At 37.9% G+C, this 424105-nt stretch overlaps 5 protein-coding genes, 1 long non-coding RNA gene and 1 pseudogene across 18 annotated transcripts; 2 read left to right on the forward strand and 5 right to left on the reverse strand.

Annotated features, from left to right (window-relative positions):
* Positions 1–53731: 53731 nt before the first annotated feature.
* Positions 53732–70872, reverse strand: PRKRA (protein activator of interferon induced protein kinase EIF2AK2). Of its 2 annotated transcripts, XM_079131252.1 has the most exons (8): positions 70661–70872; positions 69940–70109; positions 67977–68058; positions 64831–64909; positions 63689–63806; positions 61932–62026; positions 57617–57791; positions 53732–54414 (listed from the first exon to the last, which is right to left on the reverse strand). In XM_079131252.1, exons 1-8 carry the CDS (start codon positions 70723–70725, stop codon positions 54257–54259), a joined length of 942 nt encoding a protein of 313 aa, XP_078987378.1. In that variant the 5' UTR covers positions 70726–70872; the 3' UTR covers positions 53732–54256. The 2 variants fall into 2 exon arrangements, with proteins under 2 accessions (XP_078987378.1, XP_078987379.1); XM_079131253.1 differs by lacking the exons at positions 67977–68058; positions 69940–70109; positions 70661–70872 and adding an exon at positions 65995–66133.
* Positions 70873–70975: 103 nt separating this feature from the next.
* On the forward strand, positions 70976–78689 carry PJVK (pejvakin). 3 transcript variants are annotated; one of them, XM_079131249.1, is made up of 7 exons: positions 70976–71744; positions 72343–73051; positions 73708–73903; positions 74968–75109; positions 76422–76539; positions 78075–78173; positions 78377–78689. In XM_079131249.1, exons 2-7 carry the CDS (start codon positions 72841–72843, stop codon positions 78667–78669), a joined length of 1059 nt encoding a protein of 352 aa, XP_078987375.1. In that variant the 5' UTR covers positions 70976–71744; positions 72343–72840; the 3' UTR covers positions 78670–78689. The 3 variants fall into 3 exon arrangements, with proteins under 3 accessions (XP_078987375.1, XP_078987376.1, XP_078987377.1); XM_079131250.1 differs by having other exon boundaries at positions 72862–73051; XM_079131251.1 differs by having other exon boundaries at positions 71726–71744; positions 72984–73051.
* Positions 78690–86249: 7560 nt separating this feature from the next.
* LOC306656766 (guided entry of tail-anchored proteins factor 1-like) lies at positions 86250–86959 on the reverse strand (annotated as a pseudogene). Its single transcript has one exon. The product of its transcript is annotated as a guided entry of tail-anchored proteins factor 1-like (transcript).
* Positions 86960–87650: 691 nt separating this feature from the next.
* On the reverse strand, positions 87651–98425 carry FKBP7 (FKBP prolyl isomerase 7). Of its 7 annotated transcripts, none has more exons than XM_079135079.1 (5): positions 98303–98425; positions 98053–98201; positions 96337–96488; positions 91312–91445; positions 87651–87988 (listed from the first exon to the last, which is right to left on the reverse strand). In XM_079135079.1, the coding sequence occupies exons 1-5, from the start codon at positions 98360–98362 to the stop codon at positions 87827–87829; spliced, it is 657 nt and encodes a 218-aa protein (XP_078991205.1). In that variant the 5' UTR covers positions 98363–98425; the 3' UTR covers positions 87651–87826. The 7 variants fall into 7 exon arrangements, 4 of the variants coding, with proteins under 4 accessions (XP_078991205.1, XP_078991204.1, XP_078991203.1 ...); XR_013763012.1 differs by adding an exon at positions 90078–90294 and having other exon boundaries at positions 87852–87988; positions 98053–98390; XM_079135078.1 differs by having other exon boundaries at positions 91312–91442; positions 98053–98390.
* A 1948-nt stretch (positions 98426–100373) lies between these two features.
* On the forward strand, positions 100374–134174 carry PLEKHA3 (pleckstrin homology domain containing A3). Of its 2 annotated transcripts, XR_013762943.1 has the most exons (9): positions 100374–100777; positions 105647–105763; positions 111857–112012; positions 114368–114504; positions 115969–116133; positions 118738–118781; positions 120470–120585; positions 123092–124975; positions 125006–134174. XR_013762943.1 is itself a non-coding variant. In XM_079134650.1 (8 exons), exons 1-8 carry the CDS (start codon positions 100738–100740, stop codon positions 123217–123219), a joined length of 903 nt encoding a protein of 300 aa, XP_078990776.1. In that variant the 5' UTR covers positions 100374–100737; the 3' UTR covers positions 123220–124987. The 2 variants fall into 2 exon arrangements, 1 of the variants encoding a protein (XP_078990776.1); XM_079134650.1 differs by lacking the exon at positions 125006–134174 and having other exon boundaries at positions 123092–124987.
* Positions 134175–140323: 6149 nt separating this feature from the next.
* TTN (titin) lies at positions 140324–406000 on the reverse strand. Of its 2 annotated transcripts, XM_079130304.1 has the most exons (300): positions 405786–405999; positions 403440–403543; positions 401086–401289; positions 399391–399678; positions 398758–398843; positions 398415–398665; positions 393406–393736; positions 392890–393042; positions 392083–392220; positions 390655–390786; positions 390033–390167; positions 389293–389430; positions 388672–388809; positions 385204–385497; positions 384976–385098; positions 383449–383730; positions 383144–383209; positions 382162–382420; positions 381884–381947; positions 381546–381761; positions 380440–380582; positions 379328–379533; positions 378550–378783; positions 378202–378446; positions 377102–377358; positions 376811–376975; positions 376545–376713; positions 374748–376441; positions 374328–374609; positions 373645–373911; positions 373278–373550; positions 372822–373085; positions 372474–372734; positions 370588–370848; positions 369827–370090; positions 369478–369738; positions 369108–369368; positions 368377–368637; positions 367740–367881; positions 367488–367653; positions 366073–366304; positions 364128–364412; positions 363784–363909; positions 359042–359230; positions 353623–353679; positions 339504–342251; positions 338445–338723; positions 336243–336806; positions 335474–335755; positions 335093–335371; positions 334382–334660; positions 334006–334284; positions 333604–333891; positions 333210–333488; positions 332834–333115; positions 332464–332742; positions 332074–332352; positions 331694–331972; positions 331285–331572; positions 330881–331159; positions 330454–330735; positions 330076–330354; positions 329678–329956; positions 329288–329566; positions 328903–329190; positions 328382–328660; positions 327922–328203; positions 326612–326890; positions 326208–326489; positions 325157–325435; positions 324751–325038; positions 324333–324611; positions 323930–324208; positions 323543–323821; positions 323137–323424; positions 322733–323020; positions 321911–322192; positions 321338–321616; positions 320932–321213; positions 320533–320811; positions 320150–320437; positions 319695–319973; positions 319324–319602; positions 318949–319227; positions 318521–318808; positions 318090–318377; positions 316371–316652; positions 315869–316147; positions 315192–315473; positions 314803–315081; positions 314019–314306; positions 313630–313908; positions 313253–313531; positions 312885–313163; positions 312039–312326; positions 311612–311899; positions 310890–311180; positions 308896–309183; positions 308218–308310; positions 307813–308098; positions 306841–307024; positions 306501–306590; positions 306140–306407; positions 305326–305586; positions 303555–303764; positions 303270–303347; positions 303144–303170; positions 302658–302717; positions 302282–302365; positions 300519–300593; positions 299547–299600; positions 297647–298051; positions 297174–297236; positions 296713–296790; positions 296476–296553; positions 295803–295889; positions 295503–295583; positions 294468–294551; positions 293997–294083; positions 291760–291843; positions 291467–291547; positions 291241–291321; positions 290991–291074; positions 290599–290700; positions 290081–290188; positions 288178–288258; positions 287917–287994; positions 287621–287698; positions 287381–287464; positions 285913–285993; positions 285396–285614; positions 284500–284577; positions 284227–284301; positions 283944–284036; positions 283122–283199; positions 282697–282915; positions 282398–282481; positions 282141–282218; positions 281573–281656; positions 281089–281172; positions 280802–280885; positions 277587–277661; positions 276904–277011; positions 276243–276320; positions 275094–275162; positions 264758–264844; positions 262406–262489; positions 262194–262277; positions 261983–262063; positions 261773–261850; positions 261287–261370; positions 260749–260841; positions 260388–260465; positions 256669–256782; positions 255350–255418; positions 253107–253187; positions 252164–252238; positions 251457–251543; positions 250945–251007; positions 250605–250694; positions 249138–249188; positions 248060–248461; positions 247621–247899; positions 246986–247261; positions 246710–246849; positions 246289–246415; positions 245934–246197; positions 245355–245621; positions 244957–245220; positions 244731–244870; positions 244474–244600; positions 244088–244354; positions 243674–243940; positions 242566–242832; positions 242333–242472; positions 241757–241883; positions 240803–240945; positions 237710–237833; positions 236675–236941; positions 234838–234935; positions 234040–234208; positions 233685–233951; positions 233304–233570; positions 232943–233221; positions 232445–232853; positions 232218–232342; positions 231848–232114; positions 230722–230991; positions 230329–230631; positions 229927–230229; positions 229481–229668; positions 229207–229321; positions 228821–229105; positions 228578–228729; positions 227718–227865; positions 227382–227559; positions 226955–227076; positions 226580–226867; positions 226185–226481; positions 225886–226072; positions 225333–225448; positions 224944–225243; positions 224448–224747; positions 224249–224354; positions 223545–223741; positions 223156–223461; positions 222778–223056; positions 221891–222190; positions 221480–221782; positions 221007–221369; positions 220366–220668; positions 219941–220240; positions 219549–219845; positions 219162–219446; positions 218785–219078; positions 217251–217550; positions 216824–217132; positions 216538–216728; positions 215708–216137; positions 214170–214478; positions 213890–214038; positions 213774–213806; positions 213546–213675; positions 213153–213452; positions 212742–213059; positions 211482–211778; positions 211076–211375; positions 210674–210988; positions 210412–210560; positions 209959–210109; positions 209588–209869; positions 208196–208498; positions 207385–207687; positions 207003–207284; positions 206611–206910; positions 206221–206523; positions 205810–206118; positions 205412–205693; positions 205010–205309; positions 204632–204925; positions 201572–204538; positions 200756–201076; positions 200373–200657; positions 199978–200277; positions 199387–199689; positions 198720–198995; positions 198317–198616; positions 197917–198219; positions 197317–197616; positions 196171–196458; positions 195526–195822; positions 195136–195438; positions 194732–195037; positions 193600–193887; positions 193214–193504; positions 192836–193123; positions 192071–192658; positions 191877–191981; positions 191258–191455; positions 190872–191168; positions 190195–190782; positions 189803–190105; positions 172586–189691; positions 171652–171948; positions 170965–171552; positions 170568–170870; positions 170161–170457; positions 168472–168759; positions 168061–168360; positions 167518–167820; positions 167122–167427; positions 165238–167004; positions 164623–164916; positions 163695–163982; positions 163287–163586; positions 161124–163190; positions 160720–161022; positions 160317–160622; positions 159932–160222; positions 159543–159839; positions 159103–159408; positions 157936–158241; positions 157571–157852; positions 156817–157410; positions 156410–156697; positions 156009–156308; positions 155127–155429; positions 154486–154788; positions 153794–154378; positions 153361–153666; positions 152945–153244; positions 151744–152319; positions 151345–151650; positions 150388–150981; positions 144522–150253; positions 144242–144398; positions 142837–143528; positions 142591–142744; positions 141769–142071; positions 140324–141636 (listed from the first exon to the last, which is right to left on the reverse strand). In XM_079130304.1, exons 2-300 carry the CDS (start codon positions 403528–403530, stop codon positions 141338–141340), a joined length of 101706 nt encoding a protein of 33901 aa, XP_078986430.1. In that variant the 5' UTR covers positions 403531–403543; positions 405786–405999; the 3' UTR covers positions 140324–141337. The 2 variants fall into 2 exon arrangements, with proteins under 2 accessions (XP_078986430.1, XP_078986431.1); XM_079130305.1 differs by lacking the exons at positions 140324–141636; positions 141769–142071; positions 142591–142744; ... (250 more) ...; positions 338445–338723; positions 339504–342251 and adding an exon at positions 345228–352556 and having other exon boundaries at positions 405786–406000.
* LOC306655653 lies at positions 266772–273296 on the reverse strand. Its single transcript, XR_013762309.1, has 2 exons — positions 269878–273296; positions 266772–269544 (listed from the first exon to the last, which is right to left on the reverse strand). It is a non-coding gene; the product is annotated as an uncharacterized lncRNA (long non-coding RNA).
* Positions 406001–424105: the final 18105 nt, after the last annotated feature.

Raw genomic sequence — 424105 nt, forward strand, 5'->3', positions numbered from 1 at the left:
TTATGTGAAGGACAGCTCTTTTGAATCATGGCATGATTCACTTTCTCAATCAGAACAATGATTTGACTGACACATGGACTGAAAAAGTGAACGACAGACTTGTGCTGTGCGTTCACACGTCAGTCACCATCTGGTATATCTGAAGGGCAAGAAGGAAAAGGTGCGCTAAGTAGATCTCTGTATTCACGTTGCTCGTTAAGTTCCTGTCCTGTGTTCAGATAATAAATCATCCCTCTTCCACCTAACCTCACAGTGTTCCCTGTTATTTGGCAAAATCTGTGTTCGATTTGGACATTTGTCACTGGTGTTAACTTTGGAAGGGAATGACAAAAAAGCATATGGAATGTCTTTGTGGGCTTAGTAGTACTATAAACAGCTATAGTTTTTGAGCAAAGCACAATGTGACACACATCCCTAACCCGTGCGCACCTCATTGACACTATTCAAGTTCCAGAACAGAAGACTGCCAGTAGCTTATTTGCATTATTTAAATGAGTCCTATGCAAAATCATATTTCTTATTTTTATCAAGTGATTCCAGATGATACATGGCAACATGTTAAGCATTTACCTTGCTAAGGACATAGATATAAAACTGAGGCTAAAGAATTTATCCATCCCAAAAATGGGGGGAGGGACAGGGGAGAAGTGTGTTTTGCATACTTGGGGATTTAGTTTTCCTCCACTAATATACAGAAGCTTTCGTAGGAAGCTTGCATCCATATTCCTAAGTTTCTGCACGTAGATCTCTATATTAATGCCTGTATGTTTTCTAAAAATCTCCTTAGAGATTTTCCTAGAGAATTACAAAATTACATATATTTTATTGTTAGTTAGATTTTTATTCTTCGATTCTTACCCTCAAAATTTAAGTACTATTTTCAACTCTGCTAACAAGGTTACTGACATTTTATATTTTGATGGGAGATGTTGATTTCAGTGTTATTTCTTCTCAGCAAATCATTGATAATAATAGCTAACACCCCATCCAACAGAAAACTTAAGGGAAAACTCTAAAACTTCCACTAGATGGAGCTGTGTTTTAGTTAGCCTAAAACTCATTCCCACATCTAAGTCCATGCATTGGTTTAGAATGGAAATTCATTCTCCACTAAATTCTTTAACCCATCCCCAGGTGTAAGCATTCCACGGAACAAAGCCCTCCCTCTGCTCCTCACTTCCTTCATCTCCCACTTTAAATCCATAGGCAGTTGTAAAAACTTCCCTTTGTTATTGGCTATTTTTCTGTCCATTCATCTTGATGTCCTTTTATCTGCATCCGCAGATACATGTCTTTAATTTTAATTTAATTAGCATCCTATTGACTTCCTCATAGAGAAGTCTGTTCTCCTTTTATTGGGAAAACTTAAAATACTAAAATTATTCTGGTCTGAACTTACTAGCATTTCCTTGAATGGTATCAAAATAGACTAAATACAGGAATCCTGAAAACTAAAGATACCCCATAAGCAGAGAAATGGGAAGGTCGAAGAGGACCCCGGGTTCATCAGGGATGCAACCACCATGCCTAGCATTTGGGTTAGTTAAGAAAAAGACAAAAATGGTGGGCAAAACATTGACTATAGGATAAGTTCAGCTACAAACCAGGTGGTTGAATGATGGTCAGATGAAAATGAGAAACAATTGTCAAACTGAAATCACATTTTGTAATATACCAGATTTAAAATCTTTTTTCAGGGGAGATTCAGATACCCTGATTATTTCCATTGATGTGATGGATTAAGTTTGGGGTAGTGCTCCCTTAACACGGGATTCTCTAATCTCCCATGTCAAATACTCATATTGGTGCAATGGCCCATCCCCTTTTTCTGTTTCACTGTTTATTGACATGACAGTTACAGAATTATGAGGCTGACCCTATTGGAATTTTCATTTATGTAATATTTAGATTTCTGAGATTGAACAGCAAAAGTGGGGAATGTTAGCTCATTCTCTTGATAAAAAATGATGTCCTTGAAATTTTGTGTAAGCTTTTGGGCACTTTTTATTTGTTTCCTAGAGAAGTCTAGGATAGAGGAGGACATGATATGTCTGTACCCTCTCCCATGGTTTACTTATAAGCTCTTTTCTCTCACTTGAGGCTGTTACTAGGAAAGCAGTAATAATTGAACGTGGCCCTGTGGACTTGGCCAGAATGAACAGATGGATGTCACACACCAGTACTGTGAGAGGTCCACCAGAAACTCTTTTGATTTTGAATTCTGCTACCCAAGATGCAAATTTACTCTCCAATTTTGCTGTTATTTTATTGTTTTTCAAAATTGTCATTATTTTTCACAGATTACTTTAAAATCACCTTCCCCATAATTTGCCAGCAATTGTAAAACTAACCCTCATGTAAGAGACCTTTTAAGATACAGATTAATAGATGTGGGGTGGGGGTCCTAAATGTAATTTTCTGAGTAAGAGAAACCAAGGGGTTTTTTAATACAAAGGATGCCTAGTTGTCAATTTTCCAATCTTTTGCTCCTTTTGATTATTATGGCCCAATGCCTTTCAGCAGCTCTGCTAATCAATCATCAGATCCTGTCCCAGGAGCAGTAAGAGGCAGGGTAAGGGAGGAAAACCGATTAAACTGTTTTGCTTAATTCTGCTTACAGCTGTCGCTGGAGAAGAGTTTCTAATCATACTATAAAGTACATTTTTGTTATTATCTACTGGATTTTAATTATCCATCTTGTCTAATCTTGTTTTCTGTCATCCTCGATAATGAAGTGTTTGTGGGAGCAGAGCTCTGTACACACCAGGGGGGTGGAATAAATGTTTGCTCTTGGCTCAGTATATTATGAATGTGGCACAGTAAATAAAGTTTGTGTACAAAATATTAGTTTATTTTTAGGGGCGCCATTATGTTCAGGATATATAAAATGTATCTAATTAAACCATTACGAATCTATTTTGTGCTCTAGAAATGTTCTTTTGGAGAAAATATGGGGGAAAATGTGTCAGTGGAGCTAAGATTAAAGTGTTGGTTTGTTTGTTTTCCAGAAAAGCTTTCCAGTTATTGAGAAATAATGCATATCAAATCAGGATTAGATTCTCTGTCTTAAATGAATTTGTTTTGTAAATTTTATACTTTTAAACTGTACATTGCATGTATCTTTCTCTTAAATGGAACCTGACTTTAATATATACTTTTAAGAGCATACATTTGTTACAGAATTGTAAGACCTTTTTTTGCAGCCTCTGTTTTAAAGAAAATGGCAAATCGTATAAGAAAAATTCAGCTTTAATTCTTCCAAACTGAGATCTAAAAAAATGAGTTATTTTAAAATTGCTGTGATGAACCACCAGGCCTAACATCTTAAGCAAATGAGGCTTCATGGTTGGGACAGCTTATCGGTGACTCAAGTGGAAAAGCATTGGTCTGCATTTGCACCCTTTTGTTCTCCAAAATAGTATCTGACTTGATTCATTTTTCTCCAACCTTCTGGCTCTAACATAGAGAAGGGTACAGATGCCTATGTCTACACTTTTGTACCGTGTCCTTGTTTGTGAAACATACTGATGCATAATTTCACAGTCATTCAACGTGAGAAGCAATTTCATTTAGTCCTACTTCATTTTAAGTCCTGTTCAGCACTTAAAAATTATCCATAAATACCGGCATGTTAGTTACTTTGGTGTCTACAGATTGGCAAGAAAAAACAACAAAAACGTTCTTGTTTTCTGAAAATTTTGTTTCTAGCCATGTGTTCCTCCTAAATAGAAGTTAGTTGTAGCGGGAACAAAATATTAAGTTTTCATAAAACCAGATGTCATCCTACCCATTTCTTTCAACACTTTTAGTTAATAGGATAAGCAATTAAACTTAATACTGTTAAAGAGCAAATAATGCTAAAACTACTACTTCTTTTATTTTAGGCACTCAACCCCTGCCTTAATTATTCTCATCCAGTTAGTTCTTTAGGAAGCAGTGTGGTTGCTAAGTTTTGTTTTGTTTTTTTAGGGTTCAGGTATACCTGACATATAATCAACTTCTCATATTTGAATTGTACAACTTGATACATTTTGACAGTGTCACAATCACAATAGTGAATATATCCATCACTCCCAAAAGTTTTCACTGCCCTTGTGTAATCTTTCCCCATCCTCCTTGACAATCACTGATCTGCTTATTTTACTTTTAAAAGTCTTCAGGTTTTCTTATATGTATTGCACACAAGATTTTCTTCGAAGGCTGTGTGCACATGGATATATGAATGCCTGCCAACTCCTCCCGTGCCATTACCCCATCTACATCCACCATCAGGCAGTAACCAGGAACACGTTGCAAAAGAAAGAGGATCTGATTAAACTCTAGTTCTGGTAGCCCGGTAAAAAGTTTAATTTGCTTAGAAAACTAGACTATTTTTCATGTTGAAACAGCCATGTAAATTCATGGATTAATTGCTGTACTTTGGGAGTCCAAAATAATGCTAATGCAACTGACTCGGGATGCTAAGGAAGCCCTGGGAAGTGTTTTTCCTCTGGTGTTTAGTTAAACAATCACCAGGCTGTGGGGATCCAGAATGGTGCTGGAGATGATGTTTTGATGATGGTGATCAGAGAAGCAGCGTATGTTGAGTTACTTGTTCCCCTAGGTCTATTTTTTTTTTTTTTTTTTTTTTGCAGGGTGATGGGGGGTTACTAGGGATTGAATTCAAGGGCACTCAACCACTGAGTCACATCCCCAGCCCTATTTTGTATTTTATTTAGAGACAGGGTCTCATGGAATTTCTTAGTGCTGTTGCTGAGCTGGCTTTGAACTCTCGATCCTCCTGCTTCAATCTCCCGAGCTGCTGGGATTACAGGCGTGCACCACTGCACATAGCCCCAGTCCTACTTTTGCATCATACTCTTTGAATTTATTTTTAATTAATACAAAAAAACATAAAAATCATATATTAATCCATTGCCATGGTGATGTTTGGATACATGTATACATTGTATAATGTTTAAATAGGTTAAACATATCCATCTCTTTGCACATTGATCATTTCTTTATGGTGGAAACTTCCAATCCTTTCCCTTAACTTTGAAATGTATAAGTGCATTATTGTCATCTATAATCATCCTACTATGATCACAAACATTTGAAACTTGCAGTGCTCAGAAAGTCTGCTTTTCTGTGTGGTCAAATGCCCTCACTCATCTGGAAACAAAGTTGCTAAACCTAATTTTGAAAAGAAACTGGAAAGGAAGTGACCTTGGAGCTTTGCAAGTTGAAGGCGTATTCCTTGTATCCTGAGCCCCATATTCTCTTACTTGAAAGTGAAGAGCTTTCCAGAGGTGAGCAAATGCAGCATAACTAACATTAGATGCTAGTGAAGAGAAAAGGCAAAAATGGAGAAAAGAGAAGGAATCTGGGAAAGACAAGGTTCTTTAAATGGAACAGGGATCATAATCCATGGTGGGGGCACTTGGATGGATCCCAGTTGGGCCACGGAATCATCTTGAATGTCTGTTTCCAGACAGATTCCTGAATTCTTTCCAAAGATTCTGAGTCAGTAGATCCAGGATCTAGACCAAGAATGCTCATTGTAACAATCACCCTCCATCCCCAGGGGATTTTGAAGAACCTGGGAAAGGGACTCCATTGCCCCTGCCCCTACTTGGGCCTCCTTTGCTATTCTTTGCTATTCCAGTGTCAGTAAGAAAGTCTAGTTCAAGAGCCAAAAACTAATTAGAGCTCAGTGACTTGTGACTCACTTTGCTGCTGTTGTCCCTTTTTTGACTTCTGTTCTAATGCTAGTGCTTTAATATGGAGCTAAAGAGTGGGGAGGGCAGAACCCTGAAATTAAAAGACAAGGCTGGTGTTACACCAGAGAGCACCAATGTGCATTCCTGAGGAATTCTCATCACCCAGATAACCAGAAGTTTACCCTTCAAAGCACGAATCAGTCCCCACCTCCCCCTCATCTGCCCTCTCACAGGCCTCTTCTGTCTGAATTGACTGACGGCCAAAGCCCACTCTTGATCTCCTGATCCACAATTTCATAAAGATTCAGCACTGCATTCTTTACCCAGGTCAACTTCTTCCCTAAAAGTGATTTATTTTTAAATTTTCTGCTTGAAAAAAAATCCACACTGACATTACAATGCTTATAATTGAAGATGTAAAAAGACTTTGGTCATGAGCTGGTAGTTTCTATATGTCATTTTGAGACAGAAAATTTTTAATTTTATCTTAGGAATAGAATGTCAAGCAACTTTCTACAGAAAAACAGCTTGCACTTAAATTTCCTCATGAAGGGTTCCCTGTTTAAAAAAAAAATTCTCTGTGTCATCTCAGAATAAAAATGCTGCCTCCTCAATGAGCGTTATGAGAATATTAGGTTTGTAACAGCACAGGAAGCTCAATAAATTTTAAATAAATTACATAAAGAGGTTTTGTTTCTGTGTATTACTATGTTCTGATGATTTTGCCTAAAATTTCTGATCTTACAAAAATTATTAAATTTGCTATTTTTACCTCCAGCAAGAGACTTCAGATGCAACATAAAGAAGGTTAAATACTTATTCTAACTATATTTCCATATCTTTTTTTTTCATGTGGTTTTCAAAGTAGAAACTAGAATGTAAAACATTTCCCTGAATTTTGAAGTTATTTATATTAAAAGATGTAGAAAGTGGGCTTCAGTTTTCCATTGGAATAAAATGGTAGTTTATGAAGACTGCAGGAAAATCAAAATTCCTCAGATAAGAGTTTTTGAATCTCTATGTCTCTTGGGAAAGCCCTAGGGATTTGTTTACATTCAATAATAGTTCTCCTTTTAGAAATCGAGTTTTTTGTTTGTTGTGTTTTGTTGTAGTACTGGGGATTGAACCTCTGGGAGCTTTACCACTGAGCTACATCCCAGTCCAGTTTATTTTTTATTTTGAAACAGGATCTCGCTAAATTGCTGAGGCTGACCTCAAACTTGCAATCCTCGTGCCTCAGCCTCCCAAGTCACTGGGATTACAGGCATCCACCACTGCACCATCTGAAAATGGAATTTTTATGGAGAATATTTTCTGTCATTGGCAAAGCCATTTCCAATAAAACATTAACAGTATCCTGTTTTTAATCTATACATGTGTTTAAAGTAGATATTTATTAACCTTTCTCTAATATCTTAAAAAGAGGTAGAGGAAGGAATACTTTCAGAAGGAGTGTCAAAGAAAGCAACCTGTGGACCCTGGGTGACTGTAATCCCCAAATCAATTTCTTCTAAAGCACACACTGGTAGTCAAACTACTTAAGTCCTGCGGGAATATGATAAAACATATATGCCCTAGGGCCTTTCAACTGCTGAGTCCACTGTAGTACATTCATGGAGTAGTATCTAGCCTCACCCTGACACTGTCCAATCATAGGAATGTGAGAACCTCGTAGTACCACCTCCTGGGATAAGTTCCTAGGATTCAATGAGTAGAAGCTTTGACCTGGGCAACAAAAGCACACAGAGAATCCTTTCTTCCTTGTGTTCTTTTCTTGGCATGTTCCAAATTTCTTAAAGCAATGAACGGAGAGAAAGATATGATAAGAACTTGAAATGACAAATATCCCCTCTTGTGGTTTGTGATAAAGTAACTGGAAGCAAGTTGAAAATAAACAGCAGAAAGACACAATAGATGAAACTTTTATTTGTGTGGTTTGTGATTATACGATCACAGTTACCGTAAGTCAGTTCCCTTGTTCAATTAAAATCATGCCAGAGAATTAACTTCTTATAAATGCACATAGCCCCAGTTACACTGAACTATTGCTGATTTGTAGGTAGCAGTTTCTTCCTTTAGTTTTAGCTTACTGTTTAAAACAACATACGAGGATGGACACTGTTTCAATTTGTGACAACAGTTCATCTGCTCATAGGAAAAGCCAGCAGATGACAAGGGTCGAATATTAAAGATGTGGGCTTGCCTGACTCAGAACTGTAGAGGTCCGACTAGTAACTTCTTGGCTAGGTAACTGCAGTGTGGACAGATAGTGAGCTAAAAGCCAGTGTACTTTTCCACATAGGTTCTGCTAACGGTCAATTTTGCCTTTAAACAATCAGTTCATTAAGTTTCTTAAATTTAAATGGGAAAAAAGTGAAAACTACAAAAACTAAATTGTACTTCAGAAAACTCTCAAGTCTAGCAAGGCTATCTGCAGAATGGACACTCTATGCTAAAAGCAATAATGTTCCACATCTCCCAATTACTCCTGAAATTGTCCATCTTTTTTAAAGTTAACCAAGAATAAAATTTCCAAGCACAAACTGCTCAGATTCAGGTCATTATCTATAGCAATTTGGAAGAGAAACATGAGAATGTGAATGTTTCTTTCAAGAAAATTAAAGTACCCTGCATTCAACACATTTTTCCCAGGGTTCTCCCCTAAAATGATTAATTCTCTGCTGCATCTTTCAGAATTTTCTATATGGTAACAGTACTTTTTCAATATTACTTTTTAGACCTCAATCTTCTTAAAAATTGTGTTTTAAATCCTCCCAATTAAGTTTCCTCCATCTGTCTTTTTCTCCATATAGAATGAAACATTTTTATATTTATGTGATTAATATGCCCTCTATCAGAATATCCCAGTCACTCTGAAAGCTGGTCCTCCAAAGTATTCCAAAGGCATTCTTCCTTAAATGCAGAGTAAGGGAAATTAGCAGATGAAGTCTCTTCACTAACCTCTCTATGCTTCTGGGCAAAAGTCATTGTTCAACCAATACTAGTTTTTTACAATGCTTCATTTACACAGGAGTCAACAATGTTCAGGTTCATAGTATCAGTCCTGAGAGTTCAGTCAGTTTCTAACATCACAATTCCACCCTACATGGGTAATGATATTTTCTGGAACATTCTAAATTTTTTTATTTTATTCAGTGAAAAAGATGCTTTTCCACAGAAAGTATAGCTGACCTGATGAAAGTACCTAGCGCTATGACTTGAATTCTCCTCCAAAACAGATTGAAATTTAATTGCCATTGCAACAGTAATAAGAGATAGGGCCTTTAAGAAGTGATTGGGTCAGGAGGGCTTTACCCTCATGAAAGGATTCGGGCTGTTTTCTAAGGAATGGGTTAGTTATGCAGTGTGGGTGGTTATAAAAGCCGATTGGCCCTCTCAGGCTTCAGTCTTGCACAAGCTCACTCGCCCTTTGGCCAGATTACAACCCAGCATAGTGGGTCTCACCAGACGCTGCACTGTGTTCCTGGACTTTCCAGATTCCAGTGAGAAATAACATAAAATAATGGGGTGAGATAGTTAATATTATGTTAGAGCCCCTTAGGCTATTAATTGATTTTTTTTTTTTTTTTCCAGTGCTAGGGCTGGAACCCAAGGCCTCATGCATGCTAAGCAAGTACACCACACTGAACTACATTCCCAGTCCTAGAAGCGTTAGTTTTCAATGTTAGCACCTGGGACAAATCTTGACAAATTTATGTGACCATTATTATCCACACTTTAAAAATGACAAGTGCAATGGAAGTCCAAATTTGCATCTAGGCTTGTCTGTCTCCAAAGTGCCATCTCATATGATACCACCTCCTCAATAGATTTAGGAGCCATAAAGGAAAATCCCTCAGTAATTTTTCTAGCCAATAGGGAAAATTTGTAAAACTGCTAACTCATGAATGACATTAATGATTCTAGAGATATTCTGAAATCCACCTTTTAAGTTATAATTATGCTCAAAACTCTTCAGTTGTTTTCATTTCCTATTGATTCTGTAACAAAATATCACAAATTTAATGGCTTAAAGCAACAGATATTTATTCTGTTACAGTTTTGAAAGCCAGAAATCCAGTGAGTCTTTCAGGGCTAACACTAAGGTATTGGCAGGGCTGGTTCCTTTTGGAAGCTCTGGAGGAAACTTGTTTTGCCTCTTCCAGCTCCCATGGCTTTCTGCATTCCTTGGCTTCTAGCCACATCACTCTAATCTGTTTTTGTAATCATATTTCCTTCTCTCCTTTTGCAGTTGAATCTCTCCCTGCCTCCCTTTTATAAGAACACATGTGATTACACTTAGGACCCACGCAGGTAATTTGGGATGATCTCCCCCTCTCACAATTTTTAATGTAATAACATCTGCAAAGTCCTTTTGGCCATATATGGTAACATTCTTACATTCTGGGGCATTAAGATGAGGACCTCTGGATTCAGCCTACCATAATGAAGGAACTGAGTTGTGCAAAACCAAAGCAGAAGAATTAAAAACATGTCACCATACTTATGATCATTGCCTAGATCAATTGAGTCATTAGGGATTGCAAAATGGTGATAGTTAAATATTCATTCTCTTTTTTAATTCATTAGTAGAAAGCTTATTCAATGACAAATTGCCCCTCATTAACCATTTAGTAATCTGACCAATAGAAGTAATGCTCTTACGGGTATTTTAATCCATTCATAACTCATTATAGTTATCATCTTTAGTGATACTCAACGTGTCTCCCCTTCAGCTGGGGGGAGTCCCTTGATTGCCTCCTGAGCCTCTTCACATAGTGCCCAGCAGTCTTCACAGCCTTCTTGATCCTCGTCATCCACATTTCCTGTCCCAGACCTGGACTTGCCATTTCCCCAGGGAGTGGTGTTCCCTTGACAGGAAAATGGCATCTAGAGACCAACACCTGGCTACATGTGGTTGTTTATTGCTACCAAAATGTCTTTGTTCTTAGACCTTTGAGAGCTTTCAAAGCTAGGTGATTGTTTCTAAGATGTTAAGATACATTATGAGTTCACGTTCATACTTCCAATTCCAATCAGGGTTTCAGAGGTTTACCTAACCTTGTTTATTTTACATGTGTTATTTCCTTTCCTTTGTGCCATTTGAACTACAGTTCTTCAAAACCAATAATCAGGAGAATACACACACACACACACATACTTGTCCAATCATTTTCTGAACGGAAAACGTGTTTCACCGAGAAACCAAACCAATAATATATATGCATATAATTTAAAAATGGGATTTATTAGAATGTCTTACACGATCAGAGGCTATGCAGTCCCACCGTAGCTGTCTGCTCACTGGAGAGCCTAAGGAACCGGTAGCTGCTCAACTCAAGAAGTTGGGGCCTCAGAACAAGAGACATCAATAACACAGCCCCAGTGCAAGACCAAAGGCCTGGAAGCTTTCTGGAGAATCATTGGTGCAGTCCACATTGAAAGACTGAAGAAGCTGGAGTCTGATGTTCACAGACCATGGCGGCAAATGACAAACCTACTGAAGAAGAGTCGAGCTGGCACACACTGGTGGACTTCCTTCTTCTTCCACTTTTGTTCCAGTCAGGTGCATTCAGGTTGGGTGTCCCTCCTCAGTTTGCTGTCTCACGTGCCAGCTGTCTCTGGAAACACCCTTACAGACACACCCAGAGGGGTGCTTTACTAATTTACTAGGTGCCCCCCATCGGGTTGACAATCAAGATCAATCATTACAGAAAATAACAGATATGCTTTCTTGGTAGTGCTATCCAGGACTATGTCATTTCTAGGGTCTGGGGAACTCACCTGGACACAAGGGCAGCAGCTGGAGCATTCCATATTCCATTGTACCTTTGAACAATGACAACTGTGCAGCTTTTCCACTGGGACATTATCCATCATTCTAAGTGTTGTCATGTGGACATATATGCAGATCAATCCAGGGCATGTCTGGTTTATACCTATTGTCCCAGAATCCTGCTGGATACAACATTTGTCCCTGGTTTTTTATTTTTAATAAATCCTTACTACTAACATTTGTATGAAATAAGCCAGCATGAATTTACTAGAGTTCTACTTTATATTTTCAGCTTAGTGTCATGGTCTCAGCAGTATAAATTAGGTTTGTACAATGAACAAGGTTCTCACTTAAGACACAGTTAAATCAGAAAAAAACAACCAGTGAAAGCCTTCATAACAACCTGTCTCTCTCTCTCCCAGATCTTTGCCAGATTCAGTATAACTAAATGACTCCCTTTCAAGGAGAGCAGGCAGAAGACTTGCTGATAAAGTAAACTATGCTCAGAACCACAGGCTAGGAGCAGCTAAGCTCCTTCCAGTCCTATATTGTTAGAAGAAGCAGATGATGCTACTGCCCTTGCCAATTACTTGGCATAGCTGTTCACTGCACTATGGCCTTAACCTTGACTTGCAAGGTGCATGAAGCAAAGTCCATAAAAATGTGGAAAGTTATAGATTGAATAGATACTTAGCAGCCCTTCCACAGGGTGGATAAGGGTCTGCTTGCTCTTTTTTAACAACACACATTAATGGTACATATTAAAGGTATTAGTTGTGATATTTTGATACATGCATACAGCATGCACTGATCATATCTATCCACCCTTCTTCCACCCTTACCACCCAACCCAACATCCTTCCCAATTTTCCACATATAAGAGAGAACATACAATACTTGTCATTCTGAGTCTATCTTATTCCACTTAACATGGTGTCCTCCAGTTCCATCCATTTTGCTGAAAATGACATTTCATTTTTCTTTATGACTAATACTCCATTGTGCATATATGCCATATTTATGCATTTATTAATCTGAGGATTAGCACATAGGCTGATTCCACATCTTAGCTACTATGAGCAGTGCTACAATAAGCATGAACACACAGGTATCTCCTTTGCATGCTGACTTATTTCCTTTGGATATATATCCAAGAGTGGGATAACGGGATCACATGGTAGTTTCTATTTTTCCTTTTTTGAGGAACATCCACACTGTTCCCACAGTGGCTGTGTTTTAGTTAGCTTTTTGTCATTGAGATCAAAATGCTTGACAAGAACCATTTAGAGGAGATAAAGTTTAGTTTGGTCCATGGTTTCATAGGTTCAGTTCATGGTTGGCCAACTCCATAGTTCGTTGATGCAGAACATCATGGAAAAAAGACTTGGTGGAGGAAAACCGCTCAGTTCATGAGAGCAAGAAAGCAGAGAGAGCTCTGCTCACCACCAACAAATGTAAACCCCAAAAGCATGCCCCCAACAACCTATTTCCTCTAACTACACCCTACATGCCTACAGTTAGTCCATATCAGTGGGTTAATCCACTGATTAGGTTATACCTCTCATGTTCTAATTATTTCACCTCTGAAAATTGTGCATTGTCTCACACCTGAGCTTTAGAGGGACACCTCATATCTAACCATAACAGACTGTACTAGTTTACCTTTCCACTAACAGTGTATAAGAATTCCCTTTTCTCCACATTCTTTTTTTTAAATTTTTTTTTTTATTTTTACAGACTACGTTTTGATTCATTGTACACAAATGGGGTACAACTTTTCATTTCTATGGTTGTACACAATGTAGATTCACACCATTCATGTAATAATACATATACATAGGGTAATACTGTCTATCTCATTCTTCTGTCTTTCCTTCCCCCTCCCCCTCCTGCCCCATTTTCCTCTACACCATCCAAAGTTGGTTCATTCTTCTCTCCCCACCCCTGCCACCCCCACTCATTATGTATTGTCATCCACGTATCAGAGAAAACATTTGAACTTTGGTTATTTGGACTTGGCCTATTTCACTTAGCATGATATTTTCCAACTTCATCCATTTACCAGCAAATGCCATAATTTTATTCTTCTTTATGGCTGAGTAATATTCCATTGTGTATATATACCACAGTTTCTTTATCCATTCATCAATTGAAGGGCATCTAGGTTGGTTCCACAATCTAGCTATTGTGAATTGAGGTGCTATGAACATTGATGTGGCTGCACCACTGTAGTATGCTGATTTTAAGTCCTTTGGGTATAAACCAAGGAGTGGGATAGCTAAGTCAAATGGTGGGTTCATTCCAAGTTTTCCGGGGAATCTCCATACTGCTTTCCAGAATGGCTGCACCCATTTGCAACTCCACCAGCAATGTATGAGTGTGCCTTTTTCCCCACATCCCCACCAACACTTATTATTGCTTGTGTTCTTGATAAGAGCCATTCTAATTGGAGTTAGATGAAATCTTAGGGTGGTTTTAATTTGCATTTCTCTAATTACTAGAGATGATGAGCACTTTTTCATATATTTGTTGATTACCTGTATATCTTATTCTGTGAAGTGTCTGCCCAGTTCCTTTGCCCATTTATTGATTGGGTTCTTTATATTTTGGGTGTAAAGTTTTTTAACTTCTTTATAAACTTTGGAGATGAGTGCTCTGTCTGAAGTGTGTGTGGAAAAGATTTTCTCCTATTCCATAGGCTCTCTTTTCACATTATTGATTGTTTCCTTTGCTGAGAAAAAACTTTTTAGTTTTAATCTATTCCATTTATTGATTCTTGCTTTTATTTCTTATGCTATGGGGGTCTTGTTAAGGAAGTCTAGTCCTAAGCCAAAATGATGAAGATTCAGGCCTACTTTTTCTTCTATTCATGAAGGGTATCAAGTCTAATTTCTAGATCCTTGATCTATTTTGAGTTGAGTTTTGTATAGGGTGAGAGATAAGGGTTTAATTTCATTTGACTGCATATAGATTTCCAGTTTTCCCAGCACTATTTTTTGAAGAGGCCAGCATGTTATTTTTTTTTCTTTTTTTTATTGTAAACAAATGGGATACATGTTGTTTCTCTGTTTGTACATGGCATAAAGGCATACCATTTGTGTAAACATAAATTTACATAGAGTAATGTTGTTTGATTCATTCTGTTATTTTTTCCCTTCCCCCACCCCTCCCACCCCTCTTTACCCTCTATACAGTACTTCCATCCTCCATACTTGCCCCCCTCCCTAACCCTAACTCTAACCCTAACACTAACCCTTCCCTCCCCCCCATTATGTGTCATCCTCCACTTATTAGCGATATCATTCGTCCTTTGGCTTTTTGAGATTGGCTTATCTCACTTAGCATGATATTCTCCAATTTCATCCATTTGCCTGCAAATGCCATAATTTTATCATTCTGTATGGCTGAGTAATATTCCATTGTATATATATACCACAGTTTCTTTATCCACTCATCAATTGAAGGGCATCTAGGTTGGTTCCACAGTCTGGCTATTGTGAATTGAGCAGCTATGAACATTGATGTGGCTGTGTCTCTGTAGTATGCTGATTTTAAGTCCTTTGGGTATAGGCCAAGGAGTGGGATAGCTGGGTCAAATGGAGGGTCCATTCCAAGTTTTCTAAGGAATCTCCACACTGCTTTCCAGAGTGGCTGCACTAATTTGCAGCCCCACCAGCAATGTATGAGTGTACCTTTCTCCCCACATCCTCGCCAACACCTGTTGTTGCTCGTATTCTTGATAATCGCCATTCTAATTGGGGTGAGATGGAATCTTAGGGTGGTTTTGATTTGCATTTCTCTTATTACTAGAGATGTTGAGCATTTTTCCATATGTTTGTTGATTGCTTGTAGATCTTCTTTCTTCGCATTGCTGATAGTTTCCTTTGCTGAGAGAAAGCTTTTTAGTTTGAATCTATCCCAGTGGTTGATTCTAGCTTTTATTTCTTGTGCTATGGGAGTCCTGTTAAGGAAGTCTGGTCCTAGACCAACAAGGTGAAGATTTGGACCTACTTTTTCTTCTATAATCTGCAGGGTCTCTGGTCTGATTCCGAGGTCCTTAATCCATTTTGAGTTTAGTTTCGTGCATGGTGAGAGAGATGGGTTTAGTTTCATTCTGTTGCATATGGATTTCCAATTCTCCCAGCACCATTTGTTGAAGAGGCTATCTTTTCTCCATTGCATATTTTTGGCACCTTTGTCTAGTATGAGAAAATTGTATTTATTTGGGTTTGTGTCCGTGTCCTCTATTCTATACCATTGATCTACCTTTCTATTTTGGTACCAATACCATGCCGTTTTTGTTACTATTGCTTTGTAGTAGAGTTGAAGATCTGGTATTGCAATACCCCCTGTTTCACTCTTCCTGCTAAGGATTGCTTTAGCTATTCTGGGTTTCTTATTCTTCCAGATGAATTTCATAATTGCTTGCTCTATTTCTGTAAGGTACATCATTGGGATTTTAATTGGAATTGCATTGAATTTGTATAGCACTTTAGGTAGTATGGCCATTTTGACAATATTAATTCTTCCTATCCAAGAACATGGAAGATCTTTCCATCTTCTAAGGTGTTCTTTAATTTCTTTCTTTAGTGTTGTATAGTTCTCATTGTAGACGTCTTTCACCTCTTTTGTGAGATTGATTCCCAAGTATTTTATTTTTTTCGAGGCTATTGTGAATGGGGTAGTTTTCCTAACTTCTTTTTCTGAAGATTCATCACTTATGTATAAAAATGCGTTGGATTTATGGGCATTGATCTTGTAACCTGCTACTTTACTGAATTCACTTATGAGTTCTAAGAGTTTTCTGGTGGAATTTCCAGGTTCCTCTAAATATATAATCATGTCATCAGGGAACAGGGATAGTTTGAGTTCTTCTTTTCCAATTCGTATCCCTTTAATCTCCTTGGTTTGTCTAATTGCTCTGGCCAGAGTCTCAAGAACGATGTTGAATAGAAGTGGTGAAAGAGGGCATCCCTGCCTTGTTCCAGTTTTTAGGGGGAATGCTTTCAGTTTTTCACCATTTAGAATGATATTAGCCATGGGCTTAGCAAAAATGGCTTTTACAATGTTAAGGAATGTTCCCACTATCCCTATTTTTTCTAGTGTTCTGAGCATGAAGGGGTGCTGTATTTTATCAAATGCTTTTTCTGCATCTATTGAAATAATCATGTGATTCTTGACTTTAAGTCTATTAATATGGTGAATTACGTTTATTGATTTCCTGATGTTGAACCAACCTTGCATCCCTGGGATGAAACCAACTTGATCATGGTGCACTATCTTTTTAATATGTTTTTGGATGCGATTTGCTAAAATTTTGTTGAAAATTTTTGCGTCGATGTTCATTAAGGATATTGGTCTGAAATTTTCTTTCCTTGATGAGTCTCTGTCTGGTTTAGGTATCAGTGTGATATTGGCTTCATAGAATGAGTTTGGGAGGGTTCCCTCCTCTTCTATTTTATGGAATACTTTGAGAAGTATTGGAATGAGCTCTTCTTTAAAGGTTTTGTAGAACTCGGCTGAGAACCCATCTGGTCCCGGACTTTTCTTTGTTGGTAGGCTTTTGATGATTTCTACTATTTCAGTACTTGAAATTGGTCTATTTAAATTGTTTATGTCCTCCTCGTTCAGTTTAGGCAATTCATATGTCTCTAGAAACCTGTTGATGCCTTCAAAATTTTCTATTTGGTTGGAGTATAGATTTTCAAAATAGCTTCTAATTATGTTTTGTATTTCCATCCTGTCTGTTGTGATATTTCCTTGTTCATTCCGAATTTTAGTGATTTGGGTTTTCTCTCGTCTTCTCTTTGTTAGTGTGGCTAAAGGTTTATCAATTTTGTTTATTTTTTCGAAGAACCAACTATTTATTTTGTCAATTTTTTGTATTGTTTCTTTTGTTTCAATTTCATTGATTTCAGCTCTGAGTTTAACTATTTCCTGTCTTCTACTACTTTTGGTGCTGTTCTGTTCTTCTTTTTCTAGGGCTTTGAGCTGTAGTGTTAGGTTGTTTATTTGTTGAGTTTTACTTCTTTTATTAAATGCGCTCCATGAAATAAATTTCCCTCTAAGTACTGCTTTCATAGTATCCCAGAGATTTTGATATGATGTTTCTTTGTTCTCATTTACCTCTAAGAATTTTTTAATTTCCTTCCTAATATCTTCTGTTATCCATTCATCATATAATAGCATATTGTTTAATCTCCAGATGTTGGAATAGTTTCTGTGTTTTACTCTTTCATTTATTTCTAACTTCAATCCATTATGATCTGATAGAATACAAGGTAGTGTCTCTATCTTCTTGTATTTGCTTACATTAGCTTTGTGGCATAATATATGGTCTATTTTAGAGAAGGATCCATGTGCTGCTGAGAAGAAAGTGTATTCGCTCTTGGTTGAATGGTATATTCTATAAATGTCCGTTAAGTCTAAGTTATTGATTGTGTTATTGAGATCTATGGTTTCTTTGTTCAATTTTTGTCTGGAAGATCTGTCCAGTGGTGAGAGAGGCGTGTTAAAATCACCTAGTATTATTGTGTTATGGTCTATTTGGTTTCTGAAATTGAGAAGGATTTGTTTGACATACATGGATGAGCCACTGTTTGGGGCATAGATGTTTATGATTGTTATATCTTGCTGATTTATGCTTCCCTTAAGCAGTATGAAATGACCTTCTTTATCCCTTCTGACTAACTTTGGCTTGAAGTCCACATTATCTGAAATGAGGATGGATACCCCAGCTTTTTTGCTGAGTCCATGTGCATGGTATGTTTTTCCCCATCCTTTCACCTTTAGTCTATGGGTATCTCTTTCTACGAGGTGAGTCTCTTGCAGGCAACATATTGTTGGATCTTTCTTTTTGATCCAATCTGCCAGTCTATGTCTTTGATTGATGAGTTCAGGCCATTAATATTCAGGGTTATTATTGAGATATGGTTAGTATTCCCGGTCATTTGGTTCATTTTATTTATTTATTTATTTATTTATTTTGAGACGACTTGGTTCTTCCTTTATTTGACAATTCCTTTAGGATAGTTCCTCCCATTGCTGATTTGTTTCTTTGTTTTTCATCTCTTCCTCGTGGAATATTTCGCTGAGAATGTTCTGCAATGCCGGCTTTCTTTTTGTAAATTCTTTTAGCTTTTGTTTATCATGGAAGGATTTTATTTCATCATCAAATTTGAAGGTAAGTTTTGCTGGGTATAAGATTCTTGGTTGGCATCCATTTTCTTTCAGGGCTTGAAAAATGTTGTTCCAGGCCCTTCTAGCTTTTAGGGTCTGGATTGAAAAATCTGCTGATATTCTTATTGGTTTCCCCCTGAATGTAATTTGATTCCTCTCTCTTGCGGCCTTTAAAATTCTGTCTTTATTTTGTATGTTAGGTATTTTCATTATAATGTGCCTTGGTGTGGGTCTGTTGTAATTTTGTGTATTTGGAGTCCTATAAGCCTCTTGAACTTGATTTTCCATTTCATTCTTCAGATTTGGAAAATTTTCTGATATTATTTCATTAAACAGGTTGTTCATTCCTTTGGCTTGTTTCTCTAGGCCTTCCTCAATCCCAATAATTCTTAAATTTGGCCTTTTCATGATATCCCATAGTTCTTGGAGATTCTGTTCATGATTTCTTACCATCTTCTCTGTTTGTTCAACTTTGTTTTCAAGGTTAAATATTTTGTCTTCAATGTCTGAGGTTCTGTCTTCCAGGTGTTCTATCCTATTGGATATGCTTTCTATGGAGTTCTTAATTTGGTTTATTGTTTCCTTCATGTCAAGGATTTCTGTTTGGTTTTTTTTCAATATCTCTAACTCTTTATTGAAATGATCTTTTGCTTCCTGTATTTGCTCTTTTAACTGTCGATTGGTGCGATCAATCAATGCTTGCATTTGCTCTTTCATCTCATCATTCAGTGCGTGCATTTGCTCTTTCATCTCATCGTTTGCTTCTCTGATCATTTTAATTATGTACATTCTCAACTCCTTTTCTGTCATTTCTTCTGCCATGCTGTCACTGGGTTTTATTGATGTAACATCTAGATTTGTTTGCAGCATTTTCTTTCCTTGTTTTCTCATATTGTTCAGGTATCAGAGGACCGCTGAGATATTGTAGATTTCCTCTATTGACTTACAATGTCCCTGAAGATTTCTATATATATCCCCCCTTAGCTTTCAGTAGGCTGAAGTCTTGGAGGAAGTTGATAATGCGGTGCTCCACAAGGAAGCTGCCTCTCTAGGAGTGGTGGCCTTCAGGTGGGGTATAATCCCTGCTAGTGGGCAGAGGTGCCTCCACTTGTTGACCAATGGTCATCCAAAGGGGACCTAGGCTGTGGGCTGAGGCAAGGCCTGTTTGGGCCTGAGTCTCTGGTTTTACCATCCTTGTGGGGAAACCTCACCCAGCAGGGAAGACTCACCCGCTGGGGAGGTCTCGCTGGTCAGTTCCCTCCTCGAGGTTCCCCTCAATTTACAGCTACCGCCTGGGCTGGGCTGCCTTCCTCTGCAAAGTTCCCAGGGGCCCGGCCCTACCTCCTGGGCCTGGGAGCCTCACCCTTCGCAGATGAATCTCCTTAGGCTGCCCCTCCTCAGAGAATCTGCCCACAGGCCTGGAACCTTCGCTCCGCCCTAAGCCTGTCTCTGTGCGGCTCTTCCACCCAGAAGCCTCCTACATCCTGGGACCCTGCTGTGCACCTAATCGCCTGGCTCTGTGGCCCCTCCTCTGAGCAGCCACCTGGGGCCCCGAACAATTGCTCTGAGTCCCAGAGACCCGCCACACGCCTCTTCCTCCAGGCAGCCGCCCAGTATTCCGGTGCGGTCACTAGGAGTCCAAGAAACTCACTTTGTGCCTCCTCCTCCCACCAACCACCCGTAGCACGGGGCAATCAATCACTCCGAGTCGAAGTGACCCTCCCCGTTCCTCCTCCTTCTCCAGATAACCCCCCCGGGTGTTCAGGAGCAGTCCCTCTGAGTGGCTCTGAATCCACGTGACCCGTTGCACGGGTCCTCTGGGCAACTGCCCGGAGCTCTGGTGCGGCCACTCAAGACCAAGCGTCCCACCACGCTTCTCCTCCAGGCAGCCCCCCTGTGTTCAGGAGCTGTCACTTTAAGACCAAACAACTCACCACTCGCCTTCTCCTCTGAGCAGCCGCCTGGAGCGCTAATGCAGTCACTGTGAGTCCAAACACCCCACTGCGCTCCTCCTCCTCCTCCTCCTACTCCTCTGGGCAGGCTCCGGGGTTCAGAAGTGGTCTGAGTCCAAACAGCTCGCCACGCCGCCCCTTCTCTGGCAACCGCCTGTAGCTCTGGTGTAGTCACCCCGAATCCAAGCAGCCGCGCTCCTCTTCCTCCTCCTCGTCCTCAGGGCAGGCCCCGGTGTTCAGAAGCATCGTTCTGAGTCCAAACAGCTCGCCGCGCGGCTTCTCCTCTGGCAACCGCCTGCAGCTCTGGTGCAGTCACTCCGAATCCAAGTGGCCACGCTCCTCCTCCTCCTCCTCAGGGCAGGCCCCGGTGTTCTGAGTCCACACAGCTCTCCTCGCCACTCCTCCCCTGGGCAGCCGCCGGAGCCCCAGTGGTGGCTCCGAGTCCCAGCGCTGTGCCGAGCGGCCTCCTTACGGCGCTCCCTGTTGTCAGAGTTCACTGCTCCAGCGGGGGGAGGGGCATCTCGCCGGCAGCTCTACTTCACAAGTTCCCTGCGTTCCGGGACCACCGTACCATCTGGGACGCCTTCCCAATGGGTGAGAGTCACCCGGCTGCTTTGAGTTGGTCCCAAGTGTCTCAATATCTCCTCTTTTGAATCCTGAGTCCTGGAGCAACATGAAATGCAGCCACCCTCTAGGCCGCCATCTTGAAACCCCTATCATTGACATTTTGATGAGGACCGGAGCAACCCCTTCTATGTCACTCACACCCAGTCTTGTCAGCAGTGCATGATCAGAAAAGGGCAGGGGCTGCCACAGTAGGAGCTCCGTAGGTGTGTGGCAGTAGTAGTTGTGTTCCTCTTTGCTGCTTTGTGTCCCAGGAATGGGATTCCCAATCTCCATGGTTGGGCATGCTTGTGGATTGGGCATGGCTGGGACTTGTCTCCTGCTCAGTCCTTCCAACTGTAGTGCCCACCGGGGATGAGCAGGAGTGGGCCATGTTCAGAGCTGGGTAAAATTCTTCTGGGGGACTGACTCCCTTGGCTCTGTGCATGCTGGGACAGGGCAACAGCCAGAGGCTTTTCTCCCTCTGACTTTTTCAGCTGTTAGTGCCCACCAGGGGGAGCAAGTGCGACTGGAGATAGGCAGAATTCCTTTCAACTGAGGTACTCCTGGGAGTACCAGGCAAATTTTCTCCTAGTACCTTCTGAGGTTGTGTACCTGGGACAAGGTGGCAACTGGAGCTTCAGCATTGGGGTAAACTGCCCCAGCCTGCTCCCGTGGAGCTTCAGTACAATCAGAGTTCTTTCCCGACTGGTTAGTGACACGTGCCTGTGCACAGAGCAGAGTGTGGGGTGGCAGGAACCATGAGGGTAAATGCCTTCAGTGTTGGTGCTGATGTGAATCTGCATCCACTAGTCTTGCACCTGGTCTCATAGGGCAGATCCCCCATGCCCTAGTTCAATGTGCTCCGTTCCCCGTCCCCCATTGTAACACCTGCTGCCTACAGTGCAGCACATTCTGCAGGTTTGAGGCAGAGTGGCTCTATGATGCCAAGTTTTGTTCTCAAGGTGGCTACCCACTGATCCAGTTCAGTGGAGTGTCTGCGGGTCCCCAGAAATGGAAACACACAGGAGTTCTGATCCTTAGAGCAGTCCAAATTTGAACATTAATCCCTTTTCAAGATGGCTCCTGGTTATGATACTCTGGGCCAGGAGATGGGAGATGATGGGAAATCCTTTTTCAAAGCAAGGCTACTGTGCAGATTTCAGGTTACTTATCTAATTAGACTGAAACCTGTGAGGGTTGTGAAACTTCCAGTAGCTAAGATTGGTAGAGTTTGCTGGGACTCTCACCCTTACTCTACGTGGTGTTGTTATGGGGCGCAACTTAAGAACAGACCGATCACCACTGAGAAGTCCAAATTTGAGAATCTTTATTAAGCCGGCTGGCTGACTGTCTCACACAATGCCCCAAAAAATGGCTATTGGGAGAACAGCCTCGACCATAGGGTTTTAGGGTTCTTATACCAAAAATCACATCAAACATAAGTGTCTGTTGCTATGATTCGAAATTACAAACTAACATCATGACATCATCAACAGAGGGAGAAGTGGGTCAAAATGACCGTTACCTAGGTACAAACTGAACAATGGTTACTAACATCCACACAATCACTGTTCACATGGTACGTTGTTTAGGAGCAATAGGAATCAAAAGAGAGCAATTTTTCTTTACATAGGAATCATCATTCTGTATCATTAAACATGTCACACTAAGTAACTGATGATGGGTACAGAGGTGGGGTGTTCCCATGGGAGAAGCTTATTTACTACATAATATGGAGTCTCCGAGAAAAATGGAGTCTGTTTAGTCATTTCCCTTAGAGTCTGGCCTATAACATTCTCATGGAGTCAGATCTGTCAGCCCAACACAGTGTGGGCGGGGAGGCGGGAGAGAAGGGAGACTGGTCCTTCCCGGATGTGGTGCTGGGGGGGGCAGGTACTGGGATATTTGATTTTCTCTCACTATACTATTGTTTCAGGTCTCTAAATTACAAAGTTTCCATATTTTTCCCATTGATTTCCAGTGTTCTCCCATATGGACTCACCTCAAAATGCACCTGTGGTTTAGGATCTTCTTTGTGGAAGAGCAAGTTTGTGCTGGGTGCTTCTATTCGGTCATCTTGCTCGACTTTTCCTCTGCTCACTCTTGTTATGGTGACTCTAGTACTTATTAATGGCAAAAATCTGCAACTTTTACAAAAAGTCTGCCACTATTTATTTAGTTTATTTTCTTATTTGGTAATTTTTAAATGTATTGTGAGAAGTTAGTTTTTAAAAGTAAACATATAACGAAAAATTAAGAACTGAATTTCTGTTTCTCACAAAAATTGATGAGGAATATGTCATTCACCCAAGATGTTAGTTTTTGCCATCCATTATTGGTAATTTCACCCATCATGAAATCACAGTGGGAATAAATGAAGGCCACCCAAATAAGAATAAAGACTATTGATCTGGAGTTGGCTATTGCAAGAGAAGCAGCCTCCATCACTCATTGTATTGGTAGAATTTCAAAGGCAGGAGGGGAATAAGAAAAGTTCTATATTAAGAAGTTTCAGATGTTTGGTTTGGAAATTGTTGGCATGGGGAAGATGTAGGAGGGCTAACTAGAAGCAGGGCATCTTGTATGTTCGGTTTGGGGAGAAATTTTGACTTTGCTTATTGGTCCTGGGTTGGAAGAGGGGCAAATTAAGGAAGTGTGCAGCCTTTAACCAATCCTGACTATACACCTGGTCTTGGAGAGCAGGCTCCACATCCACTGGTTCAGCACCCTCTGTTCCCTGATCATTATGGCTGATGGCTATAGAGATCCTCAGCTGTCTCCCAAGCTAGTTGCTGCTGGGGTTGCAGGTGGGATTTCCATCTTCATACATGATCATGATCTAGGTAGTTGGTATCTTCAATCTCTCAATTTGAAAACCAGAAGATTTGTATCTTCTGAAGAAGCACCAGCATGTTTTTTAAAGTTTTTGTTGTTATTTTAAGAACGGTATGCCTAAGGATGATGATTTAACACATTACAGCAGCAGAAGGTGCATTTTCATAGAAGTCTGTGGAGCACAACTTTGCATTAAGGTCGCAGGTCTTACTTTTTTAGACCAAATTTTTTGTGTGCACATTAACATGAAGCAAAAACCATGCATATGTTGGCTCTATAGCAGAAGATAAAATAGTTAAGAAATGTCAGTTTTATTCCAGTGGCAGAAGATGTTTTATATAGAAAATCAATTGAAGTAATTCCAAATGTGGTTCAATTTTTTCACCCAGTTCATGGAAACCAAATGTTATGGTTTGGATGTGAGGTGTCCCCCAAAAGCTCACATGTGAGACAATGCAGGAAGATTCAGAGGAGAAATGATTGGGTTGTAAGAGTCTTAACCCAATCAGTGAATTAATCCCTGATGGGTTTAACTGAAGTGATAGGGTGTGGCCGGAGGAGATTGGAATTGGGGCATGTTTTGGGGGTATATATTTTGTATCTGGAGAGTGGAGACTGCTTCCTGATGATGCGAGCTGCTTCCCTCTGCCACACTCTTCTGCCATGATGTTCTGCCTCACCTTGAGCCCTGAGGAATGGAGCCAGCCTTCTATGGACTAAGACTTCTGAAACCACGAGCCCTCAAGTAAACTCTTCCTCCTCTACAATTGTGCTGGTCAGATCTTTTAGTCACAGCAGTGAAATAGCTGACTAAAACACCAAACTAAAATGTTTACAGGTAAATTATGTCAAAAGTGACATATCTCATACTATTTTATGAATACTAATATAAATTCAGTTTAAAAGTTCAACTTTGCTATGAAAATGCAAACAATGGTAGGTATGGTGTTGTGGTAAAACAATGTTCTTTTTTTTTTTTGGTACCAAAGATTGAACCCAGGGTTGCTTAACTACTGAGTAACATTCCTAGCCCTTTTTATTTTTGAGACAAGGTCTCACTAAGTTGCTTAGGGCTTTGCTAAGTTGCTGAGGCTGGCTTTGAACTTGTGATCCTCCTGTCCTGCCTCAGTCTCCCAAGTTGCTGGGATTACAGGCATGTGCCACTGCCACCTAGCAAAAACAATGTTCTTAATAAATTAAGAGGGCTAGGATTGCGGATCAGTGGTAGAGTGTTTGCCTAGCACCCATAAGGCACTGGGTTCAAACCTCAGCACTTCATAAAACTAAATAAGCCAAATAAAGGTATTGTGTCCATCTGCAACTAAAAAATATTTTTTTTAAATTTAAAAAATAAATTAAGAAACCTCCAGAATAGAAATGTTCTAGGAATTGACTATGATACAAACATAATTAATATTTGTGTTCAAGCAAGCTGAGAAATTTTACAAATAAAAGTAGTTCTCAAATATAACAAATATATAACAAATATTTACACATCCCCTAGTATAAGTAACTGAACCAAAATTTTTGTACAAAATCTCATGAATAGGCTGGAGCAGTGAGCGCCGACAACTGGGAGCATTGGAGAGGTGGCTGCTCACCACAGCACCTGGACTCAGCGCAACCCACCCGGGCTCTGGGAGGCTGCCCAAAGGAGAAGGTGCTTGGTGAGCTGTTTGGACTGAATGCGACCACCCCTGAACACAGGGGGCTGCCCAGAGGAGAAGGAGAAATACGGGCTCGGCACGTCGCTTGGACTTGGAGCAGCTGCGCCAGGGCTCTGGGCGGCTATCCGGTGGAACAGCGTGGTGAGTGGTTTGGACCCAGAGCATCCGCTCCTGAACACAGGGGGGTTGTCTAGAGGAGGAGGAGGAGCGTGGCCGGGTGCTTGGGCTCGAAGTGACTGCACCAGGGCTACGGGTGGCAGTCGGGACGAGAAGGTGCATAGTGAGTTCCTGGGACTCGTGACGCACCAGATCTCTGGGTGACTGCCTGGTGGAGAAGGAGGTGCGTGGTGGGTCACTTGGACTTAGCGCGACTGCACGGAACACCAGGTGGCTGCCGGAGGAAAAGGCGTGTGGCGGGTCACTGGGACTCGGAGCGATTATAAGGGGCTCTAGGTGGCTGCTCAGAGGAGGGGCCGCATAACCAGGTGAAAAGTGCAGAGCAGGGTCCCAGGGCCTAGGCGGCTTCTTGGTGGAAGAGCCCCACAGACAAACTGAGGGGCGGAGCGAAGGCTCCAGGACTGCAGGCAGCTTCTCTGAGGAGAGGCATCCTAAGGAGATTCATCTGCGAAGGGCGAGGCTTCCAGGACCAGGAGGTAGGTCCGGGTCCCTGGGAACATGGCAGAAGAAGGCTGCCCAGCCCAGGCGGTAGTTGTGAATTGAACAGAACCTCTGGGAGGGAAATCGACCAGCGAGACCTCCCCACTGGGTGAGTCCTCCCTGTCGGGTGAGGTTCTCCCAAAAGGACTGTAAAATCAGAGACACAGACCCAAACTGGCCTTGCATCAACCCACATCCTATTTCCTCTTTGGATGACCATTCATCAGCAAGTGAAGGTACCTCTGCCCACTAGCAGGGAATATACCCCACCGGAAGGCCACCTCCCCTAGGGAGTCAGCTTCCTTGTGGAGCACCGCATTGTCAACTTCCTCCAAGACTTCAGGCTACTGAAGGCTAAGAGGGGATATACTAGAAAGCTTCAGGGATATTATAAGACAATAGAGGAAATCTGCAATATCACAGCAGTCAACTGATACCTGAACAATATGAGAAAACAAGGAAAGAAAATGCTGCAAACAAATCTAGATGTTACATCAATGAAACCCAATGACAGCATGGCAGAAGAGGTGACAGAAAGGGAGTTCGGAATGTGCATGGATAGAATGATCAGGGAAGCAAATGACGAGATGCAAGAGCAAATGCAGGCACTGAATGATCGCACCAATCGACAGTTAAAAGAGCAAATACAGGAGGCGGGGGATCGTTGCAATAAAGAGTTAGAGATATTGAAAAAAAACCAAACAGAAATCCTTGAAATGAAGGAAACAATAAACCAAGTAAAAACTCCATAGAAAGCATGACCAGTGGAATGGAACACCTGGAAGACAGAACATCAGACATTGAAGATAAAATATTTAACCTTGAAAACAAAGTTAAACAAACAGAGAAGATGGTAAGAAATCATGAACAAAATCTCCAAGAACTATGGGATATCATGAAAAGGCCAAATTTAGGAATTATTGGGATTGAAGAAGGCTTAGAGAAACAGACCAAAGGAATGAACAATCTATTCAATGAAATACTGTCAGAAAATTTCCCAAATCTGAAGAATGGAATGGAAGATCAAGTACAAGAGGCTTGTAGGACTCCAAATATACAAAATTACAACAGACCCACACCAAGGCACATTATAATGAAAATACCTAACATACAAAATAAAGACAGAATTTTAAAGGCCGCAAGAGAGAGGAATCAAATTACATTCAGGGGGAAACCAATAAGAATATCAGCAGATTTTTCAATCCAGACCCTAAAAGCTAGAAGGGCCTGGAACAACATTTTTCAAGCCCTGAAAGAAAATGGATGCCAACCAAGAATCTTATACCCAGCAAAACTTACCTTCAAATTTGATGATGAAATAAAATCCTTCCATGATAAACAAAAGCTAAAAGAATTTACAAAAAGAAAGCCGGCATTGCAGAACATTCTCAGCGAAATATTCCACGAGGAAGAGATGAAAAACAAAGAAACAAATCAGCAATGGGAGGAACTATCCTAAAGGAATTGTCAAATAAAGGAAGAACCAAGTCGTCTCAAAATAAATAAATAAATAAATAAATAAAATGAACCAAATGACCGGGAATACTAATCATATCTCAATAATAACCCTGAATATTAATGGCCTGAACTCATCAATCAAAGACATAGACTGGCAGATTGGATCAAAAAGAAAGATCCAACAATATGTTGCCTGCAAGAGACTCACCTCGTAGAAAGAGATACCCATAGACTAAAGGTGAAAGGATGGGGAAAAACATACCATGCACATGGACTCAGCAAAAAAGCTGGGGTATCCATCCTCATTTCAGATAATGTGGACTTCAAGTCAAAACTAGTCAGAAGGGATAAAGAAGGACATTACATACTGCTTAAGGGAACCATAAATCAGCAAGACATAACAATCATAAACATCTATGCCCCAAACAGTGGCTCATCCATGTATGTCAAACAAATCCTTCTCAATTTCAGAAACCAAATAGACCATAACACAATAATACTAGGTGATTTTAATACGCCTCTCTCACCACTGGACAGATCTTCCAAACAAAAATTGAACAAACAAACCATAGATCTCAATAACACAATCAATAATTTAGACTTACTGGACATTTATAGAATATACCATCCAACCAAGAGCGAATACACTTTCTTCTCAGCAGCACATGGATCCTTCTCTAAAATAGACTATATATTATGCCACAAAGCTAATGTAAGCAAATACAAGAAGATAGAGACACTACCTTGTATTCTATCAGATCATAATGGATTGAAGTTAGAAATAAATGAAAGAGTAAAAAACAGAAGCTACTCCAACACCTGGAGATTAAACAATATGCTATTACATGATGAATGGATAACAGAAGATATTAGGAAGGAAATTAAAAAATTATTAGAGGTAAATGAGAACAAAGAAACATCATATCAGGATCTTTGGGACACTATGAAAGCAGTACTTAGAGGGAAATTTATTTCATGGAGCGCATTTAATAAAAGAAGTAAAACTCAACAAATAAACAACCTAACACTACAGCTCAAAGCCCTAGAAAAAGAAGAACAGACCAACACCAAAAGTAGTAGAAGACAGGAAATAGTTAAACTCAGCGCTGAAATCAATGAAATTGAAACAAAAGAAACAATACAAAAAATTGACAAAATAAATAGTTGGTTCTTTGAAAAAATGAGCGAAATTGATAAACCTTTAGCCACTCTAACAAAGAGAAGACGAGAGAAAACCCAAATCACTAAGGTTCGGAATGAACAAGGAAGTATCACAACAGACACGATTGAAGTGCAAAACATAATTAGAAGCTATTTTGAAAATCTATATTCCAACAAAATAGAAAATTTCGAAGACATCAGCAGATTTCTAGAGACATATGAATTGCCTAGATTGAACGAGGAGGACACACACAATTTAAATAGAACAATTTCAAGTAATGAAGTAGAAGAGGTCATCAAAAGCCTACCAACAAAGAAGAGTCCGGGACCAGATGGGTTCTCGGCTGAGTTCTACAGGATCTTTGGAGAAGAGCTCATTCCAATACTTCTCAAAGTATTCCATGAAATAGAAGAGGAGGGTACCCTCCCAAACTCATTCTATGAAACCAATATTACTCTGATACCCAAGCCAGACAGAGACAAATCGAGGAAAGAAAATTTCAGACCGATATCATTAATGAACATTGACGCAAAAATTCTCAATAAAATTTTAGCAAATCGCATACAAAAATATATTAAAAAGATAGTGCACCATGATCAAGTGGGTTTTATCCCAGGGATGCAAGGTTGGTTCAACATCCGGAAATCAATAAATGTAATTCACCATATCAATAGACTTAAAGTCAAGAATCACATGATTATTTCAATAGATGCAGAAAAAGCATTTGATAAAATACAACACCCCTTCATGCTCAAAACACTAGAAAAAATAGGGATAGTGGGAACATTCCTTAACATTGTAAAGGCCATCTATGCTAAGCCCATGGCTAATATCATTCTAAACGGTGAAAAACTGAAAGCATTCCCCCTAAAAAACTGGAACAAGACAGGGATGCCCTCTTTCACCACTCCTATTCAATATCGTTCTTGAGACTCTAGCCAGAGCAATTAGACAGACCAAGGAAATTAAAGGAATACGAATAGGAAAAGAAGAACTCAAACTATCCCTATTTGCGGATATGATTATATACTTAGAGGAACCAGGAAATTCCACCAGAAAACTGTTAGAACTCATAAGTGAATTCAGTAAAGTGGCAGGTTACAAGATCAATGCTCATAAATCCAATGCATTTTTATACATAAGTGATGAATCCTCAGAAAGAGAAATTATGGAAACTGCCCCATTCACGATAGCATCGAAAAAAATAAAATACTTGGGAATCAATCTCACAAAAGAGGTGAAAGACCTCTACAATGAGAACTACAGAACACTAAAGAAAGATATTAAAGAAAACCTTAGAAGATGGAAAGATCTCCCATGTTCTTGGATAGGCCGAATTAATATTGTCAAAATGGCCATACTACCAAAAGTGCTATACAGATTCAATGCAATCCCAATTAAAATCCCAATGACGTACCTTACAGAAATAGAGCAAGCAATCATGAAATTCATCTGGAAGAATAAGAAACCCAGAATAGCTAAAGCAATCCTTCACAGGAAAAATGAAGCAGGGGGTATCGCAATACCCGAACTTCAACTTTATTACAAAGCAATAGTAACAAAGACGGCATGGTACTGGTACCAAAATAGACAGGTAGATCAATGGTACAGAATAGAGGACACGGACACAAACCCAAATAAATACAACTTTCTAATACTAGACAAAGGTGCCAAAAATATGCAATGGAGAAAAGATAGCCTCTTCAACAAATGGTGCTGGGAGAATTGGAAATCCATATGCAACAGAATGAAACTAAACCCATCTCTCTCACCCTGCACAAAACTCAACTCAAAATGGATTAAGGACCTTGGAATCAGACCAGAGACTCTGCAGATTATAGAAGAAAAAGTAGGTCCCGATCTTCAACATGTCGGCCTAGGACCAGACTACCTCAACAGGACTCCCATAGCACAAGAAATAAAAGCAAGAATCAATAACTGGGATAGATTCAAACTAAAAAGCTTTCTCTCAGCAAAGGAAACTATCAGTAATGTGAAGAAAGAGCCTACAGAGTGGGAGAATATCTTTGCCAATCATACTTCAGATAGAGCACTAATCTCCAGAATCTATAAAGAACTCAAAAAACTCTACACCAACAATACAAATAATCCAATCGACAAATGGGCTAAGGAAATGAACAGACACTTCACAGAAGAAGATCTACAAGCAATCAACAAACATATGAAAAAATGTTCAACATCTCTAGTAATAAGAGAAATGCAAATCAAAACCACCCTAAGATTCCATCTCACCCCAATTAGAATGGCGATTATCAAAAATACAAGCAACAGGTGTTGGCGAGGATGTTTGGAGAAAGGTACACTCATACATTGCTGGTGGGGCTGCAAATTAGTGCAGCCACTCTGGAAAGCAGTGTGAAGATTCCTTAGAAAACTTGGAATGGAACCACCATTTGACCCAGCTATCCCACTCCTTGGTCTATACCCAAAGGACCTAAAATCAGCATACTACAGAGATACAGCCACATCAATGTTCATAGCTGCTGAATTCACAATAGCCAGATTGTGGAACCAACCTAGATGTCCTTCAATTGATGAGTGGATAAAGAAACTGTGGTATATATATACAATGGAATATTACTCTGCCATAAAGAATGATAAAATTATGGCAGTTACAGGCAAATGGATGAAATTGGAGACCATCATGCTAAGTGAGATAAGCCAATCTCAAAAAATTAAAGGACGAATGATCTCGCTGATAAGTGGATGATGACACATAAGGGGGAGGGTGGGGGGAGTTAGTGTTAGTGTTAGGGTTAGGGTTAGAGTTAGGGAGGGGGACAAGAATGGAGGAAGAAAGGACTGTTTAGAGGGAAAAGAAGGGTGGGAGGGGGGGAAGGGAAAAAATAATAGAATGAATCAAACAACATTATCATATGTAAATTTATGATTATACAAATGGTATGCCTTTAACCCACGTACAAACAGACAAACAACATGTATCCCATTTGTTTACAATAAATAAAAAAATAAAAAAAAATCTCATGAATACAAAAATTCTTAATGTGGAGGAAAAAAAATCCTTGCAATTTTTAGCACCATTATATTCTTTTTATTCCTTGTCATTGATTAAATTTAAAAATGTTCAAGCTTTGAAGTATCACTTTGTAAGTCATCCTAAGTATCTGACAATGGTATTGAACTTTTTTCGCAATCAGTGCTCTAAATTTTGGCTTCGCTTTGCTCAAAATCAGTTGGAAATTGTTACTCTAAATAGAGTAACAAAAAGAGTGCCCAAAATGACACTTAAAAATTTTAGTGACTTGAATTAGTGAAAACAAACTTCCAAACAGTAGGACACTGAATTTTATCCCTTCAAGCAAAAGAAAGGAACTGAATGAATCTCATGATGAGGGACCAAACAATATAGATGCAATCTTGAATTTTTCTGAGTTTTGGAACATCTATATTTAATGGAACTCCTGTTTGCAATTGGGTAAATTTATATTATTTATAATTTCAAATGGAATTAATCACTAATGCCCAGTGGTTTTGAAACATCCACATTGGCGAAACATTCAAAAGAATCATGGAGACAATTTATTTGACATGTTTTGTCTGATTAAAACTATTTATTGGGGCTGGGGTTGTGGGTCAGTCTTAGAGCACTTGCCTAGCATCCATGAGGCACTGGGTTTGATTCTCAGCACCGCATATAAATAAATAAAGAAAATAAAGATACATCAACAATTAAAAAGTATATTTAAAAAAAAAGCCATTTGTTGCTTAAGGCATTCTGACTGATGGCAAAGGGACAGAACCTAGGAAAATATTGCAGCTGAAATTTTACATATTTCACAACAAAAAATGATTAGGTTTTAGAACACCCTCCGTTAGCAAATTTTGCTCTCAATTTACCAAGAATCTTAGAACTTGAAGAGAGAGTAACATTTCAGTTAAAAATACGATAGTCTACTGAAAAGAAGGAATTGAAGGTGTCAAAATCACAAAAGTATTAACCATAAAATGCAACTTCAAGGAATATTGCAGGCAATTTTTAGAAAAAGTAAAAAATAATAAAATCATACTAGTAAATATACATTTCAGAAATATCAGTGACGGTATTAGAGAGAGATACATCTAAGAAACTGATTAATGTACACAAATGTGCAGCGAAAATAATCATTCTGCTAGTTTTTAAAAAATATTCATATAATAGGAAGAAGCTTAAATTTTTTTATCTCACAGTAATTAGATACATATACTTTTTAGAAAAAAAGCTTCTAAAATTTCTACACTTTTACTTATTTTTAAATTTTTTGGTGATGGGGATGGAACCCAGCCTCACACATGCTAGTCAAGGGCTTTACCACTGATCTACATGCCACCCGCCCCCATCCCTAGATTTTTATTTTTTACGATTTTGTCTTTGAAAATTGAATAGAACTTCTCATAGGTATATCAATACAATCAAGTGACTTTGTTGGTCAATAAAGAAATATTTCAAGGATTGACTGACTTCATTGCTTTGGGCCTGAGGTGAGGCAGAATTTCCTGGCCGAAGTGCATGGCAGAGGAAGGCAGCTCAGGACAAGAAAGCCAGGATGTAGAGAGAGCTCTGTTCACCAGGGACCAATATAAATTCCAAAGGCACACCCCAATGTCCTATCCCCTCCATCCACGCCTGTATTAGGGTTCTCTAGTGGAACAGAATCAACAGGAAATATGATCAAAAAAGAGGATTTATTAGATTGGCTTACATGACCAGAAGCTGAATAGTCTGGCTGTCTGCAGCTAAAGAAATGGAAGAACCAGCAGCTGTGCAGTCCAAGAGGCAGAAGCCCCAGAATAAGAAGGATCAACAGTGCTACCCTAGTCTAAGACCAAGGCTTCTGGAAACCACCTGAAGAATCACTGGCAGAGTTTCCTTAGGAAGAATGAAGAAGCGAGGGTACAATATCCTCAGCCAATGGAAGCAGCTGTCAAGAACCTGTTCTAGAAGAGTGGAGCTTGCATCTGCATCTGCTTCTTGTTCTTCCAGCTTTTATTCCATCCTATTGGGCATTCTGCCCACACTTAGGGAGGAGCTCCACTTCAGTTCACTTCCCACATTCCAATCATTCCTAGACACGCCCTCATGGACACACCCAGAGGCCTCTTAATCATCAGCATCTCTAAGTCCAATCAGATTGACAATTCAAATTAATCATTACAACACCCTACTTGTCTATAGTTACCACCCAGTTAATCCCTATCAGGGGATTAGTCCACTGATTATGTTGCACCTCTTGTAATCAATCATGTCACCTCTGAACATTCTTTTTTTAAAAAAAAAAATTGTAGATAGACATACCTTTATTTTATTTATTCATTTTTATGTGGTGCTGAGACTCAAACCCAGTGCCTCACACATGCTAGGCAAGCACTCTACCACTTAGCCCCAATTCCAGCCCCTGAACATTCTTGTATTGTCCTATACTAAACTTTTGGGGGACAATTCATATTTGAACCATTATAGTGGTAGAGTGCTTGCCTAGCATGTGCAAGACCCTGTATTCAATCCCTGGCACTGAAAAAAATGAGTTATTACAGAATTTAAGAAATGTTTAAAAATATATATAAAATTGTAATGATTTTTAGCACCTCCTTTCCCAAAATATCCTGATTTGGTTCTCTACATATCTCCCTCTCTCTCTGAAATTAATTTCTTTGAAACTTCTCTTTATGGTCATCAATTCCTCCAGGGTCTATGCTTAGTCTGACAAAAAAAAAAAAAAAAAAAAAAAAAAAAAGGTCCAAGGACTTTTAAAAAGACATTTCTCCAAAGAAGATGTACAAAAGATCAGCAAGCACATGAAAAGATGTTCAACATTGCTAAGCATTGTGGAACTGCAAATCAAAGCCACAAGGAGACACCACCTGGAACCAGGAGGATGGCTATTTAAAAAAAAAAAAAAAAAATAGAAATTAAGTGCTGATGAAAATCTATAGAAATTGGAATCCTTGTGTACTGTTGTTGGAAATGTAACTTTCTGTAGCTGCTATGGAAGAATACAATAGTTTCTCAAAATTAAAATAGAATTACAGTATGATTCAGTAATCTCACTTATAGGTACATACCTATATGTTTACTAGGACTGCCATAATAAAATAACACATTAAGTTTATTCTCTCACAGCTTTCATATCTAGGGCCGGGGATATAGCTTGGGACAGAGCTTTTATCTACTAAGATCAAAGTGTCTTCAGGTTTGGTTTCTACTGAGGAATCTCCCCTTGGCCTTCAGCTGGCCAGTCTCCTGCTGCTTCTTCATATGGTCATCCCTTTGGGCTTTATGTCTTTCAACATGTCCAAATTTCTACCTCTTACAAGGACACCAATCAGATTGGATTAAAACCTGCCCACACCCTCAGTTTAGCTTCATTACCTTTTTTTTTTTTTTTTTTTTTTTTTTCAGTGCTGGGGATTGAACCCAGGGCTTTGTGCTTGCGAGGCGAGCACTCTACCAACTGAGCTATCTCCCCAGCCCACCCTTTATTACCTCTTTAAAGACCTTACTCCAAATATAGTCACATTTTCTAAGATACCAGAGGCTAGGGCTTAACTTCTGAAGTTTGTGGGGACACAAATCAGCTCACAACAATATCCAAAAGAATTGAAATGAAGATCTTGCTGGGCACAGTGGCATATGCCTATAATCCCAGTGGCTTGGGAGGCTGACACAGGAGGATTGTGCGTTCAAAGGCAGCTTCAGCAAAAGTGAGGTGCTAAGCAACTCAGTGAGATCCTGTCTCTAAATAAAATACAAAATATGACTGGGGATGTGACTCAGTGGTTGAGTGCCCCTGAGTTCAATCCCCAGTACCAAAACAAAAAATAAATAAAATTTTTAAAAAGAAATGAAGGTTTTAAAGAGATAATTATATAACCATATTTGCAGCAGCTAGACAGCAGAAAATAACACAAGTGTCACTGATGGATGGATGAATAAATAAAATATAGTGTATGCATGAAATTGAATATTAGTCAGTCTTTAAAAGTAAATAAAATCTGACATGTTACAACATGGGTAAAACTGGAAGACATTATGCTAAGCAAAATAAGTCAGTCACAGGAAGATAAAAACATGGTTTCACTTATATAAAGGTATCTACAGTAGTTAAATCGATAGCAGAAAGCACAGAGTGATTTCCAGAGGGGAGGAAAGAATGGGGAGAGAAAGTATTTAATGGGGACCAAATTGTAGTTTTGCCAGAGGAAAAGAATTCTGGAGATTGGTTGCACAACAGCAAGAACGTGCCTAATAATACTGAACTATACATTAAAAAATGATTAAGATGGTAAATTTTATGTTATGAGTATTTTACCACAATTAAAATTTTTAATTTAAAAATGAAATATTTACAGTGATGAATCAACTGAAAGAGAAATTAGGAAAACTATCCCATTCACAATAGCCTCAAAAAAATTGGGAATCGATTTAACAAAAGAGGTGAAAACCTCTACAATCAAAACTATAGAACAGTAAAGAAAGAAATTAAAGAACTTAGAAGATGGAAAGATCTCCCATGTTCCTGGATAGGCAGAATTAATATTGCCAAAATGGTCATACTACCAAAAGTACTATACAAATTTAATGCAATTTCTATTAAAATTCCAAGGATGTTCTTCATAGAAATGAGAAAAGCAGTCATGGAATTCATTTGTAAAGCTAAGAGGCCCAGAATAGACAAAGCAATCCTTGGCAAGAAAAGTGAAGCAGAAGGCCTCACAATACCAGGACCTTAAATTATACTACAGAGCTATAGTAACAAAAACAGCAAGGTTTTTTTTTTTTTTTTTATTTTATTGTAAACAAATGGGATACATGTTGCCTCTCTCTTTGTACATGGCGCAAAGGCATACCATTTGTGTAATCATAAATCCACATACAATAATGTTGTTTGATTCATTCTGTTATTTTTTCCCCTTCCCCCCACCCCTCCCATCCCTCTTTACCCTCTATACAGTACTTTCTTCCTCCATACTTGCCCCCCTCCCTAACCCTAACTCTAACCCTAACACTAACCCTTCCCTCCCCCCCATTATGTGTCATCCTCCACTTATTAGCGATATCATTTGTCCCTTGTCTTTTTGAGATTGGCTTATCTCACTTAGCATGATATTCTCCAATTTCATTCATTTGCCTGCAAATGCCATAATTTTGTCATTCTTTATGGCTGAGTAATATTCCATTGTGTATATATACCACAGTTTCTTTATCCACTCGTCAATTGAAGGGCATCTAGGTTGGTTCCATAGTCTGGCTATTGTGAATTGAGCAGCTATGAACATTGATGTGGCTGTATCTCTGTAGTATGCTGATTTTAGATCCTTTGGGTATAGACCAAGGAGTGGGATAGCTGGGTCAAATGGAGGGTCCATTCCAAGTTTTCTAAGGAATCTCCACACTAACAGCAAGGTTTTGACATCAAAACAGACATGAAGACCAAAGGTAGAGAATAGAAAACAAAGAGACAAACCCACATAAAAACAGTTATCTGATACTAGAAAAAGGGACCATAAATTTACATTGGAGAAAAGATAGCCTCTTCAACAAATGGTGCTGAGAAATCTGGAAATCCATATGTAGCAAAATGAAATTAAACTCCTATCTCTCATCCTGCACAAAACTCAACTCTAAGTGGATCAAGGACCAGAGACCCTGCATCTACTGAAAGAAAAAGTAGGCCCGAATCTCCATCATGTTAGCTAGGAGCCAAATTCCTCAACAAGGTTCCTAAAGAGCAAGAATTAAAATCAAGAATCAATAAATGGGATGCTATCAAACTAAAAAACTTGTTCACGGCAAAGGAAACAATCAAGAACATAAACAAAGAGCTTACAGACTGGGAGAAAATCTTTGGCACCTGTACTTCAGATAGAGCATGAATCTCCAGGATATATAAAATGCTCAAAAAACTTAACACCAAAAAACAAATAACCCAAACAATAAATGGACAAAGGAACAGACACTTCACAGAAGAAGAAATATGATTGGTCAACAAATATCTGAAAAAAGTTCAACATCTCTAGCAATTAGAGAAATGCACTCACTCCAGTCAGAATACCAGTTATCAAGAATGCAAGTAACAATAGGTGTTGGCGAGGATGTGGGGAAAAAGGTGCACTCATACAGTTCTGGTGGACTGCAACTTGTGCAGCCACTCTGGAAAGCAGTATGGAGATTCCTCAGAAAGCTTGGAATGGAACCACCATTTGAGCCAGTTATCCCACTCCTTGTAATATGCCCAAAGGACTTTAAATCAGCATTCTACAGTGGTTCAGCCACATCAATGTTTGCAGCAGCTCCATTCACAATGCTAAACTATGGAACCAACCTAGGTGCCCTTCAACAACTGAATGGATAAAGAAAATGTGATATATATATACACACACACACTAGAATATTACTCAGTCATAAAGAAGAATGAAATTTTGGCATTTGCTAGTAAATGGATGAAACCAGAGACTCATGATAAGTGAAATAAGCCAATCTCCAAAAAAACAAAGACTGAGTGTTGTCACTGATAACATGAACTGATGCTAACACATAATGGGGTGTGAGCATAGAAGTTCATTGGATTAGACAAAGGGGACTAAAGGGAAGAGGGTTGGGAATAGGAAAGATGGTAGAATGCATTGGACATAACTTTCCTATATTCATATATAAACACAAAACCAGTGTAACTCCACATCATGTACAACCTCAAGAATGGGAAGTTATTCTCCAAGTACATATTAAATGTCAAAAATCATTCTGCTGAAAAAAAAAAATCATTCTGCTGTCATCTATAACTAAAAAGAACAAATTAAAAATTAAGAAAAATGGAAGATCTATATACACATTGTTTCCATGTATTATGATGGTTAATTTCCTGGTTTTGATATTGTACTGTATTCACGTGCAATGAAACTATTATTGGACACTGGATGAATGGTGCAGGGGACCTTTCCATCCTACCATGCAACTCCCTGTGAATATGTAATTACTTAAAAAGTTTTTTTAATGTTATGCTTATGTGAAATAAGAATAAGGAAGTTACAGACTGGTGATTCAACCTCTTGGACCAGGATAACAGAACTTTAAGAACATAGAGATTAAAGCCTTTTAACCACAGCCTGCCCGAGAGGGTAACTTTGATCAGAAAGAATCCCACAAGCTGGGACCCAGCAGGACCAAGTAATCCATGTAGTGATCATTACAAGTTATGAGCCTTCAAGGGACGCTGAATTAACAAGCTTTCTGTTTGACCTGGGGCCTTCTCGATGGTTTCCTATTGAGTACAGACCCCAGTACTAATTCCCCTTTATGTCAAATGCTTCATTTTGCCAAAAACAGTAGACCATAAAACATGGCTGGATTTCTCTCCATGTACAAGGCTCAATATCACACTATGAAGGCATAACGGATAGTATTGCCTCTGGCCAATGCCAACTGCAGTGGCATGTTTTTCCTCCAAATTCAAAGGCATAAGCTCTACCCCTTTCTTTAGAATAACTAGGGTCTGAATATTAGGGATTCCAGTCTGTCTCAACTACCAACTCTCTCAATTTGGGTAGCTCCAAATTTTTAAGTGAAAGGTTTGCTGGTGATGTTGAAATTTTATCTAATTCTATAATCTATGATTCAAATCCCCAGTTCCCCACTACAATGATTGCTTCTGGAAGAAATATTCTTTTTTGCCCGTCCCTGGAAAGAGTTTAACAGTTATTAGTCTATTCAGATTTCTGGAGCTTGGGGGGTTTTATATGTTTTGAATATTTGTCAATGTCATGTAGTGCTGAATGATGGTTCATAACACTGGTTTTTTATTTCTTAAAATCAGCTGTATCTGTTATTATTTTCCTCTTTTTATGTAGCTCTTGAGACTTATCTAATACACATTAGACTCCTATTACATAAATGGAATGTTCTTTTGTTTTTTTTTTTTTTTATGGAACAAGTTTCTAATCTCTGGATTGTTCTCCCTAATTATTAAGACCAATTCTTTCCCACCATCAATTTCTAAACCTTCATGGTTACTTCCCTAACCCCCTCTTCCCTAATTCCCCACCCTATCCAAATTAAGTATTTTAGTTCCCTGCAGCTCAGGGTTCCCAGCTCCTGCACTTAACCAAGCTTCCCTCCCAAAGCCGGAGCCGAGCCTTTGATCAGGGTTCAGACTTCCCTTCCACGCCCACTGACCCACCTTCCTGTCCAACGCCCTGGCTCCTCAAGGCACTTCGTGTACTCTGGAACTGCCTCCAGACGCTGGAGTGGACGAGGAGGACTCGAGCCCTGTCAGCCCCTTGCGCCTCTTCTTCAGGACTGAGGCCCCAGCGCCTGCTCCCACTGGCAAGTCTGGCTGGCTGGGCATCCACTGTCCAGCGGGCTCCTGCCCCTGCTTGCCTCAGACAACCCCTCTCTTCCTGAAGGAGCTCTTTGGGGTCCCCACGCTCCTCTCCAAGGGAACCTCAGTACACTAGGTGGCGCACCATGCAGGCCCGAGGGGAGACTTGACCAGCGCCTTTGTCACTGTGAGCTTTGACTCCTTAGAGTCAACGCTGTCGTGGTTCGCGGTTCATTTTTCCACTGTTAGCTGAGTCAGTGACGGCTTAAGCCTGAGCAGGAGATTGACTTGAAGTTTGTTTGTTTTTTTCAATGAGCAATTATCCAGGAAAGGTATCTAAGTAGAGTAAGTATTGATACTGTCCTATAACAACTGATATGAAGTAACAATAGGACTTTTCTTTCAGATTTTACAATACTATACAGAAGGGCCAATACCAATCATTTAATGAGGAAGATTCTTTGTACATAAAGATACTAATTGCCACAAATTGGACTAATTGTCAAACTAATGAATATGAGTGTAAGAGACAGTTTATTTCTCACTTGTATGAAAAGGAAATTTCCCTTCTGCCTCATGTTCCCTTCAAGAGAAAAGTCAAGATTATTTAACTTGCAAAATAAACACTTCACCTCACTTTATTTCAAATTAAATAAAATTGAGTCCTTGATCAGAAACCTCTTGGAGCAGTGTATATTAACCTAATTATCTTTTGTTACCTCAGTAACTTGATTTAGAATGATATGATGTAAAAAGCAGTTATGTTTAAAGGTCCTAAAATTAAATGATGATAAGGGTAGAACATAACTTCTTCAAGCCCAGGTCTCATGGATAAGCCTAAGGGAGATTTACTCCTATCAAATTTTACTCTTAAGTTCAACGATGGCTCATCAGCTACATTCCAACTTGGTCAGTCTTGAATGAGCTGCTCTGCTAAAGATTCAACTCTGAACTCCTGGTCACACTGGCATGAAATGGATGGTCAGAGTCTCTACCTAAGACTGGCTGTGGTTTGGGTAGGCAGGGTTTGTAGTAGCTATTGGTGGGGGGATTCCAGCAGCTGGGATTAGACAAGTTGCTCTTGTGTGTCTCTCCCTAGTGATCAACTGGCTGAGGCTTCTATGGTTAAAGCAACTGCTAGTTGTTATTAGTTCTAAGGTAAAGCTCAATGAAAAACGTGTACCTCCTGAGTGCATGGCACCAATGGAGAAGTTTGATATGTAGAAAGATATGATACAATATATATTCAGAAGGATTTAGATCAATACACTAGGGAAAAAATGAAAATATAAGGGTGCACATATTGAGTGTCAAATCCTTATAGGGTTAGCTCAGCAGAACCCTTTGGAAAATACTGCTTTAACTGCCTTATTCTCTGAATCCCCTTACAGTCATGCATTGCTTAATAATGGAGACAGGTTCTGAGAAAAGTGTCCATGTGTACTTACACAAACCTGGGTAGAACAGGTCAGTCCCTCCGTATGGCCTCTATGGTCATGGTGAACGCAAGATGTATGCAACTGCTGCTTCCAAAACACTGCACACTGTTTTATAGTAAACTTTTTTTTAACAAGTAGGAGTATAATTATAGAAAGTATGGTATAATAAATATGTGAGCCTGTACCAACATTGTTTATCACACATTATGGACTGCATACTTATATGTGCTGCAAACACTTTTATAATTGTCAGCATAGTAGGTTTATATACACCAGTGTCACCCCAAACACGTAAGTAATGTGCAGTTATGATGCCACTAGGTGACAGGAATTTTTAAGTTCCATTATAATCTTATGGGACCACCACTGTTGACCAAAATGTTTCAGCACATGACTAATCCTTAATATTATGTAGCACAGATTTGCCACCTATGTATCCTACAGTTGAACTATTTCCTATCGTGACATTTTGTGATGCACAGAGTTAGTCAAGGGTCTTTCAACTGTGCATAGTGGTACACACCTGTAATCCCAACAACTTCTCAAGCTGAGGCAGGAGGATCTCAAATTTGAGGCCAACCTTGGCAATTCTGTCTCAAAATTAAAAAAATAAATCTAACAGAGAAGACTTTCAGAGGAACAATGACCTAACCCTGAGATTTTGGGGGGAGCCATGATGTAACTGAGGAACTCCTAGTGGGGTGATGACCTGACTGTGAGACTTTTGCAGGAGTAATGACCCAACTGAACAGTCTTTTGAAGAAACAATGAACTGACCCCGAGGAGACTTCTAGAAGAGTGATGACCTAACTGAGAAGACTTAGAAAGGAACATGACCTGACTGATGAGACTTCCGGAGGAGAGGTGACCTAACAGAGGAAACGTCTGCAGGTGCCATGGCTGAAACTTGAGGGACTTCAGGAGGAGCTATGATCTAACAGTGAGTAAATTTCTGGAGGAGTGATGACCTAAATGACAAAAATTTTGGAGGTATGGTCATTTCCTTGAGGAAACTTCCAGATGAGCAGTGACCTAAGGGAGGAGCCTGCTGGAAGAGCACAGAAAACCTACTGAGGGAAGTCACACAGACACCTTTCAGCATTTACCCAAATAGGTATTTTTATCTGTTTACCGAAGGTTCATTTACACAGCTGTAAAATGGGAGTAATAAGAGTACCAGAGGATTGAGGTGAGTATTATTTGAGGTAATCCACGTAAAACACTGACACAATAACTAAAATCCTGGGAAACACCAATGGCTGTTATTAGTGGTACATAATTTTATTTTAGGACTGGGGCTGTAGCTCGACTGTAGAGGACTTTTTTGCCCAGCTTCACAAGGCCCTCCGTTCAATTCCCAAAACTGCAATCAATCAATCAATCAATTTTGAAAAAAGTGTGGCATTTTACTTTAGCATCATTCAAGTGAAGGTAAACAGGTCGGTATAGCGAGGTTTAAGTACTCTTCTTTGGTAATCCAGCTGGGGAGTTAATCCTTCTAAATGCTTCCTAAGACACCATTGCATAAATCCCTTTAATAGACAGTAGAGGTTTCTTTTAGAATTACTTTGCAAGCATGATGACAGGATTCAGAGAATTATAAATAAATATGCATTATTTTCTAAGTAAGGAAATGGAAGTCATTAGGATAAATTACAGAATACATGGAACTAACACAAAAAGGTGGTGGCTTGTCCTTATAATAATATATTAAGGTAAAGTCTCCCTCAAGATTATCTAGCATTCAGGGTAATATATATCAATTTGCTGCTTATTCTTTTTTTTTTCCCCCCTGCAGTGCTGTGGATCAAACCCAGGGCCTCGGACATGTTAGACAAGTGTTCTACCATTGAGTAACGCCCCCAGTCCTAGCTGTTCATTCATGGTTAAATGTTCAATTCTCATGGTTATGCATATTAACCTGAAGACATTTTGTTTTGTTTTCTGATATAAGTGCAAACAATTTTTATCTAGTGGAACAGGGAACCCTAAACATAGTTTAGTTCTGTACCTCACCTAGCAATCTTATTATCTTATAAATAAATGCCCTACTTTCACAAATGCTCTTTGAACTTAGCATGGCATGGCATCTTACTGGTTATTAATTAATTTATTATTTAATAAACAGAACAAAATCTTTGACACATGTGCATTTTATGTTTGCCTGAATTAAGACTTTACCTTTCGCACATTATTCTTTAACAGACCACGGAAAGGTAAAGTGGCTCTGCTGATCAGGGAGGATGGTGAAAAGAAAATGGACTTTGAGTTAGCTCAGGCTTTGAGCTCAGGTGTTCAGGTACTTGGAGGCTTAATTCTAGATAAATCACTTAACTTCTTTAAATTTCATATTTCTCATTCATAAAAGAGAAATAATATTACCTACTTGCAGACACCCTATAAAAACTAAACACATCCAGTACATGGTTCTTAGTGTTTGATTCTCGCTCATGTCCTGCATGGGTGAGGAAATGGGGACCTGTAGGAGGGATGGGCTGGCTGTGAAATAAAAGCCATGAAATGTATACACTAGAAAATGAGACAAAAAGGCAAGAATATTTTTAAAGCCAGGGCGTGACTGGTTGAGCAGTTCAGAAGGGTCCGGCTCTAACAAAGAAACGAGGGCTTGCTTTATTTATAGTAATGCAGATCAAAGGGGATCAGAAGGTATACGGTTTCAGTGTGGGAGGAGTCTTGTTTCAGTGCTTCTGTCTTGGTGTGGCAGGGGTCTTGGAGTAAGCAGGTTATTTAGCCTTCGGTTCTTGGTGGGTTACTCCAATCCTGGGCTGTGCTAGAACTTGAACTGTGAGCTAGAACAGGGCGCCAGCTTGAGATAGGCATTCTTACACTAGGGGGTTTTTGCCTGGGAGTTTCCATAACAGGGCTTCCCTGTCTAATGACTCCAACATTGTTTATTTCACATGGCACATAGATGGCTTCCCCTATTCAATAAATAGAATCATTATTGTAATTATTGTCCTCCTCCTCATCATTATTACTATCAATAATTATTAATGGCAGAGACCTAGGTATCAGGTTTCTTGACTCCCAAACCAGTATTCTTTCTAGATTCCCAAGGAATACCTCAGTGGTTCTCAGTTTTTACAGTAATATTGTAGAAGAGACAAGTTTTGCTTTCACACAAATAACATTATATAACTATAGATTTCTAATAAGTGTCTCCACTTATAAGAATAAGGTCATACAATGATTACAGAGTTTTAAAAATCTCATGATTTAATAAGTAACTACTGTTCCTGTCCACAAGATGGGGTGTTAGTCAACCATTAGTTCAGTATAGAGTGTGGTTATATCTTATACAAATCAGTATTATATATATATTTTAAATAGTAGAATGTAACTGATATGCAGTACTTGAAATAATACAGAAGATAAGAAAAGTTAAAAGTTCACGTCAAGAATTCCATAATTGTGGGGCTGGGGGTAGGGTTCAGTGGTAGAGGTGAGGCAGTGGGTTCAATTCTCAGCACCATATAAAAATAAATAAAAAATAAAATATAGATATTATAGCCATGTATAACTAAAAACATTTTTTTAAAGAATTCCATAATTGCAATGCAGGCAGGCTTAATGAATTGCAAACCTGGCAGCACCTCTTGGCTGGTGGAAATAACCACCACCTTTTATCAGTCTTTGGGAATACCTCTGTTGCATAAAATGCAGCTTTCTTTTCAGAGAATCACTCTAATCTCAGCCTTGTATCTCACTTACAGTTATAAATTCACTCCTTGGCCTACATGACCAAAAACATGGTTTCTCTATTTTGCCCATTCAGAAGGAAGTTTCAGTGAGCTTCAGGGTTTCTCAATATATGGAGCTCTAGCAGGGTGTTCAAGCTTTTGTAAAATGTGCAAAATAAGAATTAGTGAAGAGGAGCCGGGTGTGGTGGTACACACCTGAAATCCCAACAGCTCAGGAGTCTGAGGCAGGAAGATTGCAAGTTTTAAGACCAGCTTCAGCAACTTAGCAAGGCCCTAAGCAACTTAGTGAGAGCCTGTCTCAAAGTGAAAAATAAAAGGGCTGGGGATGTTGTTCAGTGGTAAAGCATTACTGGATTTACCAGTTTTCTCAGAACCAAAAACCAAAACCAAAGCAAAACAAAACAAAAATCACAAAAACCCAAAACAAAATCAGAATTAGTAAGGAGTCTATCTCCAGATCAAAAACCTGTAACTTTTGAGATGATCTCAAAGACTTTACCGGGCAGGTGTCATGGGGGAGAGCAAACTCATGCAGGCCAATGCACTTCAGTCCCCAGGGGAGTTGCAGTCAATGTCTCAGGCCCCCTGGCCTGCCATGCTTACAAACATCTGCTTTCCTAGCCCAGATCTCTCCCTTTGGAGGTTTTTAATGCAGAAACTTTGTCTTTAAAATTTACCTTTCTTAATTAGAAATATAAGACAAAATGAATAAAATAATCTAAGCAATGATAATGAATGCTATCCATTTCTGAATTTCAAATCAATAAATACTGTGCAGTTACACACCCACCTGGCCATAGAGGAGACTGCACTAGAATTAAGGCACAGGCTCATACAGGAATGCAAATATTTATAATAGAGTAAATATTTGTTACTTACTGTAATATAGATAGATAGATAGATAGATAGATAGATTTCTTTCTTTATTTTTCTATATTTTACAGACCGCATTCTGATTCATTGTACACAATGAATCATTTCTGAGGTTGTACACAATGTAGATTCATACCATTCATGTAATCATACATGTACATAGGGTAATGATGTCTATCTCATTCCACCATTTTTCATACCCCCCCCATTTCCCTCTACATAATCTAAAGTTCCTCCATTCTTCTCTCACCACCCACCCCCACACCACCATTATATATCCTCATCCACTTATCAGGGAAAACATTTGGCTTTTGCTATATATAATTCTTAATCTGTCACCTAAGTGAGACTTAATTGCTCACTTTATTTTTAAAAAGCTAAACTGGAGACATATTTAAGTCATAGGTTATTCCTAGTTTGAGCCCAAATACTTCAAAAGTGTTTGACTCTTTTTTTGCACAGATATTTGCCAACCCTTTCCAAACCTGTTATATCCACTAGTACAAAATGCTACAGACATGTGGCCACTGACCACACAACTCAGATAAGCACAGAAAGAAAAACCAGCTTCTCCAGGTCTTCTCTATTACATTCTGCTCCTGCCCCAACTGGAACAGCAACTGAAAAACATATTCCATTTTTTTTTTCATTTTGCCCTCTCTAATATTCAGATTGATGGAATAGCTGTAAGATCTTCATTACACTTTTTTTTAATTTTAATTTTTTTGCCATACTAGGGCTTGAACCCAGTGCCTCACAAATACCAAGCAAGTGCTCTACTACTGACCTACATCATCAGTCCTTTATTTTATTTTGAGATAGGATCTTGTTAAGTTGCTGAGGCTGACTGTCAACTTGTCATCTTCCTACCTCAGCCTCCTGAGGAGCTAGAATTACAGGCATGAGCCACCACACATGGCTTAGATGGCCCTTTTGATTAGTCTTACCCTGAAGAATTATGAAGGGAAATGAAGCAATCAGAAAGTGTTAAATTAAATACAAATAATGCAATACTTGGCTTATTGTTATTGTCTATGAAGCCCAACATCCTATTTTTGATATTAGCCAATTTGTAGCAAAAAGCTATTTACAATCTGCTATCTATAAATCTGAATATGTTGTCGAGCTATTAAATCTTCAACATTAATCACATCCTCAATGATTCCCACAAATTTACAATTTTTTAAATACAGTTTTATTTTAATACATCAAAAAATTTTTTTCAGTCCATTAAGAGCTGCTGCTTAGTTCTAACACTCTGGGACTTTCATGTTTGGAGTCCATACTTTTTTAGAATTCATATTATAATGTGCACGCTTTTATCGTTTTTAAACTACTTTTTTTTTTTGTGGTACTGGGGATCAAACTCAGGGACTTGGGCTTGTGAGGCAACCACTCTACCAGCTGAGCTATCTCCCCAGCCCCTAAACTACTTCTTTAGACCTTGAGATACAGTGTTATTCTGGATTCATCACTACTTAGACTGGATTTTGTGCTTAAATAATTGCTATTGCATTTGCTACATATTGTTTGAATAATGTCATGAGGAATCTTTTAAAGTGCAAATATACACATGCAAATATACAAAAGCTGCACATACACTACCTACAGAGATCTACAAAAGAAAAACTGGTTACAAACTCATAACTTATCCTAGCTCTAGAAATTTTAACAAAGGGCAAAGGATATATGATCTAAAAAGAAACTAGTTTATCTCAGAGTTGTCATTTTATATGATTTGTAAATTGTGTGTTTATGATTTTTCTATTGTCTTTTTTCACTAAATTATAATTACATCTCAAATTGGGGTCTCAGGGAATAGATTCTGAGAAGGAGAGAGTGGGCAGCATATTTATTAGAGAATGTTGTGGACATCACCATTTGTGGAAAGAATGGGAAGAAATAAGAGATTTGGTAGAGTCAACAAAATTCTCAGCTGACCCCAAGGACAACTCTGAGGCTGATTGGTCCTTCTGAATTGTCTTAAATTGGAGCTCAGGGTCAGGACTTTGACACACAGGGATTGCATGTAAGCTTTCCAAGGAAGGGAGTATGGCCTTGGATATGGATTCAGACTGGTGAATTAAATGGATATATGACATGAACCATCACCCCAATTAAATGGCATTTATTTCTGCCATTTCCTAGAATGTGATGTTATTTTTTATTTACTATCCTGATATAGGGAGTCAGTTTTCTGAAGTTTCTACTTGGCCTTAATCTCTATAATATTTCTTACTACACAGGCCAAGGAACCAATGTGAGAATTGTGCCATTAACCAAGAATTTTTATTGCAATTAAATACTTAGGGACCGGGTGGGTCTGTGAATATATTGTGAGGTGTTCTTGGGCCCAGAGCCTCAATCTAATTTAGTCTGATTTGTCAATTCAGACATCAAAATATTGAGTATTTCCTTTTCACTAATCTATGGTTACCTGAGTAGTGGCTATAAGTCCCTCTGGAGGATAGGTGAAATCATTATTGTGCACATTTGTGGTATTATGGGGTCTTTCTGTCTACAGGCCTGGATTCTCCTTTAGTTAATGGATCTGAGTCCAACAACTGGCTTAGGTTTGGAAATTGGGCAAGAGAAAATATTCGTGGGGAGGTAACTGTTCTTGGCCTCCTGTCCTCCATCTTGATTGACTTTTAATTGTACAGTTTGATTAGTACTCTTGCTAACTGACCATCTACTTTAAATGTTCTATTGACTATCTCCATATCTTTACAGCAGGCATGTTGGACTTACCAATTAATATAGTTGTATTTGCCTGGCTTTTGACAATTCTCAATGTCAAGATCCTCTGTTGCTTTGGGGTATCCTGATGACCATTGATACCAGTGAGCCCAGGTCTATCATGGCATCTCCTACCTTCATTTCTGACCTACAAGGAGAAGTGTTGCTGAACTTCTCTGCTTGTTGCTTTGGCAAATGGAGCATCTTCTGAGCCCTCGTATAGAATGCAGCCATTTGGTGGGTCTTCCAGTCTTACCTAGTATATTTAGCCTAGCATGATCACATCCACCATGTTATACTAGAATTTCTCTCGCTTTGGATGGACTGGTTTTGTTTGTTTGTTTGTTTATTTTTCATGTTTCTAGGAGCCATCCTAACTGCATATTTGGATCTCTACCCCAGTCTGGGAATACAAATGCTCCCTATTCAACTTGATGTTTAGATTTTTAAACTGACCCCTTCTCCCCACTGTGAAGCCCTGTCAACGTTTAGACCCTGCATATTCTCCCAGTCCCCACTGGTATGTGTCAGCTAGGTCTGCAGCTCTTTGGGGGGTATTACTCTCCCTGCCTTATCAAATCTGTATGTCTCTGATTAGGTTGTGACTTAACCCCTTTTGTCGGCTTGGTTTCTAAGAGAGGAGGTGGTGGTAGATCCTGAGGACTGCCTGTGTTGTCTTGAGGGAGATATCTCTTCACTGTCTTTAAGCAAAGCAGCAGGCACACTAGCTCTCCTTAGAGAAGCGGGGGCACTTCTGTAGCCTCACAAACTTCAGGAAACCTGAGGATTCAAGATTTTCAGATTCATCAACCAAATGGTCCCTCTTGTGTCACAGTTCCATTTTTCCCAACCAGGGCCCACACCTTACCATAGCAGACCTGCTGAAGTTGAGTTTTTAACTTCTTTGTACTTCTACTAGTCTCATGATTCAGTACTGGGTCTGGTCCCAGCCTTTTTTCTCCACTGGCTTCAAGAGCTGATTCTTATTATGTGCTACCATAGAGCCTTTCACACTTAGCCTCTCCCTGCCAATTAATCACTTTTGCTCACCTTTTTCCAAGGTTTCAGTTGAGCTCAGCCAAGTCCATCGGTGCCACTGTCATTAGCTCTACTTTCTCTCTGTATTTCTCAACCACCTGACACTTTTTGCCAACCAGTGCTTCCCTTCTGCTGGCGTGCCATCCCAGTTCACTACTGGTGAAAGTTTTAACTGCACTGACGTATGATGCTAGGGGTTATGTGTTCTACCTACCACCAGGGGGGTCTCATCCTATAATCAGAAGGCAGAACCAGGTGTAAAATTACAAGGAAGAATTTTTTTTTGGATTGGAAGATTAGTTTTACTTTAAATTTTTCTTTTGTTCTTTTTAGATATACATGACAGTAGAGTGTATTTTGACATATACATACATGGAGTAAAACTTATTCTAATTGGGATATCATTCTTGTGGTGGTGCATTCATATGTGAACACAGGAAAGTTATGTCTGATTATTCTACCATCTTCCCTAATCCCATGCTCCCTCCCTTCCTTTCATTCCCCTTTGTCTAATCCAATGAACTTCTATTCTTCCCTCCCCCATCTCTTATTGTGTATTAGTATTCACATATCAGAAAGGACATTTGGCCTTTGGTTTTGGGGGGACTGGCTTACTTCACTTAGCAAGATAGTCTCCATACTGCTTTCTAGAGTGGTTGCAACAATTTGCAGTCCCACCATCAATGTATAAGTGTACCTTTTCCCCCACATCCTTGCCAATATTTATTGTTGCTTGTATTCTTGATAATTCTATTCTGACTAGAGATGGAATCTCAGCATGGTTTTAATTGGCATTTCTCTAATTGCTAGAGATGTTGAACATTTTTTTCGTTTATTTGTTGACTGATGGTATTTCTTTTTCTGTGAAGTCCCTGTTCAGTTCCTTTGCCCATTTATTGACCATGTCATTTGTTTTTTGGGTTTTTTGTTTTGTTTTGGGGGGGGTATTAAGTTTTTTCAGTTCTTTGTTTATCCTGGAGGTATAATGCTCTGAGGTGCAGGTGGCAAAGATTTCCTCCCATTCTGTAGGCTCTCTCTTCATGTCCTTGATAGTTTCCTTTGCTGTGAAGAAGCTTTTTAGTTTGATAGCATACCACTTGTTGATTCTTGATCTTACTTCCTGTGCTTTAGGTGTCTTGTTGAGGAAGTCAGTTTCTAGGCCAACATGATGGAGAGTTGGGTCTACATTTTCTTCTACTAGATGCAGGGTCTCTAGTCTAATGCCTAAGTCCTTGATCTACTGAGTTGAGTTTTGTGTAGGGTGAATGATAGCGGTTAAATTTCATTCTACTACATGTGGATTTCCCATTTTCCTAGCATCATTTGCTGAAGAGACTATCTCTTCTCCAATGTATGTTTTTGGCACCTTTGTCTAGTATGAGATAACCATATTTATGTGGGTTTGTCTGTGTCTTCTATTCTGTACCATTGGTCTTCATGTCTGTTCTGATGCCAATATTGTGCTGTTTTTGTTACTATAGCTCTGTAGTATAATTTAAGGCCTCTTGCTTCACTTAAGAATCTGCTTTCTTACAGAACTTATGGTCTCAGGTTTTGCTGCCTGTAAAATCAACTTTGAGATGGATATTAGTGGACAGATTAGTGATTGCAGGGAAAGGAAGCTCCTGAGTGGAGGAAGAACACAGGCTCTGATGCAATCTCAAAGGCAGCCTCAGATGACATTACTGGAAACTCTGAAACCAGGATGGACTTTTGGATTGTCCAAATATGGGGCCATGGGAGTAGTCTTCAAAGGCAGGCTGCCCCAGAAATAAGGGTGACCTCATGAGGTGGCTCTCACCAGTCAAGGCAATTATAAAGAGATTTGGCAATTGAGGTCTGCAGCCAGCAGCACTCTGACAAGCAAGGGAACTAAATTCTCTAGCATGGGAGAATTTGAGTGGCATATCACAGCACTCCCTGTGAGCAGGGGAGTAGTTCTTCATTAATGCAAGGTGGGTAAATACTGTATCTCTAAAAACTGTTATAGTGGCAGGCACATTGGTGCTCAATAATTAATATTAGTATTATCAACATAATGGGTTATAGCTGTTTTCACATTATAAGTCACTGATTTATCACTGACTGGAGGCCTATCATGTATGAACTAATGCTATAAGGATGATGGTAGCAGAGCTGCCTGCTCGGCCTATTCAGGAAACTCCTTTAAGAGGTACAACCAGTCAGGTATGGTGGGGCACACCTGTAATTAAGTGGCTCAGGAGGCTGAAGCAGGAGTGTCACAAGTTCAAAGACAGCCTCAGCAACTTAGTGAGGCCCTGTCTCTAAATAAAACATAAAAAGAGCTGGGGATATGGCTCAGTGGTTAAGAGCCCCAGGGTTTAAAAAAAAAAAAAAAAAAAAAAAACAACTAAAAAAAGAGGTACAACCAATTAAAGAGCCTTAAAAGGTTAACAAAATGGTTTAAAGAATACCTGATGGTTCTACAAAATCTAGTTGCTCTGACAGAGGTGACATCTGAGCAGTATCTAAGAACATGTTTTCTCTGCAGACAGAAGCAAGGGAAATAGAGGCAGCAGGAACAGCTTGGCTTCTGGGCACTGTATCCCCAGAGCTCATCACTTTATCAAATACATCTGAACTGTGGATAACAAAATTACATTAGTCTTTCTCACACTTGGGCTTCATCCTCTTCTTCCATTGCCTTATGAAATCTTCCCCCAATTTATCCTCTTCAAAGTTGGTATTTCATTACACAAAAGAACCTAATGTCAACTCTAGAGAAAGACAGATATTCCAGAGCATTCCCAAAACCCCAAGATTAGTCCAATTTCAAAAACCCACAGGATCTGTTTATGCCTAAATTTTGCCTCCAGTCTTTAACTCATTCCTTAACCTCACCAAAAAAGTACCTAAATTTCCATGATGTAATTAATGTAAGTTCCACTTGTAATGTGGAACTATGTTAAGTGTTCTTTAGAATTTCAAAAAAAGTTACATGTACTGGTTTTCTTTTGTTGTGTAGTTTCATTATTCTCAAATCAGGTATGATTCTTTTCCAGAGAGAAAAACACTTGCGATAGTCAGAACTTCCTGTCATCATTCGTAGCCTGCTTTCTCTACGCGGCTCTCTTGAGCTGTGAACACAGGGCCAACAGACTTTCATCTCATTTACAAAGCTTGTACTAGCTGATGCTGACACATGAAAGACTTAAGGTGTCTCAGATATTACATGTCTCAGATAATACATGAAAAAATGGAGGGTAAAATCAAGACCTGTGAGACTTATTTTCTATTCTTTTAATCACTCATTGCTTTGTTTGAAACATAATGGAATGGATGAACTAGAAAGGTTCTGGGGTTCTTTGGTAATGCCACTAATGATTTTTCAAGTACTACTTCATCTAAGAATGGTTATGTCAAAGAAAAATACAATGTTGCATATGCTTACAGAAAATAAGGAAGTGATTCATCACATATATAAATTTTGCTTAGGCCGCAGGTTCTTTTACCTTTGACTTTCAGAAGTAAACTAGAGTTATGTAAATAATAGACTATCCATATTAAAACATTACTTACAAGATTGAGCCAAAGTGAAGTCAGTAGCTCTTCAATAAATGAGCAGAACCCCATTATAACAACAGCTCTTTATTACATGGTTTCAAATACACAGGATATCAATCATGTTCCCAGAAATTTAATAATCACATTCAGTAAAAGACTGCCAAAGTTGTCCCTCAACATCTAATCCTAAAGGGCTTCCTTCAAATTCCATTTACAAAGCCTTGCGCAAAAATAAAATAAAAGTTTAAGCACCAGTAAGACTGTTGCTAGCAGTAGTTTTATTTCGTTTTCTTCTTCATCATCATCATCCAACATGCAGCTTCTTCCTCCCATGTGCCTGGCCCTGTAAAATGGGTCTATGCTCTGCTTCATGGTACAAAGTTTATAAAGACAATATACCAATACAAAGTTGAAGCCATTAAAAAGAGCTTAATAATAACTACCAGGAGATAATTAATTTAATCTGGAGTGTTGATGGAATCCAAAGAGATGTGGAAACCACACACAAACATTACAGTAAAAGTTTTACTGGGGCAGGAGTGACAGGGGAACTTTGTATGTGCTACTGAAGGACTTTCTGAGTTGATCTAAGTTTATTTTCTTTCTGCTATTATCTTTAAATACTGCAAAGCATTGTGGGCAGCATCACTCTGTGCATTGCCACAGGAGATGCCCGAGCCATGACACACTGTGATAGGACTGGTTGACAGTTCGGCAAGACACTGATACTGCCCATTTGCACTCAGTTCTTCTGTAATGACACAAGCAAACACGATGATTAGTGTTAACCGTGTAAAAAGCAGATTCTTTATAAAAACAATCATTTTTTTTGGTATTTCTCTTTTAGCATTCATGGTACACTATTCCATTCTCACATCATTTCTCTCATGCTTGTACAAACAAAAAACCAGAATGAGTCAGGTGCAGTGGTGCATGCCTGTAATCCCAGAAACTTGGGAGGCTGAGGCAGGAGGATCAGAAGTTCAAGGCCAAGCTGGGCAACTTGAGACTCTGTCTCAAAATTAAATAAAAAACAGCTGGGGATATAGCTCAGTGGGAGAGCACTTTGGTTCAACCCCCAACTTCATAACAGAAATGGTAGTTCAGCCACAGCAGTTCTCAAACATACTGCTTCAAAGCATCTGACAGAACGGCAAAGAAACACAGGTGTTTAGGATTCAGCACTAGCCACTCAATCAGAATTGTGGGGTTGGGGTTGGAGGTGGCTGGCTCCTGCACTTGAAAGAAGATCGAAAGGCAACTCTAATGTGACTAGTTGAACAAGGTTTGCAAAGTGCTGGTGCTGAACTAAGCAACTTTCTTAAGAGGGAAAGAACCATTTGCTAGAGGACTAAAGAGGCTATTTCCCAGTAGGATGTCATTTTCAGTAGGCATTTCAAACAAGAAACAACCTGGTTCAGGGAAAAAACTCCATTGTGCCTTCCTATTCTTAGGACTTTAAGTCTGTGCAATTTCAGTTATGGTGTTTTAAAAACACCACTTAAACCCAGGAAATGCATATTATTCTCATCAACTGATGATCACTCTTCTGAAAATGGTAAAATGAGGCATGGGTTCTTAAGAAGTAAAACTTAAGAATGAAGTATGACTTATTCGAAGTGGTCATGATTAAAAGTTTCTATTTTAGCTAGTCAATTTAGTGAAAAATATCTAGATAAAGTGGGATTATTTAGTGAGAGGCTTTTGAGTTCTAGAATCTTTTTTTTTTTTCAATTTAAGTTCACATAGAATCAATCATTTTAAACTGAACAATTCAGTGGCATTCAGTACACTTATAGTGATGTCCAAGTACCTCCTCTACCCAGTTTCAAAACATCTTTATTACCCCAAGAGGACATTCTATACCCATTCAGCTGTTACTTTCCATCCCCTCGTCCCCAATCCTGGCAACCAACAACCTGTTGTTTAATCTCTATGGATTATCTGTTTCTGAATAGTTTATATAAATAAAATCATAATAAGTGCAGCCATTTGTGTCTGGCTTCTTTCACTCAGCATAATGTTTTTCACTATCGTCTATGCTGTAGCACATATTAGAACTTCATTCCTTTTTATGGCTGAATAATAATTCTATTGTATGGCTACTCCACATTTGTTCAGCCTTTCATTTGTTGGTGGACATTTGGGTCATTGCCACTTTTTGGCTCTTGCAAATAGTGCTGCTGTGCATATGTGTGTACTGGTTATTTGTTTGAATACCAGATTTCAATTCTTGTGGGTTATACTAGGTATGAAATTGCTGGCAATTAATTTGAGGAACCAAAAAACTTTCCCAAAGTGGCTAAACTATTTTACATTCCATCAATGATGTATGAGGTTTTAATCTCTTCATCCTCATAGACACCTGCTAATTTTCCATTGTTTTGACTATAGCCATTCTAGTGGGTGTGAAGTGGTATCTTACTGTAGTTTTAACTTATAGTTCCCTATTGACTAATGATGCTGAACGTCTTTTCATGTGTTTGTTGGTCATTTGTACATTTTCTTTGAAGATAGCTGCATAAAAGTTAGCCAAAAGTTAGTTCTATATTTATAAGAATGATTTAGTTCTTAAAATTGATAATAGTTTCAAAGGCATTATTAATTCATAACCCAAAATATTCATCTCAAATTCCTTCTTTTCCAAGATTCCATATCTTCCATAGTTCTCTTCATGATAAAATTCATTTATCTTTGTATCCCAAACTCTCAACAAATTATAAACACTAATAAATATTTACCAAATGAATAAATTCTCAACAATCATCTTTCCTGACCACCTCTCTTCGTTAACTCTCCAGGTTCTGCATTATTCCTGGCTCATCGAGACACTGCGTGACTCATCATTGAATTCCAAAGTAGCAGATAATATCAGAAGTTCTTTCAGCTCCTAACCACTCTAATCTTCCAGTGCTAGTATCTCTGACAACTGGGTCCCCACATCTCACTGAGGCTGGTATAGGGATATCTAATTCTTCACTCTTTATGCTGATATAAGTTACCAAATGCGTGCACATGCATGCACACACACACAGCTAGCTTTACAAACTGAATTAAAAGAAAGTCTACACTGACTTGCTTTCCCATCTGTCCATATTTATCTATATAAAAGACTACAAATTAAAGAAAATAGATGATAGCTGGAGTGGATAAAGCTACAAGTTGACTTTTCTCCTTTACTGTTGAGAATTGGTACTCAATGATTAAGTGGAGAGACATGGTTTGGCCCACACAAACTTGGTATTGTGGAAAAAATGGGGAGCCTTTTCATTTGCCAAATGCCTAACAGACCTAACTAACAGCCAGTGAATCTCCTGGGACTCTTCCCCTAATTTTCTTTTCCTCTTTTCTTTTTATTTTTTGGTACCAGGGACTGAACTGAGCGGCACTTAACCACTGAGCCACATCCCTAGCCCTTTTTATTTTGAGACAAGAGTCTCACTAAGTTGCTTAGGGCCTTGCTAAATTGCTGAGGCTGGCTTTGAACTTGTGATCCTCCTGCTTCAGTCTTCTGAGCCAAAGGGATTACAGGCAGGCGCCACCTTGTGTGATCCTCTTCCCCTAATCTTGTTCTACCACTGACTAGTTATGTGCTCTTGGGTCAGTTTCTCAATCTTTCTGTTCCTTACTTTCTTCACTTTTTATAAGAATAGAACTCACTTCACAATCAGTTTGAGGATTCACTAATTGGTACATGTAATGTCCTCAGTACAGTGCTGGCACACAGTTAAAACTATGACTTTTAGCTACTGACTTTATGGTTGGAACTGTATGTTAGCTATTACTATCCACAAGAATTGGACATATCAACTATATATACTACTGCTCTGGCAATTATTTATAGTTAGAATCCTTGATTAATGAAATAATAAATTACAACAGAAACTTTTGTTTTCAAACACACTTTTAAAAGAAATTTATCTTGGGATAAGCCAAAGGAAAAAAAAACATACCTATATCCAAATATGTTATGTTAAAACCTTGTTCCTTGGCAATTTCACTAAGCAGCTGGATGTAATCTGTATTAGGAATACTAAGGAGGCTTCTTTTCAGTAGGTTGATCTTTTCACCAGGAGAATTCCTCAAGGAATGCCAAGTACATCCTAAAGAATTTCCTACTACATTTGTCTGAAAAACAGAGATGAAGATTTATACTCTTAACTAGGACTGCCTACTAACACCAGTATCAGTATACTTACAAGTATTAAATACATTTAATACTTCAGAAAGTACATTTAAACGGGTACCATGTGGTTATCTTTCCAATGTAAACTAAACAATGCTAACATGTACTTACATTTAAAAAACACCTTGAAATGAAAAAATTTTAAAAAAAACACTAAATAAATAAAACACACACACTATGTTCAAAAATACTTTTGTTTATCAATATTAGAGTTGGAAGTTGTTGAGATCCTTAATGAATTATTTTTCTCTCTTTTGACCAAGTTGGTGCTTCCTTTTATCTAAGTGGCAACTTTGGAGACCTAGAGGGGCCCACATCATATAAGAGAAACAAAAATCACACATAAAATTTTTTTTATATGTGCTTATACGTATTGCAAAGGTTTCTCTGCTGAATTTTCTGATGGTAACCTTAGGAGGTAGAAATTTGAGAGCACAATAAACAAAATCTGCAAATAACTGAATCTGCCTAATGGAGGAATTTACAAATAAAAATATAAAACAATTTTCATAACTTCATAGTTTTTTTTGTATTGAATATCAGTCACTACAACTGACAGTCATAAAGCAGAAAACAAAATAAAAATTTAAAAAGATGAAATGTGAGTTGGGTTTGAGAAGAACAAGCTGCTCAAACAAAAGACAGGATGTCAAAAAGTTCTTATCAGACTTATTTTCCAGAACCCAAGTTAATTTTTTCCCTTTCCTTTCACTTTTTCCTCTTTCCTTTCATCTCACCTAAATCCTTCCCTTTTCATCTGTTTTTAGAAGGCCTCAAATTTCCACATTAGTTTATAGTTCTCAAGTCTCTTTCATACACTATTAATAAACACAACTATTTTATGAAGTATGTAGAGCCACTATGTTTAGTCTCATTTTATTATAACACATGGCAGGTGAAGGAATTTACAAAAGATCATAGGGACAATGACAAAATAGAATCAAGTAACTTATTAAATTTAATAAATGAAAATTTATATTACTTGTTTGAAACTTGAAAAAATACTGTTTTTTTTCTTATTTTTTTATGGACTGGAGATATAACTAAGTGGTGAGTGCCTGCTTATTAGCATGTGCAAGGTCCTGTGTTCAACCCCACAGCACCAAAAAAATTATTTTAAATCACAATTTATTACCATGTTTTCCCTGAAGCCTCTGTTCCACTCCCCAGAGGTATTCACTGTTAAACATTTCCACATTTCTTCATTATCTTTCCATAAATGTTTACAGGTACATACATATGCACACACACACGCACACACATACACATACATATGTACATATACACACACATATATATACACACAATCTGTTTAAACAAAAATGAAAGCTTATTCTTTTATATCTTGCTCATTTTTCTCATATCAGCACAGTTTTTACCAATCTGAAAGGTGAAAGTATCTTATCTTGCATGAATGAAACTGACCATTTTTTTCTTCAATAATTTGCAATTCTTCTCTTGAGCTGTCTTCTTTATTGGTGTGTTGGACCTTTCTGTATAGTATTGTAAACAGTCCTTATACAGTCATGAGTTGAAGATAATTTCTTCTTACTTTGTTTTCATTCTCTTGATTTTATTTACAGATTTTTGGTAGTGTAGGAAGTTTTATTTAATCAAATTTATCAGTCTTTTATTTTAAGCTTCTAGCTTTTAAGTTGTGCTTAAAAAAGCTTTCTACCTGCTACTATTTGTGAAACAGAAAATTCCTCCATGGTTTCTAATACTTATGGAATCTTAATTCTTATGTTCAAATTTTTCATCCATCTGGAATTTATTTTAGTGTGAGGAATAAAAGAGCAAACTAAATATATGTCACAACACACACATAAATAAATATACATGTCCCTTCCATCTCCAAACCTATTTGTTGTTTCTACATCATTATTGAATAATAGGCACTTACACTTCAGAGATTTGAAATTTCACTGTTGCCACACACCATGTTCCTATATGCATTAGCATCAACACCTAGATTCTTTATTCTATCCTCTGCCTTTTCTTGTATCAGTAACCTGTTTTCGTGACTACTGTTTTACTCTAAGTTTTCTTCTCTAATAGGATTATAGCCCACCCCCTACTTTTTTGGTTTTTGGCTATTATTCAAGGTTTATTTTTCCAGATAAACTTAGTACTGAGTCTCCCTATCAAAAATGAAGAGATTGGGCTGGGGTTGTAGCTCAATGGTAGAGCGCTTGCTTAGCATGTGTGAGGCCCTGGGTTGAGGTACTGGGTTCGATCCCTAGTACCACATAAAAATAAATAAATAAAATAAAGGTATTGTGTCCAAGTAAAAAGAATATTTTTTTAAAATGAAGAGACAGCATTACATTTAATCAATTTCTATTATATTCTTCAGTATAGTTTTAAATTCTTCCTTACATGAGTCCTTGCACATTTAAGTTTATTACATACTTTAAAAATGGGCACTTTTATATTCCAGCTCTTGCTATTTATAAAGAAAACAACTGACAGTTTTCTAGTACACTTCTTTAGATTTGATTTTTTTCCTATAAAATGAGCCATTTTTTAATCATAGTTCAGAGAGGACAGTGCTACAGTTATAATTTCACATTTGTAGAGAGGATGTCAGAACCTCAAGTCACCTATCATGAACAGCCCAATCTCTTAAGCCTTACATCTGCCCAGCTGCCTATTTAGTATCTCCACTTGGGGTATTCCACACATACTTCAATCTCAAAAGCCTTGTCCTGTCAAATTCTGTTTGGCACGTTATTGAAGGGTGCCACATCTACTCAGTTGTCAAGTTAAAATGTCTATTTCCCCCCTTTTTTTTACTCCCCACAACCAATCAGTTATCATGGCCCTTCCCTTCTAAATATTTTTTAAATCTATTTCTTTCTTTCCATTTCCTCTGCCACTACCTTAGTTTAGGTAATTGTTTTCCATCTGCTTTCTATAATAGCATTCTAACAGGTCTCTCTAATCCTAATATTCATTTACTCACCAAAACCCTGTCAAGTGATTTCTAACATACACAGTGAACCCTGTCCATCTCAGATTAAAATCTTTAATGATTTTGTATTACCTTCAGGATTAAGTGCAATCTCCTTAGTATAGCAGTCACATTAAGATGTAATCCCTCTTTACCTTTGTGGCCTCCCTGTTTGAAACTCCCCCCTCAACACTACCCCCTGGACATACCAACTCCCTTAGGGTTTCTAGAATGCATATCATGTTTCACCCTGGGGTCTGTGCACAATTTTTGTTTTTCTTTCAGTATTTTTTTTTAGTGGATAGACACAAACCTTTATTTTATTTATTTATTTTTATGCGGTACTGAGGATCGAACCCAGTGCCTCACATGTCCTAGGCAAGTACTCTACCACTGAGCTACAACCCCAGCCCCTGTGCACAGCTTTTTCTTCTCTCTGGAATTCTTTCCCCTCATTCCCATCCTATAGGTCTCAGCTTAAGACATTACTTTCTCCTTGAAGGTTTTCTGAAACCCCAGTCTACATCAGATACGTTCTTCCATGTTCCCTGACTGCCCCCCATAAGGACCTGTGTGTAGCAGTCTTCCCTCTTTTGTACGCTATAAACTCCTTAGAGGCAGAGACTGTTCATTTACTGTAGCCCACTATTGGGCACAGACCTTGGCACATAGTAGGAGCACCCTAAATGATTGTTGAGTGGATAACTGAATGAACTAACAAAAACTGGAAAAGTGCTGTTGCTTTGAAGACCAAAATAGCACTAGTGGGCCTATCATTTTATTCTTCATCCTTCATTAACTTTTGGTATTGAGAATCAAACCCAGAGTTTCACAAATGCTATGCACACACTCTACCACAGAGGTACAACCCCAGCTGGGACTATTGTGTTTAGATTCCATCTTATTATTCTGAATTGACTGTGTCTCTCAAGTCCTCTTATCTGGTCACCCCATGTAGCTCTGGTTCACACACAGAAAGCAGCTAACATTGTAGTGTGCAAATGAAAGATGAAAAGGTTTTTTTAAAATGCAACAGTGAAGTATCTATCCAATGAGAAATCAAGGAAAGCTTCCAACAGTAAGAAAAGCTTAATCAAATTAACATCATAACTGTCTGCTCAATACTCACTAGAGAAATGTGGTTCTCTGGAGAAATATTACTAAATTTGGCAAGAAATTTCTCAGCAGCATTTCTCTTGGCTTGTTTCTTTGATGCCCCCTTTCCTATATAAAGAAAAAGAAATGGTAGATTTAGAAAAGAAATCAGTGTCCACAGAGGATGATCTAATGTGTAAGGGATTATGGTTTTTATCTTCTAGGCTATTTTCTTACCTACATAACATTTTTTTATGGTTTTTGTTCATTATAATATATATAGTCCTCTCTCTCTCTCCTTTTTTTCCCCCCCAGTGCTGGGGATTGTACTCAGGTCCTCATGCATGCTAGGCAAGCGCTCTAATACTAAGCTACACCCCGAACCCTCAAATGACTATTAATTCTTTATATTTTATTCCTTTTCTTTAATAGTTATACTTTCTGCTTTTTTTCAATAATTATTTTCCCTATGCCTAGCTTTAATGAACAATATTTTGTTTAATTCTGACCAATTATTCAGATTTATCAAAATACAATGGAATTATAATCCCTCTCTCAACATCCACTACCTGTTTACAATCTTTTATACTGACAACTGTAGAATTTCCTTCTTTAACATGAGTAAGAAGGGAATGAAAAATGATAGAATTAAAAGACACCTTAAATAGTTGCTTTTGTTCTTTGTTTTTTTTTTTTGTTGTTTTGGGTTTTTTTTTTTGGTACTAGGGATTGAACACAGGGTACTCAACCAGTGAGCCACACCCCCAGCCCTGTTTTATATTTTATTTAGAGCCAGGGTCCCACTGAGTTGCTTAATGACTGGCTTTCTGCTAAGGCTGGCTTTGAACTAGTGATCTTACTTCCTCAGCCTCCTGAGCTGTAGATTAAAAATCTGAAACCCAGGGAGATTCTTTGTTTCACTGTTGAAATAAAGGACTGCATCAGGAACCCAAAGGAGTGATGCTGCTTCTGGCCCAGGGGGTTCTATACTAGCCACATCACCTCTAAGGGGCACAGAGTGCTGTTGAAACTAATATCCAGCTAAGATAAAAGTCTACTTTAAGTCACTTTGAAAATGACAAAAACATACCAGAGTAGTGAAGAGAAATTCTCACTAGTACTTATTTAAGTGGTTGCTATTCCTCATAGTTCACATCCTGGATAACTTAAAAGTTACCATAATTCCAAAAGACAATTTCTACTTTATTTTTTATCTCATTGCAAGTTTTTGGCCATCTATTCTCTTACAAAACACCTCTTTTTCAAATGTTAATTTCTTCTAGTCCTATTTTCTAGAATATCTATTGAAACATTAAGAGATTTACTAGTGTTTTTCCTCCCACATGAGTTGTTTAAATCACTAATATGTAGATGAAGATTATTTAAGGAATGGAGCAAATAATGTCTTTCTAGTAACAACTTATGATTTTCAAAAACATCAAATTAAGAAATATGAGTATTCTTCTTCCTTTTTTATTGGCAGTACTGGGGATTGAACCCAGGGCTGCTTTACCCCTGAGTTACCTCTCCAGGTCTTCATAATTTTTGAAACAGGGTCTCGCTAAGTTGCTGAGGGTGGCCTTGAACTCTCATTTCTCCTTCCTCAGCCTTCTGAGCTGCTGGGATTACACAGCCAAATATTTATTCTTAAGTTCTACCTTAGAAAGTTAGAAATAGTAGTGTAAGAGTTTATCAATTTTTCTCCCCAGAAAAAATATAACAATAGAGATTTCTATGGTCATTCATCATCTGAAAATATTGCAAATGTCTTGAATGGTAAGAAACAAGTACCAGTTTCCATAAATGACTCTAGCCTGCAAATTGTGGTATATTCTCTCTTATGAGCAGGTCCTCCTTCCTGGGAAAGAGTATATTCAGGAAGTCTCCAGCCATGATGAATAGCCAATTCCTATAAAATTAAAATGAGGCTTTAATAGTAATTTCAACTGCGCAATTGCTCAATCACATAAATTACGTTTCTTCTTGATTTAAATCTTATTTCTAGTCATGTTTGAAAATAAGGAAAGATCCTATATTTCCCATAAACATTCATTTTTTTATATATTTGTATTAAACATCAAAATGAAAGCAGTTTTGTTTTATGAATGGCATTGCTATCTTAAGCAATAGTGAGCTGATATGAGAGAAAGGCCACCACTGACCTCTTTGAGAACACCAAAGGAGACACCTACTGATCTCCTTGCCCTCAGTTCCTAAAACCTCTGCACTCCTGGCTACAGGTTTCTGGACCTGCAGCTGCTAACTGCTGCTGCATTTGATCAGGAGCTCATGAGGAGCAGAGACAGCAAACAGACTGGGATGAGGTTACAAGCAGAAGGTGAAAAAACAATAGAAAAACTTATAGAGCAGAAAAGAGACCACAGGATTGGTCGAGTAATGGGGAGGAAATTAGTCCTAAGAGAGCACATAAATAATCTGCAAGAAGAATATTCTGCATGCAGAAATTTAAAGCTAAATGTGTGTGTGTGTGTGTGTGTATAAATATAATTCTGGTAGAATAAACAAATAAATAAATTACATCTCTTTTTTTGAGATAGGTTACCCACTTTTGGCTCTTTATAAAATCTTCTCTCAAAAGAAGTAGAAAGAGGTTTGTTACAAGAGTGGGAAGAAATATTCTTGAAGTATAACACACTCTACCCATGTGTAAGGAGATCCTGTTAATTTCAAATAAGAATTCCACAAGCCAAAGGTAGATACTGCATATGGAAGAAAATCCAAAATATAAATAAATGAAAAATAATTCCAAATTAGCTGTGTAAAATCTAATGATCATAAGTTGGAAAGCAAAATATTTCACCACCTTATCTTTAAAATATAAAATGGATTATCTTAGGCACTATAATACCACCATTTAATTTTATATTTTATCAGTAGACAAATGTTAAGTATGGAAAAACTATATAACTTACCTGTAATGAACCAATAGGATTAAGCTGGTTCTTTGGTTGCTTGGAAGGGTCAGGCATTAAGGGGTCAGGAACTGCAAAGCTAAACATATTTTAAAATATTACTCAGTAAAATAATTTCCCTAAAGTAATAACTAAACAAGAAGCATTTTCCACTCAACTCTATGCCAAAGCTCTTGCATTACTTCTACATGTGATGCCCTTCTTCCAATAACTTCTATGGAAATCTGAGCTATACATCTATCTGTACATATCAAATGTTACTTCCTCTAAGGAGCCTAGCCTTTACCCACTCACTCCTTTGAACCATTATAACATTTGGTTTGACTTTTTATTTTTTATTTTTATTTTAGTACTGAGGATGGAACCTAGGGACATTCTATCAATGGGTTACATCCCTTTCTCTTTATTTTTTTATTTTGAGATATGGTCTTGCTAAGTTGTTTGGACTGACCTTGAACTTAAGATCCTCTGCCTCAGCCTCCCAAGTCACTAGAATTACAGGTGTTATCACCATGCCATGCTTGGTTTGACTCTTTAAGGAAACTGACCATAAATTTATACAGTCTTAGAAATACATGTAATTTGTCTGACCCTCACCTAACCTTTCCTAATTCAGATTGTAAACTCCTTGATGATACGGTGTATTACTTATCTACATAAGTTTTGTAGTGTTTTATACATAATAGGTGCTTGATTAAAAAAAAACATTCAAAGTACACTATTATGATTACACAAAAAAACTAAAGAGTATTAGTCAAGAAATTTATCCTAGCAATATGGATATCATCGATGTTTTTCCATCTAAGTAACTATGGAAGAGAGATCTGTTTTTTCATCATGTACTCAGTGGTAAGATAATCCTGGAATATTTCTATATATCCTGCATAAAATAGATGGCCTACATAAATCTGGTTTCAGTATATGGAGATTATGATTTGGGAAAAAGAATAATCTTTTGAAGGCAGTTTGAAATTACTAGTTATCCGGAAGATCAATGCCTAATGCAGAATAAACTGCATTCCAAAGTTACTACCACCTAAGGAATGGAAGAATCATTTCTTCCATGACAAAGAGGCTTAACTATTGCCATTTCCTCAGATTTCTTTTCCAACTGCCAGAATTTCAAGCTTTACATAGGCTGATGAGATACGAGTATTCACTTACAATGCTGCATGCCGAAGCTACCCAAATAATTGTGATGGAGAAGTGAAAAAGTCTCTGTATTAAATCAGGTCACTTTAGGCCTGATTACAGCTTAGTAATTTCCATTTTATCTGTCAAGAAGCACAAATATATAGTAAAGTTTGTTAGCTTTTTTTGCTGACAACGTGAAGTACCTATATGCAGAAAGGACACACTGTACACTCATTTCTACCAATGTACTCAACATGTTGGGTTGACCTTTGGGCCACTCAGAAATAGCACAGCCATCACCAGTGGGGGCAGAACTCAAAATCTGCCATGGTATTTGGCATGTCTTGAAAGCTAGCATAAATCAATTGTAAGGTATGACCCCAGTGAAGCAAGCATCATCTTGTGTGAAATACAAGGCCTGTCTGGGTTAAGTGCTTGTCTAGAGGGTTACTATGTCACTGGTTCTAAACTCCCCAAAAGGTTTAGAATGACTTAGGAAAAGGAAAGAGTATTGCATGAGAACCTAAATCCTTAATCCAAAAGAGTTGCTATAGATACAGAACAAAACACCTATTCCAAATTCCACAGGTCTTTGCAGTTAGCTATGAGCAGATTATACCAGAATGAACTCTAAGCATCTTTTTTTTTTTTTTTTTGGTACTGGGGATTGAACCCAGGGACAAATTGAAACTATACTTTCAGAATTCTTTAAATAATTATTGAATATTATCAACTTACCAAAAAGACATAAGAATCTATTTAGATTGTTGACATAGAGAACTACCACTGGGTAGCAAATTGAGTGGACGAGGTTATTACCCAGAACTATTTATTGTAGCCAAAATCATTTTATGTACTACATATTTGTGTATATTTTGCAATTTGGAATAATGTGTATCAAAACCAGGTGTTTGGGCTGGGGAGATAGCTCAGCTGGTAGAGTGCTTGCCTTGCAAGCTCAAGGCCCTGAGTTCGATCCCCAGTACCGCAAAAAAAAAAAAAAAAAAAAAAAAAAAAAAAAAAAAACCAGGTGTTTGTTTCAAGCTGAGTTTTATAATTCAAAGGAAAAACCCACATATAAGATCAGGGGCTAAAAATCAGAAAGAAATGTAAATCAATGAAAGATTACTAGTAATTAGTAATTAGTAGTAATTAGTATATTAGTAATTACTAGTAATTAGTATATCACCAGTGACTTCTTTATTTTTTTATATTTTGGTACCAGGGATTAAACCCAGGGGTTCTTAACCACTGAACCACCTACAAGCACTTTTAATTTTTTATTTTGAAACAGGGTCTTGCTGAGTTGCTTCAGGTCTCCCTAAGTTGCTGAGGCTGGCCTTGAACTTAAAATCCTCCTGCCTCAGCCTCCTGAGTCATTGGGATTATCCAGCTTGAACACATCCAGCCTGAACTTCAAGCATTTTTGAGTGCATGTATAAGAATTTGAAGACATACTATGCTCTATGGTGTGCCTAACAGAAACCAAAGGATAATACTTTATGAAACATGAATTCTCTAAGATTCACCTAAAATGTAAAAAAAAAAAAAAAATTCAGTTTGGAAAAACATGGCAAGAATATCCCAGTTAACATTCTTTTGTATTTGGTATACATTCTATAATAAAAGGAAATCTCTACCTCCTTCTTCCCAATGAGAATTCTTGAAAGAATATTTTTATTTCCATCTCACACCTTGTTTTCTTCAGTGTAAAAATTAATCAAATTCTTAATACAGAATATTAACAGTAGCCAAAGACATGGCTTCCTATTGCTGCACGCCATCTAAAAACAACAAAGTAAAGCCTAATTCATGAGAGGCTGCAGTTAATAGCTAATTGCTGGGCTTAATTGGATAGAACTATCTTTAGAGGTTTTCATAAAGAAATAGAATTTCAGAGTTCACATATTAACAACTGTTTACTCTGATGCTTTTGGGAGCACATTCAGATTTTTAATCTTACCTCAGCCATCATCATTTTGGGCTGCAAAATACAAAGAAATTTAGCTCACCAAATACTTGCATTGGCTTTCAGAATGTGGATGGCCGCTTCTGCAGCTCGGTGTTTTGCCAGCTTCTTACTCGTACCTTCACCTGAATTAAAGTGTAAAAAGAAAGTCTTTAACTCCTGTGAAAATGTGTGGCTTACAGAGATGTTGTCATACTATGAAACAAAGTCATGAAAGGTTTTTCATATATGCACTTGGTACTGAAAACATACACTACGTGCAGTTACACACTGTAATAAAATATTCACCATGTGAAGCTGATACATGAACAAAATCACAATTTAAAAAGTTACATGTATTTAAGTCTATGCATTTCTGTATAAAAAGTTTTACTCTTTTTACATTATATATTCATTATACAAATGGTAATGATATCACACGTCATACCTCCTAAAGAAATGCAACTTAATACTTCACTCTTCCCTTATTCCTGGATAGGAAGTTCTTCTGCAGCAACAAATCTCCTTTACAGAAGAAACTTACAGAAATTTTGGACAGTGAAACATGCACAATTTTATTCTGACAGTCTGGTTCTATTCTGGATCAAACCCCTATGCTAGCCTAAGCAGTAATAGGTGACAGCTTATGCCTTAAGTCTTCCACACAATCCATAACTCTTGCCTTGTAGATAAGGGAGTCTAGGGATAAGACTGATATTTTAATTCAGCAAGCAGTTGCATCTGGTAAAGAGTAAATTCAATCATTTTTTTTCCTTCTGAGTTCAAAAACTCAGGGAATAAGTTTGAATTGTGACTTCCAATGTCAGAGGACACAAAAACCATACTCTTTTATCTATTAACATACAATGTTAGGGACATAGCACAGAATTAAGGAGATTCCCTGCCCTCAAGGACTGATGGCCTAGTGTGGGATCTTGTCTGCTAACAGGTATTTGAAAAATTGAGGGGTACAAGTTATACCAAGCCTAATGTGAGTCTTAGGGAGCACACGGAAGCAGTCATGCCCCTGTTCTTGTCAGGGATTCAGAACAGTTTCATGAAGAAGAGAGAACGAAATGCACAATTCAAAGATGAGGAAAGGATAGTAAAGTGGAGGGAGCTAGGAGATTTGGAAGAGCATTCTAGGTAGAGAAAAGGCACCTGCAAAGGCTCAAAGGGTTAGCACAGTGTTCTCAATTTCCAGGAACACAAACAAATGATACCTTCAGATTACCAGATGGTACAACTTCAGTCTACCTACTAATTTTTTTTCTTGGCATTCTTCGAAATTAAATTTAGTATTCAGTATTTTTTATGTTTGCAACTAAATAGGTACATGAGGAAATAATGTCCACATTTACAAATGGGCATGAATCTGAATTCTGAAACTTCTCTGCTGTGTGACTCTGAGCATGTTATTTATAATCTCTCTAAACCTGTTTCTTCATGTATAAAAAAGGGACACTTCTTATACAAAATACTTGTACAGATTCAGGAACTAGAAGCTACTATGTAATACAGTGTATGGGTATCTTCCTAACTTCCTCATTTTTTTTTTTTTTTTTTGTGAACATAATTAAGAGTGATACAATAGGCCCAAAGTTCCAAATGATTCCATAAGTACAGGAGGGAAGCTCAGAAAATTCTGGGATCATGCCTCCCTGTGTCTGCTATAATCTATAAAACTATGAAACTTAATAGTACCTACTGACCCAGTTATCAGGGCTCCAAGAACCCTTTTGGTTTCTGTTTAATTCTTGGAAGAATCCTAGGGTATATGAAGAGCTTTGTAGGATGCCTGGATAACTTTTTATTATCTGAGCATCCTTATATCTGAGGAAGAGAGAATTAGGGAAGGAATCAGATGAAGTTGAAAGCTCTTAACAACCTAACATAAGAGGTCTCCGTTTCAAAACCTGCTCCTCATAGCTGTCACTGGCAAAAGGGGCGCTTTTCCCAATTGAAAATCAACACCAAGTCTGGACTGCCAACCAGCAGGGTCAAGGGGGTTAACTGTGCATACAGACCTGTGCAGGTTATGTCGCCAACGGTTACTCTGAAGGTGAAAGTTGGCACGTGTATCTGCACATCGGATCTTTCACATTCATAAACCGGGATGTTCTTGGTCTTCATGCCATATTCGTGTAATACCTGAATTGGTGTTTTCCCTGGCTTAGCTGTTATCATCTTCCCCAAACTGCAAAAACCAGAAAAAGGTGTGCTTTGCATGTCGAAGCAGAGAGAGGCAGAAGCATACAATGGCCAGTTTTGACGGCCATCAATGGTGACCTGGGAGTTACCGTAGCTTCCTGGCTGCCAGCATCAGAGCTGGCAAGGCCCTGGTGCACCTGTCTCCCAGCTCTGCTGCGGCAGTCACCCAGCAGGGGCTAGCCGGGTGAAGGAGGAACGTCTTTAACAGACAACTTGAACACTGGCAAAAGATGTTCTCAGGGGATTAAGGCTGGCACGCTCACTGCATACTCTCAAGACCAAGCCAACCAACCCGGTCCGCGCGCTGCACTTCTGGTCACCCGGGTCCACCCGGCGCGCCGCCGCGGGCCACAAAAGGGGCGGGGCGCGGCCACAGACCCCCGCCCGGCGCCACCAAGAGGGCGGGGCAGAGCACCGCAGTGGAGGGGGGGCTCCAGGAAGGGGCTTTACCCAGAATGCCGCCGGAGCCGGCTCCCCGCCCCCGCCTCTGCTGCCCACCACTCTCGGCCCTGCGGTCTCTACTGCCCGGGAGCTGACCTGAAGGTCCCGCTGTCCTCGCGCTCCAGTGGTGGGGCCTCCGCGCGATGTCTGCTTTGGGACATGGCGAGAAGAGACGGCTAGGCAGCGCGAGAAAGAGTGGTGCGGAACGGCGTTCTCGCTCCCCGCGTCGGCCGGTCCCCGAGAGGAGCTCTCCAGCACTACAGCCTCCTTCGACTCCCCCTCTCCTCGCTGCTTGCGTCCCTCTTGCGAAAGGGACAGGCGGGGCCGGGTGGGGGAAGGAGAGGAGGGGCAGCGCTACGGCGCCGGCCACACCCCCTCGCTGCCGGACTCCGGGCCCTGCTCCAGGCCAGGCTCCGCCCCCGTGCTCTCCAAGGCCCGCCCCTCCGCAGCTCCAACTCTTCCCAGCTCTCGCCCGCGCCCCCTTCGGCTCCCGGGACTTCACGGTGCCCGGCCCCGCCCCTCTCCAGGTCCCGCCCCCTCTGCCCTCCCAGGCTTTTCCCAGCTCCCGCCTGCCTTCCACTTAGGCTCCCGCGGCTTCCTGACTGGTCTTTTCCCTCCCGCTGTAGCTGCGCTTGGAGCCGGAGTTTTGGGGCCTTAGAGGGAGGTGGTTTCCTCCTCGGAAATAAAGCTTATTCTTGTGGGCTCAGAGTCCGTGAGGCCAGAAGTCCCATGTGTTTGAGCGGTGGGGAGAAAAATCTGGGGACAGGTTCACTTTAAGAAAGATTTGAAAATGCTAATGCAAAATTGCTAGGGAAGCTCCCAGAACCTGGCGACGAAATTTGAGACCCTTGATTTAATGGGCTCCTGGGAGCTGCTGTTGGCTTTCGTAGCCTTTGCGTCCTGCCTCCTAGCACACTGGGGCGTCTGGAGACCCTCCTCTCCCGCTGGGCGGGCTCCTTTGTCTTGGAGGCGTTCGTGGCAATTTAGACGGTGGACCAGCAGAGCCGGCAAGGCGCATTAGGTGTAAAGGAAGGCCTTTCTATACGCCAGGTTCCAGTGTTGTCGGTTGTAATCGCGTTGGTGGATGCACCACCTTTAATGGGGATTAGGCCGCGACATTGAGTTGTGTCCTCTCTTTAAATGCTTTCCACTTGCTGAAATGGCTCCCTGTGCTTACAAGGTATTCTGAAGATGGTTTTGCACAATACTGTTTTCACAAAGCACATTCTTTAAAGTACGGTTTGGGTTGCATGTGAGCCCTGGATACTTGAATGCAAGTGAAAAAAAAAAAAAAACTATCTAATCAAATTAATTCCCATTATTTGAGAATTAAATACACGACGAATATATGCATGTTTATCAACTAATACCTAACGGTATTAGTTTCAGTGAACACCTTTTAAGGACCAAAGAGATATTGAACGTTTATATTAAAACCGATGGCACTGCAATATTTTAGTTCAGAGTTGCTTTTAAAATATATTTTTAGCTATAAAATTCCTTAAAAACAAGCCAAAACCTCTAATAGATCTCTTTACAGGTTAAGTAAAATAATAATGACTAAATAAAAACAAAGTAAGTGCAGCAGGAGTCCATTTCAGGTGACATAGACTGAGTGCCTAGCTTCTTAGTAAGAAAACATTGCATAATAGTTTATAGTTTTCTAAATGTGTAACGTGGCTTTAATTTAGTATTTTGTAAAGATCTGCAGGCGATTGTTTCCCTATATTTTGTGAATTTATATTTAATATTAAGCACCTGGTTTTGTGAACATGCAGATGTGGAAATGTTCCTGCATGAACTGTTTGGCCTGGTGAACTTGTGAAGGAATTCCCTTTGGACTAGGTCCATTCTAGATGGTATCCAGGACTAATGTTAGTGCCTAAATTGCAGCATTTCCCATGGGGCTATCTGATTCCCTCAGAATTGGCCCATTGCTACTGGAAAATCACTATCAACCATGATTCTCATCAAGGACATCAATAGTATGTTTGAATTGGTTTTCTTTGTTTTAGTGCTATAAATTGCCAGTCCAAATTAAACTTGCTTTTAGTATATCATTTTACACCGTTGATCTATTATTCATTACTTGAACACATGAAGCGAGGCAGCATTGTGAAGTCTACACTGGTAAACTACTTGGTGAAAGCATGTTTTATATTTTTAACGTGCGTAATTGTATTTAAGATCAAGTGAGCTAGTTTTGTGCCTGGTTTTCTTGTTTTAAAATGGATTTGTTACCTGGGGGTAGCGGTTGATGACGTTTTGATATTAATATGTTTGCTGCTGCTACCAAGAGCTTTGTCAAGCAAGTTGGAAATGGAGGGAGATTAGTTCCTGTTCCAAGCCTCAGTGAAGCTGACAAATACCAGCCTCTCAGTCTGGTGGTAAAAAAGAAGCGATGCTTTCTGTTTCCTAGATATAAATTTACCTCAACACCTTTTACACTGAAAGATATTCTCCTAGGAGACAGAGAAATTTCAGCTGGTAAGTTTAAATGTTTGGGAGTGACTACTCAGGGAACTGTTATTAGTAACCTAAACAGGGGTCCTGTATACTAGTTACATTAGTAATACATATTTTCAATGAAAATAGCAACCTTTATTATGAAAGTGATAACATTGAGATGAACAATGCCTAAAGTTAATATAGTACCAAATCTCTCATCAAATACTTTTAAAGTCTACCAATTTTTTTAAGTTGTTTTAACCAAAATCAAGTTAGAAAATGACATAACATTTTTTCATCTGTAAGTTAGCGTATTATTTGATCTCATCTCTTACGAATGAGATGAAAATAGTTTGTATTCTTTTACGGTTCAATTATTACAACTGGTAAACTGAAATGTATTTTTAAAGCTAGATTATAAAGTCAATTGACATTTTGATAAGTTATTGCTTATATTGTTTTTATTTCAACAACCTAGTACATCTTGATGTTTAAGAAGTTCTGTTGGCGAAACAGAGGATTTGAGTTTGTTGTTGTAAAATTGAATTGCTATTTTAAATTTTGACCTGAAATGTAGCCTTTCTTATTAACATTTGGGTGATTGAATCTTCAAATGTAAATTAACATGTTACTCTAGATAATCCATGTAAGCTGAATTGGAGACATTTAAAAATACTAGGTTCCTTTTCATAAAGGTATTTCATCTTATCAATTACTGAATTATGAAGATGAATCAGATGTTTCACTTTATGGAAGGCGAGGCAACCATATTGTAAATGACGTTGGGATTAATGTTACTGGATCAGATTCCATTGCAGTAAAAGCTTCATTTGGTGTAGTAACCAAACATGAAGTGGAAGTATCAACATTACTCAAGGAAATTACTACCCGGTCAGTATAATAATCCAAATACATGTCAGTGTTTTAATTATATAAACATCATGTCAAAGAATGCTTAATTTTACTAATGTAATTTATTTGTGTGATTTTTTTGAAAAATAACAAGTTAGTAGTATTTTTATGGAAAACAGACCAGTTGAGAAGCAGCAAGCAGCACTCAGGGAGGGGAGAACTCCAAACATCATTTTACACCAGTGGGCCCAGAGGAGAGCAAACTCCAGACTCAGCCCGGATCCACAGTATCTCATGACATTTATAGGTTATTTGGCCTCATCTTACACCAATCCTATCACTAGGACTTTTTTCCTTTTTTAAAAAAAAAAAAAAAAAAAAATCCTAATCTACAGGGCTGAAGGCCTTGTGCAAGGTCTCTAACATAAAGCATGCTTACAGAAAGAAATAAGAATAAAGGGCTCTTTTCACATGAATTTGTTAAATATCCAGCCTTGAAAATGAGGCACAGGGATGTTTACATTTCACCAGGGAGTAGTCAGACTCCTAGGGCAGTTATTTATAATCCAAAAGGTAGGGATCCATGGTTAGTTAGGTTTTCTGAAGAAAGGCTGCGGGAGAGGAGGAGAACTGACCCTTTCCCCAGGCATTGGTTTCTTATGGTAACATTTTTGTAATTTCATTTTGCAACCAGTCTGGTTTTGCTATCACAGTATACTGAACTTTGGATAAGGGTAGATATCAAAGAATCATTTGGTTTGAAGAAAATTTTCTAGTGTTCCACAGAATCAATAAGGCTGTGTACAAATTTGCTAAATTATTAAGTGGAAAAAATAAGAAAATGTCTCTAACAAATGTACAGAGACTCCTCCAACAGACTCAACAGAGAAAATAAAACACTCCACATGAGCATGTTTTAAGAAATTAGAGGGAGAGGCATGGTATTCACATATTTTTATCTGTATTTTCTGATTTATATTAGGTCTGCCTTCACTTAGTTAAGATGGACCGTGTTTGAGTAACATACAATATAGCAAAAAATGTGCCTGATTATTTATAATTTGATGCTGAAGAATCTCATGATTGTCTCTTTTTTATTTTAGAAAAATTAACTTCGACCACAGCTTGATACGTCAGTCACGGAGCAGCAGAAAGGCTGTGCTGTGCGTGGTCATGGAAAGCATTAGAACCACGCGACAGTGCTCCCTGTCTGTGCATGCTGGCATTCGAGGGGAGGCCATGCGGGTAGGACATAAGCATTAGGCTTTTCTTATTAGCTACAGACTTGCTAATAATTTTTTTTTTAAGCACTCAGTTTATAATAAGACTTAGGTATTTCATTAAATGTTGAGATGAAATAGCTGCCATGGTGTAGGATTTTGCACGGTAATGACTGTGTTTAAGAGTACGAAAAAAAAATCCAAGGAAACAGATTCTAAACCTGTGTAATATGGTGCAGATAAAGCACTAATCCTTATTGAATAATCTGTATGCCAACATCTCTGGTATTGCTATTAAGTGCTATTTTAAGGAAAAAAAAATTAAGTACTGAAGTTACATTATTTTATTTCTGAGGTACTGGGATTTTGCCCAGGACCTCACACATGCTAGGCAAGAACTTTATTGCTGAGCTATACCACCAGCTCATTTTATGTTTTAATTTTGAGATGGGGTCTTGCTAAATTGCCAAAGCTGTCCCAGACTTGGGCTCCTCATGCCTTAGCCTCCTGAGTAGCTGGGATTTATAGGTGTGTGCTGTCATGCCTGTAAATTATATAATTTGTACTTAGAATTTTTAAATGTTGAATTTATATTTTGTATTAAAATAATTTTTCTAAATTCATATTATCAATGGTAAAGCATGCTTCATTCAATGTTAAATCCTTTTTAAAGATTAGAAAGTTATGTGGGTTTAAATTTGACCCCAATTATGATATTCTTTATCTTTGCCATTCAGTGACACCTAGTAGTGATGTTGGGATTAAGACACGTTGTTAGAAAGATATAGTTAAACGATAATCTTTTTCAAGTCTTTACAAATAAAGGTTCTGTTCAGTATGACATTCAGCTGTCCACCAAATTCTGATTAACTTTGGATGAGTTGAGGAGCACAGACTGAAGCATTACTTGATTATGGGTGACAACTTTCGAAAGCTGCAGAAAGCTCTGGAGGATTTGAAACAGTAGATGAGATTAGACTGAAAACACTTCTAGCACTTAAACATAGTTGTTTTCTAAGATTTAACGTTCAAAGAAAAAGACTTCTACTGCAAAGAACATTACTGTTGGGGGTGGCCCTAATCTTTTTCTTCAGTACCAAAGTAAGCAAAAAGTGGAGAAGTCTTCCCTGGTTCAGATTACCAGTCCCTGCTGGATCACTTGGATCTCTGCTTTAACAGTTTGATTCAAGCAGGGTAATTCTTTACTTGAAGAGGTTTTTGTTTGTTTTTTGTTTTAGTTATATTGTAAAAGACAATGTGCTTCTCAAAAAATCTATCCTGACATGTTAGGGTCCTTAATAATGTTATTTTATTCTTTATTTATTTATTTAATATAGTTTCATTTTATGGATGAACAGAACCCCAAGGGAAGGGACAAAGCTATTGTTTTTCCAGCACATACAACCATAGCTTTCAGTGTTTTTGAACTCTTCATTTACCTGGATGGTGCCTTCGGTGAGTGGAGGATCTGCTTCAAACAGTGATTTTTTTTTTTTTTTTTAAAGGAGAATTTAATAGGAAAGTCAGTCTCTCTCTCTCTCTCTCTCTCTCTCCCTCCCTCCCTCCCTCTTTCTCCCTCCCTCTCTCTCCCTCCCTCCCTTCCTCCCCTGTCTCTGTCTGATAATCATAGAAGAATGATGCTTTCAGCACAGTCAGTCATGGGGTCATGGGGAGATAATGAGTGACCTTCTGATAGATATTTTTTGATGTGGCAAATAGGAATAGTAGAAGCAAGAGGCCCGAAGTGTCAGGGCACCATAGACAACTTTTCTTACTTCAGTTTTACTTATATTAGATACAACTTTCCCCTGTACTACCCTTAAAAACATAACTAGAAGTAAAGATACTTCCTCCAGAATAGTCCTCTTGTGTAATAGCTCAACATAGCTCACTTTAGCTTCTATGTTTCACAGGTCTTTACCTTTGGTTGACCACCAGCCAGTCCAAGTCCAGGTATAGCCCAAAGGACCAGGAAGGGAGCCCCCAATTTATAAACATTTTTAGATCTGTTTATGTTTCTGCAATTCTGTGGGAGGAGAGAATGGGAAACCTAGAAACAAAACTATGTTCTACGTAAATTCTATTTGGAACTCCTTAGGTGTAGGTTTTTACAGTTCTATTGATTTTTGGGAAGAGGATATACTGGTATCCATCCAATTTTAAAGTGTAAGTATGCTTTGTTCTTGCCCTTCCAGGAATTTATCCTACAGGTGTACTTACACATGTGTGAAATGGTTTGGGTACGAGGATAGTCTGTTCTTAATAAAAAAAGATTGAAAATGATCTTAAGGGAGCTCATTAAATAGTACATCCATAAAAAAATAGTACATCCATAAAACAGAATACTAGGAAGCCATTAAGAATGAGATCTCTATAGACCCTGACATGGAATAATCTCTATTTTTATTGTATTTTAAATTTTTTTGATACTGGACATTTAACCCAGGGGTGCTTTACCACTGAGCTATATCCCTAGCCCTTTTTATATTTTATTTTGAGATGGGATCTCACTAAGTTGCTTAGGGCCTTGCTAAATTGCTGAAGATAGCCTCAAACTTGTGATCCTTCTGTCTCAGCCTCCTGAGCTTCTGGGATTACAGGTGTGTACCACTGAGCCCAGCATCTAAGACATATTTTAAAGAAATGTATCTAGTATGTAACTGTTTGGTCCTAAAGAATTTTATATACAATTATATTCTTTTATGCTTGTAAAATAATATGGAGTATTTCTGGAAGCATACACAGACACTCAACAGTGCCTCTGGGGTGGGAGACTAGCTGGTTACAGGTGGGCTAGAGACTTGTCACTATATGCCCTTTTTGTACGATTTGAATTTTGTACCATATGAATGAACTTTTTCCAAAACATTCTGAAATTTAGCTTTAAAAAATGGAATGAATGGCATGGACTGGAATTCATTGCTCCTATAAAACATCCAATAACATATGAGTTGTTCAAGTTATAACACCTTCTCAAAATTGTTTTGTAGACCTTTGTGTCACTTCAGTGTCAAAAGGAGGATTTGAAAGGGAAGAAACACCAACGTTTGCACTGCTCTACAGACTGAGAAATATACTATTTGAAAGAAGTATGTCTCTTGAAGAGTATTTCAAATGCATTTTTTTCCTTCCTGGATTAATATTCAATAGTGCCATGTGTTAAGGGAAAATTTCAATTTAAAAGCCAAATTGTTTCATGACTGATGGTTTAGATTCATATATTTACAAATGCAGTTTGGCCTGTTTGTTTTCTGTTTTGACGTCTAATACATTTCTGTTTTTGTCCTTTTAGATAGAAGAGTGATGGATGCCATTTCTCGTTCACAGCTTTACTTGGATGATCTTTTTTCTGAGTACTACGACAAACCTGTCAGCATGACTGATATTTCACTCAAGGAAGGGACTCATATCCGAGTTAACTTACTTAATCACAACATTCCTAAAGGGCCTTGCATACTCTGTGGAATGGGGAACTTAAAAAGGGAGACGGTCTACGGGTGCTTTCAGTGTTCTGTAGATGGACAGAAGTATGTGAGACTTCATGCAGTCCCCTGTTTTGATATTTGGCACAAGAGAATGAAATAAAAAGAAATATACAATATGCTTATTGGTGTCTTAAGTGCAATCATGCCATAAGCCTTCTCTAACTTATCTAGTTTGCTTTGATGAATTAAGTTAGAGTGAGAGAAGAGATGGAAAACCTGTGGAGTTGTCATTTGCCTTACGTGTAAAGTGAAGATATGACACAACTGTTTACCTCATAACTCGTCATGATTAATAACATCGCATATGTAAAAAAGCTCAAATCTAAAATTCAGAAGATAGATATTCATTCCTTCATAATTTTGCCAGTTAATTTAGGATCATTTTTGGGATCGAGTCTATGATAATATTTTACCTAAGAGATTTTTCTAATATATCAATTTTATTTTTAATCAAATTTAATTCAATATTTAAGGATGATAAGAATGCACAAGTAGCTACTTTATGGACCTTTGTGCTCTTGGTCTGGTAAAAGGAGAAAAATGTGTTAATAATTTAATATAATTCTAAATGTTTAATTGCGGTATCAAATTAAAAACACTGAGCTCAGCATGGAGTTTTGTGTACTTGGTTAACTGTGTAATAGTTTGCCATTCTGTGATGTACATATGCTAATTTTGTCTTCATAGAACTTGCTTAATATTTTTCTTGCCTTCATAAAAGTCATTTAATTTTTTTTTTATCTTTTGTGGTGCTTGGGATTAAACCACCGAACTATACTTTTTTTTTTTGAGACAGGGTCTCCCTAAATTGCCTAGGCTGGCCTTGAACTTGTGATACTCCTCCCTCAGCCTCCTAAGTAGCTGGGATTACAAGTCTGTCATACATCTGGCTTCTATTGCCATTTTGAAAGTTAAGGCAAACAGATGTCTGTTTCTTCTTTGAAAATGTTTAAGACATTTAGCATGTTTAGTTCTGAAAGGTCTCTATTTTTTGCTCATTGCTCAGTCTGGCCTTGAACTCATATGGGCTCAAGATGATCCTCTTGCTTTAGCCTCCCTGAGTAGCTGGGATTATGGGCACATGACACCATGCCTGGCTTGAAAGATCTTTTCCATCTACTGTTTAAGACATCTGAATTTTTCATACACAAACTAAATCATTGTTATTCACCTTTATTAAAATAATTCCCAAAATAATAAATTAAATTCTGGAACTCAAAATATAATCATGGCACCCAGTGCTAGGTGTAAGTATAATGAAGGCATAAAGCAATCATGTAGATTTGAAATACTTAACTAAGTTTAGAATGACTACCAACTTATTTTTAAATTATTTAATGTTAAACAGTTTTAGGGTACATTTTCTAAACTTAAAAAAATCATCTATACTTAAAAAAATAAACTTAAAAGTACACAAACACTAATGAATCAGAAAAAGTAGAATTATAAAGTTTGGATCATAAGAAAATTTCCATATATATATTTTACTGTATTTTGGTTTGGGTAGAGTATATTATTTAAATGAAGTATGAGTATACTGATCATAAAGGATCTAGTGATTTTAAAATTATAGATATAGAGAATGGTGGCAGTTTTTAAACCAAAATATAATAATAGAATTATTTACTTAGTTTAGGTTGACAGAGCAAGTTTTTCTGAGGGAAGTAAAATGATGAAGGAGTTATAGTTAAGCAAATGAAAAGGTGTTAGAAAATTGAGTACAGAAGCAAAAAAATACTAGGAGGAAAGAAGATAGTAAAGATAGTAAAGATGGTAAACAAATACAAGTATTTATTAATGTGGTGGTTTCTGTATTACCCCTAGACTTTTAAAAAAGAATTTCTGGCTTTGTATTTGAATGAGTTAAAAGATAAGCAATGGTTTAGAAAGAGCAAGTTTCAGAAAACAGAAAACCTTTGTATCATACTCACTTATTTTGAGCAGAGCTATTTACTGCCTGACCATACTTCCACATATATGTATGTTATGTACTATGCAAAATTTTATATGCTTTAAAAAATATGTGCCTTTTCTTTGGCACAGTGATCTTTTCTAGCATCTTTTATGTATTACTTGCAACAAGGTAGATGGTTTCATCACAGTGACCAAAAGACCTGGTTTCAGAGTCTCAGTCCATACATGGCCAGCTCCATTTCTCTGGGCCTGAGATAAGGCAGAATATTATGGCAGAAGAGGAAAGCAGCTTAGGACATGGCCACCAGGAAACTGAGCTCTGCTTACCAGTGACAAAACCTGAAAGGCATACCCTCTGTGACCCATCTCCCCCAACCACAATCTATCTGTCCACCCTTCCCATCCACTTAATCTATCAGTGTTTTAATCCACTCATGAGGTCATAGCTCTCATAATCTCATCATTTCACCTCTGAAAATTCTCAATTTGTTTCAAACATGAGCTTTTGGGGGACACCTCATATCTAAAACGTAACAGTAGACCACATCATGATTTGACACAAAATTGACCTAGCTCTGTATATCCTCATTTGGAATAAAAATGGAAGTTTTATAGTTACCAAAATTTGACAGCATTGCCAGTTCATATTCATCATTCACCATTAATGATAGGAATGTTGTGAAATGAAATGACATGAGCAAAGTTCTAGAGAAAGGGTACTGGTAACTAAGAAACTCCATGGCATCAATTGAAAACTATGAAGACAATAAGGGGTGGTAGATATAAAAGTCTATGAGAAGGAGGAGAATAGCATATTTACAATAACGTCTGAGAAGTATGATCTTTATGCCTGTCATAAGACGCAAAAAGTCTTTATTCTGGTCAAATATCTCTGAGCATTCCCACCTGGAATAAATATGCAGGGACAGAAGCTTACACCAAAAAAGTAGAGTCTGTGTAGCAGTTTTTTGTGGCACAGATATATAGGACTAAAATCTTTCTTCATGCATGCCAAGGGAAGATACTTTAATCCTGATTTTTAATTTTTTTATTTTTTTAAATTTATTTTTATTGTAAAAAAAATGAGATACATGTTGTTTCAGTTTGTACATGGAGTAACAACATACCATTTGCATATTCATATATTTACATAGAGTAATGATGTTTGATTCATTCCGTTATTTTTTTCCTTCCCCCCACCCCTCCCACCTCTATTTTCCCTCTGTACAGTCCCTCCTTCCTCCATTCTTGTCCCCCTCCCGCCCCCCATTAAGTGTCATCATCCGCTTATCAGTGAGATCATTCCTCTTTTGGATTTTTGAGATCAGCTTATCTCACTTAACATGATATTCTCCAGTTTCACCCATTTGCCTGCAAATGCCATAATTTTATTATTCTTTATAGCTGAGTGATATTCCATTCTATATTTATATACCACAGTTTCGTTATCCATTCATCAATTGAAGGGCATCTAGGTTGGTTCCATAGTCTGGCTATTGTGAATTGAGCCGCTATGAACATTGATATGGCTGTATCTCTGTAGTGTGCTGATTTTAAGTCCTTTGGGTATAGGCCGAGGAGTGGGATAGCTGGGTCAAATGGTAGGTCCATTCCAAGTTTTCTAAGGAATCTCCACACTGCTTTCCAGAGTGGCTGCACTAATTTGCAGTCCCACCAGCAATGTATGAGTGTACCTTTTTCCCCACATCCTCGCCAACACCTATTGTTGGTTGTGTTCTTGATAATCGCCATTCTAATTGGGGTGAGATGGAATCTTAGTGTAGTTTTGATTTGCATTTCTCTTATTACTAAAGATGTTGAACATTTTCTCATATATCTGTTGATTGCTTGTACATCTTCTTCTGTGAAGTGTCTATTCATTTCCTTAGCCCATTTGTTGATTGGGTTATTTGTATTCTTGGTGTAGAGTTTTTTGAGTTCTTTATATATTCTGGAAATTAGTGCTCTATCTGAAGTATGAGAGGCAAAGATATTCTCCCACTCTGTAGGCTCTCTCTTTGCATTGCTGATAGTTTCCTTTGCTGAGAGAAAGCTATTTAGTTTGAATCTATCCCAGTTATTGATTCTTGCTTTTATTTGTTGTGCTATGGGAATCCTGTTAAGGAAGTCTGATCCTAAGCCAACAAGTTGAAGATTTGGACCTACTTTTTCTTCTATAAGATGCAGGATCTCTGGTCTGATTTCAAGGTCCTTGATCCATTGTGAGTTGAGTTTTGTGCAGGGTGAGAGGTAGGGGTTTAGTTTCATTCTGTTGCATATGGATTTCCAGTTTTCCCAGCACCATTTGTTGAAGAGGCTATCTTTTCTCCATTGCATATTTTTGGCACCTTTGTCTAGTATGAGAAAATTGTATTTATTTGGGTTTGTGTTCGTGTCCTCTGTTCTGTACCATTGATCTACCTGTCTATTTTGGTGCCAATACCATGCTGTTTTTGTTACTATTGCTTTGTAGTATAGTTGAAGTTCTGGTATTGCGATACCCCCTGTTTCGTTCTTCCTGCTAAGGATTGCTTTAGCTATTCTGGGTTTCTTATTCTTCCAGATGAATTTCATGATTGCTTGCTCTATTTCTGTGAGGTACGTCATTGGGATTTTAATTGGAATTGCATTGAATCTGTATAGCACTTTTGGTAGTATAGCCATTTTGACAATATTAATTCTGCCTATCCAAGAACATGGGAGATCTTTCCATCTTCTAAGGACTTCCTTAATTTCTTTCTTCAGTGTTTTGTGGTTTTCATTGTAGAGATCTTTTACCTCTTTGGTTAGATTGATACCCAAGTATTTTATTTTTTTCGATGCTATTGCAAATGGAGTTGTTTTCCTCATTTCCCTTTCAGCTGTTTCGTCGCTTGCATATAAAAATGCTTTAGATTTATGCGTGTTGATTTTATAGCCTGCTGTTTTGCTGAATTCGTTGATGAGGTCTAGAAATTTTCTGGAGGAGGTTTGTGGATCCTCTAAATATAGAATCATGTCATCCGCAAATAGTGACAGCTTAAGTTCCTCTTTTCCTATTCATATCCCTTTAATTTCTTTAGTCTGCCTAATTGCTCTGGCTAGAGTTTCGAGGACAATGTTGAATAGAAGTGGTGAAAGAGGACATCCCTGTCTTGTTCCCATTTTTAAAGGGAATGGTTTCAGTTTTTCTTCATTAAGAATGATGTTGGCCATGGGCTTAGCATAAATAGGCTTTACAATGTTCAGGTATGTTCCTACTATCCCTATTTTTTCTAGTGTTTTCAGCATGAAGGGGTGTTGTATATTGTCAAATGCTTTTTCTGTGTCAATTGAAATAACCATATGATTCTTATCCTTAAGTCTATTGACATAATGGATTACGTTTATTGATTTACGGATGTCAAACCATCCTTGCATTCCAGGAATGAGCCCCACTTGATCGTGGCGCACAATTTTCTTAATATGTTTTTGGATACGGTTTGCCAATATTTTGTTAAGGATCTTAGCATCTATATTCATCAAGGATATTGGTGTAAAATTTTCTTTCCTTGATGTGTCTTTTCCTGGTTTGGGTATGAGGGTGATATTAGCTTCATAGAATGAGTTTGGTAGGGTACCCTCCTTTTCTATTTCCTGGAATACTTTGAGAAGTATTGGAATGAGTTCTTCTTTGAAGGTCTTGTAGAACTCGGCTGAGAATCCGTCTGGTCCTGGGCTTTTCTTGGATGGTAGTTTTTAATGGCTTCTTGTATTTCATTGCTTGATATTGATCTGTTTAAATTGTGTATGTCCTCCTGGTTCAGTTTGGGAGGAGCATATGTCTCTAGAAATCTATCAATGTCTTCAATAGTTTCTATTTTGTTGGAATACAGATTTTCAAAGTAGCTTCTCATTATGTTCTGTATCTCAGTGGTGTCTGTTGTGATATTTCCTTTTGCATCATGTATTTTAGTAATTTAAGTCTTCTCTCTCCTTCTCTTTGTTAGTGTGGCTAAGGATTTATCTATTTTGTTTACTTTCTCAAAGAACCAACTTTTTGTTATGTCAATTTTTTGAATAGTTTCTTTTGTTTCAATTTCATTGATTTCAGCTCTGATTTTAATTATTTCCTGTCTTCTTTTGCTGTTATTCTGTTCTTCTTTTTTTTTTTTTTTTTTTTTTTTTTTTTTTTTGCTTTCTTTTCAGGTTTTACTTTCATAACTTAAAAATAGTTATTTTATGAGCACATACATCAGTATTCATAAACACATGGGCTATCTTGGAAAAATCATAAGAAACTGGTAACATGAGAACTCTGAGAAACTGGGTCACAAGATGGTATCCCTTTCTGTTATCTTTTTAATTCAACACCCTGTTTATTATCAACTTAAAAACAAATACAATTTTTGAAAAACAAAACAATGATGAGCAACATAAAGGCCATTTCTGTTTCCCTATTAATCTTTACAAACCAGTCGTGTGCACGGGAGGGGTCAAGAGCTCTGAGCGCTCAGTCCTTCCTCCAGCCTCAGCAAGACTTGTCACGATTCCTGTGGTACCAACTGGAAGACAAGGTCATGTCAGGGGACCTGACACTGATTAGCGATCTGCGGAGGCCCCTGGGATGCTGTCCTGGCTGCCCAACTGATTCCCATATGACCCATCTTTAGGGCTGTGGCTCACTGGGACAGGGAGGCAGACAGCGCCTCCTTGTGCCCCTCCGTGCTCCTCCTCCTGCAGGCTTCGCATGCGTCGTGGAGCGAGACGCCAGTGCTGCTGTCAGTCCTCCTGACACGATCTGCCGTGAACACTGCCGAGCTTCCTGGTCTGCACACGTCATAAATAGGTGGGTGCTGGGACGTCTGCAGCGTCTCGTGAGTTCACGTTAGTGGGACTTCAAACCCGCCCTGGTGGGCCTCAATGACAATGAACTGAAGGACCAAAGCACTTGTCTTTGCGCAGTGCGATCAGCTGGACAGTGAGGAGCTGCTGCTAGATGTGAGGAAAACAAGAATCCACGTGGCCTTCTGAAAGCAAGTGACGGGGCTCCGCTGCACTGTGCTGTGGGCACACAGCTAGCAGCCCAGCCTCTTGCCACCTGTGGGTCACGGACTGTTCACAGCAAGTAAGCGGCGACACAAGTCACACCAGCACTTGCGAATATTATAATTAGAAAAAGTGCATCAAAAAAACAGATCAGCAGAATTATACTTGAGAGGTCAAACAAGTATCAGCTCAGATTGATTTAATCAGACTCCCTACTTTGTTTTTTTTGACTTTGTTCCATTCTACTGAGCATAAATATTAAATGCTTATAAAACATACTTAATTTGAAATACTTTAAATACAAAACAATTTAATCACAAAACAATGCATTATGGTCTCATCAATATACTTATAAAACACTGTAATGAAAAACTAACAGCTCCAAATAAGTAGATAATACACACTATACAAATGTTCATCCAACAAATGACATTTAGACACACAAAAAGAACAAGAAATGTCAATTAGTGTTATCCTTTCAGTTGTACTACATGAGACAAGAAACAAATGTTCAAGGTCTAGTAGTGATAATAAAATTAAGCCACTTTCTGAACTGGATTAAGTTGTTAGAAAATTGTGACTTTCCAGTTAGCAACAGGACAGTGTGTCAGGAGAGCAAGTCAGTGTTTCAAACCTGGTCTTAGGTGGTTGATGCACGTCTCCAACTGGAGAACACTGAGATTCTTACGGGAATCTAAACAAAGCCCAAGAACATACTCAACAAAAAACTACCATATCTACTTTGGGTTGCTGGTGGGGTTTTTGTTTTGTTTTGGGGGTGTTTTTGTTTTGTTTTGTTTTTTGTTTTTTCTTTTTAAGTGGCAATCAGACTTTTAACCTAATAAGAAAATCATTTTCAGAAGTCATATAGCTGGGCCAGGTATGGTGGGGCACACCTATAATCCCAGCAACTTGGGAGGTGGAGGCAGAAGGATGGCAAGTTTGAGGTCAGCCTGGGCAACTTAGCAAGATCCTGTCTCAAAATTAAAAACACAAAGGGCTGGAGCTGCAGCTCAGTGGTAGAGAGCCCTGGGTTTAATCCCCAGGACACGAAAGGTCCCATAGCAGTATTCATCCTCCTTTTCAGCTGAAGGGGTGAAGTACAATTGCCACAACTTTGTTACAGACTAAAATCCAACAGGTAATTCCAACACCACTTGCAGTATGTAGAAAGCGACACTTATGACCCACTTTATCTTGGCCAGCTGAGCTGTCCGTGCTTTCACATGAGTCTTAAGCTTGTCCGTCATTTTGTTGATCTTCCTTTCCAGCCTGGCGTATCTGGCAAACTCGTCCATCATGTTGACTGTGGAGAGCTCCTGCTTCATGTCCTGGATCTCAGCCCTCATCTGCGACTCCTGCTCTGCATCCTTCTGCAGCACTCTGGACATGAAGGAGGACAAGGACGGAAGGAGGATCCGAAGGACATTGCACCCAAACACGAAGCAGAGCACCAGCAGCCACGCCCAGCGCTCATCCCGGACGCTCCCGCGGCACCAGCAGAGCTACGGAAGCTCCATGGGGACCACCCTATTCTTCTTTTTCTAGGGCTTTGAGCTGTAATGTTAGGTCATTTAATTGTTGACTTTTCATTCTTTTCTGGAATGCGCTCCATGCAATGAATTTTCCTCTTAGTACCGCTTTCATAGTGTCCCAGAGATTTTGATATGTTGTATCATCATTCTCATTGACCTCTAAGAATTTTTTAATCTCCTCCCTGATGTTTTTTGTTATCCATGTTTCATTCAATAGCATATTATTTAGTCTCCAGGTGTTGGAGTAATTTCTTTTTTTTACTTTGTCATTGATTTCTACTCTCAGTCCATTATGATCTGATAGAACACAAGGCAGTATTCTCTATTTTTTTGCATTTCCTAAGGGCTGCTTTGTGGCATAACATATGGTCTATTTTTGAGCATATTGTTGGGTCTTTCTTTTTAATCCATTCTGCCAGTCTATGTCTTTTGATTGATGAGTTTAGGCCATTAATGTATTAACATATTTATACATACTGTTCAGGTTAGAGTTGGGAAGAGCTTGCAGATTTTGACATGTGTGCTCTTATACCCTGGAGGGGGAAATATTGCCCACTGGGGTACAGGTCCATTTCATTGTGCTGCAATTTGTGTTCACAGAATAAAACAACAGGAAACACAATCATACCTTTTCTGAGAGTTAAATTTGCAAAACGTCATCACATTTATTAAACAAAATTACATGTATTGAGGGTTAAAACATCTCACAGGGGAAACACAGAAACACAATCTGGAGAAAAATGACTTTGTGTTATGTATTAAGTACAGTAAGTAGCAAAACAATGTAGAAATGAAAATATGCTATAGTTCATCATGTTGGTATACATTGTATTCCTTGGGAGAAATGAAGCCATCACCATCATGATCATTCTTCTTAAAAATATCTTCTAAAACTGCATTCTGATATGACTTGTCACGTGGCTTCTCATCTTTTTCAAATTCCTTTTTCAAGTAATGATTTATCTAAAGACCCAAAGTAACATTTCGTTAATAAAAATATATAACAAATTTCTAGTAACTTTGAGGACTTTATAACAATAATGAAACTCATCTCCAAACCTACTTATATTAAAAGTTGCATTTTAAAAGCTATTTGGGATTTTAATTTTATACCATTGGAAACAATTTTTGAAGAGTATTCATTTCCCCTGAGATTACAGATGATTAGTAGTGACACAATGAATTTTGTTGAAACAAAGTGCTTTCCAGTAATCTACATATTTGCACTAATTATTCTTAAGGACTTCCATTAGTGAATAAAATCCATATTAGCGGTTGTATAATCTCTAAAACTAATATGTTGTATATGCAATAAAACTCAACTATGGATTTTAAGATAAAATTTAATTCTTGATTTTTTCCATGCTTCTATAGCTTACTCCCCAAACCTACATAACCATGACCATTTAATAATAATGTCAAATAAATAACTGGCACTCTGAAGTATTATTCCCTGATTCTCCAGGTAACATGAAATTTCTGTATGTGAACACACAATAAAGTGCTGTTCAAGATGGTAGCCGCTAGCCACATGTGACACTGAGTATTTGAAATGTGGCTACCTCAAACAGATAAGTTACTGTAAATACACACTACAGATTTTGAAGATGGTAACAAACAGTATATCTCATCAATAATTTTTATATAGATTTCATGTTGAAATGGTACTATTTTAGATATGTGGAGTTAAATAAATCACTAAAATTTCACCTATGTGGTCCTTTCCCTTCCCTTTCCCTTCCCCCTTCCCTTCTTCCTTTCCTTTCCTTTCCCCTTCCCTTTCCTGAGACAGAGTCTCAGCATTGCCCAGACTGGTCTCAAACTAATGGGCTCAAATGATCCTTTTGCCTTAGCCTCCCAAGTAGCTGAGATTACAGGTATGTACCACTACACCTGACTTTGTTTTTTTTTACATGTGGTTACTAAAAAATTTTAAATTGTATGTGTAGTTCAATGATATTTTCATTGGAAAGTGTTAATCTATATAACCACTAAAGAAAACAAAGCATAAAAATCTGGAGATAATGTTCTGTAAACCTGGAGCATTTTAGAGGCAAGAGAACTTTTGAGATCTAGAGTTGAACCCTGAAAGGATTTTAGCAATACATATCCCAAGCTCAACCCATTGCAAATAGACTTTAGAATGATCAATGGACCTTACTGTAAGATATATTAACTATTCTCAAATGTGACTTTGGTCCTATATGAAGGGCGATACTTTTATCCCCCAATGAATACTTAGCAATCCTATGTAGGTATAAAGAATCTGAAATAGCCTTAAATAATATGCAGTTTCAGATAAATTGATCTTTTTATAACCAGTATAGCTGATTCTCAAAATCTATTCCTTTTCTGATACTCTGTAGTACAGGGGTTCAAAAGGCAGACTGGGGTTGTATCTCAGTATTAGAGCACTTGCCTAGCACATATGAGACACTGGGTTTGATCTTCAGCACCATATAAAAATATATAAATAATGGTATTGTATCCATCTACAACTGAAAATTTAAAAAGGCAGTGGATAAGAATGTGACCTTAACTTTGCTAGTACTGAACTCCACACTACTTCCACTTTGTAATTTAATAAAGTACTATTATCCTGCCCCCTCTAACTTTATACCAGAGAAGTAATTTACTAATTCTTTCTGATGATTAAGGAAGAAGTTTCTAGTAGTTCATCTTTCAAATCCAGGTTTTGCCATGTACTAGCTTGGTTGGTCTTAAACCAATAATTCAACCCTTTCTGAATTTTAGGTATGTTATCTGTAAAAGAAGGGCAATATCTATATTATAGGATTGGAGTAATGTTTATGGGTGTCAATAAAAGATAGTTATTGTCATTTAAGAGTGTGAAAATCACTCATCTATATGGTGATAATGCAGTTGATAGCCAAGAGAAATATATGGAAATTATTTTGTAGCTAAGTAGGGTCACTATTTTGGATTTTCTCTTTTATTTCCCAGAAAAGAACTGAAGATTCTCTAATGCCCAGGAGTATTCCTATTGCTGAATACACCTCTGGGTGTGCCTGTGATAACAAATGGACTCTACCTGGGCTGAGCTCTTGGGTGCTGTGTGGATCCATCTGTAGCTGCTATTCACTCTAAAGAGGGTGACAGACTCAACAGAGATATACATGCTGGAAACAGTTCCCCTCTAGCTGCCCTTCTTCTTCAGCACTGGGGATATTCTCTTCTCCCTCTCCCACTTCCATTGTTGGCTACCCTGGTATAGGTAGGTATATCAGGGGAAAGTCCTTACTAAGTTCCTAGAGGAGGAAGTGAAAAGTGGGAAGAGGATTGGAGCGGGAGAGAAAAAAGAAACAGAGAAAAAGGATTTAGTCCTATCACTTGAAACCTGTGGCCCAGCAGCCCTTTACTCCTTAAGAGGGTGGGAGTTAAACATTCTGAATGACCTTCAAACAAGCAAAGAGGGGAGACATCTGAGTTTTTAATTTTAATAGTACATACCGTGAGCCTAGGTAAAGCACTATACTTCAATAAAACAAGCATTTAGTCTGAAATACTCATGACAGAAATTCCCTGAAAGAGACAGGGAGTGCCCAAGATTAAGAGCACAGTAGCAGAACCACATTGCCCAGGTTGCAATCCTGGTTTTGCTACTTAGAGCTGTGTGAATTTTTTTACTGGTTACTTAACCTATCTGGGCATCAACATTTTCCCATGTATAAGGGAGAAATGATGATAACATTCTCTACCTCATAATCGTCACAATGATTTGATAAGCTCATATGCTTGTGTGTTTATAGTACCATCTGGTACTAAGACAGTGTGAAAAATATTATTTGTTCCTATTACGAGATGTAATTAATCCTTCAATTCATATATAAGATCAAGCCAAACTTTGCCTCCTGTTTGGGAACTTCCTGGTCAACCCAAATCAAATTCTTGCTAGTTCTTTTCATAAGCTTGTGAAATTCTCATGATCCTCTGAGGTGGGAATTATTTACCCTGTTACAAATTCTTAGGATGCTGTCTGAAAAAGAGATCCACTCCTAGAGCCCAGAAACTGGAAGAATCTTGTACAAATGAATAGTTTGAGATTTTAGTGACTGTTTTACAGGGAGAAAGTTAATTGAATAGACTGACTCTTCGGTTTTATATTGGAAAAGCATATTTTCTTCAGAGTATAGTTTTTGTAGTAACCAGCTCTACTAAAGTGTTAAAATCCATGCGAGATAGGACTAAAAAATAATAGTTGCAACAAATGTATTTAATTTATAATAAAAAAATTAGACTATACACTTGAAATTCGTTTTAATCACCTCTGTTTTAGAGAGTTGCCGGTCATTGTCTGTGTCTATTTGTTTAAATGTTTCAATGCTCCGTGGTCCTTTGGTCACAGCATAAAGTTCAATCTCAAAAATCAATGTTGCATCAGGTGGAATCTTGCCATCTGCTAAGGGTATAAATTTTAACAGTGACTTATACAATATACAATGTTTCCAATATTTATTCATAAAGTCATAATAGTATTATGATTACATTATTTAACATTTATAAGAACTGATTTCTAAATACCTTTGAATTTTTTTCTTAAAATGTTTTTGTCTTTTAATTTTTTTTTTTTTTTTTTTTGGTGTGGTTCTTTTTCTTTCTTTGTTTTTTGTTTTTCCCCCGCATTGTGCTGGTGATCCAACCCAAGGCTTCACACACTAGGAAAGCACTCTACCACTGAGTTACATCTCTAGCTCTTTATAAATTTTTTTCCATTTGTTTTTAAACCAAGTCAGTTCAAAGGAGTTATAAAACCACTATTGATTAAATTAAAATAAAAAATTTTTATGATTGTTTCAGAGAAGAAATTTATGAGTTGAAAAATTTCCAAGTATAGATGAATAATCTCTTAGAAAATGGTCTCAAGCGGCAATTTGGAAGCATAAATATCAATATGTTTTTCAAATTCTTCATAGACATTAAAAAATAACTGTGATAACAGAAAAGTCTAGAAATAATTTTACAAAGAAATTTCTTATAGTAAAAAAAATTTAAGTATATATTTGAGTAGTTCTTACTAATAGTTAACCTGTTAGCTGAAGTCACAGATGATTTTAGTAAGCTATGATCTATTTCAGATAAGCATTTCACAAAAATGACTTGCCAAAATGACTTGCTAGGAGGCAGTGGGTAGCTTGTGTCACTGGTATATTTATTCCCATGGTCTCACACAGTGCCTGATCTACTATAGGTGTTCAGATTTCTGCTGAATATATGACCCATGTTTACTTTGAAAGTGACTAAGTTTCTTCTTTGAAAGGAACAACATTTTTTTAAATGAAAAAAACATAATTCTTGCTAATATATATATATATATATATATAAAATCCAAGTAGAAAAGAGTTTGCAACTTATAGCCAAAAGGAGCAGTACATCAGTAGTTTCCAAAACCAGGACAAAGAAAAATCTACCCATGCATTACACTGAATAATGTGGAAGTCCTAATTAGTCCGTTAGTGTACCATACATTACCTGACTTTAAAGAGCTGGAGCTTGATTCAATGTTCTTTTTATAAAACCCATTTTCATTCTGTCTAGTTACAATCACTTTAAGACACAACAATAATTTTGGATATAATTAAAGAAAACCCAAAACACAAATTCCATTTTTGGGTGCTTGGGATGGAACCCAGGGTCTCACACATGCTAGCTATGCAAGTGCTCTACCACTGAGCTATATCCCCAGCCCAAAATCAAATTTCTGAAAGAAAAAAGATCAGTGATACAAATGAAGTTGCTTCATAATTCTACTGCAAACATATAAAATGTTGCAAATTAGTTCCTTTTTTTTTTGCAAAAAAACTTAAAGTATGATAAAGAGAAAAATATGCACTTGCTATAGCATTGCTATTTAGAGAAGCAGACCAAAGAAGTGAGAGTTAACATAAAGAATCTATACATACCACATATATCGTTAGTTAAAGCACTAAGAAGTCACATGCATTTCAAGACATGCAGGGGTGGTCTGTGACATGAGGCAAGGACATTTCACAGGGGAAAGACTTCTTCAAGTATTACCTAAAATAAAGTTATAGCTAATGTTAGGTCTTAATAACAATTTACTTTTAAAAAGCTTATTTAATCAAGAAGGTTATTTTTTTAAAACCCATTCTTATTCTACCTAGTTGTAATCACTGTAAGACAGAAAAAGAATTTCTTCTGATAATTAAAGACAAACTTAAAACACAAATTCCTTTTTACTTAAGATCTATACTGCAACTTTTCAAATAATCCAAGCTATTATAATTCAGGTAAGACTAGCAGTTAACTATGTTCCAGTGAACATGATTTTTTTGGCCTCAGCTTCCTTACGCGTAAAATGAAGGTGCTGGTGGTATTACTAGTGAACCTCACCATTTTTCTGTTTATTGGAGACACCTCAAACTGAATATGAACTAATTTTTTGAAGTCAAACTTCTATATCCTGCAGAAAGGGTGTTAATAGCTTAGGCAACCTGGGTAGTCATTCACATCTAAGCATCGGTTAGTTTATGAAAAATAAATGGTCATTTGCCCAAGAATGATGGATTCAGGACTGGCACCTGTAGATGAGGGATGTAGGTGCACGAGGCAGATAGAAGAGCGGAGCTGTGGGGGGTAAGAAGAGTGGGCAGGCATCTCATAAGAAAACACAAGAAAGAAAGGGAAACTCTGAAAATGAGATAAAAACCTGAAAAGTAAACTGCCTATATCATTTGGTCTAGAAAATGGCCTCAACTTCATGACAACAGTTTTAGGACAGTATTAGATTTACCTTATCTTCAATTTTCTTTCTCTCCCAGGTTATACAAAAAAAAAAAAAAAAAAACTAATATATACAAATTATGGCACCATGGGAGTTGTTTTTTTTTTTTTAAATCCTCCCCCCACCCCCTTTTTGCAGAGCTGGGGATAGAACCCAGGACCCTGAGCATGCTATTAAGTGCTCTACCACTAAGGTACTGAATCCCCAGTCCTGGGAGCTTTTTTGTTTGTTTGTTTTTGGTACCAGGGATTGAAGCCAGAGGCACTTAACCACTGAACCACATTCCTAGTCCTTTTTATCTTTTCTTTTGAGACAGGGTCTAAGTTGCTGAAGCTGGCTTTGAACTGTGACCTTCCTGCCTCAGCCTCCGGAGTCATAGGGATTATAGGTGTGCACCACTAAGCCTGACCCCAGGAGCTATTTTGATGAGATCCAAATGACTGGCAAAAAGCATTGAATATGAAGCCATCATTTCCTAGAACCATTTCCTTAGATCTGACTGGGTTGTGGCACTGATTTCCCTCAGTCTAATTTGGGGCAATGGCCCTTGCTCTGGTTAAAAAGAAAAGGTATGGGAATCACTACTTTTTTTTTTTTTTCTGAGAAGAAATCTCACCCTTGACTCTCAATCCTCTTCCCCCAACACTTTAGGTCATCAGATAACTGTATGTCTATCCAGATATAGTTGTGAAGATACACACATAGGTGAAGTTCCCATGGTACAATGTAAGCTCTTTAAGGATAGCATGTAGTGTCTACTTTATGCCCAGTGCTCAAGAGAGCCTGGGATGATCAGTAAATATTGTTGCAGGAATTAATGTATCCCACTTTATTTTTAATATATTAACCCATTTGGCTCTATGACCTTTTTTTTTTTTTTTTTTTTTTACTGGCAATAGATTAATTCACTGTATAGATCTACCATAATTTATTTAATAAATAAATAATCTCTTGAACTAATTACCTAGTGATGGATACTCAGGTAGTTTCCAGTCTTTTGCTACCAAATGGAGTCTGCAATGAATATTCCTTTACATATACCTTAGTGCACATTCCCAGCAACAGAATCAATGGGTCAGAAGATAATGTAGATTTTTCCTTTTGATAGACATTGTTAAGTTGAATGGTTTGCATTCTCAGCAATAATGCAAGAGATGGCTAGTTCTTGCCAACTTTATTAATGTGATGGGTAAAAAATGGTGACTTATTTTTATTTTAATTTTCCTTACTTTACAAATGAAATTAAGTATTCTGACAGGTTAAAAGGTTATTTGCAGGGTTGGGGTTGTAGCTCAGTGGTAGAGTGTTTACCTAGCATGTGTGAGGTACTAGGTTTAAACCTTGGCACTACATAAAAATAAATAAATTAAAAAAAGGTATTGTGTCTATCCACAACTAAAAAATATTTTTAAAAAAATTAAATAAAGTTATTGTGTCCATCTATAACTAAAAATATATATATTTTAAAAAGGCTATGTGCATTTTTTCAATAGTGAGTCACTTGTTTATAAACTTGGTCCATTTAGATACGGGTCATTCATATGTGCAGCAAACATTTTTCCCATTTATCTACTTTACCTAGGGTTTGTGAATCTTCTTGCTCTAGGATTTTAAAAAATAGGCAAGACATTGAAAGAATAAATTCATTCCCTGTACATTTCAAGGCTTGTCTCATATTGGGATAACAGTAACTGACAGCTTGTTATATCTCAAGTGTTCCTTTTGCAATCTTACTGTGCTGTTCTTTTATTCTAAAATCCTTCTGGTTTTCTGTTTTATTAATTTAACTTTGGTACTGCTTACCAAAGATCTACGTTTTTATAAACATTTATGTAACAATACTATAATGATACTAAAAACAGAAATGTCCAAAGTAGAGTTTATACACAATCATTAGGAGTGTTGCTGCTATACAAAGGAAAGAACTCTGGCCAGAGACCTGTATCCCAACAATGTGTTATTTTCTTTGTAAGTATAAAGGACTGAACTGATCTATACATAGGTAGAGTTTGTTGGAGCCTCTGGTTCTGTGACTATTTCCTCTATTATTTTAATTTTTTTTTTAGTTGTGGGGAAATACTTAACCATTTTAAAGATACTATTTAGTAAACCACAATCATATTGATATGCAAATAATCTCTAAAACTTATTTTGCAAAACTAAAATTCTGTACCTGTTGAACATCTTTCCCTTTCCCTTTCACCCTCCAGCACCTGGAAACCACCTTTCTACTTTCTCTCTCTATGAATTTGACTACTCTTAGATACCTCACGTAAATGGAATCATACAGAGTTTATTTCTTTGTGTCTGGCTTATTTCACTTTGCATAATGCCCTCATGGATTTTGTAGTATCTGTCAGAATTTCCTTCCTTTTTAAGACTGAATAACATTCCATTGTATGCATACACCACATTTTGTTTATCCACTTTTCTGTGAACTATAGGATTGCTTTGACCTTTGGCTATTGTGAATAATGCTTCTGTGAATCATACATGTGATTTATTTTTAAATGTAAATGAAAAGAGAAATAAATATTAAATACCTTACCATAACCTTCCTTTCCATATGCAAATGAAGGAGGTATAATCACTTTTCGCTTCTCTCCAGGGCACATATCCATCATAGCAATGTCTAGGCCCTTTATGACTTGTCCAACACCAAGAACAAACCATTTGGGATGACCTTCATTTTGTGTCCGGCTATAATAAAAACAATATTAGGTAAGCTGATTTCAAGAAAACAAACTTTAAATTATAGCTGGGCATTTAGTTATAATTTAAAATTGGAGTCTCTTTTCCCATATCAGCATTCTTTTTGAATCCCCTAGTGGGATATGTGGCTCAAACTTGCCTAAAATTGGCAGAAAGAAGTATGATTTACTCAAAGCTAATCATTAAGAGTCATCTCATTTTCTTTTTTATTGTCATTGTTACAGAGTTACAGAGACAGTTAACTTTTTAGTGGTCTCCAACCTCTAACTAACTGCCTGGTTTGTACAAATAACTCATTTAACTTATTTGGGTTTGTTCTAAAAAAAAGATGGGTGGGTTTAATCTCAAAAAGTCATTTTTTTAATTGTATATGGACACAATACCTTTATTTATTGATTTATTTTTATGTGGTGCTGAGGATTGAACCAGTGCCTCAGGCAAGCACTCTACTACTGAGCTACAACCCTGGCCCTCAAAAAGTCATTTTAAGGGTAATTTAAAATAGCATATTATTAAATGTCTCTCTCTCTCTCTCTCTCTCATTTTTTTTTTTTTTTTTTTGTACCAGGGATTGAACCCAGGGGCACTCAACCACTGAGCCACATCTCCAGTCCTTTTTAAAATTTTATTTAAAGATAGGTCTTGCTGAGTTGTTTGGGCCTCGCTGAGTTGCTGAGGCTGGCTTTGAACTTCTGATCCTCCTGTCTCAGCACCCCCACCCCCACCCCCGCCCCCACTGCTGGATTACAGGGGTGCGCCACCATTCCTGGCCTAAATTCTAAGTGAGAATTTACTTTCCCCAATCCTGTCTTTATAGAGTAATAGCACAGATGATGAAAGGGCATTTTGACTCAGAATGATACACTATCCATTAAACCAGAGTAAGCAGCTGGTGGGATTAAGAGTAGGAGGGCAGAGGCCCCAGCAGAAAACACCAGGCAAGTCATTGAGGTGGTTGTAGTGAGAAAGTGATTACAGTTTAAGGGACGGAATAAAATCTGTTTAGCTATCATCCTGTGTGATCCTCAGTAAAGAGACTTCAACTCAGGAAAAGCGTGAATACTTCTAGGGGTCCCAAAGAACGTGATGGTAGTCCAAGGTGTTTGGGGGTGCAGTGTATTCTTGTTTTTATCAGAAACTGAGCCAACATTTTCAACAATTAAAAAATGTTCAGTTTACTAGGGAACAACTGCCATCTAATTTGGTTATTTAAAATGACTAAATGGCCTGACACGGTGGTACATGCCTGTAATCAACGGCTGGGGAAGCTGAGGCAGGAGGACCACAAGTTCTAGGCCAGTCTCAGCAATTTGGTGAGGCCCTGCCTCAAAATAAAAGATAAAAAGGCGTAGGGGTGCAGCTCAGTGGTTAAGTGCCTCTGGGTTCAATTCATAGTACCAAAAAAACAAACAACAAAAAATAACAAATAAATGGTTCAACTTACTTTAAAGAGAAACAAACAAACAAACAAAAAATTAGGCTTTTGGTTGGTGGAGGGAGGTAAGATTTGGTTCAACAGTTGGACGTGGGGGCAGTTCGCGGTATCTCTTACCTGCAGTAGAATTTCGAGCCATCTTTGGCCAAGTAGCCGTCATAATGAGCATTTAGCAGATCTCCCTTCTTGCTTGTCTTGGAGCAATTTTCTGGACGATGCAAAACTTCTATTTTCACTTCCTCTGGGTTCACTTCTTTCTTTTGTCCCTGAGCAGTAAAAAAGCCCCACAGGTAAAAGAAAACGATTAATCTGGGTAAGAAACGCATGGTTCCTGGAACAGGCACCACAATACCACAGCGTTCCCCACCGCGTGTCTTTCGCGCTGGGCGGCTCTCCCCGGGGCCGAATTCCGACGCGTGGCAGGCATTGTCAGACGTCATAAAGAGCATGGGCGGGGCTGCTGGAGGCCCCGCCCCTGGCCGCACACTACTTGGGTACTTTTCGCCCCTCCTCGTGAGGTCTGGAGCGTGTCTCGGTGGTACCCGGCTCTCGGGCTAGATGTACTCTGTCGCTAAGGTAGTGCCGCTGCTCCTCTCTAAGTCCGCATATTTTATAGCAGGTTTTCTCCGGGTTCAGTAGTAACTCGCATTTCCTAAAATAAAACTGGTCAAAGACAAGCTGAACAGTCTACGGTGGGATGTTCTAAAATCAGAGAACATTTTTTGGCGCACAAGGCTTACAAGACCCCTAGGGAACTAACGGGAATGAATTGGGACAGGTATTCTGGAAAAAGAGGATAAGGCTTGCGGTTCCTAAGTGCTTCTGGAGCGTCCTTGAAGCGCCTTCTTGGGGTCGGAGTCATGCATTAAGGAGTTCCAGGTTGCGTCAGGCACACGCAGCCTGGAGGCTACCTGGACTGGACCAAGAGACCTGTCTCTGGACTCTGCGATTCCTAACCTGCCGCTGCCTTGCGTTTCCGTCCCCCACCACTCGGGGCCGCTCTTAATTTGAGGGATTCCAATATTGCCGGGAAAAGCTCTTGACTTTTTTTTTTTTTTTCCCTTCTAACTCTGTGCCATCCGAATGAATTCATATCAGATGAGGAGACTTGAATACTGGGCATTTTGTTCCAATCTTGCAGCTAATATGCGGCAAAGATTGGGTCAACTCTGCTTGATGCAACCCCCTTCCCTCATTTCAGTATGAAAACCTTCCAAACACAATACAGTAGAAATTTGCAGTGAACACCTTATACTCACCACCAAGGTTCTATCATTAATGTTGAACTATTTTTGATATATTACTTATTCATCTATCCATCCACCAATTCATCTTATTCCAAGTCAATGTCCAGACTACCCAAAACCAGAAAGCTTTCAGGAAAGGCCTGGGTTAAGTTCTGGGAAGACAGAGATTATTCTACCTCAATGATGCCAAATCTGAGCACTGGGGCCACTTTATGTGATTGCTTAAAGTTCGCAAAATTCTATAATTCTGAAAATTACTGTCAATTATGTGAGGTGACTCTCATTACCAAGCAAGATTTTTTTTTTTTTTTTTAAACATAAAAGCTAGATGAGGTGGGCATTGTGACACAGGCAGGAGTATTGCAAATTCAAGGACGGACTTGGCAATTTATAAAGACTCTATCTCAAGACAGAAGAAAAAGGGATGAGGATGTGGTTCTGTGGTAGAGCAATTACTTAGCATGCTTGAAGGCCCTAGGTTTAATTCCTAGTACCACACACAAACACACAAGTTAGAAGAAAGCCTCTATTAAAACAATTTCAAAATTTGGAGAAAGTCCCTATTTTTCAAATACAATTTCAAAGTTTAGAAAAAGCCCTTCCCCCTTTAATTTCAATTTCAAAGTTTAGTTCCATGTTTTATATTCTAAATAAAATTCTGGCTCTCCAAGGATTGGGGTGATGATAATTCCTTGTCTGAGGACCCCATCACAGCTGCAAGTTACCTTCCTAGAAGAGAATTTCTGAGACACCCTTAGTGTGAGAAAAATAAGAAGATCGCAGAAATCAAAAGCCTTTTATTTTCTTACAAAAACAAACAAACGAAAAACAACAAAAAAACAACCACCGAAAGGACCTTAGACTTAGAGGAACATCAGAGGAGAGGCCTAAGTCACTGTCCCCGGGACTAACGCACAGGAGCTGGCGCTCAGTGCTGCAGGCCCGAAGTGAGAGGAGACTGCGGAGCCACAGGGCCCGGGCGGTGGAAGGAGGCGGCCAGGCGTGCGCCGTGCCCGCGCGCGCTCCTCGCGCCGCCTCCGGCACCGCGGCGGGGCGGCAGGCCGCGCCCGCTCCTGCAGCCCCGCCGCCGGGGAGGGGTTTCCCGGGACGAGCCGGCCCCTTTCATCCAGGAAGTGAAAGCGACGTCGGGGTCAATGAAAACAAACGGGGAACCCGGGGGAAGGAAGGCGGGCGAGGAAGAGGGAGCGCCGGGGCGCGGAAGGGAGCAACCGGGCCGCGGAAGTGCGAGCGGGAGGGCGGCTGCGGTCGTGATTTTACCGCTGCCACGGTCGCCGCCGCCGAGGCTCGCCCGGGATGTCTGAGCGCGCGACTCGCGGCCCCGGAGCACCACGCGGCGCCCGCCGTCCCGGCCTCTAAGGGCCGCCACGTCCCGGGGCGCGCGCGGGCTGAGGGCGGCTTAGGGCCGGCGGGGGCCGGGGAGGGGGCCGGGGCGCCCGGGAGGGGCTGCCGGGAGGGGCTGCCCCAGGCCCCGCGCCTACCCCATCTGCGCGGCCGGCTCCTGGCCAGGAGGATGCGCGGCGCCGGGCTCTGAAGCATGGAGGGGGTTCTGTACAAGTGGACCAACTATCTCACAGGTATCGGGGCTCGGGTGGTCCAGGGACAGCGGGGAGAGGCGGAAGGGTTGAGCAGGCTTAGGCTGCGGCGATGGTGGGTCCGCGACTCCCTCTCTGCCTGGCCGGTGGTGACCCTCAGCGAATCCAAAGCTTAATCCTTCTTTGGGTCTCTTGTAGCGTCTGTCTGGCCTCGCAGAGGAGAGTTCGAAACTGCGCACCTTCCCGAGGATGGGCTTACTTCTTTGCTATGTTAATAATAGTTCTGATTGCCTCCTGTGGCCTCCGGAACAATTCCCAATCATCCCTACGTGTGTTGCATTCTCTGCCCTTATTCACACTTAATTGTCAGTGGTCTGTTCATAACTAAGTTGTCGGGTTATTGAACAGGATTGGGCCCTTTAGGATCAAGATTTAATTTTAAGAGATGTTTTCAATATTCCTTTTAAGCTCCTTAACAACACTATTGATTTTAGAAGTTCACTTGTTGAAGTTTGAACTTAGCAAGCATGGTTTTGGAATATGTCCCTAGGAATATTTTCTTTTAGGGATTGGTTTTCAACGAAGTATCCAAACGTTTGGGAATTCAGATAATTGAGAAATAGTGGAAGAAAGTGCAATACACAGAAATGGAGCAGTCCTGTCAGTTTCATCCATGAAATGGGTTGGAAGGAAGAACTCCAGTTAGCTTCTGTAGAAATGAGAGTAGTGAAGGGCCCTTTCCGTGATAATGAAGGCTATTAAGAGCTCTTAAATCTGAATTGTAGTGCGATCTCTATTATCAACCAGCACTAAAGGTAAATGGCGTTTTCTCAGGATCTGAGTCTTTTCAGGCCCAGGTGATCAACAATTTTATCCTTAAAAGTGTTCCCACTCCTGAGTTCTATTATCTCACCAAATGAGAGGAAGGGGAATGGATTTAAAACATGTTGGAATAGTAAACAGATTTCTTGGTTAAAATAGGCAAATATTGACTTGCTTCCCACTTACTCTGCCAAAAATATCTAACCCCTTAGTAATTGTGTGCTATATGCAACTTGTGTTCACTGGACCTTGTGAAAAAACCTGCATATAAACACTATAAGGCATATAGGTGCTGAGCTGTAGTTGTTTTTGCTTTTTGGTTAATTAGAACCCTAAAGCCAGATATACAGTAGCAGATACTTTAGTATTTAAGAATCACTGATATTTTATTTTGTCCAAACTAAGAGTTTATTTCCTTAACTATCATTTTAACTGAAAACATTTAAACAAAGCACATTTAAAAACATTGAATTAAAAATCTTTTTGGTGATGTTGAGGATTGAACTCAGGACCTTCCACATGCTACTGAGCTATACCCCAGCTCCGAGGCAGATATATTTTAAGTATTTTAATTTGGGTGGTTGTGAAAAACACAGTAATACTGTTTGGTTGAGGTATCACATTAACCATGAGTCAGTAGCTTCTATGCTTTGAGATGCAAGTGATCACCTCATTGCAAATATTTGTAATCACTGTGTCCTGGGAGTTCATGCCAGAGGAATCATTTATGAGTAGCCCAGAGCAATGGGCAGTTACCGAGATGAGTCATAATTTAAGGTGAAATTTCAGTTGGGGTGAAATGTGGTCTTGTTGGTTTCCTCATATCCTTTGGTACTGAGTACCAGCTGTGTTTTAGGTTTTAGTCTTTGCAGAGCATTTTAGCTAACTTCTAGTAAGCAATGAAGAGCTAGCTTGCTGAAATGAAATCTTTGGTTTGGAAAAAATTCCATTTTTAAATTTAAATCTGGCTCCCCCACATGCTGATTATTAATTTTAGTTCATCTTGGGTCAGTAGGACAAGCAGCTGTTCTTGCTAAGTGGTTGGGTTTTATTTTTATTTTGAGGGGTACCAGGCATTGAACTCAGGGGCACTTGACCACTGAGCCACATCCCTAGCCCTATTTTGTATTTTATTTAGAGGCAGGATCTCACTGAGTTGCTTAGCACCTTGCTTTTGCTGAGGCTGGCTTGGAACTCACCATCTTCCTGCTTCAGCCCTGGATTTCGGGTGTTTTCCACCTTGCCCAGTTGTTAAGGATTTTTAAGGACCCTCCTGTGTAATGATAGTGTTATTGGGGAATCCTCTGTAGAATAAGAGTTTTGGTAACATTTGGTAGTTTGAGATAAGAAAGGTGTATTTTTTTTTAAAGGAAATAACATGTGGATCTTTTCCACAGGTACACTCCTGTGTTGTGTAAATGTGTGACTCAGTTTATTACATTAAAGATTTCTTCAAAAAAAATATCGTGAAAATTAACAAACTTGATTAGAATAATATATTCAACCATGGTCAACTTTTGTATTCCTACAAATTCTAAATGAATCATTTTACTCAAGGTTTTTTTTTTTTGGGTTCATTTGTGTGTTTGTAGGATCAGAGCTTTTAAGCATGTTGAACAAGCACTCTACCGCTGAACTATATTCCCAGCCCTTTTTGCTTTTTTAGAGATAGGCTCTCTTGATAAGTTGCCCAGGCTGGCCTCAAATTTGCAGGCCTTCGGCTTCAACCTCCTGAGTTGCTGGCATTACAGACATGTTCCATAGTGCCTGTCTTCAATATTTGTTTTAAACAGATATTGAATTGCAGTAATCCACTTTTGCAAAATCATACTTTGTCCTATAGGCTCACTGGACCTATGGTGGAGGAGTCTATTTTCACCACATCCTGCTTAAAAATTTGTTTACCAAGGTGAATTAGTATTTGGAAAGATGTTTTCATCATTTCTATCCAAGATCAATACTTATGAATATTAATACTTCATGTCTGTTTTCCTATGGATTGTAGTATGATCTCACATTTGTAGTGTTCATTTATTTTTTCTGTCACTTGAGAAATATGTTTTTTAAGCAACTGTTATGTGCCAGCCACCATTCTAATTGCTGGGAATGCATTGTTGACCAGGATAAAGTTCATGTATCAAAAGAACTTTCCATCTAATTTGGCACATCTCATTAGGGAATATAGTATTCATAAAGATGGATTTTTCCAAGCTGGGTGCAGTGGTGCACACCTATAATCCTGGTGCTCAAGAGGCTGAGACAGGAGGATTGTATGTTCAAGGCCAGCCTCAGGAACTTAGTGAGGCCCTAAGCAACTTAGTGAGACCCTGTCTCAACATAAAATACAAAATAGCTGTGGATATAGCTTGGTGGTAAATCACCCCCAGTTAAATTCCCAGTACAAAAATAAAAACAAAAGAAAACAAAAACCCCAGTACAAAAAAAAAAAAAAAAAAAAAAAACACACACACACACACACACCCACACACACACACACACACGCAAAAAAACCAATAAAAAAAAAAAAAAAATCCAGGCATCTAAAGCTGCTTGATTTATTTATTTTGGACATCTATCTTTCTGAATTGTATTATGGTATTCCCTACCTTCTTATAACAAAAATTTAACTTTTTAATGATGACTCAACACTGTCATTTCAAAAGAGTTACAGGTAAAGCCTTTTGGGGAGGAAAGTCCTGGGTCTGTAAAGCAGGGTTTAAGAATAATTCATCCATTTGCCCTTTCTTGGGTACTCTCTGGCCCTGGAAAAGCTGAGTTGATTAAGCATATTGTTGGTTATGGCCAAAGCAAGCAGGATTTGAACAGCAGTGGTTTAAAAGGTGGTACATTTTAGCCTAGAATACCTGTGCTGAATTGTGACTTAATAGGTACAGAAAGAACAAGGACAGTCACACTGCGTCTAGCATGGTCACCATGTTGTTAGTGAACCGTTGTAAATTAGTAGCATGCTTGGTAAGATTCCAGAGAACCTGGAGTTTGGTTTGCAAGAGTGAGAGTTAGGCTTGAAGGAAAACCATCCTACTTACCACGTTTGCTGTAGAGCCAAGTTTGTGACAGGTCAGGGAAGGGAATGGGGGTCATGGGAAATATGTGTTCTTTTGCAGTTTATCAAGTCTGTGTAAAGACTGGAATTCACTTAGCTCTCATGGTATGCAAGGAAGTTTGCTTAGGCAACCTATTTTCTAAGAGAAGGAAAGGCCACTGTAGAATTAGAGGGTGAGGGCGCAGCTGAGGGGTCATCTTGTGCAACGGACTTGTTTTGGAGACTAGGTGTTTTAGAGATTTATTGAAATAAAAAGATTTGCCCCAGGCTATTCAACAAGAATGATTCTAGAACAGGGTCTTAAATTCCTGTTTTCTGCTACTATTTCTATTACAGATTGAGCATTTATAACCTGAAATCCAAAATGCTCCAAAATCTAAAATTTTTTGAGTGCTGACGTGTCACAAGTAGAAAATTCCACATCTCACTTCATGGATGAATCACAGAACTAGAAATATAAAATTAGAAAATAAAATTACCTTCAGGCTGTGTATATAAGGTGTACATGAAATAAATGAATTTTATATTTAGACTTGGGGCCCATTCCCAAGATATCTCATTATGTATATGCAAATATTCCAAAATGTGAAATTCCAAACACTTCTGGTCCATTTTAAATAAGGGATACTCAGTCTGAGCCTCATGAGAAGGAACAATTATGTTGCACCTTGTGTAGGGCTATCATTGAGAATGATTCTAGGGAATATAGATTTCCCCAACAAGGATATTTTGGGTAAGTGTTGGCTGTTAAAAATGTCATTGTCAGGGGCTGGGGTTGTGGTTCTCTGGTAGAGCACTCATCTAGCATGAGTGAGGCCCTGGGTTCGATCCTCAGCACTACACAAAATTATAATTTAAAGAAAAAGGTATTGTGTCCACCTATAACTAAAAAATATACATAAATTCATTGTCTTAATGTTACTTGAGAGCCAAGAAATCATGTGTTTGGTAGGGTTTTAAATCACAGTTTTCTATGGGATAAAAGTCATTTTTTATTAACTTTTTGTTATTTATGATCTTTTTAGGTTGGCAGCCTCGCTGGTTTGTTTTAGATAATGGAATCCTATCCTACTATGATTCACAGGATGATGTTTGCAAAGGGAGCAAAGGAAGTATAAAGATGGCAGTTTGTGAAATTAAAGGTGAGTGAAAATATGGAATTAGGAATTTGAGGTTAGGTAGTAAAGAGTTCTATAGCAAGCTCCAAATGAGGACAAAAGCATTCCAGTCATGTAGGGGTTTTTGAGTGCCATTAATTTCCTTAGCAATCAGGAGTGGCATACAGCATTGGTTTTGATAATTCTTCCTTTATATATGTACTGTGAATTGAAATTAAGAGTAGCAGTGCTACTTTTCCAATTTGAACTTGGCAGTTTTTTGGCAATGCCACTTTTTCATCCATGATGCATCTATGTACATTCTATTTAATTCTTATAGAAAGGTATTATAAAGATTGAAAGTTGAGCTCTGAAAATGAGCATGCCAGCTCTGATGGATATTGATAAAGTACAGTGTCAGAGGCATAAGCTTTGGTTGTCTGCTGAATTGGAGATAAGTTCTAGGTGATAGAGATGGTTTCCTTTTCTTCTAAAAGGGGAGGAATAAAGCTCTAGGTCATGCTGTAATTTTTCCAGAAGGTTTCATGGATCATTGATTCATTCATATGCGTGGTTGGGGTGGGTGGTGTGGAGATAGGCACTATGAATTCAGACAAAATCATAATGAAAAGTCTTGAATTCCAGAGTGAATTAAAGGAAAAACTAAAGCATTAGAAAAATGCGTGTTAAGTTCTCTCCAGGCTTTTCTCATCCCTCTTCCGTAGCCTGAATACTTGTCCTTGGTGAAGGATAGTTCTTTGGAAATTGTGAGCTCTTTCTCATAGCTGTCAGGTACTCCAGAGTCATCCTAACCTCTCTGTGCATTTTCTTATTTAGATTAAACCAGAGCAGCAGTTAATGCATTGTGCTACTTTTTCCGGGGCTAGATTGCTACTTTTGTATGAGTTTTCTGATAATTTTTAGTAAGATTTACCCAAGAAGACAAAGGGTATTTTTCTTCTTTGGATGTATATTATTATTATTATTATTATTATTATTGGTACTGGGGATTGAACCAGGGTCGCTTACCCGCTGAGCCACATTCCCAGCCCTTTTTTGTATTTTATTTAGAGTCAGGGTCTCACTGAGTTGCCTAGAGCTTCTCTAAGTTGCTAAGGCTGGCTTTGAACTTGCAATCCCCCTGCCTCAGCTTCCCGAGCCACTGGGATTATGGGTGTGCACCACTGCACATGGTTGGATACTTATTCTTTATCTACACATCTGTTTCCTCACCTTCATCTCAGTTACTACTAGTAGTTTCTTTCATCAACAATATTCTCAGGGAGGAGTAGGTGATGTCTTCTTGAAAGCTTTCTCCAAACTGCATGTGCCAGGTGATTGTATCATACCTACTTTAGTTGAGTGTATTACAGTTTTAGTATATAAAGAGAGATAGAAACCTGTCAGCCTGCTGTATTATTATATGTGTTCCCTGAAATATATGAGGTATAATTTTGGTGCTTATTTCTAACAAGCATATTGAAACATATACCAAAAAGTGTTGGCTTTCCATGTATTCATTATGGTGTCTGTATAATTCATTTTCAACTATTTTTCATCACCTATAACATTTAAAAAAAGTATTTTCTTGAAATTTCCTTAAGAGCCAGTTTATAAAGGCACAAGAAGAACACATTCAGAACATTATTTTTTATTTAAAAAGTGGTTGTTTTATCTCATTCTTGATAATTCCAGATGAGTTCTGGTCATAAATCAAAACTACATTCAAAGTTAGAAGCTTTGCCAATTTTGAGGATACTTAAATGTCAGCTGCAGAATTCTAAGGCAATTCTAAAATAGTTTCAAACCATGGCAGCATCTTTTTTGTTGTTATTGTTTGTTTAATCATTTTATTAAAGAATAACAAACTCATAGAAAAGATTATAAAGCTTAAGAAAACGTTCAGCTTGAAGGATATTAAAAGTGAAAGTATCTGTGTAATCACCACAGATCAAGAATTAGGTTATCATCAGAAACACAGAAACCTGTGGTGGGGGTCCCCGTTACCCACTCATTCCCTAAAATATCATCAGTCATTTAACCTTCATCACTATAGATAAGTGTTGTCTGCTTTTGAGCATTTATAACTGAAAGAATTCAGTGTTTTCTTTTGTATTTGGCTTCTTTTTTACTCAGCATCGTGTTTGTGAAATCCATCCATATTCTGCTTAATGGTAGTTCAGTCATTCTTATTGTTATGTAGTATTCCTTTGTGTGACTATTCCATAACTTTTGGGTTATTTCCACTTTGAGATTATAATGAGTAAAAAAGAGCTGTCATGAACATTTTTTTAATTAAAAATTTTTTTTTCTTGTACAATAAATATAAAATGTTTATCATCTTAACCATTCCTAAGTGTACAGTTCAGGAGTTAACATTTTACACATATCTGTTATCAAACATAAGTAGGCCTTTACGATCAGTATATGTCTGGTAGAGTGGAATTGCTGAGCATTGCATATTTTATATTTTTAGCTTTAACAGGTGTTAAAGAAAAACATATTCTTGACATTTGTTAAAATGGTATAGCATAGTTTATTTAGTATAGATAAATATAGGTGATAGATATAGGGAATACCACAGTGGGTTTTGCAGCGAAGGAGAGAGAGTGAACTCAACTCTGAATATATCAAGGAAAAGTGGGAATTTATAACCAAAATGCAGGACAGAGGAATTGGCAGTTGGAAAGTTACCAAGAAGAAACTTCAGGGACAAGTGGGGATTCTGGCTAGATGGACCTAACAGGATTCTTGCAGAGGTAGGCCAGGGTGATCAGTTACCCCCTAGGGGATGGTAAGGAATGAAGAATTTATTCAGATAAAAGGATAGAGAGATATTCAGGATGGGAGATTCTGGCCCAGCTGACTTGGCAGAGTTCTTGCTGAAGCTGGTCTCTACCAGGTTGGAGATGGAAGCCCAGTGGAGCTAAGGACTCAAAGGACCCTGACTGAAATTTGGTTAAGGGGAGAATCTTTTTCAGAGATGATGCCAGACTGTTTTCCAACTTATTGATAAAAGGACATTGAGCATTCCACTTGCTCTGTGTCTCATCAAAACTTTATATTGTCAGTTTTTAAAATTTAGAATATTTCTAGTATGTGTAGTGGTGTCTCATGGTGGCTTTAACTTTTATTTTTTCAGTAACTAATGGTGTTGAGTATTTTTTTTCTTCTTGGATATTAATCAGCCATTTGAATGTCCTCTTCTTTTAAAGTTCCTTTTCAACTCTTTATCCCATTTTCCAAACTTGACTATCTTTTGCATTGATTTATAGGAGTTCTTTGTATAATGTGAATGAGTTTTTGTATTACAAATATCTTCTCTCACTCCTTTTTTATTTTCATTCTGTTATTAGTATCTTTTGATGAACAGAAGTTCTTAATTTCAATGAAGTTCAATTTGTGAATAATTTTTACTAGAACATTTTATTCTCCTTTAAGACATCTTCTGTTACCTTTTTGAAGATTTATTGTTTTACCTTTTATATTTAGTTCCAAATTAGGTATGTAAGCTAGGGAACAAGATTCATTTTTTTTCTGTATGAATATACTCAATTGAGTGAGCACATTTTTGAAAATAGCACTCCCCTTACCACACACACATTATAGGAATGTCTTTGTCACAAGTCAAATGACTTTGTATGTGTGGGTCTTTCTGGGCTGTCTGTTCAGTTCCATGGGCCTTTTTCTTCTGTCCTTGTGCCACTATCACACTGTCTTAATTTCTTTAGCTTTATATCCTTTGTGTCTTATAATCTAAGTTTTCTAATTTTTTCTTTTGTCAATATTGTCGTGGTTGTTGGCCCTTTGCATTTCCTTATACATTTTAGAATCTGCTTGTAAATTTCCACAAATGTCTCCTGGAATTTTGATTGGAGTGACATTGAAATAAAGGAGTTATATTCTTAACAGTATTGTGTTAACATGATGTGGCTCTATATTTAATTAGGTTCTTAACTTTTTTCAGTAATGCTTTGTAGTTCTATCTGTAGAACTTTGTTCCATCATTTTTTCCTTAGGAACTTGATGTATTAGAAGTTTTGTTTTTAGGTTTGTTATTTTCTCATATGTCAGCTTCAGAGAGGACCATCCTTGATTGGATACATAAGTTCTGGTATAATTGAAAGTGAGTTACCTTATTTTAGTTTCATCTTGTAGCAACATCATTAGAAATTAGAACATTGAGCTAGGCACATTGATGCACCACTGTGATCTCACTGACTTGGGAGACTGAGGCAGGAGGATCACAAGTTTGAGACTACTCTGGGCAACTTAACAAGACTGTATCTCAAAATAAAAAATAAAGGGTTGGGGGAATGTAGCTTAGTGGTAGAGCATCCCTGGGTTCAGTCCCCAGTACCACAAAAAAAAAAAAAAAAAAAAAGAAGAAGAAGGTAGGTATTAGTGCTTTCACTAATATTAATGATTAGCAAAAAAGCATTACTTTTAGAGCTTTGGGATTCTCAGTTTAGAAATCTTTCCCATTTGTCATTTACCCTTGCATGGGTATACTTTTCAGTATCTACACTCAAGTGTGGCCATATAAGTGCTTTTGTGGCACTTACTTGCCATAATGCACTGAGCATCCAGTCAGTTTTCAGTAATTACTTCTGTAAGTTATGGCTTCTGCAGGACTTTCTGGGCCCCTCATTATTCAGCTCCACCCAGATTGTCCATTCGTAAATATGAATATTGCATTGCAATACAATACAAGGCTCTGTTGAGGCTTGCTTTCTCATAACCTTAGTGCATTCTGAGTTTCTTTTCTTGTTTAGGCTTTTTCTTATGCTGTTTTTCTCCTAACAAAATTGTGCCGTCATCAGATCTTGATCTTGAAGCCTTTTCTTTTTGGTGTCTCTTATAACCTTTCTCTCATAATTACATGTGAAATCTTGCACCGAAAAATTCAACATGTAAGTGTTCTGATGATTTTTGGTGTGTTAGTTTGTTTTCTTGGTTAAATTGTCAGCTCCACAAGAGTAATGACTCTTTTTCTTCCTATCTTCCCCTCCACTAGCACTATTCGGAGCTTAGTTAGTACTTGTCGATTAATGACAGTTAAACAGATTTCATCGTACAACAAAGACTTGAGATTGGCTCAACTTTGTTCTTGATTAACTCTCCTCTGTCAGAGTAACAGAAGGTGTGTGTGTATAGTAGAGGAACTGGAGGGAGTAGAAGAGATGAAGGTCTTCAAAATTCATATGCTTTCCAGATGATTGTGATGGGCCTATCACAGAAATTTTGTTCTAATGGAAGGTGTGCTAGTCAGTTTCTTGTTGTTGTGACAAAATAACAGAAGAAAAAGGAGGATTTATTTTGGCTCATCATTTCATGGATTTTAGTCCATAATGAGCTGACTTCTGTGCTGAGGCAGAGTATTATGGCAGAGAGGCAGTGATGGAGCAGAGGTTCTTACCTCATGATGATCAGAAAGCAGAGAGAAAGAGAGGAAGGATCTGGGGACAAGATGTAGTATCCAATGGCATACCCCCAAGAACTCCCTTCAGCTTGTCTCACCTCCTACAGTTTCCATCACATCCCAGGAGTTCATTCAGATTATGAATCTGTCGAAGGATTTATCCACTGATGAGGTTAGAGCCCTCATGATCCAATCTTTTCTTAAAAGTCTCACCTCTGATTGGGGATCACACCTTTGACACATGAACCTCTGAGAGATGTTCCAGATTCCAACTTAACAGAAGGTGGCCATAGTTATTATTTGTTATGTTCCTTCTATATGTCAGACACTATCCTAGACTTGGGGGATACCAAACATAGACTCTGCTTTCAAGGAAGCTAGTAAAACCGTATGTGATATGTGTGACACTCATTTTACATGTATTTAAGGTGGTGTAGATGGTGCCCAAGGAGTGTCTCACTTCTCAGTAGTTAATTTGTCTGTTTTCTCTTTCATATACTGCTATCACATTGGCAGCTTGTCATCTTGGGTCTGTACAAGAAGGGCAGTTTGTAGGGAGCCCCTGGGCAGTCCCTGAGAGGGGGGCTCTGCCTGTACTGTGAGTCCTGGTTTATTGTTTTAGGTGTGTGAAGTGTCTAATACTATGTTAGAGTGGTGATTTGATTCTCCCCAAATTATTGAAGTTCTTAACTATACTTCTCCTTTGCTTATCATAGTCCATTCAGCAGACAACACAAGAATGGAATTAATTATTCCAGGAGAGCAGCATTTCTACATGAAGGCGGTAAATGCAGCTGAAAGACAGAGGTGGCTGGTTGCTCTGGGGAGCTCCAAAGCATGTTTAACTGATACCAGAACTAAAAAGGAAAAAGGTAACTAATTTTTTACCCTTGTGGCAAGAGTATTTTTTTAAAGACATAATATAAATTGCCCTGTCTACTAACTAGTAATCTGCTGCAAAGAAATAATCAGTAATGTAGAAGATTTACATATATAGATCATCATAGACAAAATTCGTAAGCAGTAGAAAGGTATAAACTGAGGGAAATGGTTCAGTAAGTAAATTGGTGCTTCCATTAGCTGATATTTTATGTGACTAGTAAAATGTTTACAAGGAGTTTTAATGATGTGAGAAAATGCCTAAGGTTAAACCATCATTAATAAAAGCAGGACTCGAAATTAAATACAGTGTCAGTATTCATTGACTGGTTTAGGAAAGATGTGTAAGAATTGGTTAAGTTGTTACTTTGAAATAGGAATTTCTAAGGAGATTTACTTTTCTTCGTATACCCTTTACTCATGAACATGTGTTGTCAATTCAAAAAAATTAAATAAATTGTCAAAAGCAAAGCAAATGGTATATGATACTAATTGAACTATATGTGGATATAATTTTGAAAATAATGACAGTATTTGTCTTAATAGATTGATTTTTCTTTTCTGTATTTTTTTATTTTCTAAAATTTTTCATTGAGAACATATTACTTTACATTTAAAAACCAATATTAATGAAAACAACTATATTATGGATATTGAAAAATGGAGACTGAGGATGAACTGACAGTAATACTCAAATATAAGAAAGAACATCATGGATAAAGTACAACTAAGGAGATGATAGGAAGGAGTAGATATTCATAATAGCTAAAAGACAAAAACAACACCAATGTTGATAGTTGAATAGATACACAAAATTTGGGCTACATATACAATGGAATATTATTCAGTCTTAAAAAGAATATTCTGACATTTGCTGCAACATGGATAAACCGGAAGGACATTATACAAAGTGAAATAAATTCATCACAAAAGATAAATACTGTGTTTCCCCATATGAAATACCAAGGATAGTCAGATTTATACAGACAGGAAATAGAACGGTAGTGCCCAGGTCTGGAGGAAAGAGGGAATAGGGTTAGTGTTTAATGAGTATAAGGTTTCTTGTTGAGAAAAATGAAAAAATTTCTGGAGACAGATGTTAATAGTGGTTGTATGACATTTGAGTGTTCTTAATGCAAGTGACCTGTACATTTAAAAATGGTTGCAATGGCAAATTTTATGTTACGTATATTTTACCATAATTAAAAAGAAAAAGAAGGAATGAACTTAAATTTGGGTATAAGTTGATTTAGGTTAGTCAAATGTGCAGATAGTGCTGCTTTGGTGCATTCTGGTCAAATGCAGAAGGGACTTTGTGACCAGTACCAGAAAGCAATGGTGCTGGCCTGGCTCAGAGTGTGGCGAAGCCTCAGAATCTACTATGTGTATATATTTTTATTCCTCTGCAGCTTTTACTTCTAATTTAAAAGGCATTGGCCTGCCTGGTGTGGTGACACATTCTTGTAATCCAAGTGACTCAGGAGTCTGAAGCAGGAGAATTGCAAGTTGGAGGCCAGCCTCAACAACTTCTTGAGGCTGTAAGCAACTTAGCAATACCATGTCTCAAAATAAAAATGAAGGGCTAGGGATGTGGCTCAGTGGTTAAGTGAATTCAGTCCCTGTTACCAAAATTTTAAAAATGGTTTTGGCCTGTGAGTGGCTGAGATGATGGCTGAATAGTTAATTTGTCTGGAGTTAAAGACAAGTAAGTAAGCTGTTACTGAAATTCCGAAAACTGTATAATGTGAAATGAAGCTGCAAAAGAAACAGAAGAAAATAAATATTTATATTTAGTATTTTTAATTATAAGAAAGTTAAAAACTCCTATATGCCAAACTATATTATAATAATGAAATAACATCTGGAAAAGTATTTGGTTTATGGGGTAATGAAAGATTACTATCTTTAATGTGTAAGAATTTTTAAAAATTCTACTTTATATATTTTTTAAGAGAAACAGCAACCATCAGAGCTGAAAAAAAAAATGTGCAAAGGACCTGAAAAAGCCAATTCACAATAGGAGATACATAGGCATTTTCCAGTTGGCAGGGAACAAGTAATGAAGTGCAAGTATCTTGTATGAAACATGCAGGGATCCTCACTTTGTCTCTGGAATTAATCAATGTAAATTTCACAGCAGACATACGACCACCAGTTTTGGCTTTTGTTTTTCCAGCTATCTAAAGAGGTAATTTTTAGGGCTCTTGTTATCCTACTTCCAAGGTCTTACAGTTCTTAAACTATAACTATTTGGTTTTTTTGCCTTCCTTTCAAATTGATTAAATTTTGTTTTATTGCCCAGGGAATATGAAAATGATCTAATTGATGTTTATATATGTTTCTTTCAGAAATAAGTGAAACCAGTGAATCTCTGAAAACCAAAATGTCCGAACTTCGCCTCTACTGTGACCTCCTAATGCAGCAGGTTCATACAATCCAGGAATTTGTTCATCATGAGGAGAATCATTCATCGCCCAGCGCAGAGGTATAAGAGAAAGGATCTCCTCACATTTGATTCTACTTTGAACAAAGCCTGGCTCTCATCATCATCCCATAGGATGACAGGGGAGCATTTTCACAATGAGTTAGTTCCATCTATTCTGGGATCTCCTGCTGTAAACTCTAGAAATTGGTAGTGCCTTGTAGTTTATATGTCTGGCCAGAGTCAAACAATTCCTTTTCTCTGGGAAATCAAGGCTGTTCTTGCAACTGTTCTGATGATTGGAGGTTGGGTGAGAAGAAGCATTCTAGACTGTGACCTTTTGGCCAAGAGCATGAATTCATTGGACAGCTATTATTCAATCTTTCTTTTGATAGGTCTCAGCTTCAGCTCCTGAGAGCTGATATCTTTATGAAATAACTTAAAAAATTCTTTTGCAGAACAATGGTAAAGGATTCCAAATCCCAATTAGTAGGATTTGGCTATGAAATAGGGCCTGGGGAAGAGGACCAGTAAGCCCTCTAGTCTCTGGGTGAAAGACCATCATGGGTCCCCGTCCCCTTTTGCCTAATGTGGTAGAAGTGGAACAAGAAATCTTCCTCTGTCTCCGGTGGTTTTTTTCCTGTTTGGGAAGGGTCTTTGTGAGGAAGGTGAGAGTGGTTCCAGGCTGGTGAGTGCTGTGGCCCTGAGCTGTTTACCACAAGCTCCCTGAGGAAGGTGATCTTACACTGCTCCAGAGCTGTATCAGTACTGTTCAGTACTTGTTCTGCCATTCTTGGTGTATTGGATTTTCTCCTTACACCTCAGTTTTCAGGGTGACTGCCAGGGTCACAGAGAGGCAAGAAGCAGTGTGGTAGCCAGGTAAGAGAGACCTTCTCAACTTGCTGTCCTTGGTTTTTAATCAGGGAACAAAAATCCTAGAAATTCCCTTGCAGGCCTCTCATCTTTTTCATATGACTCAAAAGAAGCTAGTGGGGGAAAAAAATGAGTATTTGGCAGAGAGTTATAGAGTAGCCAAAACTGGCTTAAATCAGTCTGCATTCATCCCTCAAAATCAGGCCTCTACTGCCTTGCACAAAATTGGGATTTTTATTCTACCAAGGAAGAAGTAGAGTGGGTGAAGGATAGAATTGTGCTACCACTAAGTAACTCTCGGGATAATATGACACCTTCAAAATTCTGATAGAGATTTTGGAGATTATAGTTCAGTTAAGGTTTCTCCAAGAAAAATTTTTGTACATAGGCTTTCAATATTATATTTGGTTTAAATGCAAAGTTTATTTTCTTGGAATCTAATTTCATACATTGTTTACCTCATAAACAGACATTTCATATTCATGCATTGCTTTAATTTTCTTCGGTAGTGTATTTTAAATAATTCCTAAGTTATTAAGTCATACCCTAATCATGGGTCCACTGGAGATAATGTTTCACCACTTGATTATAAGGATGTGTATGATCCTGTATAGCTATGTGAGTCTGCTCAAGTCTTTGTGTGTAATCTTTCAGAACATGAATGAAGCCTCTTCTCTGCTTAGTGCCACGTGTAATACATTCATCACAACGCTTGAGGAGTGTGTGAAGATAGCAAATGCCAAGTTTAAACCTGAGATGTTTCAACTGCCCCATCCGGATCCCTTGGTTTCTCCTGTGTCACCTTCTCCTGTTCAGATGGTTGGAATTTTTTGCTCTTCCTCTAGTGATATTGATTCTGGGTTTTCTTTCTTTCTTTTTTTTTTTTTTGAATTTTTTAGTTGTCGATGAATCTTTATTTTATTCACTTATTTATATGTGGTGCTGAGACTCGAACCCAATGCTAGGCAAGTGCTTAACCACTGAGCCACAACGCCAGACCCTGAGTTTTTTTCTTTTTCTTTTTTTTAAGGTGGGGGGCAACAGGCATTGGAGAAGAAACAGTTGAAAGGTTGAATTTTTTTTGTTTGTCCTGGTATTCTGTATCAGACCTCTCTGCTGAGCATGAGTGTGCTTCTATTCTCTCCCTGGTTGGGGCTGCTTGGCCTGTCCCTGAACTGCTGCCCCCAGGAAAACATTATAATGCACTGCATGTGCTGGGACACACAAAGGGTTGTGAGCACACTTCTGCTTGGTAAAAACTTTACAGTGGGGTAATGTTTTCCTCCTAATGAGATGCAGTGAAGCATGTCTTTAGAAGATTGGAAGGGACTTGAAACGTGTTCCAGTGGGAATAGTATTTTGTAGTCAGCATTTGTTTTGAACCCTCTAAGTAGGTAAGTCACTTAATCTCTCTGAGCCTCAGTTTCTTTATTTGTAGAGTATCTTCTCTATCAGAGGGCCATTGGGAAGGATCTGATCCATTAATGCTGCATGCTAAATGTTGGTTTCTTTCCTCCTGATTAATGTGAACAACAAGAACTCTTTTCTCTGTGGGTGGAGGATTCTTTGTCCTTTTCAGGCCATTAAACTTGCTCTGGCATGCTGTGGGGAACTTGTAGGTGAGATATGGTTTCATAAGACTAAATTTTTTTAATCAAAGTGTTTTTAGGAACCCATTTGTAGGAGGAAAATACCACGTGGTCACTATTTTAGCAATTACCAGAAGTCTTATTGGTTAGAAGCATAGGGTCCAGTTTATTCCTAGGGTTCTTTTACTCACCTCAGCAGATTTAGTAAAGAGTATTCCTAAATTTATTTAGAGCATTGTTTTCTAACATCCTGAGACAGCTGTACCATGAAGATAAATTTTATACTTAGTTTATTTGGGAAGTTTTGGTTGACTTAGTGAATTGGGTTTTTTGGTCCCAGTCTGATAGGGACAGTCTGCCAAGACTTCTCAGATCCTCTTTTATGCTGAAGTGTAGTGTGAATTGCTGAGAGTAGTAGTGTGCAGTGTTCTGAAGTTTGTCAGTTATACCCTTTTTGCTTATTTTTGAGTACCCTCATAGGACTGTAGGGTTTAGCAGAACACAGTTTGACAAAATTGGTTTTTAGAACAATTGTAAATATGGTATAAACTGTTAAATAACATGTATAGTTGAACAAAGGAAACAGATTAGATTAAGTAGTTTAGGAGTTCTCAAATATCTCAGCTGGATGAGTTGGATGTACAGTGCTCCGTTCCTGAGGTTGATGCACGAGGTGTTATTGGCTTGTTATGTTTTAAAGATATACTTTATAGGGTCACATGCAATAATAAATACCTCATTGCTACAATTTTTGCATTGAATTCTTTAGGAAATGCCTTTGGTGAAGTAAAATGTGTATTTTCTATATAATAACGAACTTTTTTAAACCAAAATCTTCCATGAGCAGAAAAGTTACAGGAAATCTAATGAGTTAATCTAACAAATATTAAGTTAGAGGCCACTTATTTTTCCTAGTTATACCATTTTGAGTGACACAAAAAGCAAGAATTATGGGTTATGGCAGTTTTTCTGAAGGCACAGCATGGAAATTAAGTCAGACAGTCTTCAAGGCAAATTTGTTTTTTTTTAAAGAATGAGTTATTCTTTGGATTGTCCAGAGGGGAGTGAGGGGAGGGGTGGGACTGGGGATGGAAAAGACGGCAACTTTGCCTTCTGCTACTTTGTTAAATGTTGAAGTCATCTTTTTTATTTGGTGGTCTACCTTTATTTTTTGATGGAGGAGTTGAAGCTTCTAAATTACGTTTAGTATTTATCACATTAAATGCTCAGCTTAATCAGATATTTTTAAAATATGTGTTAGAAATCTATTTGAGGCTTAGGGTTCTTTTGAGTTCTTTAAAGCTTGAATTATTCCTGCTGTCCTCAATGAGAACCACATTTTAGAATATCTGTGTGTCAGCTGCCTGAACGATGAATGGTAAAGAGAAGCTTTGCTACTGTCTAACCTGCCCTTTAGAGAAAAAAGAGTTATTTATTAGAATACGTTTCTGGCTTGCTACATAGTCCTTATCACAAAAAGTGTGACTTTGGATTAGTTTTATATCCCATTTTTTTCTTATTTTTATGTATGCATACATATCATTCATATATATATGTACATATACATACATATGGGTGGCTTTTAGTATTGGGGAAAGAATACAGCATATTTTTGGTATGTGTTGAGAAAGTTTTAAATCAGTGATTATTAGGGAGAAAGCTTGACACTGTGCTGATGATGTTTCTTGAGTCTATAAAAAATAGGGATTTTTTTTGCCCAGGAATATTTTTCTCTGTATTAAATTTATGGTAATTATTATCATAATAGTAAATTAGAGCTGCATTATTCTACTTGGTGTGTGGATTATGCTAAGATTTCTTTTTTAATTTCTAGATGAAGCGTTCTGTCAGCCACCCTGGTTCTTGCAGTTCAGAGAGGTAAAGTAACTTTTTCTTTTGACCACCTTCTCTCAAACTTATGCCTAGTTAGGAAATTCTTTGGGACTCTAATAGTGGTATGGAATGTAAACTCTGTGGGTAAGATCTGGTTCTGATTCGCTCCTCATAGTATCACTGTATATACATCTCTTAGTACTTGATATCAGGGCCTGGTCCCAGTGGGGAGTCAGGAAAGAAAAACTGGGTGAATAAATTAACCAAAAGTTAAGCATCTTGCCAGCCTTTGGAACTTTTATAGATATTAGAAATATATCAAATGATGGTTAAATAGAAATTCATACTCGATATAGTGAGTCTGCACAACTGAGGCTCATTTTATTTTACTTCAGCTTTTTGTAGCATCATACATACATGCTAAGGTATAGTTTCATTAAATGAGAAAGCTCTTTCCAAAAAGAGAAATACATGTCATCTTTTAGCGTATATTCATATCAAAATACTTATTGTGCCTTCTAGATAGATCTTGCTAATGTTCCAAGTTTTTAAACCATTTTTTTTTTTTTTTTTTGGTTCGGTAATAATCTTTTAAATTGTAATAGTAATCTTATTTGATTCTTTGAGAAGTGGTGAAATTATAGTTTCATTAGCATCTGTTTCTCTATACTGACTGTTAAATGCTGAAGACTTATTGTTTTGTCATTTTTTCCCCTGTTACTTATATCATCATTGATTGAATCATCATGTGCTTAGAGGAAGCCAGAGATGTGTGTATCCAACCATATCAGGAAATGGAGAGTTTTACCAACTGAATTTTCTAGAAAAATGGAAGCTTAAATAGTCATTGACCAATTTTTAAGTTTTATGAAAGAAATGTTTCTAAACTGTACTTTCTCCTCTGTGCCTTATGAAATAAGATATGCGTTAAATATCTTTTCTCTGATATATTGAGGTTGTCATTAATTACAGTAATGTTTGGCTGTCATAAAATAGCAGCTGAGGTACTGTTGGGTGGTGGTGATTGGCTTCCATGTTTAATTTTTCAGACTAAGTATTAAAACTAGTGTTTTAGCCTAATTTTTTGCCATCTTTTTTTTGTGGGTGGGGTTCCAGAGATTGATCTCAGGGGCATTTGACCACTGAACCACATCCCCATGCTTACTTTGTATTTTATTTAGAGACAGGGTCTCACTGAGTTGTTTAGCACCTCGTTTTTTGCTGAGGCTGGCTTTGAACTCATGATCCTCCTGCCTAAGCCTCCCGAGCTGCTGGTATTACAGGCATGCACCACTGTGCCTGGCTTTTTTTGCCATCTTCATCTTCTCTTGCTGCTGTCAGTGAGTCTGCCACCAGCATCTTACCTATACTTCTTTGTCATCTCCTTCATGATCAGATTTGTGTAAAACCCATAATTGTTTTCCATATATTTGTAAACCGTCCGATATGTGTACTATCTTGGTGGACCGTCTTCTCTGAAGCCACTTCTTAGTTGTACTCCTTTTCTATTTAGTTCAGCTCAAAGGCCATTTTTCCAGGTTACCTGAAACTGGATTTAAATAGGTTGACTTGCTTGCAGTTTGGCCCTGAATGAGTAGAATGTTGGGCATAAACATAATTCTTCTTTCATTTTAAGAGAAGTCATTTAAAATTCCATTTAAAATTCCAATTAAGTCATGGGCTTTTTCTTTTGTTTAAGGCCTTATAATTTATGCTCTTTATTTAATTTTCAGAAGTAGCTATTCAATAAAAGAACCAGTGTCTACACTTCACCGACTCTCCCAGCGACGCAGGAGAACCTACTCGGATACAGACTCTTGTAATGATATTCCCCTTGAAGACCCAGATAGTAAGTTATGTGGAATTTGTTTCTTTCTTTGGCCTTTTTTAGCATACTTGTTGTAGGGCTCTGTAATTTCTGGAAATAAGAATACTGACTTTGAAGCACACAGTAATAGCTGCTCATATATCCAATCACTGACAGCTTTATTATCAACTAAGAAGTGCTGAGGATTGTTTTGTAAATATCATATCATATATATATGTATATCATATATATATATATAATATCATAATCTTTTTACTTCTGCTACATTTGCATTTAAAAAACATTTTAGAAGAAAACATGAAAGGATTTTTTTGGAAAATAAAGACAAGTTCTAAATCCAAGGAAAACAAATCAGTTTTTTTACTTATGTGGCTCAAAATGGCTAAGGACAATTTTGTCTGCTGGTAGTGGTGAATGATAGCAGCAATCATTCCTTATTTTTCTCTTATATTAAAGAGATAGTATATTGTGATTTTAGGAAAACAATTTGGTGATTTGTATGAGAAATTTTATTTTTTGTTTCTGAAGAGAAAAAGCTTTGAAAGTGTGTTAGACTATCTAGTTTGACAGTGCTGACTATGATTTCTAGTGAACACAAATTCGTCTTATTACATTACCATGAATAGACTTTTACTTTTTAGTTGTTACTATTTCCCAGGAAGCATGTGGTTTAGAAATTGCATACAGTTCTCAATTAAGGAGCAGACTGTGCTCCAAAAGTTCTTTTATAAGGCATTTGTTTGGAACACTAATTTTATATCTCTTAGGAAATGATACAGTAAATGGTGGTCAGATTCTTTAGATAGCCTAGAACAACCCAGCTAAGTCATAACCAAGCTGGGTAGGACAAAAACCATGTCATTGCATTTCTGGTATTTGATTATGTTGGAAACACTGATTAAGATGAGCTGTTTTACTTAACCAAGAAGTTAAACAGACTTTGTTTTAGGAGGATGTAGAGTTTATGCAGATAGTGGAATTCTGAAGGGGCATTTTCAGATATTTAGAAGTTAGTGACATCTTTCTTTAAAATAGAACTAATAACCTATTTATTGACATAGAACATTACATACCACCGTTTTGAATTTAAGTTGGAACAATGGAGACATGAAAGAAGGAAAAGGGGTGAAGGTAGGGAAGGGGAAGATAAGAAAAAAGTTTTCCTGGCCAGTTCATCAAAACCTGGAAGAGAAAGGAGAAGGAGGAGAGTTAAACAGTTTGGGTTATGTGAAAAAGGTGTTACTGAAGCAGGTAATATGGATTCAGATTCCCCTTGTTCTTTATGCCTTTTATATACAACTCTTTCAATCCAGAGCTCCTGAGAATGTTCTGTGTGCTGCCTTCTGCTTTTTTTCTAGATGCTACTTCTTTTTGCATTTTAAAGAGAATCTTTTGATAAGTTTTTATAAAACTAGCCATTCTTTCTTAGCTCCCTTCCCTTCTCTTTTAAGCATCTTGGGTGCTGACTTTTTGACAATGGTTTTCTTAAGATTTAGGTTTAAATGCCTTAATACATGTAGCATTCCAAATTCAGCTGTTAGGACTGTAACAAAACTAGTCTCTTACACACAAACTCACACATATGTACATATATCTCATTTTTTCAGAGCTTCTCTAAATTGACAAGGTCAGAAATTTTGTCCTTAGATTTTTCTATTTATGCTAAAACTAGTGTTTCAGCTCGTTGACAAAACAGTGAATTAGCGCTCTTCCTTATAAAGCATATACATTGCATTTGACAGTCTTCATTCACAGTTGTTCTTTTTGTGATGTATGACTACTTCTGTTTTTAAATTTTTTTATTTTTAATTTTTTAAATTTTTTAATTTTTTTTATTTATTGTAAACAAATGGGATACATGTTGTTTTTAAATTTTTTTAATTAGAAAAGTAATAAGTCATCTTGTACATTCAAACAATATGTATAAAATAACCATTCTGGAGCAGGACTATGCTAGTGTGTTTAGCTATGTCCTCTTCGAGTTGCAGGGGTATTTCTCTGAGGTACATTCCATGTGGAAAGATGGGAACTCTCAGTATGAGGTACCTTGTCAACTTTGCTCAAAAAGTCTCATGAAGAGGTAGACCTTAATTTAGTCTTAGTTCTCTTACCAGATAGATCTTAGGTAAGACAGGTAACCTGTTTTGGGTCTTGGTTTCTTTGCATAGAAACAAGGAAGAAATAACAGTATTAAAACAGTCGACTGAAAGAGCAATAATTAGTTAAGGAAGGTTAAATTCAATTCAGCAAGTGTTTATTGACTACCCATTATGTGCAAACTATGATTTTGGCAATGAACAAATCAAAACTCTGTACCTCAGTTTCATAATTTATCTCATGAACTCTGAGAATTCTCCTTATAATTGTCAATGGTATAAAAGTTAGATTTCTTTATTAAACAAACAAAATATTAATAGGAAGCTAAAGAAATTTCATGTCCCAGAAAAGAAAATTTAGAATGTTCTTTCACAGAGGTGCGGAGTTAATACTGATAAGATGTTTAACCTTTTAATGAATTTCTTAATAGGACCTGTTCACTGTTCAAGAAATACACTTAATGGAGATTTGGCATCAGCAACCATTCCTGAAGAAAGCAGACTAATGACCAAAAAAAAATCTGAATTGGAAGATTCTCTTCCATCCTTCTCTTCCTGAGGAAACTGAAGTGTCCAACTTCCTCTAAGTATTGCTATGCAAAAGCTGCTGATATCAACTTGTTATAGGGAGTAGTTTTTCCCTTTACTTAGTATTTCTCTGCACTTTATAGAATATTGTAAAACAAACAAACAAACAAAAAAAGCAACCCACATACTTTTGAAGTGTATTTTATCTTTATATAGTTTATTTGCAAGAGTATTTTCCTAATAACTTCACAGTATGAATGTGCATATTTCTTTTTTTTTAAATAAATGATGGTGTAACATTTTGACATCCATAAGGACAAATGTAGATATTTTTCTAAAAAACTGTGAGGGACTGACATCTTGGTCAGTGTGTATTGTAGCTTATACACATGAAATCTTGTAAGGTTTCGGTTTGACTGAAGTGTGATATATGTAACTTGTGCCATGGACCAAAAGGTCACCTTACCCCAGCTTAAAATAAGTTACGATAGCAGCTTGATGATGATTGTATCAAATTTCTTTAAGAAAAAAAGGAAACGCTTATTATTCTAAATATCTTTAGCCCCAAATAACATGACATATTGAATATTCTTTAAAAACCAGACTCTGCTGTCCTTCATATGTGAAGTTGACACTACTGATTTGTCAATACCAAATGCTGGGTTAAAGTATTTAATTTTATTTATTTATTTTCTTGTTTCCTCAAAGATGATTGCTTTCTAACTTTTGTGACCTACCAAATTTAAGATATGTATATGTTGTTATTTACATTGTTCTACAAAAGAGGATGATGTTGTAGTGACTTGGCTCACTTACACCAGAGAAATAAATGACTTTCAGTGGAAGAGGATTTTAGTGCTTTTTTTTTTTTTTTTTTTTCCTGAAATAGACATTAAGCTGCTGTTGTATTGTTTGCAGCTCTTCAGAATATCTAGAGACATTTTTAATTTATGACTATTTATACAAAAAAAGGAATCCTGTCAAGTTGACTGTTCTGTATCACTTGAGAATGGCATTATTTAAAGAGCAGTTAGCATTTGTTTAATAGTGCCTGTCCATATCTATTGTCAGTTTTGCCTTGTAATTTTTTTTTTTAATTCACTTTGGGATGATAGTTTTGTCCAAGATTTTGGATGAGCAGCACTTTAAAACAAATTGGCTTGGTGTTTTTAAGTTAATCATGTGTTTAATAAATATGTGTTTTTTGCATTCAAACTTATCATATAATATATTGTATTTTTTACATTCACTGATATTCTGTGTAGTCTTTATTAAGTGTTAATAGTATTCTTTATTGATTTGATTTTGTTTGTATATTCAGGCCTGCTGGTAAATACACATTGAAGTATACTTTTAGCTTTTTGTTGCCTGTGAGCTTAGAATGGTGTGGATTATTTTCCTTTAAATTTCTCTTATAAGTTTATGTGGCAGTTTTTTAAAATGAATTAATATTTGATATCTACTCAAATAAGATATGTAATTATAGGCTTTCTTTAGTATAAGATGACATCAATGATCTATGTACATTAACATGTATTTAGATAAAATGCTACTAAACACATTTATGATTTAAATAGACTCCTCTATGTTCAGTGGAATCTTCCTGCTCATAAGTTGTATTTCATGTCTAATTGAAAAAAAAATTGATAATGCGGTAAGTTTCCATGTTGAATAGACAGTCAGGTTTTGTTGTTTTTTTGTTTGGTGGTAGGAACTTGCACAGTGATGAGACCTTGAAGGTCAAGGTGCTACCGGTAAAGTTTTTCTGGTAGTTTTTTTGTTTGTTTGTTTGTTTTTTTTTTTTTTTTTAGGTATAGGTTTATAATGAAAACACAATAAGATTTGAATCCATAGGAAATAGTCAAGTCCATTTTTTATTGCTTTATAGATGGATAAATTTGTGAAATTTTCTGTAAATATTTTAAAAATAAAATGGAGTCATTCCTAATTTGTATTATTTTTCACCCTTGAAACAGGTGCTCATGTGTGCTATATCCCTAAGAATGACTTTTATTGTGACTTGGACCCACTTTTTTTCCTTTAGGAACCAAATTAATTTGTGAAATCATTTTTTTATTTTTTGGAGTGGGTATAGATATATCTTTATTTATAAGTAGGTTTTGGATTTTTTTCTTTTTCTTTTTTTTTTTTTTTTTTTTTTTTTTGAGACAGATTCTTGCTATGTTGCCCATGCTAGTCTCAAATGTGGGCTCAAGCAGTTCTTCTGCCTCAATCTCTGGAGTAGCTGGGAATACAGGTGTGGTGACACCTGATACATATCTAGGTTTTTGATCAGTAGATAGCATGAAGCAACTTCTAAAGAGTAAGGGAACTTTGTATTTTGAGGAATCCCATGTATTAAGTGTGCCTGACTTCTGAATTTTAAGGTAAAGATGAACCGAATAATAACAATTTTGTAAGAATTGTAGCTTGTCAGGGTTTTCTATGATATATAGTTATTGGTTGACTCTTTCTTGCTTTGTCCAGGATACGAGGTTATCGAGAAATCTGGAAACATTTGATGTGTCAATGGTCTTCTAAGCAAAACTAGTGCTTGCTTTACGTTTGAAGTGCCTGGTCCCTCTTGTGAGGGCATCACATTTGTCCATGATTAGAGGGACCTTGATAAGAATTGTTTTGTAACTGAACTAAATTTGAATTTTGTTACATTATATTGGGTTATTGTGTTATCTTCAATCAAGATAAGTCCAGAAATGGATGCTATTGCTAAACTTCAATTCCAAGGCAAGAGATAAAGCATCTTTATTTCCACAGATGCCCTGGAACCTATGACCCTGAATTACAGTTTTTTTTTTTTTTTTTTTTACTAGACATGACATTTAGAAATTTAGAAATCATCATAAAACCTCAGGAGGTATGTCTTTGTGGTATGTTAATACTAGAGTGCTGTTATGTTAGAATTATTGCATCATTAATTTGAACTCTGCTAGTTCTTCCTTTATTTAATGAGGTACCTCTATGTCATTTGAGTCTTGCTGTTGTGTTTTGGTGTATAATGAGTGTCCTGGCCTGAAGGGAAGCTCTGTTAGGCTGTAGGAGTTTCTTTAAGGAGCTTTCTCTTTAAGAGCTCTGCTGGGTAAGTACATGGTAGGTAGCTGGTAGATAGGGCTACAGTTTCTTGTCTTTTTGGTTCCCTAGTCCTCTTTCTGTATGTTGAATTTGTAAGTTTAAATTCTTTTTTTTTTTAAATTAACTCTTATATTAAAGTAGTTCATTCACATACTTAAAAAAGTAAAACGAAAAGAGCAATTTAGAATCCCGAAGGGATGCACTTTTAATGGTTTACTCTCGTGTTTACCTTCCTGTTTAAAAATGGTACTACTTTTTCTTGATTTAATCAGTTTCAGAAAGCATTTATTGAATTCCTTTTATGGTAGGCAGGATTTACTTTTTTATATCCCCACCTCTCCTAATTTTCTTCCCCTTCCCCTTCCAATATAGATGATATTCCCAAAACTTTTTGTTTAATCAATAGATACAAATATTGTTCACTGACAAACTACATGACTATCATTATTTACTTTCTACTAGAAGCCTATTTTTCCTAGAGTTATAATTGCCCAATTATAAATTTTGCTTAGTTTATATACCTCTCACAGTGATAATCCAGAACCACAAATCCTCAAAAACATTAGATAATCTTTCCGATTCCTTTTTTTGGTGCCCTCTAGGGGCAATATTTCTTCCACAGTCTCTCTTCTGCCATTCGGACTATCCACTCTTCAGGCCTGTTCCTGTCTATGTATTGTGATTTAGTCTCATGTTGGATTTCCTGTTTAGTCAATACTGTGATTTCTTTTTTCTTGATTTGCTACCTATTTTTTTAAAAATTCTTTTTGCCAAAGCTCCTGCACAATAGCTTCCTGGAAAGATTCATTGCAGGTCTAGATTTTGAGACTTTCTGAGTCTGAAAATGTCTCTACTCTTGATTAGTTTGGTGGTTTGAAGTCTGTGAAAAATAATTTTCCCTCAATTTTAAAGGCAATGCGTCACTCTCTTCCAGCATGTGATATTACTGTGAGAATTCTGACACCCTTCCTGTTTTTACTCTCTGAAAGCATTTAGGAGCTTCTCTTTACAAAAACCTTAATATTTCATAATGTCTATCTGTCTTTATTCATTCATTTTAATGAGTACTTGACTTTGTGGAGTCTCAGTAGATTTGACTGCTTTGATTCTAGGAATTTTTTGTGCATTGTTTCTTTGATTATTTTCTCTGCCGTGTTTTTCTAGAATTCTGTTACTTGAGTGTTCAACTTCCCAGATTCCCAGATTGATACTCTAATTTAAAAAATCATTTCTCTCCAGTTGCTGCTTCAGTTGTATTATTTTGGTTGTTTTTGTTACCCTTTGGCTCTTCAGTTGAGTTTTCTACATTTAAATTTCCAAGAGATCTTTTTACTTTGTTATTTTTCATAAAACCCTATTTTTATTTTATAGGTTCAGTGTCTCCTTTTCATCTCCCTGAGGATAAAATAATGGGGTTTTTATTATGTCTTTCCTCTTTCTTGCATTGTTTCTATTTTCCCCATATTTCTGCTTTTTATTTGTGTTGTACTCTTTTCTGAAGGCTTCCTTAGAAATTTGGAGAGATCATCCATTCAGGTTAGTCCTGTTACAAAGCTAATTTCATAGGCCTTTATAGTTGGGCTGTTCTATCAGTTGTCAGGGCCATGGAGCAGAGGACTAGCCTTTTCTGTTGGGAATCCCTGAATATCAAATCTTTCCTTTGGTGTCAATTTCTCTAAAAGGTTGGGTTCTGGAAATAGCTTAGGAGAGAGAGATGTCTGAGAACCCCACAGTTTGTATGATGCTGTATTTTCAGATTCCTTCATACCTGGTCCTCTATAATTTGTGACCTTCAGGTTCAGTTTTCCTGTGGATAGCAGGAGAAGGTGGTTGACCACTGTGGAGAGCAAGGGAGAGGACCAGGGGTCCAGTTGCTTTTTGTATAGACTTCTAATCCTCATTTCAGCTCTGTGCCTCCCTTCTGTCTTCTACAATACTAATGCTTCCAAGTTTGCACTTACCAGAGGTTTGGTGTATTTGTTGCTTCTCCCTCTGGTGCTTAGGCTTCAACCTCCTCCACACTGCTAGGTTAGTTACATACCTCCTCCTGGCTTCTGTCCTTAGAAGTTATTGAGATCTCTTGGCTTTGTATTCTGTTCTCTTTGTCTTTGTGAATTAATCCCATTTATATTCCTTAAGTGTCTTTTTGGTGGGGTTTTGGAGGTTGAGGAAATAAATTCATGTGGTCAGTCCATCATGTTTAACTGAAAGTCTGGATTTGAATTCTATAGTGTGTAGGAAATAAAATTTCTTTAGTATTTGCAATTCATTCTTTCCATGGTAGTAATTTTTAATTTCCATACTTTTTACTATACTACCTACCTCATAAAGCTGTGATGAGTTGAAGAATCAGTACACAAAAACACCTAGAATAGTGCCTGGTACACAGTATGTCTTAAATAAGGATTCTTTATTATGAATATTGTTATTATCATTATTAATGTCACTACTATCACTCTGAATTCAGTAGCCCATTTAGAGTTGAATGAAGATGTTTTGCCATAGGAATAATTAATATCTGGGAAAAATAATGTTGATAATATTGACCTTACTACTTCACGTGAGTGTTCAGTGTTATTTTTTTGAGAAATGTTAAAGCCTTAAGAAATCCAATCTAGTAGTTACTCTAAATGTTTGACGAAGAGTATAATTTTGATGTGTTTTTAAGCTTTATTGGTACTGTGTTTTGTTCTTATCATCTAAATATGAGGTATAAAGTTATGGAGGTGATATTTGTTATGTCTTACCTGCAGCTAGTAGGTATAATAATTTTTTTGACCATATAGATTGCAGGAATAAAGGAATAGTATATTGCAGTCTTTGCATCCATAGCCTTCTTGTGAATGGTTGTATACCTTTCAGAAAATGTTGTGCATGTACACAAAGCAAAATGCATGCATTTATTCAGTAGGTAAAAGTTTAATTTATTGTATAATAAGAATGTTTTGGAGAATGTTTAAATTCTGTTTTCAATTTTTTAAATATTCTGCTTCAGATTGGTTGGTTTTTATATGTTAACATCTAAAAGTAAAATCATTTGTTCTATGTAGAAGTTACTCTGAGCCTAGGTTTTAAAATTCCTTTCTTTAAGATATTTTAAGTATCTTCTTATGTTTGGATTAAGGGAGTACATAATCAGATTCAGTTCTTAGAAGTGAAAGGGGGTAGGTGATGCATTACTTTTTTTATGGACACAGACCTGTGTCCTTGGGGAAGGGGATTTTCATCTCTAGGGACATTTTCATTCTTTCTCACTGAAGTAGAATCCCATGTTGTGACACATGGCTGTAAATATCAATATCTCCACAGACTAGAATTTTTTTATACAAGGAATAGCCAGTTGTTTAGTGTAACCAAACCTCTTTGCAAATAAAACAGAGGAAAACAGGTAGTAGTTGTATCTAACATAAAAGAAAGCCTTCTATTGGCTTAACTCTGGTATCTCCTTGCTTCCTTGGAGGCCACTATTATAGTCTTTATTGCATCCTCTTACTGTCTGCTTTGATATCTCTACAGAATTTTGATGTGCGTATCTTTAGAGTTCTTGTGCTGTATATCTTCCCCCAGATCAATAATTATCTAGTATCTTTTCATAGGATAGAATTTGTCCTTTCTGCCCTTTAATATGTTCTCCCTCCCCACAGTCTTCCTTCTTTTTTTCCTTCCTTCCCTTTCTTCCTTCTTTCCTCCCTCTCTCCCTTTCTCTCTTCCTCTTTGTGAGTAAAATATTTCAAAACATTTACTATAGGCCAAGTGGTTGACCTCATTTTAGCCTCATAATTGAGATACTAAAGTATAAGAATACAAGACCAGCCAAGATGCACAAAAACAGGATTAACACGTGATTGGTTAGAATTAATATTATAGATGATTATTATATCCTAAAATTCTAAGTGTTTGAATTACCTCTTGATTTAATATTTTAGTTCCTACACCTCTTTATTTTTTTGGACTAGTATTGGTTGGTGAATGAATGACTAATCCAGAACTTACCAACAAAACCCAGAATTTAGTGTGGAGTAGATTAAGTTTTGATCAATTGCTATAGATAAACCAAATGAATTAAAGTCCCGGGGGGTGGTGTTTACTCATTAAGCAGTTCCTTGATATCAATGAGGGGTAATTTTCATGTACTCCCAATATCAAAGATGAATAAAATATATGACTGAAATAAATTTTCTCCTCAGTTTTATTCTGTCAGGGTAGAAGGAGAATGTTGTTGATATCCCCTGTCTTTTAAAAAGTTTAACACAAAGATTGTGCCCACTTTTATTTTGATATAACATATATTACGTGATTTGATAGGATGGAATAGTTAGGAACATAGGAGAGAATGGTGTCAGGAAGGGATCTAGATCCAGCAGGAGCTATGTACTTACACTCTCCTTTTTTTCCTGGCCTTTCCTGATACTAGAGGTAGCAGTCATTATGTGGATGAGATGAAGCAGTTTAGGAATGAATAATGGTGAATCTCGGGTTCTAGGAAAACATTTCAGTCTCATCTGAACCATTCCCTTCTCTTCCAGCACTTGGTCTTAATATTCTCAGAAAACTGGGTATTTCCTACCTCTCTTCTTAATTTTTCAAAGCAATACTTGATGATATATTCTTTATATATCAATTATAACAATTAAGGCAATGTAAATAAACCAAAATTCACCTGAACATTCTCTCCCCCAGGAGAGCGTAACCACTCTTTTCTGGGATAGACTCTTCTAGGCCTTGTTCTTGTGTTTTGGCTTAGATTTTGTGGAGATCTTCATTTTCACTAGTTTGGATTAACTCATTAACAGCAGGCAATTGAATAAACAGTTATGTTATGCACACTTGTTATGCAGCCTGTAGTAGGAGGTAACTCTGTTGCTTTACTTGAGTATATTTTGTGCATGACAGTTGAGCAATTCTGACCCTTGCCATTGTTGGCCAGACAACTGTTCTAGCTCTTTTATTTTCTATGAATTGATTACGTTTTTCTAGATAGAACAGAGCAGTTTTCTTTAAAAGAGAATGCTGAAGTTTCTAGTGCTTTTCTTTAATTGTGAGTGTGAGTATGAGTGTATTATGCATGTATGTATGTGCATGTTTTCTTGGTTGTGGACAATGCAACTTGGAGTCCTTTTGTTTTGAGACTCAACAGCTTTATGTTTACTTTTACAGTTAATTTTAAAAGGTTAGCTGCAAAGGATGAAAGAAATTACCACAGCTTGGTCAAAATAGAGAGTTGTGTTTTTGTTTGTTTGGCAGCAATCAAAAGTGTGGCCTAGAGATAGTAAGGGTTAAGCATCCAGATTTCTGTAAGTGAACTTATACATGTCCATGTGGTTAAAAACGTCATTTGACAAATTTACTTGGTAAATAAGCATTCAATGAATACCTCCTAAATCTTACCACCAAAATTTGCCTCTGAACTTGAGTAAATAGGAGAGTTCTATATGGTGGCTTTTTCCTGTGGAACTTGGGGTTGCTATGTTATCAAGAGTTTCATCTTGCCTTCAGAATTGGCATACTCAGGTGATATTTCATAGCCCTTTTTCATTATGCCCCATCTTGGATGAAGCCCTAGAATACAACTCTCATTTAGCTTTATTATTTCTTCTTTGTTTTCTTGTTTTTTAATATTGGCTAGAGAAAAGTTTGTGATAATATATATCTGTGGTTTAGCAGTGTGACAGTAGATGGCAGCCTTTTTTCTTTTTTAAAAAAAATTTTTTTTCCCTTTCCATGTCAACTCTGATCAATTAGTTTTGGTTTTGAGATTCTGAAGTAGAAGGTAGAATCAGCAGAGAGTGATGTACCTATTTGGTTAATGATGTGTATCATGAGCTTGGTAAAATGTGTGAGGAATGGTGGCGAGGATTTCTGTCATTGAGAACGTAGGGCAATGATTATGGTGTAGGCTTGGTGTAACTTTGCCAGATTTTATTTTTTTAAGCACTCACAATAAACACAAACGACTCATAATTGATTCCCTGTTTTCAGTTTCTACTCTCTAAGTAGGATGTATTTAACTATATGAATATTTTAAAAATAGAAAATAGAAACAAACATAACTCATCATCTCTTTATTCAGGCCAGGTGTATATGTATGCATAAGTAATGCATATCGTTCCCTTACTAGCAGTGCCTTTATGAATTTGAAAGCCTTTGCAACCTTGACATAATGCTCAGGAAAAAAATAAAGTGCCAATACTATTTTCTAAAAGTACGAATTTACTAAGTGGAATTCAATAGCATATCAGTGCTTTGTGTAAGTCACCTTTCATGTTTAGATCATCCTTGGTCATCACTTGAGAGAAGAGTTTCAGTTCATTTTTTTGTGTGGTTTTGCCTAAGTAGCAGACCTCCTTAGAGATAAGTTGCCCTTATTTTTCCTTGCTGTGTTTTATTAATATAGGCCACGTCTTTGGGGCAGAAAATGCTCAGGTTACAACTTTTATTTCTTGCTTTTGTAAATCAGGCCATGTTGGCTACATGATATCCTTGAAAGTTTGGACGCCTGGTAAAATATACCAGTGACCTACCATTTTTGGTCTCATAACAGTCCTTTTTGGGACATATGGCATCCTCTACTATGATATTTACATTTGTCATCTTTGGGGATTTCACTCCTATAGGTATTCTTTTTTGGGGGGAGTATGATGTGAGTATAGTTTTAGGTGATTTTTTTTTCTTAATACTTCCAAGTACATTAAGTAAGTAGCTTGCTCTAGAAAAAATGAAGAAATGAAGGGTTTTCTGTTGTCTGGCTTTGGTTTTTTGTTTTTATCCTCTGCTTTCCGTACTACATGTTTTTTCTTTCTGGTTTTCAAAATTCTGTGGATTATCTCAACTTTCTCTTCCAACCTGCTCTGAAGAACGTACAAGAAATCATGGTTGGATATTAAAAGTAAATTTCTAAGCACTTTACAATTTGCCAAAAAGCAAGTCATGATTTTTTCCTATTCTTTTTACCTTTCCCTTTTTCTTTACTTTTTTTCTCTCCAGTTTTGATTGCTGATTCTAGAGTTCTCAAAAATTACTCTTTGATATCTCTGTATTTGGTGTATTATTTTGGAAAAGAAAAGAATCACTTGGGTATGGTGGTGAGTCCAAAGGGGCTGTTACCATTTAATTTATGGTAGCTTATTCATTTATTTACCGCTTTAAAAATTTTCTTTAGTTAGTATTCATTTGACTACTCACTGAGTACTGTGTTTATCTTTGCTTTCTAAATTTTTTTTACATTATTTCACCTTTTAATTAAGTGCACTTAAAACTCACTGTTTTATTATTTAATAGCTTAAATAAATTATCTTAACTATAATTGGCTTTCTTAAAAACTTCACTTTTTTAGTTAGCTAGTTGAATACTATTTCTTATTCACATTTGCACACCAGTTATTATCTTAACCTAAACATAAATAAACATTAGAAAAATGTCCTTGTTGCTTTAAATATTTTCTTTGTTGTGTATAAATATTATTAAAAACATAAGCACATGAATTTCTTTTTGCCTTTTAAATGTCTTTGTTTTTGAATAGCTATAAGTAATACATATAATATTTGCAACAAAAGTTTGTGGGTATTTAAGTGAAAAATTTGTAACTTTAGAAGAAAAATAAATTGGAAATATTGGAATTGGTAGACGAGCTAGTCATGAAATAAACTTAGTAATCTAATAGCAAATATGGATATCACTAAGCACTTTAATTTTAAAGCACCTTCAGAATAGGATTTTTATTCCCAAAAGGGAGGGAAATAAACTTCATTTTAAAATATATGTATGCTTATTTTGTGGGTATTCTTTTTTTCTCTTCCAAATTCTAAAAGGTGTATATTTATATTTTTGTTATGACAATTCTGCTTGTTTAACTATTGTCGTAATTTTATAAATTCAATAAAACTGAGCCATGTGAACAATGTGGGGGAAAATGTTTAATAAACTTACCTTGTCACTAAGAAAAAAAATTAAGTCTAGCATGTTCTGAAAGCTTAAGAAAGAGTTTCAAAAATGACACTGGTTTGTTGAACACTTAAATGTAAAATCTGATTGATTAGCTTCAAGTTAGTGTTGTGATTTTGAGAAAAGATGTTAGGAGACTAGTTTACCTTTAAATGAAAGCATAAAGTGGTTCCCCTTATTTGTCTAAATCAGTATTTCTTTTGGTCTTTGACTAGATAAATAAGGTGATCCTTAAATCATTTAAATGGGGTAGATTTAAACTTCCTGATGTCTAGGTTGTCCAGACCAGTTACAGTAGAACCTCTGTGAGTGGAACCCAGTCATTAGTATTTTTTAAAAAAACTCCCCAGTAATCCCAAAGTTGAGAACCTCTGAGCTGGGTGGAAACTTACACTCCTCATCATTATATTGAAGAACAGGTGGATATGTGAATGTATATAGGTCTCTATATATGTATAAATATATACAATTATCTCATTAATTGGGGCCATCATTAAACATTTTGAAAAACCAAACACTTCCAGCTCTGAGAAGCAGCAGCCTGTTTCACTTGGCAGCTTGTTAGAAATGCACTCAGGTCCCACCCCAGATCTGCTGAGTGAGAGTGCATTTTCACAAGATCCTCTGGTGAATCCTGTGCACTTTCAAGTTTGAAAAGCACTTCTGGAAGTGGTATTAGGGCAATTATAGGTCTTATCCCCCTGCCTTTTTCTTCTCTCTGGCTTTGTGTCTTAAACAAGTCATGACATTGTTTGGCATTGGAAAATGAAACTAGTGTTTCATTTATTTCAGCAGGTTAACAGAATTTCCTGATCTGGAGCCACCATGAAGGAAACAACCCGTCATCATCACTTGAGATAGGGAAGGAGAAAGCAGTCAACAGATCCGCTACCAGGTTGAAGGCACTGCTCTTAATCTCCCAGCTGCCTTGTGCATTAAGAAAAAATAAGTACAGCTTTGTAAGGACCTACATACCTGTACTTTGAGAATTCTTTGAAAGGGAAAAAAAAATTTGCTCACCCTGGTCTCAAACTGAAATGAATAAAATGGAATCTTCCAAGTTCTCTGGAATAACATCTATTCAGTGCCCAACACTCGGGAAGCCACCCTTATCATGGCAGTAGAACCACATAGTAACTTTCCAGAAATCTCAGCTGGCTTCCCTCTGTCTTAGTGCCCCAGGAATCAGGTGGATTATTTTGTCTTCTTTCATGAAGGATAGAAAGATTCTTTTCTTACTTTTGGGCCCATTACTGTAGTTTCTGGAACACTGACTATTTTAGTCAGCATTTTCATCATGGTGACTGGAGGATCTGACAAGAACAACTGTAAAGGAGGAAGGGTTTTTTAGGGGCTCATGGTTTCAGAGGTCTTAGTGCATAGAAGGCCTGCTCCATTCCTCAAGGATCAAGGTGAGGCAAAACATCGTGGCAGAAGAGTGTGGTGGAGGGAAGTGGCTCACATGGTGATCAGGAAGCAGAGAGGGACTCCACTTGCCAGGTAGAAATATATACCCCCAAGCCATGCCCCCAATGCCCACCACCTCTAGCTACATCCTACCACCTTCAGTTATCACTCAGTTAATCCCTATTAGGGGATTAATTCACTGATTAGGTTAAGACTCTTACAACCCAATCATTTTCCACTGAACCTTCTTGCATTTTCTCACACATGAGCTTTTAGGGGCCACCTCACATTCAAACCATAACACTGGCTCTCCCATTACTTCCCCTTCCCATGACAATACTGGGTCAGGTAATCACCTTATTCCCTGGTGTTACTGCAGATGCCAGTAAAGGGTTTAATATTTTTTGCCATGACTTTCTGGGAAGAAGCCTAGTTGACTACACTAGAAACGAAGGGCCTTTTAACAATGAATGACCAAAAGGAATTTTGCTGTTGTAAGGAATTTCCACGGAACCACGCCAGACATGGGAAATCACATAAGGGAATTTATTAAGCACAGTGTCTCCCTGCAGGGTAAGAGAGAAAATGAGAGGAAAAGAGAAAGGAAAAGAAAGGGCGCACACTAGAGAGAGTGGAAAGCCAGGAGGATAGAGAAAAGTGTAGGACAGAAGAACGGAAAAAAGATGGCGGGGAAGCTACGGTAAAGCAGTTGAATTCTGCCGGGCTACAAACAGGGGACCAATATGGGAGAAGGATACTTGCAAGCTGACTGATGAACCAATAGTTAGCTAGGTTGTTCACAGACTGACAAGTGGTTGAGAGGCGGGCAAAATGGCTGTAGCTGGTGGGCGGGGGAGCAGCTTTGTACATTACAGCTGTTGACCCTGACCAGGAACAATGACCCTCAAAATAGAGCAGAGCACTGTCTATAGCCCTCTCATCTTCCAGCAGGTTTGATTTTGGTGTTATAAAGTGGTGCTAAGACAACATTGATAAAAAGAGCCCTGAGTTCCAGGTCTGAGGCTGACCATGTGACTGGGATGTTTTTCAAAGGCCCTGGATCTCAGCGCTTTCTACTTTGAGCTTCCTTCTGGTGGATATTTTCATTAGAGGTCTCATTCTTTTCTCCTTAATAGTTCTATTTATTAGGACAGGGCATCTCAGCCTCTGGTCCAGTCTTGGCCCATGGGGTCTGTGGGTGTCCCTTTTCTCCAGCTTCTTTGAGTTATTCTAAACCAAGAGGTGAGAGTGGGGAAGAGACAGCTGTCCTTCCCTATGGATGTGAGCTGAGTTTCTCAGCAGGTTGGGGAATGAGGAGTACCTGACCAAAATCTAAAAGCACATTTTGGTGGTCTTGTCTGGCAGTTGCCAACAAAATGCTGGTTTCATTTAACGTGTGGCAACTGCAGGGAAGAATTCTATCCCTGTGTTCCTCCTTAAGGATGTCTGGTGCAAGTCTTGGTATCCCTGGAGAGTTACCCTTTAACTCAGGGAATGTGCACCTAGCAAGAAACTTCTATTCCAGAGACTGCAGGTACAGGAGGACTTGGTTTGGGAGAGGCCTTGTACAAGGTACATTAACAGCCTCCCCAGGCTGCAGAAGGAAAGGAATGTAAGAGTTTCAGAGCCCTAGCAGGGGATTCATATGTGGTGATCATTGCTGCTCTTTTCAGGAGGAACTGTGTATAGGGAATTCTGAAAAGAGTTTGGCAAATCCCTACCCAAGGCAAACATTCACATTGTATAAACTTTGGGTAAAAGTCCACGGCCATTCTCTTTCCGAAGTCCTATTTACTTTGCAGACACTATTTTCTACTAAGACAAGGAAACTAAGCTAAACTTTCTCTGCTCAAATTTTCTCAAAATTTCTCTTGGGGCAGAGTAAACAAAATTACATACTATCTTCCTGGAGTACAACCATAAAACATTCTCATTGAATTTGTCTCTGTGGAAACTGTTGATTTAGCTTGTTATTTTACTGACTTTCTGGTTTACCTTCTGTCTCTACATGGTTTATCTATATAATTGACTCCAGACACAATAAATCCATCTTTTGAAAAATTCCATCAGAGCATATCCTGTAAGAATGTGTTGTCCTATGCCCATTACATTTAGTGCCATAGGTTGAATTGTGTCCCTCCCCACAGGATGTGTTGGACATTCAACCCCCCAGAGACAAGGTCTTTGCAGATGCAATTAAGTTTTAGTGAGGAGTTAGGATGGGCCCTCTCCAATATGGCTTGTGTCTTTCTAAAAAAAAGAAATTTTGACACAAACATGTATGCAGGGAAAATGCCACGTGAGCATGAAGACAGCCAAGGAGACAGGTCTCTTGCTCACAACCCTCTGAAGGACCAACCTTGTGGACATCTTGACTTTAGACTTCTAGTCTTTAGAACCTTGAGTTGATTTCTGTTGTATAAAATATCCAGTTAGTGATACTTGGTTTCAGCCACCCTATCAGACTAATACATCGAGGGAACACCAGTGAGATCTGTTTGGTCCCCTCTGAAATTCTGCTTCTCCAGAAGATTCTGCATGGCAGTCCCTAATATAATGATAGCTAGTACTTAATTGGGTGCCATGCTAAGTGGCTGTAAGCGTTTCACATGCAGTAACTTGTGTCTGGTCCACCACAACAATCCTGTGAGATTGCTATTATTCCCACTTTATGGATGAGCACATCAAGTAATGGAGTTCAATAATGTGCCCCAGGTCACACAAGATAGTAAATAGGAGGTCCTAGATTTGAGCTGGGTACTCTGAGTTGAATGCAGATGTATGATCACAACATTATTCTGCTTATTGCTGTGATCTATATAAATAATAAGAAGAAGGAAAGAAGGTTTAGGACAGTAGTAATTACGAGTAAGTTTTACGGTTTGGAAACAGGGAGAGAATGCCCACCAGCTTACTGCCCTCTGTCGCCCCCTGTGGACAAGGGGACAAGAAGAGAGAAACCAACCACTCCTATCTTGCTGACGGTAGGGCGATATAGCGCAGGAACTTCTCCCACCTCCGCGGGAAGCCCTGTTTCGGAGGCGCAGGGGAAAGAGGCTGGCTAGAAACCCCAGGAAAGTGTTCTCGCCTTTCTAGCTGGAGCGCCCTTGACCTCCCAGGATCCTCCCTTCGCAGTCCAAGCCTGATGGTTGACGCACCTCCCCTTCCCGCCACAGGCTGCAGCCCTTCCCTCTCTCCCAGGCCCGTTTGGATGTCAGGGAAAGGGGAGCTGCTACTGTAGGACAGGCGAAGTCCTTTCTTCAGGATTGGCATTCTCATCAACACCGCCTGGGGCAGCTTCGGGGAGGACATGTGAGTATATGACCCGTCAAGGCTGGGAAGAATCATCCTAGGAAATCACCTGGTCAGATTTGCCTCTCACTTGGAAGTATGAATAGGCATTTAAGTTGTAAGGTGGGGTAGTGGGTGCCCTTGGCTATCCTGATTCTTCAGGGTATTCTTCCTTCCCGGTTTCTTGAGTGTTGGCTGTTTAGCTGTCCCAGTGGACAGAGAATGGCTGTGCCCAACAGATGTGCCTCTGTCCTGATCAGTTTGCCTCACCTGGGAGGTTATTTCCCTCTTCTCTCCCTTCCCCCATCACATCCTGTAGCCATTGACTGATGGAGAAGCAGGTACAAAGGGACTTTCCCCTTGCTCCTGCTGGAATCAGCTCTGTGGTTCCTGTGAGGTCAGGTTGAGGCTGCTGCTGATTCCACATTCTTTTCTTAGCTTTCCTCTTCTGCCCTATGTGCCTGCCTGCTTCCCTCTTCTTTTGAGAGTAATCCTTCAAAGAGGCAACCAAGACAAGAATCCTTGTCTTTATAACTGAAAATTTACCTCCCAGGTGAGCCGAAGAAGAGGAGTACCTGCTGGGCAGGGCAGTTCTGTGTTGACCAAAGCAGTTAAACAGGCAAAACTTCAGACTTTGGGCTAAGACATGGGTTCTGCTTTTAGGAAATCTGATTTAAGAAAACTTGCTGAATAAATTAATGAAAATCTAAGATCCTCTGGAGAATAAAAATCAGTGGAAATATGCTTCATCTTTGACCATTTGCATATATATTTAGGAGGTTAATTTAGGCAAATAACCAACATTGTGGGTTTATAATTACTATTAAGTATCTAAAGTGGACAAATACAGGTGTTTATGGTGCTTATATATATATATATATATTTTAAATGGAGTGTCAGTTATTTCAAAAAGCATGGTAGAACTACACTATTTAAAATAAATTCTTCAGTCCTTCATTTGTTATGTCTCAATTTTGAGCTGCAGTAGTCAATATGGACTCAGTGACATAACTGATCACTTTCCCTGTGTTTGTCATTTTCTGTTCACTGTACTTCTCAATAGACAAGATCCATTCATATTACCTTTGCATTTTTCTCTCTGGGGTCTAGCACAAAATACTGTGAAATGCAGATGTTCATCTTTGAATTTAGTTGACTTGCCTCCCATAAAATAATTTTTCTTGGTAAGTTTAGAAAACAAACTTTTGAGGATAAATTTGTGTATAAGAACTATATCTAGGTCTTTAAAACAAAATATCCAAAACAGTAACTTAAATATTTGCTTAAAGGAACTTATTAACATGGACAATTTTCAAGTTGTACTGCTTTATCTATGATCACATCTGTGACGTGTGAAGTACATACTTCCTTACCTCAGAATCTTACAAAAAACCACCACCACACAGTTTTGAGGTGCAGATAGCTTGCTTTATTTTGTTGTTACTATCTCAAGGAGGTCCAAACAATAGTATAACTAACAATTGAATTTATACTTGCATGAAAAGAACTACATCAGATTGACATTTTGGGCAGTTTGTAATGTTATTTTTAGCTTAACGACAGCTTTATGATGTTGTGTTTTACTTTTTGCTGTGGCTCATTGCTTAGTTGCCCAGTTTTTTAGTTGTAATTTAAATTTAGAGCTACCACACAAAGGCATTGACTGCACCTGGGACCTCCAGGAGTTGGCACTGCTCTGGCATAGGAATACTTGGATAACCTGGTTAAAATGAGGGGATGGCCAGGCGATGGTACTTTTCCAAGCTATCCAAGCACTCTTTATGTCAGAGACAGTGTATAATAAGCGAACAAAGTGTTGGCCGTTACACTTTGCTCTGGTAATATGTAAGTCATGATAATTTTAAGTGTGACATCATCAAGAAAATGTAAGACGTTAAAGTGTTGCTTACAGGAGGGTAAATGCAAACATCACCAATGCCTTACATTTCTGATTCAATAGGTATCGGCGCACATATCAGGTGACATGTGCAGCATCATCATCTTTGAGGTGGGCAGGACATCTTCAGTGGGGAATTTCTCAACCCACTGAGGCATACTTAGACATCAACAGTATGTTGAGGCACAAAGATTAAGTGTTGAGCAGGGTATTCGTTCCATAAGAAACTTTCTCCTGCTAACGGTTAGTTTCAAAAGTTACATTGTAAAATGTCATAAAATAAAGGTACAAAACTTTATAACCGTTAATCCGGCTATGTACAGTATGTACATGTTGTTAGCAAATGTCTAATATTCTTAGGTCAACAATTATGAGAGATTGAAATGTGTATTTTTGAACTTGACTCATTTAGGTGGATACAAAACTACTGTTTAAAAAATATTTACAGATCAGAAAGATTAGTCCATGTGAATCATTTGTGAAAGGTTAAGAATGAATGTAGAGTGTAAGAGCACAGGCCCTCTTAAATGGAGCGAATGTTTATGTTCACAGTGGCAGAGTCAGAGCCAAACTCATTCCCTAAACTCAGGGTGTAAAGTCCACCATCTTGTTTCTGTACATCCATGATGATCAGGGTTGTCAGGTCATCTGTGTTTTCAATGTGGAATCTCCCTTGTTGTTCTTGGTTTTGGATTCTTCTTCCACCACAGGACCATATTATTTCTGGGGTTGGTTCCCCCGTAAAAGCGCAGGCTACTGTTAGAACTTTGCCTTCGTCAATGCTGATATCAGAGGGCAAAGCCTCGATTTTAGGTGGAATTCCTTTAGGGAATGACAAAAAAGGTTTTAGGATCACTGGAAAAATAATGATATGCTTGCTACTAAATTATGTGTACTAAAGACTACACCACGCTACTTGGCTTGTCTACCTCTACCAGTAATTTTATTGCTCACCTCTTCCGCCTGCTTTAAGCATTCTACTAGTTGAGCTTTCCAGTTGTGTCATACTAGATTTTCCCATAAAACTGCTGGAACTCATTTCTACAAAGGACTCTTGCACGGAGGACATGCTTTGGGCAGACATGCTTGCAAATTTCATTTCAGTCATGCTGCTAGCACTGCTGCTGCTGAAACTGCTGAAGGAGGCCTCCTGCTTAGAGGCAGACATTTGGACTGACTGAGACGAGAAGCTTCCTTGCAAGCTTGTGTCACCACTTGTCCTCAATACTACCTCTCTGGAAGGTTCTTCAACTAGAGCTGTGGAGCATAGCAGATACACAGTGAACATCAATGACATCTGGTTAATTGGTGACATCTGACAGTGACTTACAGAAATGAAAACTTACACACACAGAAACATAACCCAAACAATTTGCTGTTGAAGCATAAGCGAATACATGAATACATACATTTGTCAAGAGCTAGCTCAATGTCTCCAAGAAACGAATCTTTACATTTCCTATCATTACATTACATGCAGATGCTAGAAGTCACTAGGAGAAAATGATTAGTGAAATAGAAAATCGTTGACATAGTATACATTCTGAAAATAAGTGTTACAAGGGCATTGGTAGCTTTGCTTTGAAATTCAACTGATCCAAGTTTCTGTTTAGCTGCAAAGAAACCGACTAAGGGTGAATTCACACAGGATGTTTGTCCCTCTTCCACTGGAATTGATAGCGCCCTCTGAGAGTTTTCTGTGCTCGGGCAACACCTGACCCCTCCACCCCACCCCACGAAGGCCTTAAGTAAGGGAAATGGCCAAAATATACTTACGGAGGACTGTTAAGGAAGCGGTGGCTGAACATTGGCCATGGAAATTTTTGGCCTTAATTGTGTACTTTCCACTGTCACTTACTGATGCGTTTCGGATTTCAAGAGTATATATATTTCTGGAGCGACTTACAATGATATTTGAAGAGACTGAAATCTAAAATGAAGAGGGAAAAAATATTTATGTTCCTCAGCAATAGACATGGTATTTAAAATTTTCTTCAGTAATGCATTCATGATTTCACTTACTGGCAGGTTGTTTTTGAACCATTCTATTTCAGGAGATGGCTCCCCACTGATCTCACATGAAAAGAGGACATTTTGTCCTTCATTAACATTTTGAGATCTGGGCTGTGAGATGAAGGCTGGAGCATCTGAGAGTTCTTTGCTCAAGGTCAAGTCATACTGACACTTGACAATGCCTTGACTGGTTTTGCCTATGCAGGTGAGGATTCCTTCATCTCTGCGACTGGCTTGCTTGATGGTCAGGGTCTGGTCGCTGCCTGAGACCCCATATCTGTACTCCTCAGAGTTAGTAAGTTCCCTGCCATTCAGTACCCATTTCACATCAGTGGCACCAGCAATGTTGGCTTTTAAAGTCACTTTTTGACCATCAGTTATGCTCATCTGAGTAGAAAATGCTTTTATCTCAGCATGAGTTCTGATTTCTTCTGATGCCTGTGATGATTTTGTGATTTCCTCATGGACGATGGATTTTTCCAGGGAGATTGCTGCTGATTTCTTGACTTCTTCAGAAATAAGAACCTTTGATTCTTCCTCCTTAAGGGCCAACTTTTCTTTAGATTTCACCTCTGACACCTTGGTTTCTTCAGAAGTTAGGGATTTTTGGGAAATTTCCTCTTGGACGGCTGCCTTCTTCTGAGATGTGATTTCAGAGGTCTTCTGTGTAGATATTTTCTGTGCCTCAGTGTCTTTTACAGCTAAAATGAGAAACCTCTGTAAGGCAAACTTAATGGGGAAAGACCTCCACCCTTTCTTTAGATTTTGCATGTGCATAATATAGAGTCAGAAGGGAAAAAAAATCCTACCAAATATGCAGTGGAGGTAACCAATTCTATCTCAGTTCTGAGCTAGGAAAATTGTCCTGTCTGACTTCTAAGATCAATGTAATGATTCCTTAAACTAAGTCGAAGATGATTTTTATGAATTAAGGAAAAAGGTCTTGAAAGGAATAATCAAAAGATTTAGGAGGTAAGTGGACTGAAGAGATTTGAGTAACTGAAAAATTAAATCACCTTTTAAAAGAGATGTAAGCAAACAAATTTTAATTGGGAAAACAGATATAACCTCTTGTTAACTTTGTGTTGCTTTGAAAAAATAGCAAGAGTGAAAGTTTAAGGAAGCAGTACCATTTTGTATAATCACCTGACTTTATTCTTAAGTACTCCTGGGGGCCAGGGTTGCTTGTGGAATCTTATATAATTCCACATAAATAGGCATGATCTTTATATTGATGTAAAAGTTCACATTAACTTCAACTACGTGCGCTTCTACATTTAGGTACAAACAGCATTCTAGAATTTTAAAAAAACTTTTGCTTTAAAATTTTCTTGTGTATTTATGGGGGTGTTAAAAAATGTTTCCTTTATATTGTTTTCTGGAAAATGTTGGTTAAGAACAAACATTGGCCTACCTTTTATTGTCAGTTTGCAGCTGGAGGACACAGATCCAGCTGAATTTGTTACCATACAAGTATAAAGTCCACTGTCAGATGTTTCAGTCTTATGAATTTCTAAGAGGAATATTCCTTTGTCTTCAGAGAGTTTATATTTACTTCCTTGTGTAATAGCCTGTGAAATGCAAATGATTTTAATTATTAAATGTCACTTAATTTCTCTTTAAAATGGTGAGTGGGGGTGAGGGGAGAGATTAGTGTTTTAAAAAGAAAAAGGAACAGTTTAAGAACTGGTTACCTTTCCATCCTTTGTCCAGGTGACAGTTGGCTGAGGTTCTCCAGTGACTTTAACTGTAAATTTAGCAATGCTGTCTGAAGAAACTGTTGTATCCTGTAGCCCAGTAACAATTACTGGTTTTGAGGAAATTGGTTCAGGAGCTTTTGGCTCAGTTTTCTTGATTTCTGTTGACTCGGTAGTTTTCTGAACTGATTTCTTGGTTTCTGTTGACTCAGCAGTTTTCTGAGCCGATTTCTTGGTTTCTGTTGACTCAGCAGTTTTCTGAGCTGATTTCTTGGTTTCTGTTGACTCAGCAATTTTCTGAGCTGATTTCTTGGTTTCTGATATGCTTGATACCTGCTCATGGATACTCTTAAAAGCCTGTCCCATAAACTGGAAGCTAGTTTTGGAAGTTCCACCTTCCCCAGAAATCTCACAAACATATTCTCCACAGTCAGATTCAGTGAGATTATGGATTTTGAGTTCATAGGTACCATCTGCTGAATAATGAAACTGGAAATGCCCATTTTCCTTTAGTTTCTTGCCGTCTTTGTACCAGGTGACCTCTTTTGCACTTAATACACTACTTTCAACTGCACAGGTTAGCTTTGCAACATCTTTAGAAGCTTCTGCTTTCAGGAATCGAGTTATCTTTGGTGGGGCAGAGACTGGCAGCTGCTGAACTTTCTCTGTTGGTGTAGGCTTTGTCTCTGTGGGTGACACAGCTTTTGGATGAGAAGTCACTGGTTCTGGAGATTTCACTCGTTTGGGAGACTTCACTGCTTCTGGAGATTTTACCCGAGGCTCTGGGGATTTGACCCTGGGTGGGGATGTCACAGCCTTTTCTGTAACCCTGGCTTTCTGAACGGTCAGGGTAAACTGTGCTTCCTGCTTCCCCTCACTGTTCTCTACCAGCACGCTATAGCTGCCCTCATCAGATGCCTGCACTGAAGAGATCTCAAAGGTTGATTTGTACTTTGCAGTGGTCACTTGGTGGCGAGCAGAAGTACTTATCACTTGCCCTCCACGCAACCAGGTCACAGTTGGTACCGGCTCACCATCTGTATCACAAGAAAACCTGGCAGACTCGCCTTCGTAGACAGTTAAGGACCGTGGCTTTGTTAGAATTCTCGCAGCCAATGTCGTCTTGATCTTTCTGGTTGTGGATTTTTCTTCCAGTGACTTTTCTTCTAATGCAGTGCTTTTCATTTCTGCAGAAGCATAGTGTTCATAGGATGAGAGACTTTCCCTTGTCTCTGTCATCTGTGACTTCACTTCCCTGACGGAAGACGAAGCTTCCATCTCAGATGTTTTCTTAAATGATGAAACTGCATATGCCTCTGTTCTTGTCAGCTCAGGGAAAACTGATCTGGGGACCTCTTCGTCTCTGCGCTGGGATGCATAAGTGGTATAATCTCCTCCTGTTACGTCCAAGGTTGCATAGTCAGAAGCTTCTCCTTTGTAGTTGGTGCATACAGCACGGTAGGTTCCACTGTCATCAATGTGGCAGTCCAGAATCTCCAGCGTCAGGACACCACTTGTGTTGGTGTAATGAATCTTACTGCTCTCTTGGAGCTCCACACCGTTGTGGTACCATTTAACCTCAGCAGTTGGCTTAGACTGAACGTTCAAGATGAAGCGAGTGTTTTGGCCACAAGGCACCCTATGGGAGCGCATTCTCAGTGTGATCCGAGGGGCGTGGTCCAGTGTGAAAGGCTGCTGACTCAGGACTTCATACTTCCTCTCTGATGTCTTTTGAGTCTTTAAAGCAGCTTTCATGGACTCATACCTGGAAAAGATATCAAATCTTGCAGATCTCTCAAATCTTGAGAGTGATCTCTCACTAGACACAGGGCTGGGGGAACGTGGGCGGGTTCTCTCTGGAGTAGGGGACCTTCTTTCTATATCCTCTTCATAGTCCTCAGCTGGCGGTGGACGTGATCGGATCAACTCGGACACTGGCCTCATTAGCTCAATGTAAGTTGGCGACAGGGAGCGCCGCCGTCTCAGGAGCCTGGAGGCGGATGAGGATGATTCTCTCTGAGCACGTCTTGAGATTTCGTATTCTTCCTCAATTTCTGTTATTTCGGTTACTTCTCTCTGTCGTCTTGATTTCTTTTTAGACTTTTCTTCCTTGGACAGGTGGTCAAGCTCACTCTTGTACTCTGAGAGGCGCTGGGTGGTGGTGACTGGCCGCAGCAGCTCCTCGTCCTCCCTCTCGGCCATGATCCTCTGCCTCTGCTTGGGCTGTCGGTAGGAGGCGCGGGCGTGCCGCTCCCGCAGCTCCGCGTAGCTCGTGCTCGTGTCAGCTCTGGCAGGGATGTGATAGGTCGAATACCTGAAGTCTTTTCTTGTTTCCTCCACCTGGACGTGAGCTTGTGGAGAAGAGTAACGGAGGCTAGAAAGCTCAAAGCGTGGCGGGCTCCGGCTGGGGGGTGAAGCCGAGAAACCCAACTCAAGCTCCTCCTCGAGCCGCAGCCGCTCCTCCTCTGTCCTTTTCATTGCCAGGTAGTCATCAATGGGCAGGAGCAGCTCTTCATCGGACATGTCCCCCAGAGAGCGTCTCCTGCGCCTGTAATAAAAGCCATAGTCAGGAGAGGGCGTCCGCCGGCGGGCTGGCCTCACCATCTCCAGGTCGTCCTGGGACAGCTTGGGAATCCTCCACTTAGGTCTGTATTGGTCCGTAATGCGCGGAAGAGGCATCACATAGAACTGTTCCCATCTGGAAAGGCGGATGCGCTTGGGTCTCTTCTGTACCACTCTGTCCAGTTTCCCAGGCATTTCATACTGATCACGGATCTTTTTATACCACTTCATGTCAGACATGGGCACGAACTGCTTGATGCGTTGGTCTTCCTCTACCGTCGTCTGTTTGTACTTGCGTGGCTCTGGTACTTCGTAAGGCATGCGGAGTTTTCTCTCCTCCTTCTTTTCTTCTGTCTCAAGTCGGAATTCCCCCTTTACGGTCTTGGTGCTCACTGCTGGTTTGTAAAGGATGGCCGCTTCTCGCAGAGCCTCTTGGGCTACCTGTGTCAGCGGCACACTTTCAGTTCCAGAAAGAATTTCAGCCATTCTTAGTGTCTTGTCAATCTGTTTTTGTACGTGTCGTTCCCGTTCCTCCTTACTCTGGAACTCCTGTTTGACGTATCTCAGGCGATCCACTTGTAAGTGAGCCTGGCAGCTGGTGGACCCAGCTGTGTTTGTGGCTGTGACTCTATAGTAACCTGTGTCTTCAGGCAAAGTGTCCCTGATGTGCAAAGCATAATAATCTAAGCCTTCATGAACAATTTCAATGTGAGGCCCAAGGGACAGTGGCTGACCATCTTTCTCCCATTTTAATGTTGGTGGGGGAATGCCTGACACTCGGATCTCAAAGCAGACACTTTGGCCTTCTTGGCATTCTGCGTTGGCCAGTAGTCGTTTGAACATGGGTCTTAGGGTAGTATCTGTTGGAGGTGGGTGTAGGGTTACCGTTAGCTTTGCTTTACAGCTGTCTTCACCATATTTGTTCCTTGCCACAACTGTATACTCGGCATCATCGTCTGTAGTGACACTGTTGATTGTTAATTGGTAAAGACCCTTGTCAGACTCAAATGTGTACTTCTTGTCATCATCACCTGGTTTGATCTTCTGACCTGATTTATACCATGTTACACGAGGCTCTGGGTGGACAGTTATAGTTACTCCAAACCGGACATTTTCACCCACATAAGCCGTCTTGTTATAGAGAGGCAGGGTAAATTCTGGTGGCCTCTCCAGGAGTCTCATGGTGTCTGTTCTGCGCTTAATTTTCTTCATGGTTCTACGGCAGTAATAGTCATAAACTTCTCTCACACCTTTAACAAACAGCTCTGCATAAGAACTGTCTTCACCGTAGTCATTGACGACTTTACATCTGTAGGTACCATCATCGAACTTGGTAATGTCTTTGACAAACATGGTAGCCACTCCATCTTCATAGGTGATTTCATATTTCTCACTGTTCTCCAACTGTCTGACACCAAAATACCAGGTCACTTGGGTAGACTGATCATAATTTTCAATTTTGCATACATATTTGACATGTCCTCCTTCTTCACCAACTGCATGCATTATCTGCCCAGAAACCGGACCTATTTCGATGGATGCTACTTTAACTTTAGCAACACTCACTCCCCGCTGAGATCGGATTGCACCACCACAGGAGATCCTGGCTGCTGACACAACCATGTTGAGGTCTTTCTTGATCAGGGTGTGGTAGTAGCGCCGGTGTTTTAATGTTCTGATGACTTTAGTACTGACTCTGTCTATCTTCTGCTTCAGCCACGGGTGTTGGAGTGCCTCAGTTGCTGTCATGCGAGATTTTCTCTCTTTCACTAATAGCCGGTCAACAAAATCCATGGCTTCAAGGCTAATTTCTTTAAATGCTTCTTCATCGAAAGTATATTCAGCATTCATGATATTCTCAATTATCTGTTGGTTAGTTTCAGCCAGGAATGGGTTGGTACCACTTAGCAACACATATACCAGTGTCCCAAGTGACCACATGTCTGTGGCTGTGCTGACAACATCATGGTGGTGAACTTCTGGTGCATAATATTCAGGGGCAGTGAACAGAAGCCTGAAGTTGTCCCCTGGCTTCAGCTGACGAGCTTGACCAAATTCTATGATTTTAATGATGGAGCTCCTTCTTGTTTGATAAATGATGTTTTCTGGTCTAATGTCAAAGTGTCCAATATTTTGACTGTGTAAGAACTCCAGTGCTTCACAGACTTGGCGAACATAACTTACAATTTCTCTTTCATTGAGTTCAAAAGCACTTGTGTTAATGCGTTCAAATATGTCAAGTCCTGATATGAACTCAAAGATCATAACTAATTCTTCCATGCTTTCAAATGATTCATGGAGGTATAAGATATTTCTGTGCCTAGCAATGTTTAGGATGGAAATCTCTTTCTTTACCAAAACTTGATCAGTTCCTTTGACTTTAACAAATTTGGCCATGAATGTTTTCTTTGAGGAAGTTTCAACACAACGGTGGACAATTCCAAACTCGCCACGTCCAAGATCTTCAGCAATCATATATCTCTCATAGAGTTCCTTGGTTTTGGAGTGGGATGCTTTAGTCATGGAAACTTCCCTGGTTTCATCTACCTCTTCATCGTAATTCATAGCTCTGGTCTTATCTTCTTTTGTTATGGTTGGTTCTGAAGGCTCAGAAGGCTTGCTCAGGCCAAACTTATTTTCGGCTATTACCCGGAACTGGTAACTTGTCTTTCCAAATAAGTTGATCACCGTATAACGTGTTTCTCGGGCCTGTCCTACCCGGAGCCACCTTTCTGCAGTAGTTGCACATTTTTCAATAATATAGTTGGTGATTTTGCTGCCACCATCAGAAGCCGGCTCTGTCCATGTTAAGTTGACAGAATCTCGTGAGACATCACTGACTTTTACTCCTCTGGGTGGGTCAGGAACATCAGCCACATCCAGTTCAACTGTCTTTTGATCAATTCCGAATCTGTTTTTAGCACAGACCACATAGAAACCAGCATCTTTTCTCTCCACTCCATTGGGGAAAACAAGCGATGTGAAGGATCTTGTGACAATAACTTGGTAGTGGCCATTATTGTCAATGAGATCTTGTCCTTTCTGCCAGGTGATCACAGGGTCTGGTTTGCCACTGAAGGGGATCTTAATGCTGACCACCTCGCCTCGGAGGGCATGAACTGCTCCCATGCCTTCAAGCGTTTTAGGCAAGTGGATCTTAGCTGGAACTGTATCAGAATAAAAGAAGAAAAGAATATGATGTAGCAACACCTTGCACTATCTAATTAAGTGTAACACCCCCCCCCCCAAATTAATGGTAGGTCATCAAACATCAAACTGACATTTACTGATTTGTGTTTACCTTCCACTTCCAAGGAGGCTGTGCCAGACACAGATCCACCTTGGTTGGTAGCTCTGACTTGGTAAACAGTGGCATCGTCATCGGTGACACTTGCAATGATGAGCTGGTGGTAACCACCCTTAAATTCTTGAATCCTATACTTTAATCCATCTGCAATGATTTCTTTGCCTTGCCTGTACCATTTCACAATAGGTTTTGGATGACCAGTCACTTTGCAGACCAAAGTAGCATTGCTCTGATATCTCACATTTAGATTTCTCAGTTCCTCTTTAAAGTGTGGTGCCTGAATTGGGACATCAGATTTGGGAGTAACAGGTTCTGATATTTCACTCCATTCACTTTCCCCACCTAGGTTTTCACACTTCACACGGAACTCATATTCAAGACCTTCAATAAGGTTTTGCACTGAAAAGACCGTTTCTCGAATTTCTTCTGTTGTCACAGCAATCCATTTATTCTGCTTCTTCTCACGCTTTTCAAGGTAGTAATTTCTAATCTTTGCACCTCCATCACTGGCAGGTGGCTTCCATGCCACAACACAAGAATCTTTTGTGACAGCAGTAATAGTTGGTTTGCCAGGAGCGCTTGGCTTTTCTATTAGAAAATTAAAAAATTGAGTCATGAGGTGAAACAGACATCTTCATTAAAAACTTCTTTTAAAAACAGAATGATCCCAAATTCTATTTAAAATAGCTCTTTCAGACAAATGAAGCTGGTTACCTATGCTAAGAAATGTGTCAAAAAATGAAACTCCCCTATAAAGAAGGAGTTAGGGTACATACTTCCCCTTTTAGATTTGCACACATTCACTTAAAGTAAGAGGAAAAGGTATTCTACTTTATCTGAATCTTTGCTATTTCCTTTCAAAATTTATTTCTGTTCAGAAGAGTTTTGTGTACAGATAGGGTTTTAGCATATAAGATAAGAAATAGAAAAGAGGATTCAGGTTGTACTCACCGAATGGACTCTTAATGATCACAACTGAGGGAACCTCCAGGGGATCACTGATGCCAAAGGTGTTCTGAGCTGAGACCCGGAAGTAATAGCCAGCATTTTCTGTAAGGTTCACAATTCTGCAGGTTGTCACTGAGATGGCTGAAGATACCAATTGCCATTCAGCCCCTTCCTTGGCCTCACACTTCTCCACCACGTAATTGGTGATCCAGGAGCCGCCATCATCAGCCGGGGGTTTCCAGCTGATGACCACAGAGTTCTTTAATAGAGCTTCAATCACAATCGGTCCTGTAGGTTTGTCTGGTTTATCTGTTGGGATAAAATGTAATTGTAGTGATTGTCATAGTGTGTTTCCCAAGATTTTTTTTAAATAGAAAATCACCATAAGCAAAAACAAAATACCTTGTATTTCTACATCAAGAATGGCATCAACTGTTCCGAAAGCATTGCTGAGCTGAACTTTATATTTCCCAGCATGAGTCTTACGCTGGACATTCTTCATGACCAGATGAGTATAATGCTCAGTGTTTTCAATAGTAATGTTTTCTGAGTTTTGCAGAAGTTTCTGCCCATGGAACCAAGTCATGGCAGGTACTGGACGACCAATGTACATGACGTGAAGTCGAAGTGTAGAACCCACAGCACCATAATATTTCTCTTTCAGTGGATAACCAGGATGGAACTGTGGTGCTGCTTGCAGGAGAAGCTTACTACTGGTTTCTGCTTCTCCAACTTCATTGGTAGCTATGCAGGTATACACGCCTTCATCTTCTTGTTCCTCTGTCATAACCGTCAAAGTGTGTGTGCGTCCATCTGAAGACATTTTGTATTTCCGGCTTTGTATGAGCTCCTTACCAAATCGGTACCATTTGATGTCAGGAAGAGGCCTTCCGACAATCTGGCATGAGAGTTGAGCAGCTTCACCCAGTTTGGTGGTAACATCCTTCATTTCTTGGCGTACTCCTGGGGCCTCTCCAGCTGAAGGAGATGAACCGAAATGTTAATGCATTACTACTAAATCTATAATCCTTTGTCCTTGTATATCAGGAATGAATTTATCCTACTGCTAATGCTATGATGTTAAGAGGTACATATAACTTTTAATTCTTACAGATTCTTTGAAGTCATTTTGCTAAAGTCATGTGGAAATGAATGAATTAAGCACATCATCATATTGCTTTGTAGACTGACTTTTTTATGCTTGGGAAGACATTAAACAATGTAATAAAAGGTCTTGGGGAAATATGAGTTCTCTCTATAAACCTTTAGTATTCCTGCCCCTTGAAGTTGGGTACATTTGTTAACCCTTTGAATCTTGCTAGGAGGTATGAAAAAACACATTGCATTAGAGATAGGAATTGTTCCAGGAATATGCTTTAGTTCATGCATCTAACATCTCCTGCTGGCACTCTGTGTCTGGAATGGCTTCCTGTATACCTTATTATCTGTTCCCTGTGTGTCCATATGCCCTAGCAAGTGATTTATTTCCAAATACTTGTTCTCCAGCAACTCTCGATGGAATTCTACTTAGTAGAGAAGAATAGTTAGTCTTAATATGTTGTTTAGTTTGTAAATTATAGGCAGAGAACTCAAGGCTACTTACATGTTAGTTTAGTCTTTACAGACATAGCCGTTCTTCGAGGTCTGCTAAGCCCAGTCTCATTTTCAGCAAAAACCCTGAATTCATATTCAGTAGCTTCCAGCAACCCCCCTATTGTGAATTGCTTGTCCTTGATACGATCCTTATTGCTCTTCTTCCAAGCACTGTCTCCAGACTGTCTATATTCAACCCAGTATCCAAGAATTTCTTTGCCACCATCACATTCAGGTTTCTCCCACTGTAGGGTGACACTGTCTTTGGATATTGAAAGAATCTCAAGTTCTCCTGGTTGGCTTGGTTTATCTGGAATATTTTAAGATAATTGAAAAGAGAATTAGATTTATAGGTGAATTGAGATAAAAAGACTAAAACTGGCTTGCTTCTTTGATTTTCAGTCCCTCTGGAGGATTTCTCCTTACCAAAGGGATCTTTACAGACAACTGGTTCAGAAGCAGGGCTGGTCTCACTTAGGCCAACATCATTCTGTGCAATGATGCGGAACTGATACTCAGCATCAGGAACAAGCCCAGTGACAGTGTACATTGTGGTGGTTATCTGAGTCTTGTTGTGCCTGACCCACTTGTCAGTTGATGTTTCCTTGCGTTCAATGTAGTAGCCTGTGACTCGAGAGCCGCCATCATCTTTAGGTCGGGACCAGGACAAGCTCACAGAACTCTTGGTCACATCAAGTACTTCTGGAGGATTGCTTGGTGGTTCTGGAGGATCTATAAATAAAGTGGAAAACCCATACCTGTCAGAGACAGTCCCAAATCTTGGAAACTGATTGCTTTCATTTAAAAACAAGAATACTGAAATAATTTTTTGCAATTTTGAGGTTGAAAGAGTACTTACTCAGTGGTGTTTTTGGTATGACTGGTTCCTCAGATTTCAAGGGTTTGCTTATGCCAAATTGGTTTTCTGCTGAAACACGGAAATGGTATTCCACATTTTCTTTGAGGCCTTTTACTACCAGAGATGTACCCCGGACTCTGGAATCAATGGTATACCAGGCGGCTTTAGGCACTTCTCTTCTCTCAAGGATGTAGCCTAAGATGTCAGCACCACCATCATCAGCAGGAGGTCTCCAACTGACCCTTACAGAGCGGGCTTGTATGTCATCATATTCAAGTGGCCCTTCTGGAGTGTTGGGACTTCCTATCACCCTGACCTTGATGTAAACAGTCTTCTTGCCACATTTGTTTTCCAGAACCAAGTCATAAGTTCCAGAATCTTCCCTGTCTGCTTCCTTGATCACAAGCTCAGTGTGTGTTTCGGATGTTGCAATCATGGCACGCTTACTAACATCCTGGCCTTCCTTGGTCCATTTACATATTGGGAATGGTTTTCCTTTGATTGGTATGGTAAGTCTGATGACTCCACCTTGTCTTACAAAGACACCTTCCTGGTATCTTTCATCAAGTTCATAGTCAGGATATTCTGGGGAAAAAGGTAAGGTTACAATTTAGTTTTTTTTTTTAATGTGGAGGAGTAAGCAATAAGTCTTAAGGTAGGTATGGCAGAAAGTAAATGATGATGTGTCTTACCAAGCATCTCTGTAACTTTGACAGTTCCTGGTACCTCAGCAGGCTCTCCAGGTCCACCAGCATTACAAGCAAGGACACGGAATCTGTATTCAGCGCCCTGAGGTAGGTGTGTTAGAGTATATTCCCGAATCTTGGTTGGGGTGGTATTACATTTGGTCCATTCATGTTGATCTACTTTTTGCATTTCAATCAAGTAGCCCGTGACCTTAGATCCTCCTTCATCTTCTGGAACACTCCAAGCTAGGGAGACTGATGTTCTCGTTGTATCAGTTACTCTTGGATTTTGTGGCTTTCCTGGTGGAGCTGGGAAGAAAACATACTTGTTAAAATTGCTTCAAAGTTGAAAATTAACTGTGTGGTGCTGGGGATTGAACCCAGAGCCTTGTGCTTGCAAGGCAAGCACTCTACCAACTGAGCTATCTCCCCAGCCCACACTGTGAGTTTTTGATGTATGGATTTTAGCATTAGACTACTTTTTGTTTTCTAAATTTTTGTATTCTATTTCCTATAGTTTGATTATGGTGGTGATTCCATAAAAGCACATTTTTCAGAACTCATAGAACTACATACTTCAGAAAGATTAATTTTACTACATATAAATTATATTTCAATAAGCTTGACTCATATAAGACGTTCTTTACCAATTGGATCCATGGCAACGATGGGTTTGGAAGGACGACTTGGTTTTCCAGTCCCTCTTGCATTAATGGCTGTGACACGGTGTTCATATTCTAAGCCTTCAATAAGGCCAGTGGAGCGGTACCGTGTCATCGTCACTGGTACCTTATTTACACGGACCCACCGATCTGCTCTCACTTCTTTGCGTTCCACAATGTATCCAGTCACTTGGGAGCCGCCATCATCTTCAGGTGGATACCAAGTAAGTGTCATGCCATCACGGGAGACATCAAATACCTGTAATGTTTCTGGGGGTCCAGGAATGCCTGCAGCAAGACAGAGGTAAACACAATGTGGCATTGAGAATAAATTAAAAAGACTCATGTTTATTCATGTTAACTTTTAGTATTTTAAATGGCATATTATACACTTGTGAATATTTTACCAATGCTTTCACTTTTGTACTTTTTTCTATTCCTTATTTTCTTCAATTTATAAACATTTATGCATGTACTCTATTTTTTCTTACTATAACAGACAGCTTATCTGTCCTACTTTCTTCTCTCCCATCTTACTTTTCTTCCTCCATTTCTTCCTTCTTTCCCTCCTTCTCTCCTAATTCCCTTCTTCTCTTTCATAAGAATGAGGACATTGAAAAAAATCTAATGTTGAAAACTTTCAAGGAAAGGAGGTTTTAGAAATTTTAGATCCTGGAGTTAATTTCTTTTTTTTTTTTTTGTGGTGCTGGGGATTGAACCTAGGGCCTTGTGCATATGAGGCAAGTACTCAGCCAACTGAGCTATATTCCCAGCTAGTTTTCATCACATCAGGGAAGAAACCAATTCTTTTTTGTTAACATTCATAATCAGAGGCAGGGAGAGCAACAGAGGGGTGCAAGGACTTACTGATGCTGCTGCGACACTCAATGACCTCAGACTGCAAGTAAGAGCCAATCCCGAAGCGGTTTGTTGCAGCCACACGGAACACATACTCATTTCCTTCAGTGAGTCTGGTAAACTTAAATGTTGGTCTAGTCACTGATTCAGAAACTGGCAGCCATCCTGGACGATGAGCATCACGTTGTTCTACAACATAGCCACTCAATGGAGCACCACCATCCAGTTCAGGGGCTTCCCAGGAAATGGTAACTGATGTAGCATCAATTTCGTCAATTTTGATGGGTCCAGTTGGTGGACCAGGCTTGTCTAAAAAGAAGAATAAATCCAGGAAATTAGTTTTCACTTTAAATCAAAACTGGGTGACCAAACATGAACAACTTTCTTGTGTCTTTGTCACACATTCTTACCAAGAATGATAACTTTAATGGTCTCTGAAGTAGTTCCAGTAACATTCTTTAATTCAAGTGTGTACTCTCCAGTATCTCTTATAGTGGTTTCACGGATGGTTAATTTAGTTATTTTAGTGTGAGTTTCAACTGTGACACGCTCTGATTCTCTCAGTTTAGAACCAGCAAAGAACCAGGAAGCAGTAGGAGGTGGACGTCCAGCAATAGGAATCACCAGCTCTATAGGTCTGCCAGCTGGGACATGGATGGTCTTTTGAGGCATTGTAGAAAGATCAATTGTTGGCAACACTATGAGAAAGAAATTAGGCATTTAGTTTTAAGCATTATTTCTAACAATAAAGTGTAATGAACTCTGAATATTTTCATTTTACTTTACTATTGTTATTTTTTGGCTATTCAGTACATACCTCTGAGATCTTGTACAGTCACAGCTGTGACGATCTCTCTTGGTTCTGACACGCCTTTCTCATTTTGTGCCCTCACTCTGAATAGATATTGTTCACCTTCATTTAAGGAAATAACGGTATGCTCTAGCACTGTGGGCTTTAGGGTGACAACCTTCATCCATCTCTCTGTGCCTGCTTTGCAGGCCTCAAGAACATATCCAGTGAGTCGGCTACCACCATCATAGAGTGGTTTTTCCCAGGCGAGGGTAACAGTGGATTTGGTGACATCAACCACCTCTAGCTTTGTAGGCACCAATGGCACTTCTGAGACTAAGACTGCATCAGATGTTTCACAAGGTTCTCCAATACCATAAATATTTTCTGGTAGAACTCTGAAATAGTACATGGTTCCTTCTACAAGTCCAGAAACCCGGTAAAGTGTCTTGCTGCACTTGGTAGTGACTGTTTTGAATGCTCTCATGGCAGCTTCACGTTTCTCAATGATATAGTTGTTGACTGGAGCACCACCATCAATTGTGGGAATTTCCCAAGTAATAGTCACAGAATCTCTCGAAACTTCCTTAACTTTCACTGAAGGACAGGGACCAGGAGTATCTAAAAATAGAATGAAAGATCCATATTTCATCTTTGCCTGATTGGTTGATAGATTTGGGGTCGGGACAGGAGAATATAATCTACATAGGTCTTCTCTAAAGAAGTGATCAATCACAGGTCAAGGAACCTTTTCAGAGAATCTACTTCTAAGAATACTTACCATATATTTTAACAAGGACTGTTGCTGATTTCTTGCCAGATTGATTTTCTGCTTCAATTGTGTATTTTCCAGCATCATATCGATTGACTTTGTCCACAATGAGTAAAGAATAACTCTCAGTGTTGTCAATAATTGCCCGGTTTGCAAGGTCAATGCCCTTTTTGCTCCATGTGATAACGGGAGGTGGTCTTCCAGATACAGACACCATCAGGCGCAACGTGGCCCCAGCCCTGAGGGTCACAGTCTTCTTTAGATCATCTGCAAGCTCAAGATCTGGTATTTCTGGAAAATAAATATCAAAATTTAATTAATTCACGAAGAGGTCAGATGAGAAATTAATTCACATAAGTTTTGATTATAAATACCTAGTCTTTCCACAGGCTCAATTTCAGCAATTGTCTCGCTGTATTCACTCATACCCTTCACGTTCACAGCTGCAACTCGGAAGGAATATTTCTGGCCCATTTTAAGGTCTGGCACAGTGAATTCAGTATTTCTAATTGTGGCATTGGTATGCACTCGGTACCACTGATCAGTGTCCTTCTCTTGCATTTCAAGGACATATCCAATGATGTCAGCGCCACCGTCGTACATGGGCTTGGTCCATGCCAAACTAATGCTGCGCTTGGTGGTATCCACAATTCTTGGAGCAGAAGGTGGTCCAGGGGTATCTGTGGAATTAAAAAATTGGGATGTAGATATTACACAAATAAGGAAACTTTGAGAATTGTAATTTTGGTTTTCTAGATTCACAAAGGCATTATTGCTCTGTGTCCACACTCAGGAAGACCAGCTTTGTAACTGGGCTCTTCTGATATTACAGCACAGCTGTATATGTTACATAATCACTGTTATTATTTTAATAATCAGATTGCTTTAGGAAGTTAGAGGTTTCTTCCCTACTACTTCAGCTAACTGGGTGTATTCTCTTTTAGCTAAGCCCACTGTTTAACCCATTTGTGGGGACTTATTTTAGTTGCTTATCTTTCAGTGCGTTTATATCATTTGTCACCTCTGTTTCTAATGAACACAGAATCTGTTTCCTCATCCCTCCATTTGGTACCAATGAATTATTCCTTTTAGCTCTGGGACTCAAACCCTGTAAAAGGATTTGTCTCTTAGTTTTGAAGCTCCTATAACAATTATTTTATTAGTAACTTATTAAATATTAGAGACTTTTTGCTCCTACTGTGCCTTTTCTCAAAAGGGACTTTACTTTTTTTTCAGTAGTTACCAGTATAATGCATTCTTAGGAAGAGTTACAAAATATGTTTTTCGTATTGATAGCAGACTAAATTGTTTTTTCATAAATTAGGAAAATACTGCAATAATTTTCAGCAACATTAATGCTAACTTGCCAACAGAAGAGCGTTCTCTGACTAGCCTATATCTAATATCACCCTAACAAGCATATTCTTTTTTAGACATATACATTTTATAAATTTTACAAACTCTTTGAAATGACATGCTGAAAAATTATTTGTCAATGGTTTTGATGGGTATTAGATTAATATATGATTCTTAGAACTCACATGATGGTTCTCTGCATGTTATGAAGTTGGAAGCTTCGCTAGGTTCACTGTTCCCAGCAGCATTCACTGCAGTCACTCGGAACTGGTAGTCACAACCTTCCATCAGGCTGGTCACCTTCAGCCTGGTGTCATACACCACATAGTCTTTGTTGACACGTGTCCAGCGCAGGCTCTTCTTCTCACGTTTGTCTACTAGGTAGTTACTGATCTCATTGCCACCATCGGATTCAGGTTTTGTCCACTGGATAATGATATGCTCTTTGCCAGCCCCGACTTCTTCAGGTATGCCAGGTTGTGATGGAATAGCTGTGTGTATAGTATGGAAATAAAGACGATGATCAGAATTGAAGACAATCACTATGAACATGAATGCCTTTCTCCCCTCTCCCTGATTCCATCATGTTTTGGTCAACAAAGCATTTGAAAGTGTTAATACTCACTGAATGAGTTTCTGGCTACGATTGGCTCTGATTCAACGGGCACACCAGGGCCATATTTGTTTACTGCCCTCACTCGGAATGTGTACTCGTTGTTCTTGATGAGTCTGGTAACTACATAGGATAGAGTTGGGCATTCGCCTTCGACAATCACCCAGTTGAGCCTGCTGGTCTCACGTCTTTCTACAATGTAGTGAGTTATTTCTGCCCCTCCGTCTTCCTGAGGAAGGCTCCAGGCTAAAGTGCACTTCTCCTCGGTTATTCTGCTGACGGTGAGATTTCCACAAGGGCCAGGGGAATCTGAAACAGATACATGGTAAGCCATGCTGAAGACCATTCTTTCCACTCACGTGAAAATGCGTTAGCAGCCCAAGAACATGTGCCATGCTTACCAAGTACTTTGACCATGACAGACACGGCCTTGGTCCCACTGGCATTCTTCACTGTTAAGGTATATTTTCCACTGTCACTCCTGTCACAGAACTTGATCACAGCAGTGGCTCGTTTCCCAGTATACTGCATAGAGACTTTCTCACAGAGATCTAATTCCTTTTCTCCTTTGGTCCAGATAATTTTGGGTTCAGGTTTGCCACCAACTGCAGCATCAAGAACAAGATCTGAACCTGCTCTGATGGTAACCAGATCACCCTGTAATCTGGCATCCAGTTCGGCTTTGGGTGGAGCTGTTGATACACAAAATAGATGCAAATGAGTATGTGACAGTTTACTCTCACATAAATTGTGGTAATTTAAAGGAAAACTTTGACTATTTCTTACCATATTCATCTCGGCAAGTGACGGGTCCTGTGGATTCTGACCCTTTGCTAATTACACCTGCTGCGTTCTTGGCCAACACACGGAATTCATAAGTGTCTCCTTCACTGAGAGCAGTCACGGTGAAGAAGTTGTCAGACACAATGGTATAGTTGCACTTTAGCCAGCGGCCATCTCCAACCTCGCTGACTGGCTTACGCTCTATGATGTAACCCACGACCTTGCTGCCTCCATCATACACGGGGGCCGACCAAATCAGTGATACTGTTGATCGTGTGACATCTGTCACTTCTGGTCTGCCTGGTGCATCTAGAACAGATGAAAAATAAGGTTAAAAATATAACTGAGTTCTCTGAGTTTAGCAATAATAGTAAAAGACAAATGCACCCTGATTTTTACTACATACCAACTGGGTTTTGGGCCATGATAGGTCTTGAAGCTTCACTGGCCTTGCTAACACCTGCAGCATTGAGTGCATAAGTTCTGAATTGGTATTCCAGTCCTTCGACTAAACCAGTCACTTTATAGTTGCACTCCAAACACGGCACTTTGTTTTCCTTCACCCAAAGAATGGTGTTACGTTCTTTCTTTTCAACCCAGTAGCCAATGATTTTACTGCCGCCATCATGGTAGGGTTCTTCCCAGCGAATAGACATGGCATTGGCAGACACATAGTACACTTCAGGTCTGGTAGGAGCACTTGGTGGGACTGAATATAAACAAAGGCATCAAACGTGAATATGGTTTTACAAAATTCAGTGGAAATACTTAATAAATGAGACTTTGAAATATGATTTTAATTTTTCTTACCAAATGGATGCTCAGCAACTATTGGTGCTGATTCCAGAGGTTTGCTGACACCAAATCTGTTCTCTGAACTGACACGGAAGCAATATTCCATGTATTTTGTGAGGTGAGTGACTTTAATCTGAGTACGCTTGACACTGGAATTGATGAGTTGCCAAGCTGTTGTACCTGACTCACGCTTTTCAACTATGTAATTAGTAATTTCGGTGCCTCCATCATCTTTAGGTTCGGCCCATGACAGGACACATGATTCAGCTGAGACAGAAGAGACCTTGATGGGGCCAGTCACTGGACCTGGCCTTCCAATGACCACAACTGTGATAGTAAATGTTTTAACACCAGCCGTATTTTCCAGGGTCAAGAAGTATCTGCCAGAGTCACCTCTCATGCTGTCCTTTACAGTCAGGGTGGTCCTGTCTTTTGTTGTTGTGATACTCACTCGATCTGTCTCCTTAAGTCTCATTTCTTCCAGTTTCCATGTTACTTTGGGGGCAGGACGGCCACTGATTGGCACATCGATAGTAAATGTGCTTCCTGCTTTGCAAGTTATGAGCTGATTGGTAATTCCAGTGAGATCAGCAGTGGGCTCAATTTGAGGCTCCTTGATGATGACAGATGAGAAGGCTTCCCTGGGTTCACTATAGCCAGCATCATTCTTGGCCTTCACACGGAATTCATATTCAGTGTTCTCAACCAGGCGCTCAACTGTGAAAGTCAGCTGTTTGGTGTGACCAGCTTCGACCCAGAAGTCAGAACCTTTTTGTCTCATTTCGAGCAAATAGCCAGTGATCCGACTGCCTCCGTCATGATCTGGTTTAAGCCAAGCTAAGACTGCAGAAGATTTGCTAGTGTCAACAACATCAAGTCTCCTAGGAGGAGCAGGCTGTTCTGTGGCCACAATTGGTTCGGGCATTTCATAGGGCTCACCAACACCATACTCGTTTTCTGCAGAAACGCGGAAATAGTATGGAACGCCTTCTGCCAGGTCACTGACCTTGAGGATCTGACGAGTACATTTTTCACTGATAACCTGCCAGCTGCGGCGACTCGCTTCTCGCTTCTCTACCACGTAGTGATGGATTCGGGCACCACCATCAAGGAGAGGAGCATCCCACATCAGTGTGACAGATCCCCGGGTCACATCTTTGAAGGTAATTGGACCAGGTGGTCCTGGAGAGTCGAGCACCTTAACAGTGAATGTGATGGACTTGCTACCACTGTTGTTTTCCACAGTAAGGGTGTATTTCCCTGCATCATTTCTGTTGCAGTTTTCTACAGTGAGGGTGCTGAAGGAGTCTGTCGTGTGGATATCAGCCCGAATGCTAAGGTTAGAGTCCGGCTTGCTCCATACAGCTGTAGGCGTAGGTCTGCCCTGGAAGGCAATGAAGAGGCGAATACTGGCCCCGGCTCTAACGACATGAGTTTGCTTGAAGTTTGCGTCAATGTCTAACTCCGGAGCTGATAATCGGTCAACGGCTTTAATTGTGCCAGTCACTTCGCAGCTGTCTCCTTTTCCAGCACCATTGATAGCACTGACCCGGAATTTGTATTCTTCACCTGCTTGTAGATCAGTGACTGTGTATCTTGTTTTCACGCAGGGCTCGGTGTTCACCTTGTGCCAGTCTCCCAGGTCAGCTTTGCACATTTCTATAATGTACCCAATAATTTCCATGCCACCATCAAAGACTGGTTTGGCCCATTCTAAGCTCACTGTTGTCTTCGATGTGTCTGTCACTTTGACCACGGCGGGAGGACCTGGTGGGTTAACAGGTTCTCTACATTTAATTAGCCTTGAGATATCACTTGCAGGTCCCACTCCTGCAGCATTTTCTGCCATGACATGGAATTCATATTCGTTGCCTTCTGTCAGACCAGTGACCTTGTATCTCGTCTCAGAGATGGGTCTTTTGCTGATCACTTTCACCCATCTGGTGCTTTTCTTTTCTCTCCTTTCAAGGATGTAGTGTTGAATCTCACTGCCACCATCTGATTCTGGTCTTGCCCATGTCAGCGTAATGCTGTTGCCTGTTACATTGCTAGGTTCCGGAGTGCCAGGGGCATCGGGAACAGCTGCAAAAGAGGGGGGAAAACTCAAGACAGTTAGATACATTTGCTTGGGAAGTTGATGTTATGACATAGTATCATTTAGTAAAAATGGAAACTTACTGTACTGTATTTGAGCAACCACTGGGTCAGAGTCAAGTGGTCTGCCAACACCAAACTTGTTAACCGCAGAAACACGGAATTGGTATTCATTGCCGTTTATTAATTTAATGGCAGTGTAACTGTGGGCTTCACATTTATCTTCAATTAATGCCCAAGCAAGTCTGCTCGTTTCCCTTTTTTCAATGATATAGTGGGTGACAGGAGCACAGCCGTCATTGAGTGGCGCGTCCCACCATAGGGTCATCTTCTCACCAGTAATATTGGTGAATCTTATGGGCCCAACTACTTTTCCTGGTGTATCTGTAAGAAAAAGTTTTAAGAGTTAGTTTCTTTTTCCTGTCAGTTAAAATATATTAGGCATATCCTTCATCCAAGTCTAAATGTTTGTAACACTAATTTTAAAACTACCTTGTACTTTCACTGTAATTTCTGCTTTTGTGGAACCAGATACGTTTTTGGCTTCCACTGTATATACACCACGATGGTCCCGATTAGCATCTCTAACAAAGAGGCTGGTGGATCCAAGGACGTCGGTTATTTCCATATTCATCCTCTTTTCTATTTCAACTCCATCTTTGAACCAAGTTACTCGAGGTACTGGTCGTCCTTGTACCAAAGCTTTAATTCTAAGGCTCTCTCCAGACTTAATAATGAGACCATCGAAGTACTCAGGGCCAAACTCGACTGTTGGTGGAACTATAAAAGAAATAGACTGCGTATTAGTTTTGCTTCATAAAGACATACTTCAACATATTTTTCATTAGCACTGTTATCATAAAGCCTGGCAAGACAATGACATCTGTGCTACCAAAGACTATTGTGAAAGTGGGACTAAAAATTACGTTTAGACTATGTGGTTAAGTATTTGTCCAGCATTAGAAATGAAACCTTTACAGGTCAGTTACTTTCTGATAGGATTGTATGTTCAAACAAGTTCTTGCAAAAGGCCTTCAATTGTACCTAAAGCAAGGTGACAATTGTGTGGCTGGCTATATGTTGTTTTTTTAATAACTCGAGTACAGATGGACATCTCTTTTTGGGTCCTTTTTTACTTATTTTAAGTGGTTAAAGTTACAAAATGTAGAAACTCATTCCCACTTGCATGAGCTTTACATGGGATGGAATGAAATAATAGACATTATAAAAGAATGGATTCAAGTTATGGTTTTTCTTCTCTTCATCTGAAAGGTAGAAAAGATCTAATTCATCCACATAACATCCTTGGATAATCTGTATGAAATGATGTTTCTGTTCTCCTTTTATAGACCAGGGGCCAAAAGTATTTTTTGAAAGTGCAAATGCTCTTAGTGACATTGAAAGTGTTATAAATGCTTACCATTTTCATCTCTTGTCATAATAATGCCAGAAGACTGTGAGGGCGGGCTTATGGTTCCAACAGCATTTCTTGCAATTATTCTGAACTCGTATCGATCTCCAGGACTAAGCCCTGTAACTGTGTACTGACATTCGCTGACATCAGTGAAGTTGCATCTAACCCAGCGATCATTCCCTTGCCGTTTCTCAATGCTGTAGGCCACAATCTTACTACCTCCATCACGCAGTGGTGGGTTCCATTTAAGCGTGATGGTTTCCCGGGTGACATCAATGTAGTCAGGAGTGCCAGGTGGGTCTGAAAAATCATAAGGAAGTTAAGAGCCTCATTATGTCTGTAACCAGCTCTTAATCAATAGAAGAAAAATAACATGGATAATTTCCCCAACACATTTTATTCATTAATTTCAGTTTTCTACTTCTCAGTCTTTAAAAAGAACTTTAAATTATTATATTAGACTGGTTTAAAATCATTCCTCTTGCTTTACCTCACCAGTTCGGTTGTCTAGTTACAAGAAGATAGAAGGAATGTGATACATGGAAGGGAAGCAGTGCTCGATTTTCTTGTACTAAAACATTTGTTTGCTTAGTTAAATATATTTGAATAATAGTTACTTACCCACTGGGGAAACAGCTAAGGTAAATTTGCTTGGGTCACTTGGTGAGCTTAGGCCAGCAGAATTTTCAGCATATACGCGGAATTGGTAATCCAGGCCTTCTATTAGTCCAGTAGCTCTGTATTCTCTTCCAGATATTGGTGACGTGTTAACTCTTTGCCAGAGGATACTATTTCTTTCTTTCTTTTCAACATGGAATCCAGTTACTTCTGAACCGCCATCATAAACTGGTGCATCCCAAGTTAGTGACATGCCATCAGAAGTCACATTGTATATAACTGGCTTTCCTGGGGGGCCAGGAATCCTGAACTGGTGTTTTGCCACAATAATGTTTGAGACAAGTGGTTCACTGACTCCATATCTGTTTTCTGCTCTAACTCTAAACTGGTATTCAGCATCTTTGACCAGATTAGGAACTTTGAAAGTGGTCCTGGCAACACTTGAACATACCATCTTCCAGTTAGTTTGTGAAGCTTCCCGCTTCTCGATGCTGTAACAAGTAATTTCTCCTCCTCCATCATCTTCAGGCACATCCCATGATATGATGGCACTGTCAGCTTTGATTTCATCAAATCGAATGGGTCCTTTGGGCTTGGATGGTGGGCCGAGGGTGATGACCGTAATGGGGAAAGAATTTCTACACACTGCATTATCAAGAATAACCGTGTATTTTCCTCCATGTTCCTTCTTGACATTCTTAATATTCAAGGTAATTTTGTTTTCAGTTTTGCTGAAGCGAACATACTCACTTTCTTTCAGTGGTAAACCATCTTTCAACCAACTGATAGATGGTTTGGGTTTTCCTTTATAAGGTAATTCAAGATGTACGTTATGCCCAATTCTCACTGCGATTTGTGCCCCAGGGATTTCTGACAGGTCGACTTCAGGTGTGATTACAAGTTCTTTTACTGTAAGTGGCCCAATAGTGACAGCATCACTCAGCCCTTTCTCATTTTTAGCAAACACCCTGAATTCCAGGACTGACTGTTCTTTAAGTTGGCCAATTTCAATTTCACACGTCTTGCTTATGCCGGCGTGTGACCATGATTGTTCGCCTTTACCTTTCCTTTCCACAACATAGTCTGTGATGACACTGCCACCATCGAAGTCAGGTTTGGTCCAGCTCAGGATAACAGATGTTTTTGTTGAATCTTTCATTGAGAGATCACGTATGGGTGCAGGTACTTCAGCAGCCTTCACTGGTTCTGTAGTTTCACAGGGTTCCCCAATTCCGATTTCATTTTCTGCAAGAACTCTAAAGAAGAATGGTGTTTTCTCTGACAAATCTGTTACCTTAAAGGATGTACTGGCACATTTGTGCGACACAACAGACCATGTTCTCTTGGTGGCATCTCTCTTTTCAATGATGTAATTAATTATGGGAGATCCTCCATCAATGAGAGGAGGATCCCAGAGCAAAGTGACTGTGCCTAGAGAAACATGTTTAACCTGTAGTTTCTGGCAGGCGGCTGGTGTATCGAGCACCTTAACACTCACAGTTGAAGACTTGGGTTGACCAACCCCGTTTTCTATTGTCAGAACATATTTTCCTGTATCATTGCGAGTAACTTGAGGAATAGTGAGTAATGAAGATGAATCAGTATTTTGAATGTTGTATCTGGCATCACTGCCAAGATTCTTCTCATCTTTTCTCCAGGTGACAGTAGGTGGAGGTCTTCCTTTAAAGGGAATCAACACTTGGACATCCTCACCAGCTTTGGCTATAATAGAGGTTCTGAGAGCCACATCTAGGTCGATCTCTGGTTCCTCTGTAGACACAAAATGGACATATACAGTGAATTTTAAAAAGCAAGAAAGTCAGTCTTTTCCTGGATAATACTCTAATAAAACAATAAAAACACAATCATACCAGTTGTTGTACATACCAAGTATATCTTTAGCTTGTACAGGCTCCGTCATTTTTATGGGTTCTCCTTGTCCAGCACAGTTTACTGCAGATACCTGGAAGTAGTAATTGACTCCAGGTTGCAGGTTAGACACTACATATTCTGTGGTTCTGACCTCTCCTCTGGTAGAGACAACAGTCCATTCTTCTTCCTCTCCTTGTCTCATCTCAACAACATATCCAGTGATAGCACTGCCCCCATCATAGACAGGTTTACTCCAGCCAAGAGTGATGGATGACTTAGTCGAATCTGCGATTCTTATCTTGGCGGGTGGGCCTGGAGGATCTGGAATGGCCATTCATAAAATGGTAATTACATAATCATATACAATTGAGCTATACAAAAGATGCTGTTGTTGCCTATATGAGCACTTACCAATAGGATCAGCAGCTTTGTAGAAGTCAGATGGTTCAGAAAATGGACCCAGACCAGCAGCATTTACAGCACAAACTCGGTATTGATAATCGCTGTTTTCTGTGAGTCCTGTCACCTTCTGTCTGGTGTCACGGATAGTCTCCTTTTGTACTTTAAACCAAGCTAGACTCTTCTTGTCTCGTTTTTCAAGGAAATAGCCACTTATTTCACTACCACCATCTGCAACTGGCCTGTTCCAGACAACGGTCATTGAATTCTTGGTGCTCTTTGTCACCTCTGGTATGCTTGGTGGCCCAGGCGTAACTATTTAGAAAGGAAAAGGCAAATGAGTTTAAAGGATCAACATTACTCATAAATTCTATCTTTTGATCTTTGAATCCTAAGAATATTAGTTTATTCTGTTTTCTACCCTGTGAAAAGAATGACATTGAGGTATGATGTGATACAAAAGGAAATCATTTTAAGAAAGCATCCATAGGCTAGAGAATAGTTTCTCTTTAAACTTCTCATGATTTTTAGTTTTCTAATGAAATCTTATCTCACCAAATGCATTCTTGGCTACAACTGGATCAGATTCCAGTGGCTCGCCAATTCCATATTTATTCACAGCTCGAACCCGGAAGATGTATTCGTTTCCTTTGATAATTTTGGTGGTTGTGATGATGCACTCTTCCAAGTTTTCAGCCACCATAGACCACACGACACGGCTTGTCTCACGCTTTTCTACAATGTAGTGAGTGATTTTGGCGCCACCATCATCAGCTGGGGGCCGCCAGAGAAGTGTTATCTTTTCAGCAGTAACGGTCTTAAATTCAATTGGTCCACCTGGAGGTCCTGGTTTGTCTGCAAATGAAAGAATAAGACAATATGTTAGTGCTTCTAAAAGTCTACTAATTTTAAATTACTATGCTTTAGGCAAACAAAATATGACATTGGCCTGTATTGAGCACCTACCAAGGATCTGTACTCTGATTGTGGCTGAGGCTGAGCCCATGGCATTCCTTAGTTTTAATTCGTAGCTTCCACTATTAAGGCGGTTGGCATCTTTGATGAGTATAGATGCGAGATCAGTGGTATTTTCAACACACACCAGTGCATTGGTTTGTAATTCTTTATCATCTTTATACCACTCGATTGTGGGCTCAGGTTTGCCAGAAATGCCAGCCCTGAGCTTCACAGATGTACCTGCTCTGTATTTGACAACTTCTGTATATTCTAAAGGCAGGTCGATTACAGGTCCACCTGTAAGAATGACAAATAAGAAATATTTAAAATATCCTAAAGATGAAAGAAATAGCTGCAGCAACCTCAAAATAAAGTTGCTGGCCCTTAGTAAACAATATGTGTGTATACACACACACGCATGTGCACACATACACACACACACACACACACACACACACACACACACTTCTAATCCTAGTGTGTGTTATTTTAATAATATCCTATTATTTTAAACTTTTAAATTTTATAAGCCACTCTTCTAGATGGAGAAGAAATACTATGAAATAACACTGACCCCAATAACACTCTACTAATAGCACAGGAACTTTAGTGCCTTGTACATGTGTTTTAAAGTCTGTTAGGTACTTTATCCCATTGATGAAATGGGATAAGGTAGTGAAAACATCACTGAAGAAGCAGCGTTCCGCATGTCCTTTCACTCTGGTTTTTCTGTCCATGTCTTCTGACCACTTCCTAGTCTTCCTTTCCTATCTCACTTCACTGGTATCTGTCCAGCTGTGAGTGGTTCACGTCAGACCTTTGAAGTCTGAATGTTCTACTCACAATATTGTATATTCACTGAGAAGACTTTATACCAGGCTGCTTAGAACCATTGAGAAACAGAACTAAATTTGACTTGCTTCACAGTCTCAGCAGTACTGGCTCAGTGTCTATAAAGCCTGGCTAGTACAAAGCAGCCCTGGAATTCTCAAAACAAGGGTGGGAGTAGATACTTTGTTCAGGCAATATAATGGCTTGTTTTCCCTTTTGAGAATGAAGAAGTTTTAGAAGAAGTGTCACAGGGTTCTGAACTCTCATGACATTTCAATTTTCAAACCATTGTTAGTTGCTTGTACCAGTTACTTTCCAGAATGGTCAAGTATGTGCATTTTGGACTGGCAGTGATGTTAGGGTTCTGAAGAACCCCACTTCATCACTAATAAGTGCTTGACCTTGGGGAAATTGCACAAGCACTTTAAACCTCAGCTTCTTTCTTGTAAAATGGGCTAATTTTAGGGTTGTTAGAACTAAGGGAAAGTATTTGTAATAATTACTCAATAAATGCTAGCTACTGCTAATACTGTCATCATCAAAGTCCCTGCTTTCAGACTTTCACTTATTTAAGAGCATTATTTTGTAAGGATGTACCCATGGACTTAACTATTGGCTCTGATGATTTAAAAGGGAATGAAAGCACCAACTTATACAACAAAGAATCATGAAAGGATGAATCTGAAAAGGCCCTTAGTTATCTTATAGTTCACCTCTCTCATAGTTAAGGACGTTTCCTAAGTATCCCAGCTAGTTCGTAATTTCTTTCAAAAACCTCATTATAAAACATGCAGTAAAAGTTATTAAAATAAGGAAATAGTATTAAGTTAAGGAGCTGTTGGGATTCAAAGTTCTAACAATGCTTACCATAAGAATCAATGCATGTAATGGGCCCTACAACTTCAGATGGATTGCTGATGGAACCAACGGCATTCCTAGCAAAGACACGGAATTCATACTGGGAATTCTGAGTCAAGCCAGAGACAGTGAATTGAGTCTCAATGACATTGGTGAAACTGGCTTTCGTCCATCTGCCATCTGGAAGGTCACGTCTCTCAACTATGTAGCCTGTAATCTTGCTTCCTCCATCAAAAGCTGGTTGTTGCCATGACAAGTTAACAGAGTTCTTTGAAATATCAGTGATACGGACATTTCTTGGAGGTTCTGTGGTAATGAGAGAAAGATTAGTGTCACTTATGCCAATTTATTTTGCTTTACAGAAATAAGATTTGCATTTTCAATGTGTCAGAACTGTCCTTGTGACAAATACATACCACAGGCATCAATGGCCAAGACTGGTTCAGAAGGATGACTGGGTTTTCCAACACCAGCAGCATTTTCTGCATATACCCTGAATTCATAAATAAGTCCAGCACTGATTGTTGTGACTTTGAAGTGAGTTGTACGAATGATCATTTTGTTGGCCTTTTGCCATAAGATACTGTTCCTGTCTTTCATTTCCAAGTGATAGCCTATGACTGCGCTGCCTCCATTGGACACAGGTTCATGCCAGCCCACAGTGATGCTTTCTCGAGTAACATGAGTGACCCATGGTGTAGATGGTGGTCCAGGTGTTGCTACAAAAGAGAGAAACCCCATTGGTTAATATAGATATTTAGTACATTTATGGTAAATGGAAACCTGGGATCTTTGAAAAGTTTGAAAACTCACTGTATGGTAGTTTAACAACTACACACGCTGAATCTACGTGATCACTGATGCCAAAGCGATTTTCTGCCTTGATGCGGAATTGGTATTCTTCTCCTGTGGTCAGTTTCATGACTTTGATCATGGTTCTTGCAACTGTTGTAGACACCTCCGTCCATACTGCAGTACTTGTTTCTCTCTTTAGTACAATGTAATTGGTAACTTGACTTCCACCATCATACTTAGGTGGCTCCCATTTGAGAGTCACACTTTCTTCCGTTATATCACTAATAACAACAGGACCAGTTGGAGGACCAGGCCTGTCCAGCACAATGATGTTAATGAAAGCTTTGGTTGTTCCACTGGAGTTGGCAGCAGTGATCTCGTATTTTCCAGCATCAGCAGTAACACTGTCCTTAAGATTGATGGTCAGATTCTCAGCTGTAATTTCAGTATTAAATCTCATAGTTGCCTTCAGGGGGACACCATCTCTTGATAAGGTCACTTTGGGTAGTGGCTTTCCAGAAATTGGAATGTCAACTTTAAGGTTTGAACCAGCTCTAACATATACAGTGTGACTTGGAAAATTCTTCATATCAATTTCAGGAGGTTCTGAAAAATAAGAACATGGAAAACGAAGGTAAAGAGTGTCTAAAAATTAAAACAATGCAAATAAGTTCAAAATTTGTTACTACATAGAATTAGACATACCTAGTTGCTCCTTTACAAGAACAGGAAGCAGGAGTTCTCGTGGGTCACTCAGGCCAGCTTGATTTTCAGCAAAGACTCGGAAAAAGTATTCATGATTCTCCCTCAGACCAGAAACAACATGATGGGTTGTCTTTACCACTGCACATTTAACCCAGTTTTTCTGTCCTTTTTCTAATGCTTCAACCACATAGTGTACAATTCTGCTTCCGCCATCATGTTCAGGCTTCAGCCAGCTCAGGGAAACACTATCTTTGGATACACTTGTCACTCCAAGTTTTTCAGGTGGGCTTGGTTTTTCTAAGAAAACAAAGTTTTGAAAGAAAGGGAAGAATTATTACAACACTCTTTCCCATGTGCCTCCTTCATATACTGTCAAGAGAGAACTTTTAAAATGAAGGTCATATGCTTTTGAGTCTTTCTTTTTATGTGACCACTTTGGCTTTTGGGTCAACCAAAGCTCCCCCAAACTATGTTATTACATGTCAAAATATTCAACTTTTAAATTGAACTAGTTTGGATGATAAAATGTACTCCAAATTCATTGTGGGTAGAAAAAGGAGAAACAAGATGACCAATCTCATAAGAAACTTAGAAACTTCATCATCCAATTTCTGAATACATATACACAAAGTCAGTCTCTCTCTCTCTCTCTCTCTCTCTCTCTCTCTCTCTCTCTCTCTCTTCCCCCCACTCTGTATATGCAGTTAGATTTAATTTTACTTAAATTCAACATTTTAAATTTCTAGCTATGTAATTTGTATTTAAATCAACAAAAGTTTTCTCTATTAGAGATTTCATTTTGTTCTATAGTATGAATAGTTTGTGGTGTGAACCAAAATCATATAAGATTAAGCAATGACTAATTAAAATGAGCCACACTATTCTAGCAAAATTAATGCAGATATACAGATTTTCTTCCTTCTTAAAAACACACCTGTTATTTTCACTCCTTCCTTTGTTTCAGCTGGTGTGCCCACACCAAACTCATTTTCTCCAGCGACTCTGAAGTAGTAAATAGCTCCTTCTTGTAAGTTGGTGACCTTGTAGGAGAGGCGGTTACAGTTGTTGGTGACAGAGACCCATGCTTTCTTGCTGGCCTCGCGTTTTTCTATGTGGTAGTTCTTCACTGCTGCTCCACCATCATTTTCAGGAACATCCCAGGATAACACTGCAGTCTCTTTGGTTACTTCACGTACGGTAATATTGGCTGGAGGACCTGGGGAATCTAAGACTTTGACAACAATGGTCAGTGAAGCGGCACTCAAAACATTCTGAATTGTCAACGTATATTTTCCAGAATCATTTCTGTTGGCTTTTTCAATGGTAAGTGATGTACGAGAGTCTGTGGAATCAATATATGCTCTAGTACGGAGGTCAGTGTCTGGCTTACTCCAGGAGACATTGGGTACTGGTCTTCCTCTGAAAGGCACAGTCACGGTAAATGAGGCACCGGCCTTGACAATCAAGGTCTTCCTCATTTCAGTGTCCAGATCAAATACAGGTTCTTCTTCTCTTTCCTTTGCTATCTGGGGGTCAGAACTATCACTGGGGTCACTGGCACCAACCTTATTGACAGATCTTACTCTAAAAACATATTCGGCTCCTGTTGTTAGTCCACTTATTGTGTATTCAGTGCCTCTTAAGCTCTGAATGGCAGTTTTCCATTCGGTTTCATCAGATTTTTTGTATTCTACAGTATATCCAGTTATTGGGGCCCCACCATCAAACAAGGGCTTAACCCAGCCAATAGTTATACTTGTCTTGCCTGAGTCCATAATTTTGGGTTTGGATGGAGGAGATGGTAAGAATGCTGGATCTTCTGCCCGAACTAAAGGAGAAGTATCACTTGGAAGACTTAGGCCAGCAGCATTTTCTGCATAAACCCGATATTCATATTCACACCCTTCCCGAAGTCCTGTTGATTTCACTCTCAGATCATAAACGGGCTTTTTGTTTACCCGCACCCACCGTAGGCCGTTTTTCTCTCGCCTTTCAATTATGTATCCAGAGATTTCACTGCCTCCATCACTCTCAGGTCTTGACCAGCAAAGTGTCATGGAATCTTTTGTCACAGATGTAATTTCCAAAGATGTGGGTGGGCTTGGAACTGTAAATGGGTCTAGTGCCTTCACAGCTACACTCTCTAGGGGCTCGCCAACCCCGTATTTATTAACACCAGTTACTCTAAATATATATTCATTGCCTTTCAGTAATTTGGTCACTTTACACGATGTTGTTCTTAACTCTCCTTCACATATTGTCCATGCAAGGCGGCTTGTTTCACGCTTTTCTACAATGTAATAGTCGATGTCTGCACCACCATCTTCTTGGGGACGTCCCCAGGAGAGAGAGCATTTTTCAGAAGTGAGGCCATTTATTTCAAGTGGCCCTGCTGGTGGACCAGGCTTATCAAGTACTTTGCAATTAACTGTCACAGACCGAGTTCCTGCAACATTCTTCAGTGTTAGTACGTACTGACCAGTGTCTCGTCTTATACAGTCTTTAACTGTTAACAAGGTAGTAAAGTCTGTTGAGACAATTTCTGTTCTTGCTCTTCCTTCAATTTCTATGCCATCCTTGGCCCAGGAAACTACTGGCAGAGGCCGCCCTGCAATGTCTGCATTTATCTTAAGGACTTCTCCAGCTTTGACAACAATAACATCTCGGAACTTGACGTCCATCATAATTCTTGGAGCTTCAACATCATCTTTAACTGTAATAGGTCCGGTGGATTCAGATGGTTCACTAATGGAGTCAGCAGCATTCCTTGCAAAAACCCGGAACTCATAGCGCTGATCTTCAGTAAGTTCAGTTACTTCAAAGTATGTTTCTTGTACGTTAGTAAAATTGCACTTCAGCCATCGGCCATCTGGTAGTTCTCGGCGTTCAACAATGTATCCTGTGATCTTAGCTCCACCATCATAGTGTGGTTTAGCCCATTTAAGTGACACTGATTTTCTTGTGATATTTATGACTTCAGGTTGCCCAGGAGGGTCACAAGGATCTCTTGCAGGGACTGGTTCACAAGACTTACTGCATTTACCAATTCCAGCAATATTCTCAGCATATACACGATACTCATACATCAGTCCTTCATCAAGACCAGAGACTTTCATTTGAGTGTCAGCAATGAGGATTTTATTTGCTTTGGACCAAAGAATGCTGCTTCTTTCTTTATATTCAAGGTGATAGCCAATTACTTGACTTCCTCCATCATTAACTGGTACTTGCCAGGTAACAATCATGGTAGACTTTGTGGCATGCACAACTTTAGGAGTACCAGGAGGACCTGGGGGGCTGAATGGATACTCAGCAACAACAGTTGAAGATTCACTGTAGGAACTTTTTCCATACCGGTTTTCTGCACAAACACGGAACTGATATTCACTTCCTGTTGTTAGACGAAGTATTTTAATGGATGTTCTTGCAACTGCTTGTGAAACTACATGCCATGTTGTAGAAGTGGTTTCTCTCTTCTCAACAATGTAATTGCTAATTTGGCAGCCACCGTCATATTCTGGAGGATTCCAAGAAATGGTTACATTGTCACAACTAACTTCATCAATACGTATAGGTCCTGGAGGCCCTGGTCTGTCAAGTACAATTACAGTAATAGGAACTGTTATGGATCCAGCACTGTTTGAAACACTCAGTTCGTAAGTTCCAACATCTTCCCTTGAAGCCTCCTTAATAGTTAGTGTTGTTACAGTCTTTGAAGAAGAAACATTGACTCTAGTTGTTTCTCTGAGAGTCTGACCATCTTTTTTCCAGCTTATAGTAGCTTGAGGTCTTCCTTTGAATGGCACATCAATCTTGAGTTGGTCTTTAGCCTTTACATTGAAAGTATGGAAGGGAAGCTCAACTGAAGGTTTTATTTCAATATCCCTTGCAATTACAGGCACTCCAAGTTGCCTTGGATCACTTCTTCCTTTTTCATTAACTGCAGCTACTCTGAAGACATATTCTTCTCCAGCAGTCAGGCCAGATATAGTTGCTTCTAGGGTCTTCACTTGTGTGCAAGTGCTCCATTTTTCACTGCCTTTAGTCTGCATCTCGACTATGTAACCAGTAATTTTGCTGCCACCATCACTTTCTGGTTTCTCCCACTTAATTGTAGCTGTGTTCCGGGTCACATCCACAAGAGTCACTCTTCCAGGTGGAAGGGGTGGTTCAGATACTTTCACAGGCTCAGTTGTTTCAGCTGGCAAACCAATACCGTATTCATTGGAAGCCAAGACACGGAAGTAGTAAGAACATCCTTCTTGTAGATTTTCAATTTTAAAGGTATTCTTAGTGCAATTGTTTGTGATAGTAGCATAGGCTTTTCTTGTAGTTTCTCGCTTTTCAACGATGTAGTTTGTGATCTTAGCTCCTCCATCAATAAGTGGTGGTTCCCAGGACAAAGTCACCGAGTCTTTCTTCACTTCTCTTACCGTCAAATTCACTGGGGCACTTGGTGAGTCAAGAACTCTGACATTCACGAAAGCTGTTTTGGAGCCACTGTTATTTTCTAATGTCAGATTATACCGACCACTATCAAATCTGGTCACATTATCAATCACCAACATTGTGTAGGAGCTGGTCACCTCTATCTGGGCCCTCTCAGTAAGAATGCCTTCTGCTTTTTCCCACTTGACTTCAGGTTCTGGTCGACCTTTGATAGTGACAAATAAGCGTAAAGTAGCACTTGCACGTAGAGTGACTACCTTTCTGAGGTCAGCATCAAGTTCTATTTCTGGTGGTTCTGTCCTCTCCTGAGCAACGACTGAACCAGGTATAGCTGCAGGTTCACCAACCCCTTCAGAATTGAAGGCGCAGATCCTGAAGTTATATTCAGTATTTTCTTTAAGCTTGGTCACTGTGAACTGCTTTCCTTGTAATCCTGTTGGTGGTGTGCACGTTGTCCATTCATCAGCGGTGGCTTCTTTGACCTCAATGACGTAGCCTTTCACAGGTGCCCCACCATCATAAATTGGCTTATTCCATGCCAGAGACACAGAAGATCTGGAAGTGTCTGTCACTTTTGGATTACTTGGTGGGCCTGGTGGGTACAAGGTGTCACACGCACGGTAGAAAACAGATGGCTCACTAGGCTCACCCACACCAGCTGCGTTTTCAGCGGCAACTCTGAATTCGTAGGAATGACCTTCAGTAAGTCCAGTTACCCTGAACCGGAGATCAGTCAGTGTTTTCTTGTTGCACTTGGTCCATCTAACGCCTTCCTTATCTCGTTTTTCAAGAATGTAGCCCTCGATTTCAGCACCCCCATCGTCCACTGGGCGTGCCCAGGTTACTACCATAGAATCTTTGGTGATTGCTGAAGCTTCAGGTGTTGAAGGAGGACCAGGACGCCTGTAAGGATTACAGGCTATAACAGGCTCAGATTCCAGGGGCTCTCCAATTCCATATTTATTCACAGCCATGACACGGAAAATGTACTCATTACCAGGAAGAAGTTTAGTGACTTTGTAGTTAAGGGCCTGTACCTCTGTTGAAACCTGGGTCCAAGAGAGTCTGCTTGTCTCTCTCTTTTCAATGATGTAATGTGAAATACTAGCACCACCATCTTGCAAAGGTGGGTTCCATGCCAGGTAACATTTTTCTGCAGTAACTCCAGAAACTTTCAGAGGCCCTTCAGGAGGTCCTGGCCTGTCAAGTACCTTTACTGTGATTGGTATAGTCTTTGTACCACCAACATTGCTGAGTTTCAGAACATATTGACCTCCATCAGCCCGTATACAATCTTTGACAACAAGAGTTGTTTTCTGAATAGTAGATTTAATTTCCATCCTAGCAGTTGTTTCTTCAAGTTCTTTTCCATCCTTCAACCAAACAATATCAGGTATTGGTTTGCCACGGATATCAGCTTCAAGAACAAAAGTCTCCCCTGCACGGACAACAATGACATCTTTATATTTGGGATCCAGTGAAGCATTTGGTGCATCAATTTCATCCCTTGCAGTAATGGCACCACTACTTTCAGATGGCTCACTAAAGTTGCCAGCTGCATTTCTTGCAATAACTCTAAATTCATATCTTTGGTCTTCTACAAGTCCACTCACTGTAAATTCAGTTTCTAGTACATTGGTAAAGCTGGCTTTCATCCAACGGCCATCAGGTAGATCTTTCTTTTCTACAATATAACCTGTTATTTTGCTGCCACCATCATAGGCAGGTTTCTTCCATTTCAGTGTGACGTTGTTTCTTGTGATAACAATGGCTTCAGGACGACCAGGCGGGTCACATGGGTCGCGAGCAACAAAGCATTCTGACACTTTGCTGGGCTTGCCAATGCCAACGATATTTTCAGCAGAAACTTTGAACTCATATTCAAGGCCTTCATCAAGCCCAGTTGTTTTGAATTTGGTGTCTTGGATGGGAGTTTTATTTAACTTGACCCATAAAATGCTATTCTTTTCTTTTTGTTCAAGATGGTAGCCAATAACTTTGCTGCCTCCATCATTAACTGGCTCATGCCATTGCACAGTCATTTGATCTTTTGAGACTGATGTCACAAAAGGAGTTCCTGGTGGTCCAGGTTCTTTAAATGGATATTGTACAATAACTGGTTTGGAATCCAGGGGGGCACTTTTTCCATACCTGTTTTCAGCAAAAATTCTAAACTGGTACTCACTGCCTGTTTTCAATTTGGTTACTTTAATTGTTGTTCTTGCAACTGTTGCTGATACCATGTGCCAAGTGGTGGTGGTTGTATCTCGCTTCTCTACGATATAGTTGCTAATTTGGCAGCCACCAGTATAGGCTGGAGGTTCCCAAGATATGACCACAAAGTCTGCACTAACTTCATCAAACCTCACTGGTCCAACTGGAGGTCCAGGTTTTTCCAAAACAATAATGCTGAGATTTTCTGTTGCTGTACCTGCACTGTTTGTTGCTGTTATGGTATATTTTCCAAAGTCATCTTTGCTACTTTCTTTAATGTGTAAGATAGTTGAAGTAGCTGTTTCTTCAATATTTACTCTTGTTGTCTGCTTCAGAGGCTCACCATCTTTGACCCAAGATATTTTAGGTCTTGGTCGGCCTATAACTGGAATTTCTATTTTAAGATCTTCTCCAGCTTGGACACTATATGTGTTAAATGGTAACTTAAAACTAGGTTGTATAGTCAAGTCCTTGGCTATGACAGGAACACCAAGCACTCTTGGATCACTTTTTCCTTTCTCATTGAAAGCCTTGATACGGAACTGATATTCTTGTCCAGAACTCAAACCAGTAACAACTGCATTACAGACTTTGGATTCAGCCACAACGCTCCATTTTTCAGTTCCTTTGGGCTGCATTTCAACAACATACCCCAGGATTCTGCTACCACCATCATGTTCAGGTTTCTCCCACATGAGTGATGCACTGGTCTGGGACACATCAGTGAGTGTAACCTTTCCTGGTGGGGAAGGAGGTTCAGAAGCTTTCACGGCATCCACGGTTTCCACTGGAACGCCAACTCCAAATTCATTCTCAGCCATGACTCTGAAGTAATAAATGGCTCCTTCTGTAAGATTCTCAACTTTAAAACTTGTTTTGCTGCATTTACTACTCACATTAGCATATGCTTTTCTGGTTGACTCACGTTTGTCGATAACATAGTTCTTGACCTTTGCTCCCCCATCAATGAGAGGTGGTTCCCATATGAGTAGGACAGAATCTTTTCTCACTTCTTTGACTGTCAAATTCTGTGGTGGTCCTGGGGTGTCGAGAACTTTCACAGTTACAAAAGCAGACTTAGATCCGCTGCTGTTTTCCAACTTGAGAATGTATTTGCCAGCATCATTTCTATCACAGTTATCTATTGAAAGTTGGGTATAATTTACTCCCTTTTCAATTTGGACCTTATCTGTGAATTCACCTTCCTCTCGAGACCAGGTGATCTCAGGTGTTGGACGACCTTTGAATGGGATGTGAATTCTGGCAGAGCCACCAGCTCTTACCACGATTCCTTTCCTTAACTCAGAGTCAAGGTCAAGTTCAGGAGCTTCAAGTTTATCTTCTGGTTTCACAGTACCAGGAACTGATACAGCTTCACCTAGACCAACTTTGTTGAGGGCACAGACTCGTATTTTATATTCTTGGTGTTCAATGAGTTTTGAAATCTCAAATCGTGTGACTCTCAGGCCAGTCTGTGGAGTGACTATTTGCCATTCTTCTTCATCTGCTTTACAGATTTCTATGACGTATCCCAGGATCTCGCTGCCACCATCATAGATGGGTTTGCCCCAAGCAATTGTGATTGAATTTTTAGTGGTGTCCACAATGTGTGCGTTGGTGGGCGGGCCAGGTTTGAACACAGGATCACAAGCCTTATAATACACTGTAGCTGGACTAGGTTCTCCAACTCCAGCAGCATTTTCCGCAGAGACTCTGAATTCATACTCGTGTTCTTCTGTTAAGCCCGTTACTCTCAGACGCAAATCTGTGATGCGGCGTTTATTACATTTTATCCACCGAATGCCACTTCTGTCTCGTTTCTCTACAATGTAACCGATGATCTCACTTCCACCATCACTATCTGGACGGTTCCAACAGACAGTCATGGAGTCCTTGGTGATGTTTGTAACTTCCAGGTTTTTGGGTGGTCCAGGAAGCACAAATGGGTTTTTCATTAGTACCGGTACAGATTCCAAAGGCTCTCCAACACCATATTTGTTGACAGCCATTATACGGAAAATATATTCATTCCCTTCTAAGAGTTTGGTAACTTTCAGAGAATTAGTCACAACTTCTGAAGCAACAACTGTCCATGCTAGTCGGCTGGTTTCTCGCTTTTCAACAACATAGTGAGAAATGTCACTGCCACCATCTTGAAGTGGTGGAGACCATGTTAAAGTGCATTTTTCTGAAGTGACTCCAGTAACCTGAACTGGCCCTTCTGGAGGCCCTGGTCTGTCTAATACTTTTACATTTACTGGGAATGACTTAGAACCTGCAACATTGGAGGCTCTTAGGATGTACTGTCCACCATCAATTCTAATGGCATCCTTTATAATAAGTAAAGCCTTGAAATCAGTGTTCTTTATTTCGCATCTAGCAGATTCTTCAACTTCCTTATCTCCTCTTAACCACTCAATAGTAGGTAGGGGCTTTCCATGGACATCAGCCTCAAGCCTGAATGTTTCTCCAGCATTCACCACTATTGTGTCTCTGAACTTTGGATCCATTGAAATTCTTGGAAGTTCAACCTCATCTTTGGCAGTTATTGGTCCAGTACTATCAGAGGGTTTACTTATGGCACCAGCTGCATTCTTTGCAATGACTCTGAATTCATATCTTTGATCTTCAGTGAGACCTGACACAGTAAATTGAGTTTCAATGACGTTGGTGAAGCTGGCTTTCATCCAGCGACCATCAGGTAAATCACGCTTCTCTACAATGTAGCCTGTAATCATACTTCCACCATCATATACAGGTTTGGTCCATTGTAAAGTGATTTCACTTCTTTTAACTATTATTGCTTCTGGTGTTCCTGGTGGGTCACAGGGATCTCGTGCTACATAGCATTCAGAATTCTTGCTTGCTTTGCCAACACCAACAATATTTTCAGCGTAAACTCTGAATTCATATTCAATGCCTTCCTCGAGATTCAGTGCTTTAAATTGGGTGTCATGAATAATAGTTTTGTTGACTTTTGTCCACAAAATACTATTCCTTTCTTTTCTCTCAAGGTGGTAACCTATGACTGGGCTTCCACCATTATTGACTGGTTCATGCCACTGTACAACCATCGAATCTTTGGAAATGGCTGTGACAAATGGTGTGCCTGGAGGACCTGGTTCTTTGTAGGGATACTGAGCTACAATTGGATCAGACTCCAAGGCAAAGCTTTGTCCATATCTGTTTTCAGCAAATATTCTGAATTGGTATTCTGTACCAGTTTTCAGTTTGGTTACTTTGAGAGTAGTTCTAGCTACAGTAGCAGAAACAACATCCCATACTGTGGTGGTCGTATCTCTCTTCTGAACAATGTAGTTAGTAATTTGGCAGCCTCCTGTATATACTGGAGGGTTCCAGGATAAGGTAATACTCTCAGCACTGACTTCATCAAATTTAACAGGTCCTTTTGGAGGATCGGGTTTATCTAGAGTTATAATTTCGATGGATGCTGTTTTCTGACCAACAACATTGGCGACTGTGATTCCATATTGTCCACTGTCATCCTTATGAGTCTCTTTAATACTGAGTGTGGTGAGGTCAAGTGAATCAGTAACATTGATTCTCGTGGTCTGCTTCAGTGGAAGACCATCTTTAGTCCAGGTGATGGTTGGCTTAGGACGTCCAGAAATTGGTACTTCGATTTTCAAATCTTGGCCAACCTGTATGCTGTAACTGCTGAATGCAGGTCTTACATCTGGCTCGATGACTAGATCTTTGGCAACTATTGGAACTGCAAGGGACCTAGGATCACTTCTCCCCTTTTCATTTACAGCAACAACTCTAAAAAGATATTCTTCTCCCTGAGTTAGGTTGGTAATTACTGCTTCAAGGGACTTTACTCGAGCACACTCTGACCATTTTTCACTGTGTTTAGCTTGCATTTCCACAATATACTGAATGATTTTACTGCCACCATCATGTTCAGGCTTTGTCCAACTCAGAGAGACACTATTTCTGGTGACATCATCCACAGTTATTTTTCCTGGAGGTTGTGGAACTTCTGCAACCTTAATTGGGTCAGCAGTACGGGCAGGTAGGCCGATACCATACTCATTCTCAGCTGTGACTCTAAAGTAATAACTGCAACCTTCTTGGAGTTGATCAATTTTCCAAGAAGTTTTGTGGCAATTTGTTACAACAGCAGCATATGATTTTCTTGTGGCTTCACGTTTCTCAACAATGTAATTTTTTATTTTGGATCCCCCATCTAACAAAGGAGGCTCCCATGTAATTGATACTGAGTCTTTGGTGATTTCTGTGACTTTCAGGTTAACAGGTGGACTTGGTGTGTCCAGGACTCTCACAGTAACAAAGGCAGACTTTGTTCCACTGCTGTTTTCTAATGTGAGAGTATATTTTCCACTATCATATCGATTGACATTGTCAAGAACAAGTGAAGTGAAACTGCTAGTGACATCAATTATAGCTGCATCTCGGATTTCACCATCCACCTTTCCCCATTTAACTTCTGGTGTAGGGCGGCCTTTTATGGGAACGAACAACCTTAAAGAGCCACCTGCCCTTATATTTATAATTTTCCTTAGTTCCATGTCAAGATCGATATCTGGTGCTTCCAGTTTTTCTTCGACTAATACAGGTCCAGGAACATCAGCATGTTCACCAACTCCAGCTTTATTAATGGCACAAATGCGGAAGTTGTATTCATGCTTTTCCTGTAGCTTCTCTACCTCTATGTTTGTTTTATTGATTCCAGTTGGTGGAGTGCACATTGTCCATTCACCAACACTCACATCACATTTCTCAACAATGTATCCTTGGATTTCACAGCCACCATCATATATTGGTTTGCTCCAAGAAAGGAAAACTGAAGATCTGGTAACATCCATGACTTTGGGGTTGTTTGGAGGGCCTGGTTTGTAAATAGGATCACAAGCTTTTTGGTAAGCAGAAGGAGGACTTGGTTCACTAAGTCCAGCAGCATTCTCAGCTGAGACTCTGAATTCATAATTGTGATTTTCTATAAGTCCAGTTACTCTCAAGCGCAACTCCCCGATCAGACGCTTGTGGCATCTTGTCCACCTAATGCCCTCTTTGTCTCGTTTTTCAAGAACATATCCAAGAATTTCACTGCCACCATCCGATGCTGGCCTTTCCCATACAACAATCATTGAGTCTTTGGTCACCGTTGTAACTTCTGGAGCTTTTGGTGCATCTGGCACTACAAATGGATTCTTGGCAATTAATGGCTCAGATTCAAGAGGTTCACCAACACCATATTTGTTTACTGCCATTATACGGAAAATATATTCATTGCCTTCAAGAAGCTTAGTAACCTTGCAACTGAGAGTTTGCACATTGGCATCAACCACAGTCCAAACTAGGCGGCTGGTTTCTCTCCTTTCCACGATATAATTTATGATATCACTCCCACCATCCTGAAGTGGGGGTTTCCAAGCTAGTGTGCATTTTTCTGCCGTAACCCCTGATATAGCAACAGGTCCTTCAGGTGGCCCTGGTCTATCAAGAACTTTGACATTCACAGTAACTGATCTCTCTCCGGCAACATTTTTAGCCTTCAAAATGTAATTCCCACTGTCAACACGTACTGCATCCTTGACGCTGAGACTGGTGGCAAAGTCAGTGCTCTTTATTTCTAGTCGAGCTGTGTTTGAAAGCTCCTGATCACCTTTTATCCACTGAGTGGTTGGTATTGGTTTGCCGTATATATCTGCATCAACCTTGAATGACTCACCGGCATGAACCACAATTGTATCCTTGTATTTGGGGTCCATGCTTATCCTGGGTGGCTCTACCTCATCTCGTGCTGTTATTGCTCCTGTGCTCTCTGAAGGCTCACTAAACACACCTGCAGCATTGCGAGCTATAACTCGGAACTCATATCTGTGATCTTCAACTAGGCCAGTTACTTCAAACTGGGTGTCAATGATATTTGTAAAGCTAGCTTTCATCCAGCGGCCTTCAGGCAATTCTTTCTTCTCAACTACATAACCAGTGATCTTGCTTCCACCATCATAGGTGGGTTTCTTCCACTGAAGAGTTACAGAATTCCTTGTGACAATGATTGCCTCTGGCCGCCCTGGTGGATCACATGGGTCTCGAGCTACGTAGCATTCTGATGGTTTACTTGGCTTGCCGATGCCCACGATGTTCTCTGCAGAGACTCTGAATTCATATTCAATGCCTTCTTCGAGGCCAGTTGTCTTAAACTTGGTTTGAGGAATAGGTGTTTTATTCAACTTGACCCAGAGGATGCTATTTCTTTCCTTGCGTTCTAGATGATAGCCAATGACTCTGCTTCCTCCGTCACTGACTGGCTCATTCCATTGTACCTCCATGCTGTCCTTGGAGGAGAGTGTGACAAATGGCGTGCCAGGAGGACCAGGAACTTTGAATGGATACTGAGCTATGATAGGCTCTGAATTGAGGTAGGTGCTCTTTCCATATCTGTTTTCAGCAGCAATTCTAAACTGATATTCACATCCAGTCTTTAATCTGCAAGCTTTTATTGTTGTCCTTGCAACCGTAGCTGACACAATTTGCCAGGTGGTTGTGGAAGTGTCCCGTTTCTCTACGATGTAATTATTGATGGAACTTCCACCATCATACTTTGGTGGTGCCCAAGAAAGAGTAATACTGTCGGCTGTCACTTCATCCATTTTAACTGGTCCAGTTGGAGGCCCTGGTTTGTCAAGAACAATAACATTAAGGGTCTCAGTAGCTTCGCCAGCTGAGTTACTCAGTTTAACTATGTAATGTCCAACGTCTTCTCTACAGGCTTCCTTTATTGTCAGTAGTGTATTATTTTCTGTGCTCTCTGCATTTACTCTAGTTGTCTGCTTCAGTGGTACATCATCCTTATGCCAGGTCACAGTTGGTGTTGGGCGTCCAATGAATGGAACATCAATTTTAAGGTCTTCACCTGCCAGTACAGTGAAAGTATTGAACAGGAGTTTGAAGGCTGGTGGGATGACAAGGTCTTTGGCAATCACTGGCACACTCAGCTGTCTGGGATCACTGATGCCCTTCTCATTCTGAGCTGAAACACGGAAAGAGTATTCTTCACCCTGAATCAATCCAGTTATAGTGGCTTCAGTGACCTTGACTGTGGCACATGTGGCCCATTTGTCACTGCCTTTGCTCTGCATCTCTACAATGTAGCCTAGGATTCGGCTGCCTCCATCATGCTCTGGTTTCTCCCAGGAGAGTGACACGCTGTTTCTTGTGACATCCACCAAAGTTATTTTTCCTGGAGGAAGAGGTCGTTCTGATGCTTTCACAGAGTCTGCGGTTTCAGCAGGCAGTCCAATGCCATATTCATTTTCAGCGAGAACCCTGAAATAGTAACTGCAGCCTTCTTGAAGTTGGTCTACCTTCCAGGAAGTCTTGTGACAGTTGGTTGCAACAGTTGAATATGCTTTTCTTGTTGATTCTCGCTTTTCAACAATGTAGTTCTTTATTTTTGAGCCTCCATCAAGGAGAGGAGGGTCCCAGGTCAATGTGACAGATGTCTTTGTGACCTCCTTTACCTTCAGATCCTGTGGAGGGCCTGGGGTATCTAGCACTCTAACATTCACAAATGCAGACTTACTGCCTGAGCTGTTTTCTACAGTTAGTATGTACTTGCCACTGTCAAATCTGTTCACATTTCCAACAATAAGCAGGGTGTATGAGCTTGTGGATTCAATGCTAGCTTTATCCAAAGACTCTCCATGTTCCCGGGTCCACTTCACCTCAGGTGCAGGTCTCCCTTTGATTGGAACAAAAAGCCTCAGGGTGCAGCAGGCTCTTATAGTCACAACTTTGCGCAGGTCAGCGTCCAGTTCAATCTCTGGGGGCAGCATTCGGTCTTCAGCCTTTGGAGTTCCAGGAACCAGGGCTGGTTCCCCAAGTCCTTCAGAATTCATGGCATAGATGCGGATTTTATACTCTTGGTTCTCTATGAGGTTGGTGATGGTATAAGAAGTTGCCTTGAGCCCAGCTGGTGGTGTTACAATCTGCCATTCATCTTCTTCTGGCAGGGCAATCTCAACCATATACCCAGTGATTTCTGAACCACCGTCGTAAATAGGTTTATTCCATGCAATTGAAATGGATGATCTGCTTGTATCCAGAACACGTGGGTTACCTGGTGGGCCAGGTTTGAACACCGTGTCACAAGCTTTATAGAATGGACTGGTAGGACTTGGTGCACTAATGCCAGCAGCGTTCTCAGCCATAATCCTGAATTCATATTCATGTCCTTCGGTCAGTCCAGACACTTTGTATCTTAAGTCAGTAAGGGTCTTTTTGTTGCATTTCACCCAGCGTTGGCCAGCTTTATCACGTCGTTCCACAATATAATTTATGATTTCACTTCCACCATCAGAGTCAGGATGTCCCCAGCAGACAACCATAGAATCTTTAGTGATAGCTGTAACTTCAGGGTTTTTGGGTGGATCAGGGGGTCCATAAGGATTCACTGCAAGCACAGGTTCTGATTCAAGTGGCTCTCCAACTCCATATTTATTTACAGCCATGACACGGAATATGTATTCATTGCCTTTCAAAAGTTTAGTGACCTTTAGTTTTGTTACTTGGACTTCTGAGGCTACATTTGTCCATGCCAGTCTGCTGGTTTCACGTTTCTGCACTATGTAATGATCAATTTTGGCACCTCCATCATCCCGTGGAGGCAACCATGATAAGACACACTTTTCGGATGTTACATCAGATACAGCTAAAGGTCCTTCAGGTGGGCCTGGTCTATCAAGAACCTTGACATTGAAAATGTGTTTGGCAAAGCCACCAGGATTTGTTGCTGTAAGGATATAGGCACCACTATCCTTCCTTGATGAATCCTTGTTCACCAGATGAGTGGAGAAGTCTGCGATTTTTATTTCTAATTTCCCTGTGCCTTCAAGCTCCTTTCCATCTTTTGTCCATTCCATTGTTGGTGGTGGGCGACCTGAAACATCAGCTTCCAGCTTGAATGCTTCACCTGCTTTTAATATAACAGTGTCCTTGAATTTAACATCCACCATTATCCTTGGTGCTTCAATGTCATCTCTACATGTGATGGCATCTGATGGTTCAGATGGTGGACTAATAGCACCAGCGGCATTTTTGGCAATCACACGGAATTCATATGCAGCATCTTCTGTTAGGCCACTCACTGTAAACTCATTCTCCAAAATGTTGCTGAAGTTGGCCTTTAGCCACCGTCCATTAGGGAGGTCTCTCTTCTCAACTATATAACTAGTAATTTTAAAGCCTCCTGTGTATTCAGGCTTAGCCCATTTAAGAGTCACTGCATGTCTAGTAATATTCAGAGGTATCGGTTTCCCAGGTGGGTCAATGGGATCCAGAGCAAGCATTGGTTCAGATGGCTTGCTTGGCTTGCTTTTACCTGCCATATTTTCTGCAATTACTCGGAATTCATAAGCAATGCCATCTGTAAGTCCAGTTGATTTGAAAATGTTGCCTGGTACTAATGCTTTGCTCACAGTCTGCCAGAGAATACCATTCCGTTCTTTTCTTTCAACATGATATCCTAAAATGGGGCTTCCACCATCAGAAAGTGGCTCATGCCAGCTAATTGTCATTGAATCCTTGGTAACTGCAGTAACCTGAGGGGTACCAGGAGGCCCAGGAACCTTAAATGGATAGTTAGCAACTATAGATGCTGATGTGATGCCTGGTCCAACTCCATATCTGTTTTGAGCTTTTACACGGAATTGATACTCCACTCCAGTAGTAAGGCGAGTGGCTTTATAGGTCGTGCGTATTACTGTGGTTGCTAACTCCACCCATGTAGTACTATCAGTCTGTCGCATTTCTACTACATAGTTGCTTATTGGTACTCCTCCATCATTCTCAGGTGGGTCCCAAGAGAAGGTTACAAAATCAGATGAAACTTCATCAAATTTGATTGGTCCTGTAGGTGGCCCTGGGATATCATGGACTTGAATGGTGATGACATCACCAACCTCTCCTACAATGTTCTTTGCTGTGAGTGGATAGGGCCCACTGTCACTTCTGACACACTCATTGATATTTAAGATGGTTGAAGTTGCTGTATTTTCAAAATTAACTCTCTGTGTCTGTTTAAGAATCTGGTCTCCTTTTTTCCATGTAACTGTGGGCTTTGGTCGACCCAGCACTGGAATTTCCACTTTGATATTTTCACCAGCTCTGGCAATGACCAGTTTCTGATAGATGCCACGGAGATCCAACTCCGGAAGCATCGTTTGCTCCTTCACAATGACGGGCCTGCTTTCTCGAGGGGCACTTCTCCCGGCACTGTTCACTGCCATCACCTGGAAGGTGTATTCCTCCCCTTCGGTGAGATTTCTCACAACACATTCTAACCCTTTCACAGTTGTGATGTGGGTCCACTGGTCAGAACCTTTCCTTTGGGCTTCAATCACATAGCCAGTGATCTTACTGCCTCCATCGTGCCTGGGTTTGGGCCAGGCCAGGCTGACTGTGCTCTTGGTTATGTCCATAATGTTAAGGCTGTCTGGGGGTGATGGGGCTTCGGAGGCTCTTACAGGTTCTGTAGTTTCTGTCGGCTCCCCAATTCCATATTCGTTTTCTGCCATCACTCTGAAGAAGTATTCGCATCCCTCAGACAAGCCAGTAACTTTATATGTGCATTTATGACATTTAGTGGTAACTGTGGAATAAGATTTCCGTGTGGCTTCACGTTTCTCCACAATATAATTTGTTATACGTGAGCCCCCATCTATCAGAGGCAGGTCCCAGTGCAGCGTGACACTGTCCTTCGTGATGTCTGTCGGCCTCAGGTTAAGGACAGGACCTGGTGTATCCAAGACTCTGACATTAACAAAGCCACTTTTCTTCCCAGCAGGGTTTTCAATGGTCATCACAAATTTACCAGTGTCATATCTGTTACATTCTGGGATGATCAGAAGAGTAAACGATTCTGTGTTTTCAATGTTGGCCCGGTTCTTTAGGTTGATATCATCTTTGGTCCACGTCACTTCAGGAGCAGGACGACCTTTAATTGGCACAAAAATTCTGATACTGAGTCCTGCTCTGACCACAAGTGTTCTTCGAAGCTCAGCATCTAGTTCGAAATCAGGAGCCATTTCCCGCTCTACAATTTCAACATTTGGAATCACCGCTGGCTCCCCAACACCGGCATCATTGACGGCACTGATTCTAAAGTTATATTTTTCTTTAGTCTGAAGATCAGGGACAACAAACTGAGTGATTCTGAGGGCAGTTCCGGTTGTGTCTTTTATCCAAGCCTCATCTCCTACTTTTTGATGTTCGACCACATAGCCAGTGATTTCTAGTCCACCATCATAATGAGGCTTGCCCCATGCTAAAGAAGCAGATTTCTTGGTAGTATCGGTGACATGTGCATTTGAAGGAGGTCCTGGAGGATCTGAAAAAGAAACAAAGATAAGATGTGTATATTAAGACTTTGGCTTTTGAATAATTTATATCAAATGTTGGAATTCCCAAATCAACAGTGTTGAGAAAGATAAATACTAACATGCTACATCTTTCATTAGAACAGAATTTGAAGCATCACTAGGTGGTCCAATTCCTGCTCTGTTTTCTGCACTGACTCGGAATTCATAGGTGTTTCCTTCTTGCAGTCCTGTTACTTTGCATCTGAGATCAGAAACTGGCGTCTTTGTTGCTCTCACCCACCGCAAGCCTTTCTTTTCTCTCCTTTCTACATGATATCCTGTGATCTCACTGCCACCATCATCAGTTGGTCTTTTCCAGCTGACAGTGGCAGTGTTCTTAGTGACGTTCGATACCTCTGGCTTTCCAGGAGGACCAGGAGGACCTAAAAGAGAAGAAAATTTATGAGAAATCCATGATTTCCTAAAGTCTGCTATAAATGTTTTTGTCAATTCTCTCCTGTGCTCTACGTACCAAATCTGTCTACCATTTTGACAGGTTCAGATTGTACAGGTTCTCCTTTGCCATAATGATTTACAGCTGAGACACGGAAAAGGTACTCATTTCCTTGGATAAGCTTGGTTACCACATGCCTGCAAGTCTGAATATCTTCAGAAACCACTGTCCACAAAAGTCGGCTGGTTTCTCTCTTTTCAAGAACATAGGACTTAATTGGTGATCCGCCATCTTCCAAAGGAGGTGTCCATGTAAGCGTTGCTTTTTCAGCAGAAACATTACTGATTTCAATAGGACCTGGGGGACCAGGCACATCAAGGACTGTTACCTTCACATGCTCTTCCTTTGTGCCGAAAGGATTGGTGGCAGTGATAGTATATTCACCAGCATCTTTTCTAGTGGCATACTTGACAGTAAGTGTGGAAGATGTTGGGGTTGAAGTTATCTGAGCAATATCTGATGGTCTAATGTCTTTTCCTGCCCTGGACCAACTTGACTTTGGAAGGGGTTTGCCAAGAATGCTAATGGCACTCAAAACAATGGTATCCCCTGCTTTAATTGTTAGCCCATCTTTTATTGTGGGATCAAGGACAATGGTTGGTGCCTCTGCAAAGAAAAAAATACATTTTCAATCAGAAAAGGAAGGAGGTTCAATTGCTATTTTTTAAATAAAGTGAAAAGTAAAATTGACCTACCATATTCGTCCTTGCAAATAATAGTTCCTGTACTTTCCGATGGAGCGCTAATGGCACCTGCTGTATTCTTTGCTCTAATTCTGAATTCATATTTTCCACCCTCAACAAGATCAGTTACAGTAAAGGCACAGTCTGGGACATTAACGTGGTTGGCTTTCATCCAAGACTTAGAAGGTAGATCCCTCTTCTCCACTATATATCCAGTTAACTTATGACCACCATCATATTTGGGTTCAGTCCATATGAGAGTCACTGAATTCCTTGTTACATTAATAACCTCAGGTTTGCCAGGAGGATCTAAAACAAAAATAAAGCCAATCAAACAAATACCAACATTTGCTTCAGGTAGCAAATGCCCTTAAGTTTTTCTTCGTATAATGACTTACCAATTGGATCAAGTGCCACAACTGGCTCTGATGGCAGGCTTGGCTTGCCCACTCCTGCTAAATTGATTGCCATAACTCGGAATTCATATTCAAGACCTTCAGTTAATCCTGTCACTTTAAAGTCCTTCATCCTTATAGGAGTCTTGTTAGCTCTCTTCCACAAAAGGCTGTTTCTTTCCTTGAACTCAATATGATACCCTGCAAATATCCCATGGATGTCTTAGTTCAGATAGAAAGTATAAACATAGATGAATTTTAAAAATTTATATGTATCTTTGTCAAAATTATTTATAATAGGATACATTGAACAGATGATCATTCTTGTTCTCTATACTCTTATTGCCCAGACATAGTGCCATTTCTTTTCTTGGAATAGGCATAGTTATGGTCCTGTTCAACAGTTTTAACCCACATTATATATTCACTAATAAAGACCTTATTAACTGTTACAATAGGAGGTTTTCAATGAAATTAAACATTAGCCTTATGTACTGAAAGAAAAATACATTATTGTATGTGTACTTTGTTCTATGAATGAGTACACAGTCATCTTGTTTCCAGGGAAATATTTGGAAGGAACATTGATGTAAAAACTGTAGGATAAGAGCAAAATAAATACCTGTAATTGGAGAGCCACCCGTTTTTCTGGGGTCAGTCCAAGTCAGAGACACTGAATCATGTCTGACATCCACAATATTAGGAGGTGGGGGAGCATCAGGTACATCTAGGAGAAAGTACATAATGCAAGGTTTATAAATAGGGAGCCTCCACAAAACCATGTTTTACTTCATTTTCAGGCCTTGAGGCACTTACCAAATGGATGCTTAGCCACTATTGGCTCTGACTTCAGGCCTTCTCCTACACCATATTTGTTTTCAGCACTGACCCTGAAGGTATATTCCACACCCTCATGAAGCCTGGTTACTCTGAAGGTGGTTTTCTGGACAGCTGAGGCACATGTCACCCACTTGTTGTTTACAGAATCTCTCTTCTCTAGGATATAGTTGGTGATTTCAGAACCTCCATCATCCTTTGGAGGACCCCACTTTAAGGTCATGGCTTCTGCTGTGACTTCATCAAATTTGATTGGTCCAGTAGGGATGCCAGGCTTGCCAACAACTTTTATGGAAAGGGTTCCTTCCTTTGTGCCGGCAACATTCTTAAGTGTGATTGTGTATTTTCCAGCATCAGATTTTTGGCAGTCATACACTACAAGAGTTGTGTTAACTGCAGTTGACTCAACACTGACTCTTGTGTCAGTTGCCAGAGGATCTTCCCCTTTCTTCCAGGATACTGATGGTGCTGGCTTGCCCTTGATGGGAATCTTAAGACGGAAGTTGCTATTTTCTTTAGCCAAATAGCACAGATCAGGTAGGTCCTTTAAGTCAAGATCAGGAGCCACTGTAAAACAGCAGAGATGAATTGTCATCATTTTTAAGACCAGGCAATTAGCATTTTCAGATCATTATAGGTTTTAAAGGATTTTTTTTTTGATAAGCTAGTGAGTAGGGCTCAAGGACACACTTTCAATGGCCAATGACAGAAAGAGAAAATGAAGATGTATAGGGAGAAGCTTACCGACATCGTCCTTTGCCACCACAGTGATTTCGCTTGGGGTTCCTTCTCCATTTTCATTTTCAGCACTCACTCTGAAGGTATATTCCTTCCCTTCAGTCAGATCTTTCGTGGAGTACTGCAGGCTTAATGACTTCATAACACGTTGCCACTTGTTTTCTTCAGTCAGGAAATCAACTACATATCCAGTAATTCGACTTCCACCATCACTACGAGGCTTTTTCCAGCCAATGGTACAAGATGACTTGGTGACAGACAATGCTTTCAGGTCCACAACTGGTCCAGGGGTTTCTAAAGCAAAGGAGAAATGATAAGGCTAAGCCCCAGATAACCAAGGTAGGATGTCATTCAACTGGACAGAGCTGTAGTTCATTTGCTCACCGGAAGCTTTGACAGCGTCTCGTGTTTCACCAGGATCACCGATACCATACTCGTTTTCAGCAAATACCCTGAAGAAGTAGGACTTCCCCTCCTCCAAGTTAGATACTCTGAAGCTTGTTTTTGAGCACTCAGTTGTCACTGTAGACCAGGACTTCCTTTCTGCATCACGTTTTTCAACCACATAGTTTATGATGGGGCTTCCACCATCAATAATAGGAGGATCCCAGGTAACATAAGCAGAGTCTTTGGATACTTCCTTAACAGTCACATTGACAGGTGGCCCAGGAGTATCTGGATTAGTAATGAGTAAGTAAGAAATGGATATATAGAAAATACGTAAGTCATAATTTTAAACATACAATTCTTTTTTTTTCAAATAGACTTACCAAGCACTTTCACTACAATGGTATATTCCTTTTTACCACAGCTGTTCTCCAAAGTTAAGATGTATTTTCCCGCATCATATTTGTTTACGTTTTCACAGCGCAAGAAAGTGTCAAAGTCAGTTGACTTTATGTCCAGTCCAATCCTTTCTCTTAGGTTGACATTCGGCTTCGACCAAGTAATCTTTGGAGGTGGACGTCCTTTTACTGGTACATAGAGTCTCATAGTAACTCCAGCCCGTAATATGAGTGTCTTCCTTAATTCAGCATCAAGTTCTCCCTCGGGTGGAACTATTTAATTTGGGGGTGAAGAAAGTTATAGTGAAAAAAAAATTAAACCTCAAATGACTTCCAAGGACTGGACTTATCATTTATAAATTTCTAAAATTATTTCTTACTCTTTAGAACATTCTTAATGTAATCTTTATGACTATTTCAATACTTTGTACTCATTGTTGATCTTTCCATTTTCCAATATGCTTTAGCCTCAACGAAGTTTTCCTTGGGGGACCTACACTTCTTCTCATGAACCCCACATGCTCTCAAACTCTATGTATATTAAAGAAAGTAGGTGACTGGTCCTCAGCTCTACTCCATTTTTGTTTCTTGTATTCAGTGAGGGTACTCCACCATATAATCTGACTCCTTTTATTGTTTCAATGTAGGAAGAAAAGTAGAAAGTGTATAAAATATGATACCAAGTAACTAAAAGGAGATTGTTACAGAGAATAGGTGAAGAGAAGGGAAGAGAACTTAAGATGGAGAGTCTGCCAGTTACGTTCTTATGGAGAGGATAGATCAGAAGAGTAAATGAAAACCATGAGAATGATACTTCCCTAAGTTTTAAAAAAAATCCTCTTTATTCTCAGAAAAAAAAAAATTGCTATATCCTATATTCCTTTGAAGACATGAAATTCTCATATATGTACAGAAAACCTTTCAAAACCACAAATCATCTTGCATTCCCTTTGTGCTGTTCTATGATACGGTGAAGAACCCACCCAGCTCTCCTAAAATGTACTCTTGGAGTTACCAATGCTAAAGCTTGTAAAAAAATATATACCAGGGTTCCAGTCTCCCTCCTAGAATATGGCTGATAAGAAGAGCCCTGAGAATTTTTCCTGGTAATACTTACTTAAGATGTCCTTGGGGCAGTGTTTATCTGGCACATCACTGGGGTCACTGAATCCAATCTTGTTAACAGCATACACACGGAACTGATATTCTGTGTTTTCCATCAGGCCAGTAACCTCAAAGCGAGTTTTCTGTAGTTTCTCTGGTAAATTGCATCTCACCCAGTTATCAGAGTCAGCTCGTTTTACTTCAACGAGATAACCGATGATAGGGCTACCACCGTCATAGGCCGGCTTGCCCCAGGAGAGACTCACAGAGCTCCGGGTTGTATCATATACTTTAGGGAAAGCTGGTGGGCCAGGAGGATCTGAGGAAAAAACAAAATAGAAAACCTTAGTCAAAACTTCCTTCCTGGTTGCTTAATGCTGATTTTAACCCACGTATGGAACTCTCATGAAAACTTACACAGAGGATCCTGAGCATAAGCAGCTTTGGATGCATCACTGGGTTTGCCTGGTCCAGCTTTATTTATAGCTGTAACTCGGAACTCATATTCGGTACCTTCTTGGAGACCTGTTGCTTTTATTGTTCTTTCAATGACAGGTTTTCTATTGACCTTCGTCCAGTTAACTGCCTGAGTTTCTCGCTTTTCAACCAAGTAGCCAGTGATGGGTGAACCACCATCATCTGCTGGTGGTTTCCAGCTGACTGTCATGTGGTCTTTGGTTATGTTGCTGATGACAGGAGGATCACAGCGTCCAGGTGGGTCTGCAGGAATTGATTGAAAAGTAATTTCTCAAGCTAACAGGTAATATTTAAAAAGGAAAAGGTAAAACTACAGGAAAACCTTCTTACCATATGGGTTTTTAGCAATTGCTGGTTCAGTGAAGATTGGATCACCCACTCCGTATTTATTTTCAGCACAGATGCGGAACTGATACTCATGGCCTTCTATAAGTTTCTCCACGCTACAGCTGGTGATGGGCACAGTAGCAGAGACTTGAGCCCAGTTGGGCCTACTTGTTTCTCGTTTGTCGACAATATAGTTGGTGATTTCTGAGCCTCCGTCTTCAAGAGGAGGTTCCCAAGAAAGCATTGCACGGTCTGAATACATTTTGTTGATTTTAACCGATGCTGGAGGACCAGGCTTATCTGAAAGAATAAGGAATAAAAGTGAAGTCTTTCACATGCAGAGGAGTCCACATAGAGTAGAAGTCTGGAGACCTGAGCTGTGGTCTTTGTGTCATTAACTTCCTTTATGACCTTACAGTTGCTTAATTTTTCAGAATCTGTTTCCACATATGTAAAATTAGGTAACTGGAACATATGATTTCTAAAACTCTTCTCAGCTCTAAAACACTATTCTGAGATAAGATTAATTTTGTGCTTAGGAAATACACATTGGGATATATAACTTTGTCACATATCACTTTGTAAATCTTATATACATCCCCATTAACCAAGGTTAAGTACAGGATTGTAATTAAATGCTTTAGTTACCTAGTACTTTAAGCTTAATGGTTGCTGATTTGGAACCGCTTGCATTTTCGGCAGTGATAGTATAGTCTCCTGAGTCCTTTCGGTTTACGCTGAACAGCTCCAAGGTGCACAGATTCCGCTTCATGGCCATCTTTATGCCTTCTGCTGGTTTTAGTGGTGTGCCATCTTTCTTCCAAGAAACTGTTGGCATTGGTTTACCAAAAACGGTAGCATCCAAGCAAACATTAGTTCCTGCTTTCACAGTAAGCAAAGATTTCATCGCCACACTCAGGTCTATCCTGGGAGGAACTGGAAAATAATGAGATAAAAAGGTGTTAATATGTGTGAAAATATATTGTGTAATTCTTACTAATAATATTAAGGAATTCATGTACTCTCTTGCAAGAATGGAATTTTTACCAGATTTATATTTTTTTTCAGGCTTTTTTTGTATTCATTTTTTTATTTGTTCTGATTAGTTGTATGTGACAGTAGAATGCATTTATGATTTATTCTTAATGGACTAATAATTGTATATATTTATGAGTATAATATGATGTTTTGGTGTATGCATGCACTGTGAAATAATTAAGTCAAATTAGTGAGTGTGTCTATCACCTTACCTACTCAGCATTTATCTGTGGTGAGAACATTTAGAATCTACTCTTGGCAATTTTGAGATGTACATTATTAATTATGATCACTGTGCTGTGCAATAGATCACTAAAATTTATTCCTCCTCTCTAACTGAAACTCTGAACTCTTTGACTGACATCTCCCCTTTTCCCCATCTCCCTATTCCCCCAACTCTGGTAACCACAAAGAATATGATTTTTAAATAATATATTCATTATAAAAGTAACACAAGTTTAGTATAGAAATCTAACAGTGCTGAAAATATAAAGAAAAAAGTAAATTCCCATAATGTCATTTAAATGCATTTCTTTGTCATCTATGAATGTGTAATGTTGAAATTACTCAGTCCTAAATTCTGAATCCTGCTTTCTAGTTTAGCATGTTAACATTATCTATAATCATACTTTTTAGTGTTACCTATGAAGTACCTAAGGTTTCATTTTTCTTTTTTCCATATGTGTAGACTTAGCAGGAGAAATGAACATCATGAATGTTGTACATCTTTGCCTATAATACACAATGGAATCTTACCATTTTCTGCGAGGATAGTCACTGGGTCTGAGGGTTCAGAAGGCTGGCTGATGTTTACTGCAGTTCTGGCAATTGCTCTAAATTGGTACTGAGCATTCTCTTCTAAGCCAGTAGCTGTGTACTCTTCCTGGGGAATCTGGTGAGGTGTGGTATTGCATCGGACCCACTTATCACCAGGAAGTTTGCAAGCTTCCACGAAATAGCCAATAATTTTGCTGCCTCCATCATGCTTAGGGCGGGCCCAAATGAGGGATGCACTATTTTTGGTAACATCAATAACTTCAGGTTTCCCTGGAGGATCTAAAACCAAAAGAGAAATTCTTAGCATATATCTTCTTTGCAGAAGTTTAAACTCCTTATTTCACATTATCACTCCTGCTGCTAAGTTAACAAACTCAACAGGATGACAGTCATCCCATTTTAATAATCCCCAAACCAGGAAGCTCTTGAGTCCTTGCTATATGCTTCAAGGAGAGTTATATATAGTATACTTTCATGGTGAGAGAGAGAGAGAAAGAGAGAGCCTATTTTTGAAAAGTAGTTATCTTCAGAGGCCCCAAGATGTAAATGTGCATCTACAGCACTGAAAAAAATACTCACCAACTGGCATTCTTGCAGTTACATATTCTGTTGGTTTGCTGGGTGGGCTGGAGCCAGCTTTGTTTAGGGCATAGATTCTGAATGAATACTCAAGACCTTCCACAAGGCCAGCACAAGGATACTCAGTTGACCTGACAGGAGTATCATTAGCTTTCACCCAGAGCAAGCTGTTTCTTTCTTTGCGTTCAATCAGGTAACCGGTGATGGGGCTCCCTCCATCACTGTCCGGCCTGTCCCATGCAACAAATATGCAGTCTTTGTTCACTTTAGTGACTCGTGCATTCTTTGGTTCGCTAGGAACATCTGGAGATGAAGACAAGGGAAATGCCAGTTTCCGTTTTAAGTAACAGACTAGAAATAAGAAAACAATTATTTTTGTTTCTCCCTGAATAATACATACCAAATGGGAACTTAGCAAGCATCTTCGGAGATGTGAGAGGTTCCGAAATACCAAATCGATTTTCAGCACGGACCCGGAAGATGTACTCCTGGCCTGGGATCAGCTTTCCAACCCTGCAGGAGGTCTTTGTGACTGAAGCTAGAGCTGTGACCCAGTCCCCGCGGCTAACATCACACTTCTCCACGATGTAATTGGTGATGTTACTGCCTCCATCCTCCAGAGGGATGTGCCATGACAGGGAGCAGGCATCGGCATCTATGTCAGAAATGTCAAACGGAGGCTGAGGGGGCCCAGGTGCATCTGTGTGAACCAAGAAGAAAGAAATATAAGAACAGGGATTTGGTTGGAAAAAATGCTTCTGGTCTTCACGTTTCAGTGGTCACTTGTCTCATGCTTAACCTACCCATGACTGTGACTTTGATTTTTTGAGTGTCTGTTCCAGAGCTGTTCTCTGCTGTCAGGCTGTAGTAACCACTGTCTTTCCTAGTAACATCTTTTATGATCAGAATTGAAGAGTTGTCTGCTTTGTGCACTGCCAGGTGGCTGGATGTGACCACTTCATCTTCTCCCTTCTTCCATTTACAGATGGGATGAGGCTTTCCATATACATGGGCTTCGATTCGGAGTTTCTTCCCAGCTTTAATAGTAATTTGCTCTGGCATAAGGATCTTTGGTGGTACTAAAAGAAAAATAAAGATACATTAATTTTGGAGGGATCAAGTTCTCTTTGGTGGGGAACTCTGCTGATGTTTTTCAAATTGTATGTTGCAACCCCTAGTGGGTTCAAATTAATGTTTGAATTAAAGCCAATATTTTCAAAAGGAATGAAATACAATATAATAGGAAATAGATGTTGCATAGATAAGGAAAGGTATTATTTCAGGAAACTTCTTTTGTATACACAGGTGTATGTATGTTCTGTGTCATGATTTTCAATTTATATATTACATGTTATCACTGTTTTCCAAGTATTTCTGGAACTAGATTCCTTAAAGAGAAATATCTACATAACCACAGAAAATTCTAGTGAACTTCTATCAGATGATATTAATGAAGCAATGACTACTTACACAGTTGTTCTTTGGCTTCATATACTCCTTCGGCTTCTCTTGGCAAGCTGACTCCAACAGAATTTCTGGCCGCTACTCTGAATTTATATTTCTTTCCTTCCTTTAATCCAGTGACAACAAGGCTGAGATCTTTTACCACAGAATACTCGGTCCAGCGATCTGCAGGCTGTTCTTCTTCTCTGTAACTAATGATGTAGCCATCAATTTTAGCACCTCCATCACGCAGGGGAGGTAACCAGGCTAACGTAGCACTGTTCTTCGTCATTTCAGTCACTTCTAGTTTTCTTGGGGGATCTGGCTCACCTAGAAGAAAAACACGATTTACAAAATTATCTAGGCAACCTAATTGAATACCCTTTGTTCTTATACATAGGAGTTTTAATATGTCATTGGTCTCAAGTGTATGAAACCTACAGTTCAATGTGTTGAACATAAAGAGGTCAAAAAGTCTTTCCTGGGTGGGTTAGATATTTACTATGCTATTAGAATTTCCGTAAGTTAAATCCCTTTCAGTAGTAGATTAAAATTGTATTGGTATCTTGCTAAAATAGGGGCCTGGAGTTAGGAGGAGGAAGGAAGGAGACTACTTACTTAGAGGATCTGATGCCAGCACTGGTTTGGGGATATCTGTTGGGACGCCAGGGCCATACTCATTGACAGCAGTTACTCTGAAGAAATACTCACTCCCAGGGACAAGATTAGTTACATGGAAGCTTGTTTTCTTAACTTCGGGAGTAACTGTTGACCACGTCTTTCTCTCTGCCTCACGTTTCTCCACAATATAATGAGTCACTTGGCTCCCACCATCATTTTCAGGAGGGGCCCAGGAAACATGGCATGATGTTTTAGTGACATCGGAAACTTTTAAATTAGATACAGGTCCAGGAGTATCTGTAAAGAACCACAGAGTCAGATATCCATGTCTCGTCAGCATTCTTAACTAATTTGTTTTCAAAGTGGGAGGAAGAAGCTTTTTAGCAACCTACCCAGTACTCTGACGTTCACAAACACAGCCTTTTCTCCTGCGGGATTCACAAGCGTTAAGGAATATTTTCCAGAGTCATCACGGGTAGAATTGGGGATGACAAGGAAGGCCATAGTGTCAACCAGATCAACTTGTCCTTTTCTGACCACGTTATCAATACCCACTTTTCGCCAAGTGACTTTGGGGGCTGGTCTCCCTCTTACTATTGCAAATAGCCGAATAGGGCATCCTGCTCTGACTATGACCAGTTTTCTCATGCTGGCATCCAAATCAATCTCCGGAGGTTCTGCAAATGACATTAAGATCATTAGTTGACTTTACTGAATGTGGGGAAATCATGAGAAACGAAGTGAGAATGAGTCAAGTGCCCCAGGAGAGCCTCACCTAGGATTTCTTTAGGTTTGATAGCCTCCTTCAGTTCTGCAGGGCGCCCAATGCCAACCTGGTTTTGGGCACACACCCTGAACTCATACTCCTGGTTTTCATCCAAGCTGGTAACAGTGAATTCCATGCGAACAAGCTGTGCTGCAGCATTGCACCTTTTCCAGCCTTCGTCAGGTGACATATCTGGTCTTTTGGGTCTCATTTCCACAACGTATCCAATAATCGGTGCACCACCATCATAGACTGGTTTTCCCCATGCAAGTGTTATGGAATTTTTGGTTGTATCAACTACTTTGAGATTTGTTGGTGGACCAGGTGGTTCTGAAAATAAATTAAATAAAAATGTTAGTAGTGATATTTTAATGTGGAGTTTTATATAGTCGATTCTCAATTAATCAATCACAGGTCATTCACTTTCTCAATTACTGAGTCCTCCTTGTTTCCTTTGCAAAAATTAGAGCTGGGCATAGTAGTGCATGCCTGTAATCTCAGTGGTTTGGGAAGCTGAGGCAGGAGGATGGTGAGTTCAAACCCAGCCTCAGCCAAAGTGAGGTACTAAGCAACTCAGTGAGACCCTGTCTCTAAAAAAATACAAAATAGGACTGGGGATGTGACTCAGTGGTTGAGTGTCCTTGAGTTCAACCCCTGGTTACCCCCTCCCCCAAAATTAGAATCTACTATTGTTTGTACATTTTAGGTGATTTGATGAAAGGTCTATTTGGAAAAATATTGGTTAAAATAAGAGTTAATCCATAATATCAAAACTTTATCTAATACCTCGATGCTCGAGATTTAGAAGAAACAAGAACATCTTACCTATGGGGTCTTTTGCCACCACTGGTCTTGATGGTAAGCTTGGCTCTCCAATTCCAACCTCATTTTCTGCCTTGACCCGGAACTGATACTCATGTCCTGGGAGGAGATTCTGTACTTTCAGTCGTCTCTCAGAGATTGCACTTTTGTTAACAGGAACCCAGCGCACTCCGTGTTTTTCCTTTTTCTCCAAATAGTATCCTGTGATAGACTTTCCACCATCATATTCAGGTGGGTTCCAAACCACTGTCATTTCTTCTTTGCTTACTTTAGTGATTTCTGGGGGATCAGGACGACCAGGTCTATCATACTTGGTTTTTGCTATGACTGGTTTACTTTCTGTGGGAGGCCCTGTGCCTATTTTATTTTCAGCACGGACTCTGAAAATATATTCATTTCCTTCTATGAGACGTGTTACCGTAGCACTTGGGATCAAGACGTTAGCAGAAAAGGTGGACCAAACCATTCTCTTGCTCTCACATTTTTCTAGAATATAATTTTGGATTTCACAGCCACCATCATCTTCTGGTGGATCCCATCGAACAGTACATCTATCACTGGACACATCAGTAATTTTCAGATTCCTTACAGGACCAGGCTTGTCTAAAACATTGACAGTGGCATAGGCCACAAAACTGCCAGCTGTGTTAGTTGCTGTAACCACGTATTTACCACCATCACTTCGCTTGGCTTTAGTAAGGGAGAATTTAGACGATTCAGCACCGGTATCAATCTTGACCCTCGGTGATCTTGTTAAATCTGTAGCATCTTTGTCCTTGGTCCATGCAACTTCTGGAAATGGTTTGCCTCTAACTCCAGCCTCAAGTCTAATGGTGTCCCCTGCTTTGACAGTTAGCACCCCACTTAATTTCAGATCAAGTACTGGTTTCTGTAAATCTTCCTTCACAACAACTTCCTCTGTCTTTACCCAATCACTTTCCCCACCTTCATTCTTTGTCTGTACCCTAAACTCATAAATCTGGTTTTCAGCACATTTGTCAACCATGTAGTGGGTTTCTTTAATGCTTCCTTTATGTACTCTTTCCCACTCAGTAGAGCCCTTCAGCCTCCTCTCAACGTGATACGATAGATTTGGGCTGCCACCATCATAATCAGGCCGCCGCCACTTTAGATAGACAAATGTCTTTCCTTTATCTGCAATATGAAGGTTTTCAGGCTCACCTGGCCTGTCAATAGGGTTAATGGCCAGAATTGGAGTTTTTGTTTCAATGGTTGGCCCAACTCCAACTTTATTCTCTGCACAAACTCGGAAATAGTATTCATTATTGGCTAAAAGGTTGGCCTTGATTAATCTCTTGGTGACGTCTGAAGCAACAATAGACCAGCCTTTCTGATTTGGTTTCCGATATTCGACTATGAAATTGGTTATTTCTGAGCCACCATTATCCAGTGGATTTTCCCAAGAAATTGTGCAATTCTCTTTGGTTACATTGCTAACCCTCAAATTCTGGCAAGGCCCAGGTCTGTCAAGGACATTAACAATGGCTGAGCCTTGGGCATGTCCACTGCTGTTCTTGGCTGAGATGATATACTTGCCATGATCAGCCCTAACAGCTTCTTTAATTTGTAATTCAACACGAGGTAGATCATGAATTATGTCAACTCGCTTTTCTCGGACCAGTACTTTGCCTTCTTTAGACCAAGTTATGTCAGGTTCAGGTCTGCCTTTGACTCGAGCAAGAATGCGAATAGTTTGGCCCACTCTGACAGTAATGACATCACGACAAGTAACATCGAGCTCTACTTCCGGAGGATGGAGGATGTCTTTTGCAAGCACAGATTCTGCTAGTTCTCTTGGTTCTCCCTCACCCACAATATTAGCTGCCTTTATACGGAATCTGTACTCATTTCCTTCGATTAGTCCAGGTACCCTAAAGGCACATTGCCTAATGAGTTCATCCTTATTAATCCTGTCCCACTGTGCAGTGCCGGGTTTCTGACATTCCACTACATATCCTAGAATGGGGCTTCCACCGTCACTGAGGGGCTTTGTCCACACCAAGTCAGCCCATTCTTTGCTCTTGTCTTTCAATTTAGGATTAATAGGTGGTCCAGGGGGTTTAATGGGCCGGCAAGCTTTGATTGGATCAGAACTTGGGGATGGATTGCTTAGTCCTGCGAGATTTTCAGCAAACACTCTAAACTCATATGTGTTTCCCTCATACAGTCCAGTCACTCTGAACTTCAGGTCAGCTATTGGTGTTTTATTGACCCTCACCCACTTTCCAGTTATTTCTCGACGTTCCACGTAGTAACCAGTTATTGGACTGCCACCATCAGATTTTGGCAGGGTCCAAGACACAGTCGCAGCGTTTTCTGTAATGTCAGTAACCACTGGTTTACCAGGAGGAGATGGAGGACTAAACTTGTGTTTAGCAACAGTAGGTGTGGAGTCAAGGGGAGGACCAACACCCATCTTATTCTCTGCTCTAACTCGGAAAATGTATTCACAGCCCTTCTGCAGATGTGGGATTTTCAGCTTCAGCTTACTGCTTCCTGAAGAGACCACACCCCACGTGTCTTTCCTTGTATCTTGTTTCTCAACAATATAATTTATCACAGGGCTTCCTCCATCATCTTTAGGTGGCTGCCATGAGATTGTCATGTATTCAGGGGTAACATCCAGAATATTGATAGGGCCTGTTGGTGGACCAGGAACATCAAGAACAGTAAGATGTACAGCTACTGTTTTGGTGCCAGCTGCATTGGAAACTGTGATTTGATATTCCCCAGTGTCTTTCCTTAAGCAGTTCTTGATGGTAAGGACTGATGAGAAGTTGTCAGTTTCAACTGTGTAGTGGTCATCTGTTTTAATCTCACTTCCATCGGTTGTCCACTTTACAGAAGGAACAGGTATACCTCTTATGATAGCAGGGAATCTGACTGTAGTTCCAGCTTTTACCACAAGCCCTTCAATTAATTTCACATCTAGCTCAATAGATGGAGGCACTGGAAAGTAAACATGAGGAAGTTAGATTTCAATTCTCACACTACAAATGATTTAAAGAAGAAATAAAATATTAATGCCAATCCAAAAATTACCTAGTTTTTCTTGGCATTCTATTGGAATAGTTGTATCAGGGAGCCCAAGACCCACAATATTTTCAGCTTTTACACGGAATCTGTAGGTCTTTCCTTGTTGTAGTCCAGTAACAACACATTCTAAGTTTTTCACAGTCTTGAACTTAATCCAGTCCTCAGCACCTTCTTCTTGATATTCCACCAAATATCCAGTGATTGGAGAGCCCCCATCACGATCTGGTTTATTCCAAACAAGGGAGACTTCAGTCTTGTCAACATCCACGTGATGTAGGTCCTTGGGTGGCCCTGGGGGATCTTTAAAAAAAAGAAGTCATGATGAATAAATAGTTTTTCCAAAGACAGTTAAATGATACTTTGCATCCAGAGAAAGCAACTCACGGAGAGGATCCAGAGCCTTGATGGGTTTAGGTGTCTCAACAAAAGGACCACGTCCATATTGGTTCTCAGCAGCTACTCGGAAGAGATACTGATTGCCTTCAGTAAGATGTTTAGCCAAATGACTCTTTTTCTTTGATGTAGTTGAAAGAGGTAACCACTGAGCACTGGCAACATCCTTCCTCTCAACTACATAGTTTGTCACAACAGAACCACCATCATCCAGGGGTTCCTTCCAAGTAAGGTAACAAGAATCTTTCCTAATTTCACTGACTTCCAGATCTCTAGGTGGCCCAGGTTTATCTGAAAAGTGTTAAATAATAATTATAAAAGTGATTTAATCCAGACAAGAGATAAATGTGTATCAAAATTTACTTTTCATGGCATAAGGATTAAAATTCTTACCTAATACAAGTACTTTCACTGAGACAGTTTTGGAACCAGCTGGATTCTCTACTGTTAAGGAATAAATTCCACCATCTTCATGGGCAGCATTACGAATTTCAAGCTTGCTACCAACTGGAGTAGTGTCAATTCGTGCTTTAGTTGGAGCCTCTCTGTCTTCCTTTTTCCAGGTTACTTTTGGGAATGGCACTCCTTTGATGATGGCACTAAGTCTTAAAGTATCACCAACTTTGATGTGTTGTTCTCTTGCCATGTTGGCATCAAGAATCAATTCAGGGGGTTCTAGAATAAAGATAACAGTATGTTCAAGTTTGATTAGTTAATGCATGTTATAATTATGCATATTCAGTCCGGAACCCATTTTCCTTGCACATGCTGATGAAAAACATTTTACTCACCAAGTCTGTCTTTTACTAGCACTGGCTCTGGAACATGAGCTGGATCTGATTCACCAGCTTCATTGACTGCCAACACTCTGAACTTATAGGTTTGACCATCCCGAAGACCAGTGACTTTATATTTAGTTTCAGGACATGACTCAGGCGTATGATTGGCTCTTCGCCACTCTTCATCACCAACTTTCTGGTATTCAACAATATAACCCAGTATCTTGCTCCCACCATCATGACGTGGTGGCTGCCAAGTTAGATCAACTGAATTACATGTTGTATCTACTGCTTCAGGATTAACTGGTGGACTTGGTTTAGCTACATAAAAATTAAAGGGGAAAAAAAAAACACAAGGTGTTAGAACATAGGAAAAATGTTGGATCATAAAGAAAACTGAATGAAGAAGATTTGATACTATACCAATTGGATCTCTAGCAAAGACTGGTTTGGATGGTGGGCTTGGATCTCCAATACCAATTTCATTTTCTGCAGAAACTCGGAATTCATACTGACATCCTTCTAGAAGATCAGGAACCCTAAATTTAGTGTATGGGTGGATAGGCTCTTTGGTAACTCTAGCCCATCGTTTAGACATTGTTTCCCTCTTTTCTAGGATGTAGTTGGTGATAGGCTTTCCTCCATCATGTGGCTTGTTCCAGGTTACTAATGCAGAGTCTTTGGTGACTTCTGTAACAATCGGCTGCTCAGGTGCATCAGGAACTCCTATAACAAATATTAGCAAAATATGTTAGAAGTTTAGTTTTTTCTGTTAACTACATCAAGAATTGGTATCTTGGAAACAGTACATACTGAAGCGATCTTTGGCTTTCATTGAATCAGACACCAGAGGATCACTTATTCCATACAGATTTTCAGCATGTATACGGAAAATGTAATCTTTTCCTTCAAGCAGTTTAGGAACTTTGCATGTTGTTTTAGCACTTGCAGATGTCACAGGCATCCAAACGTCTTTTCCCAACTCCTTCTTTTCAATAATGTAATTGGTGATTTCACTTCCTCCATCATCTAAAGGTGGCTTCCAGGAGATAACCATATATTCTTTGGTTACTTCATCAAAATGGACAGGTCCTACTGGTGGTCCAGGACGGTCTGCAGAAAAGAAAATCAGAGCACAAAGTGTTGTTTCTACTTCCACTTTTGAGGGAATAGACAGTCTATTATCCTTGTCAAATAATACTTACCAACAACATTAACTTGACAGAAACCTTTCCTGGAGCCTGTACTATTCTCCACAACTACACAGTATTTGCCAGAATCTGAACGTTTGGACTTGGTCTTCTCTAGAGCAAGTGTTGTTGGAGTGGTCTTTATATGAGTACGCTCATCTTCTAACACGTCAGCTTCATCTTTGAACCAACTAACCTTAGGCTTTGGTTTGCCTGAGTAACGGCCAGTGAGGGCAAAAGCTTCACCAACCCGAACTGTGAGCTTATCTCTGAAGTCGAGATCAAGCGTTGGGGGAGCTAAAAGTGAAAAAGATAAACACAAGTCATTATTACTGATGTCTATGGCAACTCTATGAATGCACAAATTTTCAAAGTATAAACTGTAGCAGACACATACCTAGCTCATCCTTGCAAGTGATTGGCTTGGTGCAAAATGATGGTTTGCCTTGCCCAACAATATTGACAGCACTAACACGGTATTCATAGGTATCGCCTTCTTTTAAGCCTTTAACTGTATATTTTCTGCTAAGCAAGTTGTCATTTGTAACTTTGTGGAACTTCTCAGTTCCGATGAGTCGGCTTTCTAGGACATAGTTAATGATTTCTGATCCACCATCATATTTAGGAGGATTCCAAGTCAAAGTTACAGTATCTTTAGTAACTTCTTTGACTTCCAGGTCTTCAGGTCGCTCTGGTACAGCTGCAAGTATGAATAAAGTGAAAAAAGTGTCATATTAAAAATGTAACAGAAGGTAGTAAACACTCCTTGCCGAGGACTGCATTTAAACATTAAACTATCTGCTTCAATAAATAACAGAAGTGACTCATCACATAACTATGCAAGCTAAAAAGGGCCCAATACAATCTAAAATTCTCTCAATGGAAATTAGAATGAGGAAAATTAGGTGAGGAAATAGAAGTTCATTAAAACTAATTTAGGAAAGGTCTCCAGAGCTGGTGGTTTTAGAGTTAGGAAAATAGTTTCTACTTAAGCTACTAAGTGGAATTTAAAAAAAAATCATCATGGTATACACAGAGAGGATTTGATGAATCATATATATTTCTATAATCTTTCATATAACTATTAAAATACTATCAAATCAGATAAGTACTTATTAAGTAAATGAAATCTATGGCATATACAAATTTTGTCACCATGGTCTTATTAAATGAGTAAAGCGATTAAACTTTTTTTAAGTTGTACTTACTTATTGGATCTCTGATGACAAGTGCAGTTGGTGTCTCAACAAATGGGCCCATGCCAATACTATTTTCAGCTGCAATTCGGAAAAAGTAGGCTTTTCCTTCAATGAGACCCTGGACAGTAGCATTTTGTCGGGTGACTGTGTATGTCACTGGGGTCCATGCTTTGCGGTCAGCTTCTCGCTTCTCAATGACATAGTTGGTGATTGGAGAACCCCCATCATCTTCTGGAGAAAACCACGTCAGTTTGCAGGAGTCATTGGTTAGGTTGTCAGAGAGGAATGGTATTCCAACAGGACCCGGCACATCTGGAAATAAGAGGAAAAGATTTCAAATTGTCTTCAAGTGAACTCAACATGTGTCGCTCTCTGATTTTAAAAAGGAGACAAATAAGGTTATGAAGGAATTAAGGTTTTGTGTCTATTAATTGAGTTGTTTCTCCCCCTGCTATTAATAATTTAAAGTGAAGTAAGTTTGCAATAGTTATTGGCCACTACAGTTTTAGTAGAAGCTGAAGGGAGAATAAAATGGAAAGTTTGTGAGGGAGCAGCAGGAGAGGAGCGAAGAATGGCATGGTCACTTTGGGTCATTTCCTCTCTAAGAGGTAAAAAGAGTGATTTTTTTTTTCTGGGTGATAAGTCAATCAATGAGCAGCACAGGAGGGGTTAGAATTTTAATGTGGAAGTGTACAAGTTCTCTAAGTAATGGTGGTTTAGAAGTAAAGGGGGTTAGGAGCTTGGAACTAAACTATAAAGCTTCTAGGACTACTGCTGAATGAAATGGTTTTATATAATTTAAATATTAATTATGTTAATATAGGACTGACTATTAGCAGTGTAGCTGTTCTTTGAGTCTCTAAGTGGAAGGGCTTTACTTTCTAAGCAAATCAATGGACTAGAGCAGCCAACAAGAAGCATAAAAAGTTATACAGAGTTCAACTCTATATTCAGTGTCAAGAAATGCAATATTCATGCAAATGTTATGCTCTTCAATTAGAATACTGAAACCCTCAGAGGTTTTCACATTAAGATAATTGGCAAATAACTATGTAAAAATAATTTTTCAAATGTGAAAATGATCATTACAGATTTTAAACATTCACATGTATAAAAGTTGCTTTTATGGAAATGATATAATAAATAGTGGGTGCTTATGGTTGTATGGTATATAAAAAAGAAGCTTACAAAACGTTATGTATAGTAAGAATACAACCATGTAGAATATACACAGGATGAAAAAGCAAAGAAGAAAAATCTTAAATTCTAATCTACGGGATTGTGGGTGATTTTTCTTCTTTTCCAAAATGTTTATAACATAGTTTTATTATAACATAGTTTTACTATAGATGTAATAAAAATGCTTTTTAAAAACTACATGGACAAAGTGAAAGTACTTACCTAATACATCAACAATAATTGTCTTCTTTCTTTCTCCCCCTGCATTTTTGGCAAGAAGAGAATAGACACCTTGATGGCTCCTCTGGCAATTCTTGATGACCATGGATGAGCTAATGGCTGTGGTCTCAATGTTGGCTTCTTGAGGTAAGGCTCTTTCGTTCATGCTCCAGGTGACAGTTGGAGGAGGCTTCCCAGACACATAAGCAATGATTCTGATCACCCCTCCAGCATGGACCACAATTCTATCCCTGACACTGGCATCCAGCTGAAGGTCAGGTGAAACTGGGAAATAATTGAAAAATTTAAATGTGATTTCCACTTTCAATCTGAAACATAATACGTGTTGAAGTAATAGAAGCGTGGATAATTACCAATTCTGTCTTTCATCTCAATGATATCTGTGACTTCTCCAGGTTCTCCAATGCCAGCAACGTTAATTGCTCTAACTCTAAATTTATAGAATGCCCCTTCTTTTAATCCTGTCACGACAAGTTTTGTTCCTCTCACTTCTTTATCTTTGGCCTGGGGGAAAATTATAAACATTTTACAATTAGTTCTTTATAGCTTGTTGCTTTAATAACTTTCTATAATATAACCAGTTTTAAAATTATTATCAAATGGGGCTGGGGATGTAGCTTAGTGGTAGAGTAGTCTCCCTACCCCTAATCTGATTACATTTTTGACAATAACATATATTTTCATCATAGTTATGTTATTTTTCTGATTTCTTAAACCAAAAGTATAGATAGAAGCTAATGGGAGTGAGAATACTCCATTTTTAGTTCATTCATAATACGTTTTTTTTAAAGCCAAGTTTTAGCTACCTTTTCCCATTCTTCTTTTCCCTCTTCCTTATATTCAACAATATATCCAGTAATTTTGGAGCCACCATCTTTTAAAGGGGGAGACCATTCTAGGTCCACAGATGATTTAGTCCAATCTGTCACCTTGGGAAACGGAGGGCCAGGAGGAGCTGAAACAAACCAGTATAAATTAGCATTCTTGACTTTTCCATTGCACTTTTGGAAGATAAATTAAAAAAAAAAAAAAAAAAAAAAAAAAAAAAAGAATGGCTGCAAAGCTTACCAACTGGATCTCTGGCAGTCACTGGATCTGATGGCAAACTTGCTGGACCCACCCCAGCAGCATTGATCGCGTATACGCGGAACTGATAGTCAGACCCTTCAATAAGACCAGTCACTTTGTAAGAAACACCTAAAGTCATGGCTTTGATAGGGTCTCGGTTCACCCTCTTCCATCTCTTTGAAGTGGTGTCTTTCATTTCTAGCCAGTATCCTGTTACGGGAGAGCCTCCGTCGTATTCTGGCTCTTCCCAGTTGACAGTCATGGAGTTACGAGTCACACTGCTAACTGTTGGTTTATCTGGTGCCCCAGGGACAGCTGTGGGGAAAACAACACATTAATCTACAAGAAATTATAAACAACATAAAAAAGAATGGCTTTGGTATGAAATGTGAGCTGACTTACAGAAGAGGTTTCGTGCTGTTTCAGGTTCACTGTCAAGTGGTTCTCCAATGCCGTATTTATTCTGGGCCATGATTCGGAATACATATTCATGGCCTTCCAACAATTTGGGAATTGTGTACATGCATTCCTTGGGTTCACTAGAAACACGTACCCATGTCTTCCTGTTAGCTTCTCTTTTCTCAATTACATAGTTTGTAATCTTAGACCCACCATCATCTTTAGGTGGAAGCCAAGATAATGTCATTTGATCTGCTGAAATTGATTCAAACTTTATGGGTCCTATTGGAGGGCCAGGACGACCTAAAATGATTTAAAGAAGGAGTATTTCATTAGAGTGACTTTTAAAGCCTGAACCTACTTATGGATGTAAAAACATATAGTTTTAACCAAACCATGCAATCTTTACCGAGGACATTCAGTCTCATCTCCTTCGATGCTGTTCCCAGGTTATTTACAGCTGTGATGGTGTATAAACCAGTGTCACTCCTGCGAGACTGTGGAATAACTAAAGTGCAGGTATCATCCACCACCAGTTTGTTGACGTGGGTGTCGTAGACAACAGGTTCTTTGTTATCAGGCTTCTTTGGAGGAGCTTTAAACCACGTGAGTGTTGGGAATGGCACCCCTTTGATTTTGGCCACTATGCTAACATCAGTTCCTTCTTCAACCTCCATGAATTCTTTTAGCTCAATCGATGGTGGGCCTAGGTTATTAAAATTTTAAAAAAGTAAGTTATCATTAGGAGTAAAAAGTGTTGAAGGACAGAAAGTACAATTTACAGGAATGATAAAGGTGTTTGTACCTACTATAGGTAGACTTATATCCCAGGCCAATATAATAGCGAGTCTGTTTTTTAACACTGTTAAACTAGTTGGGGGAACAGGTATATATAGTTTATTGGATCTACATGTGGCTAGACTTCTCAGCTATTGCCTCTCTTTTTTTGACATCATTATGCATGAGCATATTCTGATAAAAGGGCAGGGAGGAGTGAAGCTATAGTAGCTTAGGCTTGGGAGTCCTGTCACAATGATTTCTTTAATATTCATGTGGAGTTATGAAGAATTCACAATGTTTACTCTGAGGTGACTTCCCCTCATAAAAATGGTAACTGCTAGTACAGGCAAAGGAATTTTCCATTTTCCACAACTTTAGTGAAAGAAGGTTGTAACTACAGCTTTCAGTTTTGAAAAGAGGACTGAACAAATGCATGACAGTAATGGTAACAATAATCAGAGAGAGCAGTATTACTATATATGTATGTATATTTTATCTTTTTAAACAGATACTTCTTTTTCTCAAGTAGAGAAAAAGAAACTTGATTGTGAGGAGAAATGCATGGCAGCAGTTGCCAAGCAAATGACTGGTTGCTTTCTGACCCTTTGGAGGAGCATGCTGCAGAACTGCCTGGACTTCTGACAAAACAGCTTGCTGTGGAGAAAATTACAGTAAGAAAATTACAAACATCATCTCCTTTCATGTTAGGAGAAGGTAACTCTGTTGAGGTTGAGGGATAGGTAATTGAGGAATTTGCCCATGTCTGCACACAGCCCATAGGAACTTCCTCATGTTCTGATATCCTATCCCTATTTATTAAGGGCTAGTATTAAATACCTAGGAAGGCAACTATAAAGAAGGAATTCTTTGTCAGCGTGTTGGTACTTACATGTCTGGTCTTTGACAGTCACGGGGCCAACAGTGGCGGAAGGTTTGCTGACTCCTGCAGCATTGACAGCTTTGACTCTGAATTCATACTCTCCACCCTCTATGAGATCCTCAACAGTGAATTCCAATTCTTCCACATCGCGCTTATTGCACTGTCTCCATGCTTCCTTCTTTTTCCCAGTAGGGTCCCATGCAAGGCACTCAACAATATAGTGGGTGACAGGGGAACCCCCATCATTCTTTGGAGGTTTCCATGAGAGATGTACTGTGTTCTTTGTTATGAGGCCGATTTTGAGTTTAATAGGAGGATCAGGAGGATCTGTAAAAATAGTTAAAGGAGGCATTAAGCATTGTTTATAACAATACAGTTCAATTTTGAGAAAATATTTTAGACTTAGATTTTGAAACTCACATATTGGATCTCTGGCAGTGGTCCTCTGAATGGTTTCTACAGGTGGGCCAATACCAAAACGGTTTTCTGCTCTCACACGGAAGAAATACTGCTGTTCAGAAATGAGGTCAGGTACCACAAATGAGGTGCTTCCACAGTTTGGATTGACTTTAGTCCAAGCCTTTCCATCAATAGTCTTTTTCTCAATGACATAGCCTTTGATCCTGTCACCCCCATCATCATCTGGCATCTTCCATGAAAGTCTGCAACTACCCCTTGTGATGTCACTGACTTTCAAATCTTTGGGTGGACCTGGTACATCTGTTGAAGATAAATCATAATGTAGACAGTGTTCCTTAGATGCTTAAGAGTAATTTGTTTTTATTCCATAGCAACTTTTAAAGTTTTTCTTACCCATGACTTTAACTCTGCAACTTGCAGTCTTCTGTCCTGCTTTGTTCTTGGCTGTGATGCTGTATTTGCCTGAATGAGAACGTTTACACTCTGGGATGATGATTACTGATGAGTTTTCAGCAGTCTCCAACTGGACAAAGGAAACAGTATTCATACATTGAATGAAATAATAGCAGTACAGAAATCAACCATATTGTAAGTTATTTCAATTATTATTATTAGTTTTACCTGTGCATCTTCAGGTATATCATGAACTCCATCCTATTAGAAAAGAAAACAGTTGTAGTATAAATACTCCTTCCAGAGATTCAGTGGGACACTCAGAAAAAATTTAATTTTCTTACCTTCATGGCCTTCTTGGCCTTCCCGTCAAACTCCCAAGATGATTTTGGTGTTGGGCGTCCTTTGATAACAGCAGGGATTCTAATCTGTGAGCCAGCTTGACAAACCAGACAGTCTTGTGCTCCAATGTCAATGAAAACCTCTGGTACCTCTGTAATGCCATGAATAATACATTAGGATTTAGCTGATATTCTCACAAAGTAATTGACCTATCCTCAGTAGATTAATCAATTTCATAATAAGACCAAGAAATGAATGCACATACTGAATAAGGACTAGTACCTTGAATATCGGTGGCAGCAATCTCTCCAGTTGTGTCACTTGGTTCAGATTCACCAGCTTCATTGACAGCTTTCACTCTGAACCTGTACTTCCTGAGTTCTTTCAGATTGGGTACCACACATTCACAGGTAGTAAGAAGTTTGTCTGGTTCATTGACTCTCTTCCAGTCAGTAGTACCTTCTTCTTGCATTTCTACAATGTATCCTTTGATTGGACTGCCGCCATCTTTGGCTGGTGGTTTCCATGCCAGTGAGATGCTTGACTTTGTTTTATCTTTAACCTCTGGGCAAGAAGGTGGCCCAGGTGGGTCTAATAAGAAAACAAAATAAACCAGAAGCCATATCAAATTTTGAAGGTAATGTAATGCTACATTTTTATCCTGTATGGATCCTTTGCTAAACAAGATTATATATTATTTTTAATCTATTAAAATAGAAATGCTAAAAGGGAATAATAAATATAGGAAACTACCTATTTGCCTCTAGCATTAATACAAAGACAGAAAAATCAAACAATTGTAAAAGAAAGACTACTTATGATATCTAGATACTCTATAGTCTGTTTACACATGATTGGTGAAAAGCTAGATTACTTTTGAGAAACCCTTGAAGAGGTTCTATAGTATTTTCACTGAAAACATATTTTACTTACCAAAGTATAAAAAATTTTAAATGATTTCATCACTAGCTGGTAAATCTTTGAACAAAAAACTAATCTTACTGCTCTTTAGAGACAGGATCAATATCTGCAATAATCGCATAATAGCCCTTTACATTTCTGAGAGTGTTTTACAGTTGCAGAAATTATTTTACTCTATTTGTGTTTTTAATCATAACTCTTCCCCCTCTGGTGAACAGACCCCATATTCAGTAAATACTAGTTTGCTAAATGAATACCTCATTATGTATATATAATATATACACCTCATAATATATATATATATATACACCTCATTACTTGTATTCTCCATATACCAGTTAAGGGTATTTAAAATGTTTTAAAATAACAGTTGACTTTTTTCTACAGAATATCCAATCAGATATATCACAAATAGAATTAACTATTCAGGACATAGAGTTTTAATTTTTGAATGAATCTTATCATGGATCTTTCAGAATTTTCCTCTTTTATTTGATCTCACAGAATGTGCCTGAAAATTTGTTATCTATGCTCAGTAAATATTATTGAAAAGCTAATGACATTTAAATTTTTGTTGCATTCCTGCAAGAGGGTGTCTTAAGTGGGAGAAATGATTTCCATAGTCTAATGAGAAAGTTTATTTGATGTATGAGAGCAGAGAGGAGTTTATATTCCATCCAGGTGTTTATGACTGTGATTCCTCATAAAATATGATTTTAATCCAAGAGTTAAAAAATTATGATTTTATGTGTATGAGTGTATCATACACATATATATTTATAACTCTATATAAATATGAATAATAGTTTGACACAGGAAATAAAAAAAATTAAGAGCAGAATTATCTATTTAGTAACTTTTCCCTTTAGAAATGATTTCCAGAAAGAACGCATACTTACATATGGGATCTCCAGCAAGAGCTGGATCTGATGGTTCACTGGGAGGGCCAATTCCTGCAGCATTTATTGCCATGGCTCTAAACTGGTATTTAACGCCTTCAATCAAACGGGGAACATTAAATTCTATGCCCTTCAATCCCACTTTGGTTATTGGTGCTCGGCTAACACGTGACCAGTAGGCGCCTCCTTCCTCTCTCTTCTCCAACCAGTAGCCAGTAATTGGAGAGCCTCCATTGTCCAAGGGAGGTGTCCAGCTCACTAGCATTGACCCTTTGGTGCGCTCCAGGACCTTTGGTTTTCCTGGAGGCCCAGGAAGGCGATAAGGATCTTGAATGGTCACTTTATCTGATTTGCATTCATCACGGGTTCCATATTTATTCACTGCTCTAACTCGGAACTCATACTGTCCGTTGGGGATAAGTTTCCAGACCTAGAAATGAGACAAATAAAAATGTCTTAAAAAGAATATGCTTCCATTGATTTTTCACTCTTCTCAAAACTCAAACTTATTTTGGGAGGGATTACTATCATGAGAAATAAATATATAGACTTAAAATATGGGGGAAGAGAGAGAAAAGGAGAAAACCCATTTATAATAAGAATATGCAAATTTATTTTACTTCAGCAGATCTTTCAAGTAAACGAGTATCTGCATATCACATGGTATTTGCTAAGTAGCCTTATGTGCATGGTACTAAACACTACAATAATGAATAGCTTCTTGTGTGTGGTTTTGAGTTTAACCATTAGATTTCAAGGTTATATGAAAATGGTGTTAAATCAAAACCACGTGCCTTTAAGTATGTGAAAAAATACATAGAAACATTTACCCCATATCTTCTCTCTACAGCTGTGTTGGTGACTTCCTCCCATTCACTCTTTTTCCTACTTGCATCACGTTTGTCAATAACATAATGGGTGATTTCACTGCCACCATTATCTAGAGGGGCATCCCATGTCAAGTAGCAAGATTCAGCTTTAATATCAGTGACAGCAAGATTTCTTGGTGGGGATGGGCGGTCTGGAAGGAAAACAACAGAGGAGCTTGAGAATACAATTCTTCAACTGGCAGTGGATTTTTTTTTTTTTTTTCCCACAAGAAAGCAAGTCACTTACCATACACTTCAACATGGACATTTCGGAACACTGAGCCAAGGCGATTGGAAGCAGTAATGGTGTAAGTGCCTTTGTCCTCCCGGACAGCTTTGGGAATGATAAGCTCAGTCTTTGCCTCACTTCGGGATACTTCTTCCTTGGTTATTTGAAGTGCATCAGTGGGTTTCTCAATCACAGTTTCATTCTTGGACCACTCAATCTTAGGCATTGGAAGGCCTGTCACATCAGCAGGGATGTTAACAGGCTCCCCTGCCTTAACTTTGATAGTGTCTCCTCGAACAGTCAGACGCAACTTAATATTTGGAGGCACTACAAAGAGAAGGGAAAGAAAGGAAAAAGCAGAAAAGTCATAAGGATGCTTTCTCAATTTGCAGGAGAAGGGCAGCACTCTAAAGAGCATTAAAAGTTTTATGTTCAGAATCCACACCTTCATCATCTTGTATGACAACATTAAGAGGCAGGGATGGTTCACTTTCACCGATTGCATTGACGGCTTTGACACGGAACTCATACATTTGGTGTTCATCAAGATTTTCAACCAGAAAAGATGTGGTTGGGCAGAGGCGCTTGTTAACTCTTTCAAAGTCAGGTTTGTCGTGACGCCGTTTTTCAATGATGTATCCTTGGATGGGACTGCCACCGTCGCTGCGGGGCTCTTTCCAGTCAAGGGTGATGGTGGACTTGGTCCTTTCTGTATATGTCAGCCTTTCAGGAGATGTTGGAGGACCTTTAACCAGAGGCAAGTTAAATGATAAGCATGAGAGGAGATATGCATACAGGAAATACTATTTCACTTTCTGTGCAAAATAGGTTTCTGTTTGGCATTATCTTATATCCATATTTAAAATCCTTCTCAAAATGTGTCAGCTACCAAAATGTAGCCATTCTTACAGAATTTTTTTAGCAAGATTTCCATTGAGTATTAATTAAAAAGAGATCAAGGTGCACATATGATTTATATTTAGTAGTTTAGATTGTTTACTTCTGTCACTGGGAAAGCTTCTAATCTTAATGAACTAGTAAAATAGGTCTGCTTTTGCTTTGAATGGCCAACTGAGAGCACAGCATTTCGTCTTATGTTAGCAGACAGTGAGATATGGCTGCTGAACATTCTATGAATCATGTTGCCTCAAGTGTAGGTTTAAATACAATACAATGTATGTAATGCTGCTATGGTTTTTGTGTCCTTAAGGCCAGAACCAAGAGTAAGCTCTGAATGGTGAAACTAGACCCAATCCATGTTAGTTGAGGTTATTGTAGCTAGAAGCAGTGGAATCCCAGCACTGTTCTAATGCTTCTGGCATAATTTAAGATCGATGTACTTTTTAAGATGAGCTTTAACAGTGGTGTAGGATATAATTTATATTTTTCCAGGGGATGGTGGCAGAGAAATCACTCCTTTTGTCACTTGAGGAATAGGTCTTAAATGAGGTGTCAGTGTGCATTACCAGGCACATGCAATTGTAAGGTTCAAGAGAAGATTTCCTCTGATTGTTTTCCTAACCTTTAGTGGTTCTCTCTGGTTTGGGGCTTCCCTATCTATCCAATATGGGGACTTCTGGATGGTTGGGCAAGGTTAAGGCATTTATCATAAGGTATTTTATCTTTTGGAAAAGCAGTAAACTCTAACTACTATATTATTAGTTTAACCAAACTCCAGTGTATTCTACTGGAAAGATTTAATACTTCTAAATTATTACTAGCCCCAGTAGATCCAAATTTTTCAGCACATAAATTATGCATGGTTAATATACTTGCAACCAAAAATTACTTTGGAATTATAGTAAATATGGTTTCTTTAAGCTGCTGGTAATTATTTGATTTACTCCAGCTATTTGTTTTGATTACTCTCTAGCTATAGGTCCTGAGACTGTTGGGAGTCTGAAAGGATAAAGCTCAATAAATAAATGATAAAACTAGAAGCAAAGCAGTATTTTATACAAGTGAAAAACTTTTTTTACCTAGTGGATCAACTGCAAGAATTGGTCCTATTTCAACAGGGGGGCCACAGCCAAACTTGTTCTTCGCAATAACACGGAACATATATTCTTGTCCCTCAAGGAGACCTGTGATGTCACATTTAGATCTCTCAGTCTCTATTGGTTGTCTCCAAGTATGCATTTTGGCATCCTTTCTTTCAATTATAAAGCCTGTGATTTCACTTCCTCCATCATCTGCTGGATCAGACCAGTTAAGAAGACACATCTTTCTGTTTGTTACAACAGGTTTTAAGTCAAGAACTGGACCAGGGACATCTGAAAAATAAAGCAACAAAATTAATGTAATGAGTCAGTACCACTTGGAAGAATCGAATGAAAATCCATGCAGAGTTCCTTACCAAAAACTTCCACCCGAGCCGCTGCAAATTTGGAGCCACTGTTATTAGTAGCTGTAATTATGTATCTGCCATGATCTTTTCTTAAAGCGTTCTTGATAATTAGTTCAGATTTGGTTCCAACATTCTCTATTACAACACGGTCTTTATCCAGCTCTCCTTCTTCTTTGGTCCATACTTTTGTAGGAACCGGACGGCCAGTCACCACAGCCGGAATTCTGAGAGTCTTCCCTGCCATGATTTGTATTCCACCCTTGACAGAAACATCCAGTTCCACGGTTGGAGGTTCTGTTGAAAGAAAGTAGTCATACATGAGTCTTATAAAGATGAAAAAGAAAATAGTCCCATCTTGGGAAAATATCCATCATTTTATTCAAATAACGTAAGTACCTTGTGGTTCAGCCACTGTAACAGGTCCTGTTTCTCCAGGTGGTCCTTCACCTGCAGCATTGACAGCACTCACACGAAGTTTGTAATCAGCACCCTCTCGGATTTCTTTGACAGTGTATTGACGGACTTTGATCATCTTCTCTGTGCAGCGTGACCACTCATTGGTGCCAACCAACTGCTTATCGACGAAGTAGCCAATAATTTCCCCACCACCATTGAAAGCTGGGGGTTCCCATTCCAGTTCAATAGTTGTAGAGCTTGTGTCAGCAACTCTTGGGATCGGTGGCCCAGGTGGAGCTAGAATGGATGCAGGTACACATCAGACTCACTGATGGTTTTTAAATATATAGTAGCTTACTCTCCCTCAACTTTCTTCCTGGGGAATTACTTACAGATTGGATCACGTGCTGTTTTGGGATCTGATGGTGGACTGAACTTTCCGGGTCCAGCTGCATTTTCTGCACATACTCTGAAGACATAAGTGAGTCCTTCTAATAAACCATCGACATTGGCTTTCAAGGAACTCAGCAGGTTTTTGTTGACACGAGACCAATGTGTACTGTTAACTTCACGTTTTTCAAGCCAGTAACCCAAGATGGGACTTCCATTATCTTTTGGTTCATTCCATTTCACTAGCATACTGTTGCTGGTAACATCTTCCACAATGGGCTTATCAGGTGCATCGGGTGGTTCTGAGAAAAAAAAAATCAAATTCCCAAATGTGACACAAAAATTGAACTGAAATAATATATATAACAAAGTATATGACAAAACACACACACACACACACACACTTTAGATGCTAAAGGAACCTTACCAAATGGATCTTTAGCTAAAAGTGGCTTTGAAACACATGGTGGTCCTGGCCCAAACCTGTTTTCAGCTCTTACACGGAAGAGGTACTCTTTTCCTTCAATGAGTTTTGTTACTGCATATTTGCAGTGTCTAAGTGTTGAAGTGATAACAATCCATTCTGAGTCAGGTTTTGTCTTGTCTTTCTTTTCCAAAGTGTAGTTTATGATTTCACTGCCACCGTCATCAAGGGGTGGTTCCCATTTACAGAGGACCGAGTTCTTTCTAATATCTTCAAATACAAAGTTGATTGGTGGTCCTGGTGTATCTAATATTTCAAAAGATAACAGTAGTTAAAAATTTGTATAGCAGGGGTTTGCTATTTGTATAGCAGGGGTTTGTATAGCAGGGGTTTGTAAATGTCAGTATGCTTCTTTGACATAAATTCTGATTTTCCCACATCTGCCTATCTTTGTATCCCATTATATAATGAATGACAAGGTCAGTTAATTTTTTTTTAAATGTGGTAGGAAATAAAATATGATAGGATTATTTGTTGAAGCTATTTCCCACTTCTTCTAACTGCCCCACCCAACTACTTTTTATGTTTTGTAAAAACTTTTATGTAACCTTTTCCCAGCTGAAAGTATAGTTTTAACCATTTACCTAACACACTGACAGTGCACGGAGCTTTTGCAATACCATGGTCATTTTCAACTTTGATCATATACAGGCCATGATCAGGTCGGAGAGAATCTCGGACGCGGAGCTGAGATTCTCCTTGTTTGCTATTGTTGATGCTCAAACGCTCTGTCAGAGGCAGGACAAATGGTTCTTCTTCTTGAACTTCACCCTTCTTCTTCCTAACCAGAGGTGCCGGTCGCTTCTTAATTTCCTCTGGTATAATGACATTTTCATCCTTTATCCATGTAATAGTTGGGTATGGTGAGCCAGAAATGGTTGCATCAAGAGCTATTTCATCACCTCGCTTCACTTCTAGGCTTGTTCTCAGAATGACTTTTGGAGCATCTGTAATTATTAAAAATGATTTTTTAAAATTCTGGTTAAAATATCTGACAAAACATTATTCTCATTTATTTCATAATGGGAACATAGCAACTCCATTAAACAAAACTTACCAATGGGATCTACAGCTTTGGTGGGAGGAGTGGCCCGAGAAGGTTCACCAATACCAGCTGCATTCTCTGCTCGCACACGGAATTGGTACTCCTTTCCCTCTTCAAGTCCTTTTGCTGTGTAGGTCAGGATTGGTACCAGGTGTTCATTGCATCTCTTCCACCTGTCTTCGCCCTTAGCAATCTTCTCTATGATGTAGCCCATTATCTTGCTTCCTCCATCATACAAAGGTGGCTTCCATGTAATAGTCATTGCCTTAGCTGTAGGATTATGAACCTCAACATCTACAGGTGGATCAGGAGGTTCTGAAAAACAAGAATAAAAGTGTTAACCTCGGGAAAACCATCTTCTTATAACAAAAAGAAAACTTGCATCTGAATTACTAGGCATTTTACATCCAAGCTTAAACTTACGCTTTGGATCTTGAGCAATTATTGGATTTTTCAGCTCAATATATTCGCCTCCACCAATCTTGTTGACTGCTTTAACCCGGAAGAAGTATTCACCATTTGGTATGAGATCCTTTACAGTCCAAGATAGTTTGTTCTCACCAGACATGACTGGTATATACGTCCTCCTCCCAGCTTCTCTGCGTTCCAGGACATAATGAAGAATTGGGCTTCCACCATCATATTCTGGAGGTTCCCAGGTTAACTTACAAGAACTCTTGGTCACATCACTTGCTTTAATATCTTTGCATGGACCAGGTAGGCCTGTTACAAATGCAATTGATAATTATTATTGTAATCCTGAAAAATCATAATTTTCATAGTGAACTTTCTCTAGGTGGAGCTATTGTGGATTGGATAATCTTTCATGTGCTAGTGTCCTTCATATTGCAGGACGTTAGCATCCTTGACCCTCAACTACCAAATGTCAGTAGTAGCCCCTAAGTTTTTGTACAGAGCAAAAATGGCCCTACAAATTTCCAAACATTATCAGGGGTGCAATGGAGGGCAGAACATATTACTAACCCTGAAAGAAAATACTATGGAAAAATGTGAATTTATATAATAAGAAATAAATATTGGTCATTTAAACATTGTTTGGGTATGCTGTATCTCTAAATTATTATTTCACATGCAAATAACTAAAACAGGAATAAATTAAACTAATAAGAGTTTAGCAATTTTATCTGTTAAGAATTGCTTAACTTCTCACATGGAAATAAATAATCTGAAGGGTTGTTTAGCTTACAAATTTAACCAGTTCATGAAGCCATTTATACTAATACTGCAAAAAACTAATGTCTCCATCATATGAAGAAAATCTAGTGTTTATTTCATTAAAGAATGATTACCTATGACTTTGACATTGATTGAGGCAGTTGCTGAGCCAAGCTTATTCTCCAATGTAATGGTATAAACTCCAGCATCTGCATGGACACTCTTGGGAACTTCAAGGTGTGCGGAGATGTGATCATTCTTCATTGTTAATCTATCACTAGCTTTAACTTCTTTGCCATCTTTATGCCAGCTAACAGTTGGAACTGGGACAGCTCTGAAGGGAACAGGAATGCTTAACTTTTCACCTTCAATAACAACAATGTCATGAGTCTCCAGATCAATCGTGGGCTTGCCTATAAGATATAATCCAAAAGAAGGGGTAAAATGTCTGTCAAAAAAGCAATGCATGAATAAAGACTATCTTATTAATTGTAAAAGACAAGTGTTCTTACAGTCTGGGTCTTTGGCAACCACATTTTCGGAGATTTCAGAAGGCTCACTGACACCAACAGCATTGACGGCTCTCACTCTTAGAACATACTCTTTGTCAGGAACAATACCCTCTTCAACCTTGAATTTCAGGTCTTTTATTGGGCGAGAATTAACTCGCATCCATTTCTCAGTGCCTACCGGACACATTTCAACATGGTATCCTATAATAGGACTTCCGCCATTTTTCTCTGGAGGCTTCCAAGCAATGGCAATGTGTTTTCTCCCAGCGTCAGTCACGTGTAGGTCAAGGGGAGGTGAGGGAGGACCTGAGAAAGGAATGAAACAATCACATAAACAGTCTTATCATCAAGTTCTAGAGGATATCCTTTGTATGCTCAGCACCACTTACTTGTTGGATCTTCAATTGACAGGATTTCTGTGGGTTCACTTGGGTGACCAACTCCAGCTTCATTTTCTGCCCGAACCTGAAACTGGACCTCTGTCCCTTCAATGACATCGGTCACTCTGAAGTTACAGTCAGGTCCTGAGGTCTTTCCAGCTTTCACCCAACGGGTACCTAATTTTTCTTTCTTCTCAATGATATATCTATTGAAACAAGAAAGTGCTTCATTAGCATTAATGGGAAAAAATGAAAATGTTAAGAATTTTCAGCCAAGCTGGGTATGGTAGAGGCTGAGGCAGGAGGATTGCAAATTTGAGGCCACCAGGGCAATTTAGTGAGATTGCCTCAAAATAAAAAAGGGATATGGCTGTAGCTCAGCTATAAGCACACCTGGATTTAATTCTCAGTTTTTATAAAGAGAACTTTCAACCAAATATAAGTTATATTTTATAAATATGTTATATTTTATATATATATTATATAAGTTATATATATATAAAACTTATATATATAACTTATATATATAACTTATATATATTATATAACATATATTATAATTATATATATATCATATAAGTTATATATGATATATATATAACTTATATATATTATATAACATATATATTATATAAGTTTATATATATAAGTTATATTTTATATATATATTTTATAAATATGTTATATTTTATAAATATAAATTTAATTTCTACCTCTGTATTGGTCTTCCACCATCATTTTTAGGTGGCTCCCACTTTAGGTCAACATGTCGCTTTGTCACATCAACCACTGTTAGGGCGTAGGGTGGTCCAGGAGTAGCTGAAAGCAAAATAACATTCACTGATTAGAAAAGCCAGAGGGAAAAGTAATAATCTACTACAAATGTTACAAAGAATATGTTGAAGAGCATACTGAAGGTGTCTTTGGCCAAGACGGAATCCTCAATTTCAGTGTAGTCACTTTGTCCTATAGCATTTTCTGCAGCAACTCGGAACACATATAAAGAACCCTCAGTCAATGGAGTTACTGTGCACTTGGTGTCCTTGACAGTGGTGTCCACTGTTTGCCAGCCTTTTCGCCTGACGTCCCTCTTTTCCACAATATAGTTGGTGATGGGTGACCCTCCATCTTTCTCAGGAACTGTCCATTTTAGGTCTGCTGTATTTTTTGTGATATTAATAACCTCAAGCCAACGAGGTGGTGATGGAGGATCTGAACAAGAGAGAGAAATTTCAGTTTTGTTTTGTATTGTCCAATATCCAGTCTTCACTGAATATTTTGGTAGTCACTAGGAAATAATATAGCAATAAGAAAATAGTAATAATGAGTTTTTCATATTTTCTCATATTGTAGTTTTCAGATTCATGTTGGAAGAATTTATATACCCCAGACATTAAGAGTGACTTACAGAGTTTCTCCCGGCAAAGCACAGGGTCACTGGGTTCACTGGGTTCACTTTCCCCAGCCTTGTTCACAGCTCTGACTCGGAAAGAGTATTCCTGCCCTTCCATGAGCCCCTTGAGCAAGTGCTCAGTGGTTGGAACTCCTTCAGCCACTCTGACCCAGTCTTCTGTTCCAGTTTTTAGCATTTCAATGACGTAAGACTCAATCTTTGCCCCTCCATCATGTTCTGGCTTTGTCCAGTTCAAGAGTAATGATGTTTTGCCTATATCTTTTACAGTTGGTTTTCCAGGGGGCCATGGAGGATCTGCAAACAATGAAAACAAATATTTAGGTTCATAAAAAAGAAGTGACTATAAGCTTCAAAACAATCATGGAAAAGTATATAAATAATACCTATGGGATCCTTTATTAATATTGGTTCAGTTGACCTGCTTGGCTTTCCAGGTCCAGCCAGATTTTCAGCCAACACACGGAATCTGTATTTTTTCTTATTGGTGAGACCTTTCACTCTGAATTAGGAAAAAGAGCATATGCAATAATATGAAGCAGTAAATTGTACTTTACATAGAAGAGGCAAATTTATTTAAATTATGAGAAACTAATTTGGAAATTCAACAAAAATTATGTAATATAAATTTAAATTGTCCTTTATCAGTGATGCAATTTAGATTTGGACAAGTGTACCAATCTGATTATGTTATCTATAATAATAATCATAGTGGAGGACCACTTTGAAACATCCAGAAAGTTACTATTTTATAGTTAATTGAGGAATGTGTTCTTGAATGGAATTTTTGTCATTTCTGAAATTATATGAAAATAGAAAATATAAGTAAATATTAAAATTAAATAGTAATATATAATCATGTATGATTATAGGGAATACTAAAAAGTGAAAATTTGAATATATTGCTGTTTTAACACTTGATGGAAGTCCTGGGCATACCTGTATGTTGTATCCTTTACTGGCATCTTGTTGCATCTAACCCATTTATCAGTATCAGGATCTAATCTTTCAACCCAGTATCCAGTGATGGGGCTGCCACCATCATCATCTGGCTCACACCATGTGAGAGTCACGGCATCTTTAGTGATATCTGAGGGTTCTAGGCGAGTTGGTGGTCCCGGTGGATCTGTAGATAGGATAATGATATAACAAGTTATATGTCCTATATATCAATATGATACCTAAATACAAGTTTGACACAAGCATCCTTTTTTTCTCCAACTGACTGAGAAACTTACCAAATGGATATTTGGCTATTATTGGGGTGGCCTGAACTGGCTCACCAACACCATACATGTTTTCTGCAGCTACTCTGAAGACATACTCTTTATTGGGTGTTAATTTGGTTGCCTTAAATTTTGTGTCCTTGACAGTTGAGGAGAGCTTATGCCACACCTCACTATCTGTTGCTCTTCTCTCCACAACATAATTTGTGACCTTAGATCCACCGTCATCTCGTGGTGGGTTCCATGTTAGAAGACAGGACTCATTGGTTACATCCGTGATATCAAATGCAGCCGGTGGCCCAGGCTTATCTGTAGATGGAATTACACAGAAAAAATTATAACCACGTTTTATTCAAGAAAATTATTGAAAGAGTTGGTTGCTTTTTAAAAACGAGAACCTCATTTACCTAAGACATTCACTTCCACCACAGCAGTGGCCCGGCCGCAGACGTTCACAGCCTCTATGATGTATGTGCCGGTGTCACTTCTCTTACTGTCCATGATAGTCACTGTGGATTTCTTAGGAACATTTTCAATAGTGATTCTTTTGTCCTGCTTTAGGAGCATATCAGCCTTCGTCCAAGTTATTTGAGGTTCAGGTTTTCCAGTTACGGTGGCAGGAAGTTCAATCTTTGTTCCAGCTTTTACAGTAATGCCAGCAAGGAGCTTCACATCGAGGAAAATTTCTGGGGCCTCTGAATGGAAAAGATTATTTATGCTGTTAGCAAGTTCAAGTTTAAGTTAGAGGCCTGATAGATAAGATAAAAATAAAAAATAAATACCTTGTGTGTCCACAGCCTGGATTTCATCTGTGGGTTTGCTTGGCTTGCTAGCGCCTTGCCTGTTCAAGGCCTTTACACGGTAGGAGTACCATTTGCCTTCCTCAAGACCTGTCACTTCCATTCTGTCAGAAAGCAAAACAGAATATTTAACTGTCCTGTAGATAACCTATTCCATTGTACATTTGTCACAGACTTTCCAAAATTCATACCCCTGGCACAAACAGCTTTAAAATTAAGTCTGTATTGCTTTGATATTGTAACTACTAAAAACTTTGAGCAGAGGGCATATTCAGCAACACTTTAAAAGCAGACAGGCACACCTGAATTCTCAATGAAAGCCACAAATGTTTAACATTTCTCAAGGAAAACACATTTTAGTGAGTAGAAATAAGTATTTACTCTTGTGCCCAGTAATTAAGAAACCTACTTTGTTTCTGCAACAGGTTCTCCACAGGCGACCCATTTATCGGAACCACGTGGACACTTTTCAACTATGTATCCTTTGATGCGTGAACCACCGTCATATTTAGGTGGATCCCACGTTAGGAAGATGCTCTTGGCTGTCCGATCTCTCCATTTAACATTCTCAGGTGGGTCAGGCACCGCTATAACATTTTAAAGAGAGAGTCAGTCTTAGGCTACTTAAGAAGTTACTATCTTTATATTCAACCACCTTTCCTTTTCCCCATAACTTCAACTCCAGTTCTAAAATAAAAATCAGATAACATGAGATTAGGTAAGAAATCATGAAGCATGTACTAACTTGCAGGAGCTGACATATTTACAGGTTCATCAACATATGCAGGTTCTCCAGGGCCACACTTGTTACGAGCACAGACTTTGAATAAATATTCTTTTCCTTGAACCAGATCAGGAACTGTGAATTCTAGATCAGTCACAAAGTCCATAACCTGGGACAAAGAAACACAGTTAATTAGTTATTTCCCAAAAACCATTTTCCCAAGTCAAAGATTTTTACCATAAGCAAAGGGTTACAAATGGAAGTTGTTTTGAATGCTAAGGATTATTCTTATATTAATTTCATATTAGGAAAAAATTACAAAGTTGGATACATAACAGTATTCAATCCTTAATATAAGGAGAAACTGTTTCATGGTTTGTACACATGAACAAGATGGCAAATAAGATGTTGATTCTACCAGTTTGGTTATTATAAAAATGATTTTAAATAAGGATAAAGAGTAGTTACTAGTATAAATGAAGGAAGAAAAGAATGGTAGATGAGACCAACTGAGATAATCCAGGGAGAAAAAAATGTGAATACCAGGGTAATACTTAATTTCCTTAGAAGGGCTTATAGCTTAATGGGGGCATATTGGGTTCTCATCAGGTACCAAGTGAATATGTAAGTTTTATTTTTTTAACAAACCTAGCTAAAAATTTGGTAAGGCTCATGAAATGAGACTGTTACACCAAACCTTGGTTGAACTCCCTCAGGAAGCAATTAGCATCAATACATTTTTAAAAAAGTTTTTGATTTTTTTTCAGTGAGGTAAAGGTAAAAAGATGTGGCACATATAAATTTTGTGTGGCATTCCAGTCTTCTGGGGGATTTCTTTTGCATCTTTTTCTAGAGTCGATGCATCACTACTGAAAACTCACTTTAGTCCATGTTTTCCGACTGACTTCTCGCTTTTCAACAACATATCCAGTTAATGGACTTCCTCCATCATCCTCTGGTGGTTCCCAAGTCAAATGTACTGAATCCCTGGTTATATCTCCAAATTTCAGTTCTTTGGGTGCACTTGGGCGAGCTTAAAAAAAAAAAGTAAATATCATTGATGGTTTGAACCAATATTTGTTAATACTGCCATGTTATCTTAGATAATACAATTAGCTACTTACTGATTACATTGACATCAATTTCCCCAGAGATTGATTTCACAGGATTTTCTAATTTCAGTGTATAAATGCCTTTGTCTGGACGCTCACTTGGAGAAATGACAAGTTCAGCATAGGCAGATAAGGTCTTCATTTTCACACGGTCCCCTGCTTCTAGTACCTTATCTCCAAAACACCAGGTTGCAGTTGGCCTTGGGTAGCCTGTACTTGGAACCAGGATCTTGATAGGATTTGGGACTATAATTTCCAGACCATCTTTAAATGCACTTAAATCCATTGTTGGTTCAACTACCAAAAAGAAAAATTAATGAGTTCCTAATACCATAGATGAGTCATTGATACCCCAAAGTAGCTATGTGCTATTCCCAAATCTAAAAATATCTATTTACCAAATGCATCATCAGCCGTTAGAGGACCAAGAATTTCAGATGGATCTGAAACACCAGCTTCATTTTCTGCAGATACTCTATATAAATATTTATTTCCTTTTTGCAATCCAGTAACCTAAAATAATGGATTAATATTGGTTAAAAATATATACATTTAAGCCCATGATTATATACATTTTTTTTTTATGTGTGGTAGTACATGGTAGGCAAGCACTCTACCACTGAGCTGTATCCCCAATCCTCTAAATATTTTTTTTAGATGCAAATTCTTTACCTTGTAAGTCAGTTCAGGGACAAGTTTCATATTGCAACGAATCCAATTATCTTTTCCTTCTTCACATCGCTCAATTATATAACCTAATATTGGACTTCCTCCATCTTTCAGAGGAGGTTCCCATGTGAGCTGCACTGATGACTGAGTCTGATCTGAGGAAGCTAGATTCACAGGAGGACTTGGTCTCTCTAGAATGGAAGAAAGATTTGGAGCATACGATATAATTTAGTCACAATTGACGAAGATGATGCAATCAATTCTGTCAGCCTTGTTAAAATAATAGGTTTACTAAATTCACTCAACAAAGAGTAAGCACAGTCTAAGTTTCTATAATTTTGTTCAAATTTCTCTGATGTTCTTTTTATTAACGTTAATTTGAATTATTTTAATTGATAGCCCTGATGTCTTGATTTAATGGAGTATACATTTCATTTTCATGGGCTTACCAATTGGATCAGCAACTTTGACAAAGGGTGTGGCTGCGCTTGGTTTTCCAACTCCAATTCGGTTTTGGGCTCTGACACGGAAACTGTATTCCTGTCCTTCCACCACATCAGTGACAGTTGCAGACAGGTCTTCCGCTCTTACAGTCATGGCAGTGTCCCACCTTATAGAAGTCTTATCCCTTAATTCAATGACATAGTTTGTGATCTCAGCACCTCCATCATATTCTGGTGGTTCCCATGTTAGTGAGACACCAAATCTATTCACATCAGTGATGGTTACATTCAAAGGAGGGCCTGGAACATCTGGATTTCACCAAAGAAGAAGCACATGTTGGTTTGGATTGTGTGGGGGACAAAAGCAAAGATGAGCTAGTTTGCAGTTTTACTTTATAAACTTCTTACCGTATTTGCTCCTTGCCTCTACAGGATTGTCGGTTTCTACTGGTTCGCCAGTGCCAACTCTGTTTCTTGCACTTACACGGAATAGATACTCAACTCCTCCTTTTTGTAGTCCAGTGACAGTAAATTCACAACTATCTGCACGGTCTGTGGCCAGAACCCAGGTCTTTCTCTTAATATCACGCCTTTCAACAACATAACCTATGATTTTGCTTCCACCATCAGTTAATGGTTCTTCCCAAGCGAGACTCACTTCACCATCAAATGTTTCTGTCACTTCTAAGTTACGTACTGGCCCAGGAACATCTGAAATTTATATATAAAAGAAATTTTAGGATATTATCGTGCCTTTAGGTTGTGCTGTGCCAGTCAAATATGAATGACTCAAGGTCTTACCAATAACTTGTAAGTTGATGAATCCTTCTGCTTTTCCATGTTTGTTCTGAAGCACAATTTTATACCTTCCCATGTCTCCTTTCTTGGCTTCTAAAATTCTGAAAGAAGTTTGTTCAGCTGTAGTATCAACAGTTTTTGAAGATAAAGGTTCATTTTCCTTAAACCACTCAGCTTCTGCTTTGGGGTAGGCATCATATGGTACCACCATTGTGAGAGGCTGGCCAGCATCAACCACGAGGTCTTGATCAGCTGTCTTGATTTTAGGTGCAGCTGGTGAGAAAGATAGCAAGTGAATGCTTTTGAGTTATGTACTGCAGTTGAACTACAGCATAGATTTTCTACTGTGCATTTATGAACAAACATTGGCAGCTTAGCCTTGGAAGTACATCATGGTAACTTTACATTAGAGAACACTGTCTTAGAGTTCCAATAACTTTTTTTCCCCCCAAATTATTGGGCTCCAGAGAACAGAGGGTTGGAAATGGTATAAAATCATAAAATACCCAGTCTTCACCAAAAATAATAGTAGAGGATTTAGAATGGTGTGAACTGTTTTATTTTTCTGATAAAGCACTGCATACTTAGTTCAAGATAAATCAGACAAATTTTTTTCATATGTACAAGAGATACCCTAATGGCTTTTACGTAATGACAACCTATATAGATGCTTTTAGTACAGATCCAGAAGATATATAGGGGTTGGAAAGTAAAAGAGTATGGGGCTGTCTTTAAGTCTGGGAAGATTCTCAGAGTGGAAAGACAGTTCTAGAAATAGCCAGTATGTGACAGCTACTGTCCAAGGTTCTGGCATGTAAAGATGAATGCCATCTATTTCCTCTTATTCAGGACACTTGGTAGTAAGGGAAATTAAAAAGTTAACATAGGGGGTTTGGGATATAGCTCAGTGGTACAGTACTTGCCCAGCATGCCCAAAGCCCTTAGTATGACCCCCAGCAGTACAACACAAAAAAAGAAGTTAACATGTAGAGAAGGCTTACTAGAAATTAAAGGTTCTCTCAAGGATTATTTCATTCAATAACTGTAAAATATGAAATCTCTGTATTATCTGTGATAATATTTTAATATTATCTGTCAGAATACTTTAGAATAAAAGAAAGAGACATACCTGCTAGTTCAAGTTTAGCTCTGGCTTCTTTGTCTTTGGCAATAAATCTGTATTCACCCTGGTCACGGGGCTTAATATCACAAATCTGTAGCCTGTGTATCTTTCCTTCACTCATCATCTGGTGTTTATCACCCTGGACAACAACCATGTTATTTCGTAGCCACTGGACTTCCACCTTATCTTTGTTGAGCTCAGCAAAAAAGACAACATCAGCACCAGGGGCTTCAAGAATGTCTTGAGGAGGCCTGATGATCTCAACTGGGATTTCTGGAAAGTAAATGTAAAGTAAGTACAAATATATTTTGATTTTGATTAATAGTTCTAAAAAATCAGTCACTAATATTAGAATTATGTTTTATTTAATACATACCTTCCACAAAAAGTCTGGCTCGAGACTTCCTGTCTTCTACTCCACAAGCATATTCACACTCATCATCCAGCCTACAGTCTTTTATGATGAGTCTATGGATACTACCATCTTTTTCAAATTTGTATCTAAGGAAGAGATTGGATTATTGGTTAGCCTGCATAATAATCACTAAATTGTCAAAAGAGTATAGACAGCTCTAGAAATAAAGAGTAAGAAGACTTGCATACTTTTTGCCTTCCTTGATTTCTCTCCCATTTCTGTACCACTTCACATTTGCTTTCTCTCTGGAGAGCTGGCAGGAGAAGACAGCATCATCGAACTCAGTGACTGTCTGGTCTTCCAGGTGTTCCACAAATTCTGTTGGGGCTTCTATAATCAGCAGCTCAGCAACAGATTTATCTTGTCCAGCAGTGACAATGTATTCACCTTCATCTGGGAAGCCACAGTCTTTAATGATTAGCGAGTGCTTGTACTTATCAATTCTGTATGATATACGGTTGTCAAAAGCCACTTCTTCTCCATTTTTGGTCCACTTCAGTGTTACATTGAGACGATTAACCTTGCACCAGAATGTGACAGATTTCTTCTCCATTGTTTCAATATCTTTAAGAGGTTCAATAATCCTGAGATCTTCCTCTGTTGTAAGGGAGAAGAATAATGTTGATATTAATTTTCTATAACAGAAATTGATGGAAAAAATCTCTAATACTATATGAATCACTTACCTTCAACTATTAGATTGGCTGCACTTTTAACATTTTCACCTCTGTGATTGGTCAGAGACACATTATAGTTGGCTTGGTCATCTAACCGTGCATCTCTAATTCTGAGGGTGTAGACCAGATCTTTTTGGAGAATAATGTATTTTGAACTGTCAAATATGGCTTCTTCATTTCTGAACCATTTGGCTTTGGCACCTTCAGTATTGACTTCACAGTTGAAGACAACTTCTTGTTGTTCCTTCACACGAGTGTCTTTTAGAGGAACTATGATCCTAAGTTTTTCTGGAAACAACCAATAAGAACTTATAGTAGGAAGGAGGACCATTCAAATGCAAACAGACACAAAGTTCAACAACAGACTTACCAATTACTGTCAAGTGAGCTGCGGCTCGGGCAGCTCCAACCATGACCACGTAGGTGCCCATATCTTGTAGTGTGGCATCTTTGACAACGAGGATCCTCTTTTTGCCGTCAGCAATAATGTCATATTTATCTCCAGGCTCAAGTGTCTTATCATCCCTCTTCCACTGAACTTCAAAGCTTTCCTTTGATATAGTGCAGACAAATTCAGCCTTTTCTCCTTCAAGTATTTCAAGATTTTGAGGCTTTGAGATAAATTCAGCAGCAAGTTCTAGAAAGACAAAGTTGCAAGATATTAAAACCCATGTATTTGTACCTTAAATGTAACAAGTATGAATTGTTGAAAATAGATGCTATGCAATATTATGCACTGTAATCTTCCTACCGTGTACTTTGACTTTGCCGTCAGTTCGAGAACTTGGGAGGCGACAGTTGTAGTCACCGGCATCCTCAAGGTGAGCATTCTGAATGACCAGAATTCTCTTCCTTCCATCAGCAAGTATTTCATATCTTCCTGTTTCAATGATCTCTTCATCCCCTTTGTACCAGATCACTTCTGCTCCAGGCTTGGAGACTTCACAAACCAGCTTTATTGTGTCTGTTTCACTAACTTCAATGTTGGCAAGATTTTTTGTAAAGACAGCTTCTTCTTCTGCAAGATAGTATGAAAAAAGATTGAGCTCCACTGGAAATGATGTTTTCTTAACTGCAGATTTTCAGCAGATAGCCCTCCCTCTTACCTAGGACTGTCAGCATGCCAGAAGTTCTTGCTGTCCTTACTTCACAGGAATATTCTGCCTCATCATTTAACAGACATTTATTGATGACAAGAATACGCACTGCTCCCTTAGATATGATGTCATATTTTTTGCCCTTTTTAATTTCAGCACCATCTTTAAACCACTGGACCTGTATTTAAGATAGATTTTTTTTAAAAAATCAGTTTTCATGCTGTTCCTTCACATGGGTGTTGTTAAGAGGAACTATGATCTTAAATTTTTCTGAAAGCAACCAACATGACTTTATAATATAACAAAGGATTAGGGTGGTAGAGATAAATATAAAAAGCAAGAAAAATGTTATTAATTACTGTGAAGTGAGTTTCTATGATACTATTATCAGTTATTAAAAATAATGGAATCAAATAGTAGAGGGCCTTGGACATAACACAGACCAATTCCTTTGATGTGTAAACTGAGACTCAAAGGATCTTGTTTTGGTAGTTAATGGCAAAAAGAAGCACTTAGTTGTGACATGAAACTGCTGATATTGGATTGTTTTTGATCTAAGAAAACAGCAGTTCTGTATGATCCCAGATAATAATCTTCAAATCTCTTGATTTTGTGTCCAATGTTTTTCAAGCAATAGTAAATGAACAATACTAAAAAGAGAACAATTAAGTATGTATTTCATATGAAAATAATCTTTAAAAGTAAAGTGGTGGTCAGAGAAAGTTTCCTAATTTATTTTTCCATTTTGGCTAGACCAAAAGTAAACATGTTATTTGACAATACAGAATAACAGGTATAATCATATACCTTAGCATTTTCTCGGGAAATTTCACACTCAAACCGAGCCATTTCTTTTTCTTTAACTTGAAGATCAGTGAGTGGTCTTAGGAATTCCACATGAGGAGCTGTAAAAGAACGTCATCACAATAAAAAACAAGGTTTCTGGAAATTTATTTGACATTACTATGGTATGTATTTAAAAAAAAAAGCCTTTGGCAAGGTCTTTGCATCTTAATAGGTTACTACAACTAACTTTGAAATCAGTTGGAGTTGCCTTTCAGACATGATGCTTTGCTTTTTCTATATCTCTGTAGTTTACATAAGATTATGTATCATACTATATGTCCATTCTTTTGAATGATAACTGAAAAAAAGTCTTCATTGATAATATGCCAGAATTGAAAGATATTGTTTGTCAAAGAAAATACCAGTAGAAAAGAAATGTTTTCTTATTTAAGGTAACCAGCATACTTTTTGAGAAATTAGTAGAATTCAGTGGTAATACAGCTTGAAGCACTGTGATCAGCTAAGAGGCATGAGTAACTGAAATCCCTTACATCCAGCTTTTTTTTTTTAAACTTGGCTGCAAAGATGTCACATATAAGTCAGGCAAAAAAATCTATTGGCATGATAAACAGTGTGTTGTATATGGGAGAGTGATTTGTTATTTTCTATCTGTTGTTTCATTTATCTCCAGAAGTCATTCAACTGCTGTATGGGGTGGACAGCTGCCTCCTTGCCCTTCCTCCTTTCAGATCTCCTTGTGAGTCCTTTCTGAGATGACCCTTCTTGATCAGAGAGATCCTGGGACAAATGTTGGCTGACAGGCTTGAAGATAGGCCATTGCAGCTGGGCCTTCTTGGAGTGGAGGTAGATGACAAGAAGAAGAAGGAAACCCAAGAAGCTACTCTGACTTAAGCTAAAGCAGAGCAACCATGAAATAAAAAGAACAGCACAATAGAAGATGCACGAAGCACAACCAAAGACACTAGGTTGTACCTGTTGACAGACAAGATGCAATTAAACTAAACAAAGACTGCGCAAAAATATGCACTGAGAAATGTAAAGATGCTATTTTTGACCAGGAGAAGAAGTAATGCTAGAATTCTTCATTCAAAGAATCAAAGATATGCTCCATCTTCTCATCCATTCTTTTTTTGTTTGTTTGTTTGTTTTTTCCCTTGGGGGGTTACCAGGGATTGAACTCAGGGGCACTTGACCACTGAGCCACATCCCCAGCTCTATTTTATATTTTATTTAGAGACAGGGTCTCACTGAGTTTCTCAGCACCTCACTTTTGCTGATGTTAGCTTTGAACTTGCAATCCTTCTTCCTCAGCCTCCAGAGCCACTGGGATTACAAGTGAGCAACCTCGAGCCTGGCTTCTCATTCATTCTTATCTGAGATTGAATTATGTAAATGGGCTTTATCACATTATAGTAATCCCAAACGTGCTTCTATTTAAACTGAAATTTCATGCTCATATCCATTTATTCCCCATGCTGAAAATTCATTTTCCTTCTATATGGAAATCACTTTCACTTTCTTAAAATCAGGGGTCTCTACTTTTCTTTTGCATTCACTTTGGCCTCAGCCATATCGGGTATTCAAATAGCAGGTTTAAAGAGCGAATCTGCTCTGAGAGGAAAGCAGTATAGGGAAAAGGGATCAATGTCCTATCAGAGCAGATACAGCATACAGACTTAAAAAAACACATAAAGGATCAGATTAGGTCAGTGTCAACATGATAAATTGCCAAGAAATGGGATCAAGCCAAGAAGGGCATGCAAAAGTGTTTTTGTTGTTGTTGCTGTTGCTGTTACAAAGAGTTTGCAAATGACAAATCCTGTGTAAGAATACTTACGCACGACATTCAGGTTACAGGAAGTCTTAAAATCCTTAGCATCACAAGTGTATGTTTTGATATCCTCTGGAGTACAGCCGTGTATAATAAGTTTTCTGACCCTGCCATCAGCCACAATTTCATACTTCTTATTTTTGAGGATTTCTGTTCCATTTTTGAACCATTTCACCTTAGCATTTTCTCTGGATACTTCACACTCCAGTACTGCAGTGGCTTCCTCTTCGACCGTCTGGTCCTCAAGAGGTTTAGTGAATTCAACTGGGGGTTCTGAAAGAATCATACTTATTAGCCAGAGAATTTCTCCTTTCTTCTCCAAGAGTTTTAGTACCTCCTCAACTTTCCTCTGGCATCTCCAGGGCTTTTTCTGTGCTGTTTGTTCACTTATAAGTTTTGATTACACTCAGATGTTTTCCTCCAATAATGATGTCTTATCATTATTTATAACACAGAGGAAAATCATTTTAAAAAAGTAACATCAAGGAAATAATAGCCAACTCTTGGCTTATTAAGCAATGGATACCTAGTTTGATGATATTTTTTCCTCCAGCTGCTTTTTTTTTTTCTTTTTAACTCAAATGTGTGCAATTAAAAATTAGGGATAAACACAGATAGCAAAACCTAGGCAATCCAATTTTTTTCTTTTCTTTTTTATATTTTTATTCTCTTATGGTACTGGGAATTGGAGCCAGGGCATCACACATGAACACTTTACCACTGAAGCACATCTCCAGCACTTTTAATTTTTTTCAGAAAGGGTCTAGCTAAGTAAGTACTGAGATTGGTCTTGAATTTGCAATCCTTCTGCTTCAGCCTCCCAAATAAGTGGGATTAGAGGTGTACCCCATCATGCCAAGCTACATTAGTCAATTTTGACATTTTTTAAAAAGTAGTCTGTGAAGTACTTTGTTAGGCTAAAAGATAAAAAGACTTTTGCATATGTTAATGATCCATGATATATAGATAATTGAGAGTTGGCATTATTTTCAAGTCTCCTGCAGTATAGATAGATTTAAAAATAAGCCTTATAATTATTACCTTTAACAAAGAGGTTGGCTTGAGTTTTAAAATCTTTTGCTGTTAGTTGGACTTCACCAGCATCTTCTAACTTGACATCCCTCAGGGTAAGTGTATGAACTCTTCCTTCTGAACGTGTGACCACCTAGTTGGTTTTTTAGAAAAGTGCAGTATAAGAAGACATGAAACATTATAAATAGGCTCATTTACTCATTTAGATAAATGATTTAAAAGTGACCCAAGTTGTTTTATAATCATCTCAATAGCACATATGTATTTAAAAATGATTTTACCTAGTAGTTTTTAATCCCTAAAGACATATGAGCCTTTCATAGTTACCTTTATATAATTACTCTAATTACCTTAGTAATTGAGAACAGCCAGAAAACAAAATAAAGAACAACAACTACAACAACAACAGGAAAAAAAAAAAAAACCAAAAAACAAAAAACAGAGGGAATTGTAACTAAGATACGATCTGGGAACACATCATATCTGGGACATGGTATTAGAAAAATTATTAGTGACATTTCAATATACATTTTGAATATCAATTTTCAACTGCAAAATATGGCTACTTTAAAAAGTATCTCAATTTCTAACCCATGCATATACATATTTGATCTATTTACACATTGCTTTATCATCTGAATTCTTCTGAGGCTACTCTAGAATATTCTCTGCCACCAAGTATATTGCTCATAATGGTTCTCAATAAATAGTTCATATACAATGGAGTTATTATTTTTACTATGTTAAAAAAAGAGGAAACAAATCTTACAAAAACCAACCAATAAAATGAATGCCAAAGATCTTGCAGATTATGTCAGGACAGTATTAGATGTTTTAAAATATTAACTTATAATGAAAATATACTGTTTTAATGCAGTAGGCATAATAACTGACCAAACTATTAATTTCAAAGACAAAATTATCAAATGTCATTTAGAACTTAGTTCTTTCTGATTGTCAAAAACAACAAAACCCCAAAAGACAAACAAAAATAGCTTATGAATAGCTTATTTATAAAATTTTCTCTTCCCAGTACCTATTTCTATAAACTGTTTTTGTTTTGGTTGGTGGTTGAAGTTTTCAGAAACTAAAGATTCTGCAGAAAACTAAGATTCAAGGCCTAAATTGACTAGGACAAGTTTATTCTAGAAGACACAATTTAAATAAAACCTGAAAAATTTCATAAAATCATTTTATTATGATTCAAATTCATAAGTTGATATTTCTTTTTAAAAAGAGACATTTCAGTAATGTTTAGAGTAAGTTCATTCTTTTCTCTCACAGCCTTTAAAATTCTGTCTTTATTTTGTATGTTAGGTATTTTCATATTTTGAAATACCCAAAAATATATGTGAATTGTTGTCTAGATTTTATTCCAAAAAGAAATTAAATGCTTTTGTGTAAAAAAAAAAAGAGTAAGTTCATAAAAAAGATGATATATTTTGAGAAGCTAGAGTAAGGATTAAAATTCCTATGTCAAAGGAAAAATAGGAGCCTTCTAGAATTATAGTGAACTGATCCTAATTTCAGAAAAAAAGTTTAATGATGAAATATTATTTTTGAGAAAAGAAACATAGGTATCTACATTTTTAAAAAATTTAAATGGTATGGTTTTTATTAGAACTAGAACTGATTTTTTAAAAAGATCTTTTAGTAAAAATCTCTCAATTTGACCAAAAGATATTTAGTAACACTAGAGTAATACCACTTATCCTTAAGCAATTTCAAGAATTTACAGATCTAGAAAAAATCATGAAAAATCAATCACTTCTCAACTGCTAGACATGAAATGAATTAAACTACACTTAACAGGAAAAAAAAAAAATGTACATTTTAAAAGCAAGCTTGAAGGTGGAGCTGCCCCGTCACCCAAATCAGTATTTAAGACTTTGCTGTAAAGAAAGTGTTCAGCAAATTAATTCTCATGCTCTAGTTGGAATGTACTGCTGCTTTTTCTAGCTGGTAAAAAAAGGAGACCAACTGGCCATCACAGTCTGGATGACTGGCAGAACTTATCCACCAGATCAGTGTTATTGAACTACCCTTTAGTTTCTTCTGTAGATGACTAGTTTTTTCTGTTTGTTTTTGGACATTTGTTCAAAGGCACTATCTTCTACTATTTCAATCTGGTTCTTGTTAAATTGAATCCCCTTTATTGTTTTTTAAGTCTTCAAAGTTTGTATTGAATCCTTGGTACACATTTATTATTTCTAAAATATTGCAGAACAATGTACTATCCTGTGCTCTCCTTCCAAAGCATGCTGGACATTTTCTGTATATCTAATTTCAAAATTAATGGTGAATGATCATGATCATTTAAACACATGCATTGTTTTGGGGGGAGGAGTGTAAAATACCTCAGTCAATTTAGATAAATTATATTTGGGACTATCTAAATAATTGCCTCAGTTTTTACTTATTAAAATCTAATCATGGGAGCTGGTTATTTACCAAAACTTCTTAAAGTATTTACTTGTTAATATGTGTGAATAATCATAGTACCCTTCTTTCTTGCCAGTACCACCAGTTATACTTTAAATAGTCCACTTGCATTCCAGAATTTCCACAGCCCAAAGCACTTGAGGGTTAAAAATAGCTTTGGAGACATGCTCAAAGAGCCAATCTGCTCAGAAGTTATCTCAACTACTCGATCAACTGCCTCAAATGGAATTCCAGTCTTCTCCTCTAATCCTCTTACATGCAGAAGACTAGATAGCATAAAGAGAATTAGTCTTAAAACCTAATGTGTGCTATTGTTACAAACGCCTTTTTGATGCTTCTTGTCTTCTACTTAATCAAATAAGGTAGCATTGATAGCTAATGAGTGTTTGCTTTTTCTTCACAAAAATTAAAACCTGATTCTCCTTTAAATCATTATTTCTATTTCAGTAAAAATGTTATTAGGTTAAATTCAACAAATAGCTGACATCTGCCTTACAGTTTTAGTAGAAATCAGGCCAGAGGAGAGAGAGGCGGGACAGAAGGAAAAGCAGGGAAGGGGACAGTAGAAAGAGCAAAGAATAAGAAACATGCGCGAAAGGGAAGAAAAACCAGAGCGAGAAAGCAAGGATAAGATGAAGCAACCATGCGCCTGCTTTTTACCTTATCGCTGGGCTCTAGTTTCTTCCCTTTGAGGTACCACTCCACTGGGATATCCTCATAAGAGAGCTCGCAGTCAAAGGTGGCTGTTTCTCCTGCAGTCACTGTGACATCCTTTAGAGGCCTCAGAAGACCAATTACTCGTGCTTTGCGGGAGGAAAGAAAAAGTTTTGCATTACTCATTTTGTAATTCCAAGAAGATAAAGAGACTTAGCCATTAATCTCCATGGTTGTTTTGTTCAAGAAGGAAAAAGCCAGAAGACTGGCCACACTTTTGAGTCCCATGTGAAATGTGGCCCTTGGTGTAGAGAAGGGGAGAGCCGGTGGCCGAAGAGTGGGTATTTGTAGGGCCCTTTCTTTGGGATGCACAAGGTCAGCAAGAAATCTGCACTGCATCTGTCTCTCTGCCAGGCGTCAAGTTCCTCTTGCTACATAAGGTATGTGACTTCCAAAATAACTAAGACTCTGATTGGGGGAGCACGAGGGGCCCTCAGTCACATAGCCTGTTCATTTCCATCAACCACTTTGCACCTTCCAAAAATGTAAGCCTAATGCTCCTCGCCTTCTTTCTTGAGTCTGAAATGCCCACGCAGCAAAGATTTTCTTTATGGTGCTACATTTGTACAGTCACTGGAGGGATGTAATATTCAATGGTTCTGAGTTAGATTCTTACTGTTTATGTAGCTTGAATGAAAAGGAATAGAAGAGTAGGGAAATCTGAGTGGCTAAATTTTCTTTTGCTCCATTGGCAAGATCAATGACATTTTTGAAATTTTTGAATTTGAACCATTTTTATATTAGGATGTTGAAGAAGTAAATACACAAAAACCAGCTTTTATACTTTATACTTTTATACTTTAGGGATATTTTCAAAATAATAATTCCAATTAATTTCACACACATTCATTTTCCATCAAAGTGTATATTTAATTTGCAGTCAAAATACATAATACTTACGCTTAACTCGGAGGTGGGCACTAGATTTAACATTGGCAGCTTGGAAATCCACCCCACCTGTCTGGTCCAGGCGACAGTTGTGCAAAATAAGGAAGTGTGTTTTGCCTTCTTCCTTAATTTCACAATCCTGTACCAAAAAAGGAGAAAACCATTTCATAGTAAATAATTTTGAGATTTTTCTCTAAGGATAGAATACCATAATCAGAAGAATGCTACAAATAAATGGTGAGAGTGTATATATTTATACAAATACATACTCATGTATATTTATTATATTTATTAAATGTATATTCATGTATTCAGTGTTAGAGAAATAAAGGTTATGGGTTCTATCAGGAAAGCAACATTTCTTTTAGCTTTATAATTTTGAACCAGTTAACATCACAGAATTCAAACAACTTATTTTGTGTAAAGGTGACGGAGCCCAAAGACCCCAATATCTCTGTTTGGCTTAGGGTTTGATAGAGAAACCGATGCCATGTTTTAAAGTGCCCTCCATGTACTCTGACGTTTCCCTTATCCTTTTTTATTTCACACAGCAACTCTGGGTGTTGACAAGTTCAGAAATAGCCTTACAGGTGTCTGGAGCAGGGCCTCTCCCTTGAGTTTCCAGTTGGCATGAATGTCATCTTCAGAGATTTCGGTTTCAAAGCGGGCCGTCTCAGTCTCCATCACCTCCACACTGTGCAGGGGTCGCACCAGTTTGATTTCCCGATCTGGAAAAGTGAAGGGTCAGCATATGCTGACATTAGCCGTTGGTGGAAATAACCCAACAGTGTCATGAGTGAAACTCATGGAAATTTCCTTACCCTCAATGTCAAGCTTTCCAGAGGTCTGATCTGTCCCACAGTCACAGGTATACTGCCCAATATCTGATTTCAAGGCTTTCTTTAGTATTAACATGCGCTTTTTGCCATCTGCCTTAATAGCAACATTTTTAGATGGCTTAATTTCCTTTCCATCTTTAAACCATTTTACTGGTGCATCTGCTTTGCTAATTTCACACTGAAGAATTACTTCATCCTTCTCCACAGCAGTGTAATCTTGAAGCTTTCCTGTAAAGTATGGGTCTCCCTCTGCAAGGAAAGTATAAGAGTAAAATAAAATCTTTATTAACCAACTAGGGAAATGACCCTTTTGGAAAGTTAAGAGGTAGCTCATAGAGTTCTGAGTATATTTTAAAATTATACCAGATATTCAATCATTTAACCTATTTAGGTTCAAAAGTTCTCTAAATATTAGAAAGGAAATCAGTGCATGGGATTTGTCAAGATCTAAACCATCTGATTATGTTTTGTAATAGGTTAACAGTAGTTTAAGAGACACTATACAGCTCAGCTTCAATATAATTTTGAATTCCTTCATTATTTGACTAAATTTCTCATTTCTTAGATACTATTATATCTCATTTTCTTTTAAGCCTTCAGATTCACCTTGTTTTCTTAATCTGTTAATAGTTTTCCTTTAGTATTGTCAATATTTATTAGACTTTATATTTAATCTTCTTGGTATTATGGAACCAAGAAAAAAATGAAGTTTATTAAGATAAATTCTGTTACTGTCTCTTATTATAAACTTGAAAAACATTTCTCTGAAGTAAATTTGATAAAGTAAGGAGATAGCAAATATTTTTAAGTCTTTATTTTTAAACACAACAGCTTAATAATTAATTGAGAGTTTTAATTCTGACTCTAAATGGCTATTTTGTGGGCCTACAAGAAAATCTTCATTAAAGTCCTCTGCTACCTTTTAGGTAACAGTGTTTTAGACACAAGCCTGATAACATGGGTGACAGTTTCTTAAGGGCCTGGACTGTTTTCATGCAGCAGATACTTAGAAAAGTATCTCACGTAATAGATACTCTACAAATTTCTGTTGAATTTAATGCAATAGAATGAATTTTGCAACAGCACCCACCAAGCACAGTGAGTTTAGCTTCTGAACTTATTCCCATGGCTTCTACTCTAATTTGGGAGGTGTCATCCATGCAGAGGTCTTTGAACGTGATTGAGTGAGTCTTCCCCTCATCATGCATTGAGACCAACTTGCTGGTATGTAAGCGCTGGTCGTTCTTGAACCAGCTAACTGGGATGTTGTCATGGGACAGCTCCACTGTGAACACGGCACTTTCCCTCTCTTTGGCTGTCACATCCTTGAGAGGCGTAAGGAATTTGAGCCGGATTCCTATCAAAGAAAAAAAAAAAAAAAAAAAAAAAAAAAAAAAAAAAAAAAAAACCTCATTAATTCCAGTACCCTAACAAGGAAATATAAAAACAAAGACAAAAAAAAAAAAAATTAAGTTGGGGTGGCCTAGCTGATAAAAACGTTTACCTTCAATGATCAGTTTGCCACTTGTGCGTTTATCTTCAGCCTCAAACATGTATTTCGCTTCATCTTCGAAAGCAGCTGACTTGATCACCATTGAATGCCTTGTGCCATCCTTTATGAGCTCAAATTTGTCATCACCTGTGATTTCCTGGGTTCCTTTCAGCCACCGGAATGTTTTGGGCTCCCTGGATACTTCACACTCAAATTTAGCCTCATCCTTCTCAAAGACTTTAACGTCACTGAGAGGCGTGATGAAGATAAGGGGCAGCTCTGAAAGAAGGGGATGGTGCGGATCAAGTCAGAATATGCTTCCTTGCATGACCCTGATCAATGAGGGTCTTAAAATGAAGACTCGAAAATATAGAAAAGTGCCTGAGAGCGGGGCTTACCTTTCACTTTCAGATTGGCTGCAGATTTAGCATTGGCGGCCTGGAAGGAAACTTCTCCTGTCATATCCAGCTGGCAGTTATAAAGAACGAGAACATGTTTCTTCCCATCTTCAATGATTTCACAGTCCTGTTTAGAGTGAGGGTTAGGAGAAAGAATGTTATTCACGTGAATGAATAAGTCTGCAAATCACCAAGACTTCACCTTCTACCTTCTAGACAACCTAGCCACCCGCTCCACCTCATCAGCTCTGACTTACAGGGGAAGCAGTCAATGGCTCTCCCTTCAACTTCCACTGGCCATGAACATCTGGCTCTGAAAGCTCAATTTCAAAGCGGGCTGTTTCACCAACAAACACTTCTACTCCATACAGCGGCTTTTCCACTTTTATCAGTCGAGCTGAAAGTGCAAGGTTCTGTTAGTTTGGCTGAACAAATAAACAGCAATTGTAGAAATGGTAAATCTGAGGTCTTGGGTCAACTCACCCTCGACGTTAACATTGGCCTTGGTTGTGTCTGTGCCACAGTCACATACATATTCGCCCTTATCTTTAAGTTCTGCCTTTTTGATCTTCAAGATGCGACGCAGCCCATCGGACTTGATGGAATGCTTGGGCGAGGGTGCGATCTCTTCCCCGTCCTTGAACCATTTCACAGGCACATCTTTGCTCACCTCGCACTTCAGGATGATCTCATCTTTCTCAACTCCGGTTTTGTCATGTAATTTCACAGTGAAATACGGGTCGGCCTCTGTCAAAGCCATTCAGCATATGATCAGAAGCAATGTGAAAACTGAAGTTTATTAAAGAACACCGTGTCTAAAATGCTTAATTACCACCCCTCTCACCATTCAGGAACTGTCCAGGTGCATCTGGTGCACTTACCTAGGACCTTCAGATTGGCTGTGGAGCTCAGGTTCTTGACTTGAGCTTTTATCTGTGATATATCGTCCAGTGTCACTTCCCTCATTTCCAGTTTATGAGTCTTGCCTTCAGAGGACATGAGCACTGTTCTGGTGGTGTGCAGCTTGACATCATTTTTGAACCAGACTACGTGCATCTTTTCATGAGAAAGTTCACAGACAAAAGTGGCTGTTTCACCCTCTTTCACAGTCTGATCTTCGAGAGGTGATATGAATTTCAGTCTTATACCTACCGAATTCAGAAACACAAGTTACTACAGAAAGATTCCACTCTAACCTGCCTGGGTAAAGGGACCCATTTCATATGACATTTATTAGTTCTTTTCAAATGTAGCTATTCTCCATTTTAAAAGTTAAGGGTTTTGGGGAAAGGTTGTTTTGTGGTTTTCTTTTTTTTTTTTTTTGAGTGTGTGTGTGTGACACTGTGAAAGTAAAGTGGTGGTGCTGGTTGTTGGTTTTAGAACTTGGTGTCCTATCTTTAAAGTAATAGATGTGTGTGCCTACACATGGGATGTCATGGTCAGATCTTATCAGCTCTTACCTGTAACAAACAACTGTGCTGAGGATTTCTTGCCGTCCACCTCGGCAGTATAAACCCCTTCATCATCAAACTGAGAATCATTGATAACAAGGATGTGCTTCTTTCCATCAGCGATGATATCAAATTTTTCAGATGCCTTGATTATATCAGGTCCCTTAGACCATATAACATTTGCTTCTCGGGTGAGCACACACTCGAATCGAGCCTGTCGCTTCTCTGGAACGGTGACATCCTTCAGGGGTACGGCAAAGTCGAGTTCAATTTCTGGAAATCAAACATTAAGAATGAGGATTTTCATAATGTAGAGGGCCAGGAAATGAAGTTGACCCCTCCCTGAGTTTCTTACACCTCATACCTTTCACTGTTAGAATGGCAGTTGTGCACGCATTCAGTGCCTGGTAGAGGACTTCACCGGCCTGGTCCAGTTTGACTTTGTGCAAAGTTAAGAAGCGCTTCCCACCTTCTGCTTTTATCTCACATGTCTACAAAACAGTAGTTTCATTTAGCATTTACATGAGATAAATTCCTTAGAGAAGAAATGTTTCAGACAGATTTCTATAGAGTTTAAGAAATTACTACTAATGAATATAAACCAAATGTCTCCTGTCATACAAATTTATAAGATTTTTCCAACTTGTGCACAAACATCAAATTCCTTCCTTGGAGACTTTAGAAGCCCAAAGTAACCCCATCATTAAACCAAGTCTGAATACTGAACCCCAATACAGAATGTAGTCATTTTATATACTGACAACTTAAAATAGGAAATTACTCACAGGTGAGGGCCTCAGAAGTTCTCCCTTCAGCTTCCATTGCCCAGGAATGTCTGCCTCTGAGATTTCTGCATCAAAGCTTGCACTCTCTTTCTCATAAATGGTGACATCCTCTATTGGTTTAAGCAGTTCGACTTCACGCTCTGTATTGTTCAGAAACAAAGTAACACAACAGTTTAAACAATCTAACAGTGGTTTGCTCTTTTGGTTTTGGTGTGTTATTTTGCCTTATGCAAACATAAAACTTATCTTTGAGAATGACAGGTAAGGTTTTTATACCTCCAAGTGTCAGCTTTGCAGGGTATCTTTTCCCTTCAATTTCCACTGCATATTCATCAATGTCTTCTGGCATAGCATTCTTAATTTTGAGGAATAAAGTTTTTCCTTCTTTGATTATCTCAGTCTTATCATTTGGTTCCATGGGGATCTCATCATATCCTTTGAACCACTTAACGTTTGGAGTGTCCTTTGCTATGTCACAGGTGAAAACAGCTGTTCCCTTAGGTTTCACATGCTGATCTCGTATAGGTTTCACCAGCCAGTCTCTAATAACCTCTGAATGAAAATGAAATCAGAAAGAAAAATGATTATGATCTGAGGAATATAAACAACTTTGTTAGTGAATTTTAGAAATAGAAAAAAATTTCATAGAAGTAAACATCATTAATCTGCTATGATATGCTGGATAGTCTCCCACTTAACAAAGGTGGATACTTGGATACTGCAAAACAAATTTCTTTCTTATATTTTCTTAGCATAATAATAAACTGAATAAAATTTCCTAGGAATTTACTAACCTATTACTATTTTTGTTGTTTTATTTTTTCTGAGACAGGGTCTCATTATGTTTGCCCAGACTATCTCGAACTCATGTGCTCAAGCAATCCTCCCACCTCAGTCTCCCAAATACGAACCTACTACTTTCACACAAGAGGAACATTCCAGGTTGTTGGCATTCTCCACAGTGACTGTGTAAGTTCCAGCATCAGTGTCGTCTGTATCATTGATGGTCAGGGCCTTCATCAAGCCAATGACGCCTGGCACGATTCGGCCAGGTTTCTCCACCACAATCTTCCCATCCTTCCTCCAGACTACATCTCGCTCTTTGTTTAACTCACAGCTCAAGTACAATGGCTGTCCTTTGACCACTGTGACCTCCTCCTCCAGCGTTTTCACAAAGCGCACAGGAAGTTCTATGGAGAATTGCAGTATAAATTTGAACACATTCAAAATATTCAGTGAAATAAAACTTATTTGGTAAAATAAGGTTTTGTCTAAAGCAACAAGAAAAGTTGCTATTAAGTTTTATTTTGCAAGTTTAATATAGACCATGTTCAAGAGATTGGAACTTACCTTCTACTATAAGCTTAGCAGTAGAGGTCTTTTCTTTATTTCCCAAGCGTAAAACACAGGTGTATTCACCAGCATCAGAAAGCTGAACATCAATGATATGAAGCTTTCTGTCTTTACCATCTGCGATGAACCTGTGCTTTGGGCTCTCTCGGATATTGCTGCCATCTTTCATCCAGGTGGTGATCGCAGTGGAGGGGGAGACTAAACACTCAAAGATTGCAGAAGAGCCCACAGACTCTGCTTCTTTCAAGACAATGTCTTTGATTTCTTTTACAAACTTCAATGGCACAGCCTTTAGCTGGTAGGTGAATGGGGCTTCATCAGGAGGTTTCTCCCCACCACTTCCTGGCCTTAATTTTTTCCTTTCAGCTTCTATTGGTGAAGGAGTCTTTTTGGCTACACCTAATTCAGAGTAAAACAAAAAGTTGATTTGGCATGCTGGGCTGCCTGCTGGATAAAGCAACTAGGAGTCAAGAACAGAAAACTAAAGACCAGGCAGTTGAAAGATCACTTTATATTGCCTTATTTCCAACAGGAAAATGAGATGGCATAAGGACTCCATAAATGATAAGTGCACTTCGTTTTCTCAAGTTTTAATCCTAAGTATACAATATCTAGACTATTGTCATATTACTTTAACTGTCATGTATAATATCCCATGTATGAAATGAACTTGCGTAGCATAAATTGGACTTAACTTTCCTATGCTCACATATGAATACATGACCAGTGTTAACTCCATATCATGTAAAACCACAAGAATGGGAAGTTATACTCCACATGTGAATAATATGTCAAAATACATTCTATTGTCATGTATAACTAAAAATAACAAATTAAAAAATTAAATAAAAATTGAAAATGAACTTGTAGGGTTCATTATGCTAAAATATAGCACATGATACTCATTTGAGTAATATTAGAGGTAGATTATTTGAAATATAAGACATACTGGCTTTAACAGAATCCATTGGAAATAATAAAGATTGTTATAAATTTTGAAAATGTTTTTCCCATTAAAGTTCAGAAATTCAAAGAGTGAAAGGTTATAGTACAGGTCCTGGGGAATGGATCTCACCTTTGATGGGACCTTTCGGCTTGGCAGCTTCCTCTTTAGGCGCTTTGGCTTCTGAAATAAAAAGAAGACTCAGCATTTAAACAATTTTCAGATGAATTTTATGCTCAACAGTCAAACACTTTGGATGAGTCATACTCTATATTATAAATATTAATGCATAAAGTGAAGTTGGTTTTATTTATGTGATTTCTATGGGATTACTTCAACATTTCCAAGAAGGTGTATTTTGAGACTGATGGGACCAAACTAAATTGTTAACATATTTAGTATTAACAAATTGTCTCAGAAGTACCTTTTTAGTCTCTTTGCATTTCTGAGAGGCTCACTGTCAACCTGTGAAGAAGAGTTTTGCTCCTGCCTAGCTATGAAAAGTATTTACATATATTTGTATGTGTTGATTATGCAAACCAAGGAAATAATTTTTTGTTCACAAAGAATTCATATAGGGAAAAGGGAGATGGGCCAGAAGTTGCCAAAAGTCTTTCTTTTTGTGTTTAAGTTGAGCAGATAGACAAATTCATGGAAGACTAAGGAAATGAGCTCAATGGCAATTGCCTTTTTCTGAACTATTATACCAGTTCAAAAGTAAGAATAATGCCGAAATGGTAAATACCGGTGACACAATCTAGCATAAATATTAAAAATTAAACTATAGCAAAAGAACATAGTGTATTTTTTGTCATTAAATATAATAAACCCAAAATATTTTGAGGTAATTTTAAATAAAAATTTTAAAAGATTAAATAACTTGCCAAGTGCTGAATAGAATGTGTATTTATCAATGATTAATAATTACACATCAATCAGTTATGGTTTTGAAATTATTGCCTAAGTGATAAACTATTAAATAGTTGATATATAACTGATAAGTACCTTGAATTTGCATTTGAGATGGTGATACCATTAGGTTAGTACAATTAAAAAAATTATTGATCTAAATCCTTATATAAATTTAAAGACTGAGCTATACAGATTTTTTACTTTTTTATGGTGGTAAAAATTTTCTAATATAAAATTTATTATGTTAGCCATCTCAAAACATACAATTCAATTGCATTTAGTATATTCACAATCTTGTCAACCATCATTATCCATTTACATTATGTAGTATTCAGTCTTTCTAAAAAATGAGCAATAATTCCTGTACGGCACAAGGGAAATTTGGAGTTCCATGGGATTCTTATATGTGTGTCCTTCAGAGAATCTGTCTCCTTAGTTCTCGTCAGCCTTAAACATCTTCATTACTTAATCCCAAAAGCAAATGAAAGAAATAATGAATTGCAGGAGTGCATAATCCAGTGAAAGCACATATGCACCCACTGGGAGAGAGATTGGATGGTAAAGTATATCAGATGAAGAAAACTAAGAATTTATCATTATCCCCACAGTTGAAGTGATTTCTGTGTTCCAATGAAAGATTGCTTTCAAATTAAGAAACTCTAATCAAGAGAACTACAGGATAAATACCTGCTTTCTTTCCAACCACTGGCACTGTAACTGGGGCAGCGATGGGGGTTGGTGCTGGCTCCACGGGTGGAGTTTTCATTGTTTTCACTTCTGTAGAGAGAAGTGCATTGTATCAAGGCATCCGTTGTTACTTCCTGAAACCTGGTGTGGTGGCCTATTTGCCTTTTCTGAAGTAACTGTGAAATCTTCAAGTAACTAGTTTTCCAGAGAATAATATATTAAGCATATGGAGACATTAGAAATCATTTGATGCATGCTTTCATCTGTGTTTTATTGATTTGCATGAGTTGTGTGAAGCTTGAAGGAATCTACCCTTGACATTGAGGATAAACTTGCTTACCTGGTTCAGGCTTTGGTTTTGGTTCAGGACCAGGCAGAGGTATTGCTGGCTTAATTTCAGGCACTAAAATAATTCATAGAAATGAGAAAGTTATTCCAGTAGTTTTTTGAGTCCCACAAAGTCAGAACTAAATTCAGGCAGACAACATAACTTAGAAGACATTAGAATTTATACACACACACACACACACACACACACACACACACACACATATATCAAATTGAGTATTTGATGAAAGCAAGTCATTTTAAACAAAACATTTAAAAAGTATAGGAAGGCATTTTTATTGGTTATAATGTTGTTCTTCAGCTTATTGCCCATGAATACATTTTTTCCCCCAGTAATTTATTTAACAAGTGGGTGGTCATTAGCAAATGGTACAGAGGAGTGAAATGGTAGAGAAAATTAAGATATAGGTTATACTAGGTTAAGGTATGTGCTCAAATATAGATGCCAGTACAATGATATCCACATCTTTAGAGACAACTAAGAAAGCACCCATAGGTTTATACCTTTTGTTGGTTCAGGAATTTTCTTTTCTCTTTTTGTAACAGTAGCTGGAGGAACTTCAACCTCTTCAACAGCTTTTGGAGTTGGTACTTTAAGAAAATAAGATTATTTTCTAGTGTTAAGATTTGAATACTTAGAAATCAACTCCTATGAAATATCAGCTCAAACTATTTTTCTAGTTTTCAAAAACTCTACTGGTGACTTTTATAAAAACCTTACATTTTCTCATTCAATTTCTATTTTCTCTTCTTGAATCTACCTCAATTTCTTTTTCTTTATTTTATTCCATCCACTTGCTTCCCCACCTCACTAACTCTATCTCTCTAAATCATTTCTATAATAGTTCTCAATAATTATACCCTTTGAGAACAGGCTAATGGTAAAACTCAACCCACTAAAAAGCCTCCAAAGATTATGAAACATTTGCCAACCCCCTCCCATGATGTTCTTATACAGCCAGCTTGATTATTTCAGTCATTTCCACTGGAAGAACTTAAGTGGAAAGGGAATAATAATAAGTATGGGAAATACACAAATGGATTTGGGAATTACTACAAAAGTAAACAGAAAGCAGACGATGGAAAACACATATACAGATGAAATATGAAGCTATGTTGATGTTTCATTTGTTATGTTTACAAGATAAACCTTTTAGTAAATGTTCACTTTGCTAAAAGATAATTTCACAAATTGTCACTGAGATTCCTACCTTCTGGTTTTTTAATTTTTTCTACTTTTTTAGGTTCTACTTTAGGTTCTTCTTCTTCAGGTCTCTTTCTTAGAACTTAAAAGACAAAAAGGTTTATATGTAAACCAAGACAAACTCATGAAGATGTTGAACAAGATTGACAAATGCAAATAATGTACAAAGCAAGGAAAATGAAAAGCATGCAAGCACGTGCCCTACAAAGTTAGCTTTTTCACTAAAAATGCTTTTTCTCCCCCCGCCCAAATTCATGTTTGCTATGTTCATATACACAGTACTCAGACATGTTAATTCTCTCTAGATAGCCTATTCAGAGATAATTGTATAGCAGAAATGGTTCCAACAAAAAATGAGTAATTTGAATACAACAAATTCTAATAATAATTCAATGTTGTCATTTATGGAGAAGTATTTAAATAAGAAGTACAAAGTTTACTTAAGCAGAGATTCCTAAAGAAATATAGCCTAGAAATCAGTAATTCCATATGAAGACAATGTTAGAACTTGACTCTTCTTTTGAATATCTTGCTTCTAGTTTTTTAATATTTAGTAGGAGAGAAATTGTTTTAAAAATATTATTTATTAGTGGTGATCCTGTGCCATAATTTAAAACTGAAATTATATTTATGCTTAAGTAGTTTTGTGTATTTAATCAGTTTAGTGTATTTTACTATATTTGGTTATGAAAATGACATTCATAGTCATTGTTAGTTTAGAATAGTATTGGTTTAGTTATTACTATTAACATGATCAACTTTGAAATGCTATGAGTGCTCACAAAATTTCTGTCTTCTTTTTAAAAAGATTTGGAAATGATAGGCTTAATTTTCAATGAAGCCACAAACATTTTGATAAATAAGGTATCTAACTCAAAGAAAACCAAAGGACAGAAATATTTTGTAAGCTTTCAAGTCAGTTGTTTAGATACTTAAAGCTAATACTATACCGCTTTTCAGAACAACTTCCTCCTTTGGCTGAGGTTTAGGTTCAGGAAGTAATTTGCGAACTTTCTTTTCAGCTCCAGGCACTTAAAGGAATATGAATTCAAATTTTGAAGTGAATTCATATAAAAATGGAATTTCAACAAGAAAAATGTCTCTGCTCAAAGTGGTTAACTATAGTGTTGTCAAGTAACAGTTTTTATTGCATATAAATTCACAGAATTTAAAAACAAATCATACATTTCAAATTATTTCCTCTGCAAACCCCTCTGTGACAAAATTCAATTACATTAACCAAAGGCAAATATATTCATCTTAATGAACATAGACGATGTTGTTCTATACTGATTTTATAACTCTTTCACCAAGTAAGAGTTTTTTTTAACAGAATCTTTACTCCAATCTGCAACTGTATATTACTCAAATCTATATTGGTATCTACCTGACCATTGAATACATTAAATGACATTGGCAGGAATTAGGGCCATCACTGAGTCTTCTCCATTGAAAAGAGAGCCAAGGAATCTGCTTCACGGCCTTGATGTTGAGGAAAAACATATTTTACCTTCTAAACAGAAGTATCCTTTCTTAAGGTCTCCTTTTTGGAATACTACTAACTTAAAATGATAGAATTATAAATTTCAAGGCTGGTGTTAGAAGCTCATTTTTTATAAATAATAAAATATTCTTGAATTTAAACTAAAATTGACCCAAGGAATTCCAAATTAATTTCCTCTTGCATCTACAGGGAATAACAAGCATAGTAGATGATGTTATTTTTTAGAGCAAATTTTATGCTGTAATAGCCCTGATGGGTTTAAACAGGAAAACAAAGCAAAATATTCATAGTAATTGCTGAACCACTTTAACGCTATTGATAACAATTAAAACATCATTAGTATCATGTACAATGTGTTCAATGAGATGAAATCTGAATTTCTTAGATATTTTTATAAAATTTCCCATTTGGTACTTAAAGAAGACATTTTGCAATTATTAAATAGATTTTTATGTGATAAAGATAACCTTGTTTAGATCTTACTTCAAAAATCAAAACATACAAAAGGCAATTATATACTCATTTTAAATAATCATGTTTTATAACATCAAATATTTTAAGTAAAAATTTTACAGACATCAAATTTTTTATCCATGATAAATTGTGCTGATCTTTAATACTATTTGTGAGTTACCAATATTCTTAAATACATAGCTATTTTCATTGATTGAAACTATGCATCTAGTTAATTCAAGTTGAGATGGCAAGATATAAATTTCCTTATATATAACTTATATAATGAACATAATGAAAATATTTCTGTGTATTTGTTTTTCCATATTATTAATTTTAAGATCTTGCTGATATTTGAGACTCAGGGCAGAACACACCCTTGTAATTACTGTTTTTACAGTCACTAGATGTCACTAGGTGCTATCTTAATGATTAACATTTACCAGTTAATGGGTATGATAAAATTATTTTATAATGTCCATTTTATGAATACGGGTGATTAAGTAACCAGTTCATCCAGAGTCACTTTATGGGTCTGGGTGACTTGATTACTTAAACAGAACAGACACTGCTACCCACTAAACTTACTAGAAAAACTAAGTTATTTTTGTAGATGTTCTCCAGACTTTTATGAGTTATTTATTTTTCTTTAGGGTCTAATTTTAGATAGGGAAAAGATTATTTAAAGAAAAATTGCTTTTGAAAAATGACCTGTAGTAATAGTGAAATTTACCTAAGACATGAGATCTGTACACCTAAGAGAATGTCTTTGGAGTGAGAAGAAAGTAACAGGGCAGCCAGGAGGAAAATCATACAAATTATTCAGTAGAGTATGATTTGTAGTGCTTGTCACACTAGTTAAAATGCTGACTTCCAGGTGAATTTTCAAAGCTTACTACTACTCAGCATTTTAATCTAAGATGTCTCCTGATATCAATTTCAACCAAGCAGTCAAATCTTATGTTTTTAAGCTTAAAAAATGCAAATAGACACATGGAGATGAGACAAGGATAAAAGTATCCACATAAAATATGAAATTGATGGGAGACAAAGGAAGCAACACTCATGAGCCAGGACCATAAAAGCCACAAAACTGCAAGAAATGAACAAGACTACTCAAATACTATGATCATTAAAAAGAGAGAGGAAGAACATTCTATGAAAACAAAAAGAGCAAAGAATCAGATGAAGGGATACTGTAGATACATGTGAACAGACTGTCAGTCTGTGAAATACCTTTCAGAGGTGTAAGCTCCACTTTTTCTGGAACCTCAGGTTTTTCAGGAATTTTCCTCCTTGAAACAGCTTTAAAGAATATGGTCTTACTTTTATTATTTGTATATTTAATCTAAAGCAAATAAATTTTTACACACAAATCAAAAACAAGCTTTGCTTATGACCAGGAAGCATTAATAGCAGCCAAGAACAGCCACCAAAGAACATACAAGAAGCTCTGAAACCATGAACACAACTGCAGTTTTATCCCAAGGCTAGTTGTAATTAAGACTGACTGAGAAAGATAATTTTTATTCATTAAAGGAGGAATAAATTTTCTTGAAGGGGAATGTATTTCATTGTCTGTCCTCATAGAAGGTGACATTTTCAGAATTGTCTGCTTTTTCTACATCTGACTTAATACTCATGAGGGATGGAGAGTGGGCAAGAATCAGTAGAAATGATGTCTTATCTAGAAGATTTTGGTAGATGTGGAAGCATGAGAAAAATGTTTAAGATTATATCTAGATTTTTTTAGATTGACAAATCGTATTGCAAATGACAGCTTTTTATGAAAATTAAAAGAATAATGTACTTTTTCAGTATATTTCAGATCTTTTATAGATGTTGATATTTTAAGAATCAAGAAATATGGCATCAATTCAAAGAAAGATCAAAACACAAAAAGAATGAAGAGAAGTTTAATAATGTGCAGATATGCTAGATAGTAAATATATTAACAACCATTCTTTCCAGATACCCTGGGAAACCTCATAGAATATGACTTGGTTTCTATTATGCTAAAAAAAAAGGTGGGGGAGCAGCAGTACCCAGTTGTACATATGCTTTCATTTCATGGTCTATGAGCACGTATCAGCTATTGGACCCTATAAATATATTACTTATATTTAAAAGAACCTATAACTCTTTAAGAAAAAGTTTGGCTTTAATATATATTTGTTACTGCAATGTTAAAAATACCTTGTAAAGAATTCTTATACATTCCACATGCATAAGACTTCAAGATGCGCATAGCAACAAGGTTTTGAAATAAAAAAGATCCTCTTCCACACTTCACATAAGAAAGTTAGTTGGGTAGGCCCAGAATCCAAATGTCAAGGATGATGTCACATGAAATGGCTGAGTTGTGGGCAGCAGGCCTGGCTTGACAAGGCAGCCCAGAGCCCCAGGACAGCAGAAACACACGCCAATTCTCATAGCATGATCATGTCTGAAAGCGTACACTTCCAAAAATAAGACATTGCCTGCAAGCACCATTTTAAATGGCTGCACAGAAGTTTGAAGCAGGTTAATAAGGCTTTGGAAGTGATATTTGATACCTTTAAGTTGGAATATTTTCTCCTTCACATCTTCCTTAGGTGGAACAGGAGCAGGAGGCGGGGGTCTTGGCTTGAGTTTTGGTTTCTCAATAATCTTCTTTTCAGGTTCAGGTTCTTGAAAGAGTATTTCAGGAGTGTTAGTATTGGTATATATTAGCATGTGTATAAAAGGTATATTTGGTAGAAATTTAAATATATATGAAGTAAAAATTTTGCTTTCTTTGATATGTAACAACAGTTCCCAACATAAAACATAAAAGTAGATCCAACAAAAGCAAAGATATCAACATTGTACACAAGTAATGAGAAATGTATCAAAGGCACTAATAAAAACAAAGGAAGCATCCATATAAGCTACATTTGACACAGATAAATGATACATATACGTGAAAACATAAGAATAAGATGCACATTTAAAACAAAGAATATCTTACACACAGACAGATGCAAAGACACCCACTGAACACCTAGAACAACACAAACCATGTATGGTTCAAGAGGAAGAGGAAGATGAGGAGGAGGAAGAAAAAGAAGATTTAAGTTCTATTAATTGAATACCTTGTACTGGGACTTCTTCTGGCTGTGGTTCAGGTTCAGGTTCAGGTTCTTCAGGCTCAATATACTTTTCAATTTCACGTTCTTTAAAGAATGTCAACAAGGGATATAAGATTGTAATGTAAAGTTCCACATGGACTCATACAAATTTCACACAGATGTAAAGATTACAGTCACAAAAACAAAAAATACACAATTCACACAAAGTCATTTCTATAGAAAAAGAGGTAAGAGATTTCCGCTTTCTTACACTTGAACTTTCTGCTAACAACTAGTTTATTCTGTGTATGTTGATGGCAAATGAGATGACTTAAAATCTGATACTGAATAGTCATTTGAGAATTGATACAATTATTCCAATTTTACTTCAGTCAGTGGTACCTTTTAGAATTGTTAATCACCATCAAGAATAACTAAATGAAAGATTCTAATTCAAAAGCAGTATCATTATTTGAAAAATAAAGCAGTGAAGCATATGCTGGAATGCTTTCGCATATGACATTAAGTAGGAATGTCAGTCTATAACTACTTTTGCATTTCTAACAGGAGTTTTCAAGAGACGAAAAAATATATACTTGTATGTATATACCTTCGACAGGGGGAGTCTCTTTTCTACCAATGGTTATGGATGCTTTTTCTTCATATATTATTTCCTCAGGAGTCTCTTCAACTTAAAAACATAGTATTTTATTTTAGACTGTATTCTGAGTTAACAGTACAACTGCAAAGTTGCAACACATCAACTTACACTCCATAACATATTATTCAAGATGCCAATAATGTCAATATACGAGAAAGACAACAGATAAACACATAAGACCCTTCTACAATCAAAGCAAGATGATGAAGATGGTAGTCATCTTTCCAAGATTTATAGAGCAGCCATGTACCTGAGGCTGGTGGAGCTTCTGGCTCTTCAGGCTTGGGAACAGACATTTTCTTTTCTGGGACAATTTCCTTGGGCACTTCAGGCACTTTAAAGATATTAATTTTTTTTTTTTACTATTAAGAATTTAGAAGATGTGCAAGATTCTGCAAAGAGCAGGCAAAGAATACAGGAAAAGAACTTCATCTTACAAGATTTCACAGGGAGGATGGCTTCTGAGGCATAGTGCCCTTGTGAACATCCTAATTTTATAAATAAGCATTTTCAGCTTTTTCTCATTGACTTTGGCTTTGACTCTCTTGTGTGCTCTTCCCCCTCTCTCTTCCTCTCTCTCTCTCTTTTTCTCTGTCTCTTTTTCTCTTTCTCTCTCAGCCTGATCTGTTTCCTAGGTTTCTGATGCACATTCTCAAATTCCATACTTGAAATATAGCTCACTATCTTCTTTCTAAAATCAGCTCAGGAACCTAGTGAACCTTTCTCTTGGCCATTTAGCTTCGATACCTACAATTATCCTGAGCTTCTCAATTTCCCTAATTGTTTTGATAATAGTCAGCCAACTCTGTCTCTCTCAAAACCACTGCCCTTTTCCATTTCTACCACCACTGGTTTTGTCAACTCTTAATTACTTTAATTACAGTGGATCCTTTATTACTGTCTTTCAATGTCTTGTGCTGCTGCCAGTTATATTTCTAAAGCTCAAATCTTATTATTTTTTGTACACTTGTTTCAAAAGCTTTGAAGCTTTCTTTTCCCTGTGTCTGCAGAATAAAATATAAATTTTGTACTGGCATTCAAAAAACTTTAAGCTGGGTACAGCGACACACATCTGTAACACCAGCTATTTGAGAATCTGAGGCAGGAGGATGGAGAGTTTGAGACCAGCCTAGGCAACTTAGTGAGACTGTTTCAAAATAAAAAGGACAGGTTTAGCTCAGTGGAAGAGCGCTTGTCAGCATGTGTGAGGCTCTGGTGCCCTTGTTAGTCCTGGAAAACCACCCCAAAATAACAACAAACCTCTAACCCCAAAGAACTCCAAAATATGACCCCTACATTTATTTCTATTATTATCTTTTAAGATGTTACATAATCTGCATAACCAATTCATACTCAAATTACATTGACTGTCCTTGAACTTTCTAGACCCTCTACCTGTATGCCTTTGGAAGGAGTATTCCTTCCTTTTACCTAGAATACCATTTCCCTCATTGTCACATGCAAAAATCTGTCAAAATTTACAAAATTATTTCTTCCACACAACTTTCCATGGTGCCTCTGCCTGAAATCCTTCTTTATGTGCTCTGTTTCTGCAGCCCTTTGTACTTAGTTTGGAAGTGCTATCAACTCCTGTCTGAACCTGCATTGCGTTATCTTTCTATTGTTTCATCCAATTTAAGTTGCTTAAAGATAGAATTCCATTTTACATTTTCTAAAAAGAACTTTGTTCATGGTAATGTTCAACAAAACATGCTGAGTGTGAGATGCTCTGCTCCACCCCCTGTAACCACACAAGAGCTCACAGCACAATGGACTCAGATTTTTTTCCTCCAGCTTGTCTATTTCCTTTTCTCCCTTTGCTCTCATTATTTTCCCCTTCTTTCTGTGAAATGTGGTTATCATCTCATATTCACTATTTTCTTCTACACGAATTGTTATTAAAAATGCCTAAACGGTGGTCAGAGAAACATTTCCTCTTGGTAGATACCTTTTTCTGGTCGGACTTCTGGCTTTTTGGTAACAGGCACAGGTTCTTTCTTTACTGGAACAAGTTTCTTGGGCATCTCAGGCACTTAGAAGATATTAGTTTTGTTTCAGAAAGAGTATTTAAGAACATTTAAAAATGTTAAGAAAAAAGTCTGCAAGTCATGGAGCAGCATTAAAATTAGCAGAAGTAAAATAAGGACATCTTTGTCCCTCACTTGCAATAGCAATAAAGACAACTTATTCAAGTCCACTGTAAGATATCAGAGTGCTTTAAAAAAATCATGATGATAATGAATACCTGTGACTTCTGGTGTTTCTGGCTTCTTAACAATAGGAACCTTCTTCACTGGGACAACTTTCTTTGACATCTCAGGTACTTTAAAGATATTAGTAGCATTTAATATAAAAGTGCAAGATGTAATATACCCACATTTATTGTACAAGTCTTTTGAACACCAAAACATACAGAAAACAGTTAACAAACATACTACAGGACAATACACAAGAAGGAAAAGAGTGCAAAATTGTAGACAGCACAGAAAATGACAAGAACATTTCCTTCTTTTCATGTAAGTACCTTTAGGAGGTGGAGGTTCTGGTTTTTTGATGACAGGAACTTTCTTCTCTGGGACAATCTTTTTGGGCTCTTCAGGCACTTGAAGAAGAGGAATTTCTTTTAGAGTTAGATAATTACAAGGACAACTTAAATGATAACTAATGAATAATAATAGTAAAGTCCACATGTATTTCTTTGGCATGTACATTGTAAAATTCTGTAGTACCACGGTTTGATGTGTGAAAATAACTTCTGTTCTTGTCGATAAAGTCAAATTTCAAGCAAGGAGATAAAAGACTGACATTTTACCCTAAATAAGATTTATAATAAATATAAAAATCAAATGACTGTATTTTTCCCCACAGTGGATCCTGCCTTGTACCTGGTGGAGGTGGTGGAGCTTCTGGTTCCTCCTCTTCCACAACAGGAATTGGCTCTTCCTCTGCAGGAGCAATTTCTTCAGGCTCTTCATACACTTTAAAAATATCAGTTAATTTTACTTTAACGTGTGGAATAAAAAAGCAGCAAACAGTAAATAATCATCTTGATTCTTCTCTGGTTTCCATAGATTCTCTTACTTTTGTTAAGCTGAAATCTATTTTATTAGCATCAACTTCTGTATCTGCTGATTTAAATGCTTTGAAAGTTCTCATGGTATTTAAAGTCACTTAAATTCATCAACCTTCCCATCTTACTCTGTGTACATTTGAGAAACTTTGTTTAATACAAACATGACCTACGTAGACACGGCTGATTGATAACCCCAGATAGCTTTGAGATTGGAGCTCATTGAGCATGAGGAAATAAGACAAATAAAGGACAGAAAATGACCAGGAGATAATGAGTTAGCCAAGAAGAGGAAGAAAGCTTAAGTTAGAAACAGTCACAAGTGGCAAGCTGATTAGTGGTCTTATGTGTACCTTCTGGGGGAGGATACTCCACTTTCTTGGGAACTGGAACAGCTGGTTTCTCTTCTATGACAGGCTTTTTTGGCACCTCTGGCACTTTAAAGATATTAATTAGTTTTACTTCTGAGTAGTTGAGAAGTGTATGAAATTTATACCAAATCTACTTCACATTTTGTTCAAATAAATCAGGGATAGATTTAATAATAAATTTCACAACAAGTCAGGGATCTGCCCTTATCCCCACCTAGGGGAAGGAAAATATGACCTATCAATAATCCCAAAACCATGTTAAGTAAACTCTTCCAACCCTTTATAATAAGTGCATTCATTTTTCAAAAATTGTGATTTTTTTCAAAAAGACATATAAACTTTAAACACCCAGAATAGCTGTTCTGTGGTTGTAAGTATGAGATGATTGGCAAACAAAGAATTCCATAATAGGTGAGTTTGGGGACCAAGAGAGTTACTTTTCTGCAGAACCTCATTAGTGACATGTACCTTTAGCGGGTGGGATTTCTGGCTTTGGAGGAACAGCCACTTTCTTTTCTGGAACGACTTCTTTTGGAACTTCAGGCACTTTAAAGATATTAGTATTTTAACATTATGAATAGTCACCAATAAACATTCATCACATTTACACAGAGCAAAGTACTTTTTAAGAGCCGGAAGCCATTCTACTTCCATCAAAGAGTAGAGAGTCACTTGTACCTTTAGCAGGTGGAACTTCTGGTTTTTTAATCATAGGAGGCACTTTCTTTTCAGGAACAACTTCCTTGGGGACCTCAGGCACTTTAAAAGATATTAGTAGTTTTTAAGCTCATAGTTTCAATGGCATATGAAAGTCAATTAGACAGCAGTGGAATATGACATTTTAAAGACAGACATTTTTCTATAGGCAGTTAGTGGCAGTGAGAAGTACCTTTCACTGGTGGTGGTTCAGGTTTCTTGGCAACCACAGCAGGTACTTTCTTTTCAGGAACGAGCTTCTTAGGTGGCACGGTCACTAAAGTTATTAGAATTTGTTTTAGAAACAGTGAAGATGAGTTCAAAACGATATGAGTTCACAGTGCCCAGAACTCTAAGGGCCAGAAGGGGTGGAGGGGCGAGGCAGCCCAGTAGCTTGCCAAGTACCTTTTGGAGGTGGGGCAGGAGCTGGCTCTTCTACAACTTCAGCAGGAGGCTCTTCAGGGACAATTTCCTCAGGCTCCTCATACACTTTAAAGACATCAGCTCATTTTAATACCACAACTAACATACATATGTTGCAAAAATATTTTCATATCACTAAGAAGAGATTTTCTCTTTAAAAGATAATAGTTTGAAAAGTTTTGGGGTTACCTTCAGGGGGAGGACTTTCTGGTTTGGGGGGAATAACTTCAGGCACCTTCTTTTCTGGAACAGCTGCCTTTGGCACCTCAGGTACTTTAAAGATATTAGTATTTTCAAGATTAGACAGAGTAGAGACAAAAGGACTATATCAAGCACAGTGACATAGGCGTGACTACCTTTAACAGGTGGGACTTCTGGCTTTTTAGGAGGCACCACAGACACTTTCTTTTCAGGTAGAACTTCTTTGGGAGCCTCAGGCACTTAAAAGAGATTAGTGAGATTAAATTTAGGATTTATGAAGAGTATGAGGACAAAATATTGTTAAGAGCAGAAGACGTAGATCTTGTGATGCCTAAGCTTCTCGATAAATACCTTTAATGGGAGGGACTTCTGGCTTTTTAGGAGGCGCCACAGACACTTTCTTTTCAGGGACAACTTCTTTGGGAGCCTCAGGCACTTAAAAGAGATTAGTGAGATTAAATTTAGGATTTATGAAGAGTATGAGGACAAAATATTGTTAAGAGCAGAAGACGTAGATCTTGTGATGCCTAAGCTTCTCGATAAATACCTTTAATGGGAGGGACTTCTGGCTTTTTAGGAGGCGCCACAGACACTTTCTTTTCAGGGACAACTTCTTTGGGAGCCTCAGGCACTTAAAAGAGATTAGTGAGATTAAATTTAGGATTTATGAAGAGTATGAGGACAAAATATTGTTAAGAGCAGAAGACGCAGATCTTGTGATGCCCAAGGTTCTCGATAAATACCTTTAATGGGAGGGACTTCTGGCTTTTTAGGAGGCATCGTGGGCATTTTCTTTTCAGGGACAACCTCCTTGGGAGTCTCAGGCACTTAAAAGAGATTAGTGAGATGAAATTTAGGACTTATGAAGATCACGCAGACTAGTTTCAAGAGTAGAAGTTATGTCTTGTGGAGCCTCAGGTGAGTGATAGGTACCTGTGACAGGTGGGACTTCTGGCTTTTTAGGTGGAGGCACAGGCACTTTCTTGTCAGGGACAACCACTTTGGGAGCTTCAGGCACTTAAAAGAGATTAGTAAAATTATCCCTAGGACTTATACAGATCCTGAGAATAAAATATTTTCAAAAGCAGAAGAGTTATGTCTTATAAGCCTCAGGTCAGTGACAAGTACCTGTGACAGGAGGGGCTTCTGGCTTTTTAGAAGGTGCCACTGTTTGCTTTTCAGGGACAACTTCTTGAGGAACTTCAGGCACTTAAAAGATATTAGTAGTTTTTCACTTTGGTTAGTGAGGTAACAGTATTAAAAATGTTTTCAAAAGCAGAAGAGGTATTTCTTCTGAAGAATAAGGAGATGGGTAAAAGTACCTGTGACAGGGGGGACTTCTGGTTTGGGGGGCCGGACCCTGGGGACTTTCTTTTCTGGGACTTCTTGAGCAGCTTCAGGCACTTGAAAGATATTAGTTAGTTTTTCATTTAATGAAGGGCAATAGGCCAAACTTATTCTCAAGAACAAAAGAGATATTTCTTCTGCAGAACGAAGATCAGGTGACAAGTACCTGTGACAGGTGGGGCTTCTGGCTTTTTAGGAGGGACCACTGGTCTTTTCTTTTCAGGAATAATTTCTTGAGGAACTTCAGGCACTTTAAAGATATTAGTAGTTTTACATCTTGGTTAATGAAGAGAAATGAACTAAAACTGTTTTAAAGACTGAATGAGATATTTCTTCAGCAGAATATGGTTTAGCTGACATATACCTGTGACCGGAGTGACTTCTGGCTTTTTGGGCAGTGCCTTGAGAATTTTCTTTTCTGGGACAACTTCTTGAGCAGCTTCAGGAACTTGAAAGATATTAGTATTTTTAGAATTTATGCATTGTGAAGGCAGGTACCATAATGATTGTGAGGAGTACAGGATGATATTTTTTCTAAGCAGTGGGAATAAATACCTTTCATAGGTGGGACTTCTGGCTTTTTGGGCATAGACACTTTCTTTTCAAGTACAACTTCTTTAGGAGCTTCAGGAACTTGGAAGATATTAGTATCTTTTAGTTAGAAACTATAAAGGGGAAATATTGACAACACATTTCCCACCAAATACAGTTTGTGAGACAGGTGGACACTACGCACTTTCCCCAGCCCCCCTGAACAGGTGACTGATAACGCATAAGTATACTTACCTTTGACTGGTGGAACTTCTGGCTTTTGGGGAGGAGCCACTGGTACTTTCTTTTCAGGGACAGCTTCCTTTGGTGGCACTTCAGGCACTTCAAAGATAATTTATAATTTGTGTTTAGAAAAGGTGAGAACAATTGATATCAAATTATATAATCACACACCAAGATATTTTGGATAGCTACTGACATTTTTTTTTTCTTTAGAATTACATTACTTTTAGGTAGTAAGATTTTTACACATAATTTTCTAGTTAAAGAGCGGTTATTTGTCTTCCTAATTTGCATTACCTTCAGGGGGAGGACTTTCTGGTTTGGGGGGAATAACTTCAGGCACCTTCTTTTCTGGAACAGCTGCCTTTGGCACCTCAGGTACTTTAAAGATATTAGTATTTTCAAGATTAGACAGAGTAGAGACAAAAGGACTATATCAAGCACAGTGACACAGGCGTGACTACCTTTAACAGGTGGGACTTCTGGCTTTTTAGGAGGCACCACAGACACTTTCTTTTCAGGGACAACTTCTTTGGGAGCCTCAGGCACTTGAAAGAGATTAGTGAAATTACATTTAGGATTTATGAAGATCACAAGAATGAAATATTTCCAAGAGTAGAAGACTGAAATCTTGTGATGCCTAAGGTGAGTGACAAATACCTTTAACAGGTGGGACTTCTGGCTTTTTAGGAGGCACAACAGACACTTTCTTTTCAGGGATGACTTCTTTGGGAGCCTCAGGCACTTAAAAGAGATTAGTGAAATTACATTTAGGATTTACGAAGACCATGAGGAGGAAATATTTCCAAGAGCGGAAGACTGAAATCTTGTGATGCCTAAGGTGAGTGACAAATACCTTTCACAGGTGGGACTTCTGGCTTTTTAGAAGGCACCACAGACACTTTCTTTTCAGGGACAACCTCTTTGGGAGCCTCAGGCACTTAAAAGAGATTAGTGAGATTTTATTTAGGATTTATGAAGACCACAAGGACTATTTTCAAGAGCAGACGTTCTGTGTTGTGAAGCCTCAGGCGAGTGACAGGTACCTGTGACAGGTGGGACTTCTGACTTTTTAAGTGGAGCCACAGACACTTTCTTTTCAGGGACAACCTCTTTGGGCATCTCAGGCACTTAAAAGAGATTAGTATTTTTTACACTTAGAAAATACAAAGACCACAAGACACAATGAAACATTTTCAAGAACAAAAGAGCAGCTTTTCTCTCTTGAACTTGAGGTGGTGGTAGCAAGTACCTGTAACAGATGGTGCTTTTGACTTTGGAGTAGGAACTTCTGTTATTTTCTTTCTTGGGGTCACTTCTTTCGGAGCTTGAGGCACTTTGAAGATATTAGTAAATTTACATTTGAGTCAAAGTAGTGAACCGCAGACAGTTACATTTACACATCACAAGAATTTTCGGGGTTGGACAGGTGACCCTTTCTGTCTTTCCACCTCCCTAGTCCACTTAAAGGAACACTTAAGAATGTACCTTTGACAGGTACGACTTCAGGCATTTGTGTGGTAGGTAGGACTTCAGGCATTTGTGGTGAATGAACTCTTTTGGGAGGCACGACTTCTCTGGGAGCCTCAGGCACTTTAAAGATATTAATATTTTTATATTGAGGACTTAAAAGAATCAGTACAAACAGGAAGCACATTAGACAGAAGACATTTTCCCACCCTTTGAAGCTTCCAGCAAGATATACCTTCTTGTGCAGGGACTTCTGGCTTTGGGGGTGGAACCCCAAATGTTTTCTTTTCAGGGACAGCTTCTTGAGGAACTTCAGGCACTTTAAGAAATTAGTATTTTTACATTTAGTGTTACGAAAATCACAAGTAAGAGCAAATTATTTTCAAAACTGCTGGAGCCAGTTCTTGAGTCTGAGGGCTCAGTGAAGGTACCTTTAGCTGAGGGAGCTTCTCTTTTTTTGGAGGGAGCTCTTTTTGCAGGAACCACTTCTTGAGCTTCCGGCACTTGAAAAGATATTAGTATTGCACATGGAAGAGTTGAAATATTAATGAAAACAGTAGCCACAATAAGACAGCGAATGCAACTTTCTAGAACTTTCTTTTCTTCCCCTTCTCCACAAATAAGCTAATCTAGAGGGATTCATGGATCCTTGAGAAGAGGGACTCTTCCTCCAGTACCCTTTGGAGTTTACCCCACACCCTCATTGCACAATACAGTCGACCCTCCGTATCCATGGATACAGAAAAATAGTGTCTGTACTGTATATGGATATACCGTTTTTTTTTTTTGTCATCATTCCTTAAACAACATAGTAAACAACTATTTACATAGATTTACATTTTATTAGTTATTATAAATAATCCAAATGATTTAAAGTATATGAGGTATTTATTAATTATATGAAACTGGTACCTCATTTTATGTAGGGAACTTTAGCATCCATGAATTTTGGTATTTGTGGGGTCCTGGAACCAATCTCCCGTGGAGACTGTGGGAGGACTCTATTTGTTGAATGAATCTTTTTAGTAGAAAGATTTTAGGTTGTGGCAGGAACAGCCACAAATTCATTCTTTCTAGAGGGAATTAGGGAGCTTCAACTGCCTTAAAGATATTAGTACGTTTGCATTTAGAGTTACAAAGAGTGTTAGGAAAAACAGTTCTAAGAGCAGAGGATGGATAATTTCTTCTTCCACCTCTGTTCAGAGGTGGCATGTACCTTCCATAGGTGGCATTTCTGGCTCTTCAGGAACATCCTCAATGACTTTCATTTCAGGAGCAGCTTCTTTCATAGCTTCTGGTGCATTGAAGATATTAGTATTATTCTCAGAGGTTAAAAGGATCAGTGGAAACATTAATCCTGTGAACTGAACCTAATTGATTTCTATGGCTATGAGGGTGCTTCCTTCAAGAATGGGACGAGATGAAAAATCTTGAGAGTCATCAAATCTTACTTGTTTTTGTTTATTATTCCTTAGCTCCCTAAGGCCTTTTCCATACTAGACACTAAATAAATGAAGGAATGAGAGTAAGCATGATGCCTTTGGGGGAGGTGTTCCAATTTCAGAGGGAGCTGCCATGGGTTTTGCTTTATAAGAGACAATGTCTTGAGATGATTCTAGCACTTTATGGATATTAATGTGTACTTTCAAGTTATGAAGAGCAGTGAAGAGTTCCAGTCATAACTATGCATACAGAAATGATCCATATCGGGAATCCCCAGAGTCTGATTCTTGGTATCAGTGTAAACTTAGCCTGATTATCAGTTTCTTTCTTTTTTTTTTTTTTTTTTTTTGGTCAATTCAATTTTTTTGGTCAATCAATATTAATAATTTTATTTCTGAGATTTGTAGTTGCATAGAAAATTAGATCATTGAAAAAAAAAAGATTGCCATTAATGGTATCTTTAGCAATTGATTTGAGAAGAAAAAAACAGGTGCTTTCTTATTTGGGTTGGCTTCTTTTTGTACCCTCACCTTACTCACCCTAAAATAGTGTTTTCTGAGTTTAGGAAAGAACCATCAAAAGATGCCAGACTGAGAAAGAAAGATCAGAGTACTGGAGAGTTCTTTAAATTCCAGAATATCATGGGCATTATGAAGACATTGTTATTCTGGAAGCTTTTAAATGTCCCCAGCTTTTGATACATCTAAAAAAATGTTCAAAATGAGAAAGTGTATGATGCTTGAAAAATAAAACATAGACCAGGAGTGGAGCAAACATTCAGGACAGGGTGCTTAGGACTGAAACCACAGTGAATGGGCTTAACACATGCCCATTTAAAGAGGAGTCAGTGCCACTAAATGGCAGAGGTGCTTGGTTATGCACCAGAGGGCAATTATTCAACCCTCATGGGACTGGAATTCCAGGATATACCAGCCTGTCCGAACTGCTTTCCTATTAAAATAAGTTTACTTACTGCTAAAAGCAAGCATTGGAATGTGAAAGAGCTGATTCCAACAAGATTTAAACATTATAGAAATATATTTAAAAAATAAGTTCCAGCATTAACTGAAATTCTGCCTTGGTTTTAGAAGACTCTCAGGCATGTCTAATGGGGGAGAAATGATATTATAAGTAGAACAACTTTACATGGAACATTTAATTTTCTTTAAGTCATGAACTTCTAAACATATTTCTATGATGTTTCTTATTAGAAATCAGTGATTTCATATTCATATGCTTGCTTTAGAAGTTCATTTTAATACGAAAAACAATTCTGACCAGCTGTATTTCCTGGAGTTCCAGTCCCACGGAAGACCAAACTATTGCCATCTTCTGCACAATCAAACACCTCTGTCTTTTGATGGCACTGATTCTTGCTTTAAAAAGGCATATGTTGAGCCAATTCAATCTAGTTTCAGTGTTATAAATGTCTTGTGTCCATTATTTCTAAGTAGTCTGATTTTTATTATTTTTATAGGAAAGAAATATCTGTTTCCTACTAAGGAATACATCTCGGTCATATTTGGACATGATATGTATACGTATACATGTTTTCTCTGTAGTCCTGATAAACTGTTTAACCCAACTATCTTTCAGCTATATAAGTTAAAGATGTTTTCCTCTCTATTGCCTCTTGAATGGCTCACTGGGACATGCAAATACTTGATGAAGCTTCTGCTTTGAGGACCCATTTCTCTGAAATGATTTCCTTGGTAACCACTGGAACTTTGAGGATATTAGTATTTTCACATGTGTTAATGACTACTACAAACACAAAAGAAGAAAGCCTACTTTCTCGGGATTTGTACCTGTTGGTGGTGGTGTTTTTCTTCTTTTGGTAATAAGAATTCGTCTCTCTGGAACCACTTCCTTGAAGATTTCAAATTCTTTAAAGATATTAGTATATTTTAGTTTAAAAAGGCAAGACAAAGACATGACACACAAAGAAAGTTAGGTATGTTGACAGATATTATAACTTTAAATTGAAAATTTAACTTTTGTTTTAATAGTGCATTTTTGTACATTATTTGAGTGGGTCATGACGTTGTATGGGCAAGTCATAGGTAGTTCCTTGTCCTGGGCATCTTTGTTAGATGCTTTAAAGATATTAGTATTTTAGCATCAGAGGTGGTGAGAATGTACATAAAATGTTAATCATATTTTGTAAACTGAAGAAGAAGGGTTTTCTTCTTCAGATTTTCATAACTACAGGATTATACCTTCAGTTGGAGGATGTTCTGGAATTTCAGGAACAGCCTCAGGTAACTCCACCTCTGGAAGAACTTCTCTGGTTGTATCAGGTGCTTTAAAGATATTAGTAGGTTTACACTTAGAAATTGTAAAACTAGTCAATTATATAACATGCAATTTTTGAATCTTAAAGATATTCATCTGAGTTGGACGTAGTTGAAATATACCTGTGGTTTCTGGTGTTTTTCTTGTTTTAGGCATAGTCACATATACTTTTTCTTCTGCAACAACTTTCTTAGGTGGTTCAGGTGCTTAAAAGACATGAGTACAGTTAAATTTATAAACAGTGAAGAAAAATATTGAGCTCCTAAAATGAGCCCCCAAATAATTTTTTTTTCATACTGGACCATTGACATTATATACCTTTTGCTACTTTGTATTTTGTCTTTTGAGGATGAGTCACAAGCACTTTCTCTTCTACAACCAATTCTTCAGATGCTTCATAAACTTTAAAGATATTAGTATTTAGATAATTAGGGGTGTTTCAAGGTGAATGAAGAATAGCATCAATAAAACAACATATAATACACATTCATCACCCAACTTAATGGTAGTAGACAGACACAAATTAGTGACAAGAATGCAATGACTGGGAATGAGTCTTACTCCCAGTTTTATAATTTGGGATTCTTTATAGCATTTATTTATGAGCATGATAATGAAATGGAGGAATTCACCAGGCAAGGGCAATAAAATTCTTCAATGTTTTGTTCTGCAGAAAGTTATTGATAAAATTGGTCTATAGCTCTACTTCTTTTTTAAAATATCTTTTTAGTTGTAGGTGGACACCTTTATTTTTATTTATTTATTTTTATGTGGTGCTGAGGATTGAACCCAGTGCCTCACATGTGCTAGGCAAGTGCTCTACCACTGAGTCACAACCACAGGCCCAGCTCTATTTCTTAATGGATTTGTGCATAAAAAAAACAAGGAAGATATTGAGCTACACAAGGAGAATTTGCTTTCTATATTTGACCTACTAGAAAGTCATGTCAGTCTTTTCCTTTTCTAGGACCAAAACTATCTATATTTTAAAATCACATCTAATTCATGGCTTCACAGTTTAACATGAATGCAAAAACCATTTAGGGATTAGAACCAAAAAAGAACAGGTAAAATGATTAAATATTTGGAAAATAAGGCCAATGAAGACAATAGAGGATTGTCTTTTAGAAAGGAAAACTGTCTGATAGCAATAACCATATTCAAATATAGAAAAAGTATTCAAAGGGTGGGATGGTTACATACTTTTATCCCAATCTAGTATAACAAGGTAACACACACAAAAAAAAAAAAAAAAAAAAGAAAAGAAAAAAAGAAAAAAATGAGTTTTAACCAGGAATTTTTTAGATTAAAAAAAATGGAATACTAGCATTTTTAGTATTCAGAATACTGAATATAGTTCTTTTCACAATACTTTACTATTAAAATTATTTAATCATAGTTTTATATGAAAGCAAAACAAGCACTGATAATTCTTTTTGGGTTTTTAATGGTCTTGCAAATTTATGGCCACTTGTGCAGCATTGCCAAATGTTAATGATTATTGTGAGGAGTTAAAAAAATAATAATGGTGGAGATCCTGGTTCTGCAAAATTTGATTACAATATTATGGTTTACTTCAAGGTCTAAGGAAATAAATTGCTTCAAAGCAAAAGATGTTTATACACAGAAGTTAGGAAAATTCAAGAAGACATGCTTTTTCTAAAAAACTGGGTAATATTACATGTATAGGACTATTTATTTTTTAAATTGGTGAGGAGATATATCTTGTCTGAGGCTTAGAGTCATTCAGATTATTTAATTTGAGCCAAACATTCACAAGATATTAGTATGTTTACTTCTTAAAGCTATGGAGATGAACACAGTGATTTTGAGAACACAGATGAAAACAAAGAGAACCTCCAATATTTCTAACTCACTGTATATTTCTGTGTCTTCAGGAAGAATAACAGGTTTTTCTTCTTCAATACTTTTCTTAGGCACCTCAGGAACTTTAAAGATATTAGTATATTTATTGTTATTAATAAGAAATATAAGATACTAAGAATATAAAGAAACAACATTCTAAGATTTAATGTCACATTCATTTGCTCTGTGCATTGAAAAGTAACCCAGGAGACACTTCATGTTGTGATCACTATCATTATATACCTTTAGCTGCTGGAACTTCGGGCTTCTTAGGGACCACTTCACGAACTTTTTCTTCTGGAACAATTTTCCTGGGTGCTTCAGGCGCTTTAAAGATATTTATTTGTTGTTTTTTTAAAGAGGATCATAATTGGATATAGAAAAATCAAGACAAAAGGGGCCTCTACCAAGGAGAATGTAAAAATTCCAGAATTTTGCATTGCTGCACAGTGCATTCCTCTTAGATGGCCTTATTGACAAGTTCTTGGTTTTTTATATCAGACACTCTGCTCTTTGGAGGTAGTATTGTTTTCTATTGCCATTTAGAACATGTTTACTTATTTCCAGAGCTACTTGACAAGAGCTTCTAAGATGAATTATATTTGGAAGAGAAGTCGAAGGGTCAATATTTAATTATTGCATAACAAAAGGACCAATAAAAATAGTAACTTTCAGGCTTATGTCTTTCTCCCCAGGGAGTCATCACACAAAAGGGAAGATTATGTTATAGAACAGAAGCTGAAGTTGAAATTTATGCCATTCACAGCCATCTTGTGGCACTGAGGGATTTATATTAGTGGTAATCCACAAAAGCAGGTACCTTTAGCTGGTGGAACTTTGCGTTCTTCAGGAACACGTACTTTGTCTTCTACCACAGTTTTCTTGGCCACCTCAGGTACTTTAAAGACAGCAGTAATAATTTTTTTTAACTTTTAAAAAGTCGTAAAGATTTTTAACAAGGAGAGCATGAGAGATATAAGAACAAAGCAGCATATAGCCACAACATAAAATACAGACACCATAGACACCACTTGACGACTTATGTGACAATATTTAAAATGAGTTAAGTTTTGATGAAATATGTTACAACAAAAATACAGGGGAAGTTCTCATATTAGAATGGTAAGAACTTGGTAAAAATTACAATCCCCCTTCACTTGGTACTATTTTTGCTTTATTTGGTGGAAAAATTTGTACTTTCTCTTTAGTAATAACTTTCTTATATACTTTGAGGAATTTTAAGATACAAGTTTATATTATTTATTAGATGCTTTGCAAAATTTCTATTGTACATTCAAGAGGTTAACAAACAAAGCAGGGACATTAAATACATATAAACTATATATTTGTATTTAATACATTAATACCATTTATAATGAATAGGAAAACAGGCTTATCAATAAAGATATTAGTGAACATAAAATTAAACAGCATCAAAGGATGTCTGAGTTCACTCTTTGGTTAATAAGTATATCTACTTTAGATGGTGTAGGTATGACAACAGTGACTGTCTTTTTTGTTTTTTTAGAACTTTCTTTGGAACGTCAGTCACTTTAAAGATGTTAGTTTGTTTTAGAAATTCCAAAAACAAAACACAGAAGAAAAACAACAAACAGACAGCAAACTTACAAAGCAACCAAAGCGCTACTATACATAAGTTAAGTAAGTAATTTTTCACCAATAAAATACCTTTAGCTGGTGGCTCTTTTCGAGGAACAACTTTAAAGGGTGGTTTTTTTGGAGGGATGGTTTTCTCAGATATCTCAGGCCCTTAAAAGATATTAGTATTTTGGTTTAGAGAAAAAACAAACAAACAAATAAAAAAAAAACCAAACTCAAAGTCTTATGTAGCACTGCTACTAAATTTAGAATGAGATTTTGCAAAATACTTGACATATTTTTTGAATTTATATTATGCTTACTTCCAATAAAAGATTTGATTTTGTTAAATATTGTCTACATAGTACTTTTACTATGTAACATACATATTTCTTCATATTACATATTTATTAATTTGTGCAAGATTTGGTGTAGTAATGTAGAGAACTTATCTGCACTATAGTTTTCCTTAGAATTTACCAGAATGCAGGTATCATTACCAACACTTCCTCTACTTCCTTATTTTTTAAACTAAGACATCATAAAATGGCAAAATGTTTTGAAAAGCAATTATCAATTTGTGCATTGTTGACCTAAATATTAATAAAGCAATGGTTGTTTGGCCAGAACATGTAAATTCTCAGTGAACTGAGGAGTTTCTTTCTCACTTCATGGATAACACTGGTCAGTTAGTTATTTTGGTATCTATAACAATCATGTAACATTCTTGGTCAAACTTTTAAAAGAATTCACAAATTTATATATTGACTTTTGTAAATATATACAGATCAAATATTACTCTCTTGTCTGTGAAAATTTTAGTGTGTGGTTAATCTGTACTCTTGATATCAATCTTTGTATCAAACGGTTTAAATTCATGCTTGAAGTATTCACAGGTTTTTCTAATGTTCCAAAATAAACGTACAAAGTATTTTCAAAAGAAAGTTGGTTAGAGCAAGATAACAAAGAGTAATATCTGCACAATTCCCTATACCTTTAGGTGGAGCTTTGGGTTTTTCATATACTTCCACTTCTTCGGCCTCTAAAAATTCTATTACCCTATGGACTTCTTCAACTTTGTGTTCTTGAAACCTGCGTTCTTCTACTTTGAGGAATTCCTCTACCTCATGGAATTCTTCTTCTTCAAAGTATTCTTTAACTTCATGGAATTCTTCTTCTTCGAGAGCTTCTTCCACTTTTGCTTCTACTATTTCTAATTCTACTCTTTCTTTTGCTACTTCCTCTTGTTGGTAGGCAACTGATATTTTTTCTTCAAAAACAGTTCTCCCTGAAAGAGCATCTACTTTAAGAGATTTATTTTTTTAAAACATAGAAGAAATAAAGATGTAAGTTCAAAATGTAAGAAAACTACTAACAAAAGACTTGCATGCAACATAAACAAAAACAGATCTTTGCAAAAATACCTTTAGTTGGGGGAACAGCTTCTTTTTTGGGCACAAGGACTTTCTTTTCTGGGATTTTCTTTTCTGGGACTTTCCTTTGTACTTCAGGCACTTTAAAGATATAGTTTTAATATTTAAGACTGTCAAAAATAAACTTTCACAGATAACCAATCAAGACATGGTTGATGTCAAAACCAATCAAGACATGGGGACATAAAACATGAAAATCTTAAAGGTAAAAGAGGAGGTTTTAGGTTTTAGAGAAGATGTACCTTTGGCTGGGGGTGCCTCTTTCTTCTGAGCAGGAACAGGTACTTTTTCCTCAGGAATTTTCTTCGGCACTTTAAAGATATTAGGTGTTTTAGTTAGCTGGCAACTCTCAAGAGTGCACATGAATAACAGCATCAGAAACACTGACGTTACAATAAAGCATTGACACCACTCTGCATTGCTGGACACCTATTTTATAGGCAATAGGACACTTTTTGAGACTATTCATTTGTGTTAGCCACATCCTTAGAAGCTTAGTGCTCAAAGAACCTATGCTATTTTTTTTAATAGCGGAGATTACTAACATTGGACCTACTTCGACTGTTTTTCATTTGATGAAATGTTTTGAAGTAATTAGCATCCTAGAGTACTTAAGTTCTGATATAGACCACGCATTCTGTTGGACACTATGATATCTGCTGAAGAGTTTATTATGATAGGAATTGTATATTCTAATTGGGAAAGATGCTATTGAAAGGATTAATTGAATTAGGAAGCAAGAAGAAAAATTCTAAGTTAAAATTTTAAATATAAAATTTTAAATTTTACAATAATCTTGAATGCTTAGGTAAATACTACAAAAGGGACTGGAAATGCTGGGGAAAGATATTGACCAAGTTATATTGTTACATGCATGTACAAATATGTAACAATAAATCCCACCATTAGGTACAATTATAATGCACAAACAAACATGTGGAAAAGAAAAGCAATAGACAGGACAAAGGTCTCTAAAATTGTTATTATCCAAGCATTAGAACATTTTTTATATATAAAATAGTAAATATATTAATAATTATTATAAAATGTACTTATGTAATGTAATAAAATCTAGGAATAGGACATACAGAAGAGGAATCTGTTATTATACAGATAAATATGGAGAGATATAGTACTATATTAAAATTCTTGGGTATTTAAAATAAGAAGCTTCCTGAATAATTTACACACACACACACACACACACACACACACACACGCACATTCCCAATCATCCATCAACATTCTAGAAAAAAACTAAAGTATCAGAATGAGTTTTATTTCATTCATCAGTTTGCTTTTTAAATCACTATAAACAATGAAAGAAGACATTTACTTTTTTGAAAGAAAATTAATAAGAATTTAAAGATATTAATCAGGATTTGCTATACCTTTAGCTGGTGGTGGCTCCACTTTTTTAGGAACAGGAGTAGGTGCGGCAGGCACTGCTTTCTTAACCACTTCAGGCACTTAAAAGATATTTTATAGACATTTTGAAAAATGAACAGAATGAACATGCAATGAACATAACAAATCCATGTACTGAAAGAATAAACATGAAACACTAATTTATTTAAAAAAGATATTAGCAACCTAAGTGGTAATAATATATATGGGATAGTGGGTCTAGAGGTGTGAAGGATATTACTAGAAAGCCCTATAAGAAAATGTTACATCAATCATGCAAAAGATTGTTGTGGTCTTAGAAATAAATGGTTAAGAATTATTCTAAAAAGTAAACACTCTTGCCACCCAAATAGATTTCTCCTTCACATATATCCAAAGACAAAAATAAGGATTGCAATCTAGGAGAAAGTATTGAAGTGCCAATAACAGAAAAGTCATCTCTCCTTAGTTGTATTGCAGAAGAAGTAGAAAAAGGGAAAAAAGAAAGGGATACATAGCTTCAGGTACCAGGAATAATTTTTCTTCAGTCCTCAATGATATGATGAAGTAAGAAGAGTATAGTGGTAAACAGTAGGTCTAGACAAATTCTGAGAAAGATTTAGAACACCAAATATTTTAATGTCCAACCCATAAGAGCAGCTGTACCTCTAGGTGGCGCCACCTCCTCGACCTCCTCCACCTCTTCTACCTCCTCTACACTAGGTGGTTCTTCTGGGATCTCTTCTGGAATAGGCTCTTCAGGCTCCTCAAACACTTTAAAAGATTATTATTTTAAGTTATTTTTACAATTCTTTTGAACATTAGACTACAATGATACATCTTAAGACTGCTAGTGAAAACTCACTAGTCCTTAAAAAAATCTACTGGAGTCTTCAGAATCAGTCCCTTTCCATCATTTGTAATTGGAAAAGATCTCAGAATTTAGGTTAAAATTATTATTTTAATGGAAACGGATCTGTAGGGTATCAAACAACCTCTTAGGAGTAGAAGTCAGATCTGCACCAGTTGCCTAGAATGTCATTCGGATAAGTTTTATTCCATCATTGCCAATCAAGTCATTTAATAAAACATTTCCCACAGAGAATAGTTTCATTCTAGAATTTTCATTGACATAAAACATAGCAAACAGACAAGTAGGCTAAACATACCAGAGGAGATCAAACAGTATTAGTTTGTCTGTTCAATTTCTATTAGATAAATTATAATTTACTTTAGAGTTTGCATACGTTTATTTTCTGGGGTGAAAAGTGCATTGGCCTCCTTTGAATATTAGATAATAATAAGACAATGATGACTTTGAAATGCTATTTTCTTATAAAGTCATCTACCTTCAACTGGAGGAACTTCCTCTTCTTTAGGTGGAATGATTCGTCTTTCTTCTATTTTCTTAGGTACCTCAGGAACTTAAAAGATATTGATTGTTTTAGGCACTTAAAATGCAAGAGTTGAAGAAGAATACTTAAGAATCAAGCTTCCCCTTTTCAACGCAAGAGAGTAGATATCACAACACACAGGCACAGATGAAGCACTGACATTTCACAGAATTAATTAATGAAGAAAGAATAAAGAGGTTTGTGGTTTAAGACTAAGGATCTATTAAAGGGATATTTATCTTTTATTGCTGGAGTTTCTTCTTTATTAGGAAGAGCAATGGGTACTTCAGGGATTGACTTCTTAGTCACTTCTGGGTCTTTAAAGACTTTAGTCTCTTTTTGTTGTTGTTTTTGAGAAACAACTACATAGAGAAACAACACAGAATACACCAATGCAAAGAAGAAAACTGACATAATACCAACAAGGTTACAACAGAGTCACAAGTGATGAATGCCATGACAGATCACAGAGCGCAAACAGGTATGTTGAACGTCCTGGGTGGACACCACCACAGTTCAACAGCTGTGCAGCAAACACATCCCTGTAGGGGATGGTGTACCTTTGGCTGGAGGAGCCACTGCTTTCTTAAGGCTGGGAGGAGGCACCTTCTTTTCTAGTTCAGGTTTCTTAGGTATCACAGGCACTTTAAAGATATTATTTTATAATTTCAGTGTCACAAAAACAAAGACAAGAGACACAGCCATAAGTTACGCTAATGAATACCTAATAGGAGTTTTGACTTTTATGGGTGAAGGAGAGAAAAGACAGTGTGGAATGTTCTTGGAAATGGCAGTACCTGTGGCAGGAGGAGCCTCCTCTTTCTTGGGAGTGACCACTTTCTTCTCTGGAACTTTCTTCTTGACCTCAGGCACTTTAAAGACATCATTTCATGGTAAGAATTTATTTTGAAGGACAAGAAAGAGAAACCAAGAAGTCCATACACAGAAAGACCGACATGCAACTGTTACTTAGGACAGAGAAGTGATACAAGTGATACAAGTGAGGGTTTATCGAGCAAGGAATCAACTACCTATTTGGTTCTCTGAGGAAAATGCTATCATTTCATCATTTAAATTTCACTAAAGATTTATTCAGTTATTATTAAAATATTTCCAAATCCTTAAAATCCAATAAAAGACCAGTCCTCCATTTGATTAATTATACAAGCATATAGCCTGATAGAAGGGTTGTGTTTAGTAGTGATGCCAGGACCTTTTGCAGAAAATATTATTGGATTTTAAGACATAAATATAATCATTATGTATTATACTATGACCTGGTTTAATATATTGAATCTGGATTCTATTCATTCAGTGATGGGTTACTTTTACACTATAGTGTATTGTCACAATATCTGAGCTCATTAGGACTCATATTAGTATCACTTTCCTATGGGAGAGGAAGTTGAGGCTTAGATTGACTAAAGAACTTGCTCAGAGGAACACAGCAAGGTGAAAGCTGAGGCTAGCAACAAAACCTGCTGGACTACAGTTTGCACACATAGGTATCAGAAGACAAGCCATTCCTCTGCTTTGATACATGCATTAATCTTTCTTTTCCTTTTCATCCTGGTGTTACAAAGGCACATACTATGATAAGTGAAGGATGATTTAAGAACATTTATTCATTATTATTTTCCAGGTAAAATTTTTTTCTATATATAATTCAGCTTTACAAAATATCTACATGAAAGATTATGATGTTTAATAAAATTGTAAAAAATCAGAACTCCTGTGGCAGTTTTGGGACAACACTTCTTTCACCTTTGTTCTTGAATAAACGTGGAGTAAAGCACACACCAAAAAGAAATGGTTATCAGTGCCTTGAGCAAATTTAGAAGTGGAAGTGTGGGTGTCCATTTTATAATTTTTCCTAAAACTCAGTTCTGTAAATCAGATGGAGGTAACCGAAGAACAGATAGGCCAGATGTAATTTAAAAAAAGAACTTTATTGGACTGGTTCTCTGGCGAGGTTCACCAGTCCTCCAGGGTGTGGGCCTGGGTGGAGAGCTGGGGAAGTCGCACAGGGTCCCTGCTGGGCAGTGCTTTTGTAATCGGGGTTGGGGGGGTGGTAAGCTTGAGGACCTCGTGTCCTCCTGGGATTGGCCCAGGACTCCCCTGACCATCAGGCGCCTTTAGGGTTTATCACCAGCGCCTGACTGGTTGTTCCCCCGCGCATGTGTGGGCTGCCTGATGCCCTGCCCACATCCCGCCACCTCGGACCTCCTAACAAGTTCGACCATAATCTCTCTGGAAAAGCAATGGGTGAAGAATTTGTTTGTAGTTTGCAGAGGTGTACCTTTGGGAGGTGGTGGAGGTTCCACTTTTTTAGGAGCGGGAACCGGGACTTTCTTCTCTGGTACAGTTTTCTTTGGCACTTCGGGCACTTAAAAAACATTTCATTTGAAGACATTAAAAACCACATGGCTAATATTGTATATATAACAAAAAGACACACAACAATAAGACCACGAACAATTAATAATCTTTCATAACACAAAAATTTAAAAGACATTCAGATAATTGACAATAAACAGGCACACAATGTAGACAGGTAGTTAGAAGAGGATTTGTTTGGAATGTGTCCTAGGACAGAATGGTAGGAAACATAAAGAGTAAAGTATTACAGATAAAGGTACAGATGAACAAAAAGATGGAAAGGCAAGATTTGACACAAGAGAGTTCTTGATTTCAAGAAGAGCAGTTATACCTGGTGCAGGTACTGGCACCTTAGGTTTAATTTCTGGAAGAACTTCCTCTTCTTCAGGTGCAGCTTCTTCTTCCTCAGGTATAAATTCTTCCTCCTCAGGTATGAATTCTTCCTCCTCAGGTAGAACTTCTTCCTCTTCCTCAGGTAGAACTTCCTCTTCAGGAACAATTTCTTCTTCTTCAAATGGAACTTCCTCTTCCTGAGGCAGAGCTACAGGAACTGGGACTGCTTCACGTTTCTTTGGCACTTTAGTAAAGATATTTATTCAATTGCACAAGCATCACTTTTATGGACAATATTCATGACAATGTGACAACATGAAAAGCAAATATTCTGTGATCATAAAGCAGCAACAGTTATCACCAACATATATATTATCAAGCATTAATTATAATTAATAAGGCTGCAAAACACCAGTTAATTTTCCTTTCTGCCCTGGTTTTGTTAGAGATTAATGTACCTTTGGGTGGTGGAGCTTCCATTTTTTTCAGAACTGGTGTTGGTTTCTTTTCTTCTGGAATGAGCTTCTTTGGCACCTCTGGTACTTTAAAGATATTATTTGTCTTTAAGAATGTGTTCTATTACAGTGTTTTGCAACATAGATGTGAAAAAGAATCACAAAATACTTGACATATTTAAGTAGACAGGTGCCTTTTGAAAATGCGGTAATATTATAGGCAAATTGGCATATGGATATACATAACCGTGACGTTTCTCCTGTGTACTTTAAGTGATAAAATGATGTACCTTTTGCAGGTGGAGCCTCTACTTTCTTAGGAGCAGGAACTGGCACCTTCTTCTCAGGCACAGGCTTCTTGGGCACCTCTGGCACTTTAAAGAAATGATTTAGAGAAAAAATTTTCATAAAATAAAAATATTGAGCCAAGTGTAAATTCAAAAGATTAAGACAAGGCAATGAAAGTATGTGAAAAAAATTTCAAGAAGCATTTTATTTTTAAATTAAAATCCTTTGGGTTGGGGTTGTGGCTCAGTGGTAGAGCGCTTGCCTAGCATATATGAGGCACTGGGTTCGATTCTCAGCCCCACATATAAATAAATAAGTGAAATAAAGGTCCATCAATAACTTAAAAAAATATTTTAAAAATATTTTGTTTTCCATAAAGAAATGATAGAGCTGGATCACTAAAAAGCAGAGAAGTAAATCAATTACTTTTTAATTTCTATGCAAATATGAAATTAAAATTTTTTGTGACTTCTCAAGGTCATGTACCTTTGGCTGGTGGAGCTTCCACCTTTTTAGGCACGGGTACTGGTACTTTCTCCTCTGGCACAGGTTTCTTGGGCACTTCAGGAACTTTAAAGACATCAAATAGGGTTAATGTTATGTTTTTCACCCATAGATAAGAATCAAGAAATTTAAGATCTTAATTGAAACATCACAAATATTATAACAATCTCACTGAAAATAGTAATAGTCACAAAACAAAGGACTGGAAAGACACAGGAGTTAAAATGAAAAACACTAAAAATGTGGATTGGTGATAAAGACAACACAATGCCTGGTAAAGGATGGCTTGGTCCATTTTGATATTGCCAAAAGAATTTATTTTACACTAAGAACTTTCAACTAAAGAGAAAGAGCTAAACGGTAAGCACAAGCATGCTTCAGTGGCAAAATTCAGAGAACACATGGTAACCTGCTGACCCCTGAGTGATCTTTGTCCTGGTGTTAATATTATTAATAATGTCATGGGGGTAAGGACTGCTATGGGTCACCATGTTATACTGCATAAGTAAATTATTACATTATTCCACTGATGGATGATAAACAAATGTACCTTTAGCTGGTGGAGCCTTCTCTTTTTTAGGAATAGGCACAGGAACTTTCTCCTCTGGCTTCTTAGGAATCTCAGGCACTTTAAAGACATTATTTATTGTTAAGTTCTAACTATGAGTAAAATCACATCCACATAAAGCACATTTAATGCTTTCAGCAATAGAGAATAAGGTACAAAAGATTTTATAGTAGAAGAGAGTTAACTATTTAAAAGCAAATTAAGTCTCCTACATACATGTCATGTGAGTGGTGGTATACCTTTGGCTGGCGGGGCTTCCTTCTTTTTGGGAACAGGAACAGGTTTCTTCTCTTCTGGTACAGGTTTCTTGGGTACTTCAGGCACTTTAAAGATATTATTAAGAATTTTGGAAATGTTGCAGAGAAGATAAATATGTGAAAAGCACCTGCAATTATCATACTTCAGTATCTAAGAAAAAGTTTGCTTCTAAAATAAACAGAATTGGTCTTTGGTACTAATAACCCCCAGAATTGACCAAGTCAGACGCCTAACTTCTAAAGATGCTGCTGCATATCCCTTTTCAGGACATATCATCTACCTTTGACTGGTATCACTGGCACCACTTCTTCCTCAGTTATGAGCTCTTCTTCTTCATGAAGGTACTCTTCTTCTTCATGAATGTACTCCTCTTCATGAATGTACTCCTCTTCATGAACGTACTCCTCCTCCTCTTCTACGATATATTCCTCTTCGTGGGTTTCAACCTCTTCTTCAAAGGCAACTTCTTCTGGTTCTTGTTTTTTCGGCACTACTGGCACTTTAAAGATATTATCTTTAAGTTGGACTTAAATTTTCCAATTACTCAACAAAATCAACTAAGACACTTTAGGAACACAAGCCCATTTATAACAAAAGAAAGAGAAGGTTTTATCTTTCTCACAAAAGAACTTTGCACATAGAACTGAACATGAATTCCACAGCAAAGAAGACGAACAGTACATTAAAATAAATGGTATTAAGTACCTCTAACAGGAGCTGTTACTTCTTTTTTAGGGGCAGGTACTTTTGCTTCTGTGACAACCCTCTTGGGCTTCATGGGCACTTGAAATATTAAGTATAAGGAAATTTTATTGTCAGAAAAAGGACCCAGCCAATACTAGCTTTGTAGAAGTCTCTAATGTAACAGTTATACAATTGTTCATCTATAAAAAAGTTTATGTTTGCCATGGAAAGGATTCTGAACTTAAGAGAAGAGAAAATCTACAGAAGTAGTCAAGTGGGAGGTAGCAGAGGTCAAGTGTGAAATGATATTTAGTGTTCAAGTGTCTCTGCTCATAAGAAACATCCTTTATTAAAAAGGCACATATTATTTCTGAATAAATGTACTTCCTGAATTTGCACAAAACTTACTTCATACTTAGCATAAAGAAGGAAAATAAGTGACTGGACCCCGAGTTACCTTTTATTTTTAATCTTCAAAATGATTTTAGAATGAATATACAGTTTTCTAACTTTGGTGAATATTATTATATCACTACATCAGTTTAAGTATTTCAAGAATATGCCAAATGGTTCCTAATTTCAAATTCAAACATTCTGCTTTCTACATATCACAATTATGTGGCAGGACATAGCCATTGCATAAGAGGCTATGGATATAGTTTGAAATAATTTTTTCTTTTTAAAGGTAACATTATCTTCTTATCCTGAATTTACAGGTTTTTATATCGAACATCATCTTAACAATATAGAAGACACAGAAACAACCAAGTAAAACAAAACAGTTACAATAATGTCCAAAGAGACATGATAAAAGACCACAATCTAGGAAGAAAATTATTATACCTTTAGCAGCTGGTTCAGTCACCTGCTGTTTTTCACGTTTGGTAATTGAAATGTGTATTTTTTCTTCAACAACTTTCTTTGGTTCTTCAGGCACTTTAAAGATATTAATTATTAAAGAGCATTAAAACCAGCCCCACAAATACAATGGAATAAAGATATATGGAAAACTGAAATGTAAGAATCAGAACCAGAACAATACACTCAGTGAAACAACAAGAGACAAGATTTAAAACACCATCACAATCACACAGTTGTTTTGGCTAGATCTTACTCTGCAATATACCTTTGGGCGGCGGAGGTTTGAGTTTCTTTGGAATGGGCACGGGTACTTTTTCTTCAGGGACAGCTTTCTTCAGCACTTGAAAATATCAATATTAAGAGATTTAAAAACCTGAACCAGACTTTTCAAGAGTTAGTAACAACAAAAATTTAAATACGGTATACAACATAATATTCCCAAACACATGATTTGCACACTGCCACTTGAACATATATTTATAGGGGACAGACAGACAGGAGACAAAAGCACTCATGACTGAGAGTTTTTCTACTCTACCTTTAGGTGGTGGGGCCTTTGGCTTTGTGGGAACTGGTTCTTCTTGAACACGTTTTACTGGAACAGGCTTCTCAGGTTCTTTAAAAGTACATACAAGGTACTTAATGTTAGGTTTTAGAGCACAAATCAAAAAATAAGAATTAAAATAGTAGATCTTTTATCTACAGTGTATTCATAGCCTCTAGACATAAGAATTAGAGAGAGGTCCAGTTAGGACAAGCTCTGACAGACCTCCAGTTTCTATTGCCCTTTCCTCCTCACTGGGTAATTATAGCTCATTAGTATGTACTAAATTTTCATTTTACTTTAGATAGATAAAATTGTGATTGAATTCCTCCACCTGTAAGATTGGTTTTTAATGTCAATCTATAGAACTATCAATAATGTTCTCAAAGTTAGACCATGAAACATTAGCAAGTGAATGAGTGAAATAATACTGATTTGTTTCAAAATTCTAGTAGGAACTTATTCTTTGAATAAAACAAATTCCTCAGAACCAAAACTATTTGCTTGCAAATTTGGTTTTCATTAGGTAAAACAGCACTTTGTTTATCTTTACTTTGGAAGTAGTTGTCAGGTTTGGATCATGGGAACTCTGAGGGTAGTAAAACCCAACAAGAACCTTAAGATTTATAGAGATTCTTTTCCCAGACATTATCCAAAAAAGAAGTATTCTGAATTTGCCAAATGAAACAGAGTTCTTTTCAAATCTCTCTGGGCAGGCTAGGGATATAGCTCAGTTGGTAGAGTGCTTGCCTTATAAGCACAAGGCCCTGGGTTCAATCCCCAGCACTACCAAAAAAAAAAAAATCTCTCTGGCCATTCAAAGTTTTATCCAGTTCTAATGGAATTTACACAGATTAAATGTGGTTTGGAATTTGCAGTTTTGCTCATACCTGTGATATATTCTTCATGCTCTTTGTACTCCTCATAATGTTCAAACTCGCGTTCTTCATATTCTTCATATTGGTCGTATTCTTCTGTTGGTTCATACTCCTCATATTCTTTATAATCCTCATATTCTACGTATTCTGTGTAGTCCTCTTCCCGTTGTTCTGAAACAGTTTCTTCTTCTTGGGTATAAGACCATTTTTTCTCTTCTGTTACAGTTACTTCTAGAATAATATTGACAACAGGCAGCATTTTATTTGAAGCCCATTTGGGATGATAGAGACCATGTGCTTGGTTTCATTCCTTTGGGATGTTTCCATGCACTGGTTATGGGAGACCCTGACTGTCCTCTGCTGGTCAAGATACCATAAAATGTACATTTACTAATGGTGATTTCAAATGTCTGAGTCTCTGACTTTAGTCAACAATGAGCCAATAAAGTAGAGGAGTAAAATTGGGACCTAGTGGGCAAAGAGTCATATAGCTTCATGCTTTATGTTAATTAATCAAAGCATAATATACCTTTTGTGGGACGAGGTTCTCTCTTTGGAACTTCAACGGATACTTTTTCTTCTTTAACAACTCTTTTTCTGAGTTCAGTCACTTTAAGAGAGTAATTATTATAAGTAAATTGCAAGATTCCAGAAATATATGTTAAGAGAAAGTTTGTACAAATAATTGAAGGATGAAGACAACCATAAATGGTGCTCATTTAAACAGCAAGAAAAATCAATAAGCTTGGAAATAAACATGGTCAAATATACCTGTGAATCTTTTTTTTCTAAGCTACTTAGTGCTTCAAAGATAATGAATAACTTTAGGAAGTTCAAGTAGAATTTACAAGAGAGTCAACAAAACAGACAACAGAAACAATGACTAAGCATAAGCATTAAAGAGAAATATGTGTTCTATCAATAGTTTCTTCTCCTCAGTTCTGGGGTATTTTATAAGCTCTGTTGGTACAAGGTAGAAAATTCAAGATTTAAAGAGGTAAAATTGAAAATTTTATCCAAGTTTGCCACATAAACAAGCTTTTAGGCAAATGAGTAGTTTAGTAAATGGACAAATAGACAAATTAGAGGACAAATACATTTTAAAGAAAACTACGTATTTTGGGGGAGATTCACATCATTTTAGAAAAAAGTACTTTCTGGTGTCAGAATATTTAGTTTTTAAGTGATATGAAATAGCACACTTATGTTTCTTACTTTATGATATATATTGAAATCATTTTCTCTAGTGATATTGATTCTACTAGATTGGTTTCAATGCCTAGATTCTTAGATTGAGTTCTTTAAGGAGTCAGTATACCTTTAGCTGGTGGCTCCACCTCTCTTCTGGGTTTGAGTTTGGGAACTTTTTCTTCTGGGACAGTTCGCTTTGGTTCTTCCGGCACTTTAAAGATAGATTTCACTTTAAAGAATTGTTTCCCTCATTTACACCACACAAAAGGCAACCATATGGTAGTAGCAGAAACATAAAAGACTTGACATGTTCATTATTTCAAACATCAAACGACCAAGACTCCCACAAGAACCCGCACCCATGACCAGAGCCCACTTAGGAAGGTGGGCGAAGACGAACACACTGTGAGTATTGGAAGACCGATGTACCTCTCACTCTTGGAGGCTCCTCTCTTTTAGTTACGGCAACAAGAACTTTTTCTTCCTGGGTAATTTGCATGTGCCTCTCAGTCACTTAAAAAATAATTTTAGGATTAGGGAGTTATATTGCTTAAAGTGGAATTTTAAAAATATGTATTGCCAGAAAGTACTGTCATTTTGGAATAGAAGAATTTACAATGCACACACAACTAAACATCACAAGTCAGTAGGACTCCACCCAAGGACAAGGCAATAACACACCACTGCCACCAACAGATAACAAACTCTACACACAAGGTGTGACCCAAAGGACAGTAGCCAAAGAGAGAAAGACAAGACTTTAAAGCTTCTCATTTTGTATGTGTGTGCTGGGGGATTTTGTTTACCTTTGGCTGGGAGAGGTTCTTCTATCTCAATCACTTTTGGAGGAACCCTTTTTTCTGGGACTGGTTTCTTTGGTTCTTCTGGCACTTAAAAGACATCAGGCAACATGGTTAAATGACATGAAAAGCACTTTACATAGGCTCATTCATTTTCTTATTCTTGCTATACAAATTTGAAGCGTATACCAATTTAAGATAGAAAGAGACAGGCATTATTCAAGAATAAAGCAAAACACAATATACCTTTGGCCGGTGGCATCTTTTTAGGAACTGGAGCAGGAACTTTCTTTTCTGGCACAATTTTCTTAGGTGCTTCAGGAACTTTAGAAATATTAGGTTTAAGAATATTAGTTTGCATTACATTAAGAGGTGACATGGTTTGGTATCTTAGAACTCACTTTTTAAAAAGATGACACACAGACACATACATATGCTCAAGAAAAATGTTCAGACCTGTGCTGATGAAATGTGGGTGTGCCAGCTAGAGGCCTTACTCTATGAACACAAACAGTACTGCATTTCTCTAGGAGACATTGTACCTTTAGCTGGTGGAGGCTCCTCAATTTTAGCAGGAACTTTTGGTTTCAGTATAATCTTCTTCTCCTGCTTCTCAGCCACTTGAAAAGATTATAAAGTACACTTGTAGAAAATGTGCAGATTTCTTTACAATTAAATGTAAGAAATCATTTTCTTAGTCATGCTATTTATCAATATTTGCAATACAGAGGATAAATTGGCTACAAGAGAACATAAAGGACAGAACAGACCAACATAGGGATAAAATTAAGATTTCCATATACCTTTAGCTGGTTCAGCTTCCACTTTCTTAGAGATAAAGTGTAGCTTTTCCTCCACAACATATTCCTCAGGCTCTTCCATCACTTTAAAGACATTAATTTTAAAGAAGAAAAGCTGTAGTGTTTTTGTGCTTAAGTTTAGCTGTGAGTTATCACTTTAAAGAGTAATTAAAAGAGCAAAAGTTTAATAGTTGCAGAGTCCCTGATTGTTTCCATTTTAAATACCTAAAGAATATTTAATGGGAAATATGTATCATTAATTCAATGTTTAAATATATCATAAAGATAATAACACATATTCATAGGAATAATAGTACACATATAAGACAATAAAAAACTTGAGTGGAAAAATGAACAAGAACACAAGATTTGAAAGTAAGTTTCAAAAATAACCCAACACTGTAGATTTGAAGGCTGCAGGACAGAAACGTATACTTAAGGATTTAAAAGTGAATTGCAAGATATTTTATGCCCCATCCCCCATTTTACAGGGTAGGAACGGTGACTTTTGAGCCTTTGTATATAAATTAATTACAGAATAGAAAAGTCTAGTTAAAAACACATCTGCTCTTCACAGTAAAGGTAAATCTAATGGGCCACCTATCTTTTTAGCTTAATGAAGACTAAGAATATCATAGAGTATCTCTCCTTTACTTTAGAGTCTGGAGTACTGAAGGATATTTATAATCTATACCATCAAAAACTGAAATCAGATCCAGGCAACAAGAACATTCCTTATGTGTATGTTATGCTTGGTTTTCCAGATATTTCTGGAAAGTTTGGGGTCATCTTCGAATGGATTCCTGATCATGCCCACCATCATGACCATTTTTGGGAAGTACAATAGAACTGGTAAGCTTCCTCTTAGGAAGTCATACCCCAACCTGTTCTGTCCCAAGCCATTCCCTTAAGACTGTGTATATTGAATTTTAGATGAACTTTTCTTCCAACTAGAGAAAGTGGGTGTGGTGTGCCATTATTTATTAACCAGAGAACATCTAAAGGTACTATAATACCTCATTTACCAGGAAGAGAATTAATTTGTTAAGAAATTACTGGTTCCATTTTAAAGCAGAGCTATTCTAGAACTTTCTTAGGACCTTTTTTAATTTTATTTTTTTGGATTTATAACTTTAGACAGAATGTTGGATTTTACTAGGAAAACTAGTGCTGTCTTAATTCACTGAAATGGTATCCCAATGAAATAAATTCAATCCTTAAATAATAGATAGTTACAGCATTATAGGTTCAGGAACATTTGAATAACAAGTCAATTTGATCACAGATATTACATAATTATTTTCTCCAAATGTGAAATAAAGGAAAGCTCTTGGGTCAGTTTCAGATTAGGACACATTAGTAATTTGTACAATCACTATAATGGTTGGTCATTTACCTTTGTTAATGAATAGAATAGAATGGCATAGGAAATATTGAAGCATATCACAAGTGTATCACACATGGTAAGGTTAATATTGCTTTAGTGTTTCAGATGCCTATGCGTGTGAGAGGCATACATGTATGCATTATTATAATATAAAATACATTTCATTCTGTGGACCATGGTAAAAAAGGTGTGACTACCTAGGTGAAGTTTATGCCAGCTACCATGCTGAAGCGGAGTCCTGTCTCATGAAGGATAAGTGTAGATAGGGATACCTTCCCCTATTAGTTAATTTGGGGCCCTTTTTTCCTATATAGCTAAGTAAGAAGAGATGGACAAGAAATATGCTAATTTTGTGTAATGCTCCTGAATATTGTGTTTTGAGCAAAAGATAGAGTGAATGATACCAGTGGTATTCATTGAATCTCTGTCACTTTTTGGTGTGACTTTTCATTAGTCTGATAAATTGTGAAAGAAAACATCCAAGCTCCAGATGGTCGCTAGCGTGTCTGTGTTGTTTACCTTCATATTCGGTAATCTCCACTTCCTCCTCCTCCTCCTCTCTTTCCTCTTCTCTATAAACCGAAACAGACACTCGTTCCTCTTCTTCGGAATAACTCCATTCCTCCTCTGTGGATATGTTAAAAGATAAGATTAAATTTAAATTCAGCATGCTGAATACCAGAAATGGCCACTGTTCACTAAAGATGGATGATGGTTCTTCTATTTGCTGAGGTCATAGTACTTCTTCATTACAAGAGGGAGAGAGCTGATTCAAGATGAGGGACAGTCCAGCTCACGACTGAGAAGGGTATTCAAATTATGTCCAGGTGTGACTCTTTTAGCACCTATTCACTTCCTTAGAATGATTCAAGATCATTGCTGACACAAGAGTCAATTCCAGAAGGCTATGACAAGTAGACACACTCCAGTATCAACAAAAGGGAAAGTAACTGATCAGGACAAGTCAGTAATCACATCTGGAAACAAGACTCCAAGGAAACACACAAAGTCCTTCCTCCCTCACTTGGATTATATACCTTCGTGACGCATGACGTCCACTCTCTGAGGAACTGCAACGGATATTTTTTCTTCACCGACAAATCTTTTTTCTTCTACAACAGTTTTCTTAGAAACTTCAGCTTTAAAAAAGCATTAAAGTTGAAGTTTAAAATGCAAGAATTTTAACAATTCTCTCTCTTTAGAGTTTGGGAAGATTTGCACAGTACACAACTTTAGCAAAATGGGAAAACAAATATGGTGAGTATGTATGTACAAAAGTCTCAGAAGCAAGACAGAGGGTCAGTACAGGAAAAGACCAGAGCCCCCACAGAACAGAAACAAAAAAACCCAAAAGAACAAAAACCAAAAAACCCAAAAAACAAGAGTTCACACACTACCCAATTTCTGTCATGTTGGAGCCAAACCCTACCTCGGGGAGGGGGAGCTTTCTTAGCAACAGGAACTGGCACTGGAACTTTCTCCTCTGGGGCAGGTTTCTTAGGTGGAGCTGGCACTTTAGAAACATGGCACACATTTAGAGCTTCAGTATTATCTCACTGAAGCCCAACACAAAACACAGTTATACAACCACAGTACACCTGTATCACAAAACTACGAACTATGAAGCTATGACATACACTATAGAAAGATGGTTCTTGGAAAGATGGAGAGACAAGTACCTTTCCGTGGTGGAGCTTCTTCCTCTTTCTGAGGAACAGGTATTCTCTCTTCGGGAACTTTCTTCCTTGGTATTTCTGGCACTTAAAGAATAGTACTTAATTTTAAAATGCTCAAAAAGGCAAAACAAATGGGCAACATAGAATGGGCAGGCCCATTTAAGAAGGCATGCAATTAAAGAAGCTTGAAGAAAAGACAAGGTTATTTCATGGAGACAGGATGAAGTACCTGCTGCTGGTGGAGATTCCTCTCTTTGAGTAATGATCGTTATTTTTTCTTCTGTGACAACTCTCTTCTGTACTTCAGGAACTTGAAAAGACATTTTTAGAATTGACTTTATTTTACAAAGTAGCTAATGTGGTTGTTTTGCAAGAAAATAGGTTGGACAGACACCCTTGTTGAAGTCTTATATACATAAAACATTCATTTTGAATTCAACTAATTCAATTAACAGCCAAACACAAGATGTTTTGCACATAAGACATACGAATGGGGCTTCTGTACTAAGCACGTCACCCTACCTTTAGCTGGGGGCACTTCCTTTTTCTTTGCCACAGGAATAGGAATCTTTTCTTCAGGGACAGGTTTCTTTGGTACTTCTGGAACTTAAAAGTTTTAAAACAGAAAATTAGTCGAAACATATATACTTCCATGAGTGGACATAGGCACACCCACAAATATTTATGAAGCTCATTAGTATTATAGATTATGCACCAGTGAAATATTGCAGGAAAGTAAGCTAATTACAATGTTATAAAGGTTACAATGTAATAAGTATCACAAATAATGTCTTAGAGACATTTAGATTTAGACAATTAAAATGGATCATATAACAGAAAGGTGTGTGTATAATTCATCCTTTACTTATATATTAGAATGATTTGCAAAAGACAAATCGGTGGTTGTAGAGTGTAGATACAGTATATAGAAAAACTATTCTTTGCATTGAGAAATCGGGTCCACAATGGCAGTGGGTTTAATTTTAGACTAAAACTAAGAAGTAACAGAATAGTTGTATCTATATAAACGATTAATCCTACTTTCTGGCGATATTTTCAGGTATGCAAAGTTGTGTATGCAAAGTTTGGGAAAAACTTATTCCAGATTAGGTCTCTTGATCTGATATCTACTGTGTCAATAACTTGTGTGTAAAATTTGGTGAACATGTGCATATGTGCCTTTCTCTAAGAGGCACTATTGTTCTGAACAGGTTCTCTTACCCCAAAAAAATTTTTGGGGGGTTTAATTGATCTAAGCATTGATGATGGTGAATTTTTAATCAGAAAATGAATTTTAACAGCATGCACTATTAGAAATAATAGTACCCATCTTACATAACATATTGGCAGCTTTTGTGAACCCCTACACTGCTACTTTTGCATTTGTAATTATTTTGGTATAATTATACAGGTATGCATCTTTATATGTATGTCATGTTTTATATACAAGCAGCATTTATACATATGCACATGTTACTATGTGTGTTTGTTTGTCTGGATAAATGAGAGATACCTTTGTGTCCCCCTGAGTTGTGATCAAGTAATTTTGGTGTTAGTAATGGTTCTGTATATAAGGATAAGAAAAGAAAAATTATTTTTTAGTCTTTTAATATTTTTTTTTAAAGCCCCAGAATTCTGAACATTTTAGAAAGAGAGAAGCAGATTTGATTCAGGAAGAAAACTTAGAAACATTGATAGTTCAGGCTAAAAGGGCTACTATTCAAAAGGCAAAAAATGGGTATGATTTTCCTAAATTGGATGATGTTGACCTCTTCCAAATCTCCCAAAAACTGACCAGGTGTGTATAGTTGTACCTTCAATGGCTCAATAGTGCCTTTATTCCTATCCTATTCCTATCTTAGGAATGACAGTGGAATGAATCTGACATAATTTTCCTACGTAAATGTATGAAAATATGCAAGTGAATCTCACCATCATGTGCATCCACAAGAATGGAGTCCTAATTAGAATAAGATATAATCTATGCATGTATAATTTTATCAAAAAGGATTCTACTGTCATGTATAACTAAAAAGAATCAGTAAAAAACAGTGTCTTTTGTCACCCCCCCAACCCCCAAACACCCAAACCAACAAGAAAGCAAGTAATTGTGGTATACTGTAGCAGCACATTTTTGAATTAAAACATCCCTATATAAAAAGTACACAAACTAGCTAATTAGATAACTGCAACATTTATGAAAATAATGAAACTCAGTTAATGTCTCAAGAAACACGGTGAAAATAAATGTCAAAAAACCTCGTTTGCCACTACTGAAGATTTGCTATGATTGACACTTAAGAAAGGTGGTCATCACTAGTAGCATTGTATTAGTCTTTATCTAGTTGACATTTACTTCTGTCAAACACCCTCCATCTCCTCCTAACTCATTCAAATGTTTTTCTTAAGAACAAATCATGTAGATGAGGGGCAAAAGGGTTTTTTTTTTTTCCCTAGAAACAGGTCTGTAAAAGACAAGTTTCACAAATATTCTACTTTCTCCAAGAGATGGAAGATATTAAAAATTTAAGGTAGCTGTTTGATATAGTTGCTTCTTCTAACATTTTTTGGTGGTGCCTTAGGAATACTCAATATCAAAAATAATGTACATCAGGAAGTACAGCCCTGAAGCTGACAAACATTAAAAACACAAGAAGCATGCAAGAGACAAAACTGAAAGTACAGTGCAGTTGAAGACTGTACAGAGCAAGGAGCTGGCATCTGGGGCACAAGGTCTCCCCATTATCAGATCTGGGTACCTTTTGGGGGAGCAGCAGGTTCCTTTTTCTTGGGTACAGGAACTGGCTTTTTCTCCTCAGGCACAGGTTTCTTGGGAACCTCAGGAACTTTAAAGAGACCATTGTTGAAATAATGTTGAAAAGTCTAGTCTCCTTCTGAGACATTTAAGATTACATTAAAGCATAAATTCTCAGTAAGAGTAAAAGAATTTAAAGGTAATTTAACACACTCTACTTGGGACAGAAAGAAATGCTGACCACATAAATACCATGTACACATTACACATAGTTCATGAAGCAAAGGCCTGATTAGTAAGACCTGGCATCTAAAATGGTTTTTTGTACTCATATAACACAACAAATTAATGAAATTGACATAAACAGAATAAAAACATTACAGATGGTTTACAGATGCTAATACACAAGTCTCACAGAAAAAAAGATACAAGAAGACAGAAGTTATGAGTTGATTTTTCAAAAATATTATTCTACCTTTGGGTGCCGGGGGCTCCACCTTTTTAGGAATGGGAACAGGGACCACTTCTTCTGGAACAGCTTTCCTAGGTGGCTCAGGAACTTTAAAAGAAATGTGCCATTTTTGAGAAAGTGAGCATTTTGACAATGCATACACTCTTGCAATGCTTAAAGAGTAGACATGCCCTTTCATGTCAGCTGAATGCAGGAAAATGATATATTAGAAACCAGGGTAAGTGGAGATGGCTGAGTGACTAGACAATGTGATTGTTGTCACCTTTAAGCTTAGAAGCCTACACGTCTTGGGAACAGGTGGGAGCACTCCCGCCGCTGAGGTGCCAGGATAACTTTGAGGATTATTTTTTTTTAGCAACTTTATAAGGCAGTTGCATATGAGAACAGTTGCATTAGATTATCTAAGTTTTTTTTATATCATAAATATTTAAAAGATGGCTGGGAGGGAGGGGGCGGAGCCTTGGCCTACAGCAGTTACTCTATCTTCTGATTTTTGGTGGTGTAAGTACTGACTGGCTAATGTGACTTCACTGTCTCGGAGTTAAGGAGAGAGGTACAGTAGGACATATGGTATTTCTACCACAAAGAAAATAAAAGCAAACTACCTCAGAAACACTGATAATCATAAAATGCAGTGAAATAGGAAGTAGTGAGTTTTGAGTATTTATTAATATGCTTTTAATTTATTTAATCGTAAATTTATATGATTTAATTTTTTTAAATGGTAGTATTAAATCACTGACTGGCAAAATTCCTAAAAATTTAACCACAGGCTCTGGTGAGCTGGTGTGAGCTGGCTCTGCAACATCCGAAGTGACTGGCCATTAGATCGAGAGCTCCCTGAAGCAGGGAGCAACTTCTTATTTTTCATTCCTCTCCTGGGGACTTCCCATCCCCCATTGTGTCCCATGTACATAGTGACTACAGGTCTGCTGACTGTGACTAAATCTGTTATTGAAAGTTAGCATGGTTGTATGTCCATTATGGGGTTTATACCAACTTTAAAAAGATCTCTAACTTAGCATGAAGTACTAATACCTTTAGGTGGTGGCTCAATCTTTTTGGAAACAGCAACATGAATTTTCTCTTCAGTGACAGTTTTCTTTTGTACCTCCGGAACTTTAAAAAAACGTATATTATAATTACTGACATGCCATGTTGAGAGTGACAACTGTAGTTTCCAAAGAACACGGAAATAAATTAAAACAGACAAATGAAACGAAAACAACGACAGAGAAGAGAACAGAAATGCCTACAAGATCACAAATTAAATAAGAAGGATAAACATCCATCTAAAATTCTTCCATTTGAACCCCCACGTTCAAATTTGCCTTATACCTGTGACTGACACCTCCTCCTCTGTGTGAGAAGCAAAGAACATCTTTTCTTCTGAAATGACCATCTTCTTTGTATGCACAGCCGGTACTTTAAAGAAAGTATTTTACATTAGATTTTTCTTTTTCTAGGACAAGACATCAGACGAAACACATAGATATTACACTATAGTTAGGTCTTTGGACATGGATTGAATGGATTAATATGAGCGTTTGAGAACAAATTTAGCTTTGAAGAGGAAACAAATCATATTTTGATTTAGAGCGACATACAACCCATGCAGCATTTCAAATAATATTAAGTAAGAATCGAATAGACACAACTTCTTCACATACAACACAGTGTTTTTCCAAATCCATTAGGGTCTATTCATATAAATGAGAGGATGGGGGTATTATATGCAATGGAATATATTGCATATTAAAGTTAGAAGACTACTCATTAAACATAAAACCGTCCTTAAATTAAAATGTATATAATTTTAAGCAAAACTAAAAGCAGAAATAGAGAATGCTATTATTTAAATTATACACCTGTGCAATTATATAAAAATGTGTTATATAAAAATGTGCTATTTTGGAAGTGATTTGTGAGTTATCTAGCAATGTATGTAAACATACCCATATGCAAAAGTAAAAATGCTTAAAACTAGTAGTTGAAAGACAAAGATGTATACCTTTCACTTCAATAATTTCTTCCTGTACTGGAGTCCGAGAAGGTTTTTGTGGAACAATCTTCTTTGAAACTTCGGGTACTTTAAAAATATGTACAAATATATTTGTATTGTGAAGGATATTGCTTTGCCCAAAATTTAAGAGTACCTTAGTTTAGATGATTATATAAATAACTAACATGTGAGTACATATCAGTAAACATAACGTGTACATGGTACTAGAAATGTTTTAAATAATACCTTTGGTGACTTGAACTTTTGCTTCCTCCATTCTTCGAGAAGTCTTTTCAACTTTTTCAACTACTGGCTTCTTTACAACTGCAAGCATTTTAAAGAAATTGCAGTACTTTTAGAATTTCTACTAACACTCTCTCTACACACACACACATATGAATATATGCATATATATGTATAATTTTTAAAGAGAGAGGCAGTTTTGATGCTCTGAACCTTAAGCACAAGTTTCTGTGCTTAAATTATGTTGGTTGTATTTATTTAAATTTCATTTAATAACATTCTTTTTATCATCTTTCATTAAATGAATTAGATATAAATTATTAAGAAAAAATTCACTGATATAATAAAGCTTAGAGAAGAAGTTGTGCCTATTGGATTGAACTGGTGATTCATACATCTTTGCCAAACAAGCCATGATAATGATGTCAATGCTCTGATCTATTTAAATAATTACAGCTACTTACCTTTAGGAGGTGGTGCTTCTCTCTTTTCAGGCACTTTTGCTGGAATTTTTCTCTCATGTGATTCTTTAATAAGAACACAGGATAAGTAGGGAGGTTTAGGTCATTAAGTTATAATAGTATTAACTGCAAATGAGATGAGAGTCATGCATAATTGTTAAGAGAATCAGGTTGGGTAGCATATTGCTGACATGACAGTGCTGGGTTCAAAGTGGAATCAAGAAGGATACAGTGCAAGTTGGAACTTCTGCATTGGAAAACAGCACTTGGAACTTGGAAATGGAACTAATTAATGAAATTCATCATGACAATAACTCAAAGGAAATGACTTTTTTAAAGATGAAGTTTTAAAAGATTCTGATCTTAAGAAATCTAAGTGATCATTTCATCTATTGCACATCCATTGCAAATCAGGCTAATAGCACTGAAAATGCAATAAGCTGAGCTAAAAAGAAGAGTGCCCAGTTCACACATACCTTCATAAACCTCCTTTTGAACTTGAATCACTTCTCGCTCTTGGTAAGACTCTTCCCATTCTTCCTCCCCTTCGTCATAACCTTCTTCCCTTTCATAATATTCTTGCCCTTCTTCAAAGTCTTCTTCCCATTCCTCATGAACTTGCCTCTTAGCTTGTACCTGGATCTCTTCATAGTCTTCATCTGGTTCTTCATAATAGGGCTCTTCAAAGGGCTCTGTGTACGGCTCCACTTCTAATTCATCATAGGGCTCTTCCAAAGACTCTATGAAAAGTCTCTTCTCCTCATAGACCGCCTGCTTTTTCTCATATACAGCTTCTCTTTCTTTCTGAACTTCTTTCTTTCTGGATATAGTGGTTATTTTTACTTCTTCAGCCTTAGAGGATACATCGATAATTTCTGGAGCTAAAAGAAATTTAAAAGGCAAATAAATATTAGCATATTAATTACATCCATTCAACTACTTTATTAAATGAAACTCTACAGTCAAACACTATCAAGTACCTTACATCTCAGCATTATATTGATTTATATATATACATTTATATAAGTATATAAAAATATACTTATTTTTTTATCTGCATTGGTGCTCTTTTTTATTGACTATGATACATGACTGAGAGTATCAAGATGTACTCCACTTTTGAAGGGTTTTCCAGTATCAAAAATATGGATTTAATATCATATGCATACCTCTTCCATTGTTTTGTGGGAGATCCAGTTTGCAGAACCCCCAGTTACTTCCAATGGAAACATTTTAATATTTGATAATTTAATGGAATTTATATTTAATGTTTCTGCAGTTAATCTTTATTTAAAGTTTCAATTATTCCTGCAAATGCATTTCTTTTTGTACCTACATTTTTTACTATCAAATATGACCCATTAGTTTAATAAAGATAACATTGAGAATTATGCAACCCAGTTAAACAGTTGTTTTTATATAACAGATTTAGAAAGAACTTTAAGGCTAGCATGATTTATGTGATCCTTAACATTTATATTAACTACAACTAAAATAATAAGAGATAGCCTTTCCCTTCTATCCCTCTCTACTTTTATTCCTATGCCATTGCACAGAGGAGCTGAATGTGTAACTGGGTCTCTTTTTCTGGGATAGGAACAGTATGAAATAGTCATTACTTCATTTTTAAATTATTTTTATTTTATTGGTGCCTTATAATTATACATAACAGGGGGATTCATTATGCCATATTATATGTGCACATAATTTGATCAACCCCATTCCCCAGAATCTTCCCTTTTCCTTCCTACCTTCCTTCCCCTGATCCCCTTAATCTAGTCTACTGGTTTCTCTTCTATTGTTATTATTTTAAAAATCACTACATTATAATTATATACATTAAAGTGGAATTCATTGTGGTATATTCAGACATAGCATGATTTGGTAAATTTTATTCCCAGAACTTCCCTATGTTCTTCCCTCATCTCTCCCTCTTGATCCTCCTCCTGTATTCTACTGTATTCCTTCTATTTTTGTGACATCCCTTTTTTAACCTTCCTACCCTGATCCCCAGCAGCTTCCACGTATGAGAGAAAACATTTGGCCCTTGACTGTCTGAATCTGACTTATTTCACTGAGTACTCTGTCCTCAGTTCCATCCATTTATAAGCAAATGACATAATTTCATTCTTCTTTATGACTAAGTAAAAGTTCAACATGCACATTCCAAATTATCTTTATCAATTTTTCTCTTGATAGACAGCTGGATTGGTTCCATAACTTGGCTGAAATTGTCATTACTTCTAATGCTAATTTTAATAAGGCAGATGAGATTCTACAACTTTACAATAATCTAGAAGCCTACTATTTAAAAATAAGAATAAATAATAGAAATGCAAATCTTAGGAATAAATGGAATAATTTCTTTTTATTTACCTTTTGCTGGAATTAAGGTAGTAGGAGGTGGAGGCTTCTTGGTAACCTCTGGGACTTCAAAAACAAAATGCATGTTTATTTTTAGATTATGTATTGTTGAACATTCCCTAATTCTGTGCATTATCATTAATCATTTGTACGAGGCATGATTCCTAATGCACCACCCCTACCAGGAATCATCACATTCCTTTATAGTTTCTAGGTCTAACTCATTAGAAATGTTATGCCATGCCAGATTAACAAAAAATCAGCATAGAGATGAAGTCTGATTCTAGTTCAGGTTGATTTAAAATAATTTAAATTTACATCAAATACAAAAGGGAGAGTTGATTTGTCCAGTACTAAAATATAATGCATTTTTTTCTTCAACTATGAAGTTCATGAAACATCCACACCTTTTGAGCTTCTTCTTATTCTATAACATTTCACAAGTGACCACTCAGAAAAGTCTGAGGGATGTGTGTTTTGTGCTCCTGTATTCTCCTTCTTTCAAGAGGTACTATACTTCAATCTTAGTCAAACAGGTTGAAACTGTTCAAATTTAGTTATGTAAATGTTCTCCTCAGTGCCTACTAGGGTGTATTAAAGTGATTTGATTGATTTTCCTTCAAAAAAAGTATTTTTCCTGCAATACTGACATTGTGTAAACAAGGGAAGATCTTGAATTGGGTGGGAGCAGCCTTTGAGGTTGGCACAACCTTGCACTTCTATTGGGAGGACTTGGTTAAGACTAGCTTAGGGAGTATAGGTCCTTTAAACCATGAGTCAGAACAAGCATTCTTGTTGCCATTGGGTGCTGAGGGTGGGCAGGCACAGGAAGATAGGAGAGGACGATGTGAAAGGATGAAGGGAGAGGTAACATTTTGTGACTTCAGATTCTTATGCTTTCTCTGCCTTCCATTATTTAGGATTCAAAATTTTGAACCAAGAGAAAAACATTATGACTGCTTTTTGATTAATTAATTACAATACCTTTAGGTGGTGGTGCTTCTTCCTTGGGCTTGGCAACAACTTTTTTGGTATCTTTCTTCACGGCCTTTTTAGTCACTGAAAAAAACAGTCAGATGTCAGATATATAGTAAAGTAGTCTCAGGGAATTAAGAAGTTTATTGAAATGTCTTAGTTTTTCATATGTTGATGATACCCAGAGAGTCTGAACATCATTGTAAGGTAACATGCTTGTTTCAGAAAGACCTTGGACTATAAAGCAAAAAAAAAAAAAAGGTTTTGGAGGAAGAAAGATAGAATATGTACTGTGATCTTGTATTTTCACTGATTTTGTGCCTGATTAAAGTTTTCAAAACATGCATAATGAATCTAAATGGTATTGTAAATGGCAAATGTACGTATTTTCATCTTTGTTTCATTTAGGTATGAACACCCAGTCTTTCAACAGGAAGAAAGCAAGTAGATTAGTGTAACTGAAGTCCTATGCATTATACATGTTTGTGACTCTTTCTTTGTTGTTGCTGCTGTTATACCTTGATCATGGTTCCTAAGAGTACTGAATCATGGCCTTCAGTGTTCATGAATCGATTACTGTTCTCTAATTTTTAAAATATGAATTAGCCTCCTAGGTTTCACAAACTTAGCCATGTTAACAATATCATTGAAAAACAAATTGTTAAGAGATTATTTTTGACAACAGAAATATAAATGAATTCTGATTTATAATTTTTTTGATTCTCGTTCATCCTTAGTATCACTAGTAGATGAAATATATTTTACTACGTTCATATAAATTATAAAAAAGTTTGCCTTAAGAGATTGTATTACTCACAAAACAGGATTTTTTAAACCGATTTCCTTTCAGAGTGGCTAAAATATAGATCAAGCATTAGATACCACTTATAGAAGACTTTATGAGACTAACATGTCAAACCCTTGAAGGTATTATAGTAGTAATGGCATGGTTATGGAAAAATAGGACTTTGGTATGTAATTTTTTTTCTGATCATTCTGAGACAATTCTGGCAGCAATTCTGAACTGTAACTCTAGAATGTCTCAGGTAATGTGTTGTCTTAGTTGAGCAGACTTGGCATGTAAAGAGTATAATTTCATAAGTATTTAATAACATGAAATATGCAATTTCATGGTATACTTAAAGGCTCAGGCCTTAGGTATCAAAAAGCAAAACAAATCAAAAAGTCCAAATATGTCAAAGACATTTTAAATCATATCGTGTGTGTGTGTGTGTGTGTGTGTGTGTGTGTGTGAGAATGCTGTGCATTGTTGGTGCTGGGGATTGAACCTAGGGCCTTATACACATTAGGTGAATATTCTACCACTAAGCTATTCCCCAGCTCTTAAAACATATTTTTGTAAAACAGTGGATTAAAGAGTAGTTAACATTAAAATTGAGAGGAAATCCCCAAACCATAATTTGCAATTTGTACTTTTTTCCCTATAAGCTGCATAAGAAAATGTTTTCATTTTTTTGTTGTTTGTTACTCATAATTGGAAAATAAGAACCAAATTTAATTAAAAGTTTAAGTGATGCCATTAAAACAAAATGATTTAGTGCTAAGCATAGTGTTTGGTTTGTCTAATGATTTTCAGAGTTTTAAACAAATGTCCTACATATTTAGTCAGTTAATACTTGAAATAATTAAATTCTGAAGGCAATTCCACTTATTGACCACTAGAGGGAGAACGTGTTATAGTAAGCAACATTTTCCATGCCAGTCGTAGTGAAATTCTGTATTTTGACATTTAAGTGGATGACATATAATACCTTCAATACGTTTTGCTGGTGGTTTCTTTTCTTCAGGTGATGGTAGTAAAAGAGGGATAGCAGGAGCAACCACAGGAGGAATTTCTGAAGAATATAAATATCATCATTAATAATTTATTTTAGTTTTCTGTTTTGTGTGACATGCATTTCTTTCAGTACTTCAAATTTATTATAGTTCCAATTTACCAATCAGGACAACTAGATCTAGCATATATTTATAACTGTAACTACACTTGCTTTGATTTTTGTAATTGCATCGTGAAGACTATGACAGGAAGTATGCGTTCTGACTTTGCTGCAGTTTGGGCATTGGTCATTTCCTAGTGTTAGAATGTTGCTTGGCTACAAGCCTAGGTGTGGAGGTGCTAGGCCTTACCTTCTGGTGGTACTGCTCTGATAGGCATGGTTGGGATTGGAACTCTGGAGTCAGGAATATCTGTAAAGGGATATGTATGATAAGCACAGAAGAACTGAGAATATTGGTATTTATTAGGTAACTAAGATGTGTTTGATTGTTAGGCATTTCCAATAGCACAATCAAATATATACACCAAACATTAAATGTTCTTTTGTATGTAACCAAACAGGCAAGTTTATTTCCTGTGAAAATTTGTTTCTTTTCTTGGCCCCACTATGAATTCCATGATCCTGGATATCAGCTGAATGAGACCTTGTTATCTCTAATTTCCCAAATTCACAAAGTTTAACATTTCATTACTTTATTGACAACTATTTTCTGAATAATATTTTACCAAAAAGAGATATGATATTTTATGCATTGTTATTTGGCTTCTGTTATTTACAAAAATTACCCTGAATTTATTGTAAGCAAGGATTGATATAAAAAAAAGAAAAAATTTACCAGGAGGTTTCAGCTCAAGTTTGATTTCTGCAAAAGAAAAAAAAAATGACATTTTGTATTTAGAATTGTCTGGGTGGGGTATTTGTTTTAGAGATCTCAATGGGGTTATTATTTTGGTGCTTTCACCTTTAGTTGTTAAGTAGAGCTCTGCTGTGCTTCTTGCTTCACCTCTTGGCTCCAGTCGAGCAATTACTGAATAGACACCTAAAGAGAAGAATTATGGAACTTGAGTTTTCTGGTACATTCCAAATGACACCTCTTTAGTTAAGTATATACATATCTTTATTTATACTTGTCTTTTCTTAAAAAAAAAGTATTCTACATAGAATTATAGAGTACAAGTGTGTACAGGAGTGGAAACATATAAAACAGATGAGATTTAAATTACATATTCACTGTCAATGAAATTACCTTCGTCATCTGGGGTCACATTGTGGATGGTCATATAATGGCAGCGACCATCATTCCTAAAGTTGTATTTCTGGCTCTCGGTCAGTTCAGTTGGTCCTTTGTACCATGTTACAATGGCATCATCAAAGGACACCTCACACTCGAAGGTAGCAGACTGATGCTCACTCACTACAATGTTCTGTATGCGCTTTGTAAACTGAATCGGTTCAGCTGTTTAAATACAAGGGGAATTTAAAGTTAGATTGTGTAGAGAGGAGTCCCTTTTATACTTACTTTTTACTCAGGTATTTAAAATCTGCATCTTTTTAGCCAATTGTGAAGTAGAAGAAAGCAAAAAACGAAAAAGAAGAACAAAATGCTTTCCTGTGTCAATAAAAATCATCCCAATTCCTCAATGCATTCCTACTGGATCAATGTAGGAGAGTATAAGGAAATCCCCAAGAGTCCTTAAAATATTTATATGGAGAAGTGCTACAGGGAGATTATAACCAAAAAGTCAATTTTGAAAATATTAGGGAGATGGGAGACTTACAAATAGAAAGTAAATTTAATTTTACTCTACAATTTATTCCTCTGTGGAATTCTTTCCTGCCTCAGTAAAATAATTTTTGCTATTCACTCTAGTATTGTTTATCTCACATGGATAATTTTCCCTGTGAAATAATTTCAACTCAATAAGAAATCTGCACTTCTAAATTTAAAGGATTCTTTTAAGAGTTTGGAAACCTGCTTTCTAAACATATATGGGCAAACATAAAGACACTGGTAGAAGTGGTGTTTTCTAGGAGAATGTCCTGGAGTAGAGAGTCCTTCTCAAAAATTTTATCTGGAAATCTGGAATCACATGTGTAACACTATCATGAGCATCTTAATATACATAGTACTCTGGTGAGCTATTTTCATTGAAGAATTATATTTAAGATATTCAATCATTTTAAAAAATGATTAGCACTTTCAAATGAACCCTTTAATTTGAAAACCATTTAAGATTTTTTAAATTTAAAATACAACCAGTCATTGACAATCATTGTAAAGTAAGTCATAAAAATAGAAATGTTTATGTAAATATGATGTCATATAATTATGTTTCAACAACTAAAAAAGATCGCCAACAGCTGCACATAGATACTATTATTTTAACAGAATATATTTTTTCTCAGTGAAGTTTGAGGGTGTTTTCATAAAATGCTTACAATTAAATAATTAGGAAATAAATATTGTCACTCTTAAATTCTTAGATTTTGCTTAACTTCAGAGACTCAGAAAGTTGGAACAGGATTCTCAAATGAAACTAGAATTTTTGAAAAATAACTAATTAATAACAAATATGTTTTTGATTTGATCTATAAAAATTTATATACATAAAATAACATTATGTCCTATGAACAAAATATCAATTCCTAGCCAGATTCATAGTCAGGACATCTTGTCCTCTCCAAGATTTCTTTCTAGGAATCAGAATCATTGATATGAAAATTATGGAATTTAGACTTTAAACAGAAATAACCTTTGCAAGTCATATCTCAGTCTAGAATAAAATTTGCTTGTAGTCTAAAAGAAACATGAAAAGGAACCAGCACTGGTCAGCATCTTTCCCTTTTGATTTGTATGAATTTTGAGATCGAAGTCGACAGTCTGAATATATTCAGTAGGGAAATTAGGACAGACAGCCCTATGAGGTATGTCTGATGGCAGGGCAGCAGGAGACCTGCCAAGTTTGCTACTGCCCTAGGGCCACACGCAGTAACTCCTTCCACAATCTTCCACCCACCTTCAATGCTGAGCTCTGCTGATGTTTCAAGGTCGCCATGTTTGCAGGCATACTGACCCTGGTCTTCCGCTCGAACGTCTGCAATGGTCAGTTTATGGACTTTGTGTTCCACTTCTGTTTTAACTCTACCTTGAGGTTTAAGGAGTCTGCCATTTTTGAACCATTCGGATTTTACATTTGGCACAGAAAATTGGCACGTCATGGTGCAAGTCTGGCCTTCTTTCAAAGTAACATCCTGAAGATGCCGTTCCCAAGCAGGCTCTGTTTTTGATACAATATGCATTATGTTCAATATCACATGCAGATGTGCTCAACACTAATTCTTTATATCTCTGTTCTTTCTCTCTTTTTTTTTTTAAGCAATGCAGATTGACATTTTATTTTTTTAAGGAAATTCAAAAGTTTTATTATTCTTTCAAATAAAAGGTAGAAAGTTTCAATGAAAATTTCCCCATTCCAAAAGTGAGAGAAAGCCATATGAATTATAAATTATAATTAACTAGAGATCTGGAATTTAAGAAGCCTTTGCTTTCTATCCTTCACTGGTCTACACTATTTTTCTTCTTTAAAAAATTTGTTCTTTTTAGATATACATGACAGTATAATGTATTTTGACATATTATACATACAAGAAGTATAACTTATTCTAATTATAATCCCATTCTTGTGGTTGAACATGATGTGGAGTTTCACTGGTTTATTCATGTATAAGAATAAGAAAGTTGTGTCTGATTCATTCTTCTGTCTTTCCTATTCAAGTCCCCCCTCCTTTCCCTTCATCCCCCTTTGTATTTATAGTTCTTTTCTAACTCACCAATGACAGTCAGTTTGGCACTTGCAATATGTGGACCACAGACCAGTCTGTAATTGCCCTGATCTTTAAGTTGACAGTTCTTGACTCTGAGCATATGTCGGTCACCATCAATGGTTATTTCAAATTTATCACTGGGTTCCAGTTTTTCAGTCCCTTTGTACCAGGACAGCTTGATTTCTGGATAATTAATCTTAATATCAATTTCAAAGATAGCATCATTATCTTTCAAAACTGTCTGATTTTCAATATCCTTGATCAAAGTGACAGGCTAGGAGAATAAAGAATTAAAATGGGTTAGTCACTTCTGTTATCATTCCCAAGAATAATTTGTATACTCTATTATTAGCATAGTTCATTTTACCTCTGTCTGGGTCAATCTTTGCTGAATAAATGATACAAGTTCCTCAAATTCCTTTTCTTCCTTCTCTGACTTCTCTATTTCCTCGATTTCCTGAAGAGGAAAAAAAAAGTATTACCTTTGAAACAAAATTTAAATTACAGAATTCATGACTATGTTTGACTTCCATTCTTGATGCTCTTTAGGCTATATTAAATAATCTAATATAGGGTTCTATATTAAAATAATAGAGTAGGATTATGTAATAATATATAGTAGGTTTCTGATAATTCAAAGGGGATATGTTAGTTATTTTTAATGTGGATTTTTCAGGAAGATGCTACAAAGAAAGAAAGGGTCATACCAATCTATGTGTCTCTTCTTCCTGACTTTGTTTCAGTAGTTCAAAGGCTTGAAGGAGACCTCGGAAGTCAGTGATTCCATACATGCGAGCATATTTTTCATATTCTTTAGGATCTACATTTTTGAGAAGTTCCATGATATCAATTTCCTCTTCCTCTCCAGGTCCTTTCTTTAAGATTGGAGTCCTAAATGAAATAAGAAACAAAAATCAAATCACTTGTCTTCTATTGTTTGAATTGTCTATCATCATTCAAAGAATATGAACGTTATTGCTTTTCCTTTGAAAAGGAAAATTTCTATATCTTCCTTCAAGAAAGATCACTTTTTAGCATGATTACTGAAATAATTAAAAAACGTGGGATCAGAAATGGAGTGGCTTAAGATAGGACTGTTGTTACGAAGCATAGAAATGTGAACAAAGATTTTAAGAAACAAAAGAATAGCAGAAGTATTTATGTGAACTTTTTAACCATCACCTATCTAAAGAATTAAAATATAAAGAAAAATAATAACGGCAATGGAAAAAATTAATAAAAGGTAAACATAATACATCACGGAAAAGATGTGTGGAAATTGGGTGCTGATTAGTTCAATAATTATGTTCAAACATAAATTGTATTGAAATTATTGGTAAATTTGAAAAGTATTTAAAACAACTGAGCTAGAAAAATCATTTGTAGCATAAGAAATCATGAATAGAAACAAAAATTTCACACTTAGACACATAAAATACTTGGACTTCTCTATAGGCCATTTTCTTTGGTTTAAAAACTTTAAAATGTACCTCATTCTTAAAACTTTCTCATAATTCAGGAATAGATTCTCACAAACCACTAACTTCCATCCAAATGCTGTGTATTTGTTTTTCTCTGTTTCTGTTAAAATGCCTCAGTAACCTCAACCTTGAAGTCGATGATCCATGCTTTTTGAGAGATTCCTTTGTAGATAAATAATTTCTAAGGATTGGACTTACTTTTTCAGCATTGCTCTAAGATCACCTTCAATCTTCTCCTGTTTCTTCCTTTCATCCACCTGTAGGTTAACATTACTTTCAATTTCACCATGTTTATTAAATGCAACGCATCGATAGAGTCCAGAATCAGTTTTTGTGGTATCTCTAATCTCCAATTTTGCCTCATCGCCTTTTTGGTGGATAAAAACGCGACCTCCTTGGTTCAGCTGTCTCCACTTCCCTTTTGTCCATTTAACATTTGGGATTGGATCGCCTCCCACTTTTGCAATGAATGTTGCAGTGGTTTCTAAGGAATAACAAAAACAAATTTATGAAGGCATTTAATTATCCCCAATTGGTTCCGAAATGAAATTGATAGTAAAAGGTACAAGGTAGATGAAGATGTACTTTTCATGAAGCACTTACTTTCAACAACTCTGATACTCTGAGGTTCTGATACGAAAAAGAGCTTTCCATCTACTGCTGCCTTCTTAGCTGCTGGGGCTGCAGCTGGTTTTTCTGAAAAAACATGTTTACATATTTTGTTATTACAACTCCCTTAAAATTGGAATAAATATTCTCCTATGTAAAATAAGCATTAGAGGTTTAGCCATGTCAAAAATATGTACTACAAGACTTTCATATATGCTAAGGGGTTACAGAAGATGAAGCAATTTCACAGACATTTATTCCAGTGACAGCTATTGCAGACAGGACTATAATCATATTAGTAGATCAAATCTTGTATTCCTAGGCATGGTTTTATTTTATAGATTTCCTGTAGGACTATGACATCAAACTACTTTGTATCACATCTGTATAGCATCATTTTTGGAACTTTACTAATTACACTCTTGTGGATATGCTGAAAAGAGGTTCAAGAAGTAGGGTGTGTACACTTGGGGTAATTTCAAAGAATTTGTACTGATATTATTTCCATTAAATTACCTAATACTTCTGTTATAATCAGAAGGCTACCAATTGCAGATGATCAATAACTAATATTTCTAAAAGTCTAACTGTATTCTGATTTAAGTTATAATCAGCAAATAAACAAGAAAAGTGGTTGGCTTGAACTGCATAATACTTTGGAGGTATCTGTACCTTTAATGGTTACTTTTGATTTGGAAGTGTCACTTCCGGCCACATTGGAAGCTTTGCACACATAATCTCCCGAATCTGCTTTAACTACATTCTTGAGTTCCAGCACAGCTGTCCCACTAGCAAAACTGAAGCTGCATCTGTCTGAAGGCTTCATTTCCCTGCCAGCCTTCAACCACTGGATCCGAATTGGCTCAGATCCCCGAACATGACAGCTGAGTTGCACAAATTCTCCTTCGCTCGCTGTTACTGGAGTAAGGTGCTGATCAAACACAGGTGGCTTCTTAGGTTCTGGAATTGAAAAGGTATTTTCATGATGAACATGAAGAACATAAAGGCAAAAGAGTGCTAAATTCCATAAAAGAAACAAGCAAAGAACCTAAGAATTTTTCCTCCAACAGGTAGCTGGGGTTGCTGGAGTGGAATGAATATATGTGTCATGGGTTACTCCTCTCTGGATGTAGTGGTTAACATGGTGTACTTTTATTTTTTTTAATGATAAAAGTTTACAAATAAGCAAAGAACAGATGCCATGCTGCCCAGAAATCGCCCAAGCATCTGTATCCTGATTAAGCACTGTAAATACGGAGAGGCAGTTACTGTCAACCTTTGCATCACATGGCACCATTTTGATTCTCTCAAACCTGCTTACACCTGCATTTTTGCTGAACCCTAAAATCTCAGAGTGTACTTGGCAATTCTGCTAGTCTGGAGCAGCAGTGATTGCTATTCTATGGAAAAGAAAGGCAACTTTTGAGTCATCCATAAGCCCAAATCTTAAAATGTGATTTTCTCTGTTCGTTCTTAGCTATTAAATGTGGCTACAGTTGCATTTAAAATCTAAATCCAGTCCAAAGGATTTGTGAGTTGAAGCTCAGTGTTCAACTGAAGACCAAGGATGAAAACATGAGCAACCTGGTAAGAAGTACAACTTGGTGTTGGGTTATAGTTTTATTCAATGATTTGGAGACCTATATACATATAAGAATAAGACCAATGTTCACATTTATGAATATTACAACCTCTAGAACTTACCCTTTAAGAAAAATTCTAAACCTCAGAATTCTATAGAAATGCATTTATCTACTTAATGCCAAAACTATCATGAATAGAAACTATTGCTAAGAATATGGTTTTCATTTTACTGCATGTATTGCATTTTCATTCTATCAAATGAGTGATCAAATTTGAATTTTAAGGAAACTCAGTAATATTAGCCTATTAGTGATATTAGCCTATTTATAATATTAACCCATTATCTATATGTTCTGAGATGACCAAGCAGATCATCAGAACTGGTTAATTAATTTGAAGCTGTGCTAGGAAGTTAGTTTGTAAAGTGATTTTGATGAATCTGTACCATGATTCATAAAGCCATTATGGTCTGAAAATCAGACAAAGATCTCAAATAATATGGTGTATTTCTTTGCCTCAAACGATGACTGTGTATTTAAATACATTTTTATAATGATATGCAATATGTTTCCACCCATCTTTCTGAGCAATTTTTATCTTTTTTTCTGCAATTAATATTTACTTAACAGGCCAAAAGCTTTGGGCAACAGATATTAAACAGTAAGTCTTTAGAAATATACTCAGGGAATGTTTTCAGAATACAACTCATAGTAAGCAAAGCTAGCACATTCATTTGTGATAAACCCAAACATTTTTTGAAACAAATGTGCTTCATAAAAATACATGTCACTTGTGTAGACATTTTAAAGTAGGCTTTGACTTCTAACTCCTTGAGAGAATCTTGCAATATGATTTAGAAAGTTAAGATTTTAATCTAGTCATTAAATGATGCCTATTTGCAGGAGCCACACAATTAAATTATAGATTTTTTAAAAGTAAACATTTATGAGAAGAGTATAATATGGTTAAATAATGTATATTTTTATCTATTACACTTAGTCAAGATGTCAGAAGAAATGCACATGGGTATCTCCTGGGCACTGAAGAAAAAGACAACTGGCTGGGCTATGATGGTCACTCACCTTTGATGACAATTGAAGATGTACACAGAGCGGAGCCCGCATCGTTGGATACTTTGCATGTGTACAAACCAGCATCGGCCATGCCTGCCTTTTTGACTTGCAGCAATAGTATGTTGTTCTTGAATGTTATCTCACAGTTAGAAGTTGGATGGATCTCTATATTATTTTTGTACCAAGCCACACTGATAGGCTGGGAACCAGCCACTCGTCCCTCAAGTTTGAATGAATTCCCTTCTGTTTCTTCTATTGTCTCTGAGAGTTTTTTAGTGAAACTTGGTGGGATTAGCCGCTCTATAAGAAACCAAAAAGACAAATGAAATAGAATATGGAAGCAGGTTACGTTTAAACTTTTCAAGAAAAGGGAAGTTCTGTTTTTAGTTAAAAATCCAGGCTAACCATTGAAATAAAGGGCATACCAGTGTGTGTAATTAAGCATTTCTGCTTCCAGATAATGAAAATAATTTATGGTCTTTTATAAAATTAGAAATTTATGAAAAGAGGGTGATCTTAGGGTAGGTAAGACACACAATATTTTAGAAAAATACAGCTTTAAAAGATTACTTTTTCTCCAGAGGAACTTATTTTTTCTTAAACATGTTCATGTCATTTGTTTAAAAATGTTGCCCTATCTTGCATCTATCAAAATAAAACCTGTGATTTAAGACTCCACTCTAAATTAAAATGATTACCCTTTGTTGAACCACCTGCAAAATAAATGATACCTTTTATATTAAGCTGAGCTGTACTGGAGTCTTTTCCCACTTCATTCACAGCATAGCAGGTATATTGTCCAGAGTCTCCTTTGTCCACTTTGAGGATTGTCAGGTGAGCACTGTTTTCCAGGTAACTGATCTGGTAGTTCCCGCCACTTCTTATCTCTCTGTTGTCTTTGGCCCAGCTGACCTTTATGGGTTGTGTTCCAGTGACATGGCACTCAAAGTCAGCACTTTCTCCCACCACAGCATCCACAGGGGCCAGGGGGATGTCAAAGAAGGGTGGGTTCTTCCCCTCTATGAGAACATGAAAACAAGGTTTCAGGCTCTAGGACCTGACACATCCCAGTTGACAGAAATCACAGTTTTCTCCCCAACTTTGTATCAGATTGCAAAAATTTCAACTATGGAAACAGAAATTTAAAAATCCACAAACCTGTAAGGATGAGTCTGGCACTAGAAGAAGCAGATCCTATAGGATTCGTAGCTGTGCAAGAATACTGGCCTGCAAGGCTCCTATCTGTTTTAAAAATATTGAGAGTGGCTACTTTATCTAAAAATGATGTTTGTACATTTGAGCTGTCTTTCAGTGGCTTGCCATCTTTATACCAAGACACTGAGATAGGTTCTGATCCATTTATGGCACATTCAAAAACAACTGGCAATCCAATTGTTTCTTGCACATCTCTCAATTGTCGAGAAAATGATGGTGGAAGTTTTTGCTCTGCAGGAACAGAATTTAAAGCAATGAATACTCATGGACGTTTTAAATTTACTAAATACTCTTCTCAAAAATACATATGGAATTTCTATTAAAATGTCAGAAAGTATTAACAGTTCTTGAATAAACTTAGAGATGGAGAAAGGCAGGTAAACTTTTGAAGCAAGTTTGTGCAGTACAAGGTACAAAAATATCTGTAAGCCAATAGAGTAATTTATTGGCTTAAGGTGTATCTCTGGACATGCAGCAGAGCCTCCTACTTTTTAAGACTACCTTCTAACAATTTCAATGAGACTCATGAGGTGGAATTTTAAAATACATGGTCACTTATTTTCCTTAGAGATTTAATTATACAAGATAATGAATGCATGATCCTTCCAACTGAAGATTTAGTCATCTCTCTCTGTAAAGGATATAGGAAAGAAAAAACTTCTAACCATAGATAATATTACTTATGCAGAAAATTTTGCATTTGGGTCTTCCTAAAAAGGTGGCCCTCACCAGACTTTGAATCTTGTTTAGAAGAAGCACAAGTTTGTTTACTTTAAACATTGTCATCACCTTGAACAGTAAGGAAAGTTGATGATGAAACTTCTCCCACACTGTTTTCAGCTCTGCAGATATATTCTCCACTGTCATTAGCATCAACCTGGTTGAAAACCAGTGTGGCCACATTGTTCCTAAAATGCATTTTGTAGGTGGTGGTGGATCTCAGTTTCGTATCTCCTTTATACCAGGATACTCCAATTTCAGGGGTTCCAGCAAGTTGGCATTGTAAAGAGGCAGAGTCTCCAACAGTCACCTTAACAGGCTCCAACTGCCTCACAAAATATGGTGGTTCTGCAACCAAGAGAGATAATCCATCATGATGGGGGCATGTCAGAATCATTGCTTGTAGACAAAGATATGAATGTACAATCATGACAAACCTAGTATCAAAATTTGTGCTGAGCAGGAATCTTTTCCAGAAGCATTCTCTATGTAGCAGTTGTATTGTCCTGCATCCTCTACTGTGCTGCTTAGAATTTCCAGGATTGCCGACTTTTCAGTTGTGGTTATATTACACCTCTGGGAAGGAGTTACATTTACGCCATTTTTCTTCCATGTCACCGAAACGGGAGGAGTTCCAGTGAATGTCCCCTCTAGGATTAGGGGTTTTCCTTTTTCTATGCTGTAATCATTAAGCCTCTTCACAAATTTGGCTGGGGCTAGGGTAAACATTGAAAATATGAAATCAAACACAGATACAGATATCTAATCACTATATATGTATGTTAATTGTCTAAACATGGACTAGCAGACATACCTTTTACAAAGAGATGTGTTGTACAAGAAGTTCTGCCAGCTTCGTTACTAACTACGCAAGTATATTCTCCACTTTGGGATGTCTCTACGTCAAACAACTCCAGTTCAGCCACTGAATCTGCCAAAGACACATTGCATCTGGGCCCTGGTACTAGTTCGCTGCTGCCCTTGAACCAGCTAACACTGAAAGGTGGAGTTCCTTTTACGATGCTCGTGAAAGTTACATTGGTTCCAGTTAAGACATCCATGGATTCAGGTTTCTGAACAAAAGACGGTGGTTCTAAACACAAGAGCACAAATCAGAAAAAGTTCAATATCTGTGAATTGTGGTGATAAAAATCCTCAACAATTTAGGAAATGTGATTCTATTTCACTATATTTTAAACAGACCTCTCACAGTCAAAGGAGCACTACATTCATCAGAACCAGCCACATTTGTAGCTATACATGTGTAGTCGCCAGCATCAGATTCTTCCAGCATGTTCACAGTTAAAGCACAAGTGTTATCTGTCAGGGTGGTCTGGTATTTTCTTCCACTGCTGATCTCATTTCCTTCGTGGAACCAGGAGACAGAGATGGGGGGCGATCCATAGACTTTGCACTCCATTACAACTGAGGAGCCTGATAGACCATTTGTCTCTTTCAATTTTCTTGTGAATGAAGGAGGAATAATGCGATCTGAATGTGGTAAAAAGAAAAAGCCAATGAATAAGGGATATCAGATATGAAACGACTTAAAAAGAAATCATTGATGGAAAATCCCTAGATCCATTTGGCTCCTTTGCAAGAATATTAAAGAATTGCTTGTGGGATATCACAGTCAAAAGCCTGGGGAATCAATGAGCGCGATGTGTCAGTTGACTTGCTAAGGGTTTTGGTCTTTTTTGTTATGGTTTTGAGTTATCTTGGGGTTAATTACCTGAGCATAACTGATAGTAGAAAAGTACTTTCACCTAATACAGGGTTAGATTTTACTCCTAACATCCTTTTGGAAATTCTTCCAAAAGAAAGGGATGTAACTTTGAACACAGTTGTCTTCGAACTCTATAGGTCTACTACCTCTGATCAAAAGATGTCAGACTCATGTTATGCCATATAAGATGGAGCTTTCCAAGTAGACATATAAAAAGCAGAAACTGCATTATTATGATGATGAGTGAAAAGCCCAACCAACCTGAAACTTGAACTGAGGCTGTGCAGCTATCTTTGCCAACAGGGTTTTGCACTTCAAAGCTGTATACCCCACTGTCACTGGGTGCCACATTGATTATCTTAAGGCCAGATACTTTGTTAAAGAAACTTATTTTATATTTGCTGTCACTTGTCAGCTCTTTTCCATCCTTAAACCATTTAGTACTGAGTTCAGGTGTGCCAGTGACTGTACACTCCAAGGTACAGGTGTCTCCAGTGGTAACTTTTATGGATTCTGGCTTTTCCACAATTGCTGCAGGTTCTGAAACGAGATGGAAATTACATCAGATTTTGAAATCAAATTGAAGAAATGAAAGAAAACACAGGTCCTCATGCGTGTGTGCCTTGGAAGAACATCCTATTCGTACTAACCGAGGACGGAGAGCGTGGCGAAGCACTCCTGCATTCCAGCGTCATTTTTGATCTGACAGGTGTATTTCCCAGCATTGGCTGGTTCTACTCTTGAAAACTGTAGTGTTGCAATGTTTTCTGAGTAAGAAATCCAAATGTTGTCACTCTCTCTCACAATTTCCCCCTTGTCTTTGAACCACACCACTGAAATTGGCTCGGCGCCTTCAATAGTCGTCTGCAGCTGGACTTCCTCACCAATGATGGTAGAAATGTCACTGAGCTTCTTCACAAATCTTGGTGGTGCTAGTGAAAAAAGAAGCAATCCAGGGTTTTAAAACATGTGGGACTGATAGCATTTCCCTCAAATTATGAATACCAGAACTCAAACTTGTGATAATGCATTATTTCTATTCCTCAAATAAGAGGTGTTCTTGGTGGATGGAACCAAGGACATCATGGAGTTTGTGTTAAGTAGAAAAAGAAATGAAATATCTAATCTAGATTTCTAAATCCAGTTGAAAGTTATTGGGAAAATTTGTTCAAAAGGACATTTGGCATGATTTAGGGAAAGGAAGCAGACTACAGAGAAGGATTTAGAAAGGGAAAAGAAGAATGGACTGTGAGTCATCAAATAATGAGGCAAGACTAAGGCGGGCAGCACAGTGTTAAAATTAGAAGGAGAATGGAGCTCATCTAACCTTTCAGAGTGACAGAGCCAACACAAGTGTCACTCCCCACGTCGTTTGTGGCTTTGCACTGATACTCCCCAACGTCTGCAGCATCCACATTCAGGATGTGGATACTCGTGAGGAAGTTTTCAGACATGATCTTGTACTTCTTGCCACTCCTAAGTTCTCTTTTGTCTTTATGCCAAGAAACTTGGAATGGGGGAGTGCCCCGAAGCTCACATTCAAGGTGAACATCAGCTCCTTTAAGTGTCTCAACAGGATGAGGCTTCTTCCGGAAAACAGGTGGTTCTAAAATAGGAAGAAAGGGAAGATTAGGAGGTATTCTGTAAGAATATAGTTAATGGTGAGGATCAATTTTCCAATTTATCAGAGAAAGAAAAGGCATCACTTCCCATGTCTTGTTGTATCGTTGAACAATTTTAAAATACAGATGAAGAGTTAAACAGAGAATAAAGAAGCCTACAGGAGGGGAGGCGGAGGGCAACACTGCCACGGGGGAGGAAGGCCTGACCTTTAACTTTTAAGGAAGTGCTGCTGCTGGCACTGCCTGCGGCGTTGTGGGCCTCGCACGTGTAGTCCCCGCTGTCCTCCACGCTCAGGCTGTGCATTTCCAGCACGGCCACCGAGTCGATGAATGACATTCTGAACTTACTACTCTCTTGAATTTCAGTCTCATCTTTATACCATAAAACTCTGATTTCCGGAGATCCGCCTATCTTGCACTCATATCTTGTGTATTCATCCTGTTTCACAACTCGTGAAGGTTCTAGCTTCTTAATGAACCTGGGTGGTTCTATGGAACCAAGAGGAAAAACACAGGGTAAGGGATGGAAAAGACAGATATGATTCAAGATGAGGTGAAAAAGTCAACTCTATCAGAAAAGTCCTTAGCTCCAGAAAACAAATTCACTTAGTGCAGTTCAAGGAAGAATAGTTAAGTGAAACTTAAGTAGAAAAATCCCTAAAATAGAACAACATGTATTTTTGGTATATATACCCAACTCAAGTATTAAGCAAGGAGGGAAAGACAGTACTCTGGATTGTGCGATTCTCTTTCTGGCAAAGGAGCACTTCTCTAGTGCCAAGACCAGAGGCAATAGCATGGAAGCTCTCTGAGGGGCTTAGGGAGTTCGATGGCTCTCCGGTGTGTGACTGGTGGAAGACTGTGTACTTCCCAAGGCTGCAAAGATGTCAGTTATATACCAAGAAGAGTCAGAGCAAAATGGGTCAGATATCTTAATACTTTTAAGGTACTATTATCTCTTATGGGCCTTAAATAGATACTTCTTCCACCCTCTTAATTTCCTTTTGAAGTGGGTGAGATCAATGCTTTCTTTATTAACTGAAGCTAAATATTCGGGCTTAGGGAGGTAAAAGTGATTTGGTATATGTCATAAAGCAAATGGGCTGCTAAATCTAATTCTATTTTAATTTCAAGGTATTTATAAACTACGACCACACACACACACACACACACACACACAATCCCTTAAAAATGCTCTAATGGATTAGACCAGCAGTCCACAAAGTATTTAATCTCTGACAACAGCTGCCATGAAAGATCACATCAGTATCTGATATCCATAATATCCATAATATCAGATACTGATGTGCTTACTCCTCAGCTCCCTGACTCCACTATTAATGAAGCAGAGCTAGTGGAGGAAAAGAAGTTGACCTTATAATTAATCTGGATTCTTTTGGAAGGGCTTGAGAGTTTGGGGCTGAGTTATGCCTTGGAGGGGGAAAATATCCACTCATTCAGTAAGTACTGTGGAAAATAAATCATTTGAGATAAATTTCTTCTTTTTGTCTCTGATAATTTCTTTCGAACTTGAATTTTCTTGCAATTCTCTGAAACATTTTTATTCATTGTCTCCCTAGTCTTTATTTATAGACTTTGAAATTTTTAGTTCATATTTTTTCCACTTTTATATTTTAAAAATTGGTCCTTATTTGGAAGGCCCTTGAGCTATTTGATCCTTTTTTTTTTTTTTTTAGTTTCACAACTAGGGATTAAATCCAGAGTCTTACACATGCTAGGCAGTACTCTACCACTGAGCTACACCTCCATGTCCCATTTGATAATTTCTAATCATCAGGCCATGGTACTAAACATAGTTCTGAAGCATACCCACCCTCCTATACACAGTTCTGAAGCATACCCACCCTCCTATATCTTAAGACATTGAAAATATAAGAGACTTTGGTACTGCACTCTGACAAGTACCTTGTACACCCAGCTGAGCAGAACAAGAGTCTTTTCCAGCAACGTTGCTCGCATAGCAGGTATACTGCCCAGCATCGCCTTTGGTTACTTTGAGAACAGTCAGAGTGGCAGTATTTTCAATCAAAGTCATCTTATAGTTGCCTCCAGGGCGAATCTCTCTGTTATCTTTGGCCCAGGTGATTTTGATTGGTGCAGTCCCAGTGACATGACATTTAAAAGAACCACTTTCTCCAAGAGCAAGATCTACTGATACAGGCTTTAGATCAAAGAAAGGAGGCACTTCATGCTCTGAAAAGAATGAAGACCAACATGGCGATTTCAGTTTCCATGTTCCCAAACATGGAGTAAAAATCGAATGATACCAGCCCTTTGGTGGCCAGAAGCAGTGAAGCTGCTTTGTAATAAAGAGGAGAGTATGGTGTACTACTCACCTGAGAGAATGAGCTTGGCACTGGATGAAGCAGTCCCAAGAGGATTGGAAGCTGAGCAATTGTATTGACCAACATGACTCTGGTCAGTTTGCAAAATCTGAAGAGTTGCTACATTATGAATAAAAGATGTTTGCAGATTAGAATCATCTTTCAAAAGTACCCCATCCTTGTACCAAGACACTTGAAGAGGTTCTGAGCCATTGATGCGACATTCAAACGCAACAGGGAAACCAAGAGTCTCATGAACATCCTTCAGTTTTCTTGCAAAGGAAGGTGGAAGTTTGCGTTCTGTAAAGAAGTTACAGATAATCCTTATTGACAAGAGAGCATACATCTCTAACATATCTCAACCCATTAAAATGTTGATGTTTTCAAGAAAATGAATCTGTCAACTCATGGCAAGACTTTTTAAACAAAGCCATCGTCACCTTTGATAACAAGCACAGCTGAAGAAGCGACTGCACCCACGCTGTTCTCCGCCTTGCATGTGTACTCTCCCACGTCACTGTGATCTACTTTGTTGATGACTAAAGAGGCAACATTATTTTTGAATTGCATTTTATAAGCAGGAGCCGACCGAAGCTTTGTGTGCTCTTTGTACCAAGAAATTCTAATTTCTGGGGTTCCATCCACTTTGCACTGTAAAGTTGTAGGCTCTCCAAGGGCTGCTTCCATATGTTCCAGAGGCTCAATAAAATAAGGTGGTTCTAAGGTACAAAGGATGGTAATCAATCAATCATGCTAACTCAAAGAGGATGTTTTAGAAGGAAGGTAATAATAAAAAGAGATAACTGTCAACACACCTAAGACTGATACCAGAGCTTCACAAATATCTTGCCCAGCCTCATTTTCTATCAGGCAACTGTACTGTGCATAATCCTCTACTGTGCTGTCAAGAATTTCTAGGATGGAAGATTTTTCTGTCATGGTGATACTGCAGTTCTGAGACTGTGAAAGAGGAAACTCATTCTTCATCCAACTCACTGAGATGGGAGGTGTGCCAGTGTACGTGGTCTCCAGAACTATGGGGTTTCCTGTTTCAACACTGAAATCAGCCAGTCTTTTCACAAAAGTGGCTGGTTCTATAAGGAGGAAATGTGAGGGCAAGTTACACCTTCAAATGCAAACTTAATAAAAAATCTAAAAGATACAGGAATTGGAGAAAAGAGCAAACCTTTCACAAAAAGATGTGCAGTGCAAGAAGCGGAGCCAGCATCATTGGTAACAAGGCAAGAATAGTCTCCACTCTGCCGTGGCTCTACCTCAAACAACTCCAGTTCTGTGACAGAGCCTTCCAGAGAGATGGAGCAAGACTCCCCCGACACCAGTTCCCTGCTGCCTTTAAACCACTTGACCTTGAAGGGAGGGGTGCCTCTAATGACACTGGTGAATGTCAGGCTCATTCCTGGCAGAACTTCCACAGAATCAGGAGTTTGTTCAAAAGATGGTGGTTCTAGATATCCCAGGAGGTAGGGGAGGTGAAGAGAAAAAAAAGTTCAAGTGAGAAGTTTTTGTTTGCTCCTTAAAGAAAAGAGAAGACTAAAAGTGAAGACAAAACAAAGGAATTCCTGGCTGGGCGGGCGTTAGAGGGGGAAGGGGCAATGCAGCGTGCCTGTCCTTCACACTGACCTTGGACAGTCAGAACTGCGGAGCATTCATCAGAACCGGCCACGTTGGCAGCCACGCACGTGTACGTGCCAGTGTCGGAGGGCTCCAATGAGCTCAGTTTCAAAGTACAGACGTTTTCTGAAAAGCTGGATTGGCATTTGGGCCCACTGACGATCTCACTTCCATCCAGAAACCAGCCTACTGAAATTGGGGCAGAGCCGGAGACTCGGCACTCCAGAACAGCTGAGGACCCCAGGGTGGCATGGGTGTCTTTCAGTTTGCGGATGAAGGAGGGCGGCACAACCCGATCTACATGGAGAAGGGTAGTTTTCCATTTAAAGAGAAGCTTTATTTTCCCTCTTCAAGAAAAAGTGGTATATTTGTAAACATCTCACTTTACTCACCAGAAACATGGACAGATACAGTACAGTTGCTTTTGCCAACACTGTTTTTCACTTCAAAGCTATATAACCCTTTGTCACTCATTTCCGTGCAAGGGATTTTAAGAGAAGCCACGTTTTTGATAAATGTAATGTGATGTTTGCTGTCTGCAGATAATTCTCTTCCATCTTTGAACCACTTGGCTGTAAGTTCTGGTGTTCCAGCCACTACACACTCTAATGCAAAAGGATTTCCAGTAGTGACAGTCATGGGTTCTGGCTTCTCTATGATTCTGGCTGGTTCTAAAAGAAGAAGCATATTGCATTGGAAACAAAGTCACCATATTGTAGGATAAGAGTACTATTTGCAGAAAATGATCACAAGTCAATTAATTTTTTCATGGACTCTACTCTGCTACTAACCTAGTACAGTCAAGACTGCTGAGCACTCTCGCATGCCAGCATCATTTTTGATTTGGCACACATATTTTCCAGAATTAGATGCTTCTGGGCTTCCCAATTGGAGGGTTGCGACGTTATCAGTGAATGAAATCCGAATATTTTCACTCTCTCTGATGACTTCACCTTTATCTTTCAGCCAGACCACAGAAATTGGCTGGAAGCCTTCCACCACGGCCCGTAACTCAACAGCATCCCCAATAAGAGTGGAGGTGTCGCTTAGCTTTTTCACAAAACGGGGAGGTTCTAATGGAAGAAATTTGTGGTCAGAGGAAAAAAATGAGAATTGAATTGCAACCATATCAATTATTAGTCAAGCAGGAGGAGACTGAAGGGAGAGGTATGTATTTTTATACCCATGTACACAAACCTTTGAACTTGACGGTGCAAACACACGTGTCACTTCCCACCTCATTGGTGGCTTTGCAGTGATATTCCCCTACATCTGAAGCTTCGAGATTAAGAATATGAAGACTGGTATCAAAGTTTTTGGAAGTGATTTTAAATTTCTTGCTGCTTCGAACTTGTTTTCGGTCTTTTACCCACACCACTTCAAATGGTGGGGTTCCTGAAAGTTCACACTGAAGGACCACATCAGAACCTTGAAGGGCTCCTACCGGAGGAGGCTTCTGGATGAAAACAGGAGGCGCTACCAGAGGAAAAGAAGATACACAGTGAGAACATCTGCTTCCCAAACAGATTAAAAAAAAAAAATTCCTAGACTCTAGGTTTCTAGTATCTAGAAATATTTTCTATAAATGTGGGATCATTAAGAGTGTCTGGGGTGACCTAATGGCACTACAGGCTGACACAAAAAATGACAATTCATGAAAACTAGCTTAAGAGTTGCAAGCAACCTTTTTGTTTTGGATCTCATAACACTGCTAAGAAGGAAATCAAATTGGAGGGGAAGGAAGGCAGAAGGGAGCCGAGAGGGTCTAACCTTTAACTGTCAGTGCCGTGCTGCAGCTAGCGTGACCCACACCATTATGAGCTTCACAGATGTAGTCCCCACTGTCCTCAGCACTGGCTTCATTGATGGTGAGCAGTGCCACAGAATTAACGAACGACATGTTGTATTTCCAGCTTTCATGGAGTTCACTGTCATTTCGGAACCATGAAACTTTGATTTCTGGGGAACCACTTATTTTACATTCCAGTTGGATGGATTCTCCTTGCTTTGCAACTTTTGAAGCTTCTAATTTCTTCACAAATTTTGGAGGTTCTATGAAGCCAAAGGAAATGGTCAGTAAGGAATGTTTATAATGTTAAAATAGCTTATCTTTGTAGTTGAAGAGCCATGAGTTCATACTTAAACTGGCTTATTATTCAGATCATACTCTATATTTGTGGTAAAATATCTTTTTTTATTAAATCATATTTTAATAGAGATTTAGTCTGGATATGTAAGCTAAAACCTACATGTAACCATACATGTTACATATGTATTTGATGAAAATTTAGCAAGATGAATCAAAATGTCATAATAAAAGAATGAAAAGGGAAAGTGGATAGTTGAAACAACATTTGACAAAGGTCAGTGAAACAATACTGTTTGACAGGGTTATACTGAGAATACACAAACTGAAGAAACAACAGAGAGAAAACAGAACTTTGTTTAATATTGCCTCCAATGCTAATATGCTAATATTCAAATTCTAATATGATCTGGTTAGTTCATCTCAAACATTTAAAAAAAAAAAGGAAACTTTTCAAAGACAATTACTTAAACAGTAAGGAACAAACACTGGTCAATGACAGATACCTTTCACACTGAGTTGAGCTGAACACATGTCTTTGCCAACATCGTTGGTGGCTTGACAAGTGTATTGGCCAGAGTCTCCTTTGCCTACTTTGAGAATTCTCAGATGAGGAGTGTTTCCCACACATGTGATTGTATAGTTTCCTCCAGGACGGATCTCCTTGTTGTCTTTTGACCAAGTGATTCGCATTGGTTGGGCACCAGTAACATGACACTCAAAATCAGCACTCTCTCCAGCAATGACATCTATTGATACTGGCTTGATGTCAAAGAAGGGAGATTTCTTAGGTTCTGGAAGATAAAGGAGAGAAGGCAATGTGTATTTCGGCGCTTTTTTCCTATTTCTACCTTGACAATGAAATAGGAAATCATGGTTTGCAAAGAGAAAGGTTGACTTGGGAACAAACCTCTGGCTGTCAGTCTAGCACTAGAAGATGCTGTTCCAAGTGGATTGGAGGCTGAGCAAGAATACTGGCCAGAGTGACTCAAGTCAGTTTGCAAAATTTTTAGAGTTGCCACATTATCTACGAATGATGTCTGTAGATTTTCATCATCTCTTAAAAGTACCCCGTCTCTATACCAGCACACTTGGATGGGGGCAGAGCCATTTAGCCGACAAGTGAGCGTAACAGGTAACCCAACAGTTTGTTCGATGTCCTTTAATTGTCTTGCAAAGGAAGGTGGCAGTTGGCGCTCTGTAGGAAGACAAGTAAGACCTGAGGTATTAGTAGTGGAAGTGATTAGTTTCTCATCAAGAAATTGTGAGAAAATAAGGGAGGAAAAGAAATTTCTTAATGTCTAAAATAACATCACCTTGAATTCTGAAGACAGTCGTGGAAGAAGCAGATCCTATGCTATTTTCTGCTTTACATGTGTACTCTCCGCTATCATTTATATTCACTTTATTAAAAACAAGTGTGGCCACATTGTTTGTAAAGTAGGTCCTGTATTCAGGAGTTGACCGTAACTTGGTATCTCCCTTGTACCAAGACACTGTAATCTCTGGTGTCCCAGCAACTTGGCATTGCAAAGAAACTGAATCTCCAACTGATGCCTCCAGAGGTTCCAGTTCCGTAACGAAATAAGGTGGTTCTAAAGATGAAAGTCTCATGATCAGAAAATGGAATTAAAGAAAACCAAACTGACAGTGCTCTATTTTAGAGGAGTACAAACCATATGAAAGAGAATAAGACAACACACCTAAGGTAGAAACCAGAGCTTCGCAAACATCCCTTCCTGCTTCATTTTCAACCTCACAGGAATAGTGTCCTGCATCTCTTTTTGTGCTATTCAGAATTTCCAGGATGCAAGTTTTCTCAGTTGTGACTACATTGCACCGTTCAGATGGAGTTATGGTAACACCATCCTTTTTCCAGGTGACTGAGATGGGAAGTGTTCCAGTGTAGGTGCTCTCCAGAATTATAGACTTCCCTGGTTCTACAGAGTGATCGCTTAATTTCTTCACAAATGTTGCTGGTTCTGGCAAGTGACAAAGCACAGCAGTTAAACACACACACACACACACATAACGACAACAACAAAACCCCACAACAGTGTCAGCATACAGAAAACAGGATGAGCAAATGAATGCATTTGAGCAAACCTTTTACAAAGAGACGTGTAGTGCAGGATGCCTGGCCAGCATTGTTGGAAACCACGCAGGTATATTCCCCACTCTGAGATATGTCAATATTAAATAACTCCAGTTCTGCCACAGTGTCTTCAAAGTAGATGTTGCACCTATCTCCTTTCACCAGTTCTCTGGCACCTCTGAACCAGCCGACCTTGAATGGCGGGGTTCCTCGAATAACACTTGTGAATGTTACATTTTTGCCTGGTAGTACTTCCAAAGGTTCAGGTTCTTTCACAAAAGAGGGTCGTTCTATACATAAAAGTAAGAGACAAAAGATCTCGTAAGGTTTGAATTTGATTGCAATTTTGAAGAACACATAAGAGCACTTTGGGATGTGTGTCAATTTGGTAGGAATTTGCAAGAAATTCCTTACAAAGTTGACACTGACCTTGTACAGTCAACACTGCCCGACACTCATCGGACCCAGCAACATTAGCAGCCACACATGTGTAATCGCCCATATCTGAAGAGTCCAGAGAATTCAACTGCAGTGTGCAGACATTATCTGAAAATGTGGTCTGGTACTTTGCTCCACTGACGATCTTAGTCTTCTCATGAAACCAGGCGACAGAGATAGGCGATGATCCTGCTACTTTGCATTCCAAGATGCAAGAGGCACCCAGGACCCCACCAGTGTCTTTTAGTCTTCGTGTGAAGGAGGGAGGAACCATTCGGTCTGCATGAGGAAAGGCAAGAGACTCATCATGATTTGAAAGAAAATAAAGGAACTTGAAAGAAAGAAAACTTGTAACAGGAATGCATGCAAACAACCAAAGGAAAATACCAGAACTAACCTGAAACATCAACCACAGCTGTGCAGCTGCTTTTTCCAACATTGTTTTGAACCTGGAAAGTGTATGTGCCTGCATCTTGACTCTCAACAGAGAGAATCTTCAAGGAAGAGATTTTGTTGTAGAAGCTAAATTTGTGTTTTTGACTGCTGGTCAACAGCTTCCCATCCTTGTACCATTCGACGGAGAGTTCAGGAGTGCCATCCACCTTACACTCCAGAGTGCATGTTTCTCCTACTGTCACTGTCATTGGTCCTGCCTTCTCGACAATGACTGCAGGTTCTGAAATGCAATGTGATACCTCTCTGTCAAAGTTGGGATCTTTACTTCTTTTCTACCATCAAGTTCACTAAGATGGTCTCTTTCAATGAGACGATTATGTTAGACCTCTCTGTTGACTTTAAAATATGATTCTATAATTGCAAGTGGTCATAAAATTATGGCAGTTATTATTAAGAAGTATATGTGTGTATACTAGTTGACTCAAAAACAATTCAGACAGTGTACATTAGACAACATGTATTGATTTGTCCTTGACCTCTTTGGAGCAAGGTCTACCAGTTATTTTGAATCACTTGATAATTTTGTACTACTTTAAGGTGCTAAAGACAATATTTTCAAAATTGTTATCCAGATAATCCCTAAATTAACATTAAATTGAAATTTAATATTCCCAAAGATGAAAGTTTAAGTCTTCCTATCAAACATTGATCATTGAAGTTCTTATCAACTTTAACAACTAGTACTTTGGAAACAAATTTCCTCCCAGCATTTGCTGGGATCCCAATTATTTCATGCTTAAACAAAAGATAGTCAAGATTATATTTGCAAATCCATCAAGAAAGGTAGTATATACACAATAAAATGAAAGGCTAGTTTTTGTTAGAATCATAGAAATAGAAGAGTGTTTGAAAGATCAATTAGTTCTTTCCACTAAACTTTCCAAATAGGTGAGGATCGATACAGATCTACAAGAAAGTCAGAAAAAGAGGTTCTGCCTGTAAGTCACTCCAGCACTTGGCACCAGTTTCTACCAGGGGACTGTTGTACCAACCTAAGACAGTCAGCGTGGCCATGTTCTCTCTCGTTCCACCATCGTTCTTAATTTGGCAGATATACTTTCCAGCATTAGCTGGCTCTGCTTTTGCAAACTGCAGAGTTGCAACATTTTCCACAAATGTAATTCTGATGTTTTCACTTTCTCTAACCACTTCTTCTTTCTCTTTCAGCCACTGGACAAAAATTGGCTGGGCACCTTCTATGGCTGCTTGTAACTCAGCGGGCTCGCCAGCTACGACAGTGAGGCTACTCAGTTTGGAAATGAATCTTGGAGGTTCTGAACAGGAAAAGATGGATGGAGATTATTGAAAAGATTGCTCAGATAATGGAAGAGAGGGAAAAAAATTGAGCATTTTGCACATTCCAGACACTTCTGCCACGTGCAGGAAATATGCTTACCTTTTAATTTTATAGTACAAATGCAAGTATCACTTCCCACTTCATTCTGTGCTTTGCAGTGGTATTCACCAATGTCTGAAGATTCGACATTAAGAATGTGAATACTTGCATGGAAGTTTTTAGATGCGATCTTGTATTTCTTGCTGCTTCGGAGTTGCCGCTTGTCTTTGTACCATACCACCTCAAATGGTGGTGTTCCAGAAAGTTCACATTCGAGACTAACTTCAGTATTTTTAAGGGTTTCAACTACAGGAGGGAAGCTGCTAAACACAGGTGGTTCTGTAAAAAACAAAAATGTCTCATGATTTGGGCTATTTAATTTCATTGAATAAAAGATTTTTATTTATTTGCTTTTAAATTGCAAGAAAGATTTAAGATACTCTAATGGGTTAGTAGTGTCTAGCATTAGCACTATTGAGGGAAAAAAAAACCTCTGAGAGGCCATTGACTGTCACAAGAAATCAGCTCATGGGTGGAGAACCCAGGTAGATCCTAGGGGTCATGATTGAGCAGGTCAACATTCGTCTACTCCACCTTACTAATTTATCTTAGGCTACAAAGACAGAAAAGAAACTTGCAAGCAAACAAATGTATTGATAAACATGATTTCCATGAAGTATGAGATTCTGACTGCAGGGATGGGATTTTTTGGTGTATGCTTTACACTGAGATATCTGGAAATCACATCTAAGTCTTCCATTTCACAAATGGTTCTTGCAATCATTGCCTTCCAAGAAGATAAACTTGAGTTAGCTTTGTGACAAAAAAATGCTGGAAAATGGCAGCAGAGAACATCAGCACTCTTTGCACCAATGTATAGTCAGTTGTATTTTTTAAAGGAAGCAATTCTTGAGAAGAGGGAAGAGTATTGTCCCCATTTTAAATTTAATGTTAAAGCCTGTATTGCAGGCACATTGCATACATATAGTACACATTCTTTTTTATGCTATGGATTATAGGAAGGATGATAACATATTTGAAAGTTGATGGAAGGCAAAAGACTAATTTTAAGATGCCTACTTATTTTTTGTGTGTGCTTTTTTGAATTATCAAATTTGATGTTTGGCCAGTGTGTTGTGGTGATCAGAATTATGATATTGGAATAATAAGAAAAAAATCTCCTTTTTATACATATAAGAAAATGCCTTGTTATACATAAGCAAAGCTTTTATAACATCTATAAAGGGGAATAATGCCAGCTTAGGAAAACCTGAAAGTCTGTGATCTGAAATGGAAACTATAACAGCAATAAAGAACAAAGAACTCTGATGTGCAGAGGATCAGGAAGAATGTAAGGATGAGATTTCTACCTTTTACTATGACTTTGGTACTGCAACTTGTGCTGCCAGCAGGATTCTGAGCCTCACAAATGAAATCTCCACTATCCTCGGTACCAAGGTTGTTCATCTGTATGACAGCCACCGAGTCAATGAAAGTCATTCGGTATTTATCACTGACTGGGATTTCATGCTCATTTCTGTACCACACAACTCTGATTTCTGGAGACCCAGCTATCTTGCATTCAAGTCGTGTGGAGTCACCTGCTTTCACTATTTTGGATGCTTCTAATTTCTTTACAAACTTCGGTGGTTCTAGAGAGTCAGGAAAAAGGAGATTATGAAGGAACAGAAATGAATAACAAGTTAGGAAAAAACATAAGCAAATTCTGGCAAAAACAGTTTACTGTGTTAGAAAGATTCATTAACAAGAGTACAGCAAGAACCAGAGCCATGGGTCAGACAGAAACATAAAACAATCAAACTTGCACACCTGTTACAAGCAATACTGTAGTACAAGAGTCGCTACCAACATCGTTGGTAACTTGGCAAGTATATTGTCCAGTCTTGGAAGCATCCACTGAGTAAAGATTTAAGAAGCTAGTTGACCCTTCCAAGCCAATGAAACATTTGGGTCCAGAGGCAAGTTCCACGTCATCCTTAAACCATTTTATTTTAAATGGTGGTGTTCCTTTTAGTACTGCCTTAAATTCCACTGTAGAATCAGGTATGGCTTGTTGTCGCTCAGGTTTTACTAGGAAGCTTGGCGGTTCTATAGATTTTAAGAGAGATATATTTAATTATATTCCTTGTAGCTGAATTATTTTGATAGTTTATGGACACATAAGAAAACACTCCTGAAAAGAGGTATTGCCTGAATATTTCCTGAACTAATGAATATGTATCTAAAGAAACAGAATTATTATGATTTTAGCTCTTAAGGACACAAAGATAAGTGATATCTTTTAAAAGCATTTACAAAGAAGAATCAAGAAGAGGTAAAGAAATTCTAACCTTTCACGGTTAAGATGCCACTGCATGCATCATCTCCTGCTACATTTGACACTTTGCATGTGTAATTTGCAGTGTCTTCTAGTTCCAGATTATTAACTTCCAGTGACACGGTGTTTTCATGACATACAAGTCTGTATTTTGCACTTGTAGATATTTCTTTTCCATCTTTAAACCACTGAGCACTAATAGGAAGTGAACCAGAAACTTTGCATTCCATATGAATAGAAGAGCCCAGAACTTTATCCATTTTGGTCAATTTTTTAGTGAAAGATGGAGGAATGTTTTCATCTGTTCAATGTAAACAGCAAAATACATCCATTAATCTGTTGCACTCTGCTTACAAAGGATATAAGTAAGGGAAGCTGACTAGTGCAAAGATACACACCTAGCACTCTGAGGTAGGCGTCGCAGCTACTGCTTCCAAAGTCATTTTCCACTTTGAAAGTATACTGACCACTGTCTTGCTTCATTACTGACTGAATCCTAAAACTGGCCACATTATTCTCCAAACTCATTGAAAAATATCTACTGGGTACAATTGGTTTCCCATCTTTAAGCCATTTCACTTTGAGTTCTGGTGTTCCAGCCACAACACACTCCAAGGTCACTGGGTCTTTCTCAGTAACATCGACTGATTTAGCTTTCTCTATGATTTGAGCAGGTTCTGCAGTAAGAATGGAAATAGGGGTGAGTTACACTGATAATTCTGCTGGAACTAAGGTGTGCCTATGAATCATCTCTGTAGACTAAAGTTGGAAGAGGACAGCTTACAAACCTTGCACTAAAAGGAAAGCATAACACCTCTCAACTCCAGACTCGTTCTTGGCTTGACATGTGTATCTCCCACTGTGTCTGTTATCCACGCTTCTGATCTGAAGTGTGGCCACATTGTTTGCAAATGACATATGAATGTTGTCATCTTCATCAAGAATCTGATCATCCTTTAGCCAGGTAACAGAAATGGGGGGAGAACCTGCCACGGTGCCCTGAAAAGTGGCAGAACTCTTCAAGACCGTGGTGACATTTTCGATTTTCTTGGTGAACGAAGGTGGTTCTGTGGTCAAATAAAAGAGTGTGAAAAAAAGAGGTCTGTTTTAACTCCTACCCACCACCATGAAATGAAAGAGCACTGCGGGTTTTTATTTGGTAGCCTGCTTCCTGTAAATAACTGACCTTTCAGGGCAACTCTGGTACTGCAGGAGCAGCTGCCACCCTCGTTGGCTACAATACACTGATATTCACCAGTGTCTGAAGGGTCACACTTGGTTATATGGAGGTTAAACACAGACACTTTGTCTGTCAGGGTGTATTTTTTGCCACTTCGAATTTCCTTGTTATTCTTCAACCAAGTGACTTCAAATGGAGACGTTCCTGTGACTTCACACTCTAGCTCCACATCACTATCTTTCACTACTTCCACAGGCTTCAGCTCCCTGATAAAGGTGGGGGGTTCTAAAGATTGGAAAGAAGACAAAAAGCAGCTTACTCAAGGGGAGCCCGAGGCCCATCAGGCAACACAGCCAAAATGGAAAGCAAATTCCAACAACCAACCTTTCACTTTTAATTCAATGCTGCAGCTTGCTGTGCCTGCATCATTTCGAGCTTCACAGACATAAGTCCCACTATTTTCTACCCTGGCGCCAGAAATCTGGAAAGTGGCTAAACCATCCATGAAGGAAATGCCGTGCTTTCTAACATCTGTTATTTCATTCCCATCCAGATACCAAGAAACTCTGATTTCCGGAGTGCCTGTTATTTGGCATTCAAACGTTGTAGATTGTCCATTCCTCAGCACTAACACTGGACTTGGCTTCTTAATGAATTGAGGAGGTTCTAAAGATGAAGGAAAGGGATGATGTTGAGCATTTTTTTAAAACAAAGTCTAACCAGCAAAATTGCTTTCTTAATAAATCTCTTCCCTCCCCCAAGAAAATCTGGGCAAGCAAGAAACTAAGGTGATGGAAAGACCAGATCAGACCTTTGACAAAAAGAGTGGCTTTACTGGTTGCTGTGCCAACATCATTGCTTAGCTGGCAAATGTAGGTCCCCGAGTCAGCAGCTTTGGCTGAAAACAGTTCTAAAATGGTGGAGGTGTCGTCCTTCCAAACAGAGCGAGCTGCCCCCGAGTGCAACTCTTTGTTGTCTTTAAACCACTTTATGGTCATGGGTGCAGTGCCACCCACAAGGGCCTTTAATTGAACCCTGGTACTGGGATTGACATCTTGTGACTGTGGCTTTTCCATGAAGTAAGGAGGTTCTGGGGTGAAAGAAAAAGCAGCAAAAGAAGAGGGGAAGATTTATTTCGAAACTGAGCAATGAAGGTAAGAATTAAGAAATGAATGAGCAATAAGTTCCTGATAGGTGGAGAAAAAAGCTGCCAACCTTTGACTGTCAGATGGCCACTGCACTGGTTGTGTCCTGCCTTATTGGTGGCAGAACAAGTGTATGTCCCACTGTCAGAACCTTCCAGCTGACTGATTTCCAAGAAGGCCGTATTGTCATGGAAAGAGAATTTGTACTTTTCACTAGCCGATATTTCTTGGTCATCTTTGAACCACTGGATGCTTATGGGATGTGACCCAGCCACTATACATTCTAAGTCGATAAAAGACCCTTTAATGCTGTCCATTTTCTTCAACTTTTTGGTGAATGAAGGAGGTATGATAAGATCTATCCAATATAAAAGAAAAAAAAAAAAGTCAAGTTAATCTATCATTTTTTTTTTCTGTTAAATTATAAGAGAGGAAGGAGTACAGAAATGTTCAGGTCTCTGTAGAAAAGGAGTACCAACCTAATACATTAATGTTAGCCTTGCAACTACTTCTCCCAACATCATTTTGGACCTCAAAAGTATATTCTCCACTGTCTTTCTTTTCTGTAGAAATAATCTTCAGTACTGACACTGTGTCAGTGACACTGATTTTATATTTGGGGCCCAGGGTCAGTTCATGGCCATCTTTAAACCATTTGGCAGTAATCTCCTTAGTCCCTGAAAATTTAACTTGCAAAGTGGCTGGGTCTCCTTGGGTGACATCTATGGACACAGCCTCTTCGGTGATTGTCGCAGGTTCTGCAGAAAACAAAAGGATAGATGTGGGCTGTGAACTGCTCTGCTGAAAGGCTCCCATCTACATGTCTTCCTCAAACCTGAGGCAAGCTTTGTGAACCAACCTTTTACTGAGAGCAATGCAGAGCATCTTTGTATTCCTGCATCATTTTTAGCCTGACAGACATATTTGCCATCATGCTTCACTTCAATGCCACTAAGGTACAGACTGGCCACATTGTTCTCAAAGGTCATTCTTATATTATCATCTTCAGTGACTTCATCATTATCTTTTAACCAAGTCACCGTGATGGGCAAGGAGCCCTTCAAAGTGGCCTGGAAGGCCGCCGTGCCTCCTCGGAGGGAGCTGGTGCTTTCGATCTTCTTTACAAAGGATGGGGGTTCTAACAGAAGAACAAATTCTCAATCAATACCAGCTTTATGGCAAAACCAGCTTTTTCTCTTAAGAACTGACTCTACAGAAGAGCCAGTCCATCATTTGAACTGACACTAACCTCTTAAAGTCACCCTGGCACTGCAGGTGCTGCTGCCCACCTCGTTGGTCACCCGACACTGGTATTCACCAGCATCTGCAGCTACAAACTTGAGGATCTGCAGGCTCACCAGCTGATCCTGAATGAAGGTTTTATATTTTCTACCACTTCGCAAGACTGTGTTGTCTTTGAACCAGGTGATCTCAAAGGGAGGTGTGCCTGCCACCTCGGCCAGCAACATGACATCATACTCCTTCAACACTTCAATTGGTTTAAATTCCTTGGTAAAGTAAGGTGACTCTGTAGTAGAAAAGGAATGATTTGGGTTAACTGGAGGGATTGGTGCTATGGGCCACAACTTTGGAAACCCAGGGACAGAGTGAACACAAACCTTTGACTATTACAATGCTGCTACAGTGGTCACTGCCAGCCTCATTTTGAGCTTCACACATATATTCACCACTGTCTTCAATGCCAACATCTGTAAGTCTTAGAACTGCAGTGGACTCCACAAAAGACATTTTGTGTTTGTTGCTCTCCTTAATTTCTCTATCATTCACAAACCACGTTATTTTAATTGGAGGGGTACCAGTTACTTTGCAGACTAATTGGGTGGCATCTCCCTTCTTTAACAGCTGTGAGGGTTCTAATTTTTCAATAAATGTGGCAGGTCCTGTGGAAGGCAGGAAGTTATTAAGAAACACGAGAAAGAGGAAAGAATCAACATAACAAAAGTAGTACAAAGATGTCAAGGAAACAATGCAAACCTTTTACAAATAAGTTTGCACTGCATTCCACGCTTCCAGCGACATTGCTGACTTTGCATGTATATGTGCCTGAATCAGAGGTTTTTACTGCATAGAGTTCTAGGGAACTCTCTAAAGCTTCTCTGGTAATATAGCAGCTTCCACCAGAAATTAGCTCTTTGTCACCCTTGAACCATCTGATGGTGAGAGGAGTAGACCCTTGGAAAGTGCTCTTCAGGCACACTGCTGAACCGGGCAGAACATCCCTGGATCCCGGTTTAGTTACAAAACTGGGTGGTTCTGAAGAAGAGGTATAAGAAAGAATTTTAAAGAGTTAAGAAGTGGGATTTAAAGGAAGAAGACTTAATTTGAACATTGTCTATAGTATAAATGAAACGCAAAGTCTGCTGCCAACCTTGCACAATCAGGGCTCCACTGCTGTCTTTGCTTCCCACGGAATTTGTAGCTCGACAAGTGAAATTTCCTGCATCGTTCATGTCTACTCTGCTGATCTCCAAAGAGGCTGTGCCTTCCACAAATGCTATTCTGTATCTGTCAGAAGAGGCTATTTCTTTACCATCCTTAAACCAGGACACCCTCATGGGGAGGGAGCCAGCAATTTTGCAGTCCAGCCTGCAGGAACCACTAACAACACTATCCACGTTGCGTAAGGGTTTGGTAAAAAACGGAGCAATGTCTCGATCTGTTGGTGGCAAGAGAAGGACAGAAGGATCAATGTGGAAAAGTGGTTGGTAGTTAACTTGCCATTGGTTGAGTTTTAAAGAAACATATAGTGTGGTTGCCTAAAAATACTAACCTAGTACTGTGAATGTTGTCTCGCACGAGCTGCTGCCCACTTCATTGGAAATTTCAAAAGTGTATTGGCCACTGTCATGCAGTTCAGCTGAATAAAATTTGAGTTGGGCAACATTGTTTTTAAAACTTATTCGATACTTTTTACTGGCAACCAAAGGTCTCCCATCTTTGTACCATTTGGGTTTGAGTTCTGGGGTGCCTGCGACCGTGTACTCCAGCGTGGCTGGGTCTCCGGCTGTCACCTGGATCAGTTCTGCTCGCTCAATGATTTTGGCAGGTTCTAAAATGGTATTGAATAGTTAGGATTGCTAAGTGTGAATGAGGGTTTCACTTTCAATGGAAAGAATAATGCATAGTTAAAAGGTTCCTACACGAACCTTTAACGGTTAGCTCCCCAACGGATGTTTGGCTTCCAGCTTCATTTTCAGCCAGGCATGTGTATTTGCCACCAAAACTAATCTGAACATCAGGGATGATTAAGACTGCAACACCATTGGAAAAGCTCATTTTGATTTTTCCATCTTCTTTAATGATCTCTTGTCCTTTCATCCATGTGACAGAAATGGGTTCTGACCCTCTTACCGCAGCTTGTAAAGTAACAGTTTGTCCTGCGAGTGCCGTAAAATCATCTACTTTCTTGACAAAGGTTGGTGGTTCTAGTTAAAGAGAGCATACACTGATCAATTTTCAAACACCCCTAACACCATCTATATTTAACAGTTTTATCTAGATTACATTTCTTTCTTTCCCCCAATATTTCTATTTTATAGTGGTAGATAATTAGAAGAAAAAAGACCATTCAAGAAGAATTAACGATCTCATTCAAGAGACAGAAGTGTAGAAGATAAATCTTATCAACTGAAAAAATGTCCATTATATAATTCTCCTATCAAATCATAAATATTGACACTGGTATCCGGATAAAGATGGGGTGACAGCCTCTGACTTTGTGCCCCAGGCCCCAGGTGAAACCAACCCATAGCAAAGTTTAAAGGATAGGAGTAGAAGAAAGTATGGGTTTTCCTTCCATGGTTAAGAAAGCCATTTGGACAACGTCTTAGAGAGATACGGGTTTTCCACACACTGACCTTTTAACAAGTGTGTTGCGCTGCAGCCGCACTTCCCGACCTCATTAGCAACCACACACTCATATTCACCAACGTCTGCGCTATTGAAAGAAAAGATTTCCAGAGATACCAGAGACTTCTGGGAAAACAGCCTGTATTTTTTACTACTTCGAATTTGCTTCTTATCTTTAAACCAGCTAATTTCAAAGGGTCCTGTGCCCGAGATTTCGCACTGAAGCAGGGCATTTGTTCCTCGCACTATGTCTGCTGGCTCAAGAGTTTTGATGAAAGAAGGAGGTTCTACAAAAGCACGAGAGCATCGTTATCAGTAAGGCATCATAAGCAATTGAAAAGGAAATCTTTTCACAGAAAAAACGAGGGACTGTAACTCAGCACACAAACCTTTGATCACTATCTCAGTGCTGCAGCTATCGCTGCCAACCTCGTTCACGGCTTCGCACGAGTAGCTCCCGCTGTCTTCTACTTTCACATCCGTGATATCGAGGATAGCCTCAGAATTGACAAAAGACATTCGAACCGTGTTACTTTCACTAAGTTCTTTGTTGTTTTTAAACCAAGTCACCTGGATCACAGGTGAGCCTTTCAGCTTGCAATGCAGGCGTGCTGATTCACCTGGGAGCATTAAATAAGAGGGATCCACCTTCTTCACAAAGGATGGTGGCTCTACATGAAGTGTACAAGAGAAAAAAAGGAAAAGATAGCTGAAGCTATCCACAAAAGAAAAGTGGACATAGACAACACAAAGACACAACACACAGAAAATATCTTCACGGAATTTCTGAAAAAAGCAGTGGTGCAAACCATAGCTTTTCATTGTTCACAAACACATCCCCAGTGTCTGGATTAAAAAAGAAAAGCCACCAAACTGTATCTATACAACATGTAATTTTATAAAAGACAATTAAGAATTTCTGGACACAAAGTTCTTAGAAGAAATTTTAAGCAAGCCTTGTTAATGACAGACATTTTAACAGAACAGAAGTAAGTGGCTTCTGAAGAACATTGAAAAAATAAAACCAAACAGTGCTAGGACTACCCCAGACCCAAGCATTTCTAAATGGAATTATTTTAATACAAAATGTGCAAACCGCGTTGCTTGTTAACAGTTTGTCTAGGAAGACTTCTTTCACAGAAGGAAGAGAATTCTTACCTCTGACGGTAACTGTTGCTGAAGAGGAGCTGCTCCCAGCCTCATTGGAAGCTGTACACACATAGGTTCCAGAATCTTTTAGTTTGGCTAGAGGAATCTCAAGTGATGCTATTTTATCTTCAAAATAGATCTTATAATCTTTCCCAGGGGGAAGTCTTTGCCCATCTTTGCTCCAGGTAATTGTGACTTTCCTATCTTCATCTACCTGGCACTCAAGATGCACCTTCTTATTGATAGCTGACTGCACGGGTTCTAACTCTTTAATGAAATGTGGTTTGTCGATTATAATTAACTCTGCTTGGCAGATGTCCGCTCCAAACTTGTTAGAAGCCTTACAAGAGTAGACTCCTCTGTCTTGAATGGTAAGATTCAGGAGTTCTAAACTGTGTTTATTTTCTGCATCTGAAATCTTGCGGTTGGGTGAAGGTGAGAGGGCAGCACCATCTTTCTGCCAAATGGTTTCGATCACAGGAGTCCCTGCCACTGTGCAGAGGAACTTGGCTGCCTTACCCACAAAAGTTGTAAGGGACTTGGGTCTGGAGAGAAAGGTTGGTGGATAGGCCTCTGCAAAAGAAAGTTTTCCAGCATTACATGTAGTTTCCACCAAAGCTCTTGCCATAATTATATGTTCCAAGACAGAGAAAAGATAAATTACATCTTTCAGATAGAAATGAGACATTATAAAATAGGGTAACATGTTACTAAGACCAAAAGATTTGTCAAAGGAAAACGATGAGAAACACATCTTTGTGGAGGAGGGAGACATTACTTTAATTATCTATCAAAGCAAAGAACAAATGTTCCTATGTGAAGCAATACTGCTAAAACTTTGTTCATGATAGTAGCTGATTCATAGTTTGAATTTTTTGAAAAGCAATTCTTTATTCTACAAATGAGAAGACTATGTAAGAAAGATAAAGAAAATGTGCTCAATTCTTCTAAGGAGTCGGGATATTAACTTATAAAAAGATTGAAGCAGTTTTATAAAGTCTTTCTAACCCTCGTGTTAAATGCTAGGAAACCCTGAAATGACTTCACTTGACTTCACTTGACTTCCCTAGGCCATTTTACACTTGTTAAAAGATTCAATAGCAGTAATTTCCCATTTCCATTCTGCATTTTGAAGCCAACCTTTGGAAAACTCTCTTTCCAATTAAAAACAAAAATCCTCCTCCTTGTCCTTTCCTCTTACTACATGAAGGTTTGATTCAGTTCCATTACCATTGGTGTAATTTAGGTAAAGAAATATCCAAAAGTGTTATAAAGAATAATGCCACATACTTGGTTGCACGGAGACGCTTTGACCACAGAGTGAAAACCACTAGCTGTGTCACGTGAGCTGGGAGTCTTAGAATCTAAGAGATTTATTCATGTGTAAAAAGTTTGCAGAGAAGAGGAAGTTCAGAGAACCCTGACTTTTTCATAGTAAAGAGAAATACTGCATTTGTCCTTCCCCTGGATGCCGCCATTGACCCAGGGACAGTTTCCCCCTCCATGGCTTGATGGCACCTTATCCTCATACCATAGCTCATACTTATGTTTTTTTCTTAAAAGGAAGAAAGTAAAAGTGAACGAGGGAGGAAGGAAAATCAAGTCACTGATTTTTTTTTTTTTTTTTGGCTAATGAGGGAATTCATTAACAGTTAGGCATTGGATGAGTATTAATTAACTCTTTGAAAGTCATCCGGTGGGTCAGTTAGGAGACTGAGAACACAATTTTTGTGTAAGTTGCCCTTATTTTTAAATTAGGAGTAATGTCTGGAGTGAGAATCCTTGCTTTTAGTCTTGTACTAGGTTCCTGTCTTACATTAGGGTTTTTAAAATTTTAGTATTATTTGCTGGCTCTTTTCAGTTTGTGATTCTATTCTTAATTGGTTATTTGATTTCAAACTATTAAATTCATTGAGATCATTTGCCATTTAGTAGCACCCAACTGTCCTCAAGTACTTTATGTTAAGAAGCAATCCATATCCATTTGATAACTTAACATTGTTCTCAAGTAATGAGCTATTTTTTCCTTTTGGCTGCTGATAGAAATAGAACCATAAATAATGAGTTTTGTTCCACACGGGCTCTGCAGTACCTAGTGACCAGGTTACCATCTTGTTATGGGTGTTCCCACTGGCAGCACTTCCTGCACCTGAATAGAAAGTAACTCTATGAAAAGAGGGGACAACATCCACTGTACTGCTGGGCATTTACCTGTCACAGTCAGCGTGGCGGTGCAGCTGACACTGCCGTACTCGTTGGAAGCTTTGCAGGTGTACTCGCCACAGTCCACGACCTGCGTTCTCAGGATTTCCAGGCTGGAGACATAATTTGAAGATCGAATAGAACACTTGTCACTTTCATAAATTTCTCTGCCAGCTTTGAACCACTGGAACCGGACATTGGGGGCACTTTGGATCTCACAGGTGAATTTGGCTAAGTGGCCCAAAGCTACTTCCAGGGGTTCGATTCTCCTCTTGATCACTGGGGCAGCTGCAAAGGGAAGCAGAGTCCATTAGCAGTCTTCCTCATCAGGAACACCACATTTTTCTTTTTCTTCTAACTTTTGTTGCTGTTAATGAAGTAAAACAGTGGAAATAGGTGAGACAGATTGCAGCAGTTTAAGACAAGTGACTGGAAAATGAGAAAGATCATTGAAGGCAAAGGAGACAATACACAGCTCTCAATATATTCATTACTTTGCAGTGACTTGTGAAAAAAAACTATTAAAATGTGATGCTATTGACTTACATGCATAACAACATGATATATTCCTTAAATAAAACATGCTTACTAGGAACATTGAAAGTAATGTGAAAAAACATGATATATTAAGCAAAGTGATGAAGCAAAACAATAGCAAAAAAGAAATAGAAACATTAAATGCAAATGGACAACTAATCATGGTTATTTCAAATTTAGGAATGAGCTTGGTGATTTCAGAAATGGCTAGATGTTCATTTATAGCTGTTTGTACATATTATTAAAGTATTTCCATAAAGATCAACTAAAAGCATATTTTATTGGCATTATGAAACCTGTAAATATGTTTTATTTTAAAAATAAGTAGTATCGTAGTTATGATAACAGGTTACCCAACAAGGCAGCAAGTGAAACATAGTTAATAACCATGATTATGAAGGCCATTTCATTCTTATTCGAAATCACTTGCATCCTGGAAGTGGCAGATAAGTGAAAACTCAGTGACAAAACCTCAATCACTAAAATCCAGTGGGTATTAGAGCTTGATCCATTTAATCTTTAAAATCCAACCTCTCTTTACTATAGTGAGTTTGGCTGAAGTTGCTGTTTTTCCGTGGTCATTCGAGGCCTCACAGACGTACTCTCCTTGGTGGTCCTCTGCATTTACTGTGTCAATTACCAGTGTATATGTATTTTGATCTTGTAAACACTTGAACCCTTTATCTGAAGGCACCAGTGTACCCTCAAAAAACCAATTCACCTCTTTAGCATTTGTTATGGATGATGCGAAGGAAACAACATCACCCTCCTCAGAAGTAGTGTCTTTCAACGGTGTCTGTATGACAGGGTAGTCCTCTTGAAGTAAGCTGCCCTCAGTTGCTTGTATCTTCACCATATCAGCCTCCTCCGTATGGTTTTCAGCAGCTTTCTCTTTTTCCTCTGAGGGTTTCAGAATCTCATCCTGCATTTCGTCAGAGATGGCAGCTGAAGTCACCTCTCCAGTGGCAACTGTGCCATCCACATCTTTGACCTGACTCTCCACCTTATAACAACTGACCTCTTCCGTGGACACAAGGCATTCAGATTCGACTTCAGCGATTGCTTCAACATTCTGCAAATCTGAAAAATATTCCAAGTCTTCCTGCACACCCGTCATGTTTTCTTTCTGAATTCTAGGATCCTCAGCTGTTAAGATGTTTATCTCTTCACAAATAATGGAGCACAAAGCATCCTTCAGTTCAGTTTTCAGATTAGCTATTTGAGGATCAATACCTTCAATCGAGATGGTTACTTCTTCCGTTAGGGATTTAGCTGAAGTAATAAGGTAGGTACACATGATGCATTTGGGTTCTTGGGCAAAGTGCACAGCCTTGACCTCTACCTTTTCAATGTTTCTTAACCACTCAGAGAAAAGACTGGGTTGCTCAATGGCCACTGCAGCTTGCAAAGCCCTGCGGATCTGGGTCTTCAGGTTTAATCGCTGCTCTTCCGGGATAGCAGAAAGCAAGCTTTCCTTAGAAAGAATGTCACGTTCCTGCACCTCCTGCACCCCCTTGATCGCCATGGGCTCTATTTTACACTCAGTGGTTTGGTTCAGGGGCATGGCCATGTCATCAGAATGCTCTTCCTTGAGCAGGACCTGCTTTTCCTCAAGTGCTAATGGGAAACTTACACACTTGCCTTCCTCAGTCCTGACTGCGGAATCTTGTCCTGCACTTTCTAGTAGATCTGCAATTTCCATCAAGATTTTGCCTTCTTCTGTGCATGTGTGTTCTGAAGGAAACAGGGGCTCATAATTCACCTTAGAAATCACAACATCAGGACCTTCAAAACTTTCCACGTGTCCCTCAGCTAAGCTCTGACTCAGGATGAGAGCACTTTGTTCCTCTGACTTTTGAAGAGTCATTACTTGCTCTTTGTCCACTTCAGATACTACCTTTTCTTTTAAAAGTACTTCTTTGACCACAGAGGATGGATGTGAATGTACTGGAGATTCTGTTGAAGACTGTGGATAACTCCCTTCAGGTTCACCTAATAAGGTTGCCAGAGGCTCATCTGTTAAAGAACTAATTTGTTCAATGGACAAGGCACTTGGAAAGATTTTTTCTGACTCTTGAAACACTGGAGTATCTTCTTTGTGGAGGGTTTTCTGAGACTGGACAATCTGTAGCTGTAAACCGGAAGGTGGTTCCTGGACAGGCTGCATACAAGTAGTCCCATCAATGGAAGGAAGTTTCCTGGTGCTTTCAGGAATGGGCATGTCCCGCTCCAACATGACTGTGGATTGCAATTCCTGAGCTCCAAAAGTAACTTGATTGCTTAGTTCACTAGTTTTAACAATGTGCCCGTAAGAAAGCTGCTGCTTTTCTTCTGCAATTAAAGCAGCTTTCAAAATGGTGCCCTTTACAAAACTTGCAATCTCCTGCTCTGTATGGAAGGCCTCAACTTCAGGGTCTTTTAATGACATGCCTGGAAAGTCATCAGGTGCCTCTGGTGTGGACTTTGCTTTGCAGGGGGCCTCAGTCACGTCTGTGTCCTGTAGGAGTACAAGTAGCTCTGCAGCACAGGTGGACTCACCCCATACATTCTCTGCTTTACAGATGTAGAGGCCACTGTCTTCCCTCTGAGGGTCATTGACAATGAACTTCCCGGAGCCATCAGGATTGTGAATGATGGTATAATAAACATTGGTGCAAAGTTGCTTGTTTTCTTTGAACCACAAAACAGTGGGGGCAGGCTCTCCAAGTACCATGTAATCAAAGATGGCAGGGAGCCCTGGAGCACAGTGAATTGGTTTTAACTCCTTGAGGAAGTAAGGAGGACAGGGACCCTCGATTTTTTCCAGAGATTTCTTCACTGCTGATTCTGTTTCTGTCTCTTTGTGGCCTTCTCCTTTGGAATTTACTTTTAGATAGGCACTACACATTGCCTTTCCGTTCTCATTACTGGCCACACATGTATATTCTCCCTCATTCTCAAATTTGGTGAACAGGATGATCAGGCTATGATCATTACCATCAAAAACAAATTTGTAGTCAGCAGAAGGGGTTAACATCACCCCATTAAAGAACCACTGAATTTTAGGTTTGGGAATACCAATAGCAGTAACAGAGAGTTTGGCCACATCCCCAATGCTTATTTCAGCATTTGACACTTCTTTGATGAAACTTGGGACACTGCCTTCTTTTTTGACATCAAATTTAGTTGAATGAACTGGAGGTTCAGACAAAAGTTCGAGTGTTTCTTTTAAATGAGATAACTGAAGGTTAGAACTATAGGATTGAAGTCCTTCCTCAGCAGCCAGAAAACTAGAAAGCTCTGTATGGAGAAAAGTAATTATTATTTTACTAAAAATTTTGCTTAACAAAAAAATAGTCAAAGAATTAGGTGCCAATTGATGGCCTTCTGTTTTTTCTTTCCTGTAATCATTAGATTATTCTGAGATTAACTTTTATTAAAAAAGCACATTTCTAAAATTTTCTTAGATTATATAGGATTATACAATTATTGTTACCATACAAACACAAGTTTTGATCCACTTCTTTGTTGCAGTTTATAAATTTGAAAGACGTTTTTATGAGTTTTCCTTGTTATGTAATTCTAGTTTTTATGAGTTTTCCTTGTTATGAAGTTTGAACAATTGTTCACTAGATTTTTGTAACAAAAAATTCAGGATTATTTTAATCAACTTCTAAAAAGATCCAGAATTGCTCATTATATGTAGGAACTTCTTCAGTTTAAAAATGATCTTTGGACTGGGCATGGTGGTGCTTGCCTATAATCTCAGTAGCATGAGAGGCTGAGGCAGGAGGATTGTAAGTTCAAAGCCAGCCTCAGCAACTTAGCAAGACCCTGTAGCAAAATAAAAAAAATAAAAAGGAGTGACTCAGTCCTCAATACCAAAACAAACAAACAAAAAAAAAAAAAAAAAAAAAGAACTTTGGGGCTGAGGATGTAGCTCAGTGACCTCAGTGAGGTCCTAAGTACTTGCCTAGCATATGTGAGGTCATGGGTTCAATCCCCAGTACTGCAATAAATCAAATCAAAGAAAAAGAAAAAAAAAGATCTTCATTATTAAAGATTGATTAGTTACAAAGAAAACATCTACATTTTAGATGCTCTCTCTGAAACTAAGCCATTATTAAAAATACAGGGTCACAGGAAATGTTTAATTTGGATTTGTAAAAGAAGAGTTTTTGGAAGTTACTAGAAAGTCAGGGCTACTTTTGCTTGTGTAAATTGCCATATCCTTTCAATGAAGCTTTTGTAAACAAGATATTCATCAAGAAAATAGAAGAATAATAAATAAGAGAAAATGACTCTAATATTAGAAATTTGATTGTAGTTTATTGTGTGAAGAAAACCTATACAGCATTATTGAACAGGAAACAATGAATAACAGACACTCTCTAGACAGCACTCTGGATGACAGTATGAAGGACATATAATTCGATAACAAGAAATATAATTTTTCATTAAATCTGTGAGGTATGTAGAACAACTCTGTTACTAGCAGTTTTATTGCCTTACTGAAAAAGCAGTTTTATTATTTTATTAGTTCACTTCAAATGCATTGCATGGAATGCTCATATGCCCTAATGACTTTCTGTTCTAGTGTACAGCATTAGAAGGTAGGACTCATGTCTGTTGGCTGAAAATACACTGGTAAAACTTGTGTATAGCATGTAGAATCATCTCAGGTATTATTGCATCTAGTAAGCCATACAACACTGACTAATTTAATGTACTAAGAGTGGCCTCTTAGGCTTACATTTGATCTATATAAGTCATGTAATCTTTCCCTTCACTTGAACTTCCAAAATATCTATAGGGAATGAATGTGAAAATAGTTAAAATAACATGTTGAAATATTTTCAAAGATTTTTCTTTACTTCAAAACACTTTGCATTAACCATAAAAAAGATAGTAAATGAAATTCAAATGTTCTGAAACACGAAAGGTATAGTTAAAAGCGGTAGCAGCTAATAATTGTATCTAAATTCAACCATGTGTGATACAATGAATTCTTTCTCCAGTATCAGAGAAATTAATATTTTAGGCTTTTAAGTTATGTGTCATTGAGTCAGAAAATAAAAATCTCATTTAATAATCTACAACTATTAATAAGTAAGCCAAGTGTGTAGGCAAGGAGTATTTTTCTTATTGTTGTTCTGCATATTCTTGAGTTCAGTGCATTTGAGTCTGAAAGAATTCTAATGAACAAAATCAAATAAAGCTCTCTTTTTTTTTAAGTGAATAAAAGTATATTTTTCAGTTCTTCCTGAAAAGCCAGTAAGGCATTAAAATATTTCTTTCTTTTTCTTCCTTTCTTCCCTCCTTCCTCTTCTTTGTCAAGAAACAGGCTCTAAACTGTTGCTATGATACAGATGTCTGGGTAAAAAGGTCTTGTGTTTGTTATGATCTGAATTTCGATTAATTTTCACACACATTATATGGTTAAAAGTAGAATAGAATCTTAAATCCCTAAACTATAGAATTAGTTTTATTTCAGGAATTTGTGATTTGATGTTTTAATTATTATGGAAGACAGTGTGTGCTCACCGGTTAAAGTAGAAGTGACTGTTCCATTGTGCTGTGTCTAAATCCTGATGAGTTATGACCACTCAGAACAAATAAGTTTATAAATCTAGGCAATGGGAGTGCAGGGAAAGTCTGATTTCTCTGCCTATTTTCTGTACATTCTTCCAATTTGCTTTTTATTTGGATGACTATAAAAAATTCCCATCATGGGGATAAAAAATTAATATTTGAAAAAAACACAATAAGCATAATTGGATACATGAATTCTTTTGTAAATTAAATTTAAGTGCTTTATAGTTAAATTCAAATTAGTGAGTTTAAAACAATTATGTTACTTAAATATTGCCTAGTGCAGGTGATAAATAATGCTGCTAGATAATTATAAGTCATTTGAGAATTGGAGGAAGGTTAAGATTTAAAATTTCACTACCAAAATAATTTCTCTTGTCTGTTACAAAACTAAAATTTATTAGAAGTTATATTAACAGTAGTTATCATTAGAATGATTCTAAATCTTATTGTTGACATCTTTTGGTTGAACCCATTTTTAGACAAGAAAACTGAATTTCTTTGTATTTATTAAATTTTATATGAGAAAATTTGGGTTCATAGAATGTTAAGAGTTTGTAAATTTATTGTACTTTCAATTTTGCAAAGCAAAATTAAAGACTTTAGAAATATAAACATCTTAATGAAATTTGAATGCTTATTAATTTCTAGTTTTAAAGATAAAGTTCAATAAAATAACAAGATTATCTTGCTAACTGTATATACACTAAAATACGAATTGCCATATTGTCTGAATCATTAAAATGCCCCACTTTCTTTTTTTGCAATCTTAAAGACTGCAAAATAGAAATGCAGTTTAAAATCTACATGTAAATACAAGACGGTAATTTCCTTGTTTGTACCCAGACCAATATTAAGTTAATGCTTCACTTTACATTTGACACCATCTCAAAAGCTGAGAAAATATTTCCAAAACTTGGAAAGATCATTATTTGCATATTCTGCAAATATCTAGATGAACCCTGTTCATAGAAAGAGCACAGTTGGTACCTTCAAAACCAATGAGAATTAAAACATTTAAGAGAGATATTAATAATGAAAATAACTTTAAAAGAGGCAAAATTAGTATACTAAGATTATAATGTAAAACAAATTATAGAGTTAATTACTGACTGTTTTTTGTTGTTCGTTTTACCTATTCTAAGTCCAGGTAAGTTGGCATACTTTGGATGCAAAAGAGTTATGATTCCAAAAATGACTTATAATGTGAGCGAAGGAATTTTCTCTTACCAATTTGCGTGGTCATCTGGCGTGGTCTGCTAAACAAGAATGCACCTTGCTAAAATTTTTTGGAGGAGGAATTAGGGTAAAGCAGAAGTCCAGACAATTAGGTAGCCAAGGAGATATTTAATTGTGCTTGATGATACACAGCATAATTGACACAAGTGAGGATTCCACAGTTAGGTACAAGAATATTTACATGTATTACAAGGATGAGATTTCTACAGAGACAATACTTCCCCAGGGGTCTTTGGTGTAATGTATTCAAATAGAGTGGACTAATTTGGAAGTTTTTAGATCCATATACTTTGGAAAATGTGGAAGCACTCAAATTCTAATCGTTACTGAGGTGCTAAACCATCTCTCTTTAGGTTAGGGTGAGGACAGCACAAGTCTCAGCCATGCCTGAGTTGTTTGTTGCTACACACCTGTACTCACCTGCATCACTTTTTACTAGATTTGTTATAAATAGGTTGTGGAACCCTATGCCACTTTCTTCAGCACTGAATCTTGTTCCTTGGACCAGTTTCCCATCTTTGTACCAGTAAACGGTGGGTCTTGGAGAGCCACGGACTAGACACTGGAAATATGCTGCTGTGCCTAATGGTGCATGACAATCAGAAATGCCTTTGATAAACCTGGGAGGCCCTTCCACCACCTGAAATTCAAAAAAGCTGTCTGCATACTTGCTTTTTAAGACCAATTCTTCCTTCAAACTGCTTAAAGTCACTTTACTTTTCTCTGTTATCATCGAAAATGTTTCAGAATCTCCCATGGTGAGGAAGCCCCGACAGATAGCCTCTCCTACGCAATTCACAGCTCTGCATCTGTATGTTGCACTATCAGAAGGACAGATGTTTCGAATTTTAAGGGTGTGGCTTCCCTTCTCCTCACTAATCACATATTTCACATTATCTGGCTCAATACACATATATTCTTTATACCATTTAACTTCAGGTGTAGGGATGCCTATGACTGAACATTTGAATATAGCATCTGAATTTTCTGGAATTTTAAAATCACAAATAGGTGTTATAAAACGTGGAGGCATGTCAAATACTTCTAGATCAATTTTTAAATCTCTGTCTTCTTCCCCTTTTGTATCCATATTTGGAGCTACTAAGTTCAGTGGAAGAACATCTAGATTTACAATCATGCTTTTATGATCCGGAGTAAATTCGGGCACTGTGACTATTTTCACCTGCTTCTCAAATTCTCTAACATCTTTTTCACTTAATTCAACTTCCAGAACAATTTCTTGAGGAGAAGGTGTTCTTGATGAGGTGGTATTTTCCAAATCAAACTCCATGACATGCTGATGTGTTACTGGAGGTGGGAGTGCTACCGCCCTTTCTTCTTGGGGTATTATGTCCACTTTTGCAAAGCTCTTTGCTTCCCCAATGATGTTCACAGCATGGCACATATACTCTCCCCCATCCCCTTTTTGAATGTTAGAAATTTCCAAAGAGCACACATTACCCACCCTTTCCATTTTGATCCTTTCGTCTGGCTCTAGCAAGGATTTATTTCGATACCATTTCACACCAGGAACTGGAAGGCCCTCAACTTCAACGATGAAGCCTAATGTTGTGTTTTCATATATCTTCCTTTTGGTCAGAGGCTCAATAAAAGATGGAGGCATTTCATTGTCTTTTGGTTCAATGGCTTCATTGGGTGTGCCAAATGAATCGGAACGACATATTTCATAAACTGAGCTTCTCTCTTCTGTAGGCGTATGGAAATGCTCGTTTGGTGTACTGTCTTCCCTTTCTATTTTTGATGGGGACATTTTAAAATTTCTAGTGGGGTTTGGTCCTTTGGTAGGAATAAAATCTCTCTCTAGGGCCTCCCCTGGGGGTGTAGAATACCTCTCTAGGGCCTCCCCTGGGGGTGTAGAATACCTCTCTAGGGCTACCCCTGGGGGTGTAGAATACCTCTCTAGGGCCTCCCCTGGGGGTGTAGAATACCTCTCTAGGGCTTCCCCTGGGGGTGTAGAATATCTCTCCAGAGCCTCTCCTGGGGGTGTAGAATATCTCTCCAGGGCCTCTCCCGGGGGCGTGGAGTACCTTTCAGAAACTTCCTCTAAAGGTGTGGAGTATCTTTCAATAGTGTCACTTCCTGGATTTTTAGTTGGTTGTTTAGTTGTATCTGAAGGATTAAAATATAAATCAGGAGACTTTGGAGATTCAAAATGTTCCACAGATGATGGGGGAGTATAAAATTGATCTAACTCTGAGATTTCCTCACTGCTTATGCTTCCCACATCGATTGAAATATCAGATTCAGGAGAATATGGACGACCTAGTGATTCCTGTTTTTGGTTGTAGTATTCATACACGGTGTTGAAAGTCACTTCTTCAACCTCCATTGAAGTGATGGATTCACTCTGGACAAGTTTTGCTGTGTGTTTGGCATCTTTGGTTTCAGGCACCTCATGCTTTCCAGCGGCAAGTAAATATTCTGTTAGAGAGGTCTCAGACTCCATTGCTTCTGTTGCATGTGTCTCATCCAGTTTAGGAAGGTTCTCTGAAAAACAAGTTTCCATCTTTTCTCCTTCTATAGTGGGGAAAGAAGCTCCATTTTGAACTTGAACTTCTTCATAACCTTTTTCTTCAATTGTTTGGCTTATTTGTTCATTTGGATTTGGTTGTTTTCCAGTCATCAAGAATGGCAAGCATTGACTGAGAGAAAGCTGTCTGTGGAGTGCATCTGCGTCCTGAACATCACCTTTATAAGTTCCATCTGTGTCCCCCTGTGTCCCATCATCCTGCCTTTGGAATGAGGCCAAGTCTGGGTTGATGCCTTCTTCTTCCATCTCATAAACCTCTAAAAGTTTTTCCTCACTTGCTGCTTTTTTCAGCTGTGAGACGAAACTTGTCCCTCCATTTTCTAGAGATCTGTTTTCCTCAGAAACATCAGTTTCTTTTCTACCAGCAGATGGGGTTGATGATTCATCACAGATTGCTTCAGTAAAGGACTTAAAAGAATGCTCAGTCTTTAAAATTGCTATATTTTGATCCTGTACATGTTGGATTTCTTTTTCTAAATAAGAGGCATTTGCATCAGTATGACTTTTCTCCACCAGAGTTCTGTTTGAAAACTCCTGACCAGGAGAAGTTTCTTGTTTGGTATATATATTATTTTGTATATTTTGAGAGGTACTCTGGGTACCAGATTGTAATGTCTCAGGGCTAGAAACCTGTTCTTTATAGTATGTTTCCTGCAGTTGCCTAGTTTCTTGTCCTTGAAACTCCTTAGCTGGATCTCCTATATGTGAATACATTTGTTTTAGATCAAATACAACGTACTCAGTGTCAGCTGCCTCTGAAGCAGGATGTTGGGTTTTAAAATAAGTTTCTTCTGATTGACCACTATCTAATTCTTGGGATATTACACCTGCATTCTCTATTTGTGAGTGAAACTGCTTTAGGTCAAATGTAATAGGTGCTTCATGTTCAACCCTGTCAGAAACTGCAGATTGAACTATGGAGCCTATTTCTTTCTGGTATTCCCTCTCTTGTACTTCAAATTCCTTATGAGTTTGAGAGGAAAGCAGTTTCAAATTCATTACAACGTTTGCTGAATCTGGCTCAGTGTTTGAAGACCTTTTCTCTGCCTGATGCATATTTGCATTTAGATTACTTAATCTTGATTCCCTTTGCTTTAATGAAATGTCTGTGTCTTCCAGCTTCCTTTGGGGAGGATTAACAAATGATTTCTTGGTAGGTCTTTTTTCTAGAATTCCTTTCTCTACATGTTGTAACTTTTCAAATGCAATTATTTTATGCTTCACCTTTTTCCCTGGGTAGTATCTTTCTCCATCAAAGGGTTCTTCATATATAATGGTAGATGAGTCTTTTGTATTTTGTACTTTCTCAGAAGTTCTCTCAGAGTGGATATTCAATAAATGGTCTCTTTGGGCATCCTCTTGCACAGTTTCCCATTCAGACCCAACTTTTCCAAAATCATTTCTTAACTCTTTCCTAATATTAACATCACTGAAATCATCAACACCTGGATAAGCAGTACCCTCTGCTTGATGAAGCTTTGATTTTCCACTTACATGTTCCTCTTTCCCTTCATCTTGACATTGTATGAGCTCAGCCCTGAGAGGTTTGTTAATGTTCATGGATCTAGAAGCACCCTGCATAAATCTGGGTAGTTTTTCTCTAGGAGTTGTACAGTATACCTGATCTTTCTGGTCTTCCTGCTCAATTGTCTCAAGACTTTGAAAATACTCCCTTACAGAATACTCTTTTATATTTGATGGGGGAGTAAAAGTGCCAGCTGGATAATCATAAAAATGTGCCCTTACAGATTCTCCCTGAATTTGCACTTGTTGATCTTTGGAATATGGTGTATAAACTTCACCAATGTTTTTGAATTGACTATATTCCCTGTAAGTGACAGGTTCCACAGTTAGATCTAAAACACACTCAACAGTCCCTGTGTTGTTCTCAGCAACACATTTATATTTCCCAGAATCTTGAGAATTAATATCATAAATATATAATCTGTAGCTACAATCAACTTCTTCAAACTGGAACTTCTGGTTCTGTATTAAAAGGGCTCCATTTTGAAACCACATTACAATTGGCTGAGGCTCACCAGTTATTAAGCATTCAAGAATCACAGAATCTCCTTCTCTACACCTGGCATGCTTTGGCATTTCTTGTAACATTTTTGGTGGCTCATTAGTGATATCAGATGAGAATATAAATTTGTGTTTTGGTGACTGAGTTGTTTGATCTCGAGGTGTTGCTTCAGGTTCCAACTGGAATATTTCTCTTGACTCTTTATCCTGTTCTGGGGTTGGAGTGGCTGCTGTTATTTGAATTTCTACAGGGAAGGAGAGCAATTCTGTGTCTGCAGAGGGATGACCTGGTGCATGAGTTTTTAACATATGCAGATCTGCTTGGCCCTCTCGACTCAAAGATGGATGGACACCTTCTGCTTGGTCAAACACCAAAGCCAGCTCTTCCTCCTCCTCCGTGTAGTCCTGGAATACTTGGACTTTCTGTGGTTGGACATCATACCTTTCTCTTGCTCTCACTGTAAGCATACCAGTTGTTTTTACTGTTCCATATTGGTTAAACAGCACACAGGTAACAGAACCTTCATTTTGAGGATGAACAGAAGAAAAAGTTAACATTGAATGGTTTTCTGACGTTTGAGTGATAAACCCTTGATTACGTGGGACTGGTACATCATTGTTATACCATGTCACTATGGGTTGAGGATATCCTTGAAAATGACACACAAATTTACAGCAGTCACCTTCACAAACTTCCTGCGATTCAATTTCTTGTAGAAATAAAGGTGGACAACGTTGTGGACGTTTTTGGAAAGAATCTTCAAAGGATCTGGTCATTTTTTCCTCCTGTTCCCTTTTGAATTCATCAACTTTTGTGGAAGCTGCATGTTGTAATTCTCTCAAATCGCACTGTCTCATTCTTTCAGTATCTATTCCTTTACTTTCTTTAATATTTACAAGTGTATCGAAAGATTCACTGGCATATGGTATAGGAACTTGAGAAACATTCTCGGGAGTCTCATATATTTCCTCACTTTCATATACATTAGTGACATATTTAGATGACTCTTCAATTGCAGTATTGCTCATAATTTCTTCATACTGTCCCTGTGCTTGCATGTTTTCATTTCCTAGAGTCCTATCATATAAATAGTCTTTCTGTAGATTTTCTTCTAGAAATGCCTCTTGCCTCTGTCTAATTTCAGTCTGGAGAATTTCTTCATCAACAGCAGTTTGTAAGCTCACAGGAGGTTTTCTGGATTCTACGTGTTGATCCATTTTATTGGGGAGGGTGCATGGGAGCTGGATGACACACTCGGGTAAATTATCTGTCTTATCTCTGTTTTCTGCAAGCTCCAACACAAACCCGCTCTTCATTTCCTCTCTTGAGAACAGAATATCTTTATCACTAAGTTCACCTCTCAAAGTGCTTGAGCTTATTTCCGGCGACACATCTAGAAGAGTTAACTTCTTTTTCTCCACTAACATTCTCCTAGCCTCCCGTAAACGTTGCAACTTCATTTTGGTCTCTTCATCCAGGAAACTTTCACCTACATTGAGCCATCCTCTTATGTCAGACTTATTTTCTAAATATTCTTCATCATACATATAATCTGTTCTTTTGCCAGGACTTACTGTGTTAAAGTGTATAGTTCTCCTCATTCCCTTTTGTTCCACATCTTGTCTTTTGTTAAAGGGAGAGCCAGTAAACCTCAGGTCAACTTTTATCCTATCTTCCTTCCTTCCTACTAAAGCCTCCATGTTTCCATGTGTCTGTTCTGTCCTTTTTAGAAATTCTAAATATTTCTCATCTTGCCCTTTCTGGATAACAAGCAATGAGGCAGTTGATTCTGCAGACCCTTCACTATTAACAGCTAATAATCTATAGCTTCCAGAATCTCTATGTTGGACCCTTTTAACCTCTAAGCTGGAAGAGTGATGATGTAAATCACTCTCAGTTTTTATGACTCGACGGAGACCTGTTGGGATAGGCCGATTATTATGAAACCAAGTCATTTCAGGAGTTGGACAGGCAATTAATCTACATGCAAAGACAACAGGTTCACCCTCTAAAACATATTTAAATGCAAGTTTTTGAGTAAAAGAAGGCTTGAAATATTCAGGCCAGGAGCTTGTCGATGATATTCTACTTGCATATCTTTTAGCGGTCATGGAGCTATGGTCTATGTCTTCAGAATCTGAAAAAGCATCACGTGTATCTCCTTCTGAATGTTCAGCTTCCTCCTCGGTGAATAATTCTGAAAAAAAATTAAATTATAAAGCATTTTACTCTTTTCCATTGTATTTGAAAAAGTTGAAAGTAAATTGCAAAATCGAAAAATGAAATAAAGTGCATGCTACAGATTCTCACAAATCCATAAAAAATTTCACTCACCATATTTGTTCGAATAAACGCAACACCATGCTCTGTTTAAAAGATTCTGACACGAAAATCGTTCGTTGTCTGGTCTTTTCTTCAAACTGTTGAAATTTCTTCTTGAACAAGCAAAAATGCATTTCAAAATAACATAGTCCTGTGCATATTTGTTTTGAGAGCAGGAAAACCTTGTTGTTTTGATGACTTAGAGGGAAAATCTTACCTGACTTGCAGAGAGTGGAATAAACGCCCTTTCTGATCCTTTTGATTGTAGATTAAATTATTATATTTTTGAGTATTAACTATTTAATATATACAAGAACTATTAGCTAAAATAAAATGAGAAGGCGTTTATTCGAACTAATACAGCCATAGAGTCACGATGTTATGCAAAGAAAAGCAGGCAATAAGGGTCACATGAGACAGCTATCTGCAAGCCAGTGTAAGACATATCAATGTTAAGATGATATATGTGCATGAAGTGTAAACCAAGAATGGGAATGTAATGTTTTCACACATCCTAAGTAAAGTAGCATTTCAATCATAATTCATTCATGACATTGCATTCTGAGGATGATAGGTTATTGCCTATTGTTCAATTGAGTTCACTGTGATTTTGAAAACAAACTTCTACTTCATGATTTCATGCATTAAGATGATAACTTTTATAATACACACATTTGAAAATGGCTGCAAACATGAGGTTGAATATGGCTGATACAGTTTAAATATAAGATTTTAAATTTCCATACAACAAAATTACTGTAAAATGCATGTAACCACCAGCATACTAAACCAGGCATGCGACATAGTAATATATACTCTAAGAGATATATTTGTACATCTATGTCATTTTTCTCAATAGTGCTAAGAGAAAGAAGGTGGCTCAAGGATTCTATTAATCCTTTGGAATTTCTACTTTAATCTCACATTCATTGTAACAATACCTTTCATCTCCATTTCAATCTGCTGTTCAATCCTCTCATGTAACATTGATTCATAGGCTAAAATGGAAAAACAAAGATATTTTAGTGATTAACTGCATATCCTTTCAGCATCAATTCATGATTTATATGGTTTATATAATTTACTATAAAACCAGAAAACTGCATCCCCCAAATTCACCAAAAAGTCCATGCCAAACAAATCAATGAGCTGATGAAGTACATGACAATGTTGACAGAGATTAAAAACATTTCTATTTTAGCTTCTCTATTAAATTTCTACTTTTAGTCCCATAATTCCCATGCCTTTGCATGCATTCAGAAAAGCAATCCACAAACTAAAGGAATATATCTTTTCTTAAACTGACCATCCTATTGACTGTGCACTTGCTAAGAGATGAAATCACGTTTATTGGAAACATGCATTTTCTAGCTTGCCATTTTTAGTTAAGGGCTATTCTCAGTCTTTCCTGCAGAATTAAACATTTTTTTGCTAGCATATCTTCTTTTGATTTGAATCACCTTTCAAGCTTTAAACTTCAAACTTTAAAGACCCATTACACATCAAAGAAGGAAACAAAGACTCCCAGACTCAAAATTTCTTTTATTATATAAGGAACCGGCAGAACTTTTAGATGCAGTGATCTGCGGGGCAGCTTCCTGGGAATCACTGGCACAGGGGGGCCACTCTTGCTCCACGGTCCTTGTGGCATCGCGTCAGCCATCTTGGCTCCCTTTCTTCTCAGTTCCTTGTGGTCTTCAGCATGAAGTCACAGACAAAACTGATGTTTTCTTTGAAGATTCTCTTTTTACTTCATGGGTTGTTTTAATTTGTGACTCTCTGAGTGTTTTAATACTTTTAGTGTCTGAACCAAGAGTAACTTTTGTAACTGTTCTGGTTTGCGATTCTTTTGCTAGGTAAGAATAAATTTAGAAAAAGGCATAAATTAGCTGTGTCTATAAGAATAAAATATGTGCTGAAGGTAGAGAAGATGGAATGTCATTAGGATGTGAAGGAAAGGTAGCATGTTAGTCGCCAAACAAAGATATGATACACCTATGTTTATTACACACATAAGAACTCTGTTCAAACGGGCTTATAGATTCACATTCCTGCTTGATCTTAGTGGACAACTACATGACCTATATGAACACTTTTAGGCCCAAATAAAAAAGGAACATATAAATACTGGGTTTATGTCAAACAATTTCATGACTGTGCCTGATCCTTCACTCTCTAACACCTAAAAGTGTTTTAACTTTTAAGTTTCATATATATAAGGAAGGCAGTCTGGACTTGTAAAAAAAAGAAAGAAAAAGAAGCTCTTGCTTTAAGAACATTTTAATAATAGAATTATTTGGAACTGTGTGAACTAGAGATCCTAGGGTAAAAATGCCTAGTTCAGATCTGCACTATGTGATAGTTCAGTGCTATACTATATAGTACTGGATTCTCAGGAAGCAAGTTGAAAGACCTACATTTCTTATGCTTCTACAGCACAGTCAACTCCAAGTTTCACATTTGTGCAGAAACTGTGACAGCTGTCACCTACACGACTTGTAGACAACACCTCCAGATAAGCAGTCATTCATTCTGTGATTACTTTGCCAGCCAAAAGTCACAGTGAAATTGAGGGTTGATGCTCTGGAATTTCCAACTTATTTTATATAACTAGACCTCAGTTTTTGTAGGCTATGGAAATAGGACCAAGAATGTCTACAGAACAACATCTCTGATTAAGAAAGAAAATGGTTCTTTTTTGGTGAGCGGAAATCACAGATATTTTAAATGAATAGTCTTGTCAGGCAGCAAGGATAACGATAGTTTCAAAATTCAGTGCAGAGATGGCTATGCACATCTCCACAATACGGTCAGGATCGTGGAAGAACTTAGTTTATAGCTTTCCACAGACCCCTGGGGATGTCTGACCTTCTACTAGGTTCTTTCCACAGTTCTCAGTGAAGCTCCTTTGCCTGCAGATGCACAATGTGAGCTTCTAATATTTGAAGAATGATTTTCTCACTCTCTCAGCATCTAAAAAGAAAGGCTAGGGTGACAGGGAGAAGTTATCCTTTGCCTAGACAGATTTATTTGTGTTCTTGCAGACATAATGAAGAATCAAGAACAATAATGACAAAAATAATGATCTTGCCATGATAAAATTCTGCAATTCCAGGGAATCTGATGCTGCAAAAGTCATTTCACTTATTGAGAAGTATCACAAATCCCTATGTTTGGTCCAGAGAGAGCCTTATTATTTTCAGTACCCAATTTTCTATTTTCATAGTCTCCTTACAAACAACTAGAACTGCCAAATCTGAAAAGAAAAGGTAGATAATTGGGTAGTGGGAGTCTTTTACTATCAAAACAATAAAATTTAAATTTAGCACACTGTCAGACACAATAATGAATACCCAATAAGTACACTGCACACTATAATATTTAAGCTTTCTTTGGTACACTTTCTAGGTGCTGCATTGGGTAAATATTATAAAAAGCAGCAGATATGAAATAAACCTTGACTTCCTTCCTGAAGCTGGACCTGAAGGTTAAACTTTCTGAATCCAAACTGGAGAATCAAATTATCATGACAATTTGGCCACTGACTTGGTCTACTCTAAGTCATTTATAAAGACAATGCCAGAGACATTCTAATTAACATATTGTTTCAATTTGCATGGTTGCATGAAAAGCTGCATGAAGCGATGAAGATGAAATGAGGCAAGTCATAGCTAAAAAATCAAATAACCACCTTCTACGCTTAATACTGCCGATGTGGTCTTCTCTCCATAGCCATTGTGTACAATGCAGCTATACAGTCCTTGGTCTGCCAACTGAACATTGTATATGATAAGAAACTGAAGATTTCCATTTCCAGATTGTTGCACTCTTTCAGATTCCTCTATTTTTACGCCTTCATGAGTCCAGGTGACATCCACAGAAGATATGTCTTCTAAAACACAGAGGAACTGAGCAGTGTCGCCACACTTTACAGTGAGGTCCTGAAGGTGCAGGAGAATCTTCGGTGCCTCACCCATTGACTCTTCAGTATATTTCTCAGACAACTCAGTGCTTTCTGCAATTTGTGAAAGGGACGTGGTATGGTGCAACTCTACATCTTGAACAGAGGCAGCTGTGTGGGCAGAACTTTGAGATACACTTTCAAAAACCTGCACTTCATATTCATATGATGATCCTTGAAATGACTTAACTTCCTTTTGGGATATTTTGCTCTCCTCCTTTGTGAAAGAGGAATCTGCCACTGCCTGGTACTTGGTGGACTCTCTTACATCTTTCCCAGAACTTTGCCTATCTAGGGCTTGCACTGTATAATCAAGTGACAAGAAAAAGAAAAGAATATTAAGATCTAAACTTTGTCACTCGGCTAGGTTAGTAACATATAAGAGCATGGAAGATGAAGATGAAAGACATCATTGTCACTTGGAAGCAGCATGCCAGATGCAGTACGGCTGTCAGGACCACACAAAAGAAAATTCATTCCCAGTGATCCAGTGATGAGTGGCTGGTGATGGCTTATGCGGATGCCATACAGTTCTGATTTCTTCCTTCTGTTGTCATTGCATCTATATGGAGTGACATGGTCTGTTTCCCCACCCCTCCTTTTTTTTTTTTAAGCTGACTCTATTTGGGATACCATTTATCCTCCCTCCATCATATAGACAATATACAGCACATAGATCATTTATTGATGCAGTGTTTCTAGAAAAGTGAAAAAAGTCAAGCTAAGTTGGTACCTAATAAAATAATTATTGGTTCTCTAATGCACAGAACACACATGAAACTGAAGGTACATAGGTCAAGCCACAATTGAGGACTTGGGGAGCCTTGTTGGGTGTTACTTTATTAGTAAATTACAGACTGATCACAGTAGGCAGTGAAACAAACGGTAGAGACTGTCATTAGTAACATTGGGACTAGAAGGTATGCAGCAAATCAAAGTCCTCGAAGCAAGATGGGTTTTACCTTTTGGAGTCACTGTGAGTGTAGCTGCACAAGTGGCTTCCCCAGCACTATTGGCTGCTTTGCAAGAATATTGCCCAGCATGCTCTGAGTAAGCATCAACTATAAGCAATAAAGCCATGCCTGTGGACTCCTCAAAATGGAAAACTACATCTCTTGTTGGTGGAATTGGCTGCTGGTTATGAAACCACTGGATTTCTGGCTTGGGAACACCAGAAACCCTTGCATGAAATCTGACTGTCTCCCCGCTGTGAACCCTGAGGCTTGATAGAGGTTGGATGAAGATGGGTTTTTGGCCAAGGGCCTCCTTCTTAAATGAAACTGATGAAGAGACATGCCACAGGGAGTTTGATGTAACTTCTTCATATTTGCTAAATCCTGAAAAGAAGCATGCCAGTTTTTAATGTCTTTCCCTGCACTGAAACAAAAACGCGTTTGGAGTTGTCTATAGATCTGTCACAAATTTGAGTAACGAACTAGACCCAAGTCCAATCCTAATGCTTTGCCATTGGGTGTCACTACTGAATCAAAGTCACATGAGTTCACTTCCATTTCCCAGACAGGAAAGCTGAGACACCAATTGTTTAAGGAACTTCATCATATTGTTTGAGAATAGTAAAGTTCAACAACTGGGTTTAGGTGTTCTTTTCTTCCTCTGTAAAACAAGTTTTTCTGTTTTGCAAAACACTTAAAAATCATTATGAAGGAAACATCTAATTATTAAATCTAATTAAAGTTAAGGAATAAACATACATTTTCCTAAATCCCTATGTATTTGTGTATACCTAATGCTACTTAGACTATATTCATTCAGAAAAAAAGTCTGATGCATTAAAATGTCATCCTGTCTTTGAATTAAAGTGGCTCCATGACAGGAGGAGGTATATCTGATTACAATTTAAGATTCCCAACAAACCGAAATGTGAATCCACCTTAACACCTGGCCCCTCAACACTCAGTCATTCTATGAGGGATAGTGAACACCTCCAGCTCGTGAACAGACATGCGATTGTCTACTGTTCCTCCTGTGCAATCATAATTGTGTCAATACAATGGGAGGGTGATAGCACTCAGTTTTTTTTGTGTTTTTTTTTTTAATGATTCTCATTCTAGCTAAATGGGAAAGCAAATATGCCCATTCCTTCAGCATCTCTCCATTAGGACACAGGCTGATCAGGAGGCATGAAAACTGGTGACAACCATGACTGGTCACAAGCCTATGGGAAAAAAAGCAGGCAGAATAAAAAATGATGGTCCATGACTTATGGGGATAAGGGGTAATTGAGGAGCAAGAGCACTGCGTATGACATGGAAATAATTAGTTGAATTAAAAGAAAATGGTAGGACCAACAATGATTTACATGAAATATTTAGTAATTGTTACTGGCGCTGTGAGATTAGAGCTATAGCTAAATGTGGCCTAAAATGGCTTTACTCTACCTTCCAGTCTCAAGTTGGCTGTGCTTGACACTTGACCCACAGCATTATTAGCAACAAAAGTATAACTTCCTTCATCTTCTGGGTAAGCTTCAGCAATTTCCAGTTGGTAAGTGTCTTCAAACTGAGTCATTCTAAAGAACCGAGACGGCTTGATTTTCTTGTCTTTGCTATACCAAGACACTTTTAGATCTGTACCCAAAAGAAAAGCAGATATTTAAGTTCCCCAAATAAGTGGGTTTTAAAAATTTACTTGCAAACACACTATCAGTTAGACTAGAGACTGCATTTCATGTTTATCTTAAGGACACTATACTTTGCCTTTGGACAGACCAAATCTGCTGTTAATTGACTTCATTTCATCTTCAGGAAGGAATCATGATTCTACAAAAATCTGGCTTGCTCTATCAAACTGGTTTGAAATATTTAACATGACAGAATTTTAGTTAGAGTCTTCTGAGGCATTTGCATATCATGTGGTGGATACAGGGATACAATTTTGACAAATTCAGTGACCTTGAGAAAAACATGGTCCTGAGAAGCAGTCATTATGAAGGACTAGATTTGGGATGTGGTTGTGTTCTGAGACAGAAGTAAGGTAAATCTCCACTTTCAGTTTTCATAGGGATCAATCAAAAAGACAGCTGAAAAAAAAAATCAACATTCTATAAAGTCTAAAGTAGACATCCTTGAAGGCTGAAGAGAAAAATATGTATTTTTGTTACCAATGGTCAGGTATCAGAAGGCTGCAGCTGAGTAGCATGTGTGGCACAAATAATTGTATAGAAAAATTTTAAATTGAGAGAGAGACAGACAAACTGACAGACACTGAGAGTTTCAGGGAATTTGGGCACCTTAAACTAAAATTTATTTTTTTTTCCCAAGGAGCAGTTATAATAAAACTTTTCATATAGGTTTTGAGCCATCTTAATAGAAATAAAAGCCCAAATAAAGGATAAAGTGTTACATTGTTATACTTTATGCTAATATATACTTTAAATTTAGGTGTTTTAATTGCCCAATTACCTTGTTTTTGGAACTATTCCATTTCCTATCTCACAATACCTTCCACAGGAATCTTCTAACAAGTCTTAGCCTTCTGGCAGCACTGTTGATCTATGAAGGTTACTCTCCTTTCTATGATGGTAATTGTTTATAAACTGCAGGTTCTCCTTTGAATGAGGCACTGTGGTTTGTTGTTCCAAGGTAGCAAGTTAAGTTACAGAATGGAATTCCAACATGGCAATGCACCACTGTGTGACTTTGGCCATGTCATTTAACCTCTCTGATCAGTCTTCTCATTTGAAAATGGGGAATGTCACAATTCATTGTATAAAATGGCTATGAGAATTAAATGACATAATATGCATGAAAGGCTTTATAAGCCATTGGTATAAGTCAGTCATTAGAGTGGGAATACCTAACATCACAGTGTCTTCAATTTCATGCCAAAAGGTAGGGACATGTGACATGGCAACACCATCACATGCACTGAACAGCAATCCTGCAACCACTTAATCTGTTAGGTGTGTTTTGTAATCACCAATGGAAATGGGAGGATGCAGAGTTCATTTGTTCCCTTACAAGGTTCTCTGCTATTTCCACTGACAGTTTATTCTCTGTGAACTGAATGAGGCACCAGGATATACATGGACTGCCAACAGCAAACGAGCTAAAGGGCAAAACCTCCCTTGGCAACATACTTCTCCCTCCTGGCTCCCCTTGGGGAAGGCCTGCCAGCATTCTCCAGCCTATGATAACAGCCTCTCCCCAGTCCCTTCTTCCAGTCTCACCTCCTACACCTGTCCATTCCGCTGTTCCTTTTCACAGTATTGTTTCTAAAAAATGAATCCTGTTACCCAGGAGTTTAAAAACCCTTCACTGACTCCTCAAAGTAAACAAGATAAACCCCAAAATCCTAAGCATAAAATACCAACGCTTTAGTATCTGACCTTTGCCTTCCTTTCTAGCCTCCTCATCCCCTCATGACATCGCTTTCCAACCAAACTTAATCACTTGTCGCTTTTGGCACATGAAGTGACTTTATGAATGTTCTCTGCCTGGAACACCATTGTGCCCAATGGGCTTACTTCTTCATCCCCCAGTTCATACAGCTTCATCCAACTATCTCTCAGACCGATGCGTGGACCTGTTATGGCACCTACAACCTTGGTCCAGCTGTATCTCCTCACCTAGGTACTGAAGGCAAGAGCCTGTTCCGTGCACCCCCAGTACCAAGAGTAACATCGCAGCAGTAGGGGCACAATAAATGTCAGTAGAATAGAAACGGAATAGATGCTCAAATGAATAATGGACATCCCTCACTACTAGACAACTTAGTTATCATTTCCTTTAGCTATCAGTCACTGTCAGCCTCCAAATAAATGATACTGACTAATAAGAATAAATGATACTGACTAATATGAAGCTAGCTGTATTATGCTTGAAAATTCTACTTTTCTAAATTTGTCTTTGACCAGTAGGGGTCACCAGAGACCTGCCACAGATAACATTTTCACTGTGGGAAAAGCACCACCAGATGGCTTGGAACCCTGTGGCAGAATGGTTCAGGAGTCCCCAGAAATACAGCAAGGCTTTTGAAAACTCAGTTTTATCCACTTCATAGAAGGAAGGACCGTATTTACTCTTTTAGGTAATACCTAGTCAGAGTGCGTTGTAGAAATATTTTTGGATCCAGGGAATGAAATTGAGATTTGGCAAGCTTTTGAAAGGGCATTTTATTTAATGAATTCAATTTCTGTCATATAGAAGATACGTCTACAGGAGGATGCTAAAGCCTCTACATGTATACGACTATTACCACACATAGGGAGTTAATGATCTCATGAATTTTTAAGACCCATTCAAGCATTTAAAGACATTAGTCATGCAAAAAAGACCAAATTCTTCTCTTTCTACCCCAGAGTCTTATGGAAGTCTTAAAATATGCTTTTGCAACACCTTCAAGGCAAAACTACATTTTCTACAGACTAAAAATCAGTATATAAATATAACTATACTGTAACTACACTGTTATACTATGTAACTATTACTACTTTGGAAGATATATATCTAAGTGTAATATGAAAAACTTCCTATAAAATTCAATGAATGGATAAATTAGTATAGTTTAAGTGAATTTGATTTTAAAATAAATTTTCTTTATTTTATTAGTAGGCTATTATCAGATTAGTCCAAATTTATTGATATTTAGTGTTTCTTGAACACTGCGGCTCAAAGACAGAAAGTCTCTGGTATCTGCCTGTGTTGCTCATCCAATACTAGACTTTTATGCTTATACAGCCTCTCTGTGGGTATAATAAAATGAATGCATTGAGCACCAGTCACTTGGCAGCTGTGCCTATTGGTGCTTTATATGCAATATACTTTAATTTTGCTCATACAATCCAAGAGGTCCATTTGGTTTCCAGTTTACCATATTCATCCCACAGGAAGAAATCATTAGGTCAGAAGAGCTATTGAAACACTAACGTGTTTAGGAAAATAGATCCTGGCAAGGTAGAGATTGGGTTATAAACTAATGGAAGAAGCACAATAAACAAAACAATAAAATCGAATAAGAGTGCAGTGAGACACTCAAGCTCTGTGAATTTCCCTTTGGTATTGGTATACAAAAGCCAAGCAAATGAGGAAATGAGTTTCATTTAGGATAAATCAATAATTTATTCCTTTGATTTATCTCATCTCTATTTGAGGTCAGTATGCAATCATAACTGGTTTGAAATGGCAGTACATGTATTGTTTCATTTTTCCAAGGTCAGACTTCTGAGGGGAGGCGAAGGACTGATAGTGTTTGGTGTAAGCCCCAAATGAAAATAGAAGCAGTGAACTCAGAGTGATTACTATATGATGGTGCTGGGCATTATGCTGACTTGAGTCATGTAGCTTAATCCTGGTAATAACCTTCAGTGATTGCTGTTGGTCATGTAACAGTTATTCACTGTCCAATCCACCACTGCTATGGAGTATCGACAACTATGTACCAAGTGCTATTCTTGGGTAAGGATCCACACTTGCTCTCATAGAGCTTACTTTCTAGTAGATTCCATTTTGCACACACCAGGTTCCAGTACGTGTTAAGTATCTCTTCCTCAAGATATGTATATTCTAAGTTGAATGCAATAATATCTTCACTTATGAGGGAAATGGAAACAGAAAAACCATATATTTGCTGAAGGTCACACATTGGAGCCAAGATTCAAATCCAGTCTCTCTGACCATGAAGCTCCCACTTTTGAGCACTATTGCCTTCCAATGGAATAGACCTTTCATACAGCCTTGTTCACAGATTAAATAATGTCTTACATGTAAATGGACTCTTCTTTGAAACACTTACAGATGCTATCATAATTACTCTAATAAAATAATTTTGTCATTGTAATATCTCAATCAAAGGATAAAAGGGCATCTATATCCATAAAGGAACATGACATTTTTTGATGATTAGTGGAAAACACTAAGCTAATTTTTTTTAACTGTGGTGAAAACACACATACACACACACACACAAAACTTACCACTTTAACATTTTTAAGACTCCAAAACAGTAGCAGAAAACATTGATCTAATTCTTCATTCAATAATTCAAGTAAGCCTGCTAGATGCCCATCAAGCTTCACATTATGCATAAGAGATGCTCATGACAGAGGAAAAGGGGAGAGAACCTATTCTTCCCATCATTCTTTGTAAATACTAGTGATGATAGCGTTTGTTTATAAACCTACCTGTTCCAGAAACTCGGCATTGAAAACGGGCTGGTCTTCCCTCGGAAGTGACGGTGTCCTGAAGTGGGGCGATAATGGCAGGAGGATAAACTGGCATTTCCTGATCAGGAGACACAACTTCTGGAACTAAACAAAAAGACCAAAGGATTTGTCATGATTAATTCACCATACAGACCTCACAGAAGGGAGCATGCAGATTTATCTTCATTTATTTTGCAAATGGAGCGCTTTCAAAGTTGGGTAGAATCTTTTATGAGATCCAGATTGTAATTTAAATGCACTGGGAGAGCCCAGGAGCTGGCTGGCAGGCTTCAGTTGAAGCTGGGGAGTAGCAGCATTCTTACCTTCCACTGAAAGTGAAGCTGAGGTTGTGGCAACTCCGTAGTCATTCTTGGCTTCACAGGTATAGACAGCAGCGTCCTCTGGGAAAGCTTCAATGAGCAAAAGCATGTACTCCTGCCCATCATGAAGAAATTTGCATTTGAAGCCAGTGGAAAGCAGCTGTTCCTCCTTGTACCAGGAAATTTTGGGCTGTGGTCTGCCAGATATCACAGCACAGAAGCGGGCAGGCTTGCCAGACTGCACAGTGACCGGCTGGAGCTCTTGCAGAATTTGGGGCGGTTCTGGAGCTGGAAGAAAAGGACAGAAACAGCCTGTAAGAAGTGTAAAGACACACAGGACTTTACACTCATTTGTTGCCAGAAGCAAAACTTTGGAATTGTGATATCTTTACTTGCCTCAGAATATTAGAACATTATTTATTCTAAGCAGGAATTTTGCCCTCAAGTAGAGGGAATAGCTTTAGAAGATTTTTTTTTTTTTTTTATAATATGGGGTAGAGGGTGCTGCTGAGAATGCTGTATCTCAGTATAACATGATTACTTTAGTTTCTTGATGGGGCATAGCACTGAATACCTAAAGTAATCCTAGAACAACTTTCATGTGCTACTTATTTTTAAAAGTCTTTTGGAACCAGGTGCAATAGCACATGCCTATAATCCCAACTACTTGGGAGGCTGAGGCAGAAGGATCACAAGTTCAAGACCAGCTTCGGCAACTTAGGAGGACCCTGTCTCAAAAAATAAAAAGGGGCTAGGGGTATAGCTCAGTGATAAAGCACCCCTAAGTTCAATCCCCAGTATCTATCAATCAATCAAATAAAAGTCATGTGGTGAGGCAGCTCATCCCATTCAGGTTTATTTGTTTTGCAAAGATTTGTGTATATATCATTGTCATTTCATTAAAAATAGGTGCCAGTGAAATGTAATCAGTAGGTATTGAAAGAATGAATGAATACTATTTCAGATCTAGTTAAATTCAATTACATGTTATGTTAATTAAGGCTTATTCTCAGTGTTGAATGAACAAGGGAACCTGGGAAGTCCCTATAACCCAGAAAAAGGGAGAGAGGACTTTTACGAGGCTGGTTTCTGACACTACTATAGAAGAGAACTTTACTTCATGCCTCAGTTTCTCCACCATAATACAGAGGTAAAAACTGGATACTGTGATCAGTTGGTCTTCTAAGAGCCCAGGAAATGTTGGTAAATGGTTCATTTTGTGAATCTTGAGTGTTCCTGTGTCTGTCTCATGGGTATTGTGTTCAAGATAGAGCCCAGAATGGGGACAGGAGAGAGGTTCTATTTTTCTTTGTGTATCTAGGTTAGCCTTGGATCTAGACCAGTCTCAAATTTAGCACTAAGGATTCTAATGAGGAAAGCAGAGGTTTAATAGCACCCTCCTGAGGACTGACTGCTCTTGGGCTCCTTGGGGGTGTTTGGTAGCACGTGGAACTCCAGCTTCTGGTCTTTGAGCTCAGGGGTAAGAAGGACCTAGCTGCACAGTGCTTGTGGCTCTAGGCCCTCCCTCCACAGTCTCAAAGCGAATCTTAGGATTCTCCCAGATTCTTCACACTAGAGGCTGGAAATGTCCCTATCACCTGTATAATATTGCTATTGGTACTTAAGTACTTAGGACAGAGAACTAAAACAGTATCTAGAAACACATTTGGGTTATATAATAATTGATAACACAGTGCATGTTCAACAGTGATGATCAGTCACATGAGTATATGGCCTTTAGGTGCTTCCTGGAAATGACCTCTCAATAATACTTTTAACAGCTACCCTCCCCTTCTCAGAGGTATAGTGTGAAAATAAATGTATCTGCATTCATATAAGTACCATGGATTCTTTAGAAATTTCCCAGGAACTACCAGATCTTCAGTTACTTAAAAGACAGGATTACTCCAGATGGATCCACAAAATTGGTTAAATCTCTCCTACATACCATTGACATAAAGAGTCACAGAACTTCTGTTCCTTCCTGCCACAAAGGTGTATTCGCCCGCATCACTCAGTCTGGTCTCAGAGATAAACATACGGTGGATTCTTCTCTCTACCACATATTGGTGTCGTTCTTGGATTTGGAAATTAATTTCAATGCCATCTTTATACCAATGGGCATCTACATCATCTTCATTGACCTCAAACTCAACCACAGCACGCTGTTTCTCAATGACCTGTTGAAAGAGTAACATAAAAATAAAACTGATCTAGTTTTCTCTTATTTCTAAAACTGTTCATTTGAAGAACATACAAAGTTTATACATAATAAGTTGTGCTGATTATGTAATACTCTAATTTTTCATGCCTAGTCTTTGGCAAATATTACCCAAACTTCTTTTATAGAGAATCATGTTTATACCTGCACTAATAAGGGAAGCTGCCCAGGGAGACAATCATTTCATCTTTAAATGTTTGCTTCTTAATTAATAATAACAAAAGTAATGACATATTACATGGGGGGCTTTCAATTATTTATAGAGCTCTTTGAAGTCATTATTCAACTTGATTTCATATCATATGAACAATAACTTGGTACGCTAGGTCAAAGTTATTATCTTTGCTTTCAAAGTTAAAAAAAAAAAAAGGTTTGGAATTGGAAAATAAAGGATGGAAGACATTCAGGTAATCTCAATCTTCATTGAAAGCTTTTTCACTATGGCCTAAGGTCTTTGGATGAGCAATATGATGAAGTTGAACTCAAAAGGTATTCCTCTAAACACATTCCCTCCATTACATCACTTGGGAAGACTGGTACCCATGAGGGATCAGCTCTGCAAACACAGTAGAGGGCAAAGATGTCTGCTCAGCATCCTTATGAGGAGTCTGGCACTGCTCAGTCTGGGACTCCTCACAGGAAGAGCTCTCAGTCACTAAGTCCTTGCACACCTGCCTCTCCCTGGATAGAAACCCAAGAATATGCTACCTCCTTTTAAATTTCCTTAATTCTAATTGATGTCTGAACATCATAATTTAAATTTTAGTTCTTTTCTGGTTGGTGTTGCTCAGCTAGTGGCCACTTGTTACAGTGAGGTTTCTACAGATGCTTTAATTACTTAGACAGCTGTTAAGGACACTCGTATTCCCCAAGTGAGTAGAAACTGTGACTAAATCGGTGTCAGCATAAGAATCTAAGCCAGCAGGGATGAGCTGTTTTTAATCTTTAAAAGACTGTGACTAGAAAATTTATATATCAAAAAGAAGGAAAGAAAGAAAGAAAGAAAGAAAGAAAGAAAGAAAGAAAGAAAGAAAGAAAGAAAGAAAGAAAGAAAGAAAATTTAGAAGTCAAAAATTAAAATATAAAACTATGGATTAGGCACTATTGATGATTTCTCAAAAAATTCAGCTTGTAGACAATACCTGAACCTCCTTTTTAATACTTCGAATGCGAACATCCCTGCCCTCTACAAAGAGGTTAGCAGTGGACATATTGCCTCCTGCTACCACCGTGTATTGTCCCGCGTCAGACATCCGTGTAGATGGGATCAGAAGGCGGTGGACGTATTTCTCCTTTTGAATCTTTATCCTGTGGATGAAATGGAAATTGGAGCTTAATGTATGTGACTCAAAAGAAACAGAATTACTGGGATATAGCAAGACAAAATGACTAACCTCTCTGCAATCTGCAGTTCTTGACCATCTTTCATCCACTGTACAGTAATGTCAGGTTCAGAGACTTCACATTCAAACATTGCTCTCTTTTTCTCAAGAACTTTAATGTCCTTAATGTGTTTCCTGAACTCTATATGACGAGCTGAAAAGAGCATGTAAAAAGTTAACATTTTAACAGCTTTACTGATATATAATTCACATACTATATAATTTGCTCATATAGAGTATACAATTAAATGACTGCCAGTGTATTCAGATTCAGAGTTGTGCAACCATTACCATAATTTTAGAACATTTCACTTCCCCAGACTCTTCCCACTGTCTTAGCCATCACTCCAGACTCTTTCCACTCTCTCCTTAGGCAACCACCAACCTAACTCTTAATAGATTTGGGTATTCCAGACATTTCATATAAATGGAATTATACAATATGTGGTCCTTTGTGGCTGACTTCTTTCACTTGGTGTAAATTTTTCAACGTTTATCCACATTGTAGCATACATCAGTTCATTGGTGACTAATATCCCACTGTATGGACATATCACCTTTTATTTATCTCTTCATCAGCTGATGGACTAACATTTTACATGGTATGTTTTATATTTTTTCTATTGCTATGACATTTATGAAACCATACCTTCCACATAAAGTGTGGCTGTCGATGTAGCTTTTCCAGCTACGAATGTGTAGTCAGCAGCATCTCCAAAGTGAACATTCCTTATGTTCAGTGAGTGTGTGAGCTTTTTGGTTCTCATCTGGCACCTGTCAGTTGATTTGATTTCCACACCGTTCTTTAACCATTTGTAAGAGATGCCTTCATAGTTTACCGTCACCTCAAAAGTAATGGTGTCCTTTTCTTCAGCATTGATGTCCTTCAGCATGGACGTAATCATGATTGCTGCAAAGGGGGAAAGGGAAAACACCCAAAGGAACTTCATGTAAATACAATGCGTGTGGTCACAGGTGAAGCATGAAAACTTGATATGCTATTGGTACATCTGTTGAACTGATTACAATTCAGAGAGAGGAGCTTTGATGTCTTCCTTGAAGCCCTGTATAGGACAGTGCCAACTGTGAGAGGAGCAGAAAGATGAAGTGATAGACAATGAAGCATCTTTCTGGGTAGCTTTTCAATGCTACTATAATTGGGAAATTTTATCCAGTGGGAATGCTAGCACCTAACAGTATGAACACACACTAGATGTTTCAGTCAAGTTTTTTGTTTTTGTTTTTTTTTTTTTTAGTAGAATATATGCTGGAGAAGGAAAAGTATAGGATATGGAATAATAATGAGTCCACTGAATGTATGTGTTTGTGTGTATATATATATACATTTTTTTTTTGTTTTGTTTTTGTTTTTGTACTTACGAGTTACTGTCAGGGTGGCACTGACTTGGTCATTGCCACAGACAAACGTGTATTCTGCTGAATCCTCTGTGCTGGTGTTCATGATGATCAGCTGGTGGAGTTTTCCCTGCACAACTATCTTGAACTTTTCACTCATCTCAATTTCCACACCATTCTTCAGCCACATAGAAGGGACATTGAAGTGGGATACCTCACATTCAAAGGAGGCAGTTTTGGTCTCAGGTACCTCAATATTTTTCATGGTTTTTGTGATATGTAAGGCTAGGGAAAATCAGAGAGCATTTCACTTAATATATTTTATTTTAAAACTAAATGAAACAAAATAAATGGTAGGTAGGAATCAGAGCAAAGGGGCCACCTAAATACTTACTCTCCACAAACAACTTTGCCTTGCACTCCAGTTGCCCTACCACAGCTGTATATTCCCCAGCATCTGAGGGGGCAATATTTTGCAGCATCAGTTTGTGGACCTTCCTCTCTGAGACCAGTCTGTGCTTGTCACTTGGCTTAATCTCCACATTCTTATGGAACCATTTTACTGGAACCGTGTCATGGGACACACTGACTTCAAAGGCAACAGTGGTATTTTCCAGGGCAGTCACATCCTTTGGTTTTTTAATGATCTTGACAGCTAATTAAGACAGAGAAATTTAGTAATATGGTTAACTTAATGGTAATCATGAATTACCTCCTTGTAAACTGTTTCTAAGTCAACTTACTCTCAACGTGTAGCCTGGCACTGGCTCCTAGCCTTCCAAGCTTGAAGCCATAGACAGACTCATCCACGATGGCACAGTTTTTAATTCTCAGAGAGTAAATTGTTCCTTTAACTGAGATATCATACTTGTCATTGGATTCCAGCACAACCCCATTTTTGATCCACTGGACACCCTTGACATTAGGGTGTGTAAGCTCGACGGTAAAAACAGCATCCTGTGTCTCCGTCACGGTGAGATTCTTCAGAGTCTTCTTAATTTTGACAGCTGAAGATGAATTGATGATTGGTTTAGAAAATATTGATGAACAGTAAGGAAAATAAGTCCTGAACAAGATGATTGTCCAGTCGTCTTACAAAACAATGGTTATAAAAATTTTGCAGTTATGCAGTGCCTCATTCTAAAAGACACCTTGAGATTATTCAGGGAAATGTGGGATTCAGTTGGAGCTGACATTTTGCAATGTTTTTCTATATTTGAAATATAGACTTTGCATAACCGTATACTAATAGCTTATTGACTGGAGAAGGATGAAAGAGGAATGGAGAATCAGCATCTGATTTAATTATTTCACAGAGTCTATGAAATAGCTTCATCTCATCACATAAACACATTTGATATGGCTCAGAAGTTCAGAGAATTTATAATGATTTTATGAAACAAAGATTCTTGTCATCCAAAATGGTTATACCATTTGACTTTTAAAATAACAGTTAAGAAAGTATAATATGATTTGGAAAAGATAACTTTGTTATATCACTGACCTTCAACTTTGAGTTTGGCAGATGTTTGGGAGGTGGCCACCTTATACGTGTATTCTCCAATGTCATCTAACTTGGTGGCAGCAATAATAAGTCTCCTTTTGTGACCATCTGATTCACTTCTGATGGTGTTACTGAGAGGCAGGTGTTTGCCATCCCTCAACCATTCACCCTCAGAATCAGGGTTGGCAACTTCACATTCAAACACGGCTTCCTGGGATTCAGCTACAGTCTGATCTGTGAGTGGCTTGGAGATGGCCCCCCCTTTGGAACAAGAGAAGTACATGTGTGAGTCCTTTAAAGTGTTTATAGAATAAAGAAATGTTTGCACAATTAAATATCAAATTTTAAAACGTGATTTTTAACACTGTGAAACATCTAATAAGATTATTTTTGTCCATATTTAGAAGGTACCATAGAAATTCCTTACAATACATATGCATGACTAATAACTAGGGAATATACTGGAATCAAAACAATTTTGCAAAGGAAAAACAATTGAAAGAAATACAGGATTCTGAAAATCGTAATGCACAGCACGCAACATGGATGACCTTAACTTCATTCCTTCTTCAAAACATTGTATTTGGTCTTATAAAGAATATTTCCTGGCAATATGACTGATATTTGGTTGGAAAAATTTTGCTAAACAAGATGTCCAAGTTATCAATGTTTTTATAAGATTGAGGACTCCTATATACTAAAAATACAAATGTCATCTCTCCCAAAAAGTTTCTCCCAATGCCTCCATTCCCCAAATCAGCTGGAAGAAATAACTGATTTAACAATTTGGTTGCTTACATAGCTGATGTGTTCCTCTCTAAAATTTTGAATTCATCAGGAAAAAAATATCATAACTAATTCATTCTCATGTACTGTGCTTTTAAAAGTACCTGGCCTATGGTAGGCACTTTAAAAATGTTGAGTGAAATCACCAAAGAGCTCACAGGCTTTTCCTTATTTTCACACACTTTTTAAAAACATGCTATTTACATTAAACATATCAAAATGCAGAACCTGAGATTTTGTTGTATTGTATTTTTATGGTCAAATTTCTGAGGAAATCTTATAATGTAAAAAAGCATAAACTATGAAACTTTCATACCAAATAAGACACACTTTAACTTGTGCATGTACCAAATGGCATGGACTACACAATTTAATCTGAACGTAGTATCTTAATTCCTCTGTGCTTAAATTGTAATGAATCAAAAAAATTAATAAGAATTTCTAGTTTTTGTTGACAACTGGTTTATGCATTTGATCTTTCATTTTAAACGAAGGATCTCTGATAAATGGGACTGGTCTCATTCCTACTTCATGCCATGAGAGATACACAGATATGCAGAAGGCAAAGTATTTAAAATGTATTCATTAGGTGCATAAAAAGTATGAAGGAAATAAGGGAAATGAAGCTTAAACTTTCCTTCACAGTAGGAAAGTTTAAATAAAGCTCAATTCAGTAAACCTTTATTGATCGTTGGTCATGTGGAGTACAGAGAAGAGAAAGAAGCAATTCCAGATTTAAGGGGTTTATCCTTATGTGTGGGAAGAGGAAACAAGGAATAAGACAAGTATTTGACAAGGGTCACGCAAGTGACACTCATAAAATGATCCTAGGGTTGAAGGAGAAAGAGATCCTATCCCAGAGAGGAGACTGAAGAGGGTTTTGCCAAGAAGACGACACGCGAGGCAGACCCTGGTGAACGTTTGGCATTTAGGCTGGTAGGGGTAGTGTTCCGGGTACCGCTGTTCTAAAGATCTATGTGAGCAGAGGCATAGAAGTGGGAAATGGATGGGAATTTGGGGAGAATTTGGCAACAATTTCTTAAAAAAAAAAAACAGACTATTCTGCATAAGATATTAAGTCAAACAAAAAGTGTACCAACCTGCCACTGTCAGTTTTCCAGATGTCATATTTTCTCCAGCATAAAACGTATATTCTCCTTCATCATCTTTCATCATATTTAGAACTGTCAATTTATATATCTTCCCATGAGCTTCAATTTTATATTTAGAACTGGGTTTGATTTCCTTGTCCTTAAAATTCCACAAGACATCAATTCCTGAGTGGGACAGCTCAACCTCCAAGACCACATTTTGAGTTTCTGTACAGGTAAGGTCATGAAGACCTCTGATAATTTTAATTTCTGGGGAAAAATAAAATAACAATTTGGTCATTATCTTAGTGGGAGAGTAGAAGGCTTAAAATAATGACTGAATGGAATAATCCTTACTTTCCACAGAGAGATTACAGCTGGTTTCAACTCTGCCAACCATCAGCTTGTAAGGTCCTTCATCTGAAGCGTGAGTTCGGTTAATCACAAGTCGCTGCTTTGTGCCTTTGACAATGGCTTGTACACGGTCATCAGGCTTGATTTGTTCATCATTTACATACCACTTAACAGAAGTGACATCAGGGACGGAGACCTTACATTCGAGCACAGCCTTGGTACCCTCAATCACATTGACATCTTTTAGAGGTGTTATCACATCAACACCTGCAAAAGCAGACACCAGTCGAAGAATTATGAATAGAATTTTGTTTAAAATGTCTGCTTATTAAAGTTCTTTTTCTCAGTTGCTAATGTAAACATAAAACTAATGCTGAGGTGTAGCCCAGCAGGCCCTGGGTTCAATCTCTAGCATTGCAAGAATGAAATGATATGCAAAACTATATAAGTAACACTTACTATAGACTGAGACATGCCCACTGGTGGAGAGTCCAAGAGAAGGAATGATGAAGGAGTAGTTTCCAGCATCCTCCTTGGTCATGTCTTCAATGAGCAGCATGTGGGACTGTTTGTCAATCACAATATGAACCCGGTCGCTGTGCTGCACTTCTTGGCCATCCTTCATCCAGACGCCCTCCACGTTTTCTAAGGAGACTTTAACTTCAAGTTGGACAATGTCACCCTCGCAGACTTTTTGATCACTAAGTCCTTGTAGAATAGCAATGGGGCGGGCTGTAAAATATGGTAAGAAAAAGAATGTTATGAGCATTTTGCTTGATCAACCATCATGAATTTGCTGCTGGCTGACAGGAGTGGGAAGACTTACGTTTCATCTTGAGGTTACAAGTTGTCTTTTTCCCATCCACAACAAAGCTGTATTCTCCCTGATCCTCTTTGGTTACATCTTTGACTGTGAGGTTCTGACGTCCTCGGCGAGATGTGATTGTGTATTTGCCATTGGACTTAAGCTCCACACCATTATGATACCATTTGCCTTCTATATTTTCGGGGGACACGATACACTCTAACTCTCCTGAAAATGATTCTGGAACTTCTATGTCCTGAAGTTCTTTCACAAACTCAACAACTGCACCTGAAGTATAAGATAAGAGTAAAATGATTTCTCAGGAGAGTTCTGCATCTCAACTTAGGATAGAGACAATGCCTTGTTTAGCTTTTATCTCTCATACTATCAGGAATATTCCTAATACATGCCAGGCTGAAAAATTTTCAACAAAAGGAGTTATTTTAATTGCATATTATTTTTGAAAGCAGAGTTATATTTCAATGGAATTTTTTAAAAGTGAGACATCAAAATAATATTGCTGTAAAAAAAAGCCCAAGTCATCAATGTTCTTAATAGGGATATAAATTCAGGGTTATTACTAAGAAGCTTATGACTGATTCTCAAAGAATTATTTTCACAAAAGTAAAATTGCATCACTAATTTTATCACAAACTAAAGGTGACTTTACAAAGTAAGTAAACAATGACATCATTATTTTCTACCTTCAACAATAAGTTTTGCTGTTGTTCTGACATTTTCATCTTCCACAAGAACACAGCTGTAGTCTTCAGCATCAGAGGAGTCAATGGTGAGTACAGAGAGGAAGTGGACCTTTCTGTCAGAGTGCATCCTGTACTTATCTCCTGCATGAACCTCCACACCATCTTTATACCATTTCACTTTGACAAATGGCTCTGAAGTTTCACATTCAAAGGTTGCCATGGTGTCCTTTTCCTTAGCAACAACATCTTGTAATTCTTGTGTGAAAGTGATCAATTGCTTGGCTACAAGGGGGTAGAAAAGAAGCACATTATGTTAAATTTACAATTTGAGCAATTGGAAAAGAAAATTTTAAAACCATGCTGTTGGATATTCATGGATGTATAGAGACAGGTCCATTAAATGAAATACTTTCCAATTACCTTGGACAAGTAAGAATGCGTGACTTGAGGTTTCTCCGGCTATATTGATGGCTTTTACCATGATGCTGGCTGAGTCCTCAGCAGTCACATCTCTTATGACTAATTCACAAACATTGTCCTCTGGCCAGTACCAGTAGATTCGGTCAGATCGCTCGATTTTCACGCCATTTTTGTACCATTCACATTCAGGGTCTGGTTTCCCTACAACTCTGACCCTGAAGTGTGCATCAGATCCTTGACCTACTGTTTGACTCTGGATTCTTTCAAAAATTTTGGGTGCCTCCATACTAGGACTAAGTTCAATTTTATCAGGTTTAAATGTTGGAATAGTGATTTTGCCTTCTTCAGCGAGGGCTTTCTTCTCCTCTTCAGTTAGCTCTTTGGTCCAGTGGAGAAGTTCATCTTTTGTCTTCTTCAGGAGTTCTTCATAGGATTCGTCCTTCTTCCTGGACTTGAGCTCCACGGCTGTGATAGCTTCATAATATCCCTCTTCTGTCCTGCGCTTGAATTTACTGCGCAGCTCTTCTGACTCTTCAGACACTTTTTCATGGGTGATTCTTTCTGCCCTTTTCAACCTCACAATTTCCTTGGTTTCACTGGTATCGACGGGTCGATCTACCTTTTGTACTTCAAACTGAAGTTTTCCAGGTTCATGGACATGAAACTCCGGCTTTGGCTCAGGAGCTCTCCTGAGGACAGACCTGAAGTCTTCCCGCTGGTGGATCTCAAGTTTGACTTTATGCTCTATGACACCTTCAGGATTTTCTGCAGTGACCTTGACTTCACCGGTGTCATATGACTTACAGTCCACTATGTCCAGATAATGAATGCCATCATAGCGAACTCTGAATCGTTTGCTTTTGCGAATGAGCTGTCCGTTGAGGTACCAGTTGACTTTGGGCTGAGGGTAGCCTGTTACTCGGCAGCGGAATCTCGCTGTCTCCCCTTCAAGCACTCTTACTGGCTCTGGGAACAAGACAATATCTGGTTTTTGCTTCTCCTTTTGATCTGTTGTTACACCTGTAAGTGCACCTTCATGAGCCATTCTCTCTAATTCCTCAATTCTCTGCAAGCCTTTCCTCCCCTCAGGCAGCTGAGATTCTTCCACAAGGCTTTTCTCATCTTTAACGATAAGGGTAGCAGATGTGTGATCTGTTCCATATTTGTTAGTGGCTCTGCAAGTAATGACACCACTGTCTCTATTATATGCAACTCCATAATCCAGGCTGCAGTACCCAAATTCATTGATCATGCGGAGCCTGTTGGCTGCTTCCAGGGGCTTTCCATCATGGAGCCACTCCACTACCATTGTTGGGTCACCAATTGGTGTTAGTCTGCATTCAAAATGAGCAGGTCCAAAGCGCTTAAGTCTTAAGGAAGTGAGTTTTTTCTTAAAAAATGGTTTCTGTTGTTTCTCTTTGTCATAGAGGTCACCCTCTTCCCACTGTTCTTGACCGTATCGCAGATGGAGGGGCTCCAGTTCTGGGGCTGCAATCTCCTTTGCTCTGTATGTCCCACGTGGGATGATTAATTTTCTCTCTGGTTCAGGCTCTGCAAACTCAACTTCAACATTTACTTTGCATCTTGTGGTGTCTCGGCCAGCCTTATTAATAGCAGTTGCAGTATACCAGGCAGAGTCTTGGCTGACAGTGGAATCAATTTTAAGGGCAGCTTCTCCCTTGGTGCCTTCGATCCTATAAAAAGTAGAGAAAAGTCATCAATATAGAAGTAGTATTGCTTCCTTGGTTATTGGACTTGTATAATAAGCTTAGTTGTAGTACTTTCAAACACACTTGCCTGATTCTTGGGTATTTATGAGGTACAATGATGTCACTGTTTTTCAACCATACAATGTCAGGGTTGGGGTTACCAGTAGCTCTGACTTTCATTTCAAGCCGGGAACCTTCCTTTATATTGACATTTTTCAGTTTTTCCACAAATGCTGGTTTTACCTGATGCTCCACAGCTGAAAGAGGAAGGTCACGATTTAGAATGAGTAGGACCAATATACCTGTTTACAACTCAAGATACGAGGTGATTTCTTTGCTTTTATTTTATTGTACCTTCCACAGTTAAAATCACTGAAACTGAAGACTTCCCTGCCCTATTTTGGGCAACCACAGTCCATTCCCCAGAATCACTGGGCGTTGCAGGAACAATAATCAGTGATTGGGTACCATCTTCTTTAATGACTACCTTGTGGGTATAGTCATTGACAACTTGCTGGCCTGTTAAAAAATAAGTAAAAATGAAAACAGATTTAAAATAAATTTTTGAAGTTTTTGCACACACACACACTAGCTTTTTTGTGTGTTTAATGATTATGATTCACGAACAAAATTTATCATACTTACCATTATGAAACCAGAATGTTTCTGGCATGGGTCTACCCACAACCTTTAAGTCAAATCTGGCAGTTTGTCCTTCTAAACACTTGAAGGAAGCCGGTTTTAACACAAAGACTGGCTTATACAGTCTCTCAAGTTGTGACTCATCTGTTTCCTCCAGTCTGCGTCCTGGGGACATTCTTGCAGGGGACATCCGTGCAGGGGACATCCTTGCAGGAGACATGCGTATAGGAGACCTGCTCACTGAACGTGGAGAGACAGATCTGAAAAACCAAGGCAAAGCAGAATATTTTCATGAAGCATTTAGAAAACTCAGCAAAACAATAAACACCTTTCTGTCTTATCTGTTAATGTCATTTTAGCATTCCCTTATTGTGTATTTTAGAAAGTACTCATTGGGATCCAAAATATTATTACCACCCTCAAAACTATGTTTGTTTGTTTTTTTCCTGTAGTCTTATTCCTAGTCAACACATGTAGGTACTCAGGCTCAACATCTTGAAACTATCTTTAAGTACTGTCTTTTCCTCACCACCTAGATTTAATTAGTCAATATACCTTCTTGATTCAACCACGAAGACATTGGCTAAATAAACTAATGAATAAATTTATGGGAAAAGAAAAAATATACCAATTTATCTAAAGGGAGGAAAATAGAAATTACATTTAGAAACCAAACCAAACCATATTTACTTATTGTAGCCAGATGAGGCTGGATTTAGAATTCTGGCACTGCCACTAACAAGTTGGGTGAACCAAGGTAATTTTCAAAGGTTCCCAAAGTCTCAGTGTTCCCATTCACAAGAAAGCACTAATACCTATGTTGTCAGGTTATTGCATAAATTAAAGATAACACCTATGAAGATCATGTGTTAAATAAATAAGAGCTACTGTGATATTAGGTATAGCACCAGGAAAATGAATAGCATGTTACACTAGTAAAATTCTTTGTTCATCTCACATAGGTGCAAGAAACAAGAACTCTAGGCAGTTGTCAGTATTTGCCAATGGTACAGTTCTGTGCTGTCTCAGCAATTTGCTACTGGGATGTTTTGTGTTTTAAAACAATTTACACGGTAAGCAACTCAAACTGCTACAAGTCTCACCTGATTCTGCTCATGGGTTCTGGTGTGGGTATGTAAGTTGGAGCTGTAAGTGGTGCAGCAGGCTCTACATACAACTTTCCTGAGCAAATTGCATTTCCTTTAATATTGCTGGCAAATGCAGTATAGATTCCTTCATCTTCTGGAAGAACAACAGGTATACGCAGACTAGCTCTGCCATCTTGTAGAAAGTCCATTTGGTATCTCTCTCCATGTTTGATCCGCTTGCCATCTTTGTACCATGCAATCTGCCAAGAACATCGAGCATATGTTAATGAAATTTGGATAAAATAGTTATAATGTAACATATTTGTCTCATTATTGTGGCATGGAGGTTTGATAAGTGTTTACCTTGGGTAATGGATATCCAGACATCTTGCAATGAAAAGTGACGCCCATCCCCTCAAGAATTCTATAATTCTTGATTCTTAAATCAAATCCTGATTCAATGGCTTCTGATTCAGAAATATCAACTGCCATCTTTTCTTCTCCATCTTCTTCAAGAAGTTCTTCTAATGTAGTTTTTATTATTCTGTATTCAATTTCTTTAATGAGCCTCTCTTCAAAAGAAGAAATATGGAATTCCTGTGCAGTAAAAAGATAATGGTAGGTTAGAAAGATGTATTCTCACTGATAGAAATTCTTTAAAGGTGTGTATTAGTTTCTGAGTTAAGGAATGATTGAAGTTTTTAACTGGCAAAAGGAATCCAGAAAACTCTTGTTATTTTTGGTTTGGTTTTGAATCTATAAAAAAAGTCATCTTTTCCAGTAAATGTTGTGGCATTGTGGGTAAAATGGTATTCCCAGTATGGGTTACATATGGGATGTTCTTCAAACAGATGGAGGGGTCTCAGCAATAATGGACTGATTTGTACTAATATTTATCTTTTCCTGAACCCCATATCTAAAGTCATGTTTTGTTGCATGTATGCAATCCCAATTTTTCAAGTTCCAGGAGCAATATGTCACAAAGATTAAGGAAATTCATAAATAGTGAATTTGTACCTATAAATTGTTGTCAAACCCTGCTCTCATCACTTGAAAGTAAAAATATCAAACTAAAAAGTGTATTGAGGGAGAAAAGCATAATTTATGAGATAGTTTAGAATACTATTACTGTTTTACTCACCTGGTCTTCTATAAATGTTCTGACCATTACAGTATCTTTGGCCATTTTCTTCCTAATTAAGGCCTGTTCTTTTTCATATTCTTTTTCATAATCAGAGTATGCAAATCCAGGTGCTATTTCTCCAACTTTGGGTTCCTGAACAAATGCTGTCATTTGTGTCTGGTAAAGCATTTCTTGCTGGGACTTCATCAGTGACTCATAATCAGCTAGGAGTTAAGAACATAAGTTAATTTTTGATGTTCTTATAAACATGCATTAATGCACTATTCATTCAGTCAAGACTAAATGAGAGAAAGTTTGACAATGAAAAGTCAGTTTTCCAAGTTTGTATTATATTGTTCAAACAAATATTAAATTGAATTTTAAAACCAAACTAGTCAAACTATTATAAAAAAATTATAGTGGCAGTCAGTCTTTTGAGATCTGATCTAGAGCTTTTCCTGATTTGTTGTGTGGCTTTTAGTAATCCATTTGCTGTGTAACTTTTAGTAATTCATTTTCCTTCCTGATTCTTGTGTTTTAGCTAAATAGGGATAACAAAGTAACTTCCTCTAAGGGATGTGGAGCAGATCATATAAGACAGAGTGTGAGATGATCTACTGTGAATGTGAACAGCTAGCAGAGATAATGGTGACCTACAGATATTTTGTGTTTGGCATGAATGTTACTACTTTCTTTTTCTTAAAATTATAAACATTAAAAATCCTGATTTCTAGTTTTAAAAATATTGGCAGCTCTAGCAACATTGAACTTGGTATGTGCTTATCTGGCATCTACACATGGGAGATGGGAGCTATGGCTCCTTGATGCAAGGCATGTTCTCCAGTTTGCCATCCTCTTTATTGAGCTACTGGAAAGGAACTGGATCTAGAATCCCTGCATTGCAAGAGTGGGAGATAGAAGCTATCTTTCAATAAATGGAACTACTGACAGAACCCCAGAAGTTCAACCTTAGAATGACTTTTGAGACTATCTGATCTAAAACACTTGCTCTCAGCTGAGGCCAACGGAAGGGGAAAGTCCCAGGATTAGAATACTGCAACAGGGCACAGCTGCTTCACTGCATTTCAGTTCTTACCAGGCACATGGGAACTACTTGGAGATGCACTTACCTTCTTCAAGTAAGGAAGCAGATGCAGAAGTTTCTCCATGCTTATTACGAATAACAATAGTGTATTCCCCAGCATCATCAGCGAAGGTCATAGAAATCACCAGTTTGCATTCACCGGTTTGTTTGTTGTAACTTACTTTGTATCTTTATGGAAATGAATAAACAAGAAACCCAGTTTTAAACAACCATTCTGAGAGTAAAAAAATTGGACTTGTTTATAAATGGATCTGTGATATAAAATTCAATCATCGTAAATGTGATTAAACGCTACCATACAATATAATTATAAAATTGCTGAAAACTGAGGAAAACACATGGATATGAGTAATGAGGGATAAGAAAGTTAAAAATTTAATTCTTTAAAATTTTATTTTAAAGAATATTTGGATAGATCTTTATCTTAAAAATATTCAAATATTCTTTAAAATATGAAATATAACACTGTATATGGAAATAAGTGGTTTTAGCATTCGTTTGAGAAAATGATGAGGTCATTTAAACAACAGTTATTTTCTCTGTTCATTATTTCACTTGAAGATCAAATGAATAATAGCAAAAATATTTTTTCATATATTTTAGTATTAAGTCTCTGAAACACTGTATTTAAGAAGACACATTTTTAAGTTATCAAGTTGCCCTTTTTTGACTTAAAGGAAACTGCAGAGAATTTAGAACTAGATTTTATATTCAATTGCAGAAAATTCATTAGCATGTATTTTCACACATAGCAAGTTTTTTTCTTCATTACATTACCCCTTTTTTTCATCTTTTAACTTAATTATTATATGTTTTTATTGAAAGTTATCTTGAATCCATTCTGGAAAGGGGGGCAATGTGTGTGTGTGTGTGTGTATAAAATGTTCTATTTCACTAGCACTATCCATGAATTAAACTAGAATACATCTCCCATCCACTTTAGTCACAAAGTTTTATTTCTCAATAAAATTCTGTATAAAATGTGAAGACACCTCAGAACAAAAATGAAAGCTCTGTATTCAAAAATTCTACGGGCAGGAGTTAGTGGGCTAAATAAATTCTACTTCTCTCTAGGCTTCACATAGGTATCAAATGACCACAGTGAACTCTGTCATACAGCTGTCAAAATACCTGTATCCAGTCGTTAGAGGAACACCAGATTTTTTCCAGTAGACATGGGGCTTTGGGTTGCCACCAATCTGGCACTCAAACACGACGCTCCCACCTTCCACCAGTTTCTGGACCACTGGTTTTGTAATGAAGAAAGGTGCAGCAGGTTCTCCAGGTCCTGCTTGTTCCTCTGTGATGCTGGTATCAGTCATTACCACATCTCTTGACTCAACAAAGCTGAAAGAGAATTCGCTTTGCATTAGCTTCTGGTTTGCCACTGGCCAATACTAAAAGGACAAAATGTCAAAACTGTACCAAAACGACAGCTAATTATCAAAAGAATGTTTTGTTTTTTTTACCGTTTCTCTTCTGTGGTGAATTTCTCAGTTACAGCTGTCGTTTCCTTTTCAAACTCTTCTGAAACTAGAAGAAAACAAAAATTTGTCACCGAAGTGAGCTGTTTAGTCTGCTCCATGAGTGACTCCTGCTTAGCAATGACAGTTAAGTGGACCCCATAATCTATCCCCTAATTCCAAACAGGGCACCATTATGAGATGCACAGAAACCATATTGTGGAACGGCATGCCTGCTGAGAGCAGTGGCACCTGTGTTAGGACTGTGGAGGACATCCACTAACCCTGCACTGCTAGGTAGCAGGATGTGCTGACGGTCCCAGCCTCATTGGCAGCACTGCAAGTGAATCGCCCGCTGTCTTCTGCAAAGGCTTCACGAATCATCAGGCGAGCAATTCCACTCTGGAAGGTTATCTGGAAATCTATGGAACTTTCGATTTGGTAGTCTTCTCTGTACCATGTCACTTTGGGGGATGGGTATCCAGAGATGTGACATTCCAAGGTGACAGATTCACCTTCTATGACAGTCACATTTTTTAAACCCTGAAAAGAAAAAAGAAATCATGATATGTGTGCATATTCATTATTCATCTTTACCTATTATAACAAATGTGGCATTTGAACTTGCACGATTTAATTGTCACAATATGGCTTTTTAATCAGGATTCCAGAAATATTAGTAAAGGACTTCCCTTGAAAGTTGGAATATTCCCAATTAGAAATTAATGCTAGAAATTTCCAACTCCCTGTAGGGGGACTATATTACTACCATGTTATCTGGGAAACTCTGTGCCTTCTGTTATTCTCACATATTTAATCCTTACTAAGCTGAAAGGCACATCAGCAAAAGTGGCCTTTTCAACAAAGCTTTGCCACATTACCCCTAACGGGAACTAGTCTCTCCTTTCCATGAACTCTCCTTCTGTTGAAGTTCTTATCACTTTCCATGTTTCACTATGCTTGTTCATGAACATTGTCTCTGATGGCAAGGAAGATTTCGAAGAGGACTATATTGGTCTTTGTATCTCTAGAGCTCCTGAAATAAAGTCTTACACATATTAGAAACTCATTTAATCTGATGAATATGTGAATGGCAGTTGCCCTACCTCACCAAATAGAGTATGGCATGAAAATTAGCATTTGCAAACTCACAAATGCCATTTTCCGAGAATTTTAAGAAACTGATCATTGCAATCAATAATATATTCATGTATTAAAGTAGTATGACCAAATATGAAAAGGGCCTACCACAATAAACTTACTCACCGAGACTAGAGTTGGGGGAGTAACAGGGATCTCAACAGGTGCAGGCACTCTTGCTGTTTCTGTTACCTACAATTTTTACAAAGGATGTTACAAAATGTCCAAGAAATTGGGGGAAATCTCATAAACCTTTAGCACATGGAAAATTATGAAACTTTTTTTGAGAAAAAGGTCTCTGAGCCATACAATGTTCAATGAAATTATGTTTAGAACATAGTAAAGGAAGAAAGCAAGACCCCAGCTAGCTGGTCTGCAGTGGCAGATACACAGGAATGGATCGAGCTACAGCTTGCCACACAGTGACCAACCTTGGCTTCGCGCCCGTGTAGTACTTCCAAGCGTTCTTCACGGACAGCAGTGCCAGTTATGCTCACCCCTACTTCTTTCTTCACTTCAATGCCAGCTTGACTCTTGTAAGTATCTGGCGTGTCAGCAAAGGGAAACTGTGGTGAAGGGGTGGGCTCTGCCCTTACTCTAGCCTCTGCAGGCTTCACAGTGGGAGCCTTCACCGATTTGGTGATCTTCTGAGCAGAAGATGTGGCTGACAACTCTTTTTGTAAGGTGGCAATAGCGCTACCGGCTATTGATGCCTAAATGGAAAGGGAATCAGAAAACAAAGTCACTTAACTGTCATTCAAGTCATCCCTCAGAAGTGCTTCTCCACCAATATTCCTGTTTAATACAGGACAATTATTAATAGCCTCAGTGTATTAACTCTGTTGTCCATTTTTAATGTTGTCCCCCTTACAGAGAAAGGCCAATGGTAAAGCTTTTTGCCATTCCTGTTAGTTTATAAAATAGATGTAAAAATTTTTTTTAAAAGAGTTATATTAAGAACTCCTTATTTTTATCTCTGTTATCATGAAAGGACCAAGGGTCTTCAAAAGGCTTAATAATGATTTTTTTTTTACTTAATCATCTTAATGAATGATACATTTGAAAATATCAGTGGCAAAGTCAAAATTAAGAAAAAATTAAAATATTTGGTGAACTCTAAGAACCACCTTGAAATAGTACATTTGGGTTTCAGTCATAAATCTATGTGACAGGTGAAAATGGAGACATTCAGAAAAGCATTTAAAAGGCTTTCTTACTGTTTCTGTTCTGCTGCTGTCTACAATTATTCTGTTTCAATAATAATTTGAGACAATCCCAAATAAAGGCATTTTATATTCCTTACATTTCTTTGAAGGTATAGAAGGTTTCAGTATGTTTTTAGAATAAGAACAGTAGTAACTAATACTGAAGATTATTACGTGCTGTCAACTTGATAAAAATTTTGCATGTATTTTACTTGTATTTTTACTTTCCCCTGATGACAGAGTTAATAAGGAATAGGAGACTAATCCAAGGCTGTTTGATTTCACAAACCAACTCACTTACAATACCACCTCTCCAATTTGCTATGTTAAATATATGAAAATATGATTTCTTAATGTCTGTCTCTATTATTAAAACACATTCACAGTTATGCTGAAATGTCTTGCAGCTTAAGAAAAACTACACTATATAATGCTTTACCATTTACAAAGTCATTAGAACAACAGCTATCAAAACAACTGAGTTTGAGCTCTCCCTGAAATGAGAAACAGAAAAACCTGCATGTTTTCAGCTCCTCACTGGTGTAAGATAACCACCTGCTACTTCAGGGTCACCCTGCTCTGCCAACTTCAGAAACTTAACTGAGGGGCATCTAAGTCACCATGAATGGAAACAGATGCTGTCAAAAACGGGCATACAATGGCCTGTAATAAAGATGCTCTACAGTTACGTTAGGTATGTATTATCTTTGAGGCTAACCATTTTTAAAAAAATCATGCTCTGTAACTTCTTACCTCATATCCATGTTCTGTCTTAGGGACAGAAATTTTTGAAACAGTAAAGTGAGGGCTTGCTGTGCGGGGGCGTTTATCCACATGGACTAATCTTTCAGTTGTTAGATCTGTAGTTTTCTTGATCTGCAGTAAAATGAAACTCATGGATATCACAGCTCGCCAGATGACCACAGCAGTTAAGGTTGCTTTCCCAAGAATAGGGTGAAAACCCAGCAGGGAGTGACTCACCTGTGATGATATGTGCATTCCCATTTGATCAGTAGTTTTTATATGAGTCTCAGAAGGAGCCTGAATCACCACAGGCTTGACTGCTTTAGGGACAACGTGGGGTTCGGAGGCTGGACGCTGGGGATGCTCAGGTACCTTTGTGGTGGAAACATGTTCCTTATATCCATATTCCAAAGTAGTCTGCTGAGCATAGGTTTCTTCTAGATGCCCGGGCTGTCTGGGTTCTCTCACACGGGCTTGGTCTACGGCAGCAACAACTGTTGCTACGGCTTCAGCCTTTTTCCCAACGCCCACCTGGGGACAAGGTTTCCAGAATTAATGCACAGTAATGTCAAGTCCAGCTGGAACATCTCCTCCCAGGCACATCTTCCTGGGGACAGCTCCTCCTAGATATTCAGAACAAATACCTAAAGGCATGATAGGTAGATGGCATGGGTGTTATATAAGAATGTTAATGTGTCCAGATATGTAACTCTGAAATATACCTAGGAACTTAATAGTTCATTGATTATTATATTGTACAGACATCTATTGAGATATGCTGTCTATATATCTGCTTAATTATATTAGACATTAAAACACTTAGGCACAAGATAGGACAACAAGTATGTATATAAAAATCATAAAGTGATTTTGGCTTTTCTGCTAATTCATCTAGGCAGACAGTCAATTGGCAATTGGGAAATCAGAACTTCAGAGCTGGTTATGTTCATTATTTTTATCATCTTGTCGATCATTTAGTCTGGTGTTGACACGGTGACAGTGATGATAAAAGTACACTCAAATACTGTCATCATCCCATCCAGAAAAATCAATTGCTACAGAGGTATAGGGTTGCATGCAAATCTGAGATAACATGAAAGCTCATGAACACAGGGTGAGCATGTGAATTTACTTATGATTCACTAGGGATAAAATTTGTTTAATCTATTAGAAAAACATCACTCTTAAAACACATGAATGAAAACATTGTGATTAAAATGAAAGTGTTATCATGTTTGCATTCAAGAGAACAACCTTTCACACTGAAGTCCAATTTACTTTCAATTTTGCTGAGAGTTAAAGCAAAGAAGGAACAGAAATATTATTTTCTCATTTCTATGAATCTGATTAACATAAATGGGAACACAATTTGCAAAGGAATTTCTTCTAAAGAAAGCAAATCAGTTGATGTGACATGGATATCATGATTCTATGTAATGCTTGTAATAGAATACTTAAAATCAAATTGCCATGTCCATCTAGTGTACTTTAAAAATAAGGCTGTAATATTTTATTAATATTCAGTTTTCTTAGCTGCTATGAATAGGATCTAGTATGCACCTGAAATGTGTTTCAAGCATGCTACATGTATATCTTTAAAAGTTATTCTTGGAGCCATTTGAAATATAAATGTGGCCTTTTAAAGATGGAATTGGGCCTTTTGTGATCATAGGCTTCCTCCAGTGTTGTCTTCCAGGAAGCCACAAAAATCCAATCTACCTTGAAGGATTGCAGGGACTATCTTCATCTCAGATTGCTTTTTAGAAGAAACTATAAAATATACATGAGGCTTGGGTGAGTTAATTTTGTTCATTTGAAAAAAATCTAGGTAATGGGTTGACTTTAATTTTATAGATGTTTTAAAATGTTCACCTTTGACAAATAACCCTAATATAAACATATAACTTGGCTTGCTGAGAGATTGCATTTGTGCTATCTCATTTGCACCTTTTGACTAGTAGTCCATGGTACAAGGTAATCAGAGTAAGTTTTAGTTTTATTTTAAAAATGACAAGAGTCAGGTTCAAAGAAATTATTATTTGACTTAAAAATTCAACTGAAATATATAAATCTTGTTTTTAACTTAATACTTATGCCAAAAAAAACCTAATTATGGTAAGATATTTTAACTTGCAGAAGCGTATGTGCATTTTTTTCTTGAATTGATGTACATTAAATCCATATACATATGCTGTTTGGTGGACAACTACAAATGAGTGTTCTATGCTGGTAAGTTGCTTTTATTTCTTAGTAGACTAGAATATTATTTACATTTTTAGAACTCAGATAAACAGAAAAATGAATTGGATTAGGAGACCGCAATTTGCAGTTAAATGCTGAGAATTATTTTAGGAGACATAAAGAAAAATGTTGTTTAGTCTGGCCCTTCACAACTAGAAATGCCAACTGTTCCATTGGAGGACTTGGACTGAATCTAATCATCTCTAATATTTTTTTGATCAATAAAGCAATTAAATGGAACACTAGGAGCACAGTGACACAGGATGGATGAAAAGTTATGAGAGCTGATGATGAAATGGGATGAAACAGTGTTTTCACCTCCACAGCATCAGTTTTCATCTCCTCTTGGAAAAGATGTGTTTGTTCTTGCTTAATAGCAAATCCTTCTCTAGTCTTTGGCAGTGTGGCAGGTTCAGCAGATTTTGCAGTGGTAACAATTAACTTAGAAATAGACATTTCCTCAGCTTCCATTCTGAGCTAATATTTAACAACAAAAACAAGATAATCAAACTCATGTGATTCTAGAAAAAAACAAATTCATCACTCCTGGAATATACTTCACTGTAAAATTTCTGTCATTCATGAGACATCTAAAAGGTTGACGTGCCATTCAATATTAGACTTGGATAAAGATTTATTTGAAATCATGCTTACGAAAAAAGAAGTCAAAGAAGTTGAGATAGGAAGCAACAGTGAGGGAAATACAAGCAGTATTCAGGTCATGATGCTAATGGAACTGGAAATTTTTAGTTGCTGATTTCCAAATACTAGATTAGCAATAAAGAATAAACTTAGGTAAATAGCTTATCTGGAGCAAATTGTAGTCATGGGAAGTAGTTTAATTTGTGGAAATTTCATCGTAACAAATAGAGGCAGTAACCTTCTCATGGTTTATGTATAATTGTTATGGTTTGATACTTCCTTCTCTAGATTTCAGTACTGAATCTTGCCTGGCTTTAGTGGAGCTGCTACTGCAGGCACTATAATTTTCTTAGCTTCTTTTCTCATTTGATATTTATAAGAGGAAAAATAAAGTTCACATGAAGAAAATGATAGGTAATTTACTGAAAAAAATCCATAAACTATAATGGAATATAGTGAATTTATGACTTCTCAGAACACACATCTTCTTTACAGTAAGATTCTCCACTTATGTATACAACTTTTTTTTTTTTTTTATGTTCACAGTGTCTCTTAAATTTAGGCTGCATGCAATTTCAATCATCAACTTCTGGAGGATTGCTAGATGTTAATAATAGAATGTTGAAAATAAGATGAAAAGGTAAGTGGGGAAAGGAATACGTAGTAATATTAACAACAGTAATTTGATTTTTTAGTTTTCAGTTGCTTAATTATCTAAAAAATAAATCTGATTAATAGACCTCATACATTAAAAAAAAAAACCTGAGATTTGGTATTAATGTATTATAAAAGGGGATTTCACACTTGGATAGCAATAGTCACCTTTCCATGAGTAACTTGAATTTGTTCTTGTCTAGTTGCCATTCCTTCTCTAGTTCTCAGTATTGTTTCTTGTTCTTTGGCTTTAGCAGTAGCAACTGCTATTGTAGACAAGGCAGTTTTCTCAGCTTCCTTTCTTATCTGATTATTACAGTAAAATCAAGGTTTAAGTTGTATGGGGCTTCAGACATACATAATATGACCCTTCCCCCCCTCCTGGTGGGGATGCAAGAGGAAGTTATTCAGGGTTAAATACAGGAAAGAAATTAATTTTCACTTGAAAATGTTTGCATATAATGAGTGAGAATCACAAAATTTAGAAATGTTAGCTATATAAAAAAAATCTCTAGATGCTTCCCCAATGCTTTTTCAAAAATAAAACTAAAAATGCTAATCTTCATGCAAAGAATAATGGTGAATAAAATGAATTACAAATGTTATGGATGGATAAAAATCAAATGTGCAGAAAAATTAATGGTAATCAGTCACATTCTCCATTTTGTTTTTAGTTACAGATTTAAAAAAGGAAAATACAGATTAATAATTGATACCACATAATAGTTAATGGTTTTCTAACAATTAGTTTAAAGATGAACTCTTCACATCTCAAGTATCTGTATTCACCTTCTCCTGAGTTATTTGGACTTGATCTCTTTTGGTAGTGATGCCTTCTCTAGTTCTTGATACTAAATCTTGTTCTTTGACTTTGGGTGTGGCAACTATGACTTTAGGCACCACTGTTTTCCTAGTTTCTTTCATTATCTGGTCATGTGATTAAAAAAAAAAGATGAGAAAATAATCATTAAATTTCATGAGTCTCTAATAAAAAGAAACAAATGAACTGAGAAAAGAGGCAAATTCTCTTCCTACTCAAGGACATTTTAATTACACTTAAATTCATTATTTAAGTTGCTTTAATTATCTGTATTGTTCCACTGATATTATCAAAATAATAAGACAAATCTAAAAGAAAAAAACATAATTAGCAATAAAAGACTAATAAATGCTATTTTTTCACATCATTATAATCCACAGGAGAGTCTAGTAGAGCCATAAATAGTGCACAGCTTTGCATATTATCCATTGACTCGTATCTGGGGCTGACATCAATAGGATGATGATTCAATGTTAAAGTGAATTATATCATATTAGTAACAGTTCAAAGAAAGTCTGAAAGTTAGGAATGAGAGGTGACAGTGAAAGCCAGATGGGTGACAAAGGTTCAGGAGAGATGGTGAAAGAATTTTCTGTTTGAGTTATGAGAAGAGGAGGTGGTGAAGGAGTGGCCATTAGGACCTGTGATAAAATGCAAGTGGCTTGCAAGTGAAATGAGAGTGACTTTCACAGCAGCAGGAAGTCGTCACCTGTTCATGATTGAGGAGCATTTGGTCTTGTATGGCAATTTCTTCTTGAGCTCCCAGGATTGTTTCTAGTTTTGTGGACTTGGCAGTGGCAACTACCACCATGGATGCAGCAGTTTTCTCAGTTTCCTGTCTTATCTGATTTTTTAGAGTAAAATGAAGATTTTAAGTTTCAAAGGCACAAAAGAAATGTCAAGATGCCCTTGCTATGTTTGGGAGAATACGGAAGATTTCACGGTCATGTGCATATGCACAGGTGTGCACGCACATGTCTTACAGCTGTGCAAAGGTTATGCTTTCCAATCTAAGTGACCAGGGGTTCATGCTATGTATAAAAAACTGTACTTATGTGAAACTGGTCAGAGGTGAATCTACTTCCACCTAGGTATGTTCTAGAAAGTTTGAAGGTTTGCCCCCACACTGTTCTTGTAAACAATCTCCCAAAACTAATCAATTGAGAGGAAAAGAGTGAACTGAGAACAGAACTTCCATCACGAAGAGTTTCAATATGAGGCAGAACAACAACAACAAAAAAATAGAAGACATAGATTTCATTTTGAAGGACATACAACTGGCTGGAATATGATATTAACAAACTACAAGGTATTTACAAAATTGGACTTACTGTTTCTTGAGTTATTTGCTTTTGTTCTTGTTTTGTAGTAATTTCTCCAGTAATTCTAGTTTCTTGTTCTTTGGCTTTAGTTGTGGAAATTACTACCTTTGGTACAAAGGCTTTTTCAGTTTCTTTTCTTATCTGCAATCAAGATAAAAACAAAGTCTTACTGTTTCCTGATCTCTAATGCAAGTAACATAGTGTTCATTAAATACAACACAGGAATTTAAAGAAGTAAAATTACTTTTCTGGAGATGTCACAAAATCAAATAAATAATCTTTCATTCATTAACGTGACCATGCTCTTTCTCTGCCTAAAACATAAATTAGGCTGTTTAGAGGGAAAAAAAATAAATGCTGAGTTCTGCCCTGTTCGTTTTGAACAGAAGAGTTGTAGTTTTTTTTTAAAAAGACTTCTAATATGGCAATACATTGCTATATTATGTCATTTAAAGGTAATCTTAGAGTACGAATATTAGAATGGAAGACTTGAGAAGTAACTATGCCTGACATTTTTATTTTATATATGAGAAATCAAACATGGATAATTTATAATCTGCAATTCTACAATATTTTTTGAAAATTTTCCTAAATACCATGACAGTTTGGAGCATCAAAACTTACTATGGGAAGGAATAAAATTTTTGCATATATCCTAGGCAAAATATTTTATAAATCTTTAGCCTCCTGCAGGATGCTATTTCCCTCTGGGTGCCTAGCAAAAGCTTATGGGGGGTGGTCACCCTCTCCTTTGCCTCTTTCCCATTCTCAGATACTTCATCACTGAAACACAGGATCTCAGGGTCCTAAGGGACTTAAAAACTTTTCTTCTCAAACTACCCAACTGATGATTGGCTTTACTGGCCAACAGCCCTACCAATCAGCCTTCTCCATTCTGTCCAAGGGCCTCTAATTTTGAGACTGTCCATGCATTTTTTTTTTTTTTTCTGGTAATGTGGTTTACTAAGACCAGGCTGTCTGTTCCACATACAACCCATTTGCACAAGTCTTCTTAGGAATCAGGGAGCAACTGCTGAGCTTTTAAAGTAAAGTGTGTTCAGAGTTCTCTTCCACTACTCCATGTGGCTACCTAGGCACCTATTTCTCCCTCCTGGTTTTACTTCCTTCTGTCCTCTCCCCACAGTCACATATTTAATTACAATCAATGTAGATGGTCATAAAAAGTGTAGATGAGACTCTCTTTCTACTCCTAGGATGTGTCCACAGAGGTACTTTTCATCTGTATAAGGACAGCATTCAGTGAAGTCCCCCCAAGGGACTTTGGTATCCAGTGCCCAGGACACAAATAACCAGAAGATTTGATTAGTGTGGTGACAGCTGTGTAGTACAAAAACCAACACCCTTCATAGTAAAGATTATCACTGTGTTAACACATGTAATAGCACCAGTGAATTTCAAATCACAAACCATTTTCACCTGCTCATGAGTTATGTGCGTCTGCTCTTGCTTTGTTGCAATTACTTCTCTGGTTCTTGATTTTAATTCTTGTTCCTTGGCTTTATCTGCAGCCACTACTACCTGTGTTATGGCAGTCTTCTCCGCCTCTTTTCTCACCTGATTTTCACAGAGGAAAACAAGAAACACCTTAATGTGCTTTGAATAGGAAGTTAGTTATGATGATATATCAGGATTAAGGCATAAATGTCACAGAAGAGAAGATAAGAAGGGAAGGCAGAGTGATTTTAAATGAGAACAAAAACTATTCAAATACAAGGTGAGAAATTATCCTGGGTTTATGAGACTTCTCATTCATCAGTCAAATGTCACGTTTGTTTTGAGGAAAGAAGAACAAAGTAAAGGTCCTTCAGGGAAGTGAGAGAAATCTAACATCTGCTCTGAAACTGCTTCGCCCGCCTGGCTCATGGAGCAGCTGGGCTCTGGGTATCTGCTCTCTAGAGTAGTTCTCTCCTCCCACCCTTCATGTGCCTCAACCAGGGGTCCCTTGATACCTTAAATACTGTTAACTTTGGCCTATTTGATGTAGCACAGTATTTCTTCTGACCTACTGTGCTCTTGGATATGGACAGCTTAAAAACGTTTGCTATCTCAGCCCACCTTTTGCTCAGAAATTCTAAAAGCCTGGATCATGCTGGGTCCAGTACTGCCTTCAGAATGATTTGACATTGTTTGGTCCTGGAATCTGAGCACCCAAAGCTCAAAGCAGTGAGTGGTGTTTAAGTGGGTGTGCCAGAGGACCTGGCCCCGCATGCACCTCCTGCCCACCTGTTCTTGAGCAGGTTGGACCCGCACGGCAGTCGTGGTTGTCCTCTGAGCAGTCTGCTCTACAGCACTGATCACTGGTTCTCTCACTCTGGCCATATCAACAGCAGCAACAACAGTCGCAACAGCTGCACTCTTGTCAGTCTCTTGTTTCACCTAGATTAGAAGTGAACACGTATAATGCTTTTCAAAGTGGCAGGCCTCCGTAGGAAATGTAAAAGCACAATGGAAACTGCTACCTAGAACTAAACGTACTGTGTGTGAGCATTCATCATTGCAAAGGGATGTGGGGTCTGTATCACAACACCCATAGTTTATGTAAACCTCACATCAGAGCCTTTGTCCCAACCAAAGATGGTTTTACAAACAGGACAACCAAAGTTGGTCTTCAGTTTCTATAATATATTTATGTCCCTGGGTATTTTCCCTCCAATCTATCCAGCCTGGGTTTCATGCCAGAAATCATGTCAAAGAAACCAGAAGTGAAGTAATGAAAACAAGTGAAGGTCCTGACTGTACCTCTTTAGCACCAGCAGCAGCAGCCCCTGCTGCAAAGGAAGCACTGGCTGACATGCTGGCGGCAGCCCCTGCAGCTCCACTGATGGTCACTTGCTCCTGGACACCATATCTCCCTTCCCACCTCTCTTCTCTCCTGATCTGAGTAGAGCTGGTCACTGTTGTCTCTCTCATCTCAGCCTCAGTTGAGGAGGCCACGTAGCCCTCTTGCTTCCAAGGCGGAGGCACTTCAGGGCCTGTGGCCACGGCAGAAGTCTGAGTCTTACGGATGAGTAAGGGTGACTTCACAGATCTGATGGGGGATGTGGAGATCCTCCCTGCTGGGGACACAGACCTGAAAACCAAATAGCAGAGGTCAGAATTCTAATGTGAGGAGCTCTAGCGGGCACAATCAGATTTGGATAACAGCATGAAAATCTAGAAGTGCTTTAGGGCAGAGTTTTAAAATGTGTGCCCCCACAACAGATTCAGAGGGTAAATTATGTATGTGAAAGTCATTTGCTTTAAGTCTCAATAAAGCCTATTTTTATCTCCTGTATCTGAATCAAACTTAATTCCAATTAAGTTCAAGAATTTTGTGCCCTGTCTCACCTTCTCACATTAAAAAAAATAACCAAAATAGAGGCAGGTACTTCCTTAATACACAGCAAAAGAAAGGGCATTGCAAATCCAGGAATCATCTCTAAGTCTCTCTGCATCCCCTATTCTGGCCTGCAGGTGGGTGGATGTCAAATAAATGCTAGATGAAGAAAGCTCTGTATAATCAAAATGCTTGTGTCACTCCAGGCTAAACGAGTTAAGCCTTTCTCTCTTCTTCTCTCCCTGCCTTCCCTTCTACAGTACTTACACCCACCTTCACCATGTCTATATGTCTTGTGAATTCCCAGGGCAGGAAAAAGATTTCTGGCTGAGCTCTAGAGCAGAATCTTTGGGGTACAGACTGTGCAATGCAGTCTGGAAAACCTGTCAAAGGGTTTGTGGGCTGAGTTTTTGTTTGGTTTTGGTTTTCACCCTCGTGCATACTTTCTTTGAATGACCTTGTAATTGCTGTGGATATTAGGTAATTTGAAACCTAATTTTTTAATTATTTAAATGGATAAAATAGTTTCTTCTAAAATAGTTTTCATTGTTTTTTTTAGGTGTATCCAAATTGCACACAACATCAGTTGAAGGGCATGGGTGCCAAATCCTGGCACAGATAGAGTAAAAAGACAGGTTCTGACCTATATTCTTGGAATTGATTAACCATTTTAAGATAAAAAGTTTTTGCAAAACTCATTAAATTTTTAATCAATAAGGTTTATTACATTTATTCCTCTAGGTGGCAGTATTGCTCCATCACTACATTTTATAAATTCTGAATCGAGGAAAACATTTCTAAATGTATTTTGGCACTATATAGGATATTTAGTTTACATTGATCGTAAATGAAACAATTATTCTAATTAACCTCAAGATGCAGTTGGTGTTTGCTCTAAGAGTAACAGTACATTACCACATCAGCCAGTTTCATGAAGAAAGGCTTCACCCTGTTCTTAAAGAAGGCTTTTTCTGTGAAATTCAATTTGCATTTTATAAATGAAATTGTAATCAAACTAAAGGGAGATCTAAGGAACATGGCTCCATTCTAAAAATGACTGCCTGGGAAATAGAACAAAGACCAGATTAGAATAATGTAAGTCTCCAGCAATTGAAGAAAAGCAGAAAGACTTGCACTTCCAAGTCTCAACTTGTGCCTAGTTCCTGCTGTACCTGGTAATATGGTTTTATTCAAAAGAGTTAAAGACATGATTAGCATGACATAAGTGATTAGCAGCGGGCCTCAGGTAAGCCTGAAACTGTGAAAAATCAATGTAATTTGAGTCATTATAGGAAAGTGCTTATTTCTGCAGGTACAATAAAAAAAAAAATAATCACTTGGTCACAGCTGGAGACAATGCACCCTATTCAATAAAACATGTTTGCCTTACTCTATAACAAAAATCAAGATTTAACAATGAGACACTTTAGGAAGGAGTCTATCTTGGATAACCATTATTTTCTCCACAAATTGGCATTTTTATTTCCTAAGTACTTTAAAACAAATTTGGGGTATGAGTTTGGATGGTTATTAATAAACTCTCAGAATGCTAAGATGGTCAAAATACTCCATGGGAACAGAGAAACTAATTCTAAATGACCCTTAGGCTTGGATTTAAAATATAGTAAGGTTGTTATCTCCCTCAGAAATCACATTTGGCCTGTGTTGTGATTTCATGGTGTGCAAACTTGGAGTTTGCCTGAGATAGAACACTTTTAGAAATGTGATTGCTGGACATGTTTTTGAAATTGAGCTTTTTGTTCAAGTTTTCATGTTAGTATTTGCCAATATTTTCAATAGTTTAAGTGGCTAAAAACAATAAAGATGAGAAAATATCTAGCTCTTAAAACTATTGGATATTTACATTGCTTATATAATACAATAGCAATGTCAATATCAAATAAATATAGTTTAAAAAATATAAATAAATATTTTTTCTATTTGTGTTGATTTTTTTTTTGGGGGGGTGGTGTACCAGGGATTGAACTAGGGGGTACTCAACCTCTAAGCCACATCCCTAGCCTATTTTGTCTTTTATTTAGAGACAGGGTCTCACTGGGCTGCTTAATGCCTCACCATTGCTGAGGCTGACTTTGAACTCACAATCCTCCTGCCTCAGCCTCCTGAGCCTCTGGGATTACAGGCGGGCACAACTGGCCAGGCTTGTGTTGAATTTTTTTTCCCTTGAAAACTGATTTCTGGGAATTTTTTCCCCATTTTTTTTTTTTGTTTGTTTGTGCGTTATAGTTGTACATAATTGGTTTGTTACATATTTCTACAAGCACACAATATAACAATGCAGTTACATATTGTAATATATAACACTTCCCTCCTCCCTCCAGTCTTTCCTTTCCCTGGTCCCTTTCCTCTACTCTACTGATGTCCCTTCAATTTTCATGAGATTCCCCCTACCTTTCCTTTCCTTTTTCCTCTCTAGCTTCCACATATGAGAGAAAACATATGCCCCTTGACATTCTGAGTTTGGCTTATTTCACTTAACATGATGTTCCATCCATCTTCCTGCAAATGATATAATTTCATTCTTCTTTATGGACGAATAAACTCCATTGTGTACATATACCACATTTTCTTTATCCATTCATTCATTGATAGACACCTACGCTGTTTTTGTAGTTCAGCCATTATGAATTGTGCTACTATATGCAGGGTATGTGTGTATCACTATAGTATGCTGACTTTAATTCTTTAGGATAAATACTGAGCAGTGGTATAGATGGGTCATATGGTGGTTCCATGCTTAGTGTTTTGATTTGTGGGAATTTTTAATCTATTTGGTATATTAGTTCTTTGTCACAAGTGTAGCTAAGATTCCCTCCAGAATTTTGCTTGTTTACAGGGTCTTATCTAGCATAAATATGTATAGTTACTCAGGTTATGCACTGCTTCTGGGCTAAGTATTTTTCACATTGTAGCCATTATATGTTTGTTATGATACTTTTCTAGCAATGGCAGTGAGATCTCTTGAGGAAGGGGTACCTTTAAATTTTTTCACAAGCACACTATTCAGTCTAGCAATGACCTTGCTATTGCCATAAACTTTATTTTTCTGTCCTAGAATCTTTAAGTCTATTTTTAAAAGTCCTTCCCCATAAATGTTTTGTGAGTTTTCTGTTCTTCTCTTTCTCTCTCTGCGTTTTAAAAAATCTAACCCTTTAATCAAGCTGGGGTGTATTTTGTAGATTGTGTGAGGTAGAGTTTTATGCTTGTTTTCTTCCAGATGAACGCAAATTGGCCAGCATTCTTTGTGAAGTTAAACACCCAGCCCCCAAATAAAAGGTCACTTTGATTAAAAAACAAATTTCCTGTATTTTTAAGTCTATGTGTGGACTGTTTTGCTTTCCTAATGTATTTTTCTAGTCATTCACAGTCTTTCATTGTTGTTGTAGTGCTGGTGATTGAACCCAGGGCCTCAGGCATGCTACACAAGTCCTCCACCACCAAGCTGCAGCCTCAACCCCACAACATATTGTGATTACAGGAACTTCACAGTAAATTTGAATATGTTTTAGGTCAATGACTTATTCTGCTTTTAATTTTTTTCTCGGCAGGTAAACTATCTATATGTATTTCACTTTATTTAAATTGATCAAGACACACTTTTTTTGTTTGCTTAAGTTTTGCAGTTCATCACATGAAAAGCCTCATCATATTAAACCAAATTCCAAATTTTGAAATCTGCTTCAGATAATTTATACTTAACTGTAATTTCTGAGCCCTGATGATACAAGTCTGTCTTTTAAAATAACTGCATCTTAACTTAGCATAGAAGTTCACTTATTTTTTAGATAAAATAAGCATATGTAAAATGTTTAAAAGATTTTACTTATTATCAAAGTATAAGGGCATGTGTGTAATTATTTGCTGTTTACAAGGTACTTTCAACCAATTATCTTGTTGGATCTTTAGGACACACCTTGAGATCATTCTTGTGGTGATTCTTCTTCAATTACAGATGAGACAACTAAGAACTAGAGCAAGCCGTCGACCGTCTTTAGCTCTTGCTTACTTCATAATATTGGGGATAATAATTCTTAGTGGTTGTGAATATTTAATGAGATAATGTTTGTAGAGTGTCAAATCAAATATTTGCCATAGTGGTAGTGATCAACATATAGTAGTGATAATTTTATTGGAATAATTATTGCTCTAAGTCAAACTTAGCAAGTGATTCGGCTGATTGAATTTAGGGTTTTTCTCATTTTGCCATGTTATTTTCTTGTCTCATAAAGCAAATATTTATTAGATGGAATGTAAAAAAGAATTCGAAATTATGAAGTTCTCCACCTTGGCTGTGTGAAAATCATATTCAGTGACTTCTTGATTTACCTCTTGTATCACATGCTACATTTTTGATTGCACAAAATCTCATTTTATAATGCATGATAACCCAATCTCTTTAAAGAAACTTTACCTCACAGGAGATGGGGTGGGTGCCCGCACGTGTCTGACCGGGGACGGAGAGTGTCTTATAGGTGAGGGGGACTGCTGTCGAGCCAGTTGTGTTTTGGCAGCAATGGACACGGACGGTGGTGTCGGAGACCTTGACTTTGGCTTAGGAGGTATCCTGGGAGGTGTTTTATGTGGCAGCTGCTGCCCAGTGGCACCATCTATGACCATCTCTACTGTTGTGAGTGATCTGGCATCAAAGTGGGCTTCAATCTTCTGCAAAAGATTAAAACAAAGTCCACGATGAGGGAGAATACCTGGGGAAGTGACAATCAGAAAGGCTGGAAAAGAGCAGCATAGAAAAATACCTTTTCAATTCGGGTTTGTCTTGTTTCTGAAATCTGAGCAGTCGAAACAATTGTCTTTGTCTTTTTAGCGGGTACTACTTCTTCACCTGTAGGAAGGAAGAGGCGAGCATTTGAGGAGGAGAGACAATCCATTTGAGATTCTGTTAATTGTGCCTACAAAGTCAATAAAATTTTCTGGATATCCCAGTGGAGACAATGCAGAAAGTCTTGGATTTTGTATGAAAATAAAATCAGATTGAAAAATAGAAAATGCCCCTTCTTCAAAACTTTTGCCATTGCCAAAAAAGCCTCAAAGTAAACATACAAAGGCTACAATATGAACCATTAAAAAAAAAAAAAAATCATTGTTTTTCAATAATTTGAAAGTGTCACTTAATTGAAATACTTGCAATCACTTAATTGAAATCACTTAATTGAAATACTTTCCAGTTCATGATATTGGGTTTAAGAACTGCAGATTGCATCAATACTGAGCTCCTGCCTGGAATATCAGATTTTTTTTTTTAAACGGGGGGGTTGAAAAGGCAGCTTAGATTTTAGCTCACAGCACTCCCAGGGCCTCAGGAGAGGCAGGCTAGCCTCAGGGCACAGATCAGCCCTCTTCCCTTCTCCCTGCTCAACCCCAGCACATACCTTGAACCAGCAATTCGGCAGTCGAAGTAGCTCTTCCAACGCTATTGGTGGCATTCACTGAATAGGTGCCGGAATCTTCGGGGTATGCTTCCGCAATCAGTAAGCTGTAGAGGTCGCCTTCTTGTGAAATTTGGAAATCAAGGGAGCTCTGGATTTCGGCTCCATCCCGGTAGAACTTTACAACAGGTGTAGGGATTCCAGTCACTCTCACTTGGAGTCGCACTTGGCTTCCTTGTCTCACGGTCATGCTCTGCAGTCGTTGAGTGAAGTTGGGTGGCGCTGTCTCTGCTGCAGGGGACAGAGAAGGAAATCAGACCAGGAAGCCAGCATCTTACCAACAGGGTATTTTTAAACAATCACAGCTCTGATTCCAAAACCAGGCAATGACTCGCCAGTCCAGCATCCTTGACTGTCCTTGAACCCAGCTTAGCCAGCAGATGACAGCAAGAATGGAGCCCCGAGATCACACTTGGCTATCCGGCCACCATGTTTTATATTTGCTTTGTTTTTCTTAGCAATTCTAGGTCATCCTGTTTGTTTTATAATTTACACAAAAAATCTAGATCTTGTTATGTCTACAGAATTTTTTCTGCACTTGCCTACCTCACATCTTGCAACATGTTAATGTGTTAAGGCAACTTTGTATACTTCAGTAAGTTTCATTAAAATGAATTCCAGTGGTTGGTTGATAGGGTGTACCTGTGACTTTCAGAATCTTTACATTTTAATTTAATTGAAAAACCCCTAAATCTTCTCCAACTTGGTTGATATTCAAATAACTGAAATACTTACTTGCATTTAAAAAGTTAATCTCAATAATGACATGTCTTCATGTTACTCTCCAGAAAGGAGATTTGGGGGGGTTATGGTGAAAGAAAATTTTTATAAGATAAATGTAAAGGGCAAATGGGATTAACTTCGAATAGCGATAGCAGATTCTACCAACACTGTGCTTTTCTGAATTTTTTGGATGTGTTTTAAGGTTCATACCTAATGTTACTTGGTATGCTTTTGTTTAGGTCAATTATGGCTCTATACCTGAATATCACTGAACATATGGTTTACTGGATAAGCATTGGTAACATAATTCATTTCATGCAAGATATTATGTAATGTATAAAGTCATTCATGTTCCGAGTATTAATGTCTAACCATTAATGGAGAACAACAGAGGTCATTAATATTGACTATAACTTTTCCCAGTAAATGGTGTTATACATTTGAATAATAAGCATTTGTCTTTTTCTGAGTATATTTCTGAGTAGTATTTTTAATGTTTCTTAAATGACTTGTTTGTGAACCACTTGCATCAGAATTATCTTGGTGCTTATTGAGGTGGAAATTCCTGGTGAATCCTAGTATATCTCATATTTCTTACTAAGCATATGAGCAAGTCTTTGAGCTTTTCTACTTGCTGAGAAGCATGATTTTAAAAATATCTCCTTAAATCATTTTTGAGTGTTTAACGTGTATACAGAAAGGCACTGATTCTCAGCCACATTTGTGCTATATTTTAAAGGGAGAATTAAATTCCATGTACAAACAGCTTTGTTACAAAATCAGCCTTCAGTGGGCCCTTCTCTAGGTTGGGAGCTGCATCTCCTTGTACCCATCGCTCACTATGGCCCCCTTCCCCCATGTGCTGGGTGATGCCCTCTGGGGCAGCAGAGGACAGGCATGCCTCCATCAGCCCACCTGTCACGAGAAGCTCAGCAGTACTAGTCGCTTGTCCAGATCCATTGGTGGCTCTCAGGGAGTATCGTCCACTATTGGCTTTAGTCACGGCGGGGATCGTCAGTCTAGCGCGGCCATCGCTAAAGGAGATCTGCACGCCGGGCAGAGTGGAAGTGGAAATCACCTGGCCATCCCTAAACCAGCTCACCTCAGGAACTGGAAAACCTGAAGAGCAAACACAATTGATCTTTATGTTTACTGGGCCCTGCAAAGTCCTCTGCACCCAATCATTATTCTTGCTGCCTTGCTCTAACCTAAAAAGCTATGCAGAGCAAAATGCCATTTAGTGACAGTGACAACCTGGCAGGCTCCTGGCAGAAGTGCAACTTTGCAGGCCATTAGGAAGGCCCAACAGTTTAGGGAGAGGCCAGCACCCTCATTATACAGGGGAGGAAACTGAGACCAAAAGAGGCTTGATGATTTTCCCAAGGTCCCTCGGTGAGCAGTGGCCCACAGAGGACTAAAACTATCATATGCTGCCCTCCTGCCCACGGCTCTATCTGGGGCAATTTAATAGACATCATTAAAATCATGAAAGGGATTTATAAAAGTGAGGGAACTTTGAAATAAAAAGTGGCTGGTGTCCTCTTTGAACACAATCAGGAACAAAAGCAGCAAAGGGATCTGACAGTTCCGTCTGACCTAGGGAGGAGGGTGCGCTCTTCTTCCTCTGCAGTGCAGGGACACCGCCTTCTGGAATGCTCCTGCTTTCTAGTGTGCCTGCAGACAGGCAGTTTTTCACATAAGCAGCTAAGCCACACCTTGTCTTTCAGAACATCATGTAGAGCTGGAGTTGCAGCTGAAAAAGTCAATTTTTTTTTCCTCCCACCATAAATTGGCAGTGAATAACTATATGCTCATGGTTTGACATGTCAGGTATTTTAAAACTGTGTGTGATTAGAAGATACGAGGCAAGATCAGGGAGTGGTTTACTTTGCATTTGGCATAAATCCTGGTGATTTATCTCCTCCAGCTAGGAGGTGAAGGTAACAGAAAATTCACTTTGTCATCTCTATCTTAGCCAATCTCCCACTGTGGCCAAGTGGGTACCATATTAGTATCCACTAATAGGTGTCAGATATTTTCAGTGGTGTATTTCTAAGAACTTATTAGTACACAGTGTGAAGGGACAAGCTATGAAGAAGTCAGTTTCCACTACTCACAAGGAGACAGACTCCCACTGGTGCCTTGTGTGTTCTGCTCAGGTTAGAAAAGTTACTGAGCATTCCAAGATAGGTAATTATTTGAAAGTCAGTAAGAATTCATCATGCAGGAAGAGAATTGAATTTGTCTCTACACAATAGAAAGTGAATGATTATATGATATTTGTGCAATATGAAATAAAGTATTATTCAATTATGGAAACATTGGTACATAAAATAGAATAAATAGAAAAATCGTATATCTTCATTATAAGTTGCACAACTAAAAAATAAAGTAGAACAAGGTATCATGGAGATGCACTGAATTAAGGAGCTAACAATTTTCAGTTGGTCCATATAATTTTATGGCCAGTTATAAGATTACAGAAGGAAACAACATTCAGTGATTTTGAAATGTCTGCAACAGGTTGTATTTTTTTCTCAAGATGATAGATAAGTCCTAGAAATCATGCATTTTCTGTAATAATCCCTAAACTGAATTATGAAGAAAAGGCAGCAAAAAAGAAACACATAAACTTCCTTTTAAATAAAATTTTAGGGAAAATAGTCCCCTTTAATATAAAGGTCAGAGTGGCATATAGTATTTCTTCTTGTCATTTTGAAATGATTGGAAAGTCTTTAGTTCACTAGAACTACTTAATGAAGGTAGAAAATAAAAGAATCAAACAATGAGGAGTTAGCTCATCACTGATTGGTTCTGACTCTGAGGAAGGCTGGATGCATTGTTATTTTCCATGTAAAACAATGGAGGTTCCCGTGCACGGAGCTGCCAACCAGACCCCCTCCCAGCTGCTCCGCAGCGGCCCCTACTTGCTGGAGCTCTTGGCTGCCAGTCTGGCCCTGCAGCTGAACCCAAATATAGAATGACCAAATTTGGTCCTACTTAGTTGCTGGATTCTGACAGCAATTTTAATCTAATGCTAATTATTTTTGCTTTGTGGAATTATAAATATGAATAAAACATTTTTGAATCATTATATTGTCAAATTTTGTCAGTACTCTGTGAATGGTATACCCTGAAAATGTCCCTTCCAGGGCGCTGCAACAATTTTACAAAGCGGAAGAAGGGCATCAACTCAGCATCATGTTCTGTGACAAAGTGAATCCATTGGCAAGGAGGCGAAGGAAACGAAAGCGCCAGGGTGGGCTTACCACTAACGTGAGCCTCAAAGGTTGCGGCACTACCCTCCAGTACCACAACACTTTGTAACGGCTGCGTAAACGTCGGCGCTTGAGTCGTCATCTTCTTAGGCACTCTGAAAAGGAAGAGAAAGTAAGTGAGGATGTCACACGAGGACCACTCTGGAGCTCCCGTGGGGATGACAGAGACATTTGTCCCATAGATTGCTTCTTGCCCATCTATGGGTCTGGAGTGATGGGCAGGTCTCTTATTTATGGCTTTGATTTAAAGTCTAACACAAAGTAGTAAGTTTAAGGGGAAATGAAGGGAGAAAATTAGTCAAACAGACCAAGGAATGTACCCAAGTGCCCTTATCAATGGTGTAAACCTCAGGCCGAGAATTGAAAACTGGAATGACATAAAGATAGTGAGTAAAGGGATGAGATGTGACAAATTTAAGATGAACCTCTGCATCTACAATGTGTATGAGACAATTACTTAAATATTTCCTCCCCCAAATATCTTTCACTCACTGTAGCTATATTTATAAAGTCGACATCAATACAGGCATTGTCGAATTATTTAAAATGGTCACCAAAACTGAAAGTTTGAACTTTGCAATTACTTTCCTGATTTGAAAAGCTTTGGCAAGATTTGTCAGATATGTGAATTTGTTGTAGACATACAGGGTGCTTTATATTTCTTAGCATTTCTTCTTACCGTAACTGAATAGATACTTAGAAAAAAATTAATTTTATAAGTAGGACCAAAATTTATTATAGATCTGAAACAAAAATGCTGGCTTGTGTACTTAATATGGAACAATGTGTAAACTCTGACTAATGGAAGGTTGGTGGGAAATGTAGGGGAAATGAATAAGGACTATACTTTTAATACATAAAATATTCAATAAAGAAATGAACATAAAATTTACAGGTAAGTCCTTTTTAGGTGGAAGAAAGCACTTTGTCAATCAGTTTCAGAGACTGAAAATTTTTCTAATGCATAAATAGCTGATTATTTTACACAACTGTATCACTGTTCTGTAACAAAAGGCAATTTCTAAATTGTCAATTGTTTCTGTTATTAATTTTCATAAAATTTTTGTTCATTAAAACTTTATGGAACAATAGTCTTGTTTGTGATAATGCTGTACCTTATTCTATCTTTTTACTTAGTTAAAAAGAAAATGAGGGGCTGGGACTGTAGCTCAGTGGTAGAGTGATTGTCTAACATGTGTGAGGCACTGGGTTGATCCTCAGTACCACATAAAATAAATAAATAAAATAAAAGACCATCTACAACTAAAAAAATTTTTTTAAAAAGAAAATTAAACAAGTATTTTTTTCAGACAAAAATCATATTTGGAAAATTCAGATAATATTCAAAAGTTTTTCACAAAACTTTGTCAAGAGGTCTTTTGTAGCATGTTTCACAATGAACACATTTATGTCTAACTTTTCCTGTTTACAAGCTAGTGCATCTTCTAAAAATAGCTATTCTTAAATATGTAACAACATATCAGTATTAACAGGTATTTTACAACATGTAATCTAATTCCAGGAAGATGAAAAATCAAAGTGTATTTAGAAATTAAAAGCCTTTAAATGTTATTCCTTACCCTTCTTGGCATTAGCATTTATCTCCTATCATATAATTGGATTGTGAGTAGAATTAAAATGCATAATGAGATTTGGAGTATTTTAGAAAACAATTATATAGCCTTATTCCAAATTTCTAACGTTGCAATTAACTGGCCTAAATTGATCTTACATTCCTATTGTCTAGGTGAATTTTGTTACTTTAGCGCTTGCTTTTCACAGGCCTTTATCTAAGTAGGTCTGAAGGTATGCATCTAAAATGTCATGCTCCCAAAATAAACTCTCCAGCATTGACTGACAGCAGGCAAGTGTTCTGTCACTGTCCTGCAACTGATATCTCAGCAGTTGATTCCCTTAAAAAGTCATCAGGGTGTAGCTGATACCACATGCATGTTATCAGAGCTATTCTTGGTGCGCCTCACTTTATCACTGAGTAATATAACCTTGAACATTCTCAACAGACACAAAGAGACTATAAAAGAACTAAACATTTCTATCACCATTGCAGACCCCAACTTTTAGAATATCAAGTGAATTTAAACAATTTGAATTATTGACTGAGCTGATATGCTAAAGCATTCCATTTAAGAAAAACAAAGCTCATACATTTAAAAACAAAATTTAACAAGAAGATTCAGATAATGGCACTAGCACTAGCAACAAGTAGTTGCACAAACATGTCTATGTGGACATTTGGCACACCAAAATAACCAGGAACTCTATAGAAGTAACTTAGAAAGTAACTCTAGTATTGCAATAAGGAAAGATGCTGCTCACCTGATTTCTCAAGAGTGCCTAAAAAGGGTGGGACTAAGCCCAGTCTGCTTCTTAAACGACGTCCTATGTAGAGTTGGTTTTTCTGACCATCTCCGACATGAATCGGTGAGCCTCTAAACCTAAAAACAAAACTACACAGTTAAGACTGTGTAGTTTTGCTTTTCTATGCAATCCCTACACCCGAGGCGAGGCGGGAATGCACGACTGCTCCAGAGCCAGGGCCTGGCCTGCCCTTATATTCACCAGATCTGCTGACAGCCCCACATCCTCAGGGCAGGGCCCTGGTGATTGGCTCTCTTAGGCAAGCATGATGGGAGAGGATCTTTTTGGTCGTTTCACATACCACCTGTTCTTCTGATTGGCAGTGCTAAATTTAGCTCCTCAAAGGAGGCTTTACCAAGGAAATAGAAGTGTGTTGGAAAAATAACCTGGTTGAGGCTCAGAGAAGAGCATTTGTTGTCAATGTTAAAAATCTACTAATACAAGTCTGAAACAAAGATATGGCAACGGACAGTACTTGTAGGCAGTCATATAGAACAGCCCAAACCTGCAGACTCTGCTCTGTGAGTCAGGCCTGGCTTCTGTTCCCTCCCCCCATAGTAACCAAATGGACCCATCAATCATGACAGCAGATGAGGAAATTTATCTCATGTGTAAGGCTTCATCTTCTCTGAAGAAACTGTTGTTATAAACCTTTATGTTGAAGGGACTCATTTGTACTATCTGCAATCTCCAGAATCCACCTATACTTTGGGGGGGGTGGGAGTTAAACCAACATTAATGAGTTATGTGTTCTACAGTCCTGCAAGAACTAATATTGTAAAACAACATCTGAACAGATTTAGTCTGCATAGGACAACATCACTCTTGTCAGGTTTCATTTTTGTCTAGTGTTGGTATTTACACATATGCGTGCATTGCTTCTCAATGAGCAGTCAAGTTTTCTGTTTAAATTATCCATAGGGTGCTTTTTCCCAGCACATGAAAGCTGCTCTACTAATCTCTGGAGTTTGCTGTTACTAATGGGAAGTGGTTAGGGGATGATATAGTTGCTATTTTAGGACTGAATTTAATTTCAAGCAAGAGATACTTCAAATACAAAAGAGCATACAGAAAGACCTTTATAATGGCTCAGCTGAGAGACTGGTAAAACTCTACTTAGAAGGAAGAAAATTGTCTTGTTGATAATGGAAAGAGGCTTTAGTCAATAAAACAGATGAAAAATTTAAATTTTAAGGTAATTTTTTAATGTTTATATAAAAAATGTTCCCCGTTATGGAATAAATTGACCTTGCCTTAGACTTGTCACCTTCCTGAGTACTTCATTCCTCACACCTCTTTATACAGTGATTAGTTCATTACCATTTAACAGAACTTAAATTTACCAAAAATGAATTCAGTGCAGTTATATTGATAAGCTGACACCATGTACTTATTTAAACATAGTTTCTTCACTTTTGCGTTATCCATTTTGAGAGCATCGTTCCCTCTCCATTGACTGCATCTGCCATAATTCTCTATCATTGCTTTCTTCTGAAATAACTAGTTTCATGTTATATACTTTGAAAAAATACTCCCATGAGAGACTCGTGTTACAGGCAACTTGTCCATCATTAAGTAAAGCAAGACTAGAAATGTGTGCTCTTTCTGTTTGGGGTTAAAAGGTATTTGTGTACATGTTTGTGTGTACTCTACACATGCATGTGTTTTTAGATTCATGTGACCCAATGTGAAGCATGTTAATGTCCTGTTATATGTTTGTTGGAACTGAAGTCAAAACACTTCAAATTTAGAGGGAATAAGTGAATAGAATCCTATAGCTTGTGTCATGTTGGCCCAATACAATCCAGGGCACTCAAGAGTCAAGAGAATAACCATATGTTATAACCATGTCAAGTGTCTCTCCCCCTAAGCTGCTATTTACTGTTTTTAGATTTCCCTAGACTTTCAGCATCATCAAGGTCCTTGCCTTTGTATTTACATCCTTACATGACATTCAAAGTTAAGAAGGAAGAAGGAAGTAAAAGGAAGAAAACAAGAAAGGAAAGGATACTTTGTAAGTACAAACGTACTGCTCTGGAAAGAGGTCTTACTATTGGCTTAGTGAACAGTCTTGAACAGTATATGATATTGGTAAGCATTGGTTAAAAACTGAATATATCATAGTTGGAATACATAGTAAGCTAGACCAGTGGAAATGAGATACTATTCAGATTTGGGGAGTTTGCTGGTGCAGTAAGATCTCTTTTTATGCTCCTAACAGTGGGAAGGAGCCACAGAGATAATCCAAAATAGCTGATAACTCAGACACAATGCCTCCTTCGTTTTGGAATGCATGGTATGATTCTCTCTGAGAATTATGCTCAATGCAATTCAATAAATATATATTAAACATATGCTCAGTGCTGAGCACTGTTACATTGTTGTGACTTTGAATTCTGGCATTGTTTATCCACTCAACAAACATCTACTGAGTGCCAAATGATGGTGAGACAGACCTGGGAAAGACAGATGTGTGGATCATGCTCTTGGGGATCAAAGTCTGCATAACTCCTGATAAATTCTCACTAATCTGCAACTGAAACCTAGACTAGGATATATGCAGAACTCATGTGAAAACTCCTTCTTTATAGCTGGTGGTGTCAAATTTTATTTATACTGCATAGAACCATTTGCCAAAGTTAGAACTTACTGGGAGTCATTGAGAACTGGAGAAAGTTTTTAGGGTTAGCATAAGAGTACTTTCTGAGAAAAAGAACAAAATTAATGTCTCATTATTAATTAAAACCCATGTGTTCCTAACGTGTTCAACACAGTTCAAATGCTGGGATTGCAGCAATGTACAAAAAAGACAAAAATCTCTTCCCTAAGTTTGCATTTTGGTAAGCACAGAAGTACGTGTTCATACAATATCTGTATGGTCCTTTTCACTCATAAAATATTTCAAACCTGAAATACAGGTCATCACAGAACTATTTTTACTCAAGGAAACAAGAAAAAAAAAAAAAAAAAGGCAAATTAAGGAAGGGCATGGAGAAGGAGGCTCTGAGCAGACAACTAATGCTAATGGTGGTAATCTGTGCTCCTTGAGTTTTGAAGGCCATTGAAGCTACACGAAGAGCAAGGGGCAAGAAATTGTGGCTTAGAATTTAGGAGAAGACTTTTGGCCTCATGTTTTCCTATATCCAGTTAAAATTGCTTTAGTAGCAAGACCAAATAAATCGATTTCCATAACTATTCACCAGTGTACTAATGATCGCTGACACATTTAATGCCACATTAAAGACAAAAAGATTATTTGAGACACACAGGACACTTTCCAGAATAAGAAAGATCAGCAAGTTGAAGTCCTGAATCTTTTGAAGCCTTGGATCTCAGTAAGTGTGCACTGACTGCAGGGGCACCCAAAATATTGCTCCTATCCTAAGTAGACTTTAGGCAACTCACTTGAATCTTTGAGTCTCAGACTCATGAGTTGAAAATCGGGGATTATAATATCCACTTCAAAGAACTATTGGGCAGATTAAAAAACAGCATGAATGTGACCACGCCAGGACAAGGAGAATCTGACACTTGATAGGCATTTTGTTTGTTTGATACTGTCAAGCATGACATGAAGAAAACAATTTCTGTGTTTAGTAATACTGATTTGGCTAATCATCTAACTACCTCATCAAGTATCCAGGATAGTGTTTTCAAAGAAATCTTTGGGAAGTCCAAAAATGAACTCATAGACACTTGTCATTCCTTCCCTGAAGGACCTCAGAAGGTGACACATTTATATGTGGATTAAAGCAAAGCCCAAGAAATACTGGAATCTAAGGTAAAAAATAAACTGGGTTTCTGGAAGCTGAGAACAGGAAACTATAAGCCAGATCAAATCCAACCACCAGCAGATGCTCACTGGAGGGAGTACTGCTGTCAAATAATAAGCTTTAGACATGCAGAAGGGAGGCAGCTGAGTTCATTTTATCCAGTAATCACAGTAAGCAACAGCTCCTGGGATTAAGGGCTCTTTCAGGGCTAAAAATTTGTTTGGGGGCTGAAAAATATGCTCTGGTCTGAAATAAAAAAAGAAATCTGCAGAAATGAAAATAATTAATGTTTATCAGATGCAAACAAAACTGGTCAAGTGGATTTCTGATCAGTGTATTTTATTATGTGCCATATGCTCCTCCAAAAGTAAGAGAACCTATGTAGGGAAACATTTAGGCCTGTTTACCCCCGTTTTGGCTCTTCTGTTTTAGATTCCTAGTTGATTCTCCATCCCCTTATCACCTCACCTAATCATAATAATAGAATTGTTCTGAGCAGGTCCTCGATGTAAATGAGATATGTGGGTCCTATCACATTCTCTGATCACCTCTACCCCACTTCATTTACTACCCAGTCCTCTCCATCCAACCATGAGCTCCTTTGTTCTCTGCTTTCTGACAAGGTCCAGTCAATGGAAGTGCTGGCAGGAGGGAGTAGGGTACTCATTCACCTCCTCCCACCTGCCTGGCTGTAGTTGAGCATGGCCTTCCTCCACTTGTGATTTTTTTCCATGTTCCAATAACTATGGAGGGTACAGAAAACATGAGGTCCTCTACTTGGATATTAGTTGGAAAAACAAGAAAGTGATGTCACAATGCAAGGAGAGATAATAAAAAGTAAGAGCCACATGTCTATAAGAGACACTTATAGACAGGAGTGCAGAGATGTAGGAGAGCAGTGTGGGGTGAAATAAAGACTGAACACATGGAGAGGCTAACTGGGGTTCAGAGTTGCATTTCCATCAACAAAAAATTTGAGGCATTTTATCAAAGAACATTAAAATGGGATAAAAGAGAAATGGAAGTGAAGGAAAAGTTTCAGAGAAAATAGAAATAAAATAGAAAACCAAAACCATGTCAAAGAACAATGTAAGTTCACAAACCAAGAAGGCCATGATGTTTGCTAGTCGCTCTTCAGGTTTGATGGAGAGCTTCCCGGAAGCTGAAGGAAAAAAGTCACCATTTGTAATAAACAGGGAAGCATAAACCGAGGAAGCACATTTTTCTAAAACTGAATTTTAAAAACATATGATGTTATGCTTTGGAGTGGACATGAGGATGTTCAGGGAATGAAGCCTTTAACGAAGTATCTATGGAAGATAGAGTGTCCTAATTGGGATGTTGTTATTACTAGTAGATATTTTTAGCAAAAGTCCAGGGCAAAACTGAACAGTAACTCATTGAATGCAAATGAATAAAGGGCTAAGAAAATATACTCCATGTTAATAAAATGAGAATGGGCATCGCCCTCCGTCCTGATCCACAGAGAGGATTTATAATATATAAATGATCTTTACTCACTGTCACTATGGATTTATTTGATAGGAATCAAAACTGAAAGCTAAGACTATTCTGTGGCCTGGACCCTGGTGTTCTGTGCCATTGACTGAGATGTAATTAACATCAACTTTAAGAGTTATTAATGAAGTTTGCATTCCTGGTGTAATATAAAGGTTTCCAGATGTGTTCACAGATCTTAACAACAATCAAGACTTTACACTTACAAAGTAATTTTTGGTTTTGAAAGTAAATTCAGTACCAGTTCAATGATTATGCTCTTGGTTGTAGAATATGTTGTTATTCCTTGGAGCCATGAGACAAATTTGCCTTTTGCTAATGTATAAAAGAGACAGGCAAAGATGCTGGGGAAGACTACTGTGAAGTGCCAGTCTGCCCCCTGAATGTTGGCACCTGCTGCCACACAAGAAGGCCAAAGCCACCAGCTATTCATGACACAAATGTCTTTTGAAGAGGAAGTCATGTCCTGTGTGTGCCTAGCAAAGTTGACAACTTTCTAAGACTTTTATTTGTAGACTTTAGAGGATAATATCTGGCAGTGAGTATGAACAGGAATTAACACCAGAAAAAGAAATTCAGGGGATTAGGTAGGTTAGGCATTCGATCTTTAAGGTTCTAAGGTCAAAGTCTGTGCATACCAATTAAGTAAATCAGTAGGGTTCAAATTGTTTACAGAGTAGATCCTTAACAATGAAAGATTTAACATTTGTGGGTTTGACAGATTGTGAATAACACTAGAGAGTTATGGCACTTGAGTGAGAATTTGAATTATGTGCACAATATAGCTGTATACCAGAGCCTAGTCCCTTATCAACTGAGTGAGCTCATAGTGGATCAGGGACACATGAATGTCTAGTTTTGTTATTTATTTGTGCCACATAGAATTGAACTAAATGGCAAAAAAAAAAAAATTATTCTAGGAATTTGTAAACTTCAATGGGAAAGAACTTAAATGTCTACTAATAGAGGTATTATATGCTGATACAATAGACTATAAGGAAATTCTTTAAAAAATAAGGATAACGGTGACAGAATTTTACCCTACCAGGAATTACAGCTTACCATAAAACTGTCACAATCAGATTGCAAGGTATTGGCACAGTCATACAAAAACAAATTAGTGAATAAGAAAGTTCAGAAATAGATTCAAGAAAATCTGAGAAATTAATGTATGATGACTTAGTTCACAATGGTGCTAGCATAATTGAACACTTATTCAGAGGAAAGCACCTCAAACCATGTAAAATAAACCCTCAAGGTAAAAAGAAAACATGAAAAATATTTTAACACTATATAAGAAAATATTTGTGGAGCTTCACAGTTGGTAGAAACTATCCTAGGCAACTCTGGACACCCAGACACCATCAGAAAAAGACTGAACAACTCAAGAAGTATATGATTTTGAATAACACAACCTACCCTAGTCAAACTTATAAGACTTGAGGAAAATGTTTGCAGTGCATATGTCAGTAAAGAGTTGAATTCCTCAAAACATGAAGACATGACAAAGACGCTTATTTTTAGCGTTATTTGAAATAGAAAACATTTGACAACATGAATGTCAATCAAAAGGAAAATTGTTGGATGAATTGTGGTCTGACCATTATCTGACTATTACCCAGAAATCGAAGATGTTGAATTAGACCCCTATATTGCCCCAGAATGATGGCCATGACTGAAGATTAAGAGCAAGTTGCAGAATGACATGTAATGCATATTTTTCCCAATTATAGCAACTTGTTTATTTCAGTATTCGTTAGAATTTTTATTTGTTTATTGTTTGTTTTGCCATTTTCATTTGTGGAAAGATGAACTGGAAAACATCATGCTAAGTGAAATCAACCAGATTTAGGAAGTTAAGAGTGAATTTTGACTCATATGCAGAAGTTCAGAAGGGGGGGTAGGAATTTTTAAAAGGGGGATCTCCTGGAAACAGTAAGAGGATCAATAAAGAAGAGGAAGGACATCAAGAGGGAGGGAGTAGGGAAGGGCATGGAGAAGTATTGGGGAATGAAGGATCAAGTGTACGAAATTAGGCTATGTCCATGTCTGAGACCACAATTAATCATATATATATATATATATATATATATGTAATTATAACGTACTAATTAAGATAATAATATAAAAGGGACATCCGTGGAGTAGAGAAAGTGGATGGGGGGAGAGGAGAAAGGAGGGAAAGAGAAAGTACTGAGGAACAAATTTGATCAAATTGTGTTATGTGCACCTATGAATATGTCATCACACTAGTACGTGTGAATTTAATGTACCAGTAAAAAAAGATAACTAGATGAATAACAGAATTTTTCTCCATGAAACATACGCACCCAGTTGCTCTTCTATTAGTGCAGTTGACTAAAGTGAGGAAAATGGACGTGAGGATAACGGTAGGATTTCTGTGTTAAGCAACTAGAGGGCTAAGAATACCTTAGACTGAGCTTGGGAGAGAGACCAGCCTGGGGAAAGATAGTTTCTGATACAGGCAAAACTGAGGTACTAGTTAGAAATTCAATTAGAAGTGCTGAGTAGATGGTAGAATCCAGAGCTTGCAATAGAAATCTGGACTGGAGATAAGCATTTAGGAGCTCTTGGCTCATTTGGTTGGCACCTAAAATCTTGGGAGGCAGTGATCTCTCACTCAGGAGGTAAGAGAGGCCTGGGAGAGAACAAGAGTGCAAGTAAAATTCAAAAGAGTGATGTGCAAGAGGAGACTGAGAAGTCAGAATAGTAGGAATCCAGGAGAGAATGGCAGTATCACAGTCAAAGGGAATAAGTATGTCTATTTCAAGAATGAGGGAGAAGTGAAAGGTTCCAAACAGGACTGGAACATGTCCTTTACATTCACAGTCACTGGTAACATCAGAGAGATCAGTTTCCATGAACTGGTGTGGGATGGAAGTATATATATATATATCTTCTAAGAAATTTCTTTTGATAGCAAATAAAAAGTGACAAAGTGCTGGTTCAATAAAGTCCCACTCTAACGGTGGATGGGGTGGGCTTTGGCAATCTGCCCAATGGTCCAGAATATCACTGAGGCAGCTCCGGCACTTGGAAATAAGGTTGCTGTATGAGCATTAAACCACTGTTCTTGGATGAGAGAGAGATTTTCAAATTACCTTAATAAGACAGAATGGCTATCAGGCTAGCATAGAATGTAAGGAAAAGAGTTTTCTAAGTGATGCTTAAAACTTAACATTCCATTTCTGCCTAAGACCCCAAATTTGAAGAGATTACACTTTCATCACTTTAAAAATTAATTAATAGTATTATTTTCAAAGTCATTTAAAAATAATGTTTTTTTTTTCTTTTAGGACAGCTTTAGGCTTACAGGAAAATTTAGCAGAAATCACTAAGTTCTCATCTACCCTCTTCCCCCAACATGGTTTTCCTATTATTAACATTAATTATATTTAAGTATATTTGTTACAATCAATGAGCCAATAGTGAAACAAAATTAACTGAAGTCCATAGTTACATTAGGATTCACTCTCTCTGTTTTTCCAGTTCTAAAGTTACTTAGATCAACCGAACCTTTTTGGTGCAGTTATGTTATACATTTGTAATGCTGTTGGAGTCATCTGACACAGTTTATAGTTTTTAATTGTTTATTTTTAGTTATGTATAATTTTAGGATTCATCTTGATATAATTAAAAAAGTACGAAATGTAACTTTCCCTAATTCAGTCCCCAGTACTTCCCCTTTCCCTTACCTCGTCCCTCACCCTGTTCTTTCCTCTGCTCTACTGATTTAACTGCTGTTTACTTTTCGTTGTCGTTGTTGTTTTTGATCAGTGTCTTGTGGATGTACGTGGTGGCGGCTCACTGTGGTATCTTCATGTGTACATAGGAGAGTCAGGTCACATTCATTCTTCTGTTCTACCCTTATCACATCCCTTCTTTCTTCTACTTTAATGGAATCCCCCTCTTTTTTTCTTTCTTTCTCTTCCTTTCCTCCCTGCCCCCTGTTTGGACTAGCTTTCACATATCAGAGAGAACATTCAACCTTTGGCTTTCTGGGTCTGACTTATTTCACTTCGCATGATGGTCTCCAGTTCCATTCATTTACCAGCAAATGCCATAATCTCATTCTTTATGACTGAGTAATACTCCATTGTGTATATATGCCACTTTTTTTTTTTTTAATCCACACATCTGTTCAAGGGCACCTTGGTTGGCTCCATAGCTTGGCTATCATGAATTGTGCTGTTATAAACATTGATGTGAGTATAGGATTCATTCTTGGTGTGGTACATTCTGCAGGTTTTGACATATGTAAATAATGACATGTATCCACCATTATAGTATCACACGTAATAATTTTACATCCCTAAAAATTCTGTGCTCCATTAATTCATCTCCCCTTCCTTCCCTTCTAGTCCCTGGCAACCACTGATCTTTTTATTCTCTCTGAATTTTTTCCTTTTCCAGACTATAATGTAATTAGAGTTATACAATATATAGTCTTTTCAAACTGGTCTTTCTTCACTTAGTAATGTGCAATTAAGATTCCTCTATATATTTTTGTGGTTTGATAGATCATTTATTTTTATTACTGAATATTCTATTGTGTTGCTGTACTAAGGTTTGTTTTCCTATTCACCTATTAAAGGACATCTTGGTTGCTTTCATAATCTTCTATAAACAGGTTTTTGTGTAGACAGAAGTGTTTTGTTCCTTTGCATAAATACTAAGGAGTGTGAGCACTGGATTATATGGTAAGAAACTGACAAACCCTCTTCAGAAGTGGCTATACCATTTTCTACTTACCAGTGGCAAATAAGGCTTCCCATTTTTTTTCCACATCCCTCCTTGGTATTTGGTATTTATTCTCGATGCTCTGAATTTTAGCAAAATCTAACAGGTATGTTTCTGAGCCATTTTGATTAGGATCAATAAATACTTTAGGATCATGAGGACAGAATGAGGGGAGGAAATATCATAACATTTGATGTGGCTCCTGAGTAGAACACCAGGCTTACTCCCTGGTAAATGACTGACTTTCATGTACTAGCCTCCTAGGACAAGATTAAAATATGGGCCTACAAGAAATCAGGAATGGGAACTTTCAGTTATTCCTTGACGTTATGTCTGTGTGTTAAAAATGTCTAGTGTAAAAAGAACAAATAAAAAAATTTAAAAATGTCTAATGTAAGTATGGTTTTGGAATAACAGGTATAAAAGTGAAAAGGCTATGAGGTATATCATATTCCTGTAGGCTATGGGTAGTTCTGTATATGAAGATTTATGCTTAGAAATATGGTTAGCTCTCCAAGAGACTTAGTCCCTGGCCTTCCTTGTAAGTGGAAAACTGGTTCTTACCCTTGTACTTTTGTTACCTCTCTTGGTTTTTTGGGGGAAACTCCTTTTTTATTTTTAGCTTCCATCTGAAATGTGCCACTTATTTCTTTCTTTGAGAGGATAAGCTTTTCTTTATTTGGACATTAGGTGCCTGGGAACTTAGCCTGAAATGGACTCAACTGAAACCAGTTTGCACAGCAGTCCTCTCTCACTTCCTTCCTCCCAGGACAGAAGGACTTCCTAGAATCATAAAGGCTCATGTTCTTTTTCTGTGAATTATATGACCTAACCACTGATTCTTTACCAAGAGAAGCAAATACAGAAAAAAGCACCTAGAAAATACAATATATTCTTCTCAAAACAAAGTAAAAACTCACATGATGTAATTTAACTTTTCCAGGTACCAGTTGAAGTCATCTTTGAACCAAGTAATGAGTGCATCTGGCCTTCTAGCCACTGCACAGTGTGGAAGCAAATCTTATTCATGGAGGTGGGCAGGGGCCTAGCACTTTTTAGGAAGGTTGGGATTTTACCCTTTGTTTTAGTAAGTTTTTTTTGCTGCTGCAACTGAAAGACCCACCTGAACAATTGTAGAAGAGGAAAAGTTTATTTGAGGGCTCAGAGTTTCAAAGGTCTTAGTCCGTAGAAGGCCAGTTCCATTCCTTGGGGCTTGAGGTGAGGCAGAACATCATGACAGAAGAGTGTGTCAGAGGGAAGCAGCTCCCATGATGAAACAGAGAGAGAGAGAGAGAACATACTGGCCAGATATAAATATATAACCCAAAGCCACACCCCAATTCCCACCTCCTCCAGTCACAACCTACCACTTTAGTTACCAATCAGTTAATCCCTATTAATTAATTCAATGATTAGGTTAAGGCTATAACCCAATCATTTCTCCTCCAAACCTTCTTGCATTGTGCCACACATGAGCTTTTGGGGGACACCTCACATCCAAACCATAACACCCTTGTCCTAAAGTGTAAAAGATATTTGCAATTGCTAATATGAGATACATGCAATATTTTAAATGTGTTCATTTTCAGAAGTACTTATAAACAATGTCAATTTTCTTTTTCCTGAAATCTCACCATTGCCTAATATCAAATGACACCAATAATTTCTGTTATGGTTTGGATATGAGGTTCTCCGTCTCCCCCCAAAAAACTCATGTGTTGATGCAAGAGTGTGCAGAGGTGAAATGATTAGATTATAAGAGTTGGCTAGAGGAAGTAGGTCCCTGGGGGCATGCCCTTGGGGATCAAACATCTTGTCTCTGGTGCCTTGATCTGATACCGTTCTCTCTCTCTCTCTCTCTCTCTCTCTCTCTCTGCTTCTGAGCTGCCAGGAAGCTCTGCTTCTCTCTGCAGCTGAGCAGTTCCTCCACCAGCCATGATATTCTGCTTTACCTCAGGCCCAGAGCAATTGAGTCAGCCAACCATGGGCTGAGACTTCTGAAACCGTGCCCCCCAAATAAACTTTTCCCCTCTTAAATTGTTCTTGTCAAGTATTTTGGTCACAATAATGAAAAGTTTCCTTGACTAAAACACACACACACACACACACACAAAGCCTGTAAGCCTGTAAGCCTTTATGTCAAGACTTGTGAATATTGTTACCTTATTAAATTCAACTTTCCTCATGCACAATAAGGAAGAAAGGAGCCAAAAGGAGAAGGAACTTGTTCTTAACCTACCAAATTACTATGATCTGCCGGGGATGTGTCTAAGGGTATCCAGAATAAAAAAGCTGCATTCCTGGAGACACAAATGTAAGCAGAAATAACACAGATGACCTTTACCATAACACAGTGGCCATTGATTGCGCACACATTTAGGGGCCTCTTTGTCCCAATAGTGATATCCTCCACACTGTTTTCCTGTTCAATTCCAGAATAATGTAGATTCAATCGGACTTTTATTTGATATATTTCATTTAAATCATCATTATCATTTTACTGGAGGGTGCTATGACAGGAATGTTGTTCTCATAACCAATTTTCTCAACTACAATTACTCTAGGATAATAATAATCCATTTATGAAGGAGAAGAAGAGGAAGAGGAGAGGGAGGGGGATAAAGAAAAAGGTTAAACAATGAAGAAAAGGTAAAATTGCTTTGTGAAGGCCATGTTAATTGTTTTATTTTATTTTCTGAAGATTGCTGGACAAAATACCAGTGTTGAACCATGCTAACTTGTATCTTTAAGGGTGAGCCTTGACTAGGAAAATTTTTTTTAAGCCAGGTGACATCTGACATTTCTCATTTGTGAGTGAGAATGGAGGTATCAAAGGAACCTCGCACATGCTGTTAGACATCCTAGGATGCACAGAACAGTCTCTGACAGTGAGGAATGATCTGCCCCATTGTCAGCACGGCCAAGATTGAGAAACCCTGCCTTAGAGGAATATACCATGGATGCCACATTTTCTTCATCTTTAAGTAACTTTAATAACTACATACTAATCCCATGGCAATCTCATCCCAAAACTCAAGCAAAATACAGTTTTCATGAAAAACATTTTCTGGTTCTTGTGCACACAAGTTGAATATTTTTAGAAAAGCATTCTACCACATTAAAAGACACAGGAATATATTTATGGTATATATATATTTTTAAGCAGCGTTCACGCAATAATGTAAAGCACACCAATGATACTTCCCTGTGCTTATCTAAACATAAATGGACATGAAGTCATCATTTACTGCAGTTTATGGTCTACATCAGGGTGTCTGACTGGAAGGATGCAGTTACTTCTGTTTGAAAATAAAGCTGTTGCACTGCCCTCTGGCTCACTTTGAAACCTGGTGGTTCTGAAAGTCACTGATACTATTTTTATCCTTTTTATTTGGCCCTGACCTGAGGGACTCTGTTCATGCTTCACAATTCCTTTGGTTTGGCCATACTGGTGGGGTTGGGTGGAGAGGGTAAAGGGTGAGGTTAAGTGGTCACTCAGGGACACGCTTTCGGGGTTAACTTGACTCTACAAACCAGAATTTAATATTTTACAAAATCGAATTTTCCTTGTAGATAAGTGTTTTTAATTAAATATGTTATCTTTTCCTATTAAGATTTTAAAACATAGCAAATAATATCTGAATAGGTTAGGAACTTAATATTTTTTATCTAGACTTAAATTTCATTTAGAATAAAATTCCCAATTGTGTTCTATTAGTCATTATTCCAGTTGCAGTAGAGAGATGTCATTTTAAAAAGTGACTTAAACACAGTTGTTTCTCCTTGAGAAAGAGATTTAAAGCAGATAAAAGTGAAACAAAAAAATTTTAAAGCAATAATTTAGATGGACCATTCAGAAGAAAGGATTGGAAATGTACATAAAAGCTTCTTTCAAAAAAAGATCATAATAGAAAAATAATTTGACTTCATTTCAATATAATAAAGGTTAAGATTTTAAAATTGCCTGAAACTGGTACTGAGCTTTTCTTTAAGTCAGGGATTGTGTGGGTGGACACGTTGATAACTCTGTTCACAGCACCACAGTCCTATGAAGTCACCTACTTCTGAAGTCCTTCAGAATTCCACATGCTAGACACGTCCACATGACTTTCCATGTTCTCTGTTCTATTACACTAGTGTGCATTTTAATAATTACTCATTGCACAAAAAGAGAATGTTCAAGTAGCAGGGTTACATTTCTCTAGAGAATGACAAGATCTATGCTAATTAACTGGGTTGTTTTCCTTACATAGGGATAAATTTTAATCAACTATTAAGGGCTATATTCTCAGTTTTCTCATCATCCATTGAAGTCATAGGCTGCTGACAGCATTGCTGCATTAAAGGGCTTTGAGGCTGGGACTTCTGGGTGTGGAATAAGAGTCTGATTGTTTGAGTACACCAGAATTTTAGCTGTCTCGTTTGGAACCCTATGGTTTTACATGAGTCCTCACTTTCGAATGAAGAAAACATTTTATGACTGTTAAAGAGTGTATCATTCCCAGTAAAGAAAGTCATTTGCTTATCTTTCTTCTGCTTTTCAGGAAAATTTCTTCAACTTTTGTTCTAAAACTTGGTGGCCTCTTATCATTCAGTCTCAAACACCAAGTTCTTGAAAATACCATCTGTCCATTCCAATGACAAAACCCCAGAACACCCAGTGTATTTAATGTCCCTTAAGGATCCCTGAGAGTTAGAAGCACTCTTAGAGATGGTCTAATTACATCATCATTCACGGGCAAGGAACATGGAGTCCGAGCATTTATATGCCTAAATCCTTAGAGCTTCTCTGTAACAAGCCTACGATTAGGATTTAGGTCTTTGGCTCTTCCAAGTAGCAACTTTTTAAGAGGAGTGATACAAAATAGTGCATTTTTTTTAAAGACAAATGTTTATTTCTATATGAATATAAGATTGAAAAAGGATTAAATGTGCAATATTTTTAATAAAATGGGTGTTCCACCATTTTAATGAGCACAAGGAGCATTTAAATAACTTGTATAAAGGTAGCTGGCAGTTTCAACAAAAAACTTATGTTTACCTGGATCAAAAAGATGCAGATGCCTCTAGGTTTCTCAAAGCAACACCAAAAAGGGGCTGTTGTACCTAAATTACTTTATATCTAAATGGCAATTCTACATAGGACATATAAAAAGCTTATCTGCTAAAAGAAAATTAAAAGTGAAACTTGGTTATAATTTTTTTCCCATACTTAATGTAACCAGTATCATATAAGTTAAATGTTGACTGTCCTCTGATTTCAAATTTGTGTGATTATTATTAAAATAGTTATATGAATTTTGTACTGTGTATGAATTATGTTTAAGCCAACCTGCAAAGTTCAGATGGCAGAAGGACCACTTCACACAGAGAGTGAAAACAGCACAGTGAGAAGCCAGTACATTTGACTTTAGAAAATCCTCTAAAGTGCTTTGATTACTGCCCTGCCATAAAACAAACCACTACTCTGCAAAGGGTTGTTTAATAGGAGCAAATACTAAAGACCATGGTGATTTTTCCTCTTGAATTGGAGCAATTGCATTTATTAAGGGCATTTGTGAATCAACTTTCATGCAAGAATGAGCATCTCCTAACTGCAAAATGTTGAATGAAATAATCAGATCAAAGTTAATATCTTTATGAGAACTTAATGTTGAGGAACTCCCAGTAAAGCTAAGAAACAGGTTAAGTGAATTCTGTTGTCTCCAGATATTTAATAAATATATATACATTTCATTATTAGCATATAAACTATTAGCAATAGACAAGAGATGAATACACAAAACATTTGTTCCTAAAGCAATCTTACATGCTTCAATAACCTTGAGAAATGAGCTGGGATAAAATCTATATTTAAGGCTGTAGATTCAGTACTTATGGAAAATTCAAATCCAATAGCCAAAGGATTAAACAACAACAACAACAACAACATCTGCTTCTCAACCAAGATTTATAATGTTATTCTCACATTAAAATAAAAGTAACCTCTAAATTCTATTTAGAAATAATCTTTTCTGGATTGCTTTCTATAAGGAATTTTAATGGATTTATATTTGGAGTTGATCTATGTGAATATATATCTTAACAGTGTTTTCCCCCCTTCTGACAGCTGTCTGAAAACCTTGTTTGAAATAAACTGGTTTTTAATCATCCATTTAAAATGCTAGGGTGGTGCTGAGTATTTTATCTGTAGCATGCATATAAATAACTTAGTATGATATCACTGTAAAATTAAGAGAAGCTTTTTCTTTAAGAGTTCTTGGCCATCGGTTGTTCAGAGAACTGGTGCCATTAGTATGAAGTGCCGATAACATCATACATCATCTAGGCACCTTATTGTACAGATAAGAACTCATACTGAAAATAGGTACACATACACACATCACCAAAACCCCTCATCCAAAATAGTTTCTCATTCATTCTCAATGATGCTATGGTGTCTGACACACTTTGCGCATAATTGTGATTAAGCCAACTAATAAAAATTGCTCACATTTAAAGAAGCCAATTAAAGTTGTAGACTTTTCCAATTCTGAGGGTCTCTGTGATACGGCACCATGTAACTCTTCCATATAACTGGTGGGATTTTTTGCCTATGATAAGTTAGAGACAGAGCACAGAGGAATGAGAAAACTGTGCCAGGAGAAAGTCAACCTGGCCTAACAGCGGCCCCTCTAGCTCAGACTGTAGTCATAACTTGTATGTGTACATCCTGTGATGCTTGAGTCATTCACAATGGTGTTCATGTTCCCTTTTTAATTGTAACAGTAAATCAGTATTTGTGCAACTCTGCAATGTACTGATATGGTTTGAAAAACATCTAGAATAAGTACTTTGCATATTCATTTCTGAGTCCTGGAAGGGGCTTTACAGTGCTCGACTGTTTATATGACTATGTTTACAAAGCCTCTGATAAAATATAAGTCTAATACTTGGATTTTGTGCTGCATTGGTAAATTTTCTTTTAAGTGATAAAGTGCAATGCCATTCTACTTTAGATGAATGACATGTAAGACCAAAAATTACCTTAAGGAACATGTTTAATGGAAATGAATAAAGCACTTATATTTTACATTGAGAAAATACAAAATAATTAGATTCATTGAAAAGGTTCTAGTTAACTGTAAGTGCTAAAATAGCCATTTGTAGTCTTCTAATTAACAGACCAAGATTAGACTTTATGAAATGTTACTTTTTAAAGTATAATAAGATGTATGGCATATTTTAGCTTAGGTTTCTAACAAAAAATCTTAAAAATAAAATTAGCAGCCTGAGTTCATCCTTACTGCTAGAAAATTACTTACCCCTAGTAACGATATCCATTCTCACAGGGCTGCAACTTAACAATTGACAAGTCCTTCACCCCAGGAGATGACATCAGAGGTCAAGGGACTTTCTTCTACTATTATTGTGTTAATTGTTGGAAAAAGCTGATCTCGCTAATGCTATAATTATAATTGCTTTCTAACTTTTCCTCTTCAGTCTGTTGGTAATGACAATGATCAGATTTTATTGCTGTTCCACATCAAGCATCCTCTTGTTCTGATTAATGTTATCTTCTTTAAACAATCTACCTCTCTTAACCACCACCATCCCCAATGTCACAGAAGACTGTGAGGAAAAGCAAGTGTCAGGTGTTGCCACTTCATTCTAAATACCTCTCATATCTGTAACCAATGTATGCATAGGGGACAGTTTCCTGTCTCCCACCTTTGCTGTGGTCTCATAGGATGGGTCATTTATTGAAAGTCTCTGACTTCTTGCTCCCCCCTGGATGCAGTTATCACAGTCCTCCTGATTTTGGGGACCTTGCTATACTCATTAGTATACTGGTACATTTTAAAAGAATCTTTTGCATAGAAAATCATGACATCTGTGAATGAAATTAAGTTCTATTTCTTCTTTTCCAACATCCATAACTTTCATTTCTGTTTTTTGTCATAGTCCCTAACTTGGGCTTCCAGACCAATGCTAAATAGTAGTGATGAGAAAGGACACTCTTGCTTAGTTCTCAATCTAGGGGAGCGTCCAGTCCCTCTCCACTAAATATGAAGTTAGCTGTAGGTCTTGGGTAGATCTCAAGCTGAAGAAGTTTCCTATGTTATTAGTTTTATAAGAGGTTTTTTTTTTTTTTAATTATCATGCTTATATACTGGAGTTTTTTCAAATATTTCTGCATTAATTCTCATCATCATGTAACTTTTCTTCTTTGGTATGATATAGTAT

This window comes from Sciurus vulgaris (genome assembly GCF_902686455.1).
Source record: "Sciurus vulgaris genome assembly, chromosome: 3".
Taxonomy (NCBI): domain Eukaryota; kingdom Metazoa; phylum Chordata; class Mammalia; order Rodentia; family Sciuridae; genus Sciurus; species Sciurus vulgaris.

Excerpts from the sequence above, each read along its gene's own strand:
- PRKRA (XM_079131252.1), bottom strand. The coding sequence starts at position 70,725 with ATGTCCCAAAGCAGACATCGCGCGGAGGCCCCACCACTGGAGCGCGAG. Across the intron at positions 68,059-69,939 it reads TGGCGACATAACCTGCACAG|GTGAAGGTACGAGTAAGAAG; the intron begins GTCTGTATGCAC and ends ACTTTAATTCAG. Across the intron at positions 62,027-63,688 it reads AGAGTCATTTATGGAAACTG|GAAAGGGGGCATCAAAGAAA; the intron begins GTACTTGTTTCT and ends TTCTTTATATAG.
- PJVK (XM_079131249.1), top strand. The coding sequence starts at position 72,841 with ATGTTTGCTGCTGCTACCAAGAGCTTTGTCAAGCAAGTTGGAAATGGA. Across the intron at positions 73,904-74,967 it reads CTCAAGGAAATTACTACCCG|AAAAATTAACTTCGACCACA; the intron begins GTCAGTATAATA and ends TTTTTATTTTAG. Across the intron at positions 75,110-76,421 it reads TTCGAGGGGAGGCCATGCGG|TTTCATTTTATGGATGAACA; the intron begins GTAGGACATAAG and ends TATTTAATATAG.
- FKBP7 (XM_079135077.1), bottom strand. The coding sequence starts at position 98,384 with ATGCTCTTTATGACGTCTGACAATGCCTGCCACGCGTCGGAATTCGGC. Across the intron at positions 96,489-98,052 it reads GGCTCGAAATTCTACTGCAG|CCGGACACAAAATGAAGGTC; the intron begins GTAAGAGATACC and ends TTTTTATTATAG. Across the intron at positions 87,989-91,311 it reads GGCAACTCTCTAAAACAGAG|ATAAATCATTACTTGAAAAA; the intron begins GTGATTAAAACG and ends TTGGGTCTTTAG.
- PLEKHA3 (XM_079134650.1), top strand. The coding sequence starts at position 100,738 with ATGGAGGGGGTTCTGTACAAGTGGACCAACTATCTCACAG. Across the intron at positions 100,778-105,646 it reads GTGGACCAACTATCTCACAG|GTTGGCAGCCTCGCTGGTTT; the intron begins GTATCGGGGCTC and ends TGATCTTTTTAG. Across the intron at positions 118,782-120,469 it reads GGTTCTTGCAGTTCAGAGAG|AAGTAGCTATTCAATAAAAG; the intron begins GTAAAGTAACTT and ends TTTAATTTTCAG.
- TTN (XM_079130304.1), bottom strand. The coding sequence starts at position 403,530 with ATGACGACTCAAGCGCCGACGTTTACGCAGCCGTTACAAAGTGTTGTG. Across the intron at positions 221,370-221,479 it reads CAAAGCTGTAGATCCCATTG|ATGCTCCAAAAGTCATTCTG; the intron begins GTAAGTTTTGTT and ends TAATAATTACAG. Across the intron at positions 219,447-219,548 it reads TACAGTGGCTGAACCACAAG|AACCTCCAACCGTGGAACTG; the intron begins GTACTTACGTTA and ends TTCTTTCAACAG.